General features: G+C 48.3%; 3 protein-coding genes and 4 long non-coding RNA genes across 12 annotated transcripts; 3 read left to right on the plus strand and 4 right to left on the minus strand.

Annotated features, from left to right (window-relative positions):
• Window positions 1–2,799: 2,799 nt before the first annotated feature.
• LOC107180296 lies at window positions 2,800–4,580 on the minus strand. The gene is made up of 3 exons (XR_001511069.2): window positions 4,544–4,580; window positions 4,252–4,340; window positions 2,800–3,110 (listed from the first exon to the last, which is right to left on the minus strand). It is a non-coding gene; the product is annotated as an uncharacterized LOC107180296 (long non-coding RNA).
• A 13,387-nt stretch (window positions 4,581–17,967) lies between these two features.
• On the plus strand, window positions 17,968–220,603 carry TSPAN9 (tetraspanin 9). Of its 5 annotated transcripts, none has more exons than XM_042991584.1 (9): window positions 17,968–18,045; window positions 22,777–22,842; window positions 137,247–137,326; window positions 216,050–216,241; window positions 216,616–216,690; window positions 217,016–217,117; window positions 217,765–217,896; window positions 218,327–218,410; window positions 220,084–220,603. In XM_042991584.1, exons 3-9 carry the CDS (start codon window positions 137,264–137,266, stop codon window positions 220,153–220,155), a joined length of 720 nt encoding a protein of 239 aa, XP_042847518.1. In that variant the 5' UTR covers window positions 17,968–18,045; window positions 22,777–22,842; window positions 137,247–137,263; the 3' UTR covers window positions 220,156–220,603. The 5 variants fall into 5 exon arrangements, with proteins under 5 accessions (XP_042847518.1, XP_042847519.1, XP_042847517.1 ...); XM_042991583.1 differs by lacking the exon at window positions 17,968–18,045 and adding an exon at window positions 19,091–19,220; XM_042991585.1 differs by lacking the exon at window positions 22,777–22,842 and having other exon boundaries at window positions 17,993–18,045.
• An 8,748-nt stretch (window positions 220,604–229,351) lies between these two features.
• Window positions 229,352–302,864, minus strand: TSPAN11 (tetraspanin 11). Its single transcript, XM_042991588.1, has 8 exons — window positions 302,806–302,864; window positions 274,191–274,285; window positions 261,190–261,381; window positions 245,174–245,248; window positions 244,180–244,284; window positions 241,172–241,330; window positions 240,720–240,806; window positions 229,352–234,079 (listed from the first exon to the last, which is right to left on the minus strand). Exons 2-8 carry the CDS (start codon window positions 274,272–274,274, stop codon window positions 234,020–234,022), a joined length of 762 nt encoding a protein of 253 aa, XP_042847522.1. The 5' UTR covers window positions 274,275–274,285; window positions 302,806–302,864; the 3' UTR covers window positions 229,352–234,019.
• A 31,372-nt stretch (window positions 302,865–334,236) lies between these two features.
• LOC122240278 lies at window positions 334,237–348,947 on the minus strand. Its single transcript, XR_006219754.1, has 3 exons — window positions 343,844–348,947; window positions 340,794–341,003; window positions 334,237–334,270 (listed from the first exon to the last, which is right to left on the minus strand). It is a non-coding gene; the product is annotated as an uncharacterized LOC122240278 (long non-coding RNA).
• A 51,956-nt stretch (window positions 348,948–400,903) lies between these two features.
• On the plus strand, window positions 400,904–407,004 carry LOC102972010. The gene is made up of 3 exons (XR_006219755.1): window positions 400,904–403,127; window positions 404,611–404,739; window positions 405,204–407,004. It is a non-coding gene; the product is annotated as an uncharacterized LOC102972010 (long non-coding RNA).
• Window positions 407,005–414,341: 7,337 nt separating this feature from the next.
• LOC122240279 lies at window positions 414,342–433,516 on the minus strand. 2 transcript variants are annotated; one of them, XR_006219756.1, is made up of 5 exons: window positions 433,088–433,516; window positions 429,194–429,406; window positions 428,383–428,477; window positions 414,969–415,077; window positions 414,342–414,487 (listed from the first exon to the last, which is right to left on the minus strand). It is a non-coding gene; the product is annotated as an uncharacterized LOC122240279 (long non-coding RNA). The 2 variants fall into 2 exon arrangements; XR_006219757.1 differs by lacking the exon at window positions 429,194–429,406.
• Window positions 433,517–443,072: 9,556 nt separating this feature from the next.
• On the plus strand, window positions 443,073–509,312 carry PRMT8 (protein arginine methyltransferase 8). Its single transcript, XM_015540858.2, has 10 exons — window positions 443,073–443,118; window positions 452,373–452,558; window positions 466,102–466,257; window positions 469,443–469,506; window positions 483,989–484,131; window positions 484,757–484,844; window positions 492,091–492,206; window positions 498,592–498,742; window positions 507,542–507,663; window positions 508,440–509,312. Exons 1-10 carry the CDS (start codon window positions 443,101–443,103, stop codon window positions 508,521–508,523), a joined length of 1,128 nt encoding a protein of 375 aa, XP_015396344.2. The 5' UTR covers window positions 443,073–443,100; the 3' UTR covers window positions 508,524–509,312.
• The last annotated feature ends 20,451 nt before the right edge of the window (window positions 509,313–529,763 follow it).

The raw sequence follows: 529,763 nt of genomic DNA on the forward strand, positions 1-529,763 counted from the left end.
AGGGAACACGGAGAAGCAAATAAACGAGAAAATGGCAGGAAGTGGTCAGTGCTTTCAGGACCAGAAAACGGGATGATGTACTAGAACCGGTCTGGATGTATCTGGCCGGTTGCCTGGTTTTGGATAGCTGGGGAGCTAAGAATGGTTTTTACAGTTTCAAATGGTTGAAAGAAAATCAAAAGGGGAACAACATTCGTGACCCATGAGAATGATCTGCACAATTCAAGGTTCGGCGTGCGAGCAGGATTTGGTTGGGACACAGCCACAGCCTGTGTCCGAGGCGGCTCACGCTACCGCCTAGAGCGGAGGAGGGGGGCGCAGAGACTGTACACGGCTCGCGATGCCCAAATACTATCTGGCCCTTTCCAGAAAAGCCTGCTCCTCCTGCGCTAGGCTTCTGGGGCGACAGTGGGAGTCAGACACACACACACACACACACACACACACACACACACACACACACACACACAAACACACGAGGACCTGGGAAGACCCCGACCTCGAGGGTGCTGAGGCGGGAAGGAAGGGGGCGTGTGCAGCGGGGGGAGGGGGAGGGAGCGCATGCGCGCTGGAGCACCTCCCTGCCCGGTTGTGTGGGGGCCTGGTCTTCACCGGTTCCCCCCCCCCCCCCCACCGAGCGCCGCAGGGGTCAGGGGTGTGGCTCCTCTCCCCGCCTGACGCGCGTCTTCCCGGTAGTGTTTCTCTTGGTGTGTTTCGGTGTTTGATGTCCGCGTTCGAGACTTTCCCCACGGGCCGGTGACCCCCGGCTGGCTGGCTGTACTTCCGAGCGGCTCCGGGAGCCCACCGGAGGGCGCGTGTCCCGGCGGGGCTGCGCTCTGTGCCCTCTGGCAGCTCTTGTGTGAGGAAGTGGGTTTCTCTAGGGTATTTCTTCCTCCTCCGGCCCGACTCCATGGTAAGGGTTCCAACAGTTTCTTGCTGGGGAGGACCGTCTGGCCAGCAGCGGTATGGGGACCCAGTGGGAGAAAAGTGCTGGGACGGCTCAGTATGGACTCGTTCATCAATCCCTGTTTTCTGCTGCCGGACCTCGTGTCCCACCCCAGAGCCCCTCCACGTCACCCTCTCCCGGCCCCTGCCTGGTTGCGGAGCGGCGGTCCCGCGGCTGGAGCCGAGGAGAAGATCTGGGGGCTCTGTCTCTTCTTGAACTGACCCTGAGCCCTCCTCTCCTAACCTCCACTTCCAGAGAAAGCTGGTGCCATCACGTGTGGACTTTGGGGCAGTTTGGTGGTTGTAAATCATGCCCCTCGCTAGCTTTCTCTGGGCTACGATTCAGCTTTCTTCGGTTTGCTAAATCAGTTCGTGCTGGCCCTTCCGTGTTCCAGCTTCCGAATTTTTGTTACTGTCCTCTCCTCTCCTGTACTCTTTGTCCTTTAGGATATACAGCTTAAAAAAAATACGTTCATGGTCGTCTTAGACTTTTATGCAGGGAACAAAGTAGATGCAGGTGTGGAATCACCACCTTTGTCCCAATTGACTTATTCAAAATATCACTCTGTTGTGTGAAGATAGGTGATGGGAGGCAGGAGGGAACGCAGGGAGACCCAGTTAGGAGATTGCTGTGGAGATCCAGGGGTGACTTGGTGGTATTTTGGAGGAGAGGATAGAGTATGGTGGTGCACATCAAAGAAAGTGGACCTTGAGATGTTTTGAAGATAGTCACTATGACTTCCTAATGGCAGGGGTGTGGGCAGGACGGGAAAAGTGGAATTACAATCAACTCCAAATTTCCTGGCTTAAGTCACTGGTGCCATTTATGTGACAGGAGAGACTTGGGGAGGAGTAAGTCTGTGGTTGGAGATGAAGAGTTGAGGTTGAGACATTTATTAGACGTCCAAGTGGAGATGGCAAGTAGCAGCCACATATATGATTCTGGAATTAAGGGGAGAGGCCATGGCAGGATTTAGGATTTCCTGGCACCTGGACTGGCATTTAGGTCCTTGAGACTAGATGAGATTACCTAGAAGGACCGTGTGGATGGAGAAGGAAGGGGCGTCCCCAGGACTGAGAAAAGAGGAGGAGGAAAACCAGGAGGGCATGGTTTTCTCAGTAGGGAAGGAAAGAAAGAGTTTCTGTGGGGAGTGCTGAAATGCTACTGGCAAGTAGATTAGGATGAAGATAGAGAAATGACCATTTGTGGTAGAGACTCCCTAGCTTCCCCTTCTTCCTGAGTTATAGCTGGGCCCTTGGTCACTCATTAGAATAAGTACCGTATTTTCTAGTCTCTCTTGCAGCTAGATGTGGCCATGTGTCTAGGCTGGCCAGTGGAGGTAAGGAGAACTACACCTCCCAGAAGTGTCCTAAAAGGGAGGAGGCATGCTCTTCTTATCTCTTCTTTTCAGTTGACTGGATTGTCTTGTAATGGCTGGATTTCCTGCAGCCATTTTGGACCATGAGATGATCTGAGGAATGGAAGTTACCTATGGTAAGGCAACAAGATAAAAGGATCTTGGGTCTTTGATACCATGGAGCACCATAACAGCCCTGGACAGATTTCATATGAGAGAGAAATAAACTATCCCCCTTAAATCACTTTTACTGTGTGTGTGTGTGTGTGTGTGTGTGTGTGTGTGTGTGTGTGTTTGCAATTAGCAGCCAAACTTAATTCTAACCGATGTATCGTTGGATTTGGCAACAAACATAGAGGCATAGTGGTTGAAGCATGAATGGCTGTGACAACAACAACACCCTGACTATAGCACTTTTCAGTTTACAAAGCACTTTCAAACATGCTGCCTTCCTCAACGTTTGCAGCTCCATTGTGATTCTGTAGACTTCTTTTTTTATAGATGAAGAAACGGAAGCTCAGAGAAGCCACTAAGTCAAGGTTACTAGGTTGTAGCTCTTATACTTTAACCCGGGTCATCTGACTCCTTGCCCAGCGCTCATGAACGTAGGTGGAGAGCAGGTTACGAACGTGCAGGAGGTTCTGGCCCAGAGTTTGCCCAATTCTGGGGGGATAATTGGAAGCTGGTCCCAGAGGTCCCTGAGAACATGTCGCCAGGAGAAGGTGTCATTTGGTGGAGCATCAGAGCTTTGTCGCCTTTTCAGGAAAATGCTTGTATTTCTAGAAAGGTGATGTGGAGGACAGGAGACTGTGGAGAACAAAGGAGGTAAAAATGAGACAGGCATCAACACCGGGGGGAAGTGTGGCTGCCAGTGGCATGCTAGCAATCCCATTTTGGAAGTAATCAGGTAGCAATCAGATGTTCAGACCAAGTCTGCTGAGTGTCCTGTGACCATATAAATGTTTTCTTGGTATCAAAGGGATCTGCTTCTCTTTGCAGTCTCCCTTCCTCAGAGGCCAATCTGGGAGCTTTTGAAGTTTGGCATGAATCTCTCCTTCTGCTTTTCCTCTTCAGTAACTTCTTTGCTGACTTCTTTCCAATTTCTTTCTGTAAATCCCCACCAATCTGGGGATTGCTGGGGATACACAGATTTTAAGCTGATTAAGGGTTTGCACCTTCCTACCAGCAAGGTGGGATTACTTTTAAGTAAGTTGCTCAAGGTTATGCAGTCGGGAAGTAGAAGCTGGGATTGGAAGTCGGCTTTGTGACTTCTAAGGTCACATGCTGCTCCCCCAGCTTTGGCCCTAGAAAACCAAGAGGCCTCGGGGAAATAGCATTCTGTCCATCCCACCCACGTCCCTCTTTAATCTTGACTGACCCACCCTGGAGGCCCCGCTCCTGGAGGCACATTAAAGCAAGCCTCACATGCCTGCCCCAGGGAAAGGCCTCGACCCGCCCCACTTCCAAGCGGCCCACTTGCTCCGGCCCTTCATCTCCCTGGACCTTGGGTTCCTGGCTGTAGTCCCTGCCTTTGATATCTGCTTCTGCTCTCTGGAGTTTGGCAACTCCTCACATTCTCCTTGCAGCTTTTGGGGCCTCAGGGTTTTTTCTTTTTGCCCTCTGCTCTGTCCACCTCCGACTCAGTGTCCTCCCCTGGCCTGGGGCGAGGAGGGCTCACCCTCTGGCCTGGGCTCTTCGGATCGCGTGTCTGGGCCAGAGATGGATGTGGCCTCGAAGTGGCACAATGGAGAGGGGTCTAAGAGATTCTAGTCCTGCCCTTGGCCACAGCTCCCCTTCATTGGGGGAGGTGTATCCACAAAAGAGGCTAAACAAGGCACTTATCACTGTCTTCATCAGGTACGATTTGGGCCCTAATGTCAGATTCTAGAAGGGCTGGCTTGAATGGCCTAGAGGTAAAAAAGGCTTTGTTCATCCCATAAACACTCACTGAGCGCGTAGGATGTGTCTGGCACTTCCAGCTCCTGGGGATACAACGCTGAATAGAATCTTGGTGCCAATCCTAGAAGAGCTTACATGCTAACAGGAGGAGATCACACAAAAAAATCAAGAAAATAACATCAGGCCTCCTGTTCTGTATTCCCCCCCACCCCACTCCCCCTCCCACCCCGGAACCCCCTCCATGGCCATACCCAAACAGTCTTGGATCTGATCTCTGTGATGGAGGGCAGGCTACATGTCAGAGAGCAGCAGGAGTGTCAGGAACAAGGGAGGGCAGTTACCTCAATGCCTCCGTAGATGAGGGCCCCTGGGGCTCTGCTGCTGTATGAGTAGTAACATACAGTTCCGTCTGCAGAGAAAACTCCTTACCTGAGAGAGGCGGGGCGAGGGGGCGGGGAGAGCGTGCCCTCCGTAAGCATTGTAAAGAGCCACATCCACACATGTCCATGTGTGCAGAGCGTGCCCTTCCTGGGCTTTAGTGTATGGGTCATAGATGCAGGGCATCATCAGGAGCTCAGTAAAAATGCAAATTCTCACCCCACACGCCCCACCCCAGTTGTTCTGAAGTCTGCAGGTGATTCCTGTGCACATTCAAGTTGGAGAAGCAACAGGCTGGACTTTGACCAGGTGCAGAGAAAAACACCAGACTGTGACCAACTCCTAATAATTCCTCTTGCAGATGGAGTGTGGGGTGGGATATGGAGGGCTTCCTTCCCTGAGAAATGTATGCATTTGAGCAACATACTCACCACTGTTTGCAAAAGTTAGTTACTATAAATAAAATAGGGGAAAAAAAAGAATAAAAGAAAATAAACAAGTTCAAATAAGGGTGCATTCTTTAATTTGACTTAGAATACTTGACTTGTAATATTTGCAACGGTCAACATTTCAAGAAATAAATATCTTTCTATACTTTGTATTAGCTTGTGAACTACTAACCCACTATCAATTGAGTTTTTATTGTTGGAGGGGACATTTTATGCATGGAAAAGAATACTTAAGGTTATTTGTGTATTTTAATTTTTTTCAACTGATTAAAGTTGTAAATTTTGAGGCCTAATTTTATTAACTCAAGTTCAACTTACAAGTCTTGCTATTTTGTTCATAAAGCTAGTGTTTTATGTTAAATCTTTCACTTATTCTTTAATTAATGTTCAGTTAGCTCATAAATTCTCCTAACATTTAATATCACTTACAAACCCGATTGATTAAATTAGCTTAGACTGTTTAAGCTATAATTAAGCACTTCAAAAAAATCTAACAAGGCAGACTTACAAATCTAACAAATCTCAGATACTAAGAATTTAACACTAAGAACTTAAACACTATTCATGTTTCACATTCATACACTAAACATAGTAAGTCTCAACTTGTAGATCTAATCAGATTTATTTAAGCATTTAATCATCATTTAATCCACCTAAGTTATTAAATCAACATCACAACGCCAATACGTTACATGCTTTTATACTTTTCCCACACCTTAAAAAGCAGTTAAGAATTGTAAACGTTGAAATGGCTGATGCTTAACTTATGTTCTGTGAATTTTTTATAAAGCGATACATTTTTAAATTAATTTTTTAAAGTTACAAAAACTGTAAAGGTGCCTGGGTGACTCAGTTAGTTGAATGTCGGACACTGGCTCAGGTCGTGATCTCCCTGTTTGTGAATCCGAGCCCGCATCACATCGCATTGCATTGGGCTTGCTGTCAGCACGGAGTCTGCGTCATCTCTGTTCCCCTTTCTCTCTGTCCCTCCCCCGCTCTCACTCTCACTCTCAAAAATAAATAAAACCTTAAAAAAATTTAAAGTTACAAAATTACAGACAGAACACAGATTATTCCAAGGATTGTTGCAGTTACTATCACACACACCCTTACACCTCTCACAAAAGTGTTAATATATGTCTGCGTCATTCACCATCTGTATATTTATTTCCAAGCCTCTACTCAGGCAAAGAAAGCAGAATGAGCCTCACAGTTGGGTTGAGATAACTGATGTGAAAGCAGGGCTCATACACACTTACGGACTAGAGTCGTGAGCTCCACGTTTGCAATTGCTGTACTGTTAGAGCTGTGGAGAGCCACCTGGAGATTGGACCAGTCTGGGGACGGGGTCTGGATGTGCCTTCTTAAAGAATGTCACCTGGCTGGACAATTACCTGTGGGAGTGGCTTCCTGTGGTCAAATTTTGCCGGCCACAATTACAACATCCATAAGACCTTCACTTAAAGAAAGAAAGTGCATCTCTTATCCCTGGGTGTACCTTAAGTCGCACTGCCTGACACAGGTACAAGAAATCCACAGCTTAATTATTAACCCACTTGGCTATGGTATGCACATTGAATAGTTGACATTTTGGGGAACTCACATAGACCTTTTTTTTTTTTTTTTTTTTTTTTTTTTTAGTATAACCCATATTCTTTTTTTAAAGTTCATTTATTTATTTTGACAGAGACAGAGTGGCAGAGGGGCAGAGAGAGAGAGAGAGAGAGAGAGAATCTCAAGTAGGCTCCACACTGTCAGCATGGAGCCTAACATGGGGCTCCAACTCCCAAACCCGTGAGATCATGACCTGAGCCGAAATCAAGAGACCAGCACTTGACTGACTGAGCCACACAGGTGCCCTAGTATAACCCACATTCAATATCAAGATGGACTTGGGCTTCTCACAAGATGTTCGTTTCCTTTCTGATACTCAGACTGTTGCAGCTTTGCTTTTTCCCTCCCTGCCTTCATCTCTTTCCTCCCTCCCTTCCCTCCCTCCTTCCTCTCCTCCATCCCTCCCCACTTTTTCCTCCCTCCCTCCCTCCCTGCCTTCCTCCCTCCCTCCCTCCCTCCCTGCCTTCCTCCCTCCCTCTCTTCCTTCCTTCCTTCCCTCCTCCCTTCCTCCCTCCCTTCCATGCTTCCTTCCTTTGCTGTGTCCCTTTCCTCAAATATCTTTTGAAACTAACATGCTCTTGCATCATCTAGCGGATTTAGGCCTGCTTTGATTCTTCTTGCACCAAGGTACACTATCAGCTACTTTCCAAGAAGCCCTGGATTCTTTAAGTGGTGAGTGTTATTAGGGGCCAATATCTGGGCACTCCTTGTGCAAATCAGATTACCCTCATGAGGACTACAGGTGAGGAGGAGTTTCCACCTCCAGTCCAATAGTGAGAGAGCCAGAAAATGAGTTCACACTTATTTATCCAATTTAACGCCAACCTTACTAAGTCCCTGAGAAATATATATTCTATAAAGGCTTTCATTTTATTCCCCCACTTTTAAACTACCAGCTTTTAGCTACCAGCTGCTGCTTCTTCTTTCAAAACAACCTTAATATGTCATGCTATATATATTTTAATTATACTATGAATGAAACTTCCCATGTTGTAAATGAATGTATATTGACTTAGATCCCAGATGCCCTGGTCCGGGGCTGCAAATGTGTTCCTTGTCACTTTTATGATCCTTGAGTGTCTTATCAACCATCATCCTCTGGTCATTTTATTGACAGTCACACAATTTCATTTCATCCAACTCTATTGAATTCACTAGGCTTGATTCCAATTTCAAAGTGTTAGCTTCAGCTCTCTCCTTTCTCCCGGAGCAATCTTTGCCTTCTGGCTCTCCTCTGCCTTTCATACTGGAAATGGAGTTGTCACTTTGTTTCTCCCTGTTATCTTTAAGGCTCTTCTCAGGCTGTCCCAGTGTGTGTGCCTCAACCATCTGCTCTTTAAAGAGGCCAGACTTTTGGAGAAAATAGAATCAATATATATTTAGCAAAGCTAACCTATTTGACACAACATATTTTTGTAAGTAAGCAGATTTACCTTCCATAGTACCTATGATGGGGAAAGGCAGAGAACCTCATTTCCATCAGTTTGTACCTGAAGTCTAAGCCCCTCTTCCCTGTCACACCATCCATCCTCTGCCAAACCCTCCTCCTCAGGTGCCCAGCACTTCCGTGCCCTGATCCAGCTCCCACCTCCTTGCCTCCCACCTGCATCCACCATGCTGCCCCTAAGTGACTAACACACATCCCATATCTCCTTCCCTTTTGGGAGGACAGATCATAAGGTGCCTCCATGATCCCTGACTCCTGGCATTCACACCTCTGTGTGATGACCCTCCCTTGAGTGCACGTGCACCTGTGCTTCGAATGATTAAGATATGGCAAAGGTGATGAGATGTCACACTTGTGATTATGTTATGTGATACAAGACTCCGTCTTGCTGACCCACTTGTTCTAGGAGACTCTTTGCTGGCTTGATGAAATCAGTGTCCATGTTGGGAAAGCCCACATGCGAAGCACTGAGGGCAGCCTCTAAGAGCTGAGGATGGCTCCAGCAGACAGCCAGCAAGAAGCCAGTGTCCTCAGCCGTGCAGCCACAAGGAAGTGAATTCTGACAACCAACCTGAGTGAGCACGGATGCAGATTCTTCCTCAGTCGAGACTCCAGATGGCAAGCTGGCAAATACCCTGATTGCAGCCTTGTAAGATCCTGAGCAGAGGACCCAGCTAAGCCATGCTGGGACTGACTCATAGAAAGTGTGGGGTACTAAGTCTATGGTCATTTATCGTGCTGTAACAGATAAGTAATATACCTACCTACCTGCTTGTTCTATACCCTCCCACATGGTGGCTGGTTATGTTCTTCCACACCACAGCGTGGAAGCTGGGAGAGTGGGGGGGCTTTTCTTACTTCCCATTTCCTGTAGGCCATTTTTCTGAGTGTCAGCTGTGTGACTATGCCACCTTCTTCCCCCTCTGAGAGACTCTGCCATTTACCGACCCCCTGGTCTCTCATGCTTCAAAGATCTCAGCACCTGTCTTGTATTCTCCTTTCATCCATGTAAACTCAGCATCAGTTTGGATGAAGTTTTCAACAGGGCAACCCAGACTCTCAGTTTCTTAATTTCCTTCTCTTCGTGGGGCCATCTCTGTTCTCTCCAAGCCACCTACTTCCACAGTCACAACTGGGGCTTTGGCATCTCTGGGAACTGTTCCACTCAGACTCATGGAGTCAGGCTGCCCCTGTCTGACTTCTGTCTCCTTTCCTCTCAGCTGGCAGTTCGACTACTCCCACCGCCACCATTTCCCTTCACCTCTGTCTACAACCTCTCTAATTATCTCTGTACCATCGGCCCTCTCACTGTTTTCCCATCCTCCTTATCAAGCTTGGAAGTAATGTCTGTCCTGAACCTTGATCCTCTGTCATTTGGTCACACCCCTCTGGCAAAATCCCAACTGTGATGAACTTAAGTCTCCCAAATCAGGGTGCTTGCATTCAAGCAGCCTCTGGGAAAGCCACACAGTAGGACATATTGGTTCCATGTAAATTCATGGTTACTATGTTCAAAGGAGCCCTTACTACACCTAGGGGACACTAGTAAGTCTCTAGGATGAACTCACTCTCCCACAGTGATTATTTCAAACTCCTGGCCATTCCTTACACTTTGACTTGCAGCAAATGAACTTCTGTCTCTCTCTGTCTTTCAACTTCTCCCTTTAAACTCTCTAGAGGGGCACCTACCTGGCTCAGTCGGCTGAGCATCCGACTTTGGCTCAGGTCGTGAACTCGCGGTTCGTGGGTTTGAGCCCCATGTTGGCTCTGTGATGTTAGCCTAGAGCCCACTTCAGATCTTCTGTCTCCCTTTTTCTTTCTGCCCCTCACCCACTCATGCTCGCTCTGAAAAATAAATAAACATTAAAAAAAAAAAGGAGAAATAGAAGCCATCAAATGAAAATCTCCACCTAGGACACAAATCCACCCTGTTTGCTCCCATCCTATCCTCCTTCCTCCTGCTGCAGTGCAGGTGTTAATCTTTTCTGCCTTAGCCAAGTCTCTGCACTTCAACTTGGATTCCTTCCCTTCTCTTATTTTAGAAAAACTTTTACTATTTATGGTTTCTTATCTTTCCCATATATTCAACCATTTTTAAATTATTTATTAGAGAGAGAGAGACAGCAGGAGCTGGGGAGATGGGTAGAGGGAGAGAGAAAGAGAATGAGAATCTTTTTTTAAAAAATATAATTTATTGTCAAGTTGGCTAACATACAGTGTATACAGTGTGCTCTTGGTTTTGGGGGTAGATTCCTGTGGTTCATCCCTTACATATAACAGCCAGTGGTCATCCCAACAAGTGCCCTTCTCAATGCCCATCACCCATTTTCCCCTCCCCCACCATCAACCCTCAGTTTGTTCTCTGTGTTTAAGAGTCTCTTATAGTTTGCCTCCTTCCCTCTCTGTAACTATTTTTTCCCCTTCCCTTCCCTCATGGTCTTGTTAAGTTTCTTGGGTTCCACATATGAGTGAAAATATATGATATCTGTCTTTCTCTGACTCATTTCACTTAGCATAATACCCTCCAGTTCCATCCACATTGCTGCAAATGGCAGGATTTCATTCTTTCTCATTGCCAAGTAGTATTCCATTGTATATATAAACCACGTTCTCTTTATCCATTTGTCAGTTGATGGACACTTGGGCTCTTTCCATACTTTGGCTATTGTTGATAGTGCTGCTATAAACATTGGGGTACATGTGCCCCTATGGATCAGCACTCCTGTATCCTTTGGAGAAATTCCTAGTAGTACTATTGCTGGGTTGTAGGGTAGTTCTATTTTTAATTTTTTGAGGAACCTCCACACTTTTCCAGAGCGACTGCACCAGTTTGCATTCCCACCAACAGTGCAAGAGGGTTCCTGTTGAGAGAGAGAATATTAAGCAGGCTCCACACTCAACATGGAGCCGGATACAAGGTTCGATCCCATGACCCTGGGATCATGATCTGAACTGAAATCCAGAGTTGGATGATAAACTGACTGAGCCACCCAGGTGCCCCTCAACCTCTTATTCTTGATTGGATCCTCCCCATAAGGGAGGGACTCCAGTTACCCATACATTAGAGATTTTTCTCTCGTTAAGATTGGTTACTTCTTTTGATTTATCTTCATATTCATTTTCTCCTATTGAGATCTTTATTTGGCCAGTAAGCCTATCCAGTGAATTTTTTTTTAAGCTCCAGATATTTAGTTCTAGAATTCCCATTTGATTCTTTTTTATTTTTTAATTAAAAAAATTTTTATTAATTTTGAGAGAGAGTGAGCGAGCACGTGGGCACATGTGAGTGGGGGAGGGGCAGAGAGAGAGGGTGGTTGAGAATTCCAAGCAGGCTCCACAGTGACAGCTCAGAATCTGACACAGGGCTCGATCCCACGAATGTGAGATCATGACCTGAGCTGAAATCAAGACTCGGATGCTCAACCAAATGAACCACCCAGGTGCTCCTGATTCTTTTTTATATTTTCTATTTTTCTGCTGTGGTTTCCTAGCTGTTCATTTATTATAAATGCATTTTTATTTGTACCCTTGAACATAGTTTTAATAGCTGTTTTAAAATTCTTGTCTGATAATTCCAACATCTGAGTTATCTTGGGATTGTCATCTGTTGCTTGCTTTCCCTTGAGAATGGGTCACATTATCCTGTTTCTTTGTAAGTTGAGTAATTTGGGATCGTATCCTGAATAATATGAAGGTTATGTTAAGGAGACTAGAATCTATTTTATCCCTAAGAAAAGTATGGATATTTTTCTCTTGCAAGTAATGAACTTGATTATATGCAAACTACAGACTCTGTACTCTGTAGTACAGTACTCTGTACTATCTGCAGCAGGCAATTGCTCAAGTCTCAGTTTGGTTCTTTCATCTTTACCTGGGATTCCCTGCTCATATATAGTTCAAGAAAGAGCCAGAGACTTGGGCAGAGTTTATGCAGAGAAATTTGGGTTCCTTTTCTTGGCCCTTTGCTTTCCTCTTTCTAGGATTCTTCCCTCACTCTTCAGCAACCTTGATTGCTCTAGGCTCTACCTTCTGGTTCCTCTGGCTGAGAGACAGTGGGTTTTCTTCTGGAATTATAGCTGTCCTATGCTGCATTGCAACTGTGGCTAACACAGGGAAAATCCACAAAAAATGGGAACTCACCTCATGTCAGTTCTTCTTCCACACTTTGAATCCCCTCCAAAATCTACCTACGTGGATTCACTCTCCAGAGTTCTCGGGTAGTTGGTTGGTTGGTTTGGTCTTCTTTTGTTCATTTGTTTGTTTTGAAAGTTGTCCAGAGTATATTGATATTATCTGTGAGAGGGTTGTTCAGTTAGAAGTGGACTCCTCTGTACCAGAAATAGGACTCTTTCCATTAATAGGTTCAATTCTCCCTGTTAAATTCCACAAACCCACCCTTGGTTCAAAATCTCCTTCAGCTCTCTGCTCCATGTATCTTCCCAGCTTGTTTTCTTGAGATAATTGTCTTTCTATCCCCATTTCTCAGCTTCTACTGCCTTTTCCACTCTCTCCAGCACAGCCTCTGTGTCTTCGCTGCAAAGAAATGGCTCCTTTCAAGATCCTTAGTGACCTTCAACTCATTGAATCTGATGGATACTTATTAGTCGTCATCTTCTTTGAACCCATGATCTTTCTCTTAAATCTAGTCCTCTTCCCCTATTGCCAATCTCGATCAATGGCTCCACCAACCATCCTCCTAGGAACCTGACAAGTCATATTTGACATCCCCCGCCATTCCCCATATTCATCACCAATCTGTACATTTCACCTTCTAAATTTCTCAAGTGTACCCATACCCTTCATTCACTACCACCAAGCTAACTTCATCTTGTGTCTAGACCACTACTCGAGCCACCTGTATCCATTTTGGCCCCTGCCACCCTCCAATTCCTTCTCTATACTACAGCCAGAGTGATAGCCTCAAAATCCAAATTTGATGCTATCATTCATTCTCTTATTTAAAACACTTCAGTGATGATTTATGTATCTTAAGACATATGTGCATGTCAAAATCCTTAATATGGTTCAATATAGTCTGCTGCTTATGTGATTCTATGCCCTTATCTTGCACTGTGCTCCCCACAACTCCCTTGCTCCAGACACGTTAACATTTCCTGTGCTGTGGCAAATTGATGATTGGATTTAATGCTTTTCATTGGTCCGCCCTTTTACATGTGGTTTTAAATTCCGAAGGGCAGAATTTAAGTGGTGATTTTAAACCACGGAATTGCCTTTGATAGGCATATAGTAATATCCTAAGATCATAAGAAAGTTGATTTAAATGTAACTGATATGGTTATTACTGTTACATTAATTGATTTCAACCCACCATGCACGTTCCTCAGTTACTACCCACATGTTCAGATAGATGGTGTACATGTGGCACACACACTCGCCCTTACCGACAGCTACCACGTGTTTCTGAGTACTCTGCATTAGATGAACAAATACCAACAGCGTTAGCTTCATCTGAAAGCCTTCTGCAGGGGCGTTCTGCTTTTCTTGGCCTCTGCACTTTCTGTCTGACTTCACAATGTTGCCTCTGCATTTTTGTCTTTACAGAGTACATGCCGACCACGGTGAATCCCAGACACAGAGTCTGTACTTTTTCAGACAGGGTCTGACCAAGACTTTCTAAACCCTAGGTGGCTCTAAACCCTCTAGAAGTGCATGCTTCTTGCAGGCACTGACCCACCTTGGATCACACACATGCACAGGTGCACACCCACTCAGAATTACTGGTGCTTATTATATGCAATGGTTTTGATCAGTCTCTCTTTTTTTGTGCTTGAGAACATGGGTCTAGACCACTCTCACCCTGACAATACATCTGAAGAAAGCCAGGAGTTCAAAGCCCTAACTTGGCCCAGGGGTAGGCAAACTATGGCCTGATGTCTGTTTTTGTAAACAAAGTTTTATTGGAACACAGTCATGCTCATTTTCTTTATGAATGGTTTATGGCTGCTACAGTGGCAGGGTTGAGTAGTTGTGACAGAGACGGAGTAGCCTACAAAGTCTAAACCATTTACTATCTGGCCCTTTACAGGAAAAGTTTATAGACCTGTGCTTTAGTACAATTTTCTAACTATTTTAGCATCAATCAATAACCAAGTGGAGTTGCCAGATTTAGCAATTAAAAATACAGGATACTCAGATAAATAATGAATACATTTTTTTTTTAGAATAAGTCTGTCCCAAATATCACTCGGCAACCCTATCACAAAGATGCAAGACTCCTGTCGTTCCCTTGGTCCTGCAACACCTATCTCACTGAGCTTCGAAAGAGAAAGAAGGTGAAGGGAAGAGGGGTCCTTGGGATGATTTGCATTCTTTAGAAGAGGGAGCATGGAAAGGAAGCAGAAAAACCATCTTTGGTCACTTCCACCTTCATCACCATGAGAATGGTGGGACTTCTGGTTTGGCCCTCTGGGTGTAGCTGGTGGGCCTCAGTGACCTGTAAACACTCTTGAAGCCGCATGAATAAATGTTGAAGGGAGCAGAGTAGGGGAGGAACTCTTTGATTCTTCCTGCTGGAAAGTGCATCCAGTTGATGGTTGCAAATCTTCTCACGGTCTGGTTTAATGCCCTGATTTTCATCCCCAGTAGATGCAGAAACTATCACTCTTTATTGGTAGATGTGGAGGTTGGCTCCTCACACACTCTGCTTCCTACTCTCCCTGCATGTCATCTCCATAGCAGAGAGTTGGTTGAAGTCACTTGTGAGGGAAGACACCACTGCAGTAACGTAGCATATGTAGCTGACACGGGCTGGACAGAGTAGCAGTTAAGTGCCAAGGCCTTGCAGCCAGACAACCTGGGGTTATATCCTGGCTCAGTCTTTTTTTTTTTTTTTTTAATGTTTATTTGTTTATTTTTTGAGAGAAAGAGAGAGGGAGAGAGAGAGCATGAGCAAAGCAGGGGGAGGGGCAGAGAGAGGGAGACCAAGAATCCCAAGCAGGCTCTGAACTGTCAGCACAGAGCCCGGCACACAGCTTGAACTCATGAACGTTGACATTATGACCTGAGCTGAAATCAAGAGTCGGACGCTTAACTGAGTCACCCAGGTACCCCCCTGGCTCAGTCTTTTTTTTTTTTTTTTTTTTTTTGATGTTTTTATTTATTTTTGAGAGAGAGTGAGGAGGGTAGGGGCAGAGAGAGAGGGAGACACAGAATCTGAAGCAGGCTCCAGGCTCTGAGCTGTCAGCACAGAATCCAATGTGGGGCTTGAACTAGTGAACCGCAAGATCCTGACCTGAGCTGAAGTCGGATGCTCAACCAACTGAGCCACCTAGGTGCCCCCTGGCTCAGTTTTAATGGCCGCATGACCTGGGGGAAATTCCCTAGCCTCTGAGCCTCAATTCCCTCATCTGTGAAATGGAGCCACGGTGGTAGGTGGTAGTATCTATCTCATGGAGTTGTCGGGATCAAATGAATTACAACGTGTGAAGTGCTTGGAACTGTGGCTGACACATAAGTACTTGATAAATGTTAACAGCTTGTTCTCTGCTTCTCAGGCTGACTCGGAGAAACCTGTGTGAATGTGGTGTTCCTAAAACTCAGCCTCAGGCAGTGTGAACTTTCCCCACTAGGTGTCACAATTCATCAGGCACTGTCCTTCAGCTTGACTTGGGGTAACTTGTGCTGATCACTTTTGATTTGATTTGGTGATTTCAACGGGGGTAAATGGACATAGAAATGTTTGAAGTCTTTGGGGATTCAGAAATTCCAGCGAAACCATTGACAACCAGGGCTGGAAGGAGCTGTTTGGAGTACTGCCTTTGTTCATAGTTAACGTGACATATAGTTTTTTTGTCCAAATCAGGCTATTTTGAGAGTGAAAGGGGGACTATTAATAACTCTGTCAGGACAAGTAGAGTGAATGGCTTGTGTCCTGACCACCTGGATATAGTCACCCTATCACTAGGGGAATTATTCCTCAGCATTTCCAGAATCTCCAGGACAGAAACTCGATGACATTCCTCAGAAGTCAGCTACAGAAAACTGTGGCCCCGTGCTTTTGGAAGCTCCCGCCCTAAGTACATCTACCTCCTCATTAGTCCAATTATTTGAATTTTGTCCTCAATAGATACGACCCATGTGTGTCTGCCTCACAGACTACAAGTCACTGTAGTGACTTTTTTGGTGAGTAATCCCACATCCTCTATAGCTTTGCCCCACAGGATATTTTTGCAACTGCAAACCCCTTGGGGGCACTGAGTCCCCATCTCTGAATGTGTAGATGAAGGGTGAGCAACCACTTTCTGGGGTATTGCTTAGGGACTTCTCATGTTTCTCCAGCCCTAAGGCTCCATAATTCTATTATTTCAGATTTGTGTATCTTCCTTTAAAGGGCAGGGGGAAACTAACATTTGTTAAACATCCAGCATGCATCAGATATTGTGCTTTGGCCTCCATGGTCTTAGTAAGCCCATCAGCCCTGTGGCATTGATATTACTAAGTCATATTTCACAGGTTTGGAAATTGAGGTCTAGAGAGGTCACAACCCATAAGAGGCAGAGCTGGGATTCCACTCAGAGTCTGATGGGTTCCAAAGCTCCATGGTTGCTCCCATACCAGGTTGCCTCTCTTTGTTTTTACAGTAGGACCACTCCCAGGCAGATATTGGTAGAAAGTCCCTTTCCCTCGCTGGGTCTATTTCCTCTTCTGGAAGCTGGGCAGAACTAGCAGCATTGTGCTCAAGGGTAAAGGATTGCCACAGCGACTGAAGACATTGGGGTGGGTGGGGGTTAGTGTAGGAAGACTTTATGGGGCTGTGTGTGTGAACAAGGTGTTGAAGGAAGGAAAAGGGGAGTCAGAAGGAGGTGGATTATTTGGTTAAGTGTTACAGACAAAAGCAAGACTTTGAGTGTATAAGGGGAGGGGGCCCCGGAGATGAGAAGAAACTGCCAGTCTAATTAGGAGAGGTCAAGGGGTCCTGGTAATTATAGTCAGGTTAAAAAAAAAATCTGTCTCAAGTCATACTCAACACACCATGGTTGCACGTGGGGAGCACAGAACCCGCCTGAGGACAGTAATACTGGAGAGGAGAGACGGCAGGCGCTCTCACTTGGGAAAAGAGTCAGGCCTTCAAGAATCCAGGCCCAGAAAGGCCTATAGGAAGCGCTGGGCCAGAGATGCCTAACTTGAATTTTCCTGCTTCAATTCAGTTCCTCCACCACACGGTGCCCTTTACCAACACTTGGAGGCCTTGCGCTCCTGGGGAGGCAAATAGCGGCTCCTCCTCCAGGGTATCTGCGGACAGGACCTACTACACACCGCGTGGTCAACATCTAGTCCGCCCGAAATACCGGAGACGGATTTCTCAGGCGTGGGGGCGGGGGCGGGAGACCGGCCGGCCTGGCTCCCGGGGGACGCTGGCGACCCAGGCCGCGACAGCCCCCGGGGCGGGGCGGGCGCGCGGCCTCCCGGGCTCCTCCCGCTCCCTCCCCGCGTCTGGTCTCGGCGGCGGCCCAGGCCCGCGGTGGCAGGGGGGTGGCGTCGTGCGGACGCCCCGGCTGAGCGGCGGGTCGGAGCCCCGAGGTGGGAGGGGAGGAAGGCTTCCGGAAGGAAGCCCAGAGGGCGGCCACGCCTGGCCCTGGACGCCGGTGCCCAGCGCGGCCCCGGCCTCACCACGGGCTCCCTCCGGCTCGGACGCTGGGGTGCGGTCAGGGGGTGTCCGAAGCCCCGGCCTCCAGGACCCGCTCCAGCTCCCTCTTAGGGCTCCGGCCCCCCCCTCCCCTCGCGCTCCGGACCCCCTCCCCTCGCGCTTCGGGCTGCTGCCCCTCGGCCCCGCCCCTCCCCGCCGCCGGCCCCGCCCCGCGGCCTCGCCATTCCCGGGCAGGCCCCGCCCCCCGCCGCGAGCCCCCGGCCCCGCCCCCCGTTTCCGCTGGCGGCCGCGGCGGCGGCGGCGGTGCGGGAGCGGGAGCGAGCCGGGACCCCACGTTCCCCAAGCGCGGTGAGTGCGGTCGGGGCGGGCGGCGGGCCCGGGGGCTCGGGAGCGCGCGGCCTTGCGGGGCTCGGGCCCGCTGTACGCGGGCCGCGCCAGCCCCGGCCCGGATCTCCATCGAGGGGAGCGACTCCGGGGCGTCCCGGGGAGGGGTGTCGGGAGGGCGGTAGTGGGCGAGCCGAGGGAGGAATGGGGTAGGCGCCCTGTGAGGACGCGGGAAGCGGCCGGGGAAGGGGGTGTGTGTGCGCGGAGTCCCGTAACAGAGCGAAGAGGGGTCTGCAGGCGGAGAGGCTCGGACGAAGACCCTTTGGGAACGGGGCTGCGGGAGAGCGGACAGCGGAATGCCAAGTGAAGGGATGGGAGGGCTGTAGGCTGCAGCAGAAAGAGAGAGCCTCAGAGCTGTCAAGGCTTTCTGACTGTGTGGCTCCGTGGACTGGCTTGGGGTAGTCTATAACGCGCCCTCAGGGAGGGCGGGAGCTCGGGCGGGGCTGGGATATTGCCTGCCTCCCCCCTTCGCCGGACACCCCTGACCACTCCTTGGGCCACCGCTGGCAGATCGGCACTCACAGTGACAGGGCTTTGGCACATCCCGAGTTCCAAGATGTAGTCCATCTGTGTATCCAAGTTTGGGACTTTAAAAAACTTTCTTGTGGTTGGGGAAAAAAAAAAAAAGTCCCAACAAGAAACTGGCTTGTTATGTGAACAGTATTTGTACTTGTGTATCTCGGAACTGGATCCAGTCTTGGATGTTCTCTTTTTGAAAAAGATATTGGCCTTTTCCCTAACCCCTCCCCAAATGCGTGTACTGTCTGGGCCAATTTGAAGTATTGGAGTAATATGGGATTCCCCCCCCCCCCCCCCCCCCCCCCCCCCCCGCTCCCCGGGTTGTGTCGACCTTTCCTCCCCATCCCAAAAATGGGGATTAGAAGGCAGCAGCTCACCTCCCTTTGGTCCAGAGAAGCACACTCATGTGAGGGTGTCTTTCTGACCTGCAGCTGCCCCCTTCTCTGAAGTGACTCAGGTATTTCCTCCTCCAGGAAGCTTTCCTGGACTAGTGGAGAAAACTGAGGACTCATGCTCTGATCCCTGTATACCCACCAGCTTCCCTCTCTCTACTAAAAATAGCCGCAGAGAATGTTTTGTATGTATGTTCTGCTATAAAGATGTGCAGTCAGCTTGTCATCGTAAGTAATGGGGAGGGGAGGTGAGGTATTATGGATAATTTCAAACAATGGACTGGACAAATCATTTATATTTAGCTAAGGAATGCAGCCAGGGAGGCAGACATTCACAGGGGCTTCCTATCTTCCACCTGGTCCTGGCATGGCTGATGCAGCTGGGCTCTGGGTTGGGGGTGAGGGAGGGAACAGGATGGGGGTGGAGAAAACTTTGAAGAGTAATTCAGTTCTGCACTCACTCATTGAAGACCTGCTATGTGCAAGGCTCTGAACAGCTGAGAGTGGACCAGAATGGAATGGGATTGTTTTTTGTTTGATCTGACTAAATCAGATTTTAGTCTTTAAATCTATGAACAGATATTTAGTATTAATCACAATAACCAGTGTTTATAAGGTAATTCGTAGTTGGTCAAGTGTTTTCACTGCATTATTAGCTGTATATAATTTTATTTGACTCACACCTAATCTTATTAAGTATATGTTCTTTTTAATTGTCTTCTTATAGATTAGGAAAATGAAGCTCAGAGAGAATAAATGACTTCTCTGAGGTTACAGAACTCATTAGGTGGAAGGAAGCAGAACTTGAACCTGTGGCTTCTGACCACCCCCCTGCCATGTGTTTTGCATTATGCTTTGCTGTCTCTGTCATTCTTCCCTATTAAGTCTGTGGAAGCTGGGCTCTGATCTTAGCTCTAACACCATCTGTTTGTGCAGCCCTGGACATGTTACCTCCCCTTTTCAGCTCTGTGTTTTGGAGGGTCACTGCATTAAAATGTTTCTAGAGTCTTTTCCTGAGTTAGATGATTAACAAAATAAGATGCCAGGGATAGCCGATCAGTCAAATAATAAGTGTGCTTTATTTAAAAAAGTTTTTTATTGTGGTAAAAAAAAATAACAGAATGTATCATCTTCATCATATTTAAGCGTAGAGTTCATTTGGGTTAAGTATACTCACGTTGTTGTGCAACAGATCTCTAGAACTTTTTCACCTTGCAAAACTGAAACTGTACACCCATTAAACAATAACTCTCCATTTCTCCCCCCCGCTCCCCCCCCCCCCAAACCACCGTTCTTTGTGTGCTTTATTCTGCTCCTGCTATGTGCTTAATAAATGTTGGCTTTAAGGAATTATTGAGGAGGGTTGTGAAGAAGCAGCCGGGCTTCAAAGGGAAGTCCTGGGGCCTGTGGTAGCTGGTTGGAGTGCTGGCCCCATCCCTGTGTCTAACTCCAGTACCACTGTATTGGTGAGTAAGTGAGTGAGTGGGTGAGGCCTTGGGCAAGTGCCTTCACCTCTTGTAGCTTTAGCTTCCTGCTTGCAAAACCAGGATAACAATATGAAGCTCTCAGGGCTGTTGGAAGGAGCAATGAGATAATGTATGTGAAGCTCGTAGCTTAGGGCCTCACACACAGCAGGTGTGCAGTAAATGGTGGTTGTTATTTATAACCTAGCTAAGGAGACTAGACTAATATGCTCAGAACAAGAGAAACAAGACTTCTTCTACCATAAGGCCTAGGCCTGGTGTGATTGTCATCCTCACTGACTAAGAGGGAATGAGTCAAATCCAGGTACCTTAGTCTGGCACTCAGCATCCTTCCTATCCATCTCCAAGCCTGCCTGGCTAGCTTTATCTCCCACCCTTCTCACCCAGGGATCCAAACTGATCTCCCAAGCATGCTGATTTTCCAGCCAAACTGATCTCCCAAGCATGCTTTGCTCATTCCTCCTTTGTCCGTGAGTTCACACTGTTCCACCTTTCTGGATTGCTCTTCCCTGCTCCCACCTCCCCCTCTTTCAAGACCCTACTCATGCCTGAGTTCCTTCTTGGAGGCTTCTCTGTCCACCCATCCATCAAAGCACCTCTTTTTCCTTGGAACTCCTGTGGCATTTTCTGTTTTCATCTCTCCTGACTTTTATACACTGCCTGGGGGTGATTCTTTAGTGAAATCCATCAACACTTGGTGTGTGTGTCATAGTACAAGAGTCTGTGTTAAGTTCTGATGATACAAAAATGAAAAAGATAAAGGTCCTTGTTTTCATGGCGTGTATAATGCAGTAAAAGGTCAAGAAAGGGGTTCAAAAAGTGAGAATTCAAGGTACAAGGTGAGTGGCCCATGGCATTATGTGAGTTCAAACAAGGAGAATAACCACCTCAATTCTGGAGAAGCACCTCATGTAGCGGGTGGCATTTGATGTGAACTTTGAAGAGTGGCTTGCAGTTGAGCAGAAGGGAGGAAGGATCAGCCTGTAGAGAGGCGCTGAGAGTGTGGGCTGGTGAGTAGGTTGCATGAAGAGAAATAGAAGGCTGGACCAGGTAGACACTGGGCCTATTGTGGGTGGCCTTTGGCACAGCCAAAGAATCTCATCCATTCGTCCAACCGTTCCGTCATAAGAAGCTGAGTGCCACCATTGCAGGCACTGGGCTGCTGCTGGAGAGACAGGAACTTGGCAGGTTTTCGAGCAGGGGCCGCAGAAGCAGGGCGAGGTCTAAGGAGGGTGAGTCTGGGGCCCAGGAAGGAGGAAAATCATGGTGGGGAGAGCACTGGGCAGCTGTGAGGAATGGCAAGGTGGAGCTAGACCTGGGACATTTTGGAAGCAGGGTTAGAGCATTTGTGAATTAATTGAATGGGGGTGGCAAGGAGAGGAGGAAGGGGCACTGAAGCTGATTCTAAGCTGGGTGACTGGGAATGTGCAAGGCCATTTACTGTTTCCATTGTGTACCATCATGTCTCCAAGTAGATGATAAGCCCCTTCAGGGGGTGGATTCTGACTCCCTCTGTGTTCTTCCTGGCCCACTACTCACTGCTGAGCATCACAGAGTGGGCACAGTGTGTACCTCTGATGTCCTCAAGAAATGAATCTTGTATCTTCTAGAATGCCAGATTTGCATCTGCAGCAGTCTTTGTACATGGGCCTGGCTTTCTCCAGTGTCATGTTTCTGCAGAGAGCCAAGTGTTTCCTGTATATATTTTCATACCCCGAGTTAACTACCCTTTCAACTCCTGCTGCGGATTTCTCTCTCACTTGATGGGCATTTTCCACCACGTTTTTATTGCTCCACAAGAGAAAGTTTGGATGTGGTAGAGATGAAAACAACAACATGTCCTGTTCCTTTACATCAACCCCATAGGGGATGTGTGTTACACTCAGGTCTCAGTAAAGTTCAACAGTTTTACATATCTTGAAAGTTCGGGTCATTTTGTGAGTGGTCAAAATGACAAACGTTAAGCCCTTGATGCCAAGGTCTACTTCACAGATGGCAAATATGTATAGCATGGATTCTGTTCCTTCTGCCCACAGCAGACATTACTAATAGATCACAGCTGTCTTAACCACCAGGCCAGGGCTTGGGTTCTGCGTATGATGCTTTAGGCACCCACTACTAGCTGAGTGAACTTGGTGTAGCAGCTGGAACCAGTTTACCATTTCTGGTTTTCTCCGTCTGTTGATTGACTAGGTTCTAGATGGGACGCCTCCTCTCCAAAGAGTGGCCACTGCTGGACGGAATTCACCCTAGAGCGGCTTCACAGCAAAGCAATTACTTAATTTTTTATTTTTCTGCAGGAATATCCTGGGATCTTCTCCCCTCAGTCAGCAGCCAAGGTGCTTGTAGGAAATTCAAAGAAACAGGTCAGTCTGGGTCCATCGTGTGATGGGGTCTCTGAAAATCTTTGTGTTATAAACTATCTAAAGTCATTCTTGGGGAGAGAGGATAGAATGAATGGTATGCTGATGTTTGCTAGATGTCTCTCTGTCGTGGCTTTTGACTTTGCATTTTGATAAGCCCCTAAAATTGGGCTTTGGGGGTAAGGAGACAGTTACTCCCTCCCCACTATTTCTGATTGATGGCTGGGGTAGTCCTCTTAATTTCTTTCCTGGCCACCTTGATTACAGGGAGGAAATCCAGGGACGCAGGAGAGGCCTGTACCTTCCTGCTTCCTGTCTCCTCCCAGCAGGCTTGGGAGCCAGGGTAGAGGACCTCCCACTAGCTGGCCAGAAAAGAATCTGAGGGAATCTGGCCAATCCTACCTGTCTCTGTTCTCTATAGTTCTCTATCCTGGCCGCCGCAGCAATGTCCCTGGCCCTCCGGGTGGGCACCCTCTGCCAGGACCCTCTCCAGGATCCTAATCTCTGCTCCCACAGCTTCCTGGGGTCTTGCTGATAGCTTCTTTGTCCAAGCACTTGTGCATCAAGGTCCCTGCCCTACTGGAGCCAGGCAGAAGCCACTTAGGCAGTAAGGCAGCCCTTGTGGATGGTGCTGATTCAGGTTCCCTGGGGGTACTGCTTAAAGACCTGGGTCTTTTTATGTTTTAATTTATGTGTGTTTTATCCTGTGGCTTTCTCCTCCTGGGTGATTGGTAAATCTCTCACGTTCCAAGAACTCAGCAGTATGGGGGTAGGGATGGGGGTGGTGGTTGGAAGGATGGTGCTGGCTGGTAACTTATCTTGCCCAAAGATTCCTTTCTCTGTGAGTTGCAGCAGAGACTATTTGGTGTCCCAGGAGTGGCCACGGACCTCTTATTGTCCTGCCATACTTTGCACGTCATACTTAGGATGCCAGCGTTCACATTTATCATCATCACCAGTAGCCATGGTTTCAGACTGTGTCCACGACGAATTTAACTGAAGTCATATTAAATCTTCATTTAAATCTCCTTGAATTTTCACAAGAATCCTACAAGGTAGCTGTCATTTGCCCCCATGTTACAGTGGCCATAGGTGAGGCTGAGGGCTGGCCGGAGCCTGGCCTAAGACCACATCTGTAGTGGGAGGTGAGGCGGGGATTCAGACCCTGGCCCGCAGTGCCTGCTTTTCCTACCACAGGCCAGGAGCCCCTTCTTGTGGCTCCCGAGAATCACCTCCAGGTCCCTCCTTCGGCTCCCATGGCAGGAATGTGGGAGCTCCCATTTTAAGTCTTCCCCCCTCCTCCCTGGGGCTCGGGTGGGGTGTCTGCTTTCATTGTTGCGCTGTGGGGTTTGGAGCACCGCCTGTGGATGGACTGTGCAGTGCAGCCAGGCACAGTGGCCTGAGCCCAAGGAAACCAATCTGGCAGACAGCAAGCAGCAGGGAGGGAAAGACTTGAGGACTAGGTCACCCCTTGCCACTCAGCGCCTCCTGGCCCCACACAGTATGGCCTGCCCCATCATGGAGATCCTGTGCAGCCTGCTCCTGGGGGGTCCTGCAAGGGCAGAACATGGTGGCAAGCTTCCCAGGAGGCCTGCACAGCCTTGGGGAGACAGACGGCCCCTGACACCAGTCATTTCTAGCCAGAAGACCGTCCTTCTGTACATTTGGGAGGGAGACCTGAGGGAAGGACCTCCAGACAGGAAGTTTATCCTTTCCTATGGTTTTGGCCTCACAGGGCTTTGGTTGTGTCGTTTCTTGTCATGCTGTTGAGCCTCTGGAATGATGGTCAGCTCCTGGATGGAGGCTCTCACCCGGCTCCTGCCTCTGCCTCTAATGGGCTTTGTGACCTTTGGCAAATTAGTTGCTTTCATCAGGCTGGTTTCTTCACCTGAAAAATGGGAGTCTGGACCGCCCTTTGCTAAGGTTCCTTGAGCTTTGATAAAGGTGGTTTCTGAGTGGGACGAGGGGGTTTTGGCTTCCAGTCCTGGGGCTTCCCGAATACCTCCTCCTCTTACAAGGGCCCTCTCTGCCTCTGGCCTAGAGGTACATGGAGGAGGAAAGAGTGAAGTTAATGATTAAAACAGAGGCCCTGGTTTCTGATGGAAGTGGGATGGGGCGGAGGTTGTTTACAGAGATGGTTGCCTGTCCGGTTAGTGGCAGGGTCTTGAGGCCTGACTTCCGTCCTGTGCCGGTGGCCCTGCTGCTGCTTTCATTTTAACTGCCTCCTGCCCCTGCCCGATGCATTTAGGAGCTAGAAGGTTCCATGGCTGCACTCCAGCCTGGTGAGTTGACAATTTCAACTTCAGTTATAGCCACAGCATAATGAAGCGAGAATATCTGCCTGGGTGTAATCCAACTTCCAAACCCTTTCCCTCGTACTGAACCAAAAACTCAGCCTGAACTGGGTTGAGGTCCTTGTGAATATGACAGAGCCAGAAGGAGCACCTCTGCTGGCTTTGAGTGTCACAGCCTGTGTGCTTTAGTCTATACTCAGGAGTGAAATATAGATTATTTTTTGAGTATCTATTGTTTAATACTGTCTGTGCTTTTGGGTTTATCACACCTCTTCTCTGCTTAGTCTTCCTTCCCACTCCTCAGACAGTGGTAGGAAATTAACTGTATTTTGAATACTCACTTTTTGAGAGTCTTGTGACCATATCTATGCTCAATGGTCAGTGTTTGTTCAAATATCTGACCTTGTGATAGGAAAGGATGTGAGTGGAGAACTGTCCAGGGGGTCTGGAGAGTCAGACAGCTCAGCAGAACCCCTGGAATCCTCTCGCGTACTGGGAGGGCTTGACTGTCTCTGCAGGAGGGCTGAGGGTCCTGTTCTGGCACGGGAGCTTGGTGCGTTCTTAGCCTTGGCCTTAGCAGCGTAGGCCACTGCTAACCCTTATAGCATCTTCATGCAGATTCAAAAAACTGCTGTTTCTCAGGTTAAAAAGAAACATTAAAGCAAATACATGATTGTAAAACCTGAACAATGCCTGTCTCTGCCTGGGAATTCTCCTGGAGTCCTGGCTGTGTATATCCACCCGTGCCCACGGCCTCCTACCAGCATGCGGGGCGCATGTGGCTGGCGGCACACGCATGCGTGCTCCTCCCCCTCCCAGTGAGGGAAATGTGCCAGGCTCTGAGTCAGGGAGAGGGCTTGGGGGTGGGAACGGGTCTCTGAGACCAGTGGACAGGTGAGGGAAGTGATCTCAGGGGGGGTGCTCAGAGCAAGGCTGGGACAGGGTGTGGCCATGCACATGTGTCTGTGTGCATGTGGGTTAGTATGCATGTGTTTGACCTAGCGTGTGTGTGGCTGGGTGTGCCCATGTGGGCTTGTGTGGGAAGGAGTTCTCTTGTGTTGTTCTGGGACTCAGGTGAGAGGCCCACCTGAGCCCTTTCAATACGTCACTGTCTACCTGTGGTGGGAACACCCCCTCCTTAGAGGGCGGTGTAAGACTTGAACACAGTACCTGCCAGCCCTGCCTAAGCCCTCTTACCTGGCCACCTGCCACAGTGTGGAAACGGAGGCTTAGGGGGCTGATATTCTCCGACAAGCCCTGGGGGTGGCGGTGCCAGGGACAGTGGGAGCAGAGCCTGCCTGAGCAAGTCTCTAGCCCCCAATAGGGCCAAGCCCTATGGAAGGGCTCAGAGGGGCAGGGTGACTGGCTGGGTTTGAATGGGACTGTATGAACATGTAGAATGACATGTTGTGTTTTAGAGAAAGTGAGGTAGAGGTCTGGGCTTGCAATTTTCCACTTAATCCTGAGAGATTCTAAACAGCTTTGTTTAAAAACTGGACGTGCAGATTGCAGGGACCTGAGGGAGGAAGAGCCGTTGGGCCCCCCAGGAAGGCAATTAGGTTTGAAGCCAGAGTTTGGATCCAAATACAGCTTGTGGGACCTGGAGGGTGGGGAGGGAGAGCCCCTAGAGCAGCCCAGGAGGCATGAGTCACTGTGAATTAGCAGCCGTTGCAAATTGGCTCCCACTTGCCTGTGGAGACGAGGTGCATGGGGAGGAAGCCCTAGTCCAGGGTCATTACCCACCATCCAGCCGGTGGGCACAGAGAGGGAAGGGAGTTGGAATTGCCTGTCTGTGCTCTTTCCCTCTCCCACTATTAGCCAGAGAAGCTGGAGATGATGGTGGTCAGTCAGCCTGTGTCTACGAAGGTGCCCCTTGAGGGACAGTCAATTCCTGCAGTGCAGGGAGATCATAATATAGTACACCATCCAATCCAGGGCAGGGCTGGGTGGAACTTTCTCTGAGGACCCCTAGAGGGTCCTAGGGGAGATGGGGCTGGGCCTTGTGGGAGGGATTGTGAGAGGCACAATCTTTGTGTGGTCGAGGGTTCTTTGAGTGGTCGCGGTGGTGGGTGGCAGGCTTGGAGGTGGGGGTCGAGATGGGTGTGACCTGGAGATGAACACGGGGGCGGGGGAGGAGGGCTCCGGCCTGGGGGCACCTTGAATGTCATCCAGAGGAGAGTCAGATTGTAGGAGGCTGGCAGTGGGGAGCAGGTGCTGGTCCCTGAATGGGGGAATAACAGGATGAAAGGGATGTTTTAGGAAAAATCAGCTTGTAGCAGAATTCAAGGTGAATTTTTTAAATATACCTTTCTTTGTTGTTGTCACAAAAAACCCCACAGATTCATTATAATATTCGAACATTACATGCATTATATAAAAGGAAAATCTCCTATAATCCTGCCCTTCAGAGATAATCACTGTTAATACTTTGGTTTTTATTCTTTCCAGGTATTTTTAGGATAGACCGGCATCCAGCTGTCTACCTACTAACTTAACAATTTCCATAAGTAGAATTGTATTATACTGACTGGCAACTTCTCCAGCCATCTTTCCACATCAGTGCATAGAGAATGACCTCATTCTTGTGAATAGCTGCACAGACTTGCTGGATGAGTTTTGTATTGATTGTTTATTGCTGTATAACAAACCACCCCAAAATTTAGCAGAACCATTTTTATTTTCTCACAGTTCTGTGGGTTAGCCATTGAGGCCCAGCCCAGTTGGTCTCATTACCTAAGCTTATTAATGTGGTGACTGTCACCTGGTGGCCCTGCAGGGCCTGGACAGTCTGAGAGCCTCTCTCAGGTGTCTGGTGATTGGTGTTGCCTCTCATCTGGGCCCCTCTTCCCCCATGTGATTTCTCATTCTCAAGGAAACTGTCCTTTAAGGTGAAATGGGATCTCTGGGACCTCTTGGGATCTAGGCTCTGACATCTCACAGGGTAACATCCATCTGCTGCTTCATCAAAGCAAGTCAGAGGACCAGCTGGAACTCCAGGGTTGGGGGAAAACTCCACCTCTTGAAGGCGGCCTCCTTCATGTGCCCAGAAGGAGGAGAATTAGAATATTTGGGAATAGACCCCACCAATCTTTCTTTCTTTCTGTCTTGTCTTTTCTTTTTTTCTCTTTTCCTTTTCTTTCTTTCTTTCTTTCTTTCTTTCTTTCTTTCTTTCTTTCTTCCTTTTTTCTTTCGAGATAGTGAGCATGGGTGTGCACAGGGGAGAGGCAGGGGAGAGAGAGAGAGAGAGAGAGAGAGAGAGAGAGAGAGAATCTTAAGCAGGCTCCATGCCCAGCATGGAGCCTGATGTGGGGCCCGATCCCACAATAATGAGATCATGATGTGAGCCGAAATCAAGAGTCGGATGCTTAACTGACCAAGGTGCCCCTAGACCCACTGATCTTTGGAAGACAGCAAAGGCTTCTTCCCCTCCCAGCCCCCTCTTTACCATATGGGTCAACATGGGAAATTGGCATGGACAGGACACTTAATCTTGTTGGGCAAGAAGTGCTGTTTGAGGTGGATTCTCTGTGTTTGCATGTGTGTGGGGCTCGTGCTGAGTGTAATCCAGAATTTGGGCTTTGGAGCAGACTGCTTCTCCTGCTAGGGCGACTGGAGCTGTAGAAGTAGAGCTAGACACTCTAGAAGCTGCCAAGAGCTTGGCTGCTTAGTACCCCTTGCTAATTTTCATGACGTCTCTGAAGAATGTGAGTCCGTGAGTGACAGGTCTTTAAGAAAGCCAGCTGGTCACTCCAGATCCAAGCCTCTGCTGGGAATTCTTTTATTCATTCACCCAGCAAATACTGCACCTACTAAGCCCTAGACTTTCTCTCCATCCTCTTCTAACTGCGGATGTGAAATAAAAAGACCCGGGCCTGTGTGATTCACAGATTTCACTTTTCCTTCTCAGGCAGCACAATGGACTTAACATTTCGACTTCCCACAATGTATTTGTTTTTAAAGTTTTCTTTTCACCTGCCTTGGTAGCTCTTCTCTCCTGTGAAATGTCACAAATGGCAGAGAGGCAGAAAGAAACAGGGGAAGAGCCAGCTCCGGGTCATTTATGAATCCCCAGTGCCAGTTTAGAGGATGCAGCAGTGGGACTGCTGGTGAAGTCCTCCCCAGCACTGATCGTTCATCAGACTTACCTCTCCTTGGAGATCTCGGGCTGGACTTGATGAAATACACTTTCTCAGCACAACAATGTTCTTTGGCTTGTCATCTGCCTCGTGGTTGGTGCATTCATCAAATAAGAACAAAGGCTGAGCGGGTTCCACATTTGAAAATGCCTCGGTGTTTTATTTTCTCCCTGCTCCCTCTCAGCATTTCTTGGAAAAGAGATGTTTCGTGGCTGTAGGCTTCTCTTTTTGTGAAAGTGCAGTCCATGCTGCACAGCTCAGCCTCTCGGTCGTTCTCCCCCCTCCTTCTCGACTGTGCTATGGGGGAGCTGACCCAGCTCTGAGAGAGGACTTGGCGAGGACTGTGGGGAAGGGCGAGTAGCTGCCCTATGCTTGGAGCCACCCTGCTACATCTGGGTGACTTGGGGGCCAGCATTGTGCTACTGCTGCAGGGTCAATGGTATCTGATCAGCTCATGGGGCTTACTGCGGACCAATGTGTAGGGTTGAGGAAAACGTGAAGCCTTGTCTGCAAACCTTGAGAAAGCTGGCATCACAGCAAGACAGACCTCATCAACTCCTTTTGGCCAAGGAATTGGAAAAACTGGATGGAGGACCTCGGCCTGCTTCAACTGAGAGTTCACTGCTTGCTAGGTAAATTCCCCATCAGTAGAGACCTAAGAGGCCTGTCTTGGATTCCTAACTTCTCTGCCCATGCCTACACCCCCCTTTCCGGTTCTCTACAGCTGTGAGAATGGATTCACATGTCAGCATGCTCAATAGTCATACTATCAATTCATCAACAAGCAATTATTGAATACTTTGATTCTTTTAAGATCTGAGGCATCTTTTGGTCCTGGTGCTCCAGGTGATGAGGGAGCTTCTGTTCAAGATGGTGGTGTAGGAAGATCCTGAAGTCACCCCTTCCCATAGACACAGATCTACAGCTACCTAGGGGAAAATTCCCTCCGAAAAAGACCTGAAAACTACTGGAGTAATCTCCTTCACAATGGATAAAGAGGCCACGTCGAGATGGTAGGTTAGGCAGAGACATAGTCTTGCCAAAGACTCCACCCCTGGCACGGTGGCCCACATTTGGGAGGGATCTCACAAACATGGAGCTTGTTCCTGTGCAGCAAGGAGTTTGTGCCCCACATTAGGCACCCCAGCCTTTGGGACCTGCATTAGAGACACGAGCCCCCAAAACATCTGGTTTTGAAGACCAATGGGGCATGTGTCTGAAAAAGCCACAGGGCTGTAGGGAACCCAGACTCCACTCTTAAGGGGCTCGTGTGCAGACTCGCTTGTCCTCGGACCTAGTGTAGAAGCAGCAGTTTGAAAAGTGCCTAGACCATAAGTGAAAGAGATCTGTTTGCTGTTCTTTTATTTATTTGTTTGTTTAGTTTAGTTTTTGACAAAGAGAAAGAGAGAGAATATGAGTGGAGGAGGGTGGGGGGGGGGGTGGAGAGAATTCCAAGCAGGCTCTGTGCTGACAGGCTCTGTGCTGATGCAGGGCTCGAGCTCACGAACTGTGAGATCATGACCTGAGCTGACATCAGGTACCAGACGCTTAACCAACTGAACCACCCAGGTGCCTCCGTTTGCTATTCTTTTTTTTTTTTTTTAATTTTTTTAACATTTTTATTTATTTTTGAGACAGGGAGAGACAGAGCATGAACGGGGGAGGGTCAGAGAGAGGGAGACACAGAATCCGAAACAGGCTCCAGGCTCTGAGCTGTCAGCACAGAGCCCGACGCGGGGCTCGAACTCACGGACCGTGAGATCATGACCTGAGCCGAGGTCGGCAGCTTAACCAACTCAGCCACCCAGGCGCCCCCTCCGTTTGCTATTCTTAAGGCGTCTGCCAGAAGGACAAGAGGCTGTTGGGACTGTCTCCAGGGACAGAGATGCTGGTGGGTGCCATTTTTGGTGTTCTCCTTCTACCCAGTTAGTGGTGGTGCTGGCAGATGACATTTTGTCACTCTCCTTCTACCCTGCTAGCACTGGTGGGTGCCCCCGTGCGCTACTCCCTGAGACCGTGCCTCAGCCAGCAGGACAAAAGCCCCGCCACTACCTGCTGTCTGACTACAGCTCCAACAAAGCTGGCCTATGGATGTAGCCCACATAGGGATGCCTGAGCACCTGGCTCCAGTGACCAAGAGCGATTGTGTTTCTGGGTCAAATGGGTCTGAAACAATTGGAGAGACAGTTCTTGGCAGACTGCCATCCCCAGAGCACTGCACAGACAGCAGACTGAAACACACTCCCAGTTATCTGATGTAAAAGGCCTATTTACTTGCCCTGGAGCTTTAGCCTGAGGGGCAGGCTTCACATTTACAACACATCTAGAGGCTACAGAGGTGCTATCAGGGAACATAGGATACCATCTTTGAGCTGATCCTCAGCCTTGCTATACCTCTCAGAAAGTTTGCTAGTCCCTCCCAGAAAGGAGCCTCACGTTTTACAACTGTCACTGAGGGGACTCCTCTAGACTGCTTGTTTTGCAGGCCAGCAGGGTCTGTGATTATGTTCCCATAGGACTGCATATATTTGCATGCTTTAAAACCTGCTACTTGAGGATCTAGCTCCCAAATGGCCTGAAACCAGGTGCTAACTGAAATCTTCCCTCTGGAACACTGACAAATCTTGGCATACCCTCTACAACAGGGACCCACCAGGAAAAAAACCGGCTGCTTAGATAATCACAAAGGTTCAAGAGGCAAACAAGAGCTAGGGCATGGTTGAACAGTAAGGTTCATCTCCTACATAAGGCCACTCCTGCAAGACTGGGAGAGATAGCTGTTTCACCTAATGCATAGAAACAAACACAGAAACTCAAGCAAAATGAGGAGACAGAGGAATAGGTTCCAAACAGAAGAACAAGATGAAACCCCAGAAAAAGAAAACAAAAAACAAACCTTAGGGAAATAGATATAAGTAATTTACATGATGTAGATTTCAAAGTAATAGTTAAAAGATGCTCACCAAACTCAGAAGAATGGTTAAACACAGTGAGAACTTCAACAAAGAGATCGAGAATATAAGTACCAAGCAGAAATAGTAGAACTGAAGAATAACTGAATTGAAGAAGACATGAGTGGGTTTCAAAAGCAGACTAAATGAAGCAGAAGGTAGAATCTGTGAGCTGGAAGACAGGGCAGTGGAACTTACCCAAAAGATGAGCAAAGAGAAATAAGAACTAAAAAAATGAAGGTAACCTAAGGGACTTATGGGACAACATCAAATGGACTAACATTCATATTATAGGAATTTCAAAAGGAGAAGAGAGAGCGAAAGAGGCAGACAACTTATTTGAAGAAATAATGGCCAAAAACTTCTGTAACCTGGGGAAAGAAACACACATCCAGATTCAGAAATCCCAGAGAGTTCCAAACAAGATGAACCCAAAGAGACCACACCAAGACACATTATAATTAAAATGTCAGGGCACCTGGGTGGCTCAGTTGGTTGAGTGACTGACTTTTGATTTTTGCTCAGGTCATGATCCTGTTCTCTCTCTCTCTCTCAATCCCTCTGCCCCTCTCCTTGCTTGCACTCTCTTTCTCTTTCTCTAAAAAAAAAAAAAATTAAAATGTCAAACGTTAAGGATACAGAGAATTTTTTTAAATGTTTATTTTTGAGAGAGACAGAGCTTGAGTGGGGGAGGGGCAGAGAGAGAGGGAGACACAGAATCCGAAGCAGGCTCCAGGCTCTGAGCTGTCAGCACAGAGCCCGACGCGGGGCTCAATGACCTGGGCCGAAGTCAGATGCCCAACCGACTAAGCCACCCAGGCGCCCTGAGCGAATTTATTTTTAAGTTCACCTATTTATTTCTGAGAGAGAGAGTGAGAAAGAGAGAGTGGGAGAGGGGCAGAGAAAAAGAAAGACAGAATCCCAAGCAGGCTCCATGCTGCCAGCACAAAGCCTGATGTGGAGTTCAAACCCACAAACTGCAAGATCATGACCCAAGCTGAGATCAAGAGTCAGTCACTTAGCCAATGGAGTCACCTAGGCATGCCCAGAGAGAATCTTAAAAATAACTTGTTACATACAAGGGAGCACCCATAAGACTATCAGGAGATTTCTCAGCAGAAACATTGTAGGCCAGCAGGGAATGTCATGGTATATTGAAAGTGCTGAAAGGGAAGCGAAAACACTTCCAACCAAGAATACTCTACCTGGCAAGGTTATCATTCACAATTGAAAAAGAGATAAAGAGCTTTCTGAAAGCTACAGGAGTTCATCAGCACTAAACTGGCCCTACGTGAAATGTTAAAGCTAAAAAGAATGGGGACTAATTGGTAACAAGAAAGCATATGAATGGTAACCAACAAAGGCAACTATTTAGTAAAGGTATTGGACTAATCACTTACAAAGCTAATATTAAAGTTAAAAGATAAAAGTATTAAAAATAATGTAACTACTATAATTAGTTAAAGGATAGACATGAAAAAGATGTGAAATGTGATATTAAAAATATAAAATGTTCAGGGGTGGAGTAAAAGCATAGAGTTTTAGAATGCATTCAAACAAACTGCTATCAACCTAAGATAGATTCCTATGTATATGGGCTGTTAAATATGAGCCTCATGGTAAGCACAAAGCAAAAACTCATAATAGATATGCAAAAGATAATGAGAAAGGAACATAAGCACAACACTATAGAAAGTCATCAAACCACAAGGGAAGAAACTAAGAAAAGAAGAAAGGAAGAGAGAGGAGCTACAAAACAAACAATAAACCATAAACAAACACTACAAAATGTCAACAAGTTCTACACAGAATATAAATAATTCTACACAGAATATAAATTCTACACAGAATATAAATAATTGGATAAATTCTCCAATCAAGACATAGAGTGGCTGAATGGATTAAAACAAACAAACAAACAAACAAACAAACCCAGTAGTCCACTATGAGCTACCTACAAGAGACTCACTTTAAATATTAGGACACATAGAGACTGAAAGTGAAGGGATGGAGAAAGATGTTTCATGAAAATGGATACCAAAAGAAAGCCGGGGTAGTTTTACTGACATCAGAAAAATAGACTCTTAAAGATTGTAGGGGCGACTGGGTGGCTCAGTCAGTTAAGTGTCCAACTCTTGATTTGGCTCAGGTCATGATCTCATGGTTCGTGGGTTTGAGCCTCACTTTGGGCCCTGGGCTGGAAGTGCGGAGCTTGCTTGGGAATCTCTCTCCCTCTCTCTGCCCCTCCCCACTCATGCTGTCTCTAATCTCTTTCAAAATAAAATAAAAAAAAGAAGATTGTAATAAAAGACAAAGATGGAAACTACATAATGATAAAGAGGTAAATCCAGCAAGAAGATATAACATTTGTAAATATTTATGCACCCAACGTAGAAGAATCTAAATACACAAAGCATATATTAAGTGACCTAAAGGGACAAATTGACAGCATTAGAATAATAGTAGGGGATTTCATACCTCACTTACATCAATGAATAGATCATCCAGACCAAAATCAATAAGGAAACATTGGCTTTAAATGATATATTAGACCACATAGACTTAATAGATATGTATAGAACTTTACATCTAAAAGCATCAGAATACACATTCTTTTGGAGCGCACATAGAACATCTCCAGTATATGTCACATGTTAAGCCATAAAACAAGTCTCAATAAGTTTAAGAAGATTCAAGTTATATCAAGACTCTTTTCCAACCACAATGGTATAAAACTAGGAATCAATTACAAAAAGAAAGTTAGAGGGGTGCTGGGTGGCTCAGTTGGTTAAGTGTCTGACTCTTGATCTCAGTTCCAGTTATGATCTCAAGGTTTGTGAGTTCAAGCCCTGTGTTAGGCCTGCACTGAGAGCACAAAGCCTGCTTGGGAGTCTGTCTCTCCCTCTGCTTCTCTCCCACTCACTCACTCTCTGTCTCTTTCTCAAAATAAATAAACTAAAAAAAAAAAAAAGAAAAATCACAAATATATGGGGATTATGCAACATGCTATTGAACAAACAGTGGGTGAATGAAGAAATCAAAGAAGAAATAAAAAAAATTACTTGAGACAAATGAAAATGGAACTACAACATACCAAAATCTATGAGATGCAGCAAAAGTAGTTTTTTTTTTTTAATGTTTATTTATTTTTGAGAGAGAGAGAGAGACAGAATGTGAACAGGGGAGAGGCAGAGAGAGAGAGGGAAACACAGAATCTGAACTAGACTCCAGGCTCTGAGCTGTCAGCACAGAGCCTGGCGCAGGGCTCGAACTCATGAACCGCGAGATCATGACCTAAGCCTAAGTCGGAAGCTTAACTGACTGAGCCACCTGGGCGCCCCAGCAAAAGTAGTTCTAAGAGGTACAGTCATAGTGATAAATGCCTACCTCAAGAAATAAGAAAAATCTCAAATAGTCTAATTTTATACCTAAGGAAGCTCGAAAAAGAAGAATAAATGAAGCCCCAAATTGTAGAAGGAAGGAAATAATAAAGATCAGACTGGAAATAATTGAAATAAAGACTACAAAGATAATAGAAAAGATCAGTGAAACTAAGAGTTGGTTCTTTGAAAAGATTAACAGAGTTGGCAAACTTGTAGCTAGGCTCACTAAGAAAAAAAAGAGATGGCTCAAATAAAATCAGAAATAAGAGAGGAGAGGTTACAACTGATACCAAAGAAACACAAGGGATTGTAAGAGACTACTACAAACAATTATGTGCCAACAAACTGGACAACCTAGAAGAAATGGATAAGTTCCTAGAAACATATGATCTTCCAAGACGGATTCATGAATCATAAAAAATCTGAATAGATTACTAAGGAAGTTGAATCAGTAATCAAAAACTTTCCAACAAACAAAAAGTCAAGGCTTCCCTGGTGAGTTCTATGAAACATTCAAAGAAGTCTTAATACCTATCCTTTTCTCAAACTCTTCCAAAAAACTGAAGAGAGGGAATGCTTCCAAACTCATTTTATGAGTCCAGTGTTACTCTGATACCAAAACCAGATAAGGACACCACAAAAAAGGAAAATTATAGGCCAAGGGGTGCCTGGGTGGCTCAGTTGGTTAAACGTCTGACTTTGGCTCAAGTCATGAGCTTGCGGTTTCTGAGTTTGAGCCCTGTGTCAAGCTCTGTGTTGACAAGCTCAGAACCTGGATCCTGCTTCGGATTCTGTGTCTCCCTCTCTCTTTGCTTCTTCCCCACTCATGCTCTGTCTCTGTCTCTCTCAAAAATAAATACATATTTTAAAAAATTTAGAAAACTACAGGCCAGTGTCCCTGATGGACATATGTGAAAAATTCCTCAGCAAAATATTAGCAAAGTAAACTTAATAATACATTAAAAGCATCACATACCATGATAAAGTGGGATTTATTCCAGGGATTCAAGGATGGTTTAACATTTTCAAACCAGTCAATGCTACATTAACAAAATGAAGGACAAAAATCATATGATCATTTCAATAGATGCAGAAAAAGCATTTGACAAATTCACCATCCATTTGCAATAAAAGGTCTCAACAAAATGGGTATAGATGGAACGTACCTCAACGTGATAAAGGCCATAAGTGACAAGCCTCCAGCTGACATCATACTCAATGACAAAAAAAACTGAAAGCTTTTCTCTTAAAATTTGGAACAAGAAAAGTATGCCCACTCTTTTAACTTTCATTCAACTTAGTATTAGAAGTTCTGGCCAGAGCAATTAGGCAGGGAAAAGTAATAAAAATCATCCAAATTAGAAAGAAAGAAGTAAAACTGTCAATGTTAGTGGAGATGATTTTATATTTAGAAAATTTGAACGATTCCACCAAAAAACTGTTAGAACTAATATATGAGTTTGATATAATTGGAGGGTAGGTACAAGACCCATATATAAAAATATGTTGTTGTTTTTTTATACGCTAAGAATGAACTATAGGAAAGAGAATTAAGAAAACATTCCCATTTCATGGGGTACCTGGGGTGACTCAGTCGGTTGAGTGTCTGACTTCGGCTTAGGTCATGATCTTGTGGTTTGTGGGTTCAAGCCCTGCATCAGGCTCTGTGCTGGCAGCTTGGAGCCTGGAGCCTGCTTTGTATTCTGTGTCTCTCTCTCTGTCTCTCTCTCTGCCCCTCCCCTGCTCGTGCTCTGTCTCTCTCAAAAATAAAATAAACATTGGGAAAAAAAACCAATAAAAAAAGGAAACATTCCCATTTCAAATCACATCAAAAAGAACAAAATACCTAGGATTAAAGTTAACCAAGGACGTGAAAGACGTGTACACTGAAAACTATTACATTGATGAAAGAAATTGAAAACACGAATAAATGGAAAGATATTTTGTGCTCATGGGTTGGAAGAATTCATATCGTTAAAATGTCCATATTTTCCAAAGCAGTCTACAGATTCAGACTATCAAAATTCCTATCAAAATTCCGATGGTGTTTTTCATAGGAATAGAACAAACAATCCTAAGACTTATATGGAACCACAAAAGATCCCAAATAGCCAAAGCAACCCTGAGAAAGAGGAACAAAGCTGGAGGCATCATGCTCCCTGATTTCAAACTATACTACAAAGCCATAGTAAACAAAATAGTATGGTATTGGCATAAAAACAGATACAAAGATTAGTGCAACAGGGTAGAGAGCTCAGAAATCAAACCACGCATATATGGTCAATTAACTTACAACAGAGGAGGCAAAAACATACTATAAGGAAAGGACAGTCTCTTCAATAAGTGTTGGGAAAACTAGACAGCCATGTGCAAAAGAACGATATTGGATTGGCATCTTACACCATACGCAAAAATTAGCTCAAAATGGGTTAAAGACTTGAATATAAGACCAGAAACCATAAAACTGTCTGAAGAAAGGATAGGTAGTAAGCTCTCTGACACTGTTTTTAGTGATATCTTTTTGTATCTGAATCCAGAAGCAATGGCAACACAAGCAAAAATAAACAAATGGAACTGCATCAAACTAAAAAGCTTCTGTACAGTGAAGGAGACCATCAACAAAATAAAAAGGCAGTGTGGGAGAATATATTTGCAAATCATATATTTGATAAGGGGTTAATACCCAAAATATAGAAAGAACACCTATAACTCAATAGCAATAATGTAAACAATCTGATTAACAAATGGGCAGAGGATCTGAATAGATATTTTTCCAAAGAAGACATAGAGATGGCCAACAGGCACATGAAAAGGTGCTCAACCTCGGTCATTGTCAGGGAAATACAAATCAAATCACAATGAGATATCACCTCACACCTGTTAGAATTATCAGAAAGACAAAATAACAAGTGTTGGGAAGGATGTGGAGAAAAGGGAATCCTTGGGCACTGTTGGTGCAGCTACTGTGGAAAACAGTATAGGAATTCTTGGGGCGCCTGGGTGGCTCAGTCAGTTAAGTGTCCGACCTTGCTTGGCTCAGGTCATGACCTCACAGTTTGCGAGTTTGAGCCCCACATCGGGCTCTGTGCTGGCAGCTGGAGCCTGGAGCCTACTTCAGATTCTATGTCTCCCTCTCTCTCTGCCCCTCCCATGCTCATGCTCTGTCTCTCTCTGTCTCTTAATAATAAATAAACGTTACAAAAATTTTTTTTTTTAAAGAACAGTATAGAAGTTCTTAAAAAAATTAAAAATAGAGCTGCCATGTGATTTAGTAATTCCACTTCTGGGTATTTATTCAAAGAAAATGAAAATGCTCATTTGAAAAGATATATACGCTCCTATGTTCATTGCAGCGTTATTTATAATAGCCAAGATATGGAAACAACCTAAATATCTATCAATGGATGAATGGATAAAGAAGATGTGGTATACACATATTATGGAATACTTACTGCTCAACCATAAAGAAGATGCAGTCTTGCCATTTGCAACAACATGGATGGAACTTGAGAGTATTATGCTTAGTGAAGTAAGTCAGACAAAGAACAATACCTTATGATTTCACTTATATCTGGAATCTAAAAAAACAAAACAAATAAACCAAACCAGATACAGATACAGAGAACAATTGGTTGCCAGAGGAGAAGGGGTGTGTGGGTTGGGCAAAATGGGTGAAGGGGATCAAGAGGTACAAACTTCCACTCATAGGGGTACCTAGATGGCTCAGTAGGTTAAGTGTCCTACTCTTGATTTGAGGTCATGATATTATGGCTTATGAGTTCGAGTCCTACATCGGTCTCTGCGCTGACAGTGTGGAGCTTGCTTGGGATTTTCTCTCTTTCCTTCTCTCTGTCTGCCACTCCCATGTGCTCTCTCTCTCAAAATAAATAAACTTTAAAACAAAACAAAAACCCAAAACCAAAAACAAAACTTCCACTTGTAAAATAAGTAAGTCATGGGGATGTAACATACAGCATGAGGACTGCAGTCAATAACTGAAAGTTGTTAGGAAAAATCTTAAAGGTTCCTATCAAGAAAAACAATGTTTGTAAATTTGTATGGTGACAAATGGTAGATAGACTTATTGTGGTGATCATTTAGCAATGTATTCAAATGTAGAATTATTATGTTGCACACCTGAAACTAATGCAACGTGTCTCAGTTATACTTCAATAAAAAAAGAAAAAAACTATTTGAATAGGGTATAAATTATGCGCAATGCTTTATTAAAAGAGAGAGGGAGAGGGAGAGAGAGAGATTGATTTCACCGATGCAGGGTTAGGTGAGTCCCCAACCCTTTCTGTTCTTGGCTACCAACTTTCTTGTGTGTTTTATGTGGGTTTTCCCATTCCCCCCCCCTCCCACCCAGGGCTTGGTCCTGCCACATCCACAGCCCTCAGGAGTGGGCTCTGAAGGCCAGCCAGGAAGGGAAGAGGTTGCTGTAGATGCAGCCAGAGCCCTCTATGTAGGGCTGAAAGGAGATGCCTGCCTTGGCCCAGCCGAAGTCTCCCTGCTTTATACCCACACCTCATGTGGAATAAAAGTGATGTTACCTCACCTCCAGCACCCACCTTCCTCACTTCTTATCCAAATGCCCCTCGGTGGTTTAACAAGTTCAGGTGTCCCTGTAGGAGAGGGATGGATGTCCCCTGGGGATGCTCAGTGGACTAGGTCTTGGGCTCTGAGGACTGTTCTTCAAGAAAACAGCAGCAGCTGCCTTTCTGAAACATGGGTGTGACTTCCCCAGAGGGGCCACACTCTACTGGCTGATGGGGAGGTTAACAATGGGTGCCACCATGCCTGGGGCTGGGTGGACTGGTAGATGCTTCAAGCCCACTCTGGCTTGGACACTGGGGGCTGGAATATCAGGCAGAGTGGGCCTCTCTCTCCACACCGCTCCCGTTCTGACATTCCAGTTAAGCCCGATGCATGTGGGACAGCAGAGTCCCGGAGTTGGAGGACCTGAATTGGACACATTTTCTTCTCTCTGGGAATACTTCTGGGGCCGCTGGCTTTTGGGATGCTAATACTGATTGTAGGACCTGCTTACAGCACAGACTTGTCCCCAGTTCTGGGCGATGGCTGGCAGTCCGGTTTCCTGGGCCCTCATTGCAGCTGGCTCTGGGGCGAATGTTGATCACCACAGGCAGGAAGCCTTGCTTGACCCTTTCTTTATGGGCTGGGGTGCGGGAGTGTGGCCACCCTGACTTTGGAGCAGAGGGGAAGTAGGAGGTGATTCTTCAGACTCTGCAGGGCCTTTCTTCTTTGGTCCCCACCCCAGGGACTAAAGCATTAGATGCTGCCACATTGTAAACCCAGTGGTCCCAGTGGGCTAGGGGACTGATCTCCATAGCCCCTGCGGCCACCACCCCACATCCCCCAGGTTCCAAGTAGGGTTAGTGCTGCCAGGGGACGGACTCGGACTCAGGACTTCTGCAGCCTCCACGGCTCTTTTCTGATGGGCAGGGACATTTCTAACGGCTCCACTCGATCTCTGGTTCTTCCTTCCTTCTGAGGAGCAGAGCCCTTGATTTTCCCCTCCACTGACACTTTGCCTGTTTTCTCATTGTCTGGTACCAACCAGGTGGGCACTCAAATATTTGTTGAATGAACGGAACAAATACTGCATTTGTGATATAAAAAGAAATGTATCCCTAATCTAGCCGATACCCCTGGACATTTAGAGCTCTTGCTTGATTTAAAATCATCCATCTTCGGGCACCTGGTGGCTCAGTCGGTTGAGTGTCCAACTTTGGCTCAGGCCATGATCTCAGTTTGTGGGTTCAAGTCCCGTGTCGGGCTCTGTGCTGACAGCTTGGAGCCTGGAGCCTGCTTTGGATTCTGTGTCTCCCTCTCTCTCTGCCCCTCCCCCACTCACACTGTCTCTCTCTCCCTCTGTCTCTCTCTCTCTCTCTCTCAAAAATAAACATTAAAAAAATTAAAAAATAAACCATCCATCTTCATAATTGCAGGGGTTTGAAATGTCTCTGGGGAGGGGCAGGACTTGTAGATCAGGAGCTCCTCACTGAAGGAGCCGTGGCTCTGCCTGAGAGACTTAACCTTCCCTTTCCCGAGGTGGGGTGGACAGGGAGCCCTGCTCAAAAATTTCACAGCGGAGGAAACTGAGGCTGGTTTTCCCAGGTTCTTTTGAGCAGAGGAAGCTGGAGCCAGACTTTCTAGATGCTGACCCCGGATTCTATTTTATTCCATCCCCACCCCCACACCTGCTCCCATCTTCCTCAGTTCACCCAAGGATGCCTCTTGAGTTCCTAGCACCCTGTGTGTGAGGTGACCTTGCAGGGCCTGAGGGCAGCTTTGTAGGAAAACATGCACCCCAAATGGCCAAATCCGTGAGGACTTGAGGGAGGCACGTGTGGGGTTATTTTGGGTTTGGTGGGCCGGGCTCAGATCTCTCTGGCATTCCCGGCCGCTGGCCTCTCAGAATTGACCAGAATGGAAGGATGATAAAAATCAAGGCTCCAGGAATAGCCCAAGAATTTGTTCATTCTTAACCTCTGTAAAGAGGTGCCGCCCAACCCAGAGCCCACAGTGAAGTTGGGGCTGGGGGTGGGTGCTGGTATGGGGAGGGGTAGAGAAGGAGAGTTAAGACCATTTCCTCTTCCTCCCCTGGGGTGGAGGAGGTGGCAAGCTCAGTGTCTGGCTCAGTGCCAATCTGATAAGAGAGAAGGATTTAGAGGCCAGAGGAATGTCCCTCCTCCCACTAGACCATCCCGGCCTCTTGGGGAGTCGCCTGGGAGCTCCCATGGCCAGGGTCAGTGGGTCCAGCTTCCTGGGTCTCTCTAACTGCCTCTTTCTGTTTCTCTGTCCCTCTCAGACTTAGGCAGGCTTGGGGCAGCTGTGGCCTTGGATTCTCAGGGGGGCTTACTGCCTCCTTTCTTCCCCAGAGCCAGGTCCAGAGTCACTTTTGCTCAGTGTACGGGAGGGAGATGTGTACTGAGTATCTATCCTACAGAAGTTCAGGAATCTGCCCTTGTCCTGAAGGAGCTAGATTGGACATGTAGAGACGACTGTGTGTAGACATTCAGACTCAGAAGCATCATCCAGACCAGTCCATAGTTCTGGAGGGGCGGGTGGAACTGTAACAGGCAGAGTGGGTCAGTAGACAGAGCAGGCTACCAGGAGGCAGGACACCTGGCTTGTCCTGGACCAGTCACATTACTTCTCTAGGCTTTAGTTTAGTTTTTTATCTGTAAAATGAGGAGTCTCTGATCCCTGAGGTCCTTTCTGGCTTAAGAATGATCTGATTTCGGGGGTTGTAGGGAGGAAAAACTTTCTCAGATGGGGGCGGGGTGTTTGTGTTGCCTCTGCTCTTTGTTCCATATGGGGTCCAAGGGTGGGCATCTCAGCTGGTCATCCCCATGGGGGGCAGGCTGAAGGCTCAGATGTCACAGCTGGGTCCCAAACCTCTCTTCTGTTCTCTGGACACTTCTGCTCAAGAAAACTGCAAAATCTGACGTTAGGTTTAAAAAATCAGTTGCCCTTGTCCAGGATGAGGTGATCATCCCTTGGCCAATAAGATGAGGTCTGCACCTGCCCTGGCCAGCCTTACTGCTTCCCCCTTGCAGCCACTTTGCCCCTTGTGTTTCTGTAAGGCTAAATTACCTGTTGCCTCTCCTCCCTCTCCCACCATGCAAGCTCTCATTTCTCATTGTTCCCGGTGTGGTCTACTTGCTTGAAATGCCTCTCCCACCCTGCATTGTGTTTTCTCTTATCTGCATTGTTTTAGCAGGTAGGAAAATTTGTTCAGCCATTATTTCTTCAAGAATTTTTCTGTTCCCCCTTCTCTCTTTTCTCTTTCTAGAGCTTTAGTTACATGACTGTTAGCCTCTTGGATATTGTCCTATAGGTTTCTGATGCTCTATTAATTTTTTTCAGTTTTTTTTCTTTGTGTGCTTCATCTGAGATCATTTCTATTGTTATGTCTTCAGGTACAATGTTATTTTCTTCTGCAGGGTCTAATCTGATGTTAAATTTTTCTATCCAGTGTATCGTTCATTTCAGATACTATCTTTTTCATCTCTAGAAGTTCGGTATGAGTCTTTTTATATCTTTTCTCTTTTCATCATGTGTATGTTTCCCTCTACATTCTGGAGCATATGGAGCATACTTACAATCGCTGCTTTTCATCTGTGTCTGCTGGTGTCATCATCTTTGCCATCTTTGGGTCTGTTCTATTAACTGATTTTTCTCCTGGTTATGGGTCATATCTTTCTGCTTCTTTGAATGCTTGCTAATTTTTGATTGAGTGCCAGACATTGTAGATTTAATGTTGCTGGATTTCATTATATTTCTTTAAATAGTATTGGACTTTATTTTGGCATGCATTTCAATTGCTTGGGATCAGTTTAATATTTGAGGCTTGTCTTTAAGCTTTGTGAGGGTGGATCCAGAGCAGCTTTTAGTCCAGGGCTAATTTAGCTTCACTACTAAGGCACCACCCTTCTGAGGACTCTGCCCAGTGCCCTGGGTATAGTGAGGTCTCTCTACTCTCCAGGGGGGAATGTGACCTCTTTTTGGCCCTGTGTGCTACAATCATTTGGCCTATTGCTTTCCATTGGTTCTCTTCCCAGTCTTGTGGAGCTCACTTCACACATGTGTGGATTAGCCAGAGAGTCAAGGAGACTCTTCTGCACATTCCTAGAGCACCCTGTCTGCACAGCCCTTCGTCTCTACTATTCTACCTTCGATTCTAGCTCCATGAACTCTGATTTCTGTCTCTTCAGCTTGGTGAGACCACTGGACTCCATTTGTGTGTTTAAAAAAAAATTTTTTTTTAGTGTTTATTTATTTTTGAGAGACAGAGAGAGAGAGAGAGAGAGAGCGCACAAGTGGGGGAGGGGTAGAGAGAGAGGGAGACACAGAATCTGAAGCAGGCTGCAGGCTCTGAGCTGTCAGCACAGAGCCTGATGCGGGGCTTGAACTCACAGACTGTGAGATCATGACCTGAGCCGAAGTCGGACGCTCAACTGACTGAGCCACCCAGGTGCCCCACTGGACTCCATTTGTATTCCTTCTCCTGTGCAGCTGTGTGCAAACCACCTCCAGGCAGTCAGCTGGGTAACCATAGGACTCACTCTTACGTTTTCCTCTTCTCAGGGATTACAGTCCTGTGCGGCCTGTTGTCTCATATCTGAAGGAATTGTCTCATGTATTCTGTTCGGATTTCTAGCTGCTTAAAGTGGGAGGGTAGAGCCAGTCTGCATGACTTCACCATGGTGGTAAACCAAAGTCCAGCATTATTGGAAGACTTACCTCGGGCATCACTTCCTTCCCCACTGGGGAATGTGTCTCTAGTCAGCACTCTTATGAGACCCCATAAGCAGGATATTCTTTTCCTCATAATTTTATCTGGGTCTATTATCTCTCTAAGTAGGCTGTCTCCCTGAACACAAAGATGAGATGGTATTTTCTTGTTGTCAAAGAAAATGTAGTATTTCCCTGGTACATAGTCCAGTGCCTGGCATATAGTAGGCAGCTCACATTTGTTGATTGCATGAGTGAATGAGAAATGAAAGAAACTGTAAGCTAACTATCTAAGAAGAACACTATCTCAGTGGGTATGGAATTCAGACTCTCTTTGTGCTCTGTGGAGCTTCCACCACATCTGTAGTTTTGGGGTTTGTTAATTCTGGTTGGGACACTGGCAAATCTGAATTCATCCAGAGAAGGGCGACTAAGGTGCTGGATGCTATACCACATGGGAGTTGGATGAAGGATTTAGGAATGTTCGTTTTGTCCTAGAATTGCTTTTATGGAGTGGTAAGGGGGACACGATAATTGTTTTCTAACATGTGCAGGATTGATGGGGAAGAAGAGGGCTTAAACGTGTCCTGTAGCTTCAGAGGGCCAAACCTAGGACCCGTGGATGAGGGGATTCCAGAAGATTGGATGTGGATCCAGTTCCAGGAAGAACTTGTCTTGCCTTGCCTTTCTTTCTTTCTTTCTTTCTTTCTTTCTTTCTTTCTTTCTTTCTTTCTTTCTTTCTTTCTTTCTTTCTTTCTATTTATCTTGAGAGAGAGTGAGTACAAGCGGGGGAGGGGCAGAGAGAAGGAGAGACAAGCCCAAGCAGGCTCTGCACCATTTGTGCAGAGCCCAGTGCAGGGCATGAACTCAGTAACTGTGAGATCATGACCTGAGCTGAGATCAAGAATTGAAAACTTAACCAACTGAGCCACTCAGGTGCCCTGGGAGGAACTTTCTAACTGCTAGTGCCATCTAGCAGATGAATAGGCTATCTTGGGAGGTAGTGAGCTCTTCATCACTTCTGGGGTTTAAGTAAAAACTGATATTTATTGATCAGGGATTTTGTGTTTGGGATTGTAAGATTAGATATGATGTTGTATGAGATCGTTTCTAAGATACTTTTCTACTCAATGATTCTAAATCTTTGTCCTCCCTTTGAGCCCAATGATCCATCCCTCCTGGAAATTCCCAGTCCCCAACACGCCCCCCCCCCAACAAACAGTGCATACCTGAATATGCCCTCCTTACTACAGTTTTGTGGAACTCCTCACACCTTCATCCTTGCCCAAAGTGGATTCCTTCTGGTGGCCCTGCAGACCAGCTGCTCGCTGTCTGTGCTCATCTCCATCATTTCAGTTCCAGCCTGACTGGCACCCCATCCATCTGGGCTGGTGCCTTATGTCAGTGCCTTGTCCCATTGTGTCTCCTGTGTCTGGATACACAGTGCCTTTGAGACAGTGCAGGACTCTGGTTAGCCCGTTGTTCTCCCTCCTGCCCACACAGCAACATCTGGCAGCCTTGCTGCGGCCATTCTCCGTGCTCGCAAACGTCGCTCTGAACAGACACGGCTGCTCTTGACCTGTTCATTGACTTACTTCTCTGGGATCATGTCACTTCCTCTGTGCGGCCTCTCCCCTCCCTGGACTGAAAGCTCCCAGGGAGGTGCCACCCCATTGTGTCTGGGATGGTACCTTGCACACTGTGGAGGCCCATTAAATGGTGGTGGGGGCAGGATTTTCAAGAGAATCTTCAAGGACCTGCCTTTCCCCATTAAAAAAATTTTTTTTTTAGTGTTTATTTACTTTTGAGAGAGAAAGAGAGAGACAGAGGCATGAGCAGGGTAGGGGCAGAGAGAAAGAGAGACACAGAATTCGAAGCAGGCTCCAGTCTCTGAGTTGTCAGCCCAGAGCCCGACATGGAGCTCGAACACACAAACTGTGAGATCATGACATGAGCCAAAGTTGGATGCTTAACTGACTGAGCCACCCAGGCACCCCAGCCTTTTGCCATTTTTAAGGTGGTCTTTAGGGAGCTCCAAATAAGATTCCAGCCAGAGAAGGAAGGGCAGGTCTGCAGCTCAGTGGCTGGGGAGTGTAGGGGGCTGACTCAGAAGGGGCAAAAAGCCAAGGGCTCGATCTTCTGCTTCCCTAAAGCTGTTGCCCAACCTCTCAGTGGAAGGAACCTTTGTCAGGTTGTCTGCTAGGGGATCCATGGTACCTCCCTTGTTCCTTCGTGGTGTCTGCAGCAGTCAGCTGTGCCCAGGGGGTAAGTCACAGCCGGGCAGGCTCTGGGGGCAAGGGCTTTATAGGAAGCAGACCTGAGGTGAGAAATCTTCCCGGCAGCTGAGTGCCCTGGCCTGACCCCAAGTGGCCTTGAGCTCCCGAGAGCCTCCTTCCCAGTGTGCTGCTCATCTTCCTTCAGCTCGCTGGGCCACGCATGGTCATGGATGTGAGGAGCACTCTTGAACTCGGACTCGGGTTCTCTGGTCCTCTTAGCCTTGGTCAGACAGGTCTGACATGGGGAAGTCTTGTTTCTTCCTCTGCAAATGGGAAGAACAAGGGCTCCACTGGGGAGCGGGGGGTGAGCTCGTTTGCAGGACTGATGTTCGAGGCTCCTGCTCCCAGAGCTGCTTTCGCCGTCCTGGACAGTATGGGCTTAGCCTCTTCCTCGGCAAAAGCGCAGCACTCCTTGCAAATGGGAGTCCTTTCTCCCATAGAAGCAAAGGGAATGTTATTTGGAAACTGATCTGCTAGGAGGGCTGGAGTGCAAGTGCATTTGGGCTCACAAAGTCGGCGCCCCCACTGGAAAGGGAGCTCCAGGGGAGAAGGCGTGCCTCTCTCTGTATTTGCTCTATACGTCCAGCATCGAGACAGCAGCTGGCACAAAGTGGGCACCCCGTAGACGTCTGACGACTGAATGAAAGCATCTGGGAGGAAGGAGTCCCGGCATTCGTGTGGCCAGGGTCGTATGGCCAGGGCTGTGCAGCACTCCACCTGGCCTCTGCCACTTAACAGATGAGGTAGATGAGGTTCGGCGGGGTAGTAGTGTGCCCAGGCCCCTCGCTGTCACATGGGAGACCTCAGTGTTTTGTCTCCCAGCTGCTTGCTTGTTCCACTGGAAGGCTGCCAAGACAATAATAAAAACAATGCTATAATTACAGCTAATATTGACGGAGTGCGCTCTGTCATGACGGGGAGTGTTTTGGCCTAATTCTTGAAATGCGCTCACTGAAAAGAGATTTCCCGAATTTGTTCACCCTTCCCCGTGGCCTTCTGTACCCATGCCCTAGTGTCCGCCGTAGAACACATTTGCCCTCGATGTGAAGAAAAGAAAAAGATACTATTTTCGTCAGTCCTATCCATGGTAGCTGTTGTCTGCATGCTGTTTAGGTCAACTAATGGTTTATTGGGGGTGTTTATATTGGTGATCTTACTATTCCTTATGTGGTTATCAGTATGGGATTTGCTCATTTGTGCTTCTGCCGGTCATCTATTGAGCACCTACTGTATGTAAGCAGGTCCTGGGCACCAGGGATTCGGTGGGGACTAGCACCTGATGTGTCCACCTGTCTGAGGACCTCAGACATGACTTAGCTGGTTCCTCGAGGCAAGAACTGTGTGTGTAAATCCCTCTGTGTTTAAGGCTCCCCTTAGCACTAGGGTCCCTGCCCTGGGACTGAAAGTTAGCATGGGGGATGCATTGTGGAGTCTTCCTTTTCTATAGGGCACTCTGCTAGGAAAGCACTGAAGCATACTCCCAGGCATCATTTTACTGTCGTTTCCCCCTGACAATGACCTTGAGAAGTGGCTAGAATGAGGATTTTTTTTTTTTTTTCCAGAGGAAGCCACTGAGCCTCAGAGGACTGACAGCGTGTAAGTGGGGCTGAGGACTTGTGATTTCGATCCTGGCCTCAGCTTGGTTCACCCTAAGTGTTCTGAGACTCTCATTCCACAAATGTTTGAGGGGCTCCTCTGCCAGGGGATGCAGGAGAGAAGGAAAATCCCTGTCCTCAAGAGCTTATATTTTGGTGGGGAAGATTGACCATAAGCAAATAATTTCAGCTCTGTATTACATTGGGTAGTGACAGAAGCTATGGAGAAAAGTGAAATAGGGAAGGGGTGGAGGATAGGGCAGGGTTCAGGGATTACGGCTTACACAGGGCACTTAGGGAAGGCCTTACCGAGGAGGTAAATTTTAGCAGAGATGGCAGAAGGTGATGGAGCCAACCCTGAAGATACCTGGGGAAGGTGCATCCCATGGCAGAGGGAATAGGATGTGCAAAGGCCCTGAGGCAGGAGTGTGTGTGGCTTGTTCAAGCCTGTATAGCTGGTGTGAAGTGAGCAAGGGAAAGGTCATGGTCCTCAGAGCACATAGGGCCTTGGAAGTCTTTTTCTGGGCTTTAGCTTCTCTGGTGGTGAGGTGGGAGCCAGTGGAGGAATTTGATGAAGGAGAGACAGACCTGCCTCCCATTTCAAAAGGATCACTGGCTACTATGTAGAAAATCGACTGAGCGTATATATGCAGTGGCGGCAGCAGCAGCAGCAGCAGCAGCAATAATAATAACTGCTCTCTATCAAGTGCTTGTTCAGTGCCAGGCATGGTCGCATTTAATCCTCCTGACTACTTTATCTCCATCTTCCTTAGGCGGAAACCTAGACTCAGCTGGTAGAGCTGGCTGTCAGTTTAGGACAATCTGATTCCAAAGTTTGTGCTCTTGACTGTTATCCATTTTTCAGTGGCAGAGGGATGGCTCGTTTAGAATGGCAGCGAACAGACATCTGGGTGTGGCAGTCGGGTGGACTGTGTACCCATTCTCTGGCTGCTCTCGGGGGTTCAGCGGGCCACCCAGAAGAGGGGTGAGGGGCAGGCTCTCTCCTCTTACTCTCGTATTGAGTGGAGGCTGGGGCAAATTGCTTCCAGATGAGGGAAGCAGTTTGGGGAGTGGAATTTGTGCCCTGTCTCCAGACAGCAGCCTCTCAGGGCCTGAGAGGGCCTTGTGTCTTTGTGTTTGGCCTATCAGACAAGCCCTTGTACTTAGAGACCTGGAATTTTTGCTACCGACTGGGGCTCAGCGCCCCGAGGCAGGTGGGCGGGAGACCTCTGCAGATGGTCTCCCCCTCCCTGGAGACACAGCCTCCCTCTCTTTCTGAGTGAAGTCTGGGCCAAAGTGCCCTGTATTTTATCTCCCCCTTTTCTTCCAAGTAGCTTAGGTCACTTTCAGAATGTCACTTCCATAATCCTCATATTTATTGCTCCCTAAGGAAGTAGGAAGATTTTGCCTTGTCTTAAAAAAAAAAAAAAAAAAAAGTGCTGGGGGTCCCTGGTTGGCTCAGTCTGTAGAGCGTGTGACTCTTGATCTTGGGCATGTGAGTTCGAGTCCCACGTTGGGGGGTTGAGTTTACTTAAAAAAAAAAAAAGTGCTGCCGGGTGGGAAAACTGGGGGAGTGAGGCTGGGGTGGATCAAGGGAGGGAAGCCCAGGCCTGGGTGCAGCTTGCCTGGAGTGGGGCAGGGAGGGAAGAGCTGAACTGACTTGGGTTTGTTCTTTTTAGCTTTACCTTTGGTGTCTGAGTGTGTGGGAGGTGGGGCTGAGCTGGGACTCCCTGCCCTTACCTAGCAAGTGGTCTCAGAGAGCTGATGCGGCCCTGGCCACGTGAAGTGAGGGGGATTCTGGAAAAGAGAGGAGGTGGCCGCCTCAGGCCAGACTCCCTGGCTGCTCAGCTTCAGCGTCAGCGGGGGCCCTGGGGCTGGGGCTTGGAGGCACTCTCCCAACCTTGAATACACACCACCACCCACAGCGCCAGACCTTGGTGGGCCAGGCAGGGGAGGGTACATTGTTCCGCAGGGTAGAGAGAGGACCATTTTGGGAAGGAAAGGCTCCTTCTTGGCTGCTCAGATCCCAGCGGGTTAGCAGCCACAGAAGCAGAGCAAACAGGCCCCTGACTTTGTTTCTATTTCAGAAACCTCACTGTTGCTGACAGGCCACCACCGCAGAACGTGGCATCATCACAGGGCCATGGAGCTGACAGCCGCCTCCTGCAGTGGGGGTGGGGAAGGGGGTGCTGAGGGTGGGGGCTCTATCTAGACCGCTGCCTCCATCAATTCGAGTTAGAGTGGGGGAGGGGCCAGACGTGCCTCGGCCTTGGCCGGTTCTCCTGACCTCACAAGCCAGCAAGTGAATATCTGCCTCAAAGACTGAGGGTGGTGAGGCAGGACAGTAAAGGGTGGGAAGTGGCCTGGAAACTTGGATTGCATTCCCAGCTGGTTTGGCTGACCAGCCAGGTGACTAGGGCCTTCTTTCTAGTCTTCCCACCTGCAATCTTTCTGAGCCTTAAAGCTCCAGCTTTCTCAGGTCAGGGTGAGGAGAGAGGACCCAGGTACAGAGACCCTCCCTGCCCCTGCCCCTGCCCAGCCCCCAGATGCCAGGTGCCCTTCCTCCAAGGCCTTTGCATGGTGGTTGTTAGGTCTGGCTTTCCTTTTCTGTTAGGGCACTGGCTTCATGGTGGCCTGTGCCCTGTCTGGCTGCCAAATGCTCCAGAGACTCTTAGGTCATACTCTGAGCCAGCCTCCTGCCTCAGTGTCCCCATTCTTCACACTCAGAATGGTATTTTTCTTAATTTATATATTACCTTGTTCCAGAAAAGATGATTAAAACAAACCCAAATACCTGGCAATATCACTGGTCCGTTTGTTCCTGGCTTGAGTTTCACCTGTTGGCTAGGACTCTTATCTGTGGTCAGCAAATTGATGGTTTGTGATGGGTCCCCAAGGCTTTGAACTCATTCATCCTTCCTGGAACAACACTGGGCTGTACATTCTTTACAAAGTCTTGAGGAGCCATTGTAGATGTCCCCTCCCTCCACTAAGTGTTCCCTGCCTCCCCTTTGCTGAGGGTGCCTTTCCTTTGTGACCCTGTAGCGCCTTGGGTGAAGGTTTTGAGAGGAATAAGACAGTTTCCATATAGAGCCTAGTGGGATAGACAGTGAGGCATCTTGCCTTTATACAGGTAGTGCAGGGGCCCACATCAGAGGTGCTCTATAAATGTGTTCGCCTTAAAAATCTGAAGAAGTATTCATTCTGTACTCACACTTTATTGATACTTGGTTTGGTGTAGAATTCTAGGCTAGGGATTTTTGTGTGTGTATGTGTGCAAAATATTGCTTAGTTTTCTTTTCAGTTCCAGGGTTACTGTCCAAAAGTCTAATGCCATTCCAATTTTGATCCTTTGTGGGTCACAAAGGATTTTTCTCTCTGGAGTTGCCAGCGTCCTGTGTAAAAGTCATCTTGGTCTAGCGTTCTGAAATATCACAAGTGACATTCCTTAGTGTGGATATACGTTCATGCAAGGGCACCCTGGAACCTTTCACTCTTGAAGCATACATTGTCTAGTTCTGGGAAGTTTTCTTAAATTACTTCATAGATGATTTTTCTCTTGCCACTTTCTTTCTTCTTTCCCCTGGAGCTCCTAGAATTTGGATACTAAGTCTCCTGGATTGGTCTTATAATTTTATTTTCTTTCTCTTTTCTACTCTCACCCCTTTCTGGGAGATTTCTTCAGCTTTTTTTTTTTTTTAATTTTTTTAACATTTTTATTTATTTTTGAGACAGAGAGAGACAGAGAGTGAACAGGGGAGGGGCAGAGAGAGAGGGAGACACAGAATCCGAAACAGGCTCCAGGCCCTGAGCAGTCAGCACAGAGCCCGACGCGGGGCTCGAACTCACGGACCATGAGATCATGACCTGAGCCGAAGTCGGACGCTTAACCGACCAAGCCACCCAGGCGCCCCGATTTCTTCAGCTTTTTATTGAGGTTTTCATGTTAATTAGCATATTTTTTAATTTTTAAGAGTTCTTATGTTTTCTGAATATATCTTTTTTTTTTTTAAATAGCATTCTGTTTTGGTTTCATAGATGCAATATCACCTCTTATTTCTCTGGTGCTATATAGTTTTATTTTGGGGGGAAGTATTCTTCCTTACCAATGCCTATAAGGTGTGTGTACGTATGCTTTTTCTGTTTTTCCTGTGACAGACCTTTGGTAGTCTGCTTACATCTGCGTGGGGCATTAAGCTCTGTGTGTTTGTATGTGGCAGGCCCTTGTGGACTCTGGGCCTAATGTGGGGTGACCTGGTGGGCCTATTTCACTTAGGAACCAGTAAGTTAGTATCTTAGGTATTTTCTCTTGAGCTGTTAAGATTTCCTAGAGGGGAATCTTCTATTAGTCTACCTGGAAAGCCTAAGGCTGACCCTCTATGCCCAGGAACCTAATGGGGAAGAGGGCAGGGATTTGGGCCTTCTTGTACTTCAGCTTAGCCGTTTCTAGCACGGTGCCCAGCATTTCCTTTTGCTCAGTTTCTCCATTCTGCAGACCTTCCACTTTACCCTCTCCAAAGAATAAACCCTTGAGATGGGGAGGGACACTGACCTGTCTGAGGCAAGTTGGGGAGGAAGTCGGGGGGCTTGGGACTCTTTCTTAGGCAGACCTGTAACCAGGCTTCCCTGGTGCTGCCGGTCCCCACGCCTTCTGGGGGTTCTGGGGGGCCAGTGCTTTGGGATTCAGCGCTATCAGGTTTCTTAAGAGAATTAGCCTTTGCCCTTGTGCCCTCCAGTCTCTAAAATTGCGTGGCTACCATCTTCCCTTCTGCTCTCTTCGAAATTGGGGGCTTATGCCTGCAACAAAAGTCTCTTCTTTCTTGTTTTAGCGAGGTGTCAGGGACCAGCCCCGGTGAACTCACGTGTTCTCTCTGAGAGCTTTGGCCAAAGCGTAGTTGGTATGTTTAGTTGCCCTTCTGTGTTGTTTTTCACGGAGCAGGGGGTGTATTCCTTCAGCCTTTGTGGGAACGGAATGAAAGATCATTTTATTATGCATGCTTATTGCAGAACCCCAGTACCCAGAGCTGTGCCAGTGACCCACGAGACCCTCAGCAGTCGCTGGCCGAATCAATGAGTGAACACGCGAATGAATTGCAAAGAGACTTGGAAACAAAAGTGGAAGCAGAAGTACAATTCATTTGCACTGAAAGGCAAACAACTTAACACAACTCTACACCTGTTAAATATCAAACTGTTTAACAGACTTGATGGCTAGCGGTGGGGACACTGTGGACTTTTTCCTCATCTTGGTTTATTTTCTCTGGCCGTAGTGAGCATGCCATACTTCTGTAATTTTTGAAGAGGAATTAAATGAAGAAGAATAAGAATGTGTCTAGTTTAGAATGTAAGCCTAGGCACATAGGAACCTAGGTACCATCTAGGGCTTTGGCAGCCTTTCAAGGTCATTCTACTGCCTTGGACCTTGGTGTCTTCCTCTGTAAAGCAAGTGGCTGGACCAGATGCATCGAAGTTCCAAAGTGCTAGTCCTGTGACTCCAGTACTGTCTTCTCTTGCTCCTGTTATGACAGTGTAGGTCTCTTGTGGAAAAGAACTGCCCCTACTTCCTTTTTTTTTTTCTTTTCTGACCTAGAATGCCTTTTTTGCCTGCATTTCTGCTCAGCTGGACCCTTCCAACCTTCAGAACAGAATCAGAGTCTCCCTTCCTTCCTGAACAGTCCTCCGCTGCTCCAGGATATGCCAGTCTCCCTTTCTGCAGCAGCCTTTGGCTTTTTTAGTTTGCAGTTGGGTAGAAAGGAAAGAGCCTAGACCTTGAAGCCCCATGGTGCTGGGTTGGATTTTAATTCTGCTGTTTACTAATAATGTGACCTTGGACAGTTTACCTGGTCTCTCTGAGCTTCAGTTTCCTCATCTTCTCAAAGGGAATTTGTATTGAAAGTTATCTCATGGAGTTTACATGAGAATTGAATATGGTATGTATTTAAAGTGCCTTGGTTAACATGTGACACAAAATAGCCCCATCACACAAGATGATGGTGCCAGCAGTAATGATCAGTATTTCTGTGCATTACTTTATTTACTCACAAAGTAGAAACTTCTATTATTTTTATTTTTCCAGTGAGGAGATGGAGCTGTAAAGAAATAATTTGCCAAAGGTTACAAATCAAGCACATTCACCTTTTTTTTTTTTCAAGTGTTTTCCTTTTCTTCTTCTTCTTTTTTTTAATGTTCATTTTTACTTTTGAGAGAGAGACAGAGCACGAGCAGGGCAGGGGCAGAGAAAGTGGGAGACACAGAATCCAAAGCAGGCTCCATCTGAGCTGTCAGCACAGAGCCCGACACGGGGCTCGAACTCACGAACTGTGAGATCATGACCTGAGCTGAGGTTGGACACTTAACCTACTGAGCCACCCAGGTGCCCCATCAAGTGCTTTTTTTTCTCTTTAAGTGTTTTTGTGTTTGCACTTCCTCCACGGATACTGATCTGTGAGCTGACTCCATGTCAGGTCTTGGTGCAGGGAACACAGCAGTGAGAAGACAAAAGTTCCTGCCTTGATAAAGCTTGTCTTCTTGTGTCAGAGCGGGTCAGTGAACAAACAAACACTGTGTAACAGGCAGAGCGAGCGTGGAGGTGAAAATGGGGCAGCACTAGGCACCCACTAGGACTGTGAGAGGGCGATGGGGAGAGTTATTTTGTGTTAGGAGTCAGGGAGAGCTCCTCTCATATGGGGATCCAGAGACCTCAGGGGGAATCGAGGGAGCAGGCCTCTTGAGTGTCTGGGGAAGCACATTCCAGGTCTTGGGCGCCAGTGAGTGCGACTGTGAGTAGCAGAGCTGAGGACGTGAACTTGTTTCCTCAATTCCTTGCTTCCTCTTTGAAGTCGAAGACTGCCTCTTCTTTCTGTTTTGTGTCCTGTGTGACATTGGATAAAGAAAGTGGAGGGCACTTTGGTAGATGATCAAGAAATATTTTTTGGTTGATGAGCACTCCCACCCATTTCTTCTTAACTTGCAGTTGGGTAGTGCCTATGTAGGCACAGGGTTTGTACATAGTCACCACTCTTGGATGGTTCTCAGCCCCCTTCCCACAGTCTCCAGGGGAGCACGGACTTGGGAGCATCGCTGCCTGCAAGGCCTGCCCTCCTCTCTGTGCTGCAGCCGTGCTGGGCTTCTCTGAGCCCTTCACCAGGGCATATGCTGCCTTCCCCAGGGCCTTTGCACACGTGGCTCCCATCTGCTCCTTCACGTGTTAGTCAGGTTTGCCTACAGGGGAGCCTTCCCTGATCCCTAACCCGGGTCAGTCCCCTTGTTCTGTGCTCTCATAGACTTGTTGGTTCTTTCCTTCATAGCATTTCTCTCCATTTATAACTGTATACTCACCTGTGTGGTCCTCAGACTCTGAATGTCTTTCTCCCTGGGCCATAAACTCCAGGAGACAGAGGCCTAAACTGCTGTTGCTCATCCCTTTTCCTCCCCTGCACCTCCAGCATCTAGCACAGGAGTTGGCAAATTTTGTGAGTAAAGGACCTGATTATAAATGGCTTTGCAGATCGTCTGGTCTCTGGTGTTAGCTACTTAGCTCTGCCCTCGAAGCACAGAGGTAGCCATAGACAATACATACACGAATGTGCGTAGCTGTTTCCCAATTTATTTATGGACATCAATGATGGAATTTCATGTAATTTCCACATGTCATGAAATATTATTCTGCTTTTTATTTTTTTCTAACCTTATAAAAATGGGAAAATGATTGTTAGTTTGCAGACTTTATAGACAGCAGGCTGGATTCGGCCAGCCTGTAGTTTATGGACCTCTGATGTAGCATCATGCGTGGCTTATAGTAGGTTCAGTAAGTATTTGTTGAACAAGTGGATGGCATCTTGGACACAGTAAGAAGTAATGAGTTTATGAGCTGCTGCCTTCCCTTGATCTACTCCATAATCTCTATCCCTTATCAGATTCCCCGTGATCTGTTAAAATCAAAGAAGATACTCAACTGGTTCTTTTTTTTTTTTTTTAATTTTTTTTTCAACGTTTTTAATTTATTTTTGGGACAGAGAGAGACAGAGCATGAACGGGGGAGGGGCAGAGAGAGAGGGAGACACAGAATCGGAAACAGGCTCCAGGCTCCGAGCCATCAGCCCAGAGCCTGACGCGGGGCTCGAACTCACGGACCGCGAGATCGTGACCTGGCTGAAGTTGGATGCTTAACCGACTGCGCCACCCAGGCGCCCCGCAACTGGTTCTTTTTTAAAAAACAGCTTTATTGGGGTGCCTGGGTGGCTCAGCCAGTTGAGTGGCTGACTTCGGCTCAAGTCACGATCTCCCCGTGCATGGGTTCCAGCCCCGTGTCGAGCCCTGTGCTGACAGCTCGGAGCCTGGAGCCTGCTTCAGATTCTGTGTCTCCCTTTCTCTCTGCCCTTCTCCCACTTGTGCTCTGTCTCCAAAATAAATAAACATTAAAAAAATTGAAAAAAACTTTATTAAGTAGTAATTTACATATCATAAAATTCACCCATTTTCAAAGTGAGCAATTCAGTAGTTTTAAACGTATTCTCAGTTATGCGACTATCATCACTATCAATTTTAGAACATTTCATCCCCTGTCAGAGAACCCTGTATGCATTAGTAGTCATTCCCATCCCCACAAACAGCCCCATTCATGTACTTTTTTTCCTCTATAGATTTACCTCTTCTGGATATTTCATATAATGGAATCATGTCATATGTGGTCTTTTATGACTAGTTTTTCACTTAGCATGGTATTTTCAGGGTTCATCCATGTTGTCGCCTGTGTTAGGATTTCTTTTTAAGACTGAGTAATATTCCATTGCGTGGACATACCACATGTTGTTTGTCCTTATTCATTTATCTGCTGACAGACATTTGAGTTGTTTCCACCTTTAGATTGCTGTGAATAAAGCTGCTGTGTTCACGTACAATTTTTCCAATTGTTCACATACAATTATTCTCCAAAGACGGCTGCACTGTCTTACACCCCACCTAACAGTGTACAGGGGGTCCATTTCCTCCACATCCTTGCCGACAACTTTTTGTTTGAAAATTTTTAAGTTTATTTACTTATTTTGAGAGAGAGAGAAAGAGAGAGAGAGAGAAAGAGAAAGAAAATGTGTGAGTGGGGGAGGGGCAGGGAGAGAGGGAGGGAGAGAATCCCAAGCAGGCTCTGTGCTGTCTGCTCAAAGCCCCACGCGGGGCTCAATCTCACAAACCTTGAGATCATGACCTGAGCTGAAATCGAGAGGCAGACGCTTAACCGACTGAGCCACCCAGGTGCCCCTATTTTAATTGTTTCAACGACTCTTTTACTGCTTGTCTTTTTGATTGGCCAGTTCTTTTTTCATTGCACACACCTTTGGTTGTGAGACAGTGGGCTGAATTGAGCACCTAGATAAGTTCCATCATTTTCTTTTGTAAGAGCAGTGCATGCTTATTAGAGCATATTTGGGAGACAGAACCTGATGGCTGTTAGCAATGTCCTTGTGGCACTTGGTCACAGCCCGCTAACTCTAATAGGTCCCCTAAGACCAAGGCAGTTGCCATAGCGAGCAGTGCAGTGGATCAGGATGCGGGCCTGGGGGCTCAGAATGCGGGGCACAGACTGACTCTGCTGTGCCCAGATGCTTGACATTGGCAAGGTGCTTAGTCTCTGTAGGCCTCTGTTTTCCCCTTGGCAAAAGGGATTCACTCATGCATTCACCTTATTCAGCACGTCTCTTTCGGGCACCTACTATGTGGCAGGCCTAGCATGCACTTTATGGGTCATGGTAAAGATGAAACAGAGTCATGTGTATGAAGTGCTGAGCATAAATGATAATAGTACAAAACCAATCAACAGACCCTGCCCTTCCTGAGGTCATCTGGCTCCTCATAGCTTGTAATTGTTGTCAGGTGAAGATAGCTTGTCAGAGGAGGAAGGGTCCTCAGTGGGTGTCCTTCTCACTCGTGGCTTGTGCTGGATCCCAGTCCAGCAGCCAGCTTCTGCCTGGACGTTTCGAGTGATGAGCACCCCCTCTGATCACTGGACAGCTCTGGTTTTCAGATCTGCTTCTCTGGAGCCGTCTTTTGGCCTTGTCTCTGCTGGCCGAGCCTGGGAACGCGCGCCTGCTCCCTCGTCCACATGACAACCCTGGAGTATTTGACAACAGCTACCCCTGTACCTCTTCTCCAGTTCCACCAGCTGTCTCTCAGATAACTTCATTTCTAGACCCCACTGCCCCGGTGGCTGCCTTTGGATGCACTCCAGCACTGTTTTCTGGATTCAGCCTGAGCCTTCCCCGTTGGAGATCCACACAAACCGAGCGCCAGAATGAGTTGTAAGCCTATGAGGGTGACAAATCTTCACCTTTACCAGCAGGATGGTTTTATGGAAGAAAGTGCTCAGGAAGGAAAGATAACTTCATTCAAGATTACAGAAAAAATAAAATTCTAGCTAAAGCCTGTCCATTTCCCCCTACTGCTTGCCAAGCTCAGTCTATAGGAAGGCAGCACAGACTGCCCTCATCATCTGGCTCCTGATGGGCGTTGCAGGGGCAACCTGCTTGGCTGAAAGGGTTTGTGATTGAGAGTTTGAGTGTTCCCCACTGTCACCTCCTGTCCTGATGGGGCAGAGCTGTTGATACATTTCTTGGGCTCCGTTTTATAAGCTGCTGGAGGGAGATGGTGACAAGCAGCCTGTTAATAAAAGCACTTTAGCAAAAACAACACGAGGAAGGGGGAGGAATCAGAGCTCTATCATTTGTCTGATTTTTGTATCCTAGGGCCTCTTTCTTTTTTTGGTAGGAGAAATCCAAATATGTTTAGCAATTCCTGCGCTGTTGCCTGTGGGGTAAAAACCTAGTAGTTTTAGAATTGGGAATAGTCTAGAAACCCACAATATGCCCAGCTCTGCCCCGAGGCAGGAACGGTGAGGGAGCACACATTTTGGGCATTTCCCACTTCCTTAGGCCTGAGTTTTTGAAAGCCCATGCCTACATTTCTTCCTGTGTTCCAGGCTGATTTACATAACTTTATTCTTCTGTGGTTAGTTACTCATTCAGAAATTCCCCTGTCCATCTGTTCTGGGATTCTGAGTCAGTGGGAACAGAATACTACGGTACATTCTGGCCCCTGCCTCCTCCTGTTCCTCCTCCCTGCCTGGAGGCAGAGGCAGAGGCCAAGGACCAGGATGTTTGTCGAGGCCGTCAGATCCTGGTCTGGCTCCTCCAGTTGAAGGAAGCACCTCAGGGGGCAGTTGCTACAGGTGCTGGAGCCGCGGGGTCTGACTTGCCTGCAAGCTGTCATCTCAGGGCTTAGCAGGTGAGGGCAGCCTAGAGGCGAGAGGCGGCAAAGTGAATGGCCAAGGCTCACCTCCCAGTTCACACACCAGCCACGCTGCTCCCCGTCGTGGCCCTGGACAAGTTCTCCCAGACCCTTTTTCCCCTGTGAAATGGAGACACTAAAGGACACGTTTCAGCAGGTTACTGTGACTATGAAGTGAGTTAACGCGTGTAAAGCTTCTAGAACCTGCCCGGCACGTAGAAAGCATGGTGCAGCTGTTAGTGGTGGTGAGCAGGATGGTGAGGATGACTTCTCTCTTTCCTACTGGATTACCTGATCCCTCTTTTTTTTCCCTTTTGTTTATATTTATTGACACATATGGGAAAACTTTGGTGTGAGCTCAACCCCATGGCGTTCCCCCTCAGAGGCCTTTGCTCCCCTTCCTTCCCACCGCTGACTGGTGCCTTCACTGCTCCCAGACTCTGAGTGAGAATCTGCCAGAGGCGGGTCTCCCAGTAGCAGGAGACAATTTCACGTCCCTGCCTCTGTCTCCTCATCTGTAACCTGTGGAAAAACATCTACCACTCCCTCTTCTTCCTCCCAGTCCCCTCCAGAGATGGGAAGAGGCTTCAGGCACCATTATTAAGCATGACAGACAGGTTACAAAGACAGAACTTTGGCGGACGGTAGGGGAGAGATGGAAGGCACAGGGCCAAGGGCTCAGTAACCCTGGGGCAGGGTTTGGAGGGGGGTGAACTTGGAGCTGAGTACCTTCCTTGGGGTACCGTGAGCACAACAGTATGGGTTACACTGCCCGCAGAGAACGTATGTGGGATGTTGTTTATTTATTATTTATTTATTTAAAAAAATTTTTAAATATAATTTATTGTCAAATTGGCTAACGTACAGGGTGTGCAGTGTGCTCTTGGTTTTGGGGGTAGATTCCCGTGGTTCATCGCTTATACAACACACAGAGCTCATCCCAAGTGTGTGGGATGTTGTTCAGAAAATCAGTCTCAAGTGAATGTTCTTCCAGCTCATTCTGATCCCCACCTGGACAAGTGCCTATGCTTTTTGCCCTCAGGATGCTCACGAAGGGGCTAGGGGCAGTTTAATACTGGGAAGAAAGCCTCAGTGACATGAATAACCAGTGGTTGTTACTTTCCCTTTATGCCTCAAGTACTATGCTAGACATCTACTTTATAAGATGAGGAAAACAAGGCTCAGAGGGGCTCATTAGCTGCCCCCTGAGGTCATACAGTGGGATGTGCCAGAGAAGGATTTAAACTCTTCTCCGGGGGATTCCAAAGTCTGTGGTCTTTCCAGGAGGGGAAACTTGATTCTGAGCCCCACGAGGCCTGTTGGAGTCTCCACATCTCTCTTCTGGCTTTTCTGGAGGATTGGTGTGAAATCCTTTCTCTCAGCCACATGATGTTTGTGTGTTCTTTTTTATTCTGGTAGTCTCAGCCCTCTCCCCTTCCCTCACTCTTTCTCCCTTCTCCTTCCTCTGGCCCACTCCAACCCGGAGGGGTATTTGGGGTATTTAACCTGAGAACCTCCCCCTGGTGGCTGGTGACACACCAGGCCAGCCTGTCACCTCCAGAGATTTGAGGAGGAAGTGAGCCATCAGCCGGTGAAAGAGACCTGTGCTAGAAGGTGTGAGTGACCCTGGGCTTTTGTGAGAAGTGTGGAGAGGGGAGATGGGGAGGTGAGATGGCTGTGTTTGCTGTGCTCTGGAGATGTTTCTAGGTGACAGCGTGGAGCAGCGGGGGAGTGGGGGAAGCCGCAGTGTCCTGACATCACAGGCCTGGCAGCCGGTGGCCCACAAATATTGATGAGGCTGGCACTTGTGAGGGACAGTTGCAGAGCCATCTGGATAAACTGAGTCTATAACAGGGAGGGGCTGCTGGGGGCCTGTGCATTTTTGGTGAGAGGCCCAGGCCCAGGCCTTATTGCCACAGGCTCATTCACAGACCTCGGGTCAGCCACAGGCCCTCTCTGACGTTTCCTCTTCATAGAATGAGAAGGTTGGGTACGTCTTCTCGAGGCCCTTCCAGCTCTGCCAAGTTATAGCAGTCCCTGTTTGTCACGCGCTTCCTGTGTGCCGTCCTGTGGGAAGCCTGACGGGCCTAAACCCATCAAATCCTCCCGACACCAGGCTTTCACTTGCCCTCGTTTTGCAGATGAGGAACCTGACGTTGAGAGCTGAGGTTGCAGTCAATCCAGTGGCCCCTAGATCAGGTCCAGGCCACTCGTGTTTTGTTTGGGCCCCTTTGGTGTTCTTGCTTATTTATTTAAACTTAAACACTGAAGAGATTTCACAAAAATAGAGATTTGGGGTTTAGAGATGAAAATTCTGGTCACATGGAGTCCACACTGCTAGGTGCAACAATTGGCCAGACCTGAGTCTCAGCCACCACCCTCAGATGGGGCCTGTGCTTTCCCGACCCCCTCATTGTTGACACAGTGTGGGAACGTGCCTGTAAACCCAGCTGGTGTCATTAACTTGTGTTTTCTACCTGCCTCAGGTTAAGGATGTGATATAACTCACACCGTGTAGGTCACACAGCCACTCACTGTTAGAGAGGCAGGAGTCACACTTGGCTGTCTTTGACCTTAAACCATGAACTGCCCAGCGGCTTTTCTGAGTGATTTCTTTCTCCTCCTCCTCCTCCTCCTCCTCCTCCTCCTCTTCCTCCTCCTCCTCCTCCTCTTCCTCCTCTTCCTCCTCTTCCTCCTCTTCTTCCTCCTCCTCCTCTTCCTCTTCCACTTCTTTTTCTTCCTCTTCCTCCTCCTCTTCTTCTTACCCTTCCCCTTCCTCCTCCCCCTCCTCTTCCCCTTCCCCTTCCTCCCCCTCATCCTCTCCCACTTCCTCCTCCCCCTCCTCTTCTCCTTCTCCTTCCTCCCCCTCCTCCTCTTCCCCTTCCTCCTCCTCCTCTTCTTCCTCCTCCTCCTCCTCCCTTTCTTCTTCTTCTTCTTCTTCTTCTTCTTCTTCTTCTTCTTTGAGAGAGAAAGAGAGAGAGATGTGGGGCTCGATCTCAGGACTGTGAGATCATGACCTGAGCTGAAATCAAGTCAGATGCTTCACTGACTGAGCCATCTTGGTTTCTATTTACTGGCAGGTTGAACCCAGGAGACCCCACCTCCCCACGCCTCAGAGTGTTGCCAAAATGCCATACAAAGAACATGTATTTTGCCCCAGGCAAATAGAGGCAGGAAACAGAGATGTCTATTCAGACTGTGGAGGCCTTGGGATTGGTCAGGGGTCCCTGAGGGATGGGCAGGCAGGATGCTGGGCCTCCCAAACAGGGTGGGGGCTCTGAGGGGAGCCCTGGTGGAGGTGGAGGTTTCCTGCACTTGATGTTGGTCTGTCCAGCTGTTTCCTCCTGATAGAGCATTTGGACAATGTCACAGTGACTCAACTCCCAGCACTGTCGATGAACAATAGCAGATCTGTCCAGGGTCAGCGAGGGAGTGGCGGCTACACCAGTCAACCTGCTTCCAGGCTCCCCATTGGGAGGAGCCAGTGGCACCTTGAACCATCTCCCTTCTTGCTCTTGGTGCCCCAAAGTCCTGTTCTGGATGGGTTGCATTCAGGCTGTTGCTTTTTGGTTTCCCTATAGCTTGTCCTCACTCCGTCATTGTGCACAGCTGACCAGAGCTTTAGAGGCTCCGTGCTGACCAGCTGCCTGCCTGCCATCCAAGTCGGGCTTTGCCAGACCTCCCTTAAATGGGTTTGAGGTTAAGTGGGTTTGGCACAATCCATGAAGGTTCTGAATCTCTACCCAGGCATCCAGGACCTGGATAAGCTTCAGATGAGAAAGACAGCTGTAGGATTCTTTAATCTCCTCCAGTGGGCAGAGGATTAAGCAATTTTTTGGTGGGTTTGTGTTCATGCATTATGATTTTTTTAAACAAAAATGATTGTTTATTGAGTGTTTTTGAGGTTCCTGTCACACAAGCACTTTCCATAATTTATCTAACAGTCCTTTGGTAGCTCTCTAAGGGATGTATCCTTACCCCCATTTTACAGACAAGGCATCTGATGCACCAGAAGGCAAGGAGCTTGTCCAAGATCTCAGATCCTTCTCATTTCAAAGTCCTGTGACATATGACTTCCTAGGGAGGAGCATGGGGTATGTGGAAGAGTATGGAAACCAGTTTGAGGACCCTTGGTGAATGATGAGTGGTTTGAAAGAAGCTGTGCAGAGAGCATGCAAAAGTGAGTGGGACCAAGTCCCTGTGTCCTTGGAGTTTATAGGAAAGTGAAGGAAACAGGCATGTTATCACCCACCTCTGATGCAAGACATGTTGTGACTTGTGCTAACAGTGGGCTGCCAGAGTGATTTGGAACTGCATTTTTGTCTGGTGTATGAGCTCCTGGATAAAGAGACACTTCAAAACAGAGGTGGGAAACTCCTAGCCCACAGGACTGACTCAGTTGTCAGCGTGATTGAAACTGGTCCATGTAGGGGTGCCTGGGTGGCTCAGTTGGTTAAGCGTCTGACTCTTGATTTCAGCTCAGGTCATGGTCTCACAATTCCATGGGTTTGAGCCCTGTGTCAGGCTCTGCACTGACAGCACAGAGCCTGCTTGGGTTTCTCTTTCCCTCTTTCTGCCCCTCCCCACTCACACCATCTCTATCTCTCTCAAAATCAATAAAAACTTAAAAATAAAGAAATTGGTCCATGTAAAAAATACTGAGATGTGATGCCATTTATGTCTAGAGTTGCAAAAATGCAACACTACTTACAATTATTTTTAGTATGATTATTGGAAATTTATATCAAATATTCATTCTCTCTGACTCAGTCATTCTGTTTTTTGGCACTTGTATTGAGGAAGTAATCATATACATATGTGTGTATATATGTATGTATATGTACAGATGTGCATAATCTATCTTTATTGTAGCATTATTTATAATAGATAGTTAAAATTGGAAACATTCCAAATGTCCAACAATAGAGTAGTTATGTAAATTTTGACATATTCATCTGATGTCTTACAGTATTAAAAAACAGTCATGTCTTCAAAAATCATATATGAGTCAAAATAATGCTTATGAGAATGTGTCAGGAAATACTGTAAGATTTAAAACTGTATCTGCTATAAATCCTAATTTTTTAAACATGTGAAGAAAAAAGACCCAAGGGAGTATACCCCAAATGCTAACGATGATACTGATTATTAGTGATTTTTATTTTCTTTTTTATGTTCTTTTATAGTTCCTAAAGTTTCTTTACAGTAATAACAGCAAGAACATCCATGTCTCAGGCATCTCCCAGGACCCAGGGTATTGGTTGCATGGACGTAGTACCACTGTGCCCTGCAGAACACGGCGGTCTCTAGCACTTTCCAGAGCATGGCATTAATTGTGTTTGGGGAGGTGGTTCCTCTGCCTTTGAGCTCCCTCTTTCTTCCCTATTATACTCTCCCCTCACCAGGTTTCTCCCTTAGTTGGCCATAAATTTATAAACCGGAGAAGGGTTTTTTAAAAATATGCACTATTTTTTATTGCTTGTGTTTCTTGAATACGATGACAAGAGAGGCATTTTATACTCCCCTCTAAAAGAAAACCCTAATTTAAGTGTCTTTCCACTCATGCGATCCCAATTGATTTTCCCTTTGTAGTTCAGATGGCCTTTGTCAGATAGAAGAATTTTCTGCTCCTGCCTTAAATGGCCTCAGAAAGCCCAATTTAAAATGATGCGTCGTTCCCATGGCCTATTAGGTAATACCACTCCTGCCTGGTTTCACCACAGAGGAATGGGAGAGAGGCACGGTTTTGTCTTAACAGAGTTCTGTGGCTGATAGTAGGTTTGAAACCGACCCCCAAGTGAGCCCTGAGAAGACTTGTGATCCGAATTCAACAACTGCCTTTTTGTTTGTATTTTGTAGATATTGATGACGACTTAGCATGCCACGTGGCATTTAAGGCTCCCATATGTGTTGTTTGGATAAATTCTGGCCTTTGTGGTAATGTTCCCTCCCAACAGTGAGAGTGTGTTGTATTCAAGTGTACAAAGAAAATGGTATCCTGTAGTGGTTAAGAAAACACGTTTTGGATCAGAGAGATACAGATCCTGGCTTACCAGCCCAGTGATTGTTAGCACTGCCCCTAGCTTCTTGGAGCCTTACTTTCCTCCTCTGTAAAGTGGGCATAATGCTAAAACCCTATAGGGATGTTATAGAAATTAAATGAGAGAATGCTTATAAAATGCTTGGTTAAGGTAATCAACTTATATTAATCAACTAATTAATCAACTAATTTTAATCAACTAATATTGATCAACTAATATTAAGGTAGTAATACTGTTATTTTTGGAGGAGAGGCTCCCCCCCACCCCCATCCTGGTCTTAGTTCTCAACTTGTGTGGGGTGGCACACTGTGCCAGGAATGTGGGTTTAGTGGCTCATTGTCTTATGGATCCAGAGCCCTGACCACTTTCTTAACCCCCAGACTCCACCTTCAGGACCTTTTGGACCTTTTGGACCTTTTGGACCTGCAGACACAAAAAGGCTGAGCCCACCTGCTTCCTTCGCTTTCTGCACTCAGTGGGGAGTAAGCTTTCAAAATACAGAAGGCCCAGTTTTCAGGTCATCTTCAAGGAGGCCTTAAAGACAAAAGGCTGAATTTCCCACATCCCCCAAGAGATGCCTTCCTGGCTTCATGACCACTCAACACCCCTGCACCCCACAACAAGGTTGCTTGGATTGCACTCTGGGTTTCTCACTCATTAGAGCAAAGACAAAACGTTTAAGCTAGCAGGCTATCACCACCACCACTGGTATATTATCTTGTCTTCAGAAAATTTTTTTATTGTGACAAAGTACACAGGACATTCACTATTTTAACCATTTTTTTAAATTAAAAAATTTTTTGATGTTTACTTTTGAGATAGAGATAGAGATAGAGAGAGAGAGAGAGAGAGAGAGAGAGAGGATGCATACAAGGAGGGGAGGGGCAGAGAGAGAGGAAGACACAGAATCTGAAGCAGGACCGAGCCACCCAGGCACCCCCATTTCAACCATTTTTAAGTGTACAGTTCAGTAGTGTTTCTCTAGAGAAACAGAACCAATAGGAGAAACATTCACACACATGTATTTTATCATATGATGTCATAGGATAATATGATATACACATCATGTAAATGGAGATTGAGGAGGAATTGGCTCATGCAGTTAGGGAGGCTGAGAAGTCCTACCCTCTGCCATCTGCAAGTCAGAGACCCAGGTGGTGTAATTCAGTCTGAGTCCAAAGGCCTGAGAACCAGGGGAGCTGATTGTTCAAGGATAGAAGATGAGAAGAGATGTCCCAGCTCAAGCAGCGAGGCAGGAAAAAAGGGTTGAATTCCTTCTCCTTCCGCCTTTTATTCTGTTCAGTCTCTCAACGCACTGGTTGATGTCCACCTGCACCGGGGAGGGTGGTCTGCTTTACTGACTGCACCAATTCCAATGCTAATCCCTTCTCACAGACACATCCAGAAATAATGTTTCATCTGGGCGCCCCTGGACCAGTCAAGGTGACACATGAGGTTACCTTCACAAAGGGGCATTAAGTACATTCACAATCTTGTGCAGCCACCCCTGCCATCCATTTCCTGAGCTTTGTCATCATCCCAAACTGCATCTATGTTCCCATTAAACCCCAAGTCCCCATTTCCCCCCTACCCCTAGGCCCTGGCAACCACCGTTCTAATTTCTGTCTCTATGGTTTTGACTGCTCTAGATTCCTCATATAAGTGGAATCACACAGCATTTGTCCTGTGTGACTGGCTTAGTACCCTTAGCATAACAACCTCAAGGTTCACCCGTGCTATTGCCTGTGCCACAACTTCATCCCTTTTTTAGGTGGAATAATCTATTCCATTGTATGTATAGACTGCATATATTTATCCATTCGTCTGTTGATGGACATTTGGGTCATTTCCACTGTATGGCTATTGTGCACGTCTTATTTTATTTTATTTTATTTTACTTTATTTCATTTCATTTATTTTATTTTATTATTGTTTTTTAGAGTTTATTCACTTATTTTGGGAGGGGGGTGGGACAGAGAGAGAGGAAGAGAGAGAACCCCAAGCAGTGTCCACACTGTGCAGAACCTGTGCAGGGGTCAAACTTAGAAACTGTGAGATCATGACCCCAGCTGAAATAAAGAGTTGGATACTTAACCGACTGAGCCACCCAGGAGCCTCAAATGTGCACATCATATTTTAAAGTTAAATTCCCACCGTCTTCCTTCAGTCATTCCGTTGGTTCTCTAGCTCGTGCCTTTATATAATGGAAGCAATGAATGAGTACCTTTGGTAATAATATATGCAGTCGTAGGCTGTTTCCCTGTGCATTGGATCTATTTATCCATTTCCCTCATCAGGCTGTAAATGCTCTGAGGCCAGGAACTTTGTTTAATAATTCTTTTTACTAGCTCCTGAGAGTCTGTTTTAGGAAGTGGTAAAGGATCTTGGTTAAGAGTGTGGGTTCTGAGGTCAGACCACATGGGTGTGTATCCTAATTCTACCACCTACTAATTTGTCATTGCACAGGCCCCTTTTCAACACTCAGTTTGTCCTTTGAAATGGCGATGATGGTGATTACCACCTCTTGGGGCTCTTGTGAAAATGAAATGAGATAGTCCATGTATAGGGTCTGGCACAGTGTCCTAGACATCATAAGCCCTTAAAAGTTAGCTTATGAACAAATGAGAATCTCAACATCCTTTTCAGAATCTGTCTCTTTTATCCTCATAGTTTCTTCTTGAGGTGGCTCACGAGTAAGATGAATGGCCTCCACCCCGTGGATTGGGGTCCCAGGCAGGGTCAGAGCCAGGCAGCGTTAGAGCCTGCTTACTGCTGGTCACTAACGTTTCCTTCCAGTGCTGTTGGCCCCCATTCAGGTAGTGTGCAGACCCTGAGCGTGCCCTGGGCCCTGGGTCACCGCCGGTGCCTTCCCTGCAGCCTCTTTTCTGAAAGGGGCGCTGATCCATGGGATGGACTAGGCAGCGGGGGGGGGGGGGGGGGGGGGCGGGGCGCAGGGGAGGCTGTAGGGACTCTGGCTCCTTCAGGATAGTGCTATTAGGATGGCCCGTGGGTCATGTCCCTGCAGCTTTGCTTTCCCCGGCCACTGCAGAGTCAGCCGTGTGCCTGTGGCTGGTCCTGCCCGGCCAGCTCAGGAAACTTGAACCCCTCTCACAACAGAGCCAACGCACCAGCAGGATAGGGCTGAGCATTTGGCAGCCGCCCCAAGTGGCCTGTGGTTTCTTCCCAAAGCTGACTGAGCTGGTGAAAACAGAAGTTCCTCTTTTTTTTCCCCCTCTACTTTACAAAATTTTCCTAAATATTCACCGGATCTTCTCACAATTTCTTCTTAGCATTAGCTTCTGGCTTTGGCTTTCTGCCCATAGATAGGCAGGAAGAAGGTTCTGCTTGGGGCTAGTTTTCTGCTCTGGATAGACTTCTGCCTGAACGCAGGAGGCAGGATCTGGGCAGATGAAGCCCAAAGGCCATCACCTCTCATGTCAGGTGATATAGGGCTTCTGGAGGCTGGCACTTAGGATTGGCCTGTGGCCGGTGGCAGAGCAAGCACTTCCTACTTCCGTGACCTTGAGCAAGCTTCTTTACCTCTTTTAGCTTCAGCTTCCTCATCAGTGAGATGAGGGTAATAATAGTATCTGCCCTGCAGATATGTGAAGATTCAGTGAGATAATCTATATAAAATGCTTAGCATAGTGTCTGGCACACATGGGGATGCTCTAAAAGTGTACGTTCCTTCTATTTTTATTGGCAAACTTTATTTTTGTTGTTCCCAGCCGCCCGTCTCTCTCACCTTTTTTCTTTTTGAGAGAACTCGGATTCCTGTAGGATCTCAGTGTCCTCGAATGGCTCCCTTTCTTCCTCTGCCATAGCCTGCTCTTGGGAAAAGGTCTCATGCTGTAGCCACAGCAGATTTGAAGGGTAGAAGCTTCAAAGTCACCTGGGGCACCCGTCTGCTTCTTGTCCTTGCTGAGTGGGGCCTTTGCTTCTTCTCACCTCTTCACCTCCTTCTCCACCTGCTAAGAGAGTTTACTCTACCTTTGTAAATTTCTGTACGTTGGGGGGGGGGGGGGGAAAGCAACTGAATATTTATGGAGTCCCTTTATGTGCCGGGAGCTGCTAGGTACCTTCATTATCTCATTTCATTGTCCCAACAGGCCTTGGAGCCAGTTGATGGCAGTTATTCCAGTTTTTACAATGGAGGAAGCTGGGTACAGCAAGGCTGAGCAAATAGCCAGAGGCCACACGCAGAAAGGTGATAGCCAGAGGCCACATGCAGAAAGGTGATAGTGGGGCTCGATTAAGGCTTTCTGAAGCTGCAGCTGTGTCCTCTCCACTGAGGATGGTGTAGAGCATGGTGGCACAGAGCACAGGTGCTTAGCTCCTCCATTAACTGTGTGACTGAGGCTTCTCTGAGCTTCAGTTTGTTCACCTAAAAATGGGTACAACAGTAGTATCTGTGCTGGTAAAGCCATTGGCACGGTGCCTGATACATCACGCGGTGAATGTGATGAAGTTTTGGGGTGATGGTGGAGGGGTCCAGAGCCAATGGCAAGAAAGAATTCTTGAAGATGTCTTTGGTGCAAAAAGGTGATTTTATTAAAGCACGGGGACAGGACCGGTGGGGAGAAAGAGCTGCACTGGGGTTGTGGCAGGTAACTGATTATATATACCCTCAGGTTGAGAGGGGGTTAGGGATAGAGTAAGTCTCTAAGGAATTTTGGAAGAAGGTTTCCAGGACCTTGAGGGGCTAGCTGTTGCTAGGGAAACACCACTTATTACTGTTTAATAAATCAGTCATGAGACCCTTCAGATGTATATCAGGGGGCCATAAGCTTGGCGTATGATTGCCAGCATATATCTTGGGGGGAGTTGAGATAAAGGAAGTTTCCAGGGGAATTTTTATATGTTAAAGTAGACTTACAGGATCCTTGAGGTTGGGATAATGTTAAGCTAAGATTCTCTTTAGCCCCTAGCTAAGTGTCATCATAGAGGCAGCTGAGCTCCTAGAGGGAGGTCACTCTGCCGGTTTCAAGGGCTTGTTAATGGGCTGTAGGCAGTAGGGAATTTAATTTTTCATTTGCCTTTGTTTCCCACATCACCATGACAAGCACTTAAACCCCTTTCCTTTGTTCTTGGGTAGCCAGGGGTGTCTAAGGAATATCACACATATCCTACCTGAGAGAGGGGTGTTGTTAGCCTGTATTTTGCCCTCAGCCTGCCCCGCACCCCGTCATCAAATGTGCCACCACGCACACTGTACTGTCAGAGTTTGACTTCTGGTAGGTTCCTTACTGTGGGAACTCACAGAACAAGTCCTGTCCTCTGATCTCTTCTGGACAGACCCTCACGATTTTTCCATCAGGTATCATGTCCCTCCTAAAGTGCTCTCCATTTTTTAAAACATTTATTTTTATTGTGGTAAAAGCACACATAACATAAAGTTACCATTTTAACCATTTTATTTTATTTTAAAAAAAAATTTTTTTTCAACGTTTTTTATTTATTTTTGGGACAGAGAGAGACAGAGCATGAACGGGGGAGGGGCAGAGAGAGAGGGAGACACAGAATCGGAAACAGGCTCCAGGCTCCGAGCCATCAGCCCAGAGCCCGACGCGGGGCTCAAACTCACAGACCGCGAGATCGTGACCTGGCTGAAGTCGGACGCTTAACCGACTGCGCCACCCAGGCGCCCCCATTTTAACCATTTTAAAGTGGACCATTCATCAGCATTAAGTACATTCATTGTGTTGTGAAACCATCATCACCATCTAGAGCCACAACTTTTTTATCACCCTGTGAGAAATAAGCCCACTGACCCAATCAAAGGAGGGATGCCGAGACTCGGAGCACAGTGAAATGAAGCTTTAATCAACATTCTTGCAAGAGCAGGTGTCTAATGGACAGGCACACTTGGGGCAGTTCCAGCAGACAATTTATCTCCTAGCCTGAAGCCCCTCCCTGGATTCCTCATTGGCTGAGTACTGCAGAGGTCACAGCCTTACCTGGTGTCACCTATGCCCATGTAAGGCCAAACGTGCATTCCTTGAGGTGGCGCAGAGACTTCAGTTCTTTGGCGCATGCTCATTGCAAAGCCCATGAAAATAAGCCCACAAAAATAAGCCCGTGGAATGGAGAGGGGAAGAACCAGGAAGTGAAGTGTCTAAGGATTTGGGACTCCCATTTTGGGGGGTGGGTTCGTACATATTTCCAATAGGTTGTAAACCTATTGTTAACTAGACAGTGCTGCTTTTATTTGGTATTTCTGAAAGTGAACCATCTCGCTTCTCACAACCCCACACACAGATCCCGCACCCCTGAGACATCATCCCTTCCCCTGCCGCCCATCTCCCCTCCCTGCAGCCCCTGGCAACCACTGATCTGATGTCTATGGATTTGCCTATTCTGGACATTTTGTATGAATAAAATCATATAATGTGGCCCTTATGTCTGGCTTATTTCAATAGTTGGCATAGTATTATCAAGGCTCATCCATATTGTGGCATGTGTCAGTACTTCAGTCCTTTCTATGGCTTAAATAGTATTCCCTGGTATGTATATGATGAGAGAGCATAAGGCAAGCTGAGGGCAAAGTACAAGCTAGCAAAGCGCCACCCCCCCCTTGTCCCCAGGTGGGATATGTGTGATATTCCTCAGGCACTCCTGGCTGCCCAAAAACAAAGGAAAGGAAAGAAAATAAATGGTTAACTGATAGAGATCACAGTCTTACAGGACATGAGTCTCCATCAGTTTACAAAAATATCTTAGTAAATTACAAGGAAAAGGCAATCTTATCAATAGCCTAATCTCCAGAAACCCATAGACTCAGCTTCCTGGAGCCCCAACATCACTCCTCCATAGTGATATGGGGAACCAAGGCAAGAAGACAATGGCAGGTAAAATTAAATTTCCTTATAACCTATAGCCCATTGACAAATACTTGAGGCAAAGGACTAGTTTCTCCAGGAACTCCCTACTGTCCTAATGTTAATGCCTTACTAGAGGAAAAACAATCTTAGCTTGACAATAGCAAGGCCTCAGGTATCTTTGAGTCCTCTTTAGCATATCAAAGTCCCTCTGGAGGCTTCCCTTTTGACCTTACCTCCCCCAACTTCATAGTATGTAACGGGTCATCAGCTCTGAACCCCATGAACTTCCCACCATCATCCCCAAAGTCATCATATAGACCGTATTTTGTTTATCCATTCATCTGTTGTTAGACATTTGGGCTGTTTCCACCTTTCGACTATAGTGAATGTACCTGTCGTGAACGGTCATGCACAGGTCTTTTGGACACCTGTTTCCAGTTCTTCCAGGTAGATTCCTAGGAGTGGAGCTGCTGGGTCATATGTAATTCTGTGTTTAACGTTTTAGGACCTGCCAAACTTTATTCCACAGTGGCTACCCCATTTTACATTGTCCCACCATCAAGTAGGAGGGTTCTAATTTCTCCATGTCCGTGCCAACAGTTATTGCCATTAAAACATTTTTTTTAAAATTTTTTTTTCAACGTTTATTTATTTTTGAGACAGAGAGAGACAGAGCATGAACAGGGGAGGGGCAGAGAGAGAGGGAGACACAGAATCCGAAACAGGCTCCAGGCTCTGAGCTGTCAGCACAGAGCCCGATGCGGGGCTCGAACTCACAGACTGCGAGATCATGACCTGAGCCGAAGTCAGACACTTAACCGACTGAGCCACCCAGGCGCCCCACCATTAAAACATTTTTTAAAATAATTATGACCGTCCTAGTGGATGTGAAGTGCTATCTCATTGTGGTTTTGAGTTGCATTTCCCTAATGATCAGTGACATTGAAGCATTCTCCTTCAGAGTTAATGTTCCCGCTTTCTTTTGACCCAGTTCTCAGGTCTTCCGCCACCCTACTGGTACTTTCCACAGTGTGTGGCCCCATTTGTCTAGATCCTGTTTAAAATGCTCAGATCCCTGGACAGGCCTCCGGCGAGGCTGGGAGCAGTATGGTATGGGCTCCCTGTTCCCTTGCTCCAGATCTGCTACTTTCTCTTATCCACTCTCTCCTTGAGGGTGTCATCCCTTCCTCCAGCTTGTGGAGCTTCTCAGGGTCTGGTTCTTTCAGCCCAGGTGGTCACGCTTGTTTCAGCCTGTCCTCCCCAGTCCTGGTCTGTGGGCTCTCTCTTTCCACCTAAGCCAGGGTGAGGCCACATGCCTTTCTGCAGGCTGACAAAGAAGTCCTCTTTCTCACTTTTGGGCTGTTATTAATCCACCAGGTTATTACTGCCTCCAGCCTGACATCCCCATCTTGGCCATAGGATTATTCTAAGAGCCTTGGAAGAGCCTTGTGCCCCCAACACCAGTGACCTTGTTCCCTCTGAGTATGACTTGAAGGCACTATTTGGCTTCTCTTGGGTGGGTTTACGATTTCAGACCTATTTCTGACCAAGGAATCAAAGACTGCCCCTCAGTGAAGGAATTCCAGGCATGAATGAGCAGATGGATGAGGTATTTTGGGGGGCAGAGAGTTTGTCTCTGTGCTCCAGAAACCATGCCACCATCTGCCTGTGCCCAGGGGACCCCACCCATCCTGGAAAAAGCCATGGACTCATCTCCTGCTCTAGGAGCCTGTCCTGCGAGACCTGGTGCACCCCACTGGCACTTTCCTTATAAGTACCGGGTGTAGACCTGCCATCTATCTGCATAGAGTGGTTAAAATAATGACTCAGTTACTATATGAAAATTTGGTTGCTGCAAAAAATGAAGTAATGTAAAAGTGATAGAGTAAAAGGTGAGAGACCCCACCCCCATAGCCATCCCCCATCCTCAGATCCCTTCCCAGGGGAAATCAGGTAAAACTTACTGTGGGTTCTGGGTCCTTCCAGGCCTTTCTTTCCAGTGCATTCCCATTTATGTTTTAACTGTTATCCAAGGGCAGTTCCAAAACAATGGATGCCATCAGGCTGAGCATATCCAACAGAATGCGTTCAGATGTACTCCAGAATGATGCTTCTTCAAAGCTAGGCAGGCGTTTGGGGGTCCCCTTGGGAGCTCTGACTGACTCTGGTGTGCAGACTTGAATAAGGGGCCACGGGAATGACAACCTTGAATGGGGAGTGGGGGAACCTCAGGGCTCAGATACCACAAACACATGTCGATGGAGGGCAGGAGAGGGCAGGGCCATTTATGAGCACCCACCAGCACTCAGCTCGCAGCTCCACGCTCACTGGGTAACTTAGTTTCTTCAATTATAAACACAGTCAGCTCCCAGGGTTGCTGTGAGGGGTGAGTACAAGAAACAGTGCCTGCAGAGCAGGTCAGGTAAGGGTGAGGGACTTCCTTCCTTCCTTCCTTCCTTCCTTCCTTCCTTCCTTCCTTCCTTCCTTCCTTCCTTCCTTCCTTCCTTCCACTTTGCCCATGTCAGCTCTGCATTGACATTTTGCCTTCCTCATCAGCCTTTCTCCTGTGTCTGGAGCAGACCTAAGCAAGTCACACTGCTGAAAATATTGATCCCCCCACAAGCACATGGGTGTTCAATTACTGTATGAATGAATGGGTGATGGGTCAAGGCCTTCCCCCCTCTCAAGATGAGAGTATTGTGGGAGCAGTTACACAATTAGCTGTTACTGGTCATTGACACTTTAGTATGAATTAGTGCCATAGATGTTTTGACCTGTAGTCAAGTAATGGGACCCAAGTAATGAGCCTTCATTCTACAGTTTTAAGGGGAAATTTTAAGGCTTTAGGAAAGAAGAAACTTGCCAGAGTATTATTGCAGCCACTTAGGGGCCAATTGAGGCTGGAACCCAGGTCTCCTGATTCTGGTCTGTACTCTGTCAATCCAAGGGGAACACCTAAGATCTGTGAGGGCTTGCTTGCCTCTGCTCAGGGTTGCTGCTTGCAGGTAGAAGGCAGCCTGTAGCAGGAGGCTCACAGACAGGCCAGCAGACAGATGGTCCTTTTGGAGGGATGGAGGGAGGTCTCTGGACAGTGGCCCTGGGGTTTGGCATGGCAGGGTTAGGGTCCTATATTTTTCAAGACAGGAGGTGAGAAGTATCTGAGGGCTCTGGGATCTAGTTTGGCCTGTGGAGCCAGCCATGCAGCTTTGTTGATGTGACAGCTAGCTGAGAACAGGGGGGCTGGATCCGGTGGGACATGCAATCTGGTAATCATAGTCCAGCGTGAGAGCCTAAGGAAAGGGGATGATGCGATGTGGAAGGGGTGGTGACATTTGCAGGGAGAAGAGGGACCAGCATGGGGAAAGACATGGCAAAGTCAGGGGCTGGTAGACGTGTGTGACAGGAGTGAGGCTGCATGGGGCCTGGGAGAGTTGAGGAGGAGAGGCCACATAGGAAGCTTTCCATGGTCAGGGCAGGGCCAGCACCTTGTTTACCTGATTTTTCTCAGTGCCTATGTGGTTCCTTGCCCTAGAGACAGAGCGCCATTAAAAAATATTTTTAAAAATTGTTTAAGTTTTTATTTTGCTCACCCGGCAGACCACCATTTTTATTTCTTACATGGGTGAATGAACCTTCCTCCCTCAATCTCTGGAGGCTAACCGGCAGGCGTTTTTCCAGCACTTTAATAATTTTTCTTGCACCCTCTGTCTTCTGCTAGGTGCTTCCTCACGTAGCTGGTCACTCACCCCCGGTCAGGGGTGCAGGGCTGACTGCTTACTGGTCACCCCTTGGCTGGTGGCCTGCTGGCTCGTTGCCTGCTCTTATTTGTGTCGGCCACTAGATGGCAGCAGGAAACTTACCAATTTCTCTTCCATGTTGATTTTATTTAGGTCAAGCCCTTTGCTCTAGGTGGTCAGCCATCGTTTCTTGGATGGCACACGGACTCTCAGATTCCATGTCTCGCTGGTTCTGGGATGGGTATGAGGAAAGGCTGGGGTGAAGCTGAGGCAGCCTGATGTTGGACTCTCCTACAACATTCTTGAGAAGTGGCTGTCTCAGCTCAAACAGCCTCAGTGCTGGGGGTTGGCTTTTCAGGAGCCTTCCCTCAGTGTGACCCAGACTTCTTGAGTACAGCTCCCATGATCGGGGAAGTCTTCTCATATGTCCCAGGCTGGGGTTTTGTGCCTTAAAGGGACTAGGAGCTGAGACTCAGAGTCACTTGCTTTCTGCGAAGTCCCCAGACTGGCAGTCTATGCACACACTGACGGGTGCAGTGGTGGTTGAGGAAGGGACCACAGCACAGAGGCCAAAGATGTGGGCCACGCTAACAGTGATCCGTAGGAGTGGCAGACATTTGCAAAGCACGTGTTGGAGCCAGACGATGCTCTGCTCACCCTGAACTCTTCCACCCCTCACATGCAGCTGGTCGTGTGCTGGGACTTGAATCCGGCAGGCTGGCTCTCATGATAAGTCACACACCACCTAAGCATTGTACTCATTTTTTAAAAGAAATTTTAACTAGCCACCTGGGTGGCTCAGTCGGTTAGGCGTCCAACTTTGGCTCAGGTCATGATTTCACAGTTTGTGGGTTCGAGCCCCCTGTTGGGCTCTGTGCTGACAGCTCAGAGCCTGGAGCCTGCTTTGGATTCTGTGTCTCGCTCTCTCTCTGCCCCTCCCCTGCTTATGCTCTGTCTCTCTCTGTCTCAAAAATAAATAAAACATTAAAAAAAATTTAAATTTTTTAAAACTTTTATTTATTTATTTTGATAAGAGAGAGAGTGAGCAGGAGAGGGGCAGAGAGAGTGGGTGAGAGGGAGAATCCCAAGCAGGCTCTGTTCTGTCAGCACAGAGCCTAATGTGGGGCTCGAACTCATGAGTCACAAGACCATGACCTGGGCTGAAACCATGAGTCAGACGCTGAACCAACTGAGCCACCCAGGCACCCAGGCAGAGTTGTGCTCATTCTTAAGCACTTTGCATATTAGTCTACAGTTTGTGTTCCAGTTTATGTGGTTTTTCGTTATCTCCTGTGGTCTCCCATGGTCTTTCCAAAGGTCTTACCCTGTGTTTGGTACTGGCACATCCCCTTTTTTACAGATGGGGAGACTGAGGCATATAGAAAAGTAAGAATGGGCCCAACACTTCAAATACAGGATGGTGACCCTGGTGTTCAGATTCCACGTCCAGTGGCATTTTGTTTGACCACACTGTGTTGCCTCTCTTTTTGTAGCGAAGCAGGTGTGTGTGTTGGGGGTTGCGGGGGTGAGGTAAGAAAAGCACTCACTCTCAGGACCAGGATGACTGTCAGAAGACCTACCCCAGTCACAGCCGGCACCTCTGGAAGTGAAAAGTGTGTGCAGGTGCCCTGTGGGAAGTCAAAGAGCCCAAGCCTGCAAGTAAGAGCTCAGGCATTCCACCAGCTCGCACCCTGAGCGGGAGGCAGGATGGAGGGCAGCTTGGCCTGGGACTCAGCCCCAGCTCACACTTTGTACTGTGGGAGTGCCAGGTGGCCCCAGCTGTTAGAACCTTCCACTGGCCATTGTACTATGAGGGCACAGATCAGGTTGGGAAGGAGGGTGTTTATGTGCTGGGAACTGAGCTCCTGCCAGCATTTTGAGGTACCAATACTGTTCTGGGCTTCTCTGAAGCATGGCTTTTGCTCAGCCCCCCTTTCCATTTGCCCCCCCCTCCCCCGGTGCAGCACCTTCCAAATTTGGAGCAGCAACCATGGGTTTGGCTTCTATCCTCCCCTTTGTCTTTTTCCCTCTCCAAGATGGGTCTTCTTGAGGTCCTGGTCTTCTACACTCAGCTCCACTCTTTCTGGCCACAAAACCATGTCAGCTTTATCAGAACTGCAGTGGTTGAGTGACAGGAGTCGATGGGAAGATGGACACTGGCCCTGCCTACTTTTCCTTGGGCCCCCTACTCCTGGCCACCACAGGCCTCCCACCCCCTCCTTGCTGGAGGATCCAAGTGTCTGCCTCTGGAGCCTGAGTCCCTGCTCTCCCAGAACCCTGCCTTTTGCTTCCCACCTCCCACCTGGCTTCACGTCCAGTGGGTTCTGCTGGTCGACACAACCACTATGAAACCTCTGACACACCCTTCTCTGGGCACCCCACATCTATGTTAGCCTGGCTTTGGGCCCCAGGGAAGCATCACCCCCTGGATTGCCAGTTCAAAGGCTTCTGCTTTCCAGCCAGACACCCGCCAAGGACTGCGTCTCCGGCTCCAACATCCTGCTTGGCGTGTCCTGTCCCCCTCAACCCCGCCCCCCCCCCCCCCCGCCCCAGCTCCAGCTGCAGTCTCCCTGTTGTGCTCCTGGCAGTAGGCTTGCTGGGGGTTGGGGGGCTCCTTTCCCCTTGGCCTCTCCTCTCTATATTACGTCAGCTTCCAGCAAAATACCCCTGGGGTCTGGTAAGGGAGGGCTTTCTATTAATTTTTTTTCCAGGGGAAATAATTCCACCTCTTGTCACATGAATTTCTGTGTTCAGCTCTTTAGGGGGCTTGACTTCCTCCCTACATCCTATCCCAACCCCCTTGATGTTCAAGAGAGGGGGCAGCTCTGTTTCCTTAAACTGGGGCTGCTGCTGGTTCTGGGAACAAGGAAGGTAGTATAGGGAGCAGGGAGAGCACAGAGCTGAGAGTCAGGTGTCTGGAGCTTGGCTTCCCCTCACTGCTGTGTGACCTGGGGTTTGGCCTTCCCCCTCTCTGGGTCTCAGCTGCCCCTTCATGCACCTAGGACCACATCTGTCATCTGCAATGGTGAGGCGGCCCAGAGATTCCCACTCTGGAATGGATTTTCCTATCCTGTCCCCACCCTGGCCTGGCCCCTCCGCCTGGGGAGGGGTTTGGCAGGTGTGGCAGCAAGCTGGGAAGACCAGATCCCTGTGGTGTGTGTGTGTGTGTGTGTGTGTGTGTGTGTGTGTGTGTGTGTGTGACTGTGTATATGTATGTAGTTCAGGGCTGAGCCAGGAAGGAGAGTCAGCTTTGTCTCCTCACTGATTCTCACTCACCACTTCTTGGAGTCACAGATGTCAGAGGAAGGAGCTAGTCCAGGGACCAATGGGACAGAGGGCGGAGGCCCAGGTGTCGAGCCTGTGCCATGCTCCTGCAGACCTCTCTCATGGACCTCTTTTCTGGGCTCACCCCTCCTCGGTTTCTTCTTTGGCTTTCCTCCTTCTGCCTCCTTGCCTTTGCTTCCTTCTCTCCAGCCCTGTCACCAGGCCTTGCTCTGGCCACTGAGCCCAGGGAGGGCAGCTGTCTCTGCCCCATCTCCTTGGGCCTCTGCCCCACCCCCTCAGCGCCTCTGCCCCACCCCCTCGGGCCTCTGCCCCACCTCCTCAGCGCCTCTGCCCCACCCCCTCGGGCCTCTGCCCCACCCCCTCGGGCCTCTGCCCCACCCCCTCAGCGCCTCTGCCACACCCCCTCGGGCCTCTGCCACACCCTCTTGGCGCACACCGGCATTAGGCCCCCCTCCTCCCCAGGGCCCACATCTGGCCCGAGTGCTCAGTTTTCTCGGCTGTAAATTGCCTCCCGCTGCCCCTTGGCATCTTCTCAGGTTTCAGCTTTTTGAGCCTTTTTCTTTTGGGGGGGTTCTCGGAAGGACGGCGGCGTTGCGCTGCTCCTTCCCTCCTCCCCCTCCCCTCTCTGCTCCAGGCCACGGGGAGAAACCTTTGGCAGTGTTGTCAGCGATCCTCTGTCCAAGCCTTGGGTGAGCTGTGGTTTTTAGCAGGTGGCTGAGCAGGAACCAGTTTTAATTAGATTTTCCCCTTTTCTGTTCACACCTTCCCCTCCTCCCTCCTCCTACCGAGGCCAGCCTGCCTGTGTGTCCCTTACCTGCAGTCAGAGGGGCTTTCTCCCTGGGGCCTGGCTTTTGTAGTGGGCCACCGGGACCAGCTGCCTGCCTCACGCCCCCCCTTGATACATCCCTTGACAGAGTTTGTAGCCTTGGTGTCCATAGACACGGTTTTCCTCAGGGCTTCCCTCAGGTGGATTTTCTCCTGCATCTCAGGTGGGCGGGCTCCAGCCCCCGCTGCTGACCCACCTGGGGCTCAGACCCTTGCATCCACACCAGCCCAGCTAGAAGCACAGGGACAGTAGACCCCAGCTGGTCCTGTGGGGCATGCCCACGCTTCCCTCTGTGTGGAACTTGCCCTCTACCGTTTTAGCTCTTGGTTACCTGCACACCTGGGAAGGCCTCCTGTTTGGGCCGTCAAAGGGTGTCTCCGGGCAGCCCCAGGACAGTCTCCGAGGAAATAATCATCTAGGCAAGTGCTCCTTGAAGTGCGGTCTGGGGACGGTGGTGACCAGGCAGGGTCGGAAACGGAAAGTAAGCATTTTGCAGCACTTCTAGTGAGGGACATGGCCATAGCTTTCTTAGGTTTGTTTGGAGTTAGGGAACTCTTAAGGGTATTCATTCATTCATTCACTCACTCATTCATTCATTCATTTATTTTTTTTTATAGTTTATTTGTTTATTATGAGAGAGAGAGAAAGAGAGGGAGAGAGAGAATCCCAAGCAGCCTCTGTGCTACCAGCACAGAGCCCGATGTGGGGGTCGATCCCACAAACTGTGAGATCGTGACCTGAGCTGAAACCAAGAGTTGGGACGCTTAACCAACTGAGCCACCCAGGCACCCCTGGGGATTTTTAGTCAGAGCTGAAGGACCTGTCTTGTCAAACAGGATGTTGTTAAAATCTCCATAAGATTCACGTGTGGTGTGAAGTGTGTACTAATCCTGGATGGCAGGCCCACCCATGGGTCCAGGATGGACTGGGAATAAAATGCCTGGCATTTGCCTCGGATTGGCTGGGAGGTGCTGCTGTCAGCATCCCAGGCTTGCTCAAGAGTCCCTAGAAGGAAACCCCTTGAGGGTTTCTTAGAAGAAGCTGGAGATTTAGATTTGGTGGGGGAAGTTGAGGAGAGTTTGGGGGTTTGATGAAGGTCCAAGGGAAGTCAAGTGCAGGATTTCTTGAGGAATTTGAATGAGGAGGGTTTGTAGTTGGGCACAGGAAGTTCAAAGGTAGTTTGGGCTTGCAGCGGGAGGACGTGGGGATGTTTTGGGGTTAGGTGTGGGAAGGCAGATGACTGGTGTGAGGTTCCATGGGTGAGAATGGATACCCAATACTGGGATCCTGGGACAGGACAAAGGGAAGAATGGGTTCAGTCATGTGACCAGTGGAAGTTTGGAGGTAGACAGGGGGAGGCTAAAGAGAAACTTGGGGTTTTATTTAGGGTATTAGAAGGAAGTTTGGATGTGTATTGGCTAAGGACCAAGGGAGTTCAGGATTTATTGGAGAAGGCCAAGGGGAAGCATTGGGGCTTCATGGAGAAGGCCATGGGAAATGTGGGAGTTCACAGTAGAGGCCAACGGAGAGGTTGGGACTCTATGCGGGAGGCCAGAGGGGGAGCCAGGAGATTCAGTTGATGTGGACCATGGGGTCCTTGCCAAAGGAGAAGCTTGGGTTTTGTTTTACACGAGGTGGCCTAAGCTTCCATGGTCTCTATCAGCTGTTAAGTATCCTGTGTTATGAGAAACTTAAAAAAAAAAAATCACTCAACCTGTTCACTGAAAGTTTGCTCCTTGATGCCCAAACCTTCTCTCTCCCCCAACTTCTCCAGCTCTCTCAGCACAAGAGCTGTGGCAGCACACAGAGGTGTCTTCACTCAGAGGCTGAAGCTCCAGCCCTTCTTAGTCTGACTCCCAATGGCTTTTCCAGCCCACCCCCCTCGGCCCCCACCATGACGGTGACCGATGTTCTGCCGGCCTCTGGAGCATGCTGTGATGGCACTGGTGTCCGTGCCAGCTTTCTGCTCCCGTCGCTGCTCCTTGGAGCCCTCCTTGTCTTTCGAGGTCTAGAGAGAGCCCTGCTTCTTTGAGGAAGCCCTGCATGATGCTATTACCCAGAGTGACCTCTTTCATCTCTGGTGCCTGGCATTTTCTCTGGTCCTCTCACTTGCCCTTGGCTTGCATTACGGGTGGTGACGGCACTCATGTTTTGACCTGACTTTTCAGTGGGTGTGTGAATGCAGCTGGACTGTAAATATCCAGCAGGGTCTGGGTGGCTCTGCATGGTGTCTTAGTTGCTTGGGAAACACAGGCACACTGGTCTAAAGGCTTTTCTCTGAGTTGAGCTGCCCATCCTTAGCTCTCCCCTCCCTCTTTCCCCAGCCTGGCCGACCCTGCTCTGTGGATCTTACAGGGAAGCTCTTGCCTTTCTCCCTTGCTGGGACAGCCCCACATCAGAACAAGTTGCCTCTTCTGAGTAGGCAGCTACCTATGACTTGGACGTAAGGACCCTACTCCATGCTGCTCCGCAGTGGACTGGTGACAGCCACTTGGGAAACTCATGGCTTCTTTCCTTGGGACTAGTAAGTCCCTATATTTTCCACCATGCCCACACCTACTCTGCCCATCTGGCCCTTGCATTGGCCCTTTCCCAAATGGCCAGCAGGTGACTAGCAAGATTTGGTGTCAGCTGTTATGCTAAGTGCTTAACATGGATTGACGCTTATGGGAATCCTATGTGATAGGTACATCTCAGGAATGAGGAAACTGCCCAACATCACACACGCTTCAGAGGCTGAGAGCCGGTAGCCACTCTGCCCTACTGTTCCTGGGTTGACACTGCTTGACACGGATACCCTTCAGGGGAGCCTGCCACCTGCCTCTCTCTCTCTCTTGGGCTGGCTTTTATTTAATCCTGGGGCACCCCACCCATCCGCCCACACCCTTCTCCCCTCTTGGCTGCTGAGTTTCTCCTTCTCTGACTGGGGGTCCTGGCCCTTCCTTTCTTAGAAACCAGATGGGGTTTGGGTTGATCTCTCTGGTGTGGGTTGGCCCCTCCCCACCATGTGAAGGGCTGAGACTGTTCCCAGGCTGGTCCTGGCTGTAGGAAAAGGGCTGCAGGGTGAAAGGTGATATATAAATGTAAGGCGGTGATTATTTATTTGACAGGGACAGCTGCCTGTGGTAAAGAATGTAATCTAGTAATCCTTTTGTGAAAATCGGATCCTAGGCTCAGCACGCTGCCTGAAACAGCAAAGGACCATTCCCCCCCCCCCCCCCCCCAGTTCTCTTGCACACTTCCTGACATTCCTGCATTCCTTCACGCATGTGCCCTGTAGCTTGTATGCGTGTGGCATACACATGCACATATGCCCTTTTGCTTTCTTGGGTTGTTGTTAACATCTTACATAACCATAGTACAACTGTCAAAATCAAGAAATTGATATTGATGCAATGTTATTCACTAAACTACAGACTATTTGGTGTTTTCCTCACTAATGTCCTTTTTATGCCCCAGGATCCTACACTGCATTTAGCTGTTATGTCTCCTTAGTCTCCTCCAACCTGTGATAATTTCTCAGTTTCTCTTTGACTTTCATGGCCTTGACGATATTGAAGATTACTAATCAGGAACTTTGTAGAATGTCCCTCGCTTTGGGTTTGTCCGGTGTTTTCCCATGATTAGATTGAAGTTATGCATTTTTGGCAAGGATACCACAGACGTGATGCTGTGTCCTTCTCAGTGCATCGTGTCAAGGGGTGCATGCTGTCAATATGTCTTATTACCGGTGACGTTCACCTTGGTTGCTTGGAGAAGGTGATGTTGGCCAGGTATCTCCTCGATAAAGGTACTGTTTTTCTTTTGGTAATTCATAAGTGTTTTGTGGGAAGATACTTCGAGACTATGCAAATATCCAAGTTTTGCTTAAATATTACTCACGAATTTTAGCATCCATCAGTGGTTCTTGCCTGTAGTGAGTTATTATGGCAGTGTTTGCCTCATGGTAATTTCTATTTCCTTCATTTCCTCTGTTTATTAATTGGAATTCTTCTGTAGGAAGAGCTGGCCCCTCTCCCACATTTATTTATTTGATTATTGAGTTATTTCTTTTGTCATTACAAACACATGAATATTTAGTGTATCTATCTTATAAAATGTATAGTATATAACAAATGTATGGATATCTGCTGTGTAATAAATATCATGGATATGTGTTCATATTGGCTATAGTTACAGTTCAATAATGTAGTTGTTTTGTGGCTCAGATTACTCCACCTCTGACCATTGGAAGCACTTTCACTTTGGCTCCTGTGCCCTTTGGACGTGGCCTCATCTTATCCTTACTTTCTGGCACCCTAAGGTACTCCAGGCTCATGGTCTATTCTTCTTGCCCCAGCCCTGGAATCAGCCCCTTCCCTGAGGAGCCCTGCTTCATCCCAGAGTCTCCTGTGCTCCCCGCCTCCCCCGTGTGAGCAGGGCGCCATATCCATGGTGGGTGATGTGTTTGCTCTCTGCTTGGACAGTGAGGTCCTTCAGTAGGGACCACACTTGCCTTGTGCTCAGGGCCCACAACCTCTTGCATTCACCTCTTGACTCTTGAGATCATGCCCATCTTTTGGTGCTGGCTTTTCTGTCTCTTGTTGCATCTTCCCTAACTGCGCCAGTCCACCCTGGCCTTGTCCCGTGTCCTTCATGTGCCAGTGCTCTCATTTGGAAAGTAGCTTTTTACGTGAACTTGTTTTGACTCTCCGACTTGATTGAGAGCTCTTCCAGGGCAGAGACCCTACCATACCTAGAAAGTGCCCAACTTGAGTTTGCTATGGATTTATATGGATACACATTTATACTGATGCATATCCTTGTTTATACCTGGGGGCAGATATAAAGGAATCTCCATCTCAACACATCTTGCTGAGTTTGAGGCTAAAGAGTCCCGACTACTTATAGGGAAACTGAGTCCCGGGAAAAGAAAAGCATGCTTATCACCCTGCATTCCAATAGCATATACACAGTGAGGTCAGGAAGGGTAGGGACCAGGTGTCCTTAGCTTCCCATCGGTCCTCTTTGCCAAAATCATCCTGTCCTGCTCTTTCCTCATTTTTCTGTCCAGATGGCTGGGGGAAGGCATGGCTGGCATCAGCCAAGATGATGTATGACCACATGGGGCTCAGAGCAGAGAGGGCTCGGACGATTAGGGGTATCAGGCTGGGAAATCGGAAATTAAAGGCCTGGCGCCATGGCCAGCAAAACCTCCCCCTGGTGCAATGTTCTGAAGTCACCCGCAGTGGGTTTCATCAACATGGGCACAGGGGAAGGAAGGCCTCTTGGCAGGCTGTAGAGACAGATGGGCTGTAGGCACTGCCTGGCCCTGTGAGTGAGCTACAGAGCATTGGGGCTCAGCACTGGGCTTCTGTTATCAAGCTCCTGCTGACACTGTCACGAGAAACTTTCTCCCCTTTGAGGTTGTGCCCCGGCCAAGCCAGTTCCCCTAAGTCTTAGTCTCCTCACCTAGAGGATGAGATGATGGGACCGCATGATCTTTGCAGTCTCTCTCAGCCCTCACATAGCCTAGACTTATGACCTGTGGTCGCCAGGACAGTAGGGATGGGTGATGGCTGATGCAGAGGGGCAGACAGAGCCCAGGAGGCTGGCTGCCCTGGATGTTTTAGAGCCCTCGGGAGCTGAGTGAGCACTGAGGTCAGGAAGACTTCTTGGAGGTGTTGGGCTCTGAAAGGGCAGAAAGAAGACTTGTCTTTCTCCACAGTTCCTTGACATTCTGTTTGTTTTTCCATCTACCCTTCCATCTTTCCGACAGGCATTTATTGAGCACCTGCTGTGTGCCAGGCACCGTGGTAGTCCTAGGAACACAGCAGTGAGCAAGACGAGGGCATTGCTTTCATGGAGGCTGAGGTCTAATGGAGGAAGACAGGTATTAATTACGCTTGGAATGCTTTCAAATGCCTCCATGTGCTCTGTCCCCTCCCATGATTTTGCTTTTCTGTTCTCCCTACTGCCTTCTTCCTTCTCTTCCATATCCTGCTCCACCTGCTTTGTCTATGGCCTTTCTTCGCCTCGCCACTGCCAAGACCTTCCTGAGATTCTAGACTCTCTCAGGCCAGAAACTCCAAAGGCCCGTAGGTCCTGACTGTCGTGCTGATGTGTTTGGAGAATTCCCTGGGAGGGAGAGTGGCAGCGGCTACTCCTCCTTCATCAGTAGTCCGTGGGCCCCATGGCCACGGACGGGGTAATAGATAATAAGTTCCTCAGTCCGACATTTCTGGGTTTGCACAGAGACTGTGACCCTTACTTTCTAGCTTGCACAACTCAAGTTCCTTCTCTGAGCCTTAGTTTCCTCATATGGAGAATGGGTTTAACTGCACTTACCTTGAAGCGTTTTGGGGGCGGGGACCCAATTGGAAAATGTGAAAGTACTTTCAGGTGGTCCCTTGAATATAATAGGTGCTTGATTGAAAGTAGCTTTCTCATCTTCCTTTTCCTCTGTCTAGGCCAGCAGCCAGATAGTTTGAGCCTGGGATGGACGTGGAGGAGCTGAGGTCGAACCCCAGCTGAAGCTGGGTGGTAGGAGGGTGGCGGCACCCCTTGCTGTGAAACAAGGTGTACACCATGAGCTGGGAAAGGCCAGGGAGTCTGCCAGGGGCTGGAGAGAATGACAAGCGTCCCATGCATCCCAAAAATGAAGCATGGTGTGACAGCTGTCTGTGCATCCTGCCAGGTGTTGGGGCCAGGGAGCCCTCCCCGGGGGCCTGCCCTGAGTTGGTGGGCCTGTGGGAGCCCCCATTCTGGTGGTATGCCCGCTGAAGCAATGGGGAATAGCCCCTCCTCCTCCAGGATTGCCCTCCCCCTCCCTTTCTGTCCCCCCTCCAGATTCATCTGAGACACCTGGGGCCTGTTCTGCCCCTGACTTGAGAGCGTCTTCTAGACCAGCGCTGTGGTGATGGAGATGTTCTGTTCTGGACTGTCCAGTAGAGCAGTCACTAGTCGTACAAGGCTATCTGGCATTGGAAATGTGGCTAGTGTGCCTGAGGAACAGAATTGTTTTCCCCTTATTTAAAAAAAAAAAATACTGATTTTGAAAGAGAGAGAGAGAGATCGAGTAAACGGGGGAGGGGCAGAGAGGGAGGGAGAGACGGAATCCCAAGCAGGCTCTGTGCTGTCTATGTAGGGCCTGACATGGGGCTCACTCTCGTGACTCTCATGGTGAGATCATGACTTGAGCTGAAATCAAGAGTTGGTCGCTTAACTGACTGAGCCACCCAGACGCTCTGAGGAATGGAGTTTTTAATTTTATTTAGTTTTAATTAATTACAATTTAAATTTAAGCGCCCCCATGTTGCTAGTGGTTGCCATGTTGGACAGTACTGTTCTGCACCAACAGTTTCCACTTGGTGGGTCACCTTTGGTGTGAGCTGTGTTAAGAGTAATTTGCTCTTGGTAAGAAATTACTGAACTATGTGAATTGTTTACGTACGTGTAGGGGGCATGGCTTGGCAGATGGAAGGCTGGCCCTTGGCACGTTTGGAGATTGAGTTGTAGGGCCTGGATGGGGGAACAGGAGGGGAGAAACCTCAGCCTTATTCATCTGGGAGAAACTGCAGAACTGAGGAAGGGATTTTGAGGAGCAATTCTCTTTAGAGGAAAGGGATGAAGGAGATACACCCCCGGGGTGTTGGCCAGAGGCTGAGTCCATTTTATAGGTGCTGGAGGAGCCCTGATAGACCATCCAGGCTAGCCCACTCATTTTACAGATGAACAACCTGAGGCGCATCACACATCAGGTACCTATCAGGGAACAGGATGTGGTTTCTCTCCTTAGAAGAACTACCCCATAAAGTAGGTATTATCATCCTCATTTTGCAGACAAGGCAACCAGAAATCAAAGTCATGAAGCTTTTTAGTAGAACCAGTATTGATTCCAAGTCTGTTAAGAGTCACAAGCTTAATTTGTGACAGAATCCATGTCCGCTGACAGGCCAGCACTCCATATTGTGGGGCACTACGTTGCCCTCCACCACGTCGGGATCAGGGGCAGGACTCCAGGCTCCTTCCTGTGGCACCTGTGATCTGTGGGATAGCTGGTGGGGGCAGGTGCTCAGGTCCCCCACCAGTGGAGGAGGGCAGAATGTTTGCGGGGAGTGTGGCCCGTAGCAGCGTGGGGCCGCCCCCTCTGCGGCCTAGAATGTGAGGCTGTGCCATTGAGTGGCCTGCTGTTTGTGGAACCCAGAGACACCCGCCTGCCTGGAGGATGAGGAGAAGCAGGGGGAGCGCGGTGAGAGGGGGCCTGAAGGCCCACATTCCGCTCCTGAAGAAGTACGTGGAGGGAACCTGTCCCCTCCTTCCTGGCCGGCTCCAGCGGGGGAGGGGCCCTCCCTGTGTCCAGCTGTTGTCCCCCCTGCACCTCCCGCTGCTGCAGCTGCCCCAGCTCCATCAATCTCATCCAAGGCCGGCTGGAAGGAGGAGGGGAAGGGAAGGGGGGCCTCTCAGGCATGTCCCGCCGAGGTGCCTCTGGCTCCAGCCTCTAAGAGGTGTCTCTAGTCAGAGAGGCTGCCCCCACTGCTGCATAAACAGTGGGCTGTGGGCAGCTCAGCTGTCGGCCAGCCCTCCAGCAGGGCTGCTCCTTTACCGAAAAGAATAGGGGTAGCTAAATCCTTCCTTCACCTCTGCTTGGGACACAGCACCTTCCAAACCTCCTCTGCTTGGCATCTCAGCAGTGCTGGAATTTTCACGAACGAATGAATGAACGGCCCTTCCCCCACCTCCAGGGCTGGCCTGAGATGAAGGGCACAGGGCTCTGTCCCTCTTGATGGCCTGACACTCGAGAGGTGCTGTGTCTGAGGGGCTGACTTGGGGTGTGTGACTGCCAAACAACAGTTATGTTTTGTCCTTCAAGTCTGTATAGGAGGCGTAGGTATGTCAGTCCTGCAGCCAAGTGTGTGGTTGGCCTTGTTCTTCCTTTTTGTTTTTGTTTTTTTGGAAATGTAGCCGAGTCCTTGAAAGCTGGAGTACCCTGCATTCTACTGGAACTCAAAGGAGAGGTGAAAAGAGGAATTAATACCCTTTCTTGGGCAGACCTCAGTTTGCCGACCTACAGAATGGGGAGGAGCACTGCCATTCTATTTTATGGTTTAGTTCAGTAGGTAACAGCATCACGGCATAAAAAGTCAGTTGGAGCTCTTTGGAGAAAAGGCTGTAGGAGAGAGTCACTTGTTTTGTTTTTATTTCTTAGCTTCATCCGGTCCCAGTGCAGGACTGAATGGGTGTTAGCCAAGTAATATACATCAGTGATTCCAGACCTGGCATTGAGCTAGAGACATCTGGGGAGCTTTTTAATAATTCAGATTTCTGGGCCCCCAGCCCAGATCTTCTTCTGAGTCTGAAACTCTGGGAGTGGGGCAGGAATCTGTATTTTGACAAAGCTTTCCAGATGATTTCAATGCAAAGTTAGGTTTGGGAAGGTCCAACTTTTCTACCTTTGAGGAGAAATCTGGTAAACAGATATTCATGAGTGCTTTCTTCTGAAGTGTGCTGGCTTTAAAAAGGAGCATTTGTTCATGCATTCATTCATCGACCCACTCCTTCAACCAGCTGACATTGAATGAGTGTCTGTGGCGTGCCAGATGCAGCTGTAGGCAGAGGGGTGCAGGCAGAATTAGGTGGAGTGTTCTTCCCCCAGGGAGTGCACAGTCTGGGGTGGGGGGAGACAGACAGGAACGCAAGAATGCTAACAATTATAATAAGGCGTGAGGGCTGGAGTGTTGCAGATACTCACCGGGGCTACTACTTTTAGCTAGGGTTCAGAGAACCATGTTGAAGGCTCCTTCGTCTCTTTCAGTTCCTCTTCCAGAGTTACGGGCTGACTTACCCTTTCCATGTGTACGTGAACAGAAAGGGGCAGCCGGTGAGCTAGGTGGTGGTGTTGTTGAGGGAGGGGTCTGGGGTGGAGAGAGTTCACTTTAGGGAAAACTGGACCATGAAACCCCCAATGGAGTGTGGTGTATCTGGAGTGTGGTATGGCTTCAGTCTTGGTTCCAGCCACGTGGCTGAGGGTGTATCTCCTGGATTCCTAGATTTCTTGTCTGCGGTATTAGAATAATATACCCACTTTGCTGCAGGTTCTTAGGATTAGAGGTATCATGTGCTTGGTCCACGCTAGGTGCTCGATAGATGCTAGCTTCTCTTGGGTGAAGGTAGCATGTTTCTTTGGCCTCAGTTTTCTGGGTCCTCCTTCTAGCTGGGGATTGCCCTCAGCGAGTTCCCACTTAAGGGCTGATTCAGGGTGCTAAGTCCCAGGCACTGCAGGAGAGCCCATGCTACCCCTTCCTCACCTTGTGCCTGGCCTGGCCTTGGGGAGCATAGCCTCCCCGCCCCGAACGAACTCAGTACTCCCTGTACAGCCCCATGCAAATTGCTGGAGCACTCAGAATGCCTTATTGCTCAGTAAGGCTCCTTCATCCAAGCCTTTGTCCTTCCGCTCGACATTCAACTCTGTCAACATTTTTTCCCAATGAAGTTCTTCCTCCCCCTGCAGTCCCCAGTCTCCAGCCGGCTTCTCTAGCCAGGGACACAATTGGATTGCAGTTGCTAGCACTTCCTGGAGATCAGGTCCCTGAAGAGCTATAAAAGTCCAGGAGTGTCTCTGGCCACCTTTCCGTGTGGTTTGTAGAGCCTGGAGTGGCCGGTGCACGCTCTCGCACACCTGCGGAGCTTGTGAGCATGCGTGCACTCAGCTGTAAGGGAGGCTCTCTGTTGCCTTGCCTCTGTCACTTGTTTCTGGCTGCCAGTTTGCATTTCTTAAACGGATTTGCTGATTACAGGCTCTGGAGGGCTCCCCCCCACTGGACGTAATTGGGCACGGAGCCGTGGTGGGGTGGATTTGGGTAATGGCTGTGCTGCATGCCTCCCATTCTTTTCTCACAGGAAAAAGTGCCTGGAAATAACCCTGGGGTGGGGATTGCTTACAGGAGGAGGGACCGGCTGCCTGCTGCGGCGTCTATTCCGTCCCGTTGGCCTTCTCTTGCCCTTGCCTACCACCTCCCCTCCAGTAGGCACCTGGCTTGCAGATGCCCCTCAAGGGTCTTAACGACCTGACCAGCTGGGCTGCCCTCTTCCCACCCTTGCTTGTCGGGACTGTCACCCCTGTTCCTGAGGACTCCCTCTGTGAACCCCAGACACTGAAAAGGATGGGGCAGCAATAAATGCCTTTCTCCCTCTTCCTCACTCCCTGCCGCCCCCCCCCCCTTTACCCCAGCCCCCTTTGTAAAAGAAGCCAGTTTTTGGAATTGAAAAGTAACAGTGCAATCATCGAGTGTAAGTGAATTTCCCTGAAAATGGGAAGCCCTGCTGGATTTGGGGTGTGATTCTCAGAGGAGGTTTTTTCCTCCTCCGGCTGCCTCTCAGTCCCAGGGGGAATTCATAGCAGGAAATCTCTCCCTGGGGAGTCTGATCAGCTTGGAGAGTGTATGTGAGAACATGTCTTGTTCTGTTTTCTGAAGCACCAGCTCTCTGTCACCGCTTACAATAAGGCTACCTTACAGTCCTCAGCTCCTGGCCACCAGGAGGCCACTGTGGGGTCATGTCTTCTGGTTGTCCACATGGCCCCTGATGCTCAGCTCCTCCCTTGTCTTCCCCCAGCTCACGTGGGGTTTGGCTCGATGCCATGGTGGGTCCCCTCCATTTAGCAGGCGCTTTGGCGGTCCTCCTGTCCTGATGCTCTGCCTGCCTCTGCCAGCAGCCTCTTCCCTGGACTGATTCCTGAGTCCCCAGTGATGGATACAATGCAAAGTGTATTGAAAAGGAGTGAGGAGTGGGACTGTTGGTGTGGCTGCTTCCAGCCTGGAAGCCTTGGAGCCTGCTCCTTTCCTGAAGCATCCAGAAGATGGGGATTCTGAGACCACAGCTGGGTGACAGTGCCATAGAGGGCCACATGCATGTGAAGGGGGGCCCTGGGAGACAGCACCTCAGTGAGGAGTGCTGAGCTTCCTTTTTATAGTGTATGTGTGGTGGAGAAGGTGCACAGAGTGCCCTCCAACCCTGCAGACTGATCTGTGGCAAAACCTTTGCCTCGTGCCTGACCCCTGTGGGACTCCTGGAAGGCCCTGAGCCAAGGAGACATTTTCTACCTAGCCCTCATCATTATCTGGCTTCGGATTGTGCTAGCTTATTTTAGGGTCAGGAGTGGGTTGGAAGTTCAAAAACAAATAGTTATCCTATAACTAATGCTGTACAATGAGGGTACAAATCAAAGGAATAAGAAAAAAATAGCCTCCCAAACCTGCCACCATGAGAAATCAACTTTCCATTTTCTATGATGCCTTCAGTCTGTATTTACTTGCAGACATAATTTTCACATGATTATAGTCGTAGTGTAGATAGAATTTTCCATTCTGTTTGCTTTACTGTTCTACCACAAGCTACATAATCATCACAATTAGGCTTTTAAGTGCCTACATAGCAATCTTTGAGTATTTATCAATTTCCCCATTGTCGAACATTTACTTTGTTCACACTTTTTTAGCTTACCTAATGTAGGAATCTGCATTGATGTACAACCATGTATTAATATTACACACATGTGTGTCTATGAATGTGTCTCTTTTCTCTCTCTCCACCCCTTTCTTTCTCCCACCCCCCCCCTTTTTGTATAATTGTTTAGGATGAGTCAAGAAGCCAGGCATTCTTTCCTAGAGTAATGGGAGATCTCATTCTGGGCTGTTAAATGCCTGCCGGAAGTCAGGTGCCTGAGAGCAGCCACAGGATTTAGCTCAGATCTTGGTCTAAGTCTGGCCTTACAAAATACCCTTGGAAGTGAGTTAGGTAGCAGAGTTTTAAAGGGTGGGAACTCTATGTCTGTGGTAGCTCTGGCTCTGAAGCCTGCCGGCCTGGGCACACAGATTTTGACTACGCATGTTTAACTCATTCGGTGATTCTCTAAGTGCATGTCCCCATGGGACCCCATTGAAAGCATGTGAATAGATCCAGCTCTCCCCCTCAGGCATCTTGTAGTCTTAAATGACCACAGGCCCACCCATTCAAGTACATGCAACCAAACTATAGGCAAAGCTGCCTACTCAGAGGCGCGGCGTGGGCCAGGGTCTGTGACAGATTGAAGACCCTGTTACCCTGTTCCTGTGGTTCGGTTGCAGCTACTGGTTCCCATGCTAGAATGTGAGCCTGCTATTGCCAGTGTTTCCAGTTTTCAAAGGAAGCTTGAGCTCCTGATTTTGGAGTAAAGTCTCCTGGTTTTTAACTATTGGCAATTGATAAAAAATTAAAAACATGGTACAGATCAAACAAAGCATATCTGTGGCTTAGGGTGCTAGTTTGTTAGCCTGCTTTATGTGTTAGGGTCAATTGTTATGCAGGGCAGTTGTGTTATGTCAGTTGTTATTCAGGGGAGGGTACAAGGAGCATAAAGCTGTACAATTAATAAAAATCATGGGGAGGGGAGCACCTCGCATACACAGCGACAACACGGAACGTTACACAATTGGTGACACCAGTGAGAAGCGCCCAGGCAGGCATGGGTTGTGCTGTTGTGAGGGTTTGGGCCATCCTCACTTACTCTCCCTACACCGTTCTGGTCAGCGATGAGACTGGGCATCTGTGTCTGTTGGTCCGTCTTGAGCAAGAGACTGCAATTCAATTTTCTAGTCCCTCCGGCAAGGCCTTTGCGAGGAGCTAGGTCTCAAGTGAGAGAGGGCTTGGAGTGCACAGTCAGAACTGGGAAAATTGGATTAGGTGGGTGCTGAGTAAATTGCCTTTCCTCCATCTTCCCATCTGTGCGGTGAGGAAAATCATCCCCTTTGGGCAGTTAGCAAATATTTATTGTAGGCTCTCTGGAGGCAGTGTTGCCAGGGGCCCCTCTCCCCAGTACCCTCCGAGAGCTGTAGAGAAGACGAAGGGCGGGGTGGGAGGGATCCTTCTGTGGTGCTCTAACTCCTCAGGAAGAAGAAGGGACTGGAAGACGCCAGCATCACTCTACGGTTTCCCCAGATGACAGCCTTGACGTACGAGCTGAGTGATACTTAAGAAGTACGACTTGCTAGGGAAATAAACACCCTGTGTTATATATTATTTATTAAAAAAAACAAAGCTTTCCTCAGCTGGGAGGCTTCAGATCACTGACAATGTCAGGTCCGATTTTCCTCTATTAATAATAGGTCGATATCCTTCCCAGCTTGTGTCAGAAGCATCAGGATGTGTGTCTGGGTGTACGTTTGGCATATGATGACTACCCAAGGGGAAGGGAACATGCTATTAAAGAATCAAAAGGCTGTGTGGTGCCTGGGCCCAGATCTTGTGAACAGTAAAGAATGGCTAAATCTTGGTGCTGGGCACTGTACTGGATGCTTTATCTGAATCCTCTCATATAATCTCCTCCAGGGTTGGGGCTAGTGAAGGGAAGCTGTGGGGGAACCCCAGTGAGCAGGACTGGGGGACTCATGGGGATATGCACCATCTTCCAATAGGGTAGACTCTTGTTGGAGTTTGGAACCCAGATGAGACTTGGACTTTGCTTCCAGGGGTCGAATGGAATCCAGGGACCAAGAGCATCATGGATAAAGTGACAGTGGGTCAGCAGGGTGGAAGGCTGGGCTGGTTGGAGGGCTTTGTGTAGGAGAAGGGCCTGGGGCTAGGGCCCAGTTGAGGTGAGTTCTAGCTGACATGAACCTTTGAACCTTGAGTAACTACAGTATCAGTAAAGACAATACTCTTACAGTGTTGAGAGTGAGTTCTCCCCACTGAGCCTCATGGCATAAGGTGAGGGGAAGGAAGAGCAGGTTTTATTATGTCCACTTAATTTACATTAAGTGTGATATTGTTTAAGAGTGTGGATGTTGAAGCTAGACAAATATGGGTTTAAGCATAGCTTTCTGACTTTGACTAACCAATTGAACTTCTGGACCCTAGTTTCTCCATCTGTAAAATGGGGAGACTAAGACTTACCTCATAGGGCGTTTTGTAAGGGATAAGAGCCCAAATAGTCCCTGGCACATAGACACTTAATAGTAGTGGCTATTGCTGTGTTGAAGTCTAAGAAACTGAGACCTAGGGAGGGGAAGTGTCTGACTCACGGTCACAAAGCTGGAAAGGGAAACATCCAGGACTTGAACCAAGGACTCTCTCAACCTCTTATGCTGTCTTCCCCGTTCTCTTGCGTGTACCTGGACCCTTCCTCCCCCTCCCTGATCAGGCTGGTGCATGGCACACACTGGCGGGCAGGCGGCACTGCTGCCCATGCCTCGGCAGCAAGGCACGGGCTGTAGCCCCGCATTGCGTATGATTATAGGGTGCAGACAGAGCGACACACCCGGATGCATACAAGAGCAAAAACGTACCAGGCTTTTGTTCACTAAGCAACTCCATTGTGTCTCTCTCCCCTTCCTCACCCCTCCCTCTAGCTCCTAAAAAAAAAAAAAAAAAAAAAAAAAAAAAAAAAAAAAAAAACCCACCGCAGAAAAGATGAAGGGCTGTCAGCACCAGATCACAACATGGGCTCCGGGAGTTGGCGGCTTTTCAGTGCCTGCAGAGAGTTCCCTCCTCTCCTTGCTTGCCTCAACTTCTTGCTTTCCCGAGTCTAATTAAGACAAATCTGGGCGAGCTCCCCTAGAAGCAGGGAGCTCTCCTCTTCCCTGAATCCCATCGGCTTTTTCCTTTCAGCTCTCCTTGTTACCATCCTCTCCCGTCCCATGAATGTTTCGTGTAAGAGCATCCCAGTCTGGCTGTAGTGGGGCCACCTGTCCCTAGCACTCCTCGGGTGCTCCCCACTCCTGGCCCAGAACCTTCAGTGGCTCCCTGTTGCTCATCTCAAGTTCATGCTTCGAGGCATAGTATGCAAAGCTCTCTAGGATCTGACCTCAGCCTACCTTTGCTTTGTAACCCCCCACTGCTCCTTGGACAAAAGCATATGCTTCCACTGCACGGGCCAACTTACTGTTTCCTGAACAGGTCTGGAAATTACCTGCATTTGGTCACCTGGCCCCTTTTGCTCGGAAAGCCCTCACCCGGTGGAATTGGGCCCATTCTTCAAGGATTAGCTGAAGTGCCAGCTCTTCTGTAGAGCACATCTTGCTCGGTAACAAGCTTCTATTTCACATGGCACACAGCAGATACAGAATTAATGTCAAATTTGCTCACGGCCTCTGCTGGCACTGTGCAGGTCTCTCCCAGGGCCTCCTTACAGCTCTGCCGTTGGCCCCCTTTCCCACAAGCCGCGGGGCCTATTTATTTCTCGATCGCACATGATCTAAGTTCTCAGGCATTTTCCTTAAGTTTAAAGTTCTCTTCCTTTTCCCGTCATTGTCTGTTCAGTTTCCAAGCCCTAGAGTTTCAGGTGGAAGGAAGATGTAGGAGAAAGAGCACTGGACTTGTAGCAGCAGCCGTGAATTCTACTCCTGGTTGCCTCTGACCAACTGTGATTTGGGGGCAATAGCTCCTCATCTCTGGGCCTCAGTTCCCCATGTGCAAAACAAGGGATTGGGCTTGCTGATCTCTAGGATTTGTGGATGGGATTTTACAGATAGTTATATGTTGAAGCCCTAACCCCTTGTACCTGAAAATGTGACTGTATTTGGAAATAGGATCTTTAAAGAGGTAGTGAAGGTTATATGAGGTCATTGGGGTGGGCCCCAATCCAATATGACTGTTGTGCTTTAAGAAGGGGAGGTTAGGACACAGACACACACAGAGGAAGGACCATGTGAAGACACGGGGAGAAGACAGCCATTTACAAGCCCAGGAGAGAGTCCTCAGGAGAAAGCCAACCTGCTGACACCTTGATCTTAGACTTCTGGCCTCCAGAACCATGAGGAAAGAAATTTCTGTTGTTTAAGCCCCCAGACTGTGGTACTTTGTTGTGGCAGCCCCAGCAAGTGGACACACCCATTTCGTGTACAGCTCAGGGGGTTAGTATGTTCACAGAGCAGTATTACTACCACCGCAGTCTTTTTTTGAACATTTTATCACCCCCAGATTAAACCTCGTACCCGCGAGCAGTCGTTTCTCACTTCCTCCTCCCGCAACCCAGCCCTGAGCAACCACTAACTATGTCCTGCGTCCACGGACTTGTCTAGTCTGGAGATTTCTTGTAAGTGGAGTCCTACACTATGGGATCTTTTACGACAAGGTTTATCCATGTCGCAGACCATACAAATATTTCATTCCTTTTTATAGCTGAATAATAGTTTGTTGTATGGGTGCATCCCCTTTAGTTCATCCATTCATCACCTGATGGGCATTTGGGTTCCTCCAGTTTGGGCTGATATGACTAATAGTGCAGTGAACATCAGCGTACAAGTTTCTGTGTGGACATGGTATCATTTTTCTAGGTTCAGTACCCAGGAGAGGAAAGGCTGGGTCATGTGGTAACTCTGTATTTAATGTTTCAAGGAACTACCAAAATGTTTTCCAAAGTGGCTGCATCATTTCACATCCCACCAGCAATGTGTACAGGACCTTAATTTTTTCACACCCTTGCCAACACTTATTATTGTCTGTCTTGTTGTAGAAACCCACCCACCCACCCAGTAGGTGTAGGTTGGCATCTCATTGTGGGTTTGGTTTGCATTTCTCTGATGGTGAGTGATGTTGAGCATCTGTTCATGTATTTATTTGGGTATCTTTCTTGGAGAAATATCTATTGATGCACTTTCTGTTTTTAAATTGAGTTATTTGTCTTTTAATTACTGAGTTGTAAGAGTTCTTTATATATTCTGGATATAAGCCCCCTATCAGATATAGGGTCTATAAATATTCCTTTATATTCTGTGGGTTGTCTTCTTATTTTCTTGGTGGTATCATTTGCAGTGTCAAAGCTTTTAATTTTGTTGAAGTACAAGTTCATCTAATTTTTCTCATATTACTTCTGCTTTTGGTGTCTTAAGAAACCCTTGTCTAACCCAAGGTCACAAAGATTTACCCTCTGTGTTTTCTTCTAAGAGTTTTATAGTTTTAGCTCTTCCATTAAGTCCATGATCCCTTTTGGGTTAATTCTTGTGTATGGTGTGAGGCAAGAGTTCAACTTCATTTCTTTGCGTGTGGATATGTTGCTGTCCAGCAGCACGTGTTGAAATGGCTAGGACCTTAAATGTCATTTGGAGCAGCCTGCCATCAGAGGGGACAGTGTGGGGAACAACTAGCCTGGGAGCCTGGCTTGGGGAGAATTCTCTCTGTCGCCTTTCCCTTTCTACTTGCAGCAGCAACAACACTCAGCTGCCCAGGCCCTGCTTGACAGTCTTTTGTGTTGGGATTTTACAATTCGATGTTTGTTGACCTTGCTTCTCACAACTTTCAGAATGGTGTTGTGTGCACATGCATATGCTAAATAATTGGTTCTGATGATGGTGAAGGTCAGAACAAGAGGTTGAGGGCTTCTATCTCAGCAAAGGTGTCCCTGGCCTGTGAGACCCGCTGGAACCAAGAGCAGAGAAGTTAGCCACTCTCCTTCTACCTGGAGAGGTACCTGAGGGTCCCAGAGTCCACTTGGTGGGACCCTTGCAGGCCCTCCATCAGGCTGAGGAGGAGATGACTGTGACAGCTGAGGCCAGAGGTGACGGATGTTTGGGGAAAAGAGGAAAGAGGGCATTTTCAGTTTTTTGGATCCTTTAATCTGACTCTGCTTTCAGGCCAGGGGAGGACCATTTTCTTTCCCCTCAGCACTTTTTCAACAGAGCTAATAGGTCCCCCGGGTGGATTTAAGGGAAGTTAGTAAGACAAGTTATGGTTATATCGGGCTCTGGGTTATATGTACCCCTCTCTCCCAGGCCTCCCAGCACCATATTCCTCACCAGGAAAGCTGAAGTAGGCGCTGAGGCACTGGGCAGCCTGCTGAGTAGAGTACCCATGGGAAGGCAGTGGGGGACTCAGAGGGCACAGGCCTTCTCTTTCTTCCCTCTGTTGCCAGTCATTGGCAGATCTCTCCAGTAAGGCCCAGCTCTCTTCTCCAGGCTCATTCCCATCCTCTTCCAGGATTGCTGTCTCCAGTCAGCACAGACCTCCATGCCTACATCTCCAGCATGTAGAGACTGTCTGGCACTATAAAGAGTTGTTGAATAAGTGGACGGATGGATGACAGAATGAACGAATGCTTTTACACTGTGTGCCCAATCTCTTCCTTTTACCTCATTCCCCACTGCCCTTTGGCCGACTTCCGGAGCCTATCAAGTGTTCCCAGTATAGCTTATATATCTTGTCCACAGAAGTTAGCTACTCCTTCTTGTCCCTATAATTGAATACGTTGATCTCCTCTCTCTCTCTCTCTTTTTTTGTCTTCATTATGTTTCTACCTCTGTTTTGCCACTTGGCATACTCTCCCCTGTTGTAAAATATCTTTATGTCTTAACCCCAGAATTGAAACACAGGGCGTGAGATAGGGACCATGCTTTCTCGTTCTGTATTTTATTGTATTCCTTCTCCCTTGCCTCCATCCCACCACACCTAGTGCTATGTTTTACAGACATTGGTCACTCAGCAAAGTCTGCTTGATTACAGTGCCTAGGTCACAGATGACTAGTACAGGTCTCAGCCCGCCCCCTCCCCCCAGGTGAGTGTTCTGCCTACAGTTGACCCAAGCTTTATGTTATCCAGTGAATTTTCCTGGGTTTCACATCCTGGAGTGGGAAGTATCTGTGAGGCACAGATGCCAGTGTGTGGCCCTCTCTATCCATTGTGTATAATTTGCATATCTCCGTGTAGGGAGCGTCCAAGAGACCGTATTACTAAGGTATGATACTTGACTCCTGGCAGGAAGAATTGGAGCAGATAACACATCAGTGGTAATCCCTTGCTCTGCCCTGGAGGATACAGAAAATCTCTGGTGTGAGTTGCTGCCTGTGGATATTAGAGACTCACCTGCTATGTTTAATGTAGCGGCTGGATTTCTCCCTCCCAATTGTTCAGGCAGCTCTTGTCTCTCTGTCCTCATCTCTTTGCAGTGCTCCCCAATAGTTCCTGATCTGGAAGACTGTTGAGCTACTGAGGGCCTGGGGGGAAGACCGACTGGTGAGGAGGCTCAGGGTTGGTGGGTGCTAAGTCCCTAATGAGAGAAGAGAGAGAGGAGGAAATGACGGAGACCCTCTGTACTTATGTGGAAGGGGATTTCTGTTCCCTAACACACTTTCATATAGATGTTCGCTGATGAATCTTACAAGAATCCCGGGAGACGTTTTGATGTCTGTTTTCAGACACAGGGTCCGCAGAGCAGAAAGGAAGTTGACTTCTTCCTGAAGTTAGTAGCAGGGACAGGAGGCAGGTTTGCTGTCTGTGGGATGTAGCATGGGTGAGGAAGCCACACCATACCTTGCACACAGTGGGCATCTGATGCATGTTTATCCAACATATGCATAGGGGGCACTCAATAAAAATAGTTGATTTGAGACAAAAGCAGAGTTTTCTGGATTTTACTCTCAACCCATTCTGGTCTCTTTCACTCTTTGACTCAGTTTCTTCTCTTCCCTTTAGGGACAGTCACTCTGCCCAGCCCTTGCACATGTCCCAGACTGTGGAATGACAGTCAGAGTTTCTGGATAGGGAGATGCAGAGTGTTCACCCTGGGAGTCAATGTGGCTTCGTGGCAGGCTGGCAAATACTTGATGCAAAACCCTCCTCCTTGGCTCAAGGTGGATGTTGCTAATTGATCACAGCAGTCTTTCTTCTGCATCCGACTCAATCCTTTTTAGCAAAGCACTGCAGGTTGCCACCACCAAAGGGCCAAAGTGGCACTTGGATGTCCAGTTCGGTATAGTAAAAAGAGCATTAGGCTGAGAGAAGACCTAGCTTTGAACCCTGCCCTCTTCGTTCTGCTTTGGGAAACTGGGCTAATGCCTGGACATTTTGGAGCCTTGAACTTGATGGTTTCTCAGGTCCCTTATGGCTCTGAAATTCTAGGATTCTGTGGTTCCCTTGGTTGGGAGGGAGAGGATCATCATCGCGTAGCCTGGCCACAGAGGGGTAGGATTAACCTCCAGGGTCAGCAGGCTTGCAGAGCTCAGGAAATGCCTCTCTGTGATCCGTATTTGGTCCAGAGACAGGTGGTGGAGCCTGGAGGAGGGGAAGTGCACTCACAGCCCCAGGGTAGGGGGAAGGGAGGCCTAGCTCAGCTGCCCTTTTTTCTGATGGAATGAAGGCCTTCAGACAGAGTCCTCTGTAGTGCATTTAGATCTTTAGCAAAGAAGCTGGATCCTGTGAGTTAACTTGACCCAAGTCAAGTACTCTGCCACTAAAACCATCTCCCACTCTCTGTTGGTGGGGGGAAAGGAGAGCTGTCAGTGGGGAGTTAGCTGGGAGTCAGGTTCACTCACTCACTTTTCAGCAAACTTTTGTGAGATGCCTGTTTTTGGGGCAGACACTGCTCTTTGGACTTGCATCAAGGCCTCCAGGAAATTACTTCCTTTGAGCCATGATTCCTCCATACTTTCTTATTTGGCGGGGGAGTCCAGAGATATTTGGAATGTTCGTGAACAAGTTCCTGTGCCATCCTGTCAAAGCAGGGCGAGGGGCATGGGAGAATTTCTTCCCATTGTATAGAAGGAGGTGCTGAGCCCAAAGAGTTGCCAGCAAGGCTGTGATTCTGCGGGCAGTCGGGGAGGGCGGTGCCTCCGGTTGTAAGCCCTCAAGGCTGCGAGGGAGCCTTAGTCTATCTGTTTGTGTATTTGTGAGGCGCCCGTGAGATTAGCTACTGAGCAGAGGTTTTATTTATGATGGCGCCTAGCATTCCCGTCCCGCTGCCATCATTGGTGTTGCTAGGCTCCCAGGGGTGTCTTAAGTCTCCCCAGTAATCTGTGTGTCAGCCATGTTCGAGGGCAGCCTCATATGAGAGGACAGCCCTGGAGGAGTGGGATCAGCACAGGGCTCAGACCGGGCTCAGCTTTTCCCAGGTGTGGGGCAGAGGCTTCATCCAACAGGGATGGAAAAGGAGGTGGCTGGGACTTGGAGGTTATAGATGTCTGGGTCTGTGTTACCATCAAAATGCTCTAATTTGGTCACTTATAATATCACAGATGCAGTACTGTGGCATTCACGACTCATCTTGATTAAAATGGTTGAAGGGAAGATTTAACATGGGCAAGACACAGGACTTTAATAATATCTAAGCAGTATTAAGTCGTGTAAGCCTAATGTGTATTGTAATTTTTTTCATTAACTTCAATTTAGTGGACATTTATATTTCAATTTGTAATGTGCTTAGTTCTTGAAAGCTGTCACACTGCCTTCTTTAAACAAAGGTTCCATTTTTTTTTTATTTTTCACTAATTTGGAAACAATTTCTTATTACTGATTAATGAGGTTTTACTAAGAATAGGATCAAAGCATCAGACTATCTAGAGCTGGAAGGTTCCTTAGAGATTATCTTGTATTCTTCATTTTAGAGATGAAAAACGACTAGCTTATTACACACACTGACAGGTGATCAGTGGTTTCTTTTACATGAACAGCTTTGTCCCTTAATATGAAAGGGCTACAGGGTGAACAAAAGGGAACAGAAGTGGAAAACTTTTCTAGCCTTTGATTGAAGTAGAACATACATACATGGAAATGTAGCATTAATTGAATTCGTACGAAGAGCATACATCAATAGGACCAGTTCCCACATTAAGAAACAGAACATTACAGCACCCAAAAGTCACCCTCATGCCCCTTTCCAGCCACTACCCCCAGTGAAGGGTGACTACCATCCTGACCTCTAATAGCATAGATTCATGTTTGAGTTTCACATCAGTAGGATCATATTGTATGTGCTCCTCTGTGTCTGGCTTCTTTTCCTCAAGGTTTTTTTTTTTTTTTTTAATTTTGAGAGTTGTCCATATTACTGGAGTGGCTATATAGTTCATTCATTTTCATTGTTACGTAGCATTCTGTCATGGAACTGACTATGCCATTTTTGATCCAGCTGTTCTGCTGATGGACGTTTTGGTAGCTTCCAGAATTTTTTTTTTTTTTTTAGTACCTCTTTGGGTATGCAGGTGTATCTTTATCATTTTTTTTTTTTAAATTTTTTTTTCAACGTTTTTTATTTATTTTTGGGACAGAGAGAGACAGAGCATGAACGGGGGAGGGGCAGAGAGAGAGGGAGACACAGAATCGGAAACAGGCTCCAGGCTCCGAGCCATCAGCCCAGAGCCTGACGCGGGGCTCGAACTCACGGACCGCGAGATCGTGACCTGGCTGAAGTCGGACGCTTAACCGACTGCGCCACCCAGGCGCCCCTGTATCTTTATCATTAAATCTAATTTGTATAGGTCTGTAGTAAAGGGTGGGCATAGAATATGGGAATAGTGCACTTGCATAGATATTACCAGTTTTCCAAAGTGGTTGTCTCAATCTGGATTCCCAACAGCAGTGTCTGAGAGTTCCAGATAGCCTGTATTTATCTGATGACTTGGTATTTTCTGTTGTTTTTGTTTTAGCCATTCTGGTAGATGTGTGGTAGTATCTGAGGATGGCTTTTGTTTGATTTTGCTGGTGACCAGTGAAGTTGAGCACTAGAAATGGGGCTTTGGGCACGCACTGGAATTTTTAGCTCTTCCATTAAGGAAGTTACTCTAGGCCAGCCAATGAGGACACAGAGCGCCTAAGACATATTTCGGGGGTGGCAAATAAACCTATAACTGCTGTCTAGTACTGGTCAGCTTAGGATAGAGGAGCTACAAGCCCCTTGAGGCTGGGGTTATATTGTATGCATCTGCACCTGCCTTCTCCTTTAGTGGTTGGGAGAGTGCCAGGCATGTACGTAGGTGCTCAGTGAAGACATGTGTTGAGATAGACCCAAGGTTCAGCTGGAGGGCATGATGGAGACAGGCTAGGGTGACTGTGGGGGCATGGAGCCTGTGATGGGTTGGATTTAGGGCATGCATAAGCCCCTCAGATGAGGCTCTAAGTCCAGATAGCTGCTGCCTAAGTGCTGTGAACATGGGTCACCTCTGCAAGTTGGTGATGGCAAGGACCAGGAGCTGCTGGGGACAGATGTAGCTGCTTGCCTGGAATGCAGGGACCAGGGCTGACTGAATTTCCTCCTGTGGCCTTGACCGGCATCACCCAGGTGGTGGGTGAGGTACCTTCTACTGGACCTGTGGAGTCCCTGTCTGGGGCAGTGTTCTCGCTTGTGCTGACCACCCCCTTAGAGCCATGCTGCTGGCTCCTTGGGGAGCTCTGGGCCTGATTTTGCTGGCTCAGGTTACAGGCATATACTTTTGGAGACAGTGGAGTCAGCAAGGGTTTTAGCCCTTTGTGGATAAAGGCACAGCCTGGGGTGATTCTCCCTGTATGGTCCTAGGGAGCCCCAGGGTTCAGGGGGGAGAGCAGCCCCAGGAGGCTGCCATCATGTCATATGTAATGCACCAAAAAGCACTATGGAAGTCCGGGCTTGGGAGAACCGACAGCACCATTTAGCTCAGTCTCCTACAAGGCAGGGGTAGCATCAACCATTCTTGACAAAGAGCCATTCACTTTTTATCATTAAAAAAAAAAAGTCATCTCCCTATGCTGCACCAACTCCTTCCAGATGCTTCAAACCTATTTAGTTGATAAGGTCTTCATAAAATCTTCCCTCTGGCCTTTTTCTTTATGCCTCCTTCAATTTAACGCCAAGAGCCAGTATGTGTCATTCCCAGTGTGTATGTGCCAGGTGCTTTGGGCTGGAAGAGCAAGCCCTGGGCTCTGCCTGAAGCCCCCCAGTTCCACAGCATCCAGCACACAGAGAAGAATGTGTGTACTCAAATAACAGATCCGGGACAGGGTACGAGAGCATACGAGGGCCCTGAGGAGAGGGGCCAGAGCAGGCAACAGCCCACTTACTTTTTCTGTGTCTTTCCGTACCCCTCCCCATTCCCCAGCCTCTCTCTTACCCCCTTTCTGTCTAGGAACTAGTGTTACTTACTGGTGAAGTGCTCCATCCAATATCTTTACCAACAAGTGTCTCAAGAAGGGTTACAGGGACTGGGGAAGAATGGGCTCTGGGTGAGGAGGATCTGGTCAATCTCACGTCTCTTCCCAGGTCAGGCCCTGTCCCTCCAGGAAGCCAAGGTGGCCTCCCACCCCTCCTTCCCTGTGTGTCTCCATCAACAAAACTCTTGTTGAGCAAATGAGAGAATAAGATGTGGTCCGTTGCCGGGCCCGCCTCTGCTCCTGGCCGGCGCTAGCATATGCTGATGGGTGAGCTCAGGTTTGGATGTGACTCAGGAGGAGGGTAGTGGAGAAATATGAGGTGGTGATCTCATGTGGCATTAAATGGAGCCGGGAACATGAAGTGTGTGCATGCGTATCCGCTTGTCATCTCTCTCCCCCTTTCAGAGCCCCTGGCAGCCGTCTGCCTGGATGGGACTCTCTGTGGATATCATCAGGTGGAGAAGACTGGCTCTGTTTTCATGTGCTCATGAGTTTCCTCTGACCATTCCAGCTTCTGGACGGGGAGTCGGAGAGCGGCAAAGGCCCTCCACACGCGGGGCATCTTTTCTCTGGGGTGCTCTGCCTTTCCCTGTGGCAGGCACAAGGCGCTCACTCTGTCTTGGGCGGTTGGGGACACTCTGGTGGTTAGGGACAGCTTGGCTTCAGGCCAGAGGAAGGTATGATGGACTCTGGCACTCTCAGGGAGGAGGTGTGGGAGGAGACCCTGCTCTAGGAAGTCAGGCCAGAGAGTTCATCTGGTCTAGCAGAAAGATCTTTGATCTGGGATTGAGAAGCTCTGCTTTCTAGTTCAGGCATTAATTAGTTTGGTGTCCTTGGAGAAGTCCCTGTCCCCTGTATCTCCATTTCTTCGTGTGGCAAGTAGCAGTAGGCGTACCTACCCTCCCTACTGCCCAGGGTAGTGGTAAGGACCATGGGAATTAACAATATGATAGCCTAGGAAGAGTGAAAAGTGCTGTTCAAAAGTAATATGATATCATTATTAATAATAAATACTGTAAACACTCAGAGCCATAGGTGTCAGTGAGGGTTGTGAGTAATTATAGCTGGAGAGAGGTCTTGGTCACGCATGCAGAGCCCAACATTTGTGACGTTTTTCCAACTCTGTTAGCTCATTGGGGGAGGTAGAGGCATGGCATTAGTTTGGAGAGCTTGATCGAGGAGGCAGTTCTGAAACACATTTGAAGGAAGGAAGAAGACTATGTCAGGCATCCAGGTGGGCAGATGACTTCCTTTTGGCCAGAAGTAATTGGGTCTAGGAAGGTGCCAGTCCTGGAGAAGAGGGTGGAGGGGAAGGATGAGGGGAGCCTTGAGATGTGCTCAGTACCCTGAGTTAGGCTAAGCCATCCCTTTAATCTTGATTTGCGGGGGGTGGGGGAGGCTTTCTTTCCTCATTTTTGGGAGACTGTGTGGCAATGGAAGGGTTCTGATTTACGAGTCAAAATGTCTTGGAGAAGGAGCAAGGTGTCGTCCTGAATCTCATCTCCATCCTTTTCTAGCTTCTGTGACCTTGAGCAAGTCCCTTAACTTCTCTAGGCTCCGCGTCCTTCATCTGGGAATCCTAATACCTGTCTCACAGGGTTGCTGTGAGGATTGAATGAAGCAAAAGAACAGCCTGGAAATAGAAGGTGCTCAATAAATGTCACTTAAATCTGAATTTCTCTCCCATCCATCTCCTTTATGGTGTTTGCAGGGAGTATTCTAGAGCCTTTTGATACATCTACATTGGTCCATGCCAGGGCTTAGGATTTTCCTTCCTTTCAGTGGAGGCAGACTTCACATTTCATAGTCTTGTGTCATTCCTAACTATGTCCACTTTGCAGCCAGACATCAGGTAGCATGGATTTGGTATTTAACGTCTATTTTGGGGGGAAAAAACTCAAATTCATAAGCAACTTTTATGAAAAATCTTCCAGGAGCAGAGATCTTTCACTCCTTGTCATCAAAATTTCATGTCTAGAAACAAAGCCTAATTTGTGGGTATGTGTAGCGGAGAGAAGACATCACTGAGCTGGGCCCTGCAGTCGGGTAATAGAGGCCCTTCACAAGTCCTTTGGCTCCTCCTGGCCTCAGAGCACCTCACCTATAGAAAGAGACAGATGCGTAGGTCGGTCCTCCCAACGAGCCAGGCAGGAGTGCCGGGGGTGATGCCACAGACCCCAGAGCAGGGTAGAAGGACTGCATGGCAGTGGCACCCGCCGGGAGAGCTACCAGGTGAGGCTTCGTGGTCACTTTCCCATCATTACCTGCTGGGTAAGGACGCCAGGTCGTTCTTCTCAAGTCTGTTCTGTTTCTAAAGTTCTTTGACTCATAAAATCATGGGGTCATATCTCCACGTGGATGGCTAGTAGGCATCTTAATGTATCTAAAACTGGACTTTTGGTCTCCCCCCGCCCCCACCATGTCCTTTATAGAACAGCGAGGATCCATTTTCTTCTTCCTACTTCCACTGCTACAGCCCTGGTCCAAGCCACCGTCCATCATCTCTTGCTTGGATTACTATAATGGCTTCCCCACTTGTCTTCTCCGGTGAATCGCTGAGACCTTCCCCGACCACCCTGCTCAAAACAGCTTCCCTTCCCCCACCCCCTGTGTTCCTGGTACCCCTGTCCCTCTTTATTTTCTACAGCACATCAGACATATACTTTTTTTTTTACTTCTTTCTTGTGTTTCTTTATTGTCACCCCCTTGTCCTCAAATAAGAATGTAAGCCATAAGAAGGGATTTGTTTTTTCTTCTGGTTTTATACACTGCCATAAACCCAGTAACTAGATCACACAACTAATCTGTGATCTTTCGAAATGGTTTGCTGTCAGTCTGGGATTGATTGTCTACTCTCTTGTCAAATTCTTCTTGATGCCAGCCCCAACCCTGTGGATCCCTGAGCCCTGGACCTCTCCTAGTGGCCCCTGCTGTCCCTCCCTCTCCCACGGGACCCTTATCCTTCCTGCCTTGTTAGTTATTCAGCCCTGTGTATTCTACGAGCAGATCTGCTAGATAAGACTGAGAGCCTGGTTTTATAGTTTGAACCCCCTTTGCCTAGCACAGACCTAAGATGCAATGGAATGTGCTCAATAAATTCATTATTCATCTGTTGACTGGCAAATGTTTTAATGAAATACTGTTGGCAGATGATTAAAACTGAAGCCTAGAGATGACCTGGGCCCCTGGAAGTCGTGTGATACAGTCCCACACAAGGGGTTGTGACCGGATGGTAGTTTGCGTGAGGAGGTAGGATGCGGAAGGGTGTGGATGGTGCAGTGTCCAGGATGCATCTCTGGGAGTGAGACGGGTTCTCCTGGTGTCTGCTTCGAGAATGCCCACGGCCCCCAGAGGATGAGGAGTGCACCTATTTCTTTAAATTTCCATGGAGGATCGAAGCTGCTCCTTGAGATTTTAAAATACGCTGCACGGTCCCGATGGTGTCAGGTAGCTAGTTTATGGGTCCCGTCCTGGTTGTGATAACTCAGGCTAAGCTGGATAATAAACGAAAGTGGGACAGAGCCGCAGGATAAATATTGCTACAGGGCATCTCGAGCGGCACAAATCACGGGGAAAATATCTCCCAGGCTTTTCATTTCTCCTCTTCCTCCCTGGCCCTCTGGCAGCAGCTGGCAAAGCAGGATCCATCCATCTTAGTGTCCCCGCCCCCAGCCCCAGCTTCTGCTCTCCATGCACTGCTGTAGAGGCAGGGATGCAGATTGGTGCTTGGGTGCTGGGGCCTCTCTGCGGCCAGGGTGGCACGGGGGAGCCAGACTGCACTGGTACAGGTCTCCCCTCTGTGGCTGTTCTCCATCAAGCGATGGACCGCCGTGTAGCCTCGCAAGCCTGTTTATATCTAAAATGAGAGAATTTCGCAACTGGTTGGTATCTGGAGTGAGCATTTGAGTCATCCAGGGAACTTAAAAGCAGCTTGCTGAGTCTCACTATAGTGCACAGAATCAGCATCATGGGAGTCTAGTCTGGAGTGTTTCCGTGGACCGTCCCCTGCCCATGGGGGCTCCTGGTGCCCACGGCTGGTGGGAGCCACTGGCCGTGTGACCCCATTTGGGGACACATGGAGGAGGTGAGGTTGGTGGCGGGTTGGGTGGCGAGAGGGGCTGGTTCGCGTGGCCCGCTCTTGTACTAGATCCATCAGCACTGTCACTTAGGAAGGCTTTCTCCAGCTGTGGAGTCGTGCTGGCTTTGTAATCAACGTCCACCTGCAGGGATCGATTGGGCCTGTGGGGAATACAAAGCTGTCCAAGGCATGTAGGCACAAAAAGTAACTAACTGCACAAGGCAGGTGAGTCTATTAAATGAAGAGGGCGGTCCCTGCGAAGGACGTTACCACCTATCCTGGCCCTCCCCACACCTGGGCTCTGTTGTCTCCACCTCCACTCTGCCTCTGGACCCCACTTTCCCGGTTGAGGTGCTCCAGGTGTCTTACCCCATGTCATAACAGCTTCCTTGTTAGCCCCCTCTGGGCTGTCCTCTGCCATACAGCAGAGTGGCCATACCTGCTCACCTGGTTACCTGTGCCTGATATGTGCAGGATGCTCATTTCTGTTGGGTGGATTGACTTCATTGGTGCCCTCTTGTCCTGGGGGAAGGTCCAGAGTCTGGGGGGTGCCTTCCAGGCCCTGCACATGGGACCCGGCCCTGCCTGTGTGGCCCTCACAAGTGGCACCCAGCAGCCACACTGCTCTTCTGGTCCTTCTCGATTTTGCCAAGTGCTTCCAGTCTCTGGGGAGCACCCGTGCCATTTGCTGTCCCTGGGATGGTGACACTCTCCTCCTCTCTGTGCTAGGCGGGCAGACTCCTGCTCACCCAGTGGGCCCAGCTCTGTGCCCTGCCCCCTAGCAGAAGCAGTCACCTCCCTCTCTGTGCTCCATTGGTATCATACCACCTGCACATTCTTGTGCTGCTCAACGGGTTGGTTTTGTTTTAAAGATTTTGTTTCATATATCTCTCCCTCTGTCTCTGTCTGTCTCTGTCTTAAATTCTAAGCTTCTTGAGCATAGGGACCAACTATGTCTTAAATCAACCGCTTGTGCCAGTGTTTGTTGAATGAAGAGAGTATAGTGGAAAAGACACTGATCACACAGTCAGGGAATGTGGGCTTTCCTAGCAGTTCTGTTATGGCCTTGCTGGATGACCAGAGAAGAGTTAATTCTTTCCTCTGGAAGCTCATTTTTCCTTTAATCCTAAAGAGTGTTTGCACCTGCATGTCTTCTAGGTCACCTTCTGGTTCGGACATTTCCTGATTCTGTGCATTAGAAAACGGAGAGGGGTTTGTGTGTCCGCCTTCACAAGTGTGTGCATCCTGCTCGGCCTGGCGCCTTCCTTGGGGTGTCTGGTTACAGGCCCAGCATGCAGTGGTGGTTCAGCTGTGGTGTTAACCAACGTGGCCGGGACCTCGGGAGCCTCCTGATTTGGTGGTATAAGAAGTCTGCCTGGCTGTTCAGCCTCCCCTGCCTCACCTGTCATCTTTCCTTCCTTATTTTCTGAGGAGGTGGCCAGGAGCACTCATGAGGCTTCCGTCACCGGCTTTGTGCCCTGCACGATGTGAAGTGTTGGGCCGAGCCTCCGACTTCTTGTGTCTCCTGGAGACGTGAGCCCTGCTAAATGTGATGTGCTGGAACCCGGGAAGCATCTTGCCGAGGTGCGAGGCTGGGGAGAGGGACAGTCCCTCAGAACTGAGGCCCAAATTGGGAGGGAGAAGCCCAAGATGGTGACACGATTCTCTCGTGTCTCTCTTCCTGGGCCTTAATCATAAGGGCGCCGGGACGTCCAGGCTCCCGGAGATGGGCAGGAGGACAGAGAGATGGAGAAGGAATTGGGAGGTTGGCTCTTGTGAGCCAGAGCGTGACTGCCTTGGAGAAGGTATGAGATGGGGAGCTGGCGGATGCGGGGAAGGTCAGAAGTCTGGACTTGGAAAGTCCTGTCCAGAGGGACAGGCTGCTCGAGCTCCCTGTCCCTCTGGGCTCATTTCTCTCAGTGCTTCGTAGACTCACTCTGAGAGGCCCAGCCTATCTGGTGGTGGTCACGAAAGCCGAGAGGAAGAGAGCAGCACCTCCCAGCTGGCCAGCAGGCCCTCCACTGAGAAGGCCCCAGGGTAGGAGGAGAGTCTCTCTCTGGTGTGTCCAGAGATTGTTTTGGGGCCTCAGTTTCTCCCTCTGCCCCACTCTGCCCCACCTCTGTGGCTGGGTGTAGGACCGGCATTGCACCACTGCAGTGAGAGTCACTTTATAAATAGAAAGATACTTAATACTGACCATGGAACCAAGCAGGGAGGGTGGCTCTGGGCAACCGTGTTTTAAAAATGAGGATTGAGGGGCGCCTGGGTGGCTTGGTCGGTTAAGCGTCCGACTTCAGCTCAGGTCATGATCTCACGGTCCGTGAGTTCAAGCCCCGCGTCGGGCTCTGTGCTGACAGCTCAGAGCCTGGAGCCTGTTTCAGATTCTGTGTCTCCCTCTCTCTCTGCCCCTCCCCTGTTCATGCTCTGTCTCTCTCTGTCTCAAAAATAAATAAACGTTAAAAAATTTTTAAAAATGAGCATTGATTGCTGGGAATCTACATGCTGCATATTAAACAGACCCAGACTGGCTCCCAGGGTTCTGCTCAGCCCTGTCTCTGCTCCTGTCCCCTCTCGGGAACACTCATGGGCCATCCTAATCCTCAGAGGGCCTGGAGGGTCACGGGTTTGGGGTTTGTGTCCCTTTACTTCTGGGGCTATTCTCTGCCTGGTGTGCATCTGTTCATTGCTTATTCATTCATTCATTCATTCATTCATTCATTCATGCATTAATGCATTTCACCTCTTATGAGGCAGGCACTGTTGTAGGTTCTGGGATTCAGAGTTCAACGAGAATCACCTCCTGTTCCCTCTCTCCTCCCCATTCTCAGCATCAAGACTCACACAGCAGTGTGCAGAGCAAGAATCTTAGTCGGGGGGGGGTATTCAGAGAATGATGAGGACAGCATCCAGTTTTGCCTGGGTTGGGGAGGGGAGAGGCGCCACAGAGAAAACAGTGGCCAAGAGAGGGAAGTACATTCAACACAGGAAACAGAGTGTGCAAAGGGCACAAACAGCTGGCATGTAACAGGCATCTCCTCACTGTCACCTGAGTTACCAGTTACCAGTGGGCTGTGATGTCCACTTAATATATCTGCTCCCTCGCTGTGTCTTTCGGGTGATTAAAATATTTTGTCTCTTGTCTAGTCCCAGTGAAGAACTTAGTGAAAAAAAGACCAAAGAGTTGAATAACTTCACCACCACTAAGACTTCCTCCCTTTTCATTTGGTGATTTGCACTCCATCCTGGGACCTAGTCACAGGGGAGAAGGTATTGTGTTAGAGAAAATCCCTGGAAAACTCCCAGCAGGTTTCCCATCTCCACATTGCTCCCCTGCCTGACCCAGCTCCACCTTCCCACTGCCACTCAGCCCAGAACTGTGCATCCTGGAGGCCCTGCGGAGTCCTGTCCGGTCTTCTCCAAATGACCCAACCCAGCTTTTCTTAGTCACTCCATAAAAACTGGAGCCATTGAAGTGTTTCCACAGTGGAGCCAAATGAGCAGGTCTGAGTGTTAGGAAGATGCTGGTCAGTCTTCTGAGGAGAGCCCTGGGGAGGAGGGAGAGCCAAGGCCAATCAGTGGAGGTGGCTAGGCACTGGGGAGTGGGAGGCCCCGAGGAGATGTGCCACATTCTTGCTAGCATTGAAAAAATATATAAATCAGTACTTACATTATATAAAAATTATAAATATATATATAATATATATATATTATATATATTATATATATATAACCTGATAGGTGTAAACAGTGATAGTTTGGCTACTTTGATTTATATTTCCGTGACTTGTAGTGTTCCCAAGTCTTTTTTACAAGTCAGAAGCCAGAGCAGTGAAATCCCTTGTCGCGGAAGTGATTCACACAGAGCGTTTCTCTGGTTGGAGGCGTGGCTGGTGAGGGTGGGCTGGGTGCCACCTGGGAGTGTGGGGTCCTTCGGGCTCTGCCTCGTGAAGGGGTCTTTCCCGCTGCTTGGCCTCCAGGCAGTTTGCTCGACTTTTTGCGGGCAGCAGGGGCAGTGGGGAGCGGGGAGGTAGGCCAGGGTGTGCTTCAGCCTCTCCCCACTGCACACTTCGTTCTCTCTTTCTTCTCTGCTTTTTTTCACCTCTCCCTCCTTCTGCTTTGTCTCACCCATTGCTACCACAGTAGCATAATCTGTTGTGCTTTTTTCTCCATTGCCATTTCTGTCTTCAGTGTGCCTGTTGCCCTATAGAGATAGAGAAGTTTTGGACCCCTTGTCCTTCACCCAGTGCCTGACACTCAGGTTCTCAACAAACATGGGCAGTCTTCTTCCTTTCCCTGAGGGTTTAATGGGGGTATTCACAAAAAGTCAGGGGGAAGGATGGCATAGAAACTTGGACACTTGGAAAGCAGTGTGTCTGGGCCAAGGATACAGGTTGGCTTGGGCAGCTCACACCTGCTCCTGCTGCCAAGGTTTGAGAGTGGGGTCAGCCTATGGGATGGGGCAGGTGAACCTTCTGGGCGGTCTGTGTATCTGCTGCAGAGGGTCTGATGGACAGTGGTGGAGACACCCTATGGCTCCCGCCGTCCCCCTTTGTTCCCATCACACACGGGATCTGGTTGCTTATCCTCTGATGTGGTTTCTCCTGGGAGGGTTGAGGAATGAGAGTTATTCAGTAGCTTTTCATGAAGAGGAATGTGTGATTTGAACAATGCTGAGCCCAGGATGCCCTGGATTCCTCAGTCCACGCTGGCATTAGACAGGAACTATCAGGAGCTGGAAATAGGCCGTGGGGCCCCGGGGGGAGGGCCGATTGTTTGTGGCAACCCCACAGTCACCATCCCGCCTCATCCTGGAACCATGGATGCCACAGACAGGAAGGCACCTCCCAAAGTCATCTAGGAAGGAAGGGACCTTGCTGCTTCCATGCTGGGCGCATTACACACCCGCCACTCGGCCGCTCGGACTGCAGGTGGACCAGGGTTCAGCCTGCCCAGGGTGGTAGCTGGCGCGTGCTTCGCTCACCTGCCCCTGTCCTTAACAGCTTTCTTGTGAAGGCTTCCCCTTGCATTTTGAGTCCAGTCCCCTCATACTGCCCTAAATGAAGCAAGACGTGAGGCCATCGTCCTCTGCATGGAGCCTTTAAATGCATGAGGGTATGATGTCTTCCTTCTGTTTTGGAGAACCAGTGGGAGATGGTGTCTACTTTTGACACATGATGCAAGACAGCTGAGTAGAATTTGTAATGGATAAAATATTGGCTCAATTCAGAATTGGTTTGCTCTCATTTAATGGGGTAGGAAGGTATAGTTCTGTGCTGAGCTAACTTCATGCATTTTTTAAACCAACTTTGTTTCAGCCATCAAGAGAGGAATACATGAATAAAGAGTCCATATTATACATTGTCCATTTGAGACTTTGCTTCAGTTGGAGGTGGGCTCTGTTCTCCCAGTTTTGCAAGCGAGTACCCTGTGCCCACATTTCTAGCCAGAACTCTGCCCAGCAGATGATGTCGCTGGATCAAATGAGCCAGGGACGAGTTTTCACAATGACAAAACTTGCTGTGTTTTCTCATGGTGCACATAACATTTTGGCATCTTTAAGCACATTTCCATCTCAGAGGACGAATCTAGGGTGTTTCCTGTAGCTGGGTAAACCTTCCTGACCAGGTGTGGCCCTTGCAGAAAGTAGCCAGCTCTGAACTTCATGCCTATAAAGTCCCTGTTCTCATGTGTGCACGCATGTGTGTGCGTGCATGCGCATGTGTGTATGCACGTGTGTGTGCATCTATGCCCACATACATGTGCATGCTACATCTGAAAAAATGTTTCATGAAATTACCATGTGAGATATCTCATTCTAGCATTTTCTGTTTAGTTTTTAAAAATACTCTTCCTGACCCACTAAACTGATTTCATAACCCATTAATGAGCAATGACCTGCAGTTTGGAACAAACACTAATCTGGGAGTTGCTATAGATTAAAGCAAATGGAAACAATTAGCAAGTTAATTCATTTGGGTCATAGTCACACATCTGCTACAGCTCAGATTCTTTATTTTTGCGGTTTGGGTTTTTCTTTTCCTTATTGTCATCGATGCCTTCAAAGCAAGCTCCTGTCCAGGAGGCTTGGATTTCACACATCTTTTAACAAGGACCCCATCAGTCAGTATATTAACATCATCTTTCTAAAATAAATTTGATCCTAAGACACAGGTTTTTTTTTTAACCTAATGGGTTGTTTTTCATACTAAAAGCATAAACAGAGCCCTGACTTATGAAAACAGCTAATTTCCTCAACAGTTATTCATAGAGTGTTTTCAAGGTTGAGTAAATTAGCAAATCCACGGATTGGAGCCGGGGATTCAGAGATGTCACCTTCCTGCCCTCAAGGAGCTCACCTCCAAAGGGGTGAAAGGCTTGTGAAGGAAGTACAGTGTGTGAGGCACCACGGTAGAGGTGCTTGCAAAGCCTTCATCAGAAAGACTGACTGACTCAGGAGAGTCAGGAGGGCTGGAACCAGAATGAGGGTTGAGTTGAGTCTTGCAGGATGCATAGGAGTTTGAGTGACAGGCCTGCGAGGTTGTGATAAAAGAAATTTGGAATAGAATCAACAAAGGTTTTAAGCTGGAGCAACAGAAGATCAGTTTCTTTCCGAGAGATGCTGGTGAGGGCTACTGTAGAAGGTGTTCAGGAACTGGAGCAAGCTGGGAAGGGGGAACCAGGCAGGAAGTTTTGGGAATAGCCTTTTGTTGGTTTTATGAGAAGGAGATACAACTGAGGAGTTTTGGCCAAGGGAATGGCATGGGGGGGGAGGGGGAGGGGTTGTGGGGGCACAGAGGCTCGCTTGAATCTGCAAGGTGAAGAGATAAAGTAACAGAGTCTGAGGAACCTCTCTAGGTTTCTAGATCAAGTGACTAAGTTGGTGGTGATGCTATTAACAGAGTAGGAGTATTAAATAGCAAAGGAGGAACAGGTAGGTGGCGGGGAAAAAAGTAACAAATATAGATTTAGGCCTGATGCTTTGCATTCCTGGTGGACATCCTGGTGGAAGTGTTCCAGTGCTTGACGGCTTAGAACAGGGCTTCTGGAGAAAGAGCACGTTCCTTTCCTAGCTTGGCCATGTACTCCTGGTCTATGTGGTCCAGGATGAATCACCTAAGCTCTCTCATCTGTCAAGTAGGGAAAGCAGTGTTTGTCTTTCAGGCTTGTTAAGAGGATTGGGGAAAATAGCTATTGAAATCCTTGCACAAGGTAGGTACTAAGATTTTTATAGCATTACTATTAGTGATCTGGGCTGAAAGGAAGGATCCAGGGCTCAAGTCTCAGTTTTGCAAAATTACAGATGTCCTTGGGCAAGTTACTTCATTGGTCTGGGATTTCTTCATTTGGATATGGCAGAGATTAAGCTTGATGATCTCTAACATCCATTCTAATGCAAAAATTCTGTGATCTTCTGAACGTTAAGAGAAATAATTTACCAATACATTGGTTGATAGAATCAGGACTTTAACAAGTGTGCTGTAACAATGGAGAGAAACTAACAAGATGAAAGGTGAGGGGCGAATGTTTACAGTTATACTTAGATTTAGAAACCTGCAGGAATGTGGAAGGGGGAGCTCAGGCTTCAAATGCTTGATGTGACACCCCCAGGCAGGCCCTGGTGCTGCTCGGAGCTTTACGTTTGTGACGGTCTGACACACAGTATGAAGGGAGTTCAGTGCCTGCACCACTGCACTGGTGGAAACAGAGTGTCCAGATCAAGAGCTATTGCAGCCTGTTGCCCTTTGCAATGTTCAGACTCCATGGAGCATAGTGTCCAGCCCCTTCATCACTGCTCTGTCACCAACAGTTGCTGCACCCCTGCTATGTGCTGGGTGCTGAGGTAGGTGCTGGAGGTACTGTATCGATCAGATGCAGTAGTTGAGGGCACTGCATCTTAGGGAGGGCGTTGGCAGACCGGGACACGCCGGGAGGAAAGTGGGCAGGGAGGCAAAGGATCTGTAGGTTGCTGCATGAGTGAGTACCAGCGGAAAGGAGTGGGGATGTTTTGCTTGGAGAAGAGAAGACTCAGGGGCACGTGATACTGCCTTCTTACATGGGAAAGCTAGGCCCCTGGGTGAGGAATGAGGCCTCTGTTTTACTGCTCCGGAGGGAAGAGCTAATTCTATTAGCCAGAATAATGATAATGATGATAATAATTAAAAGAAATATTATCTACTATTTATTGAGCATAGGGTGTTCCAGGCACTGAATCAGGCCCTGTATGTAGATCATCGACTCGGCGTGTTGTTAGGCATTTATGGGACTCATAATTCAGATGAGGAAACTGAGGTTCAGGGCAGTTAAGTAACTTGTCAAGGGGCAGAGCTGGGATTTGATACTGATGTGACTGAGTTCGTGGCCCATGTCTCCCCACACCCCATCCATGTCTCTAAGGTGGAGAGCTCAGAATAAGGAACGGCTTTATGGTAGTTAGAGCTGCGAGGTGATGCCCAGGTCGCATTCAGGCACAGTCACTTGGCTGCCTTGTACGGTCTTCTTCAGGAGGCTTCTGTAGAGGGGTGCAGATTGGACATCAGCGAGCCACTCTTCCTGGGCTCACCGGCTCCTAGGACAGCCCTGGAGGGAGGGAGGGAGACATTATGCCCATTTTGTAGATGGGGAAACTGCAGCTCACAGGGATTAAGTGGCTTGCCCGAAGTCACACGGTTCTCAAAGACAAAGCTGGGCCCCACACCTGGGTCTTGTGGCCTCGCCCTATGTGCCTTCCTGCTGCCCACTCTGCCAGCCAGCCCTTTACAGCAGTCGTATACCTCTTGTGATTTGCATTAGTCTTTGCCCAGATTCATTCCACCTGCTCCTCCCTGCTCCTTTGCTGTATCCGACAGGTTGCCTATGATGTCCCTTGGGCACCAGAGCTCAAAACTGGCCTCAAACAGAAGCCTCAGTTTGAGCTCAAAATAGCCCGTATCCAAGCAGATTGAGAGGTGGTACCACAGTCAGAGCACATGCACTGCCATGAGCAGGGTTTGAAGTCTGGCGGGCTGTGTGTGCTGTGGCACAGGCTGGTGGAGAAGGCTGCAGGATCCCGAGGGGGCAAGTGGTCTCTCTCCTGCCCCTTATCAGCCCTCCCCTGGGCTGCTGCTATCCCTTTCTGGAAGGCAGGCCTGGAGGGAGCAGATTAGGGAAGTTAATTACTCAATTAATTCACCCAGATCAGACAGACTTTCTGCTTGGGAGATGCTCTGCTGATGGAACGAGGAAATTGCTAATTTGCCAGTTCTGGTTACTGACAGAGGATATTGGGAGGTATGGAAGCTGTCGGTACACCCTACCAGGCTCCCTTGGGCCTGTGGCCCTCTGAGCTGATTGCCTTGCTCTTGTCCTTATGTGAGTGAGCATGTCTCTTTCTCTTCTTTCTCTCACCCCATGGTTCCCACCCCGCGCCCCCCCCCCCCGACACACACACACATTTTTTTCTTGTAAGCACCAGATACCACCAGGAGAGCTGGCTGGGCTAGATTTTCAGACTTCATTCATTCACTCCACAAGTGGTTACTGAGTCACTGGCACATGACTGGATGCTAAGGGGACACAGCAGGAATTGACTCGTGCTCTGCTCTCTTGCAGCTGACAGTCCATTTACAAAGACAAGACTTGCCCGCTCGGGCTGCCCGGGCTGAGTCAAGGAGACTCATGATTGGGGGTGGCGAGCAGGGAGGGTGGGGGAGCAGGTGTGTGTTGGGGTCATGAGGACGGGGAGATCTGTAACTGCGCCATCAACCTGAGGAGCCTCCATGCCAAGGGAGGGGATGCTAATTGAAGCCCAGAATTGGGGCAGGCTGGTGGAGAGCTGAGCCAGCCCATGTAGCCCTCCCTAAGGCTGGAATAGCCACACAGGAGTGCAGTCCAAGACAGAATGGTGGATACAAGGTCAGAACAGATGATGGAGGGCGGGTTGAAAGCCGACTCCAGGGCTGACATAGGGAGAGCTGGGTATCCACTTTGTCAGGGTGAAAGCCAGGGTGAGAGCATATCTGAAAGTGAACAATCAGAGGCAGAGTGCTATGTCTTTGATGACACATGCAGGAGGGAAAGAAAAGCAGCCCTGGAGTGACCTAATCCTACCATTCTGTTCTTCCTTCCCTTCCTACCGCCCCCCCCCACCGCCCCACCGTGTCCCTCTTCATTAGGCACGTCTGTGAGTATGGGCTTAGGCTGACAGAGTGATTTTGGCAGATATGTTCCTGCTGGAGAGGGGAGCTGTTGGCCAGGATTGTCTTCCCAGCTGGTGTGACTTCGGATTACTGACAGAAATGTCTCAGGGTGACTTTGGTGATTATGTGCAGATGTATCTTCAGGAGATGAACCAAAGGGAGCAGTGGGGGTCTTGTACCCAAACAGCCTCTAGGCCTGGAGGATTTGCTAGTGTGTAGTGAAAAGAAGGGCTGGCGGGGCCTTTCCAAGTTGAGCACACTTTAGAGTCCCTTGGAGGTTTTATTAACAGGGGAGGTTGTCATGGTAGGGACTCTGGAAGGCCAGAGTGGGCTCAGGAATTTTCCTTTGGTATCAGGACACTCAAGGATTTGGAAGTAGGTGGCCTTGGGAGCCACACTAAGAGAACTGTGTTTTGGAGGGAACTCAGCACTTGGAAAGGGCACTGGATCAGGGCTGTGAAGACCTGGTTGTGGCCCTTCAGTGACTGGCTCGGTGCAAGTCGCGTCACCTCCCATACAGTGGCGTGTGCTGCAGCCTACTTTCGTGAGGCGAGACCCTTCCTTATGCAAAATCTCTGAACAGTATACACTTTTCTGTAGTTGCACGCAATCGTCATTGCTTTTACAATTATAATAGAAATGTTCCAAAGCATCCGTCTAGGTTGATTAAAGCCAGGGAAGGGGAGGGGAGGAGAGAAGTGAATCAGACCATCTCTGAAGACCCATAGCTTTTGGGATCTTCTTCCAACAAGAAAATTCAAGGAATTTCCCCCTCCATCCCCCTAGACTGGGTGGTGAATCTATTGCTCTACCGTGTGGGTGGCTGCTTCAGCCTTGAGATAGATGGGTAGCAAGAAGAGAGGTCCCAAAGCTCCCTAATTAGAGCAACTTCTGGGTCGCTTTTCCCTTTTCTTTGGTGCTGATGTTGCTTAAACTGAGCAATTAGAGCTGTGGGTTGCTGCCGGGAGCTCCCTGCACATGTGACCCATCCTGCCCTGGGAGGGTCTACTGATGTCCTGTAGCATCAGGTTGGGGTGGGAATAGCCTGCACTCAGACTTTCTGTTCTGTGCGTTGTTTCTCAAGCCAGTTTGTGGTTGATGGAAGGGGCGGGGCCTCCATGTCGCACAACTTCAGGGGACATGCTTCCCAGAGAACACAGTATAACTATCCCCCAGGAGTTGAGGGGTGGCAGCTCTCCCTGGAAGGGGTGCGGCCTGGGGCATCCCTATTTTGTTACTAAACTCTACTGGTTCCTTGGTCCTATAGTCTTTATTCTCAGTTTTGGTGCCTGATGATGGCAGTAGAAATGCACATATATATATATATATATATATATATATATATATATATATGTGTGTGTGTGTGTGTATACATATATATATATGTATACACACATATACATGTGTGTATACATACACACACATATGTACATGTGTGTGTATATATACACATATATATTTAAGTATTTATTTTGAGAGAGAGAACATGAGTGTGTGCGAGCAGGGGAGGGGCAGAGACAGAGAGAATGAGAATCTCAAGCAGGCTCTGAGCTGTCAGTGCAGACACAGGGCTTGATCTTATGAATAGTGGGATCATGAGCTGAGTCAAAATCAAGAGTCAGATGCTTAACCGATATAGCCACTCACGTGCCCCCGAAATGTATACATTAAAGATGATAAAAGTAATCAAGACTAGCTTGTCCCCTGACCATACTTGGTTTCAGAATACATTTGGAAATACTCACTTAGTAAACAAGTATTTGTTGAGTCTGGCTGTGTGCCTAGCAGTGTGCAGAGTCACTGAGGGGGGACTGGAGTCGGGGAGAGGGGTGGAGAGGGACTCGGTGAATAAACTGTTCTCAGACAAGAGTGGGCCAGCTCCCTTCATTCACTCTGCATTTGTGGTGTGTGCTCGTGTGGCCAGGTCCTGGAAGATGGGTGCCCCGCTAGCTCCAGCTTTGTTGGAATTTCTGAGGTTGTCTGGGTGGGGCAAGGAGTCATTTTAATGTGGAAACTCAGGGGGTCACATTCAGAAATGGAATCTGGGTGTGCCCAATGCAGCTCTTGATTCACTTTCCCCATGGCTGGTGGATTTGAGGGTGTGGACTGGGAGTTTCCGGCCCCACCAAGGAAGGGCTGGTGTTATGCAGGGTGGCCGGCACTCCCTTTCTGAGCTCCCCAGGTCAGCACTCTTAGCGAGTTCTCCTACCTCCAGCCCGGGCCTCTGGCCCGCTGTGGCTACGTGCTACAGCTGGGCCCGCAGAGCTTAAAATAGCAGTATGAGCTGGCTGCTTTGCATGTGGGGAGCCCGCCTGAGGCATGATGGGGCAGCCGCGTGGAGTTGGGGCTCCACTGGCTCTAACTACTGGGGTGGAGAGTATTCTTTGGGGGTTTCTTCTAGGCTCGGGGCTGGGGGAACGGGGGGCTGGTGTGTGGTGTTGGAGGCTCTGGTGTGGGTGGTGCAGAGGAGAAGCAAAGAGCTTGTCTTTCTGAAGCCCTTTTAAGGGAATGCCTTGAACCTGCCTCCAGAGCCTCCTACTGTTGAGCTCAGAGGCCTTCAGCTTGGTGTCCTGTCTGGCTCTAGCCCTGGCCCTTGGTACTGCCCCGGGTTAGCTATGTAGGGTCCCATTCCAGCCCAAATGAAGAGAGAAAGTGAGGTGTGGGGTGGGGGTGAGGGTGGAGGGTGCTGCTGGGCCAGGTCAGCGGGAGGACACAGGTATCTTGAGTCCTAGTCAGGTGGGCACTTACCACTGGGCTCCCTCGCTCCCCAGTTACCTCCTCTTGGGAAGCCAAAATGGCACCTCGAGGATGATGCAGGGGTGTCCTCCAGCATTCATTCATCCAGCAAGTGCTTACTGAGTACCCGCCACAGGGAAAGCTCTGTTCTGGGCTTGTAGAAGTCAGCAAGGAATGAACACACCACATCCTCACTCCCACAGGACTTCCGTCTGGTGGGGGAGAGAGATCATAATCGATTAAGAAAAAGGCAAAGGCATACCTTGTTTTAGTGTGCTGTTCCTTATTGTGCTTTGCAGACCTTGCATTGCTTACAAACGGAAGGTTTGTGACAACCCTGCATCTAGCGAGTCTGTGGGCGCCATTTTCCCGACAGCATTTGTGCACTTTGGTCTCTGTGTCAAGTTTTTGTAATTCTCGCGATTTTCATTTGTTATGGTGACCTGTGATCAGTGACTACAACTCGCAGAAGATTCAGATGATAGCGCTGTTTAGCAGTAAAATATTTTAAAATTAAGGGCATGTACTTTAAAAAAAATTTTTTTTAACGTTTATTTATTTTTGAGACAGAGAGAGACAGAGCACGAACAGGGGAGGGTCATAGAGAGAGGGAGACACAGAATCTGAAACAGGCTCCAGGCTCTGAGCTGTCAGCACAGAGCCTGACGCGGGACTCGAACTCACGGACCGCAAGATCATGACCTGAGCCGAGATTGGATGCTTAGCCGACTGAGCCACCCAGGCGCCCCTGTACTTTTTTAAAAAAAAGATATAATGCTGTTGCATACTTAATAGACTACAGTAGTTTAAACTTTTCTGTGCTCTGAGAAACCCCAAAATTCAGTTGACTTGCTTTATTGCAATACTTGCACTACCATAATATTCACTTTATTGCGACATTCGCTTTATTAGAGCAGTCTGGAACTGAACTCGCAATATCTCTGAGGTCTGCCTGTAAATTATATTGTATGCTGGGGATAAGTGCGATGGAGAAAGCTGAACAGGGTAGGAGAGATTGAGTGTGAGGGGGGAGGTACAGTTTTAAATGGGGTGGCCAGGAAAGGACTCACTGAGAAGGTGGCTTTGGCATGAAGGTTTGAAGGAGATCAGAGAGCTGGCCATGCAGAGATCTAGACGAAGAATGTTCCAGTCGAGGGAACAGCCAGCATAAGACCTCTGCTGGAAGAAACAGCAAGACGGACAGTGTGGCTGTAGTGGGGACAGTGAGTGGTGTGTGTGTGTGTGTGTGTGTGTGTGTGTGTGTGTGTGTGTGTGTATGAGCTTTGTCTTTTACCCTGAGAGAGATGGGAAGCCATTAGAGGGTTCTGAGCCGAGTAGTAACCTGGCCTGACTTGTATTACAGGGTCACTGTAGTACAGGAGCTAATGTCAGTGGGCTTTCTCTGGTTATTAGGCCCCTGTGGGGCACCCCAGGAGACCAGACAGAGGGTTGCTTCATGCCTTCACCAGGACTTGTCTGGCCTCCATTCCTACTCCTACACCCTAACCATGAGACTTCTTCTACTGGGCAGGAGGACAGGATGGTACTGGGTTTCTTCTCCTTGCTGTGGAATTTCTTCTGGAGGGAAGGGAGCTGGGCTATTACAGTGGTTTGCTGGAGCCTATGGGTACTTGCTCTCAAGAGCCTATTAGTAAATAATCAGGAAATTTGTCAGCTGTTTGTTAAGCCATTGGTAGCCTGAAATTGGCCATGGTGGGAGTATCTACACTGTAGAAACTGGCAAGCACTACAAATCACGGCTTTTTCCGCTGGAGAGCTGTTTGTTAAAGCATTTAGCAGCCCACCACTGGCTTATTATCTCTACTATGCGTGGACAGTGGCTTTGGAGGGTAGGGCCTCTGTGTGCTTTCATTTGGCAAAGCACATACATGTGTTCCTACTGTGTGAGGTCAGAAAGAGCACGAGGGACATGCTGGCTGAGGGGGTGATGCAAGCTGGTGTTGGGAATGCTGGTGTGACAGGGCTTGGTCCCTGGTGCCATGTGTGGGGCTTCTCTGTCACTCCTGGCTGGGCATCCTGATGATGAATCTCATCTCATTCCTTCCCTTTCCTTCACCCCCCTCTGTGTATGTAGCACGCCATGTGCATGCCTCAGTAGGGGTCTGCTTCGTGCATAAAAGCAGGCTCCAGTGCTGGGACCAGGTAAAACCACTTGGTGTAAGGATAGGTCTCTGGTTTAGAAGTCAGGAGACATAGGTTCAGTCCCAACTCTGCCCCTAACTAGCTTTAAAAAAAATTTTTTTTAATGTTTATTTATTGTTGAGAGAGAGAGAGAGACAGATGGAGTGCGAGTGGGGGAAGGGCAGAGAGAGAGAGACAGAATCTGAAGTAGGCTCCAGGCTCTGAGCTGTCAGCACAGAGCCCTATGTGGGGCTCAAACTCACAAACCATGAGATCATGACCTGAGCTGAAGTCAGATGCTTAACCGACTGGGCCACCCAGGTGCCCCTGCCCCTAACTAGCTTAGACAAGCCCTCTCCTCTCTTTGGTGATTAGTTTCCTCGTTCATATACTGAGACGACAGCCCTCCTCATGTATCTGGTAGGAGTGTGGTGAATATCACATGCAGTCTTAGGTACGAAAGCCCCTTGAACAAGCTGAGTCACACGTCTTTGCTTACAGTGTTCGGGCATGTGGGACCCCATCCTCTGCTCTCCTTCAGTGAGGATGAGAGCTCAGCATGCATCCTGTTTTTTTCCAGGAAGACTTCCCAGATAGGCCCACCCTCCTCGGGCTGGTCACCTGAGCACTCCGTGTGTACCACCTGCTTTGGCACATGCGCGTGGGCCTCTGTCTCCTGCTGTCCTTTCATTTTGTTGCTCTTCCCCCAAATGGATCTTTAGTTCCTAAGATCTGATGCTTCTCAGTAACACCCACGGTAGTGAGCCCAGGAAATCTTCAGTGATTAGTAACCAGTATAGTGTCCTTTGACTTTACATGGAGTTCATGTAACTTGGATGGTTGCGGTGTGTGTGTGGCTGGAAGGTTCCGAAGTGTAGAACTGCCCATTTGATGAAGCAGTTTCCCAGACCATGCCTCATCTGTCCCTCACAACCATACCCAGCCCCAGGTTACACACAAGAAAATGTGTGCTCATTCATTCATCCAGTTAACAAATGTGTGCTCAGAGTATGCCTCTGGTCACGCAGGTGACACCGATAGCAGGTGTCCGAGCTGGGACCGGGGCCCCAGCCCCTATTCTGCCTGGCTCCCTGCGGCAGGAGTGTTTGTCTTGTGCTCTCTTTACGGGCAGACAGGGCCGCATGGTTGAGCGTGCATTCGTGGAAGGATCGGGGATAAGCCAGGTTGGATGCTGGTCAGGCTCAGGCTTGCGGGTGGAGGGAGAGTGGGGCAGTGCCAGTGCTCAGTGCCTGTCCCTGCTGTGTCCGGCCGAGGCTACGGGCTAGCATTTCCTCTGGCAGTGGTGTGGGGGAGGGGAAGAGCAGGTGTGCCCTGGCATTTGGCCCGACTGGGATATAGAAGCGCCCCTTGGGGCCAGAGCTTGGGGGATGAATGACACATAGCCACCCAGGCACATGGGGCCTCACGGAGCACAGCCACACTGAGCTCCAGGCTGGACATCTGAGCTCTCCGGTGGTTCAGGAGATGGCCAGATCTGGTGGGTGACCCCAGAAAGGGCCTCCAGAAGGGAGGACAAATGCCAGTGATCTAGCAAGGGGAGCACCTACCAGAAAGGCTGAGGGCAGTGTCAGGCGTGTCCAATTCATGGGTTGAGGTGAGTACATATGATGAAGGTGGGGGTGAGGCTTGGGGGCCATGGGGATTGTGTGAGGGATTCAGTTAATTTGCCTTCAGATTTCTTAAGTGTCCACCACACATCCGACTGGTTGCTGCAAGAGGCATACCGGTGAGTTCATCCCCTCAGATCTTTCTGTCGTCTTGTAGGAGGACATTTATGCAAACAGCCATGATACAAGGCAGAGTGAACTTAGTGCCTCAAAGAGAGGTTAAGAACAAGAAGAGGGCCTCTAAGTTTTGGGGGACCCTTAGGATCAGAGTCTTCTTCATGGAGGATGTGGCATTTGAGGTGAGTCCAGAACCATTTACTAAAGACAGAGATGGGTGAGGAGCCTTCCTGGGTAGAGGGCAGTGCATGAGCCAGCGTATCGAGGCGGGGAGGTGGGGACGTGTCCAGAGAACAGTGAGGAGCTCTGACTGCTGGGGACACAGGGCACAGGTCAGGGACTCGTGGGAAATAAGGCCCACAAAGTACAGTGTGGAAGGTCTCAAATGCCAAGCTTGAGTGTTTGTGTTAAATCCCCCATGGAGCCAGTGAAGCTTTTGAGCCGGTGAGAGGGGCAGTGTGGCATCCCTGAGCCCTGTCTCTGGACAGTGATGGTGGCAGCCTATGGCAGGGGGAGTTTAGGAGGAGTACTGGAGGCAGTAAGGAGACTGTGGCAGCTGGGAGGCAGAGTAGGGCTGGCAGTCTTAAGGAGGGGGGGCCGTGACAGGGAACGTGTGTGCATACCATCTGCATTCTAGCATGTGTTGGGCACGTCTGGGTCAGGGGAACATGGTTGGGTACGCGTCATGTAAGATTGGGTTACAACAGCTCTGTGGCACAATCTGGGAGGCTTTGGAAGAACATAGCAGGACCGTGAGAGCTTTGGAAACCCAAATAGCAGACTGAAGGGTGTGGTTGGTGATCATTTTCATCTTAACTACTATGACATGAGAAAGATGCTTCCAGGTTTGGGATGGATGTTTCTCTGAGGCCCCCTCAGCCGGAGGCACCTTGTCTGACTTAGCTGCATGGATGTGGGTCTGCCTGAGGCAGGCAGAGGGAAGAGAGATGCAGTGGGGTTTTGGCTGGTGCTGCTGCCGCACTTTACCCAATGGCTGGTGCGAGTTCAGAGACCACAAGTGGCTTCATGCGCCCTGAGACTTGGGAGTCCTCCGACAGCCAAGTTGGTAGTACCCAATAGGGATGCCCAAATATGTCTCCCCTCCGCTCACCCACACGCTTCTCATTGTCTTCAGCTGGGGCAGAACAAGTGTGGGCTCCCTTCCCCTGAGGACTTCAGAGCTGGTGGATCCCGGGGCACTGTGTTTTCTCCATCTTCTTTTGAGCATCCCCAGGTGCCACTCACGCACTACCCTTCCTGACGGTGGTTCCAGGCTCAGCGGAGGGACGGAGGGAAGAGGGGAGGCAGCAGGCAGCAGCTCCTGAATCAGCGGAAGGGTCCCAGCTGCAAGGGCCAGCTTCGCAGGCAGGCTGGATGCTGGGTCAGAGAGCGCGGTCCCAGCCGGCAAGTCAGTGCCCTCTGTGGAGTGGTTTAGGAATATTGGATTTGCTGGGTCAGTAAATTTCCACTGGTGCATGGCAATAAACCTCAGGCTTCATCACACGTCCCTGTGCCTGGCGGTCTGGCCTTATCTCATCCTCCCTGAAGCCACCTGCCCTCTTTGATAAGTACTAATAACAAATCCTTTCTTTCTCTCTGTCTCCCTGGAGTGAATGGCTCAGTGTGTGTGCATCTGTGGGTCTGGGTACGTCTGTCCAGCACAACGTGTTGCACACCAGGCCCTTTCGGGATGCTGATTGGGCTTGGGATGAAAGACGGTGCTGGTTTGGGACTTTCTTGGGAAAAAGGGCCCAAGAGGTGGGCATCGCACAGGGTGGACCACCAGCCTATGCTTCCAGGGCTCAGCTTCCGCTGCTCCCTCTTACTCTATAAACCGCCTCAAAGAAAAGACTGTTGTCCTTTGGGAGTGTCCATTCTTGCTCTTTGCTTAAGCCTCCCCTGCTCTAAGCCAAGGGGCATTTTTCTAAAGAGCGACTATCTCTGGCTCACAAGCCCCTCAAAGACCCTCACTGCCTCACTCAAGAGTTTGGTGGTATTTAAGAGTGCCTGTGTGTTTAAGAGTACAATGTGAGAGACACGGCGAAGGGCTGGCCTGCAAAGGTGATGGACACAGCCCGTGCTCTCAAGGAGTGCAGTCTTGGGGTCGGGGAAGGTGGCGAATGGGCAGTGCCATGCTGCGACGGGCTCTGGAGCTCCAAGGAGGGGCACAGACTTTAGGAGGAGGCCACCCGGATGCCACCTGGGCTGTGAAAGTTAGCCAGTCAGAGAAGTGTGGAGAGGGAGTTCCAGGCAGAGGAAATGGCAACTTGGAATGTGTTCATCTTGGTGGGAGTGTGGGTGGAGGAAGGTGGAGTTGACAAGAGGCGTAGGGGGAGGAGGAGTTGGGGAAACACCTATGCAGATTTTTAATTGGCATCTGGGGTCATCTCTGCTCCAGCCCCACCTCTCTCCCTTATGCACTTTCTGCAAAGCTTCATTTTGACTGGGCACTCTTCTGCCCTCTGGCTTTGCCTAGCCATTCCCCTCCCAGCACACTCTTCCTCCTGCCCTCTGCCTGTCCAGCCCTACCCATCTTCCCATTTCACAAGTGGGAATTTCAGGGCTGGAACTCTGGAAAGTGCCTTTAACCACCTAGTCCAAGATCCTTGTTTTGTAGTTGAGAAACTAGAGATCATACAGGTAACTAGTATCTTGAGGTTTTGTTCCTTAGGTGGCCTGAAGTGACCATACAACTGGAAGGCCCTTCCTAATGACACTGGCTTGCCCTGTGCACACCCTGTATTAAGCCCCCATTCATTTATCAAGTATTTATTGAGCCCCCACCATTGGTCAGGCATTGTACTGGGTATACAGCAGTGAGAAAAACAGACCCAATCCCTGCTGCCCTCAGGTTCATGGTCAAATAGGAGAGTCAGATGGCAAACTGTCACTCAATAAATGTGTACTTTCTTTAAAAATTTTTTTAATGTTTATTTATTTTTGAGAGAGAGAGAGACACACACACAGAGTGTGAGCGGGGGTGGGGCAGAGAGAGAGGGAGACACAGAATCTGAAGCAGGCTCCAGGCTCTGAGCTGTCAGCACAGAGCCCGACGCAGGGCTCAAACTCACAAACCGCGAGATCATGACCTGAGCTAAAGTCAGTGGCTTAACTGACTGAGCCACCCAGGCGCCCCATGAATGCATACTTTCAAACTGTGCTAGGCAAGAAGAGGTGGGTGGTGCTGAGGCTGTATTGTTGATGGGCAGGGGAGCTTCGGTGTGGGCTGTGGGGGTAGCCAGCAAACCAGAAGAAACTCTTTTGCAAGAGCTCAGGAGTGCGTACAACTAAGTCAGGCAGTGGGTTGAGGAAGAGCATTCCAGGCAGAGGGAACAGCATGGGCAAAGGCTCTGAGGAGAGAGTAAGCTCAGAGGGTTTGCTGGCTGGGGCATAATGAGCAAGAGAAGAATACTTACTTGCAAATGGTGCTGGACAAGTAGGCTGGGGCCAGTGGTGCCAACTGAAAGTAGACTAGCACACACACACACACACACACACACACACACACACACACATCCCTAATCTCAGGGAAGTGGGAAGCCTCTGGAGGGGTTAAAGTAGGGGAACACCATGAGTGACAAGACAGTGTTGGTGCCCTGTGAAGAGGACCTAGGGCTGAGGTGGGAACGGGAGTTTGTCCCGGGCTGAGGCAGGAGCCCAGGTGAGACATGGTGTCAGATGGGACCAGGGCAGTGCCCATGGAGACAGAAGTAGAAGGTGGCTCATTGGACAGGACTTGTGTTTGATTGGAGGTGGGAGCAAGTGGCAGTGCCAATGAGGAGTCAAGGGTGAGTGTTGGGCTCCTGGCATAAGGAATGGGTTGAGTGTTAGGCCATTTATTGAGAAGGGGAGGGTTCGGCCTGGGGAGCAGGGCTAGGGCAAGGTCAGTCCCTCTGGGGCATGTGAAATTGGAGCTGCCTGTGAGGCAGCAAGTGGGAGCTGGGTATGTGCACTTGGGGCTCAGAAGATGGGGCAGATCCAGGTAAACATTTAGGTGACATTGGCAGGTGGATGGCACTGGGACCCATGGGCTGGCCAAATGTAGGGGTGTTGGGCCCAGGACAAGGGGGCCCGGAACTGAGGGCCTGAGGAAAAGGGACTGCCAGGGCTCAACCTTAGAATTGGAGCCACAGAACATTTTGTATTGATTATGTGTTGTATCTCTGTTCAACTGCATTGTAATTAGATGGGGACTGGGACCATATTTACTATAATAATTATGTTGATAATGATAATAGCGCCTCAATTCCTTTGAATGTCTCTGTTTCAGACATTGTGCTGTGTGCATTACAGTGTTAACCTTTAATCTCTAGTTTCTTTTTTTTTCATTTTTTTTAAATGTTTATTTTATTTTTATTTTTGAGAGAGGGAGAAACAAAGTGTGAGTAGGGGAGGGGCAGAGAGAGACACGGGGAGACACAGAATCCGAATCAGGCTCCAGGCTCCAAGCTGTCAGCACAGAGCCCAACGTGGGGCTCGAACTCACGAACCGTGAGATCATGACATGCGCTGAAGTTGGACGCTTAACTGACTGAGCCACCGAGGCGCCCCTAATCTCTAGCTTCTTACCGTCTGGGGAGGTGTGCATTATCATCTCCATTTTGTGGTTGTGGAAACTGAGATACATGTGGGTAAGTGGTCATTCTAGGTTTCTCGGCAGTTCTAGAATAACTTGCTCCAGAAGGGGTTTGGATGCAGGTCCATCTAGTCCCAAAGCTCAGAGCACTTCCCTGACATTAGTTTGCTAGAACTCTGTTCTCTGAGGTTGGGTCGGGCGGTGGGTATGGGCAGGGGTTATTGATGGCATCTGAGCCATCGTTTCTCACAGACCCGGACCCCTCTGGCCCCACAGTCACAAGGGCATGTGGTATGTGCTGAGGGGTGCTGGTTTTCTGACAATCCATACATACCTTCACCTGGCTCCTCATGATCTAGAAGCCTTGTTTTTAGTACTCCTGATGAGCGGTCCGGTTGGTCTATAGCCATAACCCAGTTTTCTCAGAGCTAACTACTCACAGTATCACCAGCATATGCTCTGACCAGTGTGCTCACCTCTCACTTGTGGAGTGTGGATGCACAGCTGAGGGTCTCTTCACAGTCATGGCTTCTCAGTAGCCAGGAGTGGCCTCTGACAGGGGCCGATCATGGCCAGCTCTTGAGCTTTGAGATGTGACTGCAGTACTAGGGAGCCTGCACGAGTTCACCAGGGGCTCAGTGGAGGCAAACGTGCATTGTCCTTAGAGCACCTCTTAAAGGACCTCTATCCCCACCCTGGATGGGGAGGGGTCCATGAGCAGCTTGGCCTCTGTCTTCCCTGTGTTCCACTTCCTGCCTTTCCTGAGTCTTCCTCCAAAATGGCTTTCAGATCTGTAAGTTTATTTATGTGTCTGTTTCCTCACCCATCCCATGCTGCTCTATGTATTGGGAATATGGCTGTGAAAAAAATGGTTGACCTTGTGGCCTTTATACCCTGTTATCTGTAGATGGGAAATTTACATTTCCTGAGTTCCCTCGTCAGGTTCTGATGGCCTCAGATAGCCTGCTTTCCAGGAACAATTCCATAGATTTCTGGCTTGTGTCCCATCCTCTGGTTAATGAACTTGGGGCTCTCAGGCTATCCTTAGAGAGAACCCAGGACTTAGGCATGGTGGTCTTTCTTTCCCCTCTACCTATTGACAAATTCTGAGTACCAGCCCCGTGGTGGTCACTGTGACAGGCCCTGGGGGGTGATGGAATGGCTCAGATCCAGCCCCTGCCTCCTTGGGGAAGCCTGGTGGCCAGAGCAGAGGCATGTGGGCAAACTATAATTGTAGGCCGAACAAATAGCTGGGGACTCTCTTCCCAGAGAGCGAGGGACCTGGACCACCCTTGGTAGACTGTCTGGAGCAATCCTGTCTAACCGTGAACCTGGTCACTGCAGCCAAGCAGTGTTTCCTTACTAGTCTCAGAAACTTAACGCATAAAAACCAGAACTACCCCTAGTTCTTTTTCACTCTGACCTTTCACTGGCATTGTTACCATCCTCCTGAATCCTGGCCAAGTATGGTAACATGTGACCTTGTAGCTGTTTAATTTTCATGGCAAAGGGGAGACTTGCCCCTGCCTCTGGACCCTTCTAACCATTCCTTGTCTGTTGAACCTTCTTGTAAACCTTGTGGGATATTGCCCCCTGTTAGGGACCTCCCCAGCCTTCTTTTCTTTTGGCACCATGGGTAAATGGTTTGCTTAGCAATTAAAGCATTTTCTATACTGCTTAGAAAGATCCCAATTTTGGAGTTTAAAAATTGGGATGAGGTAAGGTTCATCAGAGGTGGCCCATCTCACACGTTCCTTAGGATAGCAAGTGTCACCTCGTGTCTAATCTAAATTCTCGATGAGGCTGCCCTATTTGAAGCTTGGAGGTACAGGATACCTCATGAGCTGCACACACTGCCAAATACAGAAACATTCAGTGCAGGTCAGGACGGGGATCTGTGTTGGCCCATCAGCTCTGATTGTGTGTGGGTGAGTGAGTGACCAACGCTGAGCTGTGTCTCACACTGCAAGCCTGAGAAACTCGGGAAGAGGGAGAGAGAGCTTGACATTTACTCGGAGCCCACATCTCCCCAGTTGCCAGTCAGTGGAGATGTTGCATGTTGATTTCACATATTCACTTCTCTTTCTCCCCTCTGGGGATTCTGTACTTGCTTCACTTTTTTTGTTGTTAAAAAAAAAAAAAAAAAAGGCACGGCAAAGCAGCTCTGTCTTGTTCACATGCTCAGAGATCCTCAAGGGCTCCAGCTCTCCTGCGCATGGCAAGTGGTTGAGGATCGGGGGTGGGCAGGAGACATGGTGTCTCAGACCACCTTTGATCCCTGGTGGTTACTTATGTACCCAAAATATTAAGAAATCGGGACAACCACAGCAGCTGATCTTCTCACTTCTCCATGCTGCTGCCAGACCCGGCTTCCTAGGGCACCAATTTTGTCATGTGCCTCCACTGCTTGGGAAGCTCCAGGATGAAGTCCAAACTTTTCCTGTGTCATGCAAGGCCGTGCACAGTAGCTCACTTTGACTTTCAGGCAGGCCTGTCTCCTCATTACCCCCTGCATGTACCATACCCATGCCTTCCTGACATGCCCTCCCGCCTCCTCTTTCCCTGTCCATACTCGCTCCAGGGGACATAAGGGACGCTCTTTGCTGGTCCTGTCATGGAACGTGCTATATTGCTCTACTTTGGGCTTCTCTAGGTATGGTCTTGGAGTGGGGGCAGAAGGCTTCCCCCTGACCTAAGATCCTTTTATCTAATGACCTCTCATCAGAACATGCAATTTCAGGTTCCCTGTTGTGCTTTTAGATTCTGTCTCTTAGACTGGAAGATTCCCAAGGGTGGGAACTTGGTTTAGAGCTCAAGAGAGTAAAGAAATGGGCTTTGAAATCATACTGTTTCCTCATCTTTAAAATGGGGATAATAACATCCTTATTCTGTAGGGTTGTCATGAGGATTCCGTGAGTTACAGTGTGTGTGAAGCTGGGTGCTTGGGATATAATGAGGACTTACAAAGCTCTGATTATTCTTATAATGGCTGAGCCAGGTGCCCTGAGGGGACATCACTGAACTTTGTTAATGGACAGACGACCTGGACTTCAATGCCCTTCCCACAAGGGTGACCAGGAGTGAGCAGAACTGTTAACTGGCAGCCTCCTCTTCTCTTACCCTGTCCTTCACCCTGGCCCACCAGGAAATAGTTACTGGCCTAAACCCACTTAGAAGTGAAGGTGAAGATCCAGAGACAACGCAGAGGCTATTCTCACTGAACAAGGTGTGAATCAAGGGGGAAAGAGTTGAGAAGGTAGAGGGGCCAGCCTGGGAGCACCTTAGCTGACATCACCAAATCTCTGAGACTAGTGATAACAGGCTCTTGCATTTGCTCAGGGCTTACTTATGGTGCTCAGATTGGTCTCACACCTGCCAGCTCAGTTTATTCTCGCAACTCCTCTTGGGGGGAGGCTCTATTAATCCCCATGTTAAAGAGGAGGAAATGGTAGCTCAGAAAGGCAAACTGCCTTGTTCTTGATCACACAGCTCAAAATTGAGCTCAGAGTGAAAAACAGGTCTCCTGACTCGCAGTCCAGCTGGTAAATGATCTCTCCTGCATCAAAGAAGTAATGTTATGAGAATGGAGTGGCAGCCGGGAGCCCGTGGGAGCCGGTCAGGGCTGAAGAGGACAAAAGACATTAGCCATTCCAGTCAGGTGGCAGTGGGTTCAGTCAGGAGCCAGCCAGACACGTGCCCCTCATCTGTAAAAAGCATCCAGAAGACCACTGTGCCCAGCCAGGAGACCAAGGTGTCATGGCTGTGATGCTCATTAGCTTTCATTGCTGGGCAGCCATCTGAGTGGGGAAGGGGCTTAGAATAGTAACGCCACTGCAGGTCCCTCTAGAGAAGTGGGGTGCTTGTACCCCTGGCTGTGAGCCAGTGAGAGTGCAGACTCAGCATGGGACCACCACAGCCAACCTGTGATGAGTGTCTTCCTGTCCCTGTGGTTGGAATTAATGCCCTCCTCCCTCTGGGCCACAGCCAATTATGTTCCTGCCCATCGCCTTGGTGATTAATGTCCTTCTGTCTTCCTGATTAGATTGTGTGTGTCTGAAGGGCAGGGAGTAGCACACCTTATGTGTTTCCTCAAGGGCCTGGCCCCATGCTCAGCACATAGCAAGGTGGAATAAATGTCTAATGGGTTCCAGGGTGGACATTTCACACTCCCACTCCCACGGAGGGGCCGGAATTTCTCCTCTCTCCAGCCATCCTTGTCTAGCGCCTCCTAGAGGCCAAGGCCGGTGTTAGGTGCTGGGATACTGAGCTTGGTAAAATACTTGGCCCTGCTCTCAGGGGCTCTCAGCACTCTCTTCCTCGGGGCAGAAAAGAGAGGTGGACTTCTTGCCCCCCAGGTCTTCTAGTTTTCTTTGTTTCCCAAGTATGGGAGCCCCAGATCAGCAGTGCAGACTTCTGCACGAGCCCAGGAGACACACGTGCAGTTTTTTTTTTTTTTTTTTTTTTTTTTACAGTGGGATGTAAGGCTCCTCCTGGATGTTCCCCAAGTCCCTTAGAGCATTCCTCGTGCTGTTTCCCTTGACCAGCCCCTTTCGTGCCCTCCTCACGGGAGAGGACTCTGCCTGTGTCCAAGAGCACTCCTACGTCACCCTGGCATAGGCAGGATTCAGAGGGGCAAGGCAGGACCTTACTTCTGCCACCTACTCTTCTCATCGCGGCTGTGGTCCCAGCCAGCACCGCATCCCACCCGGGAACGCGGGGGCGGTGGGGGTTGGGGGACCTCGCGCAGCTGCAGGAGCGTCGCTGAGCCGCGTGTGTGCTGGAGCGTGCGCGCGCGCGCGGAGGGGGCGGGGAGGGCGGCGCGCGCCCCGCGGAGGCCCCAAGCGCCTTTCCCACACCTCGCGCCTCCCCTGCGGTCTCTTTTCCCTGCAAGCTGTAGCCAGACCCACGTGTGCAAAAGCGTGTGTGTGTGTGTGTGTGTGTGTAGCAGGGAGACCGTGTGCCCGGGGTCGGACAGGCCCCCGTGTGCACGGTGAGGGGGGGGGGGGGCGGCGGCCACCTCGACAGTGGCCGCGCTTCTTTCCTCCTTCTGTCCTCCCCAGCCCTTTCCTCTGGTTTCCTTGGGTCGTTGGTACCTCCAGCCATTCCCTTTCTCTCACCGCCCCCCTTTCTCCTGTTGAAGAGATCAGCGCCTTCCGATGAAGGTTCTGGTTTACCCCCAGCTCCAGAGCCCTTGACATTTAGCGAGGGCTCGCGGCGCACTTGTATAGGCACACAGCAGAACGCTAATCCTATTAAAGATAATGTGTCATTGGGGAGGGGGAGGCTGCCCGCCCCCCGTAAGGGCTACTGCTCATTGGTCGAATGCAAAGCAGGGGGCGGGGCCGAGGGCCCGGGGAGGGGGCTCCGGGCAATTTCGGAGTCAGGAGTCGGGGCTGGGATTTCGCCGGGAAAGCCCAGCGGTGGCTGCTGCGGCGGATCCCTCGGCACGGCCCGCCGCGCGCCCGGGCAGCCCAGGGCCGGCGAGCAGCTCCGCAAAGTCGCGGAGCGAGAGGAGGCGGAACGCCCGCGAAGTGGTCGGGCTCAGCGCTGGGGCTGGGCAGGGAGAGGTGTGCCCGGGGACCTGGATCCTGGCTCCCTGTGCCGCGCGTGGAGCGGCCGGTGCAGCCGGGAGGCGAGCTGACGCTTTGGAAAGAGAAATCAAATTGCAGCCTCCCCAAAGACGTTAAGTTACGCAGGCCAGCCGGTTCCCGGAGAGCGTTCGCGAGCGCGCGTAGAACCGAGCCGCGCCGCACCGCAGAGCCCTCCCGGGCCAGGCGGCTGGGAGCGGGGCGCCGTCCGAGAGGCAGCGGCCCCTGAGCACGGGGTCTGGCCGGGAGTGCGCCCGGGTACAGAGAGGGGGCGTGCAGGGCTCCGCCAGCCCGCCCGCAGCCCGCGCCCGACTTGGGCGCCCCCTCCGTCCCACTCCGGGAGCGATGCCCCCCGCCCCTTGCGCCCCCCGGGAACGACGCGAGCATGGAGAAGTCGAGTAGCGAGGATTCTTCGATCCACCGGAGTCCATCTTTGGACAGCAAGGACTCGGACTTTGCCAAGCCGTCCACCTCGGGCCGCCCGTTCGGCCGCGGCTTCACGGCCGGCGCCTTCTACGGCACCGCGGGCTCGCGGGGCCAGAGCCGCGCCGAGGCTGGCGTTAAGACTGACAAGTACAATGCACCCAAAGGCAGCAAGTACGTGGTGTTTTACCTGGACCTGTCCTTTGTTTTTCTCCTAGAATTTAAGAAGTGCAACATGGCCAGAGGCTGCCTCTGCTGCTTGAAGTACATGATGTTCCTCTTCAATTTGATATTCTGGGTAAGTCCTTGCGTTTATCTCTCCTTTGCCACCTCTCCTCTTCGTTGCTTATCCTAGCGTGATACCCTCTTCCTCCTGGCTGCTGCATTGCCCTGCTTTCTGCACAACGGTAAGTGTGGGGGTTTTAAAAAATTGTCCTCCCCCCCCCCTTCATTCATCTTTCTCTTCCTTTCTCTCTCCGTGGTGGCTGAATGGAGGCTCTAACTTGCCTGTCTTCCAGGAGATACTCTACTCCTAGGTGGGTGACAAAGTTTGCTGCCACCTCCCTCCCCTGTAAGAAACCCATGCTGAAGTGCCTCCAGCTGGGTAACCTGCAGAAATAGGTGTGGGGCCAGAATTTTTAACAGCTGTGACCTTGAGTGGAAGACCGGCACAAGTGTGGATGGTTTTCGAGTTTCTTCTTGTATTTTTCCTGAATACACAAGAATACAATCTGCAGCATTTTGTGGGCATGAGGTGGGAGTGGGAGGGGTAGTGGAAGTCACTTCCTCTGACTCCTTCAGTGAGTCCCAGGAAGAGGAGAAGAGCCCCTATCCCAAGTGTAGAGACACATGTTTGGTAGCCTGCAGATATGCCCCTGAGTTAGGGCTTGTGTGGAAAAGGAGAGTGTGGGAGGGATGCTGCCATCGGGTGGCGGGCAGCTGCTTTTGAGGGATTGCAGTGGACTGGGCAGGGAGCAGGCTGGCCATGTGCTCCCACCATGGAATGCCAGCCCTCTCCAGCTCCAGGAGACCCAGAGGCTAGAAGGGACAAAGGGAGCACCCCTATCCTTGGTGAGAGATTATCCGTGGGTGGGGCAGCTTGGAATTGTTCTCCATCCTCTGTGACTCTGGGGGCCGCGTGTACACACGTGTGCATGTGTGCAGAAGAAAGACTAGTTATGCAAATTTGAAAACTTCTTAAATTCACATCTAATTGTTCATCCCAGCTGCTGCCTCCTCCTTTCTTCACTAGAGCCCCAACGTAGTCAGCACAGATGTTTGGCTCTGCCCCAGGGCCTGTCCTGCCTGCTGGAGGCTGTCAGCTGCCCATGGTCCAGAAGGAGCACTGGGGGCAGGAGAAAGTCATTCACAGTGAAGCTCCGTAGAAGCGGTTGTGCTTTGATGTTCAACACTCGTGTGAAGTGATCTGCTTTAACTGACCAACTTTTTTGGGGGTGTGTGTGGGGGGGTGACTTTTCCCATAGAAGGGGAGAGCTCGGGACTGGGCGGGAAGAAGACTGGGTCTAGTCTTGGTTCTGTGTTAGCTTCTTGTGTGACCTTGGGCAAATCGCTTTGTCGCTTAAGGACTGGATTTCCTTTCCTGTCTGGGGGGGGGGGGGCTCTTGTGATGGTCTCCCTCATGTCTGATCCCATTAGTTATGGGACAGCCTGCATCTTTGCCTTCCCTCTGTGGGGGGAGCCCCCTTCCTGGCCTGGGGCACAGGCTGCTGCTTTTCTTCTGAAGAGCCTGGTTTGAGATCATTTGAGTTGGATTTCCCCGGATGTCTGCATGGTCCTGGGCCCTCCAGCCACCGCCGTTAGGACGTTACCTGTCTTGTGGTGAGGGTTTTGTGGAAATTGGGGCAGAGCCACTGGAATGTCAAGAATGATTTTGTGGCCACCTTTGGGCAAGTGCTCCTGGTCCTCTGACTCATTTGCCAGTGTCTGTGTCAGCCAAGTACTGGTGTGTATTTTTCTAGTGCCTACGATTTACATGAATGCTGCCTCGCTTTCATGGTGGAGTTTCTCTCTCTGTCCTTGTTCATAGTCTCAACCTACCTTTCTTCTTTGCCCCACTCTGTATATCTTAACACTTACTAGAAAGACCTTGGTGGGGATGCTCAGTGCCTCAGCCAACAATTCCTCCTACTCAGCCCCCCTCCTCCCCACCCCCACCCCGCCACCTGCTGGTCGAAGTAGATATAACTGCTCGTGGCTCCTTCCTTCTCCAGAATGGTCCCGGCTTGGTTTAGGGACCTCCTCTCTCACAGGTTGGCACAGTGGGCTGTGTGCTGCACGTAGTAGGCACTCATTATGTTTGTGAGTGAATGAATGGTGGGCCAGGGTGGTGAAACCACATCTTGTTGTGCGGTACGGAGTCCCACTTGATAGGGAAGAGAAGTTAGTTCTCCAACTTGCCTGTGATGAAGGCTCTCCTAAGCAACTTAACTGTGGGGTGACAAGGGCTCTTTTCATCTTCCCTTAACAGCTTGGCAGAGGTTAATGAGCTGATTGATGGAATGGCTTTCTTTTCTTTGGTTATAGTGAGAGAACGTGCCGTCTCTTCCTAATTAGGAGGTACCCACCACCCCTCTTTCACCAGGCAAGGAGTCTCTCTCTCTCAGAATCTCTGACTTTTCTGATTACTTAATATTTTCAGAATTCCCATGACATGCCAGGAGCTGGGAGAAATTGAATCTCAAAGACCCAGTTCTTTTATGCTGGTAGCATGTGAGTTACAAAATAAAATGTAGACCTTAGGAAAGATGGAAAGTTAGCAGAAGAGAAACGGATGCTTGCATGTGCGAGAATATTTGCCACTGGGTTCTTTGGGAGGTGGAGAAGGTGTAGCAGGCAGTTAGCCAGGATTTGGGTATGGGGTGACTGTACTTGAACAAAGACATCCTGCAGGCAGGTGCTTGGGCCTGATAGAGAAGAAGTAGAGGAAAGAGCCAAATCAGAAGAGAAAGAATGAAGGTGTCTAGGCCCAAGGCAGGTGGGGTAGTTGATGAGGCAGGACCCCTGGGAGACTTCTGCTTACTTCCAATGCATACAGGAAGAGAAAGGCTGGAGGTCAGTGAGATGGTAAGGGTGAGGAGGGATGCAAGGCTGGTCAGAGCCCGAGGCCCGTGGGACCCAGAGCAATTGTTAGGAATTGTGTAGCCATCGCTTTTCCTAGTCTTGTGGCTCAGATCCCAAAAGAAGACTTTTCTGAGGCATTAGAGTTGAACCGAAGTCTGCAATCAGTAGATAGAGATCTTCCTATAGATCCTGGAGCCTACCTGGTAGTTCTCCAAACCCACTGCTGCTGCCACACCCCCCTGCCTTCTCAGAGCCCGCTGGGAGGATTCCCAGCATGGAGGAGAGGTGCACCTGTCACACTGCACCCCCCAGCCCCAGGCGTGAGAATCCTGGTTCCTTGCCACTGGGTGGAGCTTCTAGAGTATTGCTATCAGTGAGGGCCTGGGTGACATCACCGGGGGCAGGATAGAGGCAGAGCTATGTGGCCTGTGCTCCTCCTCTTCACCAAGAAAAGGGCAGGTGACTTGTAGGCCGCTAGGGGAGGGGGTGGTGTCCAGGTCTGCTCCTGGCACCAGCGACCTCACCCAGATGGTGCTAGCCATGCTGGCACCCAGGGCAGCATTTCTGAGGGCCTGCTAGAGATGGTGGGGCTAGGGGAGGAGGAGTCAGGGGTCATGCCTGACTGAGCCCCTCCTCCTCTTCCTTGGCGCCCCTCACCCTGATCCTTGGGGCCAAAGAGAATGCTGGCTTCTTGGTGGATAGGGAGTAGGAGGCCTGAGTTGGGACAGAAGTTTCTCCATCCCAAGGGGCCTATACACTGGTAATCAAACCCACCCCAGGGTCTTTCTCCCAGCAGTGGAAACCATGGGGCAGCTCCCTCTGTCAGCCCCATCTCTGAGCCCTCCGGGAGCCATCTGGTGGAATACCCTGGGGAGAGATGAAGTGAATTGGAGCCCCTCCAGGAGGGCAAAGGAGGCTCGATGCTTTAAACTCTGAGTAGGGGAGAGAGAGAGTGTAGGCGTGGGCTTTGGGTGCTGGGGCCCGGGTTCCCTTCTTGGGACAGCAGATCATGATCCCTGCCAGACCCTCCCAAACCAAATCCAGCTCCTATCTGATAAGGAGGGATGGAATGGGCCTGCGGTTGCTGGCCTAATTGCCACTCAGGATAATGGTCACTTTCCATGCTTGCCAGCCGAGCTGCCCTGTCACTTTAAATCATGGCTGGCAGAGCAGTGACATTCTGGCTCCACTGGAAAGTCTATTCCTTGTGGATCGCTCCCTTAATAAAGGCCAATTAGCCAAAGAGGCAGTGCTCAGTGTGCCTGCTGGAGCAGGAGAAAGGTTGGGGCCGGCCTGCCACGGGTAGGGTGCCGGGTGGAGGCCCTGATTAACCTCCCCTAAGTGGGGTCAGGTCTTGGCGGCTTGGCCCCTCACAGACCATTCACTTGCCTCTGGGTGCAGGCAACTGGGTTAAGGCTCTCCTGTCACATCATGTGTTTTTTTACTGGCTTGGCTGTGTTATGAGTTCCTCTGCGGGCTCCCTGGCTCCCTGTTGGTCCATGGTGGCCCAGGACACGGGTCTGTGCACAATCGATGCTGGATGGGCTGCGTGTCTCAGGGGTCTGTGTGGTGCTTTCTGTCTGGAAAGCAAAGTGTGGGAAGTGGGCTGAGGGGTTGAGGGGACCCCAACAGGGTCCAGACAGGTTTGCGCCTGGCCTCTCCAAGCGAGAGACTAGCTAAGCTGGGCAGCAAGAGGCATTTAGAGGCTTCCTGAAGTGCTCAGGTGTGAGGCATCAGGCTGTCTCCCCAGAGGGCTCCAAGTAGGCCTTCGGAGTGGGTCAGGCATGGCTCTGTTTGGGGGAGAGGGGCCTGGTGAGACCCCAGAGCATGGCCATGAAGGAATGAATGCCGGCTCCGTGTTCACTTCCTTTCCAAAGCATTAAAAATTAAACTTCCTTGTCTTAATATCTATTTTTAAATCGTGTCAGAGCCAGCACTGGTGTCAATCAAGAGGGGGCGGGGTGGAAGAGGAGAGAAAGGAGAGAGTCCCAGCTGAAACAGGGTGCATGCTGTCGCTGCCTTGAGGAAATGGCCATGGTTCTGCCCTCCATTTGGCTGGCCTGCCAGTGGAAAGCACAGAAAACCGCACTGACCTCTTCTGAGGATGGGGGGCCTCGCCCTCCCCGTGCTGTGCCTCCATGTGCCTGACTGCCCTTGGCTGAACTTGGCAGCGGGCTCTGGGGCTTGCTGGGCTGTTGGGGTCCCAATCGAGCCCATTCACTCATGCCACAACTATTTACTGAATGCTTGCTGCGTGCACAGGAGCCTCTAGTTGGTGAGAACAGGCTGACTGGGCTTGCATAGAGCAGATCAGCTTTCTCGGGCCAGGAAGTCGTGGAATCGGGAGGTCATCAGCCTGTCCTCCACCAAGCATTTGAACACAGGGCTACCGAGGCAGGGGTCAGAGCTGGGCCCTCTCCCCCTCCCCAGCGTTCTAGGGAGGGACAGCAGCAGGTCTGGACCCAGCCTCCAGGTGGCCTGGCTTGACTTGTCCTTTTGTCTCCCCGCCCCCGCATGATGGCTGTCTGACTCTCCCTCTCTAAAATGTTTGTGTCCATCAGAAATAAAGGGGAGGAAAAAAGTCTGAGTTTCCTTTAGGAGTTTTCTAGTTTAGAAAAAAGAACTAGTGAAATATGTATCTTTTTCCGTTTCTTCTGAGAGGGCTGACAGGATGCACTGTGGCTAGTGTGTACTGCATGCATTTATTGAGCACCTGCTGTAAGCCAGGCCCTGGAGCTACTCAGAGGCCGGGGGAGGAGTCAGGCACTTATGTGACAAACAATTATAGTAAACAGTTGCAGTTCTGAGCAGTAGGTGTTCAGTAGAGTTACTTAATAGAATAATTGATACTGCTTAGTAGAGAAAAGATACAAAGATAACCGAGTAGAGCCAGTGACACCTGGCTTTTGAAGGATGGAGAAGAGTGTGCTGGATCGATGAGGGTGGGGTTCCAGGCCCAGATAGAGGTGGAGAGAGGTAGACTCGAGTTGATCCAGAGCCGTGCCCGGGAGAGCTTGCAGCCCAGGGGAAGAGACACAGAGCCTCCTGCACTCGTGAGATGGGCTGAACCCGGAGAAACAAAGGCTGGTGTCTGCCTGGGTGGTGCTGGTTGAGAACAGCTTCCAGGGCAGTGAGTGAGGCATGGGTTCTGAGGAGGAGGTGGCCCTGCCCTGCTGTGGCGTGTGCACCAGTGTCTGTGGACGCTCTTCACTTTGTCCCTAGGGCCTGGAGGAAAGGGCTGTTTTGTTTTTCCGACAGTGAGCACCATGACGGGTCTTGCTGTGTGACTCAGGCCGCAAGCTGTTGCTGTAGGTAATCCAGCTTACAGAGATGCCCCTGTCCTCTCCCCCCTTCCGGCCTCTCCCTTCCAGCTGCGATGTGCCCGCTTATTTGGTTCCAGTTAGGAAGCTTTGAAGCTGAGCTAAACCCGTCGGGCAGAGTTAAGTCTTCTGAGCCAGCTTTGTCCCTGCTCACATTTGAAAGCTAATCTGCCAGCAGAAGTGGGGGGTTGGGGCAGGGATGTTGCAAATGGCATGTGAGCCCGAGGGTGAGCAGATCTGTAGCTGGGGTGGGGTGCAGGGCAGGGCAGAGATCAGGTTCATCCCCTACCCTTCTCTAGCTAGTCATGGGGCTTCGGGTGATATCTGAAATATCTTTTCAGGTAGTGAGTCTGTGCTTCCACGGGGAGGGGTTCTGCCTTCTCTTCCCTTGGGCCCCAGCAAGCTTTGAAGGCTCTGAGGAGTCCTGGAGAAGCCCTTGGAAGGGAAGGCTGCGGGGTTTCAGAGCTTCTTCCTTGTGTTGGGTGGCTTAGTGCACTGGTGCGTGTGGGGGTCCCGTTTAGTGGCTGTTGGAGGGTGACTGGCCGAGGAGAACAGAGACGTGGCTTCTGTCTGCTTTGGTGGTTCTTCACTAGGATACAGATTCAAATCAACCAGATACCTTTTTACATGAACAGAGGCTGTGTCCCCTGCCTGCCCCGCCCCCCCCACCTCCCCGCCTCCCATTCACTGACCTACTGAGTCAGAGTCTCCAGGAACGGGTCCTGTGTTTTGGAGGTGCCTGGATTTCCTCATGCTTGACAGTATCAGCTATCTTCCAGGGCTGTGATGAGGCCCAGCTGAGGCCATCTATGTGTCCTGGAGGGATCCTGCTTAGCAGGATGCCACCATGCTGGACACAATGCCTAGCAGCTGCCGTTATGGTTATATTACTATCACTGCGCTTCATTCGGTGAGAGCATGTGAACAGGTAGCCCCTCTAACAGAGTCACACGCCCTGGGGCTAGAGTGACAGAGGTGGGCAGGGCTTTGGAGCCCTGCAAGGGGCCCCAGGTATCTCCTTAGGCTGGGGAGCATTCAGAGTGTCTTCTGATCATAGGGATATGTGGGGTAGAAATGGAGAAGCCGGGAGGTTCAGGCAGGTCTGTTGGGATGGAGGGTGGGAGTGGAAGGCAATGGAGGAGGGGTGCGGTGTGGTCTCAGACCCCAGGGCTGGCAGCCGCACTTGCCACACTCACTGTACACTTACCTCTGGCCTTCTCAGGTGGGGCAGCCCACACCCTTCTGCTTCCCTTTGTCGCTGGCATGGTGAATCAGGCCGGGAGCCGGCCAGCTGGGCCGGTGGTTGTATTGCAGGGTCTCTAAGGGCCTTCTGCCCTGGCTGCTCAGAGGACAGGTCACTCATTGTTGGACTCTGCTGGCTGGGCAGTTGGCCTGTGACCTGAGCAGATGAGCGGCTCTAGGTCCAGGTCACTTTACTAACCGGAAAAACAGTCACTGAAAACAGTTTTCTTCAAATTGTGGAATAAATCATATGTAAATGCATATAGTTTAAAACAATTACATGAGGAACACATACCCATGTGTTCCTTAGCTTAAGAAATAAAACACTATGGGGCGCCTAGGTGGCTTGGTCGGTTAAGTGTCCGACTTCGGCTCAGGTCATGATCTCATGGTCTGTGAGTTCGAGCCCCGTGTCGGGCTCTGTGCTGACAGCTTAGAGCCTGGAGCTTGTTTCAGATTCTTTGTCTCCCTCTCTCTCTGCTTCTCCCCTGTTCATGCTCTGTCTCTCTCTGTCTCAAAAATAAATAAATGTTAAAAAAAAATTAAAAAAAAAAGAAATAAAACACTTGCTCTACCCACAAAGCCTCTGTGTGCCCCTTCCTGAGTGTGCCCCCAACCTGTCCCCTGGAGAGAACCAGGATCCTTAAATTTTGTGTTAGGTCTATTTCTTTGTGGTTTTTCCACATACGTAAACATCCTTGAACACCACATCATTTGGTTTGGCTTGTTTTTAAACTTTTGATAGACGGAATCATCTGAATTTTTAAGACTTCAGTGTTGTGTTTATTGATTCATTTGTGTTGATATGTGTGGCCATCATCCACTTATTTTTATTGTTCTAAAGTATTCCATTATCATTCTTCTGATAATAAGCATTTGGATTATTTCCTTTTTTAAAAACATGCTTCTGTGAACATTCTCGTACAAGGCTCCTGGTGTGCATAGGCCAGGGTTTCTCAGCTCAAACCACAGGTGACTCACCTACATCCAGACAGTCGTTGACAATGTATGTGAATGTTCTGGAAGCATCAAATTGCTATAAAGTTCCGAAGTATTAAGCATTTCCATGGACCAGAGTTTCAGGAGAACTGCTTTAGGGTACATAGCAAGGAGTGGAATTGCCAAGTTTTAGGATTTGCACATTTCAGCTTTTCCAGATAATGCCACATTGTTCTCCAAAGTGGATGTATCGTTGACACTTCCACCAGTGGAATGTCAGTTGACAATGGGAAGTTTTGGCATTCTCCAATACCGTGGGTGTAAAATGCTATCTTATGTCTTAAATTTTCATCTCTCTGATTACTAGTGAACATCCTTTCATAGGTTTATTAGCCATTCTTTTCTGTGAATGCCTGTTTTATGTTTTTGTACATTTTTCTATTGAATTGCTTGCTTGTTCCTATTTTTTAGGAGTTTTACTATGTTTTGGATGCTAATGTGTTGTCTATTAAGTGTGCCACAAACACAGTCTATATCTTCCAGTTTATAGCTTAGCTTTTCACTTTCTTCATAGGGCCTTTTGAGAGGAAGAAATCCTTTATTATAATATAGTCAAATGTATTAGTCTCTTTTCTTTGTTAGATTGTACTTTTTACATATTGTTCAAGAAATACATAGTATCTTATGGATCTCTTTGCATCGCTTGTAATAGGACCATGCTTGTCATAACATAATAGGCATTCATGAATTTTTTAATGAATGAGTGAATGATTAAAGGTGACAACCTGTATTTATTTCTGTAAGTTTTTCTTTTAACGTTTAAGTCTTTATTATGTCTGGCATGCGTATTTCCATGTGGTGTGAGGTAGGGCTCAGTTTCTTTCTTCCCCATATACAAATCAGTGGTCCTGCCTCCAGTGATTGGCTAGTCTTACTTTCCCCTCAGATGAGTCATGCCAACTGTGCCGTTTCCATGGCACTATTTATCCCTGTGCCACATTGTCTTAATTACTATAGCTTTTTAATAAGTCTTGATCTCTGGTAAGGCAAATCCTCTTATCTGATGTTTTTTCAAGAATGTTTTGGCTGTTCTTGGCCCTTTGTCCTTTTGCATAAATTTTGGACAGTTTGATTAGTTTCACCAAAAATCAATCAATCAGTCACCTCTTCTCCCCACCCTCCCTCATGCAAGCCCTGTTGGTAGTTGGATTGGCTTTGCATAGAGTCTGTTGATCAATTTGGGGAGAATTACTATTTTTTAATTTCCAGTTATGAATATAAATTGTATTCTAGGCATGTATTTCTATTCATGGACATGGTATACTTCATATATTAGGCCTTCTTTAATGTCTTTCTGTAAAGTCTCATAGTGTTCTCCATGAAGCTCTTACACAGCTTTTGTTATGTTGAGACTTTTGGTCTTCCGTCCTTTAACACCACCCCTTCCTCCCCTCAGAGTCCAGCAGAACTCTTATGTACACGAGGATGGAGAAGGGAGCACCTTCCAGCCACTCCTACTCACGGTGTGGTGGGGCTGAGCAGTTGTCCAGGTGCTGTGCTGGACACTTCCCTAACTTACTCTGTTACCTTATCTGCCCTCCACAGCACCTGATGAGGAGAGGTAGGTTTATACTCATTTTGCCTCCGAGGAGTTGGAAGCTCTGGCAGGTTAGGGATTTTTGCCCCAGATCACTAAGCTGGAAAGTGACAGAACTGGGATTTGAACCTGGGTTCAGAGCCCATATTCTTTTTATGACTAACTCTGGGAGGTCATCCTGATCCAGCTCTTTCCTCTGTTAACTTCAGATTGTGTTTTTCTTGGATCTGTGCTTCCAATTTGGTGCGGTGCAGCCCTGCGATAACAGGACCAGTGTTATGCATATTTGGATGTGACCCCTTGGTGATTTGTGCCTTCCCTCCCCCAGTCCCAGCCCCAACAGAAATGGGTCAGGAGATGACCACCTAGTGATTGTCAGGGCCTTTCTCAGATTAGTGGGTAGTCAGTTGTGTACAGTCTAGGTTTCATGATCTGTTTTTGTGCTTTTTATGCGAGTGCCCCAGAATGAAGACTGTTTTCTTCACAGCTTCCCAAAAGCATGACCCTCCATTGTGCTATTAAATATTTCAGATTCTACTCATCTCATCATGGCAGGGTTTACTGTTCTTCCTTTTTTTTGAGAAGGAGAGAGAGGGAGAGAGAGAGTGCAAGCAGGGGAGGGGCAGAGAGAGAGGGGGACAGAGGATCCAAAGCGGGCTCTGTGCTGACAGCAGCAAGCCCCATTTGGGGCTCAAACTCATGAACCATGAGATCATGACCTGAGCCAAAGTCCGACGCTCAACCAGCTGAGCCACCCAGGCCCTCTGGCAGGGTTTACTGTTCTAACCATATGGCCCTGCTTTTATATTTTGTATCTTGTTCCCCCACTCTGCTAGCATCTTCTAGGAACTTGAAATCCTTGCAGCTACCTCGAGTGGGCAGTGGTACCCCTGTGTAGATGAGGACACTGAGGCTAAAGGCATTGTCATCCAAGGCCATGAGCAGGAGGAGGGGGGCGTGAGGGGCCTTCATCTTATCATCTGTGCCTTGCTTGCTCATGATTGGTGCTCAGTAAATGTGTGTTGGTCTGTGGGCTGGCTGAACGGCCCAGAAGTGCTAGGTAAAGGGGGCTTGGGTGGGCTCATCATGGGATGCCTTTGGCAGGTGATACCCTTTAAATATGATTGGGGTTTATCTAAAGGAAAGGCCCCATGCTGTGGGGGGAGCCATACTGGCCCCCCACCTGGAGTATCCCGTGTAGCCAAACAGGACCCATACAGCCACACATACTCACTACCTTGGAAGGCGACTCTGTGACCACCAGCCTTATTGCAGCAAGCCCTTGGTGGGTGTCTCCCTGAGCAGTGGTTTATCAGTGCTTTTTTTATAGCACACACAGCACTCTCCCCCAGGACTCTGGAAAATGCTGTTGCCTCCATTGCATTCATTTCCAGAGGTGCTGTGGACTCATGGGCTTTGGTCCCCTGTGATCTGGTTCTAGGTAGGCCCTGGTGTTGTTTCTTGGTCACTGCGTGATGAGTGATGAGCACTCGAAAAATTCCATCTGTCTCTCTACGCCTCAGTTTCCCTTCCTATTGTGGAGTTAGAAATTTAGTGGGATGGCCTGAGAAATGATTTCTGATGTGAGGGAGAAGTGGGAAGAGCCTGTGAAGGGAAAAGTATGATTAGATTTGTCCTTTGGCAGAAAAGGAGATGAGGAAGTGGGTTTTTAAAAAAATTTTTTTAACATTTATTCTTTTTTTTTATTAATATAATTTATTGTCAAATTGGCTTACATACAAAACCCAGTGCTCATCCCAAGGGCCGTCCTCAATGCCCATCACCCATTTTCCCCTCTCCCCCGCACCCCATCAACCCTCAGTTTATCTCTGTGTTTAAGAGTCTCTTATGGTTTGCCTCCCTCCCTCTCTGTAACTTTTTTTTCCTCCTTCCCCTCCCCCCTGGTCTTCTGTTGAGTTTCTCAGGATCCACATATGAGTGAAAACATATGGTATGTGTCTTTCTCTGCCTGACTTATTTCATTTAGCATAACCCTCTCCAGTTCCATCCACATTGCTACAAATGGCCAGATTTCATTCTTTCTCACTGCCAAGTAGTATTCCATTGAATATATAAACCACATCTTCTTTATCCATTCGTCAGTTGACGGACATTTAGGCTCTTTCCATAATTTGGCTATTGTTGAAAGTGCTGCTATAAGCATTGGGGTACAAGTGCCCCTATGCATCAGCACTCTTGTATCCCTTGGGTAAATTCCTAGCGGTGCTATTGCTGGATCATAGGTTAGATCTATTTTTAATTTTTTGAGGAGCCTCCGCACTGTTTTCTGGAGAGGCTGCACCAGTTTGCATTCCCACCAGCAGTGCAAGAGGGTTCCTCTTTCTCCACAGGGAGCGGGGTTTAATTGTATTTCTGTGTCAGAGCCTGTGGCTGTATGTGAGGGGAGCTGCCAGCCACCTCAGAACAGAACCCCAAGATGCAACCCTGCTTGAACATGGTGGGCTCGGTCCCGTGCGCCCAACCAGGGGTTCCATGTGGCCCTGCCCACTGCTCGTCCTCCCCCAGGATCAGGGCTGGGGGTGCCCTTTCAGAGTCTTGGGACTGGGACCCCATATGCCAGAGGAGAGACACTTGCCAGTCAAAGCCAGAAGGAATGGGGTTGGGGGCAGTCGAAAGGCGTGTGTCTCTGTGTGAGGAGTCCCTGAGTAGAACGGATTGTGGGACCTAAAGGTTTTTGTTAGGTACGTAACTTGTAAGTTCTCAGAGCGCCCCTTTGCCCCAAACACACACAAACAGACACATGTTGACACACATATATACATACGTGTATGTGTGCACGCGTGTATACAGACATACGTAAGACACGTGTACATATAAATGTGTATGAATATACATCATAAATGTTTAGAAATGTTTTTATAGTGTGAATACGTGTCTCTATATTTATATATACAGTTGACCCTTGAACATGGGTTTGAGCTGTGTGGGTCCACAGCAGATATTTTTCCAGTACAATACTGTAAATGTATTTTCCTCATGATGATCTTAATATTTTCTTTTCTCTAGCTTACTTTAATGTAAGAACACAGTATATGATACATACATTTAACATACAAAATATGTGTTGATCAACTGTGTATGTTATCTGTAAAGCTTCTAGTCAACATTAGGCTATTAGTAGTTAAGTTTTGTGGGAGTCAAAAGTTAGGTGCAGAATTTTTTTTTACACATGTGTAAAATACATTTTTATTAATAATAGCATTTTGTTCCATATGGGTAATATTTCTATGAAAGAAAGTAATAACCACAATGTACTGTAATTAATACACCCTGGAAAGACACGTCTCTTAGGAAGATCTTTGAGTTCTGGCAGCATATTTGAATAAGTGTAGATTGATGTACATGCACATTTTTAACCATGGGGAGATTGGTGTTGTTCAAGGGTCCATTGTAAATGAATATGTCAGTTTAGTTAGATTCCCCGCAAGTGTGTGTGACCTTGGGTGTAAACTGGTATCCTCATTTTAAGCAACCCATTTCCTGGATAGACTGTGGGGCTCATAGATTGCAAGCATCACACACCAACCATGGCAAACTCCAGAACACAGAGACCTGCCTATATATCTCTGTGACCTCGGCCCAGCAGTTGTTTAGCATTTGGCCATGCACCGGCCCAGCTTTCTTTTCCCTTCTGCTCTCTGCACTCCTGTGTTTCTATCTGCGGATCTTTCAGTATCTATGGAGAGACAAGGTTAGCTCACAGGCTAAAAGGAAAGCCAAGCAACAGGCCACACACAAGGACAGAAGCCAGAGCTGCTCTGGGGTGTCGTTACCATGAGGTAACAATGACCCTGGTCATGTCGACTCTGTCAGTTTTTGGCCGTTGGGGCCCACTGCTCAGGAATTGACTTCTAGGATAGAGGGTCTGACTGGTCATGAGCCCATCCTTGGCCAGGGTTGAGCAGAGCACCTTGATTGATGGGACATGGCTGTATGCAGTGGGGAGAAGAGAATTCCCCAAAGGAGAACAGGGGAGCTGACACTAAAAGAAGGGGCAGAGGCAGAAATGGTAGATGTGTGCTAAAGTGTTTGGCCCCCCAAATGCCAGATGCCACTGCCACTGCTAGGATTTGCTCATCCCCTGGAAGTGTCCTCCCCACCTCCTGGGGAGAGAGGTCAGGAGTAGATGGGGAGGCTGAGACCTCCCCACCCCCATCCAGCAGCTCTTGCTGTGTTTGTGTGGCCATCCTGGCTGCCTGTGTGGGGGAGATTCGGCAACCGTGGGGCTCCTCTGATCTCTCTGTGCCTGGCTGTGTCATCTTGGTATGTCTGAGTTGCTCAGGGGTAGGTAGGTAGGTTGGTTTTCCAGCTTCCCCAGAGCTAAGATGCCTTTGAGGCATCTCCCAGCAAACCATGCATATGGATTCCACTGTGTCAGCCCCTTTCCATGCCCACCCCTGGTGAGTGCCCTTGGGTCTGCTGGAAGGGCCTGCTGATGCTCTAGGGAGGGTGTGCCCACGGTGCTGCGGCTACTTTTCAGCACTGCCCTGGAGTCCTAAGTCCTAAGTCCTAAGTCTCTGAATTCCCAAAAATGTGTTCTCCATGACCAGCCAGTGAGTCTTGAGTTGTGCTTATGGTCTGCTAACCTCATGCTTCACATTGTAGGGGAATAAGAACTCCCTCTGTTCCTGCTCTAGAGAGGCTTGTAGTCTAGCTGGGAAGAGCCAACTACTGTCACAAGGGTGTACAATAAGGCAGTATAGCATGCCACAGGGAGCCCACATGTGCAGTCAGCCAGACCAAGTTTCATGCATTTTGTGGACATCATCAGTGTGCGACCCGTGGGCTCCCCATCCAGTATTACAAGGCAGTGGGGACTTATTGAATAACTAATGTCAATCAGAGTTCCTGTGCATGGCCTCTCACGTGTAGTGGGCACTTATAAATGGTATACATTCTTACATAATCACATAAACGTGCTTCCTGTTTGCCTTGGCTTCCGGAAAGTGTGAGCTGTGGTGGCCCCAAGTGGTTCCAGTGTAAGGCCAGGTGGACAGGAAGGGCTCTGCACAAGAGACAGCACTTGAGCTGATCCTTGACAAAAGAATGGTATTCAGCCACACGGTGAGGAGGCGGGATGGCCTTTCAGGCAGGCCTGAATGTGGTCAGCACGATGAGGGCCTGGAGCAGGACCTAGCCCTCAGGCTCCCTGTGGCCATGTGTACAGACCTGATGAATGAGGCTAGCGTGGAGGAGAAGGTGGTCATCCAACAGGTGCGCATCAGGGCACCTCCCTGGGATGGAAGGGACAGTACGTATTGAGTACCTGCCGTGCCCCGCACGATGCTAAGTGCTGTCCTGACCATGGAGGGCGGTGTCAGGATGTTCGTGTCCAGCACCTGCCGTCTGTCTTCTGAGCAGAGCAGGCACCTCAGGGAGTATCTGAGGGCAGAGAGGAGAAGACCCGAGGGCCCAGGCGATGGAAGATGTGTGCCTGGGGAGACGGCAGGGAAGGGGCAAGAGGACAGCTAGGCAAAGGGCTTCTGGATGAGCAGAGGGGGTGGTGGGGATGATGGAGGAGGTGAGGGCAGGAAAAATGAGGTGATATTTGAAGCCAGAGAAAGGGGCTAATGCAAGAGAGTTTTGAGCCAGATTGTGGTGGGCAAGGAATTGCTTTGGTAGAGAAGTTTGCTGATCATTGGGGACCCCTTTAAAATCAGTACTTTGGGGGCGCCTGAGTGGCTCAGTCGGTTGAGCGTCCGACTTCAGCTCAGGTCACAATCTCGCGGTCCGCGAGTTCGAGCCCCGCGTCGGGCTCTGGGCTGATGGCTCGGAGCCTGGAGCTTGCTTCCGATTCTGTGTCTCCCTCTCTCTCTCTCTGCCCCTCCCCCGTTCATGCTGTGTCTCTCTGTCTCAAAAATAAATAAACGTTAAAAAAAAAATTAAAGGGGCGCCTGGGTGGCGCAGTCGGTTAAGCGTCCGACTTCAGCCAGGTCACGATCTCGCGGTCTGTGAGTTCGAGCCCCGCGTCAGGCTCTGGGCTGATGGCTCGGGGCCTGGAGCCTGTTTCTGATTCTGTGTCTCCCTCTCTCTCTGCCCCTCCCCCGTTCATGCTCTGTCTCTCTCTGTCCCAAAAATAAATAAAAAACGTTGAAAAAAAAATTAAAAAAAATAAATAAATAAAAATAAAAATAAAAAAAAAAATCAGTACTTTGGGTGGTACCTGGCAGAGTGTAGAGACCGTTGGGTGGAAGGTCTGTGTAGCACCCGGAGGTGTGGAGGACGTGGTGAACCCGGCTGTACTGGCAGGGGGGTCTAAGGAGACTGCGGTGGCTGGCGGAAGGACCCAGAGCCTTCTGTGCTCCATTCACTGAGGGGCAGCCCCCAGTGTGTTCTCTCCAGGAGGTCAGGTGTGTTTTGAGGCCTGACTGTGCCCCCCACCCACTCAAGGGAGGCTTCCCCTGCCTGTGGGCAAGAGCTCATGAGACCCAAATCAGAGTGACAGTGTGTCAGCCTGGGTTCTGGGCCAGAGCTCTGTGATGTCTGAGCCATTTAGGACACCCGCCATGACCGGTCCCTGAGGCCTGGGGGCCTGGTGGGGAGGAGGTTGGGGGACCCTCAGGAGGGTGGTGGGGGGGAGGAAGTTGATGCTGTTGGAAGAGCTGAGCGCACAAGGTGCTTGATTTGTTACCATTTATGGCAGCCAAAGAGAAGGGCGCGAGGCCCCCCTTCCCTCTCTCTGCCTCAAGCCCCCCTTCATCTGCCCCTTTCTCAGCCTGCCTGGTGGGAGGAGGGGAGTCTGTGTGAAAAGTGCGTGTTTCATAAAAGCCGCTCTGTAGAGGGTGGCGGGTCTGAATCAGGAGCTGTAGGAGGAAGATTGACAAGATTCTCGGCATTGCTGATTTCTCTCTTCCTTTTTGGCTGGGGGCTCCTCAGAACTTGTTGGGGGGCAGGGTAGGTTGGATGGCCCCTCCAGCAGCCTGCAAAATTCTGGTGTGTCCAGCCATGGATCCTGCATTTCCTCCCCATTGTAGAAATGCCGGAATCCCGTTTCGCGCAAGACATACACCAGCTAATTCTCAGTTTGCTTTTGGGATGAAGGTGGCAGAGCGGGAAAGAGCAGGGGATGGGGCGCCAACACCTCAGTTCTAGTTCCGGCTGTGTTGCTAACTGGCTGTGTGACCCTGGACAAATTACTCCCCCTCTCTGGGCCTAAGTTCCCACATCTGGACAATGACAGACTTGAACCAGCTCGTCTCTGGGGTCCCTTTGGGCTCTGACATCCTGCGTTTTTACACATTTCTTTTGCTCCCTTTGTGTTTTTAAAGAGCTGATGATTCTTGAGATACCTTATTTTCCTTTCCTCACAGTAGCCTTGGTAGAGTGAGGGAACAAGGAGGATTCCTTGTATCTCACAAGTGGGGAAACAGTCCAGAGTGAGGGAGGACCCACCTAGCAGGGCCGGGTGTGTCCTTGGTGTGCTGGAACTCGCTGCCTGAAGCTCACAAAACTGCCCCAGATTCTGCTCTGCCTGGAGGCTCACATGCTGGGTGCAGGCACAGGGGCTCCCGGGTTCCAGACGGAATGTTCCCCAATGGGCTTTGACTCCCTGGACCTTGGTTTCCTTGCTCAGTGGCAGGCAGAGAATCTCCCCTGCTTCCCATTTCCCGCCTCAGGGTCGTGGCTGGGTCTGAGCAGGAGATGGGGCCAGCCACAGCAGTCAGCTGGTATTGCCTGGCCCCCACCCCCACCCGAGAGGGCTGTCACCCACCAAGCAGGTAATGAGGGGTGGGCCGCTTTATTAAGCACCCTCACTGCAGGAGAGGAGCTCAGCACCTTGTTTGACACACAGAACTGTCTCGGCTCCCATCCTATTGTTAGAAGCCTTAATTACAATTGTTCCAATTCCGCCCTCCAGCATTCATCATTAGGAAGAGCTTTCTTTTCCCTTCCTGTGTTCCCCTAAGTCCCCTGAACAGTGTCTTCGCTGTTCCCTTGCACCAAGATGCCTCCCGCCTCTATCTCTCCCCTCTTTACCGCCCACCTCTATCTGGGGCAGTCCCAACACCAGCTGCCTCCCTGCCCCGTGGCCCTACCTTGTGCCCCCAGCTGCCACCCTTTGAGAAAACAAACAGCAGTCCCACCAACCCCACTAAACTCAAGGCTCCAAGCTGGGGATGCTGTCCCTTCAATGGGCTGCTTAATCATGAATTCAGGAACCGGTCTGCCCCTCCCCTTGCGGTGTGAGGGTCAGCAGGGTGGGTGTCCTCAACTGGAGAGCGCACACATTGGGTGCTCTTTGCCGTCTCCGGCTGTATCTCCCCTTCTGGCCCAGAGCCCCTGGGCCTGTCCTTTACTCTGACTTTGTTAGAAGGCCCCTGGGGCAGCATGGAAAAAGCCTGTACCAGGAGTGTGGGTGCCCCTCACAGCTCTGCCACGGCTCCCCTTGTGACGATCTCTGACTTCAATTTCTCATCTGTAAAATGGGGATAAACCTGAATACTTGGCTGGCCAACCGGTCAAGGAACCTGTCAAAGAACTGTCAGGCGGGTACATTGAGACAGTCCTCTGAAGTCTGTGTAGGGTGGCGCTCTGTAAATTGGGATTACTGTGTCGTTTCTTTTTGTTAACGCCCATCGCTCTCTGTGTCTGTTTCTGCCACCACCTTCCTGCCTTCCCGTTTCCGAGTGGGCCGTAAAGTTGCACAGTGGTTTGTTCCCGGACATATTTCTCCATCCAGGTGGCCACCGTACGTGTGTGACTAAAGCGCGTGATTCCGGCTCCTGCAGGCTGCCTGCCAAGGCATCCCACCATACTTGACGCCCTGGCAAGCCCACTCATGACTGTCCAGGGAGTGTGGTGGCAGGAGGGGGCCCCTTCCAGCATTCCCAAAGTTCTGTAGCAGGTCAGTGCGGAGAAAATGGCTTGTCTGGGTAGGAACTACAAATGCCCCTCCAGATTCATCTAGGACTGCTCTGTGTGGCTTGTTCAGGCTCGTTCCTTTGGTTAGGGGTTCACTAAGATGACCTGTGTCTCCAGATCACAGAGAGCTGGTTTCATTTTCTCAGTGGCTGATCCGTCAGACCCACTGCGTACCCTGTCCGTTGCCTTGCCCTTTCTCAGGGCTGTGGTGTCCTCAGCTCTGCCAAGGAAGAATCTTGTGCTGGCCGGGGATCTTCTGGGGAGGCCCTTCCCCCACTGGCCTGTGGGGCTGGTCTCTGAGCCTGTAAGTCTGGCACTTTGATTGACAGGAGTTTGAGCGAATTTGCTTGGGCTTATCTGCCCTGTGGGGATACTCAAGCCAGGCCAATCATCCTCTGAGGGACAAAGCCTACTGGTTTCTGCTTTAAGCATGGAGATGTGGAAGTAGGTTTTGGGGGCAGGGAACGAGCAGAGTGCTCACATTCACCCACATCACTGTGGATGCACACCGAAGATGTGAGCAGTTCCTTTGCTTCCGCCAGAGATGTCTACCCCCACCCACCCCACGCTCAGCCTGGTTAAGGCGAGTCGGCCTGGAGGCAAGGGTCTGGGCAGCTTCAGTCCTCCCTGTGATCAGTATTGTATACTGTCTCCCAAAGGACATTTTCTCCTCGGGGAGGTTTACCAGAGTGTCAACAGCCTTATTTTGCTTTTAGGGAGACTGAGTTGTAGAGAGAGAAGGGGTTATATTGAAGGCCCAAGTCACATGGGGAATAAACAAAGCCTTCTTGGCTGTCATGGAATGCACTGGAACCCAGAGTGCCCGAGTGGGCATGGTAACCCATTTGAATTACGTGTAGTCAGGATGTGGCCTGGCTTCCAGGCTACGTGGACCCTTCTCAGCTTCCCAAGTAGACTTGTGGGCTGGTTTCTCCACAGAACTGCAGGTGTCCTGGGGAAGTGTGCACTTCCTTTGCCAAGGCCCTGACCTCCAGCCTTTGGACACAGACACCCGTGGCCCCTTGCTTCTGTCTGGGCCTACCATAGGCTCCCAGGACCCTTGTGAAATTCCAGGCCAGGCCATTACCTGAAGGGCCCACCATCTTGGGGAAGGCAAAGCTGCCAGAGTGGACTTCTGAACGTGGTTAGAGAAAGGGCTGGAGAAAGTGGGGAAGGGGGCAGAGGGCTGAGAGACACCTCTCAGAGGGCAGCCTCTTGCCTTGCTATTTATATTTAATTTACTAGAGTATTTTTCCTTGTCTTTTTCTGTTTGGTGTTCCCAAACTTCTCTTCACACCTCTCTCCCTTCCAGGTTCCCTTCACCTCGCTGTATTTAGGAGATGACTAAGTAGACAAACCTTCCACACTGCCCCTGACTTGATGCCTCCTGACATTGAATGCTGGGACTGAGGAGGGAGGGCACACCTGGGAGCCCTTCTGGGGAGGCAGTCATAGGTCCCCTGATGGAGATGTCCACGGACTCAGTCGGAGGTTGGACTTAGCTTCTGCATTCTAGGTGATGGGAGAAGGAAGGTGGGGGAGGAGTAAAAACAACACCACACCCAGCACCTGATGTCCCTGATGACTGTCTGTCTGCATCACTGAGGCACCAGTGAGGGGCCTGGTCTTTGAGTGTGGCGGACGGCCTGGTCTTTGAGAGGAGAGTGGTCTTTGAGAGGAGAGGAGAGTGAGGGGTAAGCCTCGCTCCAGACACTGTGCTCCTGTGCAGACATGTTTCTCTCCCTTTCACTTATGTCAGGAAATCGGAAGAGGTCTTTTCCTTTGGGAGGGGAGATGAAAATCAGACCCCACAGAGACTAATTGCCCCTGGCTTCAGCCGCCCCTGTCTGCATCCCTGTAGCCACCCTTCACTCCTGCCTCCCAGCATGCGATTCCCTGCCCCTTCCCTTCTGCCAGGCTTCTCAGGCTGCCTGGTTTGGGAAGTGAAAGGTAATATGTGTAAAGATCACTGGCTCTGGAGGCAGTGCGTTTGTCTCTTGGCATTACTGTTTACTATTTGTATGGACCTGACAAGATGCTTAACTCTTTGAGCCTTGACCTCCTCATCTGTAAAATGGGACAATAATAGGTCTACTCTCTAGGTTGGTTCATGGAGTAATGGAAGCACTGAATGAAGAGGGTTTAGCCCATTGTATGGTATGTGATGGGTGTCTTCAGGTCAGGTGAGGCTCGTATGGACAGCTGATGCTGGCTGGGGTAGTGTAGCCATATTCCTTGGCAGAGCAAAATAGGGAACATGTGTTCAGAATTAGGGTGTAGGTGTTTTGTTTCTGTTCTCAGCCCCCACTTCCTCAGCTGGGCCCTTATTTTCTCTAGGCTTTGTTTTGGCTTTCTCCTCAGTGGAATGAGGCAAGTCATTCGGTCCCTCTCGTCCCTTCCCCCTCCCCCAGCCTCCTGCAGGGCAGGGAGAGATGGACAGATGAGGAACGGGTTCCCAGCTGCTGAGTGCTTGGAGCTCTCTCAGCCAGAGATGGGGGAGAAAATCGAAGGTGGGCTGTTCTATGCTTTTAGGATGGTCTCTAGGGACACAATGTTTAAACTAGAGTTGAAACCTCTTACTGAGCTCACAAAAGAAGGCCCTGGAGGAGGCCCCTGGGGTCTGCATTAGCCAGACCAGCCAGGGACCTGGGTGGGCAGAGATGTCCCACCTGGCCTTGCTGGTGGGGCCGAGGCATGCCTATGGGGAGACTGGGTGCCCCACTTAAGAAAGACAAAAGCAGAACCTAAGCAGGGAGACGGAGAGGAAAAGGAATAAGGGGAACAAAAGGAAAAGGCGCAGGGACAGCTGGAGGGGCGGGGCAGACGCGGGCAGAGAGCCTCAGGTAGCCAGCTCCAGGGGCTGAGCCTGCCTGTCCCTTCCTCTCCGCAGTGATTAAGACATCGCCAGCTGCCTGTGTTCTTAGCTCCGCTGGCTCTCCGCTGCCAATAACAAATGCATCTGGCTGGAATCTGGGTCATTAAAAAAACAACCTGATATTTCTCTTCTTCCTTCACCCCCTGGCAATCCATGTCCTGGAATATAGCTGGGACCCCCAAAGGAGGGATCCAGAGGCACAGGGAGCCAGGGTGGGCGTGTTGGCTGTCAGGGCCACTCAGCCAGACAGACAGCCACCCTTCCTGGCTGTCTAGGTTCTGTTGTTGCGAAGCACAGGCCTTAAATGGAGAGTGATGTGCTGGGGACAAGGATTTTACAGGTGGTTTTCCTTCCTGTTGGCAGGCCAGGGGGCAGATGGTCTAGTGGCTGTGGTGGGGACATGAGCCCAGAGTCACAGCCTCAGTTTGACGATGATCTAATGAGATTCCTTAGTCTCTCTGGACTCACTTTGTTTCCACTGTGAACACTGACCGTGACACACAGCCTGCCCCAGGGGGTTGTTGAGGGGGGAGAGCAGGGAATGTCCCAGCACAGCACACAAGGAAGGATAGCTCCTGCTACTTTGTCTCCATTATTATTGTCATTATTATTATTATCATTATTATTATGTTGCCTCTGTTGAGTAGCACCTACAGAGGGAACTGCATTTATTCAACTGCAGTGCCTGTGTTGGGTTGGGCACCTGACCAAGACTGACCTTCAGGAGAATGGAGGGACACTTGTCCATACCTCTCATGCCAGGAGCAAAGGATCAGCTGGACAGGTAGCTCTCTTAAACTGAGACCTCTTCTAAGACTCTAAAGTTTTGTATATTTCACTCTGGCTTTAGGAATATAGAGGAGTAGGGACAAATGGAGGGAAGGTAGAAGGGATGATTTAAATAGAGGGAATAAATCAAGGAAGTTTCTTGGACTAGGCCTGAATCTAGTTATCTGTGCAGCCCCCACTTCTGGGAGCTCACCTGTGCTGGGCTGTGGTCTGAGCGCCTCGCCTCCCTTGTCCCTTATCTGGTTGATTCCAGAGCCTTCCTTGCTCCTAACCACCAAATAGGTTTCCCCTGCTATCCAAAAGTAGAGTCGTCCTATGAAACCTTTCACAAGCAGAAATGGTGTAAAGTGAAGAAGCAATTACCATTAATTTATATGGAAATAATTTTTGAGCATTCCCAGATACAAAAAATAACCTCTCTTAGGCTTTTCTGATACCTTAAGGCACATCTAGCTAACAGAGGCACAAAATAAGTGGAGATAAAGCACAGATGCTCACAGATACAGTTCAAAGCTATGGCAGCTTGGTGCTGAGACGCTGAGTATAGTTTCCAGGGAAAGAACTCGGTGGGGCCACTCTCACAGCTCAGGGTGTGTGCCACCTCTATAATGGCTGGCTGCAAAACAAACGCTGAGTGGTATTTTTGCTGTGTGTGTGTGTGTGTGTGTGTGTGTGTGTGTGTGTGTATGTGTGTGTAAAGTGAAAATCCTCTTCGGATTTCTTTCAGCCAGCGAAAACAGGTATTAATGTACATCTTGTGTAAAAGTGGCACAGTGCAAAGTTTCAGGAAAGTAGGGGGATACCTGCATTGCCTTTTCTGTTCCAGGCTGGTAATAGACCAAGGAAGTATGACTCCGAGTAAAGCTGCCAGGATCAGCAAACCCGGGGTGTCGCCCCACATGCTCTCCAGTGGGTCTGGGGTGGGAGGGTGGCACCTCGCTGGTAGACTGCGGGCCTCATGGTTGGGAACCCACGTGACAGGTGCCCCTGCCCCAGGGGCTGAGCCTCACTTCGTCCATCCCTCCAGGAGAACACGCTGTGTCACAGAGTAGCTCAGCAAATGTGGGCAGAGGTGTTTCTTTGGAGTAGCCAGAGGTGATGCTTTTGTTGATAGGCTTAACCTGGGCCGTTTCCTGGGGAGTGGGAAGTATGGGGGATATCTGCAGAAGAAACTGGTATTGATGTGTTTTCCTTGGACGGGCAGGAGGGCCCAAGCGCAGAGCTTAGCGCTGCTCTCCTGGCCTGTGGGGGACATTCCTAGTCTGCCTGGTGGAGCTGTCTCAGTATGAGGCAACGGTGGCACACCAGGCCATGAGCCGAGGGGCCTCAGGTGGGAAGGGCAGGCCGTTTCCGGGTTCTGCTCTTCAAAGGACAGGGCCTTGCTGGTCATAGATCTTAGATGAGGGATGCACTGGCCTTTTCCTGTGAGACGGTTCTTGACTCTGGAGCCATCCTTCACCCGTTGCTCTTTTCCAAAGATTCAAAGAGATATTTCAAGTTACCTTTTATGGCTCTGGGGCAAGGAGAGCTCTGGAGACTTGGTATCAGGTCGACCTTTTGCAGGCTTGCTGGCTCTCGATGGGTGGGGGAGGGGAGAGAGAAGCCTGGGGATGAGGGGACTAGTTTACCACCATGAACACACAGTCAGAGCTTTCCAGGGCTCCCTTCACTGTTGGTGGGAGGATGATCTCTTGTTAGGACCGCTCTCTAGATTTTTCACTGTCTCCTTTGCTAGCTCTTCCCCTTGTTTGTTCATTCATTTAAACACCTACTTGCTCCGGGAAAGACAAAAACAGGGATGGAACATAGTCCCTACCTTGTCATACTAGACTGCCTTGACATATTGAGACATTATTTTGTATTAAAGAGAAATATTAAATCTACTTGAGCACCTAATCGAAGCCTTTCTTTTGACACCATAAAATGTGTGGTTGAAAGAACCCCGAACGAGAGTATATTGGAAAGAAAGTGAGCAGCTGTCTCAGGTGCTCTGTTATGAACACATTTCCTTGGAGCTGTGCAGGGTTCTGCGCTGTCGTTTCCTGACAGTTCTTCCTCTAACGTTATCGAACTTCTCCTGTACCCAAGGCACAGCCTGGGCTTGGCTCTGTGAAGACGTTGGAGGGAGGGGCACAGCTATGACTGTCCTGGGAAGAGAAGGGTGTGTGAGTGAGGACCCCCACTTCCTGCACATAGGGCCCTGGCTCCATCCCAGGTGAGGCCTGTTTGGCTTTGGTGTAACTTGCACTTCCACAGTGGGGAGCAGAAGCATCTGGTGGGTTCCAAACCCTGCCCAGGCTGGACGATGATGGTGGCAAAGGGAGAGGTCAAAAGTTCCTCCTGGGCATTTACCAGCACAAGTCTCCAGGCCCAGGGCTTTTCCCTTGCCAGGCTAATAGGTCACCCCAGCACCCCATGGATCTGTATCTGGGAGGAGTCACAGGGGTCTTGGCTCTTGGCTGTATCTCCTGAGCCTGATGCCACCAAGGTGATCTGATCGGATGGTGTGTGGGGTCCTGTGTGATGGATGGCTCATTTTGTGTCTTGGCTCTGGAGGCCCACATTCCTGCCAAGAGCGTGCCAAATCCAAGGGCCCTTTCTCTAGTGGGTCCTCAAGAAATATTAATTGGTAGTAGGGACCAGAGAGTCAAGTTCACCAAATGCTGGCCTCTGGGTCCTTGTTCTCCCACAATTTATAGTTCTCTCCTTAAGTCATCCCCAGGCCTCATGCTGGGACACAGGACCAACCGACTTCTCTGCACTGTGGGTTTTGTCCTATAGCTGAGAGCAGAGGGGGGCATTAGTCACAGCTCTGGCTATTCAGACTTGGGGAGCTGCCCCGGAAATGCACGTGGAGGCCAAGGCAGACACACAGGTGGAGCGTGGGCACCTGGTGGAGATGGACCCGCGGGGGCCTGGTGCCCCAGCTGCCCTCCCCTGTCTATTAACTCCCCATTAGCATGCGACGGTGGTGTTGCCTCTAACAGTTTGATTTATGCCACTGAGGTTTTGCTTACAAATTAGAAGCTGCTATTGTGCTAAGTCGGCTTTAAAATCGATGCAGAGTAATTGCAGTACACGGGTAGTTGGACGACATTAACATGAGAAATGTGCTGTAGTCGTCATCCTTGGAACAAACATGACCAATTACAGTGAAATTCCGCGCCCTTTCCCTGGCTAATTTGAACACAGCTCACTGCCAAGCCCTCCCCCGGCATGGCCAGTTCTCGATGGAGACATGTCACGAAGGGATTTGTCAGGAGTGGGCCTGGGAATGCTCATGTTGACGTCCCATGGAGGTGTGGGATGGGGCCCTCGTCTGTGTCATTGTCTGTTCCAGCCCCCCTAGCTTTTGTGGCATGTTTTCTGTGTGCTTTGCTGCTGTGATGCTTTAGGCCTGGAGCAACAGCCCTAAGAGCTTTAATGTATGTGATGCCTGTGTGTTTGTGTGCATGCCTGTGTGTATGTGCTGTGTGTGTGCACCTGAGTGCGTGCGCCTGTGTATGTGCGTGAGTATATATGTGCGCCTGTGTGTGCACCTGTGTGTGCATGCCTGTGTGTATGTGCTGTGTGTGTGTACCTGCGTATGTGCCTGCATGTGTGTGTGCCTGTGTGCGCGCGCCTGTGTGTATGTGCCTGAGTGTGCGTGCATGCCTGTATGTGCCTGTGTTTGTGTGTATGTGCACCCGTGTGCCTGTTTGCCTGTGTGTATGTGCCTGAGTGTGTGTGTGTGCGCGCCTGTGTGTGCATGCCTGTGTGTATGTGCCTGTGTGTGCACCTGTGGATGCGTGTCTGCATGTGTGCTTGTGTCTGTGTGCCTGTTTGCCTGTGTGTGTTCCTGTGTGTGTGCACCTGTGGGTGTGTGTCTATGTGTGTGCCTGTGAGTATGCCTGTACATGTTTGCCTGTGTGTACGTGCCTATGTGTATGTGCCTGTCTGTGTGTATCAATGTATGTGCCTATATGTGGGTGCATGTCTGTGTGTGTGTGTGTGTGTGTGTGTGTGTCTGCATGTCTGTCTTGCCTTAGAGTAAAAAAATGTACTAGTGAGGCCCACTTGTCACTTTGCACCCTGCCTCCCTAGCAGTTCCTATCCTTACTTCCGTCCCCTCACCTGGAGGGATAGCACTGCTCTCACACTGTTATGAAATTTTGGAAAGAGAATGGGAGTCCGAGCACTTTAACGCTGGAGCACGGATATAGCACTAGTGGCAGGAGTAGCTTGTTAGGAGAATGATTAACCCGGTACTGATGAGGCAGCCAGACGTCAGGACACTTCTCAGTCTTCTTCATACATTGGAGTTGAACAGTGGATTGAAAATGAAATAATGGTGTTGGCTTCCGTCTTCCAAAAGTCTGGTTTAATTGCGCTGTGGTTTGTCCTGGGCATCTGGGTATCGAAAGACCCCAAAGGATTCGCATGTGTAGCCAAGGCTGAAAACTGCTACCTGTCTGTTTCTCTATCTGTAGGTGGGTGTGTGCTTCTTTAGGGTAGAATCCATACTAACTATTGCTCAAGATCTCTGAAAGAGGATGCCTGGGTGGCTCAGTGGGTTAAGCATCTGACTCTTGATCTCAGCTCAGGTCTTGATCTCAGGTTGTGAGTTCAAGCCCTGTGCTGGGCTCCGTGCTGGGCATGAAGCCTACTTAAAAAGATCTCTGAAAAAAAAGAAAGCGAAGTTTTTCTAATTGACAGGCAGGAAATTCTTCCTCCTATCTTACCAGAGTCCCCACTGCTTCAAATTCAACCTACTCACTCCACCCTTGGCTGAATGTGTGCACCTGGCCCGTCCATCTCTCTGTATGGTAGGTGTCAGGCAGCACTGTCTTCATTGGGAGCACCTGGTTTTCCCTGGGACCCTTGCACACTTATAAATGGGACAGTGAGGCTCTCTACTGGGAGTGGCTGGGCCTCACCGAGGTTGCACCGCTCTGCCAGGTGGTGTGCCAGGCACCTTCACAAGCCAGGGAGGTGAAATTCTGAGCCCCGGAGTTTGCAGGCTATGGGAGGGAAAGAGCTCAGCGAGCCCATCCCTCTCTTGTTACACACGAGGGAGCTAGGACCCAGAGAAGGAAAGGCATTTGGCCTGTGAATCAGAGCAAGTTGGTGGCAGAGGCAGGACTAGAACCCCAGGCTCAGGCTCTGGTTCAGGGCTGTTTTTCTGCACTGTCCCAGCCCTGGGCTGGGGAGAAGCGGCCTCTGGACCCTGTCTTTGGGGAGGCTGTGCCTGGAGGGGCAGGATCCACGTGGATGGCTCTGAGCAGCCCTGCATCTCAGACAAGGCCGAGTGCCTGCTCAGTCACAGACACGCATTGCGCCAGGATGGCCGCGTGATGGGCTGGGGGAATGACAGCTGTCGGGTCTGGTTTGACGTCATTGCAGGCCCCCTGACAGATTCCCCAGTTCTGTCAGCTTCGCTGTAGCAGCATGCTTCCTGTTTGGTGAAAGCAGGTCTGCCTTAGATCAGCCCATTGTGGAGGGGGGGGGGAGTGGCTGCCGGGGGCGGGGGGGCAAGTGATGGTCAAACTCACAAGGCGGCCATGGGGAGTGATGCTCATCCCCATGTGGCAGTCAGGACCTCAGCAATCATTTGCCATCACTCAATCACAGCTGAGTGTGTCACCTTTTACTAGTTCTGTGCAGGGCACCCAGGAGAGGCACCCAGCCTAATGTTGGGGACTCTAGGAATGCGTTCATCTGCACCCAAGGTGGAGGGAAGTGAGTGACCTCAGATCACACAGGGCTTTGACTTCTCGCATCCCTGGGCCCTCCCCGGCCTGCAGGCCTACCCAGCAGTGAAGGGAGTCTGGGCTGGGGAGGTCAGCAGCACTTTCTGCACCTTCCATTGAAGTGGGGGCCAGGTGGTGGGAAGGGTGTCACACCCAAGATGGGCACGGCAGCTCCGAGCAGAGCAGGAGTCACGTGTGTGTGGTGCCGGTCTGGGGGCAGTTTGCTGGCAGCTGTGAGCAGGGCAGGTCTCTGTGGGATGTTGGCCTGTTGCATCCTTATGAGAAGATGAGCAATGTATCCCTGCACACTGCCTGACTCATGCTTGGTTCCGGAGCTTTAAAAAGGTGGGAAAACAGCCCCCTCCTCTCTACAATAACAGGAAGACAGGAGCAGAGTGATTGCCTTAAGTCTGGGGAAGCAGGGGGGATTGTTTTTAAATAGGCTATGCTCATCAGACGGGCTGTGACCAGGCCACTCCTTTGTCCTGGGCTACCAGGCTTAATCCCTGGGAAAGGTAGACATGTTCTTTCTCAGCTCATAGAACAAGCTTGTACTCGGGGGACCCAGAGGGACATTTCTTCTGTGCTCCTTCCCACTGGCCCAATTGGGAGCCAGCTGGGAACTGCTTTTCCTTTCTTCTGACCACAGCAAACTACGACAGGGCCCATCAGTGTGGATGGTGGGCAGGAGGAGGGTCAGAGGCGCTGTTCTGTTGTCTCTCCTGCTGACGTCAGTGCTGGGGGGCACCAGAGCAGAGTGTAAATGGGTGAGGGAGGGTGCAGGAGGTTGCTCTGAGTGTTGGGGGGAGGAAATCTGTATGTGAGGAGAAGAGGGTGGTATGGGAGGGGGATGGCGGGATCAGAAAGGAGGTTATTTTTTATTCCCAGAATTGCACATAGCAGGAGAAACTTCTTTATAGGCCAGAGGAGATAACCTTCCATTCTTGGTCTTTGGGCTTTGAAAGGAGGAATGTTCCCAGTTGGTCCACAAGTTCAAGGAAAACTGGCCAGGATATTTCTTAGGGAGCAGTCAGCTCTTGAAAGGTCAGATTCACATGTCGGCAGCGTTAGGAGGGCCCACCTTTGACTCCTCTGCTCAAGAGGGACCTTAAGGATCACCTAGTCTCTCCTTCTCTCTGGGTAGAACACTGACTGCTCTTTACCTAGAGGTAGAGAGTCCCAAGCCTCCACCTCTAGGTAAAGAGGAGGTGTGTTCAGATTTTAGGGCTCCCCCCTCATTTGTGACCTGAATCCTTCTGAGGATTTCCACATGGTGGCCCTGACTATAGAGGGGGCTTAAGGTCCTCTACCATTGATTAGTGAGATACTGAGGGGCTGAGGGGGACACCAAGCACTTCCCCAGCAGGCCTGGGTGGGTGGCGGAGGCCAAAATGGAACCCTAGTCTGCAGCTCTCTCCCTGTGGACACTGAGCCCTGTACTATCTGTACTCTATGAGAAACACCACCATGGGCAAATCCAAATGACTGTTCAGTGGTGAAAAATTAAATGTGAGAGCTGAGGCCAACAGTAATTTTAACCAACACAGGGAGACTGAGAGCCCCAGAACAGCATTAGAAGTTGTCTGCCACGCATGTGTCCTGGGTTTTTTTCTGGGCCTGAATGTGTCCCCCAAGGATACACAGTCTGGGCTTCTTTGTACTGCAGGGGGAGGGGCTGGAGGGCTGCTTCAGCCTCCTGACAAGCTCCTTGTGCATAGTTTCCATGGCCTGTGTGCTCCTGGGTTCCTTGAGACACCAAGGTCAGAGGCCTGAGGGGACACAGCCCTTTCCAGTGGGCGAGTGTCCGTGCAGCAGGCCGCCTTGTGGGCCAGACCCACCCCGAACCTCCCTCCTGCCGTGTCGTCTCACAGTGTTCTCCACGCACCCCTTTGCTCCCTGCACCGGAGCTGCATGAGGTGGCGCCTGGTGCCCTGGTGGGCTTGAAGACGAGCAGAGGTGAGGTTCTTCGTGAACAGAGATGATTGGTCCCTCTCGCATGGGCTGTGGTGTTAAAGAGCCTGACTTCTGCCGAGTTACAGTACCTGACAACAGCTGCCACTCATGTAGTGCCTCCCTGTTCAGCAAACACCTTCATATACGTTGCCCTTTTGCTCCTCATGCCCCCTTTCAAGGATATAACGATGGCAGCTAATATTTACCGAGCAATTACTGTGTGCTAGGTGCTGTGCTAAGTGCTCAACAGACAGTAAAAAATATTTCACAATATTTACAGTGTTTAGTTTCTGTAACCACCTTGGGACACAATACCAGTACAGCCCCATCTTCTGTGAGGAAACTAAAGCTCAGAGATGTTAGGTAACAGGATCACACAGGTAATACCGAAGCCATTGGGCTCCGGAGGCCATGCTCCCTCCACCCTGTCCCCCTGGCAGGGAGAGCATCTGGCTCTAGCACCAGCCCTGAGCCTTGGCTGCTGGTGAGCTGTAGAGCAGTGCGTGTGTCTAGGTGGCAGGGCCCGTTCCCGGGGGACAGGGCCCGTTCCCTGGTGGCAGCGCCCATTCTCAGGTGTCAGGGCCCGTTCCTAGGGGACAGGGCCTGTTCCTGAGTGGCAGCACCTCTCCACCTGGGCACAGGTTGTTACCCAAGCAGGTTTCTTGATGGAAACTTACCACAGTTCCCTTCCAGGATTTCCAGTGGCTGCCGTAACAGATTGCCACAAATTTGGTGGCTTAAAACAACAGAAATGTATTCTCACAGAGTTCTGGAGGTTAGAAGACCACATCAAGGTGTTCACAGGGCCACACTCCCTTGGGAGGCCCTAGGGGAGAACTCTTCCTTGCCTGTTGCAGCTTCTGGTGGCTGCTGGCATTCCTTGGCCGGTGGCCGCATCACTCTGACCTCTTTCTCTGTCTTACAGCACTCCAGTCTCTGCTTCCACCCTCATGTCACACTCTCCCCTGTATGTCTAATTTCCCTCTTCCTCTCTCTTGTAAGGATGCTCGCAGTGCATTTAAGGGCCCACCAGGGTAATCCAGGATGATCTCCCCATCTCAAGATCCTTAACTTAATCACACATGCAAAGACCCCTTTTCCAAATAAGGCCACACTCACAGGTCTTGGAGATTGGGACATGGGTGTGTCAGTCCACTACCCCGGGCATCCTCAGGTGCAGTGGGCACAGGAGGGAGATTGGTCCCATTTTAGACCTAGGGGATGGTAGAGGCCAGGGATCTGTACCTGCCCTCTCAGCAGGGGACAGCCAGTAGAATGGGGAAGGTGACTCCTACACTGGGTCTCATCGTGCTGTGGCATCGTGGCTTGGCCCTCAAGCGTGTCTCTGACCCTGAACCTGCCCTTGGCATGCTGCCTTGCTCTGCCTTTCCTCTCATCCTTAAACTCTGGAACTGGGGGACTGGGGGGAAGCACCCACGGTTGTCTTGCTCTGCTGATCAGACACTTTCTCCTTACCCCTGGCCTAATTGCACTCTGCAGTATTCCTGTCTGGGGCTTGCTGGCAAGGGGCTTTCACTAGGAACTTTTTACGCAGTGAGGGCCACACCAGATTGAAAACTTTGTGCACAGTGCTGGAAGAGTGTGGAGGGCTTTGCCTCAAGGTCAAGCTATGTGCAGTTTCCCTGCTGAGTTTTGCTGACCTCGGAAAGAGGGGGGAAGCAGGCTCGTGGTGGCACCTCCCTCCTGCCAGGTTCAGCCTGTGTGGGATGCAGATGGAGCTCTGCAGCCTCTGCTCTGGCAGACAGGCCCTGTTGTACCCGCTTCTGTTGCAAAGACATTCATGAACCGTCTGCTCTGTGCGAAGATCAGAGCCAGCCCTGTCTCCCTTGGGCCAGATGAGTTTGCCTCCTGTGGTCCCTGAGCGGGAGATTGGGACCTGACTGTGTTGAGTGTGGTTCCTTTCCTTATTCTCATCCTCCATCCTCATTCTCCATCCTTCCTATGGTTCCCACCCTTCCCAGCACCTGCCCTGTGGGGCCCTGCTTTGCCTCCACCTCCACACCACCTGGGCCCCTCCCCACCCCTACCCCCAGTTGCCCTCAGGATTGCCCTGAGCCTGCTTGGGCTTCCATTAGAGATGCTTGGGACCCAGGCAGGGGTGGCAGACATCCCAGGATGTCTGGGAGGATGACCAGTTTTGAAGATTAGGAGGCAGGGTCAAGTCCCAGCTCTTCCTGCGTGTGTTCTGATGAGTAGTCCTGCAGCCCAGCTTCCCTGTCCCTTGTGGGCCTGACTCCCCTGTCCATGTCTCACCATCTCTTCCCTCTTGGGCCCTTCTCCCACTGCCCGGAGCCAGGCAGCCCTTTCTTTTGCAGTGCTGCGTGCACCGGGGCTTTCCCTTCATGCCCAGAACTAAGTGTTTCTAGAGGACACTAAGGCATTTTGCCTTGCACCTGCCTCTGCAAATAGTAGGTGCCTATTGAATGCTCCTCAACGCTTTGGGTATAGTCTTCTAAAATGGGGGTGGAATAGTGGTTTCTCGGTCCATGAAGTTTTTCCCAAGCTGCTCTGGGAACAGTGGCAGAAGTCCCTCCAGCCCGTCTTGCCAACTCTTCCCCCACCTTCTCCTTTCATCCCCAGTGCACCCCTCTTTTCTTCGTTGTTCAGCCACTGCTCCTGGTTCTCTGTTCCCTGAGCAGGTGCCAACCTGTCGAAAGGCTTGCTTACTCCTTAGTCACCCTAGAGACTCCTTAGGGTGGCTTGGGCCTTATCTGGCCTTATTTGGAGGCCCTAAGCCAGTAGGGTCTCTGTGCACTCCTCCCTGCCTAAAGGTGTAGTGATGGGGTGGGGCCGGGGGGCTCTGTGCTATCAGAGCGCAGCCTGACCTCCATAAGCCTGTCCGGGAGGTGAAGGACACCTCGAATTGGGGACAGTGCTTGGTCAAGAGAGTGTGTAAGGATTGTGGGTTTTTAAAAGTCATTTTAACTTCTCGCCAGGGAATGCCATGCATTCTTTCTCTCTCTGCTCTGTGGAGCCTCTTATCCCTGCAGAAGCAACAGGACAGCAGGTGCAGAAATGGGAGAGGCAGATGGGAGGGAAGGGAAGCAGGGACAGTCCCAGGTTCCCTGGCTCCGTGACCTAGGGCCAAGCACCTCCCCTGTCTGGCCTCCGGGATTTCCATCAGAGCACCGCCCCTCCGGATTCCTTCAGACGGAAGACTCTGGTTCTGCTGCTGCCACTGCAGATGCTAAACACGATGTGAGATGGGGCGTCAGCAAGGACAGCATTCCCAAGCTGGGCCTCGCTCTGGCCTTGGCTAGGGCAAAATCCCTCGCGTTGGCCCCGTTTCACCAGGGAGAGATGCCATGGGTGAGAGCTTGGAGAGAGCTCACCAGATCCACGCGTTACAACCTGACCTGTGTATACCCCATGCCAGGCCCACCCTAAAGAGGTCAACCTCAAGGGGCAAAGACTGGAGCTGGTAGGGGTGGGGAGGGTGGAAATTCACGTGGAATTGGCCAGCCTTGGTGCCAGGACAACAGATGTTCGCTTTGGAGCCTGGATGGGGTTCGCTCCAGGCCGTGGGCGGGCGGCGCCTTCAGATGATCTCCCGGGTCAGGTTTCTCGTTGGCTCTGGGCAGGGCCTTTCACTTTGGGGGCCGTCTGGCCTCCAAGATTCCTCCCACCACTGCCTTTCCACCCACTGTTGCATGCATGCCCAGCCGGGAGAGTTGGCCACTGCGCCCCCGGCACTGCGAGCTCCCTGAGCCTGGGGCTGGCTCTGCATTGGGCTGCCTCTGGCCAGGAACCACCTGGGAGCATCCTGCTCATCTCCAGTGCAACAGCACAATTACATGTACGCTGGGAGGGGAGGGGGCATCTGCAGGACCTCAGTCCCAGCTTCTCCAGAAGCCCCTGCCATCTGGTCATTAGGTGCACTCCTGGATCTTTCTTTTTGGCACAATTCTTATGGGCCTCAGGATGGTGAGCTTTGTAAGTGAAGTGGGCATAGGCTTTCAGCTACCAGAGTGCCCTGTATACCCAAGTACCTGCTCCCGGCACACGTAATGGTAAATCCCAGGAAATGTGTGCCATCTCCTCTCAAAACATCTCTCCCAATCCCCAGTTTCCATTATAAGCTTGTATCTCTTTTTACCATGAGATAGATAGATAGATTTACTTACTTTTTAAACATCCTCCCAACAGCCAGATGCTGTGAAGCCAGTTTAACTTTGTTTCTTTGTTTTTTTCCATCCAGAGGCAAGAAGCCTATAGTGGAGGGATCTGGGCTGGATCATCAGAGGTACTGAGACATAGAAGCCCATCCCCTGTCCTGATTGCCCGCTCCCTGCTCCAGACCACTGGTGCAGTTGGTCCACAGAATCTTGAACTAAAAGGATTCTTAAAGGACATTAAATCTGGTGGTTTTGAGCCTAGCGTTGCATCAGAGTGGCTGGGGAAGTTTATGCAACTTTGGACTTGGGGTTCCCACCTGTGGAGATACCTTGTTGGTCTGAAGGAGGAATTTGGGAGTGGTTTGGCTAGCCAGCGCCCCACATGATACTGACACATCCAGCCCTCCCTGGTCCTGGGAGCGGCATTTGGCCCGTGTGCTCATATGCTCTCTCTCGAGCGGCCCTGGCCCTTAGCAGGGGCAGACAGCCCAGCTCCAGCTTCTCCATGTGGCCACCTGCGGTGGACACTCACCACCTCCTCGGACTGCTCGCTCCCTTCCAGGACACGTTAGTTGTGGCTGATTCTCTCCAATTGGCCCTGCTCTGTTCCCCAGAGCTACACAGAGAAGTTCTCCTTCCTCTTCTCTGTGGCTGGCCTTCTCCTGTGCTGACAGCTGTTCCCATCCCTCCCGTCTTGTCCTCTGCAGTCTGCACACCCCTGCTGCTCCTCATGCTTCTGACTCCTCTTCCCACGTGGGAGCAGTGAGAAGGAACCCAGGGGGTGCGCCCAGGAGCAGGGGCTGGGAACCCGCATGCTCCAAACCCCAACTCTTGCTGGCCAAGTGCGCAGCCCTCTGCCCAGCCCCACCACCGCTCCCGCTGTTCTGTGTCATTATGTGACCAACGGCAGATTGGCTCACTGACTTCTTGAGCTTCCACAGCCACATTAAATTATTAATTGCCTAAGCTAGCAAGCTCATTCGATTATTTTATTAAGTAGTATTTGATAAAGACAAAATATACATGTAAGTTATGAAGGCTAATAGGAGGGACACCCCTGAACCCACCACCCGACCTCACCATTGCCTTGCCTCTGGTCATTGCTTGTCCCACCTGTGTGCCCCTGGCCTCTCCCTTTGGAGGGAACCCCTCTTCTGATTGCATTCTTATCACTCTTTCTCCTTGGTTGCGTAGTGTTGCCACTGATACATATTCTTAAACATAACCTCTGTAGTTCTACTCGCACTTGAGCTGTACGAGATGGTGGTATGCTGTATGTAGCTTGCATTTCTTTTACTCAGGTTTATGTGTCCAAGATTCACCCGTGTTATGTTTGTAACTGTAGTTTGCTCATTTTCCCTTCTCTGTAATATTTCACTGTGTGACTATGTAGTCTGTCTTTTGATACCTGTTTTGGCTGGCAGGGGCAAGCTGCGGTGAGCATTCCTGACCAGGTGTGTGTCTAGGAGTGTCTCCAGGGCATATCCTAGGGCTTGGGTGCTGGGTTGTGGGGCAAGGGCAGTCTTCTCTTTTTAGAACCATCGGATCTCAAAGCAAGGAGCCATCCTGGCTAGTCCCGATCAGGTGTGGTTTTCTCTGGGGTTTTGGGGTAGAGAGGCTGTGCCTGTCCTGGTCAGGTGAGCAGCCTGGTCTCTGCAGGGGATAATTCCAAAGCCAGTGGCCTGAGCCAGGTTTTTTCCAGCAGCCCCAGGTCTGAGCCCACAGCAGGCTACAGAGAATGGCAGTCACTTCACAACAGAGTGGGGATGAATGGAGTGTGTGAGCTTGTGTGTGTGTGTGTGTGTGTGTGTGCGCGTGCGCGCGCGTGTGCCAGTGTGTGTGTCTGTGTGTGGCTGAGATGTTCTCACAGATCTAATTTACTGCTCTGCTTTCCCATCGTGGAGCCTCTGCCAAGTGCCTATATAAAAAAGGTGAAATATTTAGCTAAGATTGGGGAAAGAAAGATCAAGGCAGTCTTTTGCATTAGCTGTGGTGTTGAGAAGGTTAGTTTGGGTAATTTCCTTCCATGCCATCCCAGATTTAAATCCTGGCCATCCTTCTACATCTCCCCTATGATATCCCATGGTCTGAACGAAATCTTTCTGTCCCCAGCTGCAGGTGCCTTACCTTCCTCTGAATTTCTCAGTAGCTCTACGTGTCTGTGTTGTAGCTGAGACTGTGGTGCTTCCTGCCTGGTCAGTTCTCTTTCCAGATATGTGTGCCTCCTTCCCTCAACCAGTCTCTTGAGGGTAGGAACTTTGTCTCCCAGTACCTGGTGCCCCCTGCAGCCCTGAGCACAGTGGTGAGTACTCAGTAAATACTGTCATTAATTGCCTAATTAATTGGCTGGATCCAGTTCAGCCACATGCATGTGCCTGTGAGCTGGGTGACTGGCTCCATTGCCTTTCCCTTTCCTTACTCCACGCCCCCCTCCCAAAATACCAATCACAGAGCCAGATTTCTGGAAGGTTCAAATACGTCTGTATGGGGCTTTTCATTGTGCAGTGGAGGGGCCGGTTCTAGACCAAGGCTGCAGTCAGGGATGAAGCATGGAGTCGTCTGCGCTATCCCCAGCTCTTACTATGGGACCAGCCGCTGTTGGCTGTTTACAGCTCTGTGGGTAAGGCTTGGGGAAGGGGGCATTCCTGGCAGGTCTGCAGGAAAGGAAAACATCACCGTGGTCTCCCACTGTTTCTCAGGAAACAGGAGAAGGTAGCAGTGGATAAATGACCTCGAGGGTCAGAAATGTAGGCAAGTGAATGACGGAATGAGTGGAACAAAGGGAGAATAATGAATAAACAGGAGGACAAATGAACAGCACGCTGTTCTGGAAAGAATCCTGGCCTGGAACCTGAAGACTGGCGTTTGTATCCTAACCCTTTCCTTACTATTTGCATGACATTGGGGAAATCGCCTAATGTTTTCCAGTTTCCTCATCTGTAAAATGGGGCAAAAGTATGTACTTCCCCGGGGTGGCCCAGAAGGCCAAAGGAGAGCATGTCTGTGAACGTGCCTATTCTCCTTGAGGTTGTGTCTAATGTCACCAGAGTCTCAGGGGATTGGCAAGACTGGGTGTGACGGGTGCATGTGTGTGGTTTTCCCCATCGAGGGGGTTGTCGTCTGCGAAATGCCCACTGCATCCCATCTCCCACCCTCTGGTCATTGCTGGCTGTTTGCAGATGGAGAAGGTAGTACCCCTATGAGCTGGGTTTGCCCAGCAGCCAGAGTGTTGGAAACTGTTGCTTTCCCATCATGTGTGAAGGCTGGCAGCTGGCTGCACCTTCCCAGTTTCCTATGTGGGGAGAGCAGGTACCAGTCTCATCAGCTTTGGGGGTTTGGCCTGGCTGCTGTAGCAGCATTTAACTTGGGGGATGCCAGCCAAGCCTCTTGAAGACTTGCCGAGGCTCATCTTTCAGGGGGCTGCTGAAGTCAGGGGTGCAGGTACCCGACTCAGGGGCCCCGGCTACTTGGTCCCTGTCACTTGAAGCTGTGACCTTCCCCAGGCATACCCTGCTGCCTCTCTGTACCTTTAGTGTTCTCTGCAAGCCCATCGTATTGCAAGAACAGTGCGCCCTAAGTCAGAAGACCTGAGTTCAAATCCCTATCTCTGTCTCCTTAGCAACAACTCTGTGACTCTGAACCTGACATCTTGAGCTTTATTCTCTTTTCTGGTAGAGAGAAGACAGTAATACCTTGAGGGGACTGATGCAATAATGTAATATTAATTACCATTTATTGGGTGCTTTCTAAGAGGGCCAGACACTTTGTAAACACTTTACAAACATTATTTTGGCAGCAAATGTGAGAGAGTGGTGATGGGGACCTCTTTTACAGAGGAGGCAGCTGCAGCTCAGAGAGGTCAGGTAACTTGTCCCAGGTCACACAGTTGGTGGTTACAGAGTCCGTTCATCCCCAGCTGGCCCCTGTGCACTTCGTCACCGCCATGTTGCCTCTCTCAGTAAAGAAGATGATATGTGAAGAGCGCCTGGTATGCAGTTGGCTGGCTCTGAATCTGATGCAGCCCATGGTATTCACTGAGAGATTAGCTGGGGCTTTCTGGGACCGGAAAAAATGGGGTGGGGGTAGAGAAGAGACTCGTAAGCCTGGGTGTGTGCTCCCCAACCTTTGTAGGGGAATCGTCTGTGAGTCCAGCCCTTGGCAGATTCTTGGTGGCAGACGGATGACTCCTCCAAGCTCAGCAGGAGGCAGAGGGCCCGTAGTGATGTGCAGGGACACAGCTCTGCATGCTCGGACCTAGTCATGGAAGTCTTCGAGTTCCTCCTACTGCAGGGAACATTTGAGAAACGTCACACAGGAGGGGCGCTGACCACGGGGGCCCCCGGTTGTCCAACAGGCGCGCATGAAGCTGCAGCACGCATGAGAGCAGCTCGGTGTGAGGGCTGCCACGGATGACCCATCGGGGAGGGCTTCCTGGGGCAGGTGGAGCTGCTCCTGAATGTGGGTGGGGGAAAGGGGCTGAGGCAGTAGGTGTGTCATGAGAGAGGGGGCACCTCGAACTGGGGCTAAGGGCTCATCATATTATCCTCATGAGTGTTGTCTCCTTCGTCGCATTCGTAAAGTGTCTATGTTGGCTGCTTACATAGGAAGCCAGGGACAGATAGTCCTGGGACCCTGCCTCTTGGTGGCTCACCATCAAAGACAGGTAGGCTGACGCCTACTTCGGTGAAACGTGACCTACAAAGCCCTCTGCAAAAGCCATGAGGAGAGAAGGTTCTGGTCCCTTGCATTTCTGACCCCTTCTCCTCATACCAGGGAGGCCTGTTGGCCTCAGAGCAGGGAGAGACCTCAGATCGGCTAACTGCCTCCTGCCACGGACAGCCCAGGGGCTGGGCTGCCAGAGCGGCCAGGCTGTGTCCCACCTGAAGAAGCCTCCTCACCTCACATGCTTCTCTGTCTGGCCCTGAGCTGCCCTCCTCTTTCGGCTGGAACCGAAAACTTGATTGATCTCTCTGGAATGCATGGCAGTTTTATAGCTTAGGGTTTCACTTTCTGGAAGGGTCCCCGATCCCCAGTCCCAGAGAGGGTAGGGTCAGTGCACCCTCCGCTTCCAAAGCCAAGAGTTGGCATCAGCACTGCCCCCTGCCCCCAGCTGTCCTGAGTCCACGCAGCCAGCTGTTGCCTGCTGCAGAAGGGCATTACCGCTGCCATCTGCAGCTCGTTCCCCTGTATGAACTTTGCAAACAACCTTTTTAATCATGTTTATGAACTCGGCAAATGCATATATTTGCCGCAGGTTGCGTTTCCTGCGATGACAAAGGGCTTGGTGGTAAAGCCAGCAGGTCGGGCTTCAAACTCTCAGCTCCACTGGGGGACCCTTCCTCTGACTTCCTCTGTCTTCCCACCTTTCTTCCTCTCCCCTCCCCTCTCATCCTCAAGAAGTCTAGAATATTCCCTCGTTTTTGCATGCTGCTCGCAGTTTACGCGGCGCTTGCCTCTCTCCTGTAGCCAAGATGGATTCTTCTCATTTCACAGGTAAGAAAACGGAGCGATTGGCCTCAGGCTGATGGCTAGAAGCAGCTGAGCTGAGCCGAGCCTTGAACCCGCGTCCTGAGTCTGCATCCTTTGCTGTTCTCACTTTGCCTCCCTCCCTCAATCTGGCGGGCAGGGCAAACTCCTTGCCTGGCCACGGCTCAGAGATCCTTCCTGCCCTACCCCCAGGACATGTTGGGCTGAGCACAGTCTGCAGCTGCCGGGGGCCAGCCTGCTTTGTGCTGAATTGTGGTGTGTGGCTTTTGTTTGTTCCCACGGTGCCCTTTGTGAATGTCATTGACTTATCAGGACTGGCTCCTTCACTTCACTAGCAGGAAAACCGAGCCCCAAATGGTGCTCTTTCCCAGAAAACAACGTCAGCTCTTTGATGTCTCCTGGGGAGAGCCTTGGCTGGGGGTCAGGACTTCTGGGTTTAGACCTAAAGCCAACTGTCCTTTTATCCCCTGCTCTGGGGCAAAGTTGCATGCCCTCATTGCCCTACTCAGAAGACAGAGGTGAAGTTTATTACTACTTCAAAGCCCAGGCCGTAGTGGGGCAGTGTGTGGATGCCCTGGGAGACGTCAGCCAAGGCCATTTTGACCACAGCAGCGGACGGGCCAGTTGGTGCTTAGCGCCTGGGGAACCTGGGTCACTGATGGTGACTAGCTCCTGGGCACACAGCCTGGCCCCTCTGCTTGTGTAGTACCTCGACTCCCAAGGTGTCTCCTGTTGTGTTTTCTCTCCACTTGCCCCAGAGGCATGGTACTCCCCAAAGGGGTCAGGTGATGCGTAGAGAGGGGTAGGGGAGTTTCTCCACAGTCACCCACATGGCAGGACAGGCCTGGAATTAGACTTGAGGGCTTCTGATTCAGCCTGTGATCCTAGAAGCCTGTTTTCCAGGACTGATTCCTGCCATCCTGGGAGGAAAAGGAGGAAGAAACCCTGGGCTTAGAAGGCAGCTGGGATAGGGAGTGAGTGATAGGGGTCCACACTTACCAGGAACGCTGCCTCCCTGCCTCAAGCTTATCATCTGTGAAGGTGTACACTCCTATATGTCTGCAGAAGAATGCACCCCTCGTCTCTCTCGGTTTTCATTTTTATCCCTGTTAATATGGCCCTAGTGCCCGTGTTCCCATTTCCATAGCCCCTCTGTGGGTGAGGAGTGTTTGCCATGGAAATCACCTTATCACAGCTCCACTGCCTGAGTCTCATGCCCATGAGCAGACTCAGAGAAGCGGGCTGGGGACTCTTTTCTGCCTTTTCAAAGTAGCAGCAGTGACTGTTAAAAATCTGCCTGCTGTCACTGCTGAGTGTCCATTTGATCTGATGTGGGGAGAGGTTAGTTGTATAGGTCAGCACAGACCATGGTGTGGCTGAGGCTGAAACCCAGATGTCCCAGTTCAGAGTCCGCTGCCCTGGATGTGGCCTTCTTGGAGGGTCATCAGGGGCTTCTGACAGCCACTGGTAGGGAGGGGCAGAGGAGGGAGAGAAGGAAGGGGCTGAGTGGGGGCAGGGGGGAGGAGAACAGCTAGGAGTTTGGAAGTTTTCAAAAGGAATAAAGGCAAGAGAAACCTGATGATAGGGTGTGCAGAAGGAGGGCATCCCCAGGATCCTAGGTACAGAGACGAGGTCTGACGGAGTGGGGCCAGGTGTTATGAAATAGTTCCTGTTTCCTTCTGACTTTTCATTGTGGACATTTTCAAACAGGTGCAGAAATAGAATAGTGTAAGGAACCCTTGTGTACCTATCACGCAGCTTCCACGGCCTGCTGCTCCCCACCTCTTCTTCCTTCTGGAGTATTTTAAAGTGGATGCCAGGTAGCCTATCATTTCACACATAGGTGCTTTTTGAACCCTTTGAGGGGTGCGTTTGGATTCAGAAGGCCCCACTGCAGGCTGAGGTGTGGGTGGTGTGGACAAGGTGGGAGGGCAGGAGGCCAGCTCTTCCTAGAGTAGCAGCCCCAGCAGGATCATGGTCATCTGGAAAGTGGACAGCCCACAAAGAGAGCGGAGGGTGTTTTCTGTAATCTCCACTCCCCGCCTCTTGATTGAGTGCTTGTAATGCGTCCGATGTTGTTCTCGGCACTTCACATGCTTTACCTCGCTCAGTCCTCACCGCGCTCCTGTGGGGGCCATTCTGTCAGCATTGCCATCTTATGGATGTGGAGTGAAGGCTCAGAGAGGCCAGGTAACATACTTAAGCTCACACAGCTGGGCAGCTAGGAAACCAGGATTTGAATCCAGGCCATAGGCCTCCAAAGCTCTTGCTCTTATCTGTTGTTGCACTGCCTCTTGAGGGTGTTAAGGTGGGCAGATACATCAGAATTGCTTTCTACCTGGCCCCTTCATGGCTTTTGGGGTAGCTCAGTGTTCTGGTGGGGGCGGAGGGCTTGCCCATTAAAAGCCTTGTTTTCTTGCTTAAAGGGGAGATTTGACTGCTCTCTCTTGCCAGATGGGCTGGTGGCATCTTTCCCCACCTGCCTGTGTCTGGGTTGGTTAGACTCATCTGTCTGTGGCCCCAGGATGACACTTACATGGTGAGAGGCGGAGCAGGAAGGAGGTTCTGGGCTTCCTGGCATTAGTAAGCTGCCAGGTTTGTGGAGTAGACATTCCCGCTGCCAACCTTTAGAGAAGGGAGGGGAGGCATCTAAGCCATAAGGCTGTGTCTTAGGATGGCTTAATGATTTTCCCCTCTTGGTAGGTAGTGATAGCTGCAGCCAGCCCCACCTGCACCCAGAGCAGTTCGGGCCAGCCACCCCCCAGGCATCTCTCCTCCCTGCTGCTCTGTTCCATTAGAACTGAGCCCTCTACGTGGGAGCCGGGACCCCCCAAGTAGGAGAGCGATCACTTCCTGCTCCCTTCTGAAGCTTACTGGGACACTGAGTTTTTTTCTTGTCTCCTGGAGAGGAAAAGCTAGGGTCATTGGGTCTCTTCCCTTGCTTTCCCACTGATAACCCTCAAAGGATGAGGGCCCTGTTTGTAAAGTGTAGCTAGTGGAAGTCCTGCTTTGGAATGCCACGCTGGGAATTAGCATCAGAGCAGTGGAGCCCAGTATCACTGGCCCCTCTCTTTCTCCTCCCCATAATCGAGGATGGGCACTCTGCGTATTGGGCCATTCAGTAGCATCCACGTGGTAGCTATTGCTTCCCGCTGAGCACCCACTGGGGTGCGGTCCTACACCGATTACCTTGCCTGGTTTGCCTGGGGACCCCGAAAAGTAGTTACTATGGTTCCACGTTCTACTTCCAGAGCAGATGAAACTGAAGCTGAGGGAGGCTAAATAACGTTCTCAAGGTCACCCAGTGGGTGCTTGAGGGTGTAGGCATTTAAACTTGGGACTGTCTGGCTTCAGATCTGGTGCTCTCTACACTGCTTCGTGCCTGTCTCTACTGTACCGTGGTATTAAATACGAGCATAATATGAACTCCTGTGATGGAATATGTATTTGATATATTATAACAATAACCCTGAAATGGCATGGACGTTTGAGAATTGTGGCTTGCTGGCTTTTGCCGTAATTAGGTTTGTGTAAGAAGAAATATTAGTGATCGATAAGCATGAGAAAGAAGGCATAACATCACTAGTAATGAAAGAAATCCCAATTCTGACAATAATAGTATGCTATTTTCTTGTGTTTCAAATGTGCCCAGATTTTCACACTGCTCTTTGCTAATATGATACAGCGCTGGGGGGAGTGTAAGGTGATGCAGCCTTTGCGCTAGACAAGCTTGCAGGGGGTATGGAGAGCCTTAAAATCGGCCCTGTCCTCTGATCAGGGGCTGTACTTCTAAGAATCTATCCTGAGAAAATAGAAATGCTGTCAAATATGTGTGAGGGTGTTCATTAGGGAGCAATTTGTAGTAAAGGAGAGCTGGAAACAATTTGAGCGTCCTACATTAGGGGAACAGATAACGTGTGATACGTCTGGCAGTGAGTGAATTTGGAATTATTGAATACGACACAGGGAAAATGCTTGCAACATACCGTACTTCACACACTGTAAAAAGGGCAGTGTGTACATAGTAAGCTCCTGAATTTTAAGGGCATGTATGTGTACACATGTGCCCGCATAGGACCAGAAGGACATCACGGAACAGAGATCCAGAGAAATGGTCAAGGTGGTATGGGTGGCATAGTTTTCAGACCATCTTTGTCTTTCTGAGTCTCGGTTTCTCGCCTGTAAAATGGTGACATGGGGCGCTAGAGCTCTGGCCAACACGCTCGCCTCAGTCCTGGTCTGCTCGGTGGGTGTGGTTGCAGGCCTGTGACAGGCCCTGACCTTGGGTGGAGGTGCTGGCCTCCGGGTGTGCCCAGTGGGGCTGCCAGCCTGGGGCTCTGCTGTGTCACCCAGCCCAGGATAGAATGGAATGCTGCTAGCCGGGGCCACGTCCTGACGAAGAGCAGTGGAGGGCACCGGCCTCTGTGAGGCAGCTGCTCAGAGTTGGGGCTCCAGTGTGTGGGGCGCTGCTGGCCCTGGGGAGGAGGGGTTCCCCTCTTCTCCTGAAGACCTTCTTCCGGGCAGGGAGTAGTCGAATCAAGTGGGGCTCTGCTGTCCCACCGTCTTGCCACCTCTGGTGTCCCTCAGGCCAGCTTCAGGGGTCCTCCTCTTGGGCCTCCTCCGTCCCCTGGGGCACATTATTCATTTGATCCCAACAGGACTGCTTCTCAGCAGCAGGGAGAAACCTGCAGATGACATTGACCCCAGCTCTTAGGAGCTGCTTATTCAAAGCCCCGAGCGAGTGGGCAGGAGATGGCTGCTCTGGGACAGCCTGGGAGGGGACCTGCCACCTGCCTTTCCCTGGATGGGGGTTGGGGTAGGCATGCCTTCTGCCTGGTGGCCTGGTGCCCTGAGATTGCGCCCAGCCAGCCCCTCTGAGCTGAGCTTCCTCTCGCCCCATCCTAGCGACTAGCGAGGGCAGCTCCTGGTCTAGAGGTGGGGAGCAACTCCTGGGAGCAGGGCACGGCCTGCCTGAGCTCCCACCATCAGCTCTGGGCTGAGTCCCTTATGGCCAGCTGTCTTCCTCCCTCCCAAGGACGGGGACTATTCCTGCCCCTCTCCATGTGCTCAGCTTATGGCACAGGACTGTGCAGAGAAGGCCTGCTGACCACTGGCGCTTGCCTACGCCCTGGAGGGAGGGGCAGGTTGCTGTAGTAGGGAGCCCCGGCTGTACCCCGGATGTGCCATGAGGTCTGAGTGAGCTCTCCCTGGGCCCGGGTGCCCAGCGCGTGATCCCCAAGAACCCCTTGTGCTCCCTCCTTTCCTCACAGGATTTCCAGCGACACTGACCGTTGGGCATCGTGTGCCCCTCTGTGGTGGCTGCTCCCCACACCCTGTGTATGTCCCCCACCGCCCACCAGTGAAGTGTGAGCCTGTCCTTGGAGGCAGGGCATCCAACCGGGACCTTGGTAGGAACATGGAGAGTCCCCGGGCTTCTTCGGATGTTTCCATGTGGCATCTCCCGCGGGCCAGGCACGATGCTGGGCCTCTGCTCCTCCTGCCTTGTTGTGCTCCTGCTATAGCCCCAGACGGAGGGGCTTTCGCACATAGGAGGTTCAGAGAAGCTGAGTGACTGGCTTGGCTTTCAGAGTGGCTTGGGTCACAGCAGCTCTGTCTGGCTGGAGGCACTCACTTCCTGTGGGGTAGCTCCATTCCCCTCGTCCTCAGACAGCTGAGCCTTGAGCTGAGGAGATAGGGCGGCTAAGCCGCTTAGTGCAGGACCAGATCACAGCCAAGACGGCGTCAGTCCTGGGCACCAGAGAGGGGGAGAAGCTAGGCTGCGGGCCCTGCCTCCACCCCTCCAGCCCCCTCTCTCTGGGCCCTCCTTGCCCAGGGTTGGCTGAAGAGGGCCATGCACGCCCCATTGCTTTCCTGTCTCCTCTGATACAGGTTGTCTGGTGGGCAGACGGCGCGGCCTCATGGCCTGTGGTGGATGGCACGGGTGCAGGAGGTAACTGGGGTCAAGACCGCTGCCTTTGAGAAGCCTTCTATGATTGAGCTACCCCTGCCAGCCATCAGAGGGCTCCTCTGTCCCCACATACCCTCTGGCTCTGCACCCCTGAGAACCGAAGGTTTATTGGCCAGGTGTTGGCTAATCAGTCGAAAGGAGTGTGGCCTCTGTTTGCTGTACCTGGGCTCCGGGCAAGGCTGTGCCCTCCCAGCTTGCCTACTGTGCCTGCTGGGTGTAAGCTTTAGCAGCAGGGCCTGTCCGGGGCACTTTGCCCCACACACTGTACTCCAAGGGGACAGATGCTTCAGTGATGTGTTTTTTTTCACCTCAATAGTCTGCCCCGGGGGGCAGGAAGATTACTTTGTCTGTGATTCAACTTTCTTGATCCAAACTGCTGTCCCCTCTCCATTAGACTCAGCCACAGGGATTCTGGTCTTCATGGGTGAGTGAGTTTAGGCAGGTCTCATCCTCACCCTGGGCCTTCCTTTCTCTCCTTGAACCCCCCAGAGCTCCTTAGCCATTCCCACAAAGAGGTGTCTGGAAGCCACCTGCCGCTGGTTCTTGCCCCAGCCGGGGAGGGGGCCAGGTCCTGCTGGCTATAGCTCTGGAGCTGGGTCCCGGTCCTCCCAGCCCTCCCCAGAGGGAGGCACAAGGTACAAAGATGGGGAGAGGCTCCTGGCGGTGTGTGCTGGGGCTTCTGCAGAGCACCTGGCTAGGTCCACTTTGGGAGAAGGCGCTCCTGCGTCCCCTGTGCCCTATTGGTCCCTCTGCTGTAGGCAGACAGCGAGCATCAGTGGCAGCAGGTCCTACCAGATGGTGAGCCCCCAGCGGCTCCCTTGAAGGGGACCATCTGGTTGATGGTGTCTTTAGTCATGGGTGTGAGAGCCCGAGTAATGGAGGAGAAAGGGTTAGTGGAGCCAAATCTTGCTGGAGTTCTACAGCAGAGAAGGGAGGGTGTGTGGTTCACTAGGTTTGTACCACCCTAGCCAGGCTCTGGAACATTCTATGAGTGTGGCTGGGCTCTTCCCTCCCTTTCCTGAGGACAGTTGACCCAGCTTTGTCTCTCAGTAGCCAGCAGCGTGCTGTTGGAGTTTCAAAGACCTTCTTCTGCCAAGTCTCTCTCCCTCTCGGTGCCTTAGTTTTCTCAACTCCGTGGCATCCAGGCTTCTGGGAAAGACACATCTGTGTGCTGCAGCCTAGCAGGCCGAGGTGTTACTGAAGGGAGGAGAACAGCTCTCCCTGAGTCCCAGGTACCATCCATGCCCCCCTCCAACCCCTGGCAGGTGCTTCTCCTCTGCTTCTCACTGGCAGCGTCTGGTTCTGGAACTCAGCACCACTCTGATAGGACCGTCCTGAGGCGGCCAAGCGAGTGAGCAGATGCCTGGACCAAGGCACGTTTCTTGCACCTGCTAGCCGGTGGAACAGCCCCGGAAGGTGCCAGGTCCATTTCCAGTTCCCAAGCTACTGCCAAAGGGAGGTGCCCAGGGGGTGCAGGAAGGACAGACGGATGTCCTCAGAACTGCTCCTGGGCTTCCACCCTGAAAATGGAAAGGGAAAGTTGAGTCTTGCCAAGAGAAATGTTTTTCAATTTTGTTTTTCCCAAACTACTTCTGAATGTTTCAAAGGAGGGGAGCAAGTTGAGTGGAAGCCTAGTTGTGTTGGAAGGAAGGGGAGTGAGATGGGACAGCATTTGCCCTTGACTTGCCATATAACCATGGACTACCTCTCGGGGCCCCCACCGCCTACAACTGAGTAGGGAAAGGGCGGCCTGCTCCCCCACCCTCCCTACTTTGCTTCCTTGCAGTATGTTAGCTGCCAAAACAGTCAAAAGAGGGGTGGGTGGTGGAGGCCTGGGCTGCATCTCCCCTCACCCCAAACATCCTTTGCTCATGGCATGGAGGTGTAAGGGGTGGGGCCACGAAGCTTAGTGGCATTGGGATTATTTCTTTGTCTGTCTTGTGTACTCTTGTGATTGGTGGGGGTGCTCCAGTTTTGTATGCTGAAGAGTTTCTGCGGGGCAGCCTGGGGCATTCTCCTCAAAGTCTAGGGAGGATGGGGGCTGCTCACCACCACCCCCAGCCTAGCCCCCTTCCTCTTCCCAGTGTCAGTGCCCCCTTCATAGGATTCTGATGAGCTCATCACAGCCATCCTGGGTGGGGGGGGGGGGCAGGTAGGAAGACTGTGTGACAGAGGGCTTGAACCCAATTTACCTGTTGGGAATGCTCCCTGTAGTGGAGAGGGAGGAAGGCACATGGTCAACTGGGAAAATTTCCCATTTGAAAAGTTTGGGATCCTGAGTCTATTTCCTTCTCAGTGCCAGGGAACAGGCCAGTTGTTCCAAACCCCTGTTATCTGAGTCGGTACACCCACGTCCTTCCTGACCATGACCCTTCAATTTCTGGGCCTATAACAGCCTCATTTGGGGTAGGGCAGAGCAAAACTAGAGCCTGGTGGCTGTTCAGAACAACCCAGGCACCTTCCCTTGATCCCCCCTTCAAGTGCTGTTGGCCATCCTTGCCAGCCCAGCTCAGAGCAGCTCACAGAGAAGGCCCTGGGGCTTGGCGGTGTGTGTATCTGTGCTCCTGAGGGCACAGGTGAAGAAGTCGAGCCTGCTCTGTGGGCAAAGTGGGACAACTTCCAGGATTGTCAGCAGTGTGTTTCTGGCTCCTGGGGGTGAGGGTAATCAGAAAAGAGCATGGTCCTAGGCGATGGGTGGAAGGAAGGTGTGGCCTTGTCCAGAACACAGAAAAGGAGTGTCTTAGGTGCTGGGCTCCTAGACGGTGCTCAAGAAATGTGTATTGCTTTGAATGCTGAGGAGTTTTTTGAGAAAGCATTTTGGGAATGATGATGGACCTCACCTAGGCCTGGCCATGAGCAGTGAGAGATAGCAGAAACAATCCGACAGAGGCCAGTGAAGTTTGCTAAAGGCAGAGTCAGAGAGAAGAGATTCACTTGCTCTGGGTACAGCTGATGGGATTTGCTGGCCCACCTATCCCCAGCAGAAAGAGTAATGGTGGCCCATCATCTGTGATGTGGGGGGGTAAGTCAGTTTGGAGGCAGGAGATGGGGCCAGAAGCCCTCTGGAGGTCCTTCCTGCTTCAGTTCTCTAGGCCTTCAGAGCAAGAGGAAGCACAGGGAGGCCTGAGAGAGTGTCAGGCCAAAATGACTGACAAGGTCTCAAAGCCTCCTCAGAGACAGATGTGGTGGAGGAAAGAGACCCAGAGAGAAATGGGGTGCTCCATTCCACAGAGAAGCACCCAACCTCATTCCCCACTGTCATCTTTCTTCTCTTGTGGCTGTCTGGTTTTGAGGACCGGCTGGTCTGGAAGGTTCAGATCCCGGTGAGCTACCACGCTGGTGTTTGCCCAGGCCCCTCTCCATCAGTCTTGGTGTCGGCCCACTAGATGGTGTCTTCACTGCTGCTTCCCTTGTGGACCACCCTCTGGGCTATTCATTTCCCACTGCTGGCTCCCAGACTCACAGAGAAGCTCCTTCACCACCTCGCAGGAGCACATGCCCTGCCTCCTCCAGCCCCACCGCCCATCGGTTCCCGTCGTTAGAATGGGGCAGTGTGCGGGTCCAGCGCATGTGTGCCTATGGGGCATTGTGGCGGGGCAGGGAGGATGCTGGGGTAGAAGACTGTCTCTCAATGAAGTGACAGCCCCTCTCCCACAGATGCGCTCGGCTCTGCACATTTGAGCAGCAGCCACTTCATTGTAATGGGGGAGCAAGTGGCTGCTGAATGCTTCTTTTCTGACCTGTCTGACCCCTGGGACTCACGCCTCATAGTTATATCTGCAGTGGTTAGTCCTTCAAGGTGCCACAGTTCCATGTGGCACACACTCTACTCAGCTTTGATATTGTCCTCCTGTTCAGGATGGACTAAGGGCACCTGTTCCCTGTGGGATGTTGGGCAGTGATGGCCAGGGCTGGCAGCATGGGTGCATCGACATGGGCTGCAGGGGAGGTCGGTGTGTAGCCTTTGGAGATAAAACACTCTTTCTTTGACATTTGAGATGTCGTACCCTCCTGGTTTGTCTTCTGCTTCTCTGCTTTCTCTAGGGCTGCTTTTTGCTCTGACCGGATGTCCCTGAAAATCACACCTCTGGTCCTTCCTCCCTCTTGTTCTTCTCTCTCTCCCTTGACAAAGTTGTCTAGCCTCTTGGTGTTGGCTATGAACTCTGATAAGAACATCTCACGTGTACCAAGTGCTGTGTAGTTTACGGTGTGTCTTTACATACGTTATGTCTGCTCTTTACAATAAGCCCCCAGAGGGAATGGTTTGTTCATGTTTTGGATGATAAAACTCGGGCACAACACAGTTAAGTCATGTTTTGTCTGATAACGCTTTGAGGCTACAGGGTACGTGGCTAAGCCGTATCTTCTGGTGCCAGGTCTGCAGCTCTCTCTTACCACGCTTCCCACTGCATTCTGGTGTCTCCACGCGTACCTTCCACTGGTTCCTCAAACTAATGTCGTCTTCCTGCTTCAGAAGCCCTCCTTTGTCCTATGTTATTTGGTTTGGTATCAGGTCCCACCACCTGCCCAGCTGTCAGACCAGAAACTCTGCCTGTTCCCTCCCCATCCGTCATCCACCTGTCCATTTGTATTGCCACTTCCCTCGGTCAGGACCCCCGCATCCCTTGCCCACTCATCAGGGTCTTTTCTGATCTTCCTATCCTCAGTTTCTCTTAGACCACTGGTTTCACAACTGCTGGCTTCTTCTTCCTAGTGCCTTGGCCATGTTAACAGCCTTCTCTCCACTCCCATTCAAGGTGCCAGCACTCAGAATTCAGCGGAGGCCATGCTCCCCATCTCCCATCACCTGGACCTTCCAACCTGGAGTCACTCTTAATGATCTCAAGCATCCTTTGGACCACCCCTCATGGTCCCCATTGCCACCTGTCACACAGCACCCTGGGTGACCCCAGAAAGTACTCAGATGTCATTTCCTGTTCTACTGCCTTCCTATGCTGCTGTGTGGCTCACGCTTTCCTTCCTGCCCACAGTTCTTTCCATACCAATTATCTGTGCGCATTACAAGCCTATCCCCTTTTCCTTGAAGATTCCATATCAAGTGCATTTCTCTTCTCCCGTGAAACCTTCCTTGACTCCTCCAGGTAGAACCTCTGAACTCCTCTTCCACTTTCTCTCTCTCCTACAATCCTTACCAACTTGCACTCATGCTAGGTTATTTATGCACGCACCTGATGTTCCTGTGGGCAGAACCACATCTGATATATTGGCGAAGTGAATATGGATTGTTGCTATTTGCTGCCCACCTCCCACATGACAGGCACTGGCCTCGGGATTCACATGTGTTATTTAGTTTAATCCAGATCATACCTACATAGAAATATCCTTGTCTTTATTTTGCAAACGAGGGAATGGCTCCAGAGAGGTTAGGTAATTTATTCGACCTTCAAGTGAGTGCTAGAGCTATGATTTGAACTCTGGACGTCTGTGCCTTCCTCTCATGCCACACCTTGTCGGTGAGCGGTGTTGATAGTGCACAGGGCATGTGGGCAGGGCTACCCATGCCAGGTAAGCGGCTCATCTAGCAGTGTTTGCCACAGGGCTGCCGTCTGTGAAGGTTATGAGCGCCCAGCTTCCCTGCTTCCTTTAATGGCCTGTGGTGGTTCTGTCACCCCTGGGTTTATCTGAGCTGTCTTGATCTTAGCCATGTCTTTGTCCAGTGCCACCCCGCATGGTAATGAGCCCCTTGTCTTTGCCCATGTGTAATGCTGAACTGACTTTTATTTGTCCTCAGATAATTTTTTTTTAAGCTTCAAGGGATGCCCGAGGTTCTATTTTGGGATCTGTTGGACAGGTCTGTGTTGGCTCTGTCATTGTCCTTCAGGATTTTGCAAACTTTGATGTAATCCTTGCAAGCTTTGTGTTTCTAGAATGAGGAGTTCACTGCTTTTAGAATCTGCCTTCATGCCTCACCTTTTCACTTGCCTCTTGTGGTGTCTGGTGTGTTGGATGTGTGCAAGTGAGTCACCCATTAGAGTTGGGCATGCTGAGGGCCAGGCTCCGGTGCCCCTCCCTCAGCTCTGCCTGGAGTGGCTCAGACCTTTAGTGGGAAGCCTTGTCTCTGCTCCCACTCCGGAACCCAGCCTGCCCATGCTGAGGCCAGCTTCTCAGCATTTGTGGAGATGGCCCATGCCAGCCTGGCTGGCTCACGGCATCACGCCTGTGACACCAGAACCCATTTCGGGTGCTATGATGGAGCGTCCGAAGTATGCAGTGCTCGGCTCTCGAACTTCTGTGCCGATCACAGGCTGCCAGGCCTGGGGACGGCCAGGTTCATGGCCGTGATGGGCACGGCGACCTGCCCGGCGAAGGGGCTTGGAGCCCGGGAGGGATTAAAGGTGGTGCAAAGTGGACAGCGTGGCAGGTGGGGATGGCATCCTGCTCCAACCCGTGATCCATTGTCTCCTTTCAGCCTCCCCTTCCTTCTCAGCTCCCTTTCTTCATTGTCATCTATCTCTCTCTTTCCTATCTGCGTTTTGGGAGTGAGCACAATAATGGGTGTGGCCTGGTACCATCCCGTGCTGAGGTTAGAGCCTGGTTGTGGGCTCCGTACCATCATAGGTTCCTTAAAGAGGTTGCAGGCATGTTAAGTGTCGAAGGCTGTCTTTGGAGATGGGTAGGGAGCCTTGCTGGTGTAAACAGCAACAGCAGAGGCCGCCTCCAGGACTACGGGAAGGAAGTAACATGGAGCATGCACCATATGCTGCATGCTGCCACACAGGCATCCAGTACCAGAGAGACTGGAAAGTCTAGTGCTGTTTCTTTCCCAACAATGATGAAATCCACTTGCTTCGTGACTTCCTTCCCTGGTATGAGTGAGTGTCCCAGGCGGTATGGGAAAAAGGAGGGTCAAGGTCTCTGAATGGCCACTCTCAACTAACGATGGGGTTGGGGATCTGAGAGGGGAGAAGGAGGTTGCTTCTTCTTTAAAAAGTTTATTTCTGGTTATAAAATTAGTATGTGATCATTGGGGATTAATGGAAAAAATAGAGAAAAAACAGCATAGATTAAAATCACTCATAATATCATCATCCAGAGATAACCACTGTTCACCTTTTGATGAGTTTCTAGGTGTGTGTGTGTGTGTGTGTGTGTGTGTGTGTGTGTGTGTGTGTAGGTTTTTTGTTGAAAAGGATGCCTTTAGTTATAAAGAGTACAAGGACACGGAGGACAGTGGCCTCTCAGCCCCCATCCCCTGGGCTGCCTGGGGCCTCCCACTTTGACGCCCCCCCCCCCCCACCAGCTGGCTGTCCCCTGGGATAGGGCAGCTACTCAGCACCATGCTTGAGTACTGTTGGGCTCAGAGTTGGGAGCTAAGCTGGGAAGAGGACCCTGCTCTGGGAAGCTTCTAGCTAATGTGGAAACACAAAGTGGAAAGTGACTGGGATGGCAGCAGACTCATGTAGCCGTGGAGTCTCCATCCAGACTTACAGTGGCAGCCACCATGTTGGTCAGCTCTGGGTCTCTGGGCAAGTGAGGCTAAGGGATTGCTTTTTACCTTGTAAGTTCTAATTCTGGGTCCCCGTTCTATGCTGCAGAGTTTCATGGAATACGTCCAGACAGTGTGAGCCATGGCCTTCTTGTACTTAAAACCTGTACCCATGTTCCCTGCCACATGTCAGCCACACACCTCTGGCTCCTATACCCGTCCCTCATGGGCCACATGATTTTCACACCCTCTGGTGCTGGTGTGGCTGGGGAGAGGTGGAGCCTCTGGCAAGGCTTCCTGGAGCAGGTGAGATGAGAGTGGTGTTTGCAGGGTATGGTGATGGCAGTGAAATGGGGAAGCCCATTCCAGGCCAGGGAATGGCATGCAGGAATGTTCATCCGTGGCAGGTGTGGGCACATGCCTGTGTGTGCGTGAGCTCTTGATGGGGCCAGGCAGAAATCCCAGTCCCCTTGGGCTCCCCCTAGCCCCATGCCCTTACATAGCCGTCCCCGTGCTCTCAGAGCTCTGGGGGTGGGGACGGGGCCCCCCTACTGTACACATGCAGGGAGCCCACAGCTAGCTGGGCTCCAGCCGACTCTCTCAGGATCGTCTTGTCATCACAGCCGGAGTCAGCTGTTGGTTTGGGAAGCCTTCCCTGGTCCAGCATTTCACCGTGCGCAGCCAGAAATATAACCCTCCCGTTTGCCAAGAGCATTGGATCTTGGCAGGCATCCTCGTGGCCTATTTTAAACTAACGGGAGCCGAGAGGTACCTTCCAGGCTGAGCTGAGGACCCTTCCCCTGTGGGGGCTTGTCACTTTCTCCCTCCATGGGCCAGTGGACAACTGTCTTGTGGGGAGGGCACAGGGGATGGGAAATAGGGCTGTTTCGGGGCAGTCTAGAAGAGGGTTTGTACGATTACACAGTGAGCCCCAGACTGCTGTTGGGAGACTCGGTTTGTCCACTGTCTTGTGTTGCTGTGGCCGTGTATGGGCAAGCTGTTTGATCACCCTGTTTGTTCTTGCCATCTGGAAAAAGGGGGCTCACACGGCTCTGCCCTTCCTCTCAAAGTGCTCCTGTGACCTCAGAGAATGGTTATCAACACATCTGGGACATCTCTGGAGCCTGTCATCCTGCTTCATTTGCCAAAGTCACCCTCCCCACCAGGCAAAACTTACTCGAAGCAGACCCAAGTTTCTAAGAAAACCAAATAAAATGATGATAGAAACAGGCATTAAAGGCTGTTCAATTACTTATGAGGCTGCCTACTGGCTCAATGAATGAAGTAACAATAATCACTCATGAAGGATCCAATAGAGGCTGGCGTTCAGGATCTTAGAATGTAGATTCGACTTGGTGAGCTTCTCACTGGGCAAGTTTTTTAACCTCTGTGAGCCTAGGCTTCTTATCTGTGAATGGGGATGATAATGACACTTACCTCATCGGTTGTAGCAGGTGTGTGAGGGGTTAATGGGTCTGAAGGGTGGGTGCCTGCCACAAGGAAGTGCTGGATGAGCTTGGCCACTGCAGTGGCTGCTGCTGGCACTTCCAGAGCCTGCATAGAATTCATAGAACATCATCATAGACACATAGTGCTTGTGGTGGTGCCAAAGCCTGGAGAGGACATGCCAAATGATCAGCCCAGGATCAGCTTAGGTAGGAAATGGTCCTTCTCCAGCAGAGGTCCACAGGGCACCAGGTGAGGCTTAGAATCTGGTTGCTGCCCCAGGAACTCTATCATGGGGTTAGGATGCCAGTGGTGGTGGTGACAGGGTGTTCATTCTAGAGGGTATGTAGGGAGGGGCTACGGCATGTCAAGTCTCAAGGGACAGCACATCCTTGGGGATATATCTGTCCACTCTGCCTGAGCCCAGTGGAGCCAACTGCTGGCTGGGCAGATGGGTGGTTATAGCCCTGGAGATTCTGATGCATAGGTCCAGGGCAGGTTCTGGGCATCTGTGATGTTAGAAACCTTCTCAGGCGACTCCATGCCCAGCAGGAGAGTGGAGGGGTAAGGACTATGGAGTCAGACAGAGCTGGGGACTGAGCTTGACCCCACTAGTTAGTCTTGGATAATACTCCCTACGTCCTTGGACAGGTGTGATATTAAGTCGAAAAATGCATCTGACACACCCAGCCCAGAGCTTAGTGCATAGGCCTATTCCCTAAATGGTGGCAGTGGGGGTGACCTTTGAAGCTCAGGCTTGGCGAGGGCCCACTCCTCTGTCAGCCCCCGCCTTGCCTTCTTTGGACCAGGTGCTGACTGCCTTCAGGACTCAAGCCTCCTCTCCATGCCTTTTCAGTGCTTAGACACCCTCTTCCTTGCCCCCCCACCCCTATGTTGGAGGCCTAAATGGGGAGGGGTCTTCTCATTTTAGAGGTGAGGACAATGGGGGACAGAGAATTGGACACCGGTCCTCGGCCTTGCCCTGCTCCTTGGTCGGGTCCACAGCTACCTTCTTAACCAGCTTGTGCCTGAGCCCCAGGCCTCAGACCAAATGCTCAGCACATTTCTCCACCAAAAAGAGAGCTAAAGCGAAAGACTTGGCTCTGTCTTATCCATCTGATGACGATAAAAACAGCAGTGACGATGACATTACCCAGTGCCTGTGGGACGTGTACTAGGTACCAGGCACTGCTTTAAGTGCTTTTTGTGCCTTACCTTACTGTAGCTTTGTGACAGCCCTGAAGGAGGTACTGTTAGCAAACCCATTTCACAGGTCCGGCAAGTGAAAATTGCTAAGGGTCTTGCTTCCAAGTGTACCTTTCCCCAGTCTTGTTCTTTTAGTATGGATTTCGAGTCCCTTTTCATTAATGACCCATCGATGGTGACAAACGTGTATCCTGTGTCTCTCTCTGCAATCTGTAACTGCTGCGCAGCGGATGCTCCGTGCGCACATGAGTGTTGACTGTTGAGCGAATTGTATTTGCTGGTTTCCAGGGGACAGGGGAGAGGCTGGAGAGAGGGCGGCAGCTGTCCCGCCACCAGGAGAGCTGTTCTGACGCCAACCTGCCCACCATGTGGGCTTCCTGCTGCAGTCATCAGCTCCCCTTTGTCCCCCAGAGCCCAAAATAGCCGTCTGCAGTCAAGAGAGACAATGAGAAGTGAGGCACGTGGCTGGGCTAGAGGGCCGATGGGTGCAGGACAGTCAACCTTGGGGCTTCCGGCCTGGCTCTGTCTGTCCCGCCAGCTCCGGGCTTTTTATAGAGAGACTGCGTTAGGCGAGCCCAGTGAGTTTGTGCATATGGGCCTCATCTGACTGCAGCATGTGGACCCTTCGCAGAGGTGGCCTGAGGAGACGTGGCCCCTGGGCTGACCTGGGTTTGAATCTCCACGGCAGCTGACTTGCCCTGCCCACAGCCGCATCGCGTAATGGGAGCAGCCGGTCAGGGCAACTGAAAAAGGAAACGGGCTGTGCCCAACCCAGCTCTATTATTAAACTTTTCTCTAGCACTTTCTCCCCGCTCAGCCCTCTGCCACCATATTCGCAAGACTGTCCCCATGCCACCCCAAGGGGATGTGGCTGCCGTAGGCCGGTATAGGGAGGACAGGAGGGGTGCTGTTTGGGTTTCATAGAAGCACCCTTGGGATTTCCCTTTTTTTGGTGGCAGAAGGATGGGAATGACTAGTTTGCAGGAGGAACCTCTTGGGGCATCCAGCCCCATAACCCAGAAGTCGTGGAACCTCTCTCTTTAGGTTACCCTTGAGTTCAAGCAAACTACCATTTAGGTAAACGTGCTTAAGATGAAATCTTTGTGCAGCCAAATAAACGAACCCTTGAGGATATGGCGGTGTTGGGAAGTCTTAGCAATAGCGTGGGTCCAGAGAAGAGAGTCAGGTTCAGCAGACGTGTGGACCACATAGGAACAAAGCGGGATTTCCCCTTTGTATCTCTGAGGCACGGGCATCTGCTGTTTTTCGTTTCCTTGAACCGAAGGGCCATCTTTCTCTCGCTAGTTACATCCTTGCAGGCAGGGCTGTTAGTTGGTCACCCATCTCTCTCTCTCTCTCTCTTTTTTAACGTTTTTAGGTTTATTTTGAGTGTGTGTGTGTGTGTGTGTGTGTGTGTGTCAGTGTGGAGCCTGATGTGGAGCTTGAACTCACGAACTGCTAGATCATGACCTGAGCTGAAACCAAGAGTCGGACACTTAACCGACTGAGCCACCCAGGTGCCCCACCTCTTTTTTTTTTAAGAGCAAGTTGAGGTTTACAACAACATTGAGAGGAATGCACAGGGGTTTCCCGTGTACCCCCTGCCTCCCATACATGCCACAGCCTCCCCCATTATCAACGTCGTTGACCAGAGTGGTAAATTCTTTTTTTTTTTTTTTTTGTCAAGACTCGACCTATATTGACCCAGTGATCATCTAGAGTCCATAATTTATCTTGGGGTTCACTCTTGGCTGTGTGCATTCGGTGGGTTTGGGCAGACATATAATGTCCTGTATCCATCATTGTAGTATCATACAGAGCATTTTTGCTACCCTAAAAATCCTCTGTGCTCCACCTGTTCATCCCCCTGCCACCATTGATCTTTTTATTGTCTCCATAGTTTTGCCTTTTCCAGAATGTCATATGGTTGGAATCATGCAGTACGTATGGAACCATCCAGTGTGATTTCCGATTGGCTTCTTTCGCTTAGTGATATGCATCGAAGTCTCCTCTGTGTCTCTTCATGCATGGCTTGGTAGCTCGTTTCTCTTCAGCACTGAAAGCTATTCCATTGTCTGGATGGGCCACAGTTCATTATTCATTTACCACCTCTTTTACAGAAGGTGGGAGATGTGTACCCCGAACTAGACCCATTCCGCCCTCAAGGCTTATTTATGTGAGTGTCTCCACTCCCGCTTCTTTTGTGGTTTTGCCCTTGCTTCCCCTTGGCAGGGTGGTCAGGAGCCAGGGAGGTGATGAAGGAGTGAGAAGGAGGGAGGAGAACACTTGCGGGGGCGGGGTGGTGCGGCAGTTGATGGGGGCAGGACCGCCAGGCCTAGCAGTGAGCTAGTGAGAAGCCAGGGAGTCAAGCCCCATCCAGTAGGGGACCTGGAACTCCCCAGGGAGCTGTGCCGGAAGTGTAAGGACCCTGTTGAATGCAGCCCTCAGTGTCTCAGAGGAGATGGGGCAGGGCCACTCGGAACCTGGGGAGGCCCTCCCACAGGGGTCCAGCGTGGCCAAGTCCCTGAGGCCAAGGCCACAGGCCTGGTGCTCAGCACCTCGCTGTGACGGGAGGTGTCTGGTTCCCCACACAAGGCGAGTGGGTTATAAATAGTGGATGACGGGCTGCTGTAGCGTAATCGTCGATTTTGAGAGTGCCCTGGCTAGGGTTAGGAGGGATGGACGAGGTTAAATTCGGCCCTGTTGGCTGATTGGCATTTCTTGAGCGGGGTGCTAATCCCTTCAGGAGGTCAGATAAGCTCCCTAGCGGCGCCCCTGATCTTGACTTTGAGGCCAGGTTAACCCTTTCAGGGGGACTGCAGAGGAACCCCAAAGTCCTGACTGTTCCACATTGCCTAAAACAGAGTAGAGCTGGATTTTGATAAGGCCATCCCAGAGAGAGCTGCTTCCTGAAATACAGAATAGACTCTGCCCTGTGACCATCTCTCCAACCAGGCCATCCACACAGAGGCCTGTTCTGGGACAGCCCTGTGGTTAATGAGGACAGCAACTACTTCTCCCCTCTTGGGGAGCCTGGCTTCGCTGAGTATCTGCGGTGACTTGGGTGGAAGACGCCTAGTAGACAGCCTGTGTGTCAACGGCCCCCACAAGTCTGATGAGTTAGGAGACCCCTGCCACCAAATTTCCAATGACTCTCATAAGTAGAAGCACAAAACTCCCCTTCTGTAGTGCACTGGGCTTTGGGGGTTTCCTGTTCCCACCCAGTCGGCCAGAGGCACAATGCCTTACCCTATTTGCAGAGTAAGAGTAAGTTTCTGGCCCTTACCCACCCCCACCCCCCTGCCAGGGGACTCTGAGGGCAGAGGGTGGGCAGTTCTCTGCTGCCATCTACGGAGGTACTCGTTCCTTCCCCTTCACTTGCATGGGGTTCTGGCCCAGCTTTCTTCCCCAAGTCTGACCCGCTTCCCTCCCTGAGCCACGGGTGCCGCTCTATTTCCTTCTGTGATGGATAGGCCATGCTCATGGATTTCTTGGAACCTCCTCTTTCTGGGACTGTAAAACCTGGTCCCTGTGGAGTGTCATGGCCCCCAACGGGCCGTCTTCTGCTTTATGGCTGCTGTATCTGTGCAGCACTCGCTCCCCCATCACAGAGCCGTGGCGTCCAAGAACAACAGCAACTGCTTGTTCCATTATAAACTCAACTAGCTGAAACCCGCTGAGACACGGGGGGAATAAATTATCCCCAACAAGCTCTCCTGCTAAAAGCCAGGCCCCTCCACTGCTACCACCCGGCTCCCCTCTGCTGGCATCTCAGCAGGGTTTCTGGAGCCTGCCTGCTGGCTGTCCCCTTCCGATGCCCTTTCTACCTGCTGTGATGGCTTCTTTCTAACCACCACGTGTGACAAGTCAGGAGGCTTCGGGAAGAGGACTAATACTGCAGGTGCCCGGAAACAGAGAGGATTGGATTTTATTCTTCTGTTTCTTCATGCTCTTTACCCGAGAAAGATACCTCCGAAAGCACAGGATCTTAGCTGGTCTTGCAGGGTGACCCAGGAGAAGCAGGATCTTCCTTCTGGACAGGGGCTGTTTGGGTGATGATGAGTGAAATGGCTGACAACGGGTACACTGGGGATGAGCCTGTGGTCAGCTTGTGGAGGACCTTGACTGTTAGGCCAGAGGGTTTGGGCACCTCACACAGGCAGGGGCAGCCAGTGAGCCCCTGAACATAGAAATGACATGGTGTAAAAAAGCAGCCTTAGAATAATTGGGGCAGTGTTGAGAGAGATGCTGGGATGGTGATGGCAAGTATAGGGGGTCTCAAGGGCTGGTTGAGAGTTGAGCCATCTGCAGGTGCCGCATGCCACTCTCTTGGACTCAGTCTGCACCCTGGTGTCCCAGCCCGCAGGGTCAGGGGGTCAGGAAGGGAGAGCCTTGGCAAGATTCATTTTGCATCTGAGTGCTGCAGGCCCAGGACATGTTCTTTCCACCGGGGATATATTCTGGGGTTCACAATTTCCCTGGTGTTCTCTCTGCTGGGATGGGGGAGGAGAAGGCAGGCCCTCCACTCCTAGAGGGAGGGAGACCTCAGTGAGCATTTTTGGTCTGGGCAGGTACCTTGTCCTCTCCTTCAAGAAGTGACTAAGGGTGGAGGGAGCCTGATCCCTTCCCTGGCTTTTGAGCCGCTGTTTGGTTTTTGAGACCAAGGTGTCAGGCAAGTTGGTTCTTATCTTCCTTCTTCGCCCTCCCACTGAGGCTGCAAGCAGATGGGGTAACCCCAGATCCCAAGCATTTTTGGATAACCCCACGCCATGACCTTTGTCCTGGCGCCCCAGTGCCTGCTCCTTAGGGTCTGCAGACAGAGAATGATGGGTTTGTCCGGGAGCAGGCTTCCCCTGGTGACTCCGGCAGAGGTTCTGTGGCATCTGAATGCATCTGATCTCCGTGGGCAGTGTGGCGTGCTCTCCAGGAGCCTCACCAATCACTCCTCATTGCCTCTTGTCCTTTAGGCGAGATCCTGAGATAAGGTGGCTGATGCATGAGTGATGGTGACACATAGGCAGCCCAGTGCCTAGGGAGCAGGAAGATGGGACTCATTTAACTAGAAAGAGTGTGTGTGGTGGGGGGGGGGGGGCAGGGCGTGGCGCCTGCGTGGCTCAGTCGGTTAAGCATCCGACTTCAGCTCAGGTCATGATCTCATGGTCTGTGGGTTCGAGCCCTGCATCAGGCTCTGTGCTGACAGCTCATAGCCTGGAGCCTGCTTTGGAATATGTGTCTCCCTCTGTCTCTGCCCCTCCCCTGTTTGCGCTCTGTCTCTCTCTGTCTCTCAAAAAATAAATAAACGTTAAAAATTTAAAAAAAAAAGTGTGTGCGGTCTGAACCCCTAGAGTCCTTAGAAAAATAATTTTACGTGAGCATCCACTCTGTACAGGCACTATATTTACACAACCCTGTAAGTTCAGTGTTGTCTTCCTTTTGTAGGTGAGAAATTCAGGCCTGGAGACATTAAGTTGCTTTCCTAAGGTTGCATGGCCTCGGCAAAGATTTCAACTCACTCAAGTCCATTGACTTTCCAGCCTGTGTCCCATCTCGTTCTTGTTTGCCACAGCTTTCTACATCCTGTGGCCTTTTCTGTGTCCTGCCACTCCGTGTGCTGCTACTGCTCCCAGGATCTCGGGGGTGCCAAGAAGCTTAATCCATGTGTACAAAATGCTACTTCTGAGGAATGTTCTCAAGGACAGAGGATTTCCAAATCCTGGTCTCCTCCCTCCCTCTGTCCCTCCTGTCCGCAGATATTTACTGAACGTTTATCATGTGCCTGGCACAGTGCGGCACCCCAGAGATACATGGGGGGCAAGTCAGAGATCTCTTATCTCATAGAGCTCATACTCTAGTAGGGAAAACAGACAATAAAAACAAACACTTAAAGTAATAACAGCTTGCCACACAAGATGGGAAGGAAACAAGGGAAACTCGAAAGGTAAGAATAAACCAACCACATGACTACCTAAGGAAGAACATTCTGGACAAAGGAAATACCAAATGCAAAATAGTGTGGTGCGCCTTGGGAACTAACAGAGACCAGTGAGTGGAGCAGAGCACAGAGCAGGCAAGGAAGGCAGAGGCCGGATCACGTAGGGTCTTGTAGGCTGTGGGAAGGATTTGGAATCTGTTCTGCCCACGAGGGGGGACCTTGGAAATTTGAACAAGGACCATTCTGGCTGCTCTGTGGAGAATGGGTTATAGATGGGCAAGAGTGACTGCTGAGAAAGCAGAAGATGATCGCAGAGGTTCAAAGAAGGGATGGTAGCAGTGGTGATGGAGAGAAGTGGATGGACCAGAGGTGGAAATTGGGGGCAGAAGTGGCAGAACGTGGTGACGGATGGTGTGGGACACCAGGTAGGGCAAAGAGTCACTGGGGACTCTCAGGTTCCCTGTGACTTGGGCATCAGGATTTCTCCTGTGAACCTATTTTGTGAGAGATGCCTGTGAGACATTCAGATGGAGAGAACAAGAATGCGAGTGGCTGCATGAGTCTGGAGCCCAGAGAGGGGATGTCCTCTCCCGCCCCAGTGCTCAGGCAGAGCACTTGGAGATCCTGGGAGGTGCTCAGTGCTGCTGGACATGGTTCCTGGCATAGTTCGTGCCTACTAATGACTAAGGAGAGAAAGCAAGATGATTGCGTGAACGAGGCACACAAAGGAAGGCCGTTGGTAATCCCTGTGGTCATGTGCGTTGGGGTACGGATGGCAACGTAGCTGCATTTGACAGGACATTTCTGTGCTGCTGAAGAATTTGGGTGTATTTGGTTTTCATGGAGGTGGGGCTTGCTTGGCCGTTATGGTCCTGGACAGTGTAGGTGGAAGTACCCTTTCCCCCGGAGTACCAGCTGATAGCCGCACAGAGCAAATTGTACCACCTCCGTCCCATCCTGCTGGGAGCTTGCCTTTGTGAAAACATAGTTCCAACTTGAAAAGACACCTTTTGGGAGCCTACTGTATGCAAGGCACTGTAGGAGATGCAAAATGAGGTTGGCTTGGGCAAAGCCAACAAACAGTGAATATTTGCAGGGCAAAGTGTGTTAGGTACCGCGAGTTGTCAGGTGCTTCGAGTGCACAGACACGGAAGGGTGAGTGGAGGTCACGGACCCTTCATGGGAAGGATTGGCACTGCGGAGTGGTAGAGGGTGGAGGGAAGGGCATGGCTGGTGGGGGAGGAGCTAGAAAAGAGACAGGCCCACGGCGTGGGGTATATCACAGAGGGACGAGTACCTCGGATTGTAGGGGATAGTGGTGCACAAATAATGAAAAGATGACCCTGTAGGAGGTCTTGAATGGACGCCTTGCTGAGGAGTTCCAGCCATGTGGTGTGGGCTGCAGCAGCCTTCCAGGGGCTGGAACGTGAGGCACGATGGGCACCAGGCAGAGTGTGTAGATTGTGATGACAGAGAGGAGGTGGGGTGACCAACAGGGGCACCTCCCAGGATTCCGGCCAAAGGGGTGAGAGCAGATCTGGGCTGCGGGTGTGGAGGAGATGAGGTGGATGCAGGAGATTTGCAGGGATGTGGTCCAAGGATTTGAGATGGATGAGACACAGAAGGGTAGCAACGACAGTGGTAAACCTTTATGATGTTAGGCCGTGCTCTTGTTCTAAGAGCTTTACAAGCTTTGTTCTGTTTAATTTTCACAACCACTGTATATGGTGCACACTACATGGATTTTGTTTCGGAGACAGCTCCCTTCTCTCCATTTCACACACAAGGGGTCAGAGTCACAGAGGTCAGCCAGTCCAGTTACATTTGGTGAGGGGTAGAACTGGGATTCAGAAGCCTGTGCTCGTAACTGTGTGCCACAGCCTGTGCTCGTAACTGCTGGACACAGATCCATGTTGTTTTGTTTTTGTTTATTTTCAGAGGGAGGGAGAGAAGGAGGGGGAGGGGCAGAGAGAGAGAGAGAATCCCAAGCAGCCTCTGCGCTGTCAGCACGGAGCCTGATGTGGGGCTGGATCCCACGAACTGTGAGATCATGGTCTGAGCCAAAATCAAGAGTCAGATGCTTAACCAACCGAGCCCCTCAGGCGCCCCACAGGTCCAAGTTTAACTCTGGGATGGAAGAAGAGGTGAAGGACGCACATCCCCAAGGCAGGGATACGGGTGGAGAAGCACATTTGCAGGAGCCTAGGACAGATGCGCTGATTCAGCAGATGGTGGGCAGGCCATGGAAAAGAGGTACCATTGTTCTGTGAGAGCAAAGGGTCTCGGGCATTTGTGACCCGAGAGGCAGTGTAGGTGCCTGGTGCAGGTGCACGGTCCTCACCTGCGTCCAGTGTTTCCAGCGTTCAGTGTCATGCTCATGGACGAGACTGGTGAGTCCTAACGTGGACCAGCCCCCCACCCACAAGCGATTCTGGTGCTGGCTCAGCCCCGCTCCTCTCTGGGTCTGTGGTGACCTGCTTTCTGCAGAAGGGGTGGGATCTGTGGGGCTACCCTGGGGGCTTGCTTTTGCAAAGAGGTCAGAATTTTCCTGACGTGAAGCCAGGCTCTGGCTCCCCTGAGCAGCTGTTGCCACGGACGTTAAAGGTTCTGTCTTCCAGTGATTTTTTTTTTAAAGTATCTTCTGCTTTTGCCAAATGAATGGAAGCAGCACCTGTCCCTCTTATTTTGAGGGTGTCTCTTTAGTGGGTGCCCCTGGAGGCAGCACCCTAAGCCTCTCCACTTACAGTGTTATTTTTTCTATTTCTTTTGACTCCTGTGTCAGCCTGTATCTCAAAAAACACTCTTTTGAGAGCTTAAGGGAAATGTGGAACCGCAAAGTGCAAGTGCCTGCATTCTGCTGTGTCCTCACCCCTCTCTGGCTACTGCTCTCTCGCTCGCTCGTTCTCTTTTTTCTGTTGAATAAGCAAAAGCAAGAGCAAATTTATTCCTTGGGATCTCTATGAAAATGCGTAGTAATTGTTTCTTTTTGCTGTTGTCAATATGTTTCTTTTCCACTGGCTGAATGTTGTTCTCAGCACCCCATGCCAACTCACAGTTTCACATGTAGGTTATTTTCCCTCTGTTTGCTCTTTATAAAATGGCATCATTTGCCCCCTCCAGGTCTTGGTGGAGGGAGTGCTTCTGTATGTGTGTGCGTGTGTGTGTGTGTATCTGTGTGTGTGTACACACGTGTGTGTGTGTTGTGTGCACACGCGCACGTGTGTGGCAGGGGTGGGAGAGAGGAGGGAGGGCCCACTGGGATCTGCTTTAGAACCAGGCCTCCCCGCAGCCCAGACTTGATCAAAGCCCTCACATTACTCTGCTCCTTCCAGGTATGGGAAGCGCCTGAGCTCAGAAGTAATCGATTCTGATTTATGTCCAGGTTGGGGTATAATTAGCAGTCTTGATTTAATGTCAGTGTGGCCTGGAACTTTGCCACCTCCTCCCACTGTTCGGGGGTATATGTACATGGCGGGTTCCTGAGGCAGGGTGCTGAATGGGCATCCGACTGGGCCCTTGACTGGGGGACCCTAGCCAGAGCAGGTCTCTCCCAGGGTCGTCCGTTTCCTCAACTGGGGGTTTAGATCATGGGGTGAGCGTAAATCACATACCACTTCTCAGGCGCAGCTCAGGGCCTGGCACTCTCCCTCCCTTGGCCCCTTCCCCCGGAATGTGGACGGAATGTGCAGTCATCGTCCCTAAGTCACACAGCTAGAGTGAGGGTTGAGCAGAAGTGAAATCCCAGGATCTTAGGGCTGGAAGGGGTTTGGGATATTATCAAGTCCAACCTTTTGTGTTATGAGTGAGGGAGCTGAGAGGCTCCAGGGAGGAATCCACCTGCTGGAGGTTCGCAGCCCTTAGCAGCACGGTGGCATGTGCCGTGTGGTCGGGTTCGTCACCCCGCTTGGTCTAAAGGCTCACCTGTCGACTGACCCATAAGCCTAGGCAGAGCCATGCACCTCTCTGTGTGTGGTGCTGGACAGACAGCTGGCCCGTCTCCCGCCATATGCTTGGCCTGTTTAAGAGCATCAGGGACAGAAGGGGGTTGTGTACCAGGTCTGGGGAGGCACTCCTGTTGGGGTCGAAAACTTGCCTTGCTTCCGTGTTCCCACGTCTCTGCTTCACTTGAGCTCATTCTGTCCATACCTGGCTGTTGATAAACGAGGACCTCTCTGTGCCCAACACTGAGCTCGTTGCCAGGGAGATGCACAAAGAGGTGGGGTGGCGGGAGACGCCTGCCTGTGCCGCCGCTGTGGGTGGGAACACACACCTGGCAGAGGTCAGCACTGGCAAATGGGAGAAGGTCCTAAGGCTGATGGGTTGTCAGACCGTCGAGCCACTGCAGGATGCTAGGTGTGGTCCCGGTGGGGTTGGCCAGCGTGGAGGAGGACGTGGGCATCAGCTGAGCCTCGAAGGCCCTGGGTTGGATAGAGAAAGATGAAAAGAGGAAGACTTCCTGGGTAGGGGAAGATGCTGTGAGCAAGGCGTGGAGGTAGATGTGTGCAAGGTGAGTTTGAGGGACCTAGCGGTTCACGAGGAGGCGTGGGGAAGCTCTGCGAGAACGATGTTTTTCCTTTCGGAGGTGGCTCTCTACTGCTAGTGATGGGGCAGGCCAGCACCTGATTAGATTTAGCTTGTCTAACGCAGTGACTTAGATCATTATTTTGGTTCAGAGCATTGCTGAGAACCTGACTTGACTTGTGACGGACACTTGCGTACCCGCCCCGAGTATGGAATGGGCCCCGAGAGAGGCACGGTGACTTCCCTTGTCTCCCCCTCTCTGAGAAGTCTGGGTCAAATGGGGCCCTTGGGATCTGGGGAGAGGAGGCCGTGAGCCCGAGTCTTGCTTTGGATTTACTTTGGTCCCTTCTGGGTCACAGAGCGACTTCTCGCCCGCCTGCCTGCCCGCCTCAGCCCGCCCCCTCTTGAGCTGGCTTTCCGCTTATCTTAATTTATTGATGAAAACTTGTTTTACGGTCCAGAGCACAGACAGCAGCAGCTCTCTGCCAAAAGAAAGCAGCTCACACATCGGGAAAGGGAGCTGCCTCCCGGAGATGGGTGGCTGGGGAGCAGCAGGACGGCAGGGTGAGTAAAGCTTGTCTGGGCAGACGTGCTGTGCTGTTTTGGAGGAGGACGGCCCACGAAGGCCGGCCAGGGGTGGGGCTGGGGCCTGGGGACAGCAGGGCTGCAGCCTGGGCAGGACTCTCCACCTCTCTCCGCCGCTGGCTTCTGGCTTACAGCTGCTCCGCCTGGTCTCGGTAACCTGGGTGAATGGGGACTGCAGCCCATAAATACTAATCATGACTCCCGTTTATAGCTTTGTACGTGGCACGCTAGGAAGTTTATTTTCATGAATCTCATTTCATCCCAGCTACGACTTCATGGTAGGTACCACAAATCCCCCATTTAAAAACAAGCAGTGGGAACGTTGTTTTCAGAGACTCCTCCCACTACCCCCGGTCTGATAGTAGGTGAGGGCACTGAGAATTTGAACCCAGTCTACCTGGTTCCAAGGCCAGAGTTGTGCACAGCCCTCCCTGACCCGACACTCAACACTGGCCGGTGTGGTTCTACATTGTGGCTGGTTTTTATCACCTTGACTTGCTGGTCCAGCTGGCTTGGTTGTTCCCAGGGCAGTGACCCATCTCTGGCTCGTATGTGGCCGTGGCCAGTGCGGTGTCCAGCTCAGGGCAGAGACCTTGGAGGCACCTGGTGAGAGACTGATGTGTAAGCCTCAATAAGCAGGTTATCAGGCCCTCCGTGTTTTTCCTGTCTAAAAAGTGGACAGCCTTTGAATCGCTACTATGTGGTATCATGAAGCTCTGTTTCCTGGTGGGTCAGGCCAAGATGCTCCTTGTATCCCTGTGTATCACGCAGCTTGGTTCCAGGCACTGTGTGATAGGAGGGCTTGACTCCTGTGGGCCACAATGTCCTCATCTATGAAGTGGGGTAACAACTCCTCCCAAGGCTGTTGGGGCTGTGTGTCCCCTTCAGCACCCCCTTGCCACCTGCCTTGACTCAGATTGGGCTAGAAACTTGTTGAAAAGCTTTCATAAAATGAGGTCTTGGATTTTTCTTAGGTCTGTAGGAGGCACAGAGAGGTTTCAGTCATAGGAATCCGAGTCACATCACACTGAATTACGATCCCAGGCCTGCCAACCCCATGTGTGAGTTTAGACAAGATACTTAATCGCTGATCCTTAGTTTTCCCATATGCGAATTTGGTGGGGAGGGAAATAATAGTAACTACCTTGTATGGTTTTGGGGGAGAGAGGTTGACACGGCACCTGGCAATGTAATATGGGGTCAATAAATGCTAGCATTCTCATAGGTACTATTACTGTCTTCATCACCATCGTCACCCTGGACGCCACCCTGTCACCACTGCCATTATCCACCGTCACTGCCTTTTCTCTTCCTGCCCTCCCAGTGCACAAGTAGGCTTCCAGGCCACAGAGCCTCGCTCACACACAGCACTGCAACCAGCCTTCCTTTCTCCAGATAGACATGTCTAGGGGACGACGGCTTATTTGGGATGACCTAGGTCTGAGCAGTGGGGCACAGTGGGTCAGAACATGGTTTCTGGAGTCAGCTTTCCTGGGTTCCTTCACCACTTAGCCTCTCTGTGCCTTTATTGTTTTGTCTGTAAAATGGGGAGAGTAAATATAGCATCCCTGCTCCCTGCCACTGGGTTGAAAGGGTTAAACGAGGCAGGAGAGACCAGGCAGTTGGGACTGTGCTGGCTCATGGTCAGTGCTCATGAGTGCTTATGCTCTGCTGGCTGCAGTGGCACAGTATCAAAGAGTTAATGCAGGGAGGTCGGGGCGGGGGCAGGGGTGAGGCGTAAGGCACTGCTCCCCTGCAAATGAGCTCTCTGACCTTGGACAGGCAGCTGTCAGCAGAGTCACCTGAATTGTGTGCACGTGTGGAATAATAGTAGGGTGGGCTGTGGTCTCCTGTTCTGCCAGGAGGACAAAGAGGTAGGCAGGGCTTGGCACAGAGTGGGGAGGGGTCTCCGGTGGTCACTTAGGTTGCTGCGCTGACACCATCTCTGGCAGAGGGACCCGACTGTCACCAGCCCATGTCTCCCACAAAGCGTGTCAGAAATGCCAAATCCTGGCCTGGGTGGACACGGCTCCCATCTGGCAGTGTAAATAATCAGGCTGTGGGCACAGGATCCCTGGAGAGAAGACCAGTCATGTGTCGGCCACGTCCCAGGGTTACAGCGGAAGTGTATGTGGATGGCTGTCCTGGGGCCACAGATGGACCTGGTTGTCAGCCACGATCTTTCCGGATATCTGTATGTGTAATTATAGAGTGTTATTTGCTGAACTTGAGCTGTAGAAGATTATTAAAAGGGCGTCCATTAGTGATGGGCAGAATGGATGAGCCTCGCTGCGTGAGAGGCCCCAGTAATGGACATGTTTCCACTGTGTGGCTTTTCTTCACCTCTGGTGGGGGTGGGGGCACTTTCCTTAGACAGGAGAACGGTCCCCGCCCCCTTCCCCGTTCTCCAGGATGAGTTATAGTCTCATTTGAGCTCTTTGCCAGAAAGATGTGATAGGAATTCAAGGGATCCTTGTCCTGCTCCCCTGCCTTTTCCAAGGAGTTTGAATAATAGCCCAGCACCTTGTGCGATATTTATATTCCAAGGAACACAAAGTGCTCGGCAGGTGTAATCCTATTCATCCTCTCTGCATCTCCAAGTGCTGGGGAGCTGGTTTCTCTCCCTGTCTTAGCGGAGCATCGTCTCTAAAGGCCAGGTGGCTGGCCAGAGCTGCACAGCACATCACAGTCCCCGAGCCTACTGTCCCGAGAGCCAGGCTGCTGGCCGCTCTGCCTTCTCAGAGAAGCCCAGGTGGCCACCGCTATCACTGTGATCCTTGAAGGCTGGTTTCCTGAGCCCATTCCTGCCTCCCACGGCAACCTGGCTTCACGTACTTCTCCACACTTTGATGCTGTCAGAAGGGCCTTTCTCCCCAGAGGCATAAGATAAAGCAAATGCAGGAAGGAGAAAATATGCTGGTGATTGGAAAATCCTTTCTCCAGACTCCTCTAACGAGCTACTCAGAGTCCTTGGCGCCTTCCCTCCCAATTTACAGCAACCTTGGGAGTTAAGGCCGTGTCTCCTACTGTGGTCCCAGGCTGTGTCCCCCGAGGGTCCCCTCCAGGCCCGGGAGCTCAGGCAGTCATGGCTCTGGGGGTGCAGGAAAGGAGAGCTACATGTACGATCCCCGCCCCAGCATAGACAGCACCCTTCTGACACTGGCACCCTGACTGAGTGTGTTACTGGGTGTGGGTGGCCTCAGGCTCCAAGCTGCTTCCTACTGAGTGTTGACAAGTTCCGGAGTTTGGGAAAAAGACATGTCCAAGGGTCATTCTCCACCCCCCCTCCCCCCACCGCCCCAATGTCCCAGCCAAGGGCACCCTGCCAGCTAGCTCAGGGAACAGAGCCTCTAGAGGGGGCCGGGGACAGAGGACTGTTAGCCTCCCTCTTGTGCATGCCCCTGTCCCTTCAGCCTTTAGCCTGCTTCCTTTTGTGTGCTCCCAGAGAGGGGCATGAAACACCTGCGTGGTCTCTGTGCAAAATCTGTCCGTGTCCTTGAGCAGAATCTCGCTGTCAGGGCCTCCAGCTCCCGTTGCCAGCAATGAGCGGGAGCCGGGTGGGCTGGGGTCAGCTTGGGAAACGTTGGCTACAAGTACTCCTGAGTGTCCCTTCCCCCCAGCACCCCCGTCTCTGCGCTCCATCTGCCCAGGGAGGGCTGCACTGGAGGTGGGAATCGATGTTTATGGACTGGTGAGTGATCACTCCTGCTTTACAAGGCTGGCGGCGGTTTGTGTCATCCACCGCTCTCTGGCATCACAGCCACACATCGTTCCGTGGCCCTTCTGGGGGCTGTTCCTCAGGCTTCCTTCTGGCCGCCTCAGGGCCACTTTGGACTCTCTGAGGGGGTTCTGGGCTTGTCTCTACATCCTTTTTCATCCCCCTCTCCCCCCACTCAGTTTGAGAAGGCAGAGAAGTGCTAGCACCTGAGAAAGTTGATCTGGGACCTGCCGTCAGATTAGAGGCGTCCAGAGGGCTCAGGGGCTGGGGTGCAGGTGGAGGTGGGGGAGGTGAGCCACGGTGCTCTGCAAGCCTTTCTCCCAGACAGAGGAGTGGTTGCAGAAGACCGGAGTTTAAAGGGGCTGTGTTGGGGGAGCACCAGGTGGATACATCCCCTTCCCTCCCATTTCTAGCCCCTGCCCTTTGCTCTCTAGACATCAGCTGTATCAGGGACTAGGCCTGCTCTCAGCACCCTCTGGAGCCTTTGGAGCCTGGGGACAGACGCAGCCTCTCCCTGCCCCTAGGGCTGGTCACCCTGGAGTCCCACAGATGCCTTCGTTCGAGTGAGCCCCTGGGCAGGGCACATGCCCTCTGTGCTGAGGTCCAGCCAGGAAGTCCAAACACATGGGCAGTGCTTCAGCGAAGCCAGCCTCCTCCCCTGCTGGGGTTGGAGGACCCCAAGCCCTATGTGCAGCCGGCTGGGGGCCAGGACTGCTGGTGACTGCATCTTTGCCTGCACCCCTGGAAGGGTGGCCAGGGGCTGTCCTCAAAGTCTCCAGTGAGGTCTCCCTCATCACGGACTCTTTCATCATCATGTACATCTTAGGGTTCGAGGGCACAAGAGGTATTATGACAGGACCCGTGGCCACTCTGACCTGATGGGGGGGGCGTTCTGGTGAGTTGTCCCCAGAAAACCCCCTAACAAGGGGTTACCACGGTCTCAGTGTCTCCACAAAGTTCTCTGGAGAGAAGTGGACTCTTGAAACATATAATTTAAGAGGTCTGTCAGCCTCTGAGTCTTGCAGCAAAACCAAACACAGCATCCCTGAAGCTTGGCCAGGTTTAAATGCTCTCTCCTAGAACCATCTGAGAAAATAACCTCATTCTGTGATAATCAAAATGTAACTGGGTTCTAGATATGCAAATGCTTTATGTAATGTTTATTTGGAGGAGAATTCGGCTCAGAAATATGAGTGTGATCTCCCTGTCACCTATGTAAGCTGGTGATATTGGGGGCTGCGAGGTGAAGATGTGAAGAAATTGGAGGCTTTGAGAGAAAAGTGTGGGGTCAAAAAAAGAATGACCGATGAGTCCTGCTGTTTCACCTTAAATTATGCACAAGCTCTATGTGAGCCAAAACCATGGGGGGCTGCCTGCCAAGCCAGTGGGGGTTTCGGCTGGATTACTAGAAGTATAGGACTCAGAATGTAGGAGGTGAGAGGGGTATCTTTGTACTCTGTGCTATCCCCTCAGTAGCTGGAATCTGATTTTGAGTGTGGGACAGGGATGAGCAGTGGAGGGTGACTCAGAGGCAAAGCTGTAAAAGCCCTTGAATAGACCAGAAGACTTGGGAAAGGACCGTGAGATACAGGCCTTCCAATATTTAAAAGCCTGCCACACTTGTTCTTGGTGGCTGCTTAGGCAAAGCTAGGACTGATGCATGTGCGTGTCAGCCACAAGGAAGTGCGTTCTTGAGTTAATAAGAAAGAATTCTTGAGGACCCAGAATTGGACAAAGACAGAATGGCGTGTACTGACTATTGATGGATGTTGAACGCCACGACCCTGGGGTGCTCAGGCGGGGGCTGGTCTGTGGGGACCAGGGACAGCCTCACAAAGGAGACTTCTCGCTGAGTGGCCACTTCCCCTCTGCGCTCTGATCCTCCTGCCTGCCGGGTGACTTTGGCAAAGACATTGTCTGGCTCCCTCCCTTCCCCCCCTTTATGGCTGTGACACTGAATGAGCTGCAGGCCCCTTGGAGCGGCCCCACTCCTGGTGCTGATGTCCTGTCCCTTTTCCCTGTGATGCAGTTCTTGGCAGGACGGCTTCTCCTAGGACCAGGCAGGACCATTACTAGCTGCACGTCGGGCTGTGAAATTAAAGTCATTTTGGTTTTCTTTTTTATTCTCCACATCCACTAATTTATTAAATGCCATTAAACGCTGCACTTGGCCCTGGCTCATAGAGAGCACTGGGGAGTGTTGAGACCTAGTGTTTGGAAAGCTCCTGCAAAGCAGAGGGGATGAGGCTGGCAGGGGGCAGGGGGGGTTGGGGGGGGGTTCTGCAGAGACACATGAGGCTGTGAGGGGCAGACAAACAGATGACTCACACAGGCAAATAAGGGGTTCAGGGGGCTGAGTTGGGAGTAACTTGGGGCACTTGGGGGTTCTAGGAACAGGGACAAGGGGATGTGTGGGGGGCTTCTTATTCAGGTGGGTCTGTGTGTCTGGTTCTGGTCCTGTTTCCAGGCTGTGGCCTTCTCAGGCCTTCCTACCCGCATCCATCCATCCATCCATCCATCCATCCATCCATCCATCCATCCAGCTAATGTTTATGAAGTATCCCAGGCGTGTTCTGGGCCCTCCCAGAGGAAGAATGGAGGAGAGTGAGCCTGACTCCCAAAGTGCTGGTGTTTCGTTGCGGGGGGCGGGTAACAAGTTGGTACAGAAGGCTGGGCAGGTCCCCGATGTGCTGCTCTGGGCCCAGCCCTGGCACAGGAGGTCACCCCCAGAGAAGGCCACCCCTGCACGGGGCAGAGACGGTTGGCAGCTAGGAGGGGACACAGGGAGTGGCTGTCCTGTGCTCTGAGTCAGGGGTAGAAGCTAAGGAGGGAGGTTGGATTGAAGGGGAAATCACAGGACTCCCCACCCCAGAGAAATGGGATGCCTGCATGAAAAATACATAAGGACACAAGGCAGAAACATATATTGAAACTACAAATCAATAAGATTCAAACTGAAGATGAAGAAAAATGCCACGGGGATATTCAGCTAATTACAACAGGCTTCATAACTGAAGTAAGTCTGGAGTGCTTGTTCACTATATGGCTGTGGCCTGGCTGGGCCTCAGTTTACTGGCTGTGCATCAGGCCGATGGGCCCAAGGGTGACCAGGAAGACCCTGAGATGGTCCCCTGAAAGGGCCTGCACTTTCTCCCTCTGCAGAGTCCGTGAAGGGCCTTAGGAGAGCCCCATAGGAGGGACACCCCAAGGCATTGCCAAGGGTAAAGCACTGTTCTAGGCTCTGGGGATTTAGCAGTGAACAAAACAGACCCAAATCCCTGCCCTCACAGAGATCCAGGCCACAGGCAAGCGCAAGGATAGGAACTTGTTTTCTCACATTTGGACGTGGATTTATTTGGAGCGCTGAACTGAGAATATTTAGAAATGCCCTCGGTTGGGGGAGGGGGCAGGGAGCAGGAGGGCTTGCTATTCAGGGTGGTCACTGGATCCCCCCCTGCTTGGCGAGGGTTGATGACCAGGTCTGTCTGGCTGGTGACCTCAGGTTGGTTGGTGCTGACTTGGCTAGATTTTGGTTCCCTGAGTCCTTGGAGTCTCTTCCTGCCCTGGGTTTGACTGTAGCTCGGTCATCTTAGCTGAGACGGTCCTTTGCTTTGGGAAGGGAATCTTCCTGAATGCCACCAGCTAAGTTCTCTGGCACTGCACACCTTGTCTCCTTCCTGTGCTGGGCACCGTCCACATGGGGCAGTGCTCCTCCCCACCCCCACCCCCCCATGCCTGCCACTCCCTCCCCTGCCTGCCGCTCCCTCCCCTGCCCCTTGCTCTGGCTTCCTGTCTGTCTTCTTGCCTTCCTGCCCAGCAAACCTTTTCTGCTGTCATCCCCTCCCTCCTGCCCATTGCCATGCACCAGACATTGACCTCTCCCTGTTCCTGCCCTGGTTCTCACCAGCTCCCCGGATAGAGTCTGGCCAGCTCTCCACTCCTCCCACATTTTACTGTCCCTTTCAGAACTAGGACGCTGCCCCACTCTTGGAGGGAATACACTGGGTTCTTTCTGTGATGGCTGTTTCCTGGAGGTGATTGCCAGAGGGTGGACCCCTGGCATGGGGAAGGGGCTAGGGCAGGGTTTCTTGACCTCTATCCACATTTCTGGCTGGGTAGTTCTTTGTGGTGGGAGACTGTCCTATGCATTATAGGTTGTTTGGCAGTAACCCTGGCCTCTACTCACACAGCAGTAGGAGCCCCACACTCCAAGTTGTGATGGCCACAAGTGTCCCCAGATGTTGCCAGGTGTCTGCAGGGGGGCAACATCACTCTGGGTTGAGAACCACCGGGTAGGGACATGAGAGCATCATGTTTCAGGCTTGGCTAAGCCCGTGCTGGCAGGGACCTGAAAAATTCTCTAGTCCAAATCCTACATTTTAAAGGAAATTGGGCCTCAGAGAGCTAAAGAATTGTAAGGTCACACAGGGGAGCAGCATGATGAAAGCAGCATCTTAGAAAAAGGATTCAGGCAGCTCTATGTCGGCTGGGCTGAAAAACAGGCCAGAGGCAGGCAGGGGAGCAAGGCTGGGACCGGGCTTGAGGCAGGGGCTAAGGCAGTGCCTTTTACTGGTCGGCCCAGGCTCGGCATGCACTGGCCGGTCTCCTGGCGTCAGGTACAGAGGGGCTCCACACCAAAGGCGGGCCAGGGAGCCAGGTCTGGGTCCAGCCTGGCAGTGCCGTGGCCTTGCTGTCCTAATCTGTAAACTCAGGGCCTGATTGGTCATGTTTTCTTCCCACCTGGAGGCTCTTGTCCCTGAGTGCACTGAGATCCCACAAGGCCTCATTCACTGAGCTAGCCCCCTTCACCCCAGGGCTTAAGTACACGCTGTGTGTGGGGACTGCCCCACCTGGAGGCAGCAGGTCTCACCTGGGGTCTAGCCTGGGGCGTGGTGGGACCTCAGACAGGAAGTGGGAAAGGAAGCACGCATGGGGACAGAGCCACAGTGCTGTTCTCTTACCGTGGTAGAGGGAGGCTGCTGGGTGGGACTTTGGGAAGCTTGCCGACCAACTCAGAGAATATGAAGCAAGATCATAGAACCATTTTGAGAGGGATGACCAGGTCCTGGGAATTTCTGAACTGTTGAGGTTTTCCCAGAGAGGGGCTCCTGGACCTCCTGGCAGTTCTCCCCAGGAGGGAGATAGAGAAAAGAGGTAGAGAGGGCCCCCGCCAGGCCCATGCCCAGTGGGCACTGGCTTCCAGAAAAAGCTGCACTGTGACTGAGGAGGGTCTTGGGGGCCCTGGTGTCCCCAATGCAGGGTGGTAACGGCATCTTGCCGCTCCGGGGGTCCCACAGCCAGGTCTCTTTAACAACAGGCTCCTCTACCTGCAGTGAGTGACCTGGCAGCCACGGGGTTTCCTCTCAATCATTCCAGGCTCTGGCTTTTAGAGCCATAAATCTTCAGCATGAAGATCATGAATTTCCATGGTATGATTAATGAAAGAAAAATTGAGACGGCAGTATAGGAACTGACCAGATTGAAAAAAAGTCAGTACGAGAAGTTGGATGGAAGTTTCAGAGCTTCTGACCCAGCCTGGAGAGCCACCTAGTGGTTACAGGGGTGGTGGCAACCATCCCCCCCCTGCAAAGCTTGGCGGGTACCCCATTGGCTGGGTGTTCTAGGCCTGAGTGTGCCCATACCTGGGGAGCCTTGATGTAGTTCCACTGGGACTGCTCCCAGGTGCAGGAGGTGCAGGACCACTCCATGGTGTGGGGGACCCGGGAACCTGCTCCACTTCCTCCTGTTCCTCCCCGGCTCCTTAAACCATCTCTGGCTTAATAATACATGGGAATGCCTGCACTTCTTCCATCATGCCCTATCTGGGTCACCTTTCTGGTTCCTCATTTATGAAAATCCTACTCATCTTTTAAATCCCAGCAAGTCCTGTCAATCCTACCTTACAGATAAACCTCCTTGTACCGCTGTTCACCACTCTTCCAGAGCCACCTGGTGTAGGTCACCCCCAGCTCTTGCCTGATCCCTGCCGTGGCCTCCTGATTGCGCCCTGGGCTTCCCCCTTTGCTCTCTGGTGGTCTTCTCTGAGCAGCAGTCTCAGAGATCTATTGGAAATATAAACCATGTCACTCTCCAGGCCTAGGGGCATCCCACCCTGGTTTTCTTAAGTGATGCCTGCAAGGTCTTGTCTCATCTGACCCCTGCCACCCCACCTACTGGTCCCCCACCACTGTCACCTCCTCCACTCTGTTGCAGCCACCTGGGAAGCTTGCTTCTCCCTGGGCTGGCCAGGCTCAGTCCTACCTCAGGGCTTCTGCACCTGCTGTTCCCTCTATCCAAAACATCCTTCCACCACTTCCCCTCTTTATTTGGGTCCCTACTCAGATGCCACCATCCCTGACCACTCTGTCCCCTGAAACTTTCTAACTCGTGGCCATCCTCATTTTCCTTCACAGCACGTACCATCACCTGAGATTCTATCACTTGTTTGCTTATGTAGCATCCGTGTGCTCTGTAAGAATAGCCTGTTCGTGAGTGAGGCAGGGAGGGGCGGGGAGGGGGGGTTGCCTGTGCTGCTACCACCTCCACCCCAGCACTCAGAACGGGCCCTGGCACTTACTACATGGGTGCTCTGTTTGGGTTTGTGGACTGCATGAGGGAAGAAAATGCCACCCCTGAGGGGCAGCCTGTGCCTCTCCCCCTCAACCTCCAGGCATGCATGTGAGAACTGCTCTCCCCCTACTCGTGAGCCGCCTTGTCTTTGCTGGGCCATCTGTGTCTCCCCTCGGAAGCCGGAGCAGCTCGAGAGCGGGGATGTGCTTGGTTCCTGGGGTCATGGCACAGCCCCGGGCACATGGGAGCTGCTCAGCAAATGCCTTTCGGAGACCAGCACCTGGTCATGGCCATGCACTTCACATGCTTTCTTCCATTTAAATTCTCCCAACAGTCCAGAAGGTGAAGGCAGGTGGTGTCATTCTCATTGGGCATAAAAGGAGTTTGCAAGGTCGCACTACCAGGAAAAGCTGGAGCCGGGTGTCAGATCCACATCTGTACCTCCTGAGCCCTTACGTGTATGCTTTTGCCCTGCGTGGAATGTTGTGGTCCCCCACCTGCCCCAGGTCCAGCCGTGCTCTAGAGACTGCCTCCTCCAACTGACATCTTGGGCCAGGACAGTGGTTGCCTCCTCTGAGAACTCCTGAACTATTTATTTGGCACCAGTGTATACTGCGTGGGGTCGATGCTGCTTTTTTATTGTTCCTGTCTATGCAGCACAGAGGTCCCAGGAAGGCAGGTCTCGAAAGTGGCTGTGGCTCTTCTGGCACAGGATGCCGCAGCCTTCGGTACTCAATAAATATCGGTTGACAGATTGATTGGCTCCTCAGACTCCGCATATTTCCTCAGAGCTGCCGGAGGGAGCGGGGTGAGTGTCAGCTATACGGAGCATAAAATAAGGCAGCTGTGGAGACCCACAGCCAGTGAAACCCAAGCGTCCCCAGGTGAAGCGGTGGCGTCGCGGGCCCAGGGGGGCCGTGGAGGAGAGTCGGTTTTCAGGGCCAGAGCGCGGGCTGCTGGCTCACATGGATGGAAGGCGAAGGCAGTGATGGATTCTCATGGCCTGCACGTCGGCCAGCCCGTTGAGTTCCTTTCACCTTCCATCTGTGGGAAATTTGTTCTTCAGGCTCCTGAGAATAGTGGGCAAATGGCCCTGCTGGACAGGGCAGGAAAACGTGGTCGCCGGAAGGCCTGGCCCTGAGAAACCGGACTCAGAGAGTCTTCCTGGCCCCAGAGACGAGTCTTGACTCACCTTCCCTGGGCACCGCGCTCCTCCTCCCGGACTCCTTCCTGAATGCCAGGGCCTCTCCACTGACAAGTGGGGTAACCACAGCCACTCATGTGTGTCTGGGACCGTCAGTGTTTGTTACAGGATTTTGCCTGTGTCGTTTAAAATTTGATCCTCACAGTGACCCTAGGAGGTTTGTGAAGCTGGCAGGGTGCCATTTGCCAGATGCGGAGACTGAGACGTGGAGAGACTGAGGGTTTGTCTGGGCCTCAGAGCCGACACGATTAAGGCCCATGGCCCTATCTGACCTATAGCCCCATTCTCCCCCTTTCCCAGTCTCAGAGTTGGAGGTGGGGACATGCAGCCTTTTGGGTTCCGTGGAGATGAACACAAAACGGTGCTGATCTAATGGCTTTCTTTTCTCTCCAGCTCTGTGGCTGTGGGCTGCTCGGAGTGGGCATTTGGCTATCTGTGTCCCAAGGCAACTTTGCCACCTTCTCCCCCAGCTTCCCCTCGCTGTCTGCAGCCAACCTTGTCATCGCCATAGGCACCATTGTCATGGTGACAGGCTTCCTCGGCTGCCTGGGGGCCATCAAGGAAAACAAGTGCCTCCTTCTCAGTGTAAGTGAACTCCATACCCGCAGCCCTCTGAACTCCCTGCATCCGGGTCACGGAGACAGGCAAGGCCTGAGACAACCGCCAGCCTATTAGATGCCCGACAGAAACTGCTTCTAGGATGTTCTCTGCCCGATCACACCCCTCTTCCTCACGATCGCGTATCCCGACCCTAGTTGTCCCTTCCACTCCTTGATTGGCTGTCTCCTTCATCTGCCTCCCTTAGCTATCAGAGACTCCTCAGGAGCCGTAGCTGGCCTCTCCCATACTTGGGAAGCCCTGTCTAGGTGCTTCCTGTCCCCAGCTCCCCTAGCCCTTGTGTGCACCCCATCCCTGGCCGTGACCACCACCATGTGCCCACACCGACACTCTCTCTGCAGTTTTTCATCGTCCTGTTGATCATCCTCCTAGCAGAGTTGATCTTGCTCATCCTCTTCTTTGTCTACATGGACAAGGTAGGCCTTACAGGAAGGGAGGGGCATGTGGGGTGGCAGTGGGCTGGGGTCAGGACAAGCCAGAGGAGAAGCGTGGACAGAGAGTACCTATGAGGAAGGGAGGAAGGAGAATGGCAGCAGGAGAGCTGGGAGAGGTCCAGATGAAAGGCTTTTGGTAGGGGGGAGCATGGGGAAGGTGACTTTGAGGGGAGTGTGAGGGGTTTATTACCTGTGTAGTCTTAGGAATCCTCTGGCATTAGTGAGCTCCCCATCACCGGGAGCATTCAAGCATAGTTGTGTGGAGCACTCGGAGAAGGGACTCAGGGGCCTGCCCTCTACCCGACAGGTAAATGAGAACGCCAAGAAGGACCTGAAAGAAGGACTATTGCTGTACAACACAGAGAACAACGTGGGGCTTAAGAACGCCTGGAACATCATCCAGGCTGAGGTGAGGGGCTGGGCCTGGCAGGGCGGGGGGGTGGGGGGGCGCGGCTCAGACTCACCCTGGGTGACTGAGGATGCATCTGGAGAGGGACATGCAGCTGAGGGAAGGAGGGGGAGCAGGGCACGGGAGCGGGAGCGGTGGCGAGTACCTAAGTGGGTACAGGGGACCAGGGAGGACAGATAATCTAGAAGAGCAGATCATCCAGGCCCTTCTTTTCTGAAGCTTTGGCATGGATGACAGAGTTTGTTGCCCTGATTATGGGTCAGGAAGGAAGGCCTTGATTCTAAGAGGGGAACGAGTCAGTATAGCCCAGAGGTCCCTCGTTAAGCCCTGGGAAGGGGCTGGCAGCCAGCTTGGGACGATCCACAAAGCAGAAGGGTGGTGGGCAAGCAGAGAGCACTCCTGCCTGGTGTCCAGTGCCCAGCTCAGAGTGGCAGGTGGGTGTTACCTTGTCTGCATTCTGGCCTCCAGGAAGGGGCCGTCACTTCCCTTTAGGGCCCAGCTGAGGCCCCAAGAAGGAGGCCTTTGTCTCTCCTCTGCTGAACCGCAGGGAGGCAGCTTTCGTGGGGCCAGGATGGTCTAGGCAGGGGGAGGCACAGAGGAGGCCCACAGGCAGTGACGTGTCTGACCCCGTGCCTTCCCACCTGCAGATGCGCTGCTGTGGCGTCACCGACTACACAGACTGGTACCCGGTGCTGGGGGAGAACACAGTGCCCGACCGCTGCTGCATGGAGAACTCCCAGGGCTGTGGGCGCAACACCACCACCCCTCTGTGGAGAACGGTGAGTCTGGAAGCTGCTTCCCCAGGTCCCCCTCCCAGAAGCCGGTGTGGAGGACAGTCTGGCAAGAGGACACCTGCAGGGGAGGGTTGCCTGGGACAGGAAGAAACTGGCTTAATGGAAGGTGGGGTGGGGGACGTGCAGGACCGAAGCCAAAAGGCCGGTGGCCATTGGGAGGGCTGGGCCTGCAGTCGGGAGTGTCTGAGGGTGGAGGTTGAGTGGGGGTCGGAGGCCGTGCAGTGGGAGCCTGTAGGTGGACCCCTGGGTGGGGAGGGGCGGGGCCTGCTCAAAAGCTAGAGGACTGGGGCTGAGGGTCAGAGAGGGGCAGGAGACAAGAGCAAGGACAGGGACAGAAGGGGACGTGAGGTGGGGGCTGGGCAGGAAGAGGCACTCACAGTCCTGCGGTGCCTTAACCTTTGGTCCTGCTCCCTAGGGCTGCTATGAAAAGGTGAAGACGTGGTTTGATGACAATAAGCATGTGCTTGGCACGGTGGGGATGTGCATCCTTATCATGCAGGTAAGAGGGCTGTTGGAAGCCTCGCAGCTCGAGCTCCCAGCTGGACCTAAGCCAGAGGCAGAAGACGAAGCGCACACACACACGCACACGCACTAAATAGCTGATCCCAGCAGCCTGGAGCCCCTGCACTGTCCTGCTCTGCTCTGTCCTGAGGCCTCCATCCCAACGCCTGTCCCAACCCCGTAGGCGCAGTAGGGCTCTGCTTCCTGGGCATCCGTTCCGAGCCTGGGGCCTGGGGCCGGCACCGCGCAGATCCCCTGTGTGGGTCTGCTTGACAACACGCCTGCCCTACTTCACGGGGACACTTACCCTAGGACTGAATGGAACCCAAGTCCTCAGGTAACACTTGAGGTGTTCACACTCCCTGGGTGTCCGTTCTGGCCTTGGCACCCATTAAATGTGAATGAGCCGGGCAGGTTGCTAAGCGTCTGTGCCTCAATTTCCACATCAGCATAATGGGCATGATCATCACGCCACTTCTTAGCATGAAGTGAGCCCCATGTGTGGAACAGGGTGTAGAGCAGTACCAGGCAGCTAGGACGTGCTCAGTAGGTGTGAGCTGTTCCTAGCAAGCATTCGGTGCCCAGCTGCCCTTTGCAAGCCCTGCATTCGGTGCCCAGCTGCGCTTTGCAAGACGGTGGAGGGGGACCAGGAGGGAATCCTGCCTCCCTTCCTAAAGATGAAGGTGGCATGGCCGGTGGGGAGCAAGAGTCCCCTGACCTTTCTGGGGATGCGCATTTCCGGGCTCTGTCCTTGGTCCATTTATGTATGGCTCCAACCTGAGGCGAGCAAGAGTCTTCAGTGCCTGATTCTCCCTGGAGCGCTTGAACTTGACTGGCTGGTCCACGGGAAGATGGCTGACATCTTGTATCTTTCTTGCCCTAAACTCTTGGGTCTGGGGTCTGATCGTGTCTGATTCATCCAAGCTCAGCAGACAAGCCCGCTCAGCAGACAAGCCCGCTGTCACTTTTGCAGAGCTCTGATGTGAGATGAGCACACGGGGGCAAGATGCTGTTCAGTATTGAGAAGAGGGCACCTCTCAGCTGACTGCTCAGGCCTGGACCAGAACGCCAGAGCATCACCAGCCAGGGTCTCCTCCAGTTACGCCAAACCACGAGAGGCACGCAGCGTCTCCCGGTCCCTAGCTTTGTGGTGTGTGCCCACGGCATGCTACCCATAGTGACAGTGAGGCCCCAGGCTGGCTTCCTCCTGCACTGCTCTGGACCACCACCCCCTTCAGGATTCAGGAGTTGAGGGAACACAGAGGAGTGTTAATGTTGTCGTAAGCACATCGGTGGTGAAGACACACTGGCTGCACCGTTTTGGGTGTATCCACATCGTGTATTCCAGAACCGAACGGAGGGACTCGGCTTGGGTTTTTAACCTTCCTGTCCCCTTCCTGCCCCCACCTCAGTCCCGTGGTAGCTACCAGTTAGGGCCGGGTCCTTTGTGCTTTGGGTCCTCACAACAGAACCCTGAAATGGGCAGATTCCTGAGGCTCAGAGAGGTTTATGATCTTCTGTACAAACAGCTCTGAGGGGCTGAGCTCAGCTGTGTGTGACCTATTCTGTCCACCACTGGCTCCCGTCCGCCAGTGATTTTCAGGCACACAGGTGGGTACCCCTGCTTGCCCTGGGGCTTCTGTCCAAAACCCTCTCCCCCATGTCTTTCAGATTCTGGGCATGGCCTTCTCCATGACCCTCTTCCAGCACATCCACCGGACTGGTAAAAAGTACGATGCCTGAGCGGGCTGGCCGGGAGCACCCCAGCCCCCACGCAGACACTGTGCCAGGGAAGAAGATTTGAGCTTTGTGTTGCCTGCCCGCGCTCTCCAGACTGCTGACCCCTGCACCCGACTCCCCCCGCAGCCCACCCTCCCCCAGCCCACCCCGCCTCAGCCTTCTTGGTGGGTGGAGGGCCAGGGAGGAGGAGGCGTGGAGGAGGCACACAGAGACCTTGGGTGCTGGGGGCGCCTGGATTCCTGCATCTGTGTATTTGCCAAAGAAGACAGGGTGGGCCGGGTTCATGCTCCAGGAGCCCTCCAGCACTGATGTGTTTCTGCCTCTGCCCTTCCTCACGCTGACACTTGGTCCCCATGTGGGTGGGGTGCAGAGTGCTCCCTCCTGGTGGAGAGACTGTCCACAGAGCCACAGGTGCCCACCGCCATCCATGGGAAAGCTGGCGGGGGGGGGGGCGGGGGTCTGACTGCCTCTGGGCAAGGCCCCCAGGAGCATCTTGCCCAGGCTTTTTATACCTTACAGTGTAACTTTTTTATTTTATTTTACTCTGATTCTGATTATTCAGGAATATTATCTTCCAGATAAGTTTAGGGTTAGCTTTCTGATTTATAACTTTTTACTGCGTTGATTTCTGTAATGGTTTGATTTTTTTTTTTTCCTGAGGGTGGGGGACAGGTGCGGGGAGAGAGGATGTCCCGTCAGGTTTCAATCAGGACAAACCACTGTGCAGCTCTCAGGAGTCCCCGGGGAGATGCGCCAGGCCTGTGTTCAGGACGCACTGAGTGGGAGGGAGAGTGGGCCAGGGTGTGCGGGGCCCGCATCGGTGGCATAGGAGCCTGGATGAGGCGTGTGCAACAGAAAGGCACAGAGCAGCATGGAGGGGCACCCTGCCCGGGGGCCATAGGTTTGCTGATGCTGGCTCCAGCGGCCCGAACAGTTGGGGGTCCATGGGGGGCCGGCAAAGTGCTTTGCCAGGAACGTGGCCAGGGCCGTTGTGGGTCCTTCTGCTTCACCGATGAGCAGTCTTTTCTTTTTCCCGTCCTTCCTTCCTCCTGCCCTCTGCTGGCACCGGAGGCTCCCCCTTCCGCCCCATGCGGGCATATTCCCGCGACAGGTTCTGCAAACCCCAGTTACTTTCACAGACATTCCTGCTAGAAACTCTCGGACAAATACCTCTCTAGTTCAGATGCTGCTCACTTTCTCACATTGCTTCTGGAAGGGGAAGCATTCCTTACGTTTTGCTGCTCAGACGGTGGCAGAGGTCCCGTGACCATCAGGAGGGGAAGGTGGAAGTAGTGCCCGTGATCATTCCAGCTGTACTCACTGGGCTGCACATTCCCTGCCGAGAGGGAGGGGAAGATGACCAGGGGGTCCCGGGACCCTCATCCCCTTCCTCAGGGTTCATTGATGGTGGGGTGGTGGCAGGTCTGTCCTCCGTGGCCCCGAGGAGAAGCACAGGGAGGTCAGACTGGATCTTGCTACAGCAGCCCCAGGGAGAAACAGCCAAGTCACGGTGTAGAAGCTGAACAGGCCGGGTGGGGTATCTGACTGCAGCAGGGGGGCCCTCAGGCTTTAAGCTGGTCTGAGTGTGTTTGCAGTTAAAAAACTAAAGTCAAGAATTCATGGGACTGAGCTTGCAGAGGCTGTCCACTGGCCGGCTAGGATCCAGTGCGCTTCCCCGACCCGGCCTCACGTGGGGCGGCTGCCTGTTCCCTGCACCGTTTGGCTCAATACCTTGATTTCTCACCAGGCCCACATCTCCTCTCCAGCCTGCACTTGTCTGCTCCAAAAGCTGAGACCTGGCCACCCAGCCAGCAACTCCTGCACCTGCCAAAGTAAAATCAGGGGGGACCAGAAGTATGGAACTTTTGGTGTTCAGGAGTCACGATTTTGGGGGATGAGAAGTGGAGAGTAAGGTGGGCTCAATGAGTCAGGCAAGGACCCCCCCCCCCCACAGCCCACCCCACGACAGAAGTGAAGGTGCCCATGGCAAAGCTGGGAAGGTGGGTCCCTGGGGGGACAAAGGGGCCAGCACATGCTGGAGCCAAACTGCCTTCCTGGGTCCTCTGGTGCCATCTTCCTGGTGCGGGACTTCAGCTGCCTCCCTGGGGACTCCCAGCTGCAGAGCACAGAACAGACATGCTACTGCGTCACTGTGGAGACGCGCTCCGCCAACGCGCGCTGGAGTCACACAGAAGGGACTGGGTGTGTAATGACCTTGGGGAGGATGGGGCGGGCTTGTTCATGCCTATCAATGCAATTTCAGTTTTTGTTCAAATCAGCAGCAAAAGCCCGACACCTTGGGGGGTGGGTGTGTGTAGCCTCCCTGGCAGTCTTAGTTTCTAGAGCTTCAGGGATGTCCTCTGGCCCTGGAGCCTCTCCCACGGTCCCCCTCTCCCCACCAGCGCCCCCTCACCTGTCCGTTCACGGAGGCTTGTCCACAGTCCCTCAGACCGCCTTCCTGCCTCACCCTGTGCTTGGCCGCTTAGGCATTTGCTCGAGTCTCCTCTGGGGGAAGGCACGAGGGGTGGGGGTACTCTTCCAGACCCCTCGCCCTTCCTGCAGGGTGGATCCCACACATAGAAGGTCACGCCACATGGTGTCTGTGGCAGCCCAGTGTCTTCTCTGTTTCTCCCGACTGTGCTCCCACTGGGGCAGCACTAACTCGATGAGCTCCCTCACGTGTGACTTCCCTCGCCAAAATCAGCGTCAGTTTGGTCAGGTCTGATGCAGTTTCCAGATTTGACTTAGAAGGTCAGGTTCTGGAGACAGCTTCAAGGGGGTGCCGGCCGAGACTTGGCCTTTCCCTGCAGCCATCTTGCAGAGGTGGTGAGCGAGCAGGGACTGAGAACCACCCTTGGGGGGCTGCGGCAGGTGTTGGGGGACAGTCTCCACCCTCAGACCCCCGCTGGAGCACTGTCACCCCCTCCCCCGCACCAGCATGGGCCAGCACCTTGGGCTTTCATTCCAGAAAGGTTGCTGCCCCACCCCAGACCCTCGCGCAGATGTTCTGGTTTGACTTGGACCCGGTGGCCGTCGCTCCTTGCTTTGGTGGCCCCAAAGCAGTCCAGGTAGATGGAAATGGCTGTGCCCTCCTCTGCAGCCCCCTGCCCACCCACACTGGTGGAGGTGCTAACTAGCAGGGACCTGGTGTAGGATGGGTGCCAGGTGCCTGAGTCCACCCTTTGTCCCTCCGCCCTTCTGCGACCGGCCTCTCCCGGTCCTGGTCTCCCCCTCACTCCTCTGCACCTCAGCGAGGCAGTGGTCCCGGCGGGTCCTGGCCTCCCTGCCCTGAACGGGCACCTGAGGGCCAGAGCCAGGGGCTCATGCGCACACCCTGCCCACCCCCGGGGAGCGTGGGAGAGCAGGGACAGCACGCTTGTTGGTTTTAAATGCACTTTTCTGCTTGCAATGCCGTATCTGTGCGTTTCCTTCATCCTGGTCCTGGCTTTATCGAACACCATGTTTTTAGCATGTTTTTAAATAAAAACTGATAATGTGTCAAAAGCACAAACAGGTGGTCTCTTCGTGGTTTGTGTTCACTCTGCCATGACTTCTTGTAGTGGTTGGTGTGAGGGACACAGGACGGATCAGGCACTGGCTCTACCGTTTGTCTAGGACACTCCCACGGCAAGGACTTCATCTCCCCTCCTCGAGCCCAGGTCACAGGTCTGCTGGGGGAGGCGGGGCTCAGTCCCCTCTAGGGGTGCCCTTTGCCCAGTGACTGGATGCGGGCTTGGTCGGGAGCTAGTCTGAGAGGCCCGAGCTCTCTGTGTGAGGGGTCAACTCCCACCTCAGTACCTGTCGCTTCTCACACATGGCCAATCTTGTGGAAAAGCCCAGAAGTGTGTTGGGGGAGGGGGAGGGAGTAAGTCATTCATGGCTTCCTGTAGGGACAGGGCTTAGGTACAGTCTCTCCCCGATCCCTCCGACGTTCTTAGTGGGCCTGACAGCTCTTCCAGGATGAGGGGACCTCACAGCATGACTTGGCCCAGGCTGTGGTCTCAGGGTGGCTCTGAGACAGCCTCAAACAGGGCACAGGAACACCAAGTCAGGATGAGAGGTCAGCAGGGAGGCAGGGGGCATTCAACACCATGTGAGCCCACGGACACTGTGCCCCTGGTCATGGAAGTCTCCCGGTGTCCTTGGCTGGGGTTCTGGTTTGTGGAGTTGGGCTCCCATGTCCTTGGCTGCCACAGTCATGGTGACAAGTTACAGGTGAGGAGCTCAGAGGTCATCCTCATCCGGGACCACATGTACGTGGAAATCGCTGCCAGTGTTCCGGGCTGGGGTGGGAACAAAGAGTGAATGTGCCATGTGGGCCCAGGAGCAGGAGGGGGCTTCTCCTTCCTCTTCAGGGCAGTGGCCGGGTCAGCAGGGTTGCCCCAGAACACCAAACTTTAGGACCCCATCCTGCAGCTGCTGTGTCCCAAAGCCCCCAGAGGTTTGCTGAGGATTGACCCTCTATCAAAGGTCCAGCTAGAATGTAGTCCCTAAAAATCCCCCCCTAAGGAGATTTACCAGAAGGAACCCTGTGGCCGTGGAGCCAGGGGCTAGTCATGAACTAGGGGCGGTGACCCTCCAACATCCTCTGAGCACCAACCAAGTCAGAGGTGTGTGGGTGTAAGCCATTTCCTCTATGCCTACTGTGGTTCCAGCTCCCGCCCACCCACGAGGATGCTGGCCAGGTCCCTGTGCTGTCTGCTTCTGGGGAGCAGAGTGAAGTCCTCTGGATCACAGGACAATGGGATGCACTGACCGTGGGCTCCAGTCAAATGAGCTAAATCCATGGAAGGCAGGCTGCCTGGCTGGGCAGGAGAGGAGACGTTCTTATCAGGACAGGGCTGGGCATTGCTTCTCCCCGGGGATGTCTAATGACTAGGCTAGAGCCATGGGTGGTGGGCTCCTCAGCCCCTGAGAGGGGGTGAATGAGATGACCCTGGGGGCGCTCCCCACCGCCCCGGCCGTGTGCTGTGGTGGGAGAGCTGCCTCTCCATCTGCACTCAGCAAAGGGCACACGAGAAAGATGGCTTGCCAGCAGCAGCACAGTGGGCTTGGTACGCATACGAGAGCTCCTTCAAAATGGCCACGACCAGGGCTTCCTGAGACAAGATGTTTATCCACCCAATGACTTATTGGATGCTAACTTGTACAAGCACCTAGAGTATGTGGTGAAGGACCCAGACCAACCCCTGTGTTTACAGAGCCAGCAATCTGACAGGAACCGCAGAAGAGCAAACAGGATTGCAACTCGGTGCTGTGATCGTGATATTCACGGGTGAGAGACGTGCTGACCCCAACTTGGGGAGCCGATGTCACTGCTGAGAGTTAAAGACAGGAGTTAACCTGGCGAGGATTGGAAGGTGAGCCCTGGTGATGTCATTGGGGCCGGTGCACAGAGCAAGCGCGAAGGGGGGTCTGGAGAGAGCAGCAGCCACCAGATCACAAGATCTTAAGCCAGGTTAGAGCTTGAACTTGAAGCCAAGAGTGGTGGGAGCCCACTGACAGGCTTGAAGCCATGTGCGGCCGGCTCAGATCTGCCTTTGGGAAGGATCGCTTGGAGAGTGGTAAGGTGGGACAGGGTGGATGCTGGGACTTCAAGGAGGGGCTGCGTTAGTGACTTGAGAGGTGACTGAGCCCGCAGGGAAGCGTCAGTGGGAGGGAGAAAAACATCAGGTCTGAAAGACACACAGGAAAATTGAGAGACTTAGTGATTAACTAGATTTACTAGATTTACTTGGGGGGTGATGCTGGGGGGAGAGGAGCATTCGGGCCACTCATCCAACATGACGTCCCTCGCCCTGGACAGGTAGATGACTGCACCAAATGGAGGGTGAGTGTGTTTTCCAGGTTCCGTGCTCGTGTGCAAGCGGAGACCAGTGTGATATAATTAAATCTCTCCTTTGGTTTGCATTGAGCTCTGCAGCTTGCAAAATGCTCTCATATACATGATCTGGCTTCCTCCTGACCTCCACTATTTTATCGGCTGTCATGATGCCTGAACTTTCAATGTTAGGGATGTGCCACGTCTGGGTGCCACTTGTTTGGGAGCTGGAGGGTCTGAATTACTCATTCTGCATATGATACTGCTGTGAGCCCTGGGTAGTCACTGAATGTGTCTTGCTTTCCTCATCTGCAAGTTGAGGACAATACCGATTTTACAGATTTGCTGCAAGGATTAAATAAAACCATGCATGTAAAGACCTCCAGCTTATTCCTAGACCAGGGTAAGTGCTTAGCAAGAAATGGGTCAAGTCTGGGTCCTCAGGAGTCCCCAAACTAGAGGTATAACCCCAAGGAAGAGCGTCCCCCTGCTTGAAAGCTGGGGACACAGGAGAGTAATCGGGAAAGGGGAGTCGGTATATGGGGGCGGGTAGTGAGCCGTGGCGGGGGGGGGAGATGTGTGGGCTCAGTGGGCGAGCTTCCCTCATGCCTCCATTTTGCTCTGGGATGGCCCGGTTGCCGCATTCACTGCTCCACAGAAACAAGAGGGAAGTCAGATTAAATGAATGTCGTTTTGGACACGAAAATATTGGCATTGCAATGGTCCCTTCTAAAGCATTCGGCAAAGATGAGGAAGCTATTGATTTAGCCATCTCGTTTTTGCTGAGTTTAATGACAGCTGTGGAGATGGACTATTGTGTCTCCTTAAGCTAACAAAAATCGTAACGACACTCCACGGGGCACGCTTGGGCCAGTCTCTCCGAAGCTGCTTGTTGGAATCTCCCCTTTGTGGCCCTGCAGACTGCCAGGCAGCTGAGAGCCAGCCAGGGCAAACCCACGGTGTCCCTTTGTTCAGAGGAGAGCGGGAAGCCGGCAGAGCAGGGCCACACTGTGGTCTGTGGCTCGGTCTGCTGGGTGGAGCCTGTTGGTCAGAGATTTCCCTTCTGGCGGCTACAGAGCTGTGAGATCTAGCCTAGCACAGCATGCGGAGCAGGGCCGTTTCGACATGCGGACAAGGCGAGCCTGTGTCCTGGCATTAAATGGCATCAGGAAGCTCCTTGCCCTTTGCCCCAACTTGCCCCCACTGAATTCCTGGGATCCCGACATATTCTCAATACATTTCTTCTCCCTGGAAGGGGACACCAGTTCCTGAAAGGACTCAGCCTTACTTACAGCTTGGCAACTCCGGGAGACATGTTGAATTTGATCTCCTTCCCAGCTTGGGGATCTCTAACCCCCAATTAGGGATTCATGAGCCACTTTCCATATTTTAGAAGGCCGGTAGAGATTGCCTGTGACCTCTTCAAGAGTGCCCAGACTGATGGGAACATAGCCCTGTTGGCTCTGGCCGGCCTGCGCATGTCCTCAGTGCAGTGATGCTGTTTGCACCTTGCTGATGGGAAGGGCCGGACTGAAGCTTTGCTCACCGCCCTCTTCACCCCTGGCCTGATCCAAAAGATCCCTCTGGGTCCCTTGCAGCTGCCTCTCCTTTGCGCCCAGTCCTCGCTCGACAGGGTTTCATCCCGGGACAGAAGGTGAAGGAAAAGGGAAGTAGGAGCTTCCATGTACTTGTTTTTAAGAAGAAGGTAAGTGGAATGATCCAGGATTTGGAGCCTGTGTCTCCTCCACCCCCACCAGCAGCCTCTCTATTCTCAGTTGGGGGGCGGGGGCGGAGTGGGAACCAGGGTCCCAGCTCAGAGCAGCCCACCTGGTGGCAACATGACAGCCTGGCACTGGGACTGACACGAGGCATTGGCACCTGCTGGGGAACAGTGGCAGCCGACAGGCCAGGCAGCAGCCACCAAGGACAGCTTCACACAGCTGCTCGATGCTGCCCACCTACCTGAGGCCCCAGTTGGCCACCAGAGCCATTTTATTTTTATTTTTGATGTTTATTCATTTTGGGAGAGTGAGCGAGCAGGGGAGGGGCAGAGAGAAAGAGAGAGAGAGAGAAAGAGAGAGAATCCCAAGGAGGATCCATGCTGTCAATGTAGAGCCTGATGAAGGGCCTGACCCACGAACCATGAGATCGTGACCTGAGCCGAAACCAAGAGTTGGACATTTGAACCACGCAGGCGCTCCTACAGCCATTTCAAACAGCAGTTATACTCACCCATGGCACTCCTGTGTGCAGCAGGGAGGGGCGCCGGTCTGTCCCAGGCACGTTTGTGTGCTTGTGTACATGTGTACACACATTCATACTCATAGTGATGGTGGAGGTGAGATGTCTGGGTCCAACAAGATAGGAGACCTCGGATAGGCCCAAATGGTGCATTTCTCAACATCCAGGCCATCAGAGGGCTGCTGCTGTGATTGGTGAATGATCTCGACCAAAGGGGAGGGAGAGACACACGGGAGCTGGCCTGGGCTGCAGACTCCAACTGCTTAGATAGCAAGTGACAGGCCCCTTCCAGGTTCTCCCCAGGCGAGAGGCTCACTTCTAGTCTGCCTCCCCACCGCACCCCACTCCCGCCGTCTTGGGGTCCTCAGCGTCTGGCTTTCCCAGGTACTGTTCAGGCTCACTCACTGACCTGCCTCAAGTTCTCTAGACAGAATAGTGAATGAAATCAAGTCAATGCATCAAAGCATTTACTTCCTTTTAGCTCCACGCTGGGCAACCTGATGCCCTCAGCTCCTCTGACTTGTAAGATTGAAGTCTTTCTGCATTTGGATGAAAAAGCATCCCACTATGGACTTGGAGATGGACAAATTAGTGAGATGGTCTAGGGGCCCAGGTAGCAGTAGGCGTGCATGTCTTAGCTTCCAACACTCAGCTGGGGCCCAAGGGCCAGCCAGAGAGGGCCCCTCGCCCCTGACTTGTCACCACACCCGGCATCTGCTGCAGCCAGCATGGGGCGATACCGCGGCAGGATGTGCAGGCCGGAGGCTCACTGACAGAGGCTGCCGTCCATCGTGGTGAGTGGTGCGGGGATGCCGGCTGATGAAAGGCGGACAGCTTTAAGAGGAACGCGATTCAAGCTCGCTCATTTGAGCTTGGCTCTTGCCGAGGAGCCAATGGAGCCAGGAGCCAATGGCACACACATGCAAACGAGGTCAGTTCAGAGGAAAGGTGGGAGCTGATAAAAGAAGGGTAAGCAGGACCCCAATCACTGTGGTCAATGGGTTTCCTAATAGGGCTCCTCCTTCCTCCCCTTCTCCCCGTGACTGTCTGCTTCCGCTTGTACGGTAGATTGAAACACATCTGATGAGCTACCTGGGGTTTCCCTGCAGAGGAGGAAAAAAGCAACAGAAAGTAGTCCTAGATACAATTCCTTTATTATCATGCCACCCAGCATGTGAGGCCAGGCTGACGCTGAGGCCGGCTAAAGAGAGGGCATATTTACAACCAGGGCAACTTCTCTATAGGCGGGAGGTTAAGGCAACTTCTCTGTTTTTAGAATACTGTGATGATCCCATACCCATGGGCCAGCTGGTTCCAGAAACCCATTTGGCCTAATCCTGGGCTGCCTGGAATTCCTAGGGGCACCTGCACAGGGTGACTCGGGGGCATAAGCAGGAGAGGAAGGGGGCGCATGCGCTAAACTAGAAAGTGGGGGTGCTGAGAATGGAACCACACTCTCCCAAGGCACACAGAAGGCGGTGGGAAAGGGGGCTGGGAACCTGATCTGTTTCCTTCTGGGAAGAGGACCCAGACACCTGGTCTCCCGGCCGAGATAACAGACCCACCCAGAGGGCACTGCTGGAGAGGCACGTTTCTGGCCAGCTGGACAGCCTGAGGGGCTTCGGAACTCTGGGGGGTTGTGGCACACACAGGAAGGTGGCAGAGTGTCCTTTGTGGCGTGGTCTAAAGCAGTGGTTCTCAAAGGGTGGTTCCAGGGCCGGCAGCACCAACAGCACCTGGGAACTCATTAGATGGCAAATCCTTGGCCTCAACCCTGCAGATGTGGAGCTCAGGGGTGAAACTTGGCAGTCTGTTGGAAGGCCCTCCAGGTGGCCGGATGCTTCCTCAAGTTTGAGAACTGCTGGTTCAGACATATCACCAGCATCCTCGGGGATGTGAGCACCACACAGCAGTGACATGGAAGATGGGTTCTGTCCTTTGCTAGTCAACTGCCTTCCCCTCCCCCTCCCCTTCTCTCCCCAGGCCCGAAGTGGCCAGAAAGTAGCATTTTCAAGGCAGAAAGTGGGGTGGGTGGTGATGAAAGTGTTTCAATTCACTTTCCCCACCTCCAACCCCAGACATGGACCAGAGTGACAGATCCTAAGACTGAAACTGGCTGCAGAGCTCACGAGTCCCAGGGGGCTCACTACCCTCACCCCCCCTCAGTGCTGCATTGGCCCCTCCAGGTCTAAGCACACAGGGTGAGCAGCCTGGTGAGATTTCAGGCCACCCCCTCCCTACGACAGCGACCACACTGTGCCAGCCCAGAGTCCCGCATCGACAACACAGGGGAGGCAAAGGTAGCATAAGGTGGTTAACATCACCACCCGGGGTGCCTCCCCCCTGCCCAGGGGGGCTCTGAGTGCATGAACCCTGAGGTTTCTCCCCTGGCCCCCAGTACGGAGCAGGGAGAGGGGTGTACCATGCCCTCATCAGCCCTCCACGGCCCCACACGTGATCTCCACATGGGCACCAGATTCCACACTGCGGTTTCTGATTGCTCAGGTCTGGTCTGCCCTCACTTGGTGTCAGCGTTGGCACCCGAGGTGATAGGCTGGCTGTTCCCCTGAGCGACGGTTCCCCAGGGCTCCTGCCTGCTGCCTGAGCCACTCCGCCAGGAGGGCCTGGCTGTCAGTCTGAAGGGAGCCACACTGCTCTGCTGATTGCAAATGTCCAGGGTGCGCTGGGCCGGGGCTGGATGGATGGTTCCATCCAGTCTGGGAGGGGTTTCCAGGCTGTGGCTGTTAGTGCCCCCGAGGGACGTGCTGTTCCTGCACGGCAGCCTGACAGCTTACTGCAGAGATGGGGAGCCGCAGGATGCTGAGGAGAGGGGGCTCCCAGCCCGGCTCCCCTTACTTCTACCCGGCTGGGGGTGGCATGTTGACAACCACTGCTACTGACTGGCCAACCTCTTAATTTCTCCGAGCCTTAATTTCATCATCTGCAGAGTGGGGGGAATAGTGCCTTCCCGTTGTGATCACCAGGAGAGAAAGCACTTACACGACTAACACACGCTAAGCACACAGTAGGCCTTCAGTAACCACAAGGCCCTGGACGCTCCCCCATGGCGAGGCCGGAGGGGCCCCTGGGGTCGGGGCAAGGCTGGCGGGAGAGGTAGGGAGAAGAAAAGGGTGGTCACAAACATTTTAAACAAGACTTCATCTCCTCACCAAACACTGAGTTTCATTCTTGCCTCCCCCAACACAGGTCATCCGGAGAGTGGGGGACATGCCGTGCTCTGGGGTTGTCCACCCTTGCGTGCTGCGGGAGGGAAGGCCGAGGTTGTGGCGACTCAGGTTGTGTGCATCCCAGCATCTGCCATGTTCTGACCTTTACAAAATGCTGGCTTCTTTTCTGGGTCCCAGTGTGTAGGGGCCTTTTGCTCACACGGGACTGAGGACAGCTTTCAACAGTCATGGCTCACTCTCTCTGTCTCTGTCTCTAAGCAGGGCCCTGGGGGCAGTCATCCTGGGCGCAGATCTGCGTCCTTTCAGGTGCGGTGGGCACACCTCACTGGGGACGGCATCCTTGGCTCCAGACCCCAGCCCTTTGTATGCCCTGAGCAGGGAGCCTGTCACATCCTGGGCCTCAGTTCCCTCTAACCCTCACCCCTCCCAAGCTGTGAGCATGAGCTAGCTGGTCACCATTCCCCAAAGCTCTGGGTCATTCTCTCTCTGTAGCTTGGTCCTTCCATCCTCCAGCTACCCTCTGGGTGGGCAGGTGCCCAGGGTGGAATCACCTGCCCTTAGCCTAGGACAGCCTAACCCACCTCGGGGGGCAGGGACAGACAACAAGGTGTGCAAGCGATCCCGCCCATCCCCCTGTCCCCGTCTCCACAAGCCCAGCTGACCTCAGTAAAGAGTGCAGGGACTCCGCCAGGGGCTGACATGTCCCACAGGACACAGCACCTCCCCGGGCATCGCTGCCTGCCCAGGAGGAACTCTCTCTCTCAGCCCTTACTTGGTAACACCTGGCAGCCTGTGCCCAGCTGCACACAGCTTGGGAGTCATTTTTCAACTGTCCGCACGAGTCCCAGGAAGCTGGAGGGCAGCAAAGCTAGTCACAGCGCAATTTCTTCCAGCCTTGGTGCAGTCTGGGATTGCTGGAAAGTTGGTATCCTGTTAATGAACTTGTATCAGCAGCCCCAGGACCCTGAGGGTGGAGGAGAGAAGCCACAAGAAGATTCCCCAGGATAGGGGAGGCAATCTGCCCCCGGAACCTGGTCTTCCCTCTGTGCATGTGGGGAATCCCTGTTCTGGGCAAGTACGGTTTCTGTACAGTTGAGGGCTGTGTTTAGGGACAGCAGTGAGCTGTGTATGGAGAACACCCTTCACCCAGGACTCCCCAGGTCACCAAGAACTGAGCTCATCAGACTGGGGCCTAGAATGAGTTAGGAGGTAAGGTGTGACCTTTCTTGCCCTTGATCTTGGCAACAAGGGGCCACTCTCTCATGGTGGGATGTAAGAGGGTCCCCAGCACGGGAAGCACGGCACCTGGAAGGTGGGAAGCCAGGTGTGGGGTCCTCTCGCTACAAGTTACCCACTTGTAATAGCTATATGGAGGGGGAGGGTCTCGTCTCCATGGCTGTCTTACAAGTTGACACCTGTTCTTTGGAAAACTGCCAGCATCTATATTCTGCATTTTCTAGGATTTTCTTTCTGTTCTGTTCTCCCTTAGTATTTGAGAAAATTCTTCCTGAAAATTCCCTGCCTGATTCAGAGACGCAAGATAGAACCAAAAGAAGCCACTATATTCACTCTGGGAAGCAGAGCGAGGGCTCCTGGAGGCAGAATGGTGGTGGCCATATGTGGTTGGGGATTGTGGGCCCAGGAAAAATGGGGTTCCAGGCACAGCACCCTTCTACTCAGAGCTGTACCTTCTCAGTGGCTCCAACTTTGCAGGGTCTGTGATTTGGCCTAATCAGGAAGGATTTTTACTCCCACTGACATGAAGGGCTGGAGATCATTTAAAAAACCTGGCATTCCAGAGAATCAGGCCCTAGAGGGGGCCTGAGGGTCATTTACTGTAGACTGGAGACCCCTGAGGGCCATTTACTGTAGACTGGAGCTCCAGGCCATGGTCTTCTGGGGTACCTCTCCCAGGGAAGGTTTCTAGGCTGGATGCAAGGTCCTGGTGCAGCATGTGCCGGTGTAGCCACTTTACCTGCCTTCCTCCCTACCCTGGTGGCCCCACCAGCCTGCTGCTGCCCAACCCCAGTTCCGGGACCTCACCTCAGGCCTTTCTGCTGCCAGACCCTGCGGGAAGGAACCAGACCCCAGACTGCCGGGGTACTCCCAGGTGAGGAGGTATGGGGGCGGGCAGATCAAAGGGCTGGATCTTCTGGGGGCAGAGCCAACCCTAACTGCTTCCATCCCCCCGCCGGTAAGCACTTCCCGTGGGTAGAGAAAAACACACCAAGCAGAGACAAGAAGAGGGGTGCTCAGCACCAGTGGGGAGATCATGTGCCCCATGCAGGCATCCCAGGGGGGCTTTCAGACCTTCATTCTAGGTTCTGGAGCTGGGAGGGAGTGGAGGGTCTGATTATCACCCTCCTGTCATCCACAGGATCCCCAGGCCTGGCGAGGGGTGCTGGTTGTTGTTTCCACACAGGATGGGTCCCCCCTGCCTGGGTGGGAATCACAGGAGCCATAGTCTTGGGCACTTGGTGGATCCAAAGGGGCTGGAAAGAGTAGGGGGAGTTTCTGGGAGTTTCTAGGTGAGCTGGTGCTGACTCTGCAGGCCTGGAAGATGGGATTTGGGCACCTGTCCTTGTGAGGGGCAGTCGGAGGGGAACGCGGTCGGCCGTTAGTAAAAATGCAGCTGGAGCCTCCGGTGCAAGCAACAGGTGAGAACCATCCCGCAGATCTGCCAGGTGGAGAGAGCAGAGGAGCAAAGAGAAATCAGAACCCCATGAAGCTGCTCTCCCGCAGTGCCCTGTAGCAGGCTTCTCCCTCTTGGGCACACACATGGGGACCTGGATAAAGGGCAGATTCCAACTCAGGAGGTCTGGGGTGGGGCCCGAGATTCTGCTTTCTAACAAGCAGTGCACTGCTGGTCTGTGGTCCTAGATCTCCAGAGATGGCCCGATTTCATCAGATCCTGAGCCACAGTAGTTCCACTCCCTTGTTGCTGTCTGTCTGCGTCTCGCTGCTCTCAGACTCCAGAGTAAAACCAAGGTTCATAGTTGATTCACTGGCTGATGTACAGAAGCCACTGGGGAAACTGAGGCTCTGAAAGGAGCACCTGGAGCTGTCCCCAACTTGTCCTGTAAGTTAGCTGGGAATGAAGCACCAGACTCAGGCCCTAGGAGCCTGCCTAATAGCCTCTCTGTCACACCCACTAGCTGAACGAGAAGAGCATCCTGCCCAGAGCAGGGCAGTACTGGGCAATCGCTGTCCCCCTGGGGGGCCTCACTTTTCCAATCTCTAAAATGCAGGACAAGATGTGGATGTGTCAGACCCCGGAGACCCATGCCTGTGATATTTCCATGGTAATGATGCCGTTGGATCCAGACTCCCCACCCACAGGAAAGAGGGCGCTGCTAGGGCAGCCCCATGAATGTCCTGTGGCACATGGGCGAAGGTGGATCTCCCCGAAGATAGGGAACAATGCCCCATCATTGACAAATTTCCCCAATAGCTGCTGCTGGCCTGATCTTGCTAGAGCCCCTCTGGATGCACCCGGAGCTCTGACCAGTGGGAGGAGGGCAGGCTGATGAAGACGCTCATGGGCTAGCAGGCATTTGGTTTCTCTTTGCAAGGCTAGCTGGCCTGAGGTGGCAGAGGATGAGCCCTTCTTCTTCCCCCCTCCTCTCTCATCTCCACCCCTACATGGGAGGAGGGCAGAACCCCGTGAGTGCAGCTTTCAGACTTGGTACCGAGAGCAGTGCCGATCTCCTTCCCGACTCAGTGCCACAAGCTGAAGGCAGCTTGAGAGGTTATCTTGTCTCCCACTGGCTTTAAGCAGGTGCCATCGCAGCCTTTCCAGCCAGGTGTCGTGCAGCACCCTCTCTTCCCCATCCCCACGTCGTGGTTTGATGGCTAACGTGTGGGGTCATCTGGATCTTTCTGATTCTTTCTGCGGGGGTGGGGGGGGGAGGCCAGATGGGAAGAGCTGGGCCAGCACGGACTTGAAGTCACATCTACAGTGGACAGTTTGTGCTGGGGGACCGGGAGGGCAGAGCTTGCCCGTAACTGCACTTCTGTAGAAGATGTGTGTTCCCACCAGGGAGCCTCCCGGGGAAGGCAGGGTGCATGTCCGCACACACGCCCCCACCTTGACACATGCAGAGGGGCTAAGGATGCACTCACAACATGTCTACACAGGTCTGCACACATGTGCACGTACACGTGCGCACACACAAGCACCTTGATTCATGCAGAGGAGCAGTGGAAGCTATCGGATCCCTGGTACCGCCGGCTCCTTCCTGATGGAGGATGTGGACGAATCAGCACCCACAGCTTTGCGTGGCCAGCACGGGGTGAGCAGAGGAAACACGTGGTAATGAGTGCAGGAGCAGGAATGGAGGAGGATGCGTGGAGATGGCTGCGGGGGTGCCCAGCTTGTGTGGGGGCCTGGCTGTGTGGTGCATGGCGCCCTCTTCTGGCAGCCTGCCTAGGTACAGCATTTGCCACATGGGGCTGTTTACAACAAGGAGGTGGCATGGTTTCAGCTGCTTTTGAGGTTTTTGGGCCAGGACTTGATTGTCACCAAGAGAACCAAGGAAGGGGCAGGGAGGCCCCAGGAAGCCAATCCAATGTAATCTTTCAGTTTCCCTTTTACTGACCTGCAGATCCCAATCTCTGCTGTTGTGTGAGTTTTCTGGGTTCTGCAACATGTTTCCATCTACAGGACGGGAATGTTGGGACAGAAGTAGGAATGGGGTAGTTTCTGTTTGGGGCTGTGTGATCCTGGGCACAGATATAACCCTCTCTGAGTCTCAAATCTCAATAGGGAAACCTCTAATCTGTTCACTGCTTGGTAGCCTTCCCTGGAGACAGTCTTTAAAAACCAGGACGACAGGACCAACATCAGGGTTCCCATCCCCTCCTGCATCCTGAGGCTTTGATAGGCCAGGTCGTAGCTCCCCAGAGCCCTCAGGATAAAGCCCTCCCTCCACTGCAGCAGGCCAGGGCTCTGCCAATTCAATTCTCTCGCCCTGTCACTCTTTCCCCTCTTGCTTTTTCCCATCAAACTCCTTCAAGATTTAATTATATATCACTTACTCCAGGAAGCCTTCTGTGACTGCCCTGACAGGTTAGGGCCTCTTACATGCTCCCCCGAGCCCCAAGTCTCACACTTGCACAGTGTCTCTGATGGCATGTGACAACCCATGTTCTACGTGCCTCCTGCCTCGAGTGAAAGCTTCCTGGGAGAAGGGACCACATCCTGCCCACTGGTGTGGCCCCAGCACTGGCCATAGCACCTGGCACCTGGCACCTAGAGGCTCTCATTACAAAACTAACAATGAATGCTCACTCTGCATGGCTTCTGGGTGGGAGACTCCCAGAGTCTGTGTGTGAGCAGGGCAGTAGGAAAAGGGGGCAGAGCCACTATGTCCTTCCTGGGTAGAAGTTTCTCTGCCAGAGTTACCTCAAGGTGGAGTGCCTCCAGAGTCCACCCAAAAGGGGAAGCTGGTGTACAACAGAGAGACCTGGAGTTGGGGTCCTGGCTGGCTCTGCCACGGTGGCCATGTGACTGTTAGCAAGTGACCATGTCGCTGGGCTTGGTGTCTTCAGGTATATGTGAAAGGGGTGGGCCCAGTGTTCTCTATCCTAGGTGCACATGTGAATCACCTGGGGAGCTTGAAAAAACACCCAGGCACAGGACTCGTCCCATCTATCTGAGCCTGAATCCTTGGCATGGGGCCCAAGCAAGGGTACTTTTCAAATCTGATTGTCATGTGCAGCCGGGGCTGATGGTTATCCACTAGATAACCGGTAAGGTCCTTCCAGAAAGAAGAGTCTGATTTGGAGGTAACTCCAGACCCCAATTATCCCTGTCAGGTCTGAAAACCAGAGCAGTGATGGCCACATGCCCACGTGGACAGAAGGGCCCTACAGGGTCTTGCTGAAAGGAACAGGTGCATGCAGCAGCGGGGCAGGGACCTGCAGCCCATCACATGCGGGTCTCCCCACTTCAGGGTCCCTGCCAGCCCCCAACCTCTGCCGCGACCTGCAGCCACAGACAGCTTCGTGCTTCACAGGGACCACTGCTGGAAGATTCCAATTGTTAGCAAGTTCTCCAGCCTGTCTCCTTGTAAATTCTACCTGTTGTTCCTGTCTGTCCTCCGGTCCCTCCCAGGAATGTGCCCTCCCCCACCTGCCTGCCTTTGGGTGGTTAAGGACTGTGATGGTGCCATCTTCTCCCTGGCCCTTGACCTTTCCCACATCTGACTTCCAGGTGCCCTGTGGCTCTTGTCGTTCATGTGGGCCAGTGTTCTCAGCCAGGCTGCACACTGGACCCACCAGAGAGCTTCACAAGTATGCTGGTACCTGGGTGCCAGCCCCAGACAAAGTGATTTAATTGTGCTGGGGTGCAGCCGGGGCCTTGGGCAGTTTTAAAACTCCCCAGGTGGTCCCCATGTGCAGCCCAGGTTGAGGCCTGTGGCCGTGGAGGCTCTGTGGAGATCCTGTCTCCCCCCAGCCCGCTACAATCTAAGCATGTCAGCCCTGGTCCACACATCCACGGGGCAACAAGTGACAGGTTGCCAAATGGCTGGAATCGGGGTTTGTTATGTTTGTCACATCCTCTGCTTGGTGTTCACAGTATGCACAAGACATGCCTTAACATTCTAGAATATGGTGGCACAGGAGTCACACTGAGGCTGGGTTCTTACTAAAATTCATGGAACCTTAGAGCCCCAACTCCTGCTTCAACCACAGCAGCACCACCTCATGCTTGTTTAATACTGCGGGCTCCTACGTGAGATTCCCATGGGTTATAGAATTCTGCCACTTAAAGGAAGGCTCAACAATGTCCATCTCCTCCGTTCTATAGGGAAGGAAGCCAAGGCTCAGGGAGGGAACATGACTTCCTCAGGATCACATAAGAAGAGGAGAGGTCCTCTGACTTCATAGCAAGGTCTCCTCTAGTCCTGGGGACTAGGGAAACATGAGCCACCACCTTGGCCTTTTATCTCCTGAGCCTTGGGAGTCTCTGAAGTGCCAGGCTGGGCGTGTGTGGGAATACCTACACTGGTGGAGGGTGACTGTGAGCTTAGGGACACGACTGGTGTGAGCCCTTCAAGGCTGGTGGCCAACCGGGACTTGGGCAGCTTAGTTCCAGCATTGGCCAGCAGAGGGGGCTGTAACCGAGGCTTGGCTGCTGCAGGACCGGCTTCAGCCAGAGTGGGGGGAGAATCTGGGCTATGGATGGGGGTCCACAGTGGTGGCTGGGTGAAGCTCTCTCTGAGGGACACTTGGCGCCATTCCACAGAGAGCCCTGGAGGACCGAGACTTCACGGTCGGGGATGTTTACAAGGAGAAAGCCCCTCTGCAGCGGGCAGGCACCCTCCTGACAACATGGCCTCCCAGCAGTACTTTCACAGGGTACTTGTTTCACCTTGACCTTGGGCTTGGGGCACTGGCAGACCCACTCCCTGCTCTAGGCCTCACTGCCCCTGTCTTCAGCTTCTCCAGGCTCCCACAGCCAGAGAGACCAGGAGGAAATGGATGGGGAGTGTGGCCCTGGCCTGGTCAGTGTCCATGCACAGCAGGCCCCCTCAGCACCTGAAGGAGACAGCAGGTTTCTGGAAACTTCAGTTGGCGCTGGAGCACAGAGCAGCCCCTTCCTCAGCTCCCACTGGGGTATGTGGGACAGAAGGCCTGCCTTGGGGTCCTGCAAAAGAGGGGCTCTGCTTAATGCCCCCTGGGGCTCCCGGCCTGCATGCTAACTATGGAGATGAAGGGGGAGCTGCTCTGGCCAGGAAACAATGAGGGCTTTTTTGAGAGACAATGTGCCCAGGTGGAGATGATAAAAATAATGATGGTACCATTTATTGAACACCTGCTATCTGCTCATCAGTGACAAGTGATTTACATATATATTGCTAATCCTCTCACCAAACTAGGTATAATTAGCCCCATTTTACAAACAAGGAACTGAGGCTCAGAGATGAAATAACCAGCCTGAGGTTGCCTGGTCCCCCCCCTCCTCCAGAGTGTCGAGCCCAGTGGAGGAGGCTGCAGCTAGGTCCTCTGAACGCACAGACTGATGTGGGCAGGGAGAGCGGTGATCTGGAAGGAACCCCACACTGGCAGCCTCCCTGAGCCAGCTGCTGATACCAGCCCCTGCTTTGCTTTCCAAAGAAATCTGTGTTGGCGGTTGGGGAGGTGTGGGGTGAGGGGAGGGGGCTGGCAAAAGCAAATGACCAAGAGCCAGGAGACCTGGGTGCCACTTCAGTATGTGACACCCTGGGTAAGTCTTTTCTCTGGGTCTCAACTTTCTGATCTGTAAAATGGGAGCACACTTACTACCTCACCTGGCCCAGGTCTCAGGTCGTGGTGGGGATCTAATGATAGAAAGCACCTGAAACCACTCTGAAGTCTACAGATGGCTGGATAACAACCACTTCCACTGACTTGAGGCCTTCACCTGTGCCCGGCACAGTGAGTGTGTCACACTCATCACCTCGCTCTTCTCTAGACCTTATGTGGTTCGGGAAATAAGCCACATTTTGTGGTCGGAGAAGCTGTGGGCAGGGCTGTAACTGCACTAAGTCATACAGGAGCAGAGGAAGGGCTCGATCCAGGTCCTCTGAGGTCCCAGCCTCTCACCCCTTTCCTCATCAGTGCAGGTGGTCCCGGGGGTGGGAAGGGTGGGGCAGTGCTGAGCTCCCTCTAGAACCTGCTGGGCCGAAGCAGAGTGCCAGGCGAGGTGGGTGTGCAGGGCCATTGCCCCTGTATCTGCCCCAGCCTGAGGGTGCCCTCCTGACTCCTCTGTATGGACCTTTGACTAAAGCAGATCTGAGAGTGACACTGACTTCCTGGGTGGCAGCAGAGGGAGGGGTGGAACAGTGAAACTGAGCAAAAGACATCGCTCAAAGAGCTGGGAGTACACAGGGAGTGCACATCCACGGGCATGTGTGTGTGCACACACACACACAGGAATGGGTACTTGTACATGCACACACATATACACACATGCACAAGCACACCTAAACGCACGTACATGCATACAACCCCATATACACATAGATGCATGCGGGTAATCCATGTGCACACACACACACCCACGTACACACACAGAGGGTGCATGCACATACCTGAGCCCACACTCACACTCCTCCCAGGTCTCTTACAAGTTCAAGTTGTCCCCCAGGCCCCCAGGCATTTTCCTTCATTTTTTCTGGGGAAGAGAGTGACCATGTGATTCATTCCTGGCTGCCAAGGGCAGGACAGGGCGTGGGTGTGCAGAGGGTCAGTGATTTGTGATCTCTGCCGATGGGAGAGGGGTTCAGAACTCTTCCAAACAACCCCCTCTCCTAATCCGTGCTCCAACTCACCTGCAGACAGGCCACCCCGATGCCCACTGCCCCCATGAGCAGCAGGTGGTCAGCCAGGAACTGCTCCAGCTTGCTGACGCAGCCTCCCTGTAAGGTAACGGTAGGTCACGCAGGCCGGCGTGAAGTAGGCGAGGCTGCGGAGGGAAGGGCTGGCCGGTGCTGCATCCACCCCGCTGAGGGCGGGCCAGAGGTTTAATGGGCCTGCTCCAGCCTTTCAACTGCCCACAGGCTTCTCGGGTGATTCAGGGGCATGCCATGATGTCTCAGAACCTCCCACCAGCAGGTGCTTGTCCCCAAGCTGCTTCGTGGAGACCACTGACAGCTCTGTGCGGTCTCACGGCCAATGAGAAAGCGTGTTCTGCTTCTCCCCGCCCCTCTGCCTGAGCCTCCCATTTGGGGTGGGGTGGGGTGGGGTGTGCTCTGCATGCCTCAGCTGGAGCTTGGGCGCTCACCTCCACCTTGTAGATGTTGGAGGGATGGGCCCGCTGCCCACAGCGGGCCACCACCGTCTTGCAGCAGCTGTCCGGCACCCGGCGGCCCTCGGCCTCCTGAGACAGGATGTATGCGCTGTGCTGCCAGTCGGCGGAGCTGTTACTTCCACAGCACTTGAACTAGAGGGACAGAAGGAGGCTGGAGGTGAAGACCTGGCAGGAGGCTCCTCTGGTCCCTCCGTGTCAGGGCTGCAGGACTCGTTATTCAAATACTAACTCAAGCACAAATAGGGATTTGTTCTCCCTGCGAATTTTCCCCTTTGCCTGTTTTGAGCAGGGAGCTGGGCTTTTGGGGGCCCTTCTCTCCAGGAAGGTGCAGAAGCTGGCTGCAAGACACCTTATGGCTACCTTCTATCCATGCAAGTCCTTTAAGGAGATTACGCTGGGCATCCTGACAGCAGGGAGAGTCTCTGAGAAGACGGGTGGGGAGATAGATGGAGGTGGGTCCCCGAGAGAGTGGGGCTGTATACCCCCGGGAGAGCTCACACCACACGGGGGTGTTTTCCTGGTCACCCAGCGAGGCAGGACCTCAGGAACAGGGACCCAGCCTTGCCAGAGGTTCCTGGACCCTCGTTCAGACCCTGAAGCCTCAGAGCCCAGAGACCTGCAGGGAGGGACACAGAGAGTGTCCCAGAGCCACAGTGTGGGCAGATCAGTGTTGACCAGGGGGTGGAGTTGGCGCTGGGTAAGACCTGGGTCATCTGTGCCACTCCAGAGCAGGAAAGCACCAACCCAGGTCTCCAGTGATGCAGACACAACAGGACACTGGTTCTCTCTTGCCCTTGAGTTGAGGGACTGAGAATCCAAGTCCCCGTGTGAGCCACACAGGCAGCGGTTTTGAGACTGTTTCTGGTGTGTGGAGGTGCAGGCTGGGTGGGAGGTACGTTCAGTACAGTTAACAGGTGTTTGATAGGCACCTACTATGTGCCAGGAGTGAAGCTAGCACTGGGCTCACACATGAGTAATATGGTTCCTGGTTTTCTGAAGCTTCTCAGTGACTACAGCTTAGTAGGGGAGACATCGGGAGCTGTGTGGAGCTCAGAGGAGGAAGGGGCTAGTGGAAAGGTCCCACAAGGAAGAGGAGGAGGCAGGAGGCAGGCAGAACAGAACAGCACATGGAGCCAGGAACAGCACAGTGTGTGCTAGGTGTCATGTGGGATTATACTGCGGTGTGTCCCCGGGCAGGTTATCTAGCCTCTCTGGGCTTCAGTTTTGTCACGTGTAAATGGGGCTCAGGAAGCCCCTCCACACCGCTCTGTGTGAAGACGGCAAGAGGCAATTCTGTGAAGCCCTGAGAAGCGAGCCCTGCCGGGGTGAGCAGTTAGTGACACCCTCTATGCTATGATCGTTTTGTGAATGCAGGCATGTGGGTGTCATTTACATACTGGGGTGCAGCCTGCAGCCCAGATGCTGGCCTTGGCCTAAAGCCACTGCCTTCTCAGGGCTGCTTCCTCATGCCTAGGATGCGGGCCTGGGCCCAGGCTCCCTCGTGCCCCTCTGGTTCTAACCGTTGCTGGCATGTGTGAGGTCATGCCCACATGCTCAGGTGCCCATGGAGGAGGCCTGGGGCAGTGACAGATAGTGGCTCCCAGCTGTGCCCTTTCTCATGCTGTTCCCTACTCTCTCACTGCCCCTCCCATCCTCTCTAACTAGGCAAACCCAGGCCCTCCTTCCTGCTTCCCCCCTTGGCCTTCCCAGCTCTGTTCTCCACTCAGAGGGTCCTCCCAGCCTAGCACTGACTGCGTGTGTTGGGCTCCCCAACTAAGGCCCCGAGGGCAGGGATTCAGGCTCAGTGCTCCATGTGGGAGGCCCTAAAAATGCAGACTGAGCTTTGGGCTGACCAGCAGGGTATGTGTGGGCTAAGCGTGTGGGTGTGGATGTGTGTACGTATGTGTACATGAGTGCCCTCAGCCACTATCGCAGAGCACAAGAGACCCCTCTGCACAGAGCCTACTGGGATCCAAGCCAGTCTTGGGGAGACGGAGAAGGTGCCTCCCCAGCTGAGCTAAGATGCTAACCTCTACTCCACTCACTGGCCTGGTATTCCTGGCAGAAGGACCAAGGCCTCAGGCCGAGGGTGGGGTCTGTAGATACAGGATAGAGCAGAGACCGCAGGCTAAGGTGGCAGGGAGAAGGGGGACCAGAGTGGGCCGGTAGAGTTTCCTCAAATTTTCAGACGTGAAACCATCAGGATCCTGGAGTCACACTGTTCGACAGAACTTTCTGCAATGATGGAAATGCTTTATATCTGTCCTGTGCAATTCGGTGGCATCTATGGCTATTGGGCACTGGAATGTGGCTAGTGACTGAGGAACTGAATTTTGTAATGTAAATTTAACTAGCTGCACATGGCTAGTGGCTACCATACTGCACAGGGCAGGTCTGGGGGCCATTTGTCCCTTCCCTACTTCTGGCAGGACCACGGGCCTCACTGAAGGGGTCTGCTGAGCCTCTTCTTGGAGGGACCACCTTTCTGTCCCCCAGCGTTCCGCCCCACGGCTCACAACTGGGAAGTTCTTGCAGCAGTCTGGCTGAAATAGCTCTGCCTGTTACAGTTCACTCATACGGGACCTCAGCTGTCAGCCCCCAGAGGAGGAAGAAGACAGCCCTGCTGATGGAAGGAGCCCAGATCCCGGCCAGGAGAGAAGTTCTTCTCCTGACGCAGCCAGCTTCCTTCCCGCAAGGGCCCTAGGGGTGGGACCTGGAGGAGGCAGTCAAGGGGGCCGTGGTGGGGCCAGGGCACAGGAGGAAGAAGGAAAGGGCCAGGATTCAACTTGCCCTTTTCATGGTGGCAGGGACTTCCGCATACGCGATGGTACTGAATGATCAACACGCGCAGTGAGGCTTCGTTTTGGAGGCAAATGAAGCTCAGAGAAGGTAAGTAACCTGTCCTGGGTTACACAGACAGGAAGGGACAGAGTCGGAATTTGAATCTGCTTGGCCTTCAAGCCCAGGGGGCGGGTGCTTACATCCTGCTGGAGACGGTCTACTGAGGTTGTGATGTCCGCGGCTCCCGGCTGCCTGTAGTTCTCAGCCAGCGTCCGGGTCAAGTGCTGTTTCAGTTCATCACTGAGCTGGAGAGAGTGGAGAGGGAAGGTGGCATCAGCAGAACCACTCACCCTGGCCTCGTTCTCCAGGCCCGCTCCAAAGCCAGGCCAGCTAGCCTCGAGCACCATGGACTTGGAATGGTGTGAGGGCAGACGTTCCCCAGCGTAATGGGAGCGTCGTAGGAGACCGCTCAGAACACAGAGTTCGTGGAGAGATGTTGTAAAAGCTGGGGCCAGGCAGGTGATGGACAGAACTGAGAGGCAGGCCGGGGAGGGGACGGCTCAAAGCTGGTGGGGGGCAATGAGGCTGGGCACAGGGGGTGCTTTTAAATAAATATCTTTTTCTCATTTTGATTATGAGGTGACATTCACAATATTTACAGTTGTTATCCTATGGGCACCCATCAGTTGTACGGTGCTGCCTTAAAACAACCAGTGCAGGCATCTGTCTCACCCTGGTCATGACCTCAAACCCCTGGTTCACAGCAGCCAGTGGGAGGAGACCCGACCGGCTACTTCATCCTTGTCTGCTGCAGGCAGGTGAGGCCCGGTGCTGTCTTCATAGTCTGGCAGGTAGCCCCGGCCCCAGCCTTTCTCCTTGGATGCCCACCTGCTAGGTTCATCCTCTATCTCTGCTTAGGAGGGGAGAGAGACCACCCCACCTCCCACGGGGCATTCCCACTCCCCAGCCCCCATGCCAAATAAGTCAGCATCAACAGATAGGGCAGAGAATTGCTGGAAGCCAGACAAGAAGTAGGACCCAGGTATACTGAGGATTGTTGGGGCCAGGGACATGAGACCGCCCTCTGTGTCACTGCCGAGCTTTAGCTCCCCCATGCCTCTGTACCCCGCCCCACAGTTGCCTCCAGGGCAACAGGGGGCACCGATGGGGAACACAGGAAGACGGTCTACTCACCCTCTGGTAGTACATGTGGGCCAGGACCCCTGCCACCAGCTCCACGAGGAAGATCACCAGCAACAGGCAGAAGTACTAGGAGCAAGGAGGAAGGTGGTCACCACGGGGATCAGGCCTGGGTAGGCACACAGTGCTGCGGGACAAGTCTTCCCAAAGCAGTAGAGGAGGCAGGGCGACCTGCCAGGACCCCATCACCCACCCATACCATCTTCCCCCTCTTCCCGGCAGCTCTGGGCATGCTCACCTCTCCCGGCTGCTGGCACGGAGTTCCCCACTCACCCCCTCACCCACTGGGTTTCTGTCAGTGTGTCAATCCATCCATCCATCCGATACTTATTAAATACCTGCTACATGCCAGGTATCGTAAGTAAGACGGTTACCGCCCTCAGAGTTATTGGTGGTGGGGGCATAGGTAAGTGATTACAATGCTGTGTTACAAATGTTACTATGGGGCAAGACCTAGGTGGGGGGGAGGGCAGTCAGAGAAGGCTTCCTGGAGGAAGGGACACCTGAGTGGCACCTTGAAGGATGAGCTACCAGGTGGAGAAGGCAGGAAGCATGTGCCAGGCAGAGGGGAGAGCCCTGTGTGAAGCCTGGAGAGTGCAGAGGGCGTGGGGCGTCTGAGTTCTGGGAGTGGAGAGAGCTGAAGAGCCTGGGAGTGTAGGGGTGGCTGGGCAGCGACCAAGACTCAGGAAATAGCAAAGGCAGTGCCCTGTGAAAGGCATCGGTGTGTTTCCCAGGCCTTCACGGCCCTGCAGGGGTTTCTAAATTCCTGACACAACTACTGCCTGGCCTCCTCCAGACTCAGGGCCCGCTCTGTACGCTTCACAGCCTGCCGGCTGCGTTCCTGGCTGTGCTCTCTCTGCCGTGACCTCCCTCCCAGTTTTAGTCAGGAGGCTCTGGGACACTGCTCCATCCTGGTGTGTTCTTGTGGGGGCCCACAGGTCAAAAATGCATGTCAGACCCACGTGGCTAGGAGAGCATGGCAGGGGTGGGGGTGGTGGTGGAGAGGAAGCAGGCTCTAGGCAGGGAAGAGGGAAAGAGGGAGTGGGGAGAGGAGGCAAAGCAGTGGGGTGCTGCTGCCTGAAATTAGCCCCCTCTGGGGAAGCCTAGCCCCCCTCCCCATGAGCAGTGGTTGGTGTTGTCTCCCCCACCCCCCCTCCCCAGGTACCGCCCATCCGCCTGGCTATAGTCATTCAAATCACTGGATTCCAGGGAATGTTCAGCCTGTGCCTGAGCTCTGAAATTCCAGGGCTCTTCAGCAGGGGGAGGGATGCAGCAGGAGGGCATGGGAATGGGAAAAAGGCGCAGGGCAGGGGCCATTGGGCCAGTTCAGAGGCGACGTGAGTCCCTGAGGCCTTGCCTGACTACCTCCCAGAGCCCAGCATGGGGCCTGGCATGGGCAGGACTTAAAACACAGGGGGAGGAGAAAGTATTCCTTTTCATGAAGATCATGAAGAACATTCCATCCGGGGACAAGGCTTCCTTTTGAGTTACATGAACTGTGCACCTACCCCATGGCCATCTTATTGAGCCCACGGTCTGCCAGGCTCAGAGCTGCCCACCATCAGGAATGAGGGAAGCTTTCCTGTCTCTGAATCATGGTGGCCGCGCTTATCATCTGTGGGGCCCAAGGCAAGAGTACAAATGGAGGTTCCTGCTTTGCCCTTCCCCACCTACCCCGGGCTCAATGCCATACAAGGAAAGGCCTCTGGCCTGCATGTCCAAGCTCAGTCCATGTACGGCCAGGATCAGGCGCCCCCTGACCATCCCTGGATGAGGATGCACAGAAGGCTGGGTGTGGTGGCATGTGGGGGACACAGCAGCCTCGTCACCCTGTGCAGGCTCTGAATGGAGACTCAGGCTGTCTGCGAGCTCCTGGGCACCCGGATCAGGTCTAGAAGTGGGGAAGGGAGTTGCAGATCCCACGATGGCACACTCTCTGGGCCTCATTGACTTTTTATGCCACGGGGAGGGGTCTGGAGTGTTCTGTGTGCCTGGGACTAGGGAGGGTGTGGGATGGTATCCAGGTGAGGCAGGAGGCTGGCAAGGGGTCTGTGGATGGGTCCTCTGCTTGCTGAGCCTCTGAGATATAGGGCCTGGAAACCTGAAGAACGGTGGCGGAAGTCAGCTGACTCCGGTTTGGGTCAGGCTCTGCCACTTCCAGGCTCTGGATGGGCAGCCTGGTGTGAGTTACAAAAATGTGCTCCCATGAGAACATGTGGCTGAATTCTGACCTTCCTCAGGCCCCGTACAGGACGCAGCATCCGGGGCCATTATGCAGTGGCTGTGCCTGTGGGACTGAGCCTGTGGGTGGGCATAATGGCATCACAGCAGTCCTGCCCATCCCGAGGGGCTGAAAGGACCCAGAGGGAGGGGATTCCACTTCACGGTGGTCTGAGATGCTTCCTGCTACCGAGGCCTGTGCGTGACAGCATGAGGTGAGCCAGGCTTGTCAGCCAGCTGCAGGCGCAGTGGCCTGGGCCAGTCCCTCTGACAGCCCCCAGGAGCTTTGCGGACATCCTGACTCGGCCGCCCATCCTGCTCGCCCCAAACTGCCCTCCGCTCCCCCTGACCCTGGTACCCTGAGGCCGACTCTCCTCCTGCCACACAGGATCCTGCGTGCAGTGATTGCCGGCTGGATGCTCCCAGGCTCCCTAGGTGCGCCCCATGTGCCTTCTGTGGTGTGGCCAGAAGACGTGAGGGAGCCCGTGACTGAACGGGAGGATGCGGGCCCCTGGCGGCTGGGAGGGCAGCATCTCGGTGTCTTGGCACCTTCCCTCTGCGGGGGGGGGGGGGGCGGGAGAGGCTCTTCTCCCAATCACTGATCACCCATCACTGATCACCAGGGGCTGTCAGCCGAGAGTCACGCTGGCTGGTAGTCATGAACACTTGGCAGTGTCGTGCTGCTCCCCCAGGATGTCACTGCCGCCGTTGCTATTGACACTGGGCTGGGAGGAGGGTTGATGGGAAGGGAGAGAAACTGAACCACATCCCTGATGTAATGGCAGCCTAAATTAGTACATGCCAGCCCCTCAAAACGGTTTGGAGGCATCAGACAGGCTCCCCAACCTGACGGAGTTGTCAGGAGCGGGGAGAGTGCTGCCTCCAGCTGTTCAGAGGCCCTTGGGAGGGAAGTGAGGGCCAGGTGGGGGTTTTGGGGGACCGACGTGGGGTGCCAGGGAGTGGACCGGCTGGGTGCTCGGTGGGCATGGGCGCAGTTTCGGTGGCAGGAGGGCTGTAGGTATGTGACTCACCCGGGTGGGGGTGGCCCTGAATCACAGCTCCAGTGCGACAGTCCCCGGGGAAGCAGGCAAAAGGTTGTGCTCGCTGGGATCCCCCTGCACCGAGGGGCCTGGCAGCCCTGCCTCTGGGCAGTGGGGCCAGGCTGGTGGGGGGCTGCCATGTGACACAAGTGCCTCGCCTCTGCTGCTCCACCTTTTTCTTTACCAAGCCTTCCTGATGTCCAGCCAAATCATCCCAGTACTCCTACGGCACAGGCTAGCTGGCCGCCAATCTGCAAAGCACTCCTTCTGTTCCTGCACACGGTTCCCTAAACACCGCCCAAGCCTTCCAGCCTCCATGTATCTGCCCTCAGTGTTCCCCTGCCTGTCCCTCTATCACCGGGCTCGGTCATGGCCTCCACGAAGCCCTCCCCGGGTCAGCAGTGGGTGCCAAGCACCCCCGTCCACACGCCTACAGTGCTGCACCTGCCTCCACCTTCTGACACAACTTTCAGCGCGGCTCCTTCTCGACTAGACTCAGAGCTGCCCCTGTGCCCTCCCTTCTGTCTGCCACACTCTTCCTCACGGGCTGGCTGAGTGATGTATCCGTACCTACTGCTCTGTAGAGGTTATCATTGCCTCAGATGTTGTGACCCCGTCTCCCCAGAATGACTGTGAGTTTCTGGGGAACAGGGACCACATCTCAGGTTCTTCTGGCCTCAGTGCCTGGTACGGTGTTGGGTCTAGAGGCATGCTCAGTAAACATCCCAGATGAAGACCTGTGAGTGCACATCTTAATACGCATGCCGTGAGTTGAAGGGAACTGGCTGAAGCTGGCAGCCCCAGGCTTGGGGGCAGGAGTTTAATCTTGTTCTGATGTGTGGGTGGTATGGAATTATTACTGTGGTTTAATTTATACCACTGGTTCCCAATCTAGCATGGTTTTTTCCCCAGAGGATATTTGGCAGTGTCTGGGGACTGTTTTTTATTGTCACCACTGGGGTAAGGAATGCTACTGGCAGCTAGTGGGTAGAGGCCAAAGATGCTGCTGAACGTCCTACAGTGCCCAAGTCAGGCCACCTGGCAAAGGATGATCCGGGCTAAAATGTCACTAGTGCCAAGGTTGAGGAACTGATTTGCACATTTAACTTCAGATTCTGAGGCCGCTGCTGGGACTTGACTTGCATAGGATTTCCCCTATTCACTATGGGAGATGTGAAAAAGAAGATCTGAGGAAGGTGGTCTAGTTCCTGAGAAGCCTGAAACTGAACACAGACAGAAACATGTGAGGCGGTTACTGTGTACCTGCCTCTGAGGGCACTTTGTGGCAGGAAGCTGCTCACCCCAACTCTAGGGAGGATCAGTGAAGCCAACAGTGCTTGGGACCAGCAGCTATTATAGGGATGTGATGGGCCCAGGTGCACCCTGGGGTAGTCAGTGAATTTCTTGGTTCTTGATAGCACTGTTTCCTGAAGCAGCTAGGTACCTACTGGCTTGCCCAGGCTCCCCTGGGCTAAGGAGGGATGTGTTGCCCTTGCCTGTAGGAAACATGAAAACTGTCCTATTTGAATGAAAGCCAAGATTTCCTGGGCCCTGTGCTGTGTAGGGCCCATTCTCTACCAACAGAGCCCACTACTCTCATGAATGGGCTGCCAGAATTCCTGGACTACAGCTGAAGAGGTATGCCTAGCTTGCTTCTCAACAGCGGTAAAAATGTAGTTTTCCTATAGTGAGAATAGTGGAAAAATAGCGCTTCCACAAAAAAGGGGGTGGGGGGGAGAAATTAACCCCTCCTTGGCAGAATCAGTGCCTCACTCACGGCCCACAGTGCAAACGGTGGGCGCTCCATGACAGTAATGGCCAAGGTTTGCCAGCTCTCCCCAGGTGCCGGCCCCTCTGGTGAGCACGTCTCATGACAGCTCCCAACCACCCTCGGAGATGAGCATAGCATTACTCATCATGTTGCCGTGTGAGCACCGACGTTAGCCTCGTCGTAACCATGAGGCACATGCATGGAGAGGCGAAGCCGTTTGCGGTCACATGGCAAGAGCATGGCTGAGTCCAGCTGAGTCCAGAAACTAAACTCAGGGATTCCAGCGGCATAACTCTGTGCACTTACTTGCTGGGTGCTGTCGTGCCCACTACAGAGCAGATGGCTGGGTGGGTGGGCTCCCTGAGAGCACCTGGGGTGGCTGTGGTTAGGGGGATCCTAGCCTCATCAGATCCTAGAGTCTGCACAGCTGTGCAGCACTCCCCGTGTGTGTGTGTGTGTGTGTGTGTGTGTGTGTGTGTGTGCGCGCGTGCACACACAGGGCCCTACACACAAGCGAAGCCTCGGGCCTCCCCGCCTTTGCCCTCTGTGCCCCTGCCTGGAACTCGCTGCCCGGACTGTGTCTGTGTTGTACAGCTGTTAGCCATCAAATCGCAGCTTAGGGGAGGTCTCCCCAAAGCCCTCTCTGTGCCAGAAGTTCCTGACCGTGACCTCATTGCCAACATCCTTCTTTCTGAACCTCTGTCAGACTCCAGGGTCACATGATTGTCTTGCTCCCCAGGACTGTGTGTCCTTTGATCCTTGTTTGCCCTCCTGCTCTGACCTATATCTTGTTCTGTCTTCACAGTCCCTGGGCACCTTGGTGTGAATTGGACCCACCCTGCCCTAACTCCTCCCTGACCTCCAGCCCCACTTTGGTTTTTGTGACTGGCTGGCCCCTGCACTCAGGGCTGCCCCCAGTCCTTCCAGAAGCAACTACTTAGTCTTGGTCTGATAGAAACCAGCAATGAGACTTAAAAAAAAAGTTCTTATAGCCTCTATCCCCAGAGTTCCCCAGAAGAACTATGCCACTTCGAAATATGCCAAAGTGAATCCTAAATGTACAAGAAACCAGTTTGGTAACAAAGAACGGGACCCAAACATTCATCTTCCCTCTGTACCATCTACCAAAGTTTTTTTTCTTTAATTCTTTAATGGTACAGTTTGAACTAGAACTGAAGTTGGACATTTTCTAGAACTATAGATCCAAAGCAAAGCTGGAACAGCACAGTACTCTCTGAACCAAACCAATACTTTCTTTAATGAGAGGTTCTGCAGGAGCTTTGCGGAAATATATCTCATTGTGACATTAAGGGGATTAATTAGAAATTGCATCTTCAGATGGGCTAATACTGCATGGGGGCAAGCTGAGCTCCAAATAAAGTTTCTGAGGCAGATTCACTGGTACGTGATGAGCCCAGGTAACTCAGCATCGGCTGGTGCCTTCCTTGCAGTACGTTTTAAGAACTTTCTACGATTGGACTTCCGGAATTCCTCACTGGGCTGATTCTGCCACAAAGGAGGGAACCTCGCTGAAGCTCTCCTCCACTACCCCCTCTGCTATTCTGCATAATCAGAGATGGAGACTAAGCCAGAGATGGAAAACTGAGAAGGCTTGGTGCCTAGGAAGGTGAGAATGGGCTGGGGTGAGGGGTGGGAGTCGAGGCACCAGCCCCTTCTCAGAGCAGTGTGACAGAAAAGGAGAGGGGACTCAAGATGCTACCAACATTAAGTTGCAGGGAGAGGGGCGCCTGGGTGGCTCAGTCGGTTGAGTGTCTGAATCTTGATTTCAGCTCGGGTCATGATCCCAGGGTCATAGGATTGAGCCATGTTGGGCTCTGTGCTGAGTGTGGAGCCTGCTTGGGATTCTCTCTCTCCCTAAAATTAAAAAAAAAAAAAATTGCAGGGAGAAGAGTGCAGCCCAAGGTCCTAGCTTGGCCGTGTATGAGAGGGTTACAGCGGCATGCTGTGGGAGGATCAGGGAGCTGCCAACAGCTGAGGCTGTTTAAGCGGCAATGACCTCAGGGTGCATTATTTTCTGGCAATTAACCAGTGGCTGGAGGCGGTCAGGACTCAGAGGTGCAGCTGCCGGACTGTTATTGCAGAGAAGAGAGGATGTGGGCTTGAGAGCCTCAAGTTATTCCTGTAACAAGATGTCACTGTTGGAAGGATGAAGGTGACCTCTACCCCGGGGAGCCCCAGCCCAGGGCTCACAGCCCTGGCCAGCTGGCACTCCACCTAGTCGTGCTCTACAGGCTGTGCAGAGGATGCTAGTATGTGTTCTGACTGAAGTCGGAAGTTAATGTTCAGTTCTGGCCCAGGGGACTGGGAGCAGAGGGGTGGACCAGGGCTGGGGTAGTGAAAGCTGGTCGAATCAGTGATGGGAGAGTTGAGGACAGTGGGGCCTGGGGAGGCAGGAGGCATTCAAGGGACACATCAAGAGAATGCAGCTGAGGCTGTCCAAAGTCCAAGCCAAAGTGTTGGGGTCCAAAGATCACATTGTGGGTGGGGGTGGGGTCAGGAGGGGAACAGAACCTACAGCTATGAGCCAAAGACAGGAGTCCACTAGATTTCAAGCTAGGGCTGCTAGGAGTTCAGGCCAATGGGCTAAGACAGCAGGATCCAGAGGGGCAGGGGCCTGGCCTGCTGGCTGCCAGAAGGAGGGCCAGACTCCTCTCAGGAGCCACGGCCTAGGGATGCCTGAGGGATTTGGGCATGGGGGAAATGTCCGACTGCTGCTGTCCTTCGGAAGGACCTGATGTCCCTTGTTGGTGTCTTCTCCCAGGCTGTGGGAGAAATGTGGTGCAGCTCGCAGGCAAATGAGATAGTGCATGGGGCCAGGGTAGAACCAAGGAGGCAACTGGGGATGGGGTTCCCAGCGGTGGTAATTCGAGGACAGGGCTGGCAATGGGGAAGAAGGGAAGGCTGAGCAGGAGAAATCTCTACCAAGCCTGGATGTTAGGAAAAGTCCTGGGGCTCAGAAAGGTCAGAGGCTCTGACCAGATGGAAACAGGAATTGAAACCACCCACAGGGTTCTCCGTCTTTTGATACAGGTGTCTTGTGTTCCTCACTAGACTCCAAGCCAAGAACTGGGCTGCAGGCCCAATCATGTCTTCCCTTCTTATGCTGCCTTGTGCCCAGCAAAAATTCTGGGAATGTGCTAGAAATGCTTGTTGAGGTTGATGGCAGCCCCATCGATGGCACATGGAGAATGAGTTGCAGGAAACTGCAGGGAGGAGGTGGAGGGAATTAAGTGGCTGTAAAACCTGTCCCATCTAGAAAGTTGCTGCTACAGGTAGGCAGTGATCATTTAAATCCACTGCAGCCTGAGAAAGGTGCATCTTGAGCCCAGCATGGTGCTGGTCAGAGAAAAGGGGTGTTACACAAGGTGCCCTGGCCTGGGAGTCTGGGTCCAGTGTGCCTCTGTGACAAGATGCTGTGTAACCCTGGGAGAATCACTCACCCTTTCTGGGCCTTCTGCATAAAGTGTAGGGCTTCGATGGGAAAAATGTCTTGGTGCCAGTTTCATCAGTCTGTGCAGTGTTGGGACCTTGCCTCCTCTGTCCTGGCCTCCTGCTTCCTTGCAGGGACAGCTGGAGGGACACCCTGGCTCCTCTCCTTACTCACTGCCTGTCCAATCTGCTGAGGGGGCCTTCCTCCTTCACCTCGGGGCCAGCCTGTCCTCAGGATGCCACATTCTCTGCTCTCCACCATGTGGCAAGTACAGTGAGGCAGTTCTTAGAAAGGCGTGTACCCCGATCTCAACCACAGCTGAAGGGCTGCTATGGCTTCCAGCTGCAGCTATAAAGCCACATGCTCCAATCACCTTTGTTAGCCGTGGAGATGACCTTTCACTGCCATCTCTCTGCCTCCTGGGCCTTATTTTTCAATGGATTGTAAACTCCCCCAAAACCTCAGTGTGATGTGTGGGGAGACGGAGAAGGGCACCGAATGTCACCGTGGAGGGGGGGACTTCCCAGGAGGAGCATGTCCAGACAGCCATCCAGCCACCACTCCCGTCCCCATCCCAGGGACACAGGGTGGCTGCGACTCCGAGGCGTGCCACTACTCCAAGATGGGAACGGGGTGTGGCTCAGAAAGCTCACCTCATCTGTGGGAAGTGGGTGGCTCCTGGGGGGAGGGTCGGGGAACGAACCTCATCAGAACAGGACAGTACCGACGGCCCACAACAGCCTCAGCAGCTCCCTGGGTGGGGCCTCGGGAGGAGGAGACCATCCACTTGGGATCAGTTTTCCTCAGCTGCCAGCCCACTTCTAGGCCCCTTACTGGGTGTGTGCTTGTGGAATAAGATTCAATTTAACACCAGTGGGAGGGAAAGAAAGGTCACTGGGAAGGTAGAAACAGCTGCATGGAGGCACAGCCTTCCAAATAAGTTGGGAAGGGCTATCTGGGGTTCAGATCACCCGTGCCCACAGTCATCAGGGCACACACGGACCATGCCTCCTTAGGTGAGAGGGACTATCTAGCATGTCTCCTTCTGTTATGTGGCTAAACTCAGAATCCGCTAAGGAAAGGAAGCAGGAACCGAATGACAAAGAGGCAGTGATCCTGAGCTAAGCTCTTGGATTTGGGATGCAAACAGATGCTGTTTAGCAACCATCCCCTGTCCTCCTGCAACAGAAACACACAGACATGTAAGCATGCACGCACACGTGCACGGTATACACACTCTCTCTCTCTGAGCTCTGAGCCTTCCTCAGGCCACAGCTGGGGGTGGGGACACAGAGAGCCCCCACTACGGGGTGATCATCTACCCGCACATAACTGAGTTGAACTTTCTCCAAATAGGCCAAAAAATTTTCTTTCGTGCACTAACAGAGCTGCTTTCTACCACACTGCCTGCACCTTGAAGCTTGACCTTCACTTCTGAGTGGATCAAGTGACAGCAGCCGGGTAACTGACCCCAGATCTCAAAATGCTTCCCTTTTCACCTGGAATGCAAACCATAGGTCCTGGAGCACAAGAAAGGCAAGTGCCCATTTCCTGTGTTGGAAGCATCCAAAAGCGGGGGGGTGGGGGGGTGCAAGGCTGGCCTGGGACAGTAAACAGGGCCCTGGATCAAGACTTGGGTGTTGACTGGGCTTTGCCAGTTCCTGGCTACGTGACCTTAGGCAAGTCTATCTTTCTCTTTGGCTAAGGAGATGGGTGGAGGGTTCATGTCTAAGGCACCTGGCAGTCCCTCCTGCATAGCCCCTGAACTAAGTAAGGCCATTGAGAAGGAAGCTGATGGGAAAGACTTGCTGAGGTCTTGAGGGGAAGAGGAGCCACACTCCACCAGGCAGCTGTGGCTGTCTGGCACACAACAGGCCTTTCCCGAATGAACCCAGCAGGACCCAGCTGGGAGAGGCAGGGTCCAGGCTGACTGTATGGGTCTCCTGAACAGCCCTCTTGCCTCAAAGCAGACTCCTGACTTCCTGAAGAGCCTTGGCAAGAGTCCTCTTATCCATTTCCTGCCTCCACTGTACCAGACCATACAGGACCAGGAAAGGCTCTCTTGTTCTGATCGAGAGGAGCTGGGGTTCTTAAAGCCCTGGCTGCAAGATCCATTCTTTTGAAGCATTTGGGCAGCTGACTCAAAGGTCAAAGTGTTACCAAACGGATGAGGCTATGACCATTCTGGCTGGGCGGCTGACGAACACGAAGGTAATGGGAGGCTGAGAAATGGGCAATGGGAACACACAGTCAACATCCCAACCCCCACCCCGGCTCTGCCCACCACCCCCACCAGGGCACTGGGGTCCTTCCTCCATTCCCAGCTTCTATCGAGGAAGAAGTTGTAGGGACCCTGGGAGTCATGGCCCTAAGAATAACTCCATTTATTTAGATTCCTTCTCAAAGGAGCTTGGTCATGGTGATGGTGATGTAAACGATAATTATAGCCACATTTTATGATCTTTACATAATGTGGTGACTTATTTCCTAAGCCTCAGAATGCTCTCTCATTCTCCACATACCTTACCCCCAGATAAAGACAGGGATAGGAGTGGCCAGGGGTGGCCGAGTGACTTCCCTGAGTCCCAGAGTAAGTTCGGCAGGCAGCGCTACAACTTGCTTTTGAACCAGTCCTTAATTCTAGACCTTACTGCCCTGGACAACCAGCTCCAAACTGCAATCTGGGGTCTCCTCGTTTTCAAGAATTGGTTCTAGCACTTCTTACTCTTTAATCCATCCCCTAAATGTAAAAGAGCCCCTCACAAAGACCCGTTTATCCTGAGCTATCCATCATAATCTTCATGTGGCTTAAGATACAAAAGTTTTCAGAGCCCATATTCAAAACTCTAAAAATACCCCTTTCTTTTGATCAGGGTAGCATCTGTCCCGGCCATCGGCCTTAGGCTGAGCTGGCCTGAATTATCTGGCTCCCTCATGCAGCCTTCACTGAAACAGAAGATCTGGTGTGAATAATTTAAACCTCATTCTCTTTCCCCTCTACTGATTTCCCACACCACGCCGGTCGGCATTTCAGCGCCCGCAAAGATGTGCTATTCCTGTCCCTGATAAGTGCTGCCTTCTTGGGAAAGTGACTTTGGGGGCTGCAGAGGTGCCAGGAGGAAGGGCCTGGACCAGGAAGGACGTGGCACTGTGTGAGCTGGACCACCCACTCCGCAAAGTTCTCAGGGAGCGTTTGATGTCTGGCCTCGCCCTCCTCCTGGTCCAGGCTGGACGCACATCATTCGGATGCCTGGTCTTTCGTCTTTCCCTTTTCTCTTTGGGGACCACTTTGTGTAGAGCTAGGCTTGCTGCATTTCTCCTTTGGAGTCTCCTTCAGCCATTAGCTGATGAAAGATTTCAAAAGGAAGTTAGATAAGGAAGCGAAAAAATGAAATGAGAGCAGCAAGGAGCCTCCGGGAACCACAGAACACTTTGAAACTGCCTTAACCATGTCGCTTGCCTCCAAAGGGGGGCCTGGGTTGAGAAATTCCCGCATGTCTCAGCCACCTTCTTGGTTAAACAGTCAGGTGCTCAATAACTCCGGGGCTGACAGGCCAGAATGTGGGTTACTCAGAAGCACTGCTTCACCTGTGTTCTGTCCTTGGGATGGTTCCGTCTTTGGTTCTTTCAGTGGGGGTGGGGGATCAGGGAAAAGCAAAGAGAGAAGACTCCAGGCTTCCAGGTTTGCTGTTTGCTACAGTGCTGTGCTCACACCCCTAGACTTCTGGGCTGGTGATGTGTCCGGTTAGGATGGTGGACCACAGAGGTCAGAGGTGTTGTGTCAGTTCTGTTGGGATGAAAGTGAGAGCAGGCAGGGGGCGGGGGGTGGGGCGGAAGGTGGGGCTGAGAAGAAGAAGGGCATTTAGCACCAGCCCGTCCAGCAGTCCCTGTGTTCCCAGCCCTGCCTTGAGGCCCAGGGGGATGAGAAAACCTCTAACTTGTTGACCCTGTGGAGCTCAGAAGGGCGAGCCAAGAGGTAGATGTGCACCGTCCTACAGGCAAGCCTGGCCTTCCAGAAGTCCCCACGTCTTCCCCGCCCAGCCCTGGCTGTGGAGCTTGGTGCCCTCCAGGTGGGCTGTGACTGGAGGCTAGAAGACATCAATTTTCTTAAGGGCTCAGCCTGGAGGGTGGGACAGGCCTGGCTAATGGATGGTATTAAGACAGGAGTGAAGGGGCGCCTGGGTGGCTCAGTCAGTTAAGCGTCTGGCTCAGGTCATGATCTCACAGTTCGTGAGTTCGAGCCCCGCGTCGGGCTCTGTGCTGACAGCTCAGAGCCTGGAGCCTGCTTCACATTCTGTGTCTCCCTCTCTCTCTGCCCCTTCCCTGCTCATGCTCTGTCTCTGTCTCAAAAATAAATAAACATTAAAAAAAAAAAAAAAAAAAAAAAGACAGGAGTGAAGAAGAGGGGCTTGTGGTCTGTGGCTCACAGATCAGAATGCTGTCAGTTACTGACCCTCAGGCTTTCCTTTTGGTCTTTGAGAATGCCAAAAGCTCTTATGATTGGGCCGCTCTCCAGAGAAGTCAATAAAGCTGAGTATCCCCCATCAATGCCCATACTCCCCAGTCTAGTGTCTTTAGACCAGAACCTCTGGAAGGGACCTGATGTCCCTCAAGTTCCCTTCCACATGAGGCATCCTCTGACACACACTGCTATTTCCATACTATAATGACAGCAGGGGCCACTCCTGCTGGTCTCCTGCCCTAGTATTCTGTCTGGGCCCCGCAGGGTGCTCCCTCCTGTTCCCACTCAGATCTCTGAGATCACAGGACAGATGCTCTGTGCTGACGTCCACGGGTAGGGAGAATGGCATGTCCCTCTGCCCACAGTGCCTCCCGTGCCTCTGCCTCCCACCCTGCTTGGCCTCCCTGTGATGGGGATTCTTGGCGGCAATTCTAACAGATTGGCCTCCCCAGTTCAGCTCCAGCCCCTACTCATTCCACATCTCCAGGGTCAGCCTGCTCATCTGCATGGTGGGGTGAACAATGCCTTCTGAATGGGAGCACTGGCCCGGGAGCCAGACCTAGCTGCTCACTAACGCGATGGTCTCCAGCAAATTGTTTAACCCCTCTGTGGCCCAGCTTCCTCACCTGTAAAATGCACACCATAAGAGTAAACACCTCATAGGGCTGGGTGAGGATTAAGTGAGCTAAATTCAGCAGTGTTTAGAACAGCACTCGGTGCACAGAAAGTTCATGAGCATTTTGACTTTGCAGGGAGGCTGTTGTAAGGACAGAGGGAGGTGGCTCTCAAAGAGCCATGCCCATCTGTGTTATAACTGCACGCTGGGGTGGAATGCAGGGGGCTGTCTCCCTGGACTGTAGGGGACCACTGGTCTTAGGAGCTCCTATGGTACCAAGACAGATGGCTCCAAGTGAGAAGGAAGGTTCCCAAGTGAGGGCCTCTGCCTTCCTTCCTGGGCTGGAGAGGTGAGTCCTGTTTCTTCCACAAGATTAGCTGGTGTTAGGAAGGGGCAGCCGGTGATGACCCAGCTCAGCAGCCTGCCTCTGCGGGCCAGAGGGCCCAGCCTGAAGCCCGGGGCCCAGCTGAAGGCCCCACTTCCTAAAGGGCTGAGCAGAGCAAAGGTGGACTCCCTGAGAATGGAGGGATCAGGATTCCTCTGGGCCCATCTGCACTGGTCCCCATAAGGGCTGGCACCTACTCCTGGGCCGCATCACATGCCCAGTCACTCGGTCATGTCCCATGTCTTCTTCATTCGGCTAATGCCGATCAGATCAGGGATGTCCAGCAGGCTTATGAGGACTCATGCGAGGCCACGTGAGGGATGGCTGGCAGGTGTGGGGCTGGCTCATGGTGCACCTGTCCCACTGCTGGAAGGACAGCTCACGTCACAGCCCACGCTCTGATGGCTGGTCCCCTGTGGGACTTCACCCCACTGGTGTGCCACCATCCATGTGACCTGCACCTTGGCTCCAGGCTGTCCCTCAGAGCAGAGTTAAAGACTTTTTCTAGGCAGGGGAGAGCCATCCTGTGGAGCCTGTGCACAGGCGCTTTTGTATCCAAAGCTGAAAAAGTAGGTCACCGCTGGTGAGAGTGACTTCAGGGGACGGCCCCTCCACTGCCTCCTGCTCCCTTGGTTGGATGCACAAGGGTATGGGGAAGCAGGGTGGGGAGAGCACAGCCCTTCGAGGCTTCGTCCTGTGACCTGATTCCATTCAGGCTCAACCTGATTTCTCACTAAGCCTCGGATTGGTTCTGGCTCTGGCCCTTTCCTGCTAAGTCCACGTGTTCTGTAGCCTCCCCTGCTCCCACTGAGCTTGGTCCTCAGGAGATTAAAAGTGGGGAGATGTCACCCAGGTGCCAGGGAGCCTACCCTGGCAAAGTGTCCTTGGGAGCAAGGGGGTGGGTCTGGCTTCTGCCCCTGCCAGTCCTGCCTGGTTTTCTTTCCTGACACGATGAACCGGCTATGGATGGACAGTCTTCCCGGCTTCAAGGAGCTTGTGCTGCCCACACCACCACCCGTGAAATCCTCTTGCCCAAACAATCAAACCTACATCTGATCATGCTTCTAGATTCAAGTGCCTGGAGGACACGTCACAAGGATATCATCAGAAGTTCCAGACTGGGAGAAAGCATAGGAAAGATGATCTTGTTCCTTCAACAAATAATTTCTAAGCAAAGAGAGAGAGAGAGAGAGAGAGAGAGAGAGAGAGAGAGATAGGTGGTATTGCTGAGAGACTGAAAGAGACCCAAGAGACAAACTGCCCGACCTTAATTTTTAAAAAAATTGTTTTTTGGGAGAGAAAGTGCAAGCAGAGCAGGGGCAGAGAAAGAGGGGGACACAGGATCTGAAGCAGGCTCTGTGCTGACAACAGAGAGCCTGACAAGGGGCTCAAACCTGTGAACCGTGAGATCATGATCTGAGCCGAAGTCAGATGCTTAACCGAAGGAGCCAACCAGGAGCCCCAGCCCAATCTTAATCTTAATCCATGGACCTAATTTAGGTTTTGGTTCAAACAAACTGAAAAAACAAAAACAGTTTCTGAGTCAACTGGGGAAATTTGAAACTGCCTTGTTATTTCATGATATTAAGGAATGACTAATAATTGTTTTTAGGTGTGAGAAAGGTATTGTCATGTTTTCTGAAGAAGGATCCTTCAGTTCTAGGGGGATGCAGTGAAATATTACAGATGACACGGTGTCTGGGTGCCGAGGGGGGCGGGGAGGCAGGAAGTAGGGAGGAAACCAATGAAAGAGGAGAACGTAGTTGTGGAGTCTGGGTGATGGGACAGGGGCTGCCTTATCACACCCTTTTCATTTCTGCGTATCTTTGAGAAGCACCGTATGATGAAATCTGGAAGGAGGGGGAGGAGGGAGGAAAGGCAGGGAGGGGAGAAGCAGCAGCAGCAGCCACCGAGACTGGCGTAGGTGCTAAGAGCCTGGAGACTTCGGCCAACACCAGACCCGAGGGCAGCCGTCTTTCTCTGATTCCAGGGACCTCTACTGCGTGGGCAGGGGATTCTCGGCACAGGAGCCCGATGGGGGGACGTGTGGGGGCTGGGCACTCACTGTGGAGAGGCAGCTCCTGTCCTCCCGGACGATGGCGCAGAAGCCCAGGAAGCCCGTCACCATGACAAGGGCCCCTGCGAAGATGAGGATGTAGGCGGAAGCAGCGAAGGTGCTGGACGCCAGGACGCTGAGATAGCCGCTCTTCTCCACCAGGGTCCAGACGCCCACGGCCATGACGGCGGCCCCACCCACCTGCAGGAAAGCCCAGGTCAGGGCAGGCGGCCCCCGAGGGCTCCACAGCTGCCATCGATAGAGAGCCTACCACGTTTGAGGCGCTTTTTAGTCACCATCTCATTGAGTCCTTCGAAGAGCCCGAGACAACAGTTTGGTTACCCATTTCACAGATGAGGAAATTGTGTCACGGAGAGGTTCAGAGACTTGTCCATGGTCACACATCTAAGGCAGGTGCAGGAACAGATTTTGAATCTGAGTCTGACTCCCAATTTTGTACTTCTTACCACATTGTGGTCAGAGGTCCCAGGGGCCCTGCCCCCACCAACACCCCAATACCGCCCCGTCCGGCACCCTGGGGACACACATGCACACACAGACTTCTGCTGAGCATACAGGTCACAGAAACGGTTGTTCAGCCTCTGTGCAGAAAGAACCCAGTGGGAGAGCCACCTCAGTTGTATTTCCCAGGTACCCTTCCTAGGCCCTTCCTAGGGCCTATTGTGTCCCCAGTGGATGTGGGGGAGATGGCTGCAATTATGGGACAAGCAATGTGTCTGGGTCCCTTCACTTCCCTGATTCCCAGCTGCCCTGTGTCCTTCCTCCCCCAGTGCTCCTTGGGTTGGTGCACATTTCCCAGGGGGGCACTTTCCTATGTGCCCCATTTCAGGCTTACACGTGCCCATGGGGGGAGCACCCTGGGGCTTCTCATCTCATTTCTTCTTATCTACAGGTGACAAAACTGGGGCCCACAGAGGAAAGGTCAATTGCCGGAGGCTCTGCTGCTGGTTAGGGGCAGTTAGGGGCAGGGCCAGGACGAGAGCTCAGAGCCTTGGACTGAAGGCTGAGCATGGTGTCTCCACCACTGAATGGATGCATTCTCCACAAATGGGGTTGGTCTGGATCAGCAGGAAGACTGGGAGACATTTCTTCTTTGCTAACTGTCCCATTCCCTTCTGGCCCAGAGAAGGGTACAGGGACAGGACACTGTTGACTGGCAGGTCAGGCAGATGTCTCCCTAGGAAATACAACTGAGGTGGCTCTCCCACTGGGTTCTTTCTGCACAGAGGCTGAACAACCCTTTCTGTGACCTGTATGCTCAGCAGAAGCCTGTGTGTGCATGTGTGTCCCCAGGGTGCAGGACGGGGCGGTATTAGGGTGTTGGTGGGGGCAGGGCCCCTGGGACCTCTGACCATCTCTGCTTTCTGTTCCTGGGAAGGGGGACTTCTGTCTGGCCCTCAGTCTCCCTTCCTCATTTAACAGTGCATTCTCTTCCTCAGATGGGTGGGGTGTCAAAAGCTAGACAAGGCCCACTGGCTCGGTCCATGGAAGCTCGTCCTTAAGGTGCTGGCATCTGCCCCAGAGCGACTCTGCAGGACCCACCCTGACACTTCACAGTGTCCATTCTCGGGAGCCACAGACATCAGCGGGGCAAACGAAAGGTGGTTCTCAGCAATCACCATGCCGGAGGCACGTACACCATTCAGCTGACCATCTTCCCCTCTGAGTTTTGCAATAGTTTGGTGAGGATAGGGCGGGGGGTGGGGCACATATGATCTCTGTTTTGCAGATGAAGAAATTGAGGCTTGGAGAGAATAAGAATGTACTCAAGATAACACCACTGGAAGGTTTCAGAACTGAGATTCAAACCCAGGTTTTCTGAAGGCCAGTCTGGGATTCTGTCCTCAGATTCCACAGACTGGGCCGGGCCCTGCTGTATTACTCACTTCGCTTTTAAAATATATCTGTTTCCTTCCAAGTGCCATTTTCTCCTCCTTGGCACCTCCAGGAGGTAAGAGAAACAGGTAGAAGAACATTACACAGCTGGGCCACTCCGAAAGGCATGGGAGAGGCTAACGTGCCCCATTTCTTTAATTCCACAATGCACAGTCCTACCGGCCCCCATTTTAACATCCCGACAATTGAGATGCATCTTATGATTAATGGCATCTTATGATTATACTTGGCAGCACTTTGTCTTACTGGTACAGAAAACAATGGTGTACCTCACAATTGATGGTATCTTAGATTCAGTGAAATCCTGGACTACAATAGGTTTTTAAATTCCTTGTGCATGTAGGCTATCTTTGGCCCATACAACCTCCATGACCAATGAGGAATTTCCTGAGTCTGGGTCAATGAAGTTGTGTCAAGTGAGGGTTTCCAGCAAAATATCCTGCACATATTCTTTCTGCCCCCTACAGCATGACTGAAAGGCTTGGGTGAGGGTCCCAGCTTTGCATAACTAGCTGTGTGACCTAAAGATAGTCCCTTAACCTCTCTGAGCCTGAGTTTCTTCATATCTCAAATAAGGGGGGTTATAAAAGACTAGTGGTTCCCAGTCTATAATCACCAAAGACTCCTTTGATTACTTTTTCCTGTGGATCTCATGTTTTGAAGGCTTTTGCCTACCATATACAGTGCACTAATTAAGTAATAATTCATTTCTCATTTTTTATTAATCAAAGGCACATGATAGTGCCAGGAAGAGATTCTGAACAGCCTGAGATAGTCAATGTGACCACTTTGCATTGATCTTTTAATGGGTGTAGTCTCTTTATAGAAATATACACACTATCCATTATCCATTAGGTTTGTCAACCCCACAGGCTGAGAATCAGACTTAGGACCACACATCTGGGCACATTTGGGCTTGACTAGGGACACTTTATCTGTTGGGGGACACGGAACCCACTGAAAATCTGATAAAAAGCTTTGGACACTTTGGCCAGAGAAATGGTAATCCATGTAAAATAATGCAGTCAGGTTTGGGGGCTGATGTCTAATCCTGTAGCAGGCAATGAGACCCGGTGAGAACGGTCTCTGAGGCCTCCTCCACCTCCACACCCAGATAAGGTGGCATTTCTCAGCCTGGCTGCACAATCACCTGGGAGTTCCACAAAACCCAAGTCACACCCCAGTCCAAATGGAATCTCTGGGAGTGGGATCTAGGCATGAATATTTAATTAAGTTCCCAGGTGGTTGGGAGAAAAAACCACCTTGTAGGTTTCCTATTTAATGGAGGGTCAGAGTGTCCTGTCCCTCTCCTCCAGTAGGTGGCGCTGTGCTGAATCCCACTGAATATGCTGCTTCCTGGAAGCTTTGGGCCCCACCCCTGGGCGTAGCTGCCTAGAGAGCTCTTGACATTTGTTCCCGACTTGAACCCTATCCTCTTCCCTGTCTATGTGAGGGTGTTTGCTTCCGTAGAAGCTTTGAGGTTGAAGGTGGGGTGGTGAGGAGAAGTTTTCAATCCGAAGGGATTTAAAGTCCTATTATGAAAAAACGAAACGAAACGAAACAAAACAAAAAACCATGGGGCTCCCAGGAGAAGGAGTGGGGGGCTCTAAGAAATGCAGCCATGGGAGACAAGCAGTATTGATCCCACTAATGGAGGGTTGCTCTCTTCCAGAGCTCTTCTTGCCAGTCACAGAAAGGGCTGGAATCTTGCAAAGCAGGGAGAGCCCACAAGTGAGCCAGGGTGGCAGCAGGGTTCCCAGCCACAAGGGAGGGCCTGGAAGCCATCTGAAGGGACCCACTGCCCCTGATTAAGGTCTGGAAAACAAATTCATACTCGTTCTGACGTCCAGAAGAAATAAGAATGTGATTCTGAGTCAATGGGGACACTAACCCCCGTCCCACACCCTGAGGTGTCACATCTGGTAGAGAAGTTAGTCTGCAAGGGACAGGGAGAGGGATTTGCCATCAGGATCAAGAGGGTTTCAAGTCCTCCAGGGCGTCTCCTGCATGGGGCTTGGTCAGCTCTTGAGAAAACAATCTTGCATCTGGACAGAAGAGTAAAAGCTGCTAAATGTTGGAGGAGGTCACCAGAGGGGTATTGGGAGATCAGCAGACCAAGGTTCCAGCCCTGGCTTTGCCCCTGACTAACCATGTGACTGTGTACCAGACACTTCACTTGGCTAAGCCTCAGTTTCTTCACCTGTAAAATGGCACTGCTGGATGAGAATATCTCTGAGGTCTCTTCCATGTGGGTAAAATGTCCCCATTGGTACCAGAGGACAACCTTCTGCCAATACTCCTCCAGCAAGATGCTTCTGGACCAGTGGCTCATGGCTTTCACTCAAGCCCTGGGGAGACTGCCTAGATCAGCAGGAAGAGCAGTGGAAGGGGAACGGAGAGGACTGTTCAGGGGGCAGGGAGAGGTCTGATCCCAATGAGCTATTTCAACAGCTATTTGCATAGAGTTGATTCAACAGTATTTGGCTCTTTACAGAAACTGCGGAATATTAACTACATTTTTCAAAACCAAAGCCTGTAGCCGATTAGCTAGAAAACCCTGCAGAGGGTGAAGTCTTCTTGCCAATGAGGACACCGGCAGTCCAGGAGGGGCATGGCAGGTCACCGATGCCTTGTAATTTTAGGAACTTCCCATTTATAGAAAAGAAATATTGCCAAAAAGTTGCTCAGGTCATCACATGCTCAGAAGGATTAGCCTGAGCAACCGCACATGGCTGGGCCCTGACAGACATCAGGCAGAGAGTGTAAAAGTAATTGCAGGATTATCTTTGCCAGGCTACTGAAACGTTTCTGTCCTGGGATTTGGGGGAAGGGCTGGTAGGGCGGAGCAGGGGCCAGGACTGCGGGGCTCCCAATAGAAAAGGGTCCCCCAGGCAGTAGAGTTTTCTGCCTTCAGTGGGAGGGAAGCCCATGGCACGGGGAGGCAGGAAACACACGGGGTGGCCCTGCAGTTCATTTCTGTGTTTGCTGGGCGCCTCCTGGGTGCCCAGCTCCACACTGGACTGGACAGGATTTTGAGCTGAATGTGTGTTCGCCCGTGTAGAGCCCACACCTGCCTTCTCCACTCTTTCTGCCCTGGGCAGTCTCATCAATGCACCACCACCCAGACCAGAATCCACCCCCCCTCCCCCAAGGTCATTATGGACTCCTCTCTCTCCTCCCAGGGAAGCCGTATGCCAGTCCCCATCTATTCTCCCACCCAGCTCAATGCACCGCCCTGGCTTTGGCTCCCTACCTCCCCACCCGTGTATCATCAGCCTCCTGGCCCCTGCTCAACCCAGAAGCAAGTGTGTCATGATTCCAGGGCTGATCCCACCGAAAAACTGCCCCCGGCTCCCTAGCACCCAGCACACCAAGCCCAGACTCCAGCATGGGCTCAAGGCCCTCCAGTATCTGGCCTCAGCTTGATTAATGACCTGACCAACACCCCCCAGTGCCAGGCAGGCATTTCTCCCAGGTCACCCCACATTCCCATGGCCTCAGTGCCAGTTCTGTTTGAGTTGAATCTTCAAGGGTAGGCTTGTCCTGCTAAAGGCCGCTTTCTACTTTGATCCACTCTTTTCTTGGCTCTGTGGTTTTAAAGATCCCTTGGTAAAGTAAATCAGAGCACTACTTTCCCTCTTTCCCCAAGCCAGTCTACCTTTATGACAAGAGCAGAGATCGTGGGATGTACTGGGGGCTGGAGCTGGGAGAGAACATAAGACTACCTGTTCCTTCTTCAAACCCAGCTCAGAATCTGCCCCCCGTCTCACAAGTCATTCTGTGCTCCCTGCTGCTTCCACGCCTTGTACGGGCTTCTAGAGTGACACGTGTCACAGTGTATTTGTTGTGTTCATCACTTGGTCTCCCTTGTAGCCTCTTGGTTAAATCTTCCTCATCTTAGTATCCCCAGCAGAGCACTACACGTGGTAGTGCCTGGTAACTCCTTAGGGAAGGAGGGGGAGGGAGGGTGGGACAGGCAGAAGAGTCAAGTCTAGTCCCTTTTATATTCTATATATAAAGTCCTGGAGAGGTGACTTTCCAAGGTCCTGTAAGTAGCCAGGGGCCAAGTGGGGACTAGAATTCAAGAACCTTATTGGCCAGTTTAGTGCCTATTTTACCAGCTGGGCTGTCGATCCACACAAAGCTACTTTGCCCATGAAGCAAGCCACGTTACTCAGGGCTGTCACCACAGGCTTCCTCTGTGACTGGTCTCACCCACAATGGCCCCGTGCAGACCAAATGTGCATCCCTGTCAAATGTATGAGCAGACCCTGACTGCACAGAGAGGCAGGGATGCCCTCAACCCCATGGGGGGGGGGGGTCCTGTGACTTTAGCACCTTAAGAAGGGGAGCAGGAGAAAAACCCGCCATGGGACCCCTCACCTGTTCTGTCACAGATGACATGTCCTGAGAGGCAGGCAAAGGCCCGTACAGTGGGACGATGATGTGGAGGTAAAGGGCTCTCTACCCTCAGCAGGAGAGCGAGCTGGGGCTCTTCTTTTCTAGGCCTTCCATGGGAGTCCTAGAGAGATGTCCTGAAGTCACCTCACTTCCCTCCCCTGGCCGGGGCACGAGTCTTCCACCATCTCTGCCTCCCATGTTGGCCCATGTCCCCCCTAAGGGATCCCAAGGGTCCCCTGGAGGCCAAGCCTCACTGGTCCCCAAGGGAAGTACCAATGCCTCACACAACACCCCGGGGCAGCACAGAGCTCCGGGAGCAGCCGGCTCTTCTCCCGTTCTCCAGTAGCCTGGCATAGCTCCGGGGAGGCTGGGAAGGTTTTGATTATTAACACAGCCAAGCAGCTAATTAAAATAATAAATTAGGGAACAACATTGCAGGGATGACGGGAGCTATAGGGAGCCGTGCAGGAAATGGGAGGGAAGAAAAGCATTTCCTAGGCACCATGTAGGGAAGCCAGGATCACATTATCTTTTTAGGATCAGGGAGGAGGCATAAAAGTGTTGGCATTTTTGGCTCCTGACCCAAAGCTACATCCAAGGGGTCTCCTCTGCCCCATGAGATGGCCCCGATCAAATGCAAGAGGGGGAGGGGGTGGAATCAGGGATGGGGAGACGCTGAAGGATGGGGGGATCAGGTGTGGGTTGAGTGTTGCAGGCCTGGGGGCCAGAGGCACGGTGAAGCTTAGGCACAGGATGTGGGTGTCTAGTGGGGCACTTCTGAAGTCTTGCTTATATCCTTCACAATCTGCATGCCTGCCCACACCATCGTAACATCCCAATTCAGGTGCAACCTTAAACCTTGGGGACATCTTGGGTTCCAAGGAAGCATCAGAGCAGCGGGTCTAAGGCTGTGATTATTGGTCAGTGGTCTCTGCAGATGGGAAGAACACTGGACTTTGAGTCAGAAAACCCAGAATTCACATAAGATTCTGCCAACCACGTGAGCCTCATTTCACCTCTACAAAACAGGGATGGAGACATTAAAGAGTGGTTGTGAGAATCAATGCAGAGTGTAAACTGATTCACGGCCTTCAAATTTTGCAACCATGGCACAGTTGATTGGGAGGCGGGGAGACTGGGTTTAAAGTCTCATCGAGACCCCCAGGCCTGGCTCATGGCCACTGGCACCTGCGTCCTGCCCACGCCAGGGTGGAGGCGGGGGCCGCTCTCACCATCCTGCTGCTCTGGGTTCTGAAACTTTGGACTGTAACCCATTATGGCTGTGAAATAAATTTGGTGGATTGTAACCTGCACTACAAAGCAAAACAAAACAAAATGACACAAGGCAGAAGAGAAAATATCAGAGTGCACTGCACACAGTAAAGGTAAGCTTGGCTTTATGAACAATTCTTCACATAGTCATTGCTTATGCTTATGTCTGTTTCTTACATGGATCATGATCCCCAAAGTCTTAAAGCCAGTGCTATGAACAGAGAAAGCTCTAACTGATGAGGCATGTCCCTTAGTCTCCTCAAATAGCTACATATTCTAGCTGAGCACCAAGTATGTCAGAAACTATGCTATTTTTCCAAATATTCATCTTTAATTCCTACAGGGCTTGACACTCCCACTGAGTGTCTGAAAAAAGGTGAGACTTGGTAAGATTCAGTGATTTGCCTAACCTTTTAGTCTGCTTAGGCTACGAGGATAAAATACATAGCTGAGTGGCTTAAACCACAGAAATGCATTTCTGTCTCTCACGGTTCTGGAGACTGAAGTCCTAAGCTAAGGTGCTGGCTGATTCAGTGTTGGTAAGGATGCCCTGCCCTGCCCTCCTCATATGGCCTTTCCTCTGTGCATGTTTATAAAGAGAGATCTCTCTCTTCCTCTACTGGTAAGGCCGCCCATCCTATCGGATTAGGATCCCACCCTTCTGATCCCATTTAACCTTAATTACCTCCTAAAGGCCCTATTTCCAAATACAGGGACATTGTGGTTTGGGACTTCAACATATGAATTATCAGGGGTCACAATTCAGTCCACAGCAACTAATGTCCCGTGGCAAATAAATAAGATCTGAATCTGAACCCAAACTTGAGCCTGAGTCTTCCCAGCACGCTCTATTGTCACACTAATCCACAGATGCCCCAAAGACATTGTAGGAGAGTGCAGGACTCGGAGCTGGGGGCCGTGCGCATAGGTTTAGAGGTGAAAGAGAGCTGGGCTCCAGCTCTGGGTCTTTGGGCAAACTGCTCCCCCCTCTGCAAAGTGGGGCTTCTACTAGAGCTGTTCAGGGGTGCAGGGGTACCGGGAAGATTACACAGAATGATGCTTCCACAGAGGAAGCCTCCATAGTAAGTACCATGCATGCTAGGGACTCCGTCACTGATTTGTTCCAAGTGCCTTGCCCAGTACTTGTTAAACACTGCGGATGGAGTTTTTGACTGTTGTTATTGTTGGCCAGAATGCCTGGGTGTCACCATTAGAGGACTTTGTGCAAGATTCTGAACTGGGTGAGCTTGCTCCCTGCCCAAGGATAATGGTGATACCGACCATCATGGTTGGTTGGGGGATCGCAAGAGATAACCCGAGGAAGGTCTTTATCCAGCAGTGACTCACAAGGGGCTAGGCATCATAAACCACCACGAGGAAGGCTTCCTGATCCTCTCTGTGCTGAATTTGGACAGAGTGTGGCAAGGTGATGTATGGGGAGGGAACACTGTTCTGGGGGAGAAAGGAAGTTTGAGTGTTCACCCCAATCATACTCGCAAGAACAACCTGTTGCTGCTGTCTGGGCTCGCTCTCTGTGTCTGCATGGTGGTGCTGGTGGTAGCAAGGGGCTTAGAGGACAGCAGACTGGCTGCTCTCTGAAGACCCTCCCTGGCTCTCGGCATTAGAGTCTTAAGAGGAAGGCAGAAGAGGTGGGAGTGGTGGCCGGTGTAGACAACGGCATTGTTATGTGTCTTAGGAGAGGGGCTCAGGTGTGGGGCCGGCTGCTGGACTCTGGGCTGTGTGTAGTGGGGTGATCCTTCTCTCGAGGGAAGGGGCCCTCCCTGACACGGCCCCCTCCCTAGGGAATTCTGGTAAATTCCCAGGGACTTTGTGCACTGCAAAATGCATGATGTTGTGCTCTGCTGTGGGAGGAGACGGGCCAGCAGTCTGTCCCATATCTACTTCTGAGGACATGGCAGTGGGTCCAGGGGACAATGCCAGGATGCTCCTGGGCTGGAGACTGAGGCCTGGATATCCCTTAACTGACCATCTGTCATAAGGCGGATGAGGCCTGGCTGAATGGGTCCCCGGGAAGCTGGTCCACATCCAGCCAGGCCCCCAGGCAGGGGTATTTTTAACCCAAAGCAGGGAGATCTATATGGGGGAAGCTCCCCCTCACTGGTAGCTGCTCTGGTAACACGCTCGCTGCCCATCTGCCTGTGCTGCCACCCCCACGTCCCTCTCCCTACCACTCCCAAAGGAATGCCAGCACCAAACAGACAGACTCTGAGTCCACTCAGGATGGAGGGGACCCTGAGGGTGGTCACAGGCAGGATGTGCAATGTCAGGGCCCTTCCAAAGATACTCTGCACTGAGTACCTCACAACAGCCTTCGGGCCCTGCCAGCTACTGCCCTCTCTCTTCTCCTGGTGCCCAGCAGGTGGTGTCTACACAGAGTGCCCACTTCCTCACTGCCCCTCACCTCCTGCCACTACTCTCCTCAGAGTACTCTCACCACAGCCACCAGTAAACTCTGTGTGGTCAAACCTGATGGCCACTTTCTGGGCCTTAAAATACTTGATGTGTCTTCTCCCTTTAGCACAGCCCAGCCCTCCCAATCTCCAGCTTCTGTCTCTCCCAGTTTTCCTCCCACGGCTCTGACAGCCTCTCCTCCGCCTTCCCTGGGGAACCACGGGTATCTCCTTGCCTGGGGCTCTCCATGAGTCCCACATCTCAGAAGCTCCTTCAGTCAGGGCAAACAGGGGCCATTGTTGAACCCAGACCCACTCCTGACCATTGGGACGTTTTACATCTCATTCTTGCCTCTCTTCTCAGTCTCCATGCTATCTTTGGGGGTTCTCACCTGTTTCTGTGGCTGTAGCCACCAGCTGGGTGGGAATGATCCAGACCCATAAGCCAACTTCCCATGGAGCATCTCTCCTCAGATGTTTCCTGGCAACTCAGACTCACCGTGCCTACAACTGACCTCGCCATCTGATGCCCAGTAGCTTGTCTTTCTAGTCTACTGCTGAGGTGAAGAGCTTTACCATCTACTCAAGGGTTACATTTTAATCCCCCTCAGCCAGCTAATGACCTAACTTTGCCTCCCAAGTCCCTTGACTCTCTCCAAATATTTGATCCCCACTGTCACCCCCATACTGTAGGTCACCACCATCTCCTGTCCTGATCAGGGCCAAGTCTAGGGGGAGTGTCAACAGTGGTCATCCCTGGATGAGAAGTATTATGGGTTGAGTTGTGTCCCCCCACCAAAAGGTTTGTTGAAGTCCTAACCCCAGCACCTATGAATGGGAAGAACAGTATGGGATGGCAGAGGCAGAGACCGGAATCAGGACATTGCAAGCCTAAGAATGCCAAAAATTGCAGGTCACCACCCGAATTTTGGAAGAGTCAAGGCAAGATTCTACCCAGCCTCTAAGAACAAGCGTGGCCCTGATGACACCTTGATTTTGGACTTCCAGCCTCCAGAGCTGTGAGAGAATAAAGTTCTGTTGTTTGAAACTACTCAGTTCATGATGCCTTGTTACAGCATCTCTAGGGACCTAATGGTGTGAGCTATGGGCAATCTTTATTTTCTTATTTATACTTTTCAGTATTTTAGGGATTATCGGTTGTGGAGACATAGACCTTTATGCTCAGGAAAAACATTCTTAAAAGAAAAAAAAACCCTCACTCAGCAAGAATCCCAAGCACTCTATCGGATTTATCTCTGAGAATCAAAACTATCTACACCCACACAGCTTACTGATCACATCAGCGTGGCTTTATTATTCCACTGTCTTCCTCAATACAGCTTCACTATTCCAGGAATAGTGCTTTCTTGCTCAGGAAGATAAAAGTTGCAAGTAAAAAAAGTTTATTGTTCATTTAAGGAACTTTGCAGAAAACACTTGAACAAACATCAAATTGTTCGACTTTTTAACAGATAGCATCAAATGACTGTCTACTCTCCAAGGCTCTCCAAACCCTGGTCTTGCTGTACCCAACAATCCTAAATTACTGTGTGTCACGATCCTTCAGTGTCTTAACGCACTGCCCCACTTTAGGCAGTTTCATTAGTCTTAATGGAAGACCCTGAAAACATAGATATAACCTATCTTTGCCTTTGCCTTTCTGAGATGTTTCTAAGACTCTGTCAAGGGAGAGCATCGCTTCCCGGGGTAATAAGGAAACTCAGCTCTGTTTTATAAGCAGGTTGATCTGGTGGTATTTTCAGGCTTTCTGCATCTAACATACCCAAAATATTGCATATCGAATGCCCTCTATGTGCAGAGACTGAGCTAAGCACTTAACATATAGTTTTAGAGCATCTGCTAAGCGAACTGTTAAAAGATAAACTGAGGCATATTAAACATTTTAAAAGTTTCTTTGAGCAGAAGTTGCTTCCAACCGGGCAGCATCCAATCTAACAGACAGGAAGGAGCTCTGAGGACCTGCACCAAAGAAAAGACTTTTATACCCAGAAGGGAGCAGGAACAAGGATGTTATATTGGGCAAAAAAGCAGTCTGGCTATTGCAAGGTTACTTTCCCTCAGGGGAAGGCGGGGATCTATCAGGCCGACTACGTAACTAGTGCTCATCAGGCGATTCCCGATTGACTAGTTTAGGATGCCGTTTCTGGGAGAGCTGAGACCGTAATTGACCATAATTAAGTCTCGGTTTGGTGACATGATGGCTTGGTGTAAGTACCTCCATTTGGGGCCTGTTGTCTTGTTTTTAACAAATCCCAAGCGGCTGGAAACGATTCCCCGTTTTGTAGCTGGGGAAAGAGACTCGCTGATGTTAAGTGGCTTGCCGGAGGCCACACCATCAGTAAGCAGCAGAGCCGAGCAAAGCCTGCTTAGCCTCTTAAGCACCCTTCTGCCTCTCCAGAATTCGTGAGATTGTGATACAAAGTACACATATTCCGGTGTCTGGCTACTTGGGGGAACTGATGGTCTTCTGCTCCCAATTACTCCAATAATTGCCTCAAGTGGACAGAACCCGCTCCTCCTGAAAGACCTCCACGGGCAGGCTTCCTGACACGAGTCACTACAGAGGCCATTGCCATCACACCGGCCTCAGGCATGGAGAAAGTTAACCAGGAGAGACAAATGGGCTTCAGTGGAAAACAAGCAATTGTTTCAGGCATGCACATTTCCCACAAAGCCCTGGTGCAACAAGTTAGCTGTGGAGGAAGAGCCGGACCCTTTGTGCAGTGGGCTGGAGCACAACACTCCATGTTGTTCTCATGCATCCTCCATTCAGATGCCACGTGGTAGGACTCCACGCCAACCTGCAGACCAGATTCTTTTCTTCCCCCTCAGCAGCAAATGTACATGTTTGCTTTCAAGTAGGCAGAATTTGCCCATGGGTGGTCTTTGATTTGGAAGAAATCAACCAGAGTGGTGACTCACAACAAAAACAAAGGTGGCTTGACTCACTCCGCTGGGGAGGGGGACGTGTGTGCAAAATTCACTTACCCAGAAGAAGAAGTTAAAGACAAAGAGTAAATACTTCAGGTAGACGAGCAGCCAGTCGTCCTGCTCGGCCTTGTAATGGGCCATGGTTGCTGGGCCTGCAAAGAAGACACATGTGTTGGGGGGTGGCAGACCATGGGGAGCCACTGTCCTCCTCCCAGAGCCAGGACTCCTTACTAGCCCATTTGGCCAGGTGGGTCTGAGGCTGTGGCTATGTAACCTGGAGGAAGGATCAGGGAAATCCAAAGGCTATTGGATGCACAATACAGGTGCACTGAGAAGAATTTTCTAGACCCTTTGGATCTTGGTTTTGCCCTTTTGACCTAAGTCTAACCTACAGGTCTTCCTACAGACTTTGCACTGACCTTGCTGTGTGTTCTGATTCTCTTCTCCTGTCTCATCAGGGTTGCAGGACACAAATTTACCTGTCCTACACATACACATACTCACGCACACTTGGCGTGTGTGCTTGGCCCCGGAGTCTGGCACTCTGCATTACTTGAGCGGGATCTTTTTGTGTGTAGGTGAGGCATGAGCCCCAAATCAGACAGTGCAGGCTGGAGAGAATATCAGCCTCACCCAGTGCACCCTACCTGTCCCCTGCACCTTGACTTTCCCCATGAGGAAGCAGGTCAGCAGGCCTTGTTGTTTGGCAGGCAGACAAGAGCTCTGGAGTCTGACTCCCCGGGTTCAAACCCAGGTCTGTCACAAGATACGTGAGACTTTGGGTGAGTCATTCAACTGCTCATTCCTCAGCATCCTCATCTGTACCAGAAATAATGATACCTATGCTGCAGGCTTGTTTGGAAGATAAAATGTGATCATCTATGTGAGGTGTTTAGCATAGTCCTTGGTACACAGTAAGTGCTCCATAAATGCTAGCTATTATTATTATATGCAGCACGGATTAGAACCCAGGACTCCAGCCCCCAAATTCCTAGCTGTTGCCCTGGAACCACGCTCCCTCTGCTTGTCCTATTGCCCACTGAGGGGCTCTCTGGGAACCATGACGTCAGTGGGGTGACACGTACAGGAGTTTCACTGTGCCTGGTAACCCCATTTGTTTCCCAGTAAGTCTGAACAACAGCCTCTGTAGCTTCCTCTTCCCCTCAGCTCCATTTCCCCCCGGCACCCGCCCATGCTCTACCACGCACAGAGCAGTTGTTCTTTAAGAAACCGGGCCCTTGAGGGGACCTTTCTTATTCTAGAGCTATAAGCAATGGGGCACTGGTTTTGCTCATTTCCATTCTCTTTCTCCCTCATTCTCCATCTCCAGTCAGGCCCTCCCTGCTACCACCCTGCTCCTCTTCCTGGCCGGTGCTGGGCTGAGCCCACACTGTTCTTCCTAAGCTACCACTCTGCCTTTTATTTCAAGCCCATGGGCTCCTAGACAGAGAGAGGAAGAAAGAAAAGAAAAGGTGGCTGTCTTATTTGGGATTTCTATTTGCAGAACTTGAAGAAGGTAATTTAAGACTTTTAGTCTTCTGGTTAAAAAAGGACAAAACCCATTTTTCTCCGATTTTGTCTCAGAGGCAGTGTGGTGGACAAAAATACAGAAGGAGAAAAAAAGGAAGCCTACAAAAAAAAAAGGTGAAAAATGGAGATAGATGGGGTCAGCTGGGCGACTGGAACAGGAGCTATTACACGGCCGTTGTGCAGGTGGCCCTGACAAAAGAGCCTCTGGGCCACTGTGGGCCATTAGTAAATGGACAGCTTGTTTGGGCCCTGGGCTCTCCTGTCTGCATCTCTCCTCCCAACCAGGGCCCGCAGAGCCAGGCTATAGACCCTTCTCTAGACCTGTATACCAAGTGTCAGGACCCGCAAACGAAGGGGCTAGCACCCTCTAAAGGAAAACTGTATTTTTAAAAAAGGAGTTGAGGCAGAAGACAGGATTTAACAAAAAGAAACACATTTCTAACGGTAAAATTTCAGCCATTAGTGGTAGAGAAGATAGAACTGAATACATCAGGGTCAGGGGAAAAAAAAACCTCTGGGCTCATTAATTCAACCTTCTGCAGAGGGAATGAGGAAATTAACATTCGCTAAAGTGACAAGGCTAATTGGTGGTAGCAGTTTCCTATCCCCTCCTGTTCAGGCTTCTTCCTCCACCACATCCCCACTGTATGTAGGGCCCTGTGCTGGGGGTGGCAGAGGCCCCAAAGAACCGGCTTCCCAGCTTAGAGCCAGATGCTTGGATTTGAAAGCTAAACTTGTCATTTATTGGCTGTTTGACCTTGGGTAAGTTACTTAGCGTCTCTGAGCCGCTAACATTTATTGAGCATTTATTATGTGCCAGGCACAGAACTAAGTGCTTTATACGTGTTATCTTGTTCCATCTTTCCAACAGCCCTAGGAAGAAGGGTAATTCCTGGTTTTAAAAGGTAAGGAAACGGAGGCTCACATAGGTTAAATAACCTATCCAAAGTCACACAGCAAGTAAGTGGCAAAGCCAGGAGAGGGTGAGGGGCATCTGACTCAGCCCAAGCTCTTACCCACTGTGCAGTGCTCTTGGGACTCAGGCTGTCAAGGGACGGGACAAAGGGACAGAGATGGCTGGTTTCCTTAATACTTGTTCTCCCCTTCTGCCTTCGGACCAGAATCCCTCAGTTTCAGTGAGCACTGGCCACCTGGAGGAGACATTTCCCAGCATTCCTTCCTGCTAGGTGCAGCCAGGATTGACTGCAGGCAAAAGGCATGGAAGCAGAAGTAGTGTACTAGACTTCTTAGAGGTATTATTTTCGGGGTGTATGCTTCACGTGCATTTGAAAAAAAAAGTAGGGTGCAGAACTCTGTGTGTGTTAGTTAGGCCAAATCTGCTAACAGCACTTTTCACATCTATAGCTTTACTGTATTTGTGTCTGTTGGTTCTCTGATCTGTTGAAAAGGTATACTACAGACCCCCGCCATGACCATGAATTTGTCTATTCTTTGGTTTTGTCCATTTTTGCTGCGTCTATTTTGCAACTGTTTTATGGAGTGCATACAGACTTGGAGTTGTGATATCATCCTGGTAGATCGATCCCTTTGTCATTAATGAATGTCAGTCTTTATCTCTAATGATCAGAAATATCCTTAAAGTGAGGAGGGGGCATGTCTCCCTTCAGTCTTTCCTTCTTCCTGTTGGTTGGAATCCTGATGGGCTGACTACAACTCTTGTAGCCATTTCGAGCTATAAGAGCGATCAGTTTTAAAAAGCCTGGGTCTCAGACACTTTTAGAGCTGTATTACCTTTCTCAGGGAAACAAGCACACACACACACGTTTCCCTCCTTATCGATGCAAAAATGCTCCTTTATCCTAGGCATTCTTCTAACTACTTCCCTAGAAGCTGCTTCCCTTCTCATTTGAAAATATCTACCTGAGTCTCCATTTCCTCCCCTCCCCTGGATCCCTAAGCCACCCTCATCCTGCACTGATGCCGCTCTGGCAGAGGTGAATCCTCTCCCAGCACATGGCACTGTGGCCCAGCCCCTCCCCCTGGCTTCTGGGACCCTCACTCCTCTGTTCGCCAATCCTTCCCCTTGCATGTCAGAAGAAGCCATGCTTCTTCTTCCTCCTCCTCCTCCCTGGGCTCATTCCCCTGCTGCCTCTTAATTGTACTCACTACCTGCCCGTAGGTATCTGTCCCCTGCCCACCATCCCTGCTGCCACTGGTCTGGTTGAGACCTCACCATCTCCTTCTTGGACTTCAGCACTAACTTCTTAAATGTCTCTGGGCGTCTCATCAGCCCGAGCCCCTCGGCCCCTGCCAAGGGACTCTTTCTGAAATGCAAGCCTCATGAAGGATGGCCTCACTGAACACTCTCCTGTGGTTCTGCATCAGCTTCAGGACATTGATTGCCCTTAACTTGACTGCCTAGTGGCCCGGGACAGGTGGATAGGGAGGGTGAGGCAACTACCCTCCTAGGAGTGTGGATACTCCCAGCCCACCTGCCAGGTGGTTCTAGATGGGATTCCTGGCAGACAGACAGCTGCCCTGATGGACACCCCTCTCCAGGACCTTGTTTTCCTCAGTCTCCCCTGTGGTTAGCGAGTAACACGTGGGGACAGTGGCTGGGGGGTGGGGGTAGGAAAGGCCTCTCCTCCAGAGAGGAGAAAAGCAAACACGTGCCATTTGACCTGCCAGGATGGAGGAAGCAGGGCTTCAGAGCCTCCAAGACCATGTTCACAGAACTCCGAGGGGCATCTGAGGATTTGTGGGAAATAGCTTACCTTCCTAAGTGGGTTTTATTTCTGTCTAGAGGATGGGGAATTGGACTTTGTGAACCAATGGCAGGAGGTTTCCCTCAGGGGCCAGAGGCAGAGAGTGGGGGCAGGCAAGGCAGAGATACCTTCCCACCCAGAGGTGGTAGTCACTGTTGGTCATGGGGTCCTGGACTAGCCTGAGTAAAAAGAAGAGGTGACCGTACCTCCTGGAGCCCTGCTCCAGTCAAGCTGATCTCTTCTCTGGCCTCTTACAAGACCTGCTGCCCCTCCCTCCAGCCTTGGCCCCACTGTGCCCTGAATCTGGAGTCCTGGCTCCTTGCTGCCCTCCCACATTCTCCAAGCTCAGCGGGGTCCCCCCTCCCTGAAGATGGCCATCTCTACCTTCCCTCCTGAGACCAGTGCCCAGTGATGGCAGCAACTAGTTTGAGTCTTTTTCAGTGCCCTTTTTTTTTTTTTAATGTTTTCCTACTTATTTTTAAGAGACAGAGCACAAGCAGGGGAGGGGCAGAGAGAGAGGGAGACCCAGAAACTGAAGCACGCTGCAGGCTCCGAGCTGTCAGCACAGAGCCCAACACAGGGCTCAAACTCATGACCTTGAGATCATGACCTGAGCTAAAGTCAGATGCTCGACAGACTGAGCCACCCAGATGCCCCTTTTCAGTGCCTTCTTAATCTTCTAACAAGCTGACTGGTTGGGCCCTGGTGTATCGGCTGAATCTGCTGAGACCGGGCAGCTGAGCCACCCACGGAGGCAGGACACTTCTCCTGCCTCTGCCCCTTCCTTGCTGCCTGCACTTTGGCAGGTTGCATCCCCTCTTGGCTGTATGTTTTCCTACCCATAAGGCAGGCAAGTGTCAGGAAGCCACAAGGCGGGCAAGTAGGTAGCTAATGATCTAATGTGCCCATGACTGAGGGAGGGATTTTTCAGAATATTGGACTTTCAGTGCTAAACCTGGACCACCCCCAGCAAGTCAGGATGTCAGGTCACCCTACTCCCAGATGCTGTTGCTGGTCTGAGGGCCACTTTGGATCAGTGTTCTTTAAAGCCCCTACGAGTTCTGGAAGTCCATACCCCTGCACTAAGACCATCCTTTGCATCTGAATAGACATAGCTGAGTGGGTACGGGTGGAGCGCGGGGTGGGCACACCCTCTCACACAAAATCCACATTTAGGACGTGTTCCCGTTGAGATGTCAGAGACTTCCCAGACAGCCTGCTAATGCAGCTTCAGGGTGCCTGTCCCTCCAGGCCCAGGCTCTGAGTACAGAACAAAGCTGGCATTCAAGGGCAGCCAGAGGCCTGGGGGCTGCTAATAGCACAGTCAGGACCCACACCACAGGATTCTCAGAAAAGCAACCGCAAATGCCTTGATGGTGAAGTGACAGATTTGGGGGACTTTCATCAGGCCGGATGTGTAACGTCCCGGGCCATGAGAACTGGGGATTATTATCTCTTCTACTGCCAGCCCCCCAAGTGAATGAGTCTCAAAGTGCAGAGAGGATGAGAGATATGTACAAAGAGCCCAGTGGGCTGGCCAGATGTGTGGGAACTCACGCTGTGCAGGGCAAGGCTCAGCCAGGGTGAGCACCAGAGTCGGGGGCAGAATGGATCCCCTGGGTGGTGGGTGAGGGAAGAGCTGAGTCCTTTAATGGTGAGGGGAGGCAGGAGGTGTGGAGTGCTTGGGGGCAGACTGTACAAATCCCAGGTAAGTACGGAGGCACTGTTGGTCCCTGGGCCAGCTGCATCCTTCAATCATTCAACAAACGTGCACTGAGTCCCCACTATGTGCCAAGAGCTGTACTCAGAATCACTGGAGTTAGTCCAGGGGTGGGGCACAGGCATGTAGATCACCTCTACATCCTGAGGGTGGCACAGAGGAAGTGGCAGTAATTCTGCCACAATGGGATGGGCAGGTGAGGGGGCATTTAATCTGGTCTTTGAGGACCAGTAGAGTCCCTGCAGGCAGAACAGGAAGGAAGGCTGCTCAGGCAGAGAGGATGCTGTGAGCAGAGGCCTGGAGGTATGGCTGGGCACCGTGGCTGCAGAAAGGCCAGCAAATCAGGTTAGGGGCCTGGGGACAATCTTGCTGGCCACACTTAGTTGTGACTTTTCCCATTTCCCTATACTCTTTACTCCTGGGATGTCAGGGGCCTCTTCTCTGCTCCCATTCAAAAAAGCTCATGTTTGGGGGTGCCTTGACTCTTCATTTCCTAAGGGGTGAGCACCTCATATCTGAGGTCAGGGAGGGGGCTCCCGGGGAGCTTAGTGATTCTAAAATAAAAACAAAACCAGTGTGTGTTTGCTATGGAAAAACCAGACCCCACCCCACCCCTACCCCTTCCTCTAAGTAAGTGCCAGTTTCCACTTCTGGGTTCTTGGCCAACGAGTGACCATGCCTGCAATGATGGGCAAAAGCAGTTGGAAAGGAAAAAAAACAATCTAAGTGGTTGAATTTATAACTTAATGTGGGCTCCTAATAAAGCTGGTTGCAGCCCTGCATAGCGTGATTCCTTCCCCTGCATAGACAGCTTTGTCCTTCTTTGTCTTTTCCTTCTCTTCTTGTAATTTCCACTTGCCTGACCCATTCCTGGTGGGTGGAAAGTCCCTCTGAAGCAGTCAGGAAAGTGGGATTTTCTCCGACCTTCCAAATGGGTCAGCTGAAAAGTGCCAAAAGGATCCCTGGGGCGGGGATGGGGAAGGAACTAGTGGTGGGGGTGATCACACTGTGGCCAAAGTCACAGTGCAGATGAGTGGCAGGGCAGGGACCTGGTCTCCTATCTCCATGGCCACCAACAAATTTTGATTGGCTGATATAATAATAATAATAATAATAATAATAAAAAATTTCCTAAATGCTAACCACATGCTAGACAACTGAGCTAAGTGCTATATGTGCAGTAATTTACTACTTAAAACTATCCCATAATGGTGTGACTATCCCTTTTCCAGAAGAGGAAGGCACAGAACTGGGAAGTGGAGAGACATGGGCAGGGTGGGTGCAGATGTTTTACTTTTATCTGGGCGGTTCCAGTTCTGGCTTCTGGTTAAGTTCTCTCAGCTTGGTGGCCTCTGGTGGAAGCTAAAAATGAGGGAAGCTTCCAGGGGCCAAGACCCCAGGCACGGGCCGCAGGAGGAGGTGGTGGGGCCAGTGTTCCTGGGTCGGGAGAAGCAGCTGTCACTATCAAGATACCAAACTACTTAGGGGAACCCTCCGGGGGGGCCCACCTTCTTCTCCCTGGTCCTCCTTCTCCTCAACTTTGAGGCTGGGGATCCAGCAGCTGCTAGTGCTACCGTGAGGCATGGGCTGGCCTGGGGCCTCTGGGCTACTGCTGGTGTTTCATTTATATCACTGTATTTGTTGTGTGCAGGTAAATGAATGTGGGCAACTTTTCCGGACCAAACTTAAGGTTTGATTGCTAACTATAGTGCCATGTGGATGGTGCTGTAGGTGGAACCTGAATTAAAATCCTAGCACCAAGAAGTCTTAGTCTTTATGCTCTGAGAGATACGTTTTCCTAAGTACATGGGTTATTTTTTACTTCATTTGAAAGTGCCAACATGCATTACATGGATCAGACAGGGCTCCACTCATACACTGAGGCAAACGGTTTGGCTTTTTCCTTGTTCTCCACGTTTATACATAAATGGAGTTTTTGGACTCTGTGTGTAGATGGGTGTCATCCTTTGCTATGTGTTTCCTGCGTCTTTTTGTAAACTGCAGCCTGACCCATGAAATGAGGACCTCCTTAGTGCTTCTGAGAAGAGTCAATGAGCAAATAAAAATAGTACTAGTCAGCAGTTTAGAAGACTGGGTGTGAATACCAGCTGTCACCGACAGCAGTGTGACTCTGGGCCTCAGCTTCCTCCTCTGTAAAATGGACCTGATGCTAGTCTAGCTTTGTCTCTCTTGCAGGGTGGCTGTGAGGATCCAACAGGATGGTGAATTCACAAGAACTGTGTGCACTGTAATTTTACAGCCTCAGTGCCATACAAGAGCAAAGGAATTATTACAACCAACTCCCTGAGAATTTCTCAATGAAGGACAATGTATGGGTAACCCTACAGAATATATCAGCCAGAGACCAGGTGTCTGATAGCCGGAGACAGAGTTTCACAGTTTCTGTACCTAAACCCATCCACCTGCTAGTAGACTCTACGTAGACAACTGTGACAGGAGACCCTGTTCCCAGGTGACATGAGGAATCCACTACAGAAAAGTCAGGACCTAACTTTAACAGAGTAGATTGGTTCCGACAGGAAAGGCACTTTAAAAGAAGGGGGATACAAATATTAATACGATTTAACTAAGGTTAATGTTAAGATAAGCCTCAAAATCATGAGAACCTACCAAATAACCAGTGATGGAAGGAGACAGGGTAAGAATTATAGAGAATTACGTTCTCTGTAGAAGTATAGAGGAATCAATTTGGGATTATACATTGGAAGGCTACGGATAGTTGTAGGGGACCTTTTCCAAAGGTGATCCTGGAAACAGCCCGTTGACACCAGATCAGTTCCCTGGGTTTCCACTTGCCAAGGTTAAGTCTGAACTTATGAAAATATATTGAGATATTATTTTTCCTCATCTTCTTTTATCATTCACCAACATCTTACTTTCTAAGCTCTGTTTTACCCAACATGTCCCGAAAATGCAATTTTTATATAAGCTCCTGATGGATGGGTTTGCTGAAGGTCAATGCTCCTACATTGACCACCTGAAATTTTCAGTTTGAAAGTATGACAAAAATCACTTTAGTTAGAGAAGTCTTTCTTAGAAGGCAGATATAGTTAAATGTTATTCCTTATCTGTATTTTAGTGAATTTGTTGTATCGATGACTTCCTATTTTTCTAAACTTAAAATGGAAGTTTAACAAATATAAAGTGCAGAGATCTTAGTTGTACAGCCTTTTGATCTTTTTCAAGGTGCATACATACATTGAAGGCTATGTATTTCCCACTGAGTACTGCTTTGGCTGCTTTCTGCACATTTACACATGTGGTAATTTCACTATTTTTAAAAAAATATTTATTTATTTTGAGAGAGAGAGAGAGCACGAGACAGGGAGAGGCAGAAAGAGAGGGAGAGAGAGAATTCCAAGCAGTCTCTGTGCCATCAGTGCAGAGCCCAATGCGGGGCTCAAACTCACCAACTGAGATCATGACCTGAGCTGAAATCAAGATCGGATGCTTAGTGGACTGAATGACTCAGGTGCCCTGGTATTTTCATTACTCTCTCCAGGGCTTGCTTGCTTGCTTTCTTTCTTTCTTTCTTTCTTTCTAAATTATTTATTGATTTTATTTTTAGGGAGGAGAGAGGGAGAGTGCACACATGAACAGGAGAGGGGCGGGGGGGGGGGGAGGGGGAGGGGGAGAGGGAGAGGGGGAGGGAGGGAGGGAGGGAGGGAGGGAGAGAGAGAGAGAGAGAGAGAGAGAGAGAGAGAGAGAGAAATATCCCAAGCAGGCTCCATGCTCAGTGTGGAGCCTGACCCGGGTCTTTTTTTTTTTTTTAATTTTTTTTTTTTAACGTTTATTTTTGAGACAGAGAGAGACAGAGTATGAACAGGGGAGGGGCAGAGAGAGAGGGAGACACAGAATCTGAAACAGGCTCCAGGCTCTGAGCTGTCGGCACAGAGCCCGACACGGGGCTCGAACCCACGGACCATGAGATCATGACCTGAGCCGAAGTCGGACGCTTAACCGACCAAGCCACCCAGGCGCCCCTGACCCGGGTCTTGATCCCACGACCCTAGGATCATGACCTGAGCCAAAATCAATCGTTGGCCGCTAAAATGACTAAGCCACCCAGGTGCCCCCTCTACATCATCCCCTCTTTCCCCTAGTCTTTCAGCTCCAGCCTCAGGTGAGGAATACAGACCTATGCCCAGAGTATGCCACGGTAGAAAATCACCCAAACAAGGCTCAGAGACGGGCCAGCCCCTGCTGATGGGAAACACCTGGCACGTAGTCAGGCACTTCCTTGTGGAGTCAGACCTCACCAGAAACGGCAGCAGGACGGGCAGCTTCGATAGGTTTTGAAGGCAAGCGTGCAGTTAGCCCCTTCTCCAAACAGCACACAGTCTTTTCCTTGCCTTTGCTCCAGCCCTTGAAGATGGCCATCCAGCAGAGGCTGGGAGAGCCTGGGGCCCCGAGGCCCACCCCAGCAGGACCTCGTGCAAGCATGGCTTCCTTCCTTCCTTCCCCCAGTACAACGCTCCGCGGCAGGGCGGCTGAACTGTTAGAGCATGCAAGCACCTAAAAGGAGCTCATTACATAAACAAATACCTGATCCCAGGGAGGCAAGTCATTCTGCCTGTGTTTCAGGGCCTTGAGAAGCCACCTCTGGCCCCAGCATCTCCTAGAGTCCTGGCCAGCAGTCAGAAGCCCCACCCCTCCGGCAGTGTCAGCCCCTCATCTGGGCCAGGTCGCTCATTTAACTGTCTCAGGTGTACCTACTTTATAACTGAAGATGCTGAGCCTCTTCTGGCAGACCCAGGGACTCATCACTGGTGTTGCTGGTCTGGGCTTTCATCAGGCTTTGAGGAAAGAAAAAAAAAATCGCCTCCACCCAGAGTCAATTTCTCTGTCCAAGCTTTGGTACGTGGAGCACTGAGACACCTCCTGAGAAGCCTCTCATAGCAAGGATGGATGTTCAGAGGTGGCCCACTCAGGGTAACCTCAGGATCTACAGGGTAAAGAGCAAGGGCAGGAGGAAGACCCCAGAGCCCAGGGTGTTGGGGTTCAGGGGGGTGACAACAACAGGGCAGCCACATCACTCAACTCCAGGGGGAGGTGTACACATCAGAGGCCCGTGAGCGGCTGCCCCTGGAGTTGTGCACTGCACGGCACGGTCTAGGCGGGTGCATGCAGCTGCCTTGGCAAGCTCATTTCTTCCTTCTCTGTCTCATTCCTTGCCAAGACTTGGTGCCTCGGGTGAAATCTTGACTTTTACTGGAAGTTTACAAATAGGGACTGGGTAGCACAATATATAGTGGGTGAGCAAATAAGATAGGTGTGTGTCTAAGGGGTGGGCTGCCCAAACCCACTGGGGGTGGGCAGACATTTGGGGGCTGGTACAACTGACAACCCCCACCCCCATATACCTTTTTAAACATATAAGCCTTAACTTTGATATGCAGGTAGATATCCCCCTCTCTTCTGGAGGATAGTGGATTAAAACTGATTGCAGATAAGCCAAGGCTGCTAGTGGTTTATCAAAAGTTGTTCTCTCCTCTTCCCATCATAATGGAGTTGCAGGTGGGTACAGGGACACCTAACTAGCAACCACATTTCGCAGACCTCTCAGCAGCTAGATCTGGCTGAGTACTAGTCCTTGACAACGGAATGTGAGTGGAAGTGCCACTTCCAGGCTTGCCCCTACACATCTCTACAATCTGTCCCCTGAGAGTGGGACCACAGATGTGCCCGAAATCTAGCTTCCACCACACAAGGACAGCACCCCAGAGCACTGCTTCTCTAACTTTCAGGCACATTAGAATCACCTTGAGGGCGTTCACAGTCACAGGTAGTTCAGCTCCAGCCCCAGAGATTCTGACCCAGTAGATCTGGGGTAGTGCCGGAGAATTTGCATTTCCAACAAATTTCTGGGGGATACTGATGCTGCTGGTCTGGGGACTGCCCTGGAGACCACACACTGCCCTTAGGGATGGTAGAGAAATAAGAGAGCAGAACCTGGATCCACGTATGACTATGTGGAGCACAACAGCTTGTCTGCCCTGGACTGTTACAAGAAAGAAGAAGAAACTTTTTTGTCCTGTTGGGTCTCTAACTGAATCATATCTCCAAGAGTCAGAGTCTTCTTTGCACAATGTCCCACTCAAACAGAAGGCAAAAATAGGTCCTCTGTAGCTCCATCTGTAAGGGCAACAAGTTGGTCCTCACCTAGACCGGTGCACAGAGCCAGGATACAACCGCGGGTGGGAGGCTCCGAAGCCCAATCTGGTTGCCACGCACGCTATCTCCCAAGTCCTACGATAACGTGCATCCTGTCTCCTTCTCAAGTTATTGCCAGACCCTTCTTCTCCTGGCCACCAAGGCCTGAAGCTTCATTTCCCCGTCTGGTTGTTCTGCAGCCTACCACAGTCTGGCTGCCCCTACCACTCTACTCAACCCAAAGTCACTTTTTTTTTTTTAAGTTTTATTTATTTATTTTGAGAGAGGGAGGGAGGGAGAGAAAGAGAATCCCAAGCAGGCTCCACGCTGTAAGCACAGAGCCTAACATGGGGCTCGGACTCACAAACTGTGAGGTCATGACCTGAGCTGAAATCAAGAGTCAGACGCTCAACTGACTGAGCCACCCAGGTGCCCGGTGTCTCTTCAACCCCACTCACGCCCGGCTCCACCTACGTCTCACAAGCTGATGACTCTCAGGAGCCTGCTGAGGCTTAGGCTCACTCATGTGGCCACGAGTCCCTGACTGCTAGCCTGTCTAAAACTAAGCCAGGATGTCCCCCACAAACCCAGCCATCCTGCATCCCTAAGCGTAATGACGTTCCCACCCTCCCGCCACCCAGTGCACTATCTTCAGGATTATGTCCCACTTCTCCCTCTTTTTCAGTGTCACCACCTCCCACCCCAACACATACTACTTCACCAAGCTGTCCCCCTTCTGCAGGCTCCTCCATCAACTCTTAGGAATCGATTCATTCTGATCTTCTCACTGTTACCACCCCACTGCAGGCCTACCCTTTGTCTACTGTTGCAGTGGTCAGGGTGCACATATCTGTGTTCCCTTCTGAGATTAACTAATTAATCAGTCTATTCATTCACTGAACATTTGAGGCCTTGCTATGTGATGCAATGGGCCAGAGATCAAAGAGCTCACAGCTGGGGAGACAGCCGCATCCAACACTATGCATGGAGTTCAGAGAGAAAAAAGTCTGTCCAGGTGTGCAGAGGAGGAACTACTGGCAAGAGTTCAAGGACAAGTGGAAATTCAGCAAAGATGGTGACAAAGCAGCCATTTGCCAGGCTCAAGATTCTGGACTTCATTATGAAAGCAATGGGCACCACCGGACCCTCTGGTCCAGGGAATGACAGAATTAGAGTCACTACTTATGAGGTTAGAGTAAATAAACCCAAATGGTTTCACAGGTTATAAACCAGATCCTGGGGTTGGGGAACAAGCATTCCTTTAAATGAATTTTAAAATCCCCCATGGAGCCCAGGCATCTGAAGGGAGAACCAAGCCTGTGTCTGGTTGATTTGCGGTGGCTCTGTAAGGCCGCGGTGGAAAGGATGTCATCTAAGACAGTCAAGGGTAGGCCAGGCCGGCTCCTTGTCAGTCCAAGGCAGCTGGGCCAGGCTACCTCACTGCACCCACCAGTGGACCAGGCTAGGGGAGCAGAGGAGCCGATGGTGAAGCAAAACCCTAAACCCAATAAGGAAAATCACTGCCTCTCTCCACAAAGACCACAGGGTTTTAATTTTGACACATTAGGTCTCAGAAACACCTTCAAAAATTAAAAATGCATTGCCTAATATGCATTGCACTGCTCCCTCTAAAAACCAGCTTCATAATAGTGAAGAATACAGTCTATAATTTTTCCCATACTCTGAGATGGATCTGTATTATAATTTCCCCAGTTTTTGTGAACAAATAGATGTAGGACTTCCACCCGGAAAGAGCTGCTCTTTTCATCACCCATGTGGAGACATGTTCTTGAGGCTCTGTCCTGGCAGGGGCTGTTTGGTCATCACCCCCTATGGGAAGGCTGACACTTGGCATGAGGGGGATTTGGCTGGGGAGAGTGTGTGTTCCTGGAGCCCGGGGGGGACAGGCATGAAGGGCAGTCCTCTTTTCCCATGGCTCCCAAACAAAGGGGGAACTGCCAAAGGGATGCTAGGAATGTCTGCTGATGGTATTTACGGAGGTGGGGGGATGGCAGACAGGCAGAAGCCCAGGTGTGTGGGGAGGGGGAGTTTAAGTCAGGATTTCCCTCACTACTTGCCAGCACCTTGGACAGCACCTGCATGTCTCATGCCTCAGTTTCTTTATGATGAACTTGGTGTTCTAGCAGTACATGCTTTCAAACAAGTTTGTATGTAGAACCTAACATATAAAACAGATAAGGTGTGTAGCTTCTCTGGCTGAAGGGGTGTGCTAAGTCCCCTTCTCCGCCCGCCCCCCCTTCAAGCCCATTTGAACAGTGTCTCCCCCTCCCTTACTCCCCCTGAAGCTGGAACCATGCAAGAAACCCAGCTCTAGCACTCTAGGAGACCAAGATGCAGGCATTAGGTTTTTTATTCTTTAATTTCATATTGTTCTCCACACTTGTCCCCAGTCAAAATAAGCAAGGGGAGAGCTGTTGGGGCCTACCTCATAGAAATCTACTTCCTATATCATAGACTTACAAGCTATTTTAAGAACTGAAAGTGACCTCTGAGATTATCTGAGAAACTCTTCATTTCATCAGTGGTTCATCTTCTCCTGACCCGCACCTGGCCCCAATTCTATCCCATTTTTTCCCTTTTTTTATTGTGGTAAAACAGACGTAACATAAAATTTACCATTATAGCCATTTTAAAGTGTACAATTCCGTGTCATTAAGGGAATCCGCCACTATCTAGTTCAGGACTTTTCATCACTCCAAATGGAAAACTTGTACCCATTAAGCAGCCACTCCCTACTTCCCTTCCCCCCAACTTCTGGAAACCTCTAATGAGCTTCTCTAAGGATTTGCCTACTCTGATTACTCCATATCAACAGAATTATGCAATATGTGATTTTCTGTGTCTGGCTTCTCTCACTTTGCATAACATCTTCAAGGTTCATCCATGCTCTAGCACGTATTAGTACTTTATTCTTTGTTACAGCTGAGTAACGTTCACTTGTGTGTATAGAGCACCTTTTGCTTACCCATTCATCTGTCCATAGACATTTGGGTTGTTTCCACATTTTGGCTATAGTGAATAGAGCTGGTGTGAACATTCATGCACACGTTTTTGTCTGGACACCTGTTTTCAATTCCTCTGGGTAATGCCCAGGCATACGATTGCTGGGTCATGTGTGTAACTCACTGAGGCATTGCTGAATTTTCTTCCATAGCCCCACCTCATTTTTCCAATATGGCATCTGTCCTGGGCAAATGGGCCCAAGCCTCCTGGAGAACGGCAGCAGCCCTGTATGTGGGCATGTGGTTGGTTATTTCTGTCCTCTCCAGGCTTTAGCTCACTGTTTGCTTGCACAGATGATGGGAATGATAATGATAATAATGATGACATAATTGTTATACTACTTCTCACAGTAACTAAGAAGCGGACAATCTTAAGATCCCCATTTCACAGATGGAAATTCAAAAACATACAGCCTTGTTTGAAATACAGGTCTACCTCTCATCCACAACCTGTGCTGCCCTAGAGGAGCCTTTCCTTCCCCCTCCCCCACCAGCCTCCAGACAGTCTGGAGATACCTCCTGCCAGGCTCCTGGTGCCTGCCTCCCAGGAGCATGCCCTAGTCTGGCTCCCGCCAGGCCATTTCATGAGCTGGGCTGCTTTCCAGTTTCTGCCACTGCATCAGGCTTCTCTGATTAGTGCCCAGCCCCTAGCTGCTGATGAGAACACCTGTGGCCAAGAGGCTTCTGGCACAGCTGAGAAGCCTCTCAGCTAGGGCCCCAGGGACACTGGGGCATGATGACTGATCCTGGCTTCCTCTCCCCTCTCTGCAAGGCAGGTCCCTGTATGTGTGGGGTCATACTGCCCATGACAGCTTTCCAGACCCTGTATATAGCCCAGGAAACTGAACCTGGGCTGGTCTTTGGAGGCTGCACCTGGGCCTTGGGGTCTGAGGCCATGTGACTACAGGAAGGCCAAAAGGCTGCCAACTATAGACAGACCCTGGGCAGGAGGCCAGCCAGTGCTGCCCTCTCTGCTCAGTTCTGCTCTGCTGTCTCAGGCACAGAGTTGGGATGGAAGCAGCAGGTCTCCCCTGTCACCCCAACATCTGCCCACAGGTGGCCCAGTCAACAGCCAGGTGCAGGGGCCTGACAGAAATTGGAGAAGGCCAGAGGGTTGGGTGGTCATGACTCTGAGGGCAGAGGGAGAAACTTCCAAACATCTACAGTCCCCAGTGAGCCAGACAGAAATGGGAGGCACTCTGGAGGCCCCGCAGGCCTCCCAAGCTTGGATTTAGGGCTCAGACTGGAGCTGGAGCCCCAGGGGTTATCTGTTCTTAGGCACCAGGATGTGCTTTCTCTGTTGTGTGTGTATGAGGTTGAGAGGGGTATAAGACTCGAAGCAGTCTAGAGCATGTGGGAGGCACTCCGGGCCCCAAATCAGTGATGACCCTGGCTCTCAGACTCAACAAGGACTCCCACCAGGCTTGACTCATGGGACCAGGGTCCTCATGTGCTGGCCCCCTCTGCTGCCCCCTTCCCCAGGGTGGGATCCCCAGCTGAGTGCAAATTGCCCAGAACAACCTCCTCCCTACTCCCCAGCTGCAGCAGCTGCTCACTTAACCAGAGTCTCCGAGAGATGGTTGGGAAATGACACTGGTCTGAGCCCACTGAGCACACCTGTGGGCTTCAGGGTGGGGGTGGTGGTGGTCCTTGTGGGGCAGCTTATGCATGATCCTGAGTGCAAGCATGAAGGGGGCTTTTATCCCCTCCACCATCCCTGGTGGTAGGAGGAGGGGGCTGGGGAGTGAAGGTGGATGTGAACCTGGCTCCCTGGTGCTTTCTTTGCCTGTCACATGTATGGAGGGAAAAGTACTGTCACTCTTACCAGCTGTGTGAACTTGGGCAGGGCCTCCTATGTACCTGAGCCAGTTTCTTCCCCTGTCCTGTGGAGATGAGAAGGCAAGGACCCAGAAAAAGTGACCTTGAAGGCCAGTCAGCACTGGTTGAGTGTGCGGCCTGCTTCCTCCTGACCCCCCCAGCAGTAGAGGCCTCCACCAAGGGGAAGAGGGTAGTCTGAATGCTCTGTTCTCTGGCAGGGATCAGCCAGGCTAGAGGAGAGATGCTCTGGGCTGGAAGGAGGAGGACCCCTCAAGAAGCCTTCATTATGGTGCACATTACTTTGGCTTAAGTACATTCACAACCTGCTCGTTGGGAACCAGAAAGGCACAGACACTCCCTTCCAGGCAGCAGGAAATGGGGGGGGGGGCCTGAATGACATAAAAACTTGTCCCATTTCCCAGAGAGTAGGATTTGTACAATTTCTCATTTGCTTTCAAAATAGGGCCTGTCTTGTCTTTGGAGCAGGACACCATGGCTTAGCTGTGTAAGTCTAAAAAACCTTTCCTTCCAAGGGGTTCTAAGTTGGAGGCCCCTGAAATCATATGAAAAAATTTTTTTTTCTTTTTTACCATTTATATGCTGGAGTTCCATAGGTTTTAGCAGATCCCCAAAGAGGTTTAGGACTTTCCTTAACAGAAAGGTTAAGGTTCCTATTTCGGGTAGTTATAGACAAGGCCTGGATTATCAACTCCCAAGAGAAAGGCCTTGAGTTAGGCACAGGATCAGAGCCCAGGGGCCCCAGAGAAGCCGAAGAGGCAGAGCTGGGGCTGGAATCCAGGTTTCCAGACCCTGGTTGAGCTTGCTTTCTACCGCACCACACAGACCGATAGAACTGTGTGCTTATGTACATAAGGGTGAGGGAGAGAACATTTACGCATCCGAATTTAAATTCCAATTTTCACTTTGGGACTTGGATGTAAATCTGTTAGGTCTTAAGTCCAGAAAGTGATGTAATTTATTGAAGAGAATGTGGAAGCCGCTAAGCTCCCTGATAAATAAACCATATTTTCTTTATCTCAGGTCTGTAGAAACATATTTTCTAGGGACTTAGAAACCCCCTTGGAAAGCATTCGAATCTTCTCCCTGGAGGAGAGCCAAACACACAGATTTGTGTCTTTTTAAAGATATTTGACCTTTCTGGGCAAGGAAATAATGCACTCGCATGGCAACTAACCAACAACCCCACACGGTTACCCTAATTCTTTCCAAAAAAGAAGGAAGAACTTTAGTTCCATGAGTTCTAGAGGGAGGATGTTATAGAAACGGACTTGGCATCAGAACACCCTAGATATTGCCCACATCGGCTCCCTAACCATGGACTAATTACATCATCACCATGAGCATCACTACCCGAGGTTTGGAAAGCCGCCTGCAGGTCCCAGGACTAGAAGATGGAGTCAGTCTGCTCCCATCTGTAGGCCAGAGAGACGCAGAGGGTAGATGTCTATCTCTGCTCTCCCTGAATAGGTCTGAGAAGAGGCCCCCAGGCACCTATCTCTGGTTTTCAGCTCAGTGCCTGGGCTTTGGGAGGACTGCAGGCTGCCAATGGCCATCGTCTCTGAGCTCCCACTGCCTCTAGTTGTTACTGAGCCTATTAATACTAGACACTGGGAACTAACGAGCCTACGGTGCTTTGGAACTGTGAAGAGCTCTAAAAGGATGCCTCATTATTATTGATGGTGATGATAATGTGTGGTATGTAATATTTATACACCACTTTGGCTGCTAACTTCCAGAGTGAGGAGGGAAGAATTTAAAGCCCAGCCAGCTCTGTGGGTAGCAACTGCATTCTTGACACCTCAAACAGAGTCTCTACCTCTGGTCCCCTGTGCACCACTGGTCCTTGAATTCTTTCTAAGATGGCACATCAGCAATCCAACCTTTGGAAGGTGTGGGCTCACCTCCTGCCAAGGATGCACGGGACACTGGGCAAGAATGAGGAGAGCAAGGAATAATTGCTTTCTGTGCCCACCAGCTCATCCAGCTTAGATTTACCAAAATGCTTCATCAGGCCGGATCATGTGCCAGCTCCCCTGCCTCCCCACCCTCACCAATTTTGAGACCAGACCTCCCTGGGGTTGAATCTCAGCTCTGCCATCTGTTAGCTGTGGGATGTGAGGAAAGTCTTTAATTTATGTGTGCCTCAACATTCATGACTGTAAAATGGGGATAATACCACTGACTTTATAAGTCTGTGATGATTCCAGGAAATAATGTATGTTAAAACATCACACCATGACTGCCTGGCACATAGTAGGCCATCAATAAGTCATAGATCCTATTACACTCATAAATGTCCCCCATGCTACATTGTTGGAGGGCTAGCACCTGGGCAGAGTACCCTATGAGAATCCCTAGAGGGGGCAGTTGGGATAAGAGAATTCATCCATCAGTTATGGGGTGAAGGTCAGCAACATAGCTTTCCTACTTCCTACGCACGTATATGTTTATTTAAATTATTTCAAGACAGTCCAGAAGTGTGCTTAAACCCCTGAGTTTACCAAGTGGGAACCTTATGTAAGCTAAGATACTAAAAGACAAACATATGTAGTAATGAAAAGTAGAGCACAAACCTATTGTTAATGATAACTTTCATAAGGGAGGAATTCATGACTGTTGTTGTTCGTAGTGTTATTCTGGTCCCAAGTTCTGGTTCCTGCAGCTCACTTCACCTTCCAGGGCCTCAGTTGTGAATAAAAGAACAATTCCAGTCATTTAGAGCCTTAGATTTCAAAGCAAAGACTTGGAGGCCTTGCTGCCCCCTTGCCAGCCTCCCCCCTTCCTCCTGTGCTCTCTACCTGATGCCCTTGTGACATGACATTTGCCTGACTGAGCAGGTTCAGGTTGGAAAGGCCAAGCCTTAGAGTTCTCAAACTTGCAACAGAATGGCCCAGAAGCTTCATTAAAACATAGATCTCTGGGTCTACCCCCGGGGAGTTTCTGAGTTAGCAGGTCGGAGTCCACCCTGGATTTTGAGGTTCTAATAAGCCAATAATAATTCAATAAGATGTTGATTCTGCAGAACTTCACTTTGAGAACAACTGTCTCAGGACCATGCTTTTCACACTTGCTGCACTAAGACCACCTGAGGAGTTTGTAAAAATCTGGCCTCTCAGGCTGCAGCCCAGGTGAATGAAAGCGGTGTCTCAGAGACCAGGGTTCAGAGGCTAGGCCTTCCTCTAGCCCCTGTGCCCACGTTCAGTGCTCTGGGGTCCCCAAACTGTCAATAACCTCAGGTGGGTGGACTGGGGCTCTGCAAACCGTTTGTTAGAAGATTAGTTAGTAAATGTCCCAGGCTCTGCGGCCCACATGGTCTCTGTTGCATATTCCTCTTTGTTTTGTTCATTTGCTTCAGCCTTTTAAAATATAATTGTAGCCTATAGGCCATACAGAACCATTTTGTGGACCCCTGGAGAACAGTGAGTCATGCAACTACCAAATTTGATGATGGAAATTGCTACTTACAATTAGCATTATTTGGACAATACAGGAACACCAAGGTAGAAGGTAGACCAACTTAAAGGCATTCAAGGTACAATGTAAATGTGGCTTCTGTGCTATCTCTAACTACTTCTTCCAACAGGTCTTTATATATTAAAAAAAAAAGAAAGAAAGGTAGAAAAAACTCCCTTTTCAGTTCCTGGTACTAGTACTTGCTTCCTAGTACTTGCTTGGAACTTGAGGTTTCCAGAGCAGTGAAAAGCCCGGAGCTATCTGCTCTGCCATCAAGAAGTGTGAATTGCTTTCTGAGTATTTCATTTTGTTCTAGCACTTCTAGTCTTAAATTCCTGTCTCCCTGCCTCACCTCTCTCCCCACAGAGAGTGGGATTTATTTCTCCCAGAAGGCCTGGCTTCCCTAAAGCCTCTCTGTGTGCAAAAAGCACCCCAAAATGTGCAGTCACCCAAAGATCAACTCGTCCTTTGGTAACAAAGCCATACCTTTCCCCATGGCAAACCGTCCGCTTGGCTTCAGTATGAAAATGGTCATGCCTGGAACAGCTAATCAGTATCTCTGAACAGACTTAGAACTCCTACAAGCTTTTCGCTTTCCAGCATATTCCAACCCTCAGGCAAAATGGACTATTCTCACCTCTCCTCCTGTCCTTTGTTCTTTTCTTTTGAGCCTCTCAACCACACTAGAACCTGTGAGTGAAAGATCCAAACTGACTGTTTTAAAAACATAAATGCTTTAAAGGAGAAGGATGGAGACCTGGACAAGGAAATGGAAGCCTCTGCTGTTTTCCAAAGAGAAATGACTAACTAGAATCTCAGGGCACCTGAATGGCCCGCTCATTTAAAGGATCTGTTCTGCCCCAAGTGGACCACCATCTAAAAATGTAACCAAAATGGAAGGTCAAGGGTTGAAGCCTGGGCTGACTCCACAAGCAGGCAACTGTGCAGACTCACAGTGCCCTGTGCTGACAAGGGACTGGCGCTCTGTTTAATGCTCTGCTGTTGGCATCTTGGAATTTTTAATGATTTAATCTTTGAGCTTGTGTTTTGTAAGTGAAGCCCTATGGGACAGTGGGCGTCAATGTGAACAGAGAGAAATGCTCGGTGCGTGTGTCCACTGTTCCTTGCTGATCTCATTTGATCCATGATGCCCCATGTGAGAAGGGAGATGATTCATTTTCAAAAATACCAAAAGGCTGTACCGTCTAGTTAACAATAGGTTTACAATCTTTGGAAATATGTTCAAACCTGATCCCCCCCTCCTCCCACTCCCCAATGGAGTCCCAAACCCTAAGACACTTCACTTCCTGGTTATTTTTCCCCTCTCCATTTCCTGGGGTTTTTGTGGGCTTTACAATGGGCTAAAGAAGACCCGAAGTCGCTGCCGCATCACCTCAGGGAATGTACATTTGTTCCAATCAGACTCCTTTTTGCCTTACATGGGCAGAGGCGACGTCCGGGTAAGGCTGTATCCTCTGCAGGACTCAGCCAATGAGGAACCAGGGAAGGGACCTGAATACTAGGAGATAAATTGTCTGCTGTAACTGTCCCCTGTGTGCCTGTCCATCAGAAACCTGCTGTTGCAAGAACATTGGTTAAAGCCTCACTTCACTGTGCTCTGAGTCTTGGCGTCCCTCCTTTAATTGGGTCAGTGGGCTTATTTCTCACATCCATGAGCACAGAAATCCAGGGGACCCATCAGGTGTGGAGTTCAAGGAGCTGCAAAGTGAGTGAGTACAAGATAAGGTGTTTGGTTTTTGACAGAGTAAGCAGGAGCAGATGACCCAGGGAGGTCAAGTTCTCTGCTGGAACCAGAGCTGGGTTCAAATGCAGAAGGTGAGCGATGCCTTGTAAGAAACACCAACAGCTAAGGAACCCTATGATACCCTGTCCTTTCCTACTTGGGGTCCTTCCTGCATCAGTCACCTACTTGCACTGAAAAGGATGAACTAAAGGGAAGAAAGGTCCATGCACTATTGCCTTTCCTTTCAATCCTTCCTTTCCCCTTAGGCTGGAAGTGGAGTGTGACAGTGTGTTGACTGAGTATGCATGTATCGGGGAGCTTGGGGGGGGCTCAGTCGGTTAAGCATTTGACTCCGGCTCAGGTCATGATCTCACTGATCATGGGTTTGAGCCCTGCGTCGGGTTCTGTGCTGACAGCTCAGAGCCTGGAGCCTGCTTCAGACTCTATGTCTCCCTTTCTCTCTGCCCTGCCCCCACTCGTGCTCTGTCTGTCTCTCTCTCTCTGTAAAATAAACATTAAAAAAAAATAAAAAAATAAAAAGAATGTGCGTGTATCAAGAAGTGAAATAAAAACAGCTGAGGTCGTTTTGTGCATCATTTCCAGTGTTCTGACAAGAACAAAACATGAGCTATGATATTTGAATTGTGTGATTTTGGTGATTCTACATAGGAGTTAAATGCTCGCATACGTGTGTTTAAAACTGGCATTGCACGATATAAAGATGAATACCAAAATGCATGCTAATCATTTAAAATTTTAATTTTTCTTTACTTGGAATGCCATTAAGTAGCAACCAAAACCACCATGACAAGTCAAGAAAGAGACCATGGAAGACAGGAAAAAGCTTTTACATTTAGTACTTTCAATGGCACTTTTTCCTGCTTTTTGAATCAGGGGGCCATATTTTCATTTTGCACTGGGTCCCACAAATTATGTAGCCAGCCCTGGTTGTGGGATTTCTCCCTGAGCACACAGTCTTAGTGATGACTGATAATCTCCCTCCGGAAATATCTATTTTGTGGACATTTACTGAACTCATACTGTTTGTTCAGCATGGTGCTAGTTGCCAGGGATAAAAAGTCAATAAACATAATTTCTATCCTCGAGCAGTGGTAAGGAATATAATTCTGAAATATAAGACATTGTTGTCCAAGTGTCAGAATCCTAGTACTTGTCTGTAGAAGGGGGTTCTGAGAGAGAAATGTCTTTACAATATTCTAAGAGCACTTATGGAAACATGGACCTTTACCTGTTGAAAAAGCTTCAGAGGTTAGCTTACCACATCTGTGTGATCAAACGGGGTAATGGAAAACTTCTCATAATTTTACAATCTGTTCCAAACCTCAGACAAACTGGACAACACCAGCCCAATCTTGTTCTTTGTTCTTTTCTGAGCCTTTAAACATACTGGAATCTGTTGGTTAAATGGTCTAGGCTGATCTTTTAAAAATGTAAATGACATAAGCAGAAAAGGTCTTTGATTAATTGTTTCCAATGGAGAAACACATTTTCATTTATACTGAAGTTTGGCTCACATGAATCTTTCAAAACTTGAGCTCCCTGTTCAAAAAAGAAGAACCTGTAAGTCAGGACACAGGTGAGAAAAACTTCAGGTTCTCACCCACTGCCATCACAGAGGGTCACGGAACTCTATTTCAAACCTTACTACTTCAAACCAGATCAGGGAATGTCAGAGCAATTTCCTTTAACATTTCCTGAGCCTCTGTAATATCCTCAATTCTTGAATTCTTGGCATTTTGCAGTAAAACTCCTTAAGCCTTTAAGAAGGGCCTGATGCGTACACAGGGCAGTGAGGTGGGAGGGAGCCGCTGAAATCCAGATGCATCCGGCCCGCAGTCGTGTGTGGGGAGTGGAATGGCCCAGTGGGGAGGGAAGGGGCCCAGAGGAGAAACTGGGGGCTTGGCTGGCCCGGGCGACCCCCTCCCTCACCCCATCCCCAGATGACTGGCACGTAAGATCAGGGTTTGAAAGCACAGGGCAGCAGTCACCACCTGGTGGACCCCCTTGTCAGCGAGACCCTTCTCCAGAGTGCTCACCTTGGGCAGCCCACACACTCTGTGCCCCTCTATGAATTTGAGCTCTCCAGGCCTAACTCAGCCATCCGTACCCAGGCCAGCCAGGAGTTAGAGATCCTTTCTTTGGTGGGAAGATGAGAAAACTGAACCTCAGTGAGGTCACGTAACACATGAAAGGTCACCCAGGAGGAAAGGGCAGGGCCGGGATTCCAGGCTGGAGTGTCTGACCCAGAGCTGGGCTCTCTGCCCTCCACCGCCCCCTGCCTCACACCGCTTTTCCTTCCCCTCCCTGAGCTCCAGCTGTGGCTTGGGTGAGCACCACACCACACAGCTTCCACTCAGCTGTTTTTCTCCTCTCTTCCCTGGGGGTTTCTCAACAACTAGATGCTTGGAGGTTAAGTATTGTCAGGCCTGGAGGCTCATAATAGGTGCCAGGTGAATATGTAGGCGCCAGGTAAATATGTGCATATTGATAAGCCCTCCCCTCAACCAGGCAACAGACAGCACACCCCCTTGTAAGTACAAACCTCATGAACCTAGGAGCCCACAAGAGTCCGCCAGAGCAGGGACGTCTACATGAAGCAAGGTCAACGGTCCGAAGGAATTAACAGAGGGTTCTCTTCTGGGTTCTATCTCCTCCCTCCACTTCTCTCTGTAGTCTCCCTCCTCAACTACGCTCCCAAAACAACCCAACAAAACAGCTGAACCTCCTTCTCCATCAATGGGAGTGCTATTAATATATATTATTATTACTATATATTATATACTGTTAGTATGTACTATTGTATACTATATATACTATTACTATTACATACTATTTATAGTACTATATATATTATTATACACTATATATTACTATAGATACTATATACTACATATATAGTATATAATAGTAATAGTACTATAGTGTATAATAATATATGATACTAATAGTATATATTATAATATGTAATATAATTACATAACATATATACATATTAATAATGTGCAATATGTATTAATATGTATAGCATATATTGTATTATATATTACATATTATATCCTAAGCAACATTAATATATCTTACATAATTATATATATATATAAAATATTGTGTTATATAATATTATAGTATACTATACAGTATACTAGTTTGTGGTATACTAACTCCCATGGGAATTAATAAAGGTTGTGGTAAACAGGTGTTCTACACCCAAAACCCAGGCACAGTGCTGGACATGGGAGTCACAATGCCAGCTGCAAACATATCTACAGGAAGAGACAGCGGGAGCGGCTGTTTTACGTGGGGCTGACAAGGCTGCTGTAAATTCATGTCGGGGCACACCATCACGTCGCTGTCTAGGTTCAGGAATCACTCAGAGAGAGGGCTCCTGTCCACTGCCAACTACTCAAGAAAAACCATGCTGAGTGGACATCTGCTGGGGAGGAGGCACATCTGGGCGGTCTGCCTGGGAGGACAATGCCAGACACGGTCACCCTGAACAGGCAGCTCTCAAATATCAGAGTGCGGCTTATCCACTCTGCAGTACTCGGTGTCGCCTCCCGCTTATCTCACACACGGTTCACAGTTCCCATGTGCCCCTTGTTGCCGTACTGTGTGCAAAACTATTTTCATATTAACCTTGTCCAAAATGTGAGGAAATTAAGCCGGCTGTAGAGCAAACAGCCCTGTGACGCCTTCCATGGCCAGGCAGGAATGATGTGTGGGACCTGAGTGTCCGAACCCAGTGTGCACTACTTCCAGTTCGGTACTATTATTTCAAGCTGGAGTTGCACAGGCGCCCAGGAGTCTTCTGCCACAATGGTTTTCCAGTTTTATTTTAGTGGGAGGGCCCTTTCTTCAAAGGAAATCCTACCTGGAAGGCAGCCAGTAACCCAGATTAACCCCCAGCTGTTGCAGTGAGGGACCCAGGGCCCTGCTCACGGGGCTTGCTCCTCTCCCAAAAGCTCCAGGGAGCACAATATGAAAAGCAGCCTGCCATTCCTTGCTTACTAAGTTATTTGCTCACTGACACAACGTTTCTCGAGTACCTACTGTGTTCCAGGTGCTGGTGAGCCAGCAGGGAAGAGGACAGGGGAAGCCCCTGCTTTCCTGAATCTCCCAATGTGGCTGGATGTAGCAGAGCTAAGTTCAGATGATGGAAAGTGCTATAAAGGACTAGGGCCATGGGACTGTGGGCCAGGAGAAAGCTACTTAATTTTTTAATTTTTTTAATGTTTATTTTTGAGAGTGAGAGAGACAGAGCATGAATGGGGGAGGGGCAGAAAGAGAGGGAGACACAGAATCCGAAGCAGGCTCCAGGCTCTGAGCTGTCAGCACAGAGCTGGATGCAGGGCTTGAACTCATGGACCGCGAGATCATGACCTAAGCCAAAGTTGGCCACTTAATCGACTGAACCACCCAGGCGCCCCAGGAGAAAGCTACTTTAGTTGGGGGTATCGGGAAAGGTCTGTCTGAGGAAGCAAAATGTGAACTGATGGCACAACAAGAATCTGGAAAGATGCCCTGATTTTGACCAATGAGGAAGCAGACCCAAAAGAGGTGAAGTGACTTTCTCCATGTCACCCATCAAGTCAGAAGCCCGAGCCAGTCCTTGACCCTGGGTTTTCAGGGCTCTCTCTTTTCACAGTGTTTACTAAATAGCCACTGCATGCAAACAAGGCAGGAGACATCCAAGTGCCCACAAGCCACCAACCATGCCCTGGGGTTCGGGGCTGTCCGTCATGACTCCTGGCACCCTCTCAGCCCTGCTCAGCCAGTTAGAGTCTGGGAGCGCTGTACCCCAGCAGACAGCACCATGCAGTGGACATCCCAGACCCATGACCTTAGTTGGGAAAGATTCCTCCTCTCCTATCTCCCTGGCGGCAAACTGTGGAAAGTGCTCCTTACTGCTTCTATTGTTGGCAAGATGGTGGCTCACCTGGAGGAAGGCTACCTGGAAAGTCAAGCTGCTGTGGGGTTAAATGACTTAAAGACCGGCCAAGTCAGTTTTCTTCTTATAGAAGCATTCACAAAACCTCCGGCATCACACACGGGTATGTAGATATGTCACACACCAAGAGTCCAAAGCCAGGCTCCAGGCATGTGCTCCTATGATGCTGAGCATCAAGGGAAGCAGTATGCAAACGGCTTCCTCTCCTACCCCCAGGCAAACAGCCCCAGGCTCCCCAAGTCTCGGAGTGTTTGCCTTTCACCCTCGGAACCGAACGCTGTCCCAGCACTGCGCAGGCATTAGCAAATTTGAGCTTCTAGTCACCTCACGAGGTAGGCAAGACGACAATTATTAGCTCCGTTTTGCACACAAAGCAACTGAGCCCCAAAGCAACCTGTGCAGGGAACATTGCTAGTGACGTAGTAACAACCACTGAATTCTGATGCAAACCCAGGGCTCCAGACCCCAAAGGTAGCTATCATCAAAACGCTCACAAATTAAACAGAGTATCCACCCTCGGTCTCTCTCTCCCACCCTTCCGTCTACATCTTATGCCTTGGAGGGTACTTAGGGGTATTTCTAGAAGCTGTCTCTTCTCTCTGAGCCACTGCAGTCTCATCATGCGTGCCCACCTGCTGGTGACATCTAAAGCAATTCAGACCCAAGCTGAGATGCTCTCCTGCCCCTGCAGACTGACCCCTTCTTTCATATTTTCCAGCCAGTTCACACTTGTCAACACTGCACACATCACTGGTGAAAACAATGCACCCTAGAACCATCCACATCTTCCTTCTTCCCATATCAGACCAGCCAACTGCACCTGCAGGAATGGACAGGCAAACACAGGTGACAGGGCCCGCACAGCCATGTCCCCGCAAATACACAGATGTGCCCCCATAGTACTCGTGGACAATCTGCTGCAAAGACCTGCGCATGCAGAAGACACACCAGCTGCCAGCATTTAGCAAACTCTGTTTTGCACGAGGTACGGGGCCAAGCTCCACACAATTCTAGCTAGGATTATTCTGGACCGGTCACCCTGGGTTTATGCATAAAAGCCAGCTACCAGAATTCAGGTGACATTTTGAGGAGAGGTAGACTGGCACTGAGCACGCTAGGCGGCACGAGCCACTCAGAAGCCCAGAGCTCCCTCCCAGGGCCCTAAGTGCAGAACGGCACACTGGACAGTATGATTAGGGGCACAAACGCTGCGGCCCCGGCCGACCCCAGTGCGTGCACGCGCCCATCCCGAGGGACCGGAGGCCCCCTGCCCCCACCCGCACCCAGAGTCCGCTCGACCCCGCCAGCCCAGGCCCCGCCACCGTCCGACTCAGAAAGGAGGCGGGGGCGCGGGTAGGGAGGTGGGGGCGCTCCTCCGCGCGGGGCTGGGGCGCGACTGGCGGGCAGGGCCCCCTGGTCCCCGCGCGTCCTCCCTCTCCCCCTCCCCCCGCGCGCTTCTCCACCGCCCCCCCCCCACCCCACCCCGGCGCTTACCGGGCCTCCCGCAGTGGGGCTCCTCACGCAGCGACGGGACCCGCAGCTTCCCGAGGCGCCGCGGCGCTCGCCTGGGCACCCCCGCCGCGCTCCGGGCCCTCCCACCTTCAGAGGGTCAGGGTGCGGGCGGCCCGGCTCCAGCCCAGCACCCCGGGCACTTCCTGCCGGCCCGCCCCGCCCCGCTTCCCGAGCGCCCACCCTCCCGGCTAGCCCCGCTCCGATTCCCGGGCTCCGTTCCTCCCAGCCGGGCTGGCCTCGCCCAGAAGCCCTGAGCTGGGCCGCCTCTTTGTTTGGGAGTTGGACTCTCTTCAGTTCGGAGCTCACAGAGCCAATTAAGTCGGAGTTAGGGGCAGCTGGGTTGTTGCCCGGGGATTCTTGCCGGGAGGGGAGGGGCGGCTCACAATCTCGCGTCTGCCCGCCGCTCCCGGGCCTCCCGCCCTGGGGCCTCTCTCAGGTCTTGCTTTACCCTAGTTTCCTGCATGGCTCAGGTCCTGGGAGACATTGGCCTGTGGGGGCTCCCAGGGACTCTAGGCACAAGCCCCTCTGATCCCAAAGAGCCGCCCCTCTCCCTCGGCAGATCCCCTGTGCATAGGGAGGACTCTCATCACCGCCCTGTCCCAGTGAGAGTGTTGTGGACCATGGGCTTTATATTTCCTGGGCCCAGGGAGAATCAAGACCTCTTCCTAGACTGGAGGCAAGAGGAAGGATGGACAGATCCCTGGCTGGGCCCTGGCGGAGAACAGGTGCAAAGCTGCCACTAACTGGCTGTGTTCTAGCTGTGGAGCAGATTATTTCTCAAAGCTACAAAGGCCCCTGCTTATCCAGCCATGTGCTTCTGGCACTTGACTGCTGCGAGCAAGGTTACCCATTTACCAGGGTGCTAGGTCAGGGAAGACACTGGAGGCTGGGATTGCTGACGGAGGCATGGCAGTAGAGAAAAATCAGCAGAGCCGACAATGGTCCGTGTGAGAGGAAGACCTGAAATGGGAGTGAATGCAGAAGATGCGGTGGGTGTGGGTTCTACAGAGCTTGCTGTGTGTGGTGTACATGGAGGGGTAGAGAGGGGGTCTGAAGAAGGACCATGGTGGTGCTGTGAGTGTGGAAGTCTGAGAGCAGACTCTGGGTGATGTGAAGCTGAGTTTGGACAATGTGGAGAGGGCAGTGCTGAGGACAGAGCCCAGGTAGACGTTTGAAAAGGAGCCAGAGAAAGAAACTGATGCCATCCAGGAGGGTCAGCACTGTGCAGGACACCCAGATCCAGGAGAAGAGTGCATGTTCCATAGGAGCCTGTGCTACAGGGACACCAAAGGGGAGGGTGCCCAAGAAAACAGGGTTAGACTTAGAAATGAGATCTTTGGGAGACTTTTGAGAGGGTCATTTCAGTAGTGGGGACTGTAAGCCAGATAGCCCCTCCTTGGGGCATCTGGTCCAATCGGTTGATGCAGGACTACAAAGACACATCCGCTTCCTTTCATACCAGAGGTCCCTAAAGGGCTATCCCAGCTCCTAGGTTCCCCAAGGGATCAGCTGAGGCCTCTGTGGAAACTGCATCTCAGTTCAAGTTCACTCTCTGTCTGGTCTCACTTCCTCACTTTCTTATAGGAGTTGTTCCCAAGACTATCTCCAGATAGACCTCCTACCCACCGATCTCCATCTCTATGCAGAGCCTGTTTTCCAGAAATCCAACCTGAGGTTAGAGTCAGAGAGAAAGGGAGAGTGAAGCAAAGGGGGTAAGGACAGAGGGCATGAACATCTGTCACCAGCATTCGAGAGGGAAGGTGGAAGACATGTGGCAGCAGAGAGACCCGGCAAGAACAGACAATGATGGCCTCTCCTCCTGACCTTCCTCTAAGACCTCTAATGAAGCAGACCTCTCATGAAGACCTTCACCTCTACTGAAGCTGTTTCAAGAGACAGAAATTGTCAGAAAAAGTCAGGGAAGGTGGGGTTAAAGGAAAAGACTGAAATGGGGAGGGACAGGAGAGCTCTTCGTAGTAGAAATGGGTTTTCCAAAGCAGGGTAGAGGAGGTAAGTGGGGAGCAGGATTAGGGAGAGAGAATACTGTCAGCGGGGTAAGGGTGAAGGGAAGTGCGTGTTCCCAGTGTCAGTAACATTAAACCAGAAATTCAGAAAGAGAGGGCTGGAAAGTGTTCTGGAGGGACCTTGTAGCAATATGAGAGGGTGAGTGATAAATGAGGCTCTGGACCAGGATATCCCGTCTCCAGCACTATCCCTGGGAACATTAAACATCTAGAGCAAAGAACCCATAGAGATATATACAATTTAAAATTTCCCAGGAGCCACATTTAAAAATGTAAAAAGAAGAATCAGGTGAAATTAATTTTAATGATACAACTTTATTGAACACAATATATCTAAAGTATGTTCATTTCAACATGCATCAGTATAAAAATTATTAATGAGATATTTTGCGTTTTCTTCCTACGAAGTCTTCCAGCTCTGGTGTGTGTTTTACACTCAGTGCATCTGAGTTTAGATGCTACATTTTCATTGGAAATCCTTGATCTGCATTTAGAGTTCATAATGTGTATGGTTGAAGAAGTAGTTATAAATCTCACTTGCTTCGTACATACTTTTGCTGTCCAATAACCAAATTGAATGGTCAATTTTAAAACTTAAGTTTAATTAAAATTAATTGAAACAAAACATTTCGTCTTTCTGCTGCACTTAGCACATCTCAAGTGCTCAAGAGCTACACATGTGCAGTGGCTTCTGCACCAGACCCCACAGGTCTAGAATCTGAACTCCTGCACTTGTAGCTTTTGTTTTGTTTGGTCCTCCCTTTCTATGAAGGGATGGCCCCTGCCCCACCACTGCTCCACTCACAAGATCTCCCTCTGTGCCATTTTATTTCACAGAACACACTTGAAGACGATGAGGAAGAAGGTTGAGAATCGAACGTCTGTGGGAAGGGAACTGGGGGTTTGGCTTGGACTAGATGAGGAGGGAAGAGAGAGGGACACGAGTTGGAAGTCTTGCGTTCTGTTCTTCTGTGTTCATAAGAAGAATGTTGTGATTTCTTTGCCCAGAGATTGCAGAGAATGGAGGAGACAGCTCTTGTTTTCATGGTCTCCCCTTTCAGTGGTTTCCTTGAGTCTGAGCACTGGCCGAGTCACAAGCGCTTGGTGTGGCTGTTAGGTCTGGCCCTTGAGTTTTGCATCTGCAAAATGGGGAGAGTGGTCTCTTATTTTGGAAAAAAAATGGGAAGGACTGTGGAAACCTAAGTATGAAGCTACCGTGAGGGAGGAGTTTTCGTCCCAGATTTGGAGACCCGTGCTTCTCCTCCAGGTCTGTAGCACATGCTCTGCCCCCGGCTGGGTGCCAGGAGCTTCTGCCTTGACCCTGCCTTACAGCTGATAGAGCAATCCAACATGGGAAGCTGGAGTAGAGAGCTTGTAGACTTTCTGGGATGTGTAAAAATAATGGTAGTAACACTTAGACTTCCTTTGCTCTAAAATGGCCTATACCGGGGTGCGTGGTGGGGCTCAGTGAGTTGACTTCAGTTCAGGTCATGATCTCACGGTTTGTGAGTTCGAGCCTGTGTCAGCTCTGCGCTGATAGTGTGGAGGCTTCTTGGGTTTCTCTCTCCCTGTCTCTCTGCCCCTCCCCCACTCTCTTACTCGCTCACTCTCAAAATAAATAAATAAACTTAAAAAAATTAAAAAATAAAATGGCCTATACCTATTACTTGGAGTTACAGGGTAGGTCTTGTGCGATCCCCTCCAGGCCAGCACAGGGCCTGATATCCTGGCTCCCCCATCACAGTATCTATATCCATTCCTAGAAATAGAATTTCTATATTTAGTCCTCGAAATAGAAGAGAGTCACAGAAAATACCTTTGTGTGTGTGTGTGTGGATATACACATATACAACACACACACAGACACCCACCGCACCAAAGGGTATTGGTGGCATCCTCAGGATGTATGGCACATTCGCTTAGCGTAGCTTCCAGGTTGTACCATCACAGGTCGGGAAACCTAAAACTTGGATTACTCCATCCCCTGAGCACAAGCCTGTCTTTCCAAACAACTTCCAGTCACCACCTAGGAAGATTGCACAAAAACGAACGAACCCTTGACAACCTCTACTCCGGCCTGCCTGACACTCCTGCTTGTTTGAGCGATGCTGCCGTGCTGATGTGGCCCTGATGAGAACTCTTCGTACAGACTCTGAGTCACTCCCAGGAAAAACATCTATGTTCTTGGTAGAAAAGCCTCAGGTAGAAGTCAAGCCGATCCGCATACACATCCCATAGTGTGTCTGACTCAGCCTGTTTCCCCTTTAAGTCTTTAAAATGGGGGAGAAACTCTTCCTGAGAGTCTTTCTACCCTCTTAGAGAGTGGACACTGGCCTCAGTTTCATCATCCCTGTGAGAAATAGAGGTTCATAGCGTCTGGTCAGCACCTTTCCTTTTCCAGAAGGAATAGCAAATGATCAGATATCACATATTGATCAGTTTAGATTAGCTTGAATTCAGCCTGCATTTGACTATGAACTTGATGACTTAACCTACTCATTTTTGCAATGATATCTGGCATTTAATAGGAAGTGGTAGAGAAACGATTGTGGAATTGAACTGTACAAGCTCAGGTATGAGTCCCATGAGAGCGATGTTATACTAGATGTAGGAGTTTTTAAACTGTTGTGAGGTATACTAATGGCATCAAGAACATTAGTTGCGCTAATTAGTGCTTGAAATAATTATCGATCTTCATTAACAGTGTTGAAATAATTGCTTAGATGTCAAACTGCTCGAAATGCTCTCCTGACATCCTACATGAAGGACTTTACAGCCTGGTTCTCTCTCAGGAAAACATTATTTCAGGCAAAACATAGAAAAACACATCTAGGATACAGAAAACATAAGTACAGACAGCTGAACAAATATATAAATAACATGCAAAATGACACTTAAATATTCACAGCTTGAATTTTTTAGTCCGTGTAGCACATGGGACTAGTCCTCCTTCATCTTCCTGAAGTTTTCTAGAGACTCTGCTTCTGTAGCTGGGGCATAGGCTTTCCAGGTATCCAAGGTCACATACTAGGGAGGAAGAGAAGACTTTGGATAAACGTGAATTTTCCTGGAAAATCTATGTTAAAATTTATTTTGGGGGAATAATGGATGAGGTTTTTAATATTTTCAAAAGTGTAACATCTGTATATGCTTATTATAGAAAAATTTGATTGATATAAAACATTAAGACCATAAAATCATCTGAAATTGTAGCCATCTGAGATAATCATCATATTATTTTGGTAAACACCATTTCAGTTGTGTGTGTGTGTGTGTGTGTGTGTGTGTGTGTGTTTGTAACCAGGTTTGCTTTGTTTTAGAATATATTCTAGTCATCTTTTTATGTCAATGGATTTAATAATATATTGCATCATTTTTTATATATGAAGTATGGATGTACTACAATCTGTTCAATCAATCCCCTACCCCCTATTGATGGATGTTTGGGATGTTTTCAATAAACAAAAGTATTTCTAACATGGTTATGAAAACTTTTATCACATATATCTTTGCCTACCTATTCAACTGTTTCTTTAGGGTAAATTTCTAGGAATGGAATAACAGAAAATGCCATTTTTTTTATTTTGCAAATAGACGTACACACATACAGAAGTATATACACAGATATATATATAACGAAATGCATGGGAAAAGTTGGTAGAATATGTTTCAGCTGTACAGTCATTACCTTTTGGCAGAGGCCTAGGGTTGGAGGTGTAGTTAAAGAGGAATTTGATCAAACCTATCGTGTTAGTTTTTCACAAGGAGAAAATATCATGTAGCTTAAACTTAGTTAAAACTAAAAGTGACAATAACAACGACAACACAAGGGCAAGATAAAGTAATTATCAGTTGACAATCACATATCATTGGAAATAAAACTGTCTTCTTTCTTCTGCTGAAGAAAAATTCAAGGGAAATAACAGAAGAATAGAAATAAGATATATAAATTGCAAACTGCTGAAAGAAAAAAAAAAAGGAAACACAACACCTAACATTTGGATTAATCCAACAAAAGTAAGGAATCAGAGGAGGAATAGAAACAACAAGAAATTATAGTGGGGTGCCTGTGGCTCAGTCGGTTGAGTGCCCAACTCTTGATTTTGGCTCAGGTCACGATCCCAGGGTCGTGGGGTCAAGCTTGGTGGGGTGAAGTCCACACTCAGCGCTGAGCCTCCTTGAGATTCTCTCTCTCTCTCTTCTCCTGCCCCTCTCCTCTGCTTATGTTCTCTCTTTCTAAAATTAAAAAAAAAGTATAGTAAGTAAAAGTTTCAAGTATATGGACATAATAAGTTCAAACACTCCAATCCTCACAATTTCATGTGATTTGGTTGAAGTCCGAAGTCTCCATTAAAAGGTAGCAACTCTCACACTGGGTAACAAAATAAAATTCAGTTAAATGTTGTTTAGAGGGTCCAAATGTACAAATTTCCAGTTATAAATAAAAAAGCCATGGGGCACCTGGGTGGCTCAGTTGGTTGAGCGTCCGACTTCAGCTCAGGTCATGATCTCACAGTTTGTGGGTTCAAGCCCCACGTCGGGCTCTGTGCTGACTGCTTGCTCAGAGCCTGGAGCCTGCTTCAGATTCTGTGTCTCCTTCCCTCTCTGCCCCTCCCCTGCTCACGCTTTGTCTCACTCTGTTTCTGAAAAATAAATAAAATGTAAAAAAAAAAAAAATTAAAAAAAAAAGCCATGGGGATGTAATGTATAGCATAATTAATACTTGGTTGCATATTTGAAAGTTGCTAAGAAAGTAGATCTTAAAATTTCTCATCACAAGAAAAAGTTTTTTTCTAACTATGTTAGGTGACAGGTATTATTAACTAGACTTCTTGTGATGATTGTTTAGCAATATATACAAATAACGGATCATTATGTTATATATCTGAAACAAATAGAATGTTATAATGTCAATTGTACCTCAATTAAAAATGTGATATATGCAGGCATTTTTTAATGACATGGGGACTCTCAAACAAGTTGTAAAAAGGAGACTTCTGTACCCCACCTTTTTCCTGTTATTAGGGATACTTTGAGGACAAAATGTTGAAAATTCAACTAAAAAAAGATTTTTGATGCCTTGAATTGGCCTCTTATTCTCACCTATCCCCCATCCTTTGCTCTTAACCAAAGAAATAAATCCAATTTCAATAAAGATAGAATGCTCTAATAAGCCTTCTGGTTTCCCTCAGCCATAAGGCTGGTCCTCTGGGTGGGTGACCTGTATGAGGTCCCATGCTTCAAAGGGACCTGCACTTCATTTAATACTTGGTGGTTGCTGTCTTGAAATTCTTAATACTTTTCAAACAAGAGGCCCCACATTTTCATGGGTCACATAAACTAGGTAACTGATTCTGAAGATAGGCTTCTACCTAGCAGAGCCGGGTCCTTGATATTTCTGCCAACTACTTAGCAGTTAAGGCTAAGTAGATTAAGGATTGTGACATTTTGTTGACCCCACAGAAATTTCCATCATGTGTATCTTCAGAATAATCTTACTTTTTCTGCAGGGATGGGGTTGGTGTTTGAATTTGGGGGAAGAATGTGGGCCACATTCTTAATATTCTTTTGTGAGATGGCCTCACCTTAACCTCTTGACACTCTCAGACTCATTCTAACCTCTCCAGCCATATCACTTCATGCAGTTCAGCACACAAAACTTGTTCTTCCTTCCATACATTTGCCCAAGTGGCTCCCATTACTTGGAAGCCTTTCTTGCCCTGTATACTTGGTGAACTTCTACTCAACCTTCAAACCTTGTTTTAGTATCACCCCCTCTAGGAAGCCCTCCTTGGCCTCTCTAGGTAGAACTAAGTGCCTTGCCTTTATTGCTCTCATGTCTCCAGTAAGAACTTAATCATGGAGCTGGAATTATTTTCTTATACATTTCTTTTCCACTGGGGATTGGTGATTTCCAACATTTTTTTTTATATATATAGTTTTATTAATTTTACCGTGTGTGGCACACTTGAAGACATTAAAATACTAAAAACACATTAAACAAATTCAGCAGTTACTGCTGCAGTATAACTGGGTCTTGCAGTGACTATGAAAGCATCCAGGGTTATCACACTATCATTTGGTCTCCCTCTAATACTAGTGGGCTGTTATGAATACCTGTGGTTCTTGTATATCTCACATGGTACATTTTCTTATGTTCCAATAACCACCAAGTTGGTTAGATTTTACATTTTGTACCTTCTGTCATAGCCAGCTTACTCCACTCTTCACTGTCATGTGACATTTCAGGGCTGTGTTCCATTTGACGGACACTGCTAACATGCATTTTGCATTAGAGCAAAAGTCTGCGTTAGACAGTGATTGAAATTTGACGTCTTATTGTGACCGTCAGGATCCATTGTACGGATTGTTCACTGTACCAGAGTGCTTGATTGAAAAGGCAAAGGGAGACCAACAGCCAGCTATAATCTGCTCACTGATGAGGTTGTTGGGGTGACAGTGTGGTTTGCGGGGTACGGAGCTGACGAACAAGAAAGAATTCTTGAAGACATGTTTGGTGCAAAATGGTGGTTTTATTAAAGCACGGGGACAGGACTTGTGGGCAGGAAGAGCTGCCCAGGATCATGAGGAGAGACTGGTTATATACTATGGAGTTGGGAGAGGTAAAGTCCAGGGGAAGTTTCCAGGGAGATTTTCATATGCTAAAGAAGACTCCTAGGATAGTGGAGGCCTAACTATTGTCAAGCTAAGGTTGTTTTTCCCTCTAGCAAAGCATTAGTATTCAGACCAGAGGGAGTTCCTGGAGAAACTTTTTATTCTGCCAGCCTCAAGTATTTGTCAATGGACTGCAGGTTATAAGAACATTTAGTTCTATCTGCCATTTCCTTCTGCCTTCTTTTCCCACATCACTATGGAGGGGTGATGGTGGGCTCCTGGAAAAGGAGTTTATAGGTTTCTAGAGATTAAGCTATTTAAAAAAATTTTTTATAATGATTAAGACAAATTTTAATGCTTATTTTTGAAGGAGAGAGAGACAGAGAGACAGAGAGACAGAGAGTGAGCGGGGAGGGGCAGAGAGAGAGGGAGACACAGAATCTGAAGCAGGCTCCAGTCTCTGAGCTGTCAGCACAGAACCCAACGTGGGGCTCAGACTCAAACTCACAAGCTGTGAGATCATGACCTGAGCTGAAGTCAGATGCTTAACCAACTGAGCCACCTAGGCACCACTGGAGATTAACCTATTGATAAGATTGCCTTTTTTCTTGTGACTTACTAATACATTTGCAGGTAGATGGAGACTCAGGTCCGGCAGGACTATGATCTCTATCAGTTAACCATTTGTTTTTCCCCTTTCCTTTGTTCTTGGTCAGCCAGGAGTGCCCCAGGAATATTACACCTATCCCACCTTGGGGTGGAGGTGGGGTGTTTATGGCTGTCAGCTTGCCTTAGGCTCCCTCATCACTCACCAGACTGTGTGCCCGCCAGACTGCACCTGCCCAGAAGGGGTCCTGCAAAAGGTGCCATTTGGACTTAATGGGTGCTCTGGCTAAGGACACCCCAGGGTGGTCCAGCAGGTCAGTGGGGACTGCTGGAAAGCAAGGACTTCATTCTATTCATCTTTACTTCTCCAGCACGTAGCACAGTGATGGACAATAACAGACTGTTATAAATGTGGAATAAATTATAAAGCAATCAAGAGACTCTGCTGATAGCATGCAGTATGATTTGGGCTTAGTCTAAAACACTGTTAACATGAATTTCCCAAATCTGGTCAGCTGGGGCAGTGGCTCTATGTATGCACGGGATACGCTGGGGTGATGTGAAGTTACAGCTACCCCGCCCCAGCCCCCCAAGCATCGTGCAAAGCCCTGGATCCTCCCCTCCTTGCTGAAATCCACCAAAATCCCTGGGGTTATGTCAAGCATTTAGTGATCATTCATCAGGTGCTCTGCCTCTGAAAGAGGCTGGGAACCCCTGCACCCATGCATACACTTCTTACCAAACAGGGATCCCTGCAGTCTGTCTCCTGCCCCATTTCCTACCGGGCACACAGGCACACGTGTGATGAGCACCACTTTAGAAATTAGCACTTGCTGGGGCGCCTGGGTGGCTCAGTCAGTTGAGTGTCCAACTTTGGCTCAGGTCTTGATATCCCGGTTCTTGAGTTTGAGCCTTACGTCAGGCTCTGTGCTGACAGCTCAGAGCGTGGAGCCTGCTTTGGATTCTGTGTCTCCCTCTCTCTCTCTGCCCCTCCCCACACATCCTCTGTCCCTCTCTCAAAAATAACAATAAATGTTAAAAAAAAAAAAAACTAGCAGTTGCTGAGAATTTTAAAAATTTAGAGCTGGAAGATGGCTTAAAGGTTGTCTAGTGTGGTATCATTTCCCATCAGGAGAGGGATGTGATCCCACCCAGTTGGTGTTGGTAGAACAGCAGCTAGAGCCCGGTTAGGACTACCTCCCTCCTGCAAGTCGTGTATATGCCCCTCTTCCTTCCTTTCATCCAGGTCCATAGCAGCTCCCCTCTGCCACCTCCCCTTCCAGGAGCTGCTCTCCTTAGCCGTTCTCCAATCCTACTATCAGATATGAGAGAGCCCACCCAGGAGAGGTGAGAATAGGCAATGGCAAAAAAAGGTTTATCTTCTCTTCCTACCTAGAGCTGGCCTGGGCCTCTCTCTGCAGATGTCACATTGTCACTGCTGGGTTTTGTGCAAAGGAAGAGTGCTTTTGGCAGTAGTCACAGGTTAGAGGCTGGGGGCAGGTGGAAGGTTGACTGAGTGAGGAGACTAGAGGTATAGTCCTGTGAGCAACTTGGATCTGACTTTATGTCAAGTGCAGCATCCAGAAAGAAAATCCACATGATTTCTTCAATGACATTATTCCTACCACATTCCTCATCTTGTCTCAAGGGTTTGTTTCTGAGACCTGGAGGGGAGAAATGTCAGGGGCTAGCAGGCAGGATTTGTAAAGAAGTCTTTTGGGAGCCCTGCATGTGGTCTGGCCCTGCCCCAGGGTCCGTGTCCATAGGGGATCAGGCAGGGGTTAGGGCTTTTCCTTCATTATCTCAGCCACTCTGTTCTCAGTCTGGCCTGGAGGTCTGCCAGTCTGCTCTGGGACCCTCCAAGGATATCTGGGCAGCAGAGCCCATCTCTGGGGGCTCATCTGGGGATTCCATGGGCAGTGTGCTTCCACCCATGTGACAGATGGGGGACACCGAGACTTCCGGAGAGAGGAAACAATTCCCAAAGGTTATAAAAGGAGTGAGATCTTGTGTGACAACCAGACCAGGAATTTCCATGCTCCCTCCTATCCGGTGCCCTGGCTCCTGAGTCCTACTTGATTTGAGGTGATGCTCTGAGGGTTATCTGCTTGCACTTGGGGTCACAGAGTTTGGAGGCATAGAGTTGGGAGGGAAGGATAAGGGGTAAGAGGGTGAGTCCCTGAGCACATATTTGTTCGAAGAGAGGTAAGAGAGACGAATGAGGTCAGGGGGCAGTGGAAGTGTGTCACCCTCCATGGCGGCCCTTGGCCATCTTAAAGCTTCAATAGAGAGGCTTTCTCTGACCCTCATGATCTAAATGAAAATCCCTCCCTTATTTTCTCTGCTCTTTTCTGTTATAGTTCTTATTACAAATTGTAGCTGTCTATTTCGTTGTGTGTTTTTGTTGTTCAACATCTGTCCAGCCATTAGACTATAAAGTCCATAAAGGCAGGGAACATATTGGCTGTTTGTTTGCTCCAGGGCCCAGCAATGGCTGGTGTATAGCGGGGATACAATAAATATTTGATGAGAGAATGAATATTGTTTTTTTAAGCATTTATGATTCGGCTTGGACAATGATATCAACCAAAATAGCACTGATCATTGTATAGCTCCAACAGGCCTCCGAGTACTCATTAAGTACCTGTTTACATAAATATAAATGATATAAATGAGGTTTTGAATCATCCATGATTTTTTTCCCTAAGCACTGGGGCAGAGAAGCAAGGGATTCATTATTTTTCAACAGACCTAAGTTAATTAAAGGTACAGGTTATTTTAGGTTTTATTATTCCACGTATTTACTTTACTGCTTAGTTAATGATCCGGTCTTAGACGTAGTGATTTGTAGTTTGTCTGTCTTACTTTTGTGCAGAAAATGGTGCTGAAGGGGTTTTTACTTTGATCCTTTGATAGGAGTACGTAAAGGTTGTGTCTTTGAGAATCACGAGGGACTAAAAAGCCGGGCCCACTAGGCACAACTTCAGAGGATGCTGTTTGTGTTGTAGTTTAGGCGAAAGGCACCCTTGACGTTGGGTGCAGCCCACACAGCTGCAGGGAGAGCCCCAGCTTTAGGGTTTGATGGGCATGTGCCCCAGAGTGTCGGCATCACTTGACTGTTCACCCCCCTCTTCTTATTCTTACGCCCTTTCTGTTCTTTCCACAGTATCCAGTATGATCTATTCAAAGCTTAAGTGAGACCATGGCATTGTATAGTTAAAACTGTCCAGTGACATCTTATTATATTAAGAACAAAACCAAAATCTCTCTCCTTGGCTTAGCTACGGGGCCCTATAGGATCTGTCCTTGGCCTGCATCTCCTACCTTGTCACCTTCTTCTCTCCCTTGCTCCCTGAGCTCAGGCCCCAGGGGCCTCCTTTCTCTTCCTCATTAAAAATTTTTTTTTAAAAAAATGTTTATTTAGTTTTGAGAGAGAGAGACACAACAGAGAGAGAGAGGGAAACACAGAATCCAAGCAGGCTCCAGGTTCTGAGCTGTCAGCACAGAGCCTGATGCAGGTTTCAAACCCACAAACCATGAGATCATGACCTGGGCTGAAGTCGGTCGCTTAACTGCCTGAGCCACCCAGGCACCTCTTTCTCTTCCTCATTTAGCCAAGCTTGCACCCCTCTGTCCCCCCGCGCCCCCCCCCCCCAACTCAGCAGCTTTACATCTGTTGTGTCCTCTGTGAAGACGGCTCTCTCCCCAGATCTTCACTTACTACTTTCTTCCAGTCATTGTGGTCTCAGCTTAAATGTCAGCCCCTGGAGAGCTCGTCCTTGACCCCAGTTCTGAAGCACACCCCGGTCATTCTCCGTATCATCTCTCTGTCATTTTCTGTAGAACTCAGCACTATCTGATAGCTGATATTTTCTTGTTTCTCTCCATTTATTTCCTTCTGCTCTGTCTGCCCCACTAGAACACCAATGCACCATGAGCACTGGGTCATTATCTTTGTTGTTCTTGCAGTATAACTAGTCTTTGGCCTGGGGTAAGTGCTTTATAAATGTTAAGTGAATTCATGAATATCTACAAGTAGGCTCCTTGGGGTGGCTTCCTGGCCTGGCCTGCTGATTGACTGGGAGAGGCTGCCTGAGAGCCTGAAAATCAACCCGAGCCTGCTGCGCTGGGAAAAGCAAATGGCCTAGAAGTTTAGAGGCCTGAGTTTTAGTCTCTCTTCTTATTGTTGCCATTTGCCTCTCTCTCTCTCTCTCTCTCTCTCTCTCTCTCTCTCTCGGTCTCGGTTTCCTCAACTGTCCCCTGAGGGCATTGTACTGGGTGGCCTCTGAAGTCACCTTCTGGTAAGTCTTTGTGACTCCAGCGCACTGCCCTGCAAGCACACAGTCAGAGGCCAGCTTCCCTGAGGACCAGAGGTCTTGGGGCAGCTGCGGCCACACCACTTCCACGCTTCACTGGAACTGTGACAACCTTCCCACTGGCTCCTGATGTTGGAGGAGATGCCTGACTTTTTCTGTACCTAAAACTGAGAATAAAATAGAAAGTAATACTTCTGCAGTCATGGGTGGCTCTGGGAAAAGGGTACAGGCACCGGATGGGGCTGCATTTGTGTCTCGGCTCCTTAATGACCTTGAACACTTTCCCCCTTTCCCTGAGCTGTAGAGCAAATAGAAATGCTTATTCCCTGCTTGCAGATTTGCAGCGAGGATTACATGAGGTAACATATGTGACACTGAAGAGAGGCCAGCTCTCTTACCATTATCTTTGAAAGCTGGAGCCACAGGCACGTCCTGGTGCCTGGGGTATGGATGTCCTTCTCGTGGAGGCCAGTAGGAGCTGCAGGCTGCAGCAAACCTGTGAGATGGCTTAGCTTGGTAAAGGAAAACCAAAAAAAAAAAAAAAAAAAAAAAAAAGAAAAAAGCAAATCCCCACCTCATTTGTGAGAAAATCAAAACAGCTTGTTTGTTTACGTTGCACCAGAGCTTCTGGTGGTGCACGAGCCTACAGACAGGGCTCTGCAGAGTTGGAAAGGAGAGAAGTGTTTATGGCTCCTTTCTGGGCAAGCCACATTTGCATTCCTAGAGAGTGTTGATTATAGTGTTCCAAGAAAATGAATTTGCTTGGTGGGCTGGCCTACCTCAGCCCAGACACAAACCACTTGCAGTTCTGTTTGCGTGTGGAGGTAGAGAGCTGCTGTTTGGTGAGCTTCTACTCCATGCCAGAGACTGGGCTGCTTATCTTACAGGCCCAACCACCTTCTCTCTCCCCTGCTTCCCTCTTCGGCTGGGACCCTGAACCTCAACTTCCCAGTACCCCACAGAAGGCCATGTCACACAGTTCCAGCCAGTAATGTATAAGTGCAAATTTGTTGGCAAGGACATCTCTTGAAGAGAAAACCCTCTGTCTCCTTCCCACCCCTCTCTTCCTCTTGCTTGTACTGTGGGTGAGGGGCCTGAAGCAACCATGAGGCAAAGCGTGAGGATGAAAGCCACCAGGCTGAGGCTAGCCCTTCATGATTACATTTTGTCTCTCATTGGAAACACTGTAAATATGGTAGGACACACCGTTTTTTAAGTCCCATTAAGAAAGAGGAAATGCTGTTAATGAAACTACAGCTCGCTTGTACAGCACATCCAGATTCCCAAGATGTTAATATGTGAAGGGCAATCATTAAAACTGATGAGATATGAACAGGTGTCTGAGCCCTGGCTGGTCTGCCTCTAGAGTTAGGTGAGAACAACAGACTCTTCATTATTTTAGGCATGGTTGTCAGACTTTCTGTCCCTTCTGGCAAAATGTACTCTTGTTGATGCCTCGCAATCACCTCCTGAGATGAGTATTAAAACCTCTACTTTACTAAGGAGGAACCTGACACATAGAAGGGCGCGGACCGTAGAGCCCATAATCGCACACATTGGAAGCAAGAGCTGAGCCCACTCAGAGGCCTCCACGTGTACTGCACTTGGCCGTGCACCTGACCTGCTCCATTGCTTTTCCTGCCATCTAAGAAGCCTTTATGGTGCAGCTAAGAGGGATGATGGGCATCTCTGCAGCTATGCCCTTGCCTGCTTGCCCTGCTCTGGAGGACACCGTCCTATCACTCACAGGCACACAGAATGTGTCCCTGGGAGCTCAGCCGCCTCTGCTGCAGGTGTCTCCATCACTGGGGCAATTTGTCTTCTTGTCCTGTTTCTCACTTTTCTTCTCTCTGTGCCCTTCCCCATCCCCTACGGAACAAAAGCACAGGACTGGAGAAAGCCCCATGTCCCTGTGGAAGAACTGCATATTCATGCTCTCCGGGGCTGGCTGCTGGTTTCCTGGACGCCCACGGGCTTCCAGGGTGCTGGCAGAGAAGCTGCACGTTGTGGAGCAAGAAGTTTGCAGAAGGGGACTCTCTGGTCAAGAGCCTCTTGCCAATTAGCCAGTCTGCTTTCCTTTGCCTTGCAACCTGGCCTTCAAGGACGGCCTCCTGGAGACCAAGGGATGGGGGAATGGGGAGGGTTCAGGGCTCTCGTCCAGACATCCAGATGTCACAGACAGGCAGTGTTTGTGCCTGTAACTTAAGGAAGCGTTCCCTCCTAACTCTGGTTTTTGCTTCTTGAAGCCAAAAGGAGGGAAGCAATGGCTGAAAGGATGTTAGTGTTAAGTAAGAAAGAACTGGCTTCTCCAGATCTCTGTCGTCTGGTTGGGAAAAGCCGTTGAGAACAGTAGGGGCAGATGAATTGGGGTATTGGTCAAACGACTGCATTAGAACGGTAATTTTTAGTGTGTGGTTTAAGGAATCACTTGAAGTGCCCGAGAAGCATGGTAGGAAGTGAATTGCTCCCTTGGGAGTGCCTCATGTAAAAAGGGCCCCATGCAGAAGCCAGGTAGCGGGCACAGCAGCTATCCAGGGGTGGGGAGGAAAGCCATCAGCTCTGCCTAGTGGGTGGCCATTTCTGCTAGCCTTTCTCTTCTTTTCTCATTTCTCTCTAGGGGCTGGAGGAGAGGGGGGAGTGGAGGGTGGGGTGGGGCTTGACACCAGCTCCTCTGCCTCCCAGCGGAGGGCAGGAGAGAAGTGGAAAAGTCCTACACAGCTTTTCTTCTCTAACTTGAGTGAAACACATGCAGTGATCTTCTGAGAAAAGCCATTGAGAGCAGTGCCCCGCGCCCCTCTCCCCCACCCAGAAGGCCTGCTGGCTGGAGAGGTGGCCTTGAAAACCCTTGTTTCTGTACAACCAAAACCTCAGTCCAGCTCCACCCTGACCTGGCACCACAAACCACCAAGTTCCCATAAGAAATATTATTAAGGGCCTGTGTGCCTCACAGGAAGTCTTAGATTGCAAACATCTGTCCAAACTGCTGACTTCGCCGAAACGGATCACATCCCCAAGTCTGTGCTGGAGGGTGGGGTTTTGTATGGGGCGCGGGGAATGTGTGCCAGGCTGTGGGGAGTCTCTGGCCTCCGATGGATTAGGGCTGAAAGAGGTTTCTTCTGTAAATTGGCTTTATGGTAATTCTTTCCCTTTCTTCTTTCTGCAAGTGAGATACCCGTGCACATTCTTCGGGACCCCATGTGGAACTATTGGCTCTTTCTCTCTTACTCATCTGTGGGGCCTCTTCTTGCTCAGTTTCCATATCCACCGCCCTGCCAGGGGCTTCCCTCGCACCGGATGTGTTGAGTCCCCGCTGACGCAGTCTTAGAAAATTAGATTTTTTATTTTGAACTAAATGCAGCTTCCCAAGCAGTTGTAGGAATACATACACAGCGATTCCATACAATAACGCCACCAAAATGTCGACATTGGTACATTAAGATATTGAACATTTCTATTACAAGATCCCCGATGTTGCCATTTTATAGCCACACCCACACCTGTCTCTCGAGTCGCCCCCCTCTCTTCCCCTTGGCAGCCACTAACCTGTTCTTTATTTCTATAATTTGGTCATTTCAAGAAAGCTATACAAATGGAATCATACAGTGTGTAAGTCTCTGGGGTTGGATTTTATTTTTTCCTTTGGTCTCACCTTGCATAGTTCTCTGGAGTTATGTTGTTGCATGTATCCAAGTTCTACCTATCAAGGGTTCTTTCTTGTGTTGATGAGTAGTATACCATGGTGTGGATATACCACTATCACTCATTGGATGACACCTGGGCTGCTTCTGCATTTTGGCTATTGCGAATAAAGCTGCTATGAACAGTTGTGCACAGGTTTTTGTGTGAACATAAATTTTCATTTCTCTAGGATAAATGCCCAGGACTGCAAATGCTGGGTCATATGGTAGTTGCATATTTAATTTCTTAAAAAAAAAACAACAACAACCTGCCAAACTATTTTCCAGAGTGGTTGCACCATTTTTTAAAATTTTTAAAAATTTAAAGCCAAGTTAGTTAACATATGGTATAATAATGATTTCAGGAATAGAATTTAGTGATTCATCCTTTATTTATAACACCCAGTGCTCATCCCAACAAGTGTCCTCCTTAATGCCCATCGCTCATTTAGCCCATCCCCCCACCCAACATCCCTTCAGGAACCCTCAGTTTGTTCTCTGTATTTAAGAGTCTCTTATGTTTTGTCCCCCTCCTTGTTTTTATATTATTTTTGCTTTTCTTCCTTATGTTCATCTATTTTGTATCTTAAATTCCATATATGAGTGAAATAATATATCTTTTTCTGACTTATTTCACTTAGCATAATACACTCTAGTTCCAACCACATTGTTGCAAATGGCAAGATTTCATTCTTTTTCATTGCCAAGTAATACTCCATTGTACATACATACACCACATCTTCTTTATCCACTCATCCGTCGATGGGCGTTTGGGCTCTTTCCATACTGTGGCTACGGTCAATAGTGCTGCTATAAACATTGGAGTGCATGTGCCCCTTCAAATCAGTATTTTTGTATTCTTTGGATAAATACCTAGTAGTGCAATTGCTGGGTCATAGGGTAATTCTAATTTTAATTTTTTGAGGAACCTCCAAACTGTTTTCTGGAGTGGCTGCCCCAGTTTGCATTCCCACAAGCAGTGCGAAAATGTTCCTCTTTCTCCTGTGGTTGCACCATTTTACCTGCACATCAGCAATGCACGAATGGCCATTTCTCGAATCCTTACCTGCACTAGATGTGGCCACTACTTTCCATTGTAGTCTGGTAAGTGTGTATGATATCTTAATGTGTCTCCCTAATCGCTAGTGATGTTGCATGTTTTTCCATGTGCTTACTTGCCGTCCATACATCCTCTTTGCTGAAATGTTTGTTTGCATCTTTTGCCTCTTTTCCAACAAGGCTGTTTGTTTTTTACTGTTGAGTTTTGGAAGTTCTTATATATGGTAAATACTAACTCCTTGTCAGGTATGTGGTTTGCAAATATTTTCTCCCACTGGGGAGTTGTGCTTTTCATCCTCTCGACGGGGTCTTTTGCAGAACAAAAATTTTAAATCTTGACGAAGTCCAATTTATCAATTTTCCTTTTGAGGTCAAGCCTAAGCACTTTTTTCCCTAACTCAAGATCCCAAAGATTTCTCCCGTGCTTTTTTTTTTTCCTAAAAGGTTTATAGTTTTACATTTAAGTCTGTAATACATTTTGAGTTAATTTTTACATGGTATGTAGGGCCTAGAGCAAGGTATTTTTTTTTCCTATAAATGTTCAGTTGCTCTAGCATCATTTGTTAAGAAGGCGATCTTTCCTCCATTGAATTGTTTTTGCGCATTTGTCAAAAATCACTGGGGTGTACTTGTGCCGGACTATTTCTGTGTTCTCCTTTCTGTTCCAGTGATCTATGTGTCTTTCCCTTCCCCAGTACCATACAGTCTTGATTACTCTGGCTACATATTGTGATATAACGTCTTAAAACTGAGTAGACTGATCCCTCCCCCTTTATTCTTCCATTTTAACCATTGTGTTAGCTCTTCTAGATTCTTCACCTTTCCATATAAATTTTAAAATAATATTTTCTCCACCTATAGATATCTTGCTGGAGCTTTGATTGTAATTGTTTTAAACCTGTATATAAATTTGAGTGATAATTAACGTCTTTACTGTGTTGAGTCTTCCAAACCACGCAAACAGTGAGTCTCTTCATTTATTGAGATCTTTGCTTTATTTCAACAGTGTTTTATTGTTTCCAGCATGCAAGTCCTGTACACACATTTTTTTTATATTTAAACCCAAATATTTACCATTTTTTGAGTAATTATAATATATTTTTGAGAATTTTTGAGTAATAATTAATATATTTTTAATTTTGGTGTCTAGGCATCCATTGCTAGAGTATAGAAATTTAATAGATTTTTGTGTGTTTATTGTGTATCTTCTAACATTGTTGAACATATTTATTAGTTCTAGTAGTTTTTTGTAGATTTTTCAGAATTTTCTATATAGAAAATCCTGTAGTATGCAATAGGGAGAGTTTTATTTTCTCCTTTCCAGTCTGTATGCCTTTTTCCTCCCTTTTAAAACTTTGTGTTAAAATACACAAAATATACAACTTACTGTCTTAATAATTTTTTTAACATTTATTTATTTTTGAGACAGAGAGAGACAGAGCATGAACAGGGGAGGGGCAGAGAGAGAGGGAGACACAGAATCTGAAACAGGCTCCAGGCTCTGAGCTGTCAGCACAGAGCCCGACGCGCGGCTCGAACTCATGGACTGTGAGATCATGACCTGAGCCAAAGTCAGCCGCTTAACCAACTGAGCCACCCAGGCGCCCCTGTGTTAATCATTTTTAAGTGTACAGTTCAGTGGTATTACATACATTCATAGTATTGCACAGCCACCATGACCGTCCATTCCCAGAACTCTCTCCTTTCTGTAAAACTGAAACTCTGTGTCTATTAAATCATAACTCCCGTTGTCCTGGCAACTGCCATTCTACTTTCTGTCTTTAAGATTTTGATTACTTGTGGGGCGCCTGGGTGGCGCAGTCGGTTAAGCGTCCGACTTCAGCCAGGTCACGATCTCGCGGTCCGTGAGTTCGAGCCCCGCGTCAGGCTCTGGGCTGATGGCTCGGAGCCTGGAGCCTGTTTCAGATTCTGTGTCTCCCTCTCTCTCTGCCCCTCCCCCGTTCATGCTCTGTCTCTCTCTGTCCCAAAAATAAATAAAAAACGTTGAAAAAAAAATTAAAAAAAAAAGATTTTGATTACTTGAAGTACCGCATTTAAGTGGAATCATACAGTATTTGTTTTTTTGGTGATTGTTTTATTTCACTTAGTATAATATCTTCATTCATGTTGTGGTATCTGCAGATTTTCCTTCCTTTTTAATACTCATATATTTTAATGTTAATAATATTCCATTGTATGTTTATACCACATTTTGCTTATGTATTCATCAGTTGATGGCTACTTGGGTTGTTTCTGCATTTTAGCCATTGTGAATAATGAAGCTATGAACATGGGTGTACACATATCTCTTTGAGATCCTGCTTTAATTCTTTTGGATTATAACTAGAGGTGGAATTGCTGTGTCATATAGTAGTTCTATTTTTAATTTTTTGAGGAACCTCCGTACAGGAGGAACCTCCATGCAGGAACCCCCTTTCCACAGGGGCTGCGCCATTTTATGTTCCCAACAAGAATGCGCAAGGGTTCCAATTTGTCCACATGCTCGTCAACACTTGCTTTTTCTGTTTTCTTGGTGGCATCCATCTTAATGGGTACAAGCTGGTATCTCATTGTAGTTTTGACTTACATTTCCCTAATGACTGGTGATGTTAGCATTTTTTCATGTGCTTATTGGCCATCTGTGTGTCTTCTTCGGAGAAATGTCTACCCAAGTCTTCGCCTATTTTTGCCTTCAGTTTCTTTTTGCTGTTAAGTTTTAGGAGTTCTGTAATATATCTTGGATATTCACCCCTTATCAGATGTATGATTTACAAATATTTTCTTCCATTCTGTGGTTTATAGTTTTACCATGTGGATAGTATCTTTTGATGCACAAATTTAAAAAATTTTCATGAGGTCCAATTTGTCTATTTTTGTTCTTTTGTTACCTGTGCCTTTGATGTCATATCTGAGAAATCATTGCCAAGTCCATTGTTGTGAAGCTTTGGTCTGATGTTTTCTTCTAAGAGTTTCATTGTTTTAGGTTTTACATTTAGATCCTTGACTTATTTTGAGTTATTTATTTATTTATTTATTTATGTGGTGTGAGGTAAGGGTGCAACTTCATTCTTTCATTTCCTGTTCTTGAATAGAACTTCCAGTATTATGGTGAATGGAGGGGTGAGAGACGCATCCTTACTTATTCCTGATTTCAGGGAGAAGCATGCAGTGTTTTGTAACTAAGTATATTTTTGTAGATAATTTTAACAGCTTTATGAAGTTCCCCCCTCAATTACTAAGCACCATTGGAGCCCTCCAGGCACTGTGATAACTTCTTTCAAACCTCCCTTGGGGGGCAGTACCACCTTCCATTGAGAAACGTCAGTTTAGATCAATCATGATTCACTTTCAGCAGCTAGGTCCATTCTTATTTTGTCATATCTCAAGGAAGGAGGGGGGCATGGCTGCTGAGTAGATAGCCAATAGTGTCAGATATTGGAGGGGAAGAAACATCTTCAAGTGGAACCAGAAGCATTATAATTGTATCCAAAGGGGCCCCGACATCTCTCCCAACTTAGTTTTTCTGCCATCAGGTTGCCTCCAAGGTAGCAACGGAGAGCCAGACTTATTACCAACTCTGGCCATACGCTGAGAGCCTGCAATGGAGAGCTCTTGTTCTTAAACGTGCTTACTTCTTTTTCTCTTTAGGCTCTTGTTCTAATAGTAAAGCATCTTAGACCGGAAGGGACTTTAGAGATCATGAAAATTATTTTATAGACGAAGACACTGAAGCCCAGAATGGGGAAGTAATTTGCTCAAGGTGAGCCAATAAGTGACCAAGCCAGGACCAGGTCAGCTGAGCACTGCATATGGAGCTCCCAATTACCAGCTTTTCTTTTATTTTTCATCTCTCAGTGATATCTAATATCACTCATAGTAAGTGATATAGCTTACTATGAGACACAGAGTACTAACTGACATATCATTTTTTATTTTAATTGCTATGACAGCTTTATGAAATAGATACTTTTATTGCCCCCATTTTGAAAGATCAGGAAATTGAGGCTTAGAAAGATTGAGGAAGGTGCCCAGGGCCTGATTCTAGATTCAGCATGATTGCTACTACACCATGCCTCTTCCCCAGTGAGACAAGCTGTTGTTGTCTTTTGCTGTCATTTATCCTGAATGGATCAGGAAGACATTCTTCAAAGGCCAGGCAATTCCTCTTAGGTGGTGCCCACAATGTTGGTGTCTTCCTACCAGTTGGAGGAAATGTAGAGGGAAGATGAATAAATTTATTCTAATTTTCTGTGACTGAGAAGGGGTAAGAGATGAAGAGCATGATTTAGCCATATTATTTTGCTTTTTCTAAAAAGAAAACTCCTTATTAAAACAACAGTGTAACTATTAGGCTATGTCTTAATTATTACCTAGGGGTTACAATTCTTTTGAAAAGATATGATTAGGACAAAATTAAAATATGGCAGTGAGTATAAGTTATCCCACTCAAGTACTGTTTTCAATTACTCCTTATTCAAGCGTTGGCTTTCTTTACTCTTTTTATATTTTCACAGTGATTCCAGGATTTCCTCTGTAAAGCAATTTTGCCCGTGCAAGGCTTCCAGGAACCCAGACCAGCCATTGGCAGCTTGGGTGTAGATACATCCCAAAGGAGGCAATCGCTGGGCAATTCTATTCTGCCTGTGTTGAGAGTTAGTCATGAGTAACCTCTCTATTCTCTTGTCTGCTTGTTCATCCATCCATCCATTTATCCATCCATGCAACTATTCATCCATTTCAGAATTATTTATTAGATGCCTACTTACAATGACCCTACTATGTCTACGTGCCACACGGTGTTCAACAAAAAGTTCATGTGGCTTGTCTAGTTTCTTGATTATGTGTTTTTCCCTCCAATAGAGTATAAGCCCCTAGAGCAGGGACAAGAAAGGGTCTTATTGCTCTTTCTGTGCCAAGGGCCTAACACAGAAGAAGGTATTCAGTCAATGTTTGTAGAATCATATTATCTATCCAATATTGTCTGCCTTCTCTTCTAGCCCTCCTAAACAGATACTTCTTTTCTGCTTTTATGTTTCATAGGTCATTTAAAAAAGCACAGAGAAACAATAATTTCACCAGAGTCTGAAAGAATGCTAAGAGGGAAAAATAAGCCAGGAAAGTGTCCATAGGAATAATCAGAGAGTGTCACCATCATGACTGTGGTAATGTGGACTGATTCATCCCAGCCCCTGAGCCAAGTCTGATTGCTTCATTATATGTGTAATCTTTATCACCCTCTGGCTCTTTTCTCTTTGGTATTCCACATATGGATCTGATGTCCCTCCTGCCTTATAGATGGGGAAACTGAACCCCAGAATGGCCTAGGGGCTTGAGCCATCTCCTGTGGGATGTCAGGAACTGGGATGTAGGGATAAAACTGTCATTTTTAGATTTTAATAGTTTCAGTAAAATCCAGCCATCCTCACTATCATTTCTTATTTACTATTTATGAGCTCTTATTAAGTGCCAGTAACTTTATATGCATTATCCTTTCCCCCAAATCTTTCTTTTAATAAAATTTCAAACCCACAAAAAGTAGTAACAATGTACAATGAAACATCAAGTTTCAAGAATTGCTGTAATTCTTACACCTGCTTTCTTATACCTAGTTTCACATTTTTGCCTTATCTCTTCCTTCCCTCCTTCCCTCCCTCTCTATTTTTGAATCATTTGAGTTATATGCAGACATTGTGACACTTCACTCCTAAATACTCCAGCATACATCTCCTCAGAACAAGAGCCTTTTTTTACATTACTAAAATAAAATTATTGCACTGAGGAAGTTTAATGTTAAAACAATTCCATTATCTATTATATAGTCATTATTCAAATTTTTCTGATTTTCCTAATAGTAATGCTCCCTTCCTCCTTCCCTTCTCTCCTTCCCTCCCTCTGTCCTTCCTTCCTTCCAAAACCTAAAAAAGGATTACATATCGCACTTATATTTCATACTTTGTTTTTCTCCTTTAATCTAGAATACTTTCTCAGCCTTCCCCCCCACCCCCCACCTTTCATGCCATTGACAGTTTTGAAAAATCCAAGCTAGTTATTTTGCAAAATTTCCCTCAGTTTTGGGTTTGTTTGATGTTTCCTCATGGAAAGATTTGGGGTAAATATTGTTGGCAAAAATGGTTACATAAGTGATGCTGTGTGCTTCTCAGCAAGCCACATCAGGAGGCACAAAATGTCACTTTGTCTTGTCATTGGGGATGTTGTGATCACTTGGTTAAGATAGTGTTTACACGATTGCTATACAGTGGAAATACCATTTTCCTTTGTAATTCATAAGTGATCTGTAGGGTAATACTTCAAGGTTGTGTGAATATTCCCCATCCATCTTTCATCCAGTGGTTTAGTATTCATCAATGATAATTGTACATATCTTTTCAAACTCACATAATAACCCTGTGATAACTCTGTGAGGGAGATACTATTACCCATATTTTTGCATTGAGGAAACTGAGTCTCAAAGAAACATGGGGCGCCTGGGTGGCTCAGTCGGTTAAGTGACCAACTTCAGCTCAGGTCACGATCTCACGGTTTGTGGGTTCGAGCCCCGCATCGGGCCTTGTGCTGACAGCTCAGAGCCTGGAACCTGTTTCGGATTCTGTGTGTCCCTCTTTCTGCCCCTCTGCTAGTTAGGCACACAGCTGGGCTTTCAACTTGGGTCTGTCTTGGCCTCTACTTTTACTACTTGCTACACCATACTGCCTGGAGGGAGAGATATCATCTTTTTTGCTCCAGGCAAGACAAGAAAAAGTGACATTTAAGATCACATAAAACACAATTTGTTTCAACTTGAGTCTCTTCCTTCTTATTCCCTAAGCACTTTTTTTTTTCTTGCCAAAGTCTGATGCCTCTGAAATCACCTTTTGCTATTACCTGAAATGTGGTGAATAAATTATGTTTTTGTCCAACGGTCCCTGGACTATGGACTTCTGCTTTGGTTGATTGCAACGTGTCTAGGACCTTGAATGCTGGCCAGCACCTCACTGTGATGGATTCAATTACATATGGCAGTGGTCCATTCAGTTGTGAGAAAGACCCCCGCAGAAATCTATAGAGATGATTACAGTGAACTTCTCTCTGGGATGTTTCATAAAGGGGGTTTTGTGGGGTCCTGGAAATAGAAGTGAGGAATAAATTTTTCTATCAGCTCCAAGTTTGCCAGTTAAGAATTGGAGTAAAAAATTGTAACATATTCAAACTAGAAGAGATCAGCTAGCCCAATTCCCTTCTTCCTTTATAGGTGAAGAAACGGAGCCCTGGAATGAAGAGTAGGCTGCCCAAGGTCATAGCTAGCATCCCACAGATCAGGGCTGGAGTGAGGGACTTCATGCATAGTAAGTTACAACGTGCTAAAGTTATACTCTTGCCTCACCCTTGGCCTGGGGCCACGGAACCAACCAGCTTGCCCAGCCCTTGGTCTTTTTCTGCTGCCCTTTGCCATCAGTTCCCTTCTTGGATTTGTTCTTTTGTTCTTTGGAAGACATTTGCTCATTCTTTCCTTCCTTCCTTGGCTTGTCTATTCCTAACTAAGGTTTATTATCCACTTGCTGTGTGACAGATCCCTGGGCACAGGAGTACAAAGCAAAAAGAAACAGTCTCAGCCTCAAAGGAGGTCACAGTTTAGGTAGGGGGGAAATACAACCCAACATGCTATTATGCACTGGGTACTAGAGTAACACTGCTCATCTCCTGCTCTTGGGACCCAGAAAAAGGAAGGATGCCTTGAAGTGGTGTGGGCGTGGGGGGGGTGGTGGTGGCTGGGGGGTGGCTGGGGGGGTTGGGGGGGCGGGAGGGCGGGTTGCTGGGGAAGGTAAGGACCTCCAGGGGAAAGGGAAGAAAGTGTCAGAAGGAATGGAAGGGCAGGGCAGAGCTTGGTAGTTGTGTGATTCTGGAAGGCACCCAGAAACACACCATATCACAGACTCCGTCGTAACTGGGTGGCTGGGGTGGTGGCAACTGCCGCTGGCCAGCAGTCAGAAACCTGCTGCTGGTCATTGACTTGGCTCCGCTTAAGGGTTTAGACAAGAGCTCGGGTCAGAGTCCTCCGTGGCTGCATAGTGTCGTCAGGCCATTTGTGTTGTAGGCATGGGGGAGGGAGCTGGAGGAGGGAGGGGTGAGGCTGCAGAGCAGCAGGGACACAATGGCCCCGAGGACGCTAATTGCAGCCCCAGCTGCGACAGGCCCTGTGATCTTCTGCTTGCTGCTCAGTACGCTGCATAATGGACGCATAGTTATGGAATCTCAACCAAGCCCAAGTCTCATTCTGCACAAGGGAACAATCACATCACAAGCTGGAAGGAAGGAATTTGCTGTGCTGATTAGACCAAGGCCTACGTAGGCAGGGAAAAGTTCTGCCTGCTTTTTTCCTGCTCCAGCCACTGACCACATGCATATTTCGGGCCAATTAGGAAACAGCTGCATACCTATCAGTGAGTTGATGTAATGACTTTATACAGCATGGCCTTGGGCGGTGCTGGACCTCTCGGAGCCCTTCTTCCCCTAACAATAGTCAGCAGAAACAGTGACAATCACATAGCATTTTACTTTGTCAGGATGCTTGAAATTCTTTATGTGGGCTACCTATTTAATCCACGCAGTAACACAAACAATTGCGTTGCTAAGGTTCCCATTTTGCACAGGGAGAAACCAAAGCTCAGAGAGGGTAGGTAACTGGCCCAAGGCCACACAGCTAATAGATAGTGCAACTAGGACTGAATCAGGCAGCGTGATTCCAAAGCCCACACCCATGCCCACTCAGCCGCATTATTTCTTAATTCCAGGAAGATGTGCTTCAGGCAGGAGTTCCGGTGCTTGTTATACTGTACGATTATGTTGTTCATTCACTTTATTTGTTGTTTGTTAGCCGATAAGGTCCATGAAGGCAGGGAATGGCTGTTTTGTTCACCGCTGGGCCCTCAGAGCCTATACTGTCCTTGGCCCACTGGAGAGGTCTAATATGTATTTGGGGCTGACTGACTAGCTATGGATCAGGTTACGGAGCCTATTTTATATTTTGCCGATTATACTAGCAAGAAAAGTCAGTGAAGACAGGCTTTTCTTTGGATCTGGGTTTCTCAGGGTGTGAGCTCTCTGGGCTCCGTGGAGAGGCCTCTGGTGAGATTTAGCAGAGCTGTTCCTTTCTTTGCTCTTGCTCTCATTTCCTGTAGCACCCACTCATGCTTTGATTTATATATTCAATAGGTATTTAATACACATCTTTATGACATGCCAGATACTGTCCCAGGCAGAGCAGTGAATAAGACAGATAAAACCTCCACCCCATGTGGAGCTTGCAATCCAATGGAGCAGACAAACGATAAGCAAGCAACAAAGAAGTCACATAACAGCATATGCACAATGGAATAGATGCTCAGGAAGGAGAATACAATGTGTCAGGAAGAGAGGGAGAATTTTAGATAGGTGGCCAGTAAAAGCCTCACTGAGAAGGTGATATTTGACAAAATACCAGAAGGAAGGAAGGAGGGAAGGAAGGAAGGGAGGGAGGGAGGAAGGAAGGAAGGAGGCAAGGCCTACAAATACTGAAGGAAGGAGGTTTCCAGGCAGCAAGAGCAAATGTCCTGGGGAAAAATCTTGCTGGATGTTAGAAGAATGATGGAGAGGTCAGAGGTTAAAGGGATATGAGTGAGAGGAAAGTGATGGGAGATAGTTCAAGAAACAACCACAGGCAGGCTGTGTAAGGTTGTCTAGGTCTAAATGATGACCCTGGCCTTTATTCTGAGTGATGTGGGAGACCACTGGAGGATTTTGGCAGACAAAGGACATATCTGACTTGCCTGTTGTTCCTTAATGTTACCCATATGTATATCTATCTCCCCCTCTCTATCCCAAGGTTGGGACCGTGTATATATTCCCAACGTGGAGCACAGTCTCTGGTATATGGCAGATGTTTCAATGCCTTGCTATCAAATAAATAAGCACACAAAAACATAAAACAGAATGAAACAACCTAAATCAGGGTGCAAATAGAGGCCCAGGAGAAGGACAGATACATTTAAACTTGAGGAAAGAGGGATGCTTTATGTGGAAGGTAGCTTTTCATCTAGGCCTGGAAGAATGGGAGGCTTTTCCTAGGTTGAGAGAAAGGAAAAAGTATATTAGACTGAGCAAGGGACAGGAGCAAAGGTTTGGAGTCATAAGCATGCTGGGCAAATTGAGAAAGTAGATAAATGTTTCTGGAGCACAGGGTGAGAAGAGGCTCACAGCAGGATGGGAGGCCAGAATTATAGACTTGGGCCAGATCCTGGAATGATTGCATGTCCAGCTAACAAGCTTGGATTTTGGGCTGCAGGCAATGGGGAGCCATGGCAGGATTTTACAAGTGTGTGTGTCCATCTTGGAGGGTGGGATTCAGCCCATTAGGTTTTGGCTGTTAACTCAGCCATGGTTTATAGCCAAAGCAGGCAGCAGGCCATGCCAAGACTGGTGTTGGGGCAGACAGTGCCATGATGTCATGCTATAGATTGTGCAGGCTATATGTGTAGAAATACTGTCATGTGCAGAAGGAAGGAGTCCATCTGCGTGTCCCCCTGTCATTGAGCAATGAAAAATGTAGCGGTTTACTCAGGAATGTTCCATAGGTGCCTGTGTCCAGTCCAGTACCATCTATGATTTCATTATGCTGCTCATCCACACTGCCTGCCCTTATGTAAGATCGATCAGCTACGAGGCTCCTGGGGTTATTTAATTTCTTCCCCTGTGCCGGAGGACGCTGTTGGAGTCTACGTGACCTGCTCTGCCCAGTGCATAGTGCATTGCTCCAAAGCTATCTAGTTCCGAAGCAAGGGGTCAGTCATGACGATTTAGGCATTTCTTTTAGAAGGAGGAGCTGAGGCTTCTACTTCTCACCCAGGAGGGGCATGCAAAGGCACCATCCGATAGGTCAGGCATTGAATTATTCCAGCCTCTAACTATTGTGGCAGAGGTGCTGCTGCTGGTGGGGAAATGGCCTTCTGGGAAGCCCTTTTATTTTTATTTTTTAATTAAGAAAAACTTTTTAATGTTTATTTTTGGGAAAGAGCATGAGTGTTGGAGGGGCAGAGAGAGGGAGACACAGAATCTGAAGCAAGCTCCAGGCTCTCAGCTGTCAACACAGAGCCAAATATGGGGCTCGAACTCACAAACTGTGAGATCATGACCTGAGCAGAAGTCGGATGCTTAACCAACTGAGCCACCCAGGCACCCCTGGGAAGCTCTTTTAAAATGGAGACAGAAGTCCAGTGGAGTTGAGAGTTGTCAGCCATTCCTTTGAGGGAATGGGTTTGTTCACTCCAACTAACTTTTTGCCCCAACTAAGTTTCTCCAGGTTAACTGCAAAGGTTCCTTGCTCCCCACATAGGGTTCCCATCAGTAACCATCCCTGCACAGCATACTTAGGTTTCTGGAACCCACAAAACACGGGAGCAGAAGAGCACATAGTTTTCAAGGCTGGGAATGGCGGAGCTGGGGCAGGGGCAGGAATGGTGTGGCTCAGAGAAATCCAGTATCAAACTTTCAGGGAATTTGGGGGTGGGGGTGGAGGGAGAAACTTCTACCAGTAATTCTCAGTTTCCTTTCCACTGCATTGAGTGAAAGAAAAGCAGTCGTCCTCTGCTGAGAAATAGCTGGTTTGCCACAGTGGAAGGGAGGTGGGCCCCAGGGACTTCATGAACTTGCCATGTGCAGAAAACCATCTGACAAGCAGAATTCTATGTGGAATGACACACTTGGATGAGTCCAATCAGAGTCCAGGTCGTCAACTGTAGCCTCCTTCACAGTGCCGTTAGGAATAACCACTCTCTCACTCTCTCAGGGTCCCCTGGTAGTCCAGCCTCATTATGTACAGCTGGCCTTTCCTTATTAGCTCCTTCCAGGCAACCAGTAGAACTCTCATCATGGATTCAGACTATGAAAATTAGTTTCGAAGAGGCACATGCACCCCAGGTGCACATGCACCTATCAACAATAGCCAAAGTATGGAAAGAGCCCAAATATCCATCGATGGATGAATGGATAAAGAAGATGTGGTAAATATATATAATGGAGTATTCCTTGGCAATCATAACAAATAAAATTTTGCCATTTGCAACTACGTGGATGGAACTGGAGGGTATTATGCTAAGTGAAATTAGTCAGAGAAAGACAAAAATTATATGACTTCACTCATATGAGGACTTTAAGATACAAAACAGATGAACATAAGGGTAGGGAAGCAAAAATAATATAAAAAACAGGGAGGAGGACAAAAACATATTTAAATGTGGAGAACAAACAGAGCATTACTGGAGGGGTTGTGGGAGGGGGGATGGGCTAAATGGGTAAGAGTATTAAGGAATCTACTCCTGAAATCATTGTTGCACTATATGCTAACTAACTTGGATGTAAGTTTAAAAAAGAAATTAAATAATAAAAAAAAAGAAAATTAGCTAAAAGTATTTGGTAATGGATACAGCCAAATGTGGGCATGTGAGATGGATTGAGAATGGGTCTCTGACTATTCTCCACTCTCAGAAAGAAAGCATTGTTTTGATTTCTATTCTTCTGTAAGGGTTAATGGATGACTGTCAAGATCCATGATAGGCTTTTTTTTTTTTTTTAACATTTATTTATTTTTGAGACAGAGAGAGACAAAGCATGAACGGGGGAGGGGCAGAGAGAGAGGGAGACACAGAATCGGAAGCAGGCTCCAGGCTCTGGGCCATCAGCCCAGAGCCTGACGTGGGGCTCGAACTCACGGACTGCGAGATTGTGACCTGAGCCGAAGTCGGACGCTCAACCAACTGAGCCACCCAGGTGCCCCCATGATAGGCTTTTAAAATGCTTATAACCTTTGACCTAAGAATCTGATATCTAGGAATGTCTCCAAAGAAATTAGAGATACCACAAATATTTAAAATAAGAATATTTATTATCACAGTACTATTTATAGTAGTAAAAAAACATTAAAAATTGATATTTCAGGGGCATCTGGGTGGCTCAGTCAGTTAAGTGTCTAATTCTTGATTTCTGCTCAAGTCATGATCTCACAGTTTGGTTCATGGCATCAAGCCCCATGTTGGGCTCTGTGCTGACAGTGTGGGGCCTTGCTTGGGATTCTCTCTCTCCTTCTCTCTGTGCCCCTCCCCTTCTCGTGCTTTCTCTCTCTCTGAAAATGAATGAACGTTAAAAAATAAAACTAATAAAAAATTGCTATTTCAGAATATTTGCTGGCATAACATATTCCCAATTTTTAAAACTTTCAGAAATTATGAAATATTTGATACAGAAAATTAGAGCAAATAAAACAAATATCTATATACACTCCAGCCACATTTAATAAATGTTGACATTTTGCCATATTTACTTAAGAACGTTTTAAGAAATAACAGGTTAGACTCCTCCCTTCATTACTTCCCCAGAGGGGACTCTTTTTCTGAAATTGGTACATACCTTCTCATCCAGAAATTATTTTACTATATATATCTCCATAAAAATATAAAGCCCATGTTTCATAATTTATAAAAATTGCAATATCCTGTAATGTGCAATTTCACGTACCACAATTAAGATTTACCCATTTTGATGAAATAGATGAGATGGTTTTTTATTGCTCTAGGTAGTGTTCCAACTACACAAATATATTTACTCAACTGTTTTCATTGAGTTATACCAATTCTAAGAGTTATCTCTAAGTGAACATACCCATCTAATTAGCCCCCAGGTCAAGAAATAGCATTGCCTGTACCCCAGAAACTCTCCATGCCCACTTCCAACAACTATGAGCTTTTTTTCCCTCTTCCAAAGTAGCCACTCTCCTATTTCTAATAACATCACCTGGCCTGTTTTTGAACATTATATAAAAGGAAGCATGGTGTTTTACATTTGCCAATCAGTTCATTTGTTAATCATGTGGTTTGGATCTTCTCTTTTCTTACTGATGTTTTGGGTCTGTTATTAGCTATTGAGAGAGATGTATCAAACTCACTCTGAGTGTGGATTTTTTGTATCTCTTTTTAATTCTGTCAAAGTTTGCCTTAAATATTTTAAAGCTATGTTATTGCATGCATATGGCTTTAGAATTGTGGTCAATGTCTGGTGAATTGACTCCTTTCTAATTAAATAAATCTTTACCTGGTAATGTTTTTGCTGTAAAGTCTACTTTCTCTGCTATTAGAATAGCTATCCTACCTTTCATCTGCTTAGTGCTTGCATATCTTTTCCACTCTTTTATTTACTTCCTTTCTGTGTACTCATATTTAAAGAGTATTTCTCGTAAGCAGTAGATAGGTGTCTTTTAAAAATCCATTTTTACATTTTTAGTACCTTTGTATTTGCATTAACCTATTTATATTTAGTAATCTGCCCATTTACATGTAAGGTAATTACTGAGATACTTGGGTTCTTATCTACCATTTGCTATATTTGCTGTCTATTTGACCTGTTTTATATTCCTTTTTCTCTCCTTGTATACTATCTTTTTGAGTAAGTAAATATTTAAAAAAAATTTTTTTTAATGTTTATTTATTTCTGAGACACAGAGAGACAGAGCATGAGTCGGGGAGGGGCAGAGAGAGAGGGACACAGAATCCGAAGCAGGCTCCAGGCTCTGAGCTGCCAGCACAGAGCCCGACGCAGGGCTCGAACTCACAGACTGCAAGATCATGACCTGAGCCGAAGTCAGAAGCTCAACCGACTGAGCCACCCAGGCGCCCCTTGAGCAAGTAAATATTGAGTATTTCATTTCCACCCCCCCCCCATTAACTTGGTGATTATACATTCTTTTACTGTTCTTGTAGTAATTAGGCTAGAAATGTATATCCTTGACTTACAGTCTAACAGAAACTATTATTTTCACCGCATCCCTAATAATGCTAGACCTTATTTTATCTTTATTCACTTTCCTCCTTTTATGTCATTGTCTTCATGCATTTCAATTCTACATCTATGTTAAACTCCATAATATGTTAATATTATTTTGTTTCATAAAGTCAACACTCATTTATGTTTTCCTACATTTTTACCTTTTCTGTTATTCTTTCCTTCATACATTTCTGTATTTTCATCTGGGATCATCTTTCTTTTGCTTGAATAAATTCCTTTTAGATTTCTTTTAAGGCAGGCCCAATGGTAATGAATTCTCCATTTTTATTTGTTGAAAAATGTCTTTATGTTGCTGTCATTTTTGAGAAATAGTTTTGGTGTGTGTAGATCTCTGGGTTGGCAGTTAATTTCATTTAGCACTTGGAGGATAGCGTTCCATTGTCTTGTGGCTTCCATCATCTCTGTGGGAAGTCAGATATAGATCTTATTGTTGCTCCTTTGAAGGTAATGTGTCTGATGCTTTTAAGATTTTTCCCTCTTTTGTTTTCAGCAGTTTTCCTGCAGTGCACCTAGGAATGATTTTACTTATGGGATTCAAATATGTTCTTGAACCTGTGAGTTGATATCCTTTATCAGTTCTTGGCCATTATCTTTTCAAAAACAATTTCTTCTTTTTTTTTTCTTCACTGGACTATGTTTTCATGTATGTTAACTCTTCTGACCATAGCTCCGAGTGGTTTATCCTCTTTTGTACATTTTCCATTTAAAAATTTATCTTTTGTGGATTTTTTCTATTGATGTGTCTTTATGTTCATAATCTCAACCTCCTCTAAATTGCTGTTAAAAAGTCCATTGAGTTCTTCATGTCAGATACTGAGTTCATAATTTCAAATATTGTATTTTTTAGTTCTAGAATTTCTATTTGATTCTATTAAAACAATAGATTCTAGTTCTTAGGTGAAATTCTTTATCCTTTCATTTATTTTCCCCATCCTCCTTTCAGTTTCCTTAAAGGCACTCATCATATTTATTTTATGGTTTTTGTTGGTTAACTCCAGTATCTGGGTAACTGTAGGTCTGTTTCTCTCATTTGTTTTATTAATGATTTTTGGTGCTATGGTCCTACTTCTTGGCATGCTTTATAATTTTTTATTGAACTCTGGACTGTTACATGTAACACTGTTTAGAGACCCCAGAAGCTGTTACCAACATTAGGAAGAGTTTGCCCTTTCCTCTCTTAGGAAAGGGCAGAGTGGGAGCTGGTCCACCCAGGGACTAGACTGAGTCACCAGTCAAGGCTGTTGCTGTGGTTTGGTAAGGCTCTGTCTGCCCCTGGTTTGCTCTTGGCCCTGGGGCTTAGACCTCCAAGGTTTCCAATTGAGTCTCCAGAATGTTCACTGGGGCCCTTTTTCCCAAACTCTAATCTTTGTCTCTAGCTCCATAAAACTGCCTGAAATTCTCTGCCGGGAATTTTAACCTTTTGCCTTGTGCAGTTATAGAATTTGGCAAATGTATTGTGGCAAAAAATCAGACATATTTTTAGGGTCCTCAGGTCTCCAGTTTTTGTCACTTAAACTCCATGAGACTTCTGAATCAGTGACCTGCAACCTGGGAAAAATATTCTCAGCTTTTTCCTGTCCACAGAATTGACAAAGACCCCTGGAGAAGCAGCACCTGCAGGTCAGCCACTTCCCTCCCTGGAGTCGTATCCTGTGTAGTTCTTACTGGCCCACAGGCTCTATGATGTCTTTAAACAAGATGTTTGCATTTTATCTGCTTTTCTAATTGCACTCTGTGGGGCATCGGTCTGCCACAGCTTTCCATCCTACCTGGTAGTGAAAGTCCTCCAGGCCCCATTACCATATACATGTTTCTGAATGCTACACATTTTGTTTTGAAAAATTATAGAGATAATTTGAGGTTCTGGGTGTTGTTATCTTCCTCCAGAGGGGATATGGGCTTGCTGCTGGCTGTTAGTTCATCTGGGAGTAGGTCACTTTGATTCCCTCAAGAACTGATATGATTCAAAGCTGGGCTTCCGTCTTCATCATCAGAGCGTAGCCCTTTGGGGTCCTCTCTGAATTCCTGGGGTGTTTACCAAGCTCTTTCCTTCCTAGTGGACTTGGACTCCATTCTGGTTATACTGATCCCACAAGACTGCTGAAAGCTCATTCGTTTAACCGCCTCTCTGTCACTGCTTTTGCTTACAGACTAGCTATTGTATTGAGGGGGTAAAGAGGCCCCAAATTCTGGGCTCCTTTCTCTTGATTTCCTTTCTCTTTCAGATGACTGCAGACAAAATTTCTCTGCCTTGATCATCATTCACAAGCCTTCAGAGTTTGTTATATGCTTCCAGCTTTTCTAGTTCCCAGTGGGAGAGTTGGTCCAAGCCCAACCCTATCAATCAGTAATGGAAATGGAACTCTCAACGAGATATATATATTTTAAGTGGAAAAGAAAAGCAATTTTCAAAACAGTATGTGCTGTGTGGTGCTACCTTTGTTAAGAATAAAAGTATGTGATTAGGTATATATGTAGAAAGACAGAGGGATATAGGTCAAGTCATTAATGATAGTTCTCTCCAGATGACTGGTTTATAGATGATTTCGTATTGTCTCTATGCTTTTCTGTATGTTCCAAATTTTCTATGATAAATGAACTCTTTCATATTTAAAAAAATAGCAATTTTAGAGAAAAGCAATGGCCAGAAAGCAGTAGGCAGAGGAAGGAGAACACTAGAGGAAAAAATGACACCCCAGAATCACGGAGGAAGGAATGTGGGACCCCAGAGAGATTGCAAGATAGCATTTCAAAGCTGAGAGGAACTTAGCTCATCTTATTTAAACCCCTCTTGTACAGGTGAGGAAACTGAGGCCCATGAGACAGCATGGCCTGCCATCTAGTTGGAGACAGCAATGGTCAGGCAGCTGGGTCTGCCTGAAAGGCACAAGCTCTTTCCAGAGGACCTTGTCAAATAAACGTGGGCTGCCAAAGTGATAGATGGCTCTCCCTGCTGGCCGGGACCGCAGCCTGAAAGGAAGTCAGCCTGGCTCAGCTGGACCTCCTCAGGCAGAGGAATCACCAGGGCTGTTGGTGGGAGGCTCTGTTACCTTTCCCCTGGCTTTGGTTTTGCTGGGGAGTGGTTAGCTTCACAGTGGATGGCCTTGTCTACAAGACACATTTCTGAGCTTTGTATTCAGAAGCTTCCTGGGTCTACCCAGATCTCCCTGCCCCACATACTTTTCTGACCTCTTGTACACCTTCTCTAGACTCCCTTGGCCCTATTCTGGCCATCCCATGCTGTGTAGTGGACTTACTGTCCTCAAATATGTTTGTGTCCTTGCTCACATGGCCCCCTACCAAGAGCCTCTTTCCCATTCCCCCTCTGTTACCCTCATTCCACTTGCCCTTCCAGGTTTAGCTCCCATCATGAACTTTTGCAGCTAGTGGAGCCTGTTCCTCTCATTTGGAAAGGATTCTGTAGCATTTCTTTTGATAATTGTCAGGTCTCCTTATTGAGACTGTTTCTGGAAGTTTCTGGAAGGTGAGGACCTATTCTCCAAATCCTGGCATCCTCCCTGGCTCAAAAGGCAGGGTCTTGTATGAGGTGGGCACTCCATAAATACTCGTGGAGCAAGGGGTGAACAGTTTGAAAGAAATGTGTTTGTGAGAGGCTGGGGAAAATCTAGAAGGAACTGACAAAGAATTTTGATGAGCAGCCAGGAAAGGGGCAGGCAGTACAGAGCTCATTATTGGAGCCTGGCAAAGGCTTTCTGCTGGCTTTTCTTTCTTCCCTTGATTCTGGTGTCGGCTTCAGAAAGACATGAGTGGACCCAGAGTCGGGAGGGAACAAACATTGAAAGGAGAAAAATGAGTTGTACTGTTTGAGGTAAAGATGATTTAAAGAGGAAGCAATGTAATAGGGATGCAGGTCTGGAGAGGTGGGGAGACCACCTGTAAAGGCATGTGCTCCTGCAGTTTGAACACATTTTCTCAGGGGTGGGGTATGCTGGCCTCATGAACAAAGAACTGGAATATGAGTTTGGGCAGAGAACAAACAGAATGTGAGTTTTGGTGTCAAATAATAATGATAAGCCAATGTGTTTGGGAGTTTGGGAGAGGGATACTTCCAGTTCTTTTGCAGAGGGAACCTTACCAAGGGAACTATTATATCGATCTGAAGCCAGAGTATCTCAGGTTTTTGATGGCTTACCTTAGGTACTTGAGCAGAGGCGTGTAATTGAATGGGGAGCCTAGGAGATTTACAAACCAAAGACGTCTGAATGAGAGACTTGAAGTTCATAAATTTTGGGGTCTCTTCTTTGGAGCACAGAGTTTTTTGGGGGGAGAGGGTTTGTAGTCTATCTATCATATTAGAACTAGCTGATGTAACAATCAAATGTCAGACTGTAGCACAGGAAAGAAGTGAGAGGGGGAATCTTGTTTTCACCTTGCCTGGGGGATTTGGACAGATGCTCAGAGGCTACGCTCAAAGGAGTTAGCTTTCAGAAAACTAGTCATGCAACATAAACTAATTCAATAAATTGTTGGGGATGTAGAAGAACATTCAGTTTTCATGGTGTTTGCAAACAAATGAGGTCCCTGTGGGTTTTGGAAGTGGCTTTTCAAGGGTACCCAAAGGGTTCCATTTTGGTGATATGTTTGGGGAGGGTGAGGGAAGAGGCACTAGGGCAGGATGAACTTTACTTATGATAGAAGTAGCATAATCTAAAAGGGGCTGATAATTTGATCCCAATTCAAATAATCCCAGCCACAGGGCTTGAATTTCACCATAAGGCATGCACTCCATTCCATCGCCCCCACTTTACTTGAGTGAGGCTTACAGAATCCCTTTCCCATCACTTTACCTGGAAAGAGGAAAGGTAGGAACAGAAGATAAAAATTCCACCCACATGACTTCTTTTGCCTCAAGAGCAACCTTGGGTGTGGTTTGTTTTCAGAGAGGCCTCATTTGTAGCTGCCTGCCTGGTCTCAAATCCCAACTCTGCAGCTTACAGCTTACTAGCTGGGGGACTTGGGTCCAGTTAGTTGTCTTCTCTGTGCTCTGATTTCCCCACCTGTAAAATGAAAATAAGAATAGTATCTACTTCACAGGGTTGTTGTGAGGCTTAGAGGAGCTGAAGCATGTAAGACACTTACAGCAGTTCCTGGAGCCCAGTGAGTGCTTGGCAAATGTTTCTATCATTATTCTCATCAGCTCTCAGAATGGTGGCACCTGCTGGTCTAAGGGACTTGCCCATCTTGCTCCCAGCCAGGTGTGAAGGTGCCCATGGCTGAGGCTGTGAGAGGAGGCCAACGGTCCTCAGTTCTCCAATTCTCAACTGCAAAATGTCTTTGAAACATCCCTTGGCCCTTATAATGGAAAATTACTATGGGAACATGGGGTAAGGAGGCAGAACAGGGAAGGAAAATCAAGCAAGCCAATAGGTTATAGGATAAGGGAAACTGGACTAGGTACTTTTAAAAGAAGTTTCCTTGGAACAAAAGCTTGCACATCTAATTTGGTCATCAGTTAATCAGGGGGTTGTTGAACTTCTACCTCTCTTCATGGCTCGTTCTATAACCCTGTGGTTAAGATCTTGGCAGTGCTGGATGTTATAGAGGCAGTGTTGCTTTAAAAAGGTGGCACAAACTGAGTATGGCACAAACGGAAGACAAATGCTTCCGACAGTGCAAACCTTGGTTCTGTTGTTCCTTGATGAGCACCTGGTCCAAGTGAACAAATAGGATGGGCTGCAACTCCAGGCTGGTCCAGTGCCACTGATGATGATACCAGCACTCTAGCCAGTGACCAGCACAGCTTGGAATGTCTGCTGAAATTGGCATCCTGTGGAGACCTTCCCCAGATCCTGTGGCTTCAAGCTCACAGCATGCATGTATGTGTGTAGTAGGTGTGGGGGAAGGTACTGTAATTGTCAAGTTTGAATATAACTCCCTTGCCCCTCCCTTCACTGGGTCCTAACTTCCCCTTCCCTCTCCTGCCCATGCTCCTTTTTGTTTAGATGCCCTGCTGGTTTCTCTTTTTGGAGGTGGCTGGTGCAGACCCACTGAAGCAGTGTCTCAGGTGGCTTTTGTCTTCTCCAGGGGAAGGGTGGGTGGGGCTGGGCTCTTTGCTTGAAGAGGAAAAAGATGAGGGTGTGCTGGGGAAACAGGTGATACAGAAATGGTGAAGTGGTATGGAAGATGGAGGAGTTAAATGTTAAGGGGTGGGTAGAAAATGTACCAAGATATTTTGAGGGCTAAATTTGTTCTGGAAGTTAAATGCATAGAATGTGATGAATCAGAACAAGAGCCACTTAAGACTTGTAAAGCCGTTGGGTTGCCCAGGCAATACGCAGACGTTTTGTGGATGATTTGTTATTAGCAGTAAACATTTACATAGCACTTCACCTCCTCAAATATTCATCCATAAACCCTGGAGTGTTAGTGATGGCCAGGAAACCAAGACCCAGGGAGGACAAGTGATTTGCTCAAGGTCACAAAACTAGTTTGCTGCAGAACTGACAGAAGATCCCAGGTCTCCATGCATCATGCTGCTACTTGCAAGGGACTTTCACTTTGCTTGGTTTGTTTGCCTTTGAACACCTGGTGAGGGGTATCAAAGCTGATTGGTCACAGCCTTCAGGTACAGAACTAGAGAGGTGGGAAGGGGCGTGATCCACACTGACCAACCAAGAGGCTACACTTGGCCTTTCAGCTTCAAAACCTCCTGCCTGGGTCCTCAATGCCTGGAGCCTCATGTCATGCATTTGCCTGCTCATCCACCAGTGTCCTCTCTCTTGGAGAATGGCCCCACTGACCATCCAGTTGCCTGAGCAATTTGGGTTTTCTCTTTTGCTCACTGTCACCCACACTGTGTTTAATCAATCACCAAGACCTTTTGATTCCATGTGCTTAATATTTTTTGAATCTCCCCATTTCTTTCCATCCCCATTCTGGCCACCTGTCTACCATATTGGCCTAGTAATTAGCTCCCTGCACACCCACTTTTTTTATTCTTTCATATCCATTCCCCTACTTCCCAAAACTTTTTCAGGTCTCTCTCCTGCTGAAAACCCTGACAAGGCTCCCAACAGCCTCAGGATAAAGCCCAGAAACCTTAATACAAAACCCCTGCTATCTCTCAATCTATCTAGACTCATCCACTGCTCTGCCTTACATTCTACCCCAGGTTCCAGAATGAACTTGTGTTCCCTGAGCTCGTCCTGCTGTGGATATTTTGGCAAGAGGGCCAGAAGGAGACAGACAAAGATCATAGAAATGAGTAGGGGGAGAGAGAGGAAGCCTTAGAACCTGGGTCTGGGCTGTACTGAACCATTTGCCCTCATTGAAGCACTGCCTTTGTATGGGATATTCTCAACCTACAGAGCATTGCTGTCAGACTCAAAGGTGGGTAGGATCTATCAAAGCAAGACTGCAAACTCAAAGCCTTTTCTCTCCAGACAGTATATCTTCATTGGTGAGCAAGGCACAATCACCCTAAGAGGCTTGACGTTTCTTACTAAGTGACAATGAGCTAGCCACTTAAAGTCATGAGGCTGTGAGTCTTGGTTTCCTCATTTGTGAAGTGGGGATGACAGCTGTCCTACAGTGTAGATGTCTTTTTTCTTTGGCTATACAGCATACGAACTACCTTCTTGTTTTGGGAAATCCTCTACTGTGTGAGCCTCTGTGCAAAAGAAGGTATGCCCTTACTGGGAAACTAAAAAAGCCATATTCTGTGACCAGCCTGTGACAACGAGGGAGAGATGCTCCTGTCCAGGTATTTGCACCTTGAGAATAATGTGAATACTGTGGCACAGCTGAGAATCATTCCAGTAGAGGCGGTGGAGTAACAATGACACTAACCATGGAGGTGGCCTTGGAGGGTCCAGATGGGACTCTCCTTGCAACTCACCTTTATCCTCTGTCTTTTAGTCAATGCTGGCAGCTGCCTGATCTCCTCTCAGTGAATTCCATTCATGTTCATAGGCCAATTCATTTCTGGTGATGGAACCGTGGCTTCACTCAAAACCTCACCTACTTCACAGCATGGCCAGGATAAAGCAGGACTGTGGTTGGGACTTCAGAGCAGGTAGAGTTTGTCTTAGTTGTGGGGGGAGGTGGTGGAGGGTCTAGGTCTGGGATAATAGGGCCTACTGCACCCATGCTTTAAAAAAAAGGTTGACAATTTGACAATAAATTTCATATTTTAAAAAAAAGGTTGAAGTTACAATGGTCAAAACCATATTAAATACCAGGCATATCATTGTGGGGATGAGATATTGTGAATAAGCTTTGTAAAGGACAAGGAACATCTAAGACATTCTCCTCATCTTACCAGTAGAGAGCCCTCCCACTCCTCCTCCATGATGTCTTAAATTTAACTTAAAAACATAATTGTTCAAGAAAGATGGAGAAAGGCATAGGTCCATTTCGATAGACTGTTAGCACGGAGGAACAGACATTTATTTTCTGCAACCAGTCTCGCAGGATGTAGAGTCCAGTTTTGGCAGCCTGTGGTGTCATTTTCTCTGGTTGGAAAGACACCCTTGCAAACTGTGGGTCTAGGCTTCTTTTGGCCATGGAAACCTTAGAAGCTGCCTGCTAACGTCTGGGCTTCACTTGAAGGGACACCCCTCCTCCTCAATTACTTGATCTCCAACACTCCCCACCCTGCCCAGAAAGTATCCCTGAGCTCACATCTGTTCCATCCGCTCCTTGGTTCTCAGAAAGCAGGAGCCAGTGCAGCGGGAGGCCAGGCTCTAGGCAATCTTTCATGTTAACTGGTCTGAGCTGGATGTGAAAGGTGTGGCAGTTTCATACCCCCATTGCCCAAAAGCTGTTTCCTCCACTTTGGAAAACATTCCAAAGCACAAGAGCCTGAAACAGGCACCTGGGGACAGAAAGGATGTGCTATTGGGTCCTCACCCATGGGACCCATCCCCCCTTTAACTGCCATCTCTGCAAAGGAGGCACTTGGAAGGCACCATACTTAATTATAGCGTTTAATTCCACCCCCCCCCCACCCCCCAGCGTTTGAAAGAGCAAGTTGTCAGGCAGGCTTATGTGAAAGCAGAGCCATTACCGTCACAAAGAACTAAGTGCAATAACCAAGCGGACCCAGACCAAAGTTGCTGCAGAGAGGAGTTTGCACACTCTCTCTCTGCCTCTGCAGGCAAATACCACCAATTGCTAGCCTGCTGTTGGGGTGGTTGCTTGCTCAGGGCAATGTGCTGTCCCTCCTTTGTGCTTTCTCTGCCAATTCCAAGAGTCTTCAGGGGCTTTAGGGGCCAAGGGCTAGGTGAGGCTATGAGGAGCCGCGGTCTGAGCTGTGGCTCTGGAGTTATGGAGCAGCACACAGCCAGCACTCCCTTTAGCTCCTGGGGTCATGGTTTCCTCACCTGTAAAATAAGGGAGGGAGGCTCAATGATTGCCAAGCTCATTTCTAACTAGCTTTTCTTTGGTGGCTCTGTATTTCCCCCAAGCCTCTGAGGTGTCAGAAGCTGGGCTGAGAGGTTCAGGGGTTAGGGCCACAATCATTCTCTTGCTGATCATCCATTACAATGGGCAAAAGCTGCTGTCCCCTATGGATCAGTGGACAAATGTCCCACTGCCTCAAGGGGAATGCCTCCCTGGAATTGCATGGGTTTGTCTTGGTAAGAAACAAGGAAAGCTGGAGGAACAGGTCCCTGGTTGTCCTACCTGGAAATTAACTGGCCACCTACTATCATCTCAAACCAGAGTGATGGGAGGATCGGGGCAAAGTCACACTGACCATGGATCCCAGACACCAGACCATCAAAATGCAAAGCAGCAAAGGAAGGCAATTTGATGGCTTAAAAAAAGAAATACAGCAGAAATAAAAACTCTAGAAGCTGTTCCAAAAATATGTCATTTTAACCAAATAAGTTTGTTTGATTGAATTTAAAGGAAGTTAATATGAAAGTTCATATGTTTCCTTCCAAGCAAAAAGCAAGATGATATAAAGCATGTTGTTGGTGCCAGACAGACAGTAGATGTGAAGGGGGAGGGAAGTCATGGCCATATTTGCCTGAGATCTGGTAGCTCACCTTTCACATTCATCCATCCTCTCAAACTGCATTAATCACCTCCACCCCCCACCCCCACCATCCTTGTTACCTTTATGTAGGTTGAGAAAAAGCTAAAGAAAAAGCATTGCTTTTGTTGACCATTCAACACCTGTTGGAGTGAATCAGACCATGGACTTGCAGGGAAATGTGTGCCTGTTGAGATTTTCCAGTTCAGTCACCTCTTGTGGATGCTTGTACTACACTGTCCACCATCCCTGCCAAAGGGCAATGAGCTGAGGTCTATTGCCCTCCACTTCTGCAAGCAGGACTTTTCACCTTGGCCAGACAATCCTTCTTTGCAGAGAACAGGAATCTGCCACGCGGTCACATTTCTCTAAAGTCATGGAAAACAAATATTTCTCTGCAATGACACCTTCATCCATCCACTTGCTCCAGAAGTCAGGCTGATTCTTCTTGTATCATCTGGACATCAGGTTGTGTAATGCTCCTCGTAGGAGCCTCTAAAATCCATGTCTACCTCACCATCCCCACGTTGGTGCAGATTTTTCCCTTCTCTCACCAGGACCATGACAGTAGCCTTCCTCTCCCTGGGTTCTGGCCTTCACTGGTACCAGTGGTCCTTGGGCAAAATTGTGGTGGAGAGAGCATGGGTTTTGGAATCAGACAGAGACCTGTGTTTAAATCTGGGTGTTGCCACTTAGCTGGGTAGCCTCAGCCAAGTTAGTTTTTCTGTGCCTTATTTATGGATCTCTAAAATGAAAATAATATTGATTTCAGATTATTCTTACGGAGTTTGAGTGGGATAACATTTTTTAAAATGCCCACTAGGAAGTCATAAGTAATTACCCAATAAACATTAGGTCCCTTTCCCTTACCCCCCTCCCCACCCTTTTGAAATTTGTCAAGTGACATGGTTTTAAGTCATTTCATTGCACTGGTTGACATTATCTAAACTTTTCCAGTTTTGCACAAAGAACTAACCATGGTATAATATACACGAGGCAGGATAGAACATTCATTCATCCTTCCACCCATCCACCTAATATTTCCAGAGCAATTACTAGGACTCAGGCACTGTAATACACATGGAAAAACACAGAAACAAAAGACAAGGAGTTTATAGCCTCGTGGGGCAGACAATCTAACATAACATCAGAAGTACTGGAAAGTGGTAAGTCCAGATGGTGTCCTGGAGCATGAGGGAAGAGCTCCTAGCCAGGAACAAGGGTGGTGCAGGGAAAGTGTTCTGGAAGTGGGGCTGTCTGGCTTTTGAGGGATGAAATGAGTCAGAGAGACTTGAGGCCTTTAAGAATACCCAGTCCTGCAAGGCCTTGTGTGCCGTGCCAAGGAATTTAGATTTGATTTTAAAACCAGTGGGTGGCCTTAAACAGAGGACTGACATAGATTTTTGTTCTAGAAATATCTCTTTGCCTGCATGTCAGAGAATGGGTTGGGAGAATGTAAGACTGGACACAGAGGGACAAGTTGGGAAGTCACAGCAATTGTTCAGCTTGACAAGGATGGGGTTCTGATCACAGCAGTGACAGAGGGCAGGGAGAGAGGGGCCGATGTCAGAGAGAGCATGAAGGTGGAATTGCTAGCTCTTGGTGACCATTTAAATGTGTGGCTTATGGAAGAGCAAAGACTCAGAAAGTCTCCAGAAGGCAGAGGCTTCTGAATCTGGGTGGCAAATGATGTCATTAACCATGGTGAGCCACTTTAGAGGTCAGGATCAAAGAATCAGAGAGGGGTAAGGCTGAGTTTGGGATTTGGAGAACACTTCTATTTAATGGTTGGTAGGGGAGAGCAGACTGGAGAGGATTAAAAACCACCAGTGAGTGGTGTCCCAGAGATCAAGGAAAGGTCAAGCTTTAAGAAGTAGAGGTACATAGTATCAAAGGCTGCAGCAAGATTAGGGCTGAAACATGTTAAATGATCATAATCAAGGTCACCAATGATATTGGCAAGAACCATTTCCCTGGGCAGTCTGAGCCAACAGTCGTGTAGTAAATAGGGGTGAGTGAGTGGGGAAATTTGCAGTCTACTTTATCAAGAAGCTTGTTTCTTGGGAGAAAGTGAGGCATGAGGCCGCACACAGGGGAGCTCACTGCGGTGGGGGCAGAGGCAGGAGGCTCGAGTATATCGATGTTCTTGGGGAGGAACCAGAAGAAATTAGAGTGAGCAGTAGGTTGCTGGCTGGCAGCAATAAGGAGGGGTAGAGAATGCTCGTGGCAGGTTGTGTGAGCATTAAAGGAGAAGGAATTTTTACATAAGGTCAGAGGAGTCTGGAATGGGCTGTAGAGTTTAAAGAATGCAGAAGCTTCCTTCACAGGCTGTGGGGTTGGTGTCCCTAGCATGGGTCCCAAGGGATGTGCCATCCTCTAGGTTACAGAGAAGTCTCCCAATTGAAGCAGAAGGCCCAAGTTGAAGGGGCCTTTGGACAAAGGCCTAATATAGCTGAGATGATGGTGGTAGCAGAGGTGGCAGGGATGTTTGTGGTAGGCCCCACTACCAGATTAGGTTCCTGTTTTTCCTTTGGTTTCACTTTTCATCTTGAAGTAAGCAAAAGACAACCCATCATCACTCCAGTTTGTTGAGATGCTTTTGGACTGTGATTCTGTCATCCAACATATTGGCTGACCTCAGAGTAAGACCTGCTCTCATGGACCTTACCATCTTGGTGCAGAATCTTATTGGTGCAGAATGGAAAGACTTTGAAGTAACCATTCAAACCAATGTACGGTGCAGCCCAGGGGAAAGATGGAAATAAGGTCAGAATGCAGAGGAAGTGACATACATCTGTACCTAATCCTAAGAAAATGGGGAACACTTGAGATTCCTGAAAGACCTGGTGGAGGGAGGAAGAAAGGGTTGGAGAGAGGGAAACTGCTCAGGGGGTTGAGGGGCTGGGAGTGGGGTGAGAAAGGCTCTTCTGACAAAGGGTCTGCAGGGCTCAGGGCCTACTGGGCCTTCCATTCTAGGCTCTAGATTGCTCATATGATTCTAATTCATTTCTAATTCCAGGAAAGAATTCTTGTTTTTCATTTTGTTTTGTTTAAAGTGATGCAGCCATGAAGTAAGGTGGTGAAAGCATGGAAATGGATCAGAAATAGAGCAGGGACACTGAATCAGCAGATGGGAAGAAACCATTCCACTCCCAGAAGAAATGGTCAAGCAGGACAGATGCTGGCTCCCTGTCCAAAACCAACCTGGAGATGCTGGAGAAGCCAGGGGGAGGTGAGTGGCTCCAAGAAATTCTGGGGAGACATTAGAAACTTAGATGTCAGTTGGGGGAGAAGTTGGAAAGGATGGTTAGAAAGGAGGTAGGTCAGACGCCACTGATAGGAGGGAAGGAGACTTTTCAGATGAGTCACATTATCTCCCGATTGTTGTCCTGGTTGGATCATTGCCTTCTGCTTTGCCATGAGGTGTGAAAATGGCACACCCCACCCTGTGCCAGCCAGAAGAGGGAGGCTACCATTAGGACAGAGATACACCAGATTTAGGCTGGTGTGAAGGTAAAAGATAAAGGTGGTTGTTAAATCCCTCCTGAGAGTAGCCTTCTCCCCTCCTCAGCCATAGAGGGGAGTGGGCTAGGCAATCAGCCAAGGAAAGAATCAACTCTTGGAAAGTGCTTAGCTGGGAGATTTCTTTAGGAGAAGGGTCTCCTGGCTGGGTTGGGAAGGAGCAATCTGAGTCCAGACTGTCCTGCTGGAAGCTCTGAGCCTTGAGGCAAGGCTTTCCTCCCTCCAGTGTACTAGGAGAAACACAAACTAGAACCCATGATCCCACTTCTTCCCTGAGTTTATATCACTTGCCTAAATAGTTAGTTGATAGTCTTAAGGAAATATTAACTTCCAGGGAAAATTATCAGATGTCCAAAGAGAGTAATCACTAGAGCGAAATGTTTAACCCACTGAATACACTCTGCTGGAGTGAGCGAAATCAGTACAGCAAGTGAACACAAATTTAAAATAAACATTATATATTCAAGGAAATATAAGAGGATGTTGTAAGCCTGAAGTAGAAACAAGCAGTTAGGAAGAACTGGACAATTTATTTCGAATGCTGGACAATATAGGCACAAATATAAAAATTAATAAATCACCATAAGACATATCAATGGTGAAAATTAAGAATATCAAAACTTTCAGAGAGAAAAAAAACCTATAAAAAATGAGAATCAAATTGACATCCATCCTCTCAATAGGAGCACTAGTTTCAAGAAGAAGACAGAATAATATTTTCAAAGTATTGAAAGGAACTTAGAATATAGAGGTCAAGCCATAGCAATTAATACTGTAACAATAGAAGATGCCAACATGGTTGGGTAGATGCAGAGAGACTGTTCTCTGACCATAGTGCCATGAAATTGAAAAATTACTAGTAAAGATGTAGCTTAAAAAAACTCTGGAAATAATTCCTATTTAAAGATGAATCCATATAAAAAATACAAAATAGTGATGAACAATAATGAAAACACTGTGACTTGAAATTTGAGAGACATAACTAAAGCAATACTTAGAGGAAAATGTGTAGCTTAAAAAAAATACATTTATTACCCAACCATAAAGACTGAAAACATATGAGTCAAGCATTCAATTCAGGTATTTAGAAAAGAAGCAACAGATTTGTACAAGATACAAATAATATAAAAAATAATAATGTTGAAATAGAGAACAGTAACAATAAAAATGATTAACAAATCTAAAGCTCATTCTCTGTAAAGCAAATCTCTGGCAAAAATAACTAAAAATAAATGACATGTAAACAAAATGAAGGCTTAGAAAGGGAAAATAACTGCCTAAGCAATGGATTAAAATATCAAAAAGAATATTGTGAATTAGAAAGCCAAAATTTAGAAAACCTAAATGAATTGGGGCACCTGGGTGGCTCAGTTGGTTAAGCATCTGACTGGCTCACGTCATGATCTCACTCTCTTGAGTTCGAGCCCTGCATCTGGCTCTATGCTGCCAGCTCAGAGACTAGAGCCTGCTTCAGATTCTGTGTCTCCCTCTCTTTCTGTGCTTCCCCTGTTCATACTCTCTCTCTCTCTCTCTCTTAAAAATAAATAAACATTAAAAAATAAAACAAAACCTAAATGACTTGGATGTTTTGTGAATTATACACACACACAACATATATATATATATATATATATATATATATATACACACACACACACACATATATGCATACACACATACATACATATATGCTTACATTTACATAAGAAATGCCAAATTTGAAATATAGCCACTGAAGAATTGCAAAGTTAATTGAAACCATCCCTATCACCCATAAGAAAAGAATACACAGTTTTATAGACAAAGAACCAAGAATCTCTCTTATACAAGTTGTTTCAGAAAATTGAACAAGGGAGAACTCCATCCGATTTACTTTTATGATGCTAGTATATACCCTTGGCTTTGAGGTCAGGTAAGTACAATAAAATTAAAGAAAGTCATGGTCCTATGTCATTTGGATTCCCTAATTAAACATTAACTCACTCAATCCAACAGTGTATTAAAAATGATAATGGACAAGTACATTTATTCCAAAAATGCAAAGATGACTAAAACTCATAAAGGCCCTCAAAGTAAATGGCCATAAAACTAGAAGTAGAAATTGTTTGATAAAGGCTATCTACCAAGAATTTATGGCAGACATATATATTAACAGAGAAACTTAATTATTTGGAAATATGGAACAAGACAAGATGCCTACAAAAACATTGTTACCATTCAGTTTACTACTGGGGATCCTGGCTAATGTGAAAACACATGAAAAATGAATAAAAAGAATAAAGATAGAGAGGGACAAAAAGTCATTTGCAGATGTTCTGATAAATTACCTGGGAAACTCAAAAGAATCAAGAGACAAACCATTAGAACTAATAATAGATGTCAGCAGAGTTATTGGATATGAGGCCAACTTCTAAAAATCAATAGTGTCTTTTTATAACCAACTGGAATACTGGATAGGAAAAGATATTTTCAGAGGCAACAAAAATTTTGAAGTACCTAGGAAAGTGTCTAACAAAGAATGTATAAGACCTTTGAGGACAAAAATTTTAAATTTTGTTAAAGATCATTATAAGACTTAGGTAACTCGAGAGGTATACCGTGTTTGTGACTTAATATGAAAATGTAAACTCTTTGCAAATGAATCCATAAATCCAATGAAATTACAGCAAGAATGAAGAGAGAATTTTGGGACTAGCTTAACAAACAATTTTAAAATGTGTATGAAATTATTATATATATTATTAAGAAGAATAGTTCAGATTTCTTACTTCTACCACATACAAAAATAAACTCTAAATGAATTGTAGACTTAATGGATCCATGGGAGGCCAAGGATTGGAGACCTAAATGTGGAGGTAAAATTACGGTATTAAGATGATGAAAAAATTTTGTGTGCCTTTGTATGTGTGTGACTTAGGGTAGAAAGAGTTTTAAGCGATACTTAACTAGTACAGATCATAAGGGAAAAACTTGATGGATGTGACCACATTAAGAGTTTCTGTTCAGTAAATGATACCATAGATGAAGTTGACAGATTGGTGATAGACCTGAAGATGTTTGCAAGTTTTAAAATGAAAAGGAATTAATTTCTAGAATGTGCCAGGAACTAGCACAAATCAAGAAGGAAAAGATAGAAAACTTTTTTTAAAGAAAATTAAGTGAATTCATAGGAGGCTAACAAATACATGAAGAGATGCCCAATCTCACTAGTGATTAAGACAAGCAAAACAAAACAAGATACCATTTTCCATTCATTGGATTAGCAACCATTGGGAAATGAGGTGCTACCAAGTATTGGAGAGAATGTGGGAAATGAGGACTCTCAAGACTGCTGGTAGGAGTGTAAAGCTGGACATCCAGGAGAGCTGTCCATTGTCCATGTCCTGGCATTGCTTTGTGAAATTATTCCATAATTTGGGAATCCTCCTTTTGAGTATATGCCCCAGATAAATTCATGAATAATTCTAGGAGAAAACATGAATAAGGATGCCCACGGAGGGATTGTTTATGTATCAGAGAGCTGTCTAATCAACACACCCTACATCAGAGGCATGGGGAACTAGTTAATAATAGTAATATTATTAATTAGCTTGTTTTTTTTAGCAGTTATGATATGCCAAGCGTGTTTCAAAGCTCTTCAGATAAACCAAAAATTCATTTAATCCTCATAACCTGAAGATGTAGTTACTCTTAGTATCTCATTTTATGTGTTAGGAACCTGAGGCACAGAGCAGTTAGGTGATTTGCCCAAGATCACACAGCTAGCAAGTGGAAGAGCCAGGATATGGTAGGTGAATATAGTGGAACACCCTGTGGTAGTCAGAAACCAGGAACTAGATTTAGGACAAGACTGTAAAAGACACAGGTGAGTGAAAAAGTGGGATGCATATCATGATACCACTTTTGTAAAACAGACACATACATTCACCTAAAATATCAGCTACCCGTCAGTGAAGGGTTATTTCAGTGGGTTCCTATAGGTGGGAGCGAGGACAGGGAAGGATGAAAGGAAAAATGAGGGGCCTTGCACACAACAATGATGGCCATCTGTCTTGACATGGAGGGCATGATGAACTCCGTACTTTAGATCCAGACATTAAAAACCCATTTGGGATGGTTGAAGAACCAAAGACAATGTAGCTTAGAAAGAAGGCCGACAGGGAGGTATCCCAGAGAGGCCCCTCCCTACACCACTCCTACTCACTAAGGGCTACCAGGCACAAACAAGAAAAGATAGTAGGGAAATGAAGATTTTGTCAATTACCATTCACTTTGTAGTTTATCCACATGTGCAAAATTAAAAGCAGGCCAACGTTCTCCCTGCTATCTTAAAAGGTTTCTGGGCCACCTTTCCTCACTGCTATTTCCTGGATATACTAATTTTAACATAACCCTGAGCAACATGAAATTAGGGAGTAAAAGCTATTTAAAATCTCTCTCAACACACACACACACACACACACACACACACACACCTGGCACTACTTCCAGATTCCTACAGTTTCATGGGCATTTTTTCCCTCTCACAGTGGGGCATGGCTGATGTATCAGGTCATGAAAGGAGCTTCCCAGAAAATTTTGCAAATGGCACGAGTTGTGTCCAGACACTGATGTGTAGCATCAGGTGTTTAGGTATGATGGGGTGGTGTGTGTGGGGGTAGGCTGGGGGTATATGTTGGGGGAATGGTGAACATGGGTGAATTTCCATCCTTTTTTTTTTTTTTTTTATAACTCACATTCCAGCTGAGATTTCCACAGGGGCTGAAGGTTTATGTGAAGCCAGGATGAAAATTCAGGATTGACCCTTAGGGAAAACACCCGAATTCAGTGCTGGATTGTTGTGGCTGGAGGAATTACTCACTCTTGAGCAGGGCAAAGGTGTCCCAGGTAGAGTGTCTTTTTTCACAAGTGTTTATTCATTTTTTTGAGAGAGAGAGAGAGAGCATGAGCAGGGTAGGGGCAGAAAGAGAGGGAGAGAGGGAGACTCCCAAGCAGGCTCCCAGCTGACAGCACAGAGCCCGACGTGGGGCTTGAACTCATGAACCATGAGATCATGGCCTGAGCTAAAGCCAGACGCTTAACTGACTGAGCCACCCAGGTGCCTTGGTAAAGCATCTACCTACCTCTAAAAAAAGTCATGATTTGATGAGGATGGGTAGGATCCATCACCCATGATGAGGATGGGTAGGATCCAATTATGCACTGAGTTCATCTAAAGGTCCTGGAGAAATATACTTGGCTTTTCCTATCACATATCTCTAGCACATTTGTCTTTGACACTCACTTACTTTTAAAACATCTTAATACGCTTACCATAGGAACACTGGGTAACTTTCAAGTTCATGCCTTTGAAAGGCAAAAGCTCTCCACCTTTTCAATGTCAGCAGCCCCAGGTAAGACAGGGGCTGAGCTACTGTGGCAAGATTCTGGTTTCAGCCATAAGAACCCAGGTAGCTGCTTTCTCTTTTTGAGCTGCTGTTATCAGAGTGCAGGAGATCTCTATTAATAGACTAAAGATTACATGCTGCTGGTGTTGTTTCTAAAAGAAGGCAGTAGTGCAGCCAACGAGGCTTAGCTGCCCCACTTTGCACTGGGAAGTTTCTGCTCGGTGCGTGGCCATAATTGGGTTATGGGGTTGTTGATATGATTGTGCTGCTAGGAAATGCAAAATCCATGAGTCAAGCATCGAGGTGGAGTTCTTTCCAGCTGATCAATTGCAGTATCTCCCCAACAGCGTTGAGGTCTGGGTGATGGGAGAGATGGATTTAGCAGGGAAGGCTGCTCCTTCCCTCCACCAGTGCCCGAGCTGAGACTTCACGTTCCTGCTCTGGGCAGCCGAGTGCCTCACTGGTGGGGGTCCAGTGGATGGGGAAGGTTCAACTGTCTCAGTTTGATTCAATTCAGCAAACATTTACTCAACTCTTACTGTTTGCTCAAAGTACAAAAGAGCAAGGGTCTTCCTTCTTTTAAATTATCATTAAATATTCTTGTTCTAACAATTCAAATGATAAGCTAGAAGGTCACTCTCATCCTCTTTAACCCCACCTTCCAGGAGTATCCAATGTTGAGTTTGTGCTATAGACTTCTATAGGTTTTCTATGCTTATATAGACATGTTCACAGGTGCAGAAATGTCATCAAAAATGGCACAGCACTTTTTCTGCAACTTTTTTCTTGCTTAATCATATATCATAGAAAGTTTCTAGATCAACACACATACAAATCTAGCTCATTTCTTATCAACAGTTGCATACAATTACGGACTATGGGGATTGCATAATTTCTTTAATTGTTGCTCTTCTGATGTGTATTCAGGTTATTTCTAGCTTTTTGCTCAGGTACTCTTTCTGGGAATATGGTGTGCCAAAAACAGGGGTTTTGGGAGTAGACAGACCCAGGTTTGAATCTCAGCATTGCCATTTACTATGTAACCTTATGGACATTTTACAAGCTCCTCTATGCTCAAAGTCTTGCACTGACAAGTGGGGACAGCAAACAGCTTCAATGAGATGATCCATGTGTTGTCAGAAGGGCTCGACACATGTGAGCATCCAATAAATGTAAGTGGTAACTCTGCGTTCAGAAGTCTTCCTTTGTTTTGGCATATTTCTCACCGCTGTAATTAGAGGATAGAGCTCTACATGGTCTGGGATTCTAAGGACGAAGATTGGAGAAATGCAGATCCAGATTATGCCAACTGTACAGTATCTGCAGATAAAGATGCCATCTCCTGTGAGAGGTGGAGCCTGGGGAAGTCCCTGGGAGGCCCTGGAAAGGAGGTGGGTCTCCTGCCTCTGCTCTGTGAGCTGCACACCTTTGAGGGTTATGTTACTGCAGGTGGGCACATTGTGCTCAGAGAAGTGAAGGGGTCTTATGCAAGGTCCTCATGCAAGGACCTTCTACGATTTAGTCATGATGCCAGACACCTGGTGTTTTGCCATGCCACGGCCGCCACTTGTGTAAATGACTGGAGCCACTGGCAATTCTCCTTAAGGGCTATCATTCTTCATCTAGATGGCCTCAACTCTTAGTGATTATAACTCACTAGTACTGTTAAGCTAGTCTTGTACCATCAGCTCGCCTTGTTGAAGAACTTAGAAAATATGGGACCTGAGTGTCAGCCCCCTGCATCCTACAAATCAGGCCTCAAGGTGGAATATTCTCCTAGCACACCCACATTCATAGATTGGCCCCCCAGACTCCAAGATGTTGACATGGTTTTATCTTGAGTCTCTTCATTCCAGGGGCCAGGGACCAGTCAGATAGTCCCAAAGTCTTTTCACTATTTCTCTCTGGAGGCTCCAGGGCCATCAGACAAATGCATCCCTGATGGCTTCCTTTAATATCCCAGCAATCCCTGGGTGTTTATGCAGATTAGGCACCTCCAACAATTTGCACAAGCTTATCTATGTCCTCAGAATTTTCTAGATCAGTGACTCAAATAGTGCTGTGTATACTGGTTTCAGGAGTTGGTTCACAGTGAAATGAGAGAAATAACAGAGTGGTGAGTTTTCATAAAGCTATGCATATTTAAAGGACTGTTCTTTACCCTTTGAGATTGGGGGATTACCTACTTGGCATTAAAATGTCCTTTTCAAAACAGTGGTCCTTTTTTGGACAAATGGAAACATTTAATTTGCAATGATATTTTCTGTTCATGGACTTTGCCCGTATTTCCACCGGGTGTTAATGGTTTTTATATTGCTTTGTAATGTATTCTACATTTTAAAAACATTAACCCCTGAGGAAAATATTCACAAAAACATCATAATTTGTCACATGTCAATTTTATGTATCATGCTCTCCATGTGTAGTTTACATTTTTATGCACTCCTATGCAATTCTTTTTGCAATTTGGATAATAAGAGCAGTGGAAAAACAAATCCATGCTTTATTTCAGATTTGTACAATCTTTTCTTCAGTTCAACGTCATTAAGTCTTAAATGTATTGGTTTCTCCCCTAATTGTTTTTATGTCCTTATTTCAAGGATTTAAAAAAATAGTCCCACACGGGAGTCCCAAACTTTTAGAGTTTTCATTATCTGTAAAATCTGACAGTGGCGAACACTGTTGTGTTTTTTCCCCCTTCCCACCTCTCGTGGGTAGCACCAGCCTCAATGGAATATGCTCATCCATGTAAGTTTGAGAGATGTCACCAACACAGCTGGCATCACGGTCTATCATTCTGTGCTCAATTAAAAAAAATGTACTTTCTCATAACTTCCTTATTTCTCCAACACCTTAGATTTACTCTTCTGCTTACAGCTCAGTGTCTTTCCTGGTTAATTTGTTAGCATAAAAGTCCATTGTTAGCTCATGGTTACCATGTTCATTCTCCGTTATCAGTTACAACTTACATTTTTCAGTAGGCTCTAACTCAGTATGTTGTAACTCCCCTTTACTACGACTCCTGTTACCATCGGATTCGAGAGTGATTCACATGAGAAACAAAGACGGGGGTGACTCTCTGGGACCTGACGTTAATCTGATAGTGATAAAAATGGTGCCTTCCATATCACCCTTTTTGCTAGATAAACTTGTTCTCATCTACCCATTTACTGTCATGCATGAAGTTGTTGCTTTAATTTTGAAGCATTCATTGTTTTCAGTGGGAATTAGTGGTCTCAAACAGGGCCAGGGACCGAGAGGCTGGCTGTGCCAGAAGTATAACTGAAGCATCATGGTAGTGTGGGGAGAGTACCGGGTGTCTGGTCTAGCAGGCCCTTATCCTGTGATCATCACTCATAATTCATGGGGACCAACAAATAACTTCCACATTTTTATCACGGTAGACCACAGAAACATTAACAGAGGGATACAGTCTTTGCTATTTCAAATGCCCCTCATTGCTGAACTGCAATATATAAATGCTACATACTCTTTAGGCAGTAGGAGAATGAATCAATAAATGAGAATTTACTGCTTATATTTTCTAAAAATTTAATATAATGAAAGCAACTTAAATGATACCTATTTTCTAAAACTGTCCTGAATTTATAATACTATCAAGTTGTAAATTGAACAAAAGTACAATTGCTGTTTCGAAAGTTTTCTCAACTAGGGGTGCCTGGGTAGCTCAGTCAGCACAGAGCCTGCTTCGGATCCTCTGTCCCCCTCTCTCTCTGCCCCTCTCCGCTTGCACTCCCTCTCTCAAAAATAAAAACATTAAAAAAAGTTTTCTCAACTAAAAATAAAGTAAATGATTCAACAATATTTTGAGAAACAAAGTGTCCTATGGCCCCCTCCGTGTTTTGCAATTTTGACTAGTGAACTCCCTGTTTGTCTCTACTGGAAATATGGGATTTGAGCATGAATGGAGGGGAGAAGCTGGAGGAAGAAACTGTGGTGGCCAAGAGGGGTTCTGCAGAGGAGAGGAGAGTCTCAGAGGAAGCCCCACCCCATGCTCAGGGAACAGCGAGCAATGTTCTCTGTCGGATGCTCCACGTGGACTATGAAATCCACTTCTAGAAGCTTCACTGTAGCCACTGTTTCAGTGACTCTTTTTCTCAGGTCTGCAGCCTCCTGTTTGGAGGCGATGAGGTTTCTGTCAGCCCCCCAAACTTTCAACCCATGAGCAAGAGCTTGTCAGCTCAAAGGGCGGAATCTGGCTTTGAGAAGAGAAATGCTTCTTTGCAGCTTTTCTCCCAGGTCTTTGAATCACTTTCTGCAGGTCTCCTGCTTTTCATCTGCATGGCTTATCTTGTCACTTGCTCTGAATACTCTTCCCCTCTCTCCAAAGTCATGGTCTGCCTTCACAGATGACATTCTAAGAAGCTCCATTTCTTCTTGACAAAGTTAAGTCACTCCATTTACTGTCTCCCAAACATTCTGCACTTGTAATCAAGGCATGAAGTTCCCTGTCCTCTTCTTCAGCAAAGTTGGTACAGAATGGATTTTTCTCCCTGCCCTTGGTGTTCGGTGTGTACTTGACTCTGCCACATCAGTCAGTCTCCTCCTGGCTCCAAGAGGAGGGGAGTACCAGTCATCTATGCTCTTCACTTCCTGATCCCAAGTCCTCACCTGCGTCTCCTCTCCAAGGGAAGCTGCCGGTGCTTTTATCATTAGAGAATGTTCCTGCAGGGACTCACTCTGTCTGCCTTTCCACGCAGGTCCTATAGATCAATAAGGAGAGCCTGAGTATTCTTCAGTTGCCTGTAACAATTTTAAGCATGTTTTAGCTTCTTATTCTGGTGGATTTAGCTTCTTTCAGAACTTAGAACTTTTTTGAAGAGTCAGACATTTGCCCTTCTTGATCTGAACATCGAGGCTCCTCTTTTGCTAGCTGGTGTGCTATGAAGTGTGTGACAGGCCAAATCACAGGATTGGGCGTGTCCAGGGCTCTGGTGTTTTCTCATCACAGGGTGAAGCTCGAGACCTTTGCGTTTTACTAGAGTAACTGCCCAACTGCTAATGATGTGTTCCTTGTCTCTCTGTACAGAAGATCTTTCTGCCTATAACCAAGAAACACAGGAATTACCATGGCACACTCCACCACTGTCACTGATACCCAGAGAGCAAGACATCCTTGTCAGGTACTTCTTCCACGAAGCTTTGCGTGTGGTGTCTCCTGAGTTCATCTACAGCACGAAGTTCTGCCATGGGGCTCCAGGTACCACGGAGGGAGTGCCTTGTGGCCACCACGGCCAGCTGCACTGCCACATCTGTCCAGGCGACACCTGCACCAGGCAAGTAGGATTGAACATGCCAGGACAGAGTGGGGAAGGGAATGGAGAGGACAGAAACAATGAAAGACTCACATATCCTCAACCTTGCCAGGGGCTTCTCTTTCTTCTACTTGAACTTCTTTAGTGGCCCTTGAGGAACCAACCACTCCATCTGCTGTATTTGCTGCCCCCTCCACCTGGAAAGACTTTGCTCTCACTGCCCATGTGGCAAGTGCATGCCCATCCATACCACTGGGCCTCATCACTCATGTGTTCCCGGAGGAAGGGCCTGGCACAGAGTAGGTGTTTGGTGCCCCACATGTTTGTGAGATAAATACATGAAGGAGGGAAAAAGTCATCTTTGACCATCCCTCAAGACTCACACACAAAGGTCTGCTGGTTCAGGATATGGTTCCACTCGAGGGGTTTAAAATTCCTATGGGTGTAAAATATCTGCATAATGTCATTAAAAATATTTAACACATGTTCAACATTGGGTGAACATGAACGATTCCTCAAAATTCACCCTTTGAACTACAAAGAAGACCTCATGATTGTTTGAAAAACTTATCTGATAGAGATTATTTTCTGTATCTACATTTCAGAAAATTTGGAAACAAGTCACAAAAATCAAAGTGGAAATAACTGTGGATATTTTAAAACTCCCCTGAACAAATTTTGAGTGAGAAAATCACCGTAAAACCCAAACTGCACAATTATTTAGAAAATACTAACAATGAAGACACTTTATATCAAAATCTGTGGAATAGAGCCAGTATTATGTAAAGAGGAAAATTCGCAGCATTTAATGCTTAAACCAAAAGTGTGGACGTGAATTGGACAATTAAGCATCTAGCTAAAAAAGTTAGAAATGGAAGAAAGAAACACAAGGAGAGCAGAGTAATGGAAATAATATTGAAACAAATGTTTTGGAACTTGGAAAAATCTGAAAACTTGATAAAATCATCAAAAAGCTAATTAGAGGACAGCTATTATTATTATTTTTTAAACAGAGAAAGCAGAAATACAAAAGTGAAAATGAAAAAAAAAAGTCCCCAAAGACATAGGGGAATGTGACTTCTTAGAGCCTATCTTCTAGAACACTACAGGGAGGTGGAGAGACAGGGAGGTGATGGTAGCTCCAGCCTAGGCTCCTGAGCAATCTTTAGCTCCAGACCTGTTGACCCCTCCAAATGAGCAGCCCAGTCCCTTCAGCTGTGCCTAGTTGGTTTCCTCAGGAGGGGAAATAGGAAACTCCCATCCAGACCACAAGGTGGCTGGCATTCTGGAGCCAGGCCTGGGGCAGAGTCTAAGCAAACCAGGCTGTGGTCACTCCTGAGAGGCATTCTCTACTAGAGGACTGGAGGCTGTGCTTTGGCCTCATTTGTAATTTTCTGTGCCTGTATCTAAACAGTATAATGACAGCTTTTGGATTTAAAGGCCTCTATAGGTTGAATTATTATGCAGATTGAAGGGAAGTGCAGACCTTCCTTCTGGGACCCCACAGGTGTGTGTGTGTGTGTGTGTGTGTGTGTGTGTGTGTGTGAGACGAATGAATGGATGAATGAATGGACCAAGGACAAAGCTTTGTTTGATGACCTTGAAGAGGACAAATAACCCTGTGGACTCTGCAGGTGATCCTCTTGGTAGAGCTTAAAAGCCTGGGGAAAAAGCCACAGCTTCAGGAAGCATTCTGGGTCCAGGATAGCATTCTGTTTTATAACCTATTAAGTCTCAAATTCAGCATGTCTGAAACCAGACTTCTTAACGACTCCCAGACCTGCTTCACCACACCACCTCCTCCATCCCACTAAACAGCCCCACCATGTGCCTAGAGTTGCTCAAGCTAGAATCCTAGGGATTATCCTTGATTCCCTTTCTCCCCTCCTGACACATATTCAGTCTACATGAAGTCTGGTCAAAACTATTTCCAAAGCGCTTCCTAGATTGACACGGTGCTCTCTCTCCCTCCACTACTTGCACCCAGGTCAAAGCCACCATAATTTCTTGCCCACGAGAAAATGCTGCAGTAGTCTCTTACATGGGATTCATGTTTCTGCTTGTTCTCCCTTTGGGTGTTTTCCATGGACCATCTGGTGTTATCTTTCTAAGTATAGACTGACCCCATTACCCTCCTGGTTAAAGCTTTCCAAGAGCTGTCCATCAGATCTGTGATAAAACTCAGATCCCTTTTCCTGGCCTACAGGCTCCAAAGAACCCGGCCCCTGCCCTCGTCTTCAATTCTGGCCTTTGCCATTCTCCTTCCTCACAGTATGCTTCAGCCACAATAGCCTTTTTCTCTGATCTCCAAGTTTATTCCTACCTCACAGACCTGAATTAGCATCTTTTCCTGTGATGCACGCTCCCCAAATCTTCCTATAACTGAATCTTTTCTAAAGGTGTAATTTCAGCTTAAACATATTTTTGAACTCAGTTCAAAGTACACCCCCCCTCACTCTATCACATCTCCCTGTTATAGTTTCAATATATAGTGTAAAGGGTGGTCTAAAAGTCTTCATGCACTCCCATACATCTATCGACATAGCCAGTAATGAGCGGTTCATTGTCCTATTCCTTCTTAGCCTAGAACCCAGACAAGGATTTGGGTTAATTTCCTTTCTTATCAGAGGTGTTATGGTGCTCTTTTTGCAGCCATTCTGGATCAAGGAAAGTACTGTTCCCAGATGTTGGCAAACACCCCTACCCCACCTGCAGTACCTTCCTGGACTTCATGTCTCTATACCCGGCCATTGTCCTCCCAGACTTCTTCTCCATTCTGGCTCTGTCATGTTGCTATTTGTACTGTTTTGGCCTGTGGACCTCTAAGGGGATGGGGACAAGGGGAAGAATACCTAGTTCAGATAAATATCTTGGGATCATGGTCTCCGGCAGCCCCAGAGCTAGCCTTACTAGGGCAAAATCCTAGGGAGGCAAGCAGCTTTTCTCCAACATCAGCCACTTTTAAGTCGTTTTGCAAAATCTGATTTTCCAGTCATGCTCTCAGTTCTCTCTAGACATGTCTTGTGATCAGTAAATGTTGAGTGAAAGTCTTGGTCAGAGGGGAAATTTAGAAGTCAACTTTCTATGAGTGGGAAGGGAAAGGCATGACAGTTACTACAGCTAGCACAATTCTGATTGAAGCATGGAAACTGTGCAGCCTGCGGGAACTCATGGAACGAGAGAGCAAGACAAGGAGAAAACTCAGGCAGTTGAGTGGCGGGTTTGCCTTCTTCCAATGGCAACAGTGAAGAGGACCAATGTGGTGGGCAGAAGGAATGTTGAAGCTGCCTTGTGCAGGTTCCCTGCTGGTGGTCCCAGCAACGGACTCTGCCCCATAGTGTGGCTTTGGAAGGGAAGACCATGGGTGAAGGAAACACATGGTCTTTAAAAGCATGGCCAGCGGTGGTTCCCGCTAGTTCCCTTTGGGGGAAAGACCAGGGAGATAGTGGAGGGAAGGCTTTGTACCATTGAAAGGAGTGGTTGTTTCGAAGAGGCATTTTTAGTGAAGCAGAACCCTAACAGGGCTATTTGGTGCTTCAGGGTGGAGAAAGCCCCCATGTGGGTGCTGAGCTCCCACTCCTGCTTTGAATCAGATTGGGAGTATAAATCATGAAGCCAGACATGCGTCCACATTGTCCTCTGTCTTCTCATTGTTATTACTGCTGACACAAAACAAGCATTGAAAGAGGGAAATGCTCACCCCACCTGGTGCTGCGGGGGCAGCCCAGCAGCCTCCTTCCCAGTCAGGGTGGGGCCGGGACAGAGTATAGAGTGCTACTGAGTTGGTGCCATTACCCTGTGCTTTAGTTTTAGTCACCAAACTCAGGTAAAATCACTTTATTGCTTTCAGTTGCTAATAAAAAGCTATACCAACTACTGTTCATTAAATGACTTCATGTTTGTGAAGAGCTTAGTCCAGTACCTGGCACTCAGCTATTATTTAAAAAATAATTGTTAGGGGCGCCTGGGTGGCTCGGTCGGTTGGGCGGCCGACTTCGGCTCAGGTCATGATCTCGAGGTCAGTGAGTTCAAGCCCCGCGTTGGGCTCTGTGCTGACAGCTCAGAGCCTGGAGCCTGTTTCAGATTCTGTGTCTCCCTCTCTCTCTGACCCTCCCCCATTCATGCTCTGTCTCTCTCTGTCTCAAAAATAAATAAACGTTAAACAAAAAATTAAAAAAAATTAAAAAAATAATTGTTACTATTGCAGCTACGGTGTTTCAATGACTGAATGCTGGTGGTCTGTATCAACAAACTCTTCTCGGGGTTCCTGGGGCTGGGGGTTGGGGGGATCAGGGCTGTGCTGATTGGTTCTGTTTGCTTGCCAGATGGGTTTAACAGACACAGAGGAGAGGGGGTGGAAGGTGGAGGTAACAGCTGGTGCATACAGATCTTTGTTCTGACCTAACATCCGACACTGGTGCCTCCTGCAAATGAAGTGCTCTCCAGCTTAGTATCTGTTTTTAGCAATGATTTCAATACCCATGCATGTGCTATAGGATGCATGCAAGCTGCACTTCTTGTCATTGAAGCAGGAACCTACTGTTTTGCAGTGGTGGAGCGCATACCAGGGTGGTGATTACTGGGGTTGGTGCCCAGCTGGGAGAGCCATCTATCTCTTGGCCCCACCAATGGGGTCCGATATAATTCCACTTGGATTTTAACTCGATTGATAAGGCTTCACTCCAGGCCTGCATCTTGGACCTGGATGGCGGGGAGGCCAAGGCCCTCCTGGGGACACATATGACACCCTTCTCACAATGCTCACGTCCTCGGGCACACTCACTGCCCTCCTGAGCGTTGGTCTGTAGACGTTCATAGAGTCCAAGAGTGATTCTCAATCACTGGCTTACTGGCAAGAGGGGTGCAAGCCAAAGTCCCTATGGATGAGCTTCTTTTAGTTAGGTTGCCTGCCCCTGAACCAGGTAGCCTGTAAGGATCCACTCACTCACTCACTGCTGGTATCCTCACCCCTTTGCTGTTTGCCCCAGTCTGCTCTAAGAGTCCCATCTCAACATGCCCCTGGGGCTCCTACTTCTCTCGATAGCTTCCTTCTCCTGTTTATACAACCACCTCCACCTGCAGATGGATGCAAGCCAGCCCTCCTTCCTACTGCCTTAATCCCCCATCCTGACCACTGTGCATAGTCTCACTCCTGAGGCACTGCCTCAGCTGCATGCTGTTCTGGGAAAACGCCCATCCTGATTTAACCCTCACTGGCTACCCCGACACCAGCCTGCACAGGCCTCCTGAAGGGGTTCCTGGGAGCCGAGGCCCCGGGCTGGGGACTTGAGTAGCCCTCCTTAATGCAAGGAATGTCAATCAATCAGACTCCTATTGAAAGCAAGAGTCCCAGATGCGTGTCATGCAGTCTTCTTCTGTAGCCTACCAATGGAAAGGGCAGGCTCTCCCCTGGGGTCCTGGGCAAATGCCAGGGTGTCCTCCGGATTAGTTCAACCTTTGACCAAGTCTCTTGGTAAGAATAGATGGACAGTGATTACTGTTACAAATGTTCCTTTTCTTTTCCCTCTCCTCTTTTATTTTGTGTAACGAGGGAGGAGCTCCTCCCACCCCAGTGGGCTTTTAGTACAGCATATTGGCTCCAGTTTTCCAGAATGGTGTTGACATACTGCTTCTGAAATAAACATTCAACCACTTTGACCAGCTTCCTTGGTAGGAAAAACAGTATCACGTGTGTTTATGTAAACTAACCACAGGAAACCTTTCTGGAAAATGTAGAGCCAATTCCAGGGGGTTCATGCTAATGAGCTAGAAAGGCTTCTTGTCCATTCCCAGCATAATGTGTTGACCCACAATAAGCCTCCTGGGAAGCCCTTGTGAGCCAGAGTTAGAAATGGTGTAAAGACAGAAAAAAAGCATGCACGGGAGGGAAGTGTGTGCAGAGCATTTGATGTTGCAGCAAGATAAAAGAGCAAGGTCTCATTTTTGTTTTCCAAAACAGGTACTTTGTAGCAGTATACCTAAATTATGAACCAGCCTATCCTCTTCCAGAACTAGAGATACTTGGTGTTATCAGAGTTGTTATTTTTTGACTTTAAAATACCTTAATTTTATTGGGGGCATAGATTTATTTTGTTAGGGGGCATATCTAGTATGTATTTTTTCCATTTTCTCTACAACCTTTTCATATCTTCTCCAAATCTGCCATGCTCTTTTATATCTCTGTGCCTTTGCTAATGCTGTTCCTACTGCCTGGAACACCACCTTCTCCTCAGTGCCCCTCCTGCTCTCAGTAATCAAATTCCTACTAATTCTTCAAGATTCAACTCAGACATGACTTTCCCTGGGGAGACTTCCCTGTCTCCCTAACCTTGCCCTACTCCTAACCCTAAGGCTCCTCCCCACTGATCTCACATACTCCCTGCGTATATTTCCCTCTTCTTACCCGTATTTTAGTTAAAATTTATGTTAATGTGTCTCTCTTCCCTTCTAGACAGTAAGCTTTTTGGGAACAATGGATGCATTTCAGTTATGGTTGCATGACTACCAGTGATCACAAGGCCTGACACATACTGGATACTTAAATTGCTATTGTTTACCCCTGCACTGACCTCTTTACTTTGCCTCAGTCTAGATACCTCCCTTTTTTGAGAAGAAACTACGTGTCTGTGGGCACACCTGCCATAAAATGTTCTTATTTTTTAGAGTGGTTAATGCATAGGGGTGCTCAACACATTTAGTCTGTATCAAAAGTTCTTAAAAATTTTTGGTCTCAGAAACCCTTTATTAACTTAAAAATTGTTGAAGACACCAGAGCTTTTGTTATAAATTAAAATTGTAAAATTAAGAGACCCTAATAACTCATTTAAAAATAACAAGATGGTGCGCCTTGGTGGCTCAGTCGGTTGAGCGTCCGACTTTGGCTCAGGTCATGATCTCGCGGTCTGTGAGTTCGAGCCCCGTGTTGGGATCTGTGCTGACAGCTCACAGTCTCGAACCTGCTTCGAATTCTGTGTCTCCCCTCTCTCTCTGCCCCTCCCCTGCTCATGCTCTGTCCCTCTCTGTCTCAAAAATAAATAAAAACATTAAAAAAAATTTTAAAGATTAAAAATGACAAGAATAAGCCCATTGTATGCTAACAAATGTTTTTCAAGTAAAAAACTTAAAACAGTGGCATTATTTCATATCAGTTTCTCAACCTTGGCACTATTGAACTCTTGGACGAGATCATTCTTCATGGTAGGAGGCTGTCCTGTGCATTGTCAATGTTTAGCAGTATCGCTAGCCTCTATCCACTTGAATGTTAGCTTTTACCCCCCTCCTCCTACTTATGACAACCAAAAAAAATGTCCTAATTTCCCTTCGGGGTTGGGGGAGGACAACATCCCCCTGGTTGAGAACCACTGTTTTATATTTCTGCAAATCTTTGTAATGTCTTAATTTATAGAAGACAGCTGGATCCTTATATCTGTTTCTGCATCCAGTCCATTGCAATATGCTGTTTTGGTTGAAGTTTATGGTGAAATTTCAGCCTTACCTAGATATGTAGCTGGAAAAGGGGTAAACATTTTAATAGCTTTTAAATTAAGTATGCATAGTCTTCTTTGATTCTACACCAAAACTCAGCAAGTGGTGATTTCCTAAAGGTTACTTGTAATGTGGAAATCTCAATCCATATTAATGAAATTTTCCTACTCTGTTACGTTAAAATATATTAGTTTACCTTAAACTTTAATAACTTTCTATTTTTTAGTGTTTATTTTTGAGAGAGAGAGAGAGAGAAGACAGAGGGTGAACATGGGAAGGGCAGAGAAAGAGGAGGACACAGAACCCAAACCAGGCTCCAGGCTCTGAGCTGTCAGCACTGAGCCCAATGCGGGTCTTGAATCCATGAACCGTGAGATCATGACCTGAGCTGAAGTCAGATGCTTAACCGACTGAGCCACCCAGGCGCCCCAGTTTACCTTAAACTTTAAATGGATCTCTTATCCATGTGAGATTTTGTAACATCATACATTAGTTATTCGGAAAATGTTTATGCAGGTCTTTTAAATGTTGACATGTCTCATTGCACAATATAAAAGAAATTACATTTGTTAATATTAATTTTATTAGCAAAGTTTTAAGTACTGGGATACCATCAAGGTCACCATAACAGATACAAGTTTTCCAAAAGTCTGATTTCCTTTTGAAAGCTCAAATTTTGTCACTGGCAAGAAATACTATTAACTGTCTTCCTTGAAGTGACTGCTTCCTTATTTTTGGAAAAAAAAAATGGCCACCAAATACCAAAGCCTACAGATTCAGACTATAAATTGTCCTTTCCAAAACTAATGTTTCATGTAAGAAATGACTAGTTCAGCCTGCAACTCAGTCACGCATGTGCTTTTTCTCAAGACAAGCATCTTACTCTGATACACAACCATATTGCTTTAGGTATACTTCCCTCATCGTCACAAGGAGTATTTTAAAAAGTGTATTCAGGAGTTGAGTTTTCGTTAACTTGTTTACTGCTTCATCCAGGACCTTCCCAAGTGAAACTGTTTTGGTTTTTGTTTCCTTCTGCAGGCCCCCAGCTGGGAAGGGGGCTACTCCAGTGTTGTTTTACTTTGATCAGGAAATGAAACTACTCCAAGAGCCAGTCTTGAGAGAAGAGCTCTAGTTATATGATTAACTCATGAGTTGCCAAGGAAATAGCCATGGGTTCAAAGTTTCAGGCTAGAAGGGCTCTAGGAGGTGGTCTAATGTAGCCCCCTTATTCTCCAGACCAGCATGCTTAGGCCCAGAGAGGGGAAGTAACTCACCCAAAGTCCCACAGCTAGTTGTGACAGAGTCAAACCTAGAATCCCAGGTCTTCTGATTTCAGTCTGGTGCTCCTTCAACCACACCCCACTGTCGATAAGCACCCGGAGTGGTGTCTAACACAAACCCACCTGCAAAAAGATCCGTCTTCTAGTTGGGGTGAGCAATGTTCTATTACTGTTGCCCTATTTACCATTGGTTTATGAGTTTGTTTTTTTGCCCAGCCAAAATCCAGGAGGCTGCCTGTTTTCTCCAGTTGCTTGGCCTACAATTATTGTAATTGGCCACCAGGTGTATGCAGGTGCTTAGTTATGCCTTTGTACTCTAGCAGTCAGAACCCTATGGAGTTGGTTAACCAAGAGGCCATGTGGATTTTTCCACCCAATTAGGTCGCCTCACAATATGATCACCTAAGGACTCCACGTTTCCACCCGCACCATGGCTCACTTAAGGGAAGGCTCTGGAACATTTTCCATGGGAACTGCCTTAACTGGGTTGCCCTGATGTTGCTAATTTCCTTGATCCCAGTCATCACTTTGATCTATTGTGCCTCATGGCATTTCACGAGAAAACTGTGGCCGTTTTTCTCTGTCTGGCAGCTGAGGAGCAGAGAAGGTAAGATGTGTCTTCTCCGCATAAATAAGCTGCAGAACACCAAGTCAAAATTATTAATGACAGTGAGGATGAAAACCTCTTCCCAGCGACCTGCAATTTTCTTTAAGAAAGTGCCAGGTCCGCTTGGCTTCCAGACAGCTGAGCTGAGGAAATGGTGACCCTTTCCTCTTGGTTTCATTCAAACACCATGAAGGGAAGAGAACCTATTGGCAAATTTTAAGAGTCTGAAGTAGAACTTGAAAATTATTTCTAGCCATTCTGTCCTTCATTTTCCCCAATAGATAGATGCAAGAGTTAATGTCCCAAGTGGTCTCTCAGAAGCTTTCCTGGGCTGGGGTTCCCCTGGGCAAGGTGGCCTTGGGTCACATTCAGCACTCTGGTCCTTCTACTGGTAATTAAGGGCCCATATGTGAGGACTGTAATGTGAAGGGTGACGGTGTGGCCTGGAAGCTTCTTGTTTCACAAACAATTCCCTCCCATGGTTTCCCAGATCCCTCAGGCTTAGGAACGGGGCTGGCTATCTTCCAGGTCTCTTCCCAGGACCTTAGCTTCCCTAGACTGGGCTTTCTGAGCCAGGCCTCTTAGGATGGTGAAGCCATGGATTGCAAAACTGGCTGGTCTTGGGGACCACAAAGGGCAGAGGAGAGTCAGAACCATAGCCTAGGTCACTTCAGGCAGATGCTGGCTCCCCTGAAGGATGCTGTAGAAATACCTAAAGACCTGAAGAGCAAGCATCTTTGGTGGGAGAGGGAGGCCAGAAACGTCAATCACAGGATTGTTCAACAAGCCCCATATATTCATAGATGGAATATCAGTTTAGCAGTCATTTCAAAGGAAAAACAAAACAACAAGGAACCAATAAAAAATCCATACCTGCCTGTTCAGAGCATATGACCTGATAGGGGAGAGAAGTAAAAATATACTCCTGGATGGTATCATATATTAGTACAAAGATCATCTCCAGGACTCCGAAGGCCTCATCCCTCAGTGGTTGTTTATGAAGCTCCCACTGAGTGGAGGGCCTGGTGCCAGGTCCTAAAGGTGGTGGTTTATACAAGCTGGTGGGGTATCAGATGGAGGAGTTAAGGGAGTGTGCTGGAAATATATAGACTTCTAGCAAGTCCTTGCAAAGCCCGAGACGTTAGGAGGCTACTGCTGCTGGTGTTGTCAAGAGGGGTAGGACATAGAAAGACCTTGCTTTCCATGGGGAGATTCCAGAGGCTACATTCCACATGCCAAAGTGACGTCAAAGTAGGGTTGGGGATGATGTGTTTGGGTGAAAACCTGGGGAGCACTGAGTAAACAGACATTTTTTAGAAGATGAACTCCACCCTCCCACAATCAGGGAGGACTGGGCTGAAACTGGCTCACTCAGAGGCTGTGCCTTGTTCTCACTGGTCTAGGAGTCAAGCTGGGTGTTGGGGCTTGGCCACACTGGCTTGTTTCCCTGTATGTCCCAACCACACATCTTATCTCAGGCCCCCTGTGATTTGAGTCCTAATGTGGCCCAATGGTTGGTACCCTTGTACTCTCCTGGCCATGTATTCCATTTTTTCAGGACCAATGCCTAAGTCTGGGCTTTCAGCACCTGCCCCATGCCTGCAATGGAGTCTAAGTCTAGCCTCTAGTGGAGCATTGTCTGAGTGCTCAACATATGTTGTCTCGTGTTTGTCACAGGAAATTTAGAACAGGCTCTTTCAGGTATCAAGTAGCAGTGATATACTCAGGCCACCTCAGGTAATGGGGGCTTATTGTAAGGATACCTAAGGAAATAAGCCAACTTGGGCAACAGTCTAGCTCTTAGCCTCATAGAGAACTTGACCATCCTGGGGACCCAGTGCAAACACCAACTCTAACCATGAGTTTGCTTTCTCTATTCTTCTAGCCCTTTGTCAGCTCTTTCATCTCCATGGCCAAATGCCTGCTGCCCCCAGGGTGCCTTTCGGCTTCTGTTTTGATCTCCTGTTGGTCTCTCTAAGCTTCTTTGAACTCCAGGCCCCCAGCAAGGCTGCGTCATGGGCGGCTGTTAATCTCAAGGTGGCTGCTGTCAGCTCAGGCACTAATCCTATGTCCAAACATTTGTGGTCAGGGTGGTGGTGTCACAGGGTACAAAGCATGGTGACCCATGTGGAATAACAGGCTGCTTTTTTTCACATCTGGGTGTGTACCTGAGAGGGAACAGAGGTTTTAAGAAAAGCCTGCCCAGGGGCACATGAGCATGCTGAGCTAAGAACGAGGGCCAAAGCCACATGGTGGGTGGTCAAGGGCCAAGTGAGTGGTCAGTTGCTGTCAGAAGCTCTGACAATGCTAACCAAGTCCTGGGACATAGCCATACCCACACCTCTCTGCTTGTGTGTTGGAAAGATTTGTGGATATCTCTACCATGTTATCAGAGGTCCTTATAGGTGCCACCAAAGGCTCATAACAGATTCCTAAAAATTGGGGCTGGAAAGGATTGTCAGGGTCTCCGGGTCCGGCAACCTACCCCCTCCCTCACTGTCTCTGGTTTAGGATGCTTGGGCATCCTGGATTCACATGTTTGCATCAAGTCTCCTCCCCCAACTCTGGTTCCTGATTCAACTAAGGGCTCACTTACCAAGGCTTCTCCCTCTTGATTTTCAAGGCCTTAAATGGGGAAAGGCAGGAGGTGGCGGGAATCAGATAGAGGCGGGGCTGTAACTGCATGGCTCCCTTCAAAGTCGGGATTACTCATTTCAGAGAGGAATATTTAAAGTTTGATGGGAAATGAATCACTGATCTTAATGAAAGACCACATTCTGTGAAAGTGCTGTAGAGGAGGGGTGAGGGGGCCTGAAAGGAAGGGAAGCCCACCACAAAGGAAGTCATTCAGGCTGAGCTTTGAGGGAGGGAAGGAGAAGGGGCCAGGGAGGGAGGGGTTGGGGAAAGCCACCCGTTTGGACATTTCTCAAGTGGGAGATTAAGTTCCAGCAAATGGATGGCTCCCAGTCCCTCACGAAAACATTATGATTAACTAACTCACACTTTGTGGCTGGTGGGTTGGAAGTGGAAGATGGAGGTGGGTGAAGGTGCCACCAAGCCTGTGGGGAGGGGGCCTAAACAGGAGAGGACGAGGACCCTCAGACAGGATGGAAGGAGGGTGAGCTGGTGGAGAGGTGGGGCACTGACTTCCTTCTGCTTCTGCCCTCCCCCTCCTCCCCAAACTGGATTAACTCTTCTCCTCTGTCCTTGCCACGTTGAACAAAGAAACTGCTACTCACTTAGCCATGATGAGGCTATCACACATGCAAGGTGAGGGCTGTTCAGTGAAAGCTTTAGGTCCAGCACTTTGCCATGCCCTTCCTTTCTCCTTAGTCATGGCTGAACCAGCACTCCAATTTACAGAGAGCTGCTAGTGACATAACCCACTCTCTGGGCTCCAGGCTTACTGAGGCCATCCTGGCCCATTGCCTTAACCTCCCATCCCTCCCCTGGTATGGAGGGTTGAGGGGAGAGATGGTGGAGTTGAGTCTGCTAAACTGAATAGGGATAGGTCCTTCCACCTCCCTTAGTTGCACCTTGACAAACAGCCAGACAGGTGAGGGGAGGAAGGGACAGACTGAATTTCCATTTTTGTAGTTAAGAGAACCTGAATCTCCAAGGTACCAAGTGACATGGCTGTTTCCCTCTTATGACGATGTCAGGGACACAAGAGATGAGACTGAGCTATAAAATGTAGTGAAAGAGAGCACAGACCTTTGGCCACACAGCCCTAGTTTTAAATCCAGTTCTGTCTCTTCCTAGCTATGTGACATAGGGGAAGTTCCTTAACTTCTCTGAGCCTGTTTCCTCATCTGTAAAATGAGGATAATAAGTCCTACCTCACAGAGGATGTGTGAAGTTGTAGCAAGAAAATGTATAGTAACTGTTTAGCCCAACTCCCCACCGTCAAGTAGGTGCTCAATGAATGTTTCTTTCCTTCCTCCTTTGAACCACATTTCCCAGTGACCACATCAAAGTATATGCTAGCTAAGCCACTACACCACACACCACCTCCTCTGAGAACATACTTGGCCTTCCCTTGACTGTCCTTCCTCTGGCTTCACCATCCTCTGTGGCCAAGCTACAATTTCTACTGGGATGATGAATTTCTGTCTAACCTAGGGGGTGGAGCCATTAGATGAAATGTTCTGGGCATTTTTCTGTATCAAAGACCTCTTTGAAAATCTAATGGAAGTTATGGATCCCCCACCCGAGAGAAAAATTAACACCCACACACATCCACCTGTGCCATTTTCTGTAGAATATCAGAGGACCCCCAGAATCTCTGAATCCACATGCAAAACTCCAGATTGAAAGTCAGGGCATATGGGCATAAATTTAGCAATGTAAGTAATTTGTTGTTTAGCCCAATTGTTCCTCAATTCACAAAGTCTTTCCCTTGTGAAATGGCCAGGATGATTCTTCTGAATCTATCCAATGGGGCAGGAATAAATAGTCAAGGAATGTGAGTGGATGGTCAGGAAGGTGACTCTGGAGGGAGAGTTACAGGGTTGAGCAGCTTTGGCATGGAGGAGAGAGTGCAGTGAGGACCAGATGACAAGGGGCTGAAACATTGATGTTGGCCACTATCTCTTCCCCCTTGACTAAATATTGAACGGAGAGGAAGAGGAAAAAAAGAATGTTATCAGGAAGAATTGAAACCCTCTAGCAGGGAAAGTAGGTGAACAACAGAACAGAAGCTGTGGGCTTTCTTAACTCAAAGGCTTTAGAAACAAATGTCAGACGTGCATTTTCTTGGTGCAGCTCAGGTCCTAACATTGTAAGGTTGGGGACTGACCATACCTGCCATGGAAACACTAAGGCCAGAAAAATAGAGTCCGGGTGGGACTGTGCTCCCCACCACTTTTAGAGAACAGAGAAATATTTTCTCTCCCTCTCTCTCTTTTTTTTTCTTGCAAAGGAGGTGTCTCATAAAGACGACATGCTATTTGTTGTCTTTGTTCCACCAGCATCTGAGTATACTCTGCAAGAGCTGGTGGGGGCTTCTGAGCCCAGGCCAGCACTGTCACACTCTCAGAGTCATTGGAGAGGAAAGGCAGGCCTGTCTGGCTTTGATGGAGCCCAGAGCTGGGCCAGCATGAGGGCTCCAGACTCAGCTGCAAGCTCTGAATTCTCAACTCCTGTTGGGGAGAATGTCCTGATTTTGCTGAGCGCATACACCTTTACTACAGTCACCTTGACCTTGAGCTCATCCTTGCTGCATCAAAAAAAATTTTTTTTAAATGTGATCTCAAAACCACACATAGTAGAGAATTTGAAGAATATAGAACAGCAATACAGGAAACAATAATGTAGAAAACCAACACAGAAAAGAAGAAAATAAAAATCACCTGCAATCCCACCACCCAGAATTAAGCAGAGTTAACATTTGGTTGGATCTTTCCCATTAGCTTTCCCTGCTCCCCACCCCCGCACCTCGGATTTAGTCATGTTTTAAACATATATTCCCCAACTTACTGGAGCTTGGGCCTCTGTGCCTCAGTTTTCCTGTTTAGAAAAATATAGCTACCTACTAAACAAAATTACCCAAATGCTTTCATGTAGTTATATTATCCACTGAGCCAGGAGAGAGGTGTGTCCATCCATTATAGGCAATGAGGATAAGGGAGTGGGAGTAATAGGCACAAAGCCACTCAGCAGGCAGGGGAACCCCAGGGACCCTAACTCTTAACCAAAGTGGGTGTCAAAGAAAAATTTCATGGAGGGGAGATCAGACACATACTCCAGCCTCCCAGGGCCATGCATGATAGGTCTGCCCAGGATCTGTCGACACCTGTGACCACACCTCTATGACACAAAATCAGAACAGCAACCAATCCCAAAGCAAAGTTTACAAAGTGTTTTTTGAGCCAATCAGAAGTTCAGACAGAACTTCTTTCCCACACTGTTTCTTTCTTATTTACCTTCAGTTTGGACAGGCTTCCTGATCTTTCTTAAAGAAATGGGCCTCTCTCCTTGTGTGGCAAATAATAAATTTGGTGTCTACTTTAGACTGCTCTGGTGGCCTTTGTGGCTATGCTGTGGGTCTCACTTCACTGATCCCTGTGATCAGTGGAAAGTTTGTCCCTTCAGAGGTTGTAATCGGAGCCCCTCCTCATGTGTGGTCATCACAAGAGGTTTTCCCACACCTCGTGGAAGAAGGTCAAAGCCTGGTTTATTTGCCAGCTTGCTCAGAGGGTCTCCACTTGAAATGATTGGCCTTATTTGGTTGGTACTCACTCACTTGCTTTTCTAGTTAAGAACTTTTCTTAAGTTAAGTGGACATGCAGTACAAATAGGCATGGTCATTAATTTCTGCGAAGGTGGCCTGAGGGCTGATGGCAGGGGCAAGCATTCCAACTTCCATCTTTCAGCCAGACACCTTCATTCGTTGAGCTGTTCTGGGAACAGTTATTTTGGAAGTCATAGCCTGATTTGACTCACTAGAACACAAGAACTTCTGTGTTGAGTTATCATACATTCACAGTTTGGAGTGAATAGCTCTGAACCTGGGCTCTCAGCTATCTTTCAATGCTCCTCTTGGATGGAATACATGGGCCTCGTCCCCCTTCCCACCCTCTCTATTCTTCCCCCATGACTGGGCAAAGCTTTTTTCTACCTACTAGGCATGACCTCAAGCCAACACTGAGAGAGCTCCAATTTCTTGGACCTCAGTGTTAGCTGGCGGGGGGCAGGGCAGGTGTTGGGGCTACAGTATGGACATCCCAGCCAACATAGTTAGCATGTCTTTCCCAACACTCCACAACAGATCAAGTATGCTTTCCCCATAGTCGCCTTTTACTGCAAATGCAGTCATGTTTTCTCCTGCATAATTGGAGTCAAGGCCTCTTGAACCCTACCTGCAAATTTATGCAAACAATATGCAAAAGTTTGTGCCAAAAACTGGCAAAGGAAGACCTTTTGCAGGTGAAGCGCAGCTGACGCCTAATACCTAGTGGGAGACTGTTTTGGGGGTGGGGGTGCAGGTGAAAGTCTCAAAACCTAGGAATGGAGGGGGAGGGGCTTGGTTAGTGTCTACAGCAGTAATGGAAGACCTCAGAGTCTCCCTTTCCCCTGACTTTCAGCTTGAGAGTGGCCAGTGAAGGGGCAGGGAGAGTTGGGGGCTCCCTTTCTCTTTCTCACTATGGAGTCCTCTTGAGAGAGCGGTAGGGGATAGAATCTATTGGCCTCCCCTTTGTTCTGTTCCAGGTGCCACATCTGGTGCTGAGAAATGTTTGAGAAGACTTGACTTCCCAGGCCATTGCATTTACATGCAACTATACCACTTTTTAGGTTAACTTCAAATAGAAACATTTTTATTGTCCTTCTAGGACATTAAGCTGTATTTTACTTTTCTATGGTCCCTCTCTGGACTAAAATAGAACTGTTTAAACCTTAAGTCTTAAAACTTAATGGTACTTCAGTGAGCACCTAGTCCAATACCTTATGCTTTATATATGAGGGGACTAAGCCACTAACAAGTGGGTTACTCCAGTTCACAGACCTAGGCTTAATCCACCCTTTATCTCTCTGGGTGACATCACTGATTAAGTAGCAGACTCTTGGCACTGTAGGTGCCATCTGAGATATGCTGGGAGCACAAAATACTTTTCTTCTAAACAGTTAAGAGCTACTTTATGAATGGACGCACATCTCTGTCATTCTTAGGAATACATGTGGGCTTATGGACACTATCAGCTACTAATCATGCTTTTCAAAAGATCAGGCAGTTGGTCAGACTACAGTGATTGCTCTTAGGCTTGTAAATAACTTCTGGGATGTCCAAAACCGCCTAGTTTTTCTGGTCATTCTACCCTATGGCTGTTCATAGACAATGTTATGTCATTAGAAGTAATGGAGAGGAGAAGAAAGAAGGGAATGGCAGGATAGAGTGCAGGAGCAATAAAAAACATTTATTGAGCACTAACTATACTCACGATATTATTCTTAGTGCTTTACCCAATATTATCCCCATTTTACAGATTGAGGAAATTGAGGTTTAGAGAGGTTAAGTAATTTGCCCAAAGTCTCACATCTAGTTAATAAGAGGACCCAGGATTCAAAGTTGGGGCTTCCTGATTTCAGAGGCCAAGCTCATCACCACCTTGCTCACGAGGCAATGCTATAGGGAGAGAGCCAGGTTTTTAGGAAACTCTTAGTGGCCATAACAAAGAGTTATTCTTTTGTATCCTGCTGATGCTATTTTGATGACTAGCCTTGATGGGATTTTTTAGCACCACAGTGGAAGTGAGGGCAAGAAAAGGAGGATGGAAATCCTCTGTGTTAGCCTTGTTGGGGACTTCTTGCCCACTTTCCTAGGGCTGACCGACTGGAATTCTTCCAACAGGTGTTGGCCTGAAGCAGCTGGGGCTTTACCTCTGTGATGGTAAAGGCAATTTTCAGGCTCAGATAAAGATAATTTGGCTGTTTATCCATCCATCCAACAGGCATTTATTAGATACCTCCTCTGTCAATTCTTGAGCCAATAAGTGAGCAAGGTCACTGACCCAACAAACCTAACTCAGATTCAGAGATGCATAACCTAACTCCAACAAAGCTTTTTGTAGATTATCTAGGGTAAATTTTACAACCCTCTATCTTGCCAACATTTCAGCTACTGGTTTGCCAGCAGGAACCTCTTCCATGAAGGAACGGGGGAGATGTTGGGCTGCGTAGCACCTGAGCTAAAGTTTTGGGGGAAGGATATGGAAGCCAAAGACTAACAAGAGGTTTTGGCATTATTTGTGAATATCCCTTCTCCCTGCTATTCCATTTCCTTGGGCACTTAAGCTAGGCTCATGACATAAGGGCCAACTGTGCACTTAAAAATCCATCCCAGCATCCTCAGCTCAACCTCAGAACTAACTGCCAATCACCACTTGCCTGCCCCAACGGAATTAACGGAAGCTGCCAACAGCCCTGCCCTGACCTCACTGGAGAGAACTGCTTCCTTAGTGGACACGATTTCCTCTTTCTTCTGAGATAGTCTCTCTCCTCTCTTAAAGCAGGAAGTCCCTCACGTGTAGGCCAAGTTTCAGACAGAGAGACAAGTTGGGTCATTCATTTATTCTCATTAGGAATCTCCTTATGTGGTTCAGGAAAAGTGTCATGATTGCTCCTATGAAAAGCTGCTGGCAGGGGTAGAGGGAAGCCAAGTTGAGGGTATGCAAAGGAATGAAAGTGCTTGAGGAGGGCCAGCAGCCCCTGACTGTAACCAATATCAAAAAACACTTTAATTTTGGGTTGAATGGATAGAAGCCAGTTTGTGAAGTCACAGAAATGTCTTTGTTAGACCTGGCTAGTCCTTTTCTGAGATCTTGTGACATAACTGCAGGCAGATGGAAGAGGCATGGCAAGCATTAACTGCCACACACGTTGAGGGATCACCCTCCTTACTGGAGGTGCTGAGTGGTAGAAATCCCTGGAGTGCATATAGAAAGAGTGGAATTAGCAGATGGCCCTAAGATTCAGGGTGTGATTTTTGTAAAATCAGAGACATCTGGGAGGAGGGAGGCATGAACCCAAATCCTGACTTGCCCTGAAAGTGAGCCTTAATGACTGAAATGCTACTCTGAGAATTTCTAGTTTCTGGCTTCAGAGTGAAGGTGATAGTTGAGGGGTGAATGTTTACAAGTGCAGGTATGCAGCACGTGTTCCTGTCTTGGACTTTTAGAAGATTTTCTCTAGACTGAAAAGGTTGTTAGCTAGGTTAGAATATCAAGGAAGGTTATAGTTGCTTTTTCTACATATTGCCAAGAAGCTAGACTTTCATAAAACTCTAGTGGAGGTTTGCTGCAGCTTAGAGGAAAAGGCATTGCCTTTTTTAATGTTGGCCCTGCCAAGCTGTGTGCTCCAGAGCAGGCCACTTAGCATTTTTGGCTGTGCTCTAGAGAGTAACACCTATCTTGCAAGATGCTTTTAATGATTAGGAGGAAGAATAACCAGGAAAAAGATATGTAAACTGTAAAAAGCTGTCATCACCTTACAGTGGTGATGGTGACGATATTTATACTCCTGGGATGTTGGGACACATCCTTGCCTAGAGCAACTGTATATACAACATAATCCTTCCAGCTTCAGGACTCTCCTAGTAAGGTTAAAGGATACTGATATTATCCAGTGTTTAATAGAATTAGACCCACCACTTGCTGCTTTATCACAGAAGATATGGAGCCGAGGGAGCCTCTGTTAGCAACACTCAAGACCTTGGTTACAAATGAGTGGAATGCATAAGGGGGAGGGGATCTTTAACAACCTCTGAGAGCAATATGAACGGCAAGTTATTTTTGTTCAGGAACAGAAAGCAAACAACATTAGTAGTAGAAGGAATGCAAACCACATCTTGCCTATTTAAAGCAATAAAGGAAAGGAACAAAATTATACAGGCAGAGAGGTTCTTTTGTTTCCCCAGCCATGAATCCTGGTTTAAAGGTGCACACAAACCACAAAGATAGTAGATACCATCTCAACCCCTGGTGTAATGTGTTTCTTATTCTTCAGTGTACTTTCAGAGAGAAAAGATCCTACCAATAAAGCAATGTCACACTTCCTTCAGCTTGCTTTCTCATTTGAGCTTTATGTTTATATTCTGTTGAGAAAACCTAAAGACATTATCTGTTTTCAGTAGTAGTTGATTCTTCCCAGGCACAGAGGGGGAGGATAAGTATAATTTTTTCAAGCATAACTCATTCATTTACTCAATATTAAGATATATGCGAGGCTCTCTCTGCTGAGTAAGGAGGACAAAAATAAACTAGGGACCCTACCTTTAGGGAAGAAAAGACGTTTACGCTGGTACGTGTATTTGATTTGCTGAGAGAGAGAACAGATTTGGGATTCAGAAAGAGGAGCAGTTCTTTGTAGTATATCTGATCTGCTGAAGGGAGACTAAGTGTCTGCAGAGGAAATAGTGGGCGTGAGCTCTAGAGGTAGAGCTAAACTAGACAGCGGGTGGCCTAGGATAATGGGTTAAGGATTTGTGACTTTATTTTGAAGACATAGGGAGTTACCAAAGTTTGGTTTTTTTCAGCTGGGAAGTAGCACTGTCATCTGGATATAAATAGATCCTGAAATTTGGAATCTCCATTTTGAGAATGAACTTAGAAGATAATTGCATGGGTGGGTTGAAAGATGCCTTGAGAAGTTTCCAAAGGGGCAGCGCTTGTAGCTTGCCCTCCTGTTAAGGGTATATGCACTGCTTCTCATTCTCCATTTGGCATGAAGAACAGTGCACACGTACACAGGAGAGTTGAATTCTTTCAAGATAGACTCAGTCACTTAAGAAATGTAGATGACCTTGTTTCTAATTAAAATTATAAGAGAAATTCCACATGGCTGAAAGAGAGGAAGTGGCCACCTCAGTCTGGAGATATTTCTTTCTAGGAGGAAGGGCACTGAAGCAGAACATGATAACATCCTCCAGCAACCAGGAAGGATGAATGCACCTGCCACTGATGAATGGAAAGGTGTTTCAGTGCACCAAGATCTGGTGATCTTGGATGACGTCTGGATATTGCCACTAATTTGCTGTGTGAACTTGAACAAGTCACTTTTCTCCTCTGGGCCTGAGTCCCCTTATCTATACACTGAGAAGTTAGACTGGATGGTATCTAAAGTTCCTTGAGCTCTGACATTCTGTGGGACTAAGGAAAGCTGCTGGTAGCTCCGGCATGGCAAGTCTGATGATCCCCCAGTTTTCCTTCTCTCTCATTGGTACCGAGGGAGGCAGCTCAATAGGATGTACTCAGATTCCTGGCCGGGTCTTACAACCAGAGTTCAAGTTATGCCCTTGCTATAGGTTAGCGGTGTGAACTTGGGCAAGTCACTTAACCTCCATGAGCCTCTGTTTCCTTTTGAAAAAAAAAAAAAAGATAGATTAATGCATCAATGACCTCCAGCCAAAGATTCTTCCTTTTGGCAATGGAGACAGACTCAAGCTATAGGACATTTATCTTTGACGTCCAGATTTTGCTCTTTACTGAATTTATACTGATTAGGATCAAGAGGGTGTCCAGAGAGTGTAGTATGTAGTTGGACTAAGGGTTGGTCTTCTCCTCTTTCTTTTGTTGCAAGGTGAATTACTGGCTCCTGTGACTTGATAATTCCTGCACAGTAGCACCAAAGACCCTGGGCATAATATATCAGTTAACTGCCACACAGGCAATCATTACAAACAAAAGGCTGATTTGTTCCTTGTGACAGGTCTTAAAGAGCCCAGATTATAAAACTCAGACAATGAAAACATGTACTTAAAATCCATCTGGGTCTGTTTTAGAGAGCCAGGTGGCTTTCTCTTTTACTTAGTCACATACTGCCCTGCTTTTCCTATAGTATTGACAATGGGATAGCAAGACATTTTTACTGCAATATAAATTTCTCTTTGACTACCTGAGACAAACTTTAGGGCCATATGATTATCCACACAATGATCAACTCTGGCTAATGAAGTTTGCACTGATCTGCTGGATTTCTAGAGGAGAATCTGCTTCATTTATGGTGTCTGTTTATGGCCAGAGACAAGTTTGGACTATCTGTCTCTGCTGTATGAATATCCTGCTGGGGGAACTGTAGCTCTCAGAGTATGCATGTTGTACTCTGTGCTTGCCTGTTTTGGAGGTTTCTGAGTATACTTCTCAGGGGAATGTGATCCAATGGGGGGATGGTAGTGATTTGAAGCATTTGAAAGTCTCTAACAGCTATCCTGGATACATAGGTTAAATTAGTGTTTTTCAGGTGGGTGTAAACCCAATGTCCATGTGAGAAGTAATCCCCTAGAGGGTCAAAGACTGGGAATGGGAGAATAAGCATCATTTAGCATAACAGTAGTGAGCCAGGTATTTGTCCCTCAATTTGGGCAGATTCCTTGAGTGGATTCAAATAGTTCCTGCAAAGCAAGAACAGATTGACCCTTGTAGCTAAAAGAGCCCTGATAGTAGTTTCCATTTTCAATGGGCTAAGTTTTGCCAATAGGATTGTAATAACCTCAGGACAAGCATCTTCTTGAAGTGGAGTAAGGTTCAGTTTTTTATAGAATCAAGTCTGGATTATGTAAGAGAAACTTAAGAACCAGAAGATACACGTAGAAGAATAAATATTCTTCTACCTTAGGTAGAAGTAAATTCACAAAGGTATGCAACCATCATCTCTAATTCCAAACATTTCTTCACCCCCAAAAGGGAATCCCTTTTCCCCCCAAAGGGAACACCTTAGGTGTTAAACATTTAAACACCTTAAATGTTTAAAAAGGAGTTAAATTTGTAAAAAATCAGTTAAATTCAGAGCAGTAGTTAAGGTTGGAGAAAACCACAAGAGTTTCATTTCTTCTGAAGTGGCAGAAGACCTCAGAGAGTCAAAAACAGGTGGATTGCAAGGGAGCAAAGAAAGGAGAGGAGTCAAAATACAGTAGGAAGCAGATGAGCCAGAACCTCAATGTCTTTTACATAAACACCTCCCAAATGAACCATTATCCTGATTCTTTTTAGTTGAATATAATTTTATATGTATGTGTATATATTTTTATTTTTAAATAAGTTATGGAAACAGCATAACTTACCTACATCATAAAACCAATGTAGAAACTTGGGAAGTATGAACTTGAACCAAGGCCTTATTCAAAGCAAAACATCATACTGACATATTTGTATATGGTCAATTTTTTTAAGAACTGTGAATCAAGCCCAGGACTCTCTATCTTGGAGCTAAAACCTTCTCTTATTATCTCACAAATGTGGTAAAAAGAGAGAGAGAGAGAGTAAGAGACAGACTATTATCTAAATATGCTTTCTAGTGTTGACAAAAAGGGACACAATTGAACAACTTCCTATGTAGACATTTTTGACTGTTTATCTGGATTCTAGACAGTGCTAGAACACACACACACACACACACAACTGAATGATGCTTTTGATCAGCTATCTTTATAATTTCCAAAAGGTGGGAATATCGAAGGACAGAAACAAAATCAGAGGGAGCTAGCTTCCAATAAGTATGAAATTATCACTACAAGGCTAATGAGATTCTTTCTGCAAGGAAAGGTAAAAAGGTTAGCTGTAGAAAAATGGGTTTTGACATATACACTTGAAAGAGAGTGACATTATACTGTTTTAGACAATAGCTTGGGCCCTTGACATTTTATCAAACTGTATGATAAAAAGCCAGCACTTAATAATCCCTGAAGTATGGAAACAAAGGAGAAATCCTGTGTCTCTTATATTAAACAAAATGATCTCTCTTTTAGACATGACAAGATCTTCATGAGGGTTTCTTCACTTTTTGTACTATATCTGTACCATCTGGTTCATGTCAAAATTCCCTCAAGTAGCCACTGCAATTCCAAATTTTCTCTTATACTGTGTTAGAGAAATAAGGAGATGCCTTAACATGTTCAAGAATAATAAAGCAGTGGGTGTTTGGCCCAGAAAAGTGCCATTTTAGATAAAGAAGACCCCAAGAGAAGTGGAATAGACTGTAAGGAGACTTTGTGTCTTGGAGCTTTGTCAAAGGCCAAAAGCTGATTATCACCAATCAGGGGCCAGCCAAAAGTCCTCTAGCTTCTAGGCAGAAGAGACATTAATGAGAGAAGTTTCTTGGAAGAACACAATGACCCAATTGGGGAAGAAGCCTTTTTGAAATGGTGACCTCGGGTAAAGCCTGTCCCAAAGGGTTCTAATCCAAAGAGATCTCCTGAATTCCTCTGCCATGGAGACCAGCTCAAGGATGGACTTCTTGGCCCTCATCTCTGCTCTTCCTATCAACTCCTCCACCTAAAGACAAACAACACTGAAGACATTAGACAGACATTGGAGCAGCTGTTAGAAGGCTACTCAACAATTTCACCAGGGAACAGTCCAAAGATGACCAGATAATAGAGAAGTCCCTCAGCATCAAATTTCTAGGAAAACAAAATAAGCTCAAAGTAGAAAAGCCTCAAGGAAACACTGGAATTCTGAGCTTACCTCCTTGCTAGGGTCTGCATAATTTCCCAAACAGGCAGAGAGTCAAGAGGTTTCAGATGTGAATACCATAAAAGAGGCAGGGGTCACTTGGTTTGAGGAAATGAGTGTTTCTGCTGTGTCTCAGTAGAAACTTCATTTCTGCCAATATTCTCCAGTTAAAAACCACCAAGAACGTACCTCTGATTGAACAAAGTTGGGTTCATTGATGTCGCAAGAAGGAAGAATGCACACCAGTTAAGAGAATGTTAGAAAACACTTATGGGGTTTTGGCTTGTGTCTGGTGATTTTCAGGAGTGTTTAGGAAAGTGAGGCCTTTCTCTGAGTTGGCTATTGTCAGTAAGCAGGTGTAATGCTATGATTGTATATCTTAGTTCTTATCTGGAAGATGAGAAGAATGGAGCCAGGCTCAAGTTGTGGTTGGTAAAGAAGCAGTAGTCACTTGTATTGTCCAGGTGCTTGATATTCTGTGATTTGCACAGCAGCCTGATTTTTCGTCTGGCCTTAGACACGATTATGAAGTAGTCTTATTTTTTGTCTCCCTTGGAGTCAGAGTGAGACTGTGTCTGATGTTCGTGCTCTGTGCGATTATTATGTCCAACAGAACACCATGGCTAACTCCTAATAAATTGAAGCCTAGTTGTGAATATCAGGCCCATTCTTAAATGTTGGGGGCCACTTTTCTCTTTCTTGTATGAACTAATTCTTCAATACTGCCGAGAGACTCAAAATAGAAAAGAGGTATAAAAGGATTTGTAAAAACGTGAAGCACAATGAGAATGAAGTGAATGATTCTTGACCCTTTTCTTATCTGGGAGGTACAAATCCAGAAACCTTGGCCATTGAGAACATCGCTGGGAAATTGAAAGCAAGCAAGCAAGCAACACTTCTGAGCACCTGAAATAAAAGTGCGCAAATACTTACAGTTTTTCTATTTACTCTGTTTTGCACATATCCTAACGAGCTGTGTTACCATGCTCACAGAAGGGAGAAGACGAAGGGAATGCTCAGAAGCAGGAGCAAGGAGAGTAGCAAGTCCTGGCACATGGATGGGCCTTGAAGACATTATGCTAAATGAAAGAATCCAGATGCCAAGGACCACAGAGTGTATGATTCCATTTCTAGGGAAGTTTCCAGAATGGGCAAATCCAGAGAGACAGAAGGTAGATTAGTGGTTGCCAGGGGGCGGGGAAGGGGGGACTGTGACAATTGATGGGTATGGGATTCCCTTTTGGGGGTGAAGAAATGTTTGGAATTAGAGATGATGGTTGCACAGCTTTGTGAATTTACTAAAACCACTTTAATAAAAGGGTAAATTTTATGATATGTCAACTATATCTCAAAAATGTTAAAAAAGAAAGAGGGTGAAGATATGGCAAGGCACTAAGGAGAAGTTGACTCCCAAAGCAGGGCCATCAAGAGCTGCAAACTCTGCCCGCGTCTTGATTCATAACCTCTGGGTTCTCTTCCATGTGATCCCACACATGCGTCCGGACACCCCTGCTGGCCAAGGTGCTGAAGGATATAAAGAGGACCAAGGTCCCTGAACTCTGGACGGAGCACCTCTCAGGGCAACAGTGGGCATTCATACTAATGACTCCCAAGCAAGTCACCACGAAAAGGTCACATTATCTTCAAAACTCTTAGTTTAAAAAGACAGAGGAGTGGATCACACGTAATTTGGAAAAAAATTCATTTTGCCAACCTTTTAAAGAAATCTTAAAACCTTTGGTGTCAAATTTCAGTTAGCTAGAAAGATAATGCATGTGGAATGGCTCATCTCCCATAGAAACCAGAGAATGAGATGCCACTGTATCTATGGAAAGGCAAACATGCCCACATATCTCAATAACCCCAGAGAGGGGGTCAGTTAGAGTGTTTCAAATCATCCAGTCTCCTGGGCATCTGGGATGTCATGGCGACTGCACCAATTATACTAACTTTTGTGATTTTCCCAAAATATTTGATGTGCCTCTTACTCAGGGGGCCAAGGGCAGCGCTAAGCAAGCTACGGTGGAGGGAAAGAGGGCTCATGGCAGAGGGCTGTGGTCAGGGCGGGGCGCCACTGAGGAGAGAAATCTGTCCCCTTTCAGCGGCTCTCTGTGGTTTGTTCTCTCTTCTCAGTGTGTGGGAGATACATGTGAGCCCTGCCTCCATTGTATGGCCGGGAAGCCATTGCCAGTGTAGAAGTACCCGCTATAGTTTTCTAGGTGGAGGAAATGGGGTAGGTGTGAAGTGAGCACCCATCTCAGAATGGTTTCAGATCGTAGGAACTATGCACCATTACAAGCCACTGCTTTTGGTGGACAGCTGTGTCCACAGGTGGTTTAAGAGGGAGCCTCAGGGGCAGAGGGAGAGGAGAACGGAAGCCCTCCTTCAGCTAGACGTGAACCTGGCGAATTTGGATGAGCTCCTTAGCTCTAAATTGCTATTTCCATTCTCGGGCTCCTTCAAGGACCCCAAGCTTCCAACTTGCCACAGGCTTTGGGACATGGCACCTGCTCTTGAAAGCAAGCATTTAGGAGTTTTTAAAGGCCTAAGTTCAAATCTGCTACTAGAAAAGATACATTTAAAGGGAAGATGCCCTGCTGTAAATTAGTGGCTTTCCATTGGGACCACACTTAGTGGAGTCCAGGGGTTGGTGACCCATGTCTTGAGTAATGGGAGACTAGAACCAAGTTGCTTGTGTGTGAGGGGGTCAGATGGAACAAAGGTTTCTTCATGGAAAAGCAAGTGGCAGTGATGGTAGTACCTGGGGAGCGTTTTGGCGATTGCGCTGTTCAAGACTGGATAGAGAGCCAAATCTGGGCTGTGCAGTTGGCTGTGCTTTTGGCAGGAATGAGAAGGGCAGGTTGGAGTGACAAAAAAAACCACCAAGAGTCTCTGTGTGGTGACTCACCCATGCTCCCAGCCCTCCCCCATCCCTTCCCATGAATCTCCGTATAGGTTTAAAGAGACTGCCTATTAGTCAGACTCTCCCAGGGGGCACAGAGACCCTCTCAGGTTACTTTCAGTAATGGGGATTTATTGTAAGGATATTTCTGGAAATTGGGAGGCCTCAAAGCCTTAGGATTCCATAAACACTGAGGACAGATTGGCTTCTAGGAGCTCGGAACAGGATTCTGGACCTCAGGCAGCTGCAGGGGTCTGATTATCTCATACTCTCTACAACGAGGTAAAATCCCTCCATCCTGGTACTTGCCTCTCCACTCCTCTGTCTCTGCTTCTACTGACTCTGATGCTCTGTGCCTACAGCATGTGGTTTCTGCTTCTTCATGGCTTCTGCTTACTTGTGGCTTCTCTCTGTGTCTTTTAGCTTCTAGTCACACACCCTACTGCCTTTTCTCTCACCTTCAAACTTCTCTAGAGAATTCAATTAGGCCCATGTTAGTAGCCACTTTCATGCTAGGCCACCTCCTGGGCCACTGGCCAATAAACAGGCTGCCCTTAAGTCTGATGCCTGTCCCTGGTCCCATAAGCAATAGCTGGGGTAACATTATGCATTTTCTCCTGTGTCGAAGGAGACTGTTGGTGGTAGGGCATGTGTGTGTGCGTGTGTGTGTGTGTGTGTGTGCGCGCACATGGAGTGGGGGGGGGTGGTGGGTGGAGGGGGTGAGGGTTTGAATGAGGGAGTAGCAGGTATCTGAAGACTTGGCCTGTCTGAACTTTTGTCCTGGCAATAAAGACTATAAAGCACTTGGGAGGGCGGGTGCTTTGAAAAGATTCCAAAGGCCTCTAGGTGTGTGTGGGAGAGACACCAATACCCACAGCACTGTTTTTCCAAGTCAGATCTCCCCATCAGGTTGCAGAGAGTGGTAGGCTTGGAAGGTACTGCCTCATTCCTACTCTCTTCCTTTGTTTTTGGTTCTGTAAACGGGAATAAGAAAGAGTGACTGGAAAGGTTTGCAGAGCTCTTTCTGGCTACAGGAGGTGGTCTGCAGGTTGCCCTAAGAAATGGACTTCACTGTGCCCCTGGTTATTGACACCTTAGCTCATCCGAACACTTGCCTTTTATTTATTTTTTTAATGTTTATTCAATTTTGAAAGACGGAATGTGAGAGGAGAAGGGGAGAGAGAGGGAGACAAAGCATCTGAAGCAGGCTCCAGGCTCTGAGCTGTTAACACAGAGCCTGACGAAGGGCTCGAATCCACAAACCATGAGATCTTGACCTAAGCTGAAGTCAGATGCTTAACTTACTGAGCCACCCAGGCGCCCTGAACCTTTGCCTTTTATATGCTAAACCTATCGTTTCTAAATCTTAAGGTAGTATTTGGAGCTTAGTAAGTGCTCAAATGTTTGATAAATGAATGAATGGGTGTAAATGAAAACATGAATTTGACATCAGCCCTTCAAGGGGAGGTTGACTCAGAGAAGATTGAGGTTCGGGCTTTGGTAGAACAAAGGCCTGGCTCTGAATCCTGGCTTTGCCACTTGGCAAGCTGTGACACAATGGGACAAGTTACTTAACTTCTCTGAGCCTCCCTTTCCTCAACTGTAAGGTTAGGATAATGCTCACGTCAAAGTTCTTTGGAAAGTCCAAGTGACTATATACTTCCTAGCACAGGGTCTGACACTGGATGCTCAAGTGTCCAAGAGCTGGGAGTATTAGGGCCAGCTGAAAGGGCCTGGAGGGTACGAGCAGGCCATTTGCCACATGTGGACACAGGTGCACAGGCCCATTGGGAAATCAACGGACAAATCCACATGCCAGCTGCTTGTCTCGCCTTCACCTCCTGGGGGGTTAGCAAGGCTGCCGTGCTGGGACTCAGGTACCAGTTCCAACAGGGTTAGGCTACAAATATAGCAGGTGGGGATTGTGTCCAGAAGCCAGCCTTTGGAAAACAGCTGGAGAACATCAGGATCTAATATGAGGGGAACGCCACCAGTGGTGCCAAAATCTTCACGGGGTAAATGAAGGCTTAGTCAGAGAACAAGTCTGTGGGGCAGGTTGGGGGCAAAAGCCCAAGAGCCATGAGGCATCTGGAGCCAAGAACAGGAGGCCCTGAGGTGGGAGGCAGAGAATGCTGTGCTGGGAGGGTGGCCTCTGACCACAGGAGGCCAGGAAGCCTCTCCTTCGTGTCTACCCCTCACCCATGTCAAAGATGCAGCAGCTCTTGGAGTCCCAACATGTGCCAGCTCATTGCCTTTCAGGCTCTTCTAGATGTAATGCACACAGAGGTGGTGGGAAAGGGAGGTTCTAGGCAGGAAAGGCACTAGGTTTCCAGAACAGCTCCAGCAGTGACGCCTTGCTGAATGTGACTGTTGCGTGTTTATGTTCTGGTGGAGACAAGGCTATTGCAATTGCCAATGTCCGTCACTCCAGTCAAAATCACCCTCTTCATCTTCGTTACCCAGAACTGCTCTACCTCTTAATGCTGATATGCTGCGATCTCTTCCATCCCAGCTCTGGTCCTTGTGGTTGTCGGCCTTGTGACCTCGAGGCCTCACTGCATCCAGGACTTAGCCTTTCCATTTCCTCTCAAGACCCCCAAGAAGTCCCCTCATGCCATCACTTGCTTCTCTGTGACACATTGTGCCAACCACACCTGTGCTGCTTCCACTCCTTGGCCTCATTGTCTGCTCCTGTCAGCCGCTGGGGAGGAGCTGACCTTGACTCTGTCCAGCTGGATGCCTACTTTGCTCCTAGCTGAGGTGGAGCACAGCTGCCAAAGGTCACACAGCCTCCTGCATTTAGGCCGGCACAGGATTTCTGATCTGCACTTAGCCCCTGGTGCCACTGCCTGCCCAGAGCCCTTCCCTGGACCCTGGCCAGCTTCATGTGCAGGCCCACAAAAGCTGTCACAAGCCTCTACCTGTCACTCTAGGTTTCTTTCCTACTAACTCATCTGTACCCACCCCAACTCCCAGCAACCTCACCTTGTACCTTCAAGGTCAAAATGAAGTTTCATTATGAGGGAAGATCCCACTCTCTGGCCCCTCTGGCCCACTCTTCCTGGTAGCTTCTCCTCCCATAACAATGATAACCTGCTCTTTGGAGTAAAGCTAATACTTGCCCACAGCAATGAGTTCCATCCTTTCTCTGGACCCTCAGTGAGCTTCTTCCTTGGATGCTCCTCTCACAGCCCTAGGCTTTTCCTAATCTCTCTCCCATTAGCATTTAAATGTGCTCCTGGCTCTTTTAATAAAAAAGACAAGCCCTTACCCAACCCTGGGTCCCTATGAAACCACGCCCCGTTACTGTTTCTTTTTACAGTCAGTATTCTTGAAAGTGTTGTCTGCATTTATTGTCTCTAAGGCTTCCCCTTCCCATTCACTTCTCAACCCTCATGATCTGCTTTCACAGACCACACTTCCATGATTGCTGCATACAACTCCTTCAGCTGGAATCGCTGCTGACCTCTGGATTGTAAGCCTAATGGACACTGCTTCTCGGGCCTCCCAGACTCAAGCTTCTGCAGTGGAATGCCATTGATAGCTCCACCCCAGAGATGCTCTCCTGCCTTAGCTCTTCCTGGGTTTCCTTCTTTCTCTCTAGCTGGTCTTTTTCACTCTTCTTCCTGAGATCCTCTCCTTCTGTTCATCCCACCTAGAGATTAGGGTTTTGCAGAGTTCTATGCCTACTCTCTGCAGCTCTCAATCATCACCTTCTCCTTGGGTGGGCAGATTCTCTTCAAGAATTCAAATGTGATTGTGATGCTGATGACCACCCACTGGATGGAAGCCCAGCCAGGTGTCCTTCCTGAGGACCAGATGGGGCAGCCACTGCCTGGAGGGGCATCTCCTCTTGCTCTCCCCAAACAGGATTCCTTCCCTCACCCCTCCAACCTGCTCTTCTCCTTTGCTCCCTATCATGATAAATATTATCTCCAATCACCCAACTGGCCAAATTAACCATTATGTGAGACCCAGCTCTGACCAATCCCAGTGGGTGTTTCCTCTGCTCCACCTGCTTACTTTTGATGGCTCATTCTCCTTTCTACCCTTTTCCACTCCATCACCAAGTTTAGCTGATTCTACCTTCTTACTCCACGTGGAGTTCATCTTCTTCACCTCTACTGCCACAACCGTCCTCCAGACACCCATAGTCTCTTGCTGGGATTTATGAGCAGCCTCTCTGCCTGCTCCTTCTGTCTTGGTGTGCAGACACTCTCCCATTCATTCTTCACACAGCTGCCAGAATGAACTTCTAAAAATGCGAATCTGTTCATGGCATCCCCCTGCCTGAAATTCTTCAGGGCTTCCCCGATGCCTTCAGGATAAAGTCCAAACTCCTTAGCGGGGTGTCCAAGGCCCTTCACATCTTGTGGTAATATGAGCATGACTAGTATTCAGACTTGGATAGACTCAGGATAACTCGGGTAGACTTGTGTTCAAATACTGGCAGTATTTTGGCTATGTGACTTTGAGTAAGTTACTTAACCTCTATGAGCCTCCACGTTCTTATGTGTAGAGTGATGGTAATGTGCCCACCTCAGAGGATGCTGTGGGGATAAAATGAAGTAATGTATACTTGTCTTTTCAACTCTAGAAAATTCCTTGCTCATTATAGGCATGCAGCACATTTATTCCCCCTCTCTGCCTCTTGCCTGTCAGCTTTACACATAATGCCCTCTGATCCTGTGCCCCTGAGCTGCCGTCCTCCCGGGAAGATGCTGCACTTCCTTCTCACCTCTCCATCCAGCTTACACTGTCTGTAGCCCTGTGCCTGCCTCAGCACCTTCCTCTCTTTGCTTGAATAACTTGTCATAATCGTTAGGGTTCCTTGCCGGAAGTTTCTCCTGAGCACACCAAGACTAGCTGCTGGGCCTAGATGTTTCCAAAGCAGTCATTTCAAGCTCCTGTCAAGGACTGCCCTTCATTGTCTTATAATTACCTTCTCAAGCACTCCTCCCTTTGCAAGGCGTCTCCTCCAGGGTAGGGATCATGTCTTACTTATCTTTATATCCCTGGTACCTATGTAGTACCTTAGGCACACCAAGCTGTTAGTAAACATTTGCTGAATGAACAAACTTAAACATGGAACTCTATCCAGGTGGTATTCAAGCTCTTATTCTCATTATTGATTTGCTTATAACATGTTCATTCTTGTTTATTTTTCTGTTCCTCTTGGGAGCAGGTGGTGTCAGCCCATCAGATTGTAAGCTCCCTGAGGGCAGGGTCCCCGCAGAGGGTGCCTGTAGAATTAACCTATCGATGACTTTCATCACATATTGCTGACTGCCTGGCTTCTGAGAGAAGGGAAATGTAGTGATGAGTAAACTGGGTCTTCATCTTACTTTGTGCAAATCAAACTTAGTGGCCATGGAGGGTCCTGGGCTGTCTCTGAGGTACTGCAGCAGCAGTGGTCATGAAAGATGGCATTGGTGGTGGGGGATAAGGGAAATCTGAGAGCAGAGGTGCAAAGTCCTGGAGGAAACACATGGTTTCCTTTTCTGGTTAGCTGGGAGAATTGTGGACATTTGCCCCCAGGGACTGTCAAGCAAGGACTGACCTTTGCCATGAAACTGGTTTTAGCTTTTGTTTCAAAATCAGTTTCCAGGCATTTCAGAATGTCACTTCCCATCAGTTCATGAGTGAACCTGCCTGTTTTTAGCTAAAAGGATCCTTGGGGGTTTCTTCTGCCTGACGATCTGGGTTGATCTTGCTTGGCAGCCCTTAGCATGGTAGAGTCCTACCATCTCCTGAGTTGTTAGAAATTACTGGGGTATTCATTACTTTTGATCTCTAATAGAAGTGGAGATAGATTGCAAGCAATCTTCAGACACCCCCGTCCCCCTACCCTATCTGTTGTCCTGCAAGAGCTGGGGGGCCTTATTATTCCTTCTAGCCATACTGGTGGGACAAGCTTTCCTCTCTCACCACCCTACCCAGTGGGGTGCTGGGCTACTGATTCCTGGGGAGGGGAAGGTACAGGCAGCTACTGAGCTCCCCCTCTCCCAGGAGAGCCCGGTGTCCCCAGAACACTCTTGTTTGTTATGCTCACTCTCTTCCACATCCCGTAAGTGTATGATGTACGTGGAGGACGAGGGGTCAAAGACTGATGTACCTTAGATTCTCTTTTTAGATGCCTTTTTCCATGTCAGAGCTTTTAAAGTTGGCTTTCTGATAATTTGCTAAGAAATGCGGTTGGGCTTGGGTTAGGACGAATGTGTTTTTTACTAAGAATCTAAGAAATTTTATAGAGGGAAGTCCTCATTTGGGTACTTGGTCTTAAGACTGACTTTAATAAAAATTCCTTTATCTTCTCTACCAACACAACACTAGAGCAGAGACTCAAATATTTTCTGGCCCTACCAGGAGCCAAGCACCTTAAAAGGAGCTTCAGCTGCAAGTGAGAACTGTGTAGGTTAGGCAGACATCAACACTTCTTGCTAGGAGTCAGGGTGTTTGTGAATGAGAGAGGTTGAAGCTGCTTTTCCAGAGGCTTCTAAAAAGGAAGACTTTCAGCTGTGTGGAGTGAGAGATATGAGGGACTGTGGGGCAATGGAGGACTAAAGCAGCTGGACTACCTGAGGGTAGACCATTTCTTTGAAGTCTGATTCTCCACTTGGATTAGGTTTTGCTATTGGCAGATTTATAAACAATGAACCAGGAAGTATCTATGAGTTGGTCTGAATTTATATAGGAGGTCCACAGGTGCTTGAGGCCCCTCATTAGTACACATATTCTCTCTCTGCCTCCCCCATCTCTCTCTCAGGGCAGGAGTTTTGCTCAGTGCTGTGCAGAGAAGTCATGAAGTGAGGCAGACTGAATGGGCCCCTGCCAAAAGCCTTCTCGGCAGAGACTTCCACAGCTGGGTCAATCAGAATAGCCAATTGAGGGATGACTTCCCTGGAGCACTAATAGCAGACTCCTATTTTTTCCATTTTCTGCCTGACAAAGCATCTGGGGCTGTTTGTGGGTTCTGGATGCAAGTATCCTAGCATGCAGCTCCATAGGGACTAGGCTTCAAGTCTGTCCATTTGGCAGATGGTGGAGGGAAGAGGGATCCTCAGGGGCTGGGCCCACAAGGCTCCAGCCTTGGAGAAATCAGGCAAGATTTTTAAGGGAATCAACATTCTGTAGTGTCTTTTTTTCCTTAAGAATTTATATTAGTAGTGTCAGCCTAGAGTGTGACTGATTATAGGAGAACCAATTTTCCTTATAGTAGCGCTGGAAGTGAAGAGAAAGCTAAAGGAAAGGGGGTGGTGAGCACTGTGGGGCTGCAGTGGTTTATTTACAAGGCTTCCTAGTTGTTCAAAAATTATTTTTAAAAACCCACTTCCTAATCTTTCTCCAGAATAATGAAAGGCATTGGGCCTGAAAATAAAAGTTAGAGGAAGGGATCAGTTTTTTAGATACATGCATGCATGAATTCATTCATTCATTCATTCAACTAGCATGCATAAGCATCTTCTGTGTATTCAGTCATTGAGAGGGAAATGAACAGAAGGTGTTACCCTGCCCTATTGGATCTTACAATTGAGAAGTCAAGAGACACGGCCAAGAAATGGCTAAGCATCTGCAGCACAGAAGGGGGAAGTAGTTTGAGTTTTCTTTATTCCACTTGGGACATGGGGTGTCCCTTGTACCTGGATTTTCCTGCAGCAGATATTCTTATAACTTTTAAGTTCTGAAACATTTTATTCAAATACTTTTGATGGAGGTGTTTAAAAGGGTCATATCTTCTGCCTTATAAAATAGAATTCACAGAACACAATTTCATCTCTTTCTAACTTGACCTTTCCTTAAATGTCCCCCAAAGTTTTCCAGTTGTTGGTGCTTCTTTCTTGCAAACCAATGGCAGTTATTTCTTGTCAACTTCTAGCTGTTTAGCTTCTAACTGGCTGTAACCATTAGAATTGAGGATTGACTGGAGAAATGAGAGAATTATTTTTGTTTAACGAGCAAGCTTATCTTTATATTCAACTTAAGGCTAATAAACTTTGGTTTGGTGGTTGGAGTGTTGCATGGACAATGTGATAACTATTCTCCTTACTTTTCTGAGATTTTTTTCCTTCCCTTAACCTGTGTTCTGCATAATCACAGTTGTTGGATGTAACTTTTGGCTAAAAGTAGGACAAAACTATAAGATGAGATGTCAAAGTCAGTGACACTGTCCATAATGCTGTGAATGTTTGAAGAAAAAAAAAAGATTCCCTGTGGGCTGGGAGGCCACAGGAAAGTTTTCATGGAAATAAAACTTAGTGAGACCTTGAGGACATGACAGGGCTTTGGTGAGTTGTAGGGAAGTGGCTACATTATTCAGAAGGGGTAGACTGAACTCTCCAATGGAATCAGAATCTTTATGATATATTATAACTGTTCATGAGCTTATATGTGATGGCATGTCACTTACCTTGCCACCCCATGCAGAGATTTATTCTACAGATCCTTGGCTTGGGCCCTTCCACATTCTGTAGGAAGCCATGTCTCATTTGCTGGCTGTGTCTCCTGGATTGTGAGCATGAATTGCAGGACAGAAACTTGTACCATGGCTTTCACTCAGATGACATAAGATGGTACAGTATCCCTGAGCTTCTACATGTACTTCAATGGCAGAGGAGAAGAAGATCAGTTTTATCTCCTTCTTGAGCTATCCAAGGACCATCCTCTTCTCTAGAATCCAAATTTTACTAATATTCCCTAAAGATTACAAAGTTGCACTCAATATCAGGAGCCACCAATGGGTGTTAATTAGTTCATGTGGGCATCTGTTATTAATGAAAAACATTAGGGTCTTTTTTCAATTTACCAATCCTTGGAAAATCTGGAATAATAAGAAAAGCCATGCCTTTAGGCCCTGAATAAGATCCTACCATCTGATGCCAAATTCTGCACCCACTTAAAATGAGGGGAGGGGCATGCTGAAAGCAGTTGTTTAGTCAATAATTTTTCAAAGGTAGAAAATTTTCAAATAAAACTTATAGTGAAGCATGAGAATCCACTCAACCAATAACCCTTTATTGAGAACATATGATGTATTTTTTGTTTAAGATGAGGGATTAATAAAAATTGACAATCTCACCCTTCCATCCCAAATTCCCATATGCAATGACAAATATTTCCATAGAACTGACATATATTTTATTTTAAAAATTTTTAATGTTTATTTTTGAGAGAGAGACAGAGAGACAGACAGTGAGTGGGGGAGGGGCAGAGAGACAGACAGGGAGACACAGAATCCTAAGCAGGCTCTAGGCTCTGAGCTGTCAGCACAGAGCCCAATGTGGGACTTGAACTCACAGAGCTGTGAGATCATGACCTGAGCTGAAGTCGGACACTTAACCGACTGAGCCACCCAGATGCCCCAAAATGATATATATTTTAAAAATACACCCAGTGCTAGAAAACAAGAAAGGATATCTTTGGTAGATCACAAACTGAGGAATCCCTGAAGAATGGGAAGTAGTCAAGATCTGATGAAGGAAGCCACATCTCCAAATGCTGCTGTAGGATTCCTAAAAAATGGGGCTTTGGTCTCAAAATAGCAAATATGGGGCAGAAAGAAGCCTGTAGTAAATAACAAGGCAAGTAGTTGGGGTTACCAGGAAGATGATTCCCTCCACACCTCTACATTTGACCCCCTCAGGGTAAGCGGTGAGTAATAGAGATCCCTTGGATGTTTTGGTCAGAGAGGCAAACTAGTGCTCCAGATGGCCAGCATAACCCAGGAGAAGGATTTCTAGTTTTGTACTCCCTACTGGCTCACTGTACCAACAGCAAGCATCTTCCCTCACTTATGTTGGAAAAGTTGAAGTAAAACCTGCCCCATAGTACATCCTATTCTTTGCCTCTGACCAAGCTAACATGGATTTTCTGGATTTAACGTGGATTTTACACAAAAATGGGCGTGTATGTAGGATTCACCAAAAATGTGTAGAAAAACAATAATGTGAAAAAGAGGTGCTGACTGCAGTTAAAAAAAGTTCACACCCAAGGAAATGTTAGTAGTCCAAGCAGAATGAGACTTCTCTAGAGATATTGGAATAAGTACTGATATTGGATTGGTAAGAAAAAATCAAAGACTTTGGAAACTAAAAATGTTCATAACAAAATTTAAAAACCAACAAATGGGCAGGATCATCAGAGTGGACATAACTGAAGAGTAAATTAGTGAACTGGAAGATAAAACTGAGGAATTCTCTTATGTGGCCTAAAAGATCATGAGATAAAAATATGGAAAGAAAAGTTGATATTTGGAGAACATATTCAGATATTTTAATATCTGTCTATAAGAAGTTTCAGAAGGATAGGATGAGTGGAATGAAGTAAACAGAAAAGAAACAATACAGTAAAATTTACCAGGAGGTATAAAATAATCAGTATAACATAGAAGTCTCAAGATTCAAAGGCGATGAATGAGAAAATACCTGTAACTAGATACATCACAATAATAAGGCTAAAGGGAAACTATTTAGAAAATAGTGGGTGGGGTGCCTGGCTGGCTCAGTCAGGAAAGTGTGTGACTTTTGATCTTGAGATCATGAGTTCAAGCACCTCTTCTTCCAGAGAGGAAAAAAAAAATCTGAAATGAAATCTAAAATGGAATGATAGCAATGGCAGACTTCTCACTAGAAATGCTAGAAGCAAAAATGCAGTGGAATTGTATGCACACAACTGGGGAGGGTGGGGAAGATATTGAACTGGAATTGTATACTCAGGAAAATTATGATTTGATTGTGTATATGAAAAAGAATCATCTCTGACATAACAGATTCAAATAGTTTATCATTTGCTGGCTACCTCTATAAAAATCACTAGAGGTCAACTTTCATACACCATTCACAAAAGTAAACTCAAAATGGATGAAGGACCCGAATGTGAGACAGGAAACCATCAAAACCTTAGAGGAGAAAGCAGGAAAAAACCTCTTTGACCTCAGCCACAGCAATTTCATACTCGACACATCTCCAAAGGCAAGGGAATTAAAAGCAAAAATGAACTATTGGGACCCCATCAAGATAAAAAGGTTCTGCACTGCAAAGGAAACAATCAACAAAACTAAAAGGCAACGGACAGAATGGGAAAAGATATTTGCAAATAACATATCGGATAAAGGGCTAGTATCCAAAGAACTAGCCCTATAAAGAACTATAAAGAACTCACCAAACTCCACACCCCAAATAACAAATAATCCAGTGAAGAAATGGCCAGAAGACATGAATAGACATTTTTTCTAAAGAAGACATCCAGATGGCCAACAGACATATGAAAAGATGCTCAACGTCACTCCTCATCAGGGAAATACAAATCGAAACTGCACTGAGATACCATGTCATCCCGGTCAGAGTGGCTAAAATGAACAAATCAGGAGACTATAGATGCTGGAGAGGATGTGGAGAAATGGGAACTCTCTTGCACTGTTGGTGGGAATGCAAACTGGTGCAGCCACTCTGGAAAACAGTGTGGAGGTTTCTCAAAAAATTAAAAATAGATCTACTCTATGACTCAGCAATAGCACTGCTAGGAATTTACCCAAGGGATACAGGAATACTGATGCATAGGGGCACTTGTACCCCAATGTTTATAACAGCACTCTCAACAATAGCTAAATTATGGAAAGAGCCTAAATGTCCACCAACTGACGAATGGATAAAGAAGATGTGGTTTATATATACAATGGAATACTACTTGGCAATGAGAAAGAATGAAATCTGGCCATTTGTAGCAATGTGGATGGAACTGGAAGGTATTATTCTAAGTGAAATAAGTCAGGCAGAGAAAGACAGATACCATATGTTTTCATTCATATGTGGATCCTGAGAAACTTAACAGAGAACCATGGAGGGGCCGGGAGGGGGGGTAGTTACAGAGAGGGAGGGAGGCAAACCATAAGAGACTCTTAAATACTGAGAACAAACTGAGGGTTGATGGGGGGTGGGGGAGAGGGGAAAGTAGGTGATGGGCATTGAGGAGGGCACCTGTTGGGATGAGCACTGGGTGTTGTATGGAAACCAATTTGACAATGAATTATATTTAATATAAAAAAATCACTAGAGGTCATGAAAAATAGAACAAAAGAAGTGGGATGGGAATGGGAGTCAAGGACCTACTTTTTGCTAATGTCACATACTTCTGTCTTAGAGCAGGGCAGTTTCAATTAGTTTGCATCTGGTTGAGGAAGAGGGAATGTATCTGTTCTCTCCACAGACAATTGGCTAAATAGAAGCAACTCCCCATCCAGAAGGTATGAGCTGCGCTGCCTGTGTACGTTCACTGTATTAAAGTGTGGAATGGGCAGGACATATTGGCAATCTCCTCTCAATCCTGATCCAAGTCCTTGCTTTTGTCTCTGAAGCCTGAAGACCTATGGCTAGGGGTTGCCTTCATCCCATTAAATGTTTTCTGTCTCTTACTTCTCAAAGCCATCTCATTAAGTGTTCAGAAGGATGAGGGTGGGGAAACTAATTCTCTCCCCGACTGATGCTCTAGATTGCAGTAAACAAGTCTCTGTGACTTTGTTTGATTGGAAGCAGTACAATGGCAGGCTTAAATCACTCAGAACATCAGGTGTGTGCCCAGCTGAGTAGAGGGAAGCATGGCCTGGGCCTCTGGGAACTCTGTCCAGTGACCTGGCAGTTTGGGAAACTGCCAGCTCTCCTGGATGGAGGGGGAAGACCAGTTAGGAAGGGGCCCTGACAACCTTGGGAAGGAAAAGTAAAAAATACTGTAGGAGGCTGTAGGTACCAGAAGTCCAGGTGAATCCACAAAGTGCTGCTTCAGGAAGCCTCCTTGTGGGCATGAGAGGGGCATATGGGGCTGCCTCACGGGTCAGCAGAATTCAAGCCAAGGCACAGATTCTGACTGGGAAGTGGTCTGGACCTTCTCCACAGAGGAAGATTTGGAAGGTTTTTAAAAATTCATGTTATTAAAGTAATTTTTCCCCCTCAAATTTCTATCCTTTGTATAATTACGTTTGAGAAAACCAAACGGGGCTCATGTTCCTGATGTGAGTTTGTGCTTCTCTGGCAGCTTCTCTTATTCGAGATTGGGCCTGGCCCTCTGTGGAGGCTAATCCTCTCTCCACTCACGTGGGCCTTTGCCCAGTTTCTCCCTGACTCTCAAGATTGGAGGGAGGCTGAGAAGTAGCCACGCTCAATCACCTGTCTTCAGAAGAGCCCTAGGAACCTGGCTAATATTTTTTAGTCCTTTTATTATAATCATAGATTGTACAACTTAGTAGGGGACCCTTGAAGCCACATGTCCTGTCCCCTGGCTCCAGGTAGTACTGAATTTTTAAAATTATTTTAGTTTATTTATTGATTTTGAGAGAGAGAGAGAGAGAGTGAGAGAGAGCAAGAGCAAGTAGGGGAGGGGCAGAGAGAGGGAAAGAGAGAGAGAATCTCAAGCAGGCCCTGCATTGTCAGCACAGAGCCCAATGCGGGGCTCAAACTCACGAACTATGAGATCATAACCTGAGCCAAAATCAAGAGTCAGATGTTTAACTGACTGAGCCACCTAGGTGCCCCAAGTACTGAATTTAAACTATTTTCTTCAGATAACTCTCTTCTCTGCTGAGAAAAAAATAACCCCTAAAGAAGCAGCTACTTTAGCATCTCTTGGGAAGGCTTTCCTGCATTTCACTTGCTGTTTGCCAAGAAAGGTTAAGTCACTCCCCTAAAGACCCACTGGACTTGGGGAAAGGACCAGCTTGAGAGTTCTTCCCATCCCTCAAAGAGCTTTGAGTGCACATGACCTCATGGCATCCTTGTCTAGGGGAAAAAAAAGAAAAGATTTCTTGATTCTTGAACATGCTGTGGAGAGTTTTTATATGTTATATTAGTGTCAGGTTAGACGCTCAGATGTTTTTATTCATGCTTCAGGCACTATATGCCACTTAAAAGCATCTGAATGGAACCGGAGAAAACTGATAGCAGGGGCAGAGGGTAAGAAGTGTGATGGGGAAGGTGGTGGAGGAACAGGCAGCTGCCTATGGCTGCCTTGCACAGAGCCTGGAGTCCCAGTCTACAGATGCATTTCACCAGCCTGCCCCTTCCATGTGCCTGGATAACCCTGGCTCACATGTTTCCCCAGAAACTTCTAGCTATAGACAGAACTTCTCTGCAAGTCTAGCTTGGACATAATTTTTTAAAACAAATGATTCCTACCAGGAGACCATTAGCATTTGAACTCCTCAAGGTGATATTTAAAACTTATCTTTTTTTTTCTAAAGAAAAACAACTATGAAGACAGGTAGGGTTAGGTATTTATTCTTAGGGCCCAAGTGCCTGAGCCCTTGAAACACAAGCTTTCCTAAATACTTTTTCTTGGGAACAGCATCTCTACACTGAATGCCAGCCACAAGGTTCATAATAATAGGCTGAAAAAGTTGAAAGTGACCCACAAATTCAGCTTGTCCAGACTCCTCACATTACAGAGGAAGAGATGGAAACCAGAACTACAAACGGTTGTGAGGGCAGGGATAGTCACCCTCTCCTTTTGCTCAGGGGTCCCTATCTTGACACCTCCCCAACCCAGAGTCTTCAGCAACTCGTGACAGAATTGGAGCTAGAATTTGTCTCCTGATTCAAGTTCAGTGCTTTATCCCTCCCCCTTCCCCCACCAAGGAACTCCATGCTTTCTCTGCAGCCTGTAGGCCAGGCCACAACTTAGTGGCAAGTGGAAGAATGAAATGAGTGTAATGATTTTAAAGAGGGCAGGATGACCTTCCACAAATCCTGTTCTGACCAGTCTGTCACTGATGCTTGACCTTCCACCATTAGAGATTCATTCTTTTGTAACTTGGAGGTAGACTTCCAGAGTCTCCTCTTGCAATGTAAATGCCTCTGGAAGGCCACCAACAGCTGATAGCTAATAAACTGCAAGGGCTGTTTCCCCAAGAGTGTTAATAACCAACGGTGTGGTGGTATGATGGAGGGGAAGCTGGGGCAGAGAGAGTTTGGAATTCATTGAAATAGGAGGACAAAGTTGGGGCTGATGTGAGAATGGGTCCACCCTGTTGTAGACATTTCATAAATGCTACTATCTACCCATCCAACTAAATATATAAGAATGACACGCTGGTGAGAAATTTCCTTGACAAGGCATGAACAAATGCTTGGCAGCCCAAAGGAAAAGACAGTGCTGCCCACACCCATCTCCCATCAGAAGATGCTCAGTCTACTGCATTCTGTGTAATGGGTATCCAGGCTTGGTTGGAGCCAGGTCCCTGCCCCTCCCCCAAGGCTTCATTTGCATGAGTCGACCATCATAGGCACTTCTGTTTATGGCTGAAGAATGGGGAAGTTTGTACTACTATCTTGTGTGTGGAATACAGGGGAGGAAGAAACTGAGCAACAGAAAGTATGGTGTGTCATCGGCATTCCACCCTGACACTGGGCTTTGTGCCCTTGCAGAACAATGGAAGAATTTGTACCAGAAGGAGAAGGGGACTCTAAGAGTCCCCTTCTCTAAGAGACTTGAAGGGATTTGGAGTGCAAGGAATGAGCTTGGGGGCTCACCGAGTCTGCTCCTGCTTCTCATGACATCCGGAATTTGCTGAAAGTGCTGGAAGACCAGCCTTGGTACAGCTATCAGCATCCTCATGAGGGATGTTGTCAACTTGGGCAATGGCAAGGCTCCTAAAAGCAACCTCAAAGTCATTGGACATTGGCTATGGGAAGCCAGAGATGAAGAAGGAAGAGGAGGAGGAGGAGGAGGAGGAGGAGGAGGGGGGAGAGACTCAATGTGAGTACATGTGATGTGGTCCTACAGAGTCTCCTAGAAACCCTTGGGAGGATCTTCATAAAGGGAGAGGGGGGTAAGGAGATTCTCTGTCAAAAGAGGGGCCAAGAGGAGCACCTGGGTGGCTCAGTCGGTTAAGTGTCCAACTTCAGCTCAGGCCATTATCTCATCGTCTGTGTGTTCAAGCCCTGCGTTGGGCTCTGTGCTGACAGCTGATCCTGGAGCCTGCTTCGGATTCTGTGTTTCCCTCTCTCTCTGCCCCTCCCATGGCTTGCGCTCATGCCCTCTCTCTCAAAAACAAACATTTAAAAAATTGAAAAGAGAGGTCAAGAATGGGAAGCTTGAGTAACTGTTATTTAGTGTGATGGGCTGGAGTGGCTTGGTTATACTGGAGTTCCTCTTACATCATTTGAATCCTGCCTGAGATGCCAATAGACAAAAATAAACTCTGATCCCACGACCAGGGAAAGGAGCCCTTGGCCCTGGTTAGAGAAAAGTCCAATAGCTCATTGGTCGAATTTCCCTCTTTCTTATCCACCCAAATTTAGGTCATGATTCTATAGGACCAGAAAATTTGTTCCAAACTCAGTCTGGGAAAGAGCAGCAAGAAAAACAATGTCAGGGACTCCATTACCCAACCAGCAGGAAGAAGGAGGAAGCCCAATCTTGTATTAACTAGAGAAAAAATGAGGCAGAAGGAAGCAGGCATGATTTGTTCAGAGCCTCCCAGAAGGCATAACCTGAACCTTCCAGGACCTTATGGACCCAGGGTTTATGGACAAAAAGGAAAAAAAAAATTACACACACACACACACACACACACACACACACATATATATATAATTTTTCTTTCAAAAAAAGAAAAGGCCATCTTTGCTGGCTGGAAGAGAGTCAGAGCATATATACAAAGTTGTTTTGATATCATTCTCTTCCTTCTTAATCCACCATCCACCTGCTAAAGTGCCGGATCTTTCCTTCCTTCCTTCCTGCGATTAATCCCACATTCACTCAGGATGCAGTAACTAAGTCCTAACATAGTTATGTGGCAGATTTGCCCACTGCCGTGGCTGAGTTTTCCAGAAGTTAAAAAAAAATCAACATCCCCTATACCTGCAAATACGGTATGCCACCCAGAATGACACCACTTAGGGCAGTTACTAAGCAGATGTGACAGTAAGAACTGCAGCAAGAATACAGGTTGATAGCTGCCATTTAGATGGAGTTACCCTGTCTAGAGCCATTGCCAGGTTGACAGATACTCTGGCCTCTGGAGGTGGGGGGTACTTTTTATACTTGTACTTATGGCTGAGAGTAACATAGGAGCAGATGCAGTTTTGCTGAGTTAAGTCGGTCACATCCGGCCACATGCTGTATACCATCATGCCCATATTTTGAGGTCTACGATGAGCCTGATTCTGGGTCAGTCACTACAACAACCCTGAAGTAGGTTTTACCAGATCCACTTTATTTATTTATTTATTTGCAGATAAGAAGTTTATGGCTGGATTGAAAACCAGGCATGTTCGCCTCTGAGGTCTGTGCTCCTTCCACTGGTGGAGTCAGGAAGACATGGACTCTGAGCATTGTTCAATCCCTTACCAAGGGTGTGACTTGAGTAAGCTCTTTAACTTTTCTGAGATGTCCTTTCCTGATCTATAAAATAGGGGTAACAATGCAACTAACATCTGGGGATGGTGTGAGAACTCAGTAGGGTACTTAGCACAGTGCCTGGCCTGGAGTGGACACTTGGCTTGAAGTCACTATTCTGAGGTCACTGGGCTTCTTCTCCCTTCCATGAGGGCCTAGGAGAAGAACAATATCCACAGGAAATAGCTCTTAGCTTTGCAAACAGTATTTCCATCCCAGGAAAGGAGAAGCCCTTTCCTCTGGAAAGCCACAGTTGCATTTGAATTAAATGGATAGCTGGATAGTCCAAGAAATTGAAGTCACTCTTCTCTTGCAGTGTGATTTTAAAATGTTACCTAACCTTTATGTAGTTTTTTTCTGTGGAATAACTTGAACAATCCATGACCCAGACTGGTGTGTTAGGTGTGATAATTGATTTTTGTTCTTTCACAGGTGAAGTAGCCACAGAGTGGATTGTTTCTGGCAAGAAGAGGACTGTGACTGGCTTCTCCAGCAACACAACTGGCTGCTTTCTGGACCATCATCTTTGACCATTGTGTACTGTGGGACAGCACATTAATTTGAATATGTTTTGAAACCAAGAATCATTAGACAGGTAGAAATTCTATTTGTGTGTATCTGAGTATATAAAATGAGTCGAAGAAAAGCAATTTTTGGATCATCTGCTGATTTGCATTGTTTGGAAATTGATACGGGTCATTGAGACTTCAATGAAGTTATGCTGACTACATCCAGGTAGTCTGTGTTGTCAAGAAATTCATTGGTTTCCCCACTGAACTCTGTCCCCTGACAAGTGTTGGAGATATGAAGTGGTGATGACCATTTATAATGACTGTTTGGTTGTAGTCATTGAGGCTGCTAGAATCAAACAGGACTGTTTTAAAAAAATGAAACCCCTTTTGACCTCTGGAAAGCTCTAATGATAGCCCAGTACTGGAGTGAACATTGTAATGAGCATTACCTACAAGTATCCTTTGTAAATTCTTGGAATTAACAGAAATTGACTTTCTACTCAAGCTCTCTTACAAGTGGGAGGGAGAGGCTGTTCTACTCTTCAGCCTTTGTTTTGGCCACTAGAGTTGCATTTTGGTTTGAGATGTGTGTGACCAGTCTTTGTGGTGATTTTGGTGTGGTTAGAATCATAATTTGTACCATGGATAAAATGATAAAACATAAAGGGGAAGGAAATCCCTTCTTTTAAAGAAGAAGAAATGGGCTTAGAGAGGCAAAGTGGCTTTCTCAAGGCCACCATCCTACTCAATGATGGAGCTGGGACTAGGGCACAGTTCTGCTGACCCTTGCGTGACACTCTCCACATCACACCGTATGTCTATCTCATGTAGGTAGACATGGTCTTATATGATGAGATGCTGGGAAAGAAACTGACTTTCATTAGAACACTATTTCCTGAGAACTATGCTAGGTGTTTCATCTGCATTGTCTCATTTTATTGTCACAACTTTTCTGCCAGAGAGAGATCACCATTAAGCCATTTTTACACAGATGGAGAGGTTAACCTACTGGTCTGTAAGACCACAAAGCCCATGCTCTTTCTTCTGGGAAGAGAAGAAAGAGATCAGGGTGGTTAAATGGTCCAGAAATGAAACTGACGGAATCAAGCACAGTTTTGTTTAACCATCTCCACTCACTGTGCATTTTCAGGTAGGGCTATCTATACCTGAGACACCAGAGATCAGACCTGCTCTAGGGCAGGTCATAATATGTTATGCTCTAAGTGATATCAATGTATATAAATAATGTGCCTGGCAGGGAGGCAAGGCTGAACATTTCTTATCCACAAAAGTTTTGGAAACACACAGAAACTTTGGAATATTGGTAGAAAATGTGTCCCCAGCCTTCCTTGAATGGAGGCTACTATGCTTCTTGTCCAGACCCTATAGCCTTGAGGGTCTCCCTGTCCATATCAATAGATTCTTTTATTGCAAGACCTATGTAACTATAAACCATTGATTATAGCCATATCTAACCTATTAGAACCAATCCATATGACCCCTGATAGGACCTGAATCCATAACCAACTCTTCCTGGAAGATGTGTCATTGGGGTAGGGATATGTCATTTAATCTTCTAGTCTAGCATGCCTAGCACAGTGTTTGGATCATAATACTTAATATAAGGGCTAATGGAAGTGAAAGTGTATTCAGGAGTGCCTGGGTGGCTCAGTTGGTTAGGTGTCCAACTTCAGCTCAGGTCATGATCTCTGGTCTGTGGGTTCAAGCCCCACATTGGGCTCTGCGCTGACAGCTCAGAGCCTGGAGCCTGCTTTGGATTCTGTGTCTCCCTCTCTCTCTGCCCCTCCCCTGCTCATGTTCTGTCTCAAAAATAAATAAAAGTTAAAAAAATTTAAAAAGTGAAGGTGTATTGAGTTATTGCACTGGATAAACTGAATTGATTTCTAGTTAGCTTTGGAGGATTTAGGAGAGATTTTCCAGAAAAAGGTAAGCCTTTATGAAAGATTTGAAAAGGAAGAAAGGAGTGGGGTGTACAAGTTCTGCCAAGAAGAAAAAACTAATTTCTGTTGTGATAGCATTTTAGAAGGAATATTTCAGTACCTTTATGGTTCTACTGCTATCTCCCTCTTTCCCTTTCTCTGAAGAAGTTTGGGGTCCATCATAGGCCATTGAGAAAATCTAGATGTCTTTTAAGTCCTTCTTACCCTGAGACAAAGGCAGATAATGATGGTATTCAGTTTTTTAGAGGCACAAAACACCAAGGATTAAGCTATTAATGAAGAACTACTAAGAAAGTGCCCCTCAGATATTTTTAGAATAATCAAACCAAATGTTTTCATATCCAGCACAAAACAACAATGAACTGACTTACTCAGACATTATCAGAGTGAGAAAGAAATAACATTTCGGTTTTAACAGAAAAAGAAAAAACAAAAGAAACCCAGACTTTGAAGGTACTGGGGACACTCTTGCAAGTCCTTCTTTGAGATGTAGTTTAAGAAATAATTGGGCCTTGGATTAGGGAGAAATAGGACTGCACAGGTTTTTGTACAGGAAAGCTGCCCAGGTGTGGGGCTGCCTGGAGGCTCAGCCAGGTAGCTAGCTGGCTGCTGCAGCCTTGGCTGGGTTCCCATCTGGCCCAGAAGACATTAGGAACACTGCTGGGTTAGCTGCCATGAGGTAGTGATGGATCATGGCTATGGCCCGATTCTTGAGGAGCCAAGGATTCACTGCAGCGTGCCTTGGCCATATGTGAGCCCAGGCCACATGTGAGGTTCTCCTAGAAGGAAGAGGGGGGAAGACACAGGACATGTCTTATACATCTTTTATTGCAGCAACCACATTTGGATGAGCCAGAGTCCAGGCTTTCTCAGACAGAGAAATTGCATCCTGATTGCAGGGACACTGGATTTGGGGAAACAGCCAAGGCAGTGTTGACTACCTCCTGAACTTGAGCTACCATACAGTCTATACCTCCCGGAGGACTCAGAAATGAGAGGAGACCATTCAGGAGTCACAGAATGGAGTGGATGGAACCTCAGAGGCCTTGCTAAACCTTCTAGGGTTTGCAGTTCCACTGCAACAGCTATGCCAAATAATTAGTCTGACTGAACCCTTTCCAGTGGCAGGAAACTCACTTCTCTGTGGCATCTCACAAAGGCAGATGACTTTTCCAATTATACCCTTCCCAAGAATCTTATTCCAACCTTTGCATGCTGGCTAAAACATCAGCACATTTTCACTCTCAAGAACTTTGTGGCTCTCAAGAACTTCTGTGTTAGAGATGGAGCTTTCTATACTGTGGTGGTGGGGCTCCTATAGTTTTGGGGGGCCCTTTCTATAACTTAGAGACCTTCTTTCTCTGTGGATACTTTCATCTTTTCCACATATCCTTATCCAGTTGTCCTCGACCATGACTGCTCAATAGAATCAGCTAGAGAATTAAAAAAATTCTGACGCCCAGGCCTCACTAAATCATACTCTCTGGGGGTCAAAGAAATGCACTGGTATTTTTAAACCTCAGATGACTCCACCTTGCTGCCAAGTTTGAGAACCACTGCCTTGTTCACAGAATCTGGTTAACCTCATGAAGGTCATGCTATGGAATAAATCATACTAGATTTGAATCCTGACTTTACGTAACACTTGGACAATTCTCTGTGTTTTTGTGTTCTCATCTGTTTTTGAGGGATAATGACAGTACTTTCCCAAAAGAGTTGTTGAAAGAACTGCATGAGGACACATTAAGTCTAGATGAGTCTCTGGCATGTAATAAGTGCTCTGTAATGTTTGACTCAGAGCCTAGCACAGGGCCTAGCAAGCATTAACACAACGTTTGTGGTCTTCCCATGAGCCAGACACTATCCTAAGCACTTCACATGTCCTCTTCAATACATCTTGTTGCACCAAAGATGTAAGTAAAGTAAAATGTGTCTTCAGGACATCTCTACCTGGAAGGGCATTTTGTTCCAGAATATTTAACCTACTTCTTAGTGTATGTCTGGTCGTCCTATGTATCTTCTTGCCTCCCATTAAATCCCTTCAAAAGCTCTTCTATGAAAGTTCTATAAACTTTCAAAGCATTCAAGGTAGCTAAATTGAGAGCTCCTCAATGATCAGTCCAATACCTTTTGTTGCCTGTTGTCAAGCCCAGTGCCTATTAATGAGCTAGGCATATAACAGATATCCAGTAAATTCTTTGTGGAATTCTTTTAATATTGTAAGAGCTGTGCTAACATACTTATGCAAAAGAGATGGAGAAAGACTGAACTCCTGTGAATGGTGGGGTAGTGGGGATGCCTACTATGTGCTAGGCACTTTTCACACATCATCAATTCTCACAACCCTAGGACATGAGTGTTCAGGTAATCTTTTGCTGTGTAACAAGGCATCCCAAAACTTAGTCTCTTAAAGTAACAATTCTTTTGCTTGTGAATTTGTAATTAGGTGGGAACACAGCAGGAACAACTCTCTGCTCCAAGGTGACTCAACAGAGGACTGGACTATTCACTTTCAAGACTTTTCACTCTAGCCATTGCGGAGCTACCATGGTGGCCTATGGTTCTCACTCACAGCCTCAGGCTGGGCCTGCATTGGATGGGTTGGAATAGAAAACTCTTGCCAGGAGAATGCAGCTCTCCAAATCAGCCTCTCCACTCCTCATTCTAAGGGGAGCTGTGTCTGTGCTTGGGGAGAAGCCAAGCCAAGCAAAAGATTTCAACAGAGAACGGAGGAAACACACCCACTGAGGTTCTCATAGCAACATAATCACGCACAGGCAGCAGCCTATTTCGGTGGGAGCTTGTCTCCGCTCCCCTCCTCCCTGGTTAGTCACAGAATGGATGCACTGCACAGGCAGAAACAGGGTGGGAGAAAAGTGTAAAGCTGAAAGTCAGGAGGCTGGGGAGCTTCTCTCAGATGCTCCCTCAGCTGGCTGAAGGATCATGGACAAATGGCCTCCTTTTTCTGATCTCAGGGTACTTATTTGTAAAATGAGAGAACTGGACCAAAGAGCTGTGAGGATCCTTTCCTTTCTGATTTTCATTGATTGTAATAGTACTGAGACCCTCTTCGTAGAGGATGAGATGTCTCAAATCTGCTGTTTCTGAGAAAGCTGCTTAGAGAAAATGGGGGTCAAGAGGGTAAAAGTCATTCCTTAGATTCATCTCATTCACCCCCCTACAGCTTTCTGCATGTGTGAAAGGGAAGGAGGATGACCAAGTAGGTGTTGCCAAAGATTCTGCTTCCTCACCCCCAACACTAGTCAAGGTCTGTGGTCTGAGTAAGAAAAAGGTTAAGGAGTTAGGCTCATTCTTTCATTTACATTCGCTCTTTCCCAAACACATATAACATGCACACACATGCACACACGCCCAATAACTCAAGCCTGTTGCCCATTATCTTTTCACTCTTTTTACTCTCCACTCCTCCTCCTCCTCTCCCTCCTCCAATTATTGCAATGCATCTTCTCTTTCCCCTAGGACCAGGTGATGGAGGCATTTTTAGATTCTGGTCCATTTCTTCAATGGACCCTGAGGTTAGTCGAGGACAACCAGGCTCACATTTCCTGGTTGTCAAAGGTGATAAAACAAATAGGGCACGCATGCGGAACTGATCTCCCTATGCAAGTACAGGGATGAAGTGAAGAGAGCCAGGGTGTTCAAGGAGCATGCATATTTTAGGTCCCTGTCCTTGACTTGTGGGTTGAAAGCTTGAAAGTGCAGCTGTCTTTGAAGGAGTCCAGCCTGAGTGGCCTGTTGCAAAGGGAGAGACAGAGTGCCCCCCCCCGTTCTATTTCCCACCCGCCTGACAGATGGCCAGTAAGACAGAGAAAAAGAAGCTCTCAAAGTGAAGACAGGAATGCATTGTATAAAAATTCACACCCCCTGCTGCCGCCCAAACTCCCTTAAAAAAGGATCAAGAGAATCCTAATGGGTACGTGACATCCTCCCTCTCTCCCATAAAAGGGACTTCAAAATCTGGTGACCATGGGGGAGGGGTGAGGAGGGAGAAGAGAAATGTGTGGGCAGGGGGCTGCCGGGGAAGACTAGGGTAAGGGGAACAGGACTGTGGGCTCAGCCATTTGACTTTCTCGTATGGTCTCTTCCGAGCCACCTCTGGCTGAACCTTTGGCCCAACCTCTCAACCTGAGAGAAGCTTGGAGCCCCAAGTGCCTGGACAGGGACAGTGGGAGAAAAGGAGAGATGATAGCACACTTAGCCTTAGAGTTGAAGGAGTTAAGGACCCTCCCTCATCCAGACACCCACCCCTTCGCTCCTGAAACAATAATTCGCCAAGGAAGGAACCAAGAATTGACAGAGGATCTGGGAAGTTGGGGGTGGGGTGGGATGGGGGCGAGGTAACTATGGCCCAATCTTGCCCAGAGCTTGTCCTCGGTGGGAGGACATACACCCGGGTCTAAGAACCTGCAAGAGCCCAGCTCCGGCGCCTGCTTTCATCGAGTCTCCAGCGTGGCCTTGCAGCGTTCGCGCCGCCCTTTGCCCCCGCGCAAGTTGTCCACGGCCCCTGGGGGTGGAGGCGGCCAAAAGACCCCTGGAGCCTGGAGGAGGCGGCGGGCCCGGGGGCGCTGGGGGCCCTCCGTCTGCGCCCAGCCGCCGCTCGCTCTACCGAACCTCCTACCCCGCCCCCACTCACCCGGCTCAGCCCCTAGGAGAGACGCGCAGGAAGCGTGTTGCTTCGCCCAGCCGATCGGCAGAAGTTGAGAGGAGTTGGTGGCTGCCTCCGGCCGGCCGGACTTTGCGAGCAGCCAGGAGAAGAGACGCCGCCGCTGCCGCGAAGCCTTCGGGGCTGCCTCCCTCCAGCCTAGCCCGCAGCGCGGGTGGAGAGGGGCGGGGAGGGGGTCGGGTGCGCGAGAAGAACTTGAAACTGTGTGAAGGAATCCGAAGCAGATGAGAAGGGAGGAAAATAAAACAAAGTGGAGACTGCAGAAAAGACTCAACCGTAGTTGATTGTATCGGCTGACGCTCCAGCAGAGGGGCTGGGTTGGTTTTTTTTTTTTTTTCCTCCCATTCTCTCTCTCTCTCTCTCTCTCTCTCTCTTTTAAAGCTACACCAGCTCTCTCTTTCTCTACTATCTCTGTATCATCAAACCCTTGCTGGCTCTTATGGGCATGAAACACTCCTCCCGCTGCCTGCTCCTAAGGAGGAAAATGGCGGAGAACGCTGCCGAGAACACCGAGGTAAGGAGGCGAGAGGGCCGGGGCTCTCGGCGACCCCGGCAGCCCACCCCGGACCACCGCGCCGCCGCCGCTGTCGCTGCCGCCGCCGCCACCGCCGTCGCTGCTCAGCACCTAGTGCCAAACTTTCCCCGGCTCCATCCCGCTTGCTTCTGCCGGCCGTGTGTGTGTGTGTGTGTGTGTGTGTGTGTGTGTGTTGGGGGAAAAGCCAGTGCATGTCTCAGGTCCCCTCCCTTTTGAAAATGCAAAAGAATCGCTCTCACCCCATCTCCCTCTCCTGCCACCCGCTGCTCGCTTCTCTTTCCCCAAGTCCCAAACCCTGGGCAGCAGCGCTCCCCTGCTCTCTCCTCTGGGCTTCATTAGGGGTCCAGAGTCCCAGCTTTCTGCAAAGCTGGGGTGGGTGATCCTGGGACCAGGTCGGCTCCCTGCGGTGCCTTGACCATCTCCAGACGCTGCCTGAGCTTTACCCTTCAGGCTCAAGTCAGTTCCCCCAGCTCTCGGTCCCCGCAGCACCGCGGAGAGCTCCGGGCCGCGGTGGGGCCACACCGAGCGGGTGGTGGGACTTGGGCACCACCAAGAGACCCTCCCGCTCAGATCTGGGCCGGAGAGAGGTCTGCAACCCTGGAATGTTTGAGCCGCCTTGGGGCGCTAAACCCGGGGAGGGAGCTCTGGTCGCGGCCACCTTCAGAACCAGGGACAGCGCCCGCTCCTGCCGCAGCCAAGCCCGCGCCGGGTGGGGGCTGCGCGCCGCGGGCTGCAGGGGAGAAATGGGTCTACAGCCATTCGTCCTGCAGCGGCTTTGGAGGAGGCCACTCTAGCTCTTCAGATTGCGCTCTTGCCCCCCTCGCCTTCGGCAGCCCAATAGCTGCCCTTTCTCTACTCTCGAGTTGGCCCAGAGACGCAAAGAGCCCTGCTGGGTTTTGCGTCCCAAGACTGGAGGCTGTGTTCCCTGGCCTCGCAGTGACCCTGCTGTCGTTACAACTGGACTAGTCCGTAGGCTCTAGGCACCTGTAGTCACGAAGGGGATCAGCGTGGGCAGCCCCCTTACCTTCCTGGAGAAACGGTGCGCCGAGGTGGGGGCGGAGTGGGGTATGTGTGTGAAGATCATCCCTTACTCGGTGGCAGGAAAAAGACAGAGAGCAAACTCCCGGGCTCTATTAATAGCCGGGTGTCTGGTGGGGCTGCCGTACATTTCACATATGGTTACCCATATGCAGCGTGAGGCGGGGATGGAGGTGTGGCACGGGGATTGTCCCTCTGTCTTGCTGGAATGCAAAACGATGCAGAGACCCTTCCAATCTTCGGTAAGGTCTTAACTGCAGCTAACCTTTACCCCATAGCAATAGGCAGCAACGCTTTTAAAATCCCAATTCTCTGAGAGATTAGAAGCAGTATGCATCTGGCAATTGTCGATTTCGAAAAACAAACACCCTCAGGGGCTTGAAAGCAGTAGGGCATTCAGCAGCTAACGCTGTCTCCTTGAGTTAGGGCAAAGCCAGCATGCTTATCCCCTCGACACTTCCTCTTCTCCACCCGCAAAGGCGCCTAGCCTCACAGCAGAGAGCTAGCCTTCCCAATCCCCTCACACTCCTCCCTCTGATCGCCCACCCGCGGAAGAGGTTGCTAAAAATAGCTCCGAGTCAAGGCTGCACTTTCTGTAAAGTGTTGGACCAGTGGGCACATAGCAGTCCCTGCAGCCAGGTGGCTGGAGTGCTAGAAGCAAGAAACAGCTTTCTCCTGCTCTTCCCTCCCCCCACTTCTGGGTTTCTAAAAAAAAAAAGTTTTCACAGGTCTCTAAGCCCCCGCACCCCAGCTGTTGCACGGGGTCTGGATGCAGACCCCTGCCAGATTCAGCAGTGTGCTGTAGTGGCTGCTGAGCTCCCCACCTTGGCCAGGGTTAAAGGCGTCCAGAGCAGGCAGAGCGGTGCGCGCCAGGCTATTTTTACTTGCTTCCCCCGCGGCTCCACGCTCTCCCCCCTTCTCAGCAGTTGCACATGCCAGGTCTGCTCAAGGCATCAATGAAAACAGCAGTAGAGGCGGCTGAGCTCCTGCAAAGAAAAAAAAAAAAAAACACGTCGCATGCCTGGCACAAAGGTGGGAGGGGGTAAGGAAAGACCCAGCTGGGGCTCCTTGGAGGAGAGGGATTCTGGGGTTCAGTTCTTAGCAACTTCCCTTGAGAAGGGGAGGAATTCAGACTTGGTCAAACGTGCCCAGTGGAGGCATCCAGGCGCGTGACAATCACTTGGTTTTCCTCCAGGAACTTGCTGTTTTTGGAACACACCAGGACTAGAGCAGTAGTTCCAAAAGCGGAGGTATTATGGGTTTGCCTGCATTATGGTGGGAGAGAGAGGCAAGGACACCTGTGTGTGTGTGTGTGTGTGTGTGTGTGTGTGTGTGTGTGTTGGTGGTGGCAGTGGTCCTTGTCGTTAATTCATCGTGTTTATCAAACACTGACTCTGTACTAGAAATAATTAGGTACTCCAGATTGAAAGATGAAGGCAACCAGGCCCCTGCCCGTAAGCAACTCACCGTCTGGTGGTCAGTAGTGCCCAACAATCCAGATAATTCTGTAGCACTTTTCCTACTTTCTGTTGGTGTTGTTTGCAAGCACTTTATCTCTTTTCCTCTTATAATAATCCTGTGAAGTAAGCAAAGGTTAGTATTCATTTCATATCCCCATTTTATAACTGAGGACACTGTGGCTGAGAGATCAAGCAGTTTCTGAAAGTCACCTGGTCAGCTAGGACAGTCTTGGAACACAGACTGTCCTCACTTCTTTTTTTTTTTTAATTTTTAATGTTTATTATTTTTGAGAGAGAGACAGAGAGACAGAGACAGAGACAGAGTGTGAGTAGCGAATGGGAAGAGAGAAAGGGAGACACAGAAAGCGAAGCAGGCTCCAGGCTCTGAGTTTTCAGCACAGAGCCCAACACAGGGCTTGAACTCACTATCTGGAGATCATGACCTGAGCCAAAGTCGAATGCTTAACCAACTGAGCCATCCAGGCACTCCAGATTGCCCTCACTTCTGATTCACTGCCCTTTGCCCCACACTTGCTACTTCTAAAAAGATGTCATGTGTGAATAGGAGTGGGTTAAAGGAATGGGGAGGATAGAGATACTTTGGAAGGGAGAGATACAATGTTGGGGGTAGGCAAGGATGATGGGAGAAGCTGTTTCTCACAAGGTAAAGACAGGGAAAGACATTTGAATTGTTAGACAGGAAGGAAAAAGTGAAGAATAAAGCTATTTACGTTGTAAGCAAAGCCTCCCTCAATAAGTGAAGTTCAGAGCTAGGGCAGTGGGAACACTAGGGGCACAGGCTTAGTGGGCAGGGTACGTTCTGGGTGGCACTGAGTGCACTCTTTAACTACTTTGGCCTCAGTCCCCTTTAACTTGAGCCGATTTCCCTTATGGTGCAGGGTAGGCAGAGGATATAAGGAAATACTGTGACAGTCCCTGGAACGTAACATACATGAAGCGATATCCGTATCATTTACACTTTGTCCAGCTACTTGATAGGCTTCTCCTCCTCAACTAAACGCATCATCACCTCTGCTCCCCACCTATCATCAGAAACTTTCTGATATGGCCTTCTGAAATGTCTGCAAAGCCTTTAGTCGGACTGTTCCATCCCACTATCCTTTTCGGTTCTCTCCCAGTGCCTGAGGCAGGTCATCTTCACTTTTGCCCTCACTAAGGCAGTAGCCTCTCAACTGTTGGTCTCCTTCTCCAATCCATCCTCATTATCATTGCTCAGTGGGTTTTCAAAAGCACCAAACTGCTCATGCTCACACATCTCTTTAAAATCTTACCATGTTGCCCTACTGAATACAGGATACAAGATAAAGTCCAGTTTCCCTAGCATAGTACACAAAGTCCTTTAATGCCTGTCCTATGCAATTCTCTGTACAGATCACTTTCTGCCCGAATACTTTTGTGCATACTTGTCCCTCTGCCTGGGCTGCTCTTTTCCCTTCTTCTCTGGAAAAAAAAATCTTCCTTAACCTGCAAGATTCAACTCAAAGGTCATTTCCTCTGGGCAGCCTTCCCAGATCTGCATTGATCCTCCACCCTCTTGGGGAGTGAGTACTCATTCTCCTTCTTCTGTGTTCTTAACACACGTCTCACTTTTCTTATTACAAGATGATTGGCTTTTTATATGTCTGTCTCTTCAGAACTTTTCTTTGGTATACCTTGTTCTTAACACTGTGCCCGACACATAGCAGATAATAAATGCTGATAAATTGTTGAATGTGAGCTGATTCATGTGATTATGTACAAGCAAGCTCATGAGCTTTCTGGGTTTTAGCCACTCAGGATATTCTGAAAATTGGGCTTCCTATCTCTCACCTCTCTGCTAATGTTGCGGACCTTTAAAACTCAAAATGACTAAAGATTCTGGGAATCAAGTTGCCACAGTAACTCAAAGCATGGGTACATTTTGGCTATTCATGTACCTATTCAATATTCTGTAATTACTGACTCTTACTATGGGGTGTTCATCTGAATAGCAGATAAATGGATTAATCACAATGCCCAATTACGAACCATGGGGGGATAATGGACTTTTCTGAGCTGCTCCTTGCTTTACTGATTCTTAGTGAAAGCCTGATGCATTATTTATGGTGATGACTCCCTGATTGGGGTTTTAGCACCTCAGAGGAGAGCCCGAGGGGTGAGAAAAGAGTTTTAGCAAAGGAGTCATTTTGGAGACTGTTTTGTTTTGTTTTTTTAAATGTTCTATTGACTTACTGACCCAGGGAGTGATAATAATTATGGGTTGGGAAAAATCCTGCAATGGGACAAGGGGGTTAGTGTTATAGAGAGCACAGAGCTGACTTCTGACATGGTGTATGTGGCTAAGGGATCCCTCTCCTCGGGAAGTTCCTTTCAGCTGAAGTGTGTGGTCCCATAGCACAAAAGTCAGGGAACTGAGGAGGAAGAGAAGAAGAGGAGGCAGTATCCAGCCCCACTTCTTTGAGGATGGTCTGTATTCACATCTCCTTCCAAAGAGTGTGAAAGCTAACTTACCATGCCAGCTCTGGAACCAGACTGCTTGGCTTAAAATCCAGCTCTGAACTTAGTAGATGTGTTATGTTGAGTGTAACCTCTCTGGCCTCATCAAATTGTCGTGATAATTAAGTGAATTAATTTGCGCAAAGGGTTTAGAATGTAGTGAGCTCTGGATAGGTGTTTATGCTATTAGCCTGCTAGCTTGTAGGAGTCTTGCTGAAAAAGTGCAAACTGGATGAGCTCTCCCACTTGCTTGCTTCTCCAGCTGAAGTGATCCATAAACCATAATCCACATTGATTTTTCCTCCCTCAGCAAACACCAATTTCAATCCTTAAGCAAGCTCAGGAGCATTAAGAAGATACCCATATCCCACCCCCTACCCCCGCCCCGTACTCCCCTCCCCCCAGGGAAATTCGGCTTTTCAGAGAGTCCTAAATTGGCTTTTGGCTGTCAACGAGGGTGAAACACAACACTCTTGTCTCCAATTCAGGAGTGGGTTTCATTTCCTCTTTGCTAACTGAAATGCAAAGTGATTATCACATACCAGTGTGGAACATGCAAACATCTGTAAAAACAGTACTTACACCTTGGAGTCTAGTGTGCCAGCAGGGGAAAAGTCGGCAGCATGACAACATGTGAACTGCCAAGGTAACTGGAAGCCGGATTGTGTTGTGTGAAATGCAGGCGTTATGTGCCATTGTGAACTGACTTGGAAAAAAGCATGGAGAGAACACAAGCAAAAAGTTCTCAAAGGGTCGCTCTGTCCTTGCTTCTGCTGCTGCACACACTTCACCCAGGACACAAAGTTGGCTGCTGGGTCTCTCATTGAAAAGTTTTAGGGGTGCCTGGGTGGTTCAGTCGGTTAAGCACCCGACTTTGGCTCAGGTCATGATCTCATGGTTCATGGGTTCAAGCCCCGTGTCGGGCTCTGTGCTGACAGCTCAGAGCCTGGAGCCTGCTCCAGATTCTGTGTGTGTCTCTCTCTGTCCCTCCCCTGCTCATGCTCTGTCACTCTGTCTCTCTCTCAAAAAAGAAATGAACATTAAAAAAATTTTTTTAGAAAAGTTTTAGAGAAGGTGATTTCTCCAAACTTATGTATCTCAGAAGGAAGTTCTTCCTTAAGTGGGGCTCAATGTCTTCTAGTGTAATCCGAGTCACCTTTGTTCATATTATTCTAAAAGGAGATAAAAGGTGGCCGGTTGTTTTTGCATTTTGGGCTGTATTAGGGCTGTCTCACCCTCTTTACTGGCTTTTGTTCCAAGGTATTCCAACCCAGTCTCTGATATTCTGACATTAGCCTTCTCATATGAATAACCAGGAGAGGATTGTTCAAGAAAACTTGCCTTTCCAGTGTTACCCAGCCCATTGGATATTTCACACATCAAATGGCTTTTCTGCTTCACTTGTTATTAGAATTCCCTCAAGCATCACAGCTTTCCCCAGATTTGTAATGGGTGACCCATAAGTAAAGAGTTTTTCTAAAGTGTAATTTTATAAGAGCAAACAGCTAGATGTGCACTTTTTCATAAAGTCATAGAACCTTAGAGCTGGATGGAAACACAAATCATTTAAACTACAAGATGGAAAATCTTGTCCAGTATCACAGAGATCTTGAGTGCTGGTGTTGAGACTGGTTTACTCCTAGGTCAAAGCCATTTATATGTTGGCATTTGTACACCGGCATTGGTCCTTTAAACATAGCATCTGATTTATTGTTTTTATATTTTTGTGCTAATTTTGTAGTATGTCCTGATACGTGATATCTGAAACCAGAGTTTCTGTACATAAGATCTAGGAACTGTGAATAATGAGATCTCTTTCCTTTTCACATGACATTTAAAATGCTTTGGCATATATCATCTTGGTCAATGTATACTATTGTGCATTACATACATACACACATGCATTATATAATGTATGTCAGATGTACATACATAACATATATGAGTTACATACTATCCCTATTGTACAGATGAAAAAGCCAAAGCACAGACACACAGACAGTTAGTGTTACTTGCCTAACATCCCACAAATAGTGAGTGGTAGAACTAAGATTCAAACTCTAGTTTTCTAGCCACCAAGACCTGTGCTTTCTCTTCTCCAGCCTACCAGGCTATGAAGGCACCTGAGGGACCAGAGTAGAAACTTAAACTATGAAGAGGAAGAATGGAGATATCAAAAGGAGATGTGAGGAATGGTGGGTTTGGAAGAAATTGAAAACAAGACTTCACCCCCACCTTTCGTTTTCCAGGGTTTCTTTTTCTGCCGCCACTACCACCCTGCAATCCTCATTTTTCACAGTCCTCAATGCGATGCCCTGTGGGTGGCAGGGACCTGATATGACTTGTGGCTGGGACAATCCTCATTCCACACCGCCTACTCCTGTAAGATATCCTTATGCACCAGCCTGGAGTCCTAATTGGTGGGCCAGAGGAGAAGCTCTTGTTTAACAAAGTATGCCTCTTTGGAAGCCAGACCCAAGGCCATTGGATTAAACCTGGACTCTCATCCAGCCTCTTCTGGGGGTGAAATGAATAGCAAAGATTCCAGAACAAGAACTTTGTTTTTTAAATGTATCTTGGTAATTTTATCACTTATGTTTATTTTCTAGGGCTGCTGTGACAAAGAACCACAAACAGGCTGGCTTAAAACAACAGAGGTGTACTCTCTGGCAGTTCTGGAGGCCACAAGTCTGAGATCCAGATGCTAACAGGGTCAGTTCCTTCTGAAGGCTCTTAGGGGGAGCTTGTTTCTTGATCCTTCCCCAGCTCCTAGCTGTTGCCAGCTATGTTCAATATTCCTTGGCTTGTAGACACATTGCTGCAGTCTCTGCCTTCATCTTCACATAGGTTTCTCCCCTGTGTGTGTGTCTGTATTTCTTCTTCTTAAAAGGACACCAGTCATACTGGACCAGAGCCCACCCTAATCTAGTAAGACCTCATTTGAACTTGATTACATCTGCAAAGAGCTTATTTCCAAGTAAGTCATATTCCTAGGCAACAGGGGTTAGGACTTTTTGGGGGAGGGGGACTTGATTCAGCTTGGTTCAACCCACCACGTCATCTGACACAGTGTCCACATACAGTAGGTCTGAGCTGAAATGGCTGACAAATGACTGAATTAATACATAAAGGCCTCAGAGTAGTTGCAAAGTCGATGAAGGTAGTCTCCCTCCTTCAAGTCTCTTTCCTCCCGCTCACTCAGCGGTCCACTTTGCCCATGGACTTCTCAGTGTCTTTATCAGGCCTTCCTTCCTTGTGTTGTAGCAATAATTAAAACAAGAGCCGCCATCTTAATGTCTGTACTGTGCGTTGGACAGTGTTAAGTACTTTGTAAGCATCACCATATTTAATTTATACAACAAGATTACAATGCAACTCCTATTTCTATTTTGCAGTTGAAGACATGGGAATCTGCGGTGGTCAGTTGTAGAGCCAGAAAGTAGCTGAGTTGGGGTATTCTCAGACTTGGAATGTGCTCTGCTGTTGACTCAGGCCTCTCTCCTTTTTTTATCCATATCACCAACCTCAAGCTTATTCTCGTCTTTGCCCTACACCAGCTCCCACCCACTGAAGGTTTTGGGAATCTGGGAAGGAAGTGATACACTTCCATGCAGGAGAAAGGGACTATAGCTAATTGGAGCCTGTCAGTAGCAGGCTCCATGTATTAGATCCCCTCATCCTCCCAGGAGATTTGCTTTGTCGTTGCCAGAGGAATTATTTTGGGGGTAGAGTTGTGAGCCCATTACCAGCTTATTTGAGGGGCAATTCTGGAGGGCAGGAGGGATAAGGATTTTCTTGGTGCCTTCCAAACAATTAAATCATGTGGGCCACTGACTTCTCCCCTGAGGCAGTTCTGTGTGACAGGAAGTGTGCAGCCCTTGGGACTGGCACGCCTGGGGTCGGATCTCAGCTTATCAGCCTGCTGCGCAAGTTACCATCATCATCTGTGCCTTGGCCCATCATCTATGATATGGTAATAGCACTTTATCCCATTGAGTTATTATGAGGATTAAATGGGTTATTTCACGAAAAACTACGTCTGGCACATGGTAAATGCTCAAGAAAGATTAGCTGTTATTTGTAATCTGGGCTTATCTAGTGCCATCCCAAAGGGGGAGTGGATGAATAAAGGGTCTTTACCACCGATGTCAGGGAACCAGTTTCAGTAGAGCTGGATGGAGCACAGTGGCCAGGGGAGGGCGTCTTTGATTCAGATCATACAATCATTGAATCACCAATTCATTTTCAGGTCAGCCTGCCAGAGCCATGAAGACAACTGAAAACAAGGCTCTTTAGCAGCCCCCTCCCAGGGGCCACTAGTCCTCAAGTGAAGTGCTTCAGTTACAGGAGGGACCCACAGGCTGGCTTACCCCACTCCAAGCTCTAGGAAGCAGGTGTTTGGCAACATCTTAAGAATGAAATGGAAACCTCACTCGGTCCCTAACAATGTGAGAGAAATGGGGGATGGGAGAGTCTCAATCATGCTTGATTGCAGACCTTTTGAGGGAAGGCCCATTATCACAGACTTCTCTGTGCCCTTCACAAGCCTTGCGGCTAAGAAGAGAGAAACTCCTACCTGTTGGCTACTGGGTGGATTGATAACTCCCCCCGCCCCGTTCCCACCGAGAGAAACTGAGGCACAGGCAAAAGGAAGAGGGAGGATGGAGATATTTCCCAGGCTCATGTGGCAAATTGGATGTTTAATTACTGAGTTAAACTCCCTGTCCTCTTAGCCATAAATCTAGCAGAATATATCACTGTGTGTGAGGCCTCACCCGAGGGAGGTACAGCTAAGACCCAACTAGGCTAATGCCACTATAAAGGGAAGGCTATTAGCAAATTCATCAATTAGGCCCCCATTTGTAGCTCAGTTGTGAAAGGTAATCTCTTGTTAGCTGAAGTAAAGAACAGTGGTGGCCTTTCTGGAAAATGGAAGACTGTAATTCCCACAGAAGCCTTCAATTCAAGGACTTCATCTCTCTCTGACAAGCAGCTATGACAGCCCTTCTCTAAGGAGGCTCAATCAGACAGTCCCACAAAAATGATTACAGCCCATCATGAGTGTAAACAGGATCCTAATTAAGGAATGTCTATATTTACGTGCATTTGGTCGACTCTTGCCTCCAGGTACATAGTAGGACAGTGATGAATATTTCTTAAATGAATAAAGGAAGTCAACCTGTATATCATACATATGCCAAAGATTCTGTTAGAATCTTTTCCTACTCTCCCTTCTCCAGAATAAAAGCTATTGTCCCATGGAGGCACAGGAGAACATTTTGGTCTTCATCCCTTTGGGATTCTAAAACCCATTTTACAGGTTAGCCATGAGGATTAAATTTGATCATGGAATAAGACATAAAGAAGAATCTCTACAAACGTTTTATTCTTTTTCCTTCTGTTGTAACTGCTTATTAGGCCAGTGTTTTTTGTTTGTTTGTTTGTTTTTGTTTTTTTTTTAGGGGAAAACCTGTAGTTCAAAGTCACTTCTAATGTTCCATTTGAGTAGACATAAATGACCTAATCCAGACTGTAGGGTGTGTGGGTGTGTTTATGTGCAGGGATGTTTATGTACACCTAAGTTTGTGGGTCCCTGATGCAGAAGTACATCCTTGTATGCTTATGTACTTATCCTACGTGGTTTGCAGTTTGTAGTAGGAGATATATAAGGGACACATTTAATCACTAGCCTGGAGCTTCCGAGCTCAAGCCAGTGTCTGATGAGTCAACACGGAGAAGCGTGTCCTATGGGGGACCCATGTTGGGGTGAGGGTGAGTGTGGGAATCTGAGGGAGAGTCTTGTAGAGACAGACCTGAATTTCAGGGTCATGAAGATTAGGCAGTGCCGACTTTGCAGCTGATGCACGACATTTATTATGCAACTCGGACACTGTGGTTTTCCTCTGGGCTGGGCTCTGAGTCACCTTCTTCTCTACCTACCCATTCTGTCCAGGTCATCTTATCCCCTCTCTTAGCTTTATTACTAGTTTATGTGTTGATGACTCCCAGACTCCAAGCTGTAGCCCAGATCTGTCCTCTGAGCTTGGACACACATAGCTAACTGCCTATGGGACACCCCCACTCAGATGTCTTGCTGGCTCCCTTGCGAGATAGCATTTCTTCCCACCAACCTGCCTCTCCTCTGCTGACCCTCACCCTGCTTAGTAAGAATCTACCAGTCACAAGCCCTGACTCTCCTATCTCCTTTCTTCATGGTGAGTGATGATTCTACATCCTGCAAGTTTGTTTCTTTGTCCTGAACCTGTCCTCCCCTTCCTGGCCCCACTTTTGTAATCCTGGTTCATGGCCCACTCTCGTTCCCCATCTCTTGCCTGATCTCCACAGTAACCTTCTGGACACTGTCCTCACATCCTCCCTTCCTTGCTTAGATTTGTTCTCATAGAAGCATGAATGCATGTTCTGAAATGGAAATCTGATGATACTTCTCACCTCCTTAATCCCCTTCAATGACTTTTCCATTTTCATTAGGAGAAAGGTCTCCTGCTTACCATAGCTCATAAGGCTCTGCTCGGTCATGCCCTAAGCACTTTTCCACCTTCCTTTCCTTAATTTCTTAGAAGTCTTTTGCTCCTATGCCAGCTATACTCAACTGCTTTCCTCCCTTTACTTCCTGGCAACCTACTACTCTCCCTTTAGATCTCTGCTTAGATGTCACCTCTTCTGGAAGCCTTCCCTGACACTACCCCCTTATCCAAGTCTGACTTTGTTCTCCCACCCATGTGATTCCATAGTACCTGTGCATCCTCTGTCATGGCACACATCACACTGTACTTGCTGATTTCCTTGTCTATAAGTCCACCATAAATTTTGTGAGAGTAGGGGCTGTTCACAATTGAACAGCACCTACCACAGTGCTTAGTACCTATTAGAGGTTTAAAATCATTTGCTCAATGATCATTGCTACATGTACCTTTCCTGTACAGAAAATGTTCTACGGATGCTAGTGTTTAAATGGATATCTATCCATTCTCTCCCTTCCTAATGCAACTATGGTCAGTTACTTAGGATTCCACTATAGAAAGAAATCCTCCTGACCTGAAGCCAGGCTGTAGTTAAGCTGACACAGTTAGATGTTCACTGCTGATGGACAAAGCCAGAATTGCAAGGAGAAAGTTTATACTCAAGGAAAACCCGGTAAGGGGAGATTTTTGGATAAACAAGGGTCTAAGTTTAATGCCCTCCTGAACAGGTAAGGCGTAAGCCCCAGAAAGGGTAGGGGTCAGGGTTTTGCCTGAGAAATTGGGAACTACTGCACTTTAGCAGTGACAAGATGCAGCATAGAGACTATGGAGGCTCCCCTGAAAAACCTTGCTTGAGGCAGAGGAGTTCGGGGATTTGGATCAAACAATATATTTGTTCCCAACATCACTGACTGATGTGAGCAGGAGACTGAGTAGGGGATGTCCCAAGACAAGGGATCTGAACTGCCCTGAGGCTCTGGCTCCTAACTGCAGGCACTCCTAACTGACTTGGGCCCCAGCTGCTCTGCAGAGTGGACACAATTCCTGCCTAAAGCTTTGCAGAGGCTCCTTTATTCACCATTATCTTGGTCCATCACTGCTACTCACTCCTCTGTTTAAAGGTTAAAAATAAGATGCTCCATTTTCCAAGATGTGAAGAAAACTAAACCACTGGCTTGGGCTTCCAGTACTGCAGGGTCCTAGGATTTTGTCTACCAGGCCAGATCTGGTGGCTTTTCTTGGAGGCTTCACGGAAGCTCTGCCAAGCCCGTGCCCACCTCTTTTTCTTCTTCCAGCTCTGCTTCAGCATCAAATATCCACAGTCTTAGAGCTCTTGAGATCCATGCCCTCACCTCTGGAGTGTACCCCGTATGATCTAGTCAAGACAGTCAGGCTCTGTCCTAAGCACTAAGGAGGAAATGCCTCAACTTTTGCTTATTCATTCCAGTTCCTCAAGCCCTTGGCTGATACTAGGTAGTGTAGAAGGAGTTAAAAGCCAACAGACAGAACCCATGGTTCTGACTCTGTTGCCATCTGCCTTCCATAACTCTCAGCGACCAAATGAAAAATGGATGAGTTGATCCTAATCTACCCTACTTGATAGGGATGCCCCTGAACTAAATGAGACAATGGGCATAAGGCCATTTGGGAAAGGGAGGAGGTATTGTGCAAGTCTTAAACTTTGTTGTGATTCACTTGCTATCTCAAGTGCCTTCCAGTGCAGCATTATGCCAATTTCCCCTTATTGAGTTGTCAGTGGAGTTGGAGACAAGCTCATCGCCATCCTCCACATGGCTTCCCCTTCCAGACATGCCCACGTGTGCTAAATTCGTGCTGTTCAAAATGGGAGATGTTTTCCCCCTCGGTGGCAAATGGCATAGAAAGTGGAGGTTTGGGGAAAAGCAAAAAGATGCTGTCAATCTGGGCTTTGGCTTGGTGAGAAGCAGACCTCTTTTAGGGTCCTGACTTGAACAAAGCATATAAGGGTAGGCTGTTTGCAGGCAGCTGTTTATCTGGGGAAAAGGAATCTTCCCCCAGAAACCACTGCCTTCATTTTTGCTCTCCACCTGCTGGCTCAGTCTCTTCCATTCTCTCTCACTTCCCAGGCATGGGCTTCTAGGCTTCGAAGAGCAATGGCTCTTTCTTTTTCAGGCAGGAGAGACTGTGAAGGGATTACCATTCAGGTGGTAGGGGGAGACAGCCACAGATTCTTGGTTCTGGACTCTGGGGGCCTGGATGTTGGAGAGAATCCAGTCTTGGGCAGCAGATCCTTTAATATCCACTTGACTAGGCAACTGATGGATAACCTTACTTTGTGCCATGGGTCTAGCTTATTCTGATGTGTACAGGGCTAAAGGAAAAGAAAGAGAAGGGGCACCTGGTGGCTCAGTCAGTTAAGCGTCTGACTTTTGTTTTTGACTCAGGTCATGATCTTACGGTTCATGAGTTCAAGCCCTGTGTCGAGCCCCATGTCAGATTTTATGTGGCTGTTGGTGTGGAGCCTACTTGGGGTTCTCTCTCTCCCTCTTTTTCTGCCCCTCCCTCACTCTCACTTGCTCTCTCTCTCTCTCTTTCTCTCTCTCAAAATAAATAAATAAACTTAAAAAGGGGAATTATTTGAGCTTCAAATTTCTTAAAGCCATACTTATTTGTCTTCCCCAGTGTGTGGTGCTGGACCATCATTTCTAAAGTGTTGGGATCTGGCTTATGTCCCAGATCAGGCCCAAACTAGGATGCTATACTCCTTTAGGTACTATGGCTGGTGCCAAAAGCTGAGCTTCATACTGGAGGCCTGGGGGAGCGATAATCCTATTTTACCCTTCTCTGACATGATCTTACTACCAACGTTGGAGACCCCTTTGTTATCCAGTATTTTTATGGACTCTCATCACACATGACAAATCAATAACATTGGACACTGTTGGTTATTGTATTTTTCTTGATAGCTTCTCCTTTTTGGTGTCCTAAGCCCTACTTTCTCCTGCCTCTCCCACATCTCTGACTGTTCTATCTCAATCTTTCATGTGGATTCTTCTTCCTATTCACCTCTTAGTGAGGCTGTCCCCAGATTACTGTCCCTGGATGATGTCATCCTCTTCTACATCTTGTGACATCCAGACCTGGCTGGATTTCCCTTTCTCAATATTCTGTAGGCACTTCAAATTCAACATGACCCAAACTGAGCTCCTTATCTTTCCTCTGAATGTGCTCATCTCTGTCTCCGTTTGTATGCCTGTCTCCATGACGGGCATTGCCATTCTCTCCATCGTTCTATCCAGAAATTAGGAATCATACTAGAGTCTTCTCTTATTCTCACCTCCCCTATTCCGATCCCAGGTAATACATAACAAAATCCTTTTAATTTTACTTCCTTAATCCTATTTTGTTAACATCTCCTTTTCCTTAGCCCACCGCCTTAGATCAGACACTAATTATCTCTTGTCTGGGCCCAGCTTCTGCTCTTGCTCCTTTCCAGTCCATTGGCTACACTGAAACACAATGCCCAGACACAGAAGAACTCAATGAATGTTAGTTGAATGAATGAATGAGTGAATGAGTTATAGGTAGAGATTGCCTGCTCAGAGGAACAATGCAAGGTGATTGTTCTGCAGCTGGTAGGCATTGTGAGTTAACATCAGGGATCACCATTCTTTATCTCATTTGGCCTTGGTGGTGATACTTGGATGTTAAATAATATTAGAATGAGGTCCAAGGGATTCAGGAAACCCGGCGATAGTCCAGGCTCTGCAATTTGCTTGCTATGGGACAGGTCTTTTCTGATGCTGTCTTTGACCCTGAGAGTACTGCAAAACAAAGAATCAGGGAGTTTGAGGTTCTCGGTTGCTTTTCATTTACCATGCAAGCATCATCCTTTGGGAGGAAGAAGAACAAATATTATGATAGAGAGTGAACCTGGATAGGTGGTTGAAGCCATATGGAGGTATTCTGGGAGTTCCTTACGTGAAGCATTGTTCAACATCCCCAGAATCACTCAATTCTTTCAGAAAGCTCTAATGTGGGCTTCTATGTCCTCTTTCTTTTTCTTTCTTTTATGACAGGATGGGCTTGATCTTGGGGATTCTGGAAGTCTTTTTTGCAGAGCTCTTACTCTTAAACCAAATCTAGTTTGTGCCTATTTAACAGATAATTCCTATTTAAGTTTCCCTTGTATTTCAGCTTGAGCAGGGATTTTACATTTAGGTTGAGTAGCTGGCTGATGACCCCAGTAAGTCCCTTAGGCTATTTGGGTCTGGTTAATAACACCTTACCTGAATCCAGGGGACAGGGATACATCTCTCATTGAGGTCCCTTTCTGGCTTCCACCTGTTAATTCTACTTTTCCAATTGCAGATTTCAGTGAATATAATTGTGCTCTATACTTGTACATACTATCTTCTCTTACCATGGTAAACTCCCTGTGATATCTTCTATGCTTTGTTGTACCTGGATATTTTTGGAGAGCTGGCTACTTGCCTCTTCCAGGCTACTTTCTTCATCAGTGTCAGGGAAGTGCACAGCGTCAGTGCTGTTCAAGGATTCTGGAGATGAAAACCAGTATATGACTAAATAGAGCACCAAAAGTTACTGGTCTCAGGAAAACATTTAGTAGCAACTATTTTAATTCAGTCATTGCTTCAGCAGATTCCTTCCCTACAGTATATTATTTTGCAGTAGTTCATTCTGTCCGATTTTAGATAATGAGCAATTACAATTATATCAGGTATTGCTCTAGTGGTTTCCTCCAAGGAGCCTAAGGCAACTTAGCACATCTTAGAATTCTTTTCCAGGCCCTACCTCTTGAAGGATAAGGAGGAACAAGGTGGATGAAGAGGGCAGGAGTGAGAGTGACTGTCTTTCAGAGAGGGAGGCTCTCAGGAGAGATGCTTCATCAAGGTCAGAGAGTTGGCTTCAGGGCCAGAGCCAGGGCCTAGGCACTGCTGGTCCTATATATCAGGCTACTGTGCTTATTTTCAAGTTTCTGCTAAATTCATCCTGTTTTTTCTGCTTCCTCCAAGGTGGTCTCTTATCCCTCACAGAAAGCCAAAGAGTTCAGTTTTCTCCAAGCTTGGTGCCTAATGAGCTCACTGACAGAGCCTTGGCTAGGTCTCAAACCAGGATCTTCTGGCTCACCTTGCCAGGAATGCCAGTGACCAGATTGATGTTGATGTGCGACTAGCATTTCAGGATGTGGACCAAATCTATTAGCTCCTTCACTGGGGCTCACCAATATGAGTTGGGTTAGGGGTCACCTTACCTCAAGGTGGGGGTGTAGACAAAAATATCTGTAGGCCCTTTTCAAAGTGTGCTGGTGTCTTACATTTGTTCCTCCAGTTTTCTCTCCATCCTTCTCCATCCTTCTCTGTGCCCTGGAAGACTGAGCTATAATGGACTACATCAATAGGCTCCCTTTCCCAGCCCCTCCAAGCTTCTGGCTGGTTGAGTTCCACCAGTGGGGAGCATCAGCAGACTAAAGTAGGGAGAGAAGTGAAGTCAGAGTAATTATTCCTCCAGTTCCTTCCCTATGGGGTCACAGTTGACTCTTCCCCAGAACTGAAGTTTTCATGTAGTCCTTTCCATATAACCCTCACCATCTCTGGGTTCCAGTAACTTCTCTCCTCTTTCCTCATCATACAGCTCCTGTGTTACGAGTCCTGAGGTACTCCCACTTTAGCTTCCATTGAAATACTTTTACTAACAGAAATATTTGATGGCATTCACTGAGTATTTACTATACTCCAAGCACCTTTCAAAGCTCTTTATATAGACTGTCAAATTTAATTTTTAAACAATCTTTGGAGTAGATACTAATAATGCCCTCAATTTACAAAGGAAGGAACTGAGATACAGACAAATTTAGTGAATTTGCCAGTGTCTAGTAACTGATGGACCCTGATTCCAAACATAAACAGTCATACACCAGAACCCAAATTCCCACTGGTTACCAATGTGATCGCTGGACCAAACAAATCAGCACCATCAGGGAACTTATTAAAAATGCAATTCTCAGCCTTGCCTGAGACATACTGAATCAGAGACTCTAGAGATGGATGTTGCAATCTAGTCTTCAGGTGATTCTGATGCCCACTCAAGTTTGAGAACCATTGCTCTACACTGAACATGGAACATGAATCTAAACACTCACCACTCTCTTTGAGTGAAATTCACTCTCCCTGTACCTTCTGGACTTGTGTGGCTGAATTAGCATGGCTGACTCCATTCTCTAACCTATTCTAGGCTGTCTTAAATACCATGAATTGCCCTTGGCTTTGGCAGTTTCTATCTTCTGTATTTTGGTTATTCTGATCAGCAGAAGCTCAGGTTCCCCTCATGGTTTGTTTCTCAGGGCTGTGTATCTATTTGCCCCAGCCTTTTTCTTTCACTGACCTTCTTCTTTTTGCAGACCTCAGCTCCCCAATTGGGAACACAATGGTGATAAATAATGGGAAGACATGAGACAAACTGCTCACGGTTTTTTTCATTTGGTCTCATAGACCAGCATTTAAAAATAAAAATATTTCTGGGACACCTGGGTGGCTCAGTCAATGAAGTGTCTCTTAATTTCAGCTCAGACTGTGATCTCCTAGTTCATGAGATTGAGCCCTATGTTGGGCTCTCTGCTGGCAGCACAGAGCCTGCTTGGGATATTATCTCTCTTCCTTTCTCTCTGCCCTTCTGCCCTCAAAATAAATAAATAAATAAACATCTTTTTAAAAATCAAGATATTTCTGATCAAAAGATGACATTATGGGACACCAGCCACCTCTTATAGAAGGTGCCCATCCTCTACCTGCTATAGCTCTCTGCTTACCCATGGTGGGTGTCATCACCTATATTCATGCACTCCACTGGTTCACATCACCAGTTTGGTCCCTGTGGACATGCTTTTTTGATTCTTGGGCCCCATGGTATTGAATCTAGTCCCTTTTCTTTCTGTAGTTGGGAATCCAAGGCCAGAGAGGGTAGAGGCTAACTCAAGGATGCACAGTGAATTAGTGGCAAGATGAGACTAGAAATAAGATATGTTGGATACAAGTATGACTTTGAATGGAAAATACTTTGGGCAGGGGCTGTCATTACTCATCCTACAGCTCAGGATCTTGACCTGGAGCAACACTGCTTCTCATAACTTTGTTAAAATTTGGGAGGCAGCTTCCTCTAGGCTTGATTCCATGTTCTGCCAATTTCTAACACAATGACCTTGAACTTACTTGTTTTCTCTGGGCCTCATTTTCCTTTCTGTAAAATAAGAATCATATATTCTTTCTTCAAAAGATTGTTGTAAGGTCAAGTGAAATGATAGTGAAAGTGCTCTTACCATAGTGCCTGGCTAACAAGTGGTAGCTGTTGTTTGTGGTGGTCAGTGTTGGTCAGGATTGCTACATGCTCACCTGTTTTGGGTGGATTCAGAAAAGTAGGCCTGGTTTGCATGTCACAGTTAGGCCCCAAGGGAGATGAGGCCACATGTGGGCCCCATTCATCAGGAAAGATTCCTGGGGAATGGAAGGGGAAACTGGACCCAGAAATAACTGCCTACAGCCAATTCTGAAAGCATGGAGGCCTTGAGTTCTGTCATTTGTTGGCATCAGGGACCTGGCAGAAGCCGCTTAAACTCTTTGAGCCTCAGTCTTCTCTGCTGGACCATTTGCCCATCCATCCATCCATCCATCCATCCATTTAATTAGTCACTTCTTCAATAAGCATTTGCTGAGAATGTACTATGTGCCAACCCCATGTCATGCATTATGATAAGTCCTGGGGATGCAACCCAGTAAGAAACCATCCTTGTTTTTGAGGAGCTTATGCTTTAGTAGGGGAGTCAGACAGGATACCAGCCATTACAGGGGATTTGTAAAGACTGAAGGAGGGGTGCCAAGGGAACCTCTATAGAAGAGAGACATTGGGTGAAAAGGACAAGACTTGTAATTTAAAATAAGACTTCACCATTTGCTAAGAACTGCAATGCAAGAAGAAAGGCAAAGGCATGCCCCCAAAAGGCCGCATGCTTCAGTGCCTTCCATTCCTTAACATTTCTTTTTTTAAATGTTTATTTATTTATTTTAAGGGAGAGAGAAAGAGAGAGAGAGAGAGAGAGAGAGAGAGAGAGAGAGAGATACAGAGAGAGAACACCAGCATGGGAGGGGCATAGAGGGGGGTGGAGAGAAAATCCCAAGCAGACTCCAAGCTGTTAGCACAGAGCTCAATGCTAGGCATGATCCCATGAACTGTGAGATCATGGCCTGAGCTGAAACCAAGAGTTGGACGCTGAACTGACTGAGCCACCCAGGCATCCCCATTCCTTAATATTTCTTAGTACATCAAAACCATAAGCTTTCTTTTATACAGACATGAAGCCTAAGCTTTCCTCTGTCAACTGTCTTGTGGTTGCACAGGAGACAAATTTCATGACACTCACCTGGGGAATAAATCCCATGATTCTTTTTTATTTTTTAAAGTTTGTTTATTTATTTATTTATTTTGAGAGAGAGAGAGAGAGTCTGTGAGTGGGGGAGGGGCAAGAGAGAGAGGGAGAGAGAGAATCCCAAGCAGGCTTCATGCTGTCAGCACAGAGCTCCAATAGGGGGCTTGATCTCACCAACACTGAGATCATGACCTGAGCCAATATCAAGAGTTGGTCGCTCAATCAACTGAGCCACCCACGTGCCCCAGCAATCCCATTGTTCTTAATAAGAGATCTTGGGACCCTCCGATTAGTAACTTTGAAAAACTGTCCTTAGAAAGGATTCTTGCAAAGCATTAAGGACGTATCATTCTGTTGAGAATTACCTTTCTCTAACAGTCAGATTGAATGTTCTGTGACTGATTTCTTCCGGAGGGGGTTTAATATGGCAGGGAAGAAGGTAGGGAGACTTGCTGTAGGAATGACATCTGAGTCTCCTTGAAGACTAATTGGAGTTGTCCAGATGTGGGTTGGACAAGTATGTGGCAGTTGATAGTGAGGAGCTGGTGATTCTAGAGAGAGGAATAGCAGGTACCAAGGCCAAGGGGCCTGGGCACAATGCATCAGGGGACACAGAGAAGGGCAGTGGGACTGGGGCAGCATTTGAAGACGAACCTGAGGAGTAGATGGGGCTCAGATCATGGCAGAGAGTAGAGTAGTGTAAAGTTTGGTAATAAATTTAGACTTTACCTGTGAGGACTTTGGTAGCTCAGCTTCTGCTTAGGCCTCATGGACAAAGGGTTTGCTAATAGCTAACCCAGTTTTCCTGGGCTCTGGAGTGTTCAGCATCCTTTGAAGTAAAGCAGGGCAGAGCAGGACATTCATAAGGGGGAGAATCTGAGAGCCAGCACAGTGTGGGGCCAGAGTCAAGCACAGACAGGTGGCAAAATGTGCATTGGGGGCTCTGTGAGTTAGAGCTGCCTGGTGTGGGGTGAGAGTGGGCCTCCAGGACTGACTTCCATCTGCTCCATCATGGCTGTTCAGCCCTTTTCTTTTCATAGCTCCCCCAGACACCTTGTCAAGAGAATCATTCATTCATGCCTTCAACAAATATTTGTTGAACACTCAGTGCCAGGCACAGTTCTATAAACTGGGATTACAGTAGTGCCTGATGGTAGCTACTGTAGCTCTTGTTGTGTGGGTAAGACAGACATAAACAAATATATGACCTATTATTAGGTAACAATACAAGTTCTGAAGAAAAATAAAGCAGGTAAGGGAATAGAATGTGATGGAAGGGGGTGTTTGCAGAAAGAGTAGCCTGGAGAGACCACTCTCTGCAAAGGTGAGATTTGAATAAAAACCTGAATTAGGTGAAAGAGGGAACAATTCAAATATATGGGGGAAGCAGTTGGCACAAAGTTCCTAGGTGGAGCAAGTTTTGGATGCACAAGCAGTAGAATGAAGTCCAGACTGTCAGAGACTGAATAGCAGGAAGGACTTTGAGAGGCTGCAGGGCCTTATAGGTATGAAGGAGGGTATGAAGTCTGGGGACAAAGTTTAGAACCTAGAACACTGAGGGGATGGCGGTTCGACTCTGTGCCTTCCTTCTTCTCCTTTAGCACATGGCCTCCTTTTGCTTCTAGATATTACATTTCTCAGGCTCCAGGACCCATAGGTATTCCTTGGGCAAATGGTTTTTGGGTCTTACCTTCTTCTTCTTTCATATCATTATTTCTTTTTCCTGCTTCAACTCTGTTAGTAATGAAGGTGATATTTTGTTTTGCTCTCTCAATTTTTTCTTGTTCTTTTTTTCAAGTTGAAGTATAGTTGACACACAATGTCACATTATTTTCAGGTGTACAACATAGTAATTCAACTAGTCTATACATCATACTATGTTCACAAACGTAGTTACCATGTCATCATGCACTATTACAATACTATTGACTATATTCCTTTCTCTGTACCATTCATCCTTATGACTTATTCATTCCATAATTGGAAGCCTCTACTTCCCATGACCCTTCACCCATTTTGTCTATTCCCCCACCCTTCTTCCCTCTGGTAACTATCAGTTTGTTCTCTGTGTTTATGGATATGTTTCTATTTTTTTCCATATTTGTTCATTTATTTTTTATTCCACATATAAGTGAAATCATATAGTATTTATCTTTCTCTGTCTGACTTAATTTATGTAAGATAATGCCCTCTAGGTCCATTCATGTTGTCTCAAATGGCAAGATACCATTCTTTTTTATGGTTGAACAATATTCCATTGTATACCACATCTTCTTTATCCATCCTTGCATCTAGGCATGGACACTTGGGTTGCTTCCATAATTTGGCTATTGTAAATAATGCTGCAATAAACATAGGGGTGCACACAATTTTTCACATAGTGTTTTTGGTTTCTTTGGGTAAATACTCAGTAGTGGAATTGCTAGATCTTTTGGTATTTCTATTTTTAATTTTTTGAGGAGCTTCCATGATGTTTTCCACAGTATTTGGTCCAATTTACATCCCCACTAATAGCACATGAGGGTTATCTTTTCTGCACACTTCTCTTCAACATTTATTTCTTGCCTTTGATATTAGCCATTCTAACAAGTGTAAGGTGGTACCTCATTTGGTTTTAATTTGCATTTCCCTGATGATTAATGAGGCTGAACATCTCTTCATATGTCTATTGACCATCTATACACCTTCTTTGGAAAAATGTCTATTCAGGTTCTCTGCCCATTTTTAAATTGAATTATTTGTTGTTTGTTTTGATGTTGAGTTTTATAAATTCTTTATATATTTTGGATCTTTATATATTTTGGATCTTTATATATTTTGGATATAAGATCCAAAATATACTCATTTGTAAGTATATTCTTCATTCAGTAGATTGCCTTTTTGTTTTGTTGATGCTTTCCTTGACCATGCAAAAGCTTTTTATTTTGATGTAATACCAATAGTTTATTTTTGCTTTTGTTTCCTTTGCCTGAGAAGACGTATCTAGTAAAACATTGCTAAGGCTGATCTCAAAGATATTGTTTATTTTTTCTTCTATGAGTTTTATAATTTGAGGTCTCACATTTAGGTCTTTAATTCATTTTGAGTTTGTTTTCACCTGTGGTGTACGAAAGTGGTCCAGTTTAATTCTTTTGCATGCAGCTGACTAGTGTTCCCAGTACCATTTCTTGAACTGATTGTCTTTTCCTTATTGTATATTCTTGCCTCCTTTGTTGTAGATTAATTGATCATATAAGCACGGGTTTATTTCTGGGCTCTTTATTCTGCTCCATTGATCTACGTGTCTATTTTTTTGTGCCAGTACCACACTGTTTTGATTACTATAACTTTGTCTTTCTTATCATTATTAAAATGTACTTTCTTCCTCCTTTCAGGAACTAAGAGACCTGATGAATGAGTTTACACTAAGGTGTTAATTTGACGATTAAATGCTTATGTGTTGTATTAAACTCAATAGCACATAATATAAAACTTACTATAATAACCATTTTTAAGTGCATAGCTCAGTAGTATTAAGTAAATTCACACTGTTGTGCAAACATCAGTCCTATTCATCTTTAGAACTCTTTTCATCTTGCAAAACTGAAACTATACCCATGAAACAGTAACTCCCCGTTTCCTCCTCCTCTCCTATCCCCTGGCAATCACCATCATACTTTCTGTGTCTATGATTTTGACTACTCTTAAGTACCTTATATAGGTGGAGTCATACAGTATTTGTCTTTTTGTGACTGGCTCATTTTACTTAGCATAAAGTCCTCAAATTCATCCATGTTACAGTAATTTTCAGAGTTCCCTTTCTTTTTTAAGGCTGAACAATATTCCATTTTATGTGTAGGTCACATTTTGCTTATTCATTCATTCGTTCATTGATGGACACTTGGGTTGCTTTTACATTTTCACTTTATGAATAATGTTTCTATGAATATGGATGTACAAATATGTCTTCAAGACCCTGCTCTCAATTCTTTTGAGTGTGTACTTAGAAGTGGAATAGCTGGATCATATGATAATCCTATTTTTAATTTTTTGAGGAAGTGCCATACTCTTTTCTCTTTTCCATAGTGACTACATCATTTTACATTCCCACTAACAGTGCACAAGGGTTCCAATTTCTTCACATCTTTGCCAACACTAATTTTCATCTTCTTTCTTTCTTTTTAAAAACATATTAGCTCTCCTGGGGTGCCTGGGTGGCTCAGTTGGTTAAGCATACAACTCTTGATTTTGGCTCAAGTCATGATCTCACGGTTTATGAGCTTGAACCCTGCATTGGGCTCTGTGCTAGCAGTGAGCCTGCTTGGGATTCTTTCTCTCCCTTCTGCCCCTCCCCCAATTTGTTCTCTCTTTCTCTCAAAATAAATAAATAAACTTTTAAATAAATAAAAAAATATTAGCCCTTCTAATGAATGCAAAGTAGTTTCTCATTGTAGTTTCAATTTCCATTTCATTAATAATTGGTTCTATTGGGTTTTGCTTCATACGCTCTGCATATCTTTTATTAGATGAATATGCATTTGAAATTATGTCCTCTTTATGAATTGATCTTAATCATTATGAAAGTATCTTCTTTTTCCTGATATTATTTGCTCTTATTTCTATTTTGTCTTATATTAATATAGCTACTTTAGCTTTCCTTTCATTAGAATTAACATGGTATACCTTTTTTTATCCTTTTACTTTTTTTATGTTAAAAGTAAGTTTTGAATAGGGTGGCATATGGGTGTGCTTAAATCTAATACGACAATCTTTGATTTCTAATTGAGGTGTTTAGACCATTTATATTTAATGTAATTATTGATGCTATTGGGTTCAAACCTACCATCTTGCTATTTGTTTCTATATAGTTTATCTTTTCTTTGTTACCTTCATCCCTGTTTTAACCTTTTGGGGGAGGTAATACTTGAGTATGATTTCATTTTATACCCTTTGCTGTTTTTTTTTTTTTTGCCTATAACCTTTTGTGCTTTTATACAGTGGCTGCTTTAGAGTTTGTATTATACATATTTAATTTATCACAGTCTATCTTCAGGTAATATTATAGCACCTCACATATATTATAAGAATCTTATAAGAGAGCACTTCCATTCTTCCCCTTCTGGCCTTTGTGCTATTGCTATCACACATTTTATTTCTATGTATGTTATAAATATCACAAGACATTGTTTTTTTTAAACAGTCAATGATCTTTTTAAAAAATTTATTTACTTTATTTTAAAAATTTAAATGTTTATTTATTTTTGAGAGAGAGTGAGTGAGGGTGGGGGGAGGAGAGAGAGGGAGACACAGACCCTGAAGCAGACTCCAGGCTCTGAGCTGTCAGCACAGAGCCTGATGCGGGGCTTGAACCCATGGACAATGAGATCATGACCTCAGCCAAATGTTGGACACTTAGCCAACTGAGCCACCTGGGAGCCCCTTCAGTCAGTGATCTTTTAAGGACATTTAAAGAAAAAGAACAAAGTTCTTTTGTATTTACCCATTTTCAGAGCACTTCATTCTTGGCATGGATCCAAATTTCTATCTGATATCATTTTCCTGCCCAAAGAATATCCCTTTAACATTTCTTATAGTGTGGGCCTGAGGATGATGGAATCTTTCAGCTTTTGAAGTCTCAAAAAGTCTTTATGTTGCCTTTATTTTTAAAGATATTTTCCCTGGGTATAGAATTCTAAGTTGATAATTTTTCTTTTTTCTTTTCGGTACTTTAAAGATGTTGCTGTTCTGTCTTCTAGGCTGTGTTCTACTTATAAGTATTTATAAGTTGGCTGTCATTATTTTTTTTTGTTCTGTGTATAACATCTCTTTCCCTCTCTCTGACAGCTATTTTCTATTTATCAGTAGTTTTAAGCAATTTGATTATTATTACCTTGGTGTAGTTTTTCTGCCTCATATTCACTTTCTTCAGGGTTGGTTGAGGTTTTTGGATCTGAAAATTTATGGTTTTTATTATATGGAGAATTTCAGCCATCATTCCAATATTTCCTTAACTATTTTTCTGTTTCCCCTTTCTTTGGGTACTACAATCACATGTGTACTAGGACATCTGAAGTTGTCCCACAGCTCACTGATGCTCTGTTTAACTTTTTAAAAACTATTATTCTAGTATAATTAACACACAGTGTTATATTAGTTTCACGTGTACTGTATAATGGTACAACGGTTTCATACATTTCTCAGTGTTCACCAAGATAAGTGTACTCTTTGTCCCCCTCACTTACCTCCTCCACCTCCACCCACCTCCCCTCTGATAGCCACCAGTTTGTTCTCCATATGCAAGAATCTGGCTTTTGTTGTTGTTGTACTTTTTTTCCCCTTTGTTTGTTCATTTGTTTTGTTTCTTAACTTCCACATATGAGTGAGATCATACGGTACTTGTCTTTCTCTGACTCTCTTATTCCACTCAGGATTATACCCTCTAGCTCCATCCATGTTGTTGCAAATGACAAGATTTCATTCTGTTTAACTTATTTTCAGTATTTTTTCTCTTTGTGTTTTATTTTGGATAGTTTTTATTGTCCTGTGTCAGGTTCACTAATATTTTCTTCTGTAATATCTAATCTGCTATTAATCTAATCCAGGGTATTTTTCATCACATATAATTTTTATGTCTAGAAGTTTAATTTGGGTCATTTTTCTATCTTTCATGTCTCTACTTATCAGGTTTAATTTTTCATCTAGTTTCTTGGACATATGAAATAGTTACAGTAACAATTTTAATGACATTGTTTACCAGTTCTGTCACCTGTGTCCTTTCTGGGCTGGTTTCACGTGATCAGTTTTTCTCCTCATTATAGGTAGTGTTTTCTCACTTCTTTGGCAAGTCTCTTAATTTTTGACTGAATACCAGACAGTATGTAATCCAGACCTTGAGACATTGTTGGGTGCTGAGTATTTTTTGGTATATTGTACTTCCAGGCTTTGTTCTGGAATATGGTTAAATTACTTAAAGAGTTTAACCCTTTCAGGTCTTGCTTTTAAGTTTTGTTTGGGGGAATTAAAGCAGTCTTTAGTCTAGGGCTAATATCCACCACTAAGGGAAAAATAACCTCTTCTGCATATTCATGAATTATGAAGTTTTCCACTCTGGCTTGGGTGGACAAGAAGTATTCCTGCCCCTGTGTGAGAAACATAAATCACTACCTCTGTCTTCTCAGTACTTTTTTCCCCTAGCATCAGGTAGTTTCCTCACATGCATGGTTTAACCCATCTCAGCTGAAGGCTTGAGGGGGATTCTGTCCAGATCACCAAGGCCCCTCCTCCCTTAGTCTTCTACCCTCCAGTATTTTGCCTTGTAAACCTTCACTACCCTGCTGTCTTCAGAGTCCTGACTCTGTCTCTTTCACTAACACAGATTTCTAGCAGGTTTCCTACTGCCTACTCTGTAGCTTGGATACTCACACTAGGTCATCATAGGATTCACTTTTTTTGTTTGCCACCTCAGGGATACAGTTTTTCATTGCCTGATGTTCAAAGTCTTAAAAACTGTTATTTCTTACGTTTTATCTGGCTTTTTAACTGATCATGGGCATTGCCTGGGAATGCTTTTAAAAATCCATATTCCTGGAATCTGTCATTGGCTAATTTCAGCCACCTTTCGAGGAGTGGTCAAATATATACTGGATGGTTCATATTGTTCTGTTTCTAGCTGGAATGTCAGTATTTTCAGTGCAAACTTGCATCAGAATCTCTGATTAAAGGAGTCAGTTATTTATGCTAAGGATCTGGGTGGAAATACATTTATTTGAAGTAAATGGGTTTTCTAGAACTAGATGGAAAGTGTCTGGGGGGGTCCATGGAAACCAGATGAGGATCTAGATGGTGTGTCTGTGGTCTTGACAAACAACTTGTGATTTTCTTTCTGACATGTGTGTCTGTAGCGCACTTTTCTTCAGCCATCAGCTTAATGGCCAGATGATGGGGCCTGAGGCTCTGTGAGGGTCAGCTCTGGGGTTTAGACCAGCTATGCTGTATGGGCTGAATCTGTCAGTCAGCTTCCCTGAGCCACAGTATCATTAGCTGCAATTCTGGCCTTGAACTACTTGGTGTGAAGAGATTGTTGGGAAAATGTCTAACAAATACGCTTGAATCTGTACTTGAATGCACTTATAGTCTGTACAGATGGAATTACGGGTGCTTAGTAAATTCATTCTGTATTTGCAAGATATATTCTTCTAGAAATCTCAGGAGACACTTCTTGACAAAGACATTTGGAGTACCATTGAACCTTCCAAGGAGTGTTGAGTATTATTAAGATCCTGATAATTATTTTTCTCAGTTTTGTCTTTCTTCCTGCCATCTCTCCACCCTTTCAAGGGGAATGAAAGGTCTCTGATTACACGGTGGGAAGAAGCCTCCTTCACTCCACTTTCATAATATATTTATGAAGGGCAACATTGACCCAATTGAAGTGTATAAGGATACTGTAACCAACACATCTTTATTGAGCCCCAGCTCTGTGCCAGGTATTAAAGGAGAAACAATAACACATCAGCTATGGTCACTGGCCCGGGGGAATTTACTTCTTGGTTGTAGAAGCAACACCTACAATTATGAGACCATTTGTCAACAAAATAAGACAAAATGTAACCAGTAGCTTCATCAACAGATGCCATATGAGTTCAGAATAGGAGTAGAAGAGACCAGGTGTCAGGGACTGGAAAAAATGACTGATTTTCCACGACGGCCTTGTTCCTAAAGATAGCAATTGCATAATACTCAGAAAGCTCCAAGGAAGGGGGGTAGAACAGAGCCTAGTGAGTGGACAGTATGGAGGGGGAGGACAAGAGTCAGGCAGGCAGAAGAACAGAATGCTAAGGGTAGCCAAAGCCACTGTGTCTAGTGCCAGAGCAGAGCCCAGAGAACATCCAAAAATAGCACAAGGGCATAGATTCAGATTGCCACAGATGGAAGTGTCACATACTCTTTCACTGCACATTAGAATTTCCTCCGAATATTTATACACTCAGCATCTTTCAATCATTATAGTAGGTTTGTGAAGGAAGCAGGACACATAACTGTTGTCATTTGACAGAAAAGGAAACTGAGAGTAGGAAAGATTAACTTGTTTTTGCATAGTGACCCAAATAGGGCAAGAAAGAACCAAGACCAGAATCCACAGATGCACTATCTGTACAACTTCTGCCTGATACTCTTTGCCTCTATAGATGACTCAGCCTAGAGTGCGGACCCACAAACCATCTCATGTCCAACAGGGACAATTTGACCCAAATATGAGACTAAAGCTTAGTCCAACTCTGGGAGAGGTTAGGGTGTGAGGACATTGGCTGTGTCTTTCTGCACATTTGCCTGTACAGGAAAGTGGAGAGAGAAGCCAAGTGCTTGGCGATCTCTTTCAAGTCAAAGGAGAGAAAAAGGCTCCTGTTGCCTTGGGGAGGGAAGAGGGAGGAAGTGGAGGGGAAGTCTGCTTTTTAAGCCCATTAAGGAGGAAGAGCCAGGAGCCAAGCATCCAATTAACCTGACATCTCTTGCAGCCAAAATATCTGAGGATATAAGAAGAGAATTTAATATGTGGAGGCTTGGGAGAAAAGTGACTAATAGCTGGAAAACAGCCCCAGTTTATTTAAAAAATAGGTCAGGCCCAACAAATCCAGTAGATTCCTTCCCAGCAGTTACTGATCCAGGCGACAGAGGGAGTGCCGTGTGGGTGCAATGCCATTTTGATTTGAAGCAAGCACTGCTATTGTACCACAGACAGCCAGGGGCTGATGGGAAGCACGCAGACAGTGTGCACAGCTGCCGAGGACTGCCCTTTGAGTTGAGCCACATCATGACCCTGGCAATGCCAGCAAGGTAGGGACTGGTCCAAGGTCACCTAGACTGAAGGTGAGAGAGCTCACACCCAATTCCAGCCCTTTTGCTGTGGGAGCTAAGGCAGCCTTTCTTCCAGGTGTCCTTGGCCTGGCTCTGACATTGGGGACCACAGTGGCACAAAGAGTATGCCAGGCTGGCCTCTGGGGGCTGCATTAGGGGTCAGAGAGTAATGGAGAAGGCAAGTAACTGTCCTCAGCTCTGTCTGGACCAGGATTTCATAGGCATCACCGGGGTAACTTGTTAAATGTGCAGCTTGTTGTGTTTTATCCCCACAGGCTCTGAGGTCAGACCCAACAAATCCAATAGATTCCTTCCCAGCAGTTACTGATCCAGGAGACAGAGGGAGCAAAGCCATTTTGATGGCATGGGTCTGGGGTCGGGCCTGAGACCCATCCCAAGGTGGTTGATACATATTTTAACAGAGAAACACTGTCCTAAATCAGAGTCACCCAGATGGTTTCCTCAGAACATTAATTTCCAGAGATGTTTATAGATGTCTCAGAAAAAAAAAGATGTCACAAATAAATTTAGGAGCAAAAGACACCCTAACTCCCTCTTGGAGATTCACAATTCATTTTAGCAAATTAATGATTTAAAAGTACTGCAATTAAGAAATCTCTTTCAATTTTTCATATATACATATATTGAATCATTATGGTGTACCTTAAACTTACACATTATATGTCAATTATATCTCAGTAAAGCTGGAGAACAAAAAGAAAAAAAAATCTCTTTAGCTTGTTTGTCCAAACTTATTTGACCATGGAATCCCTTTTCTAGGAGTATCTATTCTGTGGAATACAATGTGGGAAAATGCAACTCTAGACCAGTGGAGCTCAAACTCTGTGATACATCAGAATCACATGGAGGCTTGTTGGAACAGATTGCTAAACCCTACCACAGAGATTATGATTCAGTGGTTTCTGGTAAGGGCTGAGAATTTGCATTTCTTACAAGTTCCCAGGAGATGCTGTTGCTAGTGGTCTGGGGACTAGACATTGAGAACCACTGCCCTAGACCCCTCTGTAAGTCCTGGCTCATTCAAGCGTCCTGCCAGGCCTCCTGGCAACGTTCCTCAGTACAAGGCATCCCCCCAGTGAGAGAATGGGGACTGAGAATAGTGGGTGACAGGACCCGAGGGAAGGCGAATCCAGAGAGAACAGTCTCAGAGGGAACTTGAATCTAAAGGAATAAAGCATGTGAAGATGGGCTCTACCAAGTTATAGTCAGGGACACTTTAAAACAGGAAGGTCCCAGTGGGTGACAGCAGCTGATACTCTGTGACGTGCATCAGTGCCTGACCTTGCCCCAGGGGGTCTAGAGAAAGTATATGCCTTTAAAGAGAAAACTCTAGTGAGGGACATGAAGGTGACTGTTGACAAATATACAGACCAAGGCATCCTGGAGGGCCAGGAACAAGAAGACAACACTGTCTTGTAGGACCAGCAGCATCTAGATGTTTCTTCCCATCTCCCAGACTCACAAGTTTATGATTCCTAGGATGAGAAACCATGATCTGGGGCTATGTACTCTAGCATAGCACTTCCTTCTGGGGAGGCTCACTTTGACATTGCTTCGCTGGGAACCATCTTCAGCCCAGATGATAGGGAACATGGGTAGATACGAGGGTGGAACCAGGATTGTTTTTGGCCAAAGGCAGACACGAGAGCTATACATTTTTGGTGTGATCTTTGGTATGAATAGGAGAGGTCCACATGCCCACCAGAGCCCTTTCTGGCCTTGCTGCTGCCGGACTTTCTACCATTAGAATGTTCTCCTTTCAGTTAAATCTCTGGTCCCTATCTAAAGGCAGACACAGTGCTAGAAGAGCTCACTCTAGGCGATTACCTCATAGCCTTGTGAGTAAACATCGGGATGGAGAAAGAGTGTGAGGGTCTGAGGGTGACCCTGGGATAGCAGCCAGATGTGAGCATGGGCTAAAAGAAGCTGGGAGGGAGACAAAGGCATCTGGGAAGAAGGATGTAGTGTGACCTGGCCAGGGAGTCACCCCACCTCCCACACCATCTTCTACCCACCCTGCAGTGACCCACCCTTTGCAGTCTGTCCACCACTCCCCCCCCCATCCCGCCCCCATGGGACTTCAGGCCAGGCAGGCTGCTGCTAAGGACAGACGACTCAGGTTAGAAAAAGCTCTCTTGACATTTGGAAACAGAGCAGGATTTGGCTCCTCCAGTGGAGCCTCTTGTTCTCAGGAAAATCGTTTTTACAGCTTGGGCTGGTGCCAGTAAGAGCCATTTATAGCCCAATGGGCTTGGGTTAGCTTCAGCTGCCTGGTGCAGAAAGTGCTGGTTTCTCTCTGCCCCCTGCTGTCTAGCTTCCCCCTCCATATTCCTTCACCTCCATTCTCCTTCCTTAAGACCTCTTTCTCTTACCCCCTCTTTACCCTTTTTCTATTTTCTTGGAGATTCCAGTTCTGGGTTTACCTGTGTGACCCTAGACATATTCCTTTGCTTATGTGGACTTCAGCTTCTCCTTCTCTAAAATAGAACTTACTATTGGCTGCCTTTTGAATTCAGTTACCTTGGAGAGGTACCTACCTGTGCCTACCTTCACGGAACATTTTCTTCTTTTTAGTCATTGCCTTGTTGACCTTCTTTCTCTCCCCAGAACTGGGCGTGCTGTTTGGGCCAGCTTTGCCACCCATTTCTGAGGACAGAGCTCCTAGCAGTAGCTCAGTTAAGCTTGGTGTGACTGAACTGAGCTAACCACAGCATCGGTGTCAAAAGCATCAACTCTGGTGTCCAACAGATAATGGTTCATATCTTGGCTCTGTTACACCCCAGCCCTGGGCTCAGGCAATTGACTGAATTTTTTGAGTATCAGTTTCTTTGTAAATTTCAGTTATTCATTCAGTTATTATGAGGATTTTAAGATGTGGTATTTGTAAAGTGCTTAGCACACTGCCTGGTTCACACTGAGCCCTCAATCTATGTTAAGGATCATCATCATTATCATCACCTATCACTCACCCTTACTTTCAGATGGAAGTCGAGTTAGGTTAAGAAAAATAAAGGAAAAATAAAATCTCTCACTGAATCCCTACCCCTGTCTGTGGAAATCTTAGCCACCCTTTGAGGACCAGTTCAAATGCCACTTCTTCAGGAAACTATCCTTCTTTTAAAAAAAAATTTTTTTTAAATGTTTATTTTTGAGAGAGAGAGAGAGAGAGAGCACAAGCGGGGCAGGGACAGAGCAAGAGGGGTACAGAAGTTCCAATGCAGGCTCCGCGTGCTGACAGCAGACAGCCTGATGCGGGGCTTGAACCCACAAACAGGGATATCATGACCTGAGCTGAAGTCAGACGCTTAAGTGACTGAGCCACCCAGGTGCACCAACTATCCTCCTTTTGATATACAGCTTTGGTGTTTCCTCCAGCTTTGGTGCTTCCACAACACTTTATCTTTTTTTTTAAAGTTTATTTATTTTTTTTGAGAGAGAGAGAGAGAGAGAGAGAGAGAGAAAGCACAAGTCAGGGAGGGGCAGAGAGAGAGGGAGAGAGAGAATCCCAAGCAGGTTCTGCACTGTCAGCACAGAGCCTGATGTGGGGCTCAAACTCATGAACCATGAGATCATGACAGGAGCCAAAGTGGGACATTTATCTGAGCCACCCAGGCACCCCAACCCTACATCTTATCTCAGCATTTAGTGGGGCCTGGACCCATTCATCCCAGTGGAATGGGGTAGACTAGGAAGATCATACTGGGGAGAAAAACTGCTGAAAACGCCCTAGGAAAGACCAGGCCTGGAGGCAGATCACAGTGTCTGAAGAGTCCCAATCAGCAGTTAGCACTAAGAGTACAAGGCAAAGTCACAAATCCTGATGGTGACAGGTGACTCTCAGCAGATTGGGAGAGCAGTTGGCATTAGGAAGCCTTCTGCAAAAGCAGTGCCCTGAGCCTAAGGCCCTTGGGAGGAGGTGGGAGAGCAAGGCAGGGCTTGCTGTATGCATTGCAGCACCAAACATCCCACTGCATCAAGGATAGAGACAGTGGTGCAGGAATGGTTACCAGCACCAGACATCAGGTCGGAGAAGGCAGGGCTGAAGCATAAGCCTCACACTGCAGGGCTAGAGGGGTTAAGATGTCTAGTGGGAAGGAACTTGGGCACAGGGAGAAAATTGGAGCTGTGACAGTCACAGCTGCAGAGAGACTGATATGCTGAGGCTGGGAGTCAGTCTGGCCACTGTCTCCTACTGTGATTCCCAACCCTAGTTTGCCCTCTCAGCCAGTATATACAAGATGATTTGAAGTTTGAAGGCTGCCTTCACCCAGAGCCTCTGGTTGGCCTATGGAGGAGTCAGGGCTTCTGACTTCCCAAATGAGCTCACCATGGTCCCCCAAGGCCCACCCCCTACATTACTCAATTCTTTCCAGGACACTGGAAGGTAGGCAGATGTGCCAAAGGCTGGGTTTTCTGAGCCCTTCCAAAGGACCTTTCTTTGTGGTGTAACCAACTTTAATAGCTTCCACAGACACACCTGGCTTCCTATGCTGGCTCCTATATGCCCATATGGGGACCTAGAGGGTTTGTATGCATCTCTGTTCTTTCACAAGACCTGCACAGTGCCTTGTTACAGCAGATGTTTGGTCAGTATTTATGGGATGTAAAACAACACCCCCATGTAGCTGAATGCCTAGAGATCATGGGCCACTGCTGTTTCCCACTCTTGGGACAGGGCACACCTATCAGATAATGGGATAGTGCAAGTCCCATATGCGAGAAGCTGAGCTAGGCTGACAGCCTTTGGGACTAGGGACTGGTCCGTGGTGACCTCTTTGTCTTCATTGTTTGACCTGTGGTTATCGAGGTAAATGGCCCCCCAAATCCATTCACCACCTTGCTTCATGAATGCAATGCATGGTGCATGGTAGACACTTTTTGTAGGTTGGCAGATGAGAAAAAGGTTTTAGGAATCTTGTAGAAAAGGAAACCTTGGAGTCAGAGCTAGGAGTGCAGAAGGATCTTATCCTGATCATGTATGATGCCTGTACCAGCTAGGATTTTTTCTCTTCTTAATACCTTTACATAAAGATTGGGGTCAGCTTCATGCATGGAGCTTTCTTCAGCTTTAGAAGTGACTGCACAGCTTCCTAGGCATGGTGTCCTTCTGGGTAAGTGAGGCTAGATAGAGGTCATCTTTGCTTTGGTACCATTGACTGGTCACTGGAGTGTAATACTTGGATCGCACATCCTCAGATGAGGGCCAGTCACAGAAGTAACTCCTCCCTAAGCCTCTCTCCCCAGGTCCCCTGGTGCCTCCAAGGTCCTCAGAGAAGGAGGCTTCCAGCTTCTCTCCCCGAACTAACCTCATTCCCCTCTACCACCTTCCCTGGGGGGCTTTCTCAAGTGAACCCTTTAGCCTTTCTCTGAGCAGATGGTTTCCACCCAGAGTGTCAGCCTCAGCTTCTTTCCAGAGGTCTGGGATATTTTTTTTTTTACCAATATTATTACATTTTGCTGTTTTCAAAATAGTACGTGTCAATGGCATACATTTTTGAAAGTATAAACAAGTACAAGAAAGGAAAGAATTAACTGTTTGTAATCCAGCGCCCTGTCATAATTGCCGCCAATTCTGGTGCCTTCCTTGAATCTCCCCTCTTAACACACAGGCATGAATAAGTTTTAATTTTAAAAATGTGATCACACTATTCTTCTCCCACTTGTTCTTCTCAGCCCACGGTTTATCGTGATCACATTTCTCTTATTAACCACTCTTCCACAATATTATAAGCAGCTGTATAGCATTCTGTTGTGTGGATGTACCACAGTTTATGTAAGCAGTTTTGTTTTGTGGAACCTCTAGATTGACTCCTATTTTTGTGTTGTCTGCCATGATTCTTTCCTTAGGATGAATTCCAAAAAAAGTAATTACTGGGTTTAAGGATTTGTGGCTTTTAAAGACTTTTAATGCATTTTTATCAAACTGCCTTCCAAAAAAAAATCCTCTCTAGAACTGTATGAAAGTACCTATTTTTCTGCAGCCCTTAAAAATGCAGTGTTTTAATAGTTTCTGGAGGAGTCAAGCTTATTTGGTAATTAAAAGTTTTAACTTTTTGTTTTAATTTGAAGCTGCCTGATTTCTAGAGAGATTGAGGCAGAGAGAGGGAGACAGAATCCCAAGCAGGCTCTGTGCCATCAGCACAGAGTCCGATGCAGGGCTTGAACTCACGAATGTGGGATCATGACCTGAGCTGAAGTCAAAAGTTAGATGCTTAGCCGACGGATACACCCAGGTGCCCCTTCTTTTCTTTTTAAAAATTTTATTTGAGAGAGAGAGAGAGAGAGAGAGAATCCCAAGCAGACTTCAAACTCAGTGAAGAGTCTGATGTGGGGCTCGATTCCACAACCCTGGGATCATGACCTGAGCTGAAATCAGCCATTGGACACCCAACTGACTGAGCCACCCACGCACCCCTTGTGTTTATTTTCATTTGAATTGACTGGAAGATCCTTTGTCCAATGCTAAATGGAAGATGTTTGCCTTTCTCTTATAGGTTTATAAGAGCTCTCTGCATATTAAGGATATTCACTTTTGTCCATATATGTTAGACATGTACTTCTCAGCTTATCATTTGCCTTTCTATTTTACTTATATTTATTAACTGGAACTGCACTACTCTCTGCTTGCCTGACATCTTTTCTTAGATGACTCAATGATATTTCAAATTTCACAAATCCAAATGGAAACTCATTATCCCCCCCATCCCACCTGCTCTTCCTGCTGACTTGCTTATTCCTGTTAATGTCGCCACCATTTTGCTAGTCACCCAGGCTTGAAATGTTGAAGCCATCTTGGGTTCCAACGTTTCTCTTTCCCCCATATCTCATCAGCTACCAACTCCTGTGGATTCTATTTCTGCAATTTCTCTGGCAGGCAGGCCCTCTAATACAACAGTGTTCAGGTTATCATTATTTCTTGACTGGACTTTGAAAATGGCCTCATAATATCATATGCCTCCCCAATCCCCAGATCCTTGATGTGACATTTCTCCTCCTTGCCCCGCCTGTACACTGCCACCACATTAATCTTCCTAAAGTAGAGCTCAAACATAGAACTCTCTGGTTACACACCACCAACAGCTCCCCATTGTCTTGTATTTAATTACAACCTCTTAGTCTGGCCTTAATTTCCTTTCAATGGAATCTCCCACTATTTTGGCCAAGTTGCTCCTCAAACAAGCATGCTGCTTTCCCACCCCTTTACATTTTTTTCAAGCTATCCCCTTCTCTCAGAATTCCCTCCCACCAGCTCCACCTACCAAAATCCATTCAGAAAGCACTCCACCTACCCCACTGCCTATCCCAAGCGCTTCTGATTTTTAAAATGGAAGTGAATTCTCTCTCTTTGAAACCCCTACGACAATTTGCTCAAGCTTCCCTTATAAAGCAAATCCTATTCTATCATCTAGTGGAGCCCTCAAAGGTCTTATATTCCTACCAGAAATCAGAGACCTTTGAGGGCACTCTTCTTATATGTCTGTTCTTCCACAGGACCTGCACAGTGCCTTGCTGCAGTCAATGCTCAGTAGGTATTTATGGAATGAAAAGCAACATCCCCAGGTAGCTGAATGCCTAGGGATTATGGGCCACTGCTGTTTCCCACCCCACTCCCAGCCTCCTGGGACAGGGTACACCTATCAGCTATGGGCAGAGTGCCAAGTCCCCTCTGCCAGAGGCTGAGCTACGCTGACAGTCTTTGGGACCAAGGACTGGGCCACAGTCACCTCTTTGTCCTCATGATCTGTAGTCATTGAGGTGAAAGGCCATCAGATCCACTCATTCCTTTGCTTCATGAATGCAACGCATGGTGCGTGGTAGACTGTAAATTGGCAGCTGGGAAAAGAAATCTCACAGACCTCATGGAAAAGGGAAACTTCAAATCAGAGTTGAATGGCAGCTAAGGGGTGCCAGAGGCTCCTGGGACCCTGACCATGCATGCTGCCTGGACCAGCTAGGACTTTTTCTCTCTTTAATATATTTAAATAGAGTCAAGATTGGGGTCAGCTTCATGCACAGAGCCTTCTTTAGCTTTAGAGGTGACTCTGCAGCCAGCACGGGAGTATGCAATTGACACAGTCTATTTTTAGCCTCCCAGAGACCGTGACCAACATCCCAAGCTGAGGGTGGGCACACCTGCTGCATTCTAATGAAGCAGCCCCGATTGCCTCTGCCAGCCAGCCGGGATCTCGGCGACCTCAAATCTGATGTTGCTAAACTGGGAAGTCTGCTTATTTCCCAGAGGCTGTAGCCTAGATACACCAGGAAAATGGGACCATTACACTCCCCTGAGCTCACTGCCTTCCAGCCCAGGGCACAGGGCAGTCTTGGGGCTGTATGAACAGCATAATGAAGAGATGGAATCCCTTGGGTTTCTTGATCTTGCTCTGTCCTAGGGTCTCCCTATTTCCCTTGATGGGAAGAAGATTAGTAAGTCTGAGCTGATTCAGCTCACAAATGAGAAAATTGAGGCACAAAGCAGGGAAGTGTTTATGTAATCTGAATAATAATTATAATGGTAACAATAATAATAATAACAACAACAATAGAGCTTACTATTGCAAGGCAGTGTTCTAATGCTTCATGTACATGAACTCACTCAAACTTCTTGACCACTCTCTCAGATGGGTTTTGTCATGATCTCTATTTTATGGAGGAGGAGACTGAGGCCCAGTGATGACAAATGACTTCTAAAGGTCATTTGTCACCCACCAAACAGCAGGGCTGTGTTTCAAAGCCAGGCAGTGAGGCCCCAGGATTTACCGTGACACCTGCCTCTCAAAATCTATTTTTAATTTTACTAGAGGCAGGATTGGGATCCAGGAGTCCCAGAAGACCAACTACTGGATAGTACTCCTTCTCTATTTTTAATTTTTATTTATTTTTAAATTAAATAAAGTTATTTTATTTTTGAGAGAGACGGCAGCGGGGGGGAGGGGCAGAGAGAGGGAGACACAGAATCCCAAGAAGCTAACAGCTGCTAACAGCATGGAGCCTGATATGGGGCTCGAACCCAAGACACTGTGAGATCATGACCTGAGCCGAAATCAAGAGTCGGATGTTCAACCGACTGAGCCACCCAGGTACCCCACTATTTTTTAAACTTCTGTCCTGCTTTGAAACCTTTGCTGTGCTGCTCACACACCTGGATTCCTACACTCCAGGGAGAGAAGGTTCTTCTCCTGGGATGACTACCCATCTGCAGTCAAGCTGAAATTTTGGGCCCCAAAGCTCCTGAACTTCTTCTCTTTCTCCCCTTAGCCTATAGAAGAAGAGGGCCTGGCTGGTGATTGGCAGCTGCAATGGGGTATAGAGCCAGGCTGCATGGTGGGGCTGGGAACCCAGAAAGAACAGTGATTGGTTGTGTGCAGGCAGGAGGCCACCATCAGTGTGGGTATTCAAGCTCAGAGTAAACTTCTGCCAAAGTTCAGAATAAAGTTTACAGAAGCCAGGAGGGAAGACAAGAGGTGTGAGACCCCAGAACCTAAGATACCTGCCTCTGTTGGTGGGGAGGGAGGGCAAGTGCTGCCTGCTGGGGGAGAAGCCCAGAGACTCATCTAAGCATGCAGGTGGGACTCAGTTTAACAAACACCTATTATGTGCTAAGCCTTTTTATAAGCCCTTCACAAATACAACTATTTAATCCTCAGGATGATTCTAGGAGATGGGGATCATTTTATTCCCCTTTGAGAGATGGGGAAACCAAGCCACTGAGAGGTTAATAATTTTGCCTAAGATTGCATAGCTCAGAAGTGGCAGAGCTGGATTCAAGTTTCAGCAGACTGGCTCTGGAATCTACACTGCAGCCACCATGCTATGTGACGCTATACATCTTGCCCTTTAGTGAGTGTTCGCTATTCGCCTATTGTTGTCCTCATTTAGCAGATATGAAAACTAAGATCTGGGTCGGCTCAGGTCGCCTATTAAGAGATGGAATTAGGTTAAATGGATGTCTTTTTTTGGCTCCTCAGTAGCATGGCACCTCTCCATAAATCATGGCCCTCAGTGGGCCTTCCAGAAGGGTCCATTCATCCCTTAGGAGTGGCTGCTGTGGCAGACTGGAACCCCTGGGCTCAGAGAGGGGAGGGAAGCAGGGGTGACATCTCAGAGGGCAAGAGCTGGTCTCCACTGCTGATGCCAGACCCTTTATTTTCCCCCTCAGGTGAGCAGTGCCCCCCCGCAGCCCCCTCAGCCCGTCGCCCCACCCAAGCCTGTGCAATGTGTCCATCATGTCTCCACGCAACCCAGCTGCCCAGGACGGGGCAAGATGTCCAAGCTGCTGAACCCAGAGGAGATGACCTCGAGAGATTATTACTTCGACTCCTACGCTCACTTTGGGATCCACGAGGTAAACCGTGAGGAGCTGGTGGCAGAACAGGGCAGCTCAGCCCTGCTGTTTCTTCATTGTCCTCTGAGGCAGCCTAATGTGTTCATCTGTCTACTGTCTTAAAGTGGGTTTTCCTAGTGGCTCAAGGCCCCTGGCCCTCCTTCCCTCCTGTGAGCCTCTCTGGGAGAGGGTCAGGGCCAGGCCCAGAGCAGGTGAGTAGCTGAAAGCATGTGTCTGTGTGTTTCTCAGCCAGAGAGCAAGGGGTGCTTAGGGTTTCTTTGTTTTATGGTCCAGCGCCTGTGTCTCTTCTTGACCCTAAGCTCAGGTGATCCAGGCGGACTGATGTCCTTGTTGTAAGTCCTGGCTCTGCAGGAGATGCTCTGCAGCTCGAGTCCTAGAGGCTGAGAGGACCTCCTGGAGGCCATGACATCAGTCTTTAGGCAGGCCTGAACATGAACCCTTATGCCCTAGACCAATGAGCACCCCCAGGGGAAGAAATGCAGGAAGCTTCCTTGAAGACCTGGCCCAGGTCTGTCACCCTGATTGATTCTCAGGAAATTCTTGTGTCTAAATGCTTGCCTTATACCACAGCAGGGAAGATTTATGTTAGCTGTAGAACAGAGCAGAGCTTCCTAACCAGAAACTTCCTGGCTGGGGTTGGGCCCCTGCGCCCATCACCTCCAGCATTTTCCTAAGCCAGTCAGGTTGCAGAGTGCTTACTCATTAACTGGGTGTTTATTCAGTGCCAGGCATTGTTCTAAGCACATTATACGTATCATTTCATTTAGTCCTCCTAAGAACCCTATGAAGAAAATATTTCTATTATCCCCTTACAGTATGAAGAAATAGTGAAAAAGGAATGAAGCCTTGCTTGCTTTGTAAATGCATTTTCAAATAAGTCTCAAAGTTTCTGTTTCAATCAGATACTTCTGTAAGCCCTCCCTATATCAAAATGTCATTGCCAGACGAGTGTTTAAAAATAATAGCCAGCACTTTTTTCCTTTTTTTTATTTTTTGAGTGCTTACAACATGCTGGGTGTTGTTCTGAGATTTTACATTATTGGCTCATTTATTCCTCAGGTCAGCCCTATGAAGTTGGTATTATTATTTGCCCCCAAATTATTTGTAATTATTTGTTTTTTAATAAGCAACATCTTTATTATTTAGTATTTACCCCTTTTGTTTATGTTTTAACATCATATATTCCTTTAAAAAAAAAAGCACATTGTTCTATATGCCACCCAGCCATCTACTTATAGAAGTAATACAAGTTCATTATAATGAACTTGAGGAATACAAGAAGATTATTAGTCCCCAGTTTATACATGAGGATGTAAGACCTTAAGAATCCAGATCAACTTACATTCCTGACTTCCTTTGCTTACAAGGTCACAAGCTAATAAATGGGAGAGCTAGAAATGAAACCTTCACATTTGGGGCCCAGGGCCTTCATTCAGAACTTCCATGCCATACAGACTTTAAAACAGGTCTTTCGTTCTTCCTGGAAATTTTGATTTTTTTCCTGCTGGTTCCTTTGCAATTCCATGTGGAGATAGAGAGTGAAGGAACTGTTCCTCAGTGAAACCTAGACTCAGGGACCTGGCCCATTCACCCGAGAGAGACTCAGGGTTTGGTCTCCCAGGAACTGCTGTCCACATAAAAGTGTTAGGCCTGGGGCCTGCAGGGGAGGAAGACTGGGTCCTGTGTGTGTTCTGGGAGTCCTGGCCCAGAAAGGCCTGGGCCAGCTGAGCCTGCCATTCTTGGTGGCTAAGATGTCATCTTTGGGCAGATAAGTGAGCTGCTGTACCTTCCCTGATCCTGTTCTCCATGCTGGTGGGGGTTGGGGTGAGGTGGTGCACTGAGCCCTGTCCTAGGCCTGTGAGAAGTTTTGGGAGGCAGAAAGGGGGCATCTTCAAGAGGTTACCCTGTCCCTAATTCATGTGACAAATTCTAACAGGCGTGTGGCTCTGGATACCTATTTCAAGGCAGATTCCTAGGAAGAGATGCTAGTTCCCCAAAATGCCTCCCCTTGGGCTTGCCTGGAACTCCCCCCCACCCCATGAGAAACCAGCTAATTATGACATGTACCTGGTGCCTGTCCTTCCCCATCTTCAGGAGCCATTCCTCCAATGGAGCCTCCTGTGACTGACTTCTGGGACACCTCCATCTGAATGGCTGCATTCTTGCTGGGCCACAACTTTGGCTCCTAGGATGTGCTCTCCTGTGCTATGATTAATCTCTGTAATTCCTTCAGGAATTGCTTCCCCTGCCTCTAACCCAGGGCTTGATGCACTGTCTGATTTTGCTAATCTGATCACTCAGGTGATGTCTGGTTAGCACATCAATGGGCATACCAGAAAGTATGATATCCAGCAGGAGAAGACACCAAGGGTCATCGAATAAATACTATACCAGCTTTCCTCAATTTCATGTATTGATAGAAAAACCTAGTACATGAAACATTGGTAGAAAATTAGTACATGAACATATATAAGCATTGTCCAGATTGAGTTAATAAACATGGAGTAAATGACCTTCAGGTCATATATAACATTTCTTTCCTTAGTAACCTGACCTGGAATAGTTTTAGCAACACTTTGCATCTGGAAGTACTTCTGATGCTTAGCTCAACTGACACTACTAGATTAAATCCCTCCTACTGCTGCCATAGGCCATCTCTAGATCTGGCTTCTGGGGAAATGCAGAGGTCTTCAGTGTCAGGGTGGCTACCTAGGCTTCCTTCAACCTTGAGGCTTCCCTCCACCCTATTTGGTCTCCAAGATCATCTGGTATAAAAAAAAAAGTAGGGGGGGCATGTGGACGGACTCTTAACATTGTTCTTTGCAGAGACAGGGCCTGCTTGTTTCTCATTATCAAGCACCAGGGATCTCCGTTCTGTGCCAGACAGCTCGCGGTGATGCCTTTGCCTCCTCAGTCTGGACAAGACCCATACCTCACCATCCGGAGCCGAGCTGGCCGTTTGGCAGTCTTCTCCCATCATTAACAAGATGCTCACAGGGGCGGGCAGCAGCACCGCCAGCTTGCTGATTAATAGTGATCAGTGAGTGTTTAGGAAACATGGTGTGGGATGGATTGGGTTTGATTAGTCTGTGAATACGAACAAGAGGTGTCAAGTTTGGGAGAGGGCACTGCTTGGGGCTGGAGAGCACAGCAAGAGGTGATTCTGGATATTTCTATACTTCCATTCCATGGCCCCATCCAGCGATGACTCTGTACTCAGCCTCCAGAAGGAAGACTGTGGCATTCTGTCACAGGGTGTCTCTGAGAGGAATGGAATCTTGAACAGGAGAGGAAGTGACAAATGTGTGCCTACTGAGGCTTCTGTTCAGACGGGAGGAGGCCAGGACCATGACCTCCCAAATCTCAGCTCTGAATTCCCAGCATCTTTGACAGTTGGTCCTGGGCTTGGTTTCTCAGCAGCCAGAAGACTCCCTGCCAGTGGGGCTGTGTTCCCAGCCCCCAGCTCTGGATGCCCATCCCACTCCTGGCCAGCTCTCTTCTTTTGACAATCTTGCTGCAGGTTCTTTTGAAATAGATTCTTCAGGGCCTCATTTCCCAGCAATTAGTCAATGTGCTGTCATGTGTTTAATAGGCAGGAAACTGGGAGACAAAGGCATCCACAGCTGGGGGCTGGGAATTGTTTTCAACAAAGAGTGACATGCTCTTGTCTGAAATGTCTGGAGACTTCTTTGGGCTATTCTCTCCTAGGGATGATTAAAGCAGGGGTGGAGAAAAGGGAGAGAGTTTCCCTTTTGATGGGTCAATCGGGGAAGCCTTGCTAAGTCACAACTCGTCTCCCAGGACTTGTACCTTTGGACCTAACTCCTGTGGTCTGGAGCCTTAGAGGGAAGAAGGGGTCAAAGAAGTGATGGAAGGCATTGAATCAAAGGTGGGATGCTGGGAACCTCTTCTTTAGCAACAACAGAATCGGCCGAAGTACTGGACCAATCTAATTCCAGCAGGGCAAGCACTAAGGACTTCCAGCTATGGCCATGATGACAAACCTCCAAAAACTTTGCCATTATTTTGCTTCCATTCCTCAACTACTGCTCACCCTCAACTGTTTCCTTGCATGGATAAAAATGGTGACAGCTGTCACAAACAGCCAGAACTAACACTTTTGTAACACTTACTACATTTATTTAATCATCACAACAACCCAATGAAGTAGGTACTGTTATCATTCCACCTTCGGCAGGGGAAATTGAGACAGGCTAAATGATGTTCTGGGTTAGGGAGCTCAAAAGCATGGGAGCTATGAGTTGAAGAAATAGATGTGAATCAATTTCTAAGACTGATAAAAACAACAACGAACCAGCAACCCTCTGTATTGATTTTCCCAAGCAATAAAACCACATCTGGAACAGCTACTGCAATTGGAATCTCCAGCTGATGATGTTTATGATAATCTACAGTCACTCTCCAAGATCTGCCTCTGTCTTCTGCACAGGCAAACAGGTCACTTAATTGGGGATGTGGGTCTCCTGGAATTGGTGTCCTGAACTAATGGGTCTCATGGAATTAGTGTCAGTTCAGAGCCAGGGTCCAATGATCCTCCAAAATTTGTTTATTTTCCTTTCTCCAATGCAGTCACACTGTACTGTGGTAATGGCTGCAGATCCTCTTGGTGAAGACTTGAAGAAAGATTAACAATATCCATTTTTGACAATGTAACAAGGGTTTTCTTCATGGAACGTGGCCTTTCCTTCATTCAAGGGGTTCTGGTTCTGTTAACTGGCTCAAGTCTGGGAATCAATTGAGGGGCATGACTCTAGATTTTGGCAATTCAAAACAGACCTCTGTTCACTGGACCTATAATTTTTCTGCTTACACAGATCAAGTAAGAATTCAGTATGCTTCCCATTTATTTATTTTCTAGAGACACTATGATCTCTTTTCTAGAGACCTATGGCCAACACCACATATCTCTGAAATCAGACTGTTATGAATACTGCTTTGGCTCCAAGCCCTTTGCTGTAACCACACCCACCTAGTATATGAAGTTAAGTGCTGTGGTTTGACCCGAGCCTCCCCAGAATCCCAGGTTGATATTATTCTTGTTGCATTTAGGGATTTAAGTTTGATGGTAGCAGTTCCCATTGTAATTTATGGCCTATAGGAAAGAGAAATCACAGAGGTCTTTAAGGTTGCTGGACTCCCTTTGCAAACTTATTTTTCATAGCTGTGATGAAAGGTCTGTTCTTTGGCTTTGGTGAGTAGGCCTCACATGACAAATACAGTCTAACATTCCAATCTTCTAAGCCTTTGGATACCTTCCTCTTCAACATATCAACGAAGTTCAGCATTTCAAATTTCATTTAGAGAAGGGTAACCCTAGGTCCGTGTTTCAACTACCCAACTAAATCAACTGTTAGAGACATTCTAAGCCCCTCAAGCTAAAACAGTGAATACACAATTTCTGCTTAATGATCCTGTATCGATAAACTTGGCCCCATCCAACTTTATCCCTCCATGTTGATCCCACAGCCTTCATACACATCCCCATACATATTCCCCAGGATTCAATCTATATAAATGGGAAATATAATGTAGCTCTTTTGGTGTATATCATACCTCCTCATGAGTCACATTTTATACCTCACGCTTTGGGGTTTGCTTAGAGTTGAATCTTGTTATATGGTTAGCAGCAAAGAGGGCAGGGGTAGGTCCTGAGGAGAATCAGTAGTACCTTGCAAGCAACTACCTCAAGGTAGGCCAATATGGTTCTTCAGGGAAAGGAAAACTAAATCCCTCAGACAGGGTTGGAAGATACTTCTATTGGCAAAGAAGATTCTGTAATTTAGGAACTTCAGGCCCCGCTTTCATCATATGTTGTCTATGTGTTCCAATTCCAATTTTCAAGATCCTGTTCCTTCCCAACAGATGCCTCACTTTAACAAAAGAGGCCTTGCAAAGATGGGAATGCAATTTGTGTTGTAATCAGGTACTTGCAGGATTAGACTTTGGATTTAGGTTTTAGAAATCTTGGCTCTGGCAGGGGGCCTGGATGGCTCAGTTGGTTGAGCATCTGACTCTGATTCTCAGTTCAAATCTTGATCTCAGGGTCTTGAGTTTGAGCCCCATGTTGGGCTCCATGCTGGGCATGGAGCCTACTTAAAAAAAAAAAAGAAGAAGAAATCTTGATCCTGAACCTACATGAAATGTTTTTGTTTGTGTGTTTGTTTTTCCCAGAGAGGTCATAGAACCTTTCAGGTGCTATACTCAGACCCTGAGCTGTGAATTTAAACCTCTGGGGTCATTTTCTTTCTCCCAGTTTTTTAGAACAGTTAGTAACAACCAACCAACTAACCCACCCATTATACTTCTCATGTTAACTAAAATGTTCTAAGGAAGCAAATACTTGGTCAACCAGAATCTGGTTTCCATAGGTACTTTATTAGAGATATGTAAGTAAAATTTAAGTAACTCCTTTGCCATTTCATGTTATTGATGACAAGTGCCCTCCTTATCAATGGCAATAGGGTCATTAGTGCCTCTCTAACAGTTTCCAGAAAACTCAAAACCTATTCAGAGCACACATCCTTATATTCAGGAGATATTCTTGGTACCATATTCTGTATCAGTCAGAGTTCAACTATGGAAGTAGATCCAGTAGGAGATTATATATATATATATATATATATATATATATATATATATATATATATCTGTATACATATATGTATATATACGTATGGCTCATGTAATTGTGTAAGGCTATTGTCTCCGTGTCTGATATGATGCTTGAGCTTGAAGTCCATAGGGCAGCTAGTCAGAAAGGAATATGAATGTAAAATAGGGGGAAATCAGGAGTAGCTAGAACCAATATTCACAAGCTTGAACCCTATGAGGACAGACCAAAAGACATGTCCATTCTATTGCCTTTGACTTCTGTGGTGGGCATATCCTACAGAGGCTGGACATTTTATCATGAAGCTAAACACACACACCTGTCCCAGGAGACAAAGAAACTGAAGAAGGCCCAGCTTCTGCTTCATGCCAACAAAGCGAGTCAACACATCATCATTGACAAGTGTGCACTACAAAATGATTTCTGCCCCCTTCTACCTTCCAAATCTCATAAGAATCTTCTTTGGGACTCACTTTAGCTGGTGACATAGTAGAAAGAGAATTATGGAAATTCAGAGTAGCCTGGCCAAGGTGACACATTACAAAATTGTCATACACGTGTGCACAGAGCATTAAAAGCATCAGGCAAAATATATAGGACTAGAGGGAGAAAAATACAAATCCCTAACCATGGTTAAAGATTTTTCTAAACACTTCTCTCTTGATAATTGATAGAACAAATAACCACACACAAAATTAGTAAGATGTAGAAATCTGAACAATTCAATCAAATAACTTGACCTACTTGGCTTTTGTAGATCATTGCATTCTCAAGGTAAAGAATACACACTTCTTTTAAATACACATTGAAACATTCACTAAGATAGATCCTATGCCAGGCAATAAACAAATCTTAACACATTACAAAAGATTGAAATCATGTAGAGTATGTTATTTTGATCATAATGAAATTGGAAACCAAAAACAATAAATTATCTAGAAAATCTCTAAATATTTGGAAATTAAGCAGCACTGAAAATAGGACCAGAGAAGAAATAACAAGAGAAATTAAGAAATAATTAAACTGGGGGCTTAGTGGTTTAAGTGTCCAACTTCAGCTCAGGTTATGATCTCATGGTTCGTGAGTTCAAGCCCTGCATCGGGCTCTGTGCTGACAGCTCAGAACCTGGAGCCTGTTTCAGATTCTGTGTCTCCCTTTCCCTCTGCCTCTCCCCCTCTCATGCTCTGTCTCTTTCTCAAAAATAAGTAAACCTTATAAAAAATTTAAAAAAGAAAATAATGAAACTGAATGATAATGAAAATACAATGCCATGGACTGAATGTGTCCCTCAGTATTCATATGTTGAAATCTTAATCCCCAGGATATTGGTATTAGGAGGTAGGGCCTTTGGGAGGTAAGTAGGTCATGAAAGTGAAAGTGGAGACCTCATGAATGGGATTAGTGTCCCTATAAGAGGAGACACGACACAAGAGTCCCAATAAGTTAAAGAAGAAGGCAGAAGAGTAAGGTCAGAGAGAATGAGATATGATGACAATGGAGGCAGAGGTTACACTGATGCAGTTGCTGGCTCTGAAGGTGCAAGGAACCATGAACCAAGGAATGCAGATAGCTTCTAGAAGCTATGAAAGGCAAGGGGATGGATTCTTTCCTAGATCTTCCAGAAGGAACACAGCCCTGCCAGTACCTGACAAGTCCATGAGACCTGTATGAAACTTCTGACCTCCAGACTGTGTGATAACAAATCTGTGTTGTTTTAAATCACTAAGTTTTTGGTAATTTGTTACAGCAGCAATAGAAAACTAATACAGTCTCCTAAAAGTTCTGCTAAGGTTATTTTTTTGTTTGTCTGTTTTTTCCTCCATATTTAAATACTTATTTAATCTTTAAGTAATGTTTTAAATCCTGTGAGGTTATGGTCCAGCCTTATTGTCTTACAGATAGGCACTGCAGCATCATTTGTTAGATGATCTATCCTTCTCTCACCAAAATAAATTTACAAAGTATTCTTTGAAAAATACAAAGATATAGGAGGGCTTGCTTTTTCACTCTGCTCTCCACCATGTGAGGACACAAGGTAAAGATGGTCATCTGCAAACCATGAAGCAGGTCCTCACCAGACAATGGATCTGCTGCCTCCTTGACCTTGGACTTACTAGTCTCCAGAACTGTGAGAAATAAATGTTTGTTTTCTAAGCCACCCAGTCTATGGTATTTTGTTATAGCTAGAAACAGACACATGAAAATTTGTGGAATGTAATTAAAGCAAAACCTAGAGGGAAATTTATAACTTTAAATGCTTTCATTAGACAAAAATAAAGTGCAAAATCAATGGTCAAATCTTCCACTTTATGAAGCAGAGAAAACAAATAAAACCCAAGTAAGTTGAAAAAAAGCAAATAATAAAGATGAAAGCAGAAATCAGTGAGGTAGAAATAAAGCAATAGAGGAAATCAACAAAGCTAAAAGTTAGTTTTTGAGAAGACTAATTAAGTCAACAAGCTCTATTTAGACTAATCAAGAAAAAGATGAAATACAAATTATAATATAAATGAAGAAAAGGACATCATTATAGATCATATAGACATTCGACTGGTAATTTGAGAATATTATGACAATGTTATGCCCATAAATTTGATATCTTAGTTGAAATGGATACATTCATTAGAAAAACACTTTGTCAAAACTGATCTAAGAATGCATGGAAAACTAAAACTGTCCTGCATCTATTAAAAAATTGAATCTTCTGGGAAGCCTGGGTGGCTCAGTCGGTTAAGTGTCTGACTCTTGATTTTCGCTCAGGTCATGATCTTGCAGTTCATGTGATTGAGCCCCACATTGGACTACTCTGCACTGAGCTTGGAGCCTACTTGGGATTCTCTCTCTCTCTCTCTCTCTCTCTCTCTCTCTGTCTCTCCCCCTTTCTCCCTCTCTCTCTCCCTCTCTCTGTCCCTCCCCCACACATATGCTTGTGCTCTCTCTCTCTCTCTCAAAAATAAATAAACATTAAAAAAATGGGATCTTCCTACAAAAATGGCTCTAGGCTCAGATGGTTTTACTAGTGAATTATATGTCAAATATTTAAAGAAGAAAAATACCAATCTCACACAAGCTTTTTCAGAAAATACGTGAGGAGAGGACACTTTCTAACTTGTGTCATAAGCTCAGTCAGCATTCCTGATTACCAGAGAAGGTAAGAGAAAATTACAGATTAACATGTCTCATAAATATAATAGAAAAATCTGCAACAGAATATTAGTGAATAAAACCTAGCAATATTTAAAAACGATAATACATTATGACAAGATGTTGGTTCAACATTTGAAGACAATCTATGGAGGTCAATGCATTATCTGAATGAAGGAGAAAGGTCACATATCATTTTAATAAATGTAGAAAAAGCACGTGACAAAATTCAGTGCCAATCATGATAAAAGCTCTTAGCAAATTATAAATAGAACTTCTTCATCTGAAAAAAGACACTCATAAAAAGCTGACAGCTGACATTATACTCAGTGGTGACATTTATATATTATTGGAACAAAGATGCCGGCCTTCTATTTTATTGAATGTTTTACTTCATGGCAGTCCTTGCCAGTGCAGTAAAATAAGTAAAAAAAAAAAAAAGACATATAGATGGGAAAAAAAGTAAAATTGTCTTCATTCACAAGTGACAAGATTTTTTTACATGGGAAAACAAAGGAATCTATGGAAAATCACACTAGAATTAGTATATGAAGGGAGCAAGTCTGCAAAATGCAAGGTCATATGTAGAGTGACATAAAACAATCAGAAAATAAAATTTTAGAAAATCATATACAGTACCATAAAATAAAAATAGTTGAGAATAAATTTAATGAAAGAAATGCAAGACTTCTAAAATCTGTAAAACATTGCAGAGAGAAATTAAAGAAGACCTAAATAAATGGAAGGCTGTATCAGTGTTCTTGGATTGTAAAACTCAATATTGCTAAGATATCAATTCTCTCCAAATTCATCTATAGATTCAATGCAATTCCAATCAACTCCAGGAGGCTGTTCTGTGTGAATTAATAAGCAGATTCTAAAATGTATATGGAAATGCATAAGATCTAAAAAAAAAAAAAAACAGAATAACCTTGTGAAATAACTAGGGCTCACACTACTTTATTTCTTTTTTTTTTAATTAAACATTTTTTTAAGGTTTATTTTTGAGAGAGAGAGACAGAGTGTGAGCGAGGGAGGGGCAGAGAGAGAGGGAGACACAGAATCCGAAGCAGGGTCCAGGTTCTGAGCTGTCAGCACAGAGCCCAACATGGGACTCAAACTCATGAACCATGGGATCATGACCTGAGCTGAAGTAGGACACTTAACCGACTGAGCCACCAGGTGCCCCACTACTTAATTTCAAAGTTAATATTAAGTTACAGAAATTGAATTAGTTTTGAATTGGCTTATTAATGGAAGAGATTAGACAATGCATCAATATATAGTTAATTAAACTTTGACAAAGTTGGCAAGGTAATTTAATGGTGGAAATGATAGTCTATTCTATAAATGGTGCTTGCACCATCTATGTTGTGTAAAAAATGAACTCACACCCCTAATTTACACCACATAAAAAATTAATTTGACATGAATCATAGACCTAAAGGTAAAAGCCATAACTATAAAACTTCTGGAGGAAAACATAGGAGAATATTTTTGTGACCTTGGGATAGACAAAGATTAGACAAGACACAAATAATTCTAATCATTAAAAATTTAAAAAACACCTAAAAGTTTAAAAATGTTTTAAAAAATAAAGAGGAGCACCTGGGTGGGTTTGTGGGTTCGAGCCCCGCGTCAGGCTCTGTGCTGATAGCTCAGAGCCTGGAGCCTGTTTTGGATTTTGTGTCTCCCTCTCTCTCTGCCCCTCCCCTGTTCACGCTCTGTCTCTGTCTCTCTCAAAAATAAATAAACATTAAAAAAATAAAAACAAAGCAACCTAAAAAGTTGGCAGTTGTCAAAACTAAAAACTGCTTTTCAAAGACAACATTAAGAAAACAAAAAACCCATCACAGATTGGAAGAAGATATTAACAACATGTATATCTGAAAAAAGATTTGTTTCCAGAATTATATAAATTCCTACAATTCAATAAGGAAAAGACAAATAGCTCTAGAAAAAAAGTGGACAAAAGACTCAAATAGACACATCATAGAAGATCTATATGAATAGCCAATAAGCATATGAAAATTTACCTACATCAATAGGTATCAGGGAAATGCAATTAAAACTACAATGAGATACCAGTTCATATCTACAAGAATGAATAAAATTTCAAAAAGGGATAATACTAAGTTATTGGCATATAGAACAGCTCGAGTGCTCATACATTGTTGGTGGGATCATGAACCGGAGCAACTCTTTTGGAAAGCTGTTTGGCACTTTCTTATGAAATTAAACACCTACTAGTAAGCCCACTTCTAGGTATTTACTGAAGGAAAATGAATATATATCCTCAAAAATACTTATACAAGAATGTTTGTATCAGCCTTATTTGCAACTGTCCAAATAGTCATCAACAAATGAATGGATGTCCGTATAATGGAATGCTAGTCAATAACAAGAACAAGAAAAAAGAAACAAACCTTGGATATGTGCACTAAAGTCAATGAATATCAAAAACCTTATGTTGAGCAAAGGAAGCCATACATACCATATGATTCAATTTATATGAAGGCAGAAGGAAGCTTTAGCGATAGAAGTTGGATGATTAGTCATCTGGATGGGGGTGGGGATTGACTGTCAAGGGGGATCAAGGACTTCCTAAGGGGAGGAAAATGTTCTATATCTTGATTATGGTAGCTGTCCCACAGGTGTATGTGAGTCAAAACTCTTACACCTAACCACGCATTTAAAATATGTGCTTTTTGGGGTGCCTGGGTGACTCAGTCGGTTAAGTGTCTGACTCTTGGTTTCAGCTCAGGTCATGAAGTCATGGTTAGTGAGTTCAAACCCTGTGTCAAGCTCCATGCTGCCAGTGCAGAGCCCGCTTGGGATTCTCTCTCTCTCCCTCTCTCTCTGCCCTTTCCATGCACTCTCCTCCCCCTCCTCCCAATAAATAAATAAACTTAAAAATAAAATAAAATAAAATAAAATAAAATAAAATAAAATAAAATAAAATATGTAGTATATGCAAGTTATACTAAAATTATACTATAATCCCAATATTACTGGTGATGAGTTAGTCAGAAGTGTTTGCTGATAGCTTGAACGGACAAAGATCCCGGCCTCACCACCATACACAGATGAATTATGTTCTCCTTAGGTTGGAGATAGTTGTAAAGGGTAACCTACTTTCTCTTTTACCACAAAATACTAGAATAATGGTAGATTAAGAAACACTTTCTATTCTTAAAAAAAATCAAAGAAGTATGCACCTCCCACACACAAACCACAAAAACACGCAAAACACAAACCTCCTCCAATAACCTGTTCAATGACAATTTTCTCACTGTGGCAGAACATTCTGCTTCAGGTTTAACTTAAATCCCTCAAGTTGCATTGCACTAATTTCTACTTTTGTTCTTTGGTAAATGGAAGCTTTCCCAGGGCTGGCCAGGAATTTCTTCTCTTACAGTACAAAATTATCTTTCTTGGGTAGTGTTTTAAGGCTGGAGACGTTTGTAATTGTGCAGGTAGCCCCTGGTCCAGCTGCCTTACAATACTCTCCTGCGACTCAGCTTAATTATGTCTTTGAGATTTTCATTTTTAAAGATTTTATTTTTAAGTAATCTCTACACCCAAAATGGGGCTCAAACTCACAACCCTGAGACCAAGAGTCGCATGCTCCGTTGACTGAGCCAGGCAGGCACCCCCAGCATTGAGATTCCTGAAAAATTGGCAGGACAGTCTTGGGGTCGATGACCTTGGTGTACTCCCAGGTGCCTTGAATACATTGACATTGCCTTGCCTTTCCTTCCATAACAGGAAATGCTGAAGGATGAGGTGCGGACACTCACCTACCGGAACTCCATGTATCACAACAAGCATGTGTTCAAGGACAAAGTGGTGCTGGACGTTGGGAGTGGTACCGGGATCCTTTCCATGTTTGCTGCCAAAGCAGGGGCCAAGAAGGTGTTTGGGGTGAGCATGCCACACCCTCTCTCCTGTTGGCTTCTGTAGAGATAGCCCTTGCCTCCCACCTTCTCCTGTCCTCCCTACAAGTACAAGCCCAGGTCCACCCCTTGTTGGGGCCACATCCTTGAAGAGGAGTAGAGAAAAATCAAGTGTGACTCTCAGGAGGTGTGGCAAGATCCCACGACTCCCTATCATCCAGGCATTGCTCCTGGCCCCTTGCCCTGACAAATGCTGACATTTACAGAGGATTTTTGACTTTCTGAAAATCATTCTGGTGTTATCATTACCTTAGAGAACTTAGTCCTAGCACCAGCTTGAAAAGCAGTGCAGTGTGATTATACACGTGAGCTTTGCCTTGAATCTCTGCCTTTACAGTCATGAGATGTGTGACCATGGACAATTCACTTCTGTACCTCAGTTTCCCCATCTATTAAATGGTCATAATAACAACACCTTGCTCATGGGGTGATTGTGAAGAAGAAGTTGAGTTTAATACATATGTAAAGTGCTTTAGAACAGGGCTTAGCATATGACCAACACTCAATGTTTGATATTAATATAGTTAGGATAAGGCCCTAGTGGATAACAAGACAATCTCCTTTCTTTGTTCTTTGAAGGGCAAGTTGGTAGGTTTAAATTCTGCTCTGGCCACTGAGGTCTTCCAGATAGAAATGGAGGCTGACCCTCTGGAAGCTTCCCAGCCTTCCTCTGGCTGCCACCACACAGTTGCACACGGACTGATGACAGGGAGGCTGAGGGTCTGGACCTGGGAAGAAACTGTGAAAAAGAAGAGCTCTGCACAGCTGGCTGATGTGTGAAAAATGCAGTGGGTCCAAGGCTGGAATATGAAAATTAACCTTGGTCCAAATTAAAGACACGCTACAGTCAAACTCCCAGCACGTGCACAAGATAGCTGTTTGCAGAGGCCCGTGGGAGCTGAGCAGCTTTTAGTACGGCTTTGTTCTCTGTGCTTTTAGCTGGTTGTCCTGCAGCCTGTGCTGACAACTCCAGGCCCCCAGGTTGACCAGAGCCCTCCAAAACCCCTTGCCACCCACCCCTACTTGGCCTCAGAGGCCGGCCCCTGAGTCCCCCAGCAGGGACAGCATTCCCCCTCGGCACCTGACTTGGACAGTGCCTGGGCTGCAGAGGGTCTTCTAGAAACCCGGGACATCCTCAAGGCATCTCTGCCACAGACCGAACTGGAAAAGCCATGATGTATTCAGCTGAGACACTTGTGATGAGGTGGGCCAATCCGGGTGCCTCAGGTCAAGTGCTGCCCTTCCCTACCTTCCAGCTTTCCTTCACTGGGCTGTCCTCACCAGGAAGGAGGCTTTCCAGAAAGGGACAGACTCCACTTCCTGTGATCACACAGCCTGGGGGTGGGACTTGATTCACCTAGCCATGCTACTGCTTTCCCTGCTAGCCCTGTCTCTGAGGCCTCTTCTTGGTCTGGGACACGGGTAGCCGAGGGCTGAGCAGGGAAAGGGTAGGGCTGCCCCTCACTGGCTTCCAAGTGGCCAGAGGCTCCAGCTAAGGAGCTGTCAGGAGACATCCACTCAGCGCTTTCCAGCTGTGGTGACTATCCCAACCATCCCAGTCCGTCTGCCTCCTGATCTGTTGCTGTCACAGCCTTTATAAACAACTCCCACATATAGCTGGACCTCTTTCCTGATGGCTCATTTCACAGTCTCTCCTGATCCAGGCTCCCCCTCTGCCCACTGCTCTTCTCCAGAGAGAGGGAGAGAAGGAGAGAGGGAGAAGGAGAGAGAAATAAGAGGGAGAGGGAGAGAGAGAAGGAGAGAAAGATGGAGAGGGGGCAGGAAAAGGGAGAGGGGGAGGGGGGAAGAGAGGGAGAGAGAAATAGGAGGGAGAGGGAAAGAGAGGAGAGAAAGAGGTAGGGGGGAGGAGGGAGAGAGAGAGAGAAAGAGAGAGAGAGAGAAAGAGAGAGAGAGAGAGAGAGAGAGAGAGAGAAAGAGAAGAACAGGGGAAAGGAAAGCAGGGGGCAGAAGACAGGAAAAGAGGAAGGAGGACTGTGAAGCTGCCAAGGTCCTGGGGCCTGGGGCCGTCAGTGCTCTCAATTGTTCGCATGCTTTGGCTTATTTAATCCTCATGATGACCACATTAAACAGGGACTGTTTCCTCACTTATGAGGGAACTGAGGCATAGAGAGTGGCCAAGGCCTGATGTGAATCTAGGCCTCCTGCCTCCAGAACATGTGTTCTTCACCACGAAACCACGCAGCGTCTTGCAGATGGGTGCCAACGTGGCAAGGAGGGGGAAAGAATTGGAGGAGAGAAACACAGTCCCACAGAAAGTGGGATCAAAGGCCACAGGACCTCTTAGTCCAGGAAAGGGCCCATCCTCTTGGGCTCTGAGCCTGGCCTAGCTCTATCTTCTCTGACAAAGCAACCCCTATCTGATCCTGCAGGTGCCTTCATCCATCCCCAAGGCTTTTATGGAAGCTGCGGGCCCGCCCCTCAGTCCTCCTATGCAAATACTCTCCCCTCTGGTTCCAGCATCCCCTGGCTGTCTCCTGACACATGCCCCAGGTGTGGACTCTATCTCCCGCTCTTCCCATAAGGTCCTGCTCTCAGCTGATGCTTGGCTAATTTTTCACATACCTTGGCCCTTTACTTAGGAGATTTGGGGAGACTGGAAATACTTGTAGATTAAAAGGAATTAACCATCTCAAAGGTGAACACTCAAAGGGTAAGAATTGACTTGTGCATGACGTGTGTGGCAGGACGGATCTCAAGACTGGTCCTGAGGCCCTGACGTGCCATTTTCCTGATGGTTCCTATCCTGGAATATGCCCAGTTCAGCAGGGAGATTGGGAGGGAGTGGGTAGAGTACAGAAGCTAAGCAACCTCATCCCATTCTCCTCTGGCTAGGAGGAGACCTGCCAGGTCTTACTGAATCTCTCAAGTTGGACACCAGGTCTTCCATTGTGGAGCAGCGGATTGAAGTCAGCCTCCTTACAGCAAAGGAAGCCAAATTCAATGCAAGAGCCACTGGCCTGCAAATTGGGAGGGATGCACTGTAGTTTTCAGTCTGCTGTATGAAAAAATAGCTGTATGACTGTGGGAGGGTCACTGTACCCATCTAGGCTCAGCTTATTTGTCTGTTAAATAGGAGCTAGACAGGCTGTGATCTTTTTTACACCTTTCTCCTTTGTTCTGTGCCCTTTCTAGATTGAATGTTCCAGTATTTCTGACTACTCAGAGAAGATCATTAAGGCCAACCACTTGGACAACAGTAAGATATACCTCTGTGTGTTTTCCCATGGACAGAGGGAGTGAGGGGGTTTAACACTTTCTTGTTTGGGTGGTATAGACTGATGTAAGAGGGAAAAGTACAGAGCACTTGGCCTTGGGAAGGTGGAGCCTGGTGGAGGCTCTATTAGCAGGACTGTACCCACAGGATTCTGAGGTTCCCAATCCCAGCCATGTCAGCCAAGGGCACGTTATTCCCAGCGCAGCTTTCATGGCTTAGCTGCCATGCCTTCTGCTTGGCCCCAGCTGTAGGCATTCTATTGAGTTTTGCAAAATGGCAGCTATTCCTCCTCTTCTGTGCTCTCCACAACCCCATCCCTACCTCTCCCTTTCAGCAAACCAGTGGCATCCTAGCAGACCCAGGCTCTGCCTTTGGAGAAATGTGGTCCCCTACTGACCATGGGCTGTCTTGCTGATAGTGCTGTCTTGGCAGTTAGGCTGCCTTTGGGAGTGGGACCTTCTCCAAGCTGGTGTCTGATTATAAATAGAGGTGCCTTCCCTTCCCTTCCTCCCTTCACTCCTTACCCATGCATTGCAACCTTTCCCAGGCCCCTCCTCCTGGAAAACTATTTTGAACACACTCACACCCACAAGTGTCCCCAATCCAAAGAACTCCTTGCATCTTTTATTAGTCAACTGGATGAGATTTAGCCTCTAGGCCCTGTGCTGAGCTGGGCCATACATAGGGTTTGTAAACTAGGAAAACAAGGTTGACTTTTTTTCCCTAAGGATGATAGAGGCATTTTGGAGACTATTATGCAAAGAAAAGTATTTCCTATGGGGTATGGATTAGAATGTGTTGTCGGCATCAAGAGTGTAAGCAGAGACACATTAGGGGGCTGTTTCAGTGCTCAGGGGACATGCTATGGCATGGACCAGGGTGGTGGCAGTGGAGGTGGAGAAAAGTGACCACTTTGGGCTAGAGGTAAGGGGGTCTACTGATGAGATGCATGTGGAAATGATAAAAAAGATATGAGCAAGAGCTATTTTGTTGCCTTGAGTAACTGGGTGGATGGTGGAAGACAGAAAGTAGAGAACTTCTGGGGATGACGGGAGGGAGAAAGAAATCAAGAGTTCTCTTTTGCACATGTCAGGTTTGAGATGGACATCCAGTGGACTTGTTAAGCAAGAGTAAATTTATGAGTTTATGTTTCAGGGAGATCCAGCACATGGGATTTGGGAGTCTTCAGCATATGGATGTTATTTGAAGCCACAGGATGATGTCACTTAGGCTTAAAGTATAGCTGGAGGAAGAAATGGACCAAAGATAGGGCTCTGGGGCATTTCAATGTTTGGAAGTCAGTCAGAGGAGAAAGGGCCAGTAAAAGGCAGAGAAGATACACCCAGTGAGGCTGATGGACATTCAAGAGAGAGAGATGCACCATGAAGCCAAGGGAAGGAGGAAGGGGCGACTATAGGGAATGCTCAGAGATCAAGTAAGGGAAGAACAGAGAAGTGACTATTGCATTTGGCCACATGGAGGCCATAGGTGTTCTAAACAAGAGCAGACTCAATGCTAGGGTGGGGACTGAAGTTCAGTTAGAGTAGGATAAATTGTGGAGGGAGGGCTATAAATAAGCCTTCTTGCTGTGCGGGGGAACAGGAGAATGGAACTGTAGCTACAGGTGAATGTGGGGCCAAGGCAGGGAGTTGTTTTTAAGGGCAGGAGATATGAAAACATGTGTGTCTGATTCAGTTGTCCAGTAGACAGGCACATACAGGAAAAAGAAAAGTCAGTCATGAGGCTCTTGGGTCCAGAACACAGGTATAGGGGTTGGTCTTTCCCTTGGAGTAGGGACAGTTTAACCACAGAAACAGATGGAGACTGAGGAGTATGGCTCCAGATAGAGGTGGGCTGCTGGTGGAAAGCCCCCAGTTTGTTGCTTCCATTTTCTTTTCAAAGAATGAGACAGTGATTGGCAGAGAAGAGGGGGATGAGAAAAGATGTGGGAAATGATGGAATGGTCTTTCAGAAGGAGGGAGGGAGGCAAATATGCTGGACTGGTGGGGATTGCTGGAGATGAGTCAGCATAGATATGCAATAAGCTCAGTCCTTGTGTGAGTTTCTCCTTACCACGCTCACCAGCTTGGGTGTGAGGAGGGCCACCTGGGTGGGGGCTTTGATAGTGGGTGGGGGCACACAAGTTCGTTTCAATAATGGATCATGGAATTTAAGCTGGGTAAGGCAGGAAGTGAAGAAGGGATGGGGGGTGGTAGGTGAGTGACAATGAAAAAGGTTAGCGGTATTGGGGAGGCCATGAGCAGAGGTCCAGAGGCCTTTTTCCAGCTTGAGTAGAGGACATGTTGCCCTGACCTCTGACTTTGGTGTCCAGTCTCTCCTGGTTCACTTTGGGCAGCCAGCTATCCTGCACACTCCTCAGAACAGTCCCTGACATGGGCAGAAGGGAAAGAGAGGTGAGCTCTCTACTTGCCTACTAAAGATAGGAAAAGAAAACTGGCCAATTCCTTCTCTGCAAGGGTGCAATAGCCTGACATCCGTGTGTTTTCATCTGACATCCCTTTCTCCAACTCTGTGACATAGGGCAAGAGGTTCCCCCCATTTAACAGATGGGGAAACTGAGGTAGGAGAGGTAGGGCAGAAATTTGGTCTTGGTTCTTGCTCCTGTACTCTCTCCTAAAGTGTGTTTACATTGATGTGGAATCCCCAGGAGTGGCTGCCAATCCTGAAAATGAAAATTAAAACCTGTTAGGAGAAGAGGGTGGGGACAAATTGATGTCTGATCAGACACCCTCCCAGTACCACCCCTGGTCTCCAAGGGGCCTTCAAAGGACATTTAGACCATTCCCTGCCTCTGTACATGTTCAGTTGCGCAGTGACGCCTGACCTTGGAGGGACGGTCTGCCTTCCCCGTCCCCCTGACTCTTCATCTGTCTCTTGCTACCAATTCTCTTGGGATCTGGAACTATAGCCCCCGAAGCTTGCAAAGGGCAGCTGCTTGCAGCCATTGGTAGCAGCGTGTAGAGTGGACCTGAGTGAGAGTGGGGGAGAATAGTCCCTGTGAGGAGTGCCTGACTTTGGGAGAAGGGCGGTTTGGGTCTGAAAGTATGCTAGGAAAAAGAAGCCAATAACCCCTCATCATGCCCTCTAATTCACACCTCGAGAGCTTTCCCTCTCTGCCTCTCTTCTGCTTCAGTTTCTTGTAATTTTTTTTAATGTTTGTTTATTTTTGAGAGAGACAGAGACAGAGTGTGAGCGGGGGAGGAGCAGAGAGAGAGGGAGACACAGAATCTGAAGCAGGGTCCAGGCTCTGAGCTGTCAGCACAGAGCTCGACACGGGGCTTGTACCCACGAATGGTGAGATCATGACCTGAGCCAAAGTGGGACACTTAACTGACTAAGCCACCCAGGCACCCTCTGTAATTTGGTTTATTTCCCTTCCTATCTTTATCACTTCTTTCCTTTAACCTTCAAAACATTCCAATATATAGACAAGGTACAACTTTTTTTTTTCCTGAACACTTTGAGAGCAAGTTGTTGACGTGATGCCCCATCAGCCCCAAATACATGCATATGCGTGTCATACAAACAGGGACATTTCCCTGCATAGCCACACTGTGACCATCAAAATCAGGAGACTAACGTTCTTCCATGATCATTAGCTAGCGCTCAGATCCCGCTTATGTCTGCCACTTGTTGAAATAACATCCCTTAGAGTAAAAGGAATCACCTTCTTAAAAAAATTTTTTTAATGTTTATTTTTGTGAGAGAGAGAGAGAGAGAGGAAGAGAGAGAGAGAAAGAAAGTGAACAGGGGAGGGACAGAGAGAGGGAGACGCAGAATTTGAAGCAGGCTCCAGGCTCCAAGCTGTCAGCACAGAGTCTGACGCGGGGCTCGAACTCATGAACCGTGAGATCATGTCTTGAGCTGAAGTCAGACACTCAACTAACTGAGCCACCCAGGCGCTCCTAAAAGGACTCAGTTTCAAACCACATGTTGCATTTAGTTGCCACATCTCTGGTTTCCTTCAGGCTGGAGTGGCCAGATGCTCCTCAACTCTTGTTGCCTTGACGCTTGACAACTGCAGGCCAGAGTTCTGTAGAATGTCTCTCAGTTGGGGGCATGTGATGCTTCTGCAAGATTGGGTTCAGATCGTGCCTCCTGGCAGGAGTTCGCGGAGATGCTGTGTCCTTTTTCCTGCATGCTCTTGGGGACATGCAGTTTTGATTTGTCCTGTTACCGACAGCATTTGCTTTGATCACTGCTTCTGGTGATGTCTGCCAGGCTTCTCCATGGTCAAGTTGCTCTTTCTCCCTTTGTAATTAGTAAGATTTTCTGGGGGAAGTGGTTTGAAACCATGTAAATATTTCATTCCTCATCATTAATTTCCTATTTTATTCAATAGGTTACATCTATTATTAAAGGTACTTATTTTGATACACGAATTGTTCCTAATTTGGTCATGGGAGCACCTTTAAGCTGGCTTCTGTGTCCTTTTGACATTCCTTCTTCATTTTTTGTGAGCTTTCTTATTTTCTGGCACTAATGTTCCAGGCTCATCTTGTGCTTTCCATGGCTTTGTTTTAGAATCAGCTGTTTCTCCAAGGAGTCATGAGTCCATTTACTGGACAAAGGCATTTAGAAACTAGAATCTGGGGCTAAATGTGTTCATTGATTTTAGGGTGTTGAGGCCCTCAGGCTGCTTCAGTAGAAAGAACTAAAGAATGTGTGTGTGTGTTTACATACACATTTACATAACGTGTACTTCTGAATCTATACATACTGTCAAGTGTAAGTCCACGTGCTACCCCACCTCCTGCTCTAACCAGCACTGCAGGGTCCTCTAACTTTCTCTCTTCCCATGTTTACAATTCATTTCTCTGACAGTGAAAAACCTGGCTCCTACTATTCTTCTTTTTTTTTAAGGTTTATGTATTTTTGAGATAGAGATAGAGATAGAGAGCAAGCATGCAAGCAGGGGAGGTGCAGAGAGAGAGGAACAGAGGATCCAAAGTGGGCTTGGAGTTGACAGGCTGACAGAAGCCAGCCTGATGCAGGGCTCAAACTCATGAACCACGAGATCATGACCTGAGCCAAAGTCGGCTGCCCAACCTACTGAGCCACCCAGGCTGCCCTGGCTCCCAGTATTCTTATTATGTTTACTTATTGAAACCATCCCCCCTGATGTACACCATCTCCCATTGTCACCACCTCCTGCCCTATGCAGACGTGTCTGTCCCCCCGTGTTGGGCTCTGACACTGGCATGGGTACTCTCCTCTCCCTGCTTAGACTCCAGCTTGCAGAGCCAGGCTGCTTCCCATGCAGCAGCCCTCTCGGCCCCTTGGACTTTACTCTCCCATCCCAGGCCACCTCTTCATGCCCTGCTTACCACACTGCCCCCACACTGCTCAAGCTTCAACACCCCATGCTGGACTGTTGTGGCAGGTACACACACCCCCTTTCTGGGCTGCCTAGACATCTAGTTTGCTCAGCCACATTCTTAGCATGCAATCATCCCAGGCGCTGTACTTTGATGGCTCACACTTGATTCTCTACTAGTGAGCAAAGGCCCAAGAGGGACAAACCCTTATCCCCAAGTAAATAGCCAACCCCATGCCTCATTCTTACCCCTCACATACAGTGTACCGAGGAGGAGGGAACACCAGGCCCAGGGGCCTTTACAAGGCAAAGTTGTTTCCACTTCTTCCTTCCTGGGCTTAGCAACAGGTGGGTGGAGCCGGTGAGACCGCCCAGGGCCCTGTCTGCTGCACCCGCTCGCTCAGCCTTGGCATGTGTACTGGAAAGAGGACAGCTTGACTGTACAAATGCTTCCATGGAAATGCTTTTGAAATGTTGCAACAGCCAATTGTGTGGGGCTTAGGAGCGTAGGTGTACAGACATAAATAACAACACAGGACATAAAATACCTGCTACCCAGAATCAATCAATCTCTCTCCCCCTCCACCTCCATACAGCTCCTGGGGCTGGATTTATTCACGTGTATACACACACCTCCACGAAGCCACCTGCAGTGGTCATGCAGCCTTCACATGGCTTCTTCCACATGCATGGCCCACTCACGTGCTCAGAGACTCCTGTTTGACTTTGACTTCCTCCTTTTCCCTGCTGCGGAGCTGAGTGTGCTACCAAGATGCTTAGAAAGGTAGATTTGTTTGTGAAGATTGACATAGGACCTCAGGGATGGGTAAAATTTTTATAGCTCTAGAAACAAAAAAGTTATAACCCATTTACTTCTCAGGAAGCTCAAGGGAGAAAGTGTATCCCTCCTTTCCTTTCTCTTTTCCTGCCTGTGCACGTCCTAAAGTATTAAGTGTCACAGACGAAGAAGCCTGAGCACACAGCAGAATGGCAATGGACAGAGCATGCTCCACAACGTAACAGTAGAGATGGCTCTGTCCCATCGCTTGGACTTTGTGATCCACCACCTGCTGCCCAGAGAGGAGCTATGTCCCAGCACAGCGTGCAGGGCTATTCGGGGGTGAGAGACAGTGTTCAGAGTGACTAATGCCAGGCTTCGTGTGTGGTAGGTGCTCAAACGTTAAGTGTAGGTCCTTTCAGTCTTCATGTTCTACACGTTGCTCTTTCTTGGCCGCACACGCACCCTGAGACTTTTGGAGATGACGCTTCAATCCTCTGCTGCGGCTGGTTTCCTCCGCGCCCTGGGGCATGCAGCCTTGGGATGGTTCGCCTGATAGGAACCCTGCCACCAGTCACTTGGGATCCGTGGTTGTGAGGAGCACTTGTTTCCGGGGGTGGGGGAATCCTCCTCCCTGCAGCCTTGCCGAGGCTCCCTTCCTTTCCTCCGGGCCATGCAGAGTAGGAGCCTCCTGTCATGTGGCAGCCCTTTGTCCACATCCCCCGATGATAATGACACCCTCCCAGATCCTACACTCTTTGCTTGGTTTGAGCCACTGTCTCCCCCTCACCCTTGGAGTTCTGCTAAGAAATAAGCCCAACCCGGAGACAGGAGGGACCCAGATGCTGTGCTTCTGACACCATGGCTCCAACTTCCTTCCATTAGCGATTGTGGAAAATGCAATGTCACCTGGTGCTGAGATGGAATCAGCTACAGCCTGTCGTCTGTCCGTATCCATATCTGTTGACTATCAGAATTACTGCCCAGCTGGAGCTCCTAACCTATGTCTTGAATCCAAACCGAGAATCACACTTCTTATTCATATTAGACTTCCTGTTGGTAGATTTGGTCCTTCCTTACAACTACTCAGGCTTTCGAGAGAGCATGGCTCTTCCAGGGTCATTGTTTTCTGCTTGCTGTTCCCACATTTTTGATGGGTGCCCTGGGGTGAGTGTGGAAGCTCTCGTAGGCTGGTCTGTGTTCAGCTCTTGATCAGTGCCTTTGAATACAGCCAAATAGCCAGTGGCAAATCCATACGATAAGGATGCTGTGGGGGCAAGGACTTGTCAGAGCTCCTGTTGGAGGTCCCCACATGGTACACTGCAGGCAGGGGGGTGAAGAGCACTTACTCTGGAACCGGACTTCCTGGTTCACGCTCAGTGCTGCCCGATTAGCTTGTGATCTTGGATACCTTATTTTGTTATCCTTGTTTTGTTGTGCCTTAGTTCCCCCATCTGTGAAATGGGAGCAACAACACGTCATAGGGTCATTGTGACGATTCCATGTTACTGCACGTAAAACTGTGGCATGCTGAGACAGGCTCCTACAGGCTCCTGAGGGCCAACTGTTAAATTTTCAGTGTATTTGTAGAACAGATGAAGTCACTTTGGTGGCTTGAAATTGGCCACAGTGGGAATATTTACACCACAGAAACCAGCAAATGCTACAAATCAGGGCTACTTTCCCCGGAGACCCAGTTGTTAAGTATCTACCAGCACACCACTGTTAAAACACAATGGTGTCCCACAGGCAGTAAGCAGCCAAGAAATTTTAGCTATGGTTATTATTATTTCATTTGTTAACTTGACTAATAACTCTGTCAAAAGAAAAAATGAGATTAATCAGATATAATTTTTTTTAATGAACCTGTACTAGTGACTCCTGGCAATTGCTGCTTCCTTTCCTAACTGCTCGTGAAGAAGCCTATTAATAATCTTAGGGCTGGGTTTCACGCCCTTGTTTCTTCAGGCATTGTTGTGCCACACTCCATGCCCTGTACCAGGTGCTGGGAGCCAATGGTGAACCTGACAGACAAGCTTTTTGTTCAGGTGAAGCTCACTTATCTCACGGAGAAGACAGACATAAGCGCAAGTGAACAGACATCATGATAAAATTACAAATGGTGAAAGGTCTTAGAAAGAAACATGATGGAGTCATTGAGAAAAGTGGGGTGCCCACTTCTGGCTGGGGGATCGCAATGGCATGATGGAACTGGCTCACAGTTCACACCCCCTTGTGAGAGCTGATCCTGCACTTTTCTTCCCAACTGTGCACGGGTGACATCCCAGCGTGAACAACAGAAATCAGCCATGGTGGAAATGTTTACACCACCGACACCAGCAGGTGCCTTTTTTAGACACTGACCAGCACAACCAGTTTTAGACACTGACCTGCACAGCATTGGAAGTGCGGAAGCTTCTGGATCGAGGGCACTGAGGCATAGACTTGACTAGTGAATAAGCCACCTGCTGAGTAGACAGACATGTATCACACAGAGGGACCACTGGTGCCAGCTCCCTGAGATGGAAGACATTTTGTGCCTGTAAACTCTAAGTATTGGGTGACAGTGATACCTGGAATGATTTCAGAGTCCCAGAGCCTAGGGAAGGCTTTGCTGCCTTCTACATTCACAATGATTCAAAAACCCTGTCCAGTACCCCTGCCTTCCTAATCCCTACCCTACTTGGCTAAGCCCCCACAATCCTCTGCCTGTGGCCAATGTGTGGGGTATGTACTCAGGCTGTGCCATGCTAGGGATTCTAAGTGGTGGGTGATAGGTTGGGGTGGGGTGAGTCCCAGGATGGTTTTGATTGCCCAAGTATTAGTCCAGCCAGTGCAGGGTGTCTGGGAAGGGAAGGGCTCGGGCCAAAGCTAGCAGGACTTCAGAGCTCTAGCTAAGCAGAGTAGGCCCTCAGTCCTCAAGGGAGCCAGAGCAGGTCAGGACATGAAGCCAGGCAGATTATGCACTAGGGGCAAGGCAGAAGCTCAAGCCCTATGTTCTTGGGTGAATGGGGGGTTATGGAAGAAAGAGAGGTACCATACTGAAGGTTCTACTATACGGAGGCTACATAGCACGCATGGCTCATCTATGCCAGCTCCAGTTATGGGATCTGTTTGCTGCAGGGTATTTTCCAAGTTCCACCAGATATTGGGGGTAAAGTTATTGGTGTCTTCTTTCTCCCACCACCACTGGCCCAAGAATGGGGCTTACACTGACTGACCTTGTAAGAGAGGTTTATCCATGCATCTGGACCTTGGAGAAGATGAGGGCAGAAAGCTGAGGCAAGGCTGATACCAGGGAGGTGTCTCAGTTCCACCTCCACCACCCTGATGGCTCAAGATGGTTCTACCTCTCCTCACCCTACTAACCAACCTGACTGGCCTTCAGGAGAAGGATAGGTTAATCCTTGGCCTTCTCAGGTTTCTTTTCTCCCATCATTCCCAAGCAGCTGCTTGGTGGCCACAACAATCCCATGATTGTTGTGGGTAAGTCAAGTATTATATCCACTGGCAGACAAAGGAGGGGAATCTCAGGGAGACTGGTGACTTGTACCAGGGTTACACAATTGGCCTAGCCTTTGGCTCTGCCTTTTGATTTCTCTAAACTCCAGTTCTCTCATTTAGGCAGATGGAATAATAAAACCAACCACACAGGTTCCTGTGAGGGTTATAGAGATAATGTAAGTGAAATCACTCTGCAAGCTGCTACTCAAATGCCAGCAATTTTTTACTATCATAATTAGGACTAGTTTGAGGATCTTTTGTCTTTGAACCCAAATACCCTTTTTTCAAAATTGCTTATTCATCCATTCATTCATTCAGTAATGATTTTTGAATGTTTGTGAGGGGTCAAGTGCTCTGCTAGGTCCTAGAAATAGGAAACTGAAATAGACAATTAAGAAGAGGAGATCGTAGCCTGGAGGTGAATCAGGCCCCCAGAAGTTGTTTGGCAGCTGGCATGGGTGTCGCCAAAATAGGCCTGTGAACAACATGGAAAAGGAGCTGAGGGGCAGCTGGTGTCCATGCTGTGGTGGGGGTGGCATCAGAGAGGCTCTACCACCTCAGAGCATGCTCCCTGCCTCACATTCATGACCCTCATGCCCACTCCTCTATTACACAAGATCTGCTCTGGGGAACAGAGGAGTGTAAACTGGGGAGACTACTAACTCCAGACCTGTAGGGTCACCTGACTCTGATGGACATGTGGGAGGCCCAAATGAGATCAGGCTGGCCCAATTTGTTTTTTGGTTTTTGGTTTTAGGTTTAATTTTTTAAATTTATTTTTAGTTTTTATTTGAGAGAGAGAGAGAAAGAGAGAGAGAGAGAGAGAGAGAGAGAGAGAGAGAGAGAGAATCTTAAGCAGGCTCCACTCTTAGCATGGAGCCCAACATGGGGCTCGATCTCATGACCCTGGGACCATGACCCAAGCTGAAATCAAGAATTGGACACTCAACTGACTGAGCCACCCAGTCACCCCATTTTTTTAAGTCAAACCAATGACCATGAGTCAGAATGGCTAGATTTCTGTAATGAACAGTGAAGATGAAAAGAAAACAAATCCAAAAAAAGAAAAAAATCTGGATGTCTCATTTGCATACTTGAAATTACAGGGGAAGAATCTCCCAATTTAGAGTTTAGAGTTTATTGCTCCCTGTTGTGCACTTAGTTATGATTAATCATTCCAAAATTCACAAGCCATGGTCCTCTTATTTGAACAAACTTTTGATCATCTTTATGGAATAAAAACATAGCTCCAAAGAGTGACCTTAATGCAACCTTGAGTTAACACAGTGTTAGTGATGTGGGGATCAGATTGAGAACAGAGTTCTACAGCCCATAGCTGCTCAGAACATGAGGATCAGTGGCTAAGATCCCCTTGAAAAAGCTTGACGTGTAGAAGGGTTGGATGCCTGCACACTTCTTGGAGCCAACCTGCTGCCATGCACTGGCCAATAGTCCCTGGTTAGGTGCCATAAAGCCTACCATAAGAGGTAGCATTTTGAAGACTAGGAAATTGAATCTGGGAGTTTAAGTGGTTGCCAGTGGTGACTATAGAAAACAGGAAGAATATCCCTGATGATTCAGCTGGGCAATTATATTTGGGTCCATGGAAACAATGTGGCCTCTTTCTTTAAAAATTGGTCCTAAGGAATTTGTACAAATTCGAGTCAAGCTGGAGGTTGGAGGTACATCTTCTTTATTGGTGTCAGCTACCAGTAAACTTTGCACAATGCCTTTTACACGCTCATATATACTTGAACAATCAAAGCATTTTGGCACTGCAGAGCATCTTGGGGAATTTTAGGTTCAATCCCCCTCTTTTTTCTTCCTCCAATAAGGAAATCGAGGCCCCAAAGGAGAGGAACTGTTTGATCAAGGTTTGTTTGCTGTCGGCTGGAACAAAAATGAAGTTGTCTGTCTCCAGGGTGCCAACATGAGGTTGTGAAAATTGAGCACTCTACAGAAGCACCTGGGCAAGGGCATGAATGGGGTCTGGAATCCAGTCCACAACTGGCTGAGGGGAAGCCTGCCTTTTTCCTTTCACATAAGGCCCATCTACTCACCAAGCCAAAGTAGGGGCTACATCTGCTCTGAGAAATGTTTGGATGCAGAAGGGTGATGTTAAATGAACAGAGATGCAGACTGTTGATTTTTTAATAGGGTTAATTGATTCCTTCTGCCTTTCTGTGACCCACTCTCATTCTCTCTCCCTCTCCCTCTCTCTCTCTCTCTCTCTCCCTCTCCCTCTCTCTCTGTCTCTCTCTCTCATCTGTCTATCTGTCTTCCTACCTATCATCTGCTGTACCCATAGTGATCAAGATATAGCAACTCATGGATAGAGCGCTACTGCAGAGAACAGGGACAGCATTCACTCATGCTGGGGGACACCCAAGGAATATTGGGTACATACCAATGTGTCAGACTGGACTATAAGTTCTTGTCCATCTCTGCTTCTTGCCATCCTACTAGAGTCCTGTTCATGGAATCATTCTCAGTGAACCATATACTAGGCACCGAGAGTGGAGGCTGTGGTGCAACCACAGGCAGGAGAACACATCTTCCTGAGATACAAGGAGGTCACGATCTAATGTAAGAGATGGAGCAGACCTATAGCTCCATAGACACATGCAGGCATTAGGGAAGAGCCTGCAAGAAATGTGCAAAGAGAGAAGAAAGGGAAGCCACCTTGAGGGCATCACAGTAAGTGAAATAAGTCAGATAGAGAAAGATAAATACTGTATGATTTCACTAGTAAGTGGAATTTAAAAAACAAAACAAAACCCAGACTCATAGATACAAAGAACAGATTGGTGGTTGCCAGAGGTACGGTAGGGGGTGGTGGGGGAATGGGTGACGGGCATTAAGAGGTACAAACTTCAGTTATAAAATAAATAAGTCATGGAGATGTAATGTACTGTATGAGGAAAATAGACAATAATCTGTATCAACTTTGTATGGTGACAGATAGTAACTACACTTATGGTGGTGATCAGTTCGCAATGTCAAATCACGGTGCTGTGTGCATGAAATTAATATCATATGATATGTCAGCTATTCTTCAACAACAACAAATTTGCAAAAGTAAGACAAACCAGGCTTTGCACTCAAATAATGAGGCAGGTGGGTCAGGCATGTATTTGTCAGTTCTTTTTCAGAATGAGAAATAAGTTAGGCACTCCATTTGCATTTTCAAAAATCCCTTACTTTGTCCCTGTGTGAATCCTCTTGGTTCATCCTGCATCCTGCTTTTGCTTGAGCTCCTGCTCTTAAGTTGTGGAGCCCCCAGAGAAGCAGAGCTTTGATATCTCCTCTTCCTACGCCTTCTGAACATTTTGGAAGTGACTAGGCTTTCCTTAGGGGTAGGGCTCATGAGTAGCAGCCAAGAAAGCCACACAAGCTGGGGGCCTCACTCTAGAGTGATCAGGGCCAATATGCTTCTGCAAAGTGTCTGACTCCTTACAGAGGAGGCCTTATCTGATTAAGCCTTGATTAAAAGCCAGATATCAAAGAGCAAATCATCATTAGAGGCTACTAATGGGCATTCCATCACCTGTGTTTTCAATGTGAAGACATGAAGCAAAACCAGTGACCTGTGTGCCCTTTGTCATGCAGCAACCTCTAATCCAAATTAATTTTAATGAAGCTTAGATTCAGGACAGATATGTTCTCTTTGTGTGTATGTATGTGTTTTTTTCCACTCCTGAGTACAAGCTATTGTTCAATTTTCCCAGCAAAGCTCAGGCATGGTGTGATTTTTCAGAAGATGGTGCAGAAAGAGAATTTCAGAGCATGAATATGTGTATCCTTTCAGAGGAAATGTTCAGATGGAATCAGCCAACAATACATCACCCTGTCAATTTCACAGCAACATCTAAGATAGTATTTGCTATGATCTTTACAGCAACAAATGTAAAAAGAGACTCCAAAATTATGTGTACGACTGTGTCAAATGATCAAAACCCCAAATAAGAAGTTTCCCCTGCCACAGAAGGATAGAAAGGTCTTGGAAGTGACTTATGAGCAGAGGCCACTAAGAGCAGGAGAGTGTTCCCAACCTTATCCCATTCACTTCTCTATCAGCTGGTTAGCAAGGCGGGGGAATGTCAGATGATGTCTACCTTCTGTTGAGCCCCGGCTAAGAACCTGGCACTTCACATTTGCTGTTTCATCACATCAGTTCAACTACCCACTCAGTAGATACTATTCTCCCTGCTTATTCTCTGGGGAATCAGAGTTCAGTTAGGTCAAGTAACCTTTGGAAAGTCCTATAGTTAATAATGAGAAGATCAGGATTTAAACCCCCGACTACAGAGCCCATGCTCTTGTCAAGACACAAAGTTGCCTTCCTCATGAACCCACTGGGAGATGAGCCCTGGATGTGAACAGATGCAAGAGCAATAGGTATCCTTGCCCTTTGGATTTGAACCGTCATGGCAGCCTAAAATGGGATGGGCACCATGATCAGAGTGTTAGAGTCATAGCATATCAGACCTGGTCTCTACTTCCACAGCCACCATTTAACCTCTCTAAGCTTCAGTTCTGAATGAGAATAATAATAATGCATTTACTTCATAGAGGTGCTGGGAAGACCACATTATAGGGTGTATATCACAAGCTTGGCACAGGGCCAGACGCATAGTGACTGCTCAGTAGATTTTAGGAAGAAAACACACAAGTAGTTTGCAGTTCTTTTTGTATAACTAGCTTGGAGAGGGATGAGGTACGTCACATCTTAAAAGCAGAATCAGAACAGGGATAAAACCTGTAGGTCTGGCCCTGATGTGGGATGCTCATGGTTCCAGGCTAGGGTCCCTGCAAAGTGTGGCCGTGGGGTTCATATTTTCCAGTCATCACCATATTTAAGGGTAAAGTGGAAGAGGTGGAGCTGCCTGTGGAGAAGGTAGACATCATCATCAGCGAGTGGATGGGCTACTGTCTGTTCTATGAGTCAATGCTCAACACGGTGATCTTTGCCAGGGACAAGTGGCTGGTAAGTGTCCTGCATGCTGTCCCCTTGTTGGTCTGCTGGCTGTCCTGCTGCTCTACCCTTGGCCGACAGTCTAGGAAGAACATGAGTACTCCAGAGAGAGGTTGAGCTAAAAGGTCACCTCCTCCAGAACCCTCTCTTTAAACCAGATCTGCTTTAGAGGACAGAATGATGGTACCTGGGTCCAACATATCTATCACATTATTCTGTAGGTCTATCCTTGGCCTCTTTGGTCATAAACAACACCCATTCTCTGTTGTCAAGACAAAAATCTATTCTGATCAACAGGTACTTAGGACTTATTTGGCTGCCAGGGAGCTGAGCATGCTTATGACCTTGGCTTCTCTGGGCTAAAGGTTATAACATCTTTTGCTGTTCCTCATAGACTAACATTTTCCCCAGTTCATTTGTTCTATTAACTCTACCTAAGTCCCTCAAATTCTCCTAATTCCCAAAGAAAAACTGAGCATTGCCATCCTAACCCTAACCCTGGCCAAGGTGACAGTCTGCTGAATGAGAAATGCTGGCAAGGGGGTGCCTGTCTGGTGACTCTATGTGCAGTTCAAAATGTGATGTCTTTGTCAGGTGAATAGATTACGAGACCCATTTCCCCACAATTCATCAACAGAAACCTGGAGGGCTTATGTTTCCAGACCGGGCAGCATTGTACGTGGTAGCAATTGAAGACCGACAGTACAAGGACTTCAAAATCCACTGTAAGTCACCTTTTAAGTTTTCATTGGATATATTTTTTTATACATTTGGGGTTGGAGACACTTCATTGGCCCTGAGATGAGCATCTGATCTCATGAATATAGCTGCTATGCTTATGGAGAAGTTTACCTGTGACTTATTCTGGATTCTTCTCTCTAAATGTTTTCTTCTAGTCCCAAGGGTGGGAGGTCTACAGAGAGAAAATAAGCAATACAGCTGGTATAAGATACATATCCTGGACTGAGAGAATGAATGCAATGTGAATGAAAAATGAATTGAAGCAGCTGAAGCTGATTTTTGCAGAGCACATCAGGCCAGCTGGCTGGGATCCTGTGGAGGTTCAGTTATCTCAAAAGTCCACCACAGAGGGTCAGAAATGACAGATTCCTAGCCAGGTTGACCATTCTCAATCCTGTCTCCATGCTACTCAAATTCTTCTTTGAGGTTCTTTTGGGGGAATGGACACCAGTGGGGGTGGGGAGAGATGGAGACTGTGTGTGTGCACATGGGTACATGCATATGTGTGTGTGCATGTTGGGCGTCTCATATCCAAACCTATATTTATACTGCTTTATCACCCGAAAACTTGTTCTCTTAGGGAAAAAAAGCAAGCAAACAAAAAAACAAACAACCTCTCCAATGTTTTATCTGGTCCAAAAGGGATGCTTTGTTCTTTTCAATTTAGAGGGTAGCATTTCTTGGTGACACAAGTTAGGTCTTCAAGCTTATTCCAAATGTGTTTTTGTAAGTTAGAAATGGCTGTGTCTCCTCAACCAGAGCTAAACATGACAAAGGAGTAAAGAACCCCTCACACAGGCAAGCACGTGCATGATCCAACCCCAAGCATGAGGCAGAAACTCCACACAGAGTGATGGAGTCAGTAGACCTGCGGTTCCTACCCCTGCAGTGGACAAACCCTCCTTGGCAAGATTACCATGGAGGGGTTCACAGACTGAACATATGCTCAACGCCTTCTGCCCTGGGAAACAGAGACTCCAGAGTTTGACAGAGTACTGCTCCATTGATTCACACAATTGCCATCTAAGTATTGCCAGTGCCCGACAATACCTCAGCTGGACTGTGCTATGGAATGTGAATATTTGTGTGTGTATGTTCAAACCCTTCTGGAAATATAACATCAAAGCACAGATCACATTTGATAATAATATAACATCAGAGCCAGATCCAGGAGAAGACAGTAATGGGACAGTTATTTGAAGCTCTATGGCCTCTGCCTTCAGCCAGTCTGGTGTCATTTCTAACATTTGATGAGCAATGAGAGGGAGGGTGGCCTAGGTTAGATGATCATGATTCAAAGACTGCCAACCCTGGGTTCAAATCCTACCTGGATGACTGGAAACAAATTCTCTAACCCCTTTGACCTCAGAGATTATATTGCCAATCCCATACACTAGCACCATGAGGATTAAGTGAGATGATGTATATCAAAGGATGTGACAGTTCTTTGTGGTATATGGCACCAGACTGGACCTAGGCTCTGAACATGTCACTAAGCCCCTTCTTGTTTGTAGCTCTGGCAAGTGAGACTGACTGCCAAGCTTGTTGGCCTCTGGTGGCTCAGAATGTAGGACAGGTGTGCTCTCACAGTAGATTGCAGAAACAACTCAACAGTGAACATTGATCAAATGCATGTAAAATAGGGCATATTTTGCCCTGGAGCTGCATTGTAATGCAGCTTTTGGAGTTCTTGCTGTGTAACTATACTGAATAGTGTTTTGAGGAGAAACTTCAGGTGCATTCTTCATTCTTATGTGTAAATATTTATTGAGTCCTGACCCAGAGCACAGCTCTTTAAGGAACTTTTTCATGGTTTAAAAGCAAACATACCTTGCCCTCTTCCTTCCCCTGGATTGTGTTTGGGAACCTGTGGCATATGCATGTTGTAATGAGCCAGCTGGAGCTAGAGAGGACCCTGGGCAGACCCTGGGAGGTGCAAGAGGGCAATTGCTGTCACTCAGATGCTAGTCCAGGACTGGAGATCATGTGATTTAATCTCACAGTGCTCACTTCAATTTTCATAGCTTCTGGGAATGGAAAAAAAAATTACATCAGCCTCCTTTTTTCCCATAAAATGTTTGCTCTGGAGTCTTCTATCCAACCTCTGCCCCTCCAAAAAACCTCAACCCCCCCCCCCAAATAAAAATCATACATACATTTAAAATTTAAAACACTGTGAAGTTTTCCATTTAAAAATTTTTTAATGATATGTTTTTGTTTTTAGTAAAGGAAGTGAGCCCGTTTAGAAATCTGTTTCAAATAAACAGAGATTTTGGTTACTCTGAGTTCTAAATCAAAAGTAAAGCATAAAGGTTGCTGGTTGCTAAGGGAACAATTGTAAGCAAATTTCAAGAACCAGCTAAAAAAGAAAAATCTTAAAGTGGGGCAGGAGAATGAGACCAGCCTAGACCCTTTCATAAAGTAAATTGTTACAAAACAGCTTCCTCCTTGCCCCTCCCTTTCCCTTCTCCCCTCTTCCCCTCCTTCCCTCCCCTATCCCCTATTCCCTCCCTTCTCCTTTCTTCTCTCCTTTCCTTTCTCAACCACATGCAACATAGAAACACAAGAATGAGTGAAACACAGAAGTTGCCTTCAATATGCTCATCAACTGCTAGAGAACACACAAAAAGAGAAGTGAATGATTGGCATGTACTAGACTCACAGTACATATTTTGTTGAGTGAATGAATGAACAAATAAAGGAATGAAAATAAATAGTAAAGGAATGTTCAAGGTATAGTGTTTAACCCCAAGAGAGGAGCAACCTTTATTTATTTATTTTTACATTTCTGCTATCGAGATTTATAGAATCTTAAAACTGGATGGAAATGTGGTCAGTGTTGTATTTGATTTCTTAGCCAATACATGAACCTCACCCAATACGTGAATCTACAACCTACTGAGAGTCAGAGACATGGGGACCAGCTTTCTGGCTCATGAGAAGATGAAAAGGAAGGCCTCCTATGGAGTCAGTGGTGCCTGCTACTGGAGGGTTGAAAGGCAGGACCACTTGGAGGACTCAGTTGCTTTCCATGGGGTTCTTTTCCAACTTCACCCCCAACATCCAGAGTTCTATCCTCTGGCTGTCTCTGATTTTATAGAAGGAGTTGATTCCATTCTTGAGAGACTGAAATGTATGAAAGTTTTCCCTTCTGTCTAGAAGAGAAACTGTAATTAGCACCTCGTGGCACTTGCTCTATTTTTTTTTTTTTTTATCTCTGAGCACATTCTGAGGCAGCCCCATTAGCTCTAGCAGAGAAACTCAAGTCGTGGGGCCAGGGTGGGAAAGGAGGATGTAGCTACAGCTCTCTCCAATGAAATGTAAAATGTGTTCTCTAGTGCTTCATATTTCTTTTTCTGCAAATTGCTTTTGAGATTTTCTCTTTATTTTGATACTCATCAGGTTGACTCTGATGTGTCTATGTGAGTTTTTCTTTGTATTTATCCCACTTGGGATTCTATAGCATTCTTGGATTGGTGGGCTGATGATTTCATTCATTTAGGAAAATTTTCAGTCATTATCTCTTCAAATATTTTTTTCTGCCTGATTTCTCTTTCTCTTCTTCGGGGAGTCCAATTACACATATATTAGATACTGTTTGATATTGCCCCATGGATCTTGGGTGTTATATACGTTTTTTTTTTCTTTTATTTTTCTCTTTGTATTTAAGTTTGGGTAATTTTTATTGACCTATTTTGAGGTTTATTCATTATTTCCTCTGATGTATGCATTCTGTTAGTAAGCACATTGAAAGAATTCTTCTTCTCTGATATGTGATTTTCATTTCTAACATTTCCATCAGCTCATTTTTAGTTTCTGTCTCACCAGTGAAATTCTCCATCTGTTCATGCATGTTTTTCCATTAGATTCTTTAACATACTTATTATAGGTACTTTAAAGTCTCCATTGGATAATTCCAATATCTGGGCTGTCTCTAAGTCTGGTTCTGTTGACTGTTATTTTCTTCTGATTATGGGTCATATTTTTTTCCTTTATCATTCACCTTGTAATTTTTTCTTAATGCTGGGCATTGTCAGTAAAGGCACAATAGAGACAGATGCACAGCATTTATGCCCAGAAAAGAGTATGCTTTTTCCTCTGTCAGGCTGTTAAAGTGGAAATTTGAGTCAATCTAGTCTGTAATGATGATAGGTCTGGGCTTTGTTGTTGCCTTAGTTGCATTCATTATACCACAGGGCAGTCCTTTTCAAGAGTTTGGTTTTTAATCCATTAACAAAAGTTCACAGGTCTTTCTGATGTTATTTTTTTCAATTTAACTAAGAAAATTATTAACAATATTTTTGGGTAGACAATAGCCCTCACTCCACATACACTCAGGCAATAGACAAGAAATTGCAGCAAAAAACAAACCTATTTGATTTGTTGTTGTCCCATCCCTGAGCCACATATATTAAAGGAGCTAGTGGGAAATGAACGGTTAGCAGAAAGAAGAGAAAACTAATCTAATGTCCTGGGTGAACTTTCTCCTGAATAATTGAAGACAGGGTAGTTTAGCTGGGGAGAAAAATAGGAATTAACCTCTGAAAAAGTAACTAAAACACTGGGCATTGCAAAGCAATGTAGACATTAAATATTTGGGAATTAAATTTAATTTAAAAAGCATTATCTGTGCACTTGTATTGTGCTAGATGCTGGCCTATAGGTGTTGAGAATATAGAAGTAGTCCCATTGTTGGGAGTGGTTAGGAAAGGTTTCACAAAAGCATAAGACATTAAGCTCATCATTTCACAACTGCATGGGCCTTTAAAGATCATCTAACACAAAGTTTTTCACACTCTGGTTGGAATTACCTATATAGATTTGTAAAATCCCAGCTTCCTCGATACCAAATCTGGAGATTCTGATTCAGTAGGTCTGGTTTGGGCCCAGGAATTTGTATTTTTAAAAAGTGTACCAGATGATTTTGGAGCACAGAAGCACTGAACCAAACTCCTCACTTTTACAAGCAAGCCTAGATAAAAGGATTGTTCTGTCCATGGTCACACAGCTGAGATGGTGGCAAAGCCCAGAGCTCAAGCCACATAATGATAACAACTATTATGTATCAGCAGCTTTCTATGTGCCAGACATTGTCTTACGCACTTTGCATATATTATCACATTTAAACCTCATAACAACCAAATACAATCATTGTAATTATATAATAATCTCTATTTTAAAGAAGAAACCAACTCTTTGAGAGGTAAATTTTCGCTGAGATTACATAGCAAATATATGGCAGAGCCTCAATTTGAACTCTGAAGCCTAGGCCTTTAACCATTATGCACAGAGACTTCTTGGATATTTGCCCAACAGTTGACCTACACCTCAGCTTAAGGCAGGGCTGAGAGAGGAAGGAGCAGGAACATGGCAGCAGGTTCCTTAAGGAAGGATTTTACATGAAGGCAGCGTGTTTAGTGTAAATGTTTTGTCTGGAGAGAAGACAGATAGCTATTTCCAGAATCTAGAAGGGGGTCTTCTCTGAAACATGTCCCATTGCCAACCAAACAATTTCCTTCTCCAAAAGTAAATTTCAACTGGGAATCTGGCACCAACCTTAGGTGATTTAATGGTATATGACTGACATCTTATCCTCAAGCCAGAATTCACAAGGGCTTGTCCTCTGGGAGATGATTATTTTCTCTGCCTCTTCTCCCTGAGGAAGTTCTTTGTGTGCCTTAGAAAAGAGTCAAAGAGGCACAGCTGACCGTCCCCACCTCCCTCTTCACACACCTCCTCTCTTAAACATACAGAAACATAGTTCCCTAAGGTAACATTTATTTGATGCACATTTTAAAAGGAAACTTAATCCCGTAAGATTTTGAGAAAAGCATCTTTACTTTGATGCATTTCTAGACTCATCTGAATAAACAGACAAATGAAATTCAGCTGCTCAGTAACTAAAATCTCTGCTTAGGCCACCCTCCGCAGTACAAGGAAAGGAAATTGCATTCCTGGTTGCTGTCACAACTGGGTCATTGCAGCTGAAGAGTCAGGAGAGAAGCTGGGGTGAGCCTTAGCTCCACCATCTCTCTGAGTGTGATCTTGGCCCAGATACGGTGTGTGAGCTAGATGCCAACTTCTCCCAGCCTGTTTCCTTGACTGTCAGATAGAAGCATCCCCTTGAGGTTGCTGGGTATATTAAATGAAGAGTCTAGGGGTGCCTGGGTGATTCAGTCAGTTAAGTGTCTGACTCTTGATTTTGCCTCAGGTCATGATCTCAGGGTTCATGAGATGGAGCCCCACTTCGGGCTCTGCACTGACAATGTGGAGCCTGCTTGGGATTTCTTTCTCTCTCCCCCTCTGCCCTCTTGCATTTTCTCTCTCAAAATAAGTAAATAAACATAAAAAAATGAAGAGTCTAGCCTGAGCTAGGTGGCCAATCAATGGTAGCAATGATTATCACCATTTAAGGATGATCTTAGGCCATTAGATGTGCATTCATTTACTCACCAACCCTGCACCCTACATCTTTCTCCCTCTCAAAGCACCTTATGAGCAGCTACAAGGGGCCAATGAGCACCACTGGGATGGTTGTGCACTACTTGGGGCTTATTTCTTATGGGATGGATTCCTAGTGAGTGCATCATGGCATATGAGAAAGGCAAAGACGTTCATGGACCCACTCTCCCCTTTCATTTTTCAGTTGGGAAAACTGAGGTTCAGAGAGGTTAGGGAATTAGCCCAAGGCCCTGGCCAGTAAGTGGTGGTGCTGGGATTCAAACTAGTCTATACCATTTTAGGAGTCCATGTTTCTTCCTGCTTTGTTAAAGGTTCGGTGGGTGAGGTCAGGAGAAGGGACAAAGATGGGTCTTCTAAGTATGCAGAACAGCTTGAACAAAGGCACCAAGATAGAAACGTCAATGGCAGATAAGACTTTGTAGGAGACTCTTTTGGCTCAGAGGGAGGGACAGGAAAGTAGACACAGAAAGAGTCAGGCAATTTGGATTCTGGTCTTGGCCTGTGGAAGACTAGCTTCCTGTGATATTCTAGCTGTGTGGCTGTAGAGAAGTTTCTCAGCCCCTCTGATCTTTAGTTTTCCTAACCATCAAGTGAGATCTGTACATACTGCCAAGCTCTCCACCCAGACAAGCAATTTTTCTATTCTGATGCAAGGAACATGAGCTGTCCTTTGCTCTCTTGGGCATGCTGTGCTCTAGTATTCAGGAGAGCTGGGAATACTTCTGGAGGTCCTGCTGCTGGCCCTCATGTCTCACTCTGTTTTCACAGGGTGGGAGAATGTCTATGGCTTTGATATGACCTGTATCCGGGATGTCGCCATGAAGGAGCCCCTGGTGGACATCGTGGATCCAAAGCAAGTGGTGACCAATGCCTGTTTAATAAAGGTCTGCAGACTCATTCTGCCTGGGCCCAAGCATGCTGGGAATCCAGCTGTGCCACCCTGGAAAGCTGTGGGCCTTAAGTAAAGGCAATACCAGCTCCTGCACACCCCCTGCCTGGTGAGGCAAGGCCACCTTGGCCGGAGCCTCTGGCATCCCAACGTTACTGCCTGTCACAAGAAGGTGCTCACACTGAGCAGAGCCAGAGAGAGAGCCACTGGACTCCACGGTGGCACAGCTGAGGGGAAGGAATCAGTTTATATCCCTTTGTGATGCAAGTGGAAGGGTGTGGGGGAGGGGGCATCAAAGGAGAGGCAGGAGGGTATGCTCAGGTTTGGGGAAGCTACTCCATTCACAGGTGGATGGCCCTCTTAGGAAAGAAATCCAATACCTCAATCTGCTGTATAATCTTCATTATACTCCCACTCCAAGTCTACATGTGACCCAGACAGACAGAGCTACTCAACCTCCTTCCTGAGTGGTCTTGTTTGTACAGGCTCTAACAGCTTTTCTTACAAGGCTTTCTTCAGTGCATATGATGAGCAGCTGGTCAGCATCCTCAGCACACCGATCCTTAGTGCATTCTTATGATTAAATATTCAAACGTATCAAACTTGACAGAGTAAAACCAAAAGCTCCCCTTGACCTCTCCTCCCTTTCAACCCCATGCACTTCTTGGAGGTAATATTGTTTACACATTGTATTGACATTTCCAGCCCCTTTTCTAAGTATTTGCATTTATATATGCTAATATATTATGTTGAACCATATAAATGACTGATATTTGTTTTTTAAAATATAGAAAGACATCACTTTCATATGGTTGAAGTTAACTTTTTAGTGTAAAAATCTGGGTTCGTTCTGTAAGTATTCATTGGCCCATGCAGCCCTCATCTTGCTAAAACATACTTGCCTGCTCTGGTCCTGTACATGTCACTTCCTGTCTGAGAGTACTCAGCTGGAGACCTGCAGAATTTTCAATGGATAAAGGGGAAGAGTATAGGGCCACTGGGGATGAGGAGAGGTTTCTGAAGTTCTGATGTAAACCACTGCTTTGCCAAGGGAGAACTGTCCTTTGTGCCTGGGCACAGTCTTCCTAAGAAGAACCATAACTCTTGGTCCATAGTGTCACTGTGGCATTTAGAAGGGACCTCTGAGGACAAATAAAACTAGATGAACCTCACACAGATGAGACTCATCAGATGTTGCCTCCCTCTTGTAACATCCTGCCTAGGAGGTATGGCTGGGAGCTAAGACTTGGGCCCTCTGTTGATGGTGTTCTCACTACTTCTTTTTTTTTTTTTTTTATTTTTTTTTATTTTTTAATATATGAAATTTACTGTCAAATTGGTTTCCATACAACACCCAGTGCTCATCCCAAAAGGTGCCCTCCTCAATACCCATTACCCACCCTGCCCTCCCTCCCACCCTGCCCTCCCTCCTACCCCCCATCAACCCTCAGTTTGTTCTCAGTTTTTAACAGTCTCTAATGCTTTGGCTCTCTCCCACTCTAACCTCTTTTTTTTTTTTTTTCCTTCCCCTCCCCCATGGGTTTCTGTTATGTTTCTCAGGATCCACATAAGAGTGAAACCATATGGTATCTGTCTTTCTCTGTATGGCTTATTTCACTTAGCATCACACTCTCCAGTTCCATCCATGTTGCTACAAAAGGCCATATTTGATTTTTTCTCATTGCCACGTAGTATTCCATTGTGTATATAAACCACAATTTCTTTATCCATTCATCAGTTGATGGACATTTAGGCTCTTTCCATAATTTGGCTATTGTTGAGAGTGCCGCTATAAACATTGGGGTACAGGTGCCCCTATGCATCAGTACTCCTGTATCCCTTGGATAAATTCCTAGCAGTGCTATTGCTGGGTCATAGGGTAGGTCTATTTTTAATTTTCTGAGGAACCTCCATACTGTTTTCCAGAGCGGCTGCACCAATTTGCATTCCCACCAACAGTGCAAGAGGGTTCCTGTTTCTCCACATCCTCTCCAGCATCTATAGTCTCCTGATTTGTTCATTTTGGCCACTCTGACTGGCGTGTTCTCACTACTTCTTAACTTGGTCCGTTCCAAGTCCAGGCAGGGTTGATTGCAAGCAAACGTGTTCTTGTAGTTATTTCCTACCAGCCCCTCTGTCCCTGAAGCCTCTCCCTCTCCCTGCCCCAATGAAGAAGCAGGAAAGTGCACCCCCAAATAAGCCCACCCATAGCACAAAACATTTTTGTAAGTACTGTAGAATAGATAGAAATCTACTGGTGCAACTGAATTTGCCCAAATGACATGTAGCAGCTATATGTAACCATTAGGCACCTGCATGTAATGGAATCAGCTTGAAGACATAATTCCTTTACTGTGCTTGGGCCCCACATTGCTTTCTGCCTTTGGTGGGGTGGAGTGGGTGTGGACACTGTGCTTCTGTAGGTCACAGGCACATGATGGACTGGCCTGCTTCACCCCCAGCCCCCTCCAAGTCCACTCTGCCTTCCCACCACCTTCTCCCCTCTCCTAGCAAGACTCTTTCACCTGGTTATACCTGAGTGCAGCCACAGACAAAGTAAACAAACCCAGTGAGGGCATTATACACACTCCTGTAAACTCCTTGTGGCTATGAGTGTGTGTCAAGCCTGTAGCTCTGTGCTGAAGTCCTGCCCCATCCCCATGCAGTAACCTTCCTTCTTCTCTTTTCTGAGAAGGATAAGAGTTGTCTGTGTTTTCTTCTGCAACCAAGAGAGCCCCTCTGTCAGCTTTCTTGCTAATGTGCTAAGCAACATTTTGTCAAGCCTGTTGGGAAAACACTTGCCCTTCTTCACACACTTAATTGCTGTTTTCATCGCTATTAACGTTTTAGAGTGTAACACTTTATTATAATTAAGACTCTGTTTTGACCAGACCTCCGCTCTGAGACATCCATTTGTAACATTATTTAGTGGTGGGGATAATGGCGGCCAGGGGCTCTTCTCAGTAGTTGGTACCTATGGAGCTTTCATGGGGGTTGCTGGAGGCCAAGTCCTCCTGGGGTGTCAGAGATACTGCTGCAGCAGGAAGACAGAAACCTTCCAGCATGGGGTTCTGGGATCTAGGAAGCCAGAGTAACCGGGTTTGGCTCTGTAGGCTTTGGTTCTGACAGGAGGGTGGGCCGGAGCCCAGAGGGGCCTCTGTGCCTCCAAAGCCCAGAGCAGCTGGCCACCTTTGCAGATGGCCCTGCCCCCATTCCAAAAGACCAACTGCCTCCATTGTCTCCATTTTAATGTATAGCTTCATTACTTCTGTCTTGAAGGCTTTTGTTCCTTCAGAAGCCCCTATTAAGATGCAAACGTCTGTAGGACCTAGTGAACACTGTCAGCTAACACAGGATAGCTGACAGTGGTTGATGCATATCTGAGAGCAGGACCCTGTGGAGGTGGAATTCCTGATCCACGGGTGTGGTGTGTGTGTGTGTGTGTGTGTGTGTGTGCCCCGAAAGTGGTGAAGAAGTGAGAGAGTTGACAAGAGAAAGGAGCCTGGTCCAAATGTGTCACAGAGCCTACTTCCCAGGTCTTCCCATAAAAAGTCATGGAAGGTTTTGGATTCAGGGAGCAGCAGAGTCTGAATGGATCTGAGAGATTAGTGGGTTGCTTTAGAGGAAAGGCCTGGGGTGGGGTTTGGGGGAGGTAGGCAGGAACATTGTCAAGCAGGGAGACCTGTAAGGAGAAGACTGAGAGGTGTCAGGTGCTAGGTTACATAGCATGGGTACACAGACCAATAATGGGCATCCCCTGCTCTGGCTCCAGTCTCATGGTGGGGGCCAGGCTGCTGAGATGAGCCAGAAGTATGGCGGAAGGCCAGGCTAGGCTGGAGGCAGGGGACCAAGAGAGAAAGATAACAAGAACCTTGGAAAGAGCCTGGAGCCTGGCTGTCTGGCCCTGGCTAAGAAAGAGATGGTAGTCCATGAGTGCAGGTACCATGAGCCTGGTGGACTGTGCTGATGCCAATAACAAAGATACAGTTAATCACGTTTTGCTCTGAGTTGTTGAGCTGGAAAGAACTGTGGATAATACGTGACCAGAGGGATAATGAATGTCATGACTAACAGGTGCTGGGTTTAAAAAGGAGCAATGACCCAAACTTAACAGGATGACATATGATGGATGACCCTACACTCGGTTCCCAGGACAAAAGGAAAAAGGAACATGAGCAGGATGCGGTGGGGGGAGGCGGCTTGGCCAGAGTGAAGTCTGAGCCAGCAGTGTGGTCTTTGAGATCAGAGGCTGCTAGAAGTATGTCCCAAACAAGAAGGGTGACAGAGTCAGAAATCATGACTCATGCAAAGTGAATAAAAAAGTAGACACAGTTTATGCTGGAGAAGAAAATGTTCAGGGGGCCCATGTGAGCTAGAATAGACATTTGACTTATTCCATGGGTGGAATTTACAGAGACTGGTGTGTACTCTCCTTACTCATTTAGAAGAGGGACCTGTGCATTGGAGGTGTCAGGAAATGGAATCAGCTGCCTGGCAGGTAGTGAATACATCATCCATGAAGGTGTCCAAGCAAGCATCAGAGGGCCACTTCCCAGGAATGCTACCAAAGAGGCTCTTGCATTGAATGAAGGGAGACTGGCTTTCTAATCCCATCAAATTCTACATGCTCAACCCAGGGCTTCCCATCCCATTAATTCTTGTTCCCCATCCTTGGTTCCAGAAGCACAGCAAAACTGATGAGGTGACATCACTGAGGAGCTCCCCATCCCCCTAAATTTGCATTCCACTCTCTTCCCAACTAATAGGTCAGAACTTCAGCTTCCCTCAGAGGATGTGATGGCTGCACACCCCAGACCACAATAGGACTCTTATCTGACCTTCTCCCTTGACTGAACCTCTTCCTTTGTCCACCCCCATGGAGGCAGGACTTCTCTTTGAGGGCCTTGGGATGCTTTGCATCTGCCTTTCCTTTATTTATCCTAGAAATATGTAGAGATAAAAACCATTTCTGCTACATCACTCTGTGTCTTCCCTGCTCTTGTTTCCCCACCTTCAGACCCCTCTTCTAATTATCCCCAACGTATTCTATCATCTGGGTCTCAGGAGAGCCCCTTGGAACCAGTCCAGGCACACAGATATCTGTCTGGTTCTTACAAAGTCTTCAGGACAGAGGTCCTTGCTACACACCCCCGACAATGGGAAGCTTCCTTAGACCTCTGAAAGCTGTCTGGATGCCTCTAGGGCCCTTGGAAGGTTGGCCCTGTCTCATCGGAGCCAGCAAATAGCAGGTCAGCATCCTTCACACAGAAAAGAACAGCATATTGCAAACTGTCTTTCATTATACTTGCTCCCCACGCAACATTGATTTTCAGCCACTTCCCAGCTGAAATTGTTAGAATTATTAGTTCTTTGTGCTCTCCATTTCCTGGACAGAACTGAAAAATTCTTACCTCTTATTGTTCCCTTTTCTTTCTTCCTTCTTCTCCCTCCCTCTCTCTCCTTCTCTCTTTCTTTCTTCCTTCCTTTCCTTCCTTCCTACCATCCTTCCTACATTCCTTCCTTCCTTCTTTCCTTCCTTCCTGCCTCCCTCCCTTCCTTCCTCCCTCCTTCCCCCTCCCTCTCTCCTTCTCTCTTTCCCTTTCTCTCTCTCTACCTCCCTCCCTCCCTTCCTTCTTGCCTTCCTTCCTTCCTCCCTCCCTCTCCCCTTCCTTCCTTCCTTCCTTCCTTCCTTCCTTCCTTCCTTCCTTCCTTCCAGGTTTCCTTTCAGGTAGATGGTCAGCAGGGCTCCCCTTAGTTTAGTCTGTGACAGTGGGTGGGCTCAGTTCGTCACTTCTAATACTTGGTGTCTCCTGTTGCTGGGAACTTGAATATCAAAAAATTGGGAAATGACTAATCTGGTTCACTGATATCACTGGGAGGGTTTGATAAAGTACAAATTGCTGTTTTGATCCCATAGGTTTGAGATGCTCTCCCGACCCCACCCATACAGAATATGCACCCAGGTGATGCTAATGCCCATCATCTGGGACCGCACTTTGAGAACAACTAGATGAGCAGAGCAGTGCTGAGGTGGACTGCTCTGAGGCTGTTCAGATTGGGTTCAGAAATGTTCTGTCTCATTAATCCTCTCCCTTTTCCACCCTCTGCTCCATAAGCCCCCATCCCCAGCAGATTTACCTTCCTAATTCTGTTGCCCTCACATTCTGATTCAAATGTGTTTGCACCATTGCCTGAGCATACCCCACCCTAAGAAAGGATGGATGAGGTCATTGGGAGGTGGTGGGTGGGCCTGGGGATCCATCCCAAGAGTAAATGGTAGCCCCAGAGCAGTGGTCTTCCACGGGAATGTAGCTGCTGACCAGGACCCAGACCTAGTGAAGATGCTAAGTGTCTGGCATTCTCTTTTCTCTGGGCCACAGGAAGTGGACATTTACACGGTGAAGACGGAAGAGCTGTCATTCACATCTGCCTTCTGCCTGCAGATACAGCGAAATGACTACATCCACGCCCTGGTCACCTATTTTAATATTGAATTTACCAAGTGCCACAAGAAAATGGGGTTTTCCACAGGTGAGCCTTTTGTTGGCACTCCAGACCCTCCCCACCCTCCATGCTGAGGCTTTGTGGAAGTGACCAGGGCTGGCCTGACCTGGGGAAAGGACCTGGGGCATAAGCCCTTGCTTAGCATCTCGTAAGCCTTCTCCAGCACTTCCCCACACTTTTGACTGACAAAAGGAGAAGGTAAATGAAAGTGTATATTGTATGATCAGAGCTGAGAGTATGTGTTCGGTGGAGAGAAGCAGGGGGGAAGCCCAATTTCAGGGGCACATTTGTTCATTGAACATTTTCTAGGCATATTCTCTGTGAGAGGTAAGGATACAGATTGTGATAAGATTTCCCCATCTTCACCACTGTGTCCTACTTCAGGATTCAATGAATCTCTCGGTAGGCTGCAGACTATGTCTCTCTGTCTCCTTCCGCCCCAATCCATCCTTCCTGACACTGTTTCCCAAAGACCACCTGAGCTCCCCTCCCAGCCCCCCTTCAGAGGTGCCTCATTGCCTGAAGCAGGTAAACCCACATGTCTTTGCCCTGTAAGTGGGGGTTCCACCATACCTAGCCCCCTACCAACTTCTCCCAACTCATTTCTCACTGCCCTTACTTTGCTTTGCCTTCCTCCCCTGTCTCATTGTTGCACCACACACAGGGTCCAGTCACACTGAGCACCTCACAGTCCCCTGAACTTAGAAAAGCTTCCTAAATCTCTAGGCTATTGCCTCTGCACATGCCAACCCTTTGTCCACCCAGGGGTTTCACGGGGACAAGAGGGTCTTTTGTCAGAGGCTCTTGTCATCTCCTTTCTCCCTGCAGTAGTCTGCTAGGGCTGCCATAACAAAGTATGACAGGCTAGTGGTTTAAACGACAGAAATTTACTTCTCACAGTTCTGGAAGATCAAGGTGCCAGCAAGTTTGCTTTCTCCTGAGGCTCTCTCCTTGGCTTGCAGGTGGCCTCCTTCTCTCTCTGTCCTCACAGGGCATGTACTCCTGGTGTCTCTCTGGTGTCCTGAGAGATTAGGACATTTATGTGTTTGTATGAGGAGACTCTAAAAGGACACAAGCCAGATTGGATTAGGGCCCACCCAAATACCTTATTGTAAAGGCTTCTTTAAAGGCTCTATCTCCAAATATAGCCATATTCTGAGGTGCAGGGGGATTAGGGCCTCAGCACATGAATTTCAGGGAACACAATTCAGCCCCAAACACCTCCCCTATGCCCACTCCTCACCTGGACAATCCCAGCACAGGCCTCATCTCTCAGCTCAGATATTACTTGATCCCTTCCTTCACTCCTGGTTAAGTTTAGGAGTTCTTCTTGGGGCTTCCTGACATCCTGTGCTTATGTTTGTCATGGAAATGTAAAAAAAAGGGTATAAAAAAGTCAAGAAGGGCAGCTGAGTGGCTCAGTCGGTTAAGCGTCCGACTTCGGCTCAGGTCATGATCTCACGGTCCTCCAGTCCAAGCCCCGCGTCGGGCTCTGTGCTAACAGCTCAGAGCCTGGATCCTGCTTTGGATTCTGTGTCTCCCTCTCTTTGTGACCCTCCACTGTTCATGCTCTGTCTCTCTCTGTCTCAAAAATAAATAAATGTTAAAAATTTTTTTTTTAAAAAAAGTCAAGGAAAAAGTCCTCTTCCCACTCCAGCCCAGTTCTGTGCCCCAGAGGCATATGTTAACCACTTTTTATTTTTTGCTTTTTATTTGAAATACTTCTCATATGAAGTTGCCAAAATAGTACATAGAGTCCTGTGAACGCTTTACCCAGCTCCCCCCAACTATGGTATCACATCCAAACTACACTTTTCTTAAAACACGGGTTGACTTATACCAAACACACGGCCCTCTGCTACCTTGTCTTTATTTAACAATAAACCTTAGAAGGCATACCTAAGCAAGCAACTCATGATCTCAGATCTCACGACCTTGCTCTCAGGGTCGTGAGTTTAAGTCCCATGTTGGGCACCATGCTGGGCTTGAAGCCTACTTAAAAAACAAAACAAACAAACAAAAAAACAATATACCTTGGAGACACTTTCACAGCCTCATTGACATAACTACTTTATTTTATTTTATTTTTATTTTTTGTTTTTGAAATAACTACACAGGATTTCAATGTCAGATGTAGCTTATTCAACATTTTTCACTCTGTTTGCAATTCTCAGTCTCCCCATGGGCTGGGATGACATCTCATGAATCTCTGCACTCTGGGCTTCTAGAGCAGTGTTTGGCTTGTAGTGGCTTCTAAACAGATCACTGTTAAATGAGTATATGAAGATCTGAGTCCTGCTCTTGGGAACATGTTCCTATTGGCCACGCATGTGAAGTCTTCTTGGGAAGCAGGAGCACGTCGTTAGGGGCAAGCCAGCATGCATGTGCCAAGGGTAGGTGAGCTCTACCAGAGTCCAAGGACATGATTCTTCACTTCCTGAAGCCTTGGTAACAATGATTGATCCTCTTTGACCTATTAACAGAGAGGGCAAGAGGTTTATCCAGCCCCTCCAAGAAAAAAAGGTTTTTTTCCAGAACTGGTGTCTCCTGACCACCAAGATCATGATCTTCTGGTCTCCAACATCTGGCCCAGTGCTGGTGCACCCTGTCCTGGGGAAAACCAGAGGCTCCCAACCTTGGTCATTTTTAGCTGTTCCCCTTCTTAGAGTGGCAGCAGGAGAGATTGTCTTCCTGGTAGGCAGGGATGGCTAGGAGGGAGAAGGGAGGTTTTACCTGGACCTTGAAGGGTGAGTAAGACTCAACCTCACAGTGGTGGGGTGTGGCAGTGGTGGGAGGGTGGAACAGGAGCCTGCTTGAGGACCATTGCTGTGATTGGAAGCCAGGGATGGAGCCACAGAAGCTGGCCCTGCCTCTACCATCTCCAGGATGATGTTTCCACCGGGGTCTGCCCTGCTACAGGTAATGAGAAAGGGTGGCAGGGATACTCTGGGAAATATTGTGTGTTTGTAAAGCCTAGGATCTAGCCCATAGCTTTCAGCTGGGGTTTCCCTTCCCTGAGTTTATTTCCATTCCTTGAGGTCAAGCAGACAGGCTGTCCCACCCCTGCCCAGAGGTGGTTCTCTGGCACTGTGATGGCGGGAACAACATTCCTGATGCCCCACAGGAAGGAGTCCTGGTTAACCTTAAGTTCAGAATCGAAGGACTCAGCACCTGGTTGCCTGAGGGATGATGAGGATTTGCCTTTTGTATTAAAGTCTCCAACCCACTGGGGCAGTTTCTTCCTGTTCTCTGGTCATACTCCCACTGTAGTTCGTCACAAGTCCCTGTGAGAAACAATGAGGACTATATTTCAGAGGCTCAAAGACCATGGGTCTAGATCAAGGTCTGAGCTCATTTGTCTTTTTGTTTTTTTTTAAGATTTTATTTTTTTTGAAGTAACCTCTACATCCAATGTGAGGCTTGAACTCTCAACCCCAAGATCAAGATTTTCACGCTCTACTGACTGAGCCAGCCAAGAACCCCTTGTCTGTCTTTTTACAGCTATAGTATTATATCACCTCCTTTTTGCACAGAACCCCAGAAACGTAGGTCTGAAAGGTCATCCAGAGGTTCTGCACTGCCTGTTTCCATGCCTTGGTGCAGAGGTTCTCATCGTGTAGTCCACGGCCAGCAGCATCAGCATGACCTGGGAACCTGTTAGAAATGCGAATTGTCAAGACTTGCCCCAGATCTTCTGAATCAGAAACTCTGGGGTGGGGTCCAGAAATCTGTGTCTTACCAAGCCCTCCAGGTGACTGTAATGCACAAATCAGTTTGAGAACCACTGCCTCTGTGCTAGGCTGCCTGAACAAGAAGATTGTAAATTTGGCCAATGTTGATGCTTTTCACATCAACTGGAAAGCTAACTCCATCTGCTTACTACCTTTTCTCATCAAGGCCTATGCCTTCTGGCTGACATAGGTCCTTCTCACAGCAGCATTCCCATATAGAGATCAGGATTGGGGGGATACTTTGTTTCACTGCTTCCTCAGCCACCTGGGGAATGTCCACATAGGATTTTGCTTCCAGCAGGTAGCAAACATCTTTACCAGGTAGTGTGGGTTTGTCAGTGGGCTTTTCTGATCCTCTATACTTTGACCATCTAGAAAAGAGTATTTGCTTTTTGTTTTCAAGGACCTCAGATGCTCAGAATTGAATTAATCCTAATTCTTGGTACATGACATCATTGAATCAGGCACAGTTCACTTTTGTTTATTTATAACGAACACTTGTGAACTCACCACTGCCTCAGTAATTAGGACATAAATAATTATTAACTAGCACACATTAGTAACTAGAAAAAAATGCATTATTGTTCTTAGAATGTAAATACATTAGTTGATATCAAGAAATAAACTGCTACTAATTAGAATATAAATATTAACCAGAGTACATTATTAATAAATATAATACTATTTATAATTAATAGGTAAATTAATTCACAGTCACATAATTAATCCTTGTGTGCTCACCACCTAACTAAATGGAGGCTCCACACCAGCCCATCACCCCCCATGTTGCCTCTAGATGAACATTATTCTGAATTCTGTGTTCTTTATCCCCTTGCTATTTTAAAAAAAGTTTTATCACATCTATGTGTATGTCTGTACACTGTATTGTTTGGGCTCAGCTATTTTTGAACTGCATGCAGCATGTAACCTGCCATATGTGCCCCCATCCCTTTGACTGACTGCCAGCTGAGCTTTCTGTCTCAGCCCAGCCACAGCTGGCTCTGGAGGGGCCAACTCATAAGCACATCACATATAGTGCTGCTTGAAAACAATCCCTGTTAATGGTTCTGGCATCTCCTCTCTGCAGCTCCAGGCAGAAGCTGTCGCAAATGGGCACAGGAACCTAGGGTTCCAGGCTGTGCCAGCCAGTGGGCATAGCTGCCCCTCCCCTTGGACACATCCTCAGTGGATGGGGGCAGGGACCCTTGGGGGTGCACGGAGGGACAGTGGCTTGAGTAGAATCAGACCTGGGGTAGAGTCTTAGTCTTTCCAGGAGTCAGCCAGGTACGGCAGCCAGACAAAGGAGATAGGTCTTGAGTAAGTTACTTTCTGGGCCTCAAGCTCATTATGGATGATGTAGTTGGACCTAGATGCCTAGCAGCCCCTTCCTGCTTTGCCATCTGGTGACAGTGAGTCATTGTCTCTGGTCAGAGAAGCTTCTTGGTGCATAGTCTTTCATTCTCTAAAAAGCTTCTGATCTCCCTGGGCAATATAAATTACAAATTTATAGCTAGAAAAAGTTTTAAATTTTAGACAAAGCTACCAGCCACTTAGCCACTATGAAGTGAAACAAGAAGCAGGATTCCACTCCCTTTCCAGAAGCACCAGGAAAAATCTTCTTATGAAAGCCCCTGCCATTTGTTCCCACAGCCCCCTGAGCTCTGCATCCCCATCCTTGGTCACAAGGATGACCTCGCTGCCTGAGAGTCTTCTCATTTAGGCTATAGGATGTGAGGGGGAGGCAAGGCGTATAGGTCGCTGTTTTCCAAATTTAGGACCATATCTGGGAACTGATAGGCATCCTGAATTGATGTCTGTTGAATGAAGGAATGCATGCATGAATAAATGCATATGTACTTGGAATGTTGGGGGCAGTACTGGTTATACTCACTGTAAAATATAGAACAAAAGCTGTCCATAACCCACAACCCAGAGAGACTGTGAAGGGGAGGGAGAAAATGGGAGGTTAGCATGTGGGGTCAGGATATTAAGAGGATAAATATATCTTCATAATAGGGAATGCTGAAAGTTACATGATCTAGAAGGTTATAGCTGGGGCAGGGTAGGGTGGGAAAGACTTATTTACTGATGAGAATTCTAGATATCATCCACAGCCTTGTTCTGGGTGCTCACCCTTGCACCTAGCACCTTTTTGGATGCTTCCCCAGGACATTCTAGACCACTAGAGTGATGTAGAACATCTTTGAAGGTCAGAGCCATAGATTATGGATAAATAAAATGATATGCCACCTCCCATAATGATTATAACCACATAATTCAATGGCTTAGCAATACCCTAACATGGGGTTAATGTGTTATGGTAGGGAGACCATATTTATCTTTCAATTAAAGACACTTCTGATAGTGAAAAGGAAAGCTATTAATAGTTATGCTAGGAAGACAAGTAAACTGGAGTTGTCTTGGGCACAGCAGGAGATTTGGTCATATACTTTCCCCCTTCTCATCCCATCTGATTCTCAAAGTACTTGGGGAGATAGATATCGTGCCCCACATTCTGCAGGTGTATAAAATGAGCCCCAGGGTCATATTGCAAACACAAGGCAACATGGAGGCATGAAACTGGGACTATTGTTGCCTAATTAAATGTTCTTTCCACTCTTGCCCACCAAAGAGATGTTATTAGATGCGAAAGAGTGGGTTTGTAAAGGGATTTCAGCCATGCTCTGTGCCTACAACACATGTGGGGGATTTTTAAGTCTTGGCAACTCTGCTCCCTTCACATCCCCCAGAATGACTGAACTCAAGTCTCTAGGAGTAGTGTTGAGAAATCTGAATTTTAATCAGTTTCTCCTGGACACCTTGATGGAGAATTAGTATTGTGAAAAGTGGTCTAGATGATTAGTTCATGGCTGATGGACCCCATGACAGAAATGTTTGGGGAGGTTCTCAAACTTTTGATGTTGTCAAGGGGAAAAAACCCACTTTTCTCCAACCCAAGGCTGGTGTATTTTTTGGACCACCACCAGACACACCTAGGCTTGATGGCTGCCAAACCTGAGCCAGTGAATCTCTGGGACTCTCATAAGGCATCTGATTAGGTGACAGAAGGAAGTTGCTTGAATCCCCTTGCCTGAAGGTCTTTAAGAACAGGAGAGACACCTGTCTGAACTGGTGTAGGAGGAAGTGGGGGCGAGAGTGCTGTCAGTCATATGCTGCCATTCTCCGTATACACCAGAGACTATCTTTTGACAATTTATTTAGATGTAGTTGGCAGGGAAGTGGCTGGGACAGGTGGACTTTGTCTGTAGACAGCAATATGCTTTAGAGGCCATGAAGACTGGATATGTTTGGGTATCTAGGATCTAAAAGCCACAGACTGCACATTCATGATCCTCCTTCAAGCCTTTCCAAACTCTCAGGCGGCTTTTCCCTGCCATGACCTTGAGTTTGCACTGATTTCCCAAATGCATACATTGAAGGCTACCCAAGTCTTTAACCAGATCACTGACATTTGATCAAGCCAGTTCATTGCAAAGGGCAAAGAAAGACTCTTCACTACCTTTTTAAATAGATCCTGGGGTTTGTAAGATCTTAGAGGTGATCTGATCAGACTCAGTGCATGATAAATCCCCAGTGTTTGTTATAGGAACACCTCAAAGTTGGACCTCAGGTAGCTCAGATGATTGCAGAACAGCCCTAATTATTCCTGGTGAATTAAAAATCTGCCTTCTAGTAACTCCCAGTGACTAGCCTTTGTTCTGCCTCCAATGCCATATATAAGGCCACATATGTCTTTCTATGTGACAGTTTTTGAAGTATTGAAAGGCACTTATTATTCTCCCCAAGTCTTCTCATTTTTAGCTCTGGTCCCAAGCAAAGAGGAAATCAGTATTAATGAGTCCTACATCCAGGTGGAGGAAGGTTAGAGACTGAAGGGCCAAGAGGATCTTACTATAATGGGTTCTTCTACTATCTATAGTTTTCAAAGTCTCCAATGTAATTGAACATCTATGGGTACCTTGAGGCATAACAAAGTGTCTACTATTTGGGTTTTGCCATCTGTAAGTGTAGTAGTTACAATCTACCAAGTGTGGTGGTAGGCACTGAGGATATAACAGTGAACAAGTCTGGCATGGTGCCTGCCTTCATGGAAATTGCAGTCTTGTGGAGGAAGCACACAGCTGAAAAAAGACAAAGGCATTTATGCTGCAGTATGATAGACATTGTGGTAACCAAAGCTCAGGGTGGGCGGCCAAACTAGGCTTCCCAAAGGAAGTGACTTTGAAGGATGAGGAAGGGAGAGACTGGTGGACTAGGAGGGAAAAGTATTCCAAAGAGAGTTGGTGCTGAGGAAGATGGCCCATAAGCAGGCCCCCTCTTCTGGTTGTAGAGTATGTAGTGTGCCGAGAGAGGATGGATGGGATTTAATGGCAAATACAGGGAGTTGCCAGGATTGGTGTGCCTTTGGATCATGCAGGAAGAGTGAGCTGTGGACCAGTGGTGGGGCTGTGGGATGAGAAATATCCCTTACTTCTTTTGGATCCAGTTAGGAGGACACAGCTGAAACCCCACAACAGATGTGGGCCAAGGGTACCAGGTTCAGTTCTAGGGCAGAGAAATGGCAGGGAAGCCTATGTGTAGGATTGGGGTGTTGGTGGGACACGGGTTTAGTTAAGAAATTTGCACACCTGATGTCATTTAAGGGGAGACAGGATGGTCTACTCTACAAATCTCCCTCTTATGCTGTCTGAACGTCTTCACTCTGTTGAACTAATTAAAAACAGTAGCCTTTTGAGATTCCTTTATGTTAATGAGCTTAGTTGGTGAGAGGGTATTCATCCCACCCCTTGGAAGGAACTTGTAATACCTGCTTCTTTCTCTTCTGATTCCTAGCTAAGATCAGCAGCCTGGAGGATCTGGGAACTTGATGGAAGGAGGAGCCCTGGGGCTGAGGATTTCTGGGGTTGGAGGCAGGCTCCAGGGGCTGGGTGCCTTGACCCACACAAGTGCTGGGAGTTGGTTTGGTGAATCCCAAAAGAAGCCCAGCAACTTCTAGGCAAGGTCTCAGCCTCAGTCCTTCTGGAGACATCTTCTCTGACTCTTCCTTCCCACCTCCCTTTTCTTCTCCCCTCAGCCCCCGATGCCCCCTACACCCACTGGAAGCAGACTGTCTTCTACTTGGAAGATTACCTCACTGTCCGGAGGGGGGAAGAAATCTATGGGACCATATCCATGAAGCCAAATGCCAAAAATGTGGTGAGTGCTGAGGCAGTCTCTGTCTGGGACAGGGTCAGAGGGAAGAAGGGACCCGTGGAGCTGGTTCCCTGGAGCTCCCAGGACCTCCTCACCCTGGTGCCCCAAGTGCCTTGTGCTCAACCAGACAAGGTACTGGGGGAGGGGCAGTAGAAAGCTGGGTTTAGATCTGACTACGTATAACTGAAGGCCTCCAACCATGGCCCCTTAAAACTCAAGGGTGATAGATTTTCTCGAGGACCCACTCTGGACTCTCAGCCTTCCTTGCATTTAGCCTCCAGTTCTGCATCTGAGGGGCTTTGGGCACAGAGGCTGTTGCCATGGGTTTCAGCTCATTTAGAACAAGCCAACCCAGGAAATAACAGCTTCTGGTGGCTGGGAAGATGTTTGGTTCACGTTTCTTCAGCGAGCCTGGTGGGTCAGGGATCGTGCGATTCTTTCTGAGCAACCGCGGGTGCAAGCGTGTGTATTAAAAGCATCTAGAGAATGCTTTGAAGGTTGTGCCACAGAAGACTCAACCACCCCACTCTGTTTTCTCTCAGGATGAAATCAGAGGGAACATTTCTATATTATAACAGGAAGGCTTTAGGTTAGGAATCAAAGAACTTCCTGTGTGGATAATGAGGCACTAGAATAGATTCCCGAGGGCTGTTTGTGGGAACCCCTTAGCTAGAAAACCTTAGAAACACTGTAGTTACCCATCCCTCTGCCTGCGGGAGGGGGTGGTGCTTGCCTTTGCTACCACACTAATGCTGGGACCCTTTGCTCTTCCTTTGTAGCGAGACCTCGATTTCACGGTAGATTTGGATTTTAAGGGACAGCTGTGTGAAACATCTGTATCTAATGACTACAAAATGCGTTAGCATACGTGGGAGGCTGCAGACAGCGAGCAAGAAGAGAAACTCTTACCTCGATCTGCGGCTCTGTAACAAGGAACACCGTTTGCAGGACTACACTCTCGAAAACCAGAGTTTTTAAATTCTGCCTTGAAGATTGGTGAACTCACCAGGGCTCCCGTGGGCCACTGGACAGAGAGCTTCCAGTTCCTCGGCTCTGCTCTGGGAGCCCTTCACAGAGGCTTTGCTGTCGCCGACAAAGAGCAACCTCCCGTGCTGTGGCTGGGGCCCCCAAGGATGGAAAAGTATACACGTATACCCATTTGTCCTCCTTAACTGTGAATCTCTGGAACTTCCAAGTTTTGCATGCTGCAGGCATCTAGGACAGATTGCTTCACTAGAACCTGGAGACATAGTGTCTTTGATAGCATAAGCCAGATTACCTGTCTGTGCGGTGGTGTGCGTGTGTGCGTGTGTGTGCGTGTGCGTGTACAGCATATACATTAGTTTATTTACCCACACCTGTATATGCATGCATATACAACCACGTGGGTATATTTCTGTGTTCATTCAGGGTGTGTGTGTGTGTGTGTGTGTGTGTATGTGTGTGTGTGTGCGCGTAGACTATATATTACTCTCAGAGGAGATTCTGTTGCTTTCGAATAGGAATTTGTTTTGTGATTAGTTCTCCCCACTTCCCATCCCTTACAGATGTTAAGCAGCTATGAAACGTTCTCTGTACTAGCTCTGGTCTTCTTTTGACTAGACTGTGGCTCTGAACCCTGAGCACAGTACCACGCACTCTGTTGGCACTCAATAAATGCACATGAGAGCGAAGCGATGGCCTGGTTGTGTTCCTGGTGCTCTGGGGTGGGAGGGTTTGGGAGGAGGTCAGAGGCCACACTGGAATGGAAGATCACAGGAGCAACAGATGCTGTTCCCAGCTCCCAGAAGGTAGTGCCTTGGTAGAAGTAGTCAGGACTGGTCCAACAGCATGTCCCCTGCAAACTCTCACAGGGTGGGGAGAGGGACTTAGGGGTGAAGTTGGGTGGGGGGGAGGACAGGAGCTAACCAAGAGTGCTCTAGAATGGAAGGCTACATGTAGCCTGGAGGAAGGCCAACCTCAGGAATAGGAGAATCTAGGGTGTGCATCCCACTGGGAGGGCCTGGAGAAAGCAGGAGATGATGGTCCTGGATCCCTGGGGAGAGACTGGGACAGGGTCTGAGTGAAAGACTAGGGTGCTGAGAGTTTGCTGTACTGCACAGTGTCTCGTCCCTGGTCCCTCACCCCTGGCTAGTGTTTGGCCTGGGCTGCCACCCTTTGCACAGACAGGAGCTCACCCACCTTGAGTAGAGCTTTCCCACCCAGCACAGGTGAAAAATACGTGGGTCCTAGGATGGTGCCCCAGGTTCCCAAGGCAGCCCCCTTCCCCAGAATGGCTGGTAAATCTCTAGCGCCCCCAACTTCTTTGGCCCTGCCTAAGCTGGCCTCTGCCTTCAGTGCACCATGGACCTTGGGCAAGTCATGTCACTTTCCTGAGCCTCAGCCTTTTCACCACTCATCTGGACTAGCTGATGTTCCACGCTGTGTCCTCAGGAGCCCTGGGGCTTGTGGGAGGTGCCAGGATCAAGGTGGGCAGAGTTCTGGGTTCCCTTCTCCCCAGGTTTAAAAAAAAATTCTGGGACGCCTGAGTGGCTCAGTCAGTTAGGCATCTGACTTCGGCTCAGGTCATGATTTCACAGTTTGTGACTTCGAGCCCCTTGTTGGGCTCTGTGCTGATAGCTCAGAGCCTGGAGCCTGCTTTGGATTCTGTGTCTCCCCCTCTCTGACCCTCCCCTGCTCATGCTCTGTCTCTGTCTCTCTCTCTCAAAAATAAATAAACATTAAAAAATAAATTTAAAAAACCCCAATTCTTCCCTGGCCGGTCTTTATTTTCCTTGGGAAAAAGATTCTACTAAAAAATAAAAATAAAATAAAGACATGAAAAGGAACCAAGACCAAAAGAAAATACCTCTGAAAATGATGTATCTAGGTGACGCCAGAATCCTCCTGACCTTAATATTCTGAGGTCAGTGGTATCTTGGATCCTCTCACGTTCTCTCTCTCCTGCTGCTAGTCCTGTGCATTTTCACCTAAAGCTGCCCAGAGCAGCATTTGGGTCTTGGCTGGGTGCCCACCCCTTGGCCCAGAACCCCATTTTCACTCACCTGCATCTTTATGCTATTTCTTGCCCCCATCAGCTCTGAAATATTCTCTCTGGAGCCATCATCACTCAGAAAGGAGAGCAAGCTCTATGGGCAGATATGGGGCCTTTGCCTGAATTTTAAAAGGGGCCTCCTGAAGGCACACACACACAGTTCTGTGGAGACTCTGCTTGGCATGAAATGTGAACTTCAGTCCCCACTTGCCCCCTGGTCTGGTGATAGGTACAGTGCAGAAACTGCACAATAGGACACAGAGGCCCTGAGAAAAGCTGTGCTGAGCCTCTTGGAGCCCATGTTGGTTTCCCTCTAGCTTGTAAAAGGCTATCCTGCATTTCGATTGTCAGTCAATCATGCTTTCCATTAGAGACCTGTTGGCAAAACTTCTAGCTTTGGTCCAAGTGTGGTAACCAAATCTCCATAGGATGGAAACACAATGTACTTTGCCAGAGTGGTGAAGTGTTTGGATGTGGTTTGGTTTCTGGTTATTCTTTAGCTTCTGAGACAGGTAATGTCATCTGTGTTATCTCCCCTGGGGGAGATTTCCCAGATGCTGGGAAGGAAGAGGGCCATTTAGAGGTAGTGGGTAGAGGTGGGGAGGACGCAGAGGAGGCCTGGGCTCAGCTGTGGGTGGGGTGTCCTGAGGCTGGTGGTGTCCTTGAAAATGATCAGTGACTCCAGCAGCAGTGGCCCCTACCCTTTTGTAACTCTGTGGCATCTGTATGCTTGTTGGCTTCTCCAGAATCCTGGAAGTTAGGTGCAGAAGCACCCCCGCCTGTTCTGTGGTGGAGGCCCCCTGAGGACCCAGAAGGAGGAATGGAATTGTAGCAGAGCTAGGCTGTGACCTCAGTCCTGCCCAGTGGTCCTTTTGCTGCCCGTGCTGATCCCTCTGAGCCCAGGCCTGGAGGCCTCTCCTTGTACCTGGACACAAGTACAGTGAACATCATGTAGTACTTTCCATCCCCATGTGTTAGATAAGGAAAGAAAAGGACAAGCTCAAGAAGACAGCAGTGAATGTCTCAGGAGAGGGAAGGGAGGTGAAGAAGGACATGGAGGTGGGAGGTCCCCCAGAGGGCATTAGACAGAAACTCATTAGTGGGTTTTCATGGTGGTGGCAATTGGGGAACCCTTACATTCTGCCTTTCCCTGGGCAGGGAGCCCAGCCAACTTTGTGGAGGATTCCATCCATGTCAACAGAGTAGAATCCTATGTGGCCAGGAACCAACTAGGAGGATGACCCTCTAGGAGCTCTAGGCATTTGGGGCCTACAGGCATCCCTTCATCCCTGGAAGACAGGGGAGGACTGAGCTGAACAGAGGCCCAGAGGTCTCTCAGGCCTCTCCAGCCACCAGAGGAGAAGGTCACCCCTGCAGCCTGCGCCAGGCCCTGGGTCTTCAGTCCTTGCCCTGCCATTTCCGATCTCTGCCCCTGGGTTGCAGGGGTGAAGCTGGGCAAGGCATGGGGAGCACTTCCACAGCAGCCCCTTTCTCCTGTCCACAAGAATGCTCTAGAGGGAATGTAATTTCTCTCTAATTCAGTGGAAAATAAGCAATATCTGCTTGGAGCACGTTCTGAATAGAAGTGGGTGTGTGAGATGAGGTCTTGGCATGACAGTAGAGACCCTATAAAGATGACTTCACTTATGAAACCTGTTCTGTCCCTGACTCTGCTTTTTTTTTTTTTTTTTTTGAGACTGTACAATACTTACTAGTGGCTCTCACTCCTGTCTCTCTTCTTTCTTTCTTTGTCTTTGGGGGAAACTTCCCCCTTCCATTCCCAGCCTACTTCTACCCAGACCCACAGCCCTGGGGCCTCATTGGTGGTCTTATTTGGGCCTGTCTACCTGAGTCTTTCTGAAGGCCATTGCATGCATGGTCTCTCTCCCCCATTAGAGCACAGGCTCCAAGGGCAGAAACCTGCCTTTCTCTGTTCATCCTCTTGAACAACATGGGGGTGCAGGTGGGAGGTGACAGGGTGACACCTGACCAACTTGACTTCATGGAATGTGCTCAGGAGCCATTCTAGGACTATCAGGCTCCTGTCCCTTCTATCTGTGCCCCTGGGGAGATATTGGAATTTTTGTTACTCTCACAAAAGCCACCTATGGAGGCTGTCTCCCCTTTGCTAGGCCCTCTCTGCTCCCCTGTCTCTACAGCCTTCCTCCCCTCTTGGCACTACAGCTGGCACCCCACCTTGAGGCCCAGCCTGAATCCAGACCTCTGTAACAAAATGAAATTAAGTGAGACATCTCAGCCCATTCCTGCGCTTTGGGTCAGTCACCCAGATAGGAGTCTGTCCTTGGCCTAGTGGCCAGTAGTGATCATGGAGTGATCTCCTATCCTTTTTTTAAAAATTTAATTTTAATTTTAATTTTTAATTTATTATTTATTTTTTTAATTAACATCCAAGTTAGCATATAGTACAATAATGATTTCAGGAATAGATTCCAGTGATTCATCCCCTATGTATAACACCCAGTGCTCATCTCAACAAGTATCTTCCTTAATGCCCCTTGCCCATTTAGCCAATCCCCCCACCCATGGTTTGTTCTCTGTATTTAAGAGTGTCTTATGTTTTGTCCCCCTCCTTGTTTTTATATCATTTTTGCTTCCCTTCCTTTATGCTCATCTGTTTTGTATCTTAAATTCCACATATGAATGAAGCCGTATGATATTTGTCTTTCTCTGACTGACTTATTTCGCTTAGCATAATACCTTCTACTTCCATCCACGTAGTTGAAAATGGCAATGTTTCATTCTTTTTGATCGCTGAGTAATACTCCACTGCATAATATACCACATCTTTATCAATTCGTGTATCAATGGACATTTGGGCTCTTTCGATACTTTGGCTATTGTCAATAGTGCTGCTATAAACATTGGGGTGCCTGTGCCCCTTAGAAACAGCGCACCTGTATCCCTTGGATAAATACCTAGTAGTGCAATTGCTGGCTTGTATGGTAGTTCTATTTTTAACTTTTTGCGGACCCTCCATACTGTTTCCCAGAGTGGCTGCGCCAGTTTGCATTCCCACCACTAGTGCAAAAGAGATCCTCTTTCTCTGCATCTTGGCCAACATAAGTGATCTCTTACCCTTAATCTTTGGGTATCACACACTAGGGGAGTTCTGTCTGTTCTTGCACCCCACCCCACCCTTGCCACTACACAGAGGTCCTGGGTTCTGGAACCCTCTTCCTGAAGACAGATTTTATTTGGTTGCTGTCTTGAGTCTTGCAAAGCACCTCGTTATATACCTGGTTTCTGACTGTAACCCCACCTGTGTGGCAGTCTAGCTTGTCTCAGACCCTTGCCCTGTGGTCTTGAGACTGTTGGGATAAACCTGCTTGAGGATGGGTGATCTCACACCTGTCTAGGCATGATGAGTGTGCCTGGCTCCACATCTAAAGCCTCCCAGGCTGCCTTGAGCTCATCCCATTGGAAGCAATTGGCTCATATTCAGCTAAGGCTCAGACACAACATGTTCGATGATCAGAAATTTGACCAACAAACATTTATTAGATACTTAATGGGTTCTAGGCCCTGAAGTAGGCAATGGCACGTAGCAGAGTCACAGGCACTATCCCTGTACTTATGGCCTGCACTGTCTGGTCGCCAATCTCTGGGCAGGCTGAACTTGCTCCTGCCCCAACACTGAGAAATGAGGTCCCTCAGTCATCCTCCCTAACCTGGCTGCTCTACCCACCCCCCCACATCTGCAGTGTGAGCCCAGCTCGGTCATGCAAGCTGTATCAGGGTGAGTGGTGAGGATTTTGCCTCCTTAGTGTCCCTCAGTCATTAAGCTTTTGAAATAGAAGGAAAATATGCCTGAATTGCCCAGCTACCTGTTAATGCCACAGGAAGACCCGTTCTATCATTTTCAGAGAATGACAGCACTCAAGGAGGCCCAGAACCCTTCCTGATCCTAACCATAGGTCATTTCTCACAGTAGAAGTGAAAAGGGTCTTTACCAAAGGGTCTGTAGCTAGCACCTCACCCTCAAGGGCAGACAGAGAAAACTGGCAGAGGAAACCCCTAGGATGCTGGGTCACTTGGCCCAGGCCCTGCTGTCCCCACCCCCAAAGGCAAGCATCAGTCACTGGACAACTCTGCCACATGCCTTGGGGATTGGAGCCAAAGACTGAGACAAACCCCAGTGGGGCTGATTACTCACTATGTGACTTTGGGTCAGTTACTGCACGTCCACGAGACCCTTTAGAGATGATCTGGATGAAAGGAGATAAATGTAAAGCATGTTAGGAACCTGTGAAGCACAATAGCAATTCCAGGTATGATTGTTATTTTAATAATGTTTCTGCCCTGCATTCCAGCTCTGTTACTGAGAAACCTACCTGGGTGCCAGTGCCTGAGCCTATGCACCTCTGAAGGTGCTGGATGGCAGCAGGCTTTGTCATCAGAGCCACAGTCAGCAGCTGGCAAGGCCCCAGGGCTGCAAGCTTTGGTGAGTTTGGGGGGCAGCCTTGTAAGTAACACACATGTAGAGTTTTTGCCAAAAGCCCTGGGCAGAGGTGGCCTGCTTGTTGGCTTCTGTTCATTAGCTCTCTAAAGGCCTCACAGGTGGCTTGCAGAGATCTTTTTTTTTATGTTTATTTATTCTGAGAAAGAGAGAGAGAGAGAAAGAGAGTTGGGGAGGGGCAGAGAGGGAGCGAGAGAATCCTAAGCAGGCTCCTCGCTGCCAGCATAGAGCCTGACGTGGGATCTCAATCTCATGAACAATGAGATCATGACTTGAGCTGAAGTCAAGAGTCAGATCCTTAACCGACTGAGCCACCCAGGTGCCCCACTTGCAGAGATCTCAAAGTCCATCTCCCAGCCCTCCAGCAGACAGTGGCTGACACCACCTGATATGTGTCCTTCCATTAGAGCTAAAAGATCCTCAGTTCTTGAGATGCCATAGTCCCACCTGGGACTCTCTGGGAAGGTCCTCACCTTCTGTCTCTCTCCACCTGCATCTCCAAACACAAGGACTTCCCGGTGACCTTGAGACAGCCTAGTGTCTACATCTAGTATCTGGTTTGCATCCCGTGGAGAGGATCTGTAATAATCCAAAATGTCCACTTTACCCTGGAATCCAACACACGCTGCTTTCCCCAGGAGAATTTTCTTCTAGTCATATTTGGTTTTGATTAGTAATTTACTGAGTTTGTGTACTTAGAGCACCTATTTTCTTGATGGCTGGAGTTAGCGACTCGGCAGCACCTTCTGGGCCTGGCAAGAGGGATGAGGTGGGGATCAGGCTGGGAACCTCATATTGACTGCAGTAACAACCACATAAATGCTTACATAAGAGCTATTTGGCTACACTTAATAGGAAATAACCAGCCACTTCCCCACTGTCATAAATTGTCATTAATGTGACGGAGGCATATGCCACTGTGGCATTGTGAGTCAGAGGGCATTAGAAGAACAGAACGATAGGGATCCTCTTCTGAGCCCAGGGCAAGGATTGAGCCTCCTGAGAGAACATCTGTGCAGGGAGGAAGAAGCAAAACTTAGAGATGCAGAAATTTTCTGTTGCACACATAGCTACACAGTCCAAGATTATCATGTCACCATGAAACATGGAAGATCTATATGGGGGCAGGAGGGAGATATGCTCACTACATGTTATCTGGAGGTGGGGCATGGTTTTCAGATCAAGCACGGGTGTAATTTCATTTGCTCCATGGAGGCTCCGGTTCCAGTCCTGGATGGAACCAGAAGGACTAAGCGAGCAGTCTTTCTTAACTTCCTGCATTCCAGAGATATTTCTTGAGTCCCTCCCAGGAACATAGGAGTGAACAAAATGGATGCATCTGCCCTCCTGGAATTTACAGGCTGCTGAAAGAGCAAAGCCTAAGGAAGAATGACAAATATGATAAAAGAGGAAAGGCAGAGGCTGAAGGAGTAAGACACTGCTAAGAGATCAAGAGAGCCTCTCTGAAGATACGACCTTAAACAGGAACTTGCAGAGGCACCTGGGTGGCTCAGTCAGTTGAGCGTCCAACTCTTGACTTCAGCCCAGGTCATGATCTCACAGTTTCTGAGATTGAGCCCTGTGTTGGGCTCTGCGCTGACAGCACAGAGACTGCTTGGGATTCTCTCTCTGTCTCCCTCTGTCCCTCCCCCACTCGTGCATCCTCTCTCTCTCTCTCTCAAAATAAATAAACATAAAAAAACTAAACAGAAACTTTCAGAAGTGGAGGGGCAAGACAAGGGAGATGGGCACAGGGAGGCATCTGGCAGGAAGGCCACGTGGCAAGGGCCAGCCCAAAGGCATCGAGAGAGTGTGGCACATTTGGAAAAGAAGATCAGAGAAGAGCAAAGGCTAGGGGCAGGGGAGAGCAGTGAGAAGATATAGCCAGGGCCCACAGTCAAGAGCCTTGGGAGCCACCATGTCAGGGAGACATTTGCCTTGGACACTGAGAAGGCACCGAAGAGTTTCATCAGGAAAGTGACAGGACAAGATTTGCATGCCACCCATGCTCGCAATCTAATTACTTAAGTTGGCAGTCCTTTCCCTTGGAATCTGGTAATAGACTTACTCCATTGCCTACTTCAGAAAACCACAGATGACCACAGAAAAGGTCAATGTAAAATGGGCAGAGCCCGCAGGAGCCACGAGGGGAGGGTGGAGATTGAGGCTTCTGTGGGTTGCTGTTGTGGAAAATGGCTTGAATACAAATTGCTTCATTGTAGGATTGCTTGTTCACCAATCGGGGATCCACAAAGGGGCTATTTGTGCAACTCTGAGATCATTTGCATTATCCTGTCTGGTGTCGTGTCATGCTGTTCTCCCCACAAGGACGACTTCCCCTTAGCTCAGAGGATGTAATTGTCTGGGAGGCAAGAGGTGGTCGGCAGGGTCTGTATGAGGCTGGATCTGCATCTTGGGATTTCTCTGCTGTCTTCAAGCCCCAGGCAGCTGTTTCCAGGGGAGCATAATGCTCGGCGTCACTTTCAACTCACAGATGTATTCTTGAAGCGTCTTTCAGAGGCTTCGTGGGTCATAATGGGTTTCTGATATTATGACAATTGCTTTCTGGCCACGGTTGGTTAGCTCAGTTGGATATAGCATTGTGCTTGAAGCCAAAGATGCAGCCTTCACAGATTCACCAGTCAGGCTCATGGTCATGGATGATGCAGTGAACACCAGCCAGTCTTGGAGATGAATAGACCTGGGGTTGAAGCCTGACTCCTGCAGCCAATGGCTATGAGACCTGCAGGGAATTACTGGCAGTCTTTCTTCCTGTGTGAATTCTTCTTCCGTTAAATGGGGATGATACTAACCTTTCTTCCAGGATTATTGCAAATGTTGGATGAGATAGTCTGAGATGGCCTGCTGACTCCCCCCATGCAGCATGCAGCATGCGACATCTGCTTATAAATGATAGCTCCCTGTTCTTGGAACCGAGGGCCCCAGACAAGAACATGCAGGTGACTCCGGGCTGTCTTAGGGAGAAAGGGAGAAACAACTCCGGGTAGAGTCTCTGCCCACAGTAGGTGGGAATGCTTGCTTTGTGGGGCCAAAGAGAAAAGGCACCTGGTTCCGTTGCTTGGAAACTATTCTGAAGGTGGTTTTGCAAATGCCTGGATTAGAGAAGCCATGGGAGGTCAGAACAGGGCCAGGGCTTAGGGAACCTGAGTTCATTAAATGTGACTCAAGTCCAAGGCTACTGGCTGCCTGGTGTATGGCTGGATGGAGGGCTCATACCTGGCCATAGTGGCAGGCGGCCACATGTGGTGTCCTAACTGAGGACCTGTAGTTACCTTGGAGCAGAGGAACACGGGCCATGCTGGCATGTAGTCTCTGAAGCTAAGACCTCAGTTCTCCCTCTCCTGGCTGGGTAACCTCAAGCAAGGAAGCTAGCCTCTCTCTGCCTCAGTTTCCTTGACCTCTGAACTGGCAGTACTATCTTCCTCAGAGGAAGGCGGTAGGGATTAGATGAGAACTGTGCCTGGGACGTGGTAAACATTGTGTCCATTCACTATGATTGCTATGAGTATAGGCTATGGCTCATGCCAGGCTTTGAGTGCCTCCAGGACTCAGACACATGGGCCTCTGTGACCCTCTTTGCTGGGCTCCCTGCATCTCTGGGCAGCTCTCCGTGCCCACACCTCCCACGCTGTACTACCCCTATCTGTTTTTGTGTCTGCTCTCCCTGCCCTGAGACTACAGTCTCCTGGAGGGAAGGTTCTATAGCTCACTTATGTTTGTGTTTCAGTGTTGCGTACAGCCCCATGGCCCACCAGAGACATCCGATCTGATAAATACTTGCTGAAAGAGCAGATGCTGACCTGCTGCCATGCTGTTCCTGTTGGTTGCTAGGATGCCTGTAGCCGTCCTGGTTGGCTCCTTCTAGGCCTCAGGGTTCTCATCTGTGAAATAAAGGTGCTCACTTGGAATGAAATCCAGGCACCGTCCCCCTTCCCTCCCCCAATGGCCAGTCCGAAGGATCTGAGATTTGTTCTGTAACTCTGTGGTGCTTATTTCGTGCCCCTGGGCACAGAGTTTTCCTAAAAGATCCTACGCCTGAGTTTTTAGTGGGAGACAGGAGAATGGCTGCCGGGCTTTGTGAAGGGTCCGGGGTCAAAGTGAGAAATAAAGGCTCAAGGAGGAAATGAAGGTCCACCAGTATTGCAGAAAGATACCACAGAGGCTTTGCCAGTGAGCAGCCAAAGGAAATGGGAGGGTAGGCCTGGATGTGGGATTTCTCCGGACGCTCGACTGCACTTTATTAGTCTGTGACTTTCCTGAGATGGGACTATCTCTTGTAAAATCATTTTAATAACTGAGAGGAAATGGAGTTAGGGATACTGGCTGCTTGTTGGCTGGGGCTAGGAGACTCTCATCCAGGCAGGGACTTCATTTGGTTCTGCTAATATTGCCTATTGATTATCTCTGATTAGATTCTCTTTCACACATCACTCTTCAGAGTGTCTCCAAACAAGGGGGCCTGTGGAGAAGATGGCTTCTGAGCAAAGGGAGGGGAGGGGCTGGGGGGGGTGAGTAGGACTGCCTAAGTGTACAGGATCCGGGGAGGCCTGGGGTTGACAAGCAGTAGATGGAAACGGAAGGCAAACAATGTGATTATGTCTAAGCACAGTGAGTCTGGTCCCAATCTTGAGGGTTCAGGGGCTGGATAAGTCCCAGCTCTAGTGCTCACCAGCCTTGCTCTGGAGGAGGTGCTCATTTTCACTGAGTCTCCCATTCTACAGAGGGAAGATGACCCACAGAGGGTGTAGTGGAAGAAACTGGTAAACTCTAAAGTGTTGTCTTCTCATGGGTTCTGTTACTTCTGCCCAGTCCACAAACCACAGCCATAGCTTTGACTATTTACGTGCCTGGAAGAAATTTGGGCCTGGAAAATTCCAAGTAGAGGAGGATACAATATCTAATTTTATTTGCCTTGAGGTTTGTAGTGTATATCTCCTAAGACCCCACCTCATTCGGAGAAAGCACCTTTTCTAAAGCTCAATGGATTTAATTGGAAAAGAGCAGTAGTTGAGATGTAATGACTTACAGTATGGAATTGATGCTGGCTGGCTGGGTCCAAGGACACAGAGGGGGTCCCACAGGACCAGCCAAGAGGGTCCTTGGCTGCTTGCAGGACAGAAATCAAATGCAAGCCAGCAGAAAGTAAGAGCAGAGTTTACTGAAGATACAGAGAGAGAGCGCAGAAGCAGACAGAGCATCTGGGAAACACAGAAAAGAAAAGGAGAGAGAGTCTCATCTTTGCTTGGGGTCTGGACGTCACTCCTCAGTGAGGAGTGTGGTCTGGTGCACATGTCCCCTCAGACATCGAGGAACCAGTTAGAACGAGGATAAGGGTCCATAAGTCACCCATTCCTTGGAGTCAGGGGGTCTTGGTGCAAAGATGTGTAACACCCGTGGTATGGAATGCGCTCATGATGGCTTCGTGGGCTCGTTCTCACCAGGTCCTTCCTTGGATGTTATCTGTTGTGCTGATGATTTCTAGAGAAATCATTGACCCCTTGTCCCTCACAAAGAGGACACACACTATCTGCACTATGAGGCATGTGGAAAGTGGGGGTGCAGGTCCTAGCGAGAATAGAAGCAGGAAAAGGAGCAAAAAAACACATTTATATGGAGTCCTTCAGTTTCCCAGTCTCTGAATGAGGAAGTATTGGCCAGCTGGGAAACCCACTGGGCTGGGGGAAGGCAGAGAGGGAAGGCCAACGTTTAACATGTGGCCTGGTTCACAGACAAACATGGGTCACATTGAAAGTTGAGGTTGGTGGGTTATGAGGCTCCTTCTCCTTCCCCACCACACCCTGGGCCTCTCAGTGTGGGGTCCTGGGACTGGGGTGATCAATCCTCATCTGTCTCCCTGTCCTCAGGCTCATCCCCATCCTTCCTCTCCTCTTTCTTCTAGCACAGGCACAGACCTGACCCTGTCACCTTCCTGTTCAAAACCCTCCAGTGGTTCCTTGTCACCTACGGGATGGTATTTAAACTCCTCTGGTCCAGGCAGGCTCTCCAGGTTTGGCCTCATCTGCTTACATTCCCCAATTCATCCTCCATAATTTCCCCGCACTGGCCCACCAGCCTTGCTGATGACACCATTGGACCCCCAAACCCGCTCCCTCCCTTATCACCCTTCTCTCCATTGGTGTTCCCCACCAGGACTGCTCCCCTCTGTCTTTGCCTGAGGGCACCCCCTTACCTTCCTGCTCTCAGAGCACCATTCAATCCTTTGTTAAAACCACCCTCCCCAACAGGGAGAGCTTAGTCTCACTAACATCCACTTCCCAGGGCATTCAGCACAGTCCCTCTCATTTCCGGTCTCTTTGCTAGTAAAACTCTTCCACTCACTTTGAACTCCTTGGTTTTTTTCTCCATTTTTGTGTTCCAAGGGCATAGTATCTTGCGTGGCACCATGGCACATAGTCAAACTTACATGGAAAGTAGTTCAAGCCGTCAGTGGTGGGACTACTGGGGAAGGAGTGGGGATGAAATTGGAATGGGTAGAGTGTGCACTTCCATCAGTGTGTGTGTGTATGTGTGTGTGTGTATGTGTGACACATGCATGAGTGTGTGATGTCTGACTGTATGGTGTGTGTGGTATGTGTGGTATGGTGTGTGTTTGGTGAATGTGTATATGTGAGTATGAGAGTGTGGTGTGTGTGTGTTGTGTCTGAATGTGTGTGTCTGACTTCTCTAAAGAAGACATCCAGATGGCCAACAGGCACATGAAAAGATGCTCAACATCACTCCTCATTAGGGAAATACAAATCAAAACCACACACAGATATCACCTCACTCCAGTCAGAGTGGCTAAAATGAACAAATCAGGAGACTATAGACGCTGGAGACTATGTGGAGAAACGGGAACCGTCTCGCACTGTTAGTGGGAATGCAAACTGGTGCAGCCGCTCTGGAAAACAGTGTGGAGGTTCCACAAAAAATTAAAAATAAATCTACCCTATGACCCAGCAATAGCACTGCTAGGAATTTATCCAAGGGATACAGGAGTGCTGATGCATAGGGGCACTTGTACCCCAATGTTTATAGCAGCAATCTCAACAATAGCCAAATTATGGAAAGAGCCTAAATGTCCATCAACTGACAAATGGATAAAGAAATTGTGGTTTATATACACAATGGAATACTACATGGCAGTGAGAAAGAATGAAATATGGCCCTTTGTAGCAACGTGTATGGAATTGGAAAAGTGTTATGTTAAGTGAAATAAATCATACAGAGAAAGACAGATACCATATGTTTTCACTCTTATGTGGATCCTGAGAAACTTAACAGAAGACCGTGGGGGAGGGGAAGGAAAAAAAAAGTTAGAGAGAGAGGGAGCCAAACCATAAGAGACTCTTAAAAACTAAGAATAAACTGAGGGTTGATGGGGGGTGGGAGGGAGAGGGGGGTGGGTGATGGGTATCAAGAGGGCACCTTTTGGGATGAGCACTGGGTGTTGTATGGAAACCAATTTGACAATAAATTTCATATTAAAAAAATTTTAAAAAATTAAAAAAAAGGGAAGATTGGGATCACCTTCAGAAGTTGTAACCATGGCCTGTCACTTGGGAGCTGGAACAAATGCTGGAAAAGTTGATGAGGGAGATGGACATATATGTGTTTGAGAGTGTGTGTGTTTGCATTTTTCTTTATTTTTTTAATCTATATTTTATCTACTTATCCATCAGTGAGCACTTAAATTGTTTCAATGTCTTGTCTATTGTAAATAATGCTGCAATAAATGGGGTTGTAGATACCTTTTTGAAAAAAAAATGAATGTGTGTGTCTGAGCGTGTGGTGTGTTTTTATGTGCATGTGTGTGGTATGTGAATTTGTGTGAGTATGTGAGTGTGTGTGGTGTGTGATGTGTCTGAGTGTGTGGTGTGTGTGGTCCATGTGTGAGTGTGTGGTATCTGAATGTGTGGTGTGTGTGTGTGTGGTATGTGTAAGTATGTGAGTGTGGTGTGTGTGCATATGGTGTATATGTGTATGTACTCTATATCCACAGACACACGATGATCCGGTGTGGCATCTGAGCCCCAACTGTCCCTCCCACGTGTGGAGCACCAGGACGCGGCTGTTCTCTAAGGCCTGCTGGTTGACAGGGTGTGGAATCCCAGGCAGGCCTCAGAACCCCGCCAGGCCATCTGATGGCTTGCTGCATGGCCACAAGCAAGCCCTTGAAATTCTCTTAAAGAATCCAGCCAGAGGGAACAGCATGGGCAAAGACACAGGCACACAAGAGCAGATCCCAAGTCAAGAAAATGTTCACACACAAGCAGAACATTTTTCCATTCCGCTATTTTTATTGCTGATAGTGGTAATATTAAACAAAATGTTTAAAAGCTCTGTTAACTTTTACTTAAATCAGAAATTCTGGTGTGTTGGGGGGAATGAGAATCGGTATTATTCTTAAAAAAAATAAAGCAAAACAAGGGGAACAGAATAAATACCAATAAACTAGTAAAGACAAAGGAAAACTGCCCAGGTGATTCCCGTGGCATCCAAAGCTGAGAACCGCGAGCCTCAGCCATCACCTCCGCCTGTGCCCTGCAGAGCAGCAGAGCACTTTCAGGTGACACAGCCATCCTGATGGTGCCATTGGAACTCCTGCCACGGACCCACAGCCCGAGGACATGCCTGGGGCCCACATATCAAGCCTCAAAGAGATGACACCCAGGGCTTACAGGGAACATGATTAAATTGTAGCTGGAGAAAGTGGGGTTGGGTCAACCGATGTGGGCCAAGGTCCCAAAAAGGGTCCATTCCTAGGGACAGACAGAGAACCCCTGCTGTGACCAGAGCCCGAGAGGCCCTCACAGATGGATTACTGGGAGCCGTGGGGCTCTGGGGCTAGCAAATAGCTTGCCCTGAAAACTGAACACATCTGCTTTGGAAGGCTGGCTGTGGACTGCCAGGGCAGTGGGTGGGGAGCCAGGATCGCTGCTCACTGACCTCTGAACCCCGCAAGTTACCCCTCCTGCCTGGGCCACAGCCTCTTCATCTGTGACAGAGCCCACGCTGGGTTCAGGCTGGAGCTCCATTTGCACACAATAGGGCAGAAGACCCCACTGACCACACTGGGTGGCCTTACTTGCGTCCTGCAGAGTTGAGCAGGGAACCTAGACCCCGGGCTCCCCGCCACGGATCAGGCTGAAGACTGCCACACCATCTAGAGAAGGGGAGGGATGGGGGTTCGGGGGGGCAGTCGGGTGGGTGGGGAGATGGGCCTCGTGAATGAAAACTGCTTTGGGAGGGGGTAGGAGAGAGTGGGAGGAAGGGAAGAGGGTGGGGTGGGCACAGAGGGAGGAAAATGCAGCCTCATCTGCTTGTTTGTGTTTCTTGTATTTAAGATGCTGACTTCTAGCATATTTTTAAATCCATCAGACATGAAAGGCTGATTTAAATAGACCCGCAGTGTGAAGCTGGTAATTTCACTTGCCACAATAGAGGAGCTGGCAGGCCGCTGGCAAAGACGCAGCACCTCTCTCCATGCCAGGCAAGCTGCAGAAGCATCATGAGACTCTCAGGCCAGGTGCTTTCTACTCCCTGGCAGGGGGAGCGGGCTGTGGGAGGGGGTGGTGGATAGAGAATCAGAAAGATAAAAGGGGAAAGGGAAGGAGAAGTGGGGCAGATGCGGAGCAGGGGATAAACTGGAGAAGGGTGAATGGGAGGATGAACAAGAGAAATAGACTGGCTCAGCATTCTCCTCGTCCAGGGGTGCTTCCTGGTTAGCTGATCCAGACTCCTGGGCACGCCTTGTACTATAAACTTCTGCTTCAGTCTCAGTTCAAAACAATTCCAGACTCTCAGGGTTGGGCAGATCGAGGTAGAGGCATTCTCAAGAGCAGAAGGTTCAACATCTGCTTGAATACCTCTAGTATCAGGGAGCTCACTATCTGGTGAGGCAGCCTATTCTACTGTCAGACAGTGCTCACTGGGACACACTTCCTTATGATAGGTCACAATCCCCATGCTCTGTGCTGGCTGATTCTAATCTGGCCCTGCTGAGTTGTGCAGAGCAAGTGTAACGCCCAAGTCAGTCCTTCATCATGGAACACAGTATTCGGGTCCTCTCCTGCTCCTGTCCTTCTTTGCTAGTTTCTAGTCTTCTTACCATAAATGATTACAGCATAAATCTTGCCGAGCTGAAGTATTTCTGGATGCTAATGAGTGTATTTCCCACTGTAGTCAATGCAATAGAATTTCAGGAATAACAAAAGACTCATTCAACACGCCTTTATTGAGGCCACACTCTGAGACCTGGCGAAGCCCTCTTGTTGGCATGTAAGATATGGAGGTCCCATCCCCAGGAGCTTATCTAGAAGGACTGTGGCCAAACTCCTAAAAAGAAGAGTGTGCAGGGGGCAGAAGTGCCAGGAGCCCTGAGGGTCCTTCCCCAGCAGAATCCAGGGTTGGGTGGGGCTGGTTGACGCCTTGAAAGAAAGAGGACCCTGGGGATTATGGTCAAGGCATTTTAATGGAATGTTAGTATACACCTGTGGGTTTCTAGGTGTTTCCTCCCTTGAGTACACTGAAGCATCAAGGGCATTAAGTAAGCTAAGTGTGTCTTCCTTTCTTGCACCCTCATCTCTGATATTACCTGAGACAAACACTCAGTACTTTAGACTGTCAGTTGTTGGACACTGAAGAGAGTCAATCCTTCATTCATTCATGCAACATAAATGTGTGTGAAAGTGTTTTCTGAAAAAAATTGTATTGTGGCAAAATACACAAAACATAAAATTTACTATTTAACCATTCACAAACGTACAATTCAGTGACACTGAACACAGTCACAGTTTTGTGTGCAACCGCACTCCCCTCCAACTCCAGAGCTTTTTACTGTCCCAAAGGGAAAGTGTCTACAAAGCATATATTTAAAGGTGGTTCAATTAGGAGTACACGATCTGAAGTCTTGACTCAGCAACAAATCTACACATCCACACCTAGTGTCTATTAGGTAATAAAAACATTGGATGAGACCAGAACCCTGCCAGTGAGGACCTTGTAGCCTGGATGCTGGGCCCCCGTCCCACCACAAAGCAGAATGGAAAGATACAAAACATCCTTAGAGGTCTGTACCTTGAAGGAATGCAAGTTTTCCTTATTCTACTAGCCCAGGGAAATAGGAGATGCTCTAACCTGAGGTCTCAGCTTCTCCCAGTTACCAAGAAGTGTGGCTTTCTTTCTTATTTTGTTTTGTTTTGGACTCTTGCACAGGCAGATAGATGATGATGTAATAACTAACATTTGTCTAGAGCCTTTCAGTTGACTAAACCCTTTTCCCAGAGTTCTCATTTGACCTTCACACTAGCAGACAGTAAGACAGAGAACACTACTTTACAGATGTGGAAGCTGGGGCTCAGAGCACCACGCAGTTCCAGGTTTTGCCTAAGGCCACACAACTTGTGTACGGGTTCTTATTCTGAGCGGGTCTTCAGGGGTTAGAGAAAACATTTGGGAGAGGCACAGCCTGGGTAAAGATGGCCCATTCCATACCAGGAAGGAAGAGAGCCAGGCAGGGAAGCATCTTTTATGCACAGAGGCATGGAGCCCAAGTCAAATTGAGTTGTTGAGCTGCCTGAGGGTAATGGATTGCTACTAGCAACAGCTGGGGAGGCTGCAGGGTGATGAGATGGAATGCTTTGATGGGCATCACACTGTCTGAAATGCAACTGAATCACAGCAGCTGGAATAGTTCTCAGCACTGTTTTGAGTGCCAGAAGCAGCAGCTCATTTGAACCAGCAAGGCAACCCCATGGGTCTACAGACCACAGGGACCCAGTCACCCAGCTTCTGGGAACTGGGGCTCCAGTGGAGTGGCTCACCAAGTGGTGGGCCTTGTTCTTGATAAATGATGCTCTGTTCTCAACTGCTCCTATAAGGCAAACACTGTTTGCCAGACACTGTGCCAAGCATGAGGCAGAGATTAATGCCTCTGCCCTCGGGAGCTCAGTCCAGCACATTTCACTTATCAGAGCCCTGTGGGTAGTGTGTATAAATAAACACAACACAGTATCATTACAGAATGGCCTGGGGGTGCCTATGGACTGGATGTTAAATCACACCCTGACACTCTGTCCTTGACCTGGCGCTACACATGCTCAGTGAATTCTAGTTCCACAGTCATGTTACTCAAATTCATTATGAGGTTCCTTGAGCTCTACATGTTTCAATTCCAAGTTTAAAAAAATCCCATTCCTTCTGCCCCTGTTCTTTGGGGATTTTTGCTGAGTAATGCAGTGTTTTTATGGGTAGTATTTACTTTTATAGGTCAGATGGATCCAGTCATAATTCATTATGATCGCACAGACCTCCATGGCCCGAAGAGTCCTCATTTGCTGGGAGTCTCCTACTGCTATGTCAACAGAGTGTAAGTACCACTTCTGAATCAGACCCAAAGTGCTGATGAAGTTCCAGCCCTGAGAGAGGGTCAGTTCTTGGACTTGACTCAGTCCTACTCCAGGATGATAAATGACACAGCCTTACCAATGCTTCTCAGCTTCTACATTGATTTCAGGTCCTCTGCCAAGCACCATATGGTTTCCCAACCCCCATCATTTCCAGGAAGGTTCTTCCTAAGTAGGCCACTTCACTGAAACTGGCTCCACTGAATTGTGTGAAAGTTGGAGCTATGATGTTTGTTACTGTGGATAATTAACATAGTTATTAATAGAAACATTAATAAAGTTAGGAAGTGGGGAAGGTTTAGAAAGATCCTACATCCTGGCAACCCTACCCCTACCCCTCATCATCCCTACCCCTCACCCTGACACACACACACACACACACACACACACACACACACCAGATAAGAAGGGAAGAAATAACTAATAAAGTAAAATCCTATAGATTTTTGACTAAACTTGGCTGGGCTTTGTAATAATGGGAGGAGAGGTGACAGTGCTCCTAAGCCCAGTCACCAAGAAGTTGCTTAAATCTTTGTTTCTGTATGCTTATGTACTGTGATTTCATTATTTTGAAGTAATTAAACACTTCTGATCTGTAGTTCCTCCCTTCCCACCCCCCATCCCTTCTGAGTGAAGCTTTATGGAATGTCTGGATTCCTGGCAGGAAAGAAAACACTGCCTGAGGATTTCTGGCCTCCCGTCACTTCCTCCAGGAGCTGGACACTTCCTTGGGCAGTACATCTCCAGCAGGACATGAAGGAGCTCAAGGTGGAGGGGACAATTCTCAGATCTGAAAGACTTTTGAGTGTCATATCCCTCCTCCAATCCTGAAGTCAGGTAAGGCTGTAGGTAGGAGGTTTGAGGTTGGGTTAAGGAATGAGACAAGTTCTGGCTATGTTGTGTGAAGTATGAGGAAGGAAGCAATGACTGCCAAGCAGAACTTGATTTGTACACAGTGCAGGTGGCTACTAATGTGAGGTCTTTGAAATTTTAAGTGAGTTACTTAAATATGTTCAAAGACCTAAAGGAAACCATGTCTAAAGAACTAAAGGAAATCATGAGAACAAAATCCCACCAAATAGAGAGAATCAATAAAGATATACAAATTATAAAAAGGACCAAATAGAAATCCTGAAGTTGAAAAGTACAATGGAAAAAAAAATTCACTAGAGGGTCCCAATAGCATATTTCAGCATGCAGAAGAATCAGTGAACTTGAATATAGGGCAAGTGAGATTATGCAGTCTGAAGAACACAAAAAACAATGAAGAAAAGAATGAACAAAACCTCTGAAACCTGTGGGACACCATCGAGCATGCCAACATATGCATTACAGGAGAAGGAAAGGAGAAGGAGAAAAGGGTATAAAGAATACTTAAGGAAATAATGACCAAAAACTCCCCAAATTTGATGGAAACCAACCAAGATGGTACACAAACTCCAAGTAGGATAAACTCAAAAAGACCTACAGCTAGACACATCAAAATCAAATTGTTGAAAGCCAAAAAAATAAGAATTTTGAAAGCAGCAAAACAAAAGCAATTCAACATACACAAAAGAGCTTCAATAAGATTAACAGGTAATTTCTCATTAGAAACCATGGGGGCCAGAAACTAGGAATGGTATATTTAAAGTAGCAAAGGGGCAAAAACGCTGTCAACCAGAAGTTCAAAATCGGACAAAACTATCCTTCAAAACTGAAGGATAAATCAACATTTTCATGTAAACAAAACTGAGAGGGATTTTTTCTATAAGAAATATTGGTGAAGTGAAAAGGCTCTAGATAGTAACTTGAATCAACGTGAAGAAAAAAAGAGCACTAGTAAAAATAATTATGTAATTAAATACAGAAAATGGTATGAATGCATTTTTTGTTTATAACTCCTTTTAAAATCTGATTTAAAAGAGAACTGCATAAATCAGTAACAATAAATCTACGTTGATGGGAACAAAATGTATAAAGATATAATTTGTGACAATAACAACATATGAGAGGGGGGCATGGAACTATAGAGGAGCAAAGTTTTGTGTAGTATTGAAATTAAGTTGGTATTAATCCAAACTAGATTGCTATAAATTGAGATATTAATGGTTACTTACAGGACAGTCATCAAGAAAATAAGTTACAATATATATAGTGAATGAAATGGTAATTAAAATAGTGC

The sequence above is a fragment of the Panthera tigris genome, chromosome B4 (genome assembly GCF_018350195.1).
Source record: "Panthera tigris isolate Pti1 chromosome B4, P.tigris_Pti1_mat1.1, whole genome shotgun sequence".
Lineage (NCBI taxonomy): Eukaryota > Metazoa > Chordata > Mammalia > Carnivora > Felidae > Panthera > Panthera tigris.

Coding starts and splice junctions, on each gene's coding strand:
- PRMT8 (XM_015540858.2), top strand. Junction 484,132..484,756: donor TTGCCAGGGACAAGTGGCTG/GTAAGTGTCCTG, acceptor ATTCATCAACAG/AAACCTGGAGGGCTTATGTT. Junction 498,743..507,541: donor GAAAATGGGGTTTTCCACAG/GTGAGCCTTTTG, acceptor TTCTCCCCTCAG/CCCCCGATGCCCCCTACACC.
- TSPAN9 (XM_007089669.3), top strand. CDS start 136,991: ATGGAGAAGTCGAGTAGCGAGGATTCTTCGATCCACCGGAGTCCATCT. Junction 216,242..216,615: donor ACAAGTGCCTCCTTCTCAGT/GTAAGTGAACTC, acceptor CTCTCTCTGCAG/TTTTTCATCGTCCTGTTGAT. Junction 217,897..218,326: donor CCACCCCTCTGTGGAGAACG/GTGAGTCTGGAA, acceptor CCTGCTCCCTAG/GGCTGCTATGAAAAGGTGAA.
- TSPAN11 (XM_042991588.1), bottom strand. CDS start 274,274: ATGGCCCATTACAAGGCCGAGCAGGACGACTGGCTGCTCGTCTACCTG. Junction 261,382..274,190: donor TCTTTAACTTCTTCTTCTGG/GTAAGTGAATTT, acceptor GCTTTCCTGCAG/GTGGGTGGGGCCGCCGTCAT. Junction 245,249..261,189: donor ACAGGAGCTGCCTCTCCACA/GTGAGTGCCCAG, acceptor CCTTGCTCCTAG/TACTTCTGCCTGTTGCTGGT.